The following is a 525,075-nucleotide window of genomic DNA, read 5'->3' as shown; positions in this document are numbered from 1 at the left end:
CCCCCAAGATTTGAATGGCTGCCCCTCTATTGATATTCCTCTCTACAAGCATCCAGAAGATGGTAGAGGACAGGAAGGCCTGGAGGAACATTGTCCATAGGGTCGCGATGGGTCGGACATGACTTCGCAACTAACAACAACAACAACAACAACAAGCATAGCAAGGCATGAAAGGCTGAATTGTACCAAAAGTTCAAATACTCAGATTTTGTTAAATTTTCTGCCAGAATACACTGAATGTAATAGATCCCATGAAGTCACTGCTTGGGATCCAGTGAAATTTATCATGCTGACATCTCTTGAAATAAAAATCTCCCCTGCCACAAATTAACTCTTAGATGCATCAAGAAAGACGTTAAGAATGTTTAGAAAGTGGAAAAAAATACCATTTAAAAATTAAATACTCCACCAAACAATGTATAACAAGCATGAACAAGATAGTGTACAACAAGGGTGAGAAATTTTTAAGGGTTTGGGGCTGTTTGTTGATCAGAAAGAAGGTCAATTCAGAATGGATAAGCAAATCATATTGTAAGATATGCTGGGATTTTCTACTTTATTGTATGGAATGGGGAAAGGATTAGCTTCCTTGTTCCTAGTTTTTAAAACCAGGTTAAACTTTCTTTAGCTATTACACAGCAGGCAGAAAACAGCCACTGATTTTCAGCATTCCTGCTGCCCAAACTTCGTAAGTTTTGGAAGTTGCAACAAAGAGGTAATATAGAATTTATGCAGTGAGAGAGAACATTGCGCAAAGTACATAATAGAGCCTATTCTTATGCAGGGTTAATTTAACTTAATGTTTAACTTAATTTGTTAAAAACAGATCATGCTAAACCAATCTTATTTCATTCTTTGACAAAGTGACTAAATTAGTGGACTAGCGAAATGCTGTGGACACAGACTTCAGCAAGGCATTTGACAAAATAAGACCACAACCGACTTCTTGGTAAGCTAGAAAAATGTGGGATAGACAGCATCACCACTAGATGGATTTGTAAATGGCTGATAAACCATATTCAATGAATAATCCTTAATGGTACTACATCTAGATGGAGGGAAGTAAGCATTCGGTACCACAAAGTTCCGTCTTAGATCCAGTACTCTTCAATATCTTCATAAATGACTTAGATTAGTTCTCCTTCACAGAAGGGGAACTCATCAAATTTGCAGATGATACCCCAGAAGACAAGCTCAGGATCCTAAAAGATCTTGACAGACTTGAACAATGGGCCCTAATCCAACAACCTGAAATGTAATGTGGAGAAAAGCAAGGTTTTACATCTAGGCAGGAAACACCAAAGATACAAGTACAAGCTCAGAAATAGTAACTGTGAGAGAGACCGTGGAGTCCTAGTGGATGATCACTTAAACATGAACCAGCAGTGTGCAGCAGCAGCCAAAAAAACTAATACAATCCTTGGTTTTATAAACAGGCATAGAATCAAAATCATGCGAAGTATTAGTACCGTTTTATAAAACAGGGATGCGGTGGCTCAGTGGGTTAGGATGCTGAGCTTGTCGATCAGATGGTTGACAGTTTGGCGGGTCGAATCCCGAGTGCCGCGTAGCAGAGTGAGCGCCTGTTACTCGTCCCAGCTTCTGCCAACCTAGCAGTTCGAAAGCACGTAAAAAAAATGCAAGTAGAAAAATAGGGACCACTACGGTGGGAAGGTAACAGCATTCCATGTGCCTTTGGCGTCTAGTCATGCCGGCCACATGACCACGGAGACGTCCTTGGACAAGCGCTGGCTCTTCAGCTTTGAAACGGAGATGAGCACCAGCCCCTAGAGTCGGAAACGACTAGCACGCGTGTGCGGGGGAACCTTTACCTTTATAAAACCTTAGTAAGACCACCCCTGGAATACTGCATCCAGCTTTGGTCGCCACATTAGAAGAGGGGGTCAATTTATTTTCCAAAGCACCAGAAGAAAAGAAACAATAGATGGAAACTAATCAAGGAGAGAAGCAACCAGGAATTAGGAGAAACTTTTTAACAGTGAGGACAATTTAACCAGTGGAACAGCTTGCCTTGAGAAGTTGTAGGTGCTTCATCACTGCAGGTTGTTAAGAAAAGACTGGACTGCTCACACTGGGACATGTACTTTAAAAATGAATCACCTAATTCTTTTAAAAACAAACTTAAATTGATATTAAATAAGATCATATTGGGAATGTATACTTCCTGATCCTAATACTAAAATAAGCTTTAGAGAAAATAAAAACTCCTATTGATATTGTAAGCCTTAGAGCAAACTTCTCATAGAGCCTTTTGGCACACCATGTTCCTTAAAATCTGATTTATATTCCCAAAGGCATGACTACTCTCCCTAATGCAAAGTTGTCATCCAAATACTTTTTCTAAAATCAAATATAGATGATGACATTTTATTCAAGCAATTAAATGCTATTAATTGCTTTGGTATTCACAGGAACAATAATAATTAGCTCATCTGAATATAAGGCATCTTTTCCCTGAAACACATGAATTGCCAGGCAGATTCCTAATCAGGCTTGATAGAGAAGCAGATGAAATCTCCTGGGTCAAATCTCACATTTTTGCTTATGAAATTAAAGTGAGATAACTCTGAAATATAAAACTCCTTCAAAACCTGCAGATTTTCCTTGGATAAAAAAGGCAGGCATCTTGGTTTAATTGGTAAAATATCACTGTTTGCCTTGAGGTTTCGGCAAGAGAACCTAAATTATTAAACTAAGATGGATGTGTCATACCATTTGTTTGTTTCATACTGTTTGCCTACTTGGTCTTTGGAAATCTGACAAATGTTGAATATAAGTGATATTTCATTACTCATTTAATTTAATTATTCAGGTTCAACCCCTGCTTTTCAACTCAGTAGGAGTTATTCTCTGGAAAGCAGGCATTGGTGGAAAATCCTCCTGAAGAAGACTTTGTATCTCTACTATGAACATTTTGACTGAATGAGAATATGTAATAGATTCAATGGCATTTCAAACAGATTTCAATGGGGAAAAAACATAGGATTCTTCGGCCAAAATAATTAATTCCTTCACTCATTTCTCTGGAGGAGTATCACTTGGAATGTAAAAGTGCTGGACTTTATAGTGGCATTACCACAGTACAAGCAGTGCTATGAACCAGAAGAGCCATATATTCACTACGGATCATATTTAGGCTAGTTATTTTTATAAGTGATAAGCAGATTTGCAAATCTTGGGCTTCTCCTGAACATCCTTACACCTCCCCACACCCACCAGTAATACTCCGTTGGCTCTAACTCTGCTCATATTTACTCTCTTAGAATAGCTACTGTTTAATTATTTATTTACTCAGAGCCTGATACATTTCCATGTATTTACTTCTGCTATATTCTTTCTTTTTTCTCCTCCATCATTAATGTAAAAAAGTCACAGTGTTTTTGTACTATTTCATACTGACAAATATTACTATTACTTTTTAGAAGAGCTGCTGTGCATTAGAGGACAAGCTCTTCAGAAGCCAATGTCCAGAAAGATGGCAAGACTTCTATTTGCTAGAGAGCAGGAGTAAACAGCTCATTATGCTAATATTGCATGTTAGAGGCTTGTTGTACTCTCTTCTGATGCATCCATTCCTGGGCATTATTGGATATAGAATGACTGTGCAAGGTGAGCCTTTGATGTGACACACAATGGCACTTCATTTGCTCCTATCAGTGCTACATGCAATTGCTACAGCAAAGTGCTAAACTCAGCCCTGCCACCGGTCATACTGTAGCTGCTCTTCAGATAAATAGAGTTAAATCTCCGGGGCAGTTAATCTGACACTTTTCATGAAACCTAAATTCACACCATAAAGAGGCAAACAGGAAAAATAACCCAGTCTGATTTTTAAAAATGATGCTGAGTTGTAAAGAGCTGTAAGAAAGTAATAAAATTGGGGAAGCAGCTCTATTTTCAGAACTGCTGAAAAGATGTCAGACTAGCACACTAAGCAAAACTAATTTATTCTGCTAGTGTTTGTAGATGGATAAAGGCATTCTGAAAGGAAGCCCATTTAAATTTAGTGGTAAGCGGCCAAAGTCTTTGAGGAATTGGAAAAGAAAGGAAGTGGTGTGGCTTTTGCAAATAATAGAAGAAATGGATATATATGTGTATTTTGTGTATGTACATAGGCACACCCATATGCACATACTTTTCTTGCCAAGTGTGCAATAATTGTATTTCTGTATCACCCACAACTTTAATAAGACACAACTATCATTGATACATGGGGCTTTACTTCTTCCATCAGTAAAATTAGAAGAGACAGGCAGCATTTAAAGCACTTGGCACAATTTACATTGACATAATATAGCCTTTCTATAAGACTGTGGATAAAAATACAAGTCCTTCAATAAATTTCCATTTTGTTTTAGTAAGTTGCCCCTGCTGATTTTCATATTACTGATTTTGAAAACTTTAACCTGGAAGAAACGTATGTCAGCTTCACAGCACAGAATTCTCTCATTATCATTGTATCTCTGTTATTCAACTTAGTATACCCAATTAGATTTTCTTTCTCATATATACATACATATTAAATTCAATATTTTATTTATTTTATTTTAATCCCATTTATATCCCGCCCTTCTCCGAAGACTCAGGGCGGCTTACAAGCTTAGCAGTAGCCTTCATTCTATGTATATGCCTGCTTGTTAGGGCTTTCACACACACCCCAAGCGGCATTATTACAAAGTCAGCTTAATTGCCCCCAACAATCTGGGTCCTCATTTTACCTACCTGGGAAGGATGGAAGGCTGAGTCAACCTTGAGCCTGGTGGGACTCGAACCTGCACTAATGGCAGGCAGCTGGTGTTACTTAAGGAGGCATTAGCCCACTGCTCCACCAAGGCTCTTTTTATATATCTTTTTCATCTGCTACTGTACAAATACTACTCATTTTTAAAAATTGGACATTTTGTTTTTTGAGCATTCATTGGGTTTCAGAAATTTGACAATCCCAACTGTATGAAATACATTACATACTTATGAAATAAATAGCAATCAGGCATTTGGTATGTGAATTATGACTTTAAACAGTGACTATCAGTGTAACATGAATCACCACTGAACCTCAGTAGTTAGCTAATTAAAAATTAAATTAATTTAAAACAGATAACATTTTTGTAAAAAGTGAGCTTTTTGTTTCTATTATAGTTTAAATTGAATTGAGGACAGGATATGAAAATAGAGAACCCGATTTAAAAGATATGAGCAAAGTTTATCATTGCCTTCAGCTGTATTGGCATTGCTACTGTATCTTCATCTACTTTCTCCATATTAGTGCAATGTCAGGTGGGCATTGTCAGCCCTTTAGGATGATTAAGGATCACCTTTTATCTAATTCTTTTTCAATGGATTTGCTTTTTCAGTGGATTTCTCAATGGATTTATAAAAAGTAGATGCACTATCATGCAGCAGTTACCCTTGTGAAATTCCTGTCCAAAATTTAACAGTCTATCTACTCATCATAGTTATCCTGAAACAATCACACCTATTAAAAACAGCTTCATGGGGGACAGAACAGGAAAGCATGTCAAAATAGACAAAAAAAATAGTAAGAAAACACCTTTCCACTTTAGATGTGCTCAAACCACCAGGACCAGATGGTTTACATTCCAAGGTCCTGAAATAGCTGGCAGATGTGATCTCAGACTCACTGAACAATATCTTTCAAAGATTCTGGAGCTTTTCCAGCTGGACTCGAAAATGGCTGATGTGGTTCTAATTTTCAAAAAAGGGAAAGAATTGGAATCTGGGAAACTACAGACCAAATCAGCTTGACATCAATTCTAGAATAGATAATCAAGCAGCAGATTTGTTAGCACCTAGAAATGAACAAGGTGATTAATAAAAGCCAGAATGGGATTATTAAAAACAGATCATGCAAAAAAAACCATTATCACCTTCTTTAATTAAATGACTAAATTAGTGGATCAAGGAAATCCTGTGGATATAGTATATTTGGACTTCAATAAGGCATTTGACAAAATAGATTACAGCCAACTTCTGTGAGATAGAACAATGTGAGATAGACAGCACTGCTACCAAATGGATTTGCAGTTGGCTAATCAACTGTACTCAGTCTATAACTCGCAACAGAACTACATCTACATGGAGAGAAGCATGCAGTGTGGTACCTGAAGGTGTCCTGAGCTCAGTACTCTTCAACATCTTCATAAATTATCTAGATGAGGGGACAGAAGGGGAGCTTATCAAAATTGCTGATGATACTGAGCTGGGGGAAACTGCTAACATTTTGAATAATGGGATATAGAAGAATTTTGACATACAAGAGAAATGGGCCCTATCCTATAAAACCCAGTTGAGTGGTGAGAAAAGTAAGATCTTGCACTTAGGCAGGAAAGAAAAAAACAAATGCACAGGTATAGAATAGTAGTAGTAACTGTGAAAGGAATCTAGGTGTCCTGGTAGAGCACCATTTAAATATGAGTCAGCAATGTGCTGCTGCTGCCAAAAAAGCTAATGTAGACCAGCATCAACAAATGGATAGCACAAGATCAGAAGTGATAGTACTGTTCTATACTGCACTAGTAAGTCCACACTTGGAATACTGTGTCCAGTTCTGGTCACCATGGTTGATTTAAATATGAGATGTTGTGTATGTTCCCAGCAGCTAGTCTAGATATGTTTTTGGTACTATTTTTAAAAATTATAATTACTTTATTCTGTTCTCATTTTCCTTTTATTTGTTAACCATCCAGAGTCATGTATATAAGATGGCTGGGAGGGAGGGAGGGAGGGAGGGAGGGAGGGAAAGAAAGAAAGAAAGAAAGAAAGAAAGAAAGAAAGAAAGAAAGAAAGAAAGAAAGAAAGAAAGAAAGAAAGAAAGAGAAAGAAAGAAAGAAAGAAAGAAAGAAAGAAAGAAAGAAAGAAAGAAAGAAAGAAAGAAAGAAAGAAGAAACCAAATTGTTGCCTCATTAGGTCTGACATCTGCCCTGCAGTGGGTTTGATGATTTAAGAGAAGGATATTACAGAATGGGATACTGGAATAAAGAGCTTTGTCAAAAGCTTCAATAAATCCATTTCATACTGAGGGAGAGGTGTTGGATAATTTTTTCCTACATGGATTGAGATACAATTTATCTGAATCTCAACCCATTTAGGAATGAGCCACGTGATGAAACCTACAAACTTTCAACCCTTGCTTAGTTGACAAGTACATATTTACTGTTAAAAGTATATTGATCACTCCTATTCATATCATTTGCTTGCTGCCAAAATTCATGCTCCTGTTGACCAATGTCCTGCATGATATTTGTGATAGGCAGAACCTAGAATATTTCTTAATAACTGCTTTCTGTAACCTTAACAGTATATACAAATATAGAGCATATATTTGCTATCCTGAACTTAATATCTGTCTTAGAAAGAGTACATAGTGGTGCTAAGACCATGCTTATTTATTATGATCAAACGGCAAGATATCTTGGGGAAATCTAACCACCTGTTACAATTTGTCTGTCTGAAGTTATCTAGTATACAGAGCAGCATAGTAAAGTTTTTATCTGTAAAATATGCAAAACACAGAAAGGTATTTAGAAAGTCCATGCCAATAAATAAAAGAATTTGTAGATATTTAATAAGAAATTATAGACATTTAATAAGAAAAGGAGAAAGAAAAGAAAAAAAGAAAAAAGAAAAAAGAAAAGAAAAGAAAAGAAAAGAAAAGAAAAGAAAAGAAAAGAAAAGAAAAGAAAATTATTGGCAATTTAGTTTACCACAACATCATTCACTATATTTCTCCATACATTACACTTCTATATGGTGCTCTCTAAACTTGGGTGTATTTTAGCAGATATTTCATTACCAAACTAGGTAACATCATCACTGCACAACCAAGCTCAGAGAGCACCAAGGACCTCACAGTTTAACTCATGAGCTACAATTATTTTCTTTGATGTATTACTATCTTGGCAAACCATACTTTCCTCCACCCTATTTCTACACCACTACATACATTGCTATTTGTTCTTTGAACTTCTTGACCTTTTAAAAAATGATCTCTTGAATTTCATTGTATTGGCATCATCTAATAGACCATCTGTACTGACCTCAAGTACCCATTCTAGTTTTCACAAAATAGTTTCTACTAAGACAGGGAAGGTTTAGTTACCAATCTTATGCCATATGCAATATTTTCCTATAATTATAATAACAGTGTTGCTCATTCCATACTAATGAAAGTAAGGCCTGTTTTGAAAAGTAACCTACTCTTGCCCCCATTTTACCAACTACTAGGATGCCTGTATTCACACACTCAAGATGCAACAGAAACAAAGAACATCACAATTAGAACAGAAAGAAAAATCTTATTTTCTTTTTTTCCCCAAGGGACATGATAGGTAATAAATCACAGCAATGGAGCAGCTGCATGGGTGATTGTTTTCAATTAAAAGAAAATAGACCTTTCCTTTCCTTGTCTAAATGCACATCTGAGAACACATGAAATAATCAGGTTAGCACTCCTACTACCAAACATAGACAAAAAATTGAAAGTTCTCTATGAATATAATACAGAGAAATAAAATCATTTATGTACAACAGTATCTTAATCAGATATTTGTTAGCAACAAACTGCAATGTAAACATATCTAACTTACATCTAATCCTATGCATGCTTACTCAGAAGTCAACAAAAGGAATCTGTAAAGAAATGTTTTAAAATAAAATAGATATGAATTCACCATAAGAAATACAAGTGGACTTACTCCAAAGTAAATAGAAGTGCAGCCCAAATTTACATACTCTCATGGGTACTATCAGCTTGCAATGCTAATAAGTTAAACACATGAAGAAAGCCATCCAATTCAACAGATGCTCTGAAGAGCTCTGCCAAATTTTTTGTAGTTTCTCATGTTATTTCAATACATTTTTCCCTCAAGATGAATATTCTAATTTTCTTCAGATAGGTTTTATGTAAATATTAGACTCCACCCCCATTCCCTTTCAGGATCTATCAAATTATAATACTGAACATTTTCTAAAACATATAGCCAGTACTTTACTGAATTTAGTGCTGTGGAGTTCCTTTAATTATATGATTTAAAAATAATTTGCAATGTATTAGTCACAAAATGGCACTAGAATCTTTTTATTTAATGTCAAAAAACTTTTTTCTTTTGAAGTCATTGAAATTAATTACATCTGATGTTAGGCACTTGATAATCCTAAGTAGAACTGGATGCATAACACATGTAAAAGTATTTTTAAATGTTTCTTCCTACAGTGTATTCCCCTCCCCCTGGAAAAACATAATAATGAAGTTACTATTTGTTCTCAGAGAGAAGGTTTCATCTTGGAATATCACAGATGTATACATAGAAATACATTTGCTTCATTTGAGCAGGAACAGATAGAAAATCTGTGCTGAGTTATAACTATATGTATATGCATTTCATATGTTAGCTGTCTGTTTTATTAAAACCTAACACTATTATTTTAAAACTTTTTTGCTTCTTCTGAAGAATGAAGAGGTACTAGGTTTATCTGTTAACATTCTTAATAAGAAACCTATCTGGAGATTTTTTTACTGGTTCTATTTTTGACAGCATGCACTTTAATCAAACTGCTGGGAGTATATTTTTCCCTACCATACATGTTAAATCCAACAAACCTTAGACTGTTCAATGAACATCTAAAGGTCAATCATCCTGTCTTTGTTGCCTCAAAGAAAACTTAAATGTTTTAAATCTTAACCTTGTTGATCTCCTCAGATTACATTTTATAAGGACAATTATTATTTTAAGTTATTCATTCACTTTCTATGGAATAATTAACTAGAATTTAGCACAGTCTTAGAATATCATCTACAGAAGTTTTATATTCTAGTTTATTTAATTAATCATTTATACCACTTTTGAAATTTTGCATATTAAACACGGATTGTGTTGAAAGGCCAGCAATAGTGTTTTTTTAAGTTTAATTTATGTTGCATATTTCATTAGTTTGTAAAGGTTCTAACTGACTTCACAAGATTTGAACACAGGTAAAAATGTTGCTCAAAATAAGATGGACTCCTTCAAATCCTTTGTTGGGAAAAAATTTTCACCCTTCTTTGTTCTAGACATGTCAAACACAAGGCTCGGGGGCCGGATCCGGCCCGTGAAGTAGTTTCATGTGGCCCGTGAAGCCATCCTGGAAACAGTGAGGGAACGGCCCCCACTGCCTTGGCCCTGGCCCAGAGACCCTCCTTCTGCCAGAGACCCTCAGATCTGTCCCACTCCTGCCCAGGCCCCCATAGGCACCCTTGATGCAAACAATGTAGAGCTGGCCATGCCCACCCAGTAGGCCATATGCACTCTAGCCACACCCAGCCAGTAGGCCACGCCCACCCTGGCCATACCCACCTGGCCCCTTGAGGGCAACCGCAATGCTGATGCGGCCCTCAATGAATCTAGACAATCCGATTTGCATCCTATTTGAATTATTTTGCATTAACTCAGTAGTTAATTTTAATTTTTCAGTATTAAAGGTTGCCTATTCGCATTCCTTTTCCAAATGTAACATTTATTCCTTCACTTTTATGGATATATAAATGGAACAAACGTATGTAGAGAGAAATCAAAACAACTTCTTCTAAGGCAGCAAGCATTGTTCAGTAGACACAGTCTGATATCAGGATGTGGGAGAATACAGGAACAGAGAAACCCACATTCATAATTGCATAATAATTATAATTGCACTAATGAATGCTCTATAACTCTTCTAATGAACATCTATAACTGTTCATCATATATGTGGGCAATATAATATAGAAAATAAAGCACATATTTTCATGTTTTTCTCTAATCCAAAACATTTTCCTATGGAAAGATTTCTTACACTTAGATTCAACATCTTCATAAACTTTTAATAGGATTTTAAGCAAGCCATAGGAAGAATTTTGAAATTAGATTCAAAATCTTATTTCCAATGAATCTGGCCCTTAATCTATTTGCAACCTTCCAAAATCAATGCCCTGACTACACATTTTCCATTTATTTCTGATTTTTTTTAAAAAAAAATCTTAAATGTGCATGAAATTGTTTCACTGAGGATTGAAAGAGAATCGCCCAGTGTAATGAAATTTGCTTTTCTAAAGGTTTTTAGTATCAAAAAAGCAATTACAAGCCATTTGCAGAACTGATTAAAAGAGGAAATGGGTGAAACCAATGTCCATTCAAAGACTTCCAACTGTGGTTTAGTTTAGACCAGGGGTGTCAAACTCAATTTCATTGAGGGCCACATCAGCATTGCAGTTACCCTCAGGGGGCCGGGTGAGTATGGCCAGGGTGGGTGTGGCCTACTGGCTGGGCGTGGCTAGAGTGCGTATGGCCTACTGGGTGGGCATGGCCAGCTCTACATCATTTGCATGAAGGGTGCCTATAGGGGCCTGGGCAGGAGTGGGACAAATCTGAGGGTCCCTGGCAGAAGGAGGGTCTCTGGGCCAGGGCCAAGGCAGTGGGGGCCGTTCCATCACTGTTTCCAGGATGGCTTCGCGGGCCACATGAAACCACTTCACGGGCCGGATCCGGCCCCCGGGCCTTGTGTTTGACATTTCTGGTTTAGACAATATGACTTTCTTCTGGCTTCCAGAGCTCTGAAACCATCAAATACTACTGGTTTACAGTCTTCTCACAGGGAGCCTCTGTAAGGAAGCACTTGTGAGCAATCCTTGTCCTCTCCTTCATCTAGAGAAGAGTTTGGGAAGCTAATCCATGCACCAGCTTCTTTTTCTACCCTGGTCTTCAACTCCTCTCTCTGGACCGCCATTGTATTCCTGAATATTTTTTAAGTGTTCAATTTCAATGTATATACAAAAAAGACAAGCTTCTATTGTAAAGCCACAAGTGCCATTATACCTGTTTTGACTTCTCCCCTCACAAATGCCACTATATAAGATATTAAGAATTAATAGATAACTGTAATTACCTCAAGAGATACTATTTTTGTCAACATAATTTCAGTCTAATTTGTGAAGAACAACTTAGAGGGTAGACTAATGCAAGAAGTATTTGCTTTGTGTTCTGTCTTTAATGCACTGAGGGGGAGGTTTCTTAAATTTAGCATTGTTTTCCTTCAGATAAATATTGGTACACAATAAATACAGTTTCTAATATTATAGTAACAACTGCATTAAAGTTTCAGTGATTATGTATGCATGCATAACTGTGGGTTTTTCAGATGTGCAAAATTATGCTGCTTTATCTACAAAGTCCACACCTATTTTCACTCAAAAGAAGTCATGTTTTTAAAGTTATTATCTCACTATATCTGAATAATGCATTTTTTTATATAATGAGCTTTTTCTAAATTGACTTTGGGTGCTTTAAAGAAGAAGTCATTGCTTTGTTGAAGAAGCAGGCAAGACAGCAAGTTGAACGACTTAACTTTTATTTCGAACCAGGCAAACAACAGCAGAACGTGGCTTCTATTTATACTAGCAACTGTCAAAGGTTAGCCAATCAGGGCTGAGCTGGTTTCCCGCGTCGTGTGCTCCGCCAATCGAAGCCGGCAGGATTTGACAGCTCGGAGCTGTCATCGGCAGCGCGTGCTGTTACCAGGTGATTTTGACAGCCGAGAGCTGTCAGTCGGTTGGCGCCTGCGTGGTTTGGTCCGGCAGCTTTTGACAGCTGTCAAAAGCTGCCGCGGTTTTACCTCAGCCCTGTTTAACACATATACATAATGTTAACACTAAGTGAATACATAACACTCCTTTCCCCTCCCTCTGATTGAGTTGATGTTCCCCAACTGTTTCTTTTTTGGGTTTCCCCATTCGTAGTCTTTCAAGTAGACGGGAGGTCTTTTTACTCTTTCGGAGCGCCGGGGGGTTGTTTCAGCTAGTCGTTCCTTTTCCCCCGGCGTATCGAGATCTGGCTCAGGGGGCATGGGTCCTGACTCCGGCGTTTCAGCGTCGTTTTGTGTGGGGTCTTGTTGTTGTGTATTTTGATCGGGGGGGTTTTGGTGTGATAGTGTTTGCGGCGGGGCTTCAGCCTGCATTTCGTCGTTCCCCCTTTCCCCCATATTTTGTGGGCTGCGACGCCGAAGTTGGTCGATGTGTCTGCGGATGTGGGAATTGTGCCCAGTGTCTATGATGTATGACAGGGGACCTGTTTGTTCAATGACAACCCCTTGTGTCCATTTGCTGCCCTCTCCATAGTTCCTTGCCCAGACAGCTTGCCCAGTGCTGAGACTCCTGTGTTGGAGGGGCAGTTCTGGGTTTGGAGGGGATCTGTCTGGATGTAAACGGTCCAACCTAGTAGTTAGTCTCTTGCCCCAGCGGAGTACAGCAGGAGACTTCCCTGTGGATGTGCATGGGGTGGTGTGTTGAGCCAAGAGGAATTGAGCAAGTCTGCGGTGCCAGTTGCCGGAGATGATTTTCCGCAGTGCCTCTTTTGTTCATTTCACCATCACCTCTGCCAAGCCGTTAGTGGATGGGTGAAATGGAGCCGTGGTGGTGTGCCTAATAGAGTTCACCGTTGTGAAACTCTGGAATTCGTAGGAAGTAAATTGGGGGCCGTTATCGGAGACTATTACATCTGGAAGCCCATGTGTTGCGAACAACCCCCTTAAAACTTGTATTGTGGCTGCCGAAGTTGTGCTAGTCACTGGGGTCACCTCCAGCCATCTCGAATAGCTATCTACGACTATTAAGAATGTTTGTCCCTGGAATGGACCTGCATAGTCTATGTGGATACGTGACCAGGGTGTCTTTGTGGTTTCCCATCTGTGAATGGGAGCCTGGGGCTGGGCTGCTCTGACGAGTTGGCAGGGATAGCATCCTGCTACATGTGCTTCTATCTGCTTGTCTAATCCTGGCCACCAGACATAGCTTCTGGCCAGAGCCTTCATTTTGACGGTCCCAGGGTGACCTTCATGGAGGCTCTCTAACACCTTGAGTCTGTGTTTGTCAGGTATGATTACCCTGCTGCCCCATAATAAACATCCCTGATGGGTGGATAATTCCTTTTGCTTTAAAATATAAGATTGGAATTCTGGGTCTGGGGGTGTGCATTGCCAGCCAGACATGACATAGCCTAAGACTCTGCCTAATATTTTGTCTGCAGCAGTGGTTGCAGAGATGTCTTTAACAGATAATGGGCATTCAGGCAGGTCTGAGATAGCCAGTATCTTCCCAGCTGGTGCTGGGTCTGGGTCGACTATCGGTTGGGGCAGTCTGCTAAGCCCATCAGCATGGCCCATGGCTTTCCCTGGTTTGTATTCTAAGTTGTATGAATAGGCTGACAAAAAGGTAGACCATCTCAGGATGCGGGGAGATAATATTTGTGGCGTTAGTTTGTTTACTGTAAAGATTCCTAATAGGGGCTTATGGTCCGTAAAAATGGTAAAGGGTCGGCCATATAGGTAGTCATGAAACTTTTTTACGCTAGCCACTATAGCTAAAGCCTCTTTATCAATCTGAGCGTAATTACGCTCAGGTTTTGACAGCGTTCTGGAATAGAACGCTACAGGGGTTTGCGTTCCTTCCTTAGTTAAGTGGCTTAGGACCGCTCCGATGCCGTAGGGGGAGGCATCACAAGCCAGACATAAGGGTAGCTGTTCGTTGAACAGGGCTACCATTGCATTGCTAGTGAGTAAGTTTTTTAGTAGATTAAAACTTTTATCATGCTGAGGTGACCAGTTCCAGGGTTTGCCTTTATCTAATAGCCTGTGTAGGGGTTCAGCGATGGAGGCTTTATGAGGCAGGAAGGTATGATAAAAATTAACTAACCCTAGGAAGGCTTGTAGTTCCTGTTTATTTTTAGGGGTTGGTGCTGTTTTAATGGCTTTAATTTTTGTTTCAGTGGGGTGAATTCCCTTAGCGTCAATTTTAAATCCTAAAAACTCTGTTGATGGCACCCCGATGGAGCATTTGTCTCGTTTTAATTTGAGGCCAGCCTCCCTGAATCTAAGGAGCACCTTTGTTAATTTGTCAGCTAAGTCTTTTTCTGATTCCCCTGCAATTAGGATGTCGTCTAAATATGGACAGACCCCGGGGATCCCTTTAAGTGTTTTTTCCATGATTTCTTGGAAGATCCCAGGGGCTGCAGAGATGCCAAATTGAAGGCGGTTAATTTTAAATGCTCCTTTGTGGGTGACGATTGTCTGAGCTAAGGCGGTGTCAGGGGTGACAGGCAGCTGTAAATACGCCTGCGCCAAGTCTAACTTGGCAAAAATGGCACCTGACTTAATGGCCGCCAGGATGTCTTTGACAGCCGGGACCGGGTAGGCATGGGCATTTAATGCGCGGTTGAGTGTCGCTTTATAATCGGCACATAATCTTATTTGGTCATTTGGCTTAATTGGGGTCACTATGGGTGTCTCCCACTCTGCCCCTTCTACTGGTTCTAGGACTCCTAAGTTAGTTAATCAGTCTAGTTCAGTTTCTATTTTTTCTCTCAAGGCAAAGGGAACTCTTCTTGCCTTGATTCTGACAGGCATTACATTAGGGTTTAGTTTTAATGATACAGGCGGTCCTGTGTACTTTCCTAGCGAGCTGTCAAAGACGTCCGCGAATTGAAGGCAGACGGATTCTAAGTTTGACAGCTGAATGGCGTTGATGCCTGTTAACGCTATCTCTAGCACCTCAAACCAGTCTAGTCCTAGCAGGCTGATTCTGTTTTCCTGGGTCACTAGTATAGGGAGGGATCCTTTAAATTGTTTGAACTCCACGGGGACGGAAGCCTTTCCCCGGAGTTTAATGGGCATTTTTTGAAAATCAGCTAGGCGGAGTTTGGTGGGTCGAAGGGCGGGCCGTTTTCTACTGCGGTTACAAATGTCCCTGTAAGTTTGCCACGAAATGAGTGAGACGGAGGACCCAGAGTCCACTTCCATCTCACAGGGAATTCCATGAATCAGAACGTCCACCTTGACTTTGGGCTTAAGAGTGCTGTGGACTGTGTATTTCCCCGCCCTTCCCCTCACATTTAGCACTAGGGGTTTGGAATTGTGCCTGGCCCTGGGTGTGTGCTGGCTCATACCTGCGGGCGTCACCTCCAGTTCATGCAGATTTTCTCGGCTCCGGCTGCGGCACACGGCTTTGAGGTGACCTGTCTTTCCGCATCCATGGCATTTGGCACTGCGGAACCGGCACGTTGCTCTCAGGTGGCTTCCGCCACAGCTGGCACACTTAGCCCTGTTTGGCTGGAAGTTAGCGCCCCTCTGGTTGTTGGCAGGCCCCCCTCTGTAGTTGCGTTGCAGCCTGAGCTTTTCGAACCGCCGCTGTACCGCATCAATGTCCATGGAGACGTCGTCATCTTCTGGACCGCTGAAACCGTCGTCCTCCTGGTGCACGGACCCACTGGGCCCGCTGTCAGGTGAACGTCGGTTGTCACCGTGGCTGTCCTCATAGGCAATGACTTCCCTCGCCACATCAGCCATTGTCAGTTCGGGCTTGGCGATCAGCTTCCTTCTCAGCCGCTCATCTTTGAGCCCTATGACGATTTGGTCCCAGATTCGGTCTTCTAAGTCCAGGAACCGACACCGCTGTGCGGCGTGTCTGACCCGGGTTATGAAGTCATTTGCGGGCTCGTCAGGGAGCTGTAGTCTTCGGGCGAAATTTATCCTCCAGAAGAGCTCTGACTTGGTGGGCATGAAGTATTTACTCAGCCCCTCAGTGAGATCAGCGTAGGAGATGGTGGCGATTGGTTCTGGACTGAAGATTCCCACAGCGGCATCATAGACAGCGGACCCGCTAAGCCAGAGGAGGGCGGCTGCCTTCGCCCGGTCGTCCGTAATCTTCTTTACCACCAGGTATCCTTCTACCTGGCCCAGATGAGATTCCCAGCATTCTGGGTGGCGGGTGTTGAACTCTCGAATGTGGCCATGGTTCGTCATGCTGTCTGTAAGCCGTGGGTGCAGCTGCTTGCGTTATATGGGAGTTCGGCTCCCGAGTGACTTCAGCGAGTGACTAGCTCGGGCTAAGGGAAAAAATCTCTTCTCCCCTTAGGTAGTGACTTCAGCTATGCAAGCAGGCATCACACCTTCGTCGCCAGTGCTTTGTTGAAGAAGCAGGCAAGACAGCAAGTTGAACGACTTAACTTTTATTTTGAACCAGGCAAACAACAGCAGAACGTGGCTTCTATTTATACTAGCAACTGTCAAAGGTTAGCCAATCAGGGCTGAGCTGGTTTCCCGCGTCGTGTGCTCCGCCAATCGAAGCCGGCAGGATTTGACAGCTCGGAGCTGTCATCGGCAGCGCGTGCTGTTACCAGGTGATTTTGACAGCTGAGAGCTGTCAGTCTGTTGGTGCCTGCGTGGTTTGGTCCGGCAGCTTTTGACAGCTGTCAAAAGCTACCGCGGTTTTACCTCAGCCCTGTTTAACACATATATATAACGTTAACACTAAGTGAATACATAACACCCATGATGACAACTTCCATTTTCTCAAACCTGCAGATATTTTCATAATTCCAAAGCTACAAATTCCAATTCACAAATCTAATGGTGAGACCAGTTTACATAATGAACATATGCATTACTGCCTAATGGGTACATCCAGCAATGAATATACAATGTACTAATGTGTCATATGTTCCTATTCTTTAATACTAGGATGGACATTTCTGCTCAGAGACAAATTTCCTTAAGACAAACTGGGTCAGTCCGGCTTGAGGGAACTTGTCTCTGAATGTTTAGAGGCATGAATTTGCCCTTTATCTGTTATATATTTATGTGGGGAAATAGAAATCACACAAACAAACATAGCAACACAAATTGATGATATTTTTAGATATCTACTCAAAGTTGCTGAAAGCTAAACATTTCTGTAGAAATCATTTTACAAGACTGGATGGTGGCTTAGAGTAAATATGATTGAAATTGCAAGGATTATGGAAATACATCATTCCCTATTTATGTAAGTTGGTTGCAATCTGATGTCATACAATCTGCTAAGTATACCTACATATTTAGCAAGAAACACTCAGACCTCTTTGGGTACTCCCTAACTAAAAAATCAGGATATAAATCAAATTAATGCCAATAGTAATAATAACTAAATTGCGCTATACCCCAGCATTTTTCAAACTTGGCAACTTTAAGATATGTAGACTTCAACTCTCACAACTTCATAAACAAACAGATATCTCAATTCACATGACAGGCATATACATGAGTTACTTCATTATCCCAATTTTCTGAGTTTGCATGATACACTGAACTATAATCATGCAAGATCTAAATTATGATTGGATGGTTTATTATTCAGTCTTTTATACAAACTCAGGTAGTAGCTGTCAAAACCTGGAAGAATCAAAATCAAAAAAATCTCCACTAAAGCCTTACTCTGTAATAAGTGAGGAATATTAATAAAGGGAATATTTATATTCATTTGGAAGCTGTGAGATAAAACATAATAGATATTTTTACTTAAATTTTATTTTACTGCTTAGTAAAGAAAGTAAACCATGCAAAAGCTGTTATAAATACTAAGCTAATATAGGCATTACTTTGAACATGTTAAAAGTTTATATTTCTCAATATTTCAACTCTACATGAAATGTTAGTAAGAACAATATTTAATATAGTTTTGGAACTAAACTACATGAAACAAAATGGCAATGAATGGGGCAATTAAGGACACATGGTGTTTGGTATTTCTATGCAGAGAAGCTTAGGAAAAGAAATAGATGGATTCCCTTGACTTGTCTTGGCTGATCTCTCAACAAATCTCACCATCAACAGGAAAATATCTACCAAATACCTGCCTTACCATGGAATGGGAGTAGAGGCAGGTTTTGGACAATGGCTAAACCTTTAGTTTCAATCATTTGTCAAAATTCAATCCAGGCATTGCACAAGCCCCTAACCCCAGCAGAATAGGAGGAATCAAAATTCTTACATCTCCAGTCCTACGCAAGCATCCAATGGAATAGAGATGTGATGGAAAGAGTTGGGCCTCCTGACATTTCTCCCCAATAAATGGCAATCCAGTCGAAAGAGCTGAGGATAGTAGAATGTTGCAGAGGAGAGACCCACAACTTTGAACATGTTAAGTCTCCTACCAGTTTATAATTATGGGTGCACATTGTGATGAAAGCTGCTATTATATTAATAGGTCACATGGATAGAAGGTTGCCCCAATTACATCCCCATAACCCTATTTATAACATGGGATGCAGGGTAGGCAGTGTTGTGCACTATGCAATATTCTTGAATGAATGTCAGCTGTGAAATCATTTTGTAATATGTGTTTGGTACTGTTCAGCAACTGCATTAAACTCATGTTTTTAAAAAGAGCAAATAACAGCTAACAAGTATAGGGTTACATGATAAGTGGAGAAAAATTAGCCTCTCAGGCCTGTCAGTTATTATGCTGTTTTCTTTCAAACATGGATTCAGTGCTAAGCCTGATTTGAAAACATTCTAACAACAGGTGTGTCTGTGTGTGTGTGTGTGTGTGTGTGTGTGTGTGTGTGTGTATAGAGTCCTAAAGTGGTAGAAAGAAAGCTAACACTCTCTTGTTTCAATGCTCAGTCCCCTATTGGTCAGTGTCTCTTCAGCATCTTCAAGACTGGCTCAAAGTTTGTAAGTAAATGAGAGCCTAATTTTAAAAAATGTTGACTGTTTCACTGCCCCAGGGAGACAGTATCCAGAGTTCAGAAGGCATGCCTGCCCTTAGCTATAATGGACAATTGATGCTGGGCTATCCCACTTCTAGGAGTCAACCGATTGTACCACCAGCAAAAGATCAATGAAATATGTCAGAATGTAAACGTAGTAAAAATTGTTGACACTTGCTACATAATCAAATAGAAAACTGCTGTTTTAAAAACACAATGTATACATCCTACAATATATACAACCTGGATTAGTGTCAAGAATGAAACTTTGGCAGCTACCTGCTTCTGCTTAGATAATGGGGGGCATGTTACTTTCAAGTGGGTTAAATGGAGAAATGAAACCTCTTCGATTCAGCTGAGAAACTGAAACCTTGTCAAGGATACCATAACAGGTATGGATTTGAAGCAGACGGTTCCCATAATAAAGTGAACTTGTTGATATGTATTATGTCAGATGTTGGGGGTTTTGCTGGGAGAACTATTGTTTAAGTCTGTGAATTGGTGTTGGAATCTCAGAGTTAGGTTTTCCTTGACATAACCAAGCTGTGAATTCAATAAACAATAAACTTTTCTGAAACAAAATGAAGTTTTATTTGGATTCTCGAGCTGGATGTTGGGATGAAAGTGATATCATGAGAACATATCAGAAACAATAAGTTGTTGGGCTTTGTTTGTGCTATGGGGGAAAGCGTCAAATTTATACAATGCACCACTCCCAAATAAAATAAATCACATTATGGCTTATAAAAATGAATGAATTACATCAGTGAGGATGCTTCCAGATTGCTTTTAATCCTACCAATCAAAAAAGATTGCCTCATTTTTTCTCTCTCTAGAACACAGGTCTGCAACCCGCGGCTCCGGAGCTGCATGCGGCTCTTTCAACCATCTCCTGTGGCTCCAAGTCCTCTGCCATGTGCAGTCCAAAAAAAAAAAGTGGGACTAAAAAAGTTCAACCAATCAATTCAAATATGCAGGGTAGGTGCATATCTCACCTTGGCTCCACTCTTCTGTCAAACCCTGTTGTGCGCATGCGTGCATGTACGCGCATATGCACACATTTTTTGCGGCTCCCAGTTTTTCCTTTTGTGAGGGAACCGGTTCCGAGTGGCTCTTTCATTGTTTCAGGTTGCTGACCCCTGCTCTAGAAGATCACAGATGAAGAATGACAGTATTTGGTGACAGTTGTTTCTGTTGCAACCTGTTTATGTCTTTGGAAGTTGGAATAGTATATAACCAAAATCAGCAGATAATACAAGGAACAATAAAAGCTTTTTCTGAAAGGATGTCAACTTTCCAGGTTGAGATGAAATGATTGCACTTGAAATGCATCTATCTCCAAAATGGAACTTCAAAGTAATTTAGTTGAGTATATGCCTGTATCACTGACATGGCTGAAACTATATATTTGATCAGTTATCTTTTACATAGAAATAAATCTCAGGGAACTCAATTAGATTTATTGCAGAACTTTTGAGATTACAAGGGTCAAAGAACAGAGCAGTCTTGTGAGCTTCCTTTCTTCTCACTGTATCTGTATCAATGTCATGTTTTGAACATTTTTTTCCTCCAGTGAAATTAGCAGTCAGTAACCAGGTGCATAAGGTAAAATGGAAAATATCTGAATAGTTGTCTTAATGTATTAATTTTAATCCCTTAAACAAAAATGCACCTGATGATTTCAAACACTGAAGCATATTTTGGATGAAACCCTGCTCTCAACATGCTTGGCCAGTTGCTTCTCCTTCTCTCTTCTCTCTAAAGGATTTGGACATAGTATTGAAAATGCCGTTGGCAAAAATACAGTGCTGAAGATCCTAAGCATAACCCTAGGTACACTGTGCACACTAATTAACCATATTAAAATCAATCAACATTAAGTTCTGAGTAGTTCTGGGAATTGAAGTCCACGCATCTTAATGTTTCGGAGGCTGACAACATGGATTTAAACAAAAATGATGTTGACTCTGGAAAAAAATTGATAATAGTTTAAAGTGTTTTTCATTTATGGCACATACCCGAAGGGCAGTCGGACACACACCGGCCTTGCTTTCTGTCAGGCCGCTTATACTATATTCTTTAATCCAGCTAAATGCCAACCAAGGAAGCTCGACACCGCTCCACCTGGGCCAGGCCAAAACGGGAGGCGGAGTTGCATTGGCGCCCGGAGGCCCCTTCCGCGGTCGCGATACTAAAGCCGCAGTGGGAGGCGGAGGAGCTGCAATTCTCTGCTCTGACGCTCTTGGTAAGAACGAAACAAAGCGGACGGCAAACTAACGGGAGACGCGGCCTTCTCCCGAACCAGCAGTGAGACCTCGGGAACGTTTCGAAAAAGAAGAGCCCACGATTTAGCCCGCCGAGCTGCCGACTCGCCCCTTCCTCTTCTCCACTTGGTAAGGCAATGATGACACCGCTCCGGAGCGAGGCCTTGTTCTATTCGCTGCATGAAATAGTTGGGTCAGGACGGCGAGCGCTTTCAGTGCCGCAGAAGCAAGTTGTGTAATCGCTGGATTGTGCTTTCCTTTTCTGTGCCTTTCAACTAGAAAATGCTTATTCTGAACTAATGAAATTCCGGGATCCTAAATTTGTAAATCCTCACCATATATTAACTAAGTTATAATCAAAACGTCTTATGTGTATTTGAGGTATCTATCAAATATATCATTGGAATTCCTGCTATACCTCAAAAAGGGTGCATAATTAATATTAATATAACATGGCTGACAGATGGCTCACCAAAAAGGTAGAGGTGATTCAAAATAAAAGATTAATTTGGGCCAAAGTTGATAAGGCAATATCAGACTGCCTTAAAGCCGAGAATCCTACCAACTGGCCTAGAACAATGCAGTCATCTACCACTGACTGGCTGTCAGCCTTCAACACATTCTCTAATCTCTGTAATATCCTGAAGAAATACTTAACAACTAAACCTGCTACAAAAAGAGCCTGAGGGGGTAGACCCATTGCTTTGACCTTGAACGCCAGTGGCTGAAAAAGAAATTGAAGGCAGGCTATGAGGCTCGCCCAGAGGAATCCTACTGTTCATATACAAGCTGAGATGTTGCACACAAAAGGAAATATAAAAAAGAATATAAAATTAAAGAAAAAAAGTTTTGCCATTTCAATCTGGTTAGAACTTGAGTTGGCTGCCAAAAGTCATAACTCATTAATATTTTGGCACTCTGTAGCAGGGGTCCTAAAGGAATGGAGATTCACATTTGATATACCAATCTCAGCTAAGGACTGGGAGAATTATTATCAGTGTTTGTTTGCTTCCATGGAACTTGCAGAGAAACTGGCTTTAAGCAGTGATTTAGTAAACTCTAGAACTCCTCCCACTTGACCACCAGTCTCGGAAAAGGTGATACAATCCATCATTAAAAGCTTAAAGAGCAATAAACCCCCAGGTGAGGATTTTTTACCAGCAGAATTATTTAAGAAATTTCCCAATTGGTGGAGACCAGTATTGGCAGGTCTTTTTACACATATAAATAACACCTGCCATATACCAGATGGGTGAAAGATGGCAATAGTTATTCCCGTATATAAAAAAGGAAATAAAAAGGACCCTAGTAATTGTAGGCCGATCAGTTTGATTGACATTGCAGCAAAAATATATGCTAGGTTCCTTTTAAATAGAATTGAAAGCTGGGTAGAGAAAAATCATATCCTTGCTGAACAACAAGCAGGTTTTAGACAAAGCCGATCCACTATTGATAACTGCTTTGTCTTGAACCATCTAATTGCCAAATATAGCTATAAGAGGAGATCCCTGTTTGCTGCTTTTATAGACCTCACAGCAGTATTTGATATGGTATACAGAGAAGTACTATGGAATAAACTGACAGCTCTTATAATAGAACCTAGACTGCTGGCTTTGATTAAAGCCCTCTACACAAGTACCTGTTTGAGGGTGCAATATGGGGTTAATTGGGCTTTGACTAACGATTCACACAAATAAAGGGGTAAGGCAAGGGTGTATCCTGACCACATTATTATTTAGTTATATATCAATGATTTGCCAGGATTAATGAAGGATCCCATGGTACATATGCCGATGATCCTAAATACATACTGTAACAGCTTGCTGTATGCTGATGATATGATTTTATTATCGTATTCACAAGTAGGATTACGTAGAGGCTATTAAAAAGATACAGCTCTTATTGCCATGATAACTCCCTAACCATTAGTAAATCTAAATAAAAAATCATGGTGTTTGAAAAACATCAACAGAGTCATAGATGGCAATTAGACGATGAATCAATTGAACAGGTTAACACCTTTGTTTATTTAGGAGTAACTTTTTCCAAGACTGGATCTTGGGCCTGCTATCATCAACTGAATACTCTTAGAGCAAAAGCTCATTTGAATTTACTGCTTAAACTAAAAAATCATAGTTACCCAGGGTCCCTAGCCCCTATAATTAAAGTATGTAAAGCTAAGGTTACCCCTATGCTCTTGTATGGAGCAGAAGTTTGGGGTCTATACTCAACCACAGTCCTAGAACAAACACAGTCCCAGTATTTGAGATTTATTTTGGGTGTAGATCTAAGAATGTCTGCTGCAGCAGTTAGAGCTGAATTGGGAATTCATATAATTCATGCATTATCTGAAATTAGAGCATATAACTACTGGCATAAAGTCAATGAAATGGAGACTGATAGACTCCCCAAGTTATGTCTACTAGAGCAAATAAAATTACAATCACAAATCTCCTGGATCACCAAACTGTAAGAAGCGTGTAGCCTTCCTGACTCTTGCGTAACAGAACGATTTTTTTAAAAAAGCTGCCCAAAGAATTAAGGATATAGAAACACAAAATGACATAGCTATCCTTAGTAAGGTGGGTAACTTGAAATGGCTGAGCAAATACAAACATACTTTTCAAATAGACAGCTTTTTGAAGTTACAACTGCCAAAACATCTAAGGCAGATTTTTACGTGAGTGAGATTCGAACAGCTCAACACAATGGTTAGATATGGGAGATTCCATTCCATACCCTATAGTGAACGTCTCTGCATTTGCAGAGCACCAGAGATAGAAGATCTGGCTCACATCCTATTTGATTGTTGCCTATAAGAGGATGAGAGACAGGCACCTCAGTCTATATACCAAAAGAATGACCCACTGGGATCCCCATATCAAAACACCTTATGTCCGGCCAGAATGTGAAGATAACATTTAACACAGCACAGTACTTAAGCAAAATGGTTCAGTTGAGATCTGCATATGTGGGACTGATTGGGGTAGATTACAGGCTTGACACCAAAATATAATTTTATCTATATTTTAAATTATTGTATTCTATTCCAATTTCATTTTAGACTATATTTTATTCCAATTTCATTTTATTTTATTCCAATTTCATTTAAAATTGTATTTTTTCTAATTCCATTTTACATTGCTTTTATCAAATTTTAGTAAAAATTTGTTTCTGGAACTTTGCACTTTGATATGGCCCAAGGGCTAATCAATGAAAACAAAAAACAAAACAAAACAAAATATTAATGACTTTGCTCACTGTTTTCCAAATGGATGAAGAAAGTATGCTCATATTAATAACTCACACTGAATACTTTTTTAATTTTTGTACCTTCGAATCAGTTTTTACTCCTGGCAAATGCCTTGACTAAGTTCCTGCAATGTTCTTGGCAAGACTTTAGAAGTGACTTGTCATTGCCTACTGCCTTGGGCTAAGAGACAGTGACTGGCTCAAGGCCACCCTGGCTAAGGCTAGCACCCTGTAGTCTCCCGGTGCTAGCCTTAGCCACTACATCACTACTTCAAACTAGATCTTTTGATTTACAAGATCAACTTTTGCAGAATGTTAATTTTTGGCAGACAAATGTGAGTTGCAAATATCCAGAAGACTAAGTTGCAGCAAAGAGATACAGGAAACTTCATAAATGTCTTGCAATCCTTGTGTATTATATTTAGAAAATGCAGAGAACAGCCAATTAAATATACATACCTCCCTACATGTTGATTTTAAGAGCATGATAAGTCATATTTTTGGCTAAGATAATAATTATAGGTACCTTTGTGGGGTCCTTGATGTTCTCTGATATGTTTTCTTGCAGATGTGTCATTGCCCCAACTAAGTAACATTCACTCACCAGTTCACTTTTGTGAATGTCTTATCTTCAACATTTTTTTAAAGCCCTTACTTAATTAAACATTATATTGGAAATTTTAATCCAAAACAATATTTTCTATTTGAATTAATCTATATATTCTACACTTAACAATTCTTAATGTGAACTTCTGGTCAGGCAGTGGTGTCTGCAGGGTTGGATAAAAAAAGGCAAGATGGCAGATGCAGTATATTTGTCTTGACTTTTTTATTCTCCTTTCATGTAAACACTGCTACAGACAAGAATATACTTAACAGTGGTTAAGTGGCTAGGGACAAATGGATCTCCAGTCTAACAAAACCCATTTTTAGATATTTATCCTTGTCTTTCCCATTTGAACTTTTTAAAAAAATTAATTCTGCAAGATCAGTTATTATATGTATTCACAATTGGTAACTACCCTAATGTCACTTTTCTGAATTAGTACTTGTGTTGGTATTTAGTTTATTATTTGAATGATTCAGTCATTGACCTGTTCTTGCAAGCCAGCTGTGTCTATCGGTTACTTCTTACAGCTTGGGAGATTTCTACTGAATAATATTTTTAAGAGTTTTAAGGTTAAAATAGCAAGATGGTATATACAGCATCTGTCATCTTGCCCTTTTTGACAGCTTCAGGGGAGGAAGCTAAGGCAGCAGATGGATTTTTATCACCTCACTGTTGGCCTGTGAGAATGAGATGGTAAATGGCTCCCTCACCTAATTGTTATTGTAGGGTGACACTAAGCAATATGAGACTGTAAGATGGGTCACCCTTTGAGAATTACTGCTCTAACCCTTTGCTGCCATCTAATGGTTGTCCAGATTTTGGTAAAATGACTGTTTAGTATATCGGTGAGAAATGAAGAATATGTTTTACAGAACTGATAAAAATCTAGAGGGGCAGTGAATGACTACTTCACTTTTTTCCTTTTTTTTTGGTCATCAAGTTTTTGACACCTTGCTAGGCGACTGGTGGTACTCGGATGTTGCCATATCCTAAAAGTGGTACAATGGGTGAAAAGGTTGAAAAGCCCTGCCTTAAGGTATACCCATCCAAGAGATCATCCCTTTACAATTCTGCTCAGCTACTAAGATTTGCTGGAGAGCTATTTTGAAGGTTGCTACACTGTATGAGGTCCATCTTTCATGTAGCAGAGGTCCTATGTTGCTCTCAAATTATGGGTAGCACTTTCTCTCAGTCCCCTGCTCTCTGCAAGTTCAGAAAATAAGGACATTTAAAGCTGTTTTGCCAAGCATTTAAACTGTAAATGATTTTACTACCTTTCTTAATTTAATCTGATTTTTAAAAAAAACATTTATATTCTATTTTTATTTTATAATTTTAAATTAATAATCTGACTAAATGTGCAACAGAAAAGGAAAGAGAGGAAAAAACAAGTAATTAATTATATAAGCTACCTGCATTTTAATGCAAATGTGTTTAAAAAGGAAAACAAAAACTTCTTTTATTAAACTTTAAATTTAAAGAAGGAGCTACTCTTTTGCTTCTATTATTCAGTAAAGCATGAAGGATTCTTTTTTGTTTTTCCAAATCTTGCATGTAAATTAAATCCTGTGTTATTTATGTCTAGGATTTCAAAATTTCCTATTCACACTTTTATCCAAACAATTCAGATTCTTCTATATTTCTAATACTGCTATACAAATCAATGCAAGGTGACAACTAGACACTTAATCTGATATACATATTCAATAGTAGCAGTGTAAAATCTTGATTCTTTTCAAGTATCATACTTTAATTACAAAATGCCAAAGCATCCAACATTTATTTATAAACAAATGTGGTTATCTCTAGTTTACCCCACCAACATTAGAAGCTCTGAAATTCCTGCTTTTATAAATAGCATGTTTTTTGTCTGCCCTTGTGGAAAATATGAAATTAACATCATCATGGATTTCCGAATCTAAAACATCTTTTTCTGTATCTTGCCAAGGTAAGATATGGAGAATGAAGTTACATCAGTACAGTTCTTAATCTGTCATGTTATATTGATTTTAAATGTCTGGTTCTCTATATACATTTAAATTAGAATGGTATATATCTAGTCTAGTCATGACACTTTATTTTCCAATGTTATCTACAAGGACAGTGTTCAATCAAGAAGTCAGGGCTGTTAACTTTTCAATTTATCTGCATTACCAACTCTCACGGTGCCTGAAACTGAATGTTGGCTAAAATGGAAGCACTGGTCTCAAAACATAACCTGTTTTTGACATATGGCTATATGCATACCAAATCATTAATAATGGTAAACAACTTTATTCATCATGATACCATTCATCTTTTGGTGACTCAGAATTTGTTCATAATTCACCAACTAGACTTACATTCTACAACAAAGCTGTCAAATCCCAAACATCACTTTTTCTAGGACAGAGGGATAGTCATCTATTTTAAACCAATTAAGATGCTATGGCTGGCAGCTGAGCACCTTTTTTTAAGCCAGTCCCTTCTATTTTGTTAAGCTGTAAGATCTAAACCCAGACGAAGTACAACCAATATAATGTTCCCCAAAAATGTATACTACTGGCAACATCTTAATGGCTGTCCACGACTGACAATCACATGTTCTACTCTCTAGGGTTCTTCCTTTTTAAAAAACTTTTAAAAGAAAGTTTTAAAAGAAACTTTTAAAAGAAAAAAGAGCAATATATCATTGTGATATTTAATCAATCCATCTCAAATTATTGTTTAAATCTACATCTGGAATTTCAGAGTTTAAAGTCCAATTTTCCTGCACAATTCTAAATGAAGCATCTCCAACAGATGGTGATCTAGTCTCTGCTTGAATATATCCTCTGAAGGGGAGAATATAGCCTCACTGGGAAATCAGTTCCACTGTCAAATTGCTGTTAGTGTTAGCAAAAAATGTTCTTTCATTTAATAAGAATCTGCCTTCCTATAACTTAAATTCACTATTCCATGTCTTGCCTGCTTCAACAAAACAGCTTTATGACATCCTTTCAAGAGTGGTATCATTCTCACTTAGCATTTGAATAAGTAGCGGATTTATATGATGTATAACTAGTTAGTAGTTATTTTACTAAGAGTTAAAGTGCGATAGAATTTAATATTTTATTGTTGTTTGCATATTTTAGATTATGCTTATTTGTATTTTTATACCCTGTATTCAGCTCTGGGAAGTCGGGGAGGTGGGAGGGGAGGGAGGAGAGGGGTGGGGGAGGGGGGTGGGGGAGGAGGGGGTTGTTTGTATTTAAAAATTTATTGTAAAACTTTTCAATAAAAAAAGAGTGGTATCATTCTTAAGTGAAGAACACTAGTTCTGTCTATTGTATTTCAATATGTTATTTTCTAACCTTATATCTTTTTGAATTGTATTTTTTTTGTGATAGTAGTTATCCTATCCAATTTTGGGTCATTTCTACCACATTAAGTGTTCTTAGATTCCTTCCATCTCTCCATCTATGTCAGACATGTCAAACTCGCGAAGTCATGTGACATCGCGCAACGTATCGGAACTTTTTCCCATTGCCGGCAATGGGATGGGCGCGGTTTCTCCATGACGCTCCGGCCTGTGGGTCGGCAGTTTGACACCCCTGATATGTCATTAATAAAAATTACTGAACTGCACAGACTTGGGAATTGAATTTTGTGGCACTCAGTGAATGTTCACTTTAGTCTGATGAGTAATTTACTTAATTTAAGTCAGCACTGATTCCTTGTGACTGCTTCAATAAGTCCCTCTAGTTTTCTTTGTAAGATTTCCTTTCTAGGGCTGAGAATGAGTATTTGGCCCATGGTTGATTTTTGTCCCCAAGACAGGACTAGAACTCACAGTCTCCTGGTTTCTAGCCTTAATCACTACACCAAATAAGATTCTTAATCATTGGTGATTACTGTATTATTTTTAAAATCCATTTAATACAAAGTTTCTAATAAGGATGTTCCTGATTATGAAAATGAGACAAGATTAGTCTAGTATTCTTGACAAATCCATATTGTCCTTTGGTAGCTGCCATACTGATTGATAAGGACATTGAAACAATTTCTTTGTGATTCACTGTAGAATCCTGCCAAGTAGATCTGCAGGTGCCTGGATTCTGCTTTTCCTCTTTTAAAAGATAGGGATCTTTGTGCTCCATCAGTCATCTGCTACTCATAGTAATCCAAGATTTCTTAATACATAACTGTTCAGCCGTCAGCTAGTTTCTTGAGTACCAGATGAAGCAGTTTATCTGACCTAGAGACTTAATTTCGTTTAAAATAAACATTTCTTGATAATCTTTCAAGCTTCAGTACTGCCACTTTGTATTGCTTAGAAATACCCATTGGAACAGCTTTTTTTAAGACAAGTTGAACAAAAATGCATGTAGCCCTGTCCCAATTCATTGATTGTATAATGCCTTCTTAAGCAATTCCAGGCATATTAGAATATGCACATATTAAAAACATTAAAATTACACTAAACTTAAAACTTTTGTTACCTTCACCTAAATGCCTGTATTATGAGGTATCCACAGCATTTTTCCCCAGTCATATTGTTTAGGGGAGTAGGAAGATTCTACCTGGAGAGGACAACTCCCAAAGTAGCAAAGACCCACTTGAAATTGGCCCAGAAGCCTACTGAAAACCAATGCGACTTTTGCTGTGTTAGTCTAGTAAATCAGCTAGAGTTGGTCAGCGTGCAAGCAGCTGCATTTTGGACCAGCTACAGTTTCTAGGTTATTATAAAGAGCAGCCCCATACTAAGTGAATTGTAATAGTTAACTTAAACTGACATACAAGTTTCAGCAATTTCTATTTCAGGAATGGACTTTACTGATGAAAATGGGCAAAGGTTCTTCTGGATAAAACAGCTTTCACTTGTCCCAGCAAGAAGTCAAAGTCCAGGAGAACAACTAAACTGCGCACAAGTTTTTTTTAGAGGCAATGCAGCCTTGCCCAGAGCAATAGCTGAATTATTCAAGAGTTTCTCTACCAACAGTAGCTCCATTCATTTACAACATAAAATATGAAAATACAAAAGAGAATAGAATAGAATAGAATAGAATAGAATAGAATAGAATAGAATAGAATAGAATAGAATAGAATAATAGAATAGAATTGGAAGGGACCTTGGAGGTCTTCTAGTCCCAACCCCCCACTTAAGCAGGAGAACCTATACCATCTCAGACAAGTGACTGTCTAGCCGCTTCTTAAAAATCTCAAGTGATGGAGAGCCCACGATTTCTTGAGACAAGTTCTTCCACTGGTTGATTGTTCTCACTATCAGGAAGTTTCCCCTTAATTCCAGGTTGCTTCTCTCTTTGATCAGTTTCCAACCATTGTTTCTTGTTCTGCCCTCTGGTGCTTTGGAGAATAACGTGACCCCCTCGTCTTTGTGGCAGCTCCTCAAATACTGGAATACTGCTACATGTCACCCCATTTCTTCTTTTCTTTAGACTAGCCAAACCCAAGTCCTGCAGCCATTCTTCGTATGCTTAAGTCAGTAAGGGACAACAATAGGGAAAGGGGAAAAAGAGAAGTATGAAGAAAGGGGAGAGAAGAAGCAAAAGGTGTTGACTTTCGAGTCTCTCTGTTGCAGTAAAATAAGATATTAAGATAGAATCTCAGCTTTTTACATTTCCATAATAGTATGAATTAGCCATTTCTATATCATTAAATCAGTCTAATCAGTAAAACCGAAATCATAGCATAATTGTTGTCAATCTCTCGTCTCCGCCGGGAATAACAAACACTCAGGAAAATCACGACGAAGTACGGATGACTTGCAGAGAGTACCTTTAATGTCAGGATCTCCAAGCATTAGAAAAGTCAGCGTTGAGAGCCACACACTCTCAACGCACCTTTTATTCCAAACCTGTAACTAGGTAGCAGCCCCACCCCTAGGCCCCACCCCTCCCCCGTGCAGATCAGCAACCGCCTGGCCTGCGTAAATACTCCACCCCCCTACTCCCTCAACCCACGCCCAGCTCCCTCCACCGGCACCGTGCTTCCCAGCGTGAAGGTAAGTACAAGCCCACCCCCCTCCTAACATCCTGAGCGTGCTCCCCGTCACCACTGCATCTCCCCGCGCCACACCCATAACCCCTTGGCAGCCCCCAAGGTCCGGGCGCAGCTGTTCAGCACCCCGCGTCGCTGCTGGCGTGCCCGCAGTAACAGCCACCGGGTCTGTAAAACCATCGCCCATAGCCACAACCGCCAGGCCGTCGTCAGCTCCAGAAAGTGTTGTGCTGCTTCCGCGGGCGTCCATAGCTGTTCTGGGCCGTCGCTCAGCTGACCGAGCTGCGTGACCATCAGCGGGCATCCCTGGCCGCCTCTCAGCTGCTTGAACGATACGAGCTCCGGTAACAGTTTCTGCCCGCCTGTCAGCTGACTGTGCCGGCGCGGACCATCTCCCGGCTGGCTGCCCCGGCGTAGCCTTCCTGCAGCCACTCACAACCGCCCTCAGCCGCCTCCCAGATCGCAGCACGCCCGCGGGTCCGGCGCTCGCCCGCCGGACAGCTGGGGAGCTTGGGAGCGGCTGGGCTCTCGGCGTCGCGCGGCAGCTCGCCCGCCGGACAGCTGATGAGTGTGGGCGTGGCCGCTGCTGTTGCTGAGGGCTGCGGGCTGCCCGGTAAGTATGTCAAACCCGAAGGGCTCGACAGTCGGCCCCTCCTACCAAGGCTCCTCCTGGAAGGCAAGATATAGAAGTCATACAAGTACTAAGGAGAGCAGCAGCTTCCCCTCGACCCCCTCCCGAGGGTTTACCAGGGTGCTTCTGGTGAAACACCTTAACCAATCTAGGGGCCTGAACGTTTGATTCCGCCACCCAGGATGCCTCAGTAATCGGGTATCCTTTCCACAGCACCAGGTATTGCAGTCGCCCTCTCCGCATCCTGGAGTCTAGGACTTCTTGTACCTCATATTGCCCATCACCCACGGGCCCCGGCCCTACTGGCTCCCCCCGAACAGGAACAGGGGCTGGTTTTAGCAAGCTGCCGTGGAACACGGGATGCACTTTGCCCAGGAATTTAGGCAGCCGAAGGCGCACCATGACCGGATTGATGATGTGGGTTACCTGGAAGGGGCCTATATACTTAGGGCCCAGCTTCTTACTAGGTATTTGTAACCTCAGGTATTTTGTAGATAAGTACACCCAGTCCCCAACCCCTGGGGTGTAGAACGGTTGGCGCTTCTTGTCTGCTTGGGCCTTTACGATACTGGCTTGCTTGTTCAGGGCCTCCTTGGTTGCTGCCCATGCCTTTCTGATTTGTAGCATCCACTCCTGGGGTTGACTAGGGGAAGCCGATCCCTGGTCGCACTCGGGAACAGGAGGGAAGTCGTAGCCAGACACCACTGTGTACGGTGGGAGACCAGTGCTACTGTGCACCGCGTTGTTGTGGGCGATTTCTGCAAACGCCAGTAGGTCAGCCCAGTCTGCCTGCTGGTACGAGACATAACTGCGTAGATATTGCTCCACTGCCGCATTGGCGCGTTCAGCAGCACCGTTCGTGCAAGGATGGTACCCCGAACTCAACCCCTGGGATGACCCGATGAACTGGAGGAATTCACGCCAAAACCTGGCGGTAAACTGCACTCCCCGGTCCGATATAATGCGTCTAGGCGCCCCGTGTAAGCGGTACACGTGGGTTATGAATAGCCAGGCCAGACGCCGGGCCGAGGGTAAACCCCTCAATGGGACAAAATGGGCCTGTTTCGAAAACAGGTCAACCACGGTCCAGATAACAGTGTATCCCCGGCTCTCCGGTAGGTCCACGATGAAATCCATCCCGATGTCCTGCCATGGCCGGTTAGGGTCTACCACCGTCTGTAAAAGCCCCGCTGGCTTCCCGGGCTGGGGTTTGGCCATAGCACACGTGCGGCAACGCTGGACATAATCTTTGACCTGCCGCCTCATTCCTGGCCACCAGAACTGACGTCTAGCAAGGTGCAGGGTTTTCAGGAATCCGAGGTGTCCGGCCTGTTTGGCGTCATGGCACCTATAAAGCACAGTCTCTCGCAAGGTTTGCGGTACATACACCTTACTCCCATACCAGGCCAGGTCATCCCGTCGGGTTAGGAGTCGCGGGTGTTGCTGTAGCCAGTCATCTCCCACCAGAGCTTTTTTCAGCTGCTGTACAAGGTCCTCCACACCCTTGTTCTGAACAACCTGTACCATCTCTGGGACGAGAGGAGGGATAAGAGCCTGCACCACCTCCTCCCGCTGGTTGTCATACTGCGGAAGCCGCGAGAGGGCATCCGCCAGGAAATTCTTCCCCCCCGGAACGTATTTCAGGGTAAACCTGAACCGCCTGAAATACAGGGCCCACCGTACATGCTTAGGGGCCAACTTACGTGGGGACTGTAGGGCTTCTAAGTTCCTGTGGTCTGTCCACACTTCGAAAGGCTTTTCTGCCCCCTCTAGGAGATGCCGCCATGTCTCCAACGCCCACCGAACGGCGTAGGCCTCCTTTTCCCAGATAGCCCAGGCGCGTTCAGTGGTTGACAGTTTTTTGGACGCATAAGCACAAGGTTGCAATGCGCCTTTACTGTTGTGTTGTAATAGAACAGCTCCGACTGCCACGTCACTAGCATCTGCTTGCACAACGTATGGTGCTGCTGGGTCGGGATGCAACAGTATGGGCTCTCGGGTGAACAAACCTTTCAAGGTCTCGAAGGCCCGTTGACACTCTATGGTCCACGCTACACGCAACCCTGGCCGTGGTTTCACCGCTAACTTCTTAGTTTTGAGCAAGTCTGTTAATGGAAGAGCTACTGCAGCAAAAGATGGTATGAATTGGCGGTAAAAATTGGCAAACCCCAGGAAGCTCTGTAGCTGTCGTCTGGTCCCCGGGGCTTGCCACTGCAATATAGCCTCCACTTTCTTGGGATCCATGGCAATCCCGGCCGCTGAGACCCGATAGCCCAAGTAGTCCAGTCGAGACGCGTGGAATTCACATTTTGATAGTTTCACGTACAACCGTGCGTCTAGGAGTTTTCGCAAAACCTGGCGTACAAGGGCAATGTGCTGGTCCATTGTCTCCATATATATAAGGATGTCGTCAAGATACACGAGCACCCCCCTATATAAATGTTCATGCAAAACTTGATTTATTAGTTGCATGAACACGGCGGGGGCCCCCTGGAGTCCGAATGGCATTACACGAAATTGATAGCTGCCCAATGGGCAGTTAAACGCCGTTTTCCACTCATCTCCTTTCTTGATGCGCACCCAGTAATAGGCCTCACGTAAGTCCAAGCGGGTAAACACCCTCCCCTTAGCCAGGTGGGACAACATGTCTTTCATTAAAGGCAGTGGATACAAATGTTCAATACACACTGCATTGACCCCCCGGTAATCCACACAAAGACGCAGGTCCCCATCTTTCTTCTCCCTAAAAAGAACTGGTGCTGCCATCCGCGAGCGAGCTGGTTGTATGAACCCCCGTGCAAGATTCTTGTCGATGTAATTTCGGAGTTCTGTCATCTCCCGCGGGGTCATGGCATACATCCGGGGCTTAGGGAGTTTGACCCCCGGCTCCAGCTCAATCGTGCAGTCCGTCGGTCGATGGGGAGGCAGGAGATCGCATTCCTGCTCACTGAACACCTCAAGGAATTTGGTATACTCTGGTGGCACGTGTACCTCTGCCCCAGCCCTGCAACTCTCCTCCGGTTTCCCTGGCGGGCCAGATGTGCTTGGCCGCTCATGATCAGGGGGCTGTGGCCCAATCCCTAAGCGCAGGTGACGACAACCCCCCTCCCACCAAATGGTCGGCCCCCACCTGTCCAGCCATGTTAACCCCAAAATCACCTCCTCCGTCATGGAGGGCACCACAATGAACCGCAACCGCTCCCAGTGCTCCCCCATATCCAGCCGCACAAGTTCTGTGACATGGGTGATAGGTGCCCCCCCCAAAAGAGACCCATCCACCTGCTGGAAACGTATTGGACTCCTCAACCGAACCACCCCAACACCCAGTGTGGCCATCACCTTCCGGCTAATAAGACACCTCGTGCTACCCGAATCAATTAAAGCCCTAAACCCCATCACCTCCCCCGTGGCAGGGTTGGTTAACGTAACCGGAACTGAAAATGGGCTAACCGGAGCACTTACCATGGGGTCCTCCTCTGGCCTATCACCATGCTCGTAATACTCCACGTTCACATCGATGGCACCGTCCCCCTCCGTCTGGCCGCTTCCCCCTGTTGTTGACTCCACAGCTTGCCGAGAAGCCCGGGAACGCTCTGCAAAGCACCCGGGGGTTGTGCTCCTTGCTGGAGTTGCTGCTGCAACCACCCGAGATGCAGGTATAGGGCAGGCGGCCATGCGATGCCCTGGCTGATCGCACCTGAAGCATCGCAGAACGGACCGTGGTGGCTGGATGGCAGGACCCAGCGACGATGGCGGCGGCTTCTGTACTTGGCCCTGCGATCTCGGCGGGACCTGACGGGAATCTCCTACGGGCCGTACACGCCGTTGACAAACCCGTAAGGCCACATCCAGCTCGACCGCGACCCGCAGCCACTCTTGGAGCCTAGGAGGGATTCCCCGGACGATACAAGCTCGTAGGAGAGAATCGTCCAGTCCGGCCCGGAAATGGTGAACCAACATTCTCTCTGGCCAGGAACTGAGCCTGCCAGCCACTTCACGAAAGTCCTGCACATAGGCTGTAGCTGGACGCCCGTTCTGCCGCAAGCCAACGATCTCAGTTTCCGCTCGATGCGTGCGCGTCACATCCTCGAATCGTGTACGCAGCGCTTCAAGGAGAAGGCCCACATCCCCCAGTTCACGGGCACGATCACCGTAAAGGTTCGCCACCCAGGCCGCTGCCTCCCCTTGTAAAGCCGTTGTAACAACCATCACCATTCCCCACTGGGAAGTATACAAAGGACCGTACTGGTCCAGATGGTGGATGGCTTGTCCGAGGAACAGGGCCAATCGATCGGGGTTGCCGTCAAAGGTCACAGGCAGCGGTGGTGGGCCCCAAACCGCAGGCCCTCCCCAAGGACCCGCCGGGCCTCCCGGCCTCTGTGCAATCCCTGGTTGTTGCCACCCCAGCCCCCCGGCTGGCACAGCACCCCCCGGCCTTGTTCCACCAGGCCCTGCGAGGCCCAAGTCGGGAGCAGCCGCCGGTCCCGGCGATGGAAGGCCTGGGACCTGTGGGGTACCAGGGGCCTGCGGAGCCCGAAAACGGGGACTTGCCAAACGGAACCGGGTTTGACCCCTACGCTCCGGGTCGGTCCGGGGTCGTGCCCATCCACCAGTCTCCAGGTCGGCATCAGTAGGGGTCCATGGCCGGGGTTCTCCAAAATGGTCCCTCAGGACGTCCATAGTATAACTGCCAGGAGCCGTGGTGTAGCTCCACTCCTCTCCGCCCTCATCGGTGGCACGACGCTCTCTCCACTCCCAGAGGGACCCCTTCCCTCTAGATGGTTGGGTTTGTCCAGCCACTGGCTGGCTCAAGACAGGACTGAGCCACCATTCTCCAGGCTTCTCCTGGGCAGCCGGTTCTGGAGCCTCAGCTCCCTTTGGTGATGGTCCAAGGTCCCGGACCTTAGGCCGAACCACTGGTGGGGCCTCTGCCAATTCCCCCACCTCAAGAGGCACAGCAACCCCAGCTGGTTCCTCCCCTCCTGCCACGGGCACACCGCCCTGGGTCCCCTCAGCCATGGTGGCAGGCAAAAACCAGAGCCCAGCAAAAAGAGCGCTGTGCTGTTTGAACGCTGACTTACTGTCAATCTCTCGTCTCCGCCGGGAATAACAAACACTCAGGAAAATCACGACGAAGTACGGATGACTTGCAGAGAGTACCTTTAATGTCAGGATCTCCAAGCATTAGAAAAGTCAGCGTTGAGAGCCACACGCTCTCAACGCACCTTTTATTCCAAACCTGTAACTAGGTAGCAGCCCCACCCCTAGGCCCCACCCCTCCCCCGTGCAGATCAGCAACCGCCTGGCCTGCGTAAATACTCCACCCCCCTACTCCCTCAACCCACGCCCAGCTCCCTCCACCGGCACCGTGCTTCCCAGCGTGAAGGTAAGTACAAGCCCACCCCCCTCCTAACATCCTGAGCGTGCTCCCCGTCACCACTGCATTTCCCCGCGCCACACCCATAACCCCTTGGCAGCCCCCAAGGTCCGGGCGCAGCTGTTCAGCACCCCGCGTCGCTGCCGGCGTGCCCGCAGTAACAGCCACCGGGTCTGTAAAACCATCGCCCATAGCCACAACCGCCAGGCCGTCGTCAGCTCCAGAAAGTGTTGTGCTGCTTCCGCGGGCGTCCATAGCTGTTCTGGGCCGTCGCTCAGCTGACCGAGCTGCGCGACCATCAGCGGGCATCCCTGGCCGCCTCTCAGCTGCTTGAACAATACGAGCCCCGGTAACAGTTTCTGCCCGCCTGTCAGCTGACTGTGCCGGCGCGGACCATCTCCCGGCTGGCTGCCCCGGTGTAGCCTTCCTGCAGCCACTCACGACCGCCCTCAGCCGCCTCCCAGATCGCAGCACGCCCGCGGGTCCGGCGCTCGCCCGCCGGACAGCTGGGGAGCTTGGGAGCGGCTGGGCTCTCGGCGTCGCGCGGCAGCTCGCCCGCCGGACAGCTTATGAGTGTGGGCGTGGCTGTTGCTGAGGGCTGCGGGCTGCCCGGTAAGTATGTCGAACCCGAAGGGCTCGACAATTGTTTTCCACCTCAAGCACAAAGTCCAGAAGTGTTTTCCAAGTAGAAAAAATGTACTTACCGTATTTTTCGGACCATAAGACGCACCTGACCATAAGATGCACCCAGTTTTTAGAGCAGGAAAACAAGAAAAAAAATATTCTGAACCAAATAGTACTAGTATACTAAAACAGAGCTTTTCAACCTTTTCATCCATTGTACCACTTTTAGGACAAGGCAATGTCACCCAGCAACGTGTCAAAAACTTGACACCCCCCTTAAAAAAGGAAAAAAATGATAAAGTACAGGTAGTCCTCGACTTACAATGATTCACTTAGTGACCGTTCAAAGTTACGGCACTGAAAAAAGTGACTTATGACCATTTTTCACACTTATGACCATTGCAGCATCCCCAGTGTCATGTGATTTACATTCTGATGCTTGGCAATCGATTCATATTTATGATGGTAACATTGTTCCAGGGTCATGTGATTGCCTTTTGCAACCTTCTGACAAGCAAAGTTAGTGGGGAAACCAGATTCACTTAACAATCATGTTACTAATTTAATTTCTCTCCTTCTCTTTCTCTCCCTCTCTCCCCCTCCCTCTTTCTTTCTCCTCTCCTTCTTTCTCTCTTTCCCTTTCCTTCTTTCCCTATTTTTCTCTTTCCCTCTATTTCTCCCTCTTTCTCTCTCTCCCTGTTTCCCTCCCTTTCTTTCTCCTTCTCCCTCTCTATTTTTCTCTTTCCCTCTATTTCTCCCTCTTCCTCTATTTCCCTCCCTCTTTCTTTCTCCTTGTCTCTCTCTCCCTTTCTTTCTCTCCCTCTTTCTCTCTCTCCCTCTATTTCCCTCCCTTTCTCCTTCTCTCTCTCCCTCTTTCTCTCCCTCTCTTTTTCTCTTTCCCTCTATTTCTCCCTCTTCCTCTATTTCCCTCTTTCTTTCTCTTTGTCTCTCTCTCCCTTTCTTTCTCTCCCTCTTTCCCTCTCCCTCTTTCTCTCTCTCCCTCTATTTCCCTCCCTTTCTTTCTGCTTCTCTCTCTCCCTCTTTCTCTCCCTCTCTATTTTTCTCTTTCCCTCTATTTCTCCATCTTCCTCTGTTTCCCTCCCTCTTTCTTTCTCCGTCTCTCCCTCTTTCTCTCTATTTTTCTCTTCCTCCCTCTCTCTCTCCCTCCCTCTCTCTCCCATTGTCCCTTCCTTCTTTCCTTCCTTCCTTCCTTCTTTCTTCCTTCCCTCCCTCTTTGTCCTTCCCTCTCCACGTTAGAGCAGTACCTACGGAGGCAGCCCTGCAGCCCGGCTTTCTCTTGCAGAAGGCAGGCTGAAACGGAGCAAGGAATGCGAATCGGCTGATCTCACGCTCCTGCATTCTCCTCCGCTCGGTTTCAGCTTTTCTTGCTACAAGAGAAAGCAGGCTGAAATGGAGCGAGGGAGAAGCTGAAACCGAGCAGAGGAGAATGCAGGAGCGCGAGATCGGCCGATTCGCATTCCTTGCTCCGTTTCAGCCTGCCTTCTGCAAGAGAAAGCCGGGCCGCAGGGAGATTGCAGGAGCCAATTGCAATCTCCCTTGCTTTCACTTGCGGAGGTTGGGGCTGGCCATACGGATCACCTTCGGACCATAAGACGCACCCTTGTTTTCCCCCACACTTTGGGGGGGGAAAGTGCGTCTTATGGTCCGAAAAATACGGTATATTCTTTTCTTTTATCAAAACAAGTCAATTTAGCCATCTCTGCTAATTCCATCAGCTTCTGTAACCATTCATCCATGGTGGGAATTAAAACATCCCAGACAGTGATTATCACCTACTTACATTTTCCTGAAAAATAGTTAAGTTCTCTGCAACAACAATATATACGGTACATTAAAAACTAACAGTGATTGTGTGGACTAATACACAAAAGTTTATCTGTATATAAAACTTGTATCTGATTATTAGCCTTCAATTTGGTGTCTGATAGCTTTCAATTTAGTGAAACACTGCATCACAGGCAACAATTTTTGAATCAATATATCTCAGATGGGCTAAAGTACAGATTGTATAAAATTTGGGATCCATGACTTCTGTGGAAATGAAATTTGGCAATTTTATAACCACTTCAATACTGCTGCACCTTCCAGCTGCACTTCCCAGAAATTCATAGGTTATATGGTACAAGAAAAAATGCAAGAAGAATTTCCTCATTCTCTTTCCCGTTTCCTTCTGACTTGTGCTCAATCAGCTGGTAAGAAGAACTGGCCTGTGAATGGTGATCAGCTGCTTTGGAGCCAAAGCTGAAATGGTGTGTGTCAAGTGAAAAATGAAGGAGTGACTTGGATGCCTACTGGTAAGATAAGGCAGACTGGGGGCCATCCACTGATCATTGAAGGGGGCCTCACCAATCATGGAAGGAGGACACCTTGTGGACACTCTGGAATGGGCAATGGGGTGCAGTTTCCTTTGTTACTTTCCCTGTAGCAAGTTAGCAGGAAGTTCTGCAGAGTGATTTCTGATGCCAGTCTTCCATAACCAACATCAATGGGTAATCTAACAGGAAGTTGGAAGTTGCTCTTGCTTCCATTGCTTTTTTGCCCATCTGTGGTCATTCTTTTTCTATATTTACATAAGGAGATATCTCTGAAAGGATGTCACAATGGGTCCCGGGTTGTCTAGTGTTAAAACAAAACTGTTAAATTTCATGGTGATCAAACTCTGTTAAAAATGAATGTTCCTAAAAATATATTTGGACATGGCACATACATTCATGCATTGCTTAGCTGGCTAACATATGTAGTGTGATAAGAAAAGAAGGATCGTTGCGTAATTCCTCTGAAATTATATTATACTCTATGAATCTCTGTAACTAAGAACAGGAAAAGGAAACTGATTTATACTGTGAAGATTTTTCTACTAAAAGAACTGTCAAAATTTTGAGCAGTTGATGGAAGCTTAAAGAAATTGGGTTTATTGAATTTATGCTGATATAATAAGACCTGCTATATGCCACTAAAATAGCATGCATCATTCCAGATTGAAATAACCTGGGACAGATGTTGACTTAGTTATTGCAATGAAATAGTTCAAATATTATGTGAATCTACTCTAGCATTTTTCACAATTGATTTATACAGTTGTACAGTATATTTATTTACAGTGTAGGCATTCCATGCTTTTAAGGAAAACGTCAGCCTGATAAATAATAATCTTTTAGAAATCTATAAAATTAAAATAGCTTTTAGATATTTCCAGTTTTTTAAAATTACTTTTGTTTTGTGCTATGTCTTAACACTGTTCACTGTTAGCAAGAAAGTCACGTTGGTTCTATTTCTGTTTCATTTATGATACATTGGCTAGAAACTTGAGCACAGATAGTACATGTGAAGTTGCATTATATTGTATTAATTTTATAGAACTCAGTAGGAACAAGGGATTAGTCTTGTGCCCAAAAACTAATTTTGGAATTCTGATATTATTTTAAATTTATGTGGCTTTTGCCTTTATTGTAGTTTGTTGTTAACTTCCATAAGCAAAACATTTTAGAAAACAGGAAAACAATAAACTTAATAAACTTATGGCAACTTAGTCCTTAGGGGGGCTTTCGCCCAGGTTCGCCTGGTGCGCCAGTTGCGGCCCTATCTAAGCCGGGATGATTTATACACGGTCACTCACGCGCTCGTGACCTCTCGTCTAGACTACTGCAACGCTCTCTACATGGGGCTTCCCTTGAGGACCACCCGGAGGCTCCAACTGGTACAGAATGCAGCCGCGAGAGTTGTGTTGGGAGTCTCCCGATACTCCCATGTGACACCTCTGCTCCGTGAGCTGCATTGGTTGCCAGTTGTCTTCCGGGTGAGATTCAAGGTGCTAGTAATGGTGTTCAAAGCCCTCCATGGCATGGGGCCGGAGTACCTCAGGGAACATCTGCTGCCGGCATCAAGCTCCCTGCGCCCTGTGCGTTCCCACAGAGAGGGCCTCCTCAGGGTGCCACCGGTCAGAGAATGCCGTCTCATGGCCCCCAGGGGGAGATCCTTCTCTGTGGGCGCCCCGGAGCTATGGAACCAGTTACCGGTTGAGCTCCGGACGGCGCCCAATCTGCGCTCCTTTCGCCGCGATCTGAAAACATACTTGTTCGAGCAAGCCGGCCTGGCCTGAGGGGGGATTGGTGGGGTTTTTTATCATTTTTATTGGGGTTTTTACTATGTATCAATTGTATTTTAATCGGGCATGCATTTAATTATCTTTTAATTTTTGTACATTTCTGTGTTTTATTCTTGCCCTGTACACAGCCCTGAGTCCTCAGGGAGAAGGGCGGTATAGAAATATTAATAAATTAAATTAAATTAAATTAAATTAATATGGTATTGTCAAATGATTTTTAATCTAGAATCCCAATTTATATTTTATTTGTCAATAAAAATTGTGTGGGATTCTAGAATTAAAATTGCAGCGAAAGTCAGATTTTATTTGCTTACTTAGGAGTAAAAAGAGATAGTTTGCATCAGTATAGAATATAAGATGTTTTTACATTTAGAATTAGAGAGCGAATGGAATTTAGATTGATATTTAAAATATAATTTAGATTGATGTTAAAATGCCATTTAATGCAGGGGTTCCCCAACCTTTTGCGTGTCAGAGACCGGTTCCGTGGAGAAAAGATTTTCTGCAGACCAGATAATGTGTGGGTTTGTGTGCTGCCTGCATCCTGTGGATGGGGTTTTGCTTCTTTGTGCAGACCAGTTGCTGGCATCCTGCGGCCCGGTACTGGTCCACAGACGTGGGGTTGTGGACCTCTGATTTAATAAACACTGGCAAAATGTATTTTAAGGGAGAAAAGATAGATTATTATTAGCCTATTTTATCATTTTATTTTGACTATAAATTGCATCTGCTCACTGAACCTTTCTCAGACTTTTAGGAGGCTGGAGGGTGGATCTTACCAAGAGTAGTTGATTAATATCTGAGTTGAGCAACTTGAGTTTAATCAAAATGAACAGAGGTTACCCAAAAGAAGCATTTTGCTTTTAATGATTCATACTTGAAAAATCCCCTTAGATTTGTTAGGCGTTGTTTTGTTAACTAGAAATAGTTCTAGTGAAAAGAGTAGTGTTTTATCTTCAATCAGCAAGATAGCATTTTGACCCATATTCTAGAATCTTTAATTCTTTTTTAAACTTTTGTATTATTGTATTTTTATTGTTGTTAGCCACCCTGAGTCCTTCGGGAGATAGGGCGGCATATAAGTCCAATCAATCAATCAATCAATCAATCAATAATAAATAATAATAAATAAAGTAAGTAAGTAAGTAAATAATCAATCAATCGATCAATCAATCTTATTTTGGTGCTATTCTTTACTTATATTTCTCTTTAGAATAGCGTAGTTGCACCTCATCACACTGTTTTTTTTTCCAAATCAGAGTTTTTTCTAATTTTGCTTGTCCAAAGGAAGAGTAGTAGATAGCATATATATATTTGTCATAACAATTTGTCATAACAAATTGAAAACCATGGATCCTTATGACATAATGATATTTTTGCAAAGCTGTCTAGTCAGTCACTACTTGCTTTGTGACATGAACTCTACTTGCTTTGTGGGTGTTTTCTTAACAGCATCTTTTGCATACAGTGCCAGTTAAATGGCTTGTTAATTTCCTGTAGAAGTCATGGACTTCTTGAATTCTCTGGCCTGTTATCTGTTGCATTTATAAGCAAAAGGAGAACTCTGAAAATCTGTTCTGAAAGCTTTTTTGCAAGTAACAAAGAAATGTTTATGCCATTATGAACTAAAAGGCAGTCAGAAAAGGCTTCTGTTTGATCAATAATGTATGCTCCAGTTAGTCCTATCCTCTGGACATCATTAAATAGTAGTTTGTTTCATAACTGATCATTTTGGCTGACTAGAATTTATAACTATCTCAAGCTTTTGCATTGTCCAGCAGGCAAATATGAATTGAAATAATCAGTTATGCTTAGTGATAATATGGAATATAGATAAATAAAAGTTGGAATTTGTTATTAACTGTTGGAAGACTGGGTTTGCAAAAGCTGATTTCTTTCTGTTGTTCATACTGGGATGATAACCTTTGTTTTTGCATATTTTGAACTTCTAACAAGCTAAAAACTTTAAATATGACATATCAAATTAAATTGTACATTTTTAAAAAAAATGACAAGCCTTTTAAATTTAATTAATTTTTATAGTTAAGCAAGACTAATTTTATTTACAACACATGAAATTGTCAAACCACACAGGGATTCACATAATTAAATACTATTGGCATTGAAAGATCTTCATTTGTTTTTTATTTATTCCAGGCTCCAGTCAGCAAAATGTAGGGTAAAACTTAAAATACTTTAAAGACTCAGAGTCCAGATAATTTCCTTATTTATTTATAGAGGGCTTTTTTGTCATAGAACATCCAGAACAGAGTTCCGGAACCATTTTTGGATGGAACCTTGTAGGGTAGGCAAGGCGGTTTGTATGACATGTGTGAGTTCCAGCACCTTTTATTTTTAACAAAAAAAGCACTGTATTTACATATGGTTACTTTCATCATCAGCAAATTGTTTTTTTGTATCTTTGGAAATAAATGATTTTCAAGTACAGCAGTGTGAATAAATTTTCTTATGTGATTATCCCATTTTTATATGCAGTACAATTGTTGAAAGAAAAATCTTCAGGTCCAGTCCAAGCCAGGAATAAATAAAATGGAGACTGCTTTAGAAAGAAGGTTCTTGTTTTATTTAGTTGACAGAAACTTCAGTGACAGCAACATGTTTCTGGGGTGGCTGACCAAATGAAGCTGGGAGTGGTGGGTTTTTATACCTTCTTGGGCTTTGTGTTTGGAGTTGTTCCTGTGCAATGAACTTTGATCTAACGTTCAGTGTGCCCTTTTGGTATTCTAATGGTGGTGGTTAATCCCATTATATCCTAAAGGTAATTTGCTGTTTCTCTGTGACTATGGCTGATGACTATGTCCTATGTTGGATTTTTCGGTAAGAGGTTGCTGGTTCTAATCCTACTGTCAAGTTTCCGACGTATGGGCTTTTCAAGTGACTCTGAGGCATTGTTTTTCTTAAAAGTCCTTTATTAGCCTAATATTTATTTGAGCAATCTGACCTGGTCTGATGGGTTAGGATGGGGTTTTAATATGTTTTTAATTATTGTTTTAAATTTTAAATTTGGGCATTATATTTAATCGTTTTTTAACTTTTGTATTCTGTTTTTTATATTTGTTGCCCTGTACACCGCCCTGAGTCCTTCGGGAGAAGGGCGGTATAAAAATATAATAAATAAATAAATAAATAAATAAATAAATAAATAATACACCAGCAAATGCTTGCTCGAAGGAATCTCCGCCCCTTGCACAATATATTAAAACACAATTCTCTTTCTAATTTTGTCATTAATCATATTCTCCAATTAATTTTAAGAATCAGGTCTTATCTTCTCTAGTTAGAGATGGCCTTGAAAGGTGCAATCCTACTCGTCCTCCCTCCAGACCTTAAACTAAATTTCTTAAAGCAATACACAAGTTTAACATGAAATGGCTACTTCTTCATCTCTTGTCAAGCAATAACATTCAATGTTAGCAGCATTGATACCTACCACTCTACTGTTGTTTAGCTGTCAAATCTTGTTCCAAGGGATTTCAAAAGATCCTGTCTTGAATGGGCTTCTGCTGGGAGTATTTGCTCATGAATAGGGCCTCAGTCTTTCTGAATGGGATTATCAAATCTGCATTTCTACTGAGCTGGCCTGCTTAGTTTCTGCTTGGGGCTATTAAGAAAAACTGGGCCTGTTTTTCTGCCTTTAAAATCCTTTGGGGAAATATAATAGTTTTCCTTTTTAATATTCCCCCAAATATTTCCTTCTGGGGGGGGGGGGGGAGGGCTGACTTCCCACACAATATTATGCTATTTGGTCAGAAGTAAGACCCATTGAATTTAATAAGGGACCTACAGGTGACTCTAAGTCTAAATTCTCAGGTTATTTCAACTATTTGTACTTTTGATCAATATTATTTACTATTTTTTCTTAGTGATCTTGGTATATTATTAAATATTGTTTGGCTCTTCAATGTTATTCTTTTTACATATATGTAAATTGTCTTGAATCATTGAAAAAATATAAAACAGTTTTAAAAATTAATGCTTCAGACACTCCCTTAATTCTATTCCAAAGAAGGAAAGCCATTTTAAAAAAAAACCATGTAGTCACCATGTATGAGTGACTAAAATATGCATAGAAATAAGTAATCTGATGGATTTTAGATATTTTTAAGCAATGATATTTAATTTACTAACTTCCTGCCGTCAGACTCTGCAATTCTTAAGTGGATAAACTGGCAAATCTAAGCACACTTATTGCTATAATTGGCCACACAGACTCAGTACTATAAGATTAGTCTCTTTTTATTTTGGCCTAAGATAAAATAAAAATACTTTTGGTGATAAAGAACAGATCATTTTGGACATATTGCACTACAGGCAATCCTCGATTTATGATCACAATAGAACCCAAAATTCTGTTGTTAAGCGAGACTTTGTTAAATGAGTTTTATCCCATTTTACAACCTTACTTGCCACAACTGTTAATTACTGTAGTTGCTAAGTTAGTAGCAAGGTTGTTAAGTGAATCTGACTTCCCTATTGACTTTGTTTGTCAAAAGGTTGCAAAAGGTGATCACATGATCCTGGGCCACTGCAACCATAACAAATACGAGTCGGTTGCCATGCATCCAAATTTTGATCAAGTGACTATGGAGATGCTGCAATAGCTGTACGTGTGAAAAATGGTAATGTCACTTTTCTCAGTGCCATTGTAACTGCAGACAGTCACTAAACAAACTGTTGTAAGTTGAGGACTACCTATATGTCCAAACTTCCATGTTTAAGAAAGAATTTAGAGAATAGTAGAGAACCCTGGATAAAGCTGATTTTTTTACTGTTTACAATCTGGTTTCAGACCCATATATGGGATTGAAGTGGAATTGATCAGCCTTATTCATGACCTTTCTTAGGATCTGTCCTAGTCTATTGGAAATGTCAGCAACTTTTGATACCATCAATTATGGTATCCTGGATTATAAAAGGGTAGGAGGAGGAATTAATGTTATCAATGTCCTTATCCAGTGTCTTCAGGCTATTATGGATTGGCTGGAATGAATCAAATTCAGACTGAATTGAACCAAATTATTTTTGACCAGAAACCATTGGATCTGAATCCCAGATAGCTTTAAACAGAGTCACTCTGATCCATAATCTGTTTCTGGGTTCGTGGCTTCTGCTTCTTTCTAATGCTGTTTTTATATGAATTTTGACAATATTTTTATATGTTGATGGCTGCTTAGTGCTGTTGTGATAAAAAGGGGACCCAGACAAATAGAACAGATATGCAGGTTGTTGGCAAAGGAAGCCATTCATCTAGTTTTTGTCTGATAATGGCAACCGGACCTGGCAAGAACAGCTTATGTCTTTCTTAGCTTTAGAGTGCAATACCCTCTATTTTTGGATGATGTTCAGCAGAATGTAAAAGCACAGAAGCTGATAAATGAAGCCATTCAGCAGTATTGCAATGGTATGAGCACAATATTGGCTGCCTGCTTGTTTTGGTTCCAATTTAAAATGTTGATAATTACCTATAAAGATCTTCACGAAGACCCTCGACCCTGATTTTGGGATGGAAAGGAAGAACCAGCTCTTTTCTGTGACTGCCCCAGTCCTGTGGAATAGCTGGTCAAGGTTTAGATGACTCTCTCATTCCTTGCGCTGGTTTATCGTTACTGTTGTTCAGTTCTGTTTTAACTAATGGCATTTCTGCTATAAAACTTCAGTATTTAATCTGTTTTAATAAAACAAATTTAATTTGTTTAAATTTAAAATAAAATTTGTTCAATAGTACTATAAGCCCCCTAGAGACTGTTTCATTTAGCAGGATGGAAATGAAATGAAAAAATTCTGGACTTTGCAGAAAGGGAGTCACTTTTTGCTATAATTTATACTGTTTAGATAAGATAAGATAAACTTTATTGTCATTTTTTTACTGTGGGCACAACGACATACATCAAAAATGAAATTTAGTTGCCCGCTGAAAAAGTGAACTTATGCATGACACCTATACATACTATATACAACATATGTATAGACCTACACCCCTACATATACATAACATGAATATTAAACGCCATCCATCTTGCATATATAACAGAAGGAGGAAGCTTGAGAGTTCACAAGGTTTATAAGATTCATCCTTCATCCACATCTGGATTATTGCTAAAGGCAGCTGTATCAATCTTGAAAAGATTTCCTGCATAGAAGAAAAATGTAGATTTTTTTTTCCTTTCTGTTCAGCTCCCCTTGATTATTGTAGCCATTTTATCTTCCTGAACTACACAGATCCTCTTATGTCCCTTTATTTTTTGTTATTACATCATTCACTTGCTGCAACAAAAATAGTTGGTCAGTTAATTTAGCATATGATATACTTTGCTTCTAAGAAAAAAATTCTGTGGTAATCTATGTTCCTTCTAGAATAGAATAGAATAGAATAGAATAGAATAGAATAGAATAGAATAGAATAGAATAGAATAGAATAGAATAGAATAGAATAGAATAGAATAGAATAGAATAGAATAGAATAGAGCTAAGCTTGTAAGCTGCCCTGAGTCTTCGGAGAAGGGCGGGATATAAATGGGATTTAAAAAATTTAAAAAAAATAGAAGGGACCCTGGAGGCCTTCTAGTCCAGCCCCCTGCTCAAGCAGGAGAACCTATACCATTTGAGACAAGTGACTTTTAGTCTCTTCTTAAAAGCCTCCAGTGATGGAGCACCCACAATTTCTGGAGGCAGGCTGTTCCACTGGTTAATTGTCCTCATTGTTAGGAAGTTTTTCCTTAATTCCAGTTTGCCTGTCTCTTTGGTCAGTTTACAACTTTAGCAATGCATTATTTTGATATGTTATACTCCTTGTTTCTCTTTCTCAGTTATGGTTCCTTTTCCAGTTAGACAATCATACAATTGCAGTTATAACTTACCTACGTAGGCCTTTTAAATACCTATGGTGTGTCTGATCAGTTTAAGCTTCTGGGAATTTTCAGTTCAAGAAGCAATGAAAAAAACCAGTATAACTTTCACTGTTTATTTCTTTTTATGAATTGTAAAGTTTTGCTGTTTTTTTTTTTGCTTCAGAGATGCTTTTGAAATAACCAGCCACTATTTCTAATAATAGGAGAGAAAAGTATAGGCAATAAGTATGAAGGAAATTTCAACCTACTTAGATCTGTTTATTAGCAGCTGTTTCCTAACTGTAATTTATCCTTCAGTCTTAAAAAGATAAAATATAGATCTTATCAAATACTTTAAAACCATATTTGGGACTGCATATGACAAAATAGTTTTAAAGACCCTAGTATCCACGATGAAGTAAATAAAATTCATCATTCCTTTCATAAAAGTCCAGAAATGTTTTTTTCACTTAATAGCAAAACAGAAGAAAAATATTTAAAATAAGTTCTGCCTTGTTTTTATAGTGTCTTTGTTAACATGCATAAGAAAGATAGCATGTAATTGTTTTTTCATTCTTTTTCTTTAGAAAACATATTTTGTATCAATAAAGCAAAAAATGTCTTCGCTGAAGGGTAAAATTCAGACTGTTTTGGGCCTGATAGACCCTAGCCAACTGGGCTACACTATGACCCATGAACACTTGACAATGGGCTTCAGCTGCTGTTACTGCCCACCACCTTTGGGTCAAGAAGCTCTTTCTGAAAAACCTATTGAGATGAAGAACTTGTTTTGGCTTAAACAGAATCCTTATAGCCACAAAGAGAACCTTCTGCTGTTTGAAGAGACGGATGCTGTGAGAGAAGAACTCCTTCATTACAAGGCTGCAGGAGGTGGAAGCATAGTGGAAAATACAACCACTGGGATCATGCGAGATGTGAAGATGCTAAAACAGCTTTCAGAAGAAACTGGTGTCCATGTTATTGCTGGGGCAGGTTTTTATGTAGATGTCACTCATTCCTCTGAGACTAAAGCTATGTCTGTGGAACAAGTAGGTATCAAAATGATGTCAGAAACTGAACAGCCATTTTGAACACTCGTGAATAAACCCCAATAGATGATACTACATTCATATGTAAAGAAGGGTTTAACTATAGGTGGATGACTATTTCTAGATGACTGCATGAGAACAGGAATGCAAAATCATTCTGCTTAAATATATTAGCACAAAGTGTTGAACACATTTTTGACAAATAACAGAGAAAACCCTTGTTTGCACTGTTTTGTTGTGCAAAATCTTTTTCTTTCACATGTATCTCAGGAGCAGAGCTGTTGTTCCATTCATCTATTTAAGCAAAAACTAAATGTCAAGCATAAACTGATTTAATTGTGATTTTATTCTCAATAAGATGCTAACCATTTTTAATTCAGCATGTAGCTTTCATGCCCTTTAATATATAGAATTGTTATTCAAATAAGCATATTTTATATTGCAAATGACTCTTCATTCAGGACTGAATCTGTACATTCCTGAAATATTTATTATGTGCCTGTCTAACATGAGTAACGGTTATTTGTGGTTCAATGAGAAGAGAAGACTTTTTTTCTCCCTCACATAATTATGTTGATCCTGCTGATTCTGGTAATACAGTATTATAACCACTCCTCATTTAGCAGCTGAGCTGTGCTGTTATTAAGTGAACATGTCACAGAGAGAGGGGCGGGGCATGAATATCAGTGATTGCTGCCATCTAATTTAGATTAAAATCTCTCTTATACCTGTGCCAGCGTTAATGTCACTCTAGCGTGAGTTCTTGTCAGATGCATGAAACTAGGTTGTAAATGCACATTGCTCAGAAAATTATTGTTTTATTATTGTATTTGTAATTGGTTGCTGACCAAAGTAGTCACTAAACAAGGAATGGGTATTTTTAGCATTCTTTTATCTATAAAAACATGACAGAAATGTTCCCAAATCTTTCAGTTACATCGTGAGAAATATTCCAGATAAATGTCCATAAAACTACTATTATTTATAAAGATATACTATTAATTTATTAAGCAAATATTAAGATTATATTTTGAGATTCTGCATGTACTATCACAGTTGTCAGTAGTTAATATTCCACATTTACCTACTTGTGCATATTGTGTTAATTTGCTGCAACATATCAGGAAGAAAAGAGCTTTAAGGTCAGAAGTCAGTATCTTCAAAACAAATTGTGTAGTATTCTTGCTGTCATATTGTTTATCCTGAAAAAATATATATTTTTTCAGGATATATATATATATATATATATATATATATATATATATATATATATATATATATATATATATATATGTATATATATATGTATATATATATGTTTAAGTATTTGTCAAGGTTTTTTGAATGGACCTTGCTAATTAACTCTTTCATTCCTGTTTTGGCCCGACTCAGGGCTTATCCACAGGACATAGTCAACTTAGGAAAGCTCATTATTTGTGCAAATTATTCAAATTGCTAATAAAGAATTTGGGAGGCTAAGATGATCATTTCAAACTCTTTATGTTCTCATCAGTTAGTCATACCCTTTATCTGAGATTCGAACCTGGGCTGATTATATATCAGGCAGTGTTTTAACTTCCTGAGCCACGGGTTCTTTCTCTCTTTTATTAGCTGGAAGGCAAGGCAAATGTATGTTTAAGTATTTGTCAAGGTTTTTTGTGAATGGACCTTGCTAATTAACTCTTTCATTCCTGTTTTGGCCCGACTCAGGGCTTATCCACAGGACATAGTCAACTTATGACAGCTCATTATTTGTGCAAATTATTCAAATTGCTAATAAAGAATTTGGGAGGCTAAGATGATCATTTCGAACTCTTTATGTTCTCATCAGTTAGTCATACCCTTTATCTGAGATTCGAACCTGGGCTGATTATATATCAGGCAGTGTTTTAACTTCCTGAGCCACGGGTTCCTTCTCTCTTTTATTAGCTGGAAGGCAAGGCAAATGTATGTTTAAGTATTTGTCAAGGTTTTTTGAATGGACCTTGCTAATTAACTCTTTCTTTATCGAATCTCAGATAAAGGGTATGACTAACTGATGAGAACATAAAGAGTTCGAAATGATCATCTTAGCCTCCCAAATTCTTTATTAGCAATTTGAATAATTTGCATATATATATATATATATATATATATATATATATATATATATATATATATATATATATATATATATATATATATATATAACGGAATCAAAGATTTATTATGGTTGTAAACCAGCACATCAAAAGTTTTCACCAAAATTTACTATGAGATTACAAAAAGTTAAAATTTAGTTTTCAAATATATTCCACATTTCCAAAAAAGAAAGTTTCCTGATTGGTTGATTTATCGTAATTTTCCTTTCAGGTATATAAAACTAATGTAAAATCATTCATTTATGTGGGAAATAGTGTTTTTCCCATAGGGAGTGAGAAATCTTTCTCTCAATGAACACTTTTCTCAAGGGTAATCTGTTGATTTTGAGCTGGTGGTGAACAGAATTAGAACAAAAAAATAGCCCTTGATTGTAACACTGTTGTTTTTGTCATCCCCCATTTTTGTCAGAAAAAAGACATCCTGTCCTTGCTAGACCCTAACTAATTCATTATGAGCAGTTAGAACAATTTAATATGGATCTATTCAAAGCCACATACATCATGTATAATTATTTATTTAAAGTTATTTGTTACAGGGAAGAATACTGTATTGATAACCAAATATCTTTGGGACATGACTTCATGTAAATGTGATTCTCCTAATTACACAAAATTTAGCAAAAATGCAAGGAGTTTGTTTTAGAGTTGGTTAGATTCCAGTACATTTTTGTTTTGGAGTTGCTTATAATTCTACTTCACCCTATTTTAATAAATAACAGTAATTGTTTCTTGCAGCTTTCATCTTCCTTCCCCGATGACATAACAGAAATGTCATCTTTATTTTGAATTGCATTGCATTCTGTATTGTAGCTTTTTTGTTTGGAAACAGAATATTCATTTGACTGGTGGAAAAGGTTGAAATGTCTTTTTGTCTTTTCTCACCACAAGTTATACTCATCAAAGAGAACGCTTACCAAAATAACATTTATTTTCTTTAGTTGACAGAAGTTATTGTTAATGAAGTTCTCAATGGAGCTGATGAAAGCAATATCAAGTGTGGTGTTATAGGAGAAATTGGCTGCTCTTGGCCTCTGACCGACAGTGAAAACAGAGTCCTTAAAGCAACAGCACATGCTCAGGCGCAACTTGGCTGTCCAGTCATCATCCATCCAGGCCGAAATGGGGATTCACCTTTCCAGATCATTAGAATTTTGCAGGAAGCTGGGGCTGACATCTCAAAAACTGTGATGTCTCATTTAGACAGGTAAATTGGCTTTCTGGAGACTGAGTTCATATTTATGTACTGTATATTTATTTTTGCATCTAAAGAGTGGAATTTTAAGAAATTAATTAAATCTGGATGTTTTGATGTATTATTAATTTTTACTGCCAGTTGTAGTTATAATGCTTAGATGAATTATCCAAAAGTTAGTGACAGATCCTATGAAAATACTCAAACTGTAATACTTATAAAAGAATGTTCAGTTCTGCTAAAATCTAGATTTTTTTTAAAAAAAAAGACTGTCTGCCTAAGTGTTTTGTAACATTCATTTATAGATGAGTGCCTCCTTAGTCCATAGTTGGATACCTTAAATAGATTATATATTTTAAGTGAAGTAGATTCAAAATCTACTTTATAGTATCAAGTTCTAATTATGTCAGGGAACTGTTCAGACTCATAATTCAAAACATTTCATTGATCTATAACTCTTACATTGTTTAAATTTTATGAAGCCACACATACCTCTTCTAAGTACTTGTACTATTCTTCCAATATCACTGTAAAAATTGTCAGATTTTTCTATTCTTTTTGTTGGATCTTTCCAGCTTATGTACACCCTCTTTCTTCATCTGGATATGCTATCTACATAGTATGCCCAAGAAACTGTGATTCTAATTCCGATACTTCCACTTCACAGATTACTTTTGTCTCTTGTTTACTAATTATGATTTCATTTTTTAAAATGAAATGTTTCACACTAGGTCCATTGATGTCTGGAATAAACCATCTATAACATATATTATGGAAAAGAAATGGTTCCTATACATAGTATCCTTCCTAGTGTCTCCTAGTTTTATTAGTTTATGATATATATAGTATTTTTCACATAAAACTGCTTATCATTACCTCCTTGTGGTTGTCTAAGAATTAATCTATCTAGATGTTTTAAATTAATGCAGAATTTTGTAGCAACGTTACTGTAAATTGGATATGAAGCTGGGTGGCCTATTAATTTTTCCACTAGGATATAGAAATACAGTTTTGCAGTCATCAATCAAGACAAACTAATGAAGCAAGTTATGACTTATCTCAAGTAAACAAAGACTTGATCATGGATAAGTTCATTTATGTTGATGTTTAATGTTGCTGGTTTACTGTAGGACTGGTGTATGGTTCTTCTCAGAATTTTAGAATAGTTAAGAATAGAATATTTAAGTCACAGAGTGTACATTTTGCAAGTAGAAAAGTTCTAAATTATATCCACATTATCTCTAGGTAAAATGTAGAAAAAATGCCACATGATTTTGATTAATTGTCATCAGACAGTGTTGACAGGTCTTTCTGTTTGTGAGTTGATTCCTTAAAATAAGCCACTACTTTTTTTAATTGATAGTGCTTAAAAAGGTTGACCCATCTTCCTGTTGGCTTTCCCTGAATCAATTGTCAAAGATCTGAGCTTTTTTACAATATGTATATTAGAAATATATCTATAGAGCAAGTAACCTTCAATAGCTTAGGAACTATCTGTTGGAGGGCAATGCTGAATCTTTATCGTTTTCCCGAGGTTTTAACATTTGTAACAATGACACCAAGCAAACGCAACAAATAATCAAATAATGCTGAAAATGATAGTGCTAGATGACTCATTTTGTACTAGAACAGCAAGGTATGGCTTCTGAAAACAAAAACAATAGTGCACTTAATCAAGAGTATAGCAGTGAATGTCCTCTTTCTTCAACTGAGAAAAATGATCTGTATATCCGAGTCTCTGTGACCTTATGTGGCCGGATGTTGGCAACTTGACAATTATTGATTAGCATTTCAGATGGAAGCTATTTTGAACATATACCTATCATGAAAATATGGGATGCACTATTCTTTCTGTACCACTTCCATTATAGCACTGCAAACTTGGTAAAGTTTTTCAGATTTCATGAAAATTCTGGAGGAGAGGTGTCATGGCCCCATTGGAACCCAATTTGGAGAAGCTGGAACCAGGACCATCTGGTGGAAATGGCATGTCTCCCATGGAATGCTTGGAGAGGCCAGGGGCTGAGGACGATGTTGTCCCAGACCCCTCAGGCACTGGGGAAGGTGGGTTGACCAGACACAGGGGAGTATCGGCTGCAGATAAGCAATGGTGCTGATAGGCAGCAGATCCCCTCTGAAGATCTGACCTGGAAAGTTAACACAACCCAGGTGGCTAGAAAGGCCCAACAGAGGCTTCACTTTCTTAGGGTCTTGCGGAAGAACAGGGTAGAACAACGGCTAATGACCCTCTTTTACTGGTCTACTATAGAGAGCGTCCTCTCGTATGGTATTGTGGTTTGGTATGCTGGTCTGACAGCCGCGGACAGGAAAGTATTACAGAGGGTAGTGAGCACAGCACAAGACATTGTGGGCTGTCCCCTGACACCACTGGATGACATCGCCAGGGCTCATTGCCTTGGAAGAGTGAGGAAGATTCTCAGGGATGACTCACACCCTGGATGGTATCTCTTTACTCTCCTACCATGCGGTAGGAGATATAGGAGTATAGCCAGCCATACCAACAGGCTGAAAAATAGCTTTTATCTGTGGGCTGTTAGGCTTTTAAATGGGACATAATCTCTGTGAACTTATGCAGAATTGACTTGGGAGGCCGGTGTGTGGTGTAGTTGGTTCACATGGTGTGGTAGGATGGAGGGTTTGTTGTCACTGTGTGTTGGGGGGAGAGAGCACGGGGGGAGGCTTAGCTAATCTCAGTGTACATGTGTTGAACTTTGACAATAAAGGTTTTATTTATTTATTTATTTATTTATTTATTTATTTATTTATTTATGAGGAACAGCTGCCTCCTCTCTCAATCCAAGGGCACAGAGAACGGAGCGTAGGCAAGATCAGGAAAGGGCTGCGGGGCTCTACTCAAGAGAAGGTCACCCCTTCTCACAAGGAAGGTGGTGTAGGTTAACTTAAGGAAAAGCCGGGGGAAGTTTGTCTTTGTCAGGAACAATGATTTGTTCTGATTTACACTCCCCTGGCTTTGGTTCGTGCTCTTGCCCATGCCTTGCCTTTGCCTTGCAGCTTGCCTTTGGCCTTGTGGACTTGGTTTGCCTCATGGATGTGTCTTTTGCCTTGTGGACTGCTTTACCTTGTGGATTTGCCTTTGGCTTGTGGCCTTGTCTTGGCCTTTGTACCTGAACTCTGGATCTTGCCCTGTGAGCTTTCACCCTCTCTTTGGACTTCCTTTGTTGTTTACTGGCTTCTGGGGACTGAGGGTGGCTGCCTTGAGGGTAGTGTGGGGCTTTACCAGGCCATTGTAGGACTGTTTTGTGGCCTTTTTATCAAAGGAATAAAGGACTCTAGTGATGCCTGCCTCTGCCTGGGTTGTTACAGAAGGGTCTAAAGCAGCCCGGTAAGAAGAATCCCATGAATTGCAAGAGAAATGGAGAACAGAATGGCATGTTCTGGAACAGTTTTTCTTAAACTTTGTGCTCTCAGGACCCACTTTTAAAAATCATGGAGGACCCAAAAGACCTTTAACTTGCAGATTTTGTGGATCTCTGAGAGGGTCTTGAATGACACTTTTAGAAATAAATACTGTTCTAGAGGCACTGCTGACTGAAAAATAAGATAGTAGAGGTCATGGGGCTGCAACCTTTTATTATAGATCCTTAAAAGTAAAGTAAATATGCTACCAACCTATTTTTTTCATTCTGCTCATCTATGAGGCATTAGAAGAAAAATAAACTTTTTCCAGATTGCAAATACTTCTCTGTCTGATTGCCTAGAGGTGAACCTTGATTGCCTCAGGTAATCAGGCTGGTGGTTATTAACAGGCCTTATTTAAATGAATTCCTTTTATTTTATATGTTAACTAAAAGATCGCTTGGCATATCCTTTGATTTGCAATATAAAATAAAGACAAAATAGAGTATGCTGTGGTTCTTCAATATAGACATCCATCTTTATAATATTTTTCCCCACTTCAGTATCTAGAGCTGTCTCTATGGTAGATGAAAACCAAAAAAATGCTTGACAATTTGTATTGGTTAGCATTTCTGAAGATTATTGAAAAAATACATTTATTAGTTAGAGTTTGCAGGAGTGATGAGCAACATGGTGGCCTCGTGGTGAAGATGCTGACCTCCCACTGGGAAGATTGAGAATTCCATCCTAGGTAGCAGCAGGTGTTTCTCTTTCAGGGTGCAACTCCGCATAGGCATCAGGAAGGATGTCCGGCCACTAAATCCTCAACTCCATTCAGTTGTCCCAATTCTATCCTGAATCAAGGGATTGTAGGGTTGTATAAAGAAGAAAAGAAGAAAAAAAAGAGTTAGCAGTTAGCTGGTGGCAGTTATTTTTGGTTTCTTACATCCTACTTGCTCCTCCTCCTTGATTATGTTATTCAGGCAAAAGATTGAATTTGTGTAAGCAGTCCCTTTTAGAATAACACATTGTGATGTATTTGAAGGAACACTAGGATCTGTTCATTAAACACAAGGGTTTGAAGATATACATACTTTTGTATGCTTTTCATTCATGTTCAGTATGATTCTTTCCTGGAACTGTAGTTTATTACCACTCTTACACAAATCATAGGCATAGGGACTTTCTCACATTAGTTAATTGCCTCCATATTATCATGCACCCAGAAATACTTGATCACATGTCATATTTGATCTATGGAATATATTTTTTCTCCTTGCCTTTGGCTGAATTTAGGAAATTAATCAAATCAGTGATCAAAACATGGAGCGTGTTGCCCTTTCATTGCTCCAGGTTAGCCCTATTTCAAACCAAAAGTGCATATTAAAGCCCAGAGCAGTGTTTTTCAAAATATGGCCCAAGGATCCTTGGGGATCCACCAAGATCCTTTTAAGAGTTTATGAAATCAAATTTATTTGTCAGTCATTGAAAAATAATACAATATTAAAATCCCATCAGACAATTGTGAAAAGTGGTAATAGCAGTGAATGTGTTTTTTTTAAATAAATAAATATAACCCATAAAAACAAAACAGAAATTTTGGGCTTAATTGTGGTCGTAATTCAAAGACTACCTATAATTGTTATTGTACATGTTATTATTAAGTTTGCCTACTCTGCCTAGTGTTTCATAATATAGAACAATACAATGTGGTAGTTTTTGGGGGAGGGGCAGTGAATTTAACCAGATTTTTAAATATTCTGGATGCTTATGAATTGATTATTTTTAAAAATGATCTGATGGTTTTAGTTTACTTTTAAGGCATATGCCTCAATCCATTCCACCCAAGGTAACTTGTTTTGATTCAGGAATTTCAAGTCCTAATGGAGGCAACAGTGAAAATATTCTAAATAAGTATAAAGTAATGATATAAAAGAACAGTATAGGAAGAATTATTTATTGTTTAGTGTACTCCATTTTTCCTTTAATGGCATATATTGCCAAAGAATTGAAAAGATAAACACCAATTACTCTTCTGATAAACAAGATGTGTATAAAATAACAATATTTATAAATGTGACTAGGTCAGAATCTCTACAGTTCTTTTAATGTATTTTGGAGGGAGAATTGTTAATTATAAAGCAATATATGCTATATTTGTAGACTTATTCGATGACATAAAACAATTCAGTTGATTGCAAAACATATTTATGCTGTACATTGGATTTTGTGCAGGACTATATTTGATGAGAAGAAATTATTAGAGTTTGCCAAACTTGGATGCTACTTAGAATATGACCTTTTCGGAACTGAATTTATTTCCTATCACATGAATCCTGATATTGACATGCCAAGTGACAACGAAAGAATTTTACGGTATGTATTCCAATGCCATAACACATTTAGACTGGAACTTTTGCTGGTGATAAAAATGTCATTAGTATCCAGGTTTAAAAGGCCACAAGATTAGCCCACCTGCCATTTACATCGTCATGACGTGTGCTGGCTGTTCATAAATTGTATAATAGTTATTTGAGGTATATTTTATAATTCATGAAGGCCATGGTACATTATCTCTTTCTCAACTAGGATAGCCAAGGAAATACTTTGATTCCTAATGGGAACCCTAAACATACATATAGCTTGGGAGCATGACATATCTTTGCCATTTCATATTTTGCCAAATTTGTGGTACAGTTGTCCACTTTAAAACATATAAAACAGGGGTCATCCACCCCCAGTCCATGAACCGGCACTGGTCTGCAGCATGCCAGCAAATGGGCTGCTCAAACAAACAAAGTTCCATCCTTGGGATGCAGGCAGTAGTCAAAACCACACCCCCTCTGGTCCACAGAAAAACTTTCTCCATGGCACCGGTCCCCGGTGCCCAAAAGACAGAGGACCTCTGATACAAAATGTGAACTTTATTGTAAATATGTTTTCGGTAGAATACATGCATTTCTCTTAAGATTTTAAAAGCAGATAAATACAGTACCTATGGAAAATTAATGTAAACACAGGACAGAACAGACTTATGAATGAACACATGCAAAAATAAAAAGTCTCATCAGTCAAGTTCTTTTCTAGTCATGGTTCAGAGAGAAGTTGGATACCTTTCTCACGTGAAAATTTCTTCTCTCCTTTGGTAGACATTGTTAACCAAGGGGCAGAAAGAAATTATTCTTTCTAAAAGATCACCTCTACCCAATATGGAAGGAAAGCAGCCGTCATAAATCTAGCATAAGCCCTTCCTACTCACAATGTTGCCGTTTATATCATTTGTTTAGAAAATTAGCATCATGCACAATGGAACATCTAATTTCACTTCTTGGTTAGTAATGCTAGGCAGTTCCCTCCTTAACTATACTTTGCAAACCATCCTCATCATCTGCTCCTAATAGGAACTTTAGTTAGTATCAGTCACAGTTAAGTGCTTAGGTAAATAGAACATGTAGTCTTGTACTGAAAAGAGTGCAGATTGTACAAGAGTTTTATATTTTCATTAGATGCCACGGTAGAAAACTGCATCTCACTAGCCAAAATATGGCGTACCCACAGAACATTTTTATGTACATATTTATACTCCCATCATACTGTTCTCTTCAGATAAAGTGATCCATGTTTTTCAACGTGCAGGAAATAAAGGTAAATCATAAAAAATAGGACATAAAAGAGAAGAAAGTCTTAGTAAATATACAGTGTACATAAAAAGCCTACAACACCTGTTAAAATGTTAGGTTTCTGAGATGTAAAAAAATCAGACCAAGATAAAACACTTCAGAATTTTTTCCACCTTTAATATAACATATAAGCTGTTATAATTCAATTGAAATAAAGTGAGATCTTTTAAGGAGGAAAATAATTCATATTTTAGGGGGGAAAATAACAATAAAAATATACAATAACATGGTTGCATAGGGTCTATGACAGTTCGCCGTGGCCAACTCGCCATGGCCAACTTGCACCACCAGTTCACCCTGGCCAACTTGCTGTAGCCAACTTGCCACAGGACAACTTGTTGCCAGACAAAAGTTACACTAATAACAAAGAAGTGTTAGAATAGAATCATTAAAGAAGCAAAAGGAGGGACAGAATGAAACATGATCAACAAAAATTGAAATATTTTTTATTTATTTTAAATAATTAAACGGAATTGTTTTGCAGTGAGTTGTCCTGTGGCAGGTTGGCTGTGGTGAGTTGGCTATGCCAAGTTGGCTGTGGCAAGTTGTCCCATTCACAGCTGCATAAGTGTGCACACCCTTAAACTAATACTTTGGTGAAGCACCTATTGATTTTAAAATACTATTCGGTCTGTTGGGGTAGGAGCTTATCAGCATGGCACATCTTCCCTTGGGAATCTCTGCCCGTTCTTCCTTGGGAAAGAGGTCCTCATCTGTCAGATTGCAAAGGCATCTGCTATGCACAGCCCTCTTCAGGTTGCCCCATAGATTTTTCAACTGGATTCAAGTCTGGGCTCTGGCTGGGCCATTCCAAAACTTACAGCTTCTTCTAGTGAAGCCATTATTTTGTTGATCTGGGTCATTGTCATGTTGAAAGGTGAAATTCCTATTCATCTTCAACATTATAGCAGAGACCTGAAGGTTTTGTGCCAAAATTGACTAATATTTAGAACTGTTCATAATTTTCTCCACCTTGACTAAAGACCCAGTCCAGGTGACAAAAATATGATGCTGCCACCACTGTGTTTCATTGTGGACGTGATGTACTTATTGGTGATTTGCAGTGCTGTTTTTATGCCAAAAGTACATCACACTCAAAATGAACCTTCGTCTCATCACCATAACACATTTTCCCACATGAGTTTGTCAGACTTGTAGGTTTTTGCAAAATGTAGCCCAGCTTGGATGGTTTTCTTTGTAAGAAAAGGCTTCTGTCTTGCCTCCTTACCCCACAGCCCAGACATAAGAAGAATGTAATAGTTCCTTTACAGTTGCAGTTCCTTTACAGTTGCTGTAGGCCTCTTGACAGCCTCTTGGACCAATTTTCATTTTGTTTTTTGATCAATTTTGGAGGAACATCCAGTTCTTAGTAATGTCACTGTTGTGCCATATTTTCTCCACTTGTTGATGACTGTCTTCACTGTGTTCCATGGTATATCCAATGCCTTGGAAATTTTTGGTGTCTTTATCTTGGCTGATACTTTCCAACAATGAGATCACTTTGATGCTTTGTAAGCTCTTTACTGACCATGGATGCCTTTTGCTGTAACTGAGTAACTGTCAGAAAAATCCTACTAGCCTATATAAACAATCAAACTTTATATGGGCTTTATCAGAGTTACTTTAATTGATGGCAGGTGGGTACTGACTACTATTCAACATCAGTTTGAATGTGATTGGTTAATTCTGAATACAGTCACATCCTTACATACAAGGGGTTGGGTACACTTATGCAACCATCTTATTATGTGTTTTTATTGTTATTTTACCCCCTAAAATATTTCAGTTTGTTTTTCAATTGAATTGTACAGCTTATATGTTATATTAAAGGTGGAAAAAATTCTGAAGTGATTTATCTTGATCGGATATTTTTTACATTTCAAAAAACTCAAATTTTAACAGGGGTATGTAGACTTTTTATATTCATTGTAGTATATATAACTTATTTTCATGTACTTTAACAAAACTAATGCCAAAATGGAAGTTGTTGAACAAGTTGATTCCTTAGGTCTGGGAGAACTTTAGAACCAGATAGCTGGGTCATATAAAATCTGTATCAGGTTAATAATATTTTGCTTTTTTTAAAGGAAGTTAAAATAGGTATAATCTCTCTTTCTTGTCAATCTACCCTATGAAAAGTCCTGAGAGTCAGTGTTGCAATTTCACTTCAGCAAACAAAGCTCAGAATTACTTTTGAGCCAATGATCACCAGCCTAACCTACTCCACAAAAAAAAAACTGGAAGCAGGAGCATTTTATACTTCTGAAAGAAAAGTGGGATATAAATCTAATAAACTGAATAAATGTTTTATGTATCTAGATATTCTAATTGGGTCATCCTACAGTCAGTTTGTTCCCAGACAATCCTCAGAATGTGTTCACTGAAGGTGGCAAAAGACAATATAAGAAGACAAAATGGCTTTTATGCAATTATTTATGCTAGAACTATTTTTGAGTGGCTTTCTGGGACTTCAGTTATTTATTGCAATACACACTGCAACAAATATTGTCTCAGTTCGCCTTCTCATAGTCATGCAAATTGATATATGAGTGTATAGGTTTGGAGGGGAAATTTTTTTCAGTGTAATTCCCAATCAGCTTTGCTAATTTGAGAATGAGAATGGGGAATGGCTATCTAATTTACATGGAAATCATTTCAAGATATGTATCGGCATGGTATAAATTTGTACAAGGATTTCTCTGTATTTTTACAAATGTTATTGAGGAGTGAAATGATAATTTTGCTATGGTGAGAAATTACGTGGAGAGAAATTTATTTCTCCTTTATCATGGTCATTAGAACCAGATTGCTTTAATTACTCAAGTTATCCAAGGAAATTCAACATAGGTTAAAGTATTACCTTCTGTAATGCTACATTAATATTTGTAATGTTCCAGAGCTCACTTCTCATTTTAATGGTTGCATGGAGCTCAGTCTCATCCATCAGTAAGCAAGATGGACAACTCCCATTGCTTGAAGTCAAATAGTCTGACTTCATTTATCTCACTGTGATCATAAGGTTTCTTTTAATGAGAAAATGGCTATTCCAAATCCATCCAATTATCTGAAGTTCAATGATTTCACTGCAGAAAATTGGTCATGTTCCAATTACTGAACCATGTAAACATTCCAGTATGTAATTGTTTAAATTACTTTCATATTGCATTTGTAAGGGGAAATATTCCCAAGTGTAATGGTTTAAAAAAGAAAAACACAAATCATTATTGAACTTTTTTTGTTAATCAGACTCCTCAGCTAACCTTGACCTCTTATTCAGAAGTGTAGAAAACAATATTCCTCATTAATGACTGTCATGCATCTGTGGTATTAATTGTTGTATGGCTATGTGAGATAGTCGAGATAGACTGCTTTTAATAAATGGTTATGTACTGTTCTGGTGCACCAGAAAGTTCAAAAGGGTATGTTAATGCACAATAAAAGTTGTATGGCTGAAGGCCAAGCTCTTCCTTAATATTATAGAACTGAGATAATAAGATGTGTGGTAAATTTGATTGTTTTGTTAAGTTGTGTCTTAATTCATGATTTTGTCTTGCCCATTAGACCAAATATCTCTTCCCATTCAACTTCATTAGTTTGCCACTCTAGATAGTCAGTCTGACTAAATTTAATTTCTTTCAAAGAAGTGGTCTCATTTGAAAAATACAGGTAGTCCTCAACTTACGAGCACAATTGAGCCCTAAATTTCTGTTGCTAAATGAAAAGTTGTTAATTGAATTTTTATCCATTTTATGACTTTTCTTGCCAAAGTTGTTAAGTGAATCACTGCAGTTGTTATGTTAGTAACATGGTTGTTAAGGGTATCTAACTTCCCCATTGACTTTGCTTGTCAAAAGTTTGCAAAAGGTAGATCACATGACCCTGGGGGTGCTGCAGTGGTCATGGGAAAAGTCATCATAGGTCACTTTTTAGCACTATAGCTTCAAACAATCACTAAATGAATACTGTAAGTCAAGGACTACCTGTACTCTGTAATTTGTGAGCAAGTAGAATACTTATAAATATTCCATTAGCCAATTTAATATTTAGGAAACAAAAGCTTTAGAGGTTTCTACTCTATAACCATTCACACATAGCAACCCAGAATTCTTGAAAATCTGACTTAACCATATATAAAACAGATGCTGGTGTTTTATTCAGCTCATCTTGCTAGCAAGAATCCATGATTTGCTTACCTTTCTGCCTGAAGCAGTAAATCTGCTTGCTTCTCTAAGATGGAAGACTCATAAGCCAAGAATGTATTTATGCCAGCTTAATAGTGGAAAAATAACTCAAGAGTTCTCAACTCATGTATAGTATTAATTGTACCACAGAGTTGTCCAGTTTTTTCTGCTACAGTATTACTGAAGTGAGAACTGTTATAGTGTTTATTATCAGAACAGTAGTAATTCATGATTACCCCAGAATTCACAAATTCTGTTTGTGTAAATGCTAATCTAATTTCTTTTCAGCATAAGAGAATAGGTGATTTCAGTAAAAAATATTGTTGAAATCTATTTCCAGAGATTATTTTTATATTACAAATTAATTTGAACATTTATTCAGAAATATTTCCTTTTTTTGCAGAGTTCGAATGTTGATTGAAGAAGGTTATGATGACAAAATTGTGATTGCTCATGATATTCACACAAAACATAGACTAAAGAAATATGGTGGCCATGGCTATTCTCATATTCTTGAAAATATTGTCCCAAAAATGCTCATGAGAGGAATATCTCAAAATAAAATTGATAAACTATTGCTAGAAAATCCCAAACAGTGGCTGACTTTTAAATAAAAAAACTGTGATCCTGTTTGCTTTGGTGAAAGTGAAAAAAACAGAATTGAAATTGGGCTGAGGAAAATTAAATTGTACCTTTGGAGCACAGAATAAGAAAATAAGAACTCCATTTTTATTGTATGATTGCAACTTAAAATAATAACAAAATTAGATGTATTTTTGGAAATATGTTTAATGAAACTTCTATAATATGAAGATGGAACGTATTATATTAATGAATGAAAATTATTTTTAAATGGCTTTCTATGGAATTAATTGGATGGAAAACATCCATTTGAATTAATCAGAATGAGAAACTTCAATCATGGTCTGGCTTACAACTGAATGTAAATGCCATTGTTTTGTGTGTAAGCCCTTGATAGAACTACTAGTTTGTTTTGTTTTAAAAAAATGGACATCCTACCATGAAATGCATTGTACTTTAAATGTATCCAGAAATAAATCTTGCCTTGCTTCGCTTCATATTGTACATGCCTATTTTTACGGTCATTTGAGTGAAGCACATATTTAAAAACTTCACATGTGAATTAGGCCTTTCCATTTCCAAAATACAACACTGCATTGCATTTCAAGAGGCAGATGAAGCAGCCCCTTTGCAGAGATCCATCTACTTCTCTGAAACATGACTCTTCTGTTTCTTGAAATATGCATTTTGACAATTTAGAGAAAATCTCCCTACTTTGCTGTCAGTAAGCTTAAATTGCATATCTTCTGCAACAAATGGAGTTATGAGATTCATAGCTGACTGCCAGAATTATTTTCTTTATTTTTTAAAAAGCAGTTCTAGGTAGGCTTATGGCAAACTGAAAAGTAAATAATGTCTGTATCATCTTACAAACTGGTGGCATGATCAAGAAAATTTTAATGGGATCATCAAAGGAATATTTTAAGATCTGCTGATATGCTATGAAATACTTCTAATGCATCAGAGTGGATAATGACAGAATTCATTTGGTCCTTTTAAGGTAGATTTTTGCCAAGAAAACTGCAGGAATTTGGGAAGTAATCACCAGGGAAGGGAGGGAGGGAGGGAGGAAGAAGGAAGATTGGTTAGGAAATCAGAATTTAATATTCAATTTGAAGGTAAGAGAAGTTAGGGTTGTACAAACAAATACATAAATAAATAGGATTGCGCTTTAAATATATGGTTATGAAGAAAAAGAAGAGTGAATCCAAACTAACACACACACACACACACACACACACACACACACACACACACACATATATATATATATATATATATATATATATATAAATTTCTCATACTGTATATTAATAGGACATATTTTTAAATTGATTTTGGCAAAAAAAATTGTAAGTGCATTTAAGAATAGATATAAATGAATTTACTTTTAAGGTATTGGTGAGCCAGTTTGGGTATAGCAAATAAAAGTACCAGACTAGAAAACAGAAGGCCTTGAGTTCTAGCGTTGTCTTAGGTACAAAGCCAATTAGCTGACCTCGGGCCAGTCCCTCTCTCAGACCTAGGAAGAAATGAAAAACCACTTCCAAAACATGGCTACCAAGAAAACAGCAATAACTTGTCTGTGAAGTTACCAGGAACCAAGATTGATTTAAGTATGTTCATAAGCAGATTTATAGTGCCTATTTATTTAGTCATAGCAGCACCTGCCCAGACTTTGTCTGGATTTTGAAACTAAGAAGAGTTATTTAGCACTTGAATAGATTACTAAGGAATTCCAGGACTGCTGAAAAGAGAATAACAGAGTTGGAAGGGACCTTGGAGGTCTTCCTCTCCAATGACCATCTAGAAACCCTATACTATTTCAGACAAATGTTTGTTTGTCAAGCTCTTCTTAAAAATCTCCAGTGTTGGAGCATACACGGTTTCTGGAGGCAACTCCATCACGTGATTAATTGTTCTAACTGTCAGGAAATTTCTCCGTAGTTCTAGGTTGCTTCTCTGCTTGATTAGTTTTCATCAGTTGCTTCTTATCTTGCCATCAGGTGCTTTGGAGAGTAGATTGACCCTCTCATATTTGTGGCACTCCCTCAAATATTGGAACATTGCTATCATGTCATTACTAGTCCTTCTTTTCAAGTATCTGGGAAGAAGGCATAATTGCCATGCCCCTTGCTAAGAAAACTGCATGGATAGAGGAGACTCAATCTCAGAGTATACATTTCAACTTTTTCAAAGAATATTCTATATAAAATCATTAAATATATGGAAAATTGTTTATGGAAGTATAACTGAAATATTTCATTGAGCCTCTTGATCCCAGAAGCATAGGCTTAAGTGTACCATATTTTAAAATTTCTTTATACGTATTTTATATAATACTATTTTATATTCTCTGAATACCTCTTTGCATTGGATTGATAATGAAACATCACATTTACAAGTTTAGCACCTAAAACCGTGGTGGCGAACCTATGGCATGCGTGCTACAGGTGGCACGCAGAGCGCTCTCTGTGGGCACGCACGTCGTCGCCCCAGTCCTAGGTCTTCAGCTGAGTTTTATAAAAACTTTTCGCATCAGGCCTCCGCTGTTGTGTGCAAAAAAAAAGGTTCAATCAATCAATTTCAACTTCTTGCGGGGAAAAAAAGATCTCGCAAAGTTGGAATTGATTGAATGAACTTTTTAGTCCCACCCAGTCTGCCGTTACCAGCACAGCCACACCCACCCAATGGGCCACACCCACCCAATTGGCCATGCCCACCCGGCACCCGATGATACATAAGTGGGTTTTGGGTTGCAGTTTGGGCACTCGGTCTCTAAAAGTTTTGCCATCACTGACCTAAAATATGCATTCCTGTACATAAATACTCAGAAGTAAGTCCTATTAGAATCACTGGGGTTAATCTGTTGTTAAGTCAGTAAACAAATTAAGTCTAAAAGTCTCATAACTGAGTTCACAGCCTAATTATAGACAATAAGTTTTTAATATAAAAATCTTAACATTTAAGTTAAACAAAAGATAATAATTAGAAACATACTGGATTGTTTGCTGGAGATTATTCATTTTTATATGACAAGTTTATGAAAAGTGCTGTGTAACAATTATATAGTATTAACACTGATTGGTAGCAAGATTATTATATTGTATTATAAATTATTATAATACTTGACAAATATTCAGGTCACAGTCCCAAAGTTACTTGATATCATCATGGAGTGTGTGGCAGTTTGATACAACAGAACACCACCTTTTACATTGGACTCCCATTAAACTGGTTTACTTCTGAGCAGATCTGCATAGGATTGTGCTGCAAGCTGTCCTCCTCCCCCACCCCACCAGTTTATACTATAGGGATACTTCCTGAAGTGCTAAATGTGCAGAATTAGCCTGTGCAAATTAGATAAAAAAGGCAATCTAATCAGTTTTATCCATAACTACCAATGTTATGTCACTGCTCCACCACTGGGATGAAGTTTGCATACAGCTGTAATTATAAATTGAATGAAACAAATGGCACGCAGGATGAAAATTGTAGAAAAGAACAAACTTAAGAGTGTTGAAGAAAGCTATTTCTTTAGTAATTGACAACAATATACAGCTAGAAAAACTGAAATCTTTTTCCCTACTGTTGTAACTGTGATGCTGCCCCAACATGATTCAGCATTTAACTTGTACCAGACTTCTGCTCCTGAGTATCTACATCATAAATTCTATCTTTTCATTTCTTAATCAATTTATATTCTTAATATTAGAAATAATACAGCAACAGGATTGTGTTTTTTTTTAATTTCATATTTTGTTTTCATGGAATGCAATTGTTTTATTATTTTCTGTCTCTTGCTTTGCATACAGAAATCTGCCCATTGATTTTATATTCATATTACTCTATTAAATGGGACAATCCTCCTGGTTCTAGAGGGGGGGAATATGCCTGTAAGATATTACATAATATTAACAATTGCATAATATTGAATCAATAACAGAAAATGAGACAATTGTGCTGTAGTTGTATTTTCATCTAAGTACAACAACAATAGAGCTAAGCTTTGAAGGAGCCCTATTTCCTATTTCTAGATAGCCAAGGAATGGAAAGATTAGGCAAATATATTCCTTGGAAGGAACAGCAGAATTTCTCTTACATCTTCCTTTTATTGGAAAAAAAACATTCTTCACCATATACTCAGAATTGGCTCATAGTTAGCAGATAAGTGAGAAGCACCAAAGCTGATGGATGAAGAAAAGCAGCATGAAATCATAGCACACCAAGCACACCAAGGATATGCTGAAGTAATTCAGTGCCTCTTTTTTCTTTCTCTATAAAAATTATGATTTATGTAGGACTTCATTCACATGAACATTAACAACAAGGACTATTTTGCTTTGGTGATAGTAGATCACACACCTCTTACACTTGCTCTATTTTTTTAAACATCTTTCTCTGGGTTGTACAGATATGGGTTAGGTAGCATTTGGCTTCACTCCTGAAGAGTCTACGATCAGTATCCCCTGGGATTTCTTGATCCTTTTATTTTGGCCAAGAGAATCCATCATTAGAAGGTCATTTAGTTTGTGTTTAATATCAGTCAGCATAAATTATAAATCCAGAAAATGTGCTGTATTTGTTGTTGTTTCCTCCATGTGCTTTTCCACCATCTAATTTTATATAGACTTCATCTCCTGGTTCCAAATGTAGGACCACGCTATTGCTGGCATAATCATAGTTTTGATCTGCGTCTTGTGCAATGGCACTAGCTCGCACCTAAATAAAATACAGAAAAAAGACTGTTCACAATTTTAGTACTTGTCAACACTCAGTTATGAAACTGTATGTTCACTTACAAGTTCCAACTTATATTTTTGGTATTTTTTCCCTTTACCACTGCAATCAACATTTCACAAAAGAGCCAGTTTTAGCTTAGTAACACCTAGTACAACTATCAACAAATAGCTTGTTGTCTGAATATTGCAGATTCCATCCTTAAGCAAAAGTAATTAACACTACTGAAATCCTTTCAGACTACTAACTTAACATGTCACTTGCTTAGGTTTCATATTCATACACTATTTTCTTCCAAGTTTGTGCTAGCCAGTATGAAAGTTACTCTGTTTAGTTTCATATGACTTGCTGAGAATCATGAGTTGTAATGAGCTGGATTCAAAATAATTACTCCAAATCTCTAACCAGCTACTTCAGTGAACTGCCAACTTTAACCTCCTTTCCCAACCTGACATTCTTTAAATATATTTGGGCTTGCAAACTCAACACTTTTACAAGTTTCATTGGATTTTTCATGGAACTACAACATTATTTATAATATATGGCTTTTGTAATAATGGGAAATTTTCAAAGATAGATTCTGATATCATGGAAAATTATAATCCAAAAGACAACTTTATTTCACTAAGTTACAATAATATAATCCCATTGATGATCCTAAACTAGAGGTATATCAATATGCTATTGTGTATGATTCTTATCAGTTCTATATCAGAATCAGGCCTTGTTGATAAAGCAAAGGATGCAAGATTATAGAAGTGTGAAAGCAATCAGCATTTAATTCATTGATGCTTTTAGATCTGGGTCAATAAACTTTTAATGCTCTTCAATAAAAAAGATCAAATTGAAATATGGATCATATGAAAAAGCAATGTGATGAAAACACAACATAACTATCACTATTTTAATATTAATAAGATTTTCATGAAATATTGAAATAAATATTGCATAGTCTTGAGATTCTAATCATTATTTAAGCTTCAGGCTCAAGATTTGTTTTAAAATATAAGTCATATTGGTTTAACTATATTTAACAAATAGGCTATTTAAAACTGCTAGCACCCCTCAGTTCTGCATATAACCGAACAAGAATTGCATCAGTTCATTTATGTCCTTTAGATCCACAAATATTTAATCTTTGATGTATATTTTTGCAGTATACTTATAGTTTTATCTTATTCTTTAATAGATCTATGATTTAATGATTTTGGATGTCTGAACTAAAAAATAGTTCAAGACTTCTCTTCTAGATATTTTTGGAATTAGGAGAAGTAGAATAAGTCAAAAAATGTCTATGCGTGCCTTTAAAAAGTATAAATGATAGGTTTTCAGATTAAATGTTTATATGTAGCCCCATGTTAGTACAGAAATTTTAACAATGGATAAGACTTTCCACCATGCAAGATCACACAGCAGATTAGAAAGCTTAGAAATCACAAAAGCAGAAAAATCCTCTTCTCCTGCATTGTATAGAAAGCTTCAAGGCTTATGAGATTTGTAATTACCTCGAACATGTTCCAGTTTAAGCTGCCATAATGTAGAGTAATATCCCAAGCAGTCCTTATTCATTACTTTAGAAATAATTTACTATTTATTAAAGTGATCTGTCTTGACCACTCTTTAATCAATAAATATCAAATGGGATATTTCCTAAAAATGAAGAAGCTGGGAATGGCTGAGGACCTTAGTTCAATGTCTCAAATATACATTCTTTGGAACTAAGCTCTTTCTGAGATAATAATTCTAAATAACAAAGAGGAAGTTAATACCTTTTGGTGTATGTGAATGATTATTGCAACATAAGGTGAAATAGTTAGTGCTTGCACTTCATTAGGTTTAAGTATTAAAATTATATTCAAATTCCATGTGTTTTATTTAAATATTGTTGAAACTGCTTGATATTAGAGCTAATATTGCTTCTATCAAATGATATAAATTCTATTTTTAGCATTAAATACTATATGGTTTATACATTATGAGAAAACGGACAGATGCCTTAGAAATGCATAGTATTACTTACTATAAACTACCAGAGAATATAAACTATAAGAGAACTCAAAAAACAGTTTGATCAATGCAATAGCTTTGTATTTTAGCTACTGGGCTTTGCATCTGCATTAACCTAAATCCCATACTAAGTGTACTAACTTTATAGCTTTTTTTCTGTGTGTTTTGTTGCTGTGGGTAGATAGCATAATCTCTTTTTAAAACCTGTAAGGGCAGCCTCAGAAGAATATTCCAGGCTGTATTGCTGTATGTTAAAGGCATCTCCAAATTAAAACTACGTTGTGTACATTACATAAGTTTCAAGACTGCTTACCTCATTGGCCTATAAAGGTATACAGGGACAGTCAAACTGCAAACAAACTAATTATGTAGTAGTCTCAGCAGTTCTATATTTATGTTAACTATTAAAGAAAGCAATATACTATATGGGAATCCTTTAAATATTCAATATGTTTCTCTTAAATATTTTTCTCCCTTACAAGTCACATGTATTTCAGCACTGATATTTTTCTCATTGCTATGCAATCTATAACACTTTGCCCTATTTTTAAAAGATAATTTGTCCACCCAATAATTTGTATAGAAAATTCAATTCTCACAGTTCATTAGCTATCAATGCTATAAGATCAAATCATTGCCCTTAGAATATCAGTGGATTACAGCTAGTCACCAATATTAAAAATGGCTTAAGGATTGCTTATGCCTGCATAAATATGAACTGAATTCAGTACTAGCTTGATCAATATTTGCCTGTTTGTTTGGTGACTAAATTAATTTATAAATGTCTGGAGCTATGGACTTAGTCTACCTTCAAGCTAATATGAACAATTGTTTTCATACATGCCATGCACTGGATTTTGTTCTATTTTTATTCAGTCAAATTTTAAAGACAAAAAGGTTTTCCTTGTAAACTGATGTAAATGTGAGAAATGTTATAATTAATTAATGTTCATCAACATATAGTATTATGAGTGAGACTCTTCTTTATTTGATTATTGCTTATACTTCCATATTTTTATTTTTCATATACTAGTCAGAAGCTATAAACACAAGGTTAAAAGCCATGTATGATTAATTTATCATCCTCTGATGACCCCATCTGTAATACTGCAGTCAATCCAAAGTTGAGGTGATTAAAAAATGTTCCTCTGGTTGCAGCACATTGGTATTCTGCAAAAAAAAAAAACCTTCAGTAATTTCAGATTTCATTATTCTTTTTTTCAGGAAAAGAATATCTTCCAATTCCCATATTTGAGTTTTTACAAGATATTGGTCAAGTGCAGGAAAACCATGCTCGCTTCTAGCTATAATTTTAGCACAACTACATAAACCAAAAACCAGAATTATTTTTGGTTTCTCTTAATCTCTTAATCTAATGAGAGAGAAAATAGCCATTTATGTTTTCAGTACAACAGTCGACACATAGTTTGCACACACAATGCTTACCTGTACTCTTAAGTGTAAATCGCGGTAGTATTTCCTAGTAATGATTGTGAAATCAATGTATTCAGTAGAATTAAGACTCTTCTTAGAAGTTGGCATTATGTCATCAAATTATAACGTTACCTTGATTTTCACTGAATTATTTGGACATTCCCTTTGCAAGGTTCATTTTCATCCATAAACCACTGAATGTTGTGGGAACAAATCTATCTAGGCATGAGTACTATTTTTTCCTTAGCCATAAAATTATCAATCATGCTTACACAGACATTAATGAATACAAGCAATTAGCATATAGATGACATCCATAGTTAATATCCATTCATTATTGTCCATGCAAGTAAGATATAAAACTAACACTATTGTAGAATTAAAATTTATGATTGCTAGATTGTTCCATTTTATAAACTTTAATGATCTTTAATATCAGTAGGGGAGGATTTCTGCTTTGACTTTTTGCAAAAAATTTGGGAAAAGCAGACAATTATACCTTCTCTTTAGAGTCCAGAACATGGGAACAAAACCTGTTATCTGACAAAACCTTAAGGCCAAAAGATTCACTAAATCAAGTGAAGATTGTCAGTTTAAAATAAATGGGCCTAAGTTTAATTATATTTTAGCATTGATTTCACTGTCTATTCCAAGTCTTGTATAATTAGTAAATTAGAACTAAATTCACAGATGCCAATTCCCAGTGCACTTATTTCATTTATTCATTCATTTCATTTATTATATTTGTATACCACCCTTCTCCCGATGGGATCTATGACTGAATAAGCATGTACAGATATTGCATTATGGGACCCTAAAGTGTTAGATTAATTTTGTGCTTATAACACCGGGAATAATTCTCCCACCTTTCCAAGCTTCTCCAGAATTTCATTTCATTTCATTTTTCTCTTTTCCATTTCTTTCGCGCTTGGTGTCCTTCAACCTAAAGCTCTCCCAAAAGCGCGCCGAAGCGGTGACGCAGGAAAAACATCACCACCCTACACCACCACACTGGTCGCTTCCTCGCCCATTTTCTTCGTGTCCGCTATCCTAAGAAAGAGCCCGTAGATTTGCCGGAGACCCCTACGAAAACGCTGTGGTGTTCATGGAGTGAATCCTGGGCGCACTAAAGAGACAGTCCTGTCAGAAATTGGACTTCGAAGGAGAGGTTTGCACGGCTGCCGCCGGGTTCAACAATCGTCTCAAACAGTCATCCCCCTCCCCGCGGTAAATGATAAAGGCCTACGGGAGCATTTGGAATAATAAAGGGCTCTTTGATTCCAGTCTGGGCCGCCGTGCCAGGAGGCCCTTGGGAAAACCCCGCGCTCTAGTAAGGCGCGGTTGAAAGAAGCCGCTCAGCCCGCCAAACGTGGCCTTTTACCTCTCGCTAGCTGGGCCGCTTGCTACCGTCTCTCCTCCAAAGCCTTCTCTGATGAGCCGGGGCTTTTAGCCAACCTTTGCCCGCGCCTCGTGCATACTTGGGGAATAGACGGCTCATCGGGAAACCGGCTTTCATTTCGGAAGAGGAGGACGCTCCCTAAAAGGCCCAGTTTAACCAGGCGCTCCTGGTTTCCTTCTTCCTCCACAGCGTTGTCTAGTACTGCAGCAACTTCTCCGCTTTTTCCTCGATACGGTGACGCTTCTGAAGTTACAGCCCCGCACCTACGCCATTAAGGTTTCTTTTATTTCTCGCCGCCTTCCTGCAAGGTGGATCGCCCATTGGCCCTCTCAACCCACACGCCCGGGAGTATTGGAAGAATGATTCCCTCTCCACTGGCTCGCTCCAGATTGCCCCTTTCTTTCACGCGCCAGCAAATGCTCTCAGGAGGGGCCCAACGCCATGTCCGCCTTATAACTAACTACTTTTCCTGTAACCCTCCCATCTCGCAATAACTCTCTTGAGATTTTCTCTTCCCGCCTGCCCGTCTCAGAAAACAATTTAAACTGCGCACAGTTTAAATCATTGATCCCAAGATTTGTTACATCCCCTTCCACGCCAGGAGTCCAAAGAATAAGGCGGATGCCGAAAAGAGTGAGGAACTGTTTCTTGGCCCACCTGCTATGGGCGTAATGCCAGGTGATTCACGGAAGAACAAGGTGGAGTCCCTCAATTGTTGCCCTCCGGATGCTACACCCCCGTAATGCCTGGCATGGGCAACGGACACCCTGCTTTGGAAACGGGACATAGTATGTGATACAGTTGCCTACCATTTTCACTCTTGGAGATATCGAAGACAGCTGGAAGGTATTAGATTGGGGGAAGCTCAAATCGTTGGAAACTTTCCTTCGCTATTCACTCACATCCAGTGAAGCCCGATTAAAGTCCCCGACCTATTCCTGTGTACCCAGTGTACACCTATCCCCGTGTACACGAACGATAGCTGCGCAGTGTTCTCACAAATCGTTAACACCCAGCTACCCAAATAAGAGTTTGTGAAACTAACCATTTCTCATGTTAAAAAAAGCTCTGTGTGTGTGTGTGTGTGTGTGTTTCCAAAAGAATGTATCCATACCTCCAAGATAGCCAGCAGTCAAAAATCAACAAACTTCAAACATTCGCTGCCTTCAAAGGCTGCCTTCTTGATAAGATTCTGCTGTTTCGAACCCAGCAATCAAAAGCAGCAGCAGAGAGAATTGAGGTAAACGAGGGGCCACAACTGAATTACTGTTTATTAACATTTTCACTGAAGCACTGAGCTGCTGTCTAGGCCTGCCCTCATAGTCTTACTAAGTAAGTACACCAGGCTTGGATTTAGGGTGCACCATCTCCAAGTCTCTCCTTGCTACTCTAAATTCTTACCAAGGTGCTGCCTTTAGGATGCCCACAGTGCCAGGCGGCAATCCTCTCCTGGATTACCTTGTTTCCCCAGGGCCCAGAGCTCTGTTAGCAGAAGTCTGTTAGCAATCCTCTCCCAGGATTTTCTCTCTAAGGGTGCAAAAAACCCCAAAGGCTGCAGTCTTTCTGTGCCTACAGAAAGGAAGCTTTTTTTTTGCTCCTACTAGATCTTCAATTTCCTAAGCTATTTTTATTTTTCTGGAGGATCTCCTAACACAGGCCGAACTATGTGTGTCCATTGAGAGTTTTTCCTCCCTTATTTTTTTTTCTGTCTGCTTTCTCTTGCCAAATTCGGCCAGAGGCGGCTCTTGGCGAGGCGGAAATGCAACCTGCATAAGTCCAACCAATGCATCTATACTCGGCGCGGGCATGCGACAGTTGAATTTTGCCTCTCCAGGAAGAGCCTTTGGCCGTGAAAAATTAGACTCGCCCCCTCCCCGCTCCTCCGGGGCTCATTTCTGCGCCCTGGAGCTTTCCCCGGTCCCACCTGGTTATTCTTGCAGAGGTCGGCCCACATGCTGGTGCCGTCGCCGCCCCGCATGAGCACGTGGTAGGTGAAGAAGTAGATGCCCGGGATGGAGCAGGTGAACTTGCCGGTTGTCGGATCGTAATGGTTTCCCAGGTTGGTGACGACGTCGTCGAACTTCAAGACCTCGTAACCCTCGTGCTGGCGCTTCAGCCCCGCGTAGAAGGCGATCTTGGGCACCGTGCTGTAAGTGGCAGCGCTGATCGCCCCGGCCGCGTTCAGGCCAGGTGCTCCCGGCGGGCCAGGTAGACCTTGGCGCCCGGGCTCGCCTTTATCTCCCGGCGGACCCACCGGCCCCGGCGGACCTGGTTCTCCTGGGGGCCCCCGAGGCCCGGCTTTACCCGGCCGTCCGGCCTCGCCCTTGGGGCCTTGGATGAAGGTGGGCAGCGATTGCATGAGGCCGCGATCGGGCGTGGCCGCCGTGCTGGGCGCCTTGGTTCCACCGTAGGGGTCGCATACCATGCGGCAGGTGCCCAGCATTTCGTAGTGCGCCGATGTGCCTGCCGAACTCACCAACACCGGGATGAGGATGACCAGCAGTAGCACCATGACCACCCCTAGCGCACCGGCCGCGATCAGCCGGCGCCTGCTGCCCACCAGGCGGCTCAGCGCAGGGCGATCCTCTTGCCTGCTTTTGGACAAAATCTTGATGGTGGGTCGGGAACCTCTTCCAGCCGAAATCACCGCGGGGTAGCCTCCCCGCGTCCGTGGGGCCTTGTCGCCCTCTTCCTCCCGTCGACCGGGAGGGGCACGGGGGCAGATCTCCTTCGCCAGATCCCGAAGCTCCGGGAGCCTTGCTCCGCGCTGCTCTTCGTGGATGGCTCGGCTTCCCGTCTGGGGCACCTGTGGCTGCCGCTGCTGTTAGGCTGAGAAGAGTCGCTCACACTTTTATGCTGTGGCTGGCGATCGACTTTTTTTCTCCCGTCTAAGCCAGCTCGAATCAACTTCTCTTCTGCTCCTCCCGGTCGCCTCTTTTGAGGTCTTCTCGCGGGTCGTCCCCCCCCTTTTTTTCTTCTTCTTCTTCCCTCCCTTCTTTTATTTTTTTTCTTTCTTTCATTCATTCATTCTTACTCTTCTGCAGCGACACCAAATCTCCGAGGGCAGCGGGGGAGAGCGCGTGGGAGCCTGGGAGATTCCTGCTCGCCACTCGTGCCGGCGAGAAGGAAAGAGACGGAGGTTCCTTTTCAGCCCTGGCTCGCTCTGTCGCCGATGCTGCCGGAGGGTCCCCAGTCCCGAAGCCTCGCGCGCTGGAACGAAGCACAACGACGAACGCACGCAGCCGGCTAGCGCGACAAGAGGAGGCTGCTGAAGGCGCGGGGGTAATTTATAAGCACCCAAAGGCGCAGAGGAAAGAGGAGCTGCTTTGGCATCTCATCCCAGCATCTGCTGCGCTCAGCCCACTCGCCGAGAGTTTGGCATCTCTCTGACGAGTGTGGGAAAATGTTTTCCTCCCCTCTCTTCTTTCTCTGCCTCCCCTCCCTGCTTATCCCTTCTCACTGAGCAGTGAAATTGGGAGCTTTCTTCTTGCCCACTCCAAAGTGATATGGCCGTTTTCTTGCTGCAGTAGTTCATAGAAGGTAGAGAGGTTTACTTAGGATCTTCTTTCACTCTTTGATCCTGAATGTAAAGGTCAATGATGCCTTAGTTAAGTTACCCCAGTGGCCTCTGTCTATCATGTGAAATATCACTTTGAATACAAGGGTAGTGTATTACAATTCACCTGACAACCCAGTGTGCACGCACGCATGCACACTGCTGTTTCTTGAAGTAACCCACCCCCACCCCAGATTCAATAATTTTTTTTGAAGCCCTGATAGCTGTCGCTTTCTGGATTCCTCTATTTAAACAGCTTTCTAGACCTTCCTGTATTTTGGGCAATGGAGCTGAGTATGCTCTCCTGGCATGGCGAATGTGTATCACATCACTTCTGCCGGTCTCTTGGAGTAGAGAACAGCAAATAGAGCTCCTTTCAGACGCAAGGCAGAAGAGGGCCACCTTAAACTACGCAAACCATTAATTCTAAATTATACTTTTACGTTCGGGCTCAATTGGATGTCAATTCAGTGATGGGTGACATTTGCCTGTCAATATGGAGATGATGGTTTGAAAGAGTGTGAGTTATTAGAAGCAGGGCAAGAATCCTAAATAAGCAAAAGTGGCCTGAGAGTGGGAAAACAACTGAATAGCATCATACCTCGTGTGTGTTGACCAAGAAACTGTGATCTTGTCCAAGTTATTACATTGCACAAATCTCTTCTTTACAAACATCCTTACACTTCAACTCCCCATTTTTTTTCTTTCTGTCCCATAAGACAATAAGGTCAAAGAGGCAGACAGCAGGAAATATCTATTGATCCTTCCTTTTAAGCAGAAATGTCAGCAGCTTCTTGCATTTTTCCTTAAGAGAATCAAAAGGCAAAGAAGTGTGTGACCATCGCAGGCGACGGAAATGGGATGACCCAACTCCTTATCTCCTCAACAGCATGCTGATGAAAAAAAAGAAAAAGGTCTGATTTTTTTCCCCCACTAGTAAATATTCTTGCCACTTCTCCTTTTCTGATTTTTGTCAGAGTTCAACCTTTTATAATGTCTCTATCTCATAAACACACAACCCTGTTAGCAGATCCCTTGGCCTTCAATGCCCCCACCCCACACACACCCCTTGAAAGAATTGGTGGGGGAAGAGATGTTATTTATGCTATATCAGTTTCTCCCAAGAGGAAAACATTTTGAAACATTTCATCTTTGTAAGGAAAGGAATAATAGGTCTCAAAAACAAACAAAAATGCATTCGGTTTTCCATAGTCTTCACATAAACAGGGTGTTTTCATAACATTAAAGTTGGTTATAAGCTCCTTACCTTCTGTATGCTGAAATGAATATGCCCTGTGAGTATGGATTTCTAGTTAACTAAAAAAAACCAGCACTTTCTAATGGGGTGGGGGAGGATACAAAAAATAATGATAGAAAAAAGAAACCCTACTAGGATATGCTTCCCAGAAAGAAGAGAGACCAATAAGGACAGGTGGAATAGGTGATTGGATGGGGGAGGAAAATAATGGAATATACAGGAAAACAGGACAACTGGCTGACTAACCCTGGTTACCCTGTGCTGCCACATTTTGCTGCAGCTCTTATTTGTCTTCTTTACAGTAATACCAATCTGTAAAAGTTGGAATGGCCCTATATACATCATGCCCATGTTGCCTTAGGAAACTTTAATGAGGCTCAGACAGCTTGATAGATGTCTGTGCCTGTACACTGGTTTATAACCTACTTGTTCAGGTTAAACATAGAGAAATTCTATCAGTATCACCACCTTACTCCTGCCTTAAGTACTTGGGCTGTTGCAAATTCTGGTGTCTTCTTTGATTCACCTGCCAGTGGGAAGGTCTGAAGCAACCACCCAAGCAGGTTTGGTGGCATATGTAAAGTGAAGTGCAAAATTCAGGGTTTATTCACCTCTTTGCTAGAACAAACAATAACCTCCGAATCTAATTTTTATTAGGGAGCCAAATTGACTGGTTAAAAAATTATAATGCTGTAGAAAGAACCTCTGCAGTCTGCTGTAGAAATGAGAAGCCAAGCAGGAGTGATTTGTAGTAAGCCATAATTCATAATAATAGTTTAGTTGTCTGAATGCAGCTAATCTTTAAAAAATAGTGATGATCTGGATGATGATGATGATGATAAAATAGATGAAAACATCAGACAATTTTTCTCCTGCGAATAAATTTTCTCTCTTTAAGGTCACACATAACACTTTTTCACCAGTTCCATTAGTGATTCAGCTCTCAGTCAATCTATGCCTGCAGGTTTGAAACAGATGCCCCAAGTTTTTCCAATTCCTTTATTACAAAGGTAGGAAATGCATGCAATGTGTGATATTTTGAAGTCTTTCAATCTGTTTGCCAGAAATTGTTATAGAAGTTGTTTGTATTTTCTGTTGTATAATGAAGAAAAGTGTGGATTTATTTCTGCACATCCTTCATGTTGAGATGTTGTGATTTTGCATCTGTATGCCCTGGCAAGTAAATATCCTTCCATACCATAGTTCCACTGCTTTCCCATAAGGATGCTTCAAATAATATTTTGGGAAAATATTTTGCTACTCAGACCAGATTAGACCATTTTCAAGCCTGATCTTTCTTTTCTGAGCTTCATACCAAATTTATCTCATTCTTCTCAGTTTTTTGTGAATGAATTTACTGATGGGCAAAGATACGAAAATATGACCCCGTTATATAATTTGTTTCCAACAGTCTGTTAGATTAGAAAGAATACAAATCACAATCTCTTAAGTGGGATTAAGGTTAGGGAACCTGGCTACAAGTTTGGTATATGTGTTAGATCACTTTTGTCAAACTTGGCAACTTTGTCAAATATATGGAATTTAAGCCTCTGAATTCTCCAGCCAGCATGCTGGCAGGGGTATTTTGTGACTTGAAGTCTACACATTTTGAATTATAGAATATATTATAATCTGGGATGTGATGTCACATATTTTTAATGTTGTAAGATGCCCCAAATCATCTATATATGAGTAGTATAAATTTAATAAACAATTTAACAAATTAATAAGGTCCATAGTGACGCAGCCTTTATTAACCATCTTTGCTTCCATCTCCGTTAGAGCTACCAATGTCTTGGTAAAGCTACCAATGTCTTGGCTGCAAGTGTCTAGATAGCCACGAAATGGAGACAAATAAAGTGAATTTTCTTTATGTATCTACTGCCACCTAAGGATCACCCAGATTTTTGCAGTTTGAATCCCTTAATTCTGCTTTATGTTAAATGTATAGATAAGGAAGAGAGGGACATACACACACATGTATGTCCAGGGAGAATCTCAAGTCCAAAACTGTGCACAGACAATGTGTAATGGTTTGTGGTATTGATTTGAGAGAGAGTGGGAAGAGACACACCCTACGCAATGATCAGATAAAAAGGGGTGGGAACATGCATCTACATAATAGGCACAAAAAGAAACGAAAAAGTTTCACCCTAAATTTCTCAGACTGTAGAACGAGACAGCAGGAGATTTGTATTTTCAGACTTACAAAATTATGTTAATGTAACCTTATAGTCAAGTAGAATTAGATCGTCTTGTCCTGCTTCCTTTCTGATCTACCTGGGAGTGCAGACAAGAGAAAGAAAAAGAAAAAGAGAGAGCGAGGGAGGGAATGAGAAAGAGGGAGAATGAGAGATCCATCTATTTCCCCGCCTCTTCCCTTTCTTTCAGATTATTTGCTTTGTCCTATTTTTTGTTCCATTCTCTGTTCCTAACTTGCCTCTCCTTTCTTCCTTCTTGCCTTTGGCCATGGGAATGTGGAGGGTCTGATTAAAAAAAAAAGTCCAGATGGTGCCCATGTTGATGGGATTGAAGCTCCGGCTATTTATGGTGTCTGTTTTGTGTGTACCTTGTCACCTTTTTTCTTTTTGTCATAATTTGGATGGTGGGTACCTTTTTTCCTTTATTTAACTCTCTAGTGAGTGTTCATTTATTTCTCCCCAGATGGATTGTGCACAGCTTCTGTTTCATTTTACATTCTTGAAAGTAAGGTAAGGAAATAAGTAAGGAAAAGAAATTGGGCAATTAGACGACTTTCTGATTAGTTTTTGGCTTAATTTTTGATAAGTAGACTAGTAATTTTTGTAATATGTATTATTATGCAAAAGCTTCTGTAAGTTCATTGAAGATTACACTATCAACTGATGCCTTTTGTTCATTTTCTCCTATTTATTCAGAACTGGAAACATTCATTGACTGGATTTTGGGTAAAACGGGGTGGTAGTATGCTCATTAATTAAATATTTGCAGTGATTTTGGTAGAAAAAGTATAGGCTTTGTTTACCTTTGGTGAAATTTAAATAAAATATGGCAATTTCTAAATATAATTATACTGTATAATTAAAAATTAGTACCGCCAATTTTAAATAGGACAGGTTTGTATCATATTATACAAATTTTAAATACCTTTTAATACTCTAGGAAGAAATATTGTAAATAAGGACATGATAATAAAATGCAATGCAAAAAGTGAATGAAATGCTGATAATTGGGAATAAATTGACCACCCATTCACAAAATGAGGATTAGATAAGAAATGCAGATGTTCTTTCACCAATTAGTTGATTTGCATATATGAGATACGTAATTTTTAAAAAACTAAACACTTGATTTTGTCAAGCTACAGGATATGGAACTGAATTTCTTGGTGGATTATGTTGAATTTTGTCTTTGAAGTTTCTGTATTTCAATTCACTTTCATCCATTCGATTCATTCCTCAGCCTCTAATCATGGGCATGCATATAATAATAATAATAATAATAATAATAATAATAATAATAATAATAATAATAATAATAATAATAATAATAATAAAGTTGGAAGGGACCTTGGAGGTCATCTAGTCCAACCCCCTGCTCAGGCAGGAAACCTTATACCATTTCTTTCTATGTGTCTGCGACTTACGACAACCCTTGAGACAGCTTATAAGTGGATTGTAGTCCACTATTAATGTAACAATCTTGATTTTAAGGCTCTTTCAAAAAAACAAAGCTATTGCTCCCACCTTTATTCTTACTCTAACCCTAACCCTAACCCTAACCCACAGCTAAAGTGCAACTTTTCCTACTTTAACATCTTTGGTATAAAGCTTTTTATACTTTTTAAAGTGGATCCTGAAGCAGTGCATGTTACTTTCCCTCCTCCTATTTCATATTTACAACAATCCTCTGAGGTAGGTAGTCTGATAGACAGAAAGTAACTGCACAGTTTATATGATGACAGCAGGAATCTATAAATTTATTCCCCAATTTTTTGGAGAAGTACTTCAGATTTAATTTTGATGCTGTCATACATTTTAGACTTTTTGCAACCCCTTTTGCAATTATCTTCTGATCTTATTTCTACAAGTCCTTTCACCTTCTTTGATATCCATAATCTTTGTTCTTAGCTTTTGATAAAATAGTTCATTTATTAGGAAATGTTTCACATTGCACATCAGTTCTGGACATCTATGGGGTGATTTCCCTTTCAAAAGCCTTTTGTCTTTCAAATTTGGACATGCTAATTATCAGTGTTCAAAGAAATAAGTCAAACCTTATCATAATTTCTTGGTTTAACATGTTATAAAGGACCAAGACAAATCAACTTTAGGGCTGGTTTGAAATCTACATATATTCCTATGATCTGATTTTCAGAATCCCTCTTCTCTGATCTTGCCTCCAAAGGATGCTAGGCATTTCAAGAATATCAGGAACAGTACAGAATTTCCATTTATGTTTTGTAGAATAGTTTTTATTTTAAATGCTAAATACTGTTATTTACTACCTTTTCCTCCTCTTCCACTTTCTCTTCAGAGTCTACAACTGCTATTTCTACTGCGATTGCAATGTAGTGGGTCCGACGCAAGGAAGAGACGCCAGCCGGAGTACGTGTTCAGCTCTTTATTGGGGGGGTAGCGTACTGGAGAATGAGGGTTACCTGGCCTCCTTAAATACCTAGCCAGGTAGGCGGACAGCCAATGGAGTTGGCCTTAGGTTTCCCGCCGAAACTAGGTTTCCTGCCAAAACCATTCAGGCCAACGCCCCCTGGTGGCTGTTGCTATGCAGGTGCCTGCATACATAACACCCCTCCCCCCTTAGAGAAGAACCACATAACAACTATAGAACAATATTATAACTATATACACTGTGTGTTAATACAAGGCAACTGTGGGGTGGTCACTTGCACACATAGTCCGCTAAATAGGCAGGCGTCCTGTGGGGCTGGGTGGACCGTCTGGGTGTGGCTTGGCCCTGGACCTGGACAGCTGGTTCGTGAAACCTCTGTGCTGGGTTGCGCAAAACTGGTTGCAGGGGGCCCTCCTCCTCTGGTTCCGGTTCTGAGTTGTTCCCAGTTGGGCTGGCCTCCCCTGGGGTATGGCTATCCAGTTGGGCGTGTGTGGTGTACTCAGGGACCCTTCCTCTGAGCTGGTCGATGTGTCTCCTTATGTGTCTGTCCCCCTCCACCCTCACGATGTAAGAGAGGGGTCCAGTTTTCTCAACCACCGTCCCCGGAATCCATGGATGCCCTGCCCCATAGTTCCTTGCCCAGACCAGGTCCCCCACTTTGAGAACCCTGTGTGCTGGTGATGATGATGCTGATGGTGGCCTATCCGTCTCTGCTGCTACTGTAAATGATCCAGCTTGGTGATGAGACGCCATCCCCATTGAAGTTCTGCTGGGCTCTTTCCGGTAGCAACACATGATGTAGTGTGTTGGGCAAGTAGAAATTTCACCAGTCTGTGATGCCAGTCCCCGCTGATGATGCGCCTGAGTGCGTCCCTGGTCGTCCTTACCATCCGTTCAGCTTGCCCATTAGTCGATGGATGAAAGGGCGTGGAGGTGGTGTGCCTAATCCAATTCGCCTTCAAGAACGCCTGGAAATCAGTAGCGGTAAACTGAGGCCCGTTATCTGATACAAGGACGTCAGGGAGGCCGTGTGTGGCAAAGAGAGCTTTGAGCACCTGGATTGTCCTAGCCGAGATCATGTTGGGAACAGGGACTACCTCCAGCCACTTGGAGTGGCTGTTCACTACCACTAAGAACAGTTGGCCCTGAAATGGCCCTGCATAGTCAATGTGGATGCGGGACCAGGGTGTGTGTGTGGCCTCCCACCTGTGTACTGGTGCGTGGGGCATTTCTGGCCTGGATCTCTGGCACGTGTAACAGGCCTTGACCCATTCCTCAATTTCCTTGTCCAGCCCTGGCCATCAGAGGTAGCTTCTGGCCAGTGCCTTCATCCTAACCACCCCTGGGTGTCCCTCATGTAAGGATTCCAATACCCTGCCCCGGACTGCGGTGGGGATAATGACCCTGCTTCCCCAGAGGAGGCAACCCCTGTGCATGGAGAGTTCGTGACGCCTGGTGAAATAGGCCTGGAACTCAGGCCCCAGGGACTTGTCCTGCCACCCTGTGCAAACCCATGAGTGTACCCTGCTCATGATGTTGTCAGTGGCTGTGTTGCTGGCAATGTCCTTGGCATTCTGGTAAATCCTGCAGAGCTAGGATCTGCATTGCTGGTGCCGGGTCTGGTTCGGTGGTGTCAAGAGGTAGCCTACTTAAGCCGTCTGCATGGCCCATCTCCTTCCCTGGCTTGTGCACCAGCTTGCAATTGTAAGCTGCAAGGAAGATGGACCACCGGAGCATTCTGGGGGACAGAATTTGGGGCGTCTGCTTGTCCGTTGTGAACAGGCCCAGGAGTGGTTTGTGGTCCGTGTAGACAGTGAACTCCCTGCCATACAAATAATCGTGGAACTTTTTAATTTCTGCCACGATTGCCAGGGCTTCCTTATCAATTTGGGCGTAATTCCTTTCTGCTCCAGACAGCGTCCTGGAATAGTAGGCAATGGGAATTTGGGCCCCATTAGGCTCAAGGTGACTGAGAACAGCGCCCACACCATAAGGGGATGTATCGCACGCAATGCATATGGGCTTTGTTTCTATGAAGTGTGTTACTGTGAACTTGTCAGACAGCAGTGCTTTTAATGCTCTAAAGCTTTGCTTATGAACAGAAGTCCAGGCCCATGCTGCCTTTTTATCCAGTAACCTGTGAAGTGGCTGTGCAATGGCTGCCTTGTGTGAGAGGAATGTATGATAGAAATTTAGCAGGCCCAGGAATGCCTGAAGCTCTGCCTTGTTCTTAGGTGTGAGTGCCAGTTTGATTGCCCTCACCTTGGACTCTGTGGGGTGGATTCCCTTGGCATCTACCCTGAATCCCAAGAATTCTGTGGAGGGAACACCTATGCTGCATTTCTCCCTCTTTAGTTTGAGGCCAGCTGTGCGCAGCCTGGATAGTACCTCCCTCAGCCTACCTGCCAGCTCTTCTGCTGATGCTCCTGCAATCAGGACGTCATCAAAATAAGGGCAGACTCCTGGGAGGCCCCTGAGTGTTTTTTCCATAATTTCCTGGAAAATACCAGGAGCTACGCTGATCCCAAACTGCAGCCTGTTCACCCGGAACGCTCCCCTGTGTGTCAGCTGTTGCCCTAGTAACTGTGAGTTGCTGGTACACCTGTGCAAGATCGAGCCTTGCAAAAATGGTGCCACCTTGGAGGGAAGCGAGAACGTGGCTGACCGTGGGGACTGGGTAAGCGTGCGGGTTTAGGGCGTGGTTCACCAAGCACTTGTAGTCGGCGCAGATCCTTATTTCCCCATTGGATTTGAGCGGGGTGACGATTGGGGTTTCCCACTCCCCCCATTCCCCCATCTACAGGCTCTAAGATTCCCTGGGCCATCAGCTTGTCCAGCTCGCACTCGATTTTGTGTTTGAGCGTGAAGGGGACTCGCCATGGCCGGACCCTAACAGGGGAAACGTTCGAGTTAAGCTTGAACGAGATGGGGGGCCCTGTGTACCTGCCCAGTGTCCCATCGAAGACGTCTGCGAACTCTTTGCAGATGGCCTCGACGGAGTCTCCCTGGATCCGGTGGATCCTGGAGACTGTGATTCCCAGGGCCTCAAACCAGTCTAGACCGACCAGGCTGGCTCTCCAGCCCTCTACCACTACAACCTCCAGGTGCTCTTTGCGACCCTTAAACCCCACTGAAATGGTAGCCTCCCCCCTTACCTTGACCGGCGAATTCTGGAAGTCGGTCAGGGCTAAATTTGTAGGCCATAATTTAATCCGCTGCTTGCTCCGGCTATTAATATAGTTAAGGGTCTCATCTGAAATGATGGAGACCACGGATCCGGAGTCAAGCTCCATGCTGCAAGGAATGCCTTGCAAGCGGATTGTTAATCTAATTTTGGGTTTGAGCAGCCAGCAGCTACCCGTGTGGTTAATGGCCAGCCGGCTCTCAACATAGCAAATTTGCGTTTTGGTCGGGGCCCCAGTACCTTCGAACGGCAATTCCTCTGGTTGTAGCTCGTGGATCTTTTCTCGGGGGCAGCGGCTACGGCAGACTGTGGCTATGTGGCCTGTTTTCTTGCAGGCCCGACACATGGCCAACCGGAACTTACAGAGGCTGTGCACGTGGTTTCCACCACACCCTGAGCACTTCTGCGGGTTGGTGGTGTTGCTAGAGGGCCTGGGCTTGTCTGGGTCGGCTTCCGCTGGAGGAGGTCTATGCTCTTCTTGTCCTCGGCTGTGGTGACCTGCCGGTGGATGCTGGCTGCCTGGCTGTCGGTTCTGGTTTCCTGGACTGCTTGGACAGCCCCGCAGGCCTCTTCGTGGGCCACGATGGCGTCTTCAGCTTCCTGGAGCGAAACCTCCTCTCTTTCGAACAGGCCTGTCTCGTAGGCCGCAAACCAGCCAGTCCCGTAGCCGCTCCTCCACGTTTGAAAATTTGCAGGTGATGGTGGCTTCTCGTAGGGCGGCGAGGAATTCGGCACCGGACTTGTCGGGGCACTGGTCCCTTTTTTCAAACTGCGACCTCGCGGCCAATTTGGACTGCCGGGAATGGAAGTTGGCGTTGAGCTTGACAACGAGGTCTTCGGCTTCCTGGAGCGAAACCTCCTCTCTTTCGAACAGGCCTGTCTCGTAGGCCGCAAACCAGCCAGTCCCGTAGCCGCTCCTCCAAGTTTGAAAATTTGCAGGTGATGGTGGCTTCTCGTAGGGCGGCGAGGAATTCGGCACCGGACTTGTCGGGGCACTGGTCCCTTTTTTCAAACTGTGACCTCGCGGCCAATTTGGACTGCCGGGAATGGAAGTTGGCGTTGAGCTTGACAACGAGGACCCGGTACGCAATGGTATTGATGGCCTCTGGGGCGAACAGGTTCACAGCGATCTCTAGGAGTGTGGGTCCCCCAATGCAGAGCAGGGCTGCCGCCTTAGCGCCGTCCTCCGAGATCTGGTTGAATCGCATGTACAGTTCGGCATGAGCCAGGTACCGGGCCCATGTCTCGGGGTGGCGGGTGTCGAATTTGTGGGGTTGTCTGGCCCTTGCCATTGCAGTGTTGGTTTCGGGTCTTGAGTCATGGATGCGGTGACCGGTGTGGTCCAGTTGGCTGGCGGTCATGTCGGGGGGGACGGAGGAAAGGGGAAATGCCTTTCCCTTCAGCTCGCGGTACGTTCCCTTAGTGACTCAGCTCTTCTGTCGGCAGTATCCCACCATCGCCACTGCAATGTAGTGGGTCCGACGCAAGGAAGAGACACCAGCCGGAGTACGTGTTCAGCTCTTTATTGGGGGGGTAGCGTACTGGAGAATGAGGGTTACCTGGCCTCCTTAAATACCTAGCCAGGTAGGCGGAGAGCCAATGGGGTTGGCCCTAGGTTTCCCACCAAAACTAGGTTTCCCGCCAAAAGAATTAAATTCTACTTCAAGATGGCAGACGTGTTGGGCTGAGCTCCGCGAGCTCCAGTTGTTGGGCGTCCCTTGGGAGCCCCTCAGGGGTCCTTTTGGGGCCCTGGGTAGGGGATTTGGACTATTAATTCCAGAGGCAAAGAATGAGGTAGCTTGTTGTTGGTTTTCTCCCGTCTATGAGTGGCTGTTTCCATCTGCTCCGTCTGCTGCTTCGCCCGCTGTTTCCATCTGCTTCGCCTGCGCTGCCGCTGTGTTTGCTGTGTTTGGTCTCGGCCTGCCGGTTTCTACAGCCTCGGCGTCTCCGGGTTGCTTCGCCTCAGCGTCTCCGGGCTGCCTCGGGCTGCTCCTGAGGGGTTGTAGCTGGTGGTGACGGCGTTTTCTGCTGTTTCGGGCAACGCTGCTGCTTCTGGCTGGCTCTCGGCGGTTTTCGGCGGCGTCTCTGAGGCTCCAGCTGATCGGCGGCGGCCTCGGAGCTCCAGCTGATCGGCGCCTCCATTTTGGCGCTTCCGTGTTGGCGGCGATGGCAGCGGCGGCGGCGGTGGGGATTTCTCTGTTGGACCTGCCTGCCTCAGGCTCCAGCTGATCGGCGGCGGCCTCGGAGTTCCAGCTGATCGGCGGTGGCCTCGGAGCTCCAGCTGATCGGCGCCTCCATTTTGGCGCTTCCGTGTTGGCGGCGATGGCAGCGGCAGCGGCGGCGGGGATTTCTCTGTTGGACCTGCCTTGGGCCGCTTTCGGCGGCTGCGGCGTCTTCGGGCCGTTTCGACGGCGGAGGGGACGACCGCTGGTCAGCTTGGTGGCAGGGATGTCCCTGGTACTGTTTTTCGGGCCGCTGCCGGCGGCGGAGGCGGCGACAGTGACGGCGTCCTCGGGCTGCCTTGGGCAGTGGACAGGATGACTGCGGCGACGGCGGCGGTGCTGCTGCTTCGTTTGCCTTGTTTCGGCCTCCGACGGTGATGGCGACGACGGCGTTTTCGGGGCTTGCTGGCCCGTTCCATCGGCAGCGATATGGCGGTGGTCGGTGCTTTTTCATCTGGTCTGTGGTGGCCACAGCAGCCCCGGTGGACTGCCAATTACTAACTTTCCATCTGCCTCCCTACTCCCCTTTGGACTGGGACGGACCTGGGTGCAAGCCGCAGTGGGAGAGCGGCTTGTTTTACATCGGCACTCCCATAGAGGTGGGAGCTCTATGGGTTATGCCCCCAACCAGGATGTACATTCTGGACCATCCCCTGGATCAGACTTTCGACCTGTCGTGGGAGGACGGATTGGGGTCTGCCCCGGGAGCATCCAACCTGGTGGCAGTGGGTTGGTTGATGGCCCGAATGTTTCACTCCCTTCCTTTAGAACCTCTTACTGGACTTTTCCATTATGGGACTGCCTTATCTGGACTTGTTGGACTTATGTATAGATACTCCAGCACGGACTTGCTCGCCCTCAGGGGTGCCCCCCTCTCCTGGGTGCATCCCGCCTTTTTTGCCACTCCCAGTCTCAATGAAGGACCCAATTATTGGGACCCTGAGAGATGGCCGGGTAAGGTCAGGGGCTCTCGATCCAAATTTAATAGGAGGCCCCTGGTTAATTTTTTAGTTAAATTTTTTAGGGGGTTAGGGAGAGGGGTGGGGGGTAATGGTTGTTTGACTATGGGGGGTGGCCATACAAACATGGTGCAGGCCAGGCCTGGGTCCGACTGCGTTCAGGGGGAGCGGGGTGTGGTTACATCTGGGGCTCTGGAGCGGGTCGTGGGATTACCGATTCCCACGACACTGGGGTATGGCAGCAGGCGTATGGACAGAGGGCCGTATCGTTACCGGGAGGGCCGTCCCCGCTGTTTACAAGCGATGAGGCGCTCCGACCCTCTGTTTCTTCCCCGAGGTGCCGGGAGCGAGGATGTGCAGCCTCCTGAGCTCCGGCTGTTTTACCTGAATGCCAGGTCCGTGGTTAATAAGGCTCCCCTTGTGCGGGATTTGGTGGAGGGTGAGCATGCGGACCTGGCTTGTATCACCGAAACCTGGTTGGGCCCAGAGGGTGGGGTCCCTTTGGTTGATCTTTGCCCACCAGGTTTCCGAGCGTTACACCGGCCTCGGGCTCAAGGTAGGGGCGGGGGAGTGGCGGTAGTTATCAGGGAGACCTTATGTCCGCGGGAGACCACCGTCCCTCAGATAGTCGGGTGTGAGTCTCTCTTTTTGAGGTTTGGTTCGGGGGCGCAGTTGGGTTTGCTGCTGGTGTACGTTTCGCCTAGTCACACAGCGGCAGCCCTGCCTGAGCTACTCGATGTCCTCTCCGGTTTGGTGATTGAGTTCCCCAAACTTTTAGTTTTGGGTGACTTCAATCTACCATCCCTGGGAGGGTGATCTGAGTTAGCTCGGGAGTTCATGGCTTCCATGACGGCCATGGACCTGACGCAGGTAATTTCTGAACCAACTCATGAGGGAGGCCACACCCTGGACCTAGTTTTTTATCTGGACGATGGTTGGATGATCTTGGTGGGGGCTCTCCATTTATTATGCCCCTGTCATGGACCGATCATCACCTCCTGCGGCTGGTCTTCCGTTTTACCACCCCCCGCCGTGGGGATACGGAACCAATTAGATGGTACCGCCCCAGGCGCTTAATGGACCCTGACGGGTTCCAGGCAGCGCTGGGATCCCCACCTGTCTCCGTCGCTCACAACTCGGCGGATGCCTTAGTGGAAGCCTGGGAAAGGGCAGCCACTGAGGCACTGGACCGAGTTGTACCCTTGCGGCCCCTGACCTGGTGCAGATCCCAACGAGCTCCATGGTTCTCCACGGAGCTCCGGGAGATGAAGCGTCGGAAACGGGGCCTAGAGAGCTGCTGGAGGTCCAGCCGATCCGAATCCGACCGGTTGCGGTTAAGAACCTATATTAGGTCTTATCTCGCAGCGATGAGGGTGGCGAGGTGTAATTACTTCTCCACCCTCATCGCGTCCGCAGATAATCGCCCAGCCGCCCTGTTTAGGGTGACTCGCTCACTTCTTAATCAGGAGGTGAGGGGGGATCCCTTGCAGGGTCATGCCGAGGAGTTTGGTCAGCATCTGTCGGATAAAATCGCTCGGATTCGGACCGGTTTCGACTCCAGCTGGGCAGAGTCTGACGATCAGGACACGGGCGGTCTTGTCAATGTTATCTGGGAGGAGTTTGATTCTGTGACCCCTGATGAAGTGGACAGGATTATGGGGAGGCTGAGCGCCACCACATGTTTATTGGACCCGTGCCCTTCCTGGCTGGTTTATGCAGCTAGGGAGAGGACACGAGGCTGGTTCCAGGCGGTGATATCTGCTTCTTTGAGTGAGGGTAATTTCCCCACCGTCTTGAAGGAGGCGGTGGTGAGACCCCTCCTCAAGAAGCCAGCCTTGGACCCAGCTGTGTTGAACAACTTTCGTCCAGTCTCCAACCTTCGCTTTCTTGCGAAGGTTGTTGAAAGTGTGGTGGTGCATCAGCTTCCTCTGGTCCTGGATGAAGCGGATTATCTGGATCCGTACCAATCGGGTTTCAGGCCCGGGTACAGCACGGAGACGGCATTGGTCGCTCTGGTGAATGATCTCTGGAGGGCTCGGGATAGGGGATGCTCCTCTGTCCTAGTCCTATTAGACCTCTCAGCGGCTTTCGATACCATCGACCATGGTATCCTGCTGCGGCGTCTCAGGGGATTGGGAGTGGGAGGCACGGTTCTTCGGTGGTTCTCCTCCTATCTCCTGGGACGTTCGCAGTCGGTGTTGGCAGGGGGGCAGAGATCGGCCCCTAGGTCTCTCGTTTGTGGAGTTCCTCAGGGGTCGGTTCTCTCGCCTCTCCTGTTCAACATCTACATGAAACCGCTGGGTGAGATCATTCGTGGTTTTGGAGTTGGGTATCATCAATATGCTGATGATACCCAACTTTTTATTTCGACCCCAAACCACCCCAGTGATGCCCTCGCTGTGATGTCCCGTTGCCTGGAGGCGGTTCGGGTCTGGATGGGGAGGAACAGACTTCAACTCAACCCTGACAAGACTGAGTGGCTGTACATTCCGGCATCCCGGGACATTCAAAATGTTCCATCTCTTTTTATGGGGGGTGAGTCTTTACCCCCCGTGGATAGGGCGCGCAACTTGGGAGTCCTCCTAGATTCACGGCTTACCTTAGAAGACCATATAGTAGCCGTGACTAGGGGGGCTTTCGCTCAGGTTCGCCTGGTGCGTCAGTTGCGGCCCTATCTAGACCGGGAGGCCTTGTGTACGGTCACTCATGCGCTCGTGACCTCTCGTCTTGACTACTGCAATGCTCTCTACATGGGGCTTCCCTTGAAGACCACTCGGAGGCTCCAACTGGTACAGAATGCGGCCGCGAGAGTTGTCTTGGGAGTTTCCCGGTACTCCCATGTTACACCTTTGCTCCGCGAGCTGCATTGGTTACCAGTTGTCTTCCGGGTGAGGTTCAAGGTCTTAGTGATGGTCTTTAAGTCCCTACATGGCATGGGTCCGGAATACCTCGGGGACCACCTGCTGCCGGCGTCAACTCCCCTCCGCCCTGTGCGTTCCCACAGAGAGGGCCTCCTCAGGGTGCCTCCGGTCAGAGAATGCCGGCTGGTGGCCCCCAGGGGGAGGGCCTTCTCTGTGGGCGCCCCGGCTCTGTGGAATCAACTGCCGGTTGAGCTCCGGATGGCACCGGATCTCCGCTCCTTCCGGCGCGGGTTAAAGACCCACCTATTTGAACAAGCTGGCCTGGCCTGATGGGGAGTTAACTTAGGGTTTTAAATTTTTGTATATTTTATTGTTTTATTGGGCATTAATTTAATTCTATTTTAACTTTTGTATTTTTGTATTTTTATTATATGCCCTGTTCACCGCCCTGAGTCCTTCGGGAGAAGGGCGGTATAAAAATTTAATAAAACTAAAACTAAACTAAACTAAAACCGTTCAGGGCAACGCTCCCTGGTGGCTGTTGCTATGCAGGTGCCTGCATACATAACAGCGATAATTTGTATACATGTGGGAGCAAGATGGGCAAATGAGTAAATGTGCATCTTGACCTTATATTACCATATGATTTATAGACTCCTGGGGAAAAATGTGAATTGAAGATAGCTCTGTTAAAAGTGGAGCCAATGACTTTGGTAAGGAACAAAGGGCTTGTGAGTAAATCTATTATTGGAACCTCTCCAGACAAGGAGGGAACAGGAAATTGCCCATATGCCTTCTGAACAGTTGTTCCTTGTGAGGAGGCCAGAAGACAATAGTCCCTGGCAAGTCTTGAGATGATCAGAACAGCCATTTTGTTCACAGCAATGGTCAGCATCTTTTAAAGGACATTACTTTTTGTAAAATTCTTTTTGTAATCACTTTTTGCTGTTACTTAGAGTCAAAAGAAGATACTTTGTAGATGTGTCTATAGATAATAGATGGTATAACACAGACATGTCAAACACAAGGCCTGGGGGCCGGATCCGGCCCGCGAAGTGGTTTCATCCTGGAAACAGTGAGGGAACGGCCCCCACTGCCTTGGCCCTGGCCCAGAGACCCTCCTTCTGCCAGAGACCCTCAGATCTGTCCCACTCCTGCCCATAGGCACCCTTGATGTGAACGATGTAGAGCTGGCCATGCCCACCCAGTAGACCATATGCACTCTAGCCACGCCCACCCAGTAGGCCACGCCCACCCAGGCCACACCCACCCAGCCCCTTGAGGGCAACCGCAATGCTGATGCGGCCCTCAATGAAATTGAGTTTGACACCCCGGTATAATAGATGAAGATATCATTGGTTGTAAACTAAGAGAAGGTAAGAGTTACAAAAAATAGTTTGCATTTGTGGTGAAGTTTATGTCATTTTTTGTATATTTCTTCTTTCTTACTGTCCTTATAATCAGTAATGTATATTCTATACTCTATGTTCTTATCGTTTCTTTCTTTTTTTATTTCTATTTCTGTTTTTTCTTCTCCTTTGCCTTTTTCATTCTATGTATTCTTTGTTTCAGTTTGTACTGGATTTTACTATTGTTTCAGTTTTTATTAGATTTTACTAATTAAAACCCTTAATAAAATTATATATAAAAAAGTAAACAACATGATTTACATATTGATCCTATTATTGAGACACAAGTAGAAAAGCCCACTATCTATATCATGATATTGTGATAAAAAGTTCCTCATTTTTCATCGTTGTGCCTTGTAAGCTAGCACTATTATTGTCCCAGTTTCCTCTTTAAAAAAATGTCATCACATGTTGATTCTCTATGGCATATTTACAATTATATGCTACTTTATAGGTTCCTTTTCTGTCTTTTTATCTGCCTCTCTTTTTTGTCTCCAACAGATTCTACTCAACTATTGATGATTCTGGGACATGACATTAGCATCATATTCTTGATGACTGAAAATAATCTGCCATTATTTCCTTCCTGATTTTTTTTGAAGTTTAATTTACAACCCAGGCATTTCCTGGTAATCCCCAATTCAAAAAGTGACCAACCTTTCTTAGCCTTCTTAGATCAGTTTAGAATGTCTCTTCATTCTGTTAAAGCTTTCTTTTTTGTTGTTATATAATTCATTCTCTTCTAAGCTTATGAGTGTATCAGTTTTACTTCTTCCTCTTCTTTTTCAAGAAAAGACACTCCATTTATTCAGCCTGAAGACCTTTTCATGTAATAGCAGTAAAGGGCTTTTAGGATCTGTGTATCATTTGTATCCATATGTGAATGCCATTAATTTGGGGGGGGGGGAAATGAGTCTCATCTTTAAAAAAAAAACCAAACAGATAGAAAGGAATGAAAAGGAGCTTTTAAAACCTATGCTGCTGATTTAGTAGATTTAGAATCTTGACCCAAACCACTCTTCCTATATAGGGGAAACTTATTTCCACAAACATATTGTAAATGTGGACATCTTGACATCTTCAGGCAGGTAGAAAGAGGAAATAAGATTCCAGGCTAGAGTCATACTTTTAAAAAATTGTTCTATTAAAAAAATTGATTCTTTCAAATCTAACACTTGGCATACTTTGAAGTTTGAGAGTTGTTACATTTTATATTTATTAAAACAAAGATAATTATGAGTTACAGAATAAATAGCTACCTAAAATAAAAAGAAGATATAAGGTAACAGAATAGATAAAGAATAGAATATCAATAAATAAATGAAGAGAAATTATCATAAAATAAAAAAGTAATAATTTCAATCATTCATAGGACTAGGTTTGTTACTGTCATCTCTATAACAACTCTAAACAAGATAGTAATATTGATATCAGTGTTATTTGTCATTATTCCAAGGATGAATGCATGTAATCATATAAAGAAGAAAAGGGAAAAAGGGAAGTAGTTTTGCAGAGGGAACAAAACAAAAAGAACAAAATTCAAAAAGACAGCAAAATCAGTAAAAATAATATTGGGAAACTACATAAATTCCATCCCATTGTAACCAACTGATGATTGCATCAATATATTTATACATATTGAAATTATTTCCAATCACTATATATATATTAATTATTTTCCCCTTGAAAACTATACTCAGTGTGTCTGAGTTTATCTTGTATTGTGAGTTCAGATATGTAGGGGAGATATTCTTACCTAAATGCAGTCAAGTGTTAATTTTGCCATTCTGTTTGGTTGTACACTCTGATAATCTCAGTAAAGTTTTTTCCCCAATGTTGAGTTAAATGTGTCCTCATGGCCATATGTTAATTAATTGTGATGTTTATTTATAATAATAACAATAAACAACAAAACAACAACAACAACAAATAATAATAATAATAATAATAATAATAATAATAATAATAATAATAATAATAATAATAATAATAATAATAAAGTTGGAAAGGAACTTGGAGGTCATCTAGTCCAACCCCCTGCTCAGGCAGGAAACTTTATACCATTTCAGACAAATGGCTGACCAGTCTCTTCTTAAAAACTTCCTGTGTTGGAGCATTCACCACTTCTGGAGGCAGGTTGTTCCACTGGTTAAGTGTTGGAGCATTCACAGGCAGGAGGCACATTCTGGAGGCAAAGTTCCACTGATTAATTGTTCTAACTGTCAGGAAGTTTCTCCTTAGTTCTAGGCTGCTTCTCTCCTTGATTAGTTTCCATCCGTTGCTTCTTGTCCTGCCTTCAGGTGCTTTGGAGAATAGCTTGACTCCCTCTTCTTTGTGGCAGGCCCTGGAACACTGCTATCATGTTACCCTTAGCCCTTCTCTTCATTAAACTAGACATACCTATTTCCAGCAACTGTTCTTTATATGTTTTAGCCTCCAGTCCCCTAATCATCTTTGATGCTCTTCTCTGTACTCTTTCTAGAATCTCGACACCTTTTTTACATCATGGTGACCAAAGCTGGATGCAGTATTCCAAGTGTGGCCTTATTTATTTGTTCTTGGACAATTAGTGACTAGTAGCAAAAAGTTAACTTTAATTCAATTTTTTAAAGAAATTTTTGAATAATGCTTTGAATTTCTTTTCAGTACTTTTGAGTGTTTTTACATGACACCATATATGACCAAAGATTCCTTCTATACCACAACCTTTCCCAGCATTATTTATTCTATGATTTACCCATTTTTGCAATTATGGTCAGAGTTGATGGACTATCCGTAAAACATTTTATATCATTTTTTTATTAAATTATAACATGGAGTGAATTTTACTGAATTTTCCACATTGTTGCATTGCGATTATTTCTTTAAACTTTCATATCCACTTTAGACTAGACTAGACTAGACTAGACTAGACTAGACTAGACTAGACTAGAATAGAATAGAATAGAATAGAATAGAATAGAATAGAATAGAATAGAATAGAATAGAATAGAATAGAATAGAATCTGGAATGGACCTTGGAGGTCTTCTAGTCCAGTCCCCTACTCAGGCAGGAGGACCTATAACATCTCAGACAGATGATTGTCCAGTCTCTTTTTAAAAACTTCCAGTGATGGAGCACCCACGATTTCTGGGGGTAAGCTGTTCCACTGGTTGATTGTCCTCACTGTCAGGAAGTTTCTCCTTAATTCCATGTTGCTTCTCTCTTTGGTCAGTTTCCAACCATTGTTTCTCGTCCTTCCCTCTGGTGCTCTGGTGAATAACCTCACCCCCTCTTCTTTGTGGCAGCCCCTCAGATACTGGAATACTGCTACCATTTCTCCCATTTCTTCTTTTTTGTAGACTGGCCCAACCCAAGTTTCACAGCCGTTCTTCGTATGTTTTGTTCTCCAGGCCTTTGATCATCTTAGTTGCTTTTCTGTGAATTTTTTATGCTCTCAAACATCTTTTTTGTGATATGGTGACCAAAATTCGCTACATTATTCAAATTTTTGTCTTACTAGGGCTTTATAAAGCGGTACTAGTACTTCACGTGATCTTGATTCTATGCCTCTGTTATACAACCCAGGATTGTATTAGCTTTTTTAGTTGCTGCTGCACACTGCTGGCTCATAGTTAAGTGATCATCCACCAGGACTTCAAGGTCCCTCTCACAATTACTGCCTCCAAGCCAGGTCTTGCCCAGTCTGTATTTATTCCTTTGGTTTTTTCTGCCTAAGTGTAAGAATTTTCTCCACATTGAAACTCATTTTGTTGGATATAGGGCCCATAGTTCGAGTTTGGCTACTCCTGCCAGTTTGGTATCATCTGCGAATTTGGTGAGTTCCCCTTCAATTCCCTTGTCTAAATCATTTATTATACATATTTTTTTAACCAAAAAGTGTCTGTCAACCAGCCTTGATGAACAGGTAAACTTGAGAATGCTTCATTGAAGCCACTCCACTATGTCTTTTATTAATGATATGAAACTTTGCTGTTTTGGGCCAGTTTGCCTTGACAAAAAGTAGAGGAAGGTATTGAGGCTTCACATGCTCATTTCAAAGCAGCAATTAAATGTGAAAGGATCCATAGGTGGATGATTTTATGAAAGAATTGCACAGCCATAGAATTTTGTGATAAAAGAGGAAGGAATAGGAAGACTTGCCTCAGTTCATCACCACATATGGCCGTATTCAACCTTTATTGGTTCTTGCCCTGCAAAAAAAGTGGTGCCTTGGCCTTAGGATGGGGGTATAGTGAGGTGGGGGTTATATTTTTGCTATCATGGTTTTTGTCAGTGCTGATCCTTCTATTATAGGCAGTATTTGGGGAGTACTGTAACTAGATCATATATGCTGGTAGTGAATTATGTAATATATCCAGCATCCTATATATTCCATATGTTTCCTTTCTTTATATAGAAATAGAAATGAAAACATTTCATACGGTTTTACTGCTTATTGTAAGGATGCTCTTGTATGTGTCTGCCTTTTTCTTCTTTGTTCTGTAAATGTGATGCTTTCCACATCTGATTAAATCAGATGTGCACAATTTTCCAGACCAAAAGCTATAAATTGATCTTTTGGCTATTGGCGGTTATGCTCCAAAACTAATGGGAAGGATGAGGGAGGGAAATGATTTCACCTTCATTGAAATTCAATAAAATTATGCATAGTTAATAAGATTAGTTTTTTGTTATATATTTATTAATTTTTCTGCAGTGTCATCTTGAAAATTATGTTTGGGCAATAACCTCAGGAGGTTTCTGGGCCCAAACTCAAGACTGACCAAATAGAGCAAACGTTTTGGACAATTTAACTGATTTTTCAGATGCACTTATATTTGCCACAATAATGTAATTACAGTTTTTAGGGATATCATTAAATAATTACAGAAAATAATTTTAAGTGTGCTATATGCTATTTAATGTCTCAAAGTTGATTTTCCAAAAGACAACTGGACTTCCTTTCTTTTTTTTCTCTTGAAAATGAAGAAACTTCTTAGATGAGAAATGAAACATTTTCAAAGGGAAAAAACAAGATAGTCCAGTTGCCTTTTGGAAAAAGCAATTTTGGGACAACCATGACTTGGATGATTGAGAATTGTCATAGACATGCTACTTAATGATTAACAGGACTGGCCAGGATTTATTTTTTAGACAAATTCATCACCCTTCACTTCTGTTAAGCATCGAATCTGATTTTTAGTCAGTTATGGAGTAAAGGTTTCAAAATCTTTGATATTAGATGGCTGTGATGATTGAATTGCCATCCAGATAAGATAGCCACACATATTATGCCAGGCTTAAGCAGTTAAACAATTAAAGAGTAGATATTTAAAATATCAGGTGTAATAATATAAACTTATTCTATAATCAACATATAATAGCCACCACTGTTTACAGAATACAATTACAGTAATACATTCTATTAAAATAAAATGCAGCAAAATAGAGGTAGTCCTCGACTTAAAACAGTTCATTTAGTGACCATTCAAAGTTACAATGGCACTGAAAAAATGACTTATGGCTATTTTTCATGCTTATGTCCATTGCAGCATCCCTATGGTCATTTGATCAAAATTCAGACACTTAACAACTGACTCATATTTATGACAATTGCAGTGTCCCAGAGTCAAGTGATGGCCTGTTGTAACCTTGAGACAAGCAAAGTAAGTAGGGAAGATTTATTAAATTAACAACTGCAGTGATTCACTTAACAACAGTGGCAAGAAAGATCATAAAATGGGGCAAAACTCATTTAACTATTTCACTGAGCAACCAAAATTTTGGGCTCACTACTAACAGGCAACACTAATAATTGGAATGCGTGTGTATGTTATTTTCTCATAATTTCATTTTCTTATTAAAGGTTATTCAGAACATTGTTTTCTAATTCTTCTGTTTATCTTTATTACTGTTACATATGATTTGCTCTCTATTTTTTTTTACTTCCTTCTTTTCAGCTAAGCAGCCATGGCAACTGAGTGGTCATCTGTTGGCAGCTGCCATTTTGTTTTCCGATACTGTCTAGGACAGTATTGTTCTAAGGAATTCTGAAGTGAAAATAGCAACCATCATTTCCCTTCTGGATGCTTTCAAAAGACATAACATCTAGCATATTCCTAATTCATATGCTACAAGGAGGCTCCCGCTGAAGATACTTTCCTGTACCAGAAAAAAAAAATGTGTTCTCAGAGGAGTGATTTTATATTGGATTCTGGAAATGAATTTATCCATGCCCATATCTGTTTATTAAGCATTTTCATTAAGCATTTATTAAGCATCAGAAGTACATCCATAACACATCATAAATAGTCAATAAAACCAAAGAAGAAAGGCTAATAAAAAAGTAGAATATTGTCTATTCATTTCTTCTAAGCATAAATTCATAATAATTTCTGTCACCCAACACTATCTTTCTGGCCAGTAGTTTCTTCTTAAAAATACCACACATTCTAAACCTTTGTTTCCAATCATACTTTACCCTTGCTAGCCTACATCTCAGATTCCATATGTCATTGCTGGAAAGAGCACAGAATAGTGTCTGTAGTTATTATGCAGTGTCTGAGCATGTTAGCCTAGGAATATTTATTCAAATGGCATAAACTGCTTGCTCATGGTGAAAAAGCCTATTCTTTTTTCTCCTTATTTAAACTAAGAAACAAATAATAAACATGAAGTGTAGTGGTGGGGAGGGGGAGTTTCGCTGGAGACAAATGCTTTTTATGAAGAGCTGAAATTAAGCAGGCATCCCAAAATGTCTGAATAAGATGTGGTATAAATCATGTAGAATTTTTATTAAAAGCTTTGTCAGTTGTTAAAGTCAGTCATATGGAGCTGTTGGCCATGAAAAGGGGTTTTGAGAAACTTTGAAATTGAGATCTGAGTGCCAGAGATGATGGAAAACTGGAGAAACAAACAAACATCTCCAGTATCTTCTACATTTCTCTTCTGTCTCCTTAAAACCTGCTAGATTCTCATTTCTCTAAACTGGCAATGTTATGGCATGATATACCGTGGTCCTTTATATTCATCAGGAGTTTGATGGATGTGCAATAAGAATGGATAGCTGGGAGTGGAGAACTCAAAATTAAAATCCTAAGAGTGGTGAATTGCCAGGAGATTTATTTTTTCCCCTTGTCATCCTTGCAATATATTATTCTCTTTGTTCTCTGCTTATTAATTCTTGAGTCGTTAATGGCATAATTTACTTTGCAAATTGCAATCATTTTAATTATTCATTTGTAAAACTTAAAGTGATAATAAAGCAGAGAGAGTATTTCAAACCAGGGAATCCTCTTTCCAGATAAAGAACAGCCAATGGCTATGCAGTTGGCATCCGGAAGATATTGAGTGATTTTAATACGTGTCTAGAATATTTTTACGTTTTGCAAAGTCTTCTTGAGAACTATTTCAGAGAACAAATTCTGTCTTCCTAAAGCATTCTGCACAATTAGCAGAAACTGTTTTGTTAAATAAGTGCTTGTATATCATGTTCATTTGTTATATCAAAAGAGAAAGTTTGTAAGTTCAGGGTTGAGCTGTGAAGTGGTCTCTGTCTGGACTTAGTTGTTTGCCTGTAGAGATTAGATAGCATCATGAGAGCATTGAGAATGTTACCTACTCAAGTCATGAAAATGTCTGTAAGCAAACAAGTACTGAGGGCATCAAGGACTCCATATTTGATATATGTGCAGGACTGACATGAAATAAGGGTTGGTGTTATCTAGTTTTTTTATAAGCATGTAAGCAAGCAAACTAACAAAATTGTAACATATAGGAAAAAAACAGGATGATAATGCTGCATTTAAAAGTCTAAAATAATTGAAATTATAAAAGAGAAATATGAGAATGAAAAAGGAATTCAGCTATTTTTAGAAGAACAGCCACAGTCTTTTCAGGGGCAAATTGAAGGCTGCATTTCATATATATATATTATTTGGAGGAATTCTATACACAAGACTTTGGAGGGCAGGTATGGAGTTGGAATTGCAAATTGGCCACTCATCAATTTCAATTTTTCAAAAAAAAGCAGGTAACTAATTGTAACAAGCAGTTTCAGTAGATGAGTACACTGTATATCTGACCTGAAAAAGTGATAATTAACAAGTTCTAAAAGGAAATGGAAGGTCAAGTACAGTATTGTTTGCTATGTAACAGAATATTCCATTTAGGTGATTCATCTGAGAGTTAATACATTCAGTCCTATCTAATCATCTGGATTGGTAAGGAGTTGTAATTATAGTAGCCCAAAGAATCATAAAGTCATGCTTGGTCCATGCCATTAGGAGAGAAAGTTGGGAATAACAACATTTTTACGCTATTTCCTCCCAATACTTAAAAAAAAAGATTGCTAGTTGTTGCCCTACCTTAGACAGGAGACCCTTGGGAAGTGTTACTAGGTCAGAAAAATCACTATCCTCTTTTTTTACCTTTATTCAGGTCTACTAAATTTCTACAGAAGATAGAATTGGCTATCTTAAATTAGAACTCCCCCATCAGAGATCCAAACTATGTATTTGTTTAGATGGGGAAGATCATAGACTGTGGTCTGATTTTTTTTAAAAAATCAGTAAACGTTGGCCAAATCTATCATCTGCCAATGTTTGGCATTAATGATAAACTCCTGTATCACACTTATTTTGACCTATAGATTCCAATGGGTTTAATTAGCATAGGTCTGCACCACAAGAGGATTGTTCAAGTAAAGCTTTGTTATTCATGTAATAGAAGCTTCCACTGGTCATATCTTTACTTCCTACTAATTTCAGCCATGATAGTAACACCTTCAGATTTTAGAAAATGACTTGTGTAAATCCTTGAAGCATAAGCATCATAATCAATGAGAGTCTATGTTACATATTGACAAGACCTAATTTCTATTAATAATTAGTATATTAGTAATTTCTGTTACTAGGCAAGTAATAGAAAAGAACAACAACAGGATTTATATATTCTATCCTATAACTGGTGCAGAGTGTGGCATCATGGGTGGTTTTGGGGACCCCAAGAATGTCCCCTGTGACACCACTGCTCCATGAGCGGCACTGGTTACCAATCTGCTTCCGGATGCAATTCAACGTGTGGGAGATCAGCTTTAAAGCCCTTCAAGGCATGGGTCCAGGTTACTTGAGGCACTGTCACATCCCACTGGAATTGGCCTGTACCACCAGTGCTGACAGAGGAGGAATGCTATGGGTCCTTTCAGCCTGAGTATTCTGGCTGGTGAGGTCAAGGTGGGGGGCCTTGTCAACTATTGCTCCTGCCCTCTGGAAACTCTTGCCCCACATGTGAGGTTGGCCCTGGCCCTCCCTAGGACCCAAAGACATGGCTGTGTCAGTTGGCCTTGGAGCTCCAGTGGGGGGAAATGACGCAATGGGGCTGGTTGATTGAGTAATAACAAATTCCACCTCCCTCCCATTCCATCCTCACCCGCCCAATGTGTTTTTGGTTTGGATGTTTGTTTTTAATATTTTATGTTTTAGATTTTATGCAATCGTAAGCTGTTCAGAGTTACCCTATGGTAAGATGGGCAGCCAATAAATTTTATAAATAAGTAAATAATCCTCTTTCTATCCAGACTCTTGGAATTGAGTCTGAATAAGACTGAATAAGAGTAGTGTGATTCATCATAGTTGCAAAATAGTACTAGAGCTAATACTAGCAATAATAGTATTGCTGAAGTTGATACAGAAGGTATGCTGTATCAGTAATTTCTTTTTTTTATTAAAAAGTTTTAAAGTACATTTTTAGACATAAACCCCATCCCCCTACCCCTAACCCATACCCTAACCCACCCAATACCCCTACCACCCCACATGCACCCCCCCAACTTCCCAAAGCTGAATACAGGGTATTATTTTCACAATCTTAATCTAAAATATACTAACTAACTATAATTACACTTTAAATCCAATCACACTTTAACTCTCCTTAAACATCACAATATATCTCAATTACAAATATTCTTCACATATTCCAAATTCTACCATTTCTACCTAATTGAAAACTTTCAAAATTCATTCTTCTATAATAAACAAATCAGCCTTCTTCCAATATAACAATACCAAAAATTCTACTATAGTTATTAAATTTAGTTTCTATAACAATACAATCTATAATAGTACCCTACAAAAATAGTTATACAAAGAAAAAAGAAAAAAAAGAAAGAGAAAAGAAAAACCTTATCTTTTTCTTAAAAATCTTACATATTCCACTAAATTACTTTAACTTTTAAAATTGTAATCTTGTACAATTCAACCATACATAATAATACATTGCATCATCACAACCTCATCTCCAACATTTAGATTAACAATTTAAATACATACATACTAATTTTTAAGATCTATTGTAAATACCATCCCCAAATGTCCATCATTATCAGTTCTTGATTATCCTACTATCTTTAACAAATTCCATTACTAAATCTTGCTGCAATCAATGTCCTCCTTAGATGCACTTGACTTTAATCTCTACTGTTATTATTATTATTATTCCTTGAATCTAGATGCAGCCCGTGTCATTCTTTGAATCTTAAGATCTTTAAATAAAGGCAAGGATTGCACAGTTTCTGAAACTATTTCTTGTAACTGTCGCCCTTCTTCTTCCTTTCCTTTTTTAACTTCTGAGGATGACAGTAAGCCTGCTTTCAATACATTAGAATAAAAATCACGTGCCTTCCCTACTGTATTAAGGCAATATCTTTCTCCAGAATAATTCACCACAATCCCTGATGGTATCTCCCACCTGAACCGAAGCTGTTATTTCTTTAATTCATCTGTCAGAAAGAAAAAATCTTTCCTTTTTCTCAAAATTCTTGAAGGAATCTCTTTCAGAATCAAAACCTCCTGATTAGCCACTTTAAGTCTTTTATTATAAGAGATTTGGGCTTCCGGTGGCGTCGCGGCGCCGAAGACAGCCTTCCCGGGCTGCCCGCGGCTCAGCTGTTTGTTTTTTCGCCCGTAACAGCGCCGAACAGCTGTTCGGGCGAAATTGAAGCCCCCTCCTCGGGAGAAGAGGAGGGGGTGAGGCCCCAGGTAGGGGTTGAGTTCTCCGAGGCCGCCTGAGCTCGGAGCTTGGGCGGCTGAAGGATTGAACTCCCCCGAAGCCTGGGTTGCTCCCAGCTGGCCGGCGTGTCTGCTCTGAACTTCTTGGAGCAGAGCCAGGCGTCTGTGAACCATCCCTGCCTGAAGAAAGGACTATGATTTAAAGGAGCAGGCAGAGCGATACAAGAGATAAAGGTGAAGAGGCTTATTTTATTATACTCTCTAACTACTTGAACTTTTTAAACTCTAAGTGAAAGTGCGTCATATTTGAGGATTAAAAGATGGCGGCGAAACCTCCCCCTAAAACTCTTCGGAGTGGTGGATCCTCGCCAGTGCAACAATCATCTTTACAGGCGTTGCACCCTTCTGAAGCGCTGACAGCGAAGGAGTTTCGAGATGCTGTGGATAAACTTTTGGACTCAATTAATCAATCAATGGCTGACAAATTTGCGCAGATGGAGGAGAAATTGGAGAAACTGGAGGAGAGAATGGAAGAGAGGATGGAACAGAAGCTCAGCGTGATGAAGGTAGACATTTTGTCTTCAGTGCATAAAGTGGCGGAATGTGTGGAAGAATTAGATGAAAAGATGGATGATTTGGCTCAAAGGAATGCTATATTAGAAGTTAAAGTAAGAGAGAATGAAAATGTAAGAGACAAACTGGAGAAGGACTTAAGTTTAGCCCAATTTTACCAGATGCAGTTTGCTGTCAGAATCAGAGGCTTAAAAGAGGATACTAAAGAAGATTTGAAGCAGCTGATCTCTGAGGCTTTTGAAGAAGTATTAAACCTGCCAGCATCTGAAATAAGAGCAGCTATGGATAAAGTGTTTCGGGTGAATTCATGGATTGCCAGACAGAGGAAGTTGCCTAGAGATGTGGTGGTTTATTTTGCAAAAAGAGAGATCAGAGATCAAATTATACAAGCTGCCTATGATGTTAAAGTGGTGATTGCTGAACAAGAAGTTTTGGTTTTAAAAGAAATTCCTCCAAGGATTTTAAGGGGAAGGAAGGATTATACATTCCTCGTGCATGAGCTCAAGCAAAGAGATATAAGGTTCAGATGGGAGATTCCTCAGGGGCTGATGGTGATGCATGAAGGTAAAAAGTACCGGTTGATTACTGTGAAGCAAGCGCGTGATTTCTACAATAATGTCCTAAAAGCAACCCCATTAACGCTCCTGGAAGCTGGAAAAGGATCTGGAGAAGAAGAACAACAAGAGGAGGAAACAGAGGAAAGTGGCGTGGGAGGAGATCAAGTTACAACTTCTTTGGATGATCCTAGAGAGCAAAGAGTGACGCGTGCTGCTTTAAAACGAGCAAAGAAAATAATAGAACAAGATCAGCAAAAGACTTCAGTTTCTTCGCAACGTACATACAGTCAAGCTGTGGGAGGGGCACGGCCTAAAGAAGTTAGTCCTATCAAGGCTGTGGTCCAAGGGCTTCTGGATGATATGCATGGCAACTAAATTTTTAACTTGGAATGTTAATGGACTAAATTCACCGCAGAAGAGGAAGAAAGTTTTTCAATATTTAAAGCAATTTAAGATAGATGTTATATGCTTGCAAGAAACGCATATTAGAGTTTTGGATCAAAAGTATTTACTGAACTCGAGACTGGGTACGCATTTTGTTGCCTCTGCAGAGAATAAGAAAAATGGAGTAGTTGTTTATGTTAAAAGTGCCTTAACAGCAGACTTAATTGAAGCAGATAAGCATGGAAGATATGTTATGATTGAGCTGCTGTTAGAAGGTAAAAAGATGCTTCTAGTTGGACTATATGCACCTAACCAACAACAAGTTGATTTTTTTAGCTTACTTCATACAAAGCTTACCCAGTTGGATTATAAATCTTTTATTATTATGGGAGATTGGAATGGTGTTCTGGATGTACACTTGGATAAAGCTGGAGCTTTTAAGCGTATTCCAAGCCACGCCAGACTGCCTAAAACTTTTTTTGAATTGAAGGATGATCTCGAATTGCGAGATATATGGCGGGAGAGGCACCTGCAGGAGAAGGATTATACTTTTTACTCTGACAGACACCAATCTTTCTCAAGGATTGATTTTATTTTGTTGACTAATGATTTCTTTTTGAGAACTAAAAAAGTGAAGATATGTGCAAGAACTATTTCAGACCACAGTCCAGTTTGGTTGGAGATTGATAAGGAGAAAAGCGACAGGCGCTCGTGGCGCGTAAATGAGAACTTGTTTAGAGATCAGAGAAATGTGGAAGAATGTAAACAGCGGATGAAGGATTTTTTTGAGATTAATATGAATAAGGGTACCTCTATGGATATGGTTTGGGATGCTAGTAAGGCCTATATGAGAGGTGTGTTGATATATATGAATAATAGACGTAGACGTGTAGTGGAAACTAGAAGGGAAGAACTGGAGAATGAAATAAAGGAAAAAGAAAGGGCTTTGATTTTGAATCCAGGGGACGTGAAGATTAAAGAGGCTATTAGGTTGTTAAGAGGACAATTTGATAAATTAATGGCAGACCAAGTGGCAACCAATCTGCGGTTTGCTAGGCATAATACTTTTTGCAACGCTAATAAACCAGGCAGATGGTTAGCCTATAGACTGAGGAAGAAACAAAGGGCCTCTAATATAGACAAGATTGAATATAAAGGAAGGGTCGTGTTTCAACAGAATCTTATTAAGGATGCTTTTGTGGATTTTTACTCGAAATTATATACCAAAGAGGAAATTGAGGTAAAAGACATTGATAAATATTTGGAGAATGCTAATATTCCGGTCCTTACGCAAGCACAAAGAGAGGGGATTAATCAACTGATCACAGAAGAAGAAATCCTTACAGCAATTAAGGATTTGAAGGTTGATAAGGCGCCCGGTACAGATGGCTTGTCTGCGGCTTTTTATAAAAATTTACAATTTGAGATGATAAAACCGTTAAAGGAACTGTTCCAGACAATCCAGAGGGGGGGAAAGGTGCCACCGTCTTGGAGAACAGCTTTTATCTCATTGATTCCGAAGGAAGATCAGGATGCTACTCAAGTTAAAAATTATAGACCGATTTCGCTTTTAAATACAGATTATAAGATATTTGCTAAGGTTTTGGCTAATAGACTGATGAGGGTTCTGCAACAGGTGATTCATGGGGATCAAACGGGGTTTATTAGTGGTAGGCAAATGAAAAATAATGTTAGACATATAGTTGATGTGTTAGAGTATTTGGAAAGGCACAACCAGATCTCTGCAGCGCTAATCTTTTTAGATGCTGAAAAGGCTTTTGATCAATTGAATTGGCAATTTCTGTTGAGAATGTTAGATAAAATGGATTTTGGGGAAAATTTCTTACAGCCGATTAGGGCATTATATCAAAAGCAAACTGCCCGAATCATAGTTAACAATAGTCTGACGGCAGTATGTAATATTGAGAAGGGCACAAGGCAAGGATGTCCGTTATCGCCCTTGTTATTTGTATTAACTTTAGAGATATTATTGAACAAGATTCGGAATTCGGAAAAAATTAAGGGGATACAAGTTGGAGACCAGGACTATAGATTGAGAGCATTTGCAGATGATCTGGTTGTTACAGTGACCCAGCCAGAGAACTCTGTTGTGGACCTGATAGAGATAATAACACAATATGGGAAGGTTTCTGGATTTAAAGTAAACATACAGAAAACTAAAATTTTGGCTAGAAACATGACAGTTTCACAGAAGGCCTTCTTGGAAGGATTAACTGGATTTGAGATTGTTAAAAGGGTTAAATATTTGGGGGTAATTTTGTCGCCCTCGAATACAAAGCTATACAAAAATAATTATGAAAAATTGTGGGGGAAAATTCAAAAAGAATTGGAGAGTTGGCAAAAATTGCAATTGACTTTGTTGGGACGGATTGCAGCAGTGAAAATGAATGTCCTGCCCAAATTTTTATTTTTATTCCAAATGATACCGATTCTTAAGAAAGACTCTAATTTGGAGGAATGGCAGCGTGGTATCAATAAATTTGTGTGGGCAGGGAAAAAGCCACGAGTTAAACTTAAGATTATGCAGGATATTCGTGAGAGAGGTGGCCTTAAATTGCCTAATTTTAAATTATATTATGAAGCTGCTGCATTAGTAGGAATAAGTGATTGGATCAATTTGACGCAATCGAGGTTATTAAATCTTGAGGGCCATGATTTGTTGTTTGGCTGGCATGCATATTTGTTGTATGATAAGAAGGTAGGTACTGTGTTTAGGACGCATATTTTAAGACAGGCATTGCTGAGAGTTTGGAAGAAGTATAGACATAAGCTAAGTTGTAAGATACCATTGTGGGCAATTCCAAAACACGCAATAGAAAATATACATGCTGGTTTCAAACACGATGAGACTACCTATAAGGAAATTTTAAGTTTGGAAAGGAATGTTTGGTGCTTGAAATCATATAGCTTCTTGCGAGAAGAGAAGGTTGTTCAAACATGGTTTCAATATACTCAGTTACGGGCCAGGTGGAAAGAAGACCAGAAAATTGGATTTGCAACGATTGATGAAAATCTGATAAAGCAAATTAGAAATCAGGGACCTGCACACATTAAACGGATATATCTTGCATTGATAGAGATTGATTCAGAAACAGAGCTTGTTAAGGACTGTATGATAAAATGGGCCCAAAATATCCAGGAAGTTATTACAATGGACATGTGGGAGAAGATTTGGGTGAGGAATGTGAAATTTACTCAAGCTCAAAATTTAAGAGAGAATTTTTATAAGATGTTTTATAGATGGCATCTAGATCCTAAAAAGCTTGCAAGTATGTACCCGAATTATCAGCCTAAGTGTTGGAGGTGCGGGGCTGAAGATGCAACATATTTTCACATATGGTGGACATGTAAAAAGGTTAAGGCCTTTTGGATTAAAATTTGGTGGAATATACAGAAGATCTTTAAAAGGAGGATAAAGTTTTGTCCGCAATTTTTTTTGTTGGGAATAATTGTTGATGCTACAGTGGTGGACTCCAAGTTGATGCTGAATTTAGTCACGGCAGCAAGACTTTTGATAGGACAATATTGGAAGAAAGAGGAGCTGCCGACTATAGAAGAATGGACTTTAAAGGTTTCCGACCTGGCAGAGATGGCGAAGATATCGGCTTATTTGAAAGATTACTCGCAAGAACGTTATATTTTGGAATGGAGAAAGTGGATTGAGTTTATCCAGAATAAGTATAGGGTTAAGAAGTTTTATTTAGCATTCGAATAAGTCTTCTTTCGAGTTTTTTCTTTTCTTTTCCTATTTTTTTTTATATATATTTAATAATGTTAAGTTTTGTTTGTTCTTATATAAGTTAGAGAGTGATGGATTTTAGAATTTATGGTTGTTAGTATATGGTTGCTTATGATTGCTTTTATATATATATACCTTGTATTTAGCTCTGGGAAGTCCGGGGGGGGGGAGGGGGGTGGGGGGGAGGGAGGGGAGGGAAGAGGGAGGGGGGAAGGGGGGAGGGAAGGGGGGAGGGAAGAGGTAGGGGGGAGGTAGGGAGGGGAGGGTGGAGGGGGATGGGGGTTTTTAATGGAAAATTGTATTGTAAAACTTTTCAATAAAAAAAAAAAAAATAAAAAATATAAAAATAAAAATAAAAATAGTAAATAGTAAATAAGAGATTTGAATGATCTCATTTCTAATCTTTCTTTTTGTAAAATACACAACCACATCCCTTGGCAGTTTCCTTTGTTTAGCAATCCAAGAATTAACACAAAATACTTTACCTATCTTCCCCCAAAAATCTTCAGGTTGAAACCCCAAAATAGGCGCCAAAGCATCCACCAACATCTCTTCCAGATTCTCCTGCAGGTTCTCTTTCAAACCTCTGATCCTCAAGGCAAATTCCATATCTTTATATTGCATCATCATCATTTCATCTTCAAGTTTTTCCATTTTATTCTCCACTTCACCTATTTTAGCCTCCAGCATCAGATTATTTTGTTTCACTTCTTCCACACGTTCATCCAGGTTCTCAATATAGCCTGAAAACACTTGAAGTGCTATCAAAGTATCCTCCCTTATTTTCTTGCTTTCCTTTTCAATAAATTCTGCCACCTTCTCAAATATTTTTTTCAGACTGGATTTTTTGGGAACATTTAAAGCATATTGTAAATCTTTTAAAGTCAATACAGATGCAGCAGCTTCGGGGGGTGACTTCAAAGACTGCGTTCCAGACTGCTGATCAAGTAATGCCTCTGAACTTTTAAAAATGGGTCTATGTGGTTTGGGAGCCATTTTTGCAACTAATGACTTTCAATACACACTTTCTAGTCCATTTATTACTTTGTAGTTAAACTGTGAAATAACCATATCTTGAAAATAACTTTTTAGCACCTCCAAATTATAGCAAGCTCTTTTAAGGTTTGCAAGTCCATTTTACATATTCCCACTCAGTTCAAGCAGTCACTTTACTTTGAAGAAAAACACTTTCACTTCTTGTTAGAAAAAAAAAGTCAGTCAGGCGCCATCTTCCCCTTCTTTAAAACAATCGTTGGAGTAGGAAGAGAGTTTGAGTTTCAGAGTTAAAGCTTTGTACTTGCTATTTATACTGCTCCTGCATCAGCTCTGCTGCTACCGTAACTCAAGATGACAATCAGATCCGGCAGGAGTGGATTCAGCGTCTTGTTCTGCTTAAGCAGAAGAGTCCTTCGTTCCAAAGCATTCCCAGGCTGCGGGGGGGCTCTCACCCTTCATGCCCCAGAACAAATGTTCTGGGGCGCTAGGGGAGTTCTACCCCTACCTGGAAGCTCCCCCTCCCCTCTTTGCCTGAGGAGATGGGTTTTTGAGCGGCAGAACAGCTGATCATCGGCTATTCCGCCGCTTCAACGGGATCGAAGGGCCGGCGGTTGAATCTGACCGTCCTCGCCACTGAAGCGCCACCCGGAAGTCCCGCTATATCAGTAATTTCATTCACTTTATTCTTACAAATGTGGCAATATAAATCACACATTCTCAAGTACACCTTGTTGCACCTTGTTATATTTTTTGTTAGATGTGTTTTTAAAGATTCCAATAATCTCCCCTAAAATATGTAAACCACACAGAGGTAAGGCAACAATTAATTTACCCTGTTATACAGGTATAAGTATAGGAGCAGGCAATTGTCTTCCACTGTGCTTATCTGTGCCAATTTCAGTAAACTCAGATTTGTTCCTGGGCCAATATTCTGGAGTTTTCTTTTAAATGGGTATGTTTGCAGACTTATACATGGGACTCGAAGGAGGCAGAAGGAGAGTAAACATTCCAAAGCCGATCATTCTGAATGGGACATGTTATGTACTGGGCTTTTTGAGGAAATACCACGTGGGTTGCTGGAGCAGCTAATGGCTCTCCAGCAACCCAGACTACAAGTCTCCTGTGCTGCAATTGGCTATCTCCAGGCGGCAATGGTTAATTCAAACCTATAGTTTAGGGGCTAGACTATATATTGCGGCTGGTTGCAGCCCTTTCCTCCAGTACAGTCACAGCACGAAATAAACGATGAGTTACCCCGTACTCCATTTCGTGTCTTCATTCCTGTATCAAAGAACCCACTATTTAACAGGAGAAATGGTGATTTTATCCAAAAACAGATTTTAAGAAGTAAAGCACATGGTTAATTGCATTAATTTTGATAATTGCTTTTGTATACTTTGATTAAAACCTGGCAAGGACCTCTACGCAAGATAATTCACATACCTCCCTATTGGTGCTTTGGGTGTTGCTTTTTTTAAAAAAAAGTATTATTATTGCAAATTATTATTGAATGTTGCCCATATGTTATGTGGATGATGCTTATGGGTGACTTGATAAAAGAACTTAAAAGGCCCTAGACATTCTAATTACACCTAAACCTATACCTATTTCTATGTTATTTACCAATACACTGTCGTTATATTATAGAACAGGATTTTGTCTTATATATTTATTTATTTATTTATTTAATACAATTTCTATACCGCCCTTCTCCCGAAGGACTCAGGGCGGTGAACAGGGCAAGAATAAAAATACAAATTACAAAAGTTAAAACAAACAATATAACTTTCAGTGTTTTAGTTCACAGATAAGGGATGAAATTTTGAACACATTCTGGTTGCCATCTTGACTTTTGTCACTTTGGCTAAGGACATCTTGATAGAAGGCTAGCCATCTAAATCTATTAATACAATTGTCAAGAAAAGAATATATCTTTAAAGTCTTCAGCCATCTGATACAGATAGTCCTTGACTTATGACCATCCATTTAATGACTGTCTAAAGACATGTTGGTGCTTATGAACGTGGACCTGAAAAGATCCTTGCACTTGCAACTAAGAGTTACCCTCTGGTAAGATGGGCAGCCAATAAATTTGATAAATAAAAATAAACTATTACAGTGTCTCTGTGGTCATGAAATAAAAACTGAGGTGCTTGGCAACTGGCATATATTTATGCAGCATCCTGGGGTCATGCGATCACCATTTACAACATTCCCAGGGGGCATATGACAAGCAAAGTCCATGGCGAAAAGGGGGAACTGGATTTGCTTAACTCTGTGATTTAAAAAAAAAAAGGCATAAAGTTGGGTGTGACTCACTTAACCATGTCACTTAGCAATTCCAATTGTGGTTGTAATTTGATAACTACCCATGAGGGTCTCTGCACAATTACAAGTGACAGAAGGACCAGCGATTCTATTTTTAATAACTTTTTGTGAAAGGTGCAGGATTTCTGTAGTGAGGGGGTAAAAAATATCGGAACGGGGACCCCCATTATGTGATCAAACCCCCCACCTGTTTTTTTTAATGCGTGGTATGTCATAAGAGATTTTAGGAATCAAGTACCTATGATGTCGGTTGGCTGTAGCTATTACTGTACTGGAGCTTCTCCACCATGGAATAATTCCTGCCAGAGATAACATCAATGTCTTCTCTTTTAATATTTAAAAGCTTTTGAAAAGAAGACATTTTTAACAGCTTTTAGCATGTGTAGGAAGAGTTTCCTAAGATATGATCTGCTTTTTTGGGTGTGTGTGACATTTTATGGAGCTTTGGTTTTAAGATAATAGAATGTTATTACACTTTACTCTTTATATGTTGATAATTTGGATTATTATACAATGAGGTATTTGTACCAGCCTCACTATGTAGCTCTGACCAAGAAATCAACTGCACAAGAAAGCTGAAACTACTTTTATTGATATTGGCTATAAAAATGGAATCTTTTAAGTTTGATAGTGCTGTCCTTTTCCTCCTTGTAGTTCAGTGACTTAGGAAGATGTCTGTTTGAGCAGCTTCCACAGGTTATCTGAATGTTAAAAAAATGTTTCAGCACCTTCTTCCTAGACAAAGGTGCCTGCATGTATCCCTCAGGGACATCTTCCTTACAATTTATATGTTGCTGCTTGTGAACTAGTTAGAATTGAAGTGATAAAAGCACCAGAAAATGCATGCATAATAAGTCTATATTCTAGATCGAATATTGCAATCTTGGTCCACTTTTTATAGGATGAAAGAAAAATTAACTTGCTTCCTGTGACTAAATTCCAAATTCTCAATTTAAATGTCTCTTTCATAAATCAGAAAGATTTTTTTTCTTTCAGAGTTGGCCCTTCTTTTGAAAAAAATTGAGGGAATCGCCACGAGGGTGGTGTGTCTATCTCCAATCTTTATTTCCTAAGTTGGCTGATTTCAAATCAGATAACAAATCTGATTCAACAAATACTCCAGTTACATTCTGTATACAAACAGGGGAAATGATTTTAGGATGGATGTGGCACTAAATATGGCACTGATTTTAATATTAACTTTGTCACTGGGTTCCTATAAGGATTCCAACACAATAATAAATGATCATGTTCATACTAGGCCCAAAGCAAATTATATTTTTACTTTGTGTACTGTATGAACTCAGGCATTATAGTTCATTGAAGCAAACTATGATTAAGCAAAGAGTTGGTTTACAGTGAAGCGTGAAGCTAATATTTAAAAAGTAAAGCAGTTGAGCTGCAAAGTTTGTTAACATTGTTTCCCTTTTGAAATAATAATAACAATATACAATCGAAATTTCTATTCAGAAATTTATATTGAAGGATGTTATGTAAAGAGACTAATCTTCTTTCTTGGATGCATTGCAGCAACATTATCCCCATGAACATTATTGGCCTTGGAAATTTTTAATATACACATTGCCAATAAATTATCTTCTTTTACACCTAAGTATATGTTTGCAGAAGGGACGCGGTGGCTCAGTGGGTTAGGACGCTGAGCTTGTCAATCAGATGGATGGCAGTTTGGCTGGTCGGATCCTGAGTGCTGCGTAACAGAGTGAGCGCCTGTTACTCGTCCCAGCTTCTGCCAACCTAGCAGTTCGAAAGCACGTAAAAGTGCAAGTAGAAAAATAGGGACCACTACGGTGGGAAGGTAACAGCGTTCTGTGCGCCTTTGGTGTCTAGTCATGCTGGCCACATGACCACAGAGATGTCCTTGGACAAGTGCTGGCTCTTCGGCTTTGAAATGGAGATGAGCACCGGCCCCTAGAGTTGGAAACGACTAGTACGCATGTGCAGGGGAAACTTTACCTTTACCTATATGTTTGTAGTTTTGAAATCTTGTGATTTCTGAAATCCCTCCAAAAAATGTCTGCAAAATCATAATTCTTAATAGGATGGAAGAGGAAATTTATTAGGTGCAGAGGTAACAACCCTATCAAATACATTAATATAATTTAAATCAAACTGAATGGGTTTTTTTCTCCACACAGATCTTTATGGCCAAGTCTGTGCTATAGAAAACCAACATGGTGTAATGGAATAGCCTTATTCTCTTAACTTAAGTCTATCTCACAGAGTGATAATTGTGAGGAAAAATAAGAGAAGGAACTCTGCCATATTTCAGCTTGAGTTTCTGTATGAAAAGATGAGTCTAAGTCTATCAACTTTTTAAAGAACAAATAGGGCCGCTGAGCTGAAGAAAAATTCAGATCCTGGTCAACATATTTCTTTTCACAAACATGATGGAAGGTTTTGGTTTCTTGGTGCTAGTTCAGCCTGACCTTCTGCTACTTCATTTGGAACTTCAAGTTCTATCTATGTTGTCGGACTTTCTATACTTGTTTTCTTTCTCTGAACCCACTAGATTCTTTTACAGGCTCTCATTGTTATGTGCAATAAACACATCATATTATTGTACACTGGCAAATACGTCATAAAATCCTCTTGAGACAGTCATTTTTAGTCTTCTTGAAGGGGAAAGCGAGAGGGAAACACAGTCAAGTGGATACTTTTAATTAAATCCAGAAGAGGAGTGCGGGTGTCTGGACTGAAATACCCAATAGCAATTGGGGATGAATATGTGCCTCTTGTAAAAATCTATGGTCTTGATTTTCACCGGAGATGGATGCTTCTGCAGGTTGAGACTTGAATATAAAAATAGCTGAATGGGAATTGGGAAAGGAAATGGACTGTTACTATTAGCACTTGATGCTGCATTTGACAAGATAGCCATAATGTATGACATTTTCATAGTATTTATACTGAAATATTAGGTTTATTGTGTGCATTACATTCATCCTGAAATGAGTATTCAATGAGATAGGAAGTCTCAGAAGAAAAATCACAGATACATGTACACTCATACATAATCTTACCATAACAATATGGGATAAAAGAAAATTGATTGATTTGTTTAATTATTTATTAAATGAACATCCCATCACTATCTAATTACTGTTGACAGTTAACATGATACAGGAAAAAAAGTTAAAACATCTGTGGTAGTAAACATGAAATCAAAACAAGAAAACCATGAAATAACAGTTCAAAAAATAAACTCAAAATATAAATCAGAGTTAGTATAGAATAGAATAGAGTTGGAAGGACCTTGGTGGTCTTCTAGTCCAGCCCCCTGCTCAAAGAGGAGAACCTACACCATCTCAGACAAGTGACTATCTAGTCTCTTCTTAAAAATCTCCAGTGATGGAGTGCCTACGATTTCTGAAGGCAAGCTATTCCACTGGTTAATTGTCCTCACTTGTCAGGAAGTTTCTTCTTAATTCCAGGTTGCTTCACTCTTTGATCAGTTTCTAACCATTGTTTCTCATCCTTCCCTCTGGTGCTCTGGTGAATAACATGACCCTCTATTTCTTGTGGCAGACCCTCAGATACTGAAATGCTGCTATCATGTCTCCCCTATTTCTTCTTTTCTTTAGACTAGCCAAACCCAAGTTCTACATTCTTCATATGTTTTAGTCTCCAGGCCTTTGATCATCTTAGTTGCTCTTCTCTGATTTTTTTTTTGGTGATATAGTGACCAAGATTGGGTGCAGTATTCCAGGTGTGGTCTTACTAGGGTTTTATAAAGTGGTACTAATACCTCACGTGATCTTAATTTTATGCCTCTGTTTATACAACCCAGGATAGTATTAGCTTTTTTGGCTGCTACTGCACACTGCTGGCTCATAGTCAAGTGATTGTCTGCTAGGACTCCAAGGTCCCTCTCACAGTTACTGTTTTTTAGCTGGGTCTAATTAGATCCAATATAATTCGAATGCCTTCTGGGATAGTTCTGATTTCAGCTTCATTCTGAAGACAATCAAGAAAAAGTCCAAAGTGATTTCCAGAAAACCAGCATCGCTAATCAGAAGAAGCGCCTCCTGGCCTCAGCTCCTTCTATTCAATTTCCTCTTGAAATTCAGGCATCAAGAACAGTTTCTCCCTATGGCCTAATAGGTTAGTTTGACTCTGGTTGAAGCAAATGGACAAGCCATAATGGCTTTATAGGTCAAGCCCCGACTTTAAATTGCACTTTGAAACTAAATGTGCAGCAGTAGCCTATTCAGGTGGGATGAATTACTCTAGCAAGGTAAGGTTGCAATGAATGCACCAGTCCACATCCTCTAACCACATCTTGCATCTGCTGGACTAGCAAGAGCTCTTGAGTCTAGATCAGTGTTTTTCAAACCAGGTAACTTTAAAGTGTGCATTTCAACTTCATGTTGAAGTTCATACATCTTAAAATTGCCCACTTTGAGAAATACTGGTTTTGAAAGACTATAAATCACAAACCTGCTCCTTAAGGGCAATCGTGTCTGCCTGACCTGAGATAATGTTGGTGTTAATGGAGAACCTTGATGGATAAACAGCATTTCTGTCTTGTTTGTGTTCAGTTTCTATACTATTAAGACCCTTAGACTTTCCAACTACAGGGAAAGAATATCAATATCATCTGCCTTACTGCTCAGAATGGCAGTTAAGTATAAGCATACTTGAGCTGTTGGGTGACCTCATCAATGGTTCATTCAGAAGGTGATATCCTGACATGTAGTAGAATAGCAACTGAAGCAACTGTACGTTGGAATAGTATTGAAAGTAATACTTTACACTGAATTATGCACAAATTTCCTATTCTTTTGTCATTGTCTTCATAGTGATGCATTTTTTATTGTTTATTGCCATTACCAACATGTTCTGCATCATCTTATGATACCAGAGGCCTTATCAGAGCATAGATATGAGATCCATGGAAGCACTATAAAACTTGAGGGATTAGCCTTATCAGTGAATCAATCAATAGATTGATTGATAAGTTATTTAACTTTTGGTGCTTACCTTGTGATTTTTTATGGAAAAAAGAAAGCTGCAGTCCACACAGCAAATAAATACTGCAGTAGTAATTTATGCAAAGTCATATTAGTGTAATGGCCTGTGGTTTTCTTAGGTCCCTGCCTATACCCTATCTTCCCCAATCAGGATCAAACCTTTAAACAAGTTTCTACGTAAGTTTGAACTCACAGAGTTATGTTGAAAAGGCTTCTATCACTTTGGGAAGAGATGGGATTGGATCAATTTATTTAATTCAGATGAAAACAGGCTAGTGATTCTCTGGGAGATATAATTGGTTAAAATAGAAAATTACTGTTCAGTGTTTTACAGAAGTTTTTCCCAACCTGGAAACTTTAGTTTAAGCCATTTCAGCCAACAAAACCAACATTCTTCATTCATTTTGGCAAACTGGGAGTGATGAACTGCACTCAAACTCACTTTGAGAAAAGCTGTTTTATGACATGAATATTATTTTAAAATAATTGGTATATCATCTTCAATGTTTATTTTGATTATATATTTAACATGGTACTAGACTTTTGGCAGACAAATGGCAGCTGAGTCCACAGAAGGAATGGGGGGCTGGCAAATTCTGTTCCAGTTGTAGCGTTAATTGTATTATGGCAAATTAGCCACTTATACTTTTTCTTGCTACTGTTGTTGCAACAATGCTGCTGCTAGGTGTTTGATAGATCCCCTGGGGATCAGAGGCCATTCTTAAAACTCATAGTATTTACACTAACTTTATTGTAAGGTTGCATTAACAGAATCTTGCAAGTCTGAAAGTACATCTCTCTCCCCTCATCTTTATAGCTAAAAAAACTAAGGAGGGTCCCTTCTGAGGTGTTTGTTATGCCCCGTGACTTCTGCAGGCTCAACTGCCTCTTATCTAGCAATTGCCTAGTCTGTGGCTCTTCTTCCTGGCTTCCACTTTCATTCTCACATGCTAATATAAAGATTGACCTAAAACTCTTTAAATATGGCCCTGGCTTGCACTGGAAACATAGAGCAGTTCTTATACATAGCGAAAGAAAATAATATTATTGTCAAATAAGAAGTTTCATTTAAGCTTTCTCTTTTTCTAGAGAAAGGGAGACGTCTATGGAGTAGTGTTGGCAACTTTAACATGTGTGAATTTCCCAATGCTGACTGGGAACTTCTGGGAGTTGATGTCTACACATGCTAAAGTTGTCAAGGTTGAGAAACACTCCTTTGGTGATTGAAGGGTGTGTGTATGGTGAAGTGAGAACCTGATCTTGGAATCACTCTGAAGATATGAACATTCACAGTCAAATGTTCTAGCATTAAAAGATTCAGGAGGTGGATGATCCCCTGCTACTTCCTGAATTCACTCCCATTGGTCATAATGAGAAGGCATCTAACTTTTTAGAAAAGGGAGGGAGTGTAGGAAGAGCAATGAATGTAACTTCTTCCTTCCATGAGGTTCCAAAAATTATATAGGCTTATCATTCTAGTATTGAGTATGCAGTGGCTCTTTGATATTAGAACTATTCTATGCCCACATGTGTGAACTTTCAAACTTCTACATTTTTAAAGTCAAAAGTTTCCATATAGTCCGCTGACCAGCAAGTAGGTTTGGCTTCAAAATTGCTGAGGTGATGGTCTCACCCTGAAAATGCTGCAGTTGCAAGAGGACAAGTCTTAATGAAGATACATGAAGGCTATTATCCTATTAGTGTTAATGGAAGGGAGAGACACCGATTAGGATAAGAATGAGCACTAGCCAGAAATGCACAGCTAACATTCTGGAATTCAAAGGTATTTCTTCTGCTGAGTTTAAAACCCCACTCCCACCTTCATCAGTCGCATGTCTAATACTTTTTCTTGCTTTTCCCTGAACAAATGCTATGTTTAAACTCGGTTTATTATTTACATTTCTTATAAATATGTATGTTATTATATCTATTATATCTTGCTTGAATTTCTAACAATAGGCATAAAGCTAGTGCTTTTGGATTCCCATTCTGAAGGAGAAAAGCTGTTTAATAATAATAATAATAATAATAATAATAATAATAATAATAATAATAATAATAATAATAATGCAAAATCTCACAGACAGATTATTTACAACATGATGATTGACTTGCCAAAATCATGACATTGCTCTGCCCCAAAAAGTGATGTTGATTGACTGTACTTGCCAAGATATCAGGGTGGCAGAAGACTCTTACAGGTAAAACAAACTATGAGAGAGGAAAAACACGGCGTAAATGACTATATAAAAAAGCAAAAGAATCTTTGTTGAAGGAGGTGAACAATGAAACCTCTTGAAAACAATAAAAATGAAAGCAGAATATCGGAAGGAAACAACTGAGCATCGAGTTTCTAATTGGAAAAAGAAACCTATGCACTGTCAATACTTGAAGGACACTGAAGGAAAGGTAGATACAAAGCTAAAATGGAGCTGGTTGAGATCAGGACTGCTGAAGAAAGAAACTGAAGGCTTCATTTTGGCTGCCCAAGAACAAGCCTTGCAGATCAATTCCATGAAAACAAATGTGTCAATGTGTCAGTAATAACAGCAAATGTCACTTATGCAATGAGAAAGTTGTAACAATGGATCACCTTATCAGTGGCTGTAGCAAAATCTCACAGACTGATTATCTACAATGTCATGATCGATTGGCCAAAATCATACATTGGAAGCTTTGCCAGAAGCTTGCGTTCGAATGCATCAAAAATTACTGGGAACACAAAATCAACGAAGTTCTTGAAAATGAGCAAGTCAAAATCCTGTGGAACTTTCAGATCCAAAGAGACATCTGTCCCACAACTTGCCTGACATCACTATTGTGGAAAAGAAAAAAGTCTGGTTCATTGATATTGCAATTTCAGGTGATGCACGAATTGAAGAGAAAGAACTAGAAAAAAATAACAAAATATCATGATTTGCAAATTGAAATTGAGCGACTATGGAGGAAGAAATTGATGGTTGTACCAATAATAATAGGAGCCCTTGAAGCAATACCCAAAGGACTGCCTAGATACATGGAAATTTTGAACTTATAAGACCTGAATATTCTGACTTTGCAAAAAACAACAACATTCTAGTCGAAACTGCCTATATACTCAGATGCTACCTTAAAGCTCTTAGGTCCTTGGTTAGGACTTGAACTGTTAAGTTTTTAAAAGACCCAGACTGTGAGTCAAATTGAAGATTAAACCTTAAATAACAATAACAACAACAACAACGCTCTGGTAAGTGTAAAATACAGTAATTAGCAAAGCACAGTACTTCCTAGATGGCATCTACAGAACCCAAACAAAACATTTGTTGGGAGAGGAATTAAAATGACTGACAAATACAAGACTTCCAAATTGAGTGAGATGTTCATACTTTGCTGAGATCTCATGAGAGTTCAAGGAGCAATCATAAAGCCTCATGTGAATACCGAATTTTCATAGGAGATTGGTCAGGTTGTCAGGGTTTGAGTTCTCAATTTAGGAGATTTAACAACCTAGTGAGATATTAAGCATTCTTATTTTTTTTTAAAATGATGTATTCTACCACTGGATCTAATCAAAGAAAGCCACTTGCTATTTGAATTCTGGATCAGGCCAAACCATTTTACATGGGATTGCCTTCGGAATGTGTTGGAAACTTTAATTAGTAGGGAATTAGAATCCTGACTTATTTACCTCTATTACATTGATTCTCAAGAAAATTTTGTTGCCGCCCTAATTTCCAAGAAGTGAAATTCAGTCATGTTTTAATGGCTAATTAGTATTGGGTCAAATATCTGAAGGTCTTCCTTTCATAAGATCCAGTTCATGAACTGAAATGATCCCAAGAAGCCTTTGCAGAATTCAGCTGTAAGTAATATGTACTTACAAAACAAAAGCCTTCAGAATAATTATGCTTTCATTCTAGAATTCCAGCCACTGCCAACTCTTTACTTTTCCTGGTGCCAGAGCTCAACATTTTTAAAATATATGGGCATCTGAAAAATAATTATAACTTGCTGAGTTAGATATATCTCATCTTATTAAAAATGGATTTAATTACTAGGGTGGGGCAATGTTGTGTATGTTACACATTTATTGTATGTGTGTCTGTAAAATATCACACTTTTTGCCAAGGACATGGGGGAAGGTGTTTGCATTATTGAAATTACAAAACATGTAATTAGTCTCATATGAGATTTTGCACAATTTTTTGTTCTTCTTTTTCTGACAAATATAGGATGGTATTTCTCTATGGGAACAAAAGCGTTTAGCCACAATATATGAGAGCTAGTTGCAGAATTACAATGTGAAATGTGGCTAGCCAAACAAAGTCGTTCTGAGATGCTGTTAACTACAGTATTCTCATGTGGAACCCACATTCTAGAGCAAAATATAAGGGCTGTTTTGAGCTGATGTGTAATCTTAGAAATCAACAGATAATCATATTAGGGGGAATTTTTACCTGTCCTCTTTTCCAGCCCTATGCCAATAAAATTCAGCTCAGTTGCAATTTGCTATGATTCTTTTTGTTATTGTTATGCATGACTATAGTACTGTATATAATATACTGTTTCCCAGTGAGCCGAAAGGAAATCCTCACACCATATTGTCAATATTGTGGCAGAAATGTCAAATCGTGCTCCTGTTTGTGGATTTTAAAAAAGGGCAAAATGAAACTTGCTTGTTTTTAAATAATGCTGCAAACTGTACTGCCTCCTACATTAATTAACCTTAATGTAGAACTGCCCTTTGGAAAAAAAAAACTTTGTGCATTTATATATTGGCAATCAGAGAAACTGGTTTAGCACAAGTGAAAGGTGGGGGTGAAAAAAATAGGGTGCGGAGCTGGTGAGTGCCTGCCTCTCATTTAGCCATTTTGGGACTATTTTATACCCCAGGGTGGACAACATGCAACCCTGGGCAACACACAAGTTTGTTAAGTTTTTGTTCTTTATTATGTTTTTGCTGCACAGATTAACTGATACTACACACACACAAAAATCCTATCCAAGCATTCTGCACCTGCCTCATTAGTTCAGCCCTTGCTTTCCTCACATGCTGAATAAGTCCACTCTCCTTCGTGTTGGACTGTTACCCTAAAGAGAGCCAGCATGGTGTTCAATCTAGAATCTATTCCAATCTCAATACAGAAGCTCCTGAATGATCTCCCTATAGCGCCTAGTTCAGAGAAGTTTGTTATGAGGAAAAATGGGAGAAATGAATGCTATGTAGACCATTTTTTGCTCCTGAATGGCAGGTTGGATATAAATCTAATCAATCATGTACATTCAAGACTTCAGAGAGTCCGGTTGTTGGAGATGTTGGACTGGGTCACCCCAAATACTGTCCCTTCTTCAGGTACAGAATCTCCCTAGGGGACCTGGGATACAGTCTGTAATACTATATGGCAGACATGTCAAAACACAAGGCCCGGGGGCTGGATCTGGCCCCCGAAGTGGTTTCATGTGGCCTGCGAAGCCATCCTGGAAACAGTGATGGAACGGCCCCCACTGCCTTGGCCCTGGCCCAGAGACCCTCCTTCTGCCAGAGACCCTCAGATTTGTCCCACTCCTGCCCAGGCCCCCATAGGCACCCTTGATGCGAACAAAGTAGAGCTGGCCATGCCCACCCAGTAGGCCACACCCACTCTAGCCACGCCCACCCAGTAGGCCACGCCCACCCTGGCCATACCCACCCGGCCCCCTGAGGGCAACCACAATGCTGATGCGGCCCTCAATGAAATTGAGTTTGACACCCCTGCTACATGGGAATAAGCTTGGGCGAAGGAAAGATTCACAGCCAGGGCAATGGTCAGATAAAAGACAGCTTAGCCCACAAAAGGAATGGAAACCCATCCTACTTACTTGGATTGTAATGGTATTAGAGAAAAAAGTACTTTCAGATTTGCAAAATTCTGTTAATGTAACTTTACAATGAAGTAGAGCTAGTATTGGTGTGTGTGTGTGCTCTTTTGGACCATCTTTGGACTGCTTGCAAGAATGTCATAGCTATTCTCCATTGCTGTGGAGAAAAATGGGACTATTGGTGCTGCCTTGAGTTTCTGTACAAAAGGTGGGATGCAAATCAAACAAATAAGCAAAAGCCAGCTGGCTTCATTATGCACCCTTAAAAATATTTCTAGTGTTTCTTTTTAAAAACAATGTAGCTCTTTCTCTATTGCAGGTATCTATAAACTGCATGGCTTATCTTGCTCTGCCTGCAGACTGTTTCCTGCTTAGAAAAGATTCAGCCAACAGCTCTTGGTAATATGTCTACTCTGCTTGACAATTAACCTTTAGGGAAACTTCCCTTGCAGCCTGCCCCCTGATTTAAAGCCTCAGCCTTGTCAGTAGTTCTCCCTGCTGTCATGACCAACTGATCCCTAAGCCTGCTAAAATTTATCTACCCAGGAAATGTGGAGGGACTGATTGGGGAAGCAAAGTGCTGATTGTTAAGATGGGAGTGGAAGCTTTAGATGGTATGAGGTCATCAGAAACACAAAAATGTTGGATGTTTGGGTTGGGTTTGAGTTTAAAACCAGCAAATATTTGGGACCAATCCAGGGCAAGGCCATACTGATTTAATTTAGGTGTGTCATTTTACATCATTGCTATCAACTGCAGTTATTGGTAATGCAAATTAAGTAATTATATCAATTACATGATTAGGGAAATATATATTGACAGAAACATAATGTATGATGAAAATTCAGGCCACATGATGTAAATTGGCTTGAATGGATCGCCTTTTCCTCAAACGATCCAGTAATTGCAGGATTTCCAGAAGCACTAATTCTTTTATGAATTATTTTTTGCTAAATGTGACCTGGGAATATTGGGGCTTAGTAACATGTTTAAATAGACCTTTATGGTTCGTTCAACAAATAATGTTTTGGAGCCAATATTGATGTAAGACAAGGACTGGTACAGGAATCTTGACCTTGATGGTGATCACTACAGTCACCCTATCTGAACTGTGGCTATATTGTGTGCAAATGATTTTTGGGATAAATTCAAGCAAACTGGACCATACGTTACACACTTTTGCTCTAAAACAATGAATAGCTTCTTCCAGATATTTTGGTAGTAATGTCCTTTTGTATGTGGGAACATTCTTATGTTAAGTGCAGGCATTTTCTATCAAATTGGGATGAGCCCATATAATATGCAGTTTTGGGTGCTTTTGCTTGGAAGGAAGGAGGAGTGGTGGTATCATGTCAGCAATATACAAATGTATCCATGGCATTCATAATGTAGAAAAAGAGAAGATTTTTTCTTTCTCTTTCCAGTGATAGGATTTGAGGTCATTATTGAAATTAAATGCAAAGAGATTCAGGATCAATAGAAATACTTTTCCCAAAAGCTCATAGTGCTTTCTTTTTTTCTATTTTTAAAATAGTGGAAATTGCAAGCAACTTAGTCACTCTTGTATTAGAGTGACACCTAAGCGAAGTGATGAAATCAGTAATAAATCAATACATGAATTAAAGAGTTAACATTTCAAATTGGCTGTCAGAAATAGTGGTAATGGCAGCCAATTGGGATAGATTAAAAGGGGAATGGACAGCTTCATGAAGGATCAGACTGTTCTTGACTAATAATATTGATTGTTGTTTAGCATCTGCTAAATCATAGGCAATATGCTTTAAATATATTGGGAAATGCTTGTGAATTTCCCAAGTATATCCAGTTGGCTACTATACAACACAGAATGCTAGACTAGATGTGTAAAGGGCCTGGAAATTTGTTCAACTACATCTGCAGTGCCTTCTTGCATTAGAAGTACATTTGGTAGCTGACCACTCCTGGAAGTTGTTGCATCTCTTAGATTTTATTATTTCATGTTCCAAAGATGTAAGATTCTCACTTGGTTAATGCTTTGCATATTTGTAGACAAAAGACTTTTTGTTGGGACCTAGAAAAACTGACACTGAGACACTGAATTAATGTTTAGAGTTAGAAAATCTAGTGTCTAAAAAATGAAGATACCAAGAACATCGAGAGAAAAGAACATCTAGATAAAAGCACATTGCCAAAAGAATATTCTTTAATTCCTTTCACCTGCAGGTTTAATGGCTTTTTAATAGAGTTTAGTGTCTTTTTTTTGATAGCTTCTTCTTCTAGATGTTAGAATCTAGATTGTTGTGGTTGTTAGCTGTGAAGTCGTGTCCGACCCATCGCAACCCCATGGACAACGTTCCTCAAGGCCTTCCTGTCCTCTACCATCTTCTGGACTCCATTTAAGCTCACGCCTACTGCTTCAATGACTCCATCCAGCCACCTCATTCTCTGTCATCCCCTTCTTCTATTGCCCTCAATTTTTCCCAGCATTAGGCTCTTCTCCAGTGAGTCTTTCCTTCTCATTAGGTGGCCAAAGTATTTGAGTTTCAACTTCAGGATCTGGCCTTCTAAAGAGCAGTCAGGGTTGATCTCTTCTAGGACTGACCGGTTTGATCGCCTTGCAGTCCAAGGGACTCGTAGGAGTCTTCTCCAGCACCACAGTTCAAAGGCCTCAATTCTTTGGCGCTCAGCCTTTCTTATGGTCCAACTTTCACTGCCATACATTGCAACTGGGAAGACCATAGCCTTCACTATATGCACTTCTGTTGGCAGGGTGATGTCTCTGCTTTTTAGTGTGCTGTCTAGATTTGCCATGGCTTTTCTCCCTAGGAGCAAGCATCTTTTAATTTCTTGGCTGTAGTCCCCATCTGCGGTGATCTTGGAGCCCAGGAAAACAAAATCTGTCACTACCTCCATTTCTTCCCCATCTATTTGCCAGGAATTGAGGGGGCCGGATGCCATGATCTTGGTTTTCTTAATGTTAAGAGAATCTAGATTAGTGTTTCTCAACTCTGGCAACTTTAAGATGTTTGGACTTCAGTGTCCAGAAGTCCCAAGGCAGCATGCTGGCTTGGAATTCTGGGTGTTGAAGTCCAGATACCTTAAAGATAAACACCAGTCTAGAGACAAGAAAGAATTACATTATTTTTATAGTCTTGAAAATTCATTATTGCTTATACAACTTTTGTGCAGCTCTATTGCTCAAGTGAAGATTTCCAGGAATCATTTTTAACAGGATAAGGACTTTATACAACTTTATTTGTACAATGTGTGAAGTTAAATACTTTCAAAAAGATGATGAGAGAAACTTAGGATACCTTTTCTCCACATTAATGTACCTTAGGGTGCACGCCTGAAGTCCAAAGCTACTAATATTGCAAGGAAATTATAACTGGCAATTATTTTTATCCCTGATTTATTTCAAAATAATAAATTCAGATTGATATAAAAATCACTTGAAATTAACTGCATCACTCCTGGAATACTGCATTCAATTTCCTCATCACTTGATAATCCTTAGCATTTTGGCCATGCTAAAACATATAGAGAATCATATTTGATTAAAGTGTATTTAAAATATATTAAAATGCTACCAAAGAAATATAAAAATTATCCATTTATTAATTATAACAGAGTATAAAGTTTTTACTTTAATTTTACATAATTTATTAACATGGCAAGTTCTCCAAGTCTCAAAGACACTATTTCTTTTTTATCTATGCACTAGGCTTCATTTGGTAATTTGGTGCAATGGCCCCCAAAACACATCACCACTGCCAAATAAATTCTTAAATCTGTAAGCTCTTATGCAAAAGTCCCCAAATCCCATTGGTTTTTGGAGGGGCATGAGAAAAAGAGAAGTTTAAGATATTAAGATATAAACCTCATGATAAAAGTTCTGGGGTGGCACAGTGGTTAGAATGCAGTATTGCAGGCTCACTCTGCTCACTGACAGGATTTCAATTAGTTGCTATATTGATATTCCATTAGTTGCTATCTTCTTCAGAAGATGGTCTTTGCTTTAACTTCCTTGGTTGTAACTGTACCTTGCCTGCTCAGACTACCTCTTAGAGACTTGGGTGTCTCTAGAAATGCACGTCTCAGTAATTGATTGTGTCCAAGTTGACTTTTCTGGATTTTTTTCTTTCAATATACTAATGAAGAGGTTGGAAAACATGAGTGTGAATTATCTTTGCCTTGTAGAATCATGTTGGGAGGAGAGGTCTAACATTTGCATTCACATTAAAGTTGCTAATATTCACCATTTAGTTATGGAGTATAATGGATTTAAACTTTGATATCAAATGTACATTATGGTTGCTGAGAATATTTTTAATTGAAAGAACCATCTTAATAGGATTAAAGCATTAATCCTATTGAAAGCCCATTGTTTTAAAGAATCAAACTCATAGAAGTTTGATACCACCTAATGGCTAATACTAGGCTCAATCAACATTTTTTAAGATTAACCAATAAAAAGTATCTATCAATACAATTATGTAGGCAAATGATGTAGTTGGATGTTGTTCAGCATTAGACCTTCATATTTTGACAGCATTTCAAAATGACTCTTCAGTGATGTGCTTGTCCTCCTTGAAAGGCTTGGCTGATTAATTGTCATACAAGGAAGTTAGTGATGCACAATACTGTCATCCGCATGAGCTTAATTTGAGCAGTAACTCGGTCCCTGAATCTTTTAACACCAGGGCTCAACTCTGGAAATTATAAAAGTATAAAACTCATCAAAGTATTGCTCAGCACGTGCTGAAAGCTTTCCCCTTGATACAATGAAGCATCCCACTCATTTCTACTAAAGATGGCTTGAAGTTAAAAGAAAGGACATCCAGACAGGGACATTAAGGTACTGTAAGTAATCAATAAAAAAACACATCAAAGGAACAATTCTTATTTGGTTCAAGAGGGAGCTATATTTATCACAAGACAACCATGCTTCAGTGGTAGAATACACGCTTATATAAAGTTCATTCTTTAGCAGCAAAATCAAAAGCTTTAGGTAATAGATGATGAGAAATATCTTATCCGGACAAACTTGGAAGGGGGGGTGTCAGCCAGAAAATTGGGAGAAAAAAGACAGATTCAGTATAAAGCAGCTCAAGTGATATTTAAGCTCAAGAATTGTTCTTGTTTTCCAAGACATAAGTTTAGGGGGGGAAATGAAGTGAACTCATGAAAGCCAAATTGAGGTCCAAAGATATTTGTTATGTAGCTGCTTCTGATATTATTTTGAATGGACAGACACACGAGCAAGGAAAAAATAAATAAATTCTTGCTGATTTCCCCAGGACCTACCTTTGTGCTTCAGGTGAATTCTTGGCTGTTATTGGTATGTTGTGCAATGGAATTTAAAGGACAAAACCATACAAGGTTTCATATTGGCTATTTTACTTTCTGTTCCAACTAGCAGAAATATACCCAGGGCAAATGAAGGATAAATATTACATTTTGGATGTCTCCCCAGCTTCCCATTCTAATAATGCATAAAATATAGACCTCCTGACAATTAAGTTGTTGTAAAGGCTCCAGTGTTAAGTCAAAGATTTGATTTTTGTGTCCACATTCAAAATAGATTACTATTGAGCTTCAGATTCATGAGCTACATATTAAATAGCTGCAGTCCTCTTAATGAACAGTAAATAAAATTCTTTTTTAAAAAAATAATGTCCAGGAATTAAGGAAAAGGCAGGCAATATTTTGTGACTGCAAGTTGCATTAATTTTTGAAAAAGTGTTGGCCAGCAGAGGGGGAAAGAAAGGATAGAGAGACTGACATCAGGAGAAAGTTGGGCGGAAGTATCAGACTTTTCTGTATTTTCAACATGAGTAAGCAACAGTACTTTTCATTTTTAGGAAACATAATATTTAAATATTTATTTAAAATAATTTTAAAAGCTCGTTTGCAATAAAGAGTTTATAGAAGGTCCCACATGCAGCCTATGGGCTGCTGGTTGTCTTTGCTTGGTGTAGGATAATAAAAAAAATGCTGTTTTCCATAAACGTTTGGCAGATGTAACCTAACTTTAAAACTTTCCAGCAACACATACATACATATATGAAAAAACTCAAGGCAGCTAATATTACATTAAAACTTAGTCAAAAGGGCTCGCAGCAATATTAGCTGAAGTGCTCACTTTTCCAAGCTTGGCTTCTTCTGCTTCGGTCTCAGGTAAGTCTCTTTCTTCCTTCTCTCTTCCTGCAACAATGCTTTCCCAATGGTACCTAGAAATGCAGCATATCTTCATCCATTAGCCATGATGAGCATAGAGAAGGGTCGTAAACTCCTCTGCCAATCCTTGGGGATTCCCACTGCCTGTAAATGGGCTGTCATCATCCCAGATCTTAGGAAGCACATTCTGCCTACAGGGAACACCAGGGATCCCTTACCTGGAGAGCATCTGCTCATCTTCTGGCTGTCCTTCAGCTGTGAGATGAATCTAGGGATTTGTGTGCCATATCCCAAAAGACGGTAGATCAAGGTGAAATATTGAGACAGAATCAAAGTAAAGTATCGAAACATACAATCTTAAGTAACTCAGGCTCATATGATCTAAACCAGGGGTGTCAAACTCAATTTCACTGAGGGCCGCATCAGCATTGCGGTTGCCCTCAGGCGGCCGGGTGGGTATGGCCAGGGTGGGCGTGGCCTACTGGGTGGGCATGGCTAGAGTGCATATGGCCTACTGGGTGGGCGTGGCCAGCTCTACATCGTTCGCATCAAGGGTGTCTATGGTGGCCTGGGCAGGAATGGGACAGATCTGAGGGTCTCTGGCAGAAGGAGGGTCTCTGGGCCAGGGCCAAGGCAGTGGGGGCCGTTCCCTCACTGTTTCCAGGATGGCTTCGCGGGCCGCATGAAACCACTTCGCGGGCCAGATCCGGCCCCCGGGCCTTGTGTTTGACATGTCTGATCTAAACAATTGTCTTTGGATATCTATGATAACATGCCATCATGGTTTGCAGGTTTTATTTATCTACCTTTTTAAAAACATCTCTATATGGAGTTTTTTTCTGCAGTAGCCTTCCTGTGTAATATGCCAGTTCCCAAACCTGATAGCACTTAGCAACATTTTCATAATTTCCACCAGCCATTTACAACTAACATGTATTTTTGGGAGGATTATTTTAACTATTAGTTTCTGATTTACCTTAAATTCAATTTTAAGTTTCTGTAAGGATAGCATATCATTTTGGGATTTTCTAAATAAGCAGCAATATATTAAGTAAATAATAAAGGCAAAGTGTTACTCTACTGTGCACTATGCCCAGAAGGGACTATACTTGCCTTTGCATACTAGCCCATTGAACTGTGCAGTTCTTGGAAAATTATCTTTTCCCTCCTGCCCATTAGCACAAATTGTAAAGGGAATCTCACACTTCACATCTGATGGAAGAAATATGTAAAGACTACTTTTCCTTAATTACCAGTTCTAGTTTCTTCTTGTAAATCAGAAGCCTTTTCTCTTTTAACCTTTTAAGTATGCCCTGTTAATAGTTTGTAAGAGTACTTAGGATTTCTAAGAAGTAGTTGCTGGTTTAGTCTAGTGATTTTTGAACAAATGGTCATGTATATATTCACTGTAATTAACTTGGGTAACCCCAAGGTGCTTCAAGTTTGGTTTTTTACCTCTCCCTCACCTAAATTCATCATTTTTTTCAGAGTAAAGTATCAAATTATTTGTGGGGGGTTTTCTGCTTATGCACATCTATATGCACTCTTCTGACCGGGTGTTACATCAGACCAGAATTGGGTTTGTTACTGCCACAGGACATGTACAAATGTTTAGCTGGAAGAAGGAACAAGAAAGCATGGGGGTGGGGGGATTTCATATTAATATATTTGCTTTATGAATGCATTCAGCCACCACTTGTTTTAGCTGTTATACTGCTATGAATTGGAAACTCTGTACTTTCATATTTTCCTGATCATTAAAGGTAGGAAGGAGGAGGCTGTTTGATCAACTAGAGCAGGGGTAGGCAACCTCGGCTCTTTTATGACTCATGGACTTCAACTCCCAGAATTCCTGAATCAGCTATGCTGAATTCTGGGAGTTGAAGTCCATGAGTCATAAAAGAGCCGAGGTTGCCTACCCCTGAACTAGTTACTAAGTTTGGAAACAGTATAGGCTTTAAGTAACTACAGATACTTCCTCTGGCAACAAATTTAGCGGAAACTTTCAAACTCCCTTCCCCTGCAGCTCTCCCAAGGGAAAGTGAGTACTATTAGGATCCTCTCTTATTTTGCTACATTAAAGAAACATCAGATATTGAAAGGAACTCTTCAAATGAGAAAGTTTTTTTTCTAAAAATTGCAGTTGGAAGTCTACTTCTAAGACAGTTTTCTGCTTTCCTCCTTTAGAAGGAAAGATAGCAAGGACTGAACTGTACAGGTAAGAATAACATATCAATTAAAAAAAGGGAAGCTGAAATAATTTCTAACACCAAAAGCTCTGTCTCAGGGGTGCCAACCTGGTAACTTTAAGACCTATGAGATTCAACTCCCAGATTTCTCCAGCTAGGAGAGTCCATAGGTCTTAAAATCACCGAGGTTAGATACCCTGCTCTATATTATAACTGACTTAGAAAATATGCTTGTTATCACTAAAAATGAAGGCAATGGGTTTTTTTTCCCAGCTGACATCTTGGAACAGAAAATATAGAAAGGGCACTCCCTTAATATAAGATTGGGCTTATGTTCATTCTCTTTGCCAACATGTAAAAAGGACTCCTGGGGATCTGCCTGGAGATTCCACAGTGTTTATAAGTGTCTTTTCCTATGGGGAAAGAGTGGGGGAAAAGAAACTTTTTCGTAGGAGACTGACATCTGGGTTTTCAGTGCAAGAGTAGAGCCAAAAGATTTGAAACCAAACCAGTGAAATTTAATGGCAGTAAACAGATATTAGGTCATTCTGTTCTATAGGCAAAAGGGGTCTGGATTCTCCAGGCAAAACATGAATGGAGAGGTTACAGATTGCCCATTGTTGTTGGATTCCAACTCACAGATTCCATTAGCTGTGCTCACAAATATTCACAAGAGCTGGAGTCCAACAAACATCCTAGACTAAGATAAGGCAATCCACTTAATAAAAAAGTCTAAAATAGTAATTAGGGATAACTCATTCACCTGAAATCTACCTGGGGACAACTACTGGTAGTTCCAGAGGTAAACAATGCTTTAGATTGGGTAACAGACTTAGAAAAAATCACAGGTCCTTTCAAAAATGTTTTTTAAAGCTGTATTTATTAATAACAGATAACATAAAATATAAATGATACATGGTGTGATGCAGCAATAACATGTAGCCAATTGTGGGAACTAGTTACTTTTTCAAAAGAAACATTTTACATATGTATTCAGAATAGATTACATTCTTTTTGGTGAACAAAATGGCTGTATAACTTAAGCAATTAGTGGTTAATAATTCTAACAATGGATTAACTATCTTAGACAATTTGCACTTTTCTGGTTCCTCTGGATATAAAAAGGTATTTATTTCTTTTCTTTATAAAACAACAGTTTCCTATGATAACATAAAAGTTTAGGCACATGCAAAAGAATGTAACAAGGATGATATATGCTGGTGCTTTATTTATTCTTGGCTGCTAGAGGTTTACGGCTGATCTTTTTGGACTTATCGTTGTTCTTTTTTGGAGGTTCAGGGTTTGCCTGCATGTGTCTTCCGTAAAGGCTGCAAAGAGATTACATAAAGAACGCTGTTAGCTCTATCACTAACTCAGGGCTTTCAACGCAGCACGTAAAACATTTTGTCTAATACAAGAATGTTATTTTATGAAAAACAGTTCAGCAAGTTTTGAAATTCCCTATGACATCCAAATTTTTATTATTATTATTATTATTATTATTATTATTATTATTATTATTATTATTATTATTACCACCACCAGAGTTGGAAGGAAAAAGGGGACAGAAAAACAACAGGGAAGGCAAAATAAGAAAAACTTGTTAGATTCTTAAAGATTTGGAGACACTGACAAAAATTGGATTGAACTAATAAGACAGAATGGCGATATCAAGGAAAGTGAGCTTGCAGTCTAACTGGAATACTCAAGGGCTTGATAAAGTGACACCAAGCAATAGTGCCAGCTTCTCACACATGATGGATTGCTGGAAAAGAGCTACCAACACATCAATGCCACATTAATACAGACCCCCTGATTAAATGTTGACGAAGTATCCTGCAATTAAGATCGCTGGCACTCACAAGAAAGCTAAATAGACTCTAAGGCTGAAAGGATTTACACTGAACACCAGAGAGCAATTAATGGATAATTTATGAGTAATTCTTACTTAAACTAAAATTAAAAGCCTTCAAAACAAACAGGATGCAAATGTAAGACTTGCTCTGTTGACAAAGTGTCTTTTAGAGGTTGTTTGAGGTGTCAAGAGAGAAAAGGTTCTCTAAACTTTCTTATTTGGAGAACAGCCATACTAATAATAAAATATGATAATAAAAGCAAGCAAAATCTGGTATCTGTTATATATCATACATATGCCACCAAGCTCAGCACATTCAACCTTCAAAACAAATGTTTTTACAGTATTGAGACTGTGGCCACCGGAGAGGACAATATTGGGAAACCTTAATAAGATAGATTCATACATACAATATGTGTGTTTCATTCAATTAGTTTAGCAGATTTTTATTAAACTTGTTTAAGGAAACAGGAAGGGCCTATTCTTATAATTCCTTCCCTAAAGAGTGCTCTCTATCTTGTTGAACACCACCCTCATTTGCATATCACTTAAGAAAAAGTTAAAAGAAACTGCTCATTATGTAAGTTGGAAAATGGAGTGCAGGTTTAAAAACTGCACTGAACTTGCTAAACCAGGGAGGTGCAAAAGGAGGATATCCAGTGGTGGGACTCAGCCAGTTTGCACCACTTCGGCACAACCAGTAGCTAATTTTTTTGTTGCCCAGGCCCAGAATGGACTTCTGGAAGCACCATCCATACAGAGAACCAGTTCACGTATTTGAATCCCATCACTGAGGATATCCCAATGCCCTTTCCAATCTGTCATTCTCTGATTATTCTGTGGCTCCTGCCAACAATATAAAATATTATTTATATTTTACCAACCTTGGAAGAATAGAAGGCTGAGTAAACCTTGAGTCCGTTAGAATCAAATTCCATGCTGTGGGCCAGGTTTGCCTGCAATACTGCATTCTCTGTGCCACTAGGTGTATATGTGTATATATGTCTGTCTGTCTGTCTCTCTCCCTCCCTCCCTCCATCTATCCATCCAGGTAGACCTCAACTTAAGGCCACGTTGTGACCAAAATTTCCATTGTCAGTTCTTAAATGAGTCACCCCATATTTTATGACCTTTTTCTATGATTGTTAAGTATATCATTTAAGTTATTAAGTGCCATTTTAACTTAAACAGTTGCTAAACAAATGGTTGTTAAAGTGAGGATTATCTATATATGATTCTCAATGGTTCTAAGGCACAACTCATGATTTCTGACTAAGATCTAGTTTTATTTTTGCACTCTGAAGCAAAACTGAGGTATACAAGTTCAGTTATCATCCTAATTTCTGTGCCAAGCTTCAATTCTATGACTGTGTGTCACAAAATTGAAAAAAGCTGTGTTAATAATTTAACAAAGGGACTCCCTAGACCAGATCTATCTGTAAATTTCAGAATATAAAATACAGCTTTCTTTCAGTGAATTTGCTTGAAAAAGATTATTGAATGCTGACAATGATAACATGGCTGCAATAATAAAAACAACGTCCTTTGTAATGACATGACAGAACAATGCCAAAGTAATTGTTTATAGTGCATGGGTGCATTAACTACATTGCACTAATATAATAGCTCTTTACAGTATAGGTAAAGGTAAAGGTTCCCCTGCCCATGCGTGCTAGTCGTTTCCAACTCTAGGGGCCGGTGCTCATCTCCGTTTCAAAGCTGAAGAGCCAGCGCTTGTCCAAGGACATCTTCGTGGTCAAGTGGCCAGCATGACTAGACCCCAAAGGCACACGGAACGCTGTTACCTTCCCACTGTAGTGTTCCCTATTTTTCTACTTGCATTTTTATGTGCTTTTGAACTGCTAGGTTGGCAGAAGCTGGGACGAGTAACAGGTGCTCACTCTGTTACGCGGCACTCAGGATTCGACCCGCCAAACTGCCGACCTTCTGATCGACAAGCTCAGCTTCCTAATCCAATGAGCCACCGCGTCCCTTTCTTTACAGTATAGAAGCACAGAATTGGAATAAATTAGCTTTTCTTAAACACAGCGTGGAATGGAAGCCCACCACCTCTGTTGGCAACTGTCCAGCTGAATTTCTACTGATAAGAAATTTTTGACAACTTAACCAGAATCTGCTTTCCTGTAACTTTATTGTTCATATTATGCATGATAATTTTTTATGTGATATCTTTTCAGATCCTTAAAAGATGCTAGCATATCTCTGCTTTATCCTTTCTTCTGAAAGCTACAAAATAGGCAGGTCCCTCAGCATTTCTTTGTAAGACTTAGAATCTGTTCATCTGGATTCATTCTTTGTGAATTCATTCCTTAGAGGGCAAGACCAAAAGTTCAAGATTAAAACTAGACGGAGACTGGTTCAGCTATCAGACAATAAAACAGGCTGATAAATGAAGTCACAAGCTCTTATTCACTGAGGCTGGGTGGTCATCTTTTAGGGTGCTCTGGTGAATCTTGCATTGAGCAGGGAGTTGAATGAGATGATCTCTAACACCTTCCCAACTTTATAAATCTAATATTTGTGACTCTTCTCTACATCTGTTCTTTTTTGAATCTTACAGTTTGGTGCCAAGAACTGTACATAGTAATGTGTAGTAAAATTGTATGCACAATAAAATGGAACTTTTAGTCCCAATGAATCAGAAATTATTAGAGCTGTGCAAATCCTTCAAAACTGGTGCTTTGGAATGATAGTAATAAATTTAAAGCACATCCTTTTGAATTATTAAAGCAGCCCTGTCATTTACAGACTCAAGTGCCAAGTATTCCTGGCTGATTGCAGGTGTCTGCCTCCACTTGGGAAGTGGCTGTGCATACACATGTACGCAGAGAAACTGCTACCAGTGGTTTATGTATCCACAGGAAAGTGAACATGCATGGAAACTGCTATGAAATCTTTGAAGCATTTTTATGGAATATTGCAGAGCTTTAGAAATCATACATCTATTGATACAGGAAAGTGAACATGCATGGAAACTGCTATGAAATCTTGAAGCATTTTTTATGGAATATTGCACAGCTTTAGAAATCATACATCTATTGATACAGTCTAAAACTGCATTTGCCTTTCCAGCAGTCTTATCATAGTGCTGATTCATATTAAGCTTGTGATCCACAACACATTCAAAATGCTTTTCAATTGTATTATTTCCAAATCGTTTGGAGCAGGAATTCTCTGTGGAGCTAGGATCCATTTATAAGATTCCCACATAAGAAACTAAAAAAATATTGGTGCTGTAATTGCAATCGATAGAGGGCAGAATCTTTCTAAACCACTATAGTCAGATGTGATATGCAGCTTTCTTTTTAAGGAAAAAGGTACATTGTTTTCCAGATTTTAGTATGAATCTGAAAAAATATTTTTACAAATAAACATCTTGGTAAAATCTTATTTATTTGTAAAAATATATTTTTAAATATTTATATATAAATATATGTTTTATATATTTATATCATGCTTTTTCTTGGTTATATAGGTAGTTATAAATGCATACTTGCTGAGAAGTCTGCTATCAGATGAGATATGCAAATCTTTGTTTTATTATAAAAAAGGTATCCAATTCGCTAAAAAAGCTTGTTGTATTCTCTATCCTGCCCCACTGAGAGTAACAAATGAGAGTACTCTGGCTGCAACAGCAAAACTAACAATAAGGGAGAAAGATGCTCATTAAACTTCATCATTCTGTCTACTTTAATGATGCCTTTACTTAATAAAAATTCCCTGGACAGTTGCAGGGTATTAGGCAAGGCCTTTGGTTATGTATCAGAGGTCTGAGCTGTCAGTGGCAAAGATGCAGTTCGGGAGCCACATTCCCAAGAGGACAGGGCAAATACGACCTCCTTGTAATAAATGCAAGAGAATCAATAACTGCAGCTTGGAACATTACTTAAGCATTTAAGGAAATAGGTGATCTGTCTAAATTAAAGTATGAAGTGCTAAATGTTGCAATTTAAAACATAAATCACCATACTTGAAACTCTCACACGTTTTAGCTATAAATCTTGTTATTAAGGCTTATAACTTAACAAGTGGTATAAAAGAACTGGGAAATGTGGAAGTATCTTGAATGAATTTCCCTTTCCTCTCCACTTAAATCTTTTGCTAAACACAGCAACAGCCACCAGCTATATTCTCTATCATAATAGGGTAAAGAGAAACAGTGACCCACCCCAATATCTAGACAAGTTCTAGGCACAACGTGTGATATGTTTGTGCCTGGATTTGTGTGTATCTGAATGCACAAGTGTGTTATTAACTAGCTGATGAAACATTTATTTTAGGTTATAAAGATCCAGCAGTGCAACACTCTCCATTAGAAACAGGAACCTCAAATTCTCAAAATTCACTTTTCAGAGATATTTTAATGAATGTTTAGAATAAGGCTCCTGGAATTATACAACTATGTGATAAAAATATTTGTAGTAAATAATAATCAAACCCATGTATTTTTGCAGAAACTCATGATAGTCCCTGACCATTTTATAACTCCAGCAATTCTGCTAGCTAGATTAAGTTGAGAAAAAGTGGAAGGGCTGGTGAACCTCATGACTGAATAGGGATTTAAATTGGCTTTTCCCTGATCCAAGTCCAACATTTAAACCAGAAAAGCTCATTATCTTTCACTTATACTAGAAAAATGATGGGTAATAAAAAAGCGCTAAAGGATATGGATGCATAATCCTTTTCTCTCTTGTTATCTTTCTGCTCTGAATAAATTCTTTGGAAGTAGCACTTCTCTTTTACATTTTCTTCCCTTTCCAACTGATAATCCATTTAAAATCATTCATGGGTGATTAGTTATTATCTCTTTGTTTACTCTTTAACCACTCATGAACTGGATATCATGGGCACTCTGGATCTCTGTGAAACTAATAAATGTATTAAGAGGTCCCACTTCAGGTACATAACAGATCCTGAAGGCTCTGTGAGAGTGCTGGGGAATCTCCTAATGATTTGACAAGCAGTTCTGTTGTTTTTCTGGCATAAGGAGGTAACCTGAGCTCTAAGTGAGATTGCCCCAATAAGGATATGCACCCTGGTTTTCAGGAGTTATGAAAAACAACATACGAAAAGATGTCTAGAAACGACATTGGTGAACAATGAATATAACTGAGGACTAGGAACATGTCTTACACAGAGGTTATAAGAGAGCAAACCATGTGAACATCTTAATTCTTAGTATATTTGCAGATTTCTGCTCAATGTCTTTCACATGACCCTTCTGAGGAAGAACAGACCTGTAGGACACTGTTATTCGCCCCCCCCAAACTCAGGGTTAGAGAACAGATTGCTTTTTTAATTTGAGCACTGCAAACTGCCAAAAAACCAACAAGCTCAAATCAGAATTGCTTGTCAAATCATTAGATGATTCCCCAGTGGTTGCAAAGCTTGACCAAGTCTTGTGTTTTTAATAACTTTTGAGTTTAATTTTTGTACTGCCTCTTTAAGATTAAAAAAAAAACTTTTACAACTAAAAGCCTGTCACTGGCTGATTTTTCCTTCAATCTGTTTAAAAGAAATGAAACTACCTCTTTTCACCTTTGTAAGATATTTATTTTGTTAACTTAGACAGCAATAGACAGCAAAGGAATGACTTTAGATTTTAGAGTTGTTTCTAAACAGTTTAAATGCTAAAGCTTTTTGAAAATGATTTAAGGAAATATTTTGAAATTAATTAGACAGGGAAAACTCTGGGAAAATATGTTTTGCTTATATTTAAATGCAAAACAAGCCTGTGAAGGTTGATTACTAAAGCAGATGATGGCTACTTTGAAGGAAATTTTTGATCTGTGGTGTATGAAGTGATTGAGCTTTTTAATTCTTTACTGGAACAAAAAGTGGTTACTGAAGATGAACATAGTCCTTTGAAGACAAATGAAATGGACTTTAAAGGAGACTTAAAATTACAACTTACAAGAAAGAGATGGAAACAGTGGATCAACAAGAGGAACTGGATGATCATTTAAAAATAACAAAGACATACAAATAATATACCCAAAGAACAATGTGGACTATCCTTTTGAATTGAAATATATTTACTGAAAAGTACAAATGAGCTTGCATAAAGAAGATAACAAGTTCAAGAATTGGATTTTTATCTAAGGGACTTAAGAATGGCTGGGAGGAAGAAGGAAAAAAACCCACAAAATTAGTTGTTCTTTTTGATGATGTTGAATGTTTATCTGGATTGGATAGCTTGCCTTTTGGATATATTCAATTGTATAGTGGATTAGTTTGTAATATTTATGTTTTTACATAAATGTTATGTTCTCAGCTTGGGATAAATAAGGGATTATTATTTCTGGTAATATTTAATAACTTTCATTTTTACTATTATAGTTCATTCCTGTCAGTCAGATGTTTATACCGGATTTGGCTTTTTTATCCACCTATCAAGTCTTCCTAAGGATCTGGATTAGGTGTTAAGGTTATTATGGGCTGCTCTTCCCAAGAACATTTTTTGGAGCAGTCAAACTCCCCCTTTTAAAGCAGCGATACTTTTATCATATAACTCCTAAAAATCTGAAGGGCATTAACTTTAGTAGGCTGCAATATAAATCCCACAGCAGTTTTGGAGGGCCAATACAAAAAATACATGAACTGAGATTGTGCTCCTGTGGTCAAGGGACCATTGAAGCTACAGCTCAGGTTGTACTATGCTGCATCTTCTCACTTTATAATAATACTTCACCTAATAAAATACTGAAAATCTCTTTTATGTACATTGCTGTTATCAGATCAGTACGAAGTAAAATTAGGCAGACTCTAGCTGCCCACTGATAATTTACCACTAATCACAGTATTTTATAGTCTGTTTCTATTTTTTAAATTTAATTAATTAATTTATTATTGTAATTGTTGTTCTTAATTCTTTATTTGTAATGCTGGTCTGTTGACTGTAGTAAAAATGGAATTGAATTGGAACAAGTATTATTATAGTTCACTGCATAGTCAGCCATATCTTTAGAGTAGCATTTTTATTCCACCCATCAATTGCTAAGAGGGGATTTAGACTAAATGAAGAGAGACTGTATACCTCTATTGTTACGTACTTTTGTTAATTTTTATTGGAATTTTATTGAGCAATAAGACAGCTGAAGTTTAAGAGATGAGTTTATAAAAAATAGGATAGGGAATTTTTCTTTTCTTTTTCCACATTTCGTCCTTTCTTTAAAAAATCTATATTCTTCTCTTAGGTTTCTTTGTTACTTTCATCTGTTAGTATTAATTCTTAATAAAATAACTGATACAGAAATGGTACTTGCTTTTTTTAATGGCAAAATAAAAAATATTGTATTTTAGAATGAATGTATGCCTATTATTGTATTCTCGTGAAACCACTAAATAATGGCACAAAGCTGAAACTGAAAAATATGTTAACTTTATCAGCCTAAAAAGAAGATAGTCAAGTGAAATTAGAATCAGATTCCAATCCCTTGATAATTTCCCTTTCCAATCTTAAATCAACATTTTAATTTGCTTGCCACACTATTGTTTTTCAATTCATACACTGAATTTTTTGTAAAAGCTGAAGATTATAATGGAAGTTATTGACAGATTTTTCTAATTAGCACGTATCTCCATTATTAGCTAATGTGAGCATTGGAGGTTCTGCCTCAGGTACATAGTATAAGATTATGTCAAGGTAACATGAGTGGGGGTGGCTTTCAAAACAAAGCAATACAATATTAATTACAGTGCAATATAGATATCAGGGAAGGCATCAGCAATTTTTCATAGTTATTACCATGGAAGAAAGGTGGATTGAGTGTCTACGTTGGTGAGACCTTCACTCTATGCCAGCCAACAATCTTTACAGTAAAACTGTTACTTATTGTAATGAATACAGATCAGTTAAGTCTCTCCCTCCCTCTCTCTCACACACACAAACCTCCATTTTTGGAGATTCTCAGTCATCCAGGTCATAGTTATCCCAAAGATGCTTTTTCACGAGGCTAGTGGACTTGTTTTTCTTTGAAGACGTTTCGATTCTCATCCAAGAAGCTTCTTCAGCTCCCCACCCTCCAGTCAGAGCTTCTTGGATAAGCGAAATGTCTTCAAAGAAAAACAAGGAAGTCCAGTTGCCTCCTGAAAAAGAATCTTTGGGACACTGCTCTATTATTTTTTTATTAGATTTCCCTCCCCTTCATTTCTTATATTTTGAGGTGGCATTGAAGACTAATCTTCAAGATAATTAGTTCCTTTTTATAACACCTTCAAAATAACCAAACACTAAAGAGGTACAGAGTGCCAGGTGGGTCATTGTCAAAACTAAATACTCTAGTATTTAGTTTTCTGGAATGATTTTTATCCCTATTGGCCACTCAGTCAAATGAGAACTGTAATAATATTAAAACAAGAGGACCCTGAAATTCTGCAGCAGGACTAAAGTTCCTTGGGTTGGGTCCCAGCAAAAGAAATTCTTCCCAAGTTTCACTGCTTCCGGTTGTGTCCTCTTGAATCACAGGAAGAGAAGGGAGTCTGTTCAGCCCCTCCATTGTAGAATTCTGTGTTTGCAAAGTAGATGCTGCATTTCATGAAGTCCCTTACAATAGCCTTCCAGCAATAAACTCCAGTCTCCAGTCACTTACTGACTATTCACTAATTACGTACAAAATATAGATTACAGGAAAATATCACAGTCTGCATCAGAATGCATCCAGGCATTTTTATTAACTTGAGGTGCTTATCTGTTACATTCAAGAGATCTGAAATAGCAGCTTCCCCCGAATTCTCTATACAGCTCTATATAAGTAGTCTCAACTTATAACTGGTTGCTTAAAGATCATTCAAAGTCATGATGGACCTCCCTGGGATACTTACAATCCTATTCTGACGTTATGATGTCCCCCTGCAATCATATGGCTGTATTTCAGGTGCTCAGCAACGAACCTATATTTATGACTGTTTGCAGCATCCTACAGTCATGTAACTATGTTTTATGACTTTTTTGTTGAAAGCTGGCATTTATTTCCAGTTTTCAGCAGAACCAGTCCCATAGCAAACAACTGGTTTTCTTAATGACCATGGTAGTTGCTTTACAACCACAGCATTCAGTTAATAACCCCTCCAAAGTTATAAAATTGGGTCACCTACATGAGCGACCCATTTTATGACCATCACAACTTACAATCAGAACGGGCAGACTCCATTATGATGGTAAGTCAAGGGCTATCCGTAGTAATGCCAAATTATATATATAGGTTGCAGTTGCTTTTTTTAGAATTTATATATTTATCAAATTTGTACACAGCCAACTCATCTAACTGACTATGGGTGGTTCAGTATCTGCAAGATCACTTTCTCCAATCAATTTCAGCCTATATTACTTTGGATGTTTGGGAGAAACACTTGAACTAATGGGAAGACAAACATTCAAGTGCTTTTTCCCCCTATTGATATCTCTGTACTCCGAAACAGCCTTCCTATCAAAATTTGTTCAGCTCATCTCCATTGTTGTACTTTAGCAAGTTATTTTAAAAAACGGTTATTTTAGACAGTTTCATTTATGTTTTGTTGTTAGTTGCGAAATCGTGTCTGACCCATCGCAACCCCATGGACAACGTTCCTCAAGGCTTTCCTGTCCTCTACCATCTTCTGGAGTCCCTTTAAGCTCACAACTACTGCTTCAGTGACTCCATCCAGCCACCTCATTCTCTGTTGTCCCCTTCTTCTCTTGCCCTCAATCTTTCCCAGCATTAGGCTCTTCTCCAGTGAGTCCTTCCTTCTCATTAGGTGGCCAAAGTATTTGAATTTCAACTTCAGGATCTGGCCTTCTAAAGAGCAGTCAGGGTTGATCTCCTCTAGGACTGACCGGTTTGATCGCCTTGCAGTCCAAGGGACTCGTAGGAGTCTTCTCCAGCACCATAGTTCAAAGGCCTCAATTCTTTGGTGCAGTCTTTCTTATGGTCCAGCTTTCACAGCCATAATTGCAACTGGGAAGACCATAGCCTTGACTATATGCACTTTTGTTGGCAGGGTGATGTCTCTGCTTTTCAGTGTGCTGTCTAGATTTCCCATGGCTTTCCTCCCCAGGAGCAAGCGTCTTTTAATTTCTTGGCTGCAGTCCACATCTGTGGTGATCTTGGACATTTATGTTTAAGATGGGCCTATAATTAATTTTTATAGTTATATACAGGGCTTTTTTTCTCATAGAACACTCAGAACGGCCTTTCAGCACCTTTGCTTTTGAAAAAAAACCCCTCCCTCTATTGGCTTTAAAGGTAAAGGTAAAGGTTCCCCCGCACATGCGTGCTAGTCGTTTCCAACTCTAGGGGAAGAGCCTAGAGCCGAAGAGCCAGTGTTTGTCCGAGGACGTCTCCGTGGTCATGTGGCTGGCATGACTAGACGCCAAAGGCACACGGAACGCTGTTACCTTCCCACTGTAGTGGTCCCTATTTTTCTACTTGCATTTTTATGTGCTTTCGAACTGCTAGGTTGGCAGAAGCTGGGATGAGTAACAGGCGCTCACTCTGTTACGCGGCACTCGGGATTCGACCCGCCAAACTGCTGACCTTCTGATCGACAACCTCAGTGTCCTAAACTTGGCTCTTTTTTATGATTCGTGGACAACTCCCAGAAATCCTGAGCCAGCCACACTGAGGGAAAAGAGAGAGGTTTTCCAGCTGAGCCATGCTGGATCAGGAATTCTGGGAGTTGAAGTCCTTGAGTCATAAAAGACCCAAGTTTGCCTACTCTGCACTAGAGGAGGACATTAAAATTATTTACAAGGTTACTTCTTTAGGAACTAAACTTTTAGAATCTAAAACAGCTAATTCAAAAAAGCCAACAGGAAACAACCTCACATTTTTCATCTGTTTCTGTCTTTTGGAAGGTAAAATTAGATAACAAAATAATATATTTTTATGTTAACATCTCTGCAATGAAATCAATAAAGGTAACAGGAAAGAAATGAGAAACATTTTTCTCAATGTAATGTGTCTAATTTAGCTGATGCTAGAAAAAAATAGTATCTTTTGTACACTCTTTAAAACTATTTTGAATCTATAACCATCTATTACAACTAAACCACTTTAAATTAAACAATTCTTAAGAATGAAATATTATTAATTTGGACTTTACTTTTACTGTTTGGACTGTTGTGTGTTTTGAAAAATAGATTATTTAGAAGCTAGTTATGTTGCACTTCAGTCTTTAAATAATTAACCTAGTATGTACATAACAATCTATGATGTTTTCCATGGTGAGCTTAACATCAATAACATCATTTATTAAAAAGGCTAAAATAATTTCTGGTGGTATTATTTGTACATTAAAATTTTGTTTAGTCACAATCTTTCACATTTCACATTCTGGACAAGCAGTGGTCATGTATCCTAGCAAAAGATGTTACATATATGCATAAGTGTAGTCAGTAGCATATGCCTTTTTAAAAATATCAAACATGCAAAGAAACAAAAATAAGTCCAAAATATCTGTATTACATCCAGAAATGCCAACTTTGCAACCAATATTTCTCATCCATAACTATGGCACCCTGAGGATACCTGCATACATGCAAATGCTTCTCTGGGATCAGTAATGCAGCAGGAATTGCTTTTTCCTTCCAGTAACAGACTGCTGTGAAATACCAAACATGGCCTTGAGAATTCCAATGTTTGTTACAATTTTTTCTGGATGTGGTTGGAAAGAGGCTGTTTGGCGCTGGAGACCACTGCCACAAGGAACATAGCTCTGAGTCGGGGTTCGGAGCAGCTCTGGGTGGGGGCTCAGCATGGGCCGTGGTGTGGCAACTGCAGAGAGGGGAATCCCCATGGCGGCTCTGGGGAGGGGAATCCCCGCGGCATGTGGCTCCGAGCCACAGGGGCAGGGGTGCAAAGGACGGGCGGCGACGCCATAGCAAGACACCAGCATCCCTCCCAGTGACAGCACCTCTGAGTTCCGGCCCTTTTTTTAAAAAAAGAAAAAAAGCACTGGTTATATAACACATGGCTCATTGTATTTTCATTGTATTGTACCTGAAAAATGGCAGGTAGAAATCTAATGAATAAATATATGAAATAAAATGGCCATTAAACTAAATAACAATGACCCTTCCATGATGAAAATAAATCCTTGACTGCTGTTAAGAGAATAATTACTTTGGTGTTTGTACTGAAATCAAAACATGATGAGATTGAATAAACAAAAGAAGCAAACCATTCTGGAAGCATTCAGAAGTTATTTAATCCAATGTGGGCAATATGCAACAGATGAGTCATACATGGTACCTGTCCCATTTTTCGAGCCTTCAGAGAATGTCTAAAATATAGTGAGACTGTTTTCATTTATGCAAGGAGAAATACGTATAAGGGTATTAAGGATTAATTTCTCCTTTTACATTTCACCTGCTCAAATTTTTTATAAGTTAAAATTTTAGGTCAGAAATGCACTTCTGTGACACACACACACACACACACACACATCTTTGGTCATTCGGGTTTTTCCCCACGTAGAATTGAAGATACACACACACACACACAGAGAGAGAGAGAGAGAGATGTAAATGTAAGAATACAAATCACAGTTCCTGTCTACTTCTGACCATCTGCATCATAATGGACTAGATTGTAAAAATTGGAGAGGATATAACTGGATTAATACTTCATGTTTTTTTTGTTCAGACAAAACACAGAATGTGAGAAAATCCAAAACCTTTTCCTTTTTTGATGTGTTCTAGAACAGCCTCCATGATTTCCAGTTCTTTTGAATTATAAACACTAGGCAAAAGCCTATTTGTCTACCAGTTAGGAATAACAGAATGCATATTGTATTCATTCAGATTAAAAATCTATTTTAGGATATCTCTGCAAGCGGTCCTTGACTTAAAACACAATGGAATCTGCCCATTACAGTAATAAATTGTAGCAGTCATAAAAGTGGTCACCTGATTTTATGACCTTTTTAAAGGTGATTGTTATGCAAATGCCATGATCATAAAGCAATCATGGCAGTCATTAAGCAAACCAATGGTCAGGTTTGTTGAAAATCTGAACGAAATGCCATTGGCATTTGGCAAAAATATTGCAAAACATGAGCATATGATTGCAGGATATTGCAAACAGCCATCAGTGCAAGCTAGTTGCTGACCACATAAATTATAGTCATCTAAGCTATGTGGAGAAGAGGGCGGTAATCATAACTTTGGAATTCCTGGAGAGGTCTGTTGTAACTTCAAACGGTCACTAAGCAAGTAGTCATAAGTGAAGGACTACTTGCATACTTCTCAAGATAGCTACAAAAAACATTTTGACCTCATAGGACAATTCAGTTAACTACATAACAGAAATTATAAGTGCAAATTCTACAAATTGTAAATATGTAATTAATGCAATGTTTTAAAAATTGTGATTAGCCAGAACAAGTTGTCATTCCTTTGTTGTTGTTGTTAGCTGAGAAGTCGTGTCCAACCCATCGCGACCCTATGGAGAACGTTCCTCCAGGCCTTCCTGTCCTCTATCATCTTCTGGAGTCCATTTAAACTCACGCCTACTGCTTCAGTGACTCCATCCAGCCACCTCATTCTCTGTCATACCATTCTTCTCTTGCCCTCAACCTTTCCCAACATTAGGCTCTTCTCCAGTGAGTCTGGGTGGGGGCTTACAATGATTCCTTACAATGATATATTACTCACACAGTTACTAAAAAGTAATACATCTAATTCCCTTGGTTAAATGCTTTAAGAATCATTGGTTATAGTTTAATACTGACATCCTCAGAAGTTTTTGTGATGCTATTGATTAGTTATACAAATTGAAGCTGCAATATATTAAAGTAAAAGAAATGTTTGCTTATGCATTCAAAGAAAATCTATGCACATAAGTGTATAGGAATAGCAAATGCTTCTCATATTTCTGCCAGCATATCTAACTAATCATAAAACAAATAAATAAATAAATAAATAAAATGATTTTTGATGCATCCATTTGCTGATGGATGATCAAAAGGCATAGAAACGCAAGCATGAAATCTTAATCCTGAAGACATTTTCATCTGCAGCCAAATCACCAGGGAAGAAATCAAACAATTTTATTCTGCAAAGTTTGTGACAACACTGTTCATTTGGCACTGCTTTTTTTCTTAGTTTATCTTTCTGTCGATGCTCAAATATTTATTGCTGAACTGTAGTTCACACTGACATCCGTTATATCAGGCCACGTTTTATTTCAGCATGAATTAAAGCAATAATATTTGCCAGCTATAATTTTGAAGTATGCCATTCTGCTCTCTATCAGCCTCACCCAAAGAAGTTTAGCACTAACCATGTCCACTACAATGAAATTTTACACTGAATGTCTGTAATGCTATAAAACTGCCCCAAGAAAGTTGGAAAATCTTCCACTGCTAAAAACAAACTATTTCTAAGCTTGGAAGAAGACACACAACTTATTCAGAAGCAATGAAATATAGCAAGCTGCTTTCCATGTTAATTTAAGTTTATTGCATTCTTTGACCAGGTGACAAAATTAGTGGACCATAGGAATGCTGTGGACATAATTTACTTGGGCTTCAGTAAGGCATTTGATAAAGTAGACCACAACCTACTACTTGATAAAGTAGAAAAATGTGGGTTAGACAGCATCATCACTACCAGATGGATTCATAGCTGGCTGACCAGCTGTACTCAGTGTGTGGTGCTCAATGGAACTGCATCTATATGGAGGGAAGTGTGTAGTCTGTTCTGGGCCCACTGCTCTTCAACATCTTCATCAATAATTTGGATGAGGGGATAGATGGGGAACTCATCAAATTTGTAGATGACAGCAAGCTGGCAGGAATAGCCAACACTCCAGAAGCTAGGCTTAAGATACAGAAGGATCTTGACAGACCTGAATATTGAGCACTATCTAACAAAATGAAATTCAGTGGTGAAAAAAGTAAGGTTCTACATTTAGGAAAGAAAAAACAAATGCACAGGTACAGTATAGGTGGTACCTTGCTCAACAGTAGTGAGGGATCTTGGAGTCCTAGTGGACAATCACTTATATATGAGCCAGAAGTGTGCTGCAGCTGCCAAAAAAGCCAACACAGTGGTAGGCTGTATTAACAGAGGGATAGAATCAAGATCATCTGATGTGTTAATACCACTTTAGAATGCCTTGGTAAGGCCACACTTGGAATACTGCATCCAGTTTTGGTCACCATGATGTAAAAAAAGATGTTGAGGACTCTAGAAAGAGTACAAAGAAGAGTAACAAAGATGATTAGGGGACTGGAGGCTAAAACATATAAGGAACGATTGCTAGAATTGGGTATGTCTAGTTTAATGAAGAGAAGGACGAGGGGTGACATGATAGCAGTGTTCCAATATCTCAAGGGCTGCCATAAAGAAGAGGGAGTCAAGCTATTCTCCAAAGCGCCTGAAAGCAGGACAAGAAGCAACGGATGGAAACTTAATCAAAGAGAGAAGCAACCTAGAACTAAGGAGAAATTTCCTGACAGTTAGAACAATTAATCAATGGAACAACCTGCCTCCAAAAGTTGTGAATGCTCCAACACTGGAAGTTTTTAAGAAGACACTGGACAGCTATTTGTCAGAAATGGTATAGGGTTTCTTGGCTGAGCAGGGGGTTAGAGTAGAAGACCTCCAAGGTCCCTTCCAACTATTATTATTATTATTATTATTATTATTATTATTATTATTATTATTATTATTAATTATTATTATTATTATTAATTATAATTATTGTCATCGTCATTATCATCATCATCATCTAAACGTTTTTATCTTTCTGAACCACATGGGACAGGAGATGTGATTGGAGTGAGGTAGTCCATGAAATACCCCAACCCTATGCCATATCTCAATCCTTTCAAAGCAATTCTGCAAAGCAGCTCCCTGATAATGAATTTGCTTGACCATAGTGACTTTGATACACCAGAAGTGCTTTAACAGAAGCCACTGAGGGAAGGTTGATTTTTCTGACCTGACTTTGAAAAACATCTGATTTTTTTATATCATGAAGAGAAAGCAATATAATCTGGCAACATCGGTTTATATGAAATTGAGTGGTACAACTTTCCATGGTTTTTTAACTTAAGTAAGAAGAAAAATAGGCATATTATATTTCCAATGAGGTTCATACACCCAGTTGCTGTTTTTTAAATAGCTTGCCCAAACATCTACAATTTCAGCTCTCTTTGAGTCTTTACCATGCCTACTTGGGGGTGAAAAATCTGTGGGCTGAAAAAGATTCTTGCTCTTATTTAAATGTTAAGTCTGAGCCAAGTTTTTGGCTCACTGAAGCCAGAAGAGCTTTCAAATAAACATTCAATGCAGTTTACAAAAAAAAGCAGAACAGCAGCATCAGTGGTACCTAACACCACATATGCTTAGTTATTTATTAAATGCAAATTTGTTAGCGTTGCCTGCAGGTCTTCCTATATTTTTATCGTGTTCACCAAGCTAAAGTGTTGGGATAATTATATTATCTCTGACAAATGAAATAATTAACTATTTAATATCTACAAATCCAAAAGTATTATTTTGTTCCTTAAAGTAAAGATCTATAAAAAAATCTGGAACTTAATGGTTTTCTTATAGTGGCCAAGTTCATGCTCAGCATCATAATATCCAGTGGGTCAAGATACATTTCCTATTCCTCTTAGCAATGAAAATTAAGAATCACACAGAACATATATACACACAAAAAATTCCAGTGCCAGCCAATGTGTATGACATAGCTATACATTCCCCATTGTGGGGAGGGAGAATTCTTTGTAAGTGAATGAATCTTGTGTGGAAAAGCAGGCTGCCTAGCAGAACTGTGTGTGGTGCCTTCTTTGCCTCGCATTTGAGCCTATTACTGTCAGACTGGTAGAGTTGCCTTTAAGACTGCAACCCGACACAGCTTGGGAGAAGTTCTGTATTTTGGAGCTTGACAGACATCAGCAAACAGTTCAGCAACCAAATGAAAGAAGATTGTTGTTTTTTTCCTTCAGAAGGAGTGGATGGTCCAAATGAAGTATAGCAGCACAGCAAGACAAAGCACAATGCAAAAAAGGTAGAAGTCTACATGCTGACTATTAACCAAAAACAAAAGAAGAAATCTCAGAGAGGAGACTTAAGACAGGTTTAAGAAGGAAACTTTGATTATGTACTAATTTTTAGCATAGAGTCTAGCATATAGAAAATTGTAAGAGCAATAGATAATAGTAATAAAGTAATAGTAATTGACTTGTAACAGTATATAATGTAATCACTGTGAAAGTATGAAGGGTAATAATATAACAGTAATTCTCACAGTAATAGCATTAGAGATATCAACAGAATATAGAAAGCAGTCATATATCACTTTTATGCTTATTTTTACAAAATCAAACATCTCTCCAACCCTTATACAGAGGTATGAAGAAACCACTTACCCAGAGTCCAGTGATTTTGTGCATTTCTTGAGTCTGGGTCAAGCTAATTGGGTACAGTTTAAAAACAGCAACCATGACACCTTTGCAAATGATTGCATGCAACGCATCATGAGAAACTTGACTGAATGGTGACACATTTTATGCAGCATGAAGCTATATAATACTTATTCATCTTGCCACTAAACTAAAGCAGTAAAATAATGTGTGTGGGAAGGAAAGAACATCTGTAAATTGCTCATTTGTCAAGTTTGTATCTGATACTTTCCAGATACCGTAGATACTTCCCACTGTGACCAAATAAATTTCTAGTGTCAATGTTGCTGAATTGTGCTGCTATTTATATTTTCAACTGACAGAATATTCAAAGCTGACAAATGTGGCAGAACAGAAAATTATTAAATGCTTCTATTTACAGCAAATAGTGACAGTTGGCTTTTGCTACTCGTAAACCAAAAGACTAGAGTTGTAAATATGCAGGCAAAGTAAGAAAGCATAATATAGAAGATTTCAGGGAACAGTTTTCACATATATATATCCCAGAACAAAACTCAAAGCAATAGGTCTTCAAAGAATAATCCAGCAGAGCCTTAAAGCAAAATGGACGCTCTTTTTAACATTCCCAAGTACAGAGAAGATAGGGTGACCATTTTGATATTTTTAATGAAACAATAATAATAACAGTAAAGTCACTTAATGGCAACAGCGGATATTTAAGAATGCTATTGCTGCCCTCCATCCCTATTCTATGATAGCATTAGTCTGTCTTCAAGTTCAGGCAATTATAATAATAACCTGTGAATAAATGCTGCAGAAGATGATTAAATAGAATTGATACCACTACCTACAAGGTTAACATGGCTAATTAACCTGCTATCCCTAAAATGAACTTTGCTCTGGTGAATGTTCTTAAACTAGTCAAAAGTAATCCAACCTAGGTTAATAGTAGCACCATCAGCCTACTTAATGTGTTGATAAATAGATGTTTCTCAAATTGATTGTGTTATTTTCCTTCCCCTGCTGTTATGCGGCACTCGGGATTCGACCCGCCAAACTGCCGACCTTCTGATCGACAAGCTCAGCGTCGTAACCCACTGAGCCACCGCGTCCCTTATCATCTATTTATCCACCATTTAATATGCACTTCTCTTGCTCTCCAAAGCAACTCTGGTAGGTTAGACAGTAATAAGAATAGCAATATAAAAACAATTATAAATATAAAAACAATTACAATTACAGAGGATTAAATATATACTAAAAACATAGGCTAAAATGGAAAGGAAGTGGCGCCTTCTCTGACACTACACCACTCACTTCCAGTCTAAAGTGCTGACCTTAGGACCGAATGGCAACCAGCAGAGTGAGGTCTCTTAAGGCCTCCTCAGGCCAGAAGGTTTGGAGCAGACTTCACCTTTAACAATAAGATGTTCCAAAAGGTAGAAAAGGCACTTCTCTTACACCCATCAACCAAAATTCTAGGTTGATGAGGTCTGCAGTAGGTCCATTCTGCTGGAACAAGTGGGGTGGGCCAATGCCAGTGGGGTATGACAGTTCCTCAGATAACCTGGACCCAACCCTTTTAACTTTCTTTTGACCAAACTCTTGATTCATCTGGCAGAAGACGTATATGTTACAAATAAATTTCCAGTCTGGCTTTGCACAATCCCATAACGTTTATACCGTACTAAGATAAAATATAGCTTCCTTGTTTTGGGCCTAATATACTCTATGACTCTAGGCGATTATAATTTATAAAACATATTTATTGCTTAGTTCAACCCACTGTGGCAAATTCAATAAGACATGGCTTAGTGTGATATGTGAACTGATCTTTATAGATTCTAGATCTTTCTTAATTGGGTGATGGTTGGTAGGATAAGGTGGATTGCTCATCAAAAAACTGCTTGGTTACAGCATAACACATTTTTCCAAAAGAGCTTTAAATTGCGGTGTGAAATAGAGTTAGAAACCCCAAAGAACTTCACCAAAGGATTTCTGCATTTTAGGAGTAATTTGGATTACTGTGGATTATTAATTTTCTCAGTGAAAATTCAGAAATTACCCTGATTCATAAAATTCATGGCTAATATACTAATGCAAAGGGTATGGAACATGAACAAAATAAACTTAAGCTCACAGTACAGGAAGGCAAATATGATTTAAAAGCATAACTGAAACCTATTGGGATGATTCTCATTATATGAATACAGCAAAAAACATATCACAAAGAAATTGAAGAAATAGAAAAAAAATATTAAAAATGCCTACTTCTCCATAGAAATCCAGGGAATGAATTTGGTGGCACTGCTGAAAGCACGAAAGTTTAATAAAATGAACAAAAGAACTAGCAATCACTTAAATAATGAAAAATGTGGATAATTATGTCTAAAAGTAAATTATATTTTTTGAAAAGCATAATTTAGTACTAATCAACAACTTTTATTGTCCCAATAATGGAAATTTTACTTATCCCATCCTTTGGATAAATTTCCAAAAAGTTGTCTTGCGGGATAAAGGATCAGAATTCTAGCTAGAATTTAACAGAAATATAGTCAAACAAAAGCTCCTATCCTAAAATGAGCTCTTTTTTCAAGGGTCAGATAAAGGACTTAAGTTTTGTTGATTAGGCGAAATCTCCGTTTATCACCTTTAAGTAAATCTGGAAAACAGGTGAAGTGCCAGTGAAGAAGAACAGGATAAATGCTGTCCCTATTTTTCCCCCAGAAGTCAGGAAAAGACACAACTAGAAAAAGAGGGAAAGAGAAAGCTATATTAGTCAGTCTGACTCTAGAGTTCTCTAAAGCTCTAGGTAAGGGGTCCCTAACCCCTGGTCCATGGACCAGTACTGGGCAGCGGCATGCCAGCAACTGGGCCGCACAAACAAAGCCCCATTCACGGGAAGCAGGCAGCACACAAAACCATGTATTCTCCAGTCTGTGGAAAAACCTCTCTCCACAGAACCGGTGCCCAAAAGATTGAGGACCTCTGTTCTAGCTAACTGATCTGTCAACATCTAGGAAGAAAAACAGTAAGTTATATAACAAGTCTGATAGTCTCAGACCTAGTTTGTATTAACATGGAAGATTAGTAATGGGAGTCTATATAGGTTAGACTAAGAAGTGATAAAAACAATATAGAGCAGGCATGTCAAACTTGCAATGTCATGTGACATCGTGCAATGTTTCGGGACTTTTCCTCTATTGCCAGCAATGGGGTAGGCACGGTTTCGGTGTGACACATCCGGCCCGTTGGCCGGCAGTTTGACATGCCTGACATACCTTAGGAATCACCTGCTGCCAGCGTCAAGCTCCCTCCGCCCAGTGCGCTTCCACAGAGAAGGCCTCCTAAGGGTGCCGCCGTTCGGAGAATGTCGTCTGGTGGCTCCCAGGGGAGGGCGTTCTCTGTGGGCGCGCCGGACCTATGGAACCGTTTACCGGTTGAGCTCCGGATGACTCCCGACCTTTGCTCCTTCCGATGTGACCTAAAAACCTATCTGTTTAAACAATCCGGTCTGGTCTGACGGGTTCTGTTTTAATTATTGTTTTAATGTAACTTATCTTCTGCATTTGGGCATTAGGGTTTAACTTATTTTCAATTTCTGTATTTGTACATTTTGATATTTATGTCACTGTTCACCGCCCTGAGTCCTTGGGGAGAAGGGCGGTATACAAATCAAATAAATAAATAAATAAATAAATAGAGGAAAGCAATGGCAAATCACATCTGTCAAGATAGAGAATAAAAACAAAATTCTAGGTAATCACTGAGTTTACTTACTTAACATTATAATTTCATTAGCAGTAATAATATAATTTATCTTGCTTTTAGCAAAAGATCTGACACATTGACTGTCACTTGGGCTGGATAGCATATCTATTATGAATCCACAGCTTGCTTGAAAACTACACTCAATGTTTATCAATGGTTCTTCAACCCGCAGAATGTCATGGGATGAAAACCAGCTTTGGCCTGGTCACTCAATCAATCCAATTCACATCACACAGTTCTTATGGTGAAAATATGGTCGTAAAAACAATTCAATCTCTTGCTTCAAATACTTTTTTTTATTTTGCAAACTTGGCGGAAAAAAAAGGAAAGTCTGATGCTGTAAAGATTTTTTTCTTCATAGGAACCTGGAATGTAAGATCCAAAAATCAAGGAAAGCTGGACGTGGTCAAACAAGAGATGACAAGATTGAACACTGACATCTTAGGAATCAGCAAACTAAAATTGACAGGAATGGGTGAATTTAATTCAGATGACCATCAGGTATACTATTGTGGGCAAAAATCCCTCCGAAGAAATGGAGTAGCCTTCACAGTCAATAAAAGAGTAGGAAAAGCAATACTGAGATACAATCCGCAAAATGAGAGAAGGATCTCGGTTCGAATCCAAGGCAAACCATTCAATATCACAGTAGTCCAAGTCTATGCCCCAACTACCGGTGCTGAGGATGAAATTGTCCGGTTCTATGAAGCCCTACAGCACCTTATAGAACTAATACCAAAAAATTTAATTTAATTTAATTTAATTTATTAATATTTCTATACTTATCATCATGGAGGATTGGAATGCTAAAGTAGGAAGCCAAAAGATAACCAGAATAACAGGCAGGTTTGGTCTTGGAGTACAAAATGAAGCAGGGCACAGGCTGATAGAATTTTGTCAAGAGAATACGATGGTCATAGCAAACACTTTTCCGAAAACCCAAGAGATGGCTCTACACATGGACATCACCAGATGGTCAACAGAGAAATCAGATTGACTATATGCTCTGCAGCCAAAGATGGAGAAGCTCTATACAGTCAATAAAAACAAGACAAGGAGCTGACTATGGCTCAGACCAGGAGCTTCTTGTTGCAAAGTTTAGGCTTAAACTGAAGAAAGTAGGGAAAAGTACTAGGCCACCCAGGTATGAATTAAATCATATCCCTGTTGAATATACAGTAGAGGTGACAAATAGATTTAAGGAATTAGATCTGATAGACAGAGTGCCTGAAGAACTATGGACAGAGGTTTGCAACATTGTACAAGAGGTAGCAACTAAAACCATCCAAAAGAAAAAGAAATACAAGAAAGCAAAATGACTATCTGAGCAAGCTTTGCAAATGGATGAGGAAAGGAGGGAAGCGAAAGGCAAGGGAGAAAAAGAAAGATACACCCAACTGAATGCAGAATTCCAGAGAATAGCTAGAAGAGATAAGAATGCCTTCTTAAATGAACAGTGCAAAGAAATAGAAGAAAACAATAGAATAGGGAGGACCAGAGATCTCTTCAAGAAAATTGGAGATATGAAGGGAACGTTTCATGCAAAAATGGGCATGATAAAGGACCAAAATGGCAGGGACCTAACAGAGGCAGAAGAGATTAAGAAGAGGTGGCAAAATTACAGAAGAACTATACAAGAATGAGTTTAACGTCCCTGATAACCACAATGAGGTGGTCACTGACCTTGAGCCAGACATCCTAGAATGTGAAGTGAAGTGGGCCTTAGAAAAACTGAGCGACAACAAAGCTAGTGGAGGTAACAGTATTTCAGCTGAGCGATTCAAAATCTTAAAAGATGATGCAGTAAAAGTGCTACACTCAATTTGCCAGCAAATTTGGAAAACTCAACAGTGGCCACAGGATTGGAAAAGATCAGTTTACATCCCAATTCCAAAGAAAGGCAGTGTCAAAGAATGTTCAAACTATCGCACCACTGCACTCATTTCACATGCTAGTAAAGTTATGCTTAAAATCCTACAGGATAGACTCCAGCAGTATGTGGATCAAGAACTACCAGAAGTACAGGCAGGATTTCAAAGAGGCAGAGGAACTAGAGATCAAATTGCCAGCATATGCTGGATCATGGAGAAAGCTAGGTAGTTCCAGAAAAACATCTACTTCTACTTCATTGACTATGCTAAAGCCTTTGACTGTGTGGATCACAACAAACTGTGGCAAGTTCTTAAAGAAATGGGCGTACCATACCATCTTATTTGTCTCTTGAGAAACCTATATGCGGGTCAAGAAGCAACAGTGAGAACTGGACACGGAACCACTGATTGGTTCAAAATTGGGAAAGGAGTCCGGCAAGGCTGTTTACTGTCGTCCTGCCTATTTAACTTATATGCAGAGCACATCATGAGAAAGCCAGGGCTAGATGAATCAAAAGTTGGAATTAAGATTGCCTGGAGAAATATCAACAAGCTAAGATATGCAGATGATACCACTCTAATGGCAGAAAGTGAAGAAGAACTAAAGAGCCTCTTGTTGCGGGTGAAGAAGGAGAGTGCAAAAGTTGGGTTGAAAGTTAACATTAAGAAAACCAAGATCATGGCATCCGGCCCTGTTGAAATGGAGGTAGTGACAGATTTTATTTTCCTGGGCTCCAAGATCACTGCAGATGGGGATGTAGTCAAGAAATTAAAAGACGCTTGTTCCTGGGGAGGAAAGCCATGGCAAATCTAGACAGCACACTAAAAAGCAGAGACATCACCCTGTCAACAAAAGTGTGTATACTCAAGGCTATGGTCTTCCCAGTTGCAATGTATGGCAGTGAAAGTTGGACCATAAGAAAGGCTGAGCGCCAAAGAATTGAGGCCTTTGAACTACAGTTGCAAGAAAAAGTATGTGAATTTCAACTGTTCAGAGCTGCTGGGAAGTGCTACATCCTGTAAGTTTTGGAAGGGCTGTACCAAAAAAGTAGCTAGAGCCCTGATTGGTTTGCTTTGTATCTGAACTGCATTTGGGGCCCTGATTGGATCTCCATCACTTTTCAGCAGAATTTCAACTGTTCAGAGCTGCTGGGAAGTGCTACATCCTGTAAGTTTTGGAAGGGCTGCACCAAAAAAGTAGCGGCCCGCGTGCCTAACGGTGCGTGAATTATATAACTAAAAATCAAAACCAGCAGCGGTACATTCAGGGCAAGTGCATCCGAGATTCGTTGTATCTCAGCAAGTCTGGCTTAGTTCAGTGCAACACTTGTTTTGCAGCTGTCTTTCGCAGTACCCTTTTCACACTTGGAAACTGTCCTATCTGTAAATAAATCACTAGTCTACAAGGACAGATTATTTATCTAGTGTCTGTAATCTGTGCTCTTCAGGCAGAAATTAGGTGTCCAGTTCAGCCCTTCTACCCTATTGAGCCTCTGTGCTATCAGCCCCCTCTACCACAAATATCTTGCAGGAGAAGGGCAGTGTGGACAACCATGGGATCTGGCAGGGTGAGATCTGTGAACCATAAACCCAAAGCTTTTGCTGTGTCCCTGCACAACAGATACAGTGCCCTTTCTGACCTTAATAGGGACATTAAGGAGACAGGTAAAGGTATCTGTGATAACAACTCAAATAAGCAGGGGATCATGGTCCAAGATGAAAAACTTGTTTTCGACAGGGAGAAGTGTGAATCTGGTATTACACACCAGTCATGCAAGAACAGAAAGGCATCCAAAAAGAGAAGCCACCTTCTGGTTGGTGATTCAATTATAAGGGATGTAAATTTAGGAAAGGACATAGAGTTTTTGAAAGAAGTCAGGTGTCTTCCAGATGCTACTACCAGTAGGGACAAGAAGCGTATTTCTAAAATAATCAAGAATGCCAGCAAGGACTGTGATGTGGAGGCTATTGTACATCTTGGCACTAACGATCTGTCCCAAAAAGATGTACTCCCTGTGCAAAATGATTTCCAGAGCTTGGGGCAGGAACTTAGCAGAATAGGCTGTAGGCTTACTTTTTCAGAGTTTTTACCAGTGTATAAGGAGCAAAATGGAAAAGGCCAGTGTATAGCAGAATTTAATATGTGGCTAAAGAAGTGGTGTAAAGGAGAAGGCTTTGGTTATATTAGTCACGATGTCTGTAGCTGGTCCAATGAAAAAATGTATAAAAGAGATGGTCTGCATCCATCCAAGAAAGGGACTGAGTTACTTGGCAATAAAATCACAGCTTTTCTGGAGGAACATTTAAACTAAACAATGGGGACAGTGAGTTAATTGATACAGAACATCACTGTCCCCGGCAATCTCAGAAAATAGGGGAAGCCAGGCACCACACAAGTTATGCAGCAAGTAAACACAGGGTCAGTCATAAAGGACTCAAATATCTATACACTAATGCACAGAGTATGAACAGTAAGCAGGGTGAACTAGAAATTCAGGTAAATGAGGGCGGATATGATATTGTTGCCATTACGGAAACATGGTGGGATGAAACCTACAAATGGAACACACAGCTAGAGGGATTTAAACTATTTAAAAGAAATAGACTAAACAAAAGAGGAGGTGGAGTTGCTCTATATATAAGAAAAAACTTTATCTCTACAGAAATAGAGCACAACAATGACGAAAACTGTAAACTTGAATGCATTTGGGTCAATATAAAAGGGGAAAAAATGACATTGCCATAGGTGTATACTATAGGCCGCCCAACCAAGCAGAGGAAATAGATGAACTTTTTGCTAGTCAGCTAACTAAGGTATGTAAGAAGCACATCACAATAGTAATGGGGGACTTTAATTACCCTGATATCAATTGGGAGGCAAACTCTGCACCAAGTGGAAGATCAAACAGATTCCTGACAAACCTAGTAGACAACTTTCTCTCCCAAAAAGTAGAGAAGGGAACTAGGGGATTAGCCATATTGGATTTAATTCTCACAAACAGAGATGAAATGATAGAAAATGTCGAAGCCACAGGAACTTTGGGGGGAAGTGATCATGCAATATTGGAATCCAACATTCTGGAGGCACAAGCAATAGAACACAGCCAAACTAGAGTCTTGGATGTTAAAAGAGCTACTCAGCGTGTGGTCCTCAATGGAACTGCATCTACATGGAAGGAAGTGTGTAGTGGGGTGCCCCAGGGCGCTGTTATGGGCCCAGTGCTCTTCAATATCTTCATTAACGATTTGGATGAGGGGATAGATGGGGAACTCATCAAATTTGCAGACGACACCAAGCTGGCAGGAATAGCCAATACTCCAGAAGATAGGCTTAAAATACAGGAGGATCTGGACAGATTCGAACACTGGGCGCTATCTAACAAAATGAAATTCAATGGTGAAAAAAGTAAGGTTCTACATTTAGGCAGGAAAAATCAAATGCACAGGTATAGTATAGGTGGTACCTTGCTCAATTGTAGTAACTGTGAGAGGGACCTCGGAGTCCTAGTAGACAGTCACTTCAATATGAGCCAGCAGTCTGCTGCAGCTGCCAAAAAAGCCAACACAGTGCTAGGCTGCATTAACAGAGGGATAGAATCAAGACCAAGTGAAGTACTAATACCACTTTACAATGCTTTGGTAAGGCCACACCTGGAATACTGCATCCAGTTTTGGTCACCACGATGTAAAAAAGATGTCGAGACTCTAGAAAGGGTACAGAGAAGAGCAACAAAGATGATTGGGGGACTGGAGGCTAAAACACATCGGGAACGGTTGCTGGAATGAGGTATGTGTAGTTTAATGAAGAGAAGGGTGAGGAGTGACATGATAGCAGTGTTCTAATATCTCAGGGGCTGCCACAAAGAAGAGGGAGTCAAGCTATTTTCCAAAGCACCTGAAAGCAGGACAAGAAGCAATGGATGGAAACTAGTCAAGGAGAGAAGCAACCTAGAACTAAGGAGAAACTTCCTGACAGTTAGAACAATTAACCAGTGGAACAACCTGCCTCCAGAGGTGGTGAATGCTCCAACACTGGAGGTTTTTAAGAAGAGACTGGACAGCCATTTGCCTGAAATGGTATAGGGTTTCATGCCTGAGCAGGGGGTTGGACTAGATGACCTCCAAGGTCCCTTACATCATCTTCTTCTTCTTCTTCTTCTTCTTCTTCTTCTTCTTCTTCTTCTTCTTCTTCTTCTTCTTCTTCTTCTTCTTCTTCTTATTATTATTATTATTATTATTATTATTATTATTATTATTATTATTATCCTTTGCGATTATGTGGAGTTTTGCATGAATTGGCCATAAAATGCGCTCTAAACGTCATGTAAGTCACAATAGAAAAACACAGTCTGCTTAAAATAATACTACACAAACATTAGCTGTTGTCATGTTTTAATTGAACATAAGATGGAAACATTCACAGTGCAGGGTGGAAAAAGTATGTGAACCCCTAGCCTAATGATTTCTCCAAGAGCTAATTGGAGCCAGGAGTGAGCCAACCTTGACTCCAATCAGTGTGATGATATTGGATGTGTTGCTGACAGCTGTCTTGCCCTTTAAAAACACTCACCTGTTTTGGGTTTACTGGTCTCAAGAAGCACTGTCTGATGTGAACCATGCCTCGCAGAAAAGAGCTCTCAGAAGGCCTACGATCATGAAGGCCTACCCTTGCATGAAGCTGGAAAGGGTTACAAAAGTATCTCCAAAAGCCTTGATGTTCATGTGTCCACGGTAAGACAGACTGTCTACAAATGGAGAAAGTTTAGCACTGTTGCTAGTCTCCTTAGGCGTGGTCATCCTGTAAAAATGACTGCAAGAGCACAGCACATTTATTTATTTATTTTATTTTTATTACATTTATATCCCGCCCTTCTCCGAAGACTCAGGGCGGCTTACAAGCTTAGCAGTAGCCTTCATTCTATGTATATGCCTGCTTGTTAGGGCTTTCGCCCCCCCAAGCGGCATTATTACAAAGTCAGCTTATTGCCCCCAACGATCTGGGTCCTCATTTTACCTACCTTGGAAGGATGGAAGGCTGAGTCAACCTTGAGCCTGGTGGGATGCGAACCTGCACTAATTGCAGGCAGCTGGTGTTATAATGCTTAATGAGGTAAAGAAGAATCCTAGAGTGTCAGCTAAAGACCTACAGAAATCTCTGGCACATGCTAACATTTTTGTTGACACATCTACAATAAGGAAAATATTAAACAAGAATGGAGTACATGGGAGGACACCACGGAGGAAGCCATTGCTGTCCAAAAAAATATTGCAGCACGTTTGAAGTTTGCAAAAGAGCAAACTGGATGTTCCACAGCACTACTGGCAAAATATACTGTGGACAGATGAAACCAAAATTGAGTTGTTTGGGAAAAACACACAACACTATGTGTGGAGAAAAAAAAGGCACAGCACACCAACATCAAAACCTCATCCCCACTGTAAAACATGGCGGAGGGAGCATCATGGTTTGGGGCTGCTTTGTTGCCTCAGGGCCTGGACGTATTGTTGTCATTGATGGGAAAATGAATTCCAGAGTTTATCAGGACATTTTGCAGGAAAACGTACGACCATCTGTCCGCCAACTGAAGCTCCGCAGAGGATGGGTGATGCAACAGGACAATGACCCAAAGCATACAAGTAATTCAACAAAACAATGGCTTCAACAGAACAGAATATGCCTTCTGGAGTGGCCCAGTCAGTCCTGACCTCAACCCGATTGAAATGCTGTGGCATGACCTTAAGAGAGCGATTCACACCAGACATCCCAAGAATATTGCTGCACTGAAACAGTTTTGTGAAGAGGAGTGGTCCAAAATTACTCCAGATCGTTGTGCAGGTCTGATCTGCAACTACAGGAAACGTTTGGTTGAGGTTATTGCTGCCAAAGGAGGGTCAACCAGTTATTAAGTCCAAAGGTTCACATACTTTTTCCACCCTGCACTGTGAATGTTTCCATGTTATGTTCAATTAAAACATGACAACAGCTAATGTTTGTGTAGTATTATTTTAAGAAGACTGTGTTTTTCTATTGTTGTGACTTACATGACGTTTAGAGCGCATTTTATGGCCAATTCATGCAAAACTCCACGTAATCCCAAAGGGTTCACATACTTTTTCTTGCAACTGTATGGTGCTGGAGAAGACTCCTGCGAGTCCCTTGGATTGCAAGGCGATTAAACCGGTCAGTCCTAGAGGAGATCAACCCTGACTGCTCTTTAGAAGGCCAGATCCTGAAGCTGAAACTCAAATACTTTGGCCACCTAATGAGAAGGAAGGACTCACTGGAGAAGAGCCTAATGCTGGGAAAAATTGAGGGCAAGAGAAGAAGGGAACGACAGAGAATGAGGTGGCTGGATGGAGTCACTGAAGCAGTAGGCGTGAGCTTAAATGGACTCCAGAAGATGGACAGGAAGGCCTGGAGGAACGTTCTCCATAGGGTCGCGATGGGTCGGACACGACTTCGCAGCTAACAACAAAAACAAACTAATCTACCAAGAATTCTATGGGGTGCATTCCAGAAAGAAAATATAAAATATTACTACAGATATTATTGTAATTTCTGGTATTACAAAGCACCTGACATAAAAATTGTCACTAGAAACAAAACTATCATTGTGTATATGTTTCTAATTAATCTTCAGTCAACTGATAAATTACAGAATATAAAAGGGAAATATAAGAAAAATATTAAATTGACTGAAAATGAAACTTCACACAGACAGCAAAGTGCTTCATCCTAAGAGATATTTTCACTGATCTATAAAGACTGAACTACATTTCCTAACAAACAAGTTAATAAATTGACTGGTATTTTAAACTTGTCAAGAAAATAATTCAGCAAGACCTTTTATGAATTGTGCATAATTCAAGTTTATCTGCAGCTGTGAAACAAAAGAACAAAATACTGACATAATAAAGTTGCTGCTGCAACACTGGTGAACAACTCAATAGATTAAACAGTAGTAATTAGCAGACATGCATATTGAAAGCCTGCTGGATAATCTTCAAATTTTCATTTGAAAGTGAACAAGGCTGTGCTTAGTTCACAATACCAACATTTCCTTACTTGTTGCCCTCCAGATGTGTTTTCACTTCAAAATCCATCAGCCTTTGGCATCAGATTGTGTGAGTTATAATTCAATACGTCTGGAGAACACCAGAGAAGACAAGATTCTGCCAGGTTTCACAAATAAGCTTTAACTATTTTGATTCTATTAGTATCCTTTCATATCAATTCTTGATTGGTTATGGCTCTACTGTTTAATTCAAAGTGCAGGGAAGTAATGTGGGGAGTGAAATTTATTTCTGAAATTAGGGACTGGCAACTCTAGGTAAGCAAATAAACTTGACATTTCCACCATGTCAGAGTTCATCAGGATTCTGGTTCTACAATTTGTGAAGTACAGTAATAGTAAAGAATACAACAATTGGGGTAGCAAGACAGGTCCTACTCTGAGAAAGTAATTATTACAGCTTGTATTCAGTTTCTCCCCATATAATCACGTTTGGCTGTTCAGGATAATATAATTCATGAGGCCATTTAAAAAAACCTGATTCTTTACCCTGTTAACATTTGTTTAACAAGTGTTTTTAGAGAGATTCAGAATTGACAGAAAAATTTCTTTCACTTTTTAAAATTTTTTTATGAAGGGCAGAGTCTAGAATGTTTTCAGTGCTAGTGATGTTAGTCCATTTGGATGGCTTGAAAAAGGGACTATACAGCATTATGGATTATCAAAAGCTAGATAGTACAAAGGGCCAAAAGTTTGAGAACTTCAATACTATATTTCATATGGAGACCAATACATTCTCTTTCTCCTGATGGAATGATATTGGAATAACTTAACTGAAATGTTTTAATGCTAACCATTCCTTATATAATAATTGCTAAACAGCACTTACTTCTTTCAAAAAAATATTATGTAGACAAATGAATTGGAGTGTAATCTAGTACATGAGTGCACAATGTAACATCTGCCAAATGCTGCTGAATTTCACTTTCCACCAGATCTTGTATGGCTAAAAGCAAGGTTATGAGGGGGAATGATATTTAGTACAAGTAGTACTGAACTTATGACTATGATTGAGACCAGAATTTCTGTTGCTAAACAAGGTGATTGTTAAGTGCGTCATGCCCAATGTTTTGACTTTTGCTATGGTTGTTAAGTGATTCTATTTCAGCCATTGACTGTTTATCAGAAGCCTCACAGAAAGTCACATATGATGATCATATGATCCTCGGATGTTGCAACTATTATAAATATATATCAGTTGCCAAGAACCCAAATGTTGCAACCATTGTTAAGTGTGAGAACCGGATGTAAATCAACATTTTTCAGTACCGTTGCAACTTTGAATGGTTGCTAAACAAATGGTTGTTAAGTCAAGGCCCACATCTAACATTGTGCACTCATCATTAGTCATTGGGCTTGCTAATTGGCTATTTTCTCTTTTATAAGAATGAGTTCTTTTTTTCTTTTGTATATGAATTCAAGAAAATTTTCTCCCAATTCTGTCAGCTATTTCCCAAATAGCAAAATCATCTAAGCATGAGTCTGCTGGATGCATGCCACACTTCAAATATAGTTAGATCAGCTAGTAGCCATACATGTACAGTAGTGGAAAATTGTGGAAATTGTGGAAACCTTTTGGGAAAAATGTACAGTAGAAATGCCACCTTTGGTTAAATTTCCATCAATTTTTCTTCTAATTTCTTTATAACTGTAGCCTTGTTCACTTAATAATACTATTTTACATCGCTTTCTGGGCAACCAGACAACCATTACTTTAATTTTATCATGTTTTACAAGCTCACTAAATGAAAGAACACAAAAAACCAACCAACTTGATAGCAATCACATAACACACTGACAAATGTCTTCCTCTCAGCTTCAGTACATGACATCAATAACTGAATCCTACTGTGATCTGATTGGCTCATTGCCAAAACAAGATGACACCTGACTGGCTCTCTAAGCACTCATGCTCATTGGCTACAATCAGATGAAGGAAAGTGACCTGATATCAACCTAAGCAAGTTGTGCTTCCTTTTTCTAGTTATTTGGTTATAACTTTTCATAGAATACAATACAGATAATTTAACAAACTATGTTGCATTACATTCTTGATTAAATTATCTTTCCATTGATATATAATTTTATGGTACTACTCAAAAAAAAGTGGTATTATTAGCCATCAAACCTCAAATGTACACTTTTCTCAAAAGGTTTCCACAATTTTGGCCACTTCTGTATACACAAGACCCTGTGCAGTATTAAGAAACAAATTCTGTAACTTTATATTTTTCTAATTTCTGCACCAAACAATACAATGCACACATTTTTCATAAATGACTGTTTTCTGTGACATGTTACACCACTGGGTAAATAAATATAAATGCAGATAGGAAATGCTTAACTTCCATACATTACAAGCATTTCTATGCTCAGAAGACCATTGTGCCAGAACAAGCTGAAAAGCAAAATATGAATGTCAAGCAGACATATTTTGTTGATTGAGAACACATAGAGAAAAACAACTGTATTGCTCTTGCCTCTTGCCTAGTAACTGTGCAACTCAAAGGTAGACTATCCTGATTTAATCTACAGTGTTATGGATTGATAATCATTTTTTCCAAATAGAAATTAGGAAATGTGTTCATATAGTCATTGCTTTTCTCACTTTTCCTCTTCACTTATTTTACTATTGAAGCCCCATTTCTAATTTAAGGTCATTATTTTAAATGTTTACTTTTTTGGATTGTGTGGTTGAAACAACTCAAAATATCATGTAATCATTTTTTTCAAAAGTTATTATGACCCCAAAAAGTTAGCAGATAATAAAATATTTCTTTAGTCATTATTCTGGCATATGTTTTATCCTTTTCCCAGAAGGATTTTGGCTTACTCAAGTACATTTTGGCAAACTGTAATCTTGCTTTTTTATGTCTCTGTGTCAGCAGTGGGGTCCTCCTGGGTCTCCTGCCATAGCGTTTCATTTCATTTAAATGTTGACGGATAGTTTGCGCTGACACTGATGCTCCCTGAGCCTGCAGGACAGCTTGCATTCCTTTGGAACTTGTTTGGGGCTGCTTATCCACCATCCGGACTATCCTGCGTTGCAACCTTTCATCAATTTTTCTCTTCCGTCCACGACCAGGGAGATTAGCTACAGTGCCATGGGTTGCAAACTTCTTGATAATGTTGCGCACTGTGGACAAAGGCAAATCTAGATCTCTGGAGATGGACTTGTAATCTTGAGATTGTTGATATTTGTCCACAATTTTGGTTCTCAAAATCCTCAGACAGTTCTCTTCTCCTCTTTCTGTTGTCCATGCTTAGCGTGGCACACACAGACACACAATGCAAAGACTAAGTGAACTTCTCTCCTTTTTATCTGCTTTCAGGTGTGATTTTTATATTGCCCACACCTGTTACTTGCCCCAGGTAAGTTTAAAGGAGCATCACATGCTTGAAACAATCTTATTTATCCACAATTTTGAAAGGGTGCCAATAATTTTGTCCAGCCCATTTTTGGAGTTTTGTTTGACATTATGTCCAATTTGCATTTTTTCCTCTTTTTTGTTGTGTTCCAATACACACAAAGGGAATAAACCTGTGTATAGCAAAACATGTGTTCCTGCAATAATTTTCTGTGAGAAATACTTGATTTTCTGGAAAAATTTCTGGGGTGCCAACAATTTCGGCCATGACTGTATTGCAATCTGAGCATTCTGTGAACTTCAATTCCCAATATTCTTTAAAATGGTCCTATTGGTTAGGGATTGAGGTCCAGACACTGGAGGGTATCTAGGTTGAGAAAGGCTGATTCAAGGATTCCACATTACCATATTAAGTGTGCATGTTTAATTAGTAGTGTAAGGGGCATGGCAAAGTGAGTTAGTGATAAATCCTTCTCGACTCAAAGTTAATTGAGTTCAGTTTGCCATATTCTAATTAGCAAAAGAAAAATAATTTTGAATTCAAAACTGCAAAAATAACTTTTTATATGGATTATTTTGTTAGTTTCACAATCTAAGAACAGTAATGAAATATGCACTTTTAAAATAAAAAAGCAGAATCCTGCTCTTCTTCAAAATTCTACACATTCAGTTAGTTTTTTGTGAACCAGAAAAAAATTAATTCTCTTGTAACATTTTAAAATTTTTCTACGTATTAGCTTATTTTCAATGCTTACTTTTTTATTTGTACTGAAGTCTATAGAATTTCTTTTTTTATTAGACATACACATACATACGCACAAACCAGGACAGGCATGTTTTATGGCCCACTGAAAATGCCACTGGATTTTTCACCCATGGATTAGTTGAAAATTTACATGATTTTCATTACAATGATAAAGTGGTCAAGATAATATATTGGCTCAAGAGACATGAACTGCATAGTTCATCCAAGAGGCAGCCAGTTATGAATATTTTTAATAAATATGGAATGATGATATTCTGTCACATAAAATAGCTAGTCATTGGTAAACCTGCAATACATTCTCATCTGTAACATTCCAATTCTCAGAATTAAATAATCATGTCTATGAATACATGCACATATTTTTGTTTAATATCTACATTTTGCACCAGTTTTCTATTCATTTAGATTACCATAGACTTTTATCTATACTATCAATCTAAATACATGCTTACTTGTAATTCCAATTTTTATTTTTATTTTACAGCTATATTTTATAATGTGAAAACACTTTGCCCATTAGTATCTAAATTTTGTTGGTTTCCAAGACAATGGAATCAAACTATTTTATTTTTTGTAGGTGAAACAAAATAGTGACATTTAGGAAAGTGTGGCATTATAAATAAAGCTAGAAACTCACTGGTTGTTAAACATTAAACTATTGCAGTACTTATAAATGGCAAGAGTAAATATGCCCTTGACTTGCTTAATTTCTAATTACCACATGGATATATCCATTCTTGGGAGCTTTATATTTTATCTTTAACTCCTTCTGCAGGTTTTTTTTTCCAACTTTCTAATTTATCCTACAGTTCTGCACTAGTATTACTACTATAGAAAACTAATGACAATGCACCATGCTCTGCACCCAAAAAGTGGTATGGATCAATTGTACTTGCCTAGATCTCAGGGTGATAGAAGACTCTTACAGGTAAGAGGAAAAACATGGCTTAAATGACTACATAAAAAAACAAAGGAGCCTTTGCTGAAGAGGTGAACAAGGGAAACCTCTGAAAATGAGACTGAAAGCAGAATATCGAAAGGAAACAATTGAGTATCAAGTTTCTAAAAAAAAGAAAAAGAAGCCTAGGCACAGTCAATACTTGAAATACAGTGAAGGAAAGGTAGATACAAAGCTAATATGGATATGGTTGAGATCAAGGGTGCTAAAGAAAGAAACTGAAGGTTTCATTTTGGCTGCCGAAGAACAAGCAGACCAATTCCATGAAAGCAAAAAATCAGCATATCAGTAACAACAGCAAATGTTGCTTTTGCAATGAAAAAGATGTAACAGTGGGTCACCTTATCAGTGGCTTCAGCAAAATCTTACAGACTGATTATCAAGTTGCCAAAAATCATACAAGCTTTGCCAGAAGTTTGCATTTAAATGCAGCAAAAATTACTGGGAACACCAAATCGTCAAAGTTCTTGAAAATGAGCAAGTCAAGATCCTGTGGGACTTTCAGATTGAAAGAGATAGACACCTGTCCCACAACTTGCCTGTCAACACTATTGTGGTTCACTGATATTGCAATACCAGGTGATGCACGAATTGAAGAGAAACAACTAGAAAAAAATAACAAAGTATTGTGATTTGCAAACTGAAGTTGAGCGATCATGGAGGAAGAAATTGATGGTTGTACCAATAGTAATAGGAGTCCTTGGAGCAATACCCAAAGGGCTGCCTAGATACATGGAAATTTTGAACTTATTAGACCTGAATATTCTGACTTTGCAAAAAAATCACTTTACTCGGTACTGCCTATATACTCAGATATATACCTTAACAGCTCTTAGGTCCTTGGTTAGGACTTGAACTGTTTTTACAAGTGCCATATTGTGAGTCAAACTGAAGATTAAATCAATAGTAACAACAACAACCACTACTACTACTACTTGAACACCATTGGCATTGACAATTTTGACATTAGTCAATTGCAAAAGGCAGCCTTACTAGGAACTGCTTACATCCTGCGACAATATGTATAATGCCATCAAACATCCATATCTGCCTATCCCAGGTCCTTGGTAAGGACTCGAAAGGTAGAAAAAAATGCCAAATCCATTCTGAACATCTGGCTGATTATGCAATTATTATTATTATTGATGATGATGATGATGCCAAACCCAGTCTAAATATCTGGCTGATTGTGTGATGAACCATAATGATGATGATGATAATGATGACAATAATAACAATAATAACAACTTCCCAGTGAGGCACTACCTTGACATGGTTGTGGGGCTTGTGTACGCTGAGGAAGATGAGAGCTATGCCAGAGCTTCAACCATACCGGACAGATTTCATCAGAAAAATCAGACAAAGAGTTTCTCTCCCATAAAAAATATGGTGAGATGTAAATTTCAGAAAGCTATACCAGCTTGGATGTCGCCCGGGTTAACAAGGTCTGTGCAAGAGGTTGGAGTTCCTGGATATCTGGTGAAAAGTGGGCTATAGGACTCAGGATTATTGACTGAGCAACTAGGACCAGCAGCTACAGAACTACTGGAAGAAAATGTTTTTACCCGTCGTAAATACACAGTGATTGAAAACAAAGAAATAACAATCTGTTATTACAGATCAAGTCCAACAGAAGAGGACATCTGAAATGAATGCACCAGTTCTGGAAAGAACAACATCCAGAATCAGAAATAACAGAACAGAGACTAGCATATCAACATTGATTTATAATACAAAATAAAGTATTCACAGAAACAGAATTGTATGAACTGCAAAGATTTACCCTGGGCAAAGAAATCAAAGCCTTGCCAGAAGTAACTCAGAATGTGGAAGCAAACCAGGGGGAGTTGGCAATAGAGGAATCCAGCAGAGATATACAACTGTTTTCATTTGGAAACCAGGCACCTCTTCCTCAGGAAGAACAAAGCCCTCTAAATAAAGAAATAAAAGAATTGAAACAAAGAATATCTGAGCATCTAAAACAGTACAAAAACAACAGAATAAGGCTGCCTGCATTGATGGTTGTTCCAAAGAAACAGCTAGCACAAGCATTAAAAGATGCAAATACTGCAATATCAAGTATAAGCACCAATTCACTGCAAGAAACAAACCAACTAATGTATAACTGCTGCAGTTATAACTGAATACCTGGGATGCAAAATCAGCAAAGAAGAAAAAAAACTCCAAACAGTGCACCACAAAAATGGAAGGTTAGACTGGAAAGTTCAGATGCAAGCAAGCTAGAACAGATGAAAGAAAAGAAGCTGAAGAACAAGAAGACCAAAGAACACCTAATCAAGAAATACCACTTAGAAACAAGGAAGATCAAGGAAGCACTAGAAATAATAAAGCAGCAAATAACAGCTATAGCCAGGAAGATCAGCAGATATGAAGCTCAAATTGGAAATTATAGGCAGAACCTCCAACTTCACTCCAATCAGAAACGTTTCTACCAATCCATCAATGGAGAAACTGCAATGAATCAGTCAGTACCTGACAAGGAAGAAACAGTGCAGTTCTGGACATAGATATGGGATAACCCAAAGAAATACAACAAGGACGCAGCTTGGTTAAGAGGCGGATGCAACTAAAACAGAAGTTGAAATGAAAGAACTAGTAATAACAGCAGAAATGGTAGAGAAAAGAGCAAGGAAGATCTAAGAATTGGTCAGCACCAGGTGAAGATGAACTGCATGGTTTTTGGTTGAAACATCTAACTTTTCTATTCCCCCTCATTGCCAAGCAGTTCAACAGTATACTACAAGGAGGAGAAATTGAAAAGTTGCTAACTGGGAAAACCTACCTGATAATGAAAGATCCAGCAAAAGGTGCAGCATCAGGCAACTACAGGCTAATTACCTGCTTACCAACAACTTTCAAATTGCTAACTGGTGTGGTAGCTGATGCAGTCCAACAGCATCTAGTTGACAACAATCACTTTCCACCTGAGTTAAAAGGAAACCACCCCAATAGCAGAGGAACAAAAGATCAACTCTATTGGGACAAAATGATCTTGGAAAACTGCAAGGAAGACCAACCTGAATGTAGCATGGATTGACTACAAAAAGGCATTCAACTCTCTGCAACTTGACTGGATAATCAAGTGCCTAGAAATAACAGAAATCAGTAGAAACATCAGAAAGTTTGTACAAAGATCGATGGCACAATGGAAGACACAGTTGCAGGTCAATGGTGAGAGACAGGGGTGAATATCAAGAGAGGAATAGTTCAGGGAGATTCACTATCACCACTACTATTTGTTATTGCACTGTTTCCTCTGTCAATAATACTGAATAACTCAGGCCATGGCTGTTGTTGTTAGTTGTGAAGTCGTGTCTGACCCATCGCGACCCCATGGACAACCTTCCTCCAGGCCTTCCTGTCCTCTACCATCTTCTGGAGTCCATTTAGGCTCACGCCTATTGCTTCAGACTCCAGCCAGCCACCTCATTCTCTGTTGTCCCCTTCTTCTCTTGCCCTCAACCTTTCCCAGCATTAGGCTCTTCTCCAGTGAGTTCTTCCTTCCCAATAAGTGGCCAAAGTATTTGAGTTTCAACTTCAGGATCTGGCCTTCTAAAGAGCAGTCAGGGTTGATCTCCTCTAGGACTGACCGGTTTGATCGCCTTGCAGTCCAAGGGACTCGCAGGAGTCTTCTCCAGCACCACAGTTCAAAGGCCTCAATTCTTTGGCGCTCAGCCTTTCTTATGGTCCAAGCCATACATTGCAACTGGGAAAACCATAGCCTTGACTATATGCACTTTTGTTGGCAGGGTGATGTCTCTGCTTTTTAGTGCGCTGTCTAGATTTGCCATGGCTTTCCTCCCAAGGAGCAAGCATCTTTTAATTTCTTGGCTGCAGTCCCCATCTGCGGCGATCTTGGAGCCCAGGAAAATAAAATCTGTCACTATTTCCATTTCTTCCCCATTTATTTGCCAGGAATTGAGAGGGCCGGATGCCATGATCTTGGTTTTCTTAATGTTAAGTTTCAAGCCAACTTTTGCACTCTCCTTCACCTGCAACAAGAGGCTCTTTAGTTCCTCTTCACTTTCTGCCATTAGATTGGTATCATCAGCATAGCTTAGTTTGTTGATATTTCTCTCAGCAATCTTAAATCCAACTTTTGATTCATCTAGCCCTGCCTTTCTCATGATGTGCTCTGCATATAAGTTAAATAGGCAGGGTGATAGTATTTATTTATTTATTTATTTATTTGTTTTTATAAACTGCCCTTCTCCCGAGGGACTCGGGGCGGTGTACAGACTAAGGTAGGTATACAGATTGAACAATAGTGAAAAACAATAGTAGAAACAAACTGGGACCCCAATTAGAGCTATACTCCTTTTCCAATTTTGAACCAATCACAGACAAATAAGATGGTCTGGTACTCCCATCTCTTTGATAGCCATGGCTATCAAACATCAAAAACATCTCCCAGACTATCCCATGTCCTTTACATGGATGATCTGAAGCTGTATGGAAAAACACTATCTGAAATAAAATCACTGCTCAACACTGTCCGTATATATAGCCAAGATATTGCAATGGAGTTTGGCTTGGACTAATGTGCCACAATTACTATCAAACAAGGGAAAATAGTGAAAATTGAAAAATCAAAATTCCCCACAAAAATAACATTAAGAGTCTGGATGAGAAAGATTACTACAAATACTTGGGTATCCTTCAAGCTGACATCATCAAGCACACTGAAAGAAAAAGATTAGAGGTGAACACATCAAGAGAGTTAAAAAGATCTTAAATTCCAAACTTTATGGAGGAAATACCATGAAGGCAATCAACACCTGGGTAATTCCAATCATTAGATATACAGCTGGAATAGTGGATTGGACTCAAGCAGAACTAAAAGCAATGGATAGGAAGACCAGAAAAATAATGACAATGAATCATGCCCTTCATCCACGCAGTGACATTGACAGACAAATATGTGGGCGTGGAATGTTGCAAGTACATCATATGGTTGAAGAAGAAAATGGCTTTGGAAGAATATCTGAAGGACAATGATGAAGATGCGCTGAAGTTAGTATATCAGGAAGGCTTACTGACTACTGTAGAGACCAAACTGGCCTACAAGAAAAACCAAGTGAAGAACAGAATGGAGGCATGGGAAGACAAAGCACTAAAATGTGGGTTAGATAGCATCACTACCAGATGGATTCGTAGCTGGCTGACAGGATGTACTCAGCGTGTGGTCCTCAATGGAACTGCATCTACATGGAAGAAAGTGTGTAGTGGGGTGCCCCAGGGCTCTGTTCTGGGCCCAGTGCTCTTCAACATCTTCATCAACGATTTAGATGACGGGATAGATGGGGAACTCATCAAATTTGCAGACGACACCAAGCTGGCAGGAATAGCCAATACTCCAGAAGATAGGCTTAATATACAGGAAGATCTGGACAGACTCGAACACTGGGCACTATCCAACAAAATGAAATTCAATGGTGAAAAAAGTAAGGTTCTACATTTAGGCAGGAAAAATCAAATGCACAGGTATAGTATAGGTGGTACCTTGCTCTACAGTAGTAACTGTGAGAGGGATCTTGGAGTCCTAGTAGACAATCACTTCAATATGAGCCAGCAGTGTGCTGCAGCTGCCAAAAAAGTCAACACAGTGCTAGGCTGCATTAACAGAGGGATAGAATCAAGATCACGTGAAGTACTAATACCACTTTACAATGGCTTGGTAAGGCCACACCTGGAATACTGCATCAGGTTTTGGTCACCACAATGTAAAAAAGATGTTGAAACTCTAGAAAGTGTACAGAGAAGAGCAACAAAGATGATTGGGGGACTGGAGGCTAAAACATATAGGGAACGGTTCTGGAATTGGGTATGTGTAGTTTAACGAAGAGAAGGGTGAGGGGTGACATGACAGCAGTGTTCCAATATCTCAGGGGCTGCCATAAAGAAGAGGGAGTCAAGCTATTCTCCAAAGCACCTGAAAGCAGGACAAGAAGCAACGAATGGAAACTGACCAAGGAGAGAAGCAACCTAGAACTAAGGAGAAACTTCCTGACAGTTAGAACAATTAACCAGTGGAACAACCTGCCTCCAGAAGTGGTGAATGCTCCAACACAGGAAGTTTTTAAGAAGAGACTGGACAGCTATTTGCCTGAAATGGTTTAGGGTTTCCTGCCTGAGCAGGGGGTTGGACTAGATGATCTCCAAGGTCCCTTCCAAATTATTATTATTATTGTTACATAGCCAGTACATTAAAAAAATAGTAGGGAAAGCAGATATTAACAAGACCTGGCAGTGGCTAAGAGCAGGAAAGTTGAAGGAAGTGACTGAGGGACTAGTTCTGACTGCACAAGACTAAGCCTTAATAAGTGCTCCCTATGCAAAGAAGCTGAAGAAACAGTGGACCTCCTGGTAAGTTGCTGAAAGAAGATCGCACATACTGACTAAAAGCAGCAGCCTGACTAAGTAGCAACAATGGTGCATTGGAAGATCTGCAAGAAATATCATTTGCCTGTAAGCAAGAACTTGCGGGACCATAAAATAGAGAAAGTCATAGAAAATGAAAAAGTTAAGTTGCTCTGGGACTTTAGAATTCAAACAGACAAGCACCTGCCACATAACACATCGGACTTAACAACTGTCATCAATAAGAAATACAAAAAAGTCTGGATAGTGGACATGGAAGTGCCTGGAAACAGCAGAATAGAAAAGAAAGAACTGGAGAAGATAACAAAATACAAAGACCTACAAATAGAAATAGAACAACTGTGGCAAAGGCAAGCAAGGGTAGTACCAATAGTAACAGGTGCCTTGGGTGCAATCCCAAAATAACTGGAGCACCACTTGAACACCATTGCCATTGACATATTCGCCATCAGTCAATTGCAAAAGGCGGCCTTACTAGGAACAGCTTCCATCCTGCAACAATATCTGTAACATCATCAAACATCCAGATCTGCCTATCCCAGGTCCTTGGTAAGGACTTGATACATAGACAAAAATGCCAATTCCAGTCTGAACATCTGGTTGATTGTGCAATGATTAATAATAACAATAATAATATCTGAAGGACAGTAAAGAAGATGCACCAAAGCCAGTATACTAGGAAGACTTACTGAGTACTTGAGAGACCAAACTACCTACAAGAATGACCAGATGAATAACAGTAAAGAATGAGTGGAAGCATTTGTATGGATCTGATCTATAAAACTGAAATGTCAATAAAGAATTTTCATGGGTCCCTGGAAACTGGGAAATGAGTTCCCAAGGCTTCTGACTCAATCAAGGGAACCTGGAGATAGTGGGAAATTCAATTTTCCAAGCACCAATGCATTGTGAATATCTAGACTTTGAAAACTAGACCAGTTTTTTATTGTCGTGACAACTCACAGAGCATTCATTACTACCAGGAGACCTAGAAAAAAAGGGGAGAGCTTGAGGTAAGAACTTCCTGGTGCTCTGGGGAGAACTAGCTGGAATGAAAGATAAGGTACCCATGAGAAATCATTTTAAGCAAGGGCCAGACATAGAATATTGAGTTCAGCTCCAAATGGGTTTAAGGTCACAGAATAACCCCAGGTTATTTAGTTTTGCAATTTAGTTTTAAGCTAATGGATAAACAGTCCCAATGATTCTACATAAACCTACTGATTTCACTCAATGAAATTTTATAACTGCTCTTAAACCAACGTGTTAGTGATAGAGCTGTAAATGTTCAACACTTTATCATAAACTATATAATACCACATTCATACCCCTATTTATATTGAGAATACTTTTATTCTCCACACTGAGCAATGCAATTCAAATTGTGTAAAGGAGACAGATTGTGTCTATCTTAACAAGTGGTAACAACTCAGAGACCTTCTTTAGAGGTTCAGAAACTAAGCAGTGTTAGGCTTGGATGGTATTTTATAGGGAATCTTTAGACTGTAGTCCATATTGGAAAATTGGAAAACATCCCAGTAGTAGACACTGGCACAGTGCTATTGCCAAAAATTTGCATGGTTGTATCCATAAAATCACTAAGTCAAATTCAACTTGAAAGAGGCATTACCTTTTAAGATTGGTGCTACATGTACTCCAAACAAGACTTTTAAGATTCATAGAATTTTACATGGGACAAAATCATGCTAAGACTCCAGTATAAAAATGGGAGATCTATGCAAGCAGAATTCTTCTTATATTGTTGTTGTTAGCTGCGAAGTTGTGTCTGACCCATCGCGACCCCATGGACAACGTTCCTCCAGGCCTTCCTGTCCTCTACCATCTTCTGGAGCCCATTTAGGCTCATGCCTACTGCTTCAGTGACTCCATCCAGCCACCTCATTCTTTGTCATCCCCTTCTTCTCTTGCCCTCAACCTTTCCCAGCATTAGGCTCTTCTCCAATGAGTCCTTCCTTCTCATTAGGTGGCCAAAGTATTTGAGTTTCAGCTTCAGGATCTGGCCTTCTAAAGAGCAGTCAGGGTTGATCTCCTCTAGGACTGACCGGTTTGATCGCCTTGCAGTCCAAGGGACTCGCAGGAGTCTTCTCCAGAACCATAGTTCAAAGGCCTCAATCCTTTGGCGCTCAGCCTTTCTTATGGTTCAACTTTCATAGCCATAATTGCAACTGAGAAGACCATAGCCTTGACTATACGCACTTTTGTTGGCAGGGTGATGTCTCTGCTTTTTAGTGTGCTGTCTAGATTTGCCATGGCTTTCCCTCCCCTGGAGCAACTGTCTTTTAATTTCTTGGCTGCAGTCCCCATCTGCGGCGATCTTGGAGCCCAGGAAAATAAAATCTGTCACTATTTCCATTTCTTCCCCATCTATTTGCCAGGAATTGCATGTTAAATAATTAGATTAGCAACATATTCTGTTAAGAGATGGACAATTTGTGACCTTCTACTTGTTTTCAAAACAATTCTGTTACAGATCTTTTCTAAGATCCATCATTCCCTTTTTTTGCAATGTATGTTAAAGAGATCAGAAAAATGAGAAAGAGAAAAGGTTTCAGATAGAGAAAGCTCACTTTTAGTTCTGGCATTTGTTTTAGCCTAGTCTATAGTGTGATCTCTGACTATAAACCTTTATGAAATACAGTTCTTAAAAGGACAGAAATGTCTGTTTTTCTGAGTGAATATGGTATGGCTATCAACACTGAACTACAGTCAACTTATGCTGTATTTTTGAGACTTGGCTTGTACACAGGAGCAATTGGTCCAGGTATACAAACATAATAAAAAACAAAGTTGCCAATGGCAACAATCACTGCAATATATGAAGGACTAAAATACAGTCCTAAATGATTCTTCACAAGCCACTTTGTTTCACTGTTAAGATGCTACTTGTTTTTCTTTATTTATCAGATAATAAATTTTTGATGACTAGGGAAGTCCAATAAAATTCCTCCAGTGCTGACGCCATGATTAATAAGTCTGAGGAATTGAAACTGTCAGGAATTCATACGTTAAAGTTGAAATTACTGCCAAATATGTATTAAAGCTTTCATAATAGGCAGAATAAAAACTGGGCTCATTTGACAATATTATTTTGCACCCATTTATTTCAACCAGTTTTACCATCAAGCTCGTAATGGTGAAATCTGATATACCTTTTTCCACTTTAAGCAAACATTCAGCTAGGATTACGAGGAAATGCTGTAATGCAAATAATATTCAGAAATTAGTTAGAAATATAGGAAGGGGTATTTTAAACAATGTAGTTCTCTGGAGAGAACTGCATCATAACAAACATTTGCTGAAAATAAAATATAGTACCAATAGGTTACATCAGGAAATCTGCTTACTCAGGATCACTTTTGGAAAGTGTCCAATAAACCATGCTTGAAAGTCAATAGGAATATGCACCTAACAGATTTTCTATATTGTGAAGATCTTTCTGATTGTACCTAAAGCTTGTATTAATGTCTGATAAATCCGATAAGCCAATGGGAAAAATCCAGCAAGAGAGAGGTAGCGAGATAGACATTCTTGATACTCTGAATATTAGAATGCTAGGAACACCTGTTTTCACCCAAAAATAAATAAGAAACGAAACACCTTTCCCATGCATCCAGTTCACACAGAAGCAGAGACTGTTGGATTATAATACAGCATGAATGAAGGTACTGAAGTATGAAAAATTAAAGCTACCTAAGACACCTTCATTGTCAAACTATATTGCAGTAATTTAGCTTGCTAAAGGAAGCAACTTAATTCCTTTATGTTTAAGTTGCCTGAAAGGAAGAAACTTATTATCATCCAAATCAGATAGAATGTCAGCACCAGATAGTTTGGACAATGGATCACATATAATGGATAGTATAAAAGCAACAAACCTACAGTTGCAGCAAAAATTTTCCCCATAGCAGTGAACTGCTTAAGATATACAGGTAGCTTTTAAGATAGATGCCTTTAAATCTGCCCTATGTGGACATTCTATTGCTGCATGGTTTGTTTCCATTACTCTGGAGCTGATCTGTATGCCCTCGGGGGGGGGGTTTCTCCCTCCTGGGCACGACCAACCGCCTGTTTCCACACTCCCCTTAATGACGAGCCCAATTGTTGGGACTCCGAGAGGTGGCTGGGCTTAGATAGGGGCCTCGAGTTGAGACACGCTAAGAGGCCCCTGATACATTTTTAGTCGGTTATTTTAAAAGGTTAGGGAGGGGGAGGGATAGGAGCGTGGGGAGGGAATCATTAACCGGCACTCAGTCTGGGCCTGTTAGGGGTCCTGACAGGACGGGGTTGGAGGAGGTGGTTTCTGGTTCTGTGAATGTTGGGGTGGGGCTTCAAATCCCCACGACAATAGGGAATGGCAGCAGGTGGTTGCACGGAGGGCCATATCAACATCTGGGATCGTGCCCCCACTGTCTTCGAGCGGTGGCGCGCTCCAACCCTCCGGTTAGCACCCTTTTGCCCGGGGATGAGGGTGATCAGGTCCCTGAGCTTAGGCTGGTTTATTTTAATGCCAGATCCATCGTTAACAAGGCTCCCCTCATTCATGACTTGATCGAGGAGGAATGTGCAGATCTGGCGTGCATTACGGAGACTTGGTTGGGCTCGGAGGGAGGGGTTCCTCTGACCGAGTTATGCCCTCCAGGTTTCCGTGTGCTACACCAGCCATGGGCTCAGGGCAGGGGTGCTGGGGTGGCGGTGGTTGTTCGGGAGACTTTAAGCCCGCAGGAGACCACCATTGTCCAGATGGCCGGGAGTGAGTCCCTCCTCCTGAGATGTGGCCCTCGGGCTCAGTTGGGCTTGTTGCTCACATACCTGGCGCCCAGCTGTGTGGCAACAGCCCTGCCCGAGCTGCTCGACACTCTCTCAGGGTTGGTGGTGGAGTTCCCCAGGCTTATAGTTCTGGGTGACTTCAACCTGCCTTCACTGGGAGGGTCGATTGAGTTAGCTCAGGAGTTCATGGCCTCCATGACGGCCATGGGCCTGACCCAAGTAATTCAGGGCCCGACTCATGTGGGGGATCATACTCTCGACCTGGTGTTACTGTCTGGACAGTGGTTGGATGATCTAGGAGTGGGTTCATCAACTATTGTTCCCCTGTCATGGTCAGATCATTATCTCCTGTGGCTGGTCTTCTGTTATGCCATCCCCCGCCGCTGGGCTGTGGAACCGACCAGGTGGTTCCGCCCGAGGTGCCTAATGAACCCGGAACGGTTCCAGATGGCGCTTGGGTCTATACCCATCGCCCTCACCCACAGCCGTCGATGCCCTGGTGGATGCCTGGGAAAGGGCGGCCGCCGGGGCACTTGACTGTGTTGTACCCTTGCGACCTCTCACCCGGCGCAGATCCCGTTGGGCTCCGTGGTTCTCTGCGGAGCTCTGGGAGATGAAGCGTCGGAGACAGGGTCTAGAGAGCGGTTGGAGGTCCAGCTGATCCGAATCTGACCGATTGCAGTTAAGAACCTTTATAAGGTCTTATCTTGCGGCGATAAGGACGGCGAGGTCTAACTACTTCGCTGCCCTCATCGCGTCCGCAGATAATCGCCCGGCCACCCTATTTAGGGTGACTCGCTCCCTCCTTAACCAGGAGGTGAGGGAGGATCCCTTATGGGGACGAGCCGAGGAGTTTAGTCATCATCTGGCGGACAAAATTGCTCAGATCCGGACCGGTCTGGACTCTGACTGGGCAGAGTCTGACGTGGAGGAATCGGACAGTCTTGAGTACGTTATCTGGACTGAGTTCGATCCTGTTTCCCCTGATGATGTGGACAGGATCATGGGGAGGCTGAGCACCACCACCTGTTTGTTGGATCCGTGCCCCTCCTGGCTGGTTTATGCGGCCCGGGAGGAGACACGAGGCTGGTTCCAGGCAGTAATAACTGCTTCTTTGAAGGAGGGTGTCTTCCCTGCCACCTTGAAGGAGGCGGTGGTGAGACCCCTCCTCAAAAAGCCTGCCCTGGACCCGGCTGTTTTAAATAATTATCATCCAGTCTCCAACCTTCACTTTTTGGCGAAGGTTGTTGAGAGTGTGGTGGTGCATCAGTTTCCTCTGTTCCTGGAGGAAACTGATTATCTGGACCCGCAGTAGGCATGAGCTTAAATGGACTCCAGAAGATGGTAGAGGACAGGAAGGCCTGGAGGAACGTTGTCCATAGGGTCACGATGGGTCGGACACGACTTCACAGCTAACAACAACTATACAGTAGACTGAAAAAGTAGTTATTTTAGACTTTAAATAGTATTTGTTTACTAAAATAAAGATTTAAGCTAAATTGCAAATTAGTCAAGTTAATTTGAAATAATATCCATTATCCTGTTCACTAGATAAAAAGTTCACAATGCAAGAATGACTTCTCAGTTACCAGATAGCCCTCAACAGCCAAGTAAAAACTGCCTGGGATAACATAAAAGTCTTGCACAATATGAAGCTTGAAATAAGAAACTGGAGCTCAATAAAAATCCAGTATGTAATAAACCAAGATATTACTGTGTAGAGAATAGAAATTGCAGAGTGTTCTCTTTCATTATAAAAATGCTGGTTTTTAATTTATGTCTCAAATAGAAATAGGCAATGTACATAGTAACTCTTCTTGCCCATTGTAAATATGATGAACCATCCAAGTGATTTTGAAATTATAAAGGGATTAAGAATTTCCCAATCTTTAGTACTGTCTTTCCTTAGGTTAGCTTCTGAACTGTTCCATTTCCAGCATTAGTGTAATGGTATGTAGGAAAGACATTGGGAGATGGGGAGAACAATCAGATTAGAGGGTGCATAGCCTGCAGTTTCATAAAGGGGAAGAGAAAGAAATTCACAAAGGAGTCTCCCTAACTTATCAGGCTGTAAAAGAGACATGGAAAATCTATACTTTCAAGACTTTCAGGATTCTGTTAATGTAACCTTACAATAAAATAGAATTAGTTTATGTGGTCATATTGTTATATGGATTATAAGTAGTCCTTGATTTATAACCATTCATTTAGCAACCATTTGAAGTTACAACAGCCCACTAAAAAAAATTACAAGCAGTCCTCATACTTACAACTGTTACAGCTTCCTCACAGTCACATGATCAAAAATTGTGGGCATTTGGCATGTATTTATGATGGTTGCAGCATCCTGGGGTCATGTGATAGCCATTTGCAATCTTTCTAGACAAGCAAAGTCAACGAAGGAAGTCAGATTTGCTTAATGCCTCATGATCCACTTAACAACTGCTGTAATTAGTTTAACATCTATGGCAACAATGGTAATAAAATTGGATGTGACTTAAACAACTGTCTTGCTTAGTAATTCTGATTCCACTTGTCTACCTATACATATGAAAGCTGATAATTAATTTCTTTCTGCATCAATTGTTATCCCATAGTGCATTAACTCACATCAACAAAAGAATGCTAGCTAGTTAAACACTGAGATAAACCTTTCATTGTCTGGGAAAGGTGAAAGGATTTAATTCTGTGATGGACATTTTGTGGAATACAATGTCATTTTCAAGATTTCAGGGATCCTCAGGATTTTATTCCTGCCACTGGAAAATTAAATTTGGGACAAATGAACAGGCATCTTTTGTGTAGGTGTCTCTACCTCCAGATTTAAAAAACAGAAAAACATTTCACTCTTCAGCTGCATACCTCTGTGGCCCACAGGGGCAAAAAAAGTAATTTAAAAGGCCCAGGCTGATCTATCCACTCAAGCAATGGCAGATGCAAATTATCAAACACCTATATCACTTGAAATAATAATCTGACTAGAATGAGAATTGGAGCCCAATTATATCTGGAGGACCAAGCATCCCCCAACACTCTTTTGTGTAATGACATGATGTCACCAAGGAGACTTCTCTTGGGAGAAAACTGCAGATACTGTCATTAATTTTTCTTCTTTATAATATAGAACTGTTTATAGATGGGCCCTGTATTATAGAACTGTTTATAGATGATCCCTGTGTTAACCATTCTGAATAATCTAAAGGGAGATATAAAAGCAGTATGTAACTTCAATAAGGCATTAAATATTAAATGTGTTCTAAAAAATTTGGGTTCACTCAATTTTTTTTAGACGTCACTAAATAATTCTTTCTGGAGTTCAGCACTGACTTTTTATAAAACAGACTCTATTTCTGAAACAACATTTGGCAGTGATATATAGCCCCTAGAAGCATCCAAGTGAAAGAACAAGCCCTTGTACAGTATATTTCTATCACAACATTTTAGAATTTTCTTATTTGGATGAAAACAAAAGAAGACTATATACAAGAGATGAATCAAAGGTAACCATTTTTAAAACTACTTATTTTCTGAAATTCTGATCCTAAGTAATTTGGTTGCCAAAACTAAAGATTTTTTAGTTTTGTCCTATTTCCTACGTGGAAGGTTCCTTTTCACTTATTAAATATTAAAATTCATTTGTCATCACATGAAGAAGCTGAGAAGATAATTCAACTATTGCAGTGTTGGACTATAGATACAAAGAGCCTTCTGGTGTTGACTGAGGACTGACCATTTTTCAAACATGGTGCTGAATTACTCTGGTTCACAAGGTTAATTCTAGAAGTTAATTCCACAATGGTAATGAAGTAAAACACTTCTTAAGAACTGCATGAAGTGAAATGACAAGGTCACTGAAGGAAACAACAACTCTCAAAGCAAGTGTGAAAAAACCCCTGTATGTTTAGTATAACAGTTATGCAGAATAAAGCAAAGAGTGAAAAACACTGCAACCACTGTAATAAAAGCTCTAGCTGAGATGAGATAATCAGACAGCGACTTCAAAATCAGGACCATAAATGAGATCACTGAAATAATATGTTGTTCAGAAAAAAGAGCTCTTGGTTGCACATAGTGAAATAATCAGGACAATATAATTAATATGCATATCATATTTGAAAAATGTCCTCTTGCTTCATGAAGTTTAGCCACTAAGGCCAATCCCTAATATCCCTTCCTTTTTATCACATTAAAACCTTACCACCAGATTACTAATTCCATTATACCAATTTTGAATAGTGTTTCAGGACTGCAATTATTCAAAGGAATTTAATTTTCTGTTTTGTTTTAAACATTTACGTCTATATGCACTTGCTGAGTACATTATAACCAATAAAGTCTACTATTTGTCATGTCTTTGTCACTATCTTTGACATACATGATCCCTTGAGTATAATCCCTTGAGAATTATACTTCAAATATAAAAGGTTACTTTGAAAGGTGACTAGGAGCACCAATAAAAACTATATAATTATTACCTTCAAAGGAAAGGCTTTAAGCATTATGGCTTATAAGAAGTAGAAAGTTCTGGTCTTTCTCCCAAGGGAGGAATAAGCTTAAATTAGATATAGTCATCCTAGGAGATATTTTTTCCTAATATGGAGCCCCCTAGATCAGAATATAACTCTCAGCTTTCCCAACCACATCTTTTGAGTGCATTTTGGGGAAGGCATCAAGATATTATAAGCCAATCATCCATTTTGTTATGGATTTGACAAATGCATCTCTCTTCTCTGTATCTTTTCCCTTATACTTCCTTTTCTGCGTCTTTTCAGTTTATCAGCTTGCTAACCAGATGTATCTTTTGAAAATGCAATAAAGGAATAAGCAAGCAAAAACAATATTGGATTATATGGAACACTTAAATAATGTCTCTTGCCTCTAAGAACTAAACACAAAACCAAGTCAACAAAAGCATAAAAGAAATACATTATAGTATGTTGTTTCAAAGGAAAAAAACTGCTTTAACACAATGTGGTGTGCTACAAAAAGTATCATATTTTAATGGAATATATTCTCATATTAGCTTTGGAATTTCAAACCACAGTCCAGAATTATTATTCATTAGATGTTTATTTTATTACAAGGACAACTATCAAAAATACCCTTTTCTTGTTTTCATGTATAATCTTCCACAACTATTTCCTTTTTAATTCAATCCAAGTTCCCTAAGTATTATTTGATACCAAAAAAACTCTGCTGCAGATACAAAGAGCTTAGAGTTACTTCTATCCCAAAATTTCTGTTCCTGAAACTACCTGGAAGAGAACCTAACATGACTTAAAAGGACATCTTTAAAAAGTACATTGCATCAAAAATTCTCATCCATTAAAGATCCATTATGTTCTCTGGCTAATTACAACTTCTTGTATGTTAAGACTTGCTCACTGCAATATTACTGGATTTACGTCTCATTTAACACAGCCAGACATTTTTTTATGGTTTCATCATAATTCCTAACATATGGCGGTTGCAATTGACATATACGCTAATCCATGGGAGGGAAATTCATTCACTACTGAAGGCCTCATTGAAAATGCATCATGAACCAGAAGGTGATAGTTTATTTCAATAATTTATGCACTTTAATTCCTTTTTTTAGCTATGGCACTTCCAAACACAGAGCTGATATGCTACTCTCAAATACTTTCTGTTTTTGTAATATGTGTCAAATAAACAACATTCTAGGACAACTTGTGAATCTGTTTTATCTGTATAAATTATCAATAATCAGTGAGATACTCAGTAACTGGTAGGAATAGATCTGACATAAACCTACTTGGCTAAAAAGGTGGATACTGGGGAAGACAGAATTGATGATGGGAAGTAGGAAATGTTTTTTGATCCAGGGTGATACTACCCAAATATTCTACTCCCTCTGAAAAAGGTAACTTTGGTAGCAATAGATTCACATCTAAACAGTGATCTAAGGACATAATTAAGCTTTACTGATAAAATTTGTTTATACCAATGTGGAGGCATATTTATTCCACTAACATCATTAATTGGAGGGCTAGTGCTGTTTCTTCAAATGTAATATTCCACAGCTGGATTAGGTCTGTTCTGGATTGTGTCTGTAAACCCTTTGAAAAGAAAACAGGACTGTTCCTTATATATTCCACTTGAATTTTCCTTTCAGAATATTCAGGAAATAATCTCCTCCCGCCATGCCATTGATCACACTGATGTATCTCACCCACAAGCCAAAGATACTCCAACTCTTGCACCGCTCACTACTCCCAGAATTTTCTTCCTTTTTCCTTCTGATACTCCCAAGTCATTTTTATGTTACCCTACACCAATGACTCTCTCTGACTCTCTGTGACTAAGGGACGCGGTGGCTCAGTGGGTTAGGACGCTGAGCTTGTCGATCAGAAGGTCGGCAGTTTGGCGGGTCGAATCCCGAGTGCCGCATAACAGAGTGAGCGCCTGTTACTCGTCCCAGCTTCTGCCCACCTAGCAGTTCGAAAGCACGTAAAAATGCAAGTAGAAAAATAGGGACCACTACGGTGGGAAGGTAACAGCGTTCCGTGCGCCTTTGGCGTCTAGTCAAGCTGGCCACATGACCACGGAGACGTCCTCAGACAAGCGCTAGCTCTTCAGCTTTGAAACGGAGATGAGCACCGGCCCCTAGAGTCGGAAACGACTAGCACGCATGTGCGGGGGAACCTTTACCTTTACCTTTACACCAATGAACAAAGAATGCTTCTCAATAAATTCTAAGTGAAAGTTAAGCAAATCATGGAGAAAATATATCTATGTAGTCACTAAGACTAAAACAATGACTTGATATAGCCATCCACCCAATGGAAAAAGTTAACATGTAATGTTTCACATGATTGATCAAGAAATTTCATGAGCACCATCACAAATGTGAACTCAGTTTGCCATATAAAGGAACATATTTTAAATTTTATCTAAACAATTTATGTCATGTAATCATTTGTTTTCAAACGCACTTTCATAGACAATAGGAACAGAATACAAAACCATGACCTTAACTTTAAAAGATACTAGACAACCTGTGCCCTTCTGATTATGATTTCAGAGATATTTCTTTACGTAAACAGGAAAGAGGGCAAAAAGGCAGTGAGAGCAGTAGCGACTTTTAACTTTCTCCCAGCTTCCTATTGTGTTCCTTAGGGGACTCTGGTGGGGAGCAGAAATTTTCCTTCCTTCCTCCCCTCTCCTCCTCTCCCCTTCCAAGCAGGCAGATAAGTAAGTGATTGTGAGAATGGCTGGGAAACTGATGGAATGTTGTAAATGAAGACAAAAAAGCAGCAGGAACAGAAGCAACTTCCTACTGGCTTTCTCATTGATGATGCTTGTGGAAAGCTGGCAGGGAGCATCATTCCTTTCCTTCTGGGCTGTCGCTTTGCTAAGGGCACAGGAACTGCCTGCTACTTTCCTGGAGTGGAAGGAACAAAGAGAACTATGGATTCCTAGCAAAACTGTACCCAATTCCCATCCCAGCATGACCTCAAGGCCCCTTCTATCCAGAGAGAAAGAGGGCTTACCTGTCAACCCCCAGCCAGTCCTATTTCATGGGCAGGCATTTGAGTTGATTCCTCTTATTTCCCTCAATGCCCAGCTTTATTAAGAGATTTAACATTTCAGCCTCAATTCCAAAGACAATGGTTGCTCATCTGTCAAAATTTGTTGCCAGCCTTTTGGCTGCAAGGGACAGCAGAAGGGGGAAGAGGATGAGCATCTTTTTTTTTTTAATTCCATTTATATCCCGCCCTTCTCCGAAGACTCAGGGCGGCTTACAAGCTTAGCAGTAGCCTTCATTCTATGTATATGCCTGTTTATTAGGGCTTTCACACACACCCCAAGCGGCATTATTACAAAGTCAGCTTAATTGCCCCCAACAATCCGGGTCCTCATTTTACCTACCTCGGAAGGATGGAAGGCTGAGTCAACCTTGAGCCTGGTGGGATGCGAACCTGCACTAATTGCAGGCAGCTGGTGTTACTTAAGGAGGCATTAGCCCACTGCTCCACCAAGGCTATTCCCTTGAGCAACACAACCTATGAATTTCTGGGAAGTGTAGTTGCAAAGCATGATGGTGCTGAAACACCCATGAGTTGCTGAAATTTGATTCCTATGGGAATCATGGATCTTAGCATTCTGTAAGTTATTCTATTTGATTTACCTTGGTTCAAATATTGTTGCCCCGTATCTTCTAATTTTACCCAAGTGAAGGTTACAAACAATAATTAATTCAGCAGTATATAGATAATGTTATTCCATTTATTTAATGTTTACTTACGGCATATCTTTACTGATATAACATGCAACAATTCTAATTTTTTTTCTTCATTCAGAATCTATTTATAAAACTTTTAAAGTTTTGTTGAATCACATGAAGGGTTTAACTGAAATAAGCTGCAATTGTTTAGATAAGATGCAGGCTGTAAGGAATAAATACTACATGTATATGGGGGGGGAGGACTCCTGTATTGCCACAATCACAAATTAGGGGAAACAAAAACTTAAAAAAAATTATGGTGGCTTGAAATGATGAGAAATGTAACACTATATCTTGAAGACATTAGAATGGGAAAAATAATTTAAATTCAGGGAAATGTTGACCTTTGGTTTATGAAGAGATGAATAATAGAAAATGTCCTAATAAATATCAGAGCAAGGAACCATGGAACAAAACATATGCAAAAATGCAATACTCACTATTTATATGTTTCTGAACGAATATATTCAAACACATGAGAAACACCCAGTTGGAACTGATCTGCAATAGGAGTTACCCACGGATTATTTTCAGCTTTGAAGACTTGCTTTTGACCAGTCAAATCCAAGTTTCCTGAAAAAATTAAAAGAGGAATTTAATATTGTTGAAAAACAGTTGCCACCTGATTACAAGAAGAATATTTTAATACTATCTAGGAAGGAGAAAAGAATAAGAGGAGCAGGAGGAAGCAATAATTGCAACATTGGAGTAGAGGGTTATTACTTTATTATTTTTATTCCTTTTATATTGTGCTTTTATGTCCTGTAAGCCTTGAGTTGCCATGTGAAAGTAGGCAGCGTATAAATTTTCTAAATAAGTAAATAAAAACAAAAACACAGCCATAGCACCAAGGGCAGTATGAGAATGCAAAATCCTATATACTGAGTAGATCAATATGTGACCTAGAAGAGAGGTGTAAAAATCTATGTTTCTGTCATTCCCTGGGCAGCATTTCTTCTTCCCATTTCTCAGTGTCTTTCTCACATACCAATACAAATATTGGCAACAACTAGAAATGAAGCCCAAGGTCACCAAATGATCAATTTTTTGAGCATCATCACATTTTACTGACTTCTGACATTAATAGTACAGGTAGTCCTCAAGTTACGACAGCTATTGGGACCAAGATTGCAGTCACTAAGCAGTGTGGTTATAAAGCATAATGTCATTAGACTGTATTACTTAGTGATGGCAATACAATGCTGTCATTCCAACCTAAGATACAAGGGTTGTTAACCAGGAAATGGCAGGAGTCCCAGCTAAGGAGTACAGGGTACCATCCTTGAATTGATGGTAGGGGGTGATGGTGTTGGCAGTGCAGCACCAGCACAGGGAGGCAGGGGACAGAAGGTACAGTGTGCACACAAGCATAGGATGCAAAGGCCTGCAAACACAGGAAGGCCAGGACGGCAAAAAAAGACCTAGGGGTTCACTGAGTCTGTCCTTTGATTTGTTTCTTTTATTTTTTTCATTTTGGGGGGATGTGTTTATCCCAAGCATATTTAAACTCAGTTACTAATGATTGACCCACTACCTCCACTGGAAGTTGGTTCCAAGCTTCCACTACTCTTTTTGTGAAGTAATACTTTCTAACATTACTTTTGAAGTTACTTCCTGTCAGTTTGAGATTATGCCCCTATGTTCTTAATTTTTGCTTAATATTGAAAATACCGCCTTTTAGAACCTTATTCACACCCTTAATATATTTAAAGTTTTCAGTCATGTCCCCCTACTTTCCCTTCTGTCTTCAGGCTGACCAGATTAAGAGGGAATAGCTGCATAATAGGGAGAAAAAAGAGGTTCAAAAGTGAGTCTAGCCTAGTTTCTCAGACTGTAAAGGAGATGGGGGGAAATTTATACTTTCTTGTAAGATTCTGTTAATGTAGCTTTACAATAAAGTACTGCATGCCTATCTGATTGTGTTTCTGGTCTGATCTATTTAGGAAAGCTGACAATACTACAAATAATGATCACTTGCTCAGTAACCATTCAAACTTACAACGGTGCCGAACAAGAGATACTTATGACTGGTCCTTAAAGTTCCAGCCATCATAGCACTCCCATGGTTATGTGATTGTGATTCAGATACTTGCAACTAACCCATATTTATGCTGGCTGTAGTGTCCAGTGTGATCTCCATTTGCAATCTTCCCTGCTATTTTCCCACAAACAAAGTCACAGGGAAAACAGCAGGGAGGTTCCACGTTTTCCCCATAAGTGACTCCCACTGCTTTTCCCCAAAGATCCTGCTGCATCCATCACCAAAGCTCCACAGCACTTGCTTTGCTAGCACTGCTTGCAAATGTGGGACTTTTGACTTCCTGCTGGCTTCCCGATTCACTTTGTTTACTGGAAGCCAGCAGCAAGTCATGGACGCATCAGGTCCTAACCTAACAACCCACAATTCTTGATTAATGACAACAATGAGAATTGCCATCATTAAGCAATGTGGTCACATGTTGTGTCACTTTATCACTGCATTGTTTAGCAGTGGAAAGCCTGGTCCCAACTGCCATTGTAATGCAAGAAGTATCTGTATTAATATTCTCAGCTAATTGTTGCAATGGTACTTGCAATGTGATATCCTTAAAACGTTTGTTCTAAGGATAAATCTTTGTTGATCCATTAATTTCTGTTCATTGGTTCACTGACATTTGGCATCTGCATAGGTAGACAAGCTTCTAATTAATGATTTTAGAAGTTAATGTAAATCATTTTTATTTTGAGTTTGGAAGCAAACTGGAGAGGCTTAGAAATGATGCTATATCGGCATGATTTAATCATAACAGCCATTTCCGATCAGAATTTTCCACTATGATTCTATCTTTCATTTATATTTCCCATGATCTGTATACTCTATTATGAATAAAAAAGGCTCAGTGTAATTAGAGAAAACCTAACTCATGCAGAAAGGAAGAATAAAATGTTGCCCTAGGAAGAGTTGCCATTATCCCAGTACAGGTAGTCCTTAAAACCATTTGTTAATGATTGTTCAAAGTTACAATGGAACTGGAAAAGTGACTCATGACCAGTGGTTAGAATGCAATATTGCAGGCTAAGTCTGTCCACGATCTGGAGCTTGATCCTGACCGGCTCAAGATTGACTCAACCTTCCATTCTTCTGAAGTTGGTAAAATGAGGACTGAGAGTTGTAACCCACTCAGAGAGTGATGTAAAGCACTGTGGGGTGGTATATAAGTCTAAGTGCCATTGCTACTGCTATTTTCACACTTATGACCCTTGCAGCATCCCCATGGTCATGCGACCAAAATGTGGATGCTTGGCAACTGGTTCATATTTATGACAGCTGCAGTTTCTAAAGGTCATGTGATCACCCTTTGTGACCTTCTGATAAGCAAAGTCAATGGGAAAGCCAGATTCACTTAAGAACTGTGTTACTAACTTAACAACTACAGTGATTCATTTAACAACTGTGCAAGAAAGGTCATAAAATGGGGCAAAACTCATTTATCAAATGTCTTGCTTAGCAACAGAAATTTTGGGCTCAATTGGGGTTGTAAATCAAACACTACCTGTAATGCTCTTTTGCCAGATATTCAAATCTTTTCTTAAGAAGTAACTTGTAGGAAGCAATTCAGTCCTCAGTCAGTCCCATGAACACCCCTAATTCACCCTTTATTAGAGGCTGGAACAGTATTTCTGTTTTAACAAGGATCAGACAGTGGGATTAAGCACTATGACTAAGAGAATCTAATAAGCAAAAGGCGGGGTTGTCTAAATCTATGCTAGCTAGTTCAAACAAGAGTTGAAGAAGCAAGCCAGTACTGTGATTAGTGGTAACCCTCTGACCAAAGCTGCTATGAAAACCATATTTCATTCAAAGGCTTATTCTGCAATTGTATATTGGATTTTCCATTTTATTACCTGCAGAAAAGAACCACAGAACTTGTCTCAAAAGCCACCCACACAGTAACCACTACTTACAATTCAGCAAGTGCTATGTTACTTCTGGGATAAAGGAAAAATTCAGCCTACTGCAATTGCACAACCTAAGTAAAATTCATACTTCAAAAATTTCACCTGGGAAGAGGATAGGATTCTAATTTTGCACAGGTTGAAAAGTTCATACTAAATCAGACATACATATATAGTTTGGCTTTTCTCACTGGTTATATACAGTATTTAAAATGAATTGCTGAACTTTAAGTTAGTGAAATACATTCATATCAGAAAAGAGATAATTATCTATTTGGAGACCTGAACTCTGTGATACTTTGGTGGAAAAAAGCTAGCCTTTTATGCATAATGGGACATTTATAAAAAGGGCAGAAAATTAGGGTTATTATTTATTTTTGTCAGGGTATTAAGGGCTTTATTTGGATTTTCTGCCACAAGGTCTAAAATATCTTGAGGAAGTTTCTCCCCCCTACCCCCCAAAAAATTAATTCACATGTTATCTAACAAAATAAAATATATATTTTTCTGAGATGCTTAAATATCTATACAAAAATGAAACAGCCACCTCTAAAGATGCTTTCATCTTGCACTGAAAAGAGGAATAGATTTCTCCCAACTTTGTCACCCAATGCTTTTTAAAATATGAAATGCACTAGGATAGCTTGACAGAATATAGGAACTCTATTCTGAATGTTTGTTTATATAGCTACCCTTCACATTGAAAGTGATTCTGGGCAGTATGCAGCTATCCAGTAAAACAATAAAGTATGGTGGTTAAAAGTGTAAGTATGGGTTGTTAGCTCACTCCATCACATTGAGAATGAATATTTATACATTTATTTCCTTGGTGTAGCACCAAAATTTTATCTCCACCATTTACATTAATAAAACATTAAAAACAATGCTAAAAATTAGAACAGATTTTTCCTAAAATCATGAAAACAATCTGACATTTTATTCGTACATTACCAGATTTTAAATACGAAGAGGAAAACATGCATTGAACACCAGCTGACTATAAAACAATTAAAAATGTGTATGGGAAAATTCAAATCACCTGAAAAGCACTGAAAAACTTGAAAACAAAATCCTAACTCCATTTATAATTTAGATAAGTGAATTATTCATTGTAATTTTATTTATTCCTTAGATATCCTGCGCTTTTTCTAGATGCTCCAAACATATACTGAGCATTTCCTTCTGTAATTTTTTCTACAACAACTCTGTAGCTGAAACTAACTCAGTAAGCTTCCATGGAGAGGATCTCCCTAGTCTAAGTCCAATACTGAATCATACAGGTAAAGGTTATCATAATGTTAATATTTACATTCTGGCTAATTCAAATCTGCCTCTAGCATTAGCAGAAAACAAATTATTATTTTTCTTTAAAAAAAACCCTTTCCACTGAGAAAAAAAATCATACTATTTTAAGGTTTTAAAGAATTAAAGTAGTATTATAGTTAAAACAAGAGTTCTTCATTCAAGTGTTTTTAAAATTCTATTCTAATATCTGGGTTCTTCCATAGGACATTATATTATTCCATTAACTTTTTTCTCTCAATTGGCCATTTTTTATTCTGTTTCTTTGTCTTTAAAAAGATCCTCCCATTTTATTATACTTTTTTGTCACAGATGACAGAAACTTAAATTCAAGTGCTTTTTTACTTCAGCAGAAAGGATATATTCTCCTTCAATACTATGAAGAAATTAATTTTATTTTCCTATTTAGATATAAATACTCCCAGATCCAACTTTATTAAAGGCTAATCATGGGATAACCCCACTGAACAGAATGAACTGTTCAGTTATAGCCAACTATGATTTTCTTCAGCTTTGCTATACGCTTCAAAAGCTTAGCTTTATTACTCTGACACCACGTGCTTTGTTTCCCAAAGAAAAGAAGGCCTTAGACATTACACAATACGCTGAGGATATACTGATAGGCAAGTCCTTCTGACAGGCAGGGCTTTTTTTGTCACAGAACGCTCAGAACGGAGTTCCGGCACCTTTTTTGGATGGAACCTTGTAGGGTAGGCAAGGCGGGTTGTATGACATGTGTGAGTTCCAGCACCTTTTTCTTTTACAAAAAAAGCACTGCTGACAGGAATGAATTTCTCATAAGAGCAAGGTGGACAATCTAGCTTCACTCACCCAATGTGTTGGGAGGGAGAGAAAAAAAAGATTACAGACTAAATAATCTCACGTTCACAGTATTTCCAACAAATGCTGGTCTCAACTGATATTACCAAATCTGCTTAAATCTAGGTTAGAAATTATTCTGGTACACCAGTTCCTCCTTGTGAATATAGTTTTTTCTTTTGTCAAGCATTTCTCAATTCATAAAACTGGTAAACTAACTAAGAGTGTCATGACTAGCATGCCCCTCAAAGCAAACTTTATGGATGGTTCTGACTTCTTAACATGAGGATTTACTTTTCTCAGCCCGCTACGCTATGAGGCAAACATGTTTAGCTCTTTTTTTCATGTTTGATGATGGACACTAGGACCGATTTTGTTAAAGAAGAATCACTAGTGCCAAATGATGGACACTGTTTAGTTTTCAGAAATCCCAATATATCACAGCCACATGATAAATGCAGCATAATATTCTGTAATGCAAAAGCTGAACAAAAAGCAGCCTCCTCTCTCACCCATTACCCAAAATACCTTACTTTCTTTGTTTTATTCTTTTTCCTCCTGACATTTTGTTAAATCACTTGTTTCTATATATAAAACAAGGCATGCAGTAATAAAACCTACACTCATCAGTTTTTAGATAACATGATTATTTTTGCACATCCACAAAATTTGTTACAGCAGTGCAACTTCCTTTCATTATTTAATCAATGGCTGTGTTTTTTCTGATGACTTTGCACCATTTTCTAACCATTAACAACTCCCTTATTTAGGGCTACTATGCATTTTGCTGAATTTTTTTAATAGCATTGCACACAGGCAAGGCAAAGAAATGCACTTTAAGACATGTCCTACTGATTTTGCCAACTGTATCTGATTGTTTGGCTCTACCTCCCTCTTCACTTTCTTCTAAAACAGTATCCAGTTCTTAAAACCATCAGTGTGTAGATGTGCATATATACGTGCATGTATGTATATGTACGTGTACACAAGCACACATTTCATAAATTTAGTGCTCCATGGCATTTCATTTACTGTAACTGGTTGCAATATTTTAGTTGTAGTAATCACTAGTTGTCTTCCACTGCAGTAAAGGAAGGTAAAGGTGCGTGCTAGTAGTTTCCAACTCTAGGGGCTCTAGCTCATCTCCGTTTCAAAGCCGAAGAGCCAGTGCTTGTCCGAGAACGTCTCCATGGTCATGTGGCCGGCATAACTAGACGCCAAAGGCGCACGGAACGCTGTTACCTTCCCACCGTAGTGGTCCCTATTTTTCTACTTGCATTTTTACGTGCTTTCGAACTGCTAGGTTGGCAGAAGCTGGGACGAGTAACAGGCGCTCACTCTGTTACGCGGCACTCGGGATTTGACCCGCCAAACTGCCGACCTTCTGATCGACTAGCTCAGTTGTCCTAACCCACTGAGCCACCACGTCCCCACTGCAGTACATACCTTTAAATCCTGGATACTTCAATACCAACTTCAATCTTTACATATGAGGGTTATTTTACAAGGCTATATGAAGCAGATCCACCCAAAGGCACTGACTCAGTTCAAACCATGACAGCAGTCTAATTTACTTGGACTCAGAAAATCACACTGCTCTTCTGATGCATTAAATATAAGCACTGAAGTGGACCTATTCATTTGGCTGCTTTGCCATGCATGCATAGAAACCCCTTTTAGCATGTTGATCAAAACTGTGAGACTGTATCTTATTAGATGAAGTTGAAGCAGTGCTTCCAAGGGCATTTTGACCAAGATTTTATCAAGCTGAAGTGCTCCTCTGAAGCTCTAAAAAGCGTTATTATTTATCATGATTTTCAAAACTGTTTCAAAAAACTATGTCCATAGGTCTACCAGGTGTGCTGAACTTCAATTTCAGCTCTAAAAAAGTTAGAAAGGGTGGATAGTTCAGCAATTAATTTGTATTTATTTAATGAACCTTGTATGGCTGCCCAACACAATCATGGTGACTCCAGGCAGCTTACAGAAATAAAAATCCCAAATACAAAACCCAATAAATCTCCATATCCCTGGTGGCAACAATCAAGTACAATCAAACCATGTATCCTGATGCCTACAGACTCACTGGCAAACCCATGTCTTCAGAGCCTTTTGAAAGAGTGTCAAAGTGGAGTCTGGTCTTATTTCTAAAGGATTAATGTTTCATGGGAAGGAGCAGTGTTTTTTTGTAAAAGAAAAAGGTGCCGGAACTCACATGTCATACAACCCGCCTTGCATACCCTACAAGGTTCCATCCAAAAAAAGGTGCCGGAACTCCATTCTGAGCGTTCTATGACAAAAAAAGCCCTGGGAAGGAGCCATCACACAGAAGGCTCTTCTGATTCACCCATTATATCATATTGACAAATGAACACCATAGTTTAAAACATAATGCCTGGCTAGGTCAATAATACACAATGGGTACAAGGAACATTTAGAATTCAAAACAAAAATAACTGACTTTGGATTGATGAAGAAAGCCATCAACATGGCCGATCATTAAGCCGTACCAGCCAAAAGCCAAAAGCACTATCAAGCACGATGAAAGCAACACGGAGGAATTGGGTGAGACCCTACATTTCTTATTTCCCCAACTACTTCCCTGTGGAAGCGTTTTGAAAAACTCTTCCCCTCCTTTGGAATAGCGGCGTTTGCCTACTTGGGGAGTTAAAGCTTCGAAAAGAAAAAGAAAAATATAACTAAATTAAATAACTAAAAAACTGGACTTGCACCTTTTGGATATTTGGGGTCCCAAAAGGTTCCTATTTCTACGGGAACCTATTACCCTATCTACTTGCTAAGCTGGAAAAAAAAGGAAAAAAATTAAACTGGATAAAAGCTTAATTGGAGTTTGGAAAAAGATTTTATATGCTAGTGAGGACATCTTGTGGCGAAGCCTGGTACAGCAAGGAAATTTATCTTTCACTGTGAGACCTGGTTACAGCCTAGTTGTCCTTGGCACTATCAAAAAATAAATAAATAAGAATTTGAAACAGGTGGTGGTGAAAACAACTCCCAGGAATAGTGGAGGTGGACATTCACTGACTTCTATTAAAAATAGCCTCCACTAAAGAACTATCTGTAAACTTCTTAGAAATGGAGGAATTGTTGTTGTTAGCTGCGAAGTCGTGTCCGACCCATTGCGACCCCATGGACAACATTCCTCCAGGCCTTCTTGTCCTCTACCATCTTCTGCAGTCCATTTAAGCTCACACCTACTGCTTCAGTGACTCCATCCAGCCACCTCATTCTCTATCGTCCCGTTCTTCTCTTGCCCTCAACCTTTCCCAGCATAAGCCTCTTCTCCAGTGAGTCCTTCCTTCTCATTAGGTGGCCAAAGCATTTGAGTTTCAACTTCAGGATCTGGCCTTCTAAAGAGCAGTCAGGGTTGATCTCCTCTAGGACTGACCAGTTTGATCGCCTTGCAGTCCAAGGGACTCGCAGGAGTCTTCTCCAGCACCATAGTCCAAAGACCTCAATTGTTTGACGCTCAGCCTTTCTTATGGTCCAACTTTCACAGCCATACATTGCAACTGGGAAGACCATAGCCTTGAGTATACACACTTTTGTTGACAGGGTGATGTCTCTGCTTTTTAGTGTGCTGTCTAGATTTGCCATGTCCTCCCCAGGAGCAAGCATCTTTTAATTTCTTGACTACATCCCCATCTGCAGTGATCTTGGAGCCCAGGAAAATAAAATCTGTCACTACCTTCATTTCTTCCCCATCTATTTGCCAGGAATTGTGAGGGCCGGATGCTATGATCTTGGTTTTCTTAACGTTAACTTTTGCACACTCCTTGTTCACCTGCAACAAGAGGCTCTTTAGTTCTTCTTCACTTTCTGCCTTTAGAGTGGTATCATCTGCATATCTTAGGTTGTTATTTCTCCCGGCAATCTTAATTCCAACTTTTGATTCATCTAGCCCTGCCTTTCTCATGATGTGCTCTGCATATAAGTTAAATAGGCAGGGTGACAGTATACAGCCTTGCTGGACTCCTTTCCCAATTTTGAACCAATCAGTGGTTCCGTGTCCAGTTCTCACTGTTGCTTCTTGACCCGCATATAGGTTTCTCAAGAGACAAATAAGATGGTCTGGTACGCCCATCTCTTTAAGACCTTGCCACAGTTTGTTGTGCTCCACACAATCAAATGCTTTAGCATAGTCAATGAAGCAGAAGTAGATGTTTTTCTGGAACTCCCTAGCTTTCTCCATGATCCAGCGTAGGTGGGCAATTTGATCTCTAGTTCCTCTGCCTCTTCGAAATCCTGCCTGTACTTCTGGTAGTTCTCGATCCACATACTGCTGGAGACTAGCTTGTAGGATTTTAAGCATAACTTTACTAGCATGTGAAATGAGTGCAACAGTGTGATAGTTTGAACATTCTTTGGCACTGCCTTTCTTTGGAATTGGGATGTAAACTGATCTTTTCCAATCCTGTGGCCACTGTTGAGTTTTCCAAATTTGCTGGCAAATTGAGTGTAGCACTTTTACTGCATCGTCTTTTAAGATTTTGAAAAGCTTAGCTGGAATACTGTCACCTCCACTAGCTTTGTTGTTACTCAGCTTTCCTAAGGCCCACTTCACTTCACATTCTAGGATGTGTGGCTCGAGATCAGTGACCACCTCATCGTGGTTAACAAGGAAGTTAAGCTCGTTCTTGTATAGTTCTTCTGTGTAATTTTGCCACCTCTTCTTAATCTCTTCTGCCTCTGTTAGGTCCCTGCCATTTTGGTCCTTTATCATGCCCATTTTTGCATGAAACGTTCCCTTCATCTCTCCAATTTTCTTCAAGAGATCTCTGGTCCTCCCTATTCTATTGTTTTCTTCTACCGTATTTTCCGGCGTATAAGACGACCCGGCGTATAAGACGACCCCCTACTTTTAAGAAGTTTTTCAAGGTTTTTTGTCTTATACGCCGGAAAATACTTACATGCCCTGCCCTCCTTGTCCGTCGCAGAGGAGGCGAAGGCCCAACTGGCCCCGCCGGCCCTCCCACTGCTCCTGCGCTTCTGCTGGCCCCCGAGACGCAGTGTTTCCCGGGCGGCAGGTAGCACCGGAGGGCAGCCGCCACCCGCCACGGCTGGCGCCCCTCCTGCTTTCCCCCCCCAGGCCTTGAACTTCTCCCATTCGGCGCAGGACGGGGCAGCTCTGCCCGCAGCCTCTGTTTCATGTGCCGCTTCCCTCTCACTGTCAGCCGAGGTGCGCTCGGCCCGGGCTCCCGGTCCCTCTTCCCGACCGGCTTCCCGCCCTGCCCCTCATGGAGCTGGACTGGGCGTGCAGCCTTTCGATGTAGCTGCTTTTCCTGGGCAGCCTGGCGGTGCGGCTCCTGCGCTCGGACCTGTTGCTGAGCCGGCGGCTGCTGCTGCGCGTGGGGCTGCTGCCCCTCAGCGCCGCGCTCACGGCGGCTGCCTGCTGGCTCGTCTCGGCCAGCACCGCCCGGCGGAAGCACAGCATCAGACGGGAGCAGGACTTCCCTGCCGGCTCCCGTCCGACGCTCTTAGGGAAGAGCGAGCCGGCAGGGAAGTCCTGTAAACGCACGCGCACGCAGGACTTCCCTGCCGGGGAGTGCGCACGTGCGCAGGACTGCCCTGCCGGCTCCCGCCAGACGCCACCCACTGATTTTCCGGCATATAAGGCGACTGGGCGTATAAGACGACCCCCCAACTTTTGAGAAGATTTTCAGGGGTTCAAAAGTCATCTTATACACCGGAAAATACGGTATTTCTTTGCACTGTTCATTTAAGAAGGCATTCTGATCTCTTCTAGCTATTCTCTGCATTCAATTGGGTGTATCTTTCTTTTTCTCCCTTGCCTTTCGCTTCCCTCCTTTCCTCAGCTATTTGCAAAGCTTCCTCAGGCAGCCATTTTGCTTTCTTGAATTTCTTTTTCTTTTGGATGGTTTTGGTTGCTACCTCTTGTACAATGTTGCGAACTTCTGTCCATAGTTCTTCAGGTACTCTGTCTATCAGATCTAATTCCTTAAATCTATTTGTCACCTCTACTGTATATTCAACAGGGATATGATTTAATTCATACCTGCGTGGCCTAGTGCTTTTCCCTACTTTCTTCAGTTTAAGCCTAAACTTTGCAACGAGAAGCTCCTGGTCTGAGGCACAGTCAGCTCCTGGTCTTGTTTTTACTGACTGTATAGAGCTTCTCCATCTTTGGCTGCAGAGCATATAGTCAATCTGATTTCTGTGTTGACTGTCTGGTGATGTCCATGTGTAGAGCCATGTCTTGGGTTTTTGGAAAAGTGTTTGCTATGACCATCGTATTCTCTTGACAAAATTCTATCAGCCTGTGCCCTGCTTCATTTTGTACTCCAAGGCCAAACCTGCCTGTTATTCTGGTTATCTTTTGGCTTCCTACTTTAGCATTCCAATCCCCCATGATGATAAGCACATCATTTTTTGGTATTAGTTCTATAAGGTGCTGTAGGGCTTCATAGAACCGGACAATTTCATCCTCTTCAGCACCGGTAGTTGGGGCATAGACTTGGACTACTGTGATACTGAATGGTTTGTCTTGGATTCGAACCGATATCCTTCTGACATTTTGGGGATTGTATCTCAGTGTTGCTTTTCCTACTCTTTTATTGACTATGAAGGCTGCTCCATTTCTTCTGAGGGATTCTTGCCCGCAGTAGTATACCTGATGGTCATCTGAATTTAAATTCACCCATTCCTGTCCATTTTAGTTTGCTGATTCCTAACATGTCGATGTTCAGTCTTGTCATTTCTTGTTTGACCACGTCTAGCTTGCCTTGATTCATGGATAGTATTGTGGGTAGTATTCATGGAGGAATACTACCCACAACTACAAACTTGTACTTGAAAAAATCCTTGAAGTTATTGAGCTAATGAACTCCAGACTGAAAGACAAAGGTGCAAGCCAAAATTTACCAAATGAAGCCCTGATTTCAACTGATGAACTTACAATCCAAAAAGCAACAGAAGAGGAAGAAATTAATATCAAGACAGAGGACTTTAAAGAACAACAAGTACAATCTACTGAGAACTTTGATAGCCAAACCTCGATTTGAACTATAGAATTTACAACTCAAAAAACAACACAAGCTGAAGAAATCAACACTAAGATGGAGGATCCTAAAGATTTACAAGTACAGCATACTGAAAACTTACAACCAAACAACAACTACAACACTGGACATGACCTCTTACCCAAGCCAGATGAAACCAGAAGGCCAGACTGAACTGACGACAAATATACTGATTCAAATATGGAGATTTGAACTATTAGAGCAACAACTCAATGATTACAAAGGGGCCAGTTCCTTTGAAAAACTGACAACTGGATGGTCTCCCTTGATTCAAATAACATGTGTAGCAATGAAGGGAGATCCATCTGATCCATTTTAAAGGCACTGGTATGGAAGCCTGCTTGGCAGAAAAAGAAAGCCACAGTTAGACTTAAAAAATGGGTTTTTTAAATCTATAATGGAAGAGCCTAAAATTTTACTTAATGGGCTAAGGGGAGAATTTAAAAGATATTCGATTTAATATTTAGGATTTAGATTTACAAGGGAAATGAAAAGTAGCTATTAGAATATAGTTTTGAATTATAATATGGAAGTTGGATTGAGACAATAAAGAATTTTTTATTAGTAAGTGATGAAGTACTAGGATGACAAATAGAATATATTTGTGAAATATATAAGAATGTATTTAACTAAGCAATATGTGTATGTTAGATATGACAACTATTATGTAACGAAATAGGGGAAATTTGGGTTACCCAAAAGTTAAATACTACGGATCTTAAAGGCTAAATTGGAGCACTGTTAACTGAAAATTGGTAAAAATTTAAAAACAGAACATGATAATTATAAGTAAAAATATATTGATAAATATCTTAACTGATTATGTTATAACTAGAAATGTATTAACTTGATTGTGATATAGTAATTATGGGAAAGAGAGGGAATTCTTGATGATCATATGTACAAAAGATTTTGTTATTGGACTATTGATAACCCAATCACCACGTTGCTTTCTAAATATCTTGACATTTTGATGTAAAACTGGAAAATTAATAACACTTGTTTAAAAAAATCATAAATGAAAATCCAGTTGTAGCCAATTCTAAATGACTGTGAGATTGATTGAAAAAAGGGGGAAATGCATATTCTAATATTCCAAGGTACAGTACCATCCCCTTCACATACAGAAAATGATTGGGAAGACAGAAGCTCTTTGATATTTATTAAATCACACATATGTTTTTTTCAGTTCCTGGTCAGCCTGAAAAAAGATGCTGCTGCTACTTCAGTGAACTGTACCATTAAACAGAGTGTCATTGACATAACTCTTAAACCAGCAGTATCTGTTTTGACGTTCACACAGAAACCTAAAAAATGACCCATGTGCTTTAAAGAAAAATGGAGAGGAACACCATAAATGCAAGGTAAAAAAATTATTTCTAATCATTTTCTATGCCAGATATAAACTCTAACTCTAATATAGGTAATTCTTAACTTGTATTTCACAATGGTTCAAAATTATGATGGCCTTGGAAAAAGTGTTTTACAATCTATAGTTACTCTTACAACTATTGCTCACTTCCTCAGTCACATTTGAAATTTGGGCGCTTAGCAACCAGCTCACATTTATAACCAGCTGCAATGTTTTAGTCATTTACCACCTTTTTGTCAATTTCTAGCAAAAATCTCCATTGGGAAAGCTGGACTTATGATCATAAAATTGGATCTAGTCATGTGATGACTCACTTTATATCCTTTGGCTTCCAAACTTGGCACTTCCCTCCCTCAAACTTCTATGCTGCCCAAGTTGCAACAATTTTTATTAAACTTTGTTGCTGAATACCCACTCTGAATTTAATAAAACCAGAGGAAAAAACATGATGAGAAGTAGCAATAATTTGTTTGAAATATGAAAGCTATCCAAAACTATACCCTTTCCAGAACTCTTTGGCTATTCAAAAAAGTATCAAACTTACCTAGTTCTGGAGGCAATACTGTAAGACGGTTTCCTTGGATATGAAGTTCTTTAAGCTGTGTGAGTTCCCCAATTTCTTTTGGCAGTGATATCAAGTCATTATCCCTAAAACTAAGCTTTACAAAAAGGAAAACATTAAAAAATTAATCAGAGAAACAATCTGCATATACAAAATATACTTAAATAAGAGATACTGCATATGTACAACATGCTAAGCTTAGTTAGGCTTAACTTGGTTGAACTGAATATGTGATTTATCATGTAGGATTTATCATACATACACACACACACACACACACACACTAGAAAATAGGTCAATTTAGTAAGAAGATTAAGTGTATTACATGATGAAGCTGTCAGGTCAATTCTCAGCTGAAAAGATGTAGATCAAGACTTACTACAAACACAACTAGCTCTTTTCCTTTTTGCTACTTCACTCCACCCATTCTTCCCATGTATGCATAAGTACTTTCTGATTAAAAATAGACAATACAGATGTTGATGCTAACTGCTTCAAACTGCCATGACTTCTTGCAAATTGATTTGATTCTACTCAAACTAGGACTGCAAAAATAAATTGATTCCCCCCTCCCCCAAGAATTTAGATAAATTACTTACTATCTGCAACTTTGTGAGCTTCCCAATATCTGATGGCAGGGTTTCAAAATCGTTGTCACTTAGATAGAGTGCACGCAGGGTGGCTGCAAATTAAACAGCAATATATAAACAGGGTGGCATACAACCCGACCATTTGAAGCCTGATCAATGAAAATGTGTCAGGTTTGATTAATAACCCTGACTTGGTGAAAAGCCTTTGACATACCCAAGGCTCACAATAATAACAAGCAGGTCAAACTTAGATTTACTGGCTTATGTACTATTGCTCTGCTCAGGAAAACATCTATATCCAAAAGGGCCGACATAATTAACAAATTCTACTACATTGCTCTCTGGCAGGTTGTAGCACGCCACTGCAATACTAACTTGTCAATACAGAAGCTATCCAAGTTTATACTAACCATTATTCAAATTAGCATTCATAATCTCCCTAAACATTATTTTGTATATATGTTAGATTTGTGAAATAAGAAGCTTTTAACATATCTTTTTTAAAAAAAAACCACTAGGATATTATTTCTTAAATATGCAGAAGTAATTAGGGAGGCACAACTCCTCTCCCCAGATGAGGAGCCCTCAAGAGAGAGAAAATGGCAAAGAATGAAGGCAAGTTGAAATCTCCAAGAGCATTTTGATAGAATGCTTCTTGAGTCAAAATACAACAAAACAATGTTATGAGCTAGCTAGCTAGCTCTCCAAAATTATTTGGGTATAATTTGAGAGTTGAGTTTAGGGAAAGACTTCATATACTGGTAAATAACTGGTCAGACTACATATACTGCTTCAGTTCATTAGCACTCACTCATTAATTGGATGTATTTCTTGATTGATGCTTGTGGAAATGTTGTCCCACTAGTAGGAAACATTGCTTCCCGTCTAATTAGCTAACAATTATTATTTTACAATATTTACAATATGTAGCTAATTGTCAACATGCTATTTACAAGAATTTTTATTATAATTAAGAATATTTGCAATATAGAACTATTGCTGCCATGTTTTATGTACTTAAACTATATTAATTGATAATATTGTAACATAATCGCTATACTGTATCTTCTTCTTGGAAAAAAAGAACAGCCTTTTTTCTTGACCAGATTCTTTGATAAAACAATTGATGGAATTTAAGATATGAAATGTTGAGAAATGGTGTACTAGAACACAAACATATAAAAAACTATGTATGCATCATAAAGAAAATGGAAAGTGGGATCATTTTAAGAGAACAAAGATTTAAATAATTTGGGTTACCGTAATTGTATTTTTTTCATTCTGTCCCTTAAACAATACAATTCTTAAACAAACTGTATAGCTCAAGAAATATTTCATAGGGCCCTAAGAAAACACTTCATGGAACATTAATAAGATATTAGACATTTGAAATGTCTAAGCACATTTCAAAAACAGTAATCATATTCAAAGCTGAGCAGAGATTATATCTCTCACACTTATAGAAGAGCAAAGTTTATTTTAGTTTTTCATTTTCAAGCTTCAAATTGTTCCATCCCATTTCTGTCCCAACCTGTGAACGTTTTAAATAATCAAACCCACAAAAATATTCCATATATTTTTGAATGTTTTTGCAAGAATACTTTTTAATTTTTAAAATTGAGTTGTTTTTTGAGATTCTGAATATAAATAAACAACAAAGTCTTTTCGTGTCCTGTCACAATCCCAACATAGTGATATTGGGAAAGGGGGAAAAAGATGGCTTCCACGCCCATTTCTTTGTTACAAACAGGTTTTGTTTCAATTTTGAGGTGTTTAATTTCTGGTTAGGGGAGGCTCCTGGATCATGATTAGACTTAGCACTGAGCCCTAATCCTTCATCCTAGAGAAAATTGGAAGTGTAGAATTTCATCTTTGTTTTTCAAAGAAAAAAGCTTCTTTGGGTGGGGGATTTCTTTGTGAATCACAAATTTGAGATCCTGTGATTTACTGACAGCCATGTCAGAAATGATATGTTTAATGAATAGCACTTTCAAAAATAAACTTAATATGCTTATGTATCTAGTCCTGTGTTTTTGCTTCCTTGTCTGCCGACATAGACACATACTGTATATGCACCTTCCCAGAAAATAGAAGAAAGCATCACTGAGCCTTGCTGAAGTGAACGCATTTGCCTGATGATACCAAATGCTAATTGAAAACATGATATTTATAATACATATAACTAAGAGTTATTTAAAGAAAGTAAATCACAACTTGGTTGCTAGCTAGCATTCCGTGACACAAACAGCAGCTCCTGTAATGGTCCCAGCATAGTGCTGCATTTCCCAACTTTCATTTTACAAATGCTGAATGAAATTCAAGGAAATATGACCGAAGCGTAGCTGATCAAACACACCTGTTTGTCCATTTGTTCCACAAATATCATGTGACTATAGATCAAAGGATACAGATCACCAAGCTGTGTAGAAATATTCAAGAGGACTCGGAGGAGGAAACATATATCTCAAACATTCTTTTTAGAACACAGTCTTTCTCAAATAAATCAATTGGAGAAAGCAAAGCAACTTTTCAAGATGATTTAAAGTTTTATTTTGTTTTTTTTTTAAATGACTTCTTACTTAGATAGAAGAAATTTCCAGGCAGGGACTTTTCATTTAAATTATTGTAAGTCAAATCAAGAACTTCCAGAGCTGGTAAAGAGCCAAATCCTCGTGGCAAGGTGTTGAGCTTATTCATCCTAAGAATGAATGCAGGTTGTAAATTGGCATTATTTTTGATACGGTACATAAGAAGCAGTGACATTTCACATAGTATATGTAGCCTGCATCAGCGTTACTATATATCCATATGGAGTGTCTTTTCAATAATACCTTTCACAATCCCAAACAAGAAGCTAACAATACTGTAATAACCCCCCCATCAAACGCATATACCAAAAGGCAGGAAGAATCATATAAAAAGTCAAAATAATAAATAGGCATCCTTAAAAAAATCATGTGGCTTTGATAAACTTTCAAAATGGATGTTACCTCTTCCCAAGATCAGGAAATCCGAGTGGTTAAGGGAATATGCTTTAATTTAGGTAGGGTATTGTAATAGTATCCTTGCATCTGTCAAAGCCACTCTCTACTTTAATCTATACCTAATATAAATAAAGTGAAGCTCTTTCTTATGTTTACTACTCTCACTGAGTTAGATATATGCAATTTCTACCTTATTTCCATTCTGGGAAACTATAAGGTATCTACAGTATTAACACACAACTTTGTTGTTAGATTGATATGAAAGGTTGAATGTTTTGCTATTTGAAATATTTTTTGTTTCTGCATTTATTTCAGGATAAAACTGCTAGAATATGAATATTTGGTAAATATTTTTCAAAACAACTAACCAGTGAATCATTTTATTCAACTTTATCTTATACAGCAGCCTCTTCCAGTCTGGTACCTTCTAGATCAGACATGTCAAACTTGCGACTTCACGTGATGTCGTGCAACGTATTGGAGCTTCTTCTCATTGCTGGCAATGGGGTGGGCGCGGTTTCCTGGTGGTGCGTCTGACCCGCGGGCCAGCAGTTTGACACCCCTGTTCCAGATTGTTGAGATTATACTTTTCAGAATTCCCAGCCAAATTAGATTGGGAAATAACTGACCACAACTGGTACTCACCCAAGATTTAAGTGTTTGAGCTTCTGAAGGCTGCTGATCTGAGTTGGCAGTTCCTCAATCTGATTGTTGAAAAAATTGAGTACTTCTAAATTCCTCAGATCCGCAATATTTGGAGACACTGCTGCAAAGACAAAGAAAATACCCTCAAAACAAATCACAGCCCAGTTCAATGAATGGAAATTTTATTTAAACCATACAACACGTATACACAGGCAACAGCAAAATCAGCTAATATTAGATATGTTGTCATTTTAAGGGAAAATATGCCCTGAAAAATATCTTATCTTTGGATTGCTAATAGCTTCTAAAACTTGGCTTCACCTGTAGGTCCTCAAGTGATTTTTGCATACAATTCGGCAGCAGAAATAATAGACCATCCCCACTTGTACTTAATCACAGCATAAACATGATCTGACAGCAACTTCTTTCAGCATAGTATTATATCCAGTTACCTCCCAGTCATATGACAGTTTTAAACCATCATTAGTTGCATCAGTTTTATTTTCAATACTTTTATACCACTTGGCTCAATCATGATTTATGAGTTCATATCTATTATACTACTAAAACCTTCCTGTTTCTCTGTTTGTAACCTCCAATAACCTGAACCTTTGAATCATAGCAATTTTTTAATCAAGGTATTTAAAATGTAGTAACTTAAAGAATGTGTATAAAATCTGGGACCTTTATTCCTGTGGATTTGAAATTTCAAGCATTTTCAGATCAATTGTATTTGCAAAGTTGTGATCATTACAATATTGTTGCAATGTGCCGCAGTCACATGGTCATGATTTTCAACACTCCCTGCCAGTTTCCAACAATTAATGACAAAATGGAAGCCAGCAGGAAGTCAGAAATTACTCTAATCCCATTGCATTTTTGCCCACCCTTGGTCATTCTGTTAATCTATTTAGGTAATTAAACATCTCTGAAAGATGATCATGGTTTTCTAACAAAACATAAAAATACAGACACAGCAAGAGAATACAGAATGAAACAGCATAAAAAGATTTTTTTTCAGAATCAGCAATTCTCTGGTAAAAATATATTAAGAGGCCCCTGGTATGATTTTAGCTGGTTGTTTTAAGGGGTTAGGGAGTGGGGTGAAAGGTATGGTTGGGTTGGAACTTGGGGGTGTTCCACCAACCGTTTGTCAGTCCGGGCCTGGGATGGGTCCCGGCGGGATGGGGTTGGGGGCCTCTGGTTTTCCTGGCAGCGGGGTGGGGTTTCAAATCCCCACGATTGGGAACGGCAGCAGGCAGTCATACGAAGGGCCATATCAACATCTGGGATCACGCCCCCGCTGTCTCCAAGTGGTGGCATGCTCCGACCTTCCGGTTAGAACCCGTTTATCTGGGAGTGAGGAGGACCAGGTCCCTGAGCTCAGGCTGGTGTACTTTAATGCCAGGTCCGTTGTGAACAAGGCTCCCCTCGTTTGCGATTTGATCGAGGAGGAATGTGCGGACCTGGCATGCATTACAAAAACCTGGTTGGGCCCAGAGGGAGGTGTCCCTCTGAATGAACTTTGCCCTCCAGGTTTCCATGTGCTTCACCGGCCGCGGGCTCAGGACAGGGGTGGGGGGGTGGCGGTGGTTATACGGGAGACCTTATGTCAGCGGGAGGCCACTAACGTACAGATAGTCGGGAGTGAGTCACTCCTCCTGAGGTGTAGCCCTGGGGCTCAGTTGGGCCTGTTGCTAACATACCTGGTGCCCAGCTATGTGGCAACGGCCCTGCCTGAGCTTCTCGACGCCCTCTCGGGGTTGGCGGTTGAGTTTCCCAGACTCATAGTTCTGGGCAACTTTAACTTGCCTTCCCTGGGAGGGTCATCAGAGTTGGCTCGGGAGTACATGGCCTCCATGACGGCCATGGACCTGACCCAAGTAATTCAGGGTCCGACTCATGGAGGGGGGTCACACACTCGACCTTGTTTTTTTATCTGGACAGTGGTTTGATGATCTGGGAGGGGGTTCGCCAACTATTGTCCCCCTGTCATTATCTCCTGCGGCTGGTCTTCCGCTATGCCACCCCTCGCCGCTGGGCTGCAGAGCTGACTAGGTGGTTCCGCCCAGGCGCCTAATGGATCCAGAATGGTTCCAGACAGCGCTTGGGTCTATACATATCTCACTCACTCACAGCCTGGCCGATGCCTTGGTGGATGCCTGGGAAAGGGCGACCACCGAGGCACTCGACCGTGTTGTACCCTTGCATCCCCTGATCCAGTGCAGATCCCGGTGGGCTCCATGGTTTTCCACAGAGCTCTGGGAGATGAAGCATCGGAGACGGGGTCTAGAGAGCTATTGGAGATCCAGCCGGTCTGAATCTGACCGATTGCGGTTAAGAACCTCTACGAGGTCTTATCTCGCGGCGATGGAGGCAGCAAAATCTATTTTGCTGCCCTCATCGCGTTCGCAGATAATCGCCCAGCCGCCCTGTTTAAGGTGACTCGCTCCCTCCTTAATCAGGTGAGGGAGGAACCCCTACAGGGGCAGGCCGAGGGGTTTAGTCAGCATCTGACGGATAAAATCGCTCAGATTCAGGCCGGTCTGGACTCCAACTGGACAGAGTCTAATGGGGGGGAGACGAGCGGTTCTGGCAATGTTATCTGGGATGAATTCAATCCTGTGACCCCGGAAGAGGTGGACAAGATCATGGGGAGACTGAGTTCCACCACGTGTTTATTGGACCCGTGCCCCTCCTGGCTTGTGTATGCAGCTCGGGAGGGGACACGAGGCTGGTTCCAGGCAGTAATAACTGCTTCTCTGAGGGAGTGTAGCTTTCCTGGCACCTTGAAGGAGCCGGTGGTAAGGCCCCTCCTCAAGAAGCCTGTCCTGGACCCGGCTATTTTGAACAACTATCATCCGGTCTCCAACCTTCGCTTTCTTGCAAAGGTTGTAGAGAGCGTGGTGGCGCAGCAGCTCCCTCTGTTCCTGGAGGAAGCTGATTATCTGGACCCATACCAATCGGGCTTTAGGCCCGGGTACAGCATGGAGACGGCATTGGTCGTGCTGGTGAATGATCTCTAGTGGGCTCGGGACAGGGGTTGTTCCTCTGTCCTAGTCCTATTAGACCTCTCAGCAGCTTTTGATACCATTAACCATAGTATCTTACTGCGGCACCTCAGGGGGTTGGGAGTGGGTGGCACTGTTTTACAGTGGTTCTCCTCCTACCTCCTGGGTCGTTCACAATCGGTGTTGGCAAGAGGGCAGAGGTCCGCCCCGAGGCCTCTCGTTTCTGGAGTTCCTCAGGGGTCGGTCCTCTCTTCCCTCTTGTTCAACATCTATATGAAGCTGCTAGGTGAGCTCATTCGTGGTTTTGGGGTGGGGTATCACCAGTACGCTGATGATACCCAGCTTTTTCTTTCCACCCCAAACCAACCGAGTGATGCCCTCGACGTGATGTCCCGTTGCCTGGAGGTGGTCCGGGTCTGGATGGGGAGAAACAGGCTTCGACTTAATCCCGCCAAGACTGAGTGGCTGTGCATACCGGCATCTCGGTTTAATCAGTCTATTCCATCGTTAACTATGGGGGGTGAGATGTTACCCCCCGTAGATAGGGCCCGCAACTTGGGCGTCCTCCTGGACTCATGGTTCAGTTTGGAAGATCATATAGGAGCCGTGGCCAGGGGGGCTTTTGCCCAGGTTCACCTGGTGCGCCAGTTGCGGCCCTATCTGGACCGAGATGCCCTACGTACAGTCACTCATGCGCTTGTGACCTCCCAGATAGACTACTGCAATGCTTCCTACATGGGGCTGCCCTTGAGGACCACTCGGAGGCTTCAGCTGGTGCAGAATGCGGCCATGTGAGTTGTGACGGGGGTCTCCCAATACTCCCATGTAACGCCTCTTCTCCGCGAGCTGCATTGGCTTCCAGTTGACCTCTGGGTGAGATTCAAGGTGCTGGTGATGACCTATAAAGCCCTAAATGGCATGGGTCTGGATTATCTTAGGGAGCACCTGCTGCCAGCGTCAACTTCCCATTGTCCCGTGCGCTCCCACAGGAAAGGCCTCCTCAGGGTCCCGCCGGTCAACGAATACCGGCGGGTGATTCCCAGGGGGAGAGCATTCTCAGTGGGCGCATCTGTCCTATGGAATCAGCTGCCGGTGGAACTCCAGATCGCCCCCGACCTTTGTTTTGCCGGGACCTAAAAACCTGGCTATTCGAGCTGGCCGGCCTAGACTGAGGGGTTTTTAAGCTTTTAAATCCAAATTTAATGTGTTGGGGCTATTAATTTAATCGTATTTTAATCTGTATATTGTATTTTTTAATTTGCCCTGTACACCGCCCTGAGTCTTTCGGGAAAATGGCAGTATATAAACCGAATAAAATAAAATAAAATAAATAAATAAATAAATATACTAAATTATGAATGCTTGTTCTAACAAAACAGTTTTCACTAATTTTCTGAAGACTGGAAGGCGGGGTCAGATGGGGGGCACAGGACAAGATATTTTAAAGTATAAGGATTGTACTTCAGGCCCAGGCTTCCTGAATTCTTGTGTGGAGATCTTCAGCATCCCCTTTCTGCAGGTATACAAGAATTGGGTAGAAGATTCTACCTGAGGCACCCAGAAACATGTTACAGTGATCTAGTCATGTGGTGATGAGGGTGTGAGTCTCAGTCACCAAGACCTCCCAGTCTTGAGGTATAAAGCTCAACTGATACAGATAACAAAGCTAATATTAGTGAGTAAAAATACTGATGGTTAAGGTCTTACTCAGATCATACTTTGGGACAACTGACATTTTAAGAGAGTAGTGTACAACTCTCTTGTAGTCAAGGATTTAACCTTTGATAAGGACACCAGAATTTACACTTCAAAAATGGCAGAGGCAACCCTACACCTAATCCCATTAATTTTCAACAGAAGCTTAATCAACTTTGACATTTACTTCTGCAACATTTCAAACCACAATTGGTATCACCTATAAGAGGGAATCTACAGGCATGATTTCCTGCAGCCTTCAGCTATGCACCTCTGTTGTGACTAACATGCTTCCCAAAACACTTAATGTCCTAGGAGGGTATAGCTTCATGATGAATGAACAATGTTTAGGTACAAGCACCTGTACTGCATTCTTTACTTGGTAGCTGTTATTTCATCAAATATGTAAAGAAAACAACTCTATTCTATCATCTTTTTTTTACTTTATTAAATTTATTATTTAAACATTGGACACGGTACAAACGGACTGACATACCTTCTTGTCTACAATATTCATATATATATACATATATATATGTACACATAAAATACACTTAAGATACTTAAGATACAAATCAATTAAATATAATACAATACTTAGAACAATCAACCAATCTATAAGTTCTAATATAGACCTTCCTTTTGTTCCCGCCAAAGATAAAATTTATTCCAAATTTTGTAGTAACCTGATTGGTCTTTATTTTTAATTTCCAAAGTTAAAAAGTTTACAGCTACCAAGTAAAGAATGCAGTACAGGTCCTTTATCCATTTCTGCGCATTCCCAAATTTTCCTTATTACCTCGTTTTCTACTGGGATTTCACTCCTTTTCCAATTCTGGGCAAATGACATTCTTGCTGCTGTAATAATGTGAATCATCAGATACAACTCGTCTTTAGGGTATTTCTCTTTTGTTATGCCCAATAGGAAAAATTCTGGACTGAACTCAACTTCTTGTCTTAATATTTCTTTTAGCCATGCCCAAATCATTTGCCAAAATCTTTGTGACTTGCTACAGGACCACCACGTATGAAAGTATGTACCTAATTCTTCGGAGCATTTCCAACATTTGGGAGATACTGTCTTATACATTTTGGCTAAACGTGCTGGAGGAAGATGCCATCGGTAGAACATTTTAAATAGGTTTTCTTTGTAAGATGAAGCCAATGTTATTCTTTTATTTCTGTCCCAGAGCGTTTGCCATGTATCAAGGTCAATGCCATGTCCCAGATTTTTAGCCCAAGTCAACATAGGGTCCTTCACTTGTTCCTCGAACAGCTTGTATCCCAGAAGCAGATTATATAATTTCTTTATCTGTTTATTATCTGGGCCCAATAATATTTTGTCCAAGGCCGTTTCCTGGGTATTTATCCCCCATTCTTTTTTATCCTTCCCGAATCTTGATTGAATCTGTAAATAGGCCCACCAATCTAGTTTTATACCTTGTAAATCTAATTCATTTCTAGACTTCAATTCCCCCTCATCATTCATGATATCCTTACATGAAATTATGTTGCCCAAATCAAATAGATTTGGATAAACAATTGCTTCGAGAGTGGATAGCCAGACTGGTACTTTAGTATAATTGTGAGTTCTAATTTTGTTCCAAATGTTAAATAATGCTTGCCTAATCCGATGTTTTTGAAAGTGTGAGAATAATCCTTGTTTCTCAGTCCATAAAAAGGCGTGCCAACCAAATTGTAAATCATGACCTTCTAAAGTCAGTAATCTTCTATTTTTCAAAATTATCCATTCTCTAATCCAATTTAACGCCGCGGCATGGTAATATAACTCCCAGACTGGCAATCCAAAACCCCCATTATCCTTTGTATCCTGCAAGTATTTCATTTTGATTCTTGGTTTTTTTTCCCTTGCCAAACAAAATTTAGTGATAGTTTGTTCAGATTTCGGAAGAATTTGGAGTCAAGTTGTATTGGAATATTTTGGAACAAGAACAAGATTTTGGGCAGGACATTCATCTTGATAACCGCAATTCTCCCCAATAATGAAAGGTTCAGGTTTCCCCATCTTTCCAAATCACCTTTTATTTGTTTCACTATTTTATCATAGTTATCTTCTTTAAGTGAGGTGCATCTAGCCATGATATTGATTCCTAGGTATTTTATTTTTTGACTATTTCTATGTCTATAATTCTATGTCTATAATTCCAGCCAATTTTTCTTTTTGTTTATTAGTCATATTTTTAACAATCATCTTAGTCTTATGTCTATTTATTCTCAATAGGGCGGTATATAAATGTAACTAAATAAATAAATAAATAAATCCAGCAACTTCACCATATTTAATTAATTCTTCCAGTAATTTTGGTCCCGTGTGGTATGGGTCCTCCATGATAAAGACCAACTCTATTCTATCATCTTTTGAAAGACCAACTGCCTTGGCTTATTCTTAAGTCCTATCAGTTATCCTGCTGCATCAAACTACCAGCAACAATAGCTCATCTCTTCACTTGGTTGTGCTACAGAGTTTCTTTTTTGAGAAATATGAGGCATGAACGAGATGGAATGGTTTCTCTAGGAGTTTTACTCACATGAAATCTCTCTCTTGGAGGTATAGAGGGCCCAACCCTATCGGTATTTCATAAAGTGTTGTCTCAGTGAGTGTTTAGCTCTTAGGGTAATTTGAGATTAGGGCATCTTTGTGAGCTTTTTGTTAAAATTGAATAGTTTTGTATGTAAGGTAAGTCTGGGCTGTACTATTTTTTCTTTGTATAATTCTATTGTATCCAATTTAAAGTCTCTGTTGATTAGGACAGATTATAGGAGACAGACAGACAGACAGAAGAAAGCTAGACATACATTCAAACAGGAAATTTATAAACAATTGAGATCCATTTTTTTTAGAAATTGTCTAACATAATTATATTACATATTAACAGGCACAACACAAGCAATCTAGCCAAGATTACATCCAAGGGAAAATTAGATACAATTCTAAACTTGAAATTCCTTGCACATGAAAACATAATTAGTGTGGGCACAATCAATTTAATTGAGGCAATGAGGCATAAATTTTTTTAAAACCCTCTACTATATTCCCAAAGAAAGGTCCATCTGATGCTACTAGCTGTTTTGCTCGCACAGCTAGTAGCAGTTTCAATGGGGATTTTTTTGCTGTTCTATGAATCATGACAAAGGAGAAAAGCATTAATCTAAGTCTTGTTTTATATCATCCTGGGAGATAAAATATAATTTAGGTATCTTTTAAATAAATAAAATACAATGACCCATATATATTGCCTGTAATCTGTGCCAGGAATATAAAGAGAAAATGAAAAAGGTTCTGAGAAACATTTTGCTGCAGTCGAAGAACAAAATACACAAAAAAGCTGCACCTTTCTTGGTTTCTGCCGATACTGTTCTTTTTGATAAGATAAAAGATTATTTCACTGTCTTCACACAACCAGTCTACTTTGTTGATCTCTGGATACATTCTCTGAACTGAATCTTCCATATTAAGCTACTTTAGTTTACACCAAAATTTTAAGCCATTTTTCCCCAAATAAAAACTATGGGTTCCAAGAAATCATGTTAATTTAAGTATAAAGTTTTAACTTAAGCTTCATTATTAACTATTAAATTAACTATTAGCTATTGAGTTAATATAAAATATTTCTGTATCTTCCAGGATTGTGTGCCGCCAAGTCGTTGTTGATTCTTAACAACTATATAGATTTATTCCATGATCTATGGAGTACTTTAAAGTACTAATTACAGTTAACATCTTCTTAGACGTTTACATTGTCACTTCCTGTTTTTGGATCAAAGAATCCATATTAAATATAGGAGAATCTGAGAGGATGAAATCAGTGAAAATTTTTAGAGAAATCTTGATGCTCGAATGATACTTTGAGTCGTATTTTCATAAGGGTGGCTATATTAATGTGATACGATATGATATATGATATAATAGTGTGTTATAAGTCACAGATATTTAAAAATTAAAATATTATTATAGGACTTACTACCAGGTAGACATCTCTGGGATTATACCCTTTACCTTTGAGATTTGTGATAATATATTTTATATATTGCATTTTTCACTACTACTTCCTCTAAAATTCTAAAAATATTTTTTACACACTGGCCTTCACATCATCATCACATATTTTCTTCTTCACGTACTAGATCAGGGGTCAGCAACCTGATACAGTGAAAGAGCCACTCGGAACTGGCTCCCTCACAAATGGAAAAACTGGGAGCCGCAAAAAATGTCTGCGCATGTGTGTAAATGCGCTCATGTGCAGAACAGGGTTTGACTGAAGAGTGGAGCCAAGGCGAGATACGCACCTACCCTGCATATTTGAATTGATTGAACTTTTTTAGTCCCACTTGTTTTTTGGGGGGGACTGCACATGGCAGAGGACTGGGAGCCACAGGAGATGGCTGAAAGAGCCGCATGCGGCTCTGGAGCCGCGTGTTGCAGACCCATGTCCTAGATTAAGTACAGACAATCTAATGCTTTACAACATTATTACTTGCTTATTTAATTATAAGGCCACCTATATCTACAATAACTCTGGCCAGTACATAATAAAGCACCAAGAAAAATACAGGTACTATAAATAGTAAAGGTAAAGGTTCCCCCGCACATGCGTGCTAGTCGTTTCCGACTCTAGGGGCCGGTGCTCATCTCCGTTTCAAAGCCGAAGAGCCAGCGCTTGTCCGAGGACGTCTCCGTGGTCATGTGGCCGGCATGACTGGACGCCAAAGGCGCACGGAACGCTGTTACCTTCCCACGTAGTGGTCCCTATTTTTCTACTTGCATTTTTACATGCTTTTGAACTGCTAGGTTGGCAGAAGCTGGGACGAGTAGCAGGCGCTCACTCTGCTACGCGGCACTCAGGATTCGACCCGCCAAACTGCCGACCTTCTGATCGACAAGCTCAGCGTCCTAACCCACTGAGCCACCGCGTCCCATGTACTATAAATAGGAAACTCCAAACAGCCAGAAAAACCACCAGCCTTGCCAAAATTAATAATACAGCGGAATCACTACTTATTGGACCCATGATTTGAGGAAAGAGCAAGACATTCAAGGCTCCTTTAAACCCAGTCAAATTGTATGCAGAGAGATGCTTATTTCCATAGTAGATTCCACACATCCTACATTCTCAGAGTACAAGCAATATCAAGGTTAAGTGCCATGGCTAAGATGATACTCCATCATCACCTTTTTTCCCTAGCCATTCATTTCAATAATCTTTCTATGACAGTACTATACATTTAATGAGGTTTGAGGGGGAAAAAACACCATTTGACACTTGTAATTTGAATGAACCTTTATTGTCAAAGTACAACCATGTATACATTGAGATTGGCTGAGCCGCCCTTCATGCCCCACCCCCAACTTACAGTGACACAAACCCTCCATCTTATTACACCATGTGAGCTAATTGTACAACGCACTGGCCTCGCAAGTCAATCATGCATAAAGTTTATAAAATTATTTCCCGTTCAAAAGCCTAACAGCCCATGGATAAAAGCTGTTCTTCAGCCTGTTGGTACGGGTGGCTATACTCCTATATCTCCTACCCGATGGTAGGAGAGTAAAGAGATACCGTCCAGGGTGTGAGTCATCCCTGAGAATTTTCCTCACTCTTCCAAGGCAGCGAGTCCTGGCAATGTCATCCAGTGGTGTCGGGGACAGCCCACAATGTCTTGTGCTGTGCTCACCACCCTCTGAAATGCTTTCCTATCCGCGGCTGTCAGACCAGCATACTAAACCACAATACCGTACGAGAGGACGCTCTATATAGTAGACCGGTAAAAGAGGGTCGTAAGCCGTTGTTCTACCCTGTTCTTCCACAAAACCCTGAGAAAGTGAAGTCTTTGTTGGGTCTTTCTGGCCACCTGGGTTGTATTAACTTTCCAGGTAAGATCTTTGCAGAGGTAGACTCCCAGAAATTTAAAGGACAAAACTCTCTCCACACAGTCCTCCCCAATGTAAAGTGGGGCAGGTTCCTCCTTTTTCTTCTGGAAGTCTAGCACCATCTCTTTCGTCTTGCCACTGTTCAGGTGCAAGTTGTTGTTACAATACCATATGGATAGTTTTTGTACCTCCACCCTGTATGCTGTCTCATCCCCACCTCTAATAAGTCCCACCACGGTCGTATCATCTGCGAACTTAATTATCACAGTAGATGGGTCGGATGATACATAGTCATATGTGTACAAAGAGTACAGGTAGGGGCTAAGCATGCAGCCCTGTGGCGAGCCGGTGCAAAAGTTCACTTTCTTCTATCATGGAATTCAAGACAACACATTAAGTTCTCCGATGATCACCTGCCCATATGTTGACCAAACAAATTTTATTTCAAGAAATAAATACAACCCGGGCACTACTTCAGGTTTTTAAAATAAAAAATGTTAAAGTTAAGTAGCAAAACAGTATATATAAATTAAATTGGTCTAGTGCAGGGCTAAACAACCTTGGCTCTTTTATGACTCGTGGACTTCAACTCTCAGAATTCCTGAGCCAGAATGACTTAGTTTGGGAAACCGTTCACTTTCCCCTCAGTGTGGCTGGCACAGGAATTCTGGGAATTGAAGTCCGCGAGTCATAAAAGAGCCAAGTTTGCCTGGTCTAGTGGTTAGGACACCATGCTAAAGGTGGGAGTCCATGAGTTCTAGTCTCATCTTAGTCATGAAAGCCAGATGGACCTTGGGCCAACCCCTCTCTCAACCGCACTCACTTCACAGAATTGTTGTGGGAAAATAGGAAAATAGGAGAAGGAAGGCGTGCTGGATTATTTGTAAAAAATAATAAATGTGGAATATAAATAAATAAATGTAATAAAAATTGAGAAGACAGCAACAGAGAGCAAGTGCCACCACTACAAAGAATCTAAAGAAACTGTGGGCCACATGGCTAGCTGCTGCAGGAAGATTACAACTGACTATAAACAATGGCATTACAAAGTATCAACAATGGTGCATTGGATGATCTGCAAAAAAAATATCATTTGCCTGAAAGCAAGAACTGGTGGCAGAACCACAAAATAGAAAAAATAAACCTAAAGTGATACTTTAGTATTCAAACTGACAGACATCTGCCATATGAGATCCCAACTTAATAATTGTCAATATGAAAGACAAAAAAATTTAGACAGTGGATGTGGCAGTACCTGGAGGCAGCAGAATAGAATAGAAAGATTATAAAATACAAAGACCTGCCAATAGAAATAGAACCACTGTGGCAAAGAAAGCAAAAGTAATACTAATAGTAATATCTTGAGTGAAATCTCAAAGCAACTGGAACATCACTTGAATACCAAAAGCTTGACAAATTCATCATTAGTCAATTGCAAACAGCAGCTTTACTTGAAACAGCTTACATCCTGCAACAATACCTCTAACATCATCAAACATCAACATCTGCTATTCTAGGTTCTTGGAAAAAACTTGACAGGTAGATAAAAATGCCAAATGAACATCTCTCTGTGTGATGATCTATAAATTGTATATGTATACATTTTAAACAGTTTTATTCCCTTGCCAATATTCGTATTATTTTTATTCCAAACCAACTTAGGTTCTGGGAAACCATGTTTTAGATTCTGTTTAGATTCCTCAAGAATGCTACATCAAGTATTTTAAAATTAACATACTGATTCTCTTGAACTGAAAGTAAAAAGAGGAAGCTAATTTATTTCAAGTTTATCTATATTAGTTAATAAGAAAAAGGAATTGCCCAAATTTCAGGTTTTGGCCAGGTACTTTCCCATCACATGATTGGTAAACCTAGAAATGCCAAGAACCGAATGTAGAATATTCTACATATATGTGAGTTATGATCTTTTCATTAACATAAATGCAGATGATCAGATCCAACAAATCAGAAAATAGAGATTAAGCCCAGTTATCCATTGTTGTGGATATCATACTGAAATACATAAAGGCTTACCATATAAAAATGGCAAAAAAATAGTATTTTTGAAAAAGGATTACTGCTTAAAATTGTAACTGATCTTTCACAATTAAGAGGCCACCTTTGTTTGTTTAATGAAGAATGTTTACAGATTGCCTTTTTTGGATAGAACATGATTCATAGAGCTAAGGGGGAAAAACTGGAAACAAAGTATATGAAAAGTGCATTATTAGACCACCACCTAAGGAGCAAAACATACACTAAAATGAAAATTAAACATATTTATAAGCAGTTGAAATTTATAAGCAGTTGTGATTTAAAAACAGGCAATAAATCTAAAGCCAGTTTTGCCAAAAATTTTCTCTTTCACATCTCTTCAAAATGGTGTCCAAATAAGTATGTATGGATACATTAAAAAGTCCCAGTTCTATTTCTTTCACCTACAGCTTATTCCTTGTTGCATATCTGTATATGTAAAAAGAGAAATTATATTGATGCAAAATCAATCACTAGAAAGTTGCAAAATTAATTATATAACTTACAATATCTGAAGATGGTACAGAAACAATTTGACAATTTTTCTCCATCTGTGGCTTCAAAGAGATACTGTGAAAGTACAAAGGTTCACCTTTTTCCTCACAAATATTCTGTAAAGAATGCTCTTACTCACAAGTTCTCTAAATTTTCAAGTCAAAGTGTAAAAATATATCTCAGCAGTGACCTCCACTGGATAAATTATGCAATGCTTAATTTTTTTACATTGCAATCAGAACTTATAAAAAATAAAGAATTGCCTTCTAAAAACGTATTTATTAACCACATTTCACAGTTAATCTTGATATATTTATAGATTGGATATATTGTTTTAATAATATCAAACTATCTCAAATACCTAATTAAGTTATTTCTACATAAGCAATAGATATATATTCCATTTGTAAAGTTATATTACATTTACCAGTGACAAATAGTGCAAAGCAAATACTTATTTTGCCCCCTACAGATCTTTTTTTTTAATCCTCTTTTTATTACTGCTTTTTCGCAAATTGGTATTCTATGTCTAATTTATCAGTACATACATTTATTAGTACATGCAATTAGTAAACGTAAATTAGGAAAAGGTGTGTTATCAAGCATAACATATAAATGCAAAATGCAAAAATTATCAGTTTCTAATTAGAGTTAAAGCAAGAGTATATTGTTACTGAAATACAGGTAGCCACTTATTCAGCAACAAGTTATCATGGCACCGAACAAGGGGATTTAAAGACAGATCCTCAGAGTTATGGCCGTTGCAGCATCCCACAGTCATGTGACTGCCATTTGTGCCTTCAGGGCCAGCTTCTAACAAGTACGTTAATGGGAAAACTGGCAGGAGTTTGCAAATAATGATCACCTGACTGAAGGATGCTGTTAACATATGGGATTCGCCCAACAATAGCAACTGGAACAGCCGTCAGAAGTTGGTACAGTCACACAACATCACACACTGTGACTATGCCACTTATAGCAACCAAATTCCCAGTTTCAACTACTGTCAGTAAGTGAGAGCTATTTAATAGCAAATAGGAAATAGTCACGAAAGAGGCTTTTTTCAGTTAAAAGCATTTAAATAATAAATGCAAAAAGTTTCTGGCATTAAATAATATAGAGGAAAAAGAATTCTGGATCAACAGAACACTTACTATAGCTAAGAGAGAATATTATTAATTTTGCTTGTAGTTAGACTTCCTGAGAATCTTAGAACCACATCTCAAGTTCATCAATTTGGGGAATGTTATATTATTTCATTCCTATAGCATGATGTGATTTGGGGTTAGTTTTATAGCATGGACCAATGTTTACAGTATTACTGTAAGTTACAGTCTTCCTAATAACTAAAGTTCATTAAATATCTCATACTCTGTTAAACTATGTTGTTATTGGGGGGTTTTTTGTATAAACTTTGCAATGTTTATTTTATTGCACCACAGATGCATAGAATCACTTTTCTAAGTTCTTCTGTCAATGAAGAGTTAGGAACTTCTAGTCTAGCCTCCTATCTGGCAGATCTTATTTCATCTTGGACAATCTTTTCTTGAAAAACTCCAGGGATGAAGCATCTACAATCCTGGGAAGCAAGCTGTGCCAATGATTAATTGTTCTTACTATCAGGAAATTTTTCCTTAGTTCCAGGTTGGTTCTCTGGTTGCTTCTTGTCCTATCGTCAAGTACTTTGGGAAATAAGTCATATCTTATTTGTACAGCCCCTCAAGTACTGTAAAACTCCCATCATATCACCCCAGTCCTTGGCTAGATATATGTAGTTCCCTTAACCACTCATTGTAGAGTTTAGCCTCCAGCCTCTTTATCATCTCTGCATTCTTTCTAGGATAACAGCATCTTTTTTATTATGGTGACCAGAACTGGATGCAGTATTCCAAGTGTAGTTTAATGATATTAACACTTCACATGATCTTGATACTATTTCTCTGTTGAGGAAGCCTAGGACAACATTGGTTTCTTTGGCAGTTGTAGCACATGCTGGCTCACATCTAAGAAGTTGTCTACTAGGAAACCTAGATTTCTCTCTGTTACTGCTGTGGAGCTAAATATCATCTATTATATACATGTGTATTTTCTTGCCTAAATGTAAGATATTACTTTTTGCACCAATAAGTTGTGTTTTGTTGGATAGGGCCGTGTTTAAGGCTGTCAAAATCCTTTTGTATCTTAAGTCTATCTTCTAAAGTGTTAGCACTTATCCCCAGCTTGGCATCACCTGAAAATTTTATGTTCCATTTCTATCCCCTCATTTAGATCATTTATGAAGATGTTGAAGAGCAATGGGCCCAAGACAGAATCTTGAGATACCCCATTGAGGATTACACAATGAGTGTGGTTGGTCACCCAACTGCTGATCCATCTCCTGGCAGTACACTCTATCCCACAAGAAGTAGACTAGTATTTTGTCAAATACTTTAGTGAAGACTAAGTACATTATGTCCACATTTCCCTGGTCCACTAATTTAGTCTCTTTATCAAAGAAGGCAATAATGTTTGTCTGGCATGACCTTTCTTAACAAAAGCAATGCTGGCTTTTAGCAATTGCATTGTTGATTTCTAGGTGCCCACAAATCCACTGTTTATTTATTCCAGGATTTTTCTGGCTAGTGATGTCAAGCTGATTAGTCTGTAGTTTCCTGGATCCACCTTCTTTCTCTTTTTGAAAATTGGAACTACATCAGCTCTTTTCCAATCCTCTGGCAGTTCTTCCCGTGCTCCAGGAGCTTTGAAAGACTTTGTTCAGTGGTTCTGAGATCATGTCTGCCAACTCCTTCATGTAATCTGGAATGTAATCTATCTGGTCCTGGTGGTTTGAACTCTAGAAGAGTGGACATATTTTACCAATGTCTTGCCTATTTTCTGTGTTCCTGCTACTGTAGTATTGATTTTCATACACTGGACTATTTTTTCCTTTTATGTGAATACAGATGCAAAGAAAGAATTGAGCAGTTCTGCTTTCTTCCTGCTCCCCATCATCTTCTTGCCATCTTCACCCATTAGTGGATCCATCATTTCTGAGTAAACCAAATTAGCTAGATTCATTTTGCAGTCCTCCCCAAAGAATGATCCTAACAAGCTTCAAGTGACTTTGCCTGTTTGGTATGTAGTCCCTCTACCTGCCCCAACTTTTCCAAAGTTCAAAGGTTCCCTTCTTCATATTCTACAAGATTGTCTCTCATGATGCCCGCCTATCATCTGTTGTTAGAGGGGGACAAGGAAAGGTGTTTGTGAGTCTTTGTTCTAATTGCCAAAAGGCTACAGGAACTTTGTGCTTGAAGTTTAAAACTTTACTCAGATTTATTATGCAGCTTGTCTCAAGAAATTCAACCAAGAAATAGTGAACTTTACATGTACTTGGATATCATCAGCACACAGCCATAAATCATCAACACACTGAATCACCACTGCCTCTCAGGTCTGTAGCCAAAGTATCTCCAGGATTCTCCCCTCAAAAAAACAAAACCAAACCTCCTCTACAACCTAGCAGAAAGTGGAGAAGAGATAAGAAAAGAGATAGTTATAGTAATGTCATTAACAGCTGTTACTCCAGCAGCCCATAATCTTAACTTTTACTCAAAAATTGCAATCCTTTTTGCTTCTTGTCCAAGAGGGTGCTGCTTAGAGAAGGGTGTTTTTGCCTCTTCTACAGGTGGGATGATTCAATCTTTTAATTCAACTTTCTGGAACTGCATTCATGCTCTGCCGCAGCACCAAAAAAAATCCTAACCCAACACTCCATTCTCATTCTTTTAGCCCCACTGCTCCAACACAGAACTGCTAATAAAAAAATTCTCCCTCACTTTCATTTTAACCATGGGCTTATAGAAGGGAGACAGGAATTGTTTTGTCCCCCTTCCCCATACAACCCGTCTCAACACCGTTAACATTTCCATTCTTGCCTAGGGCACCTTGGTACTTTCATTCCATGAAACAATAGGAAAAAGGGAGCTTGAACTGGGAGTTCAATTTTTTATTCAATACAAGAAGATTCTCACTCACTCCTCCAAAGCCAAATTCCCCCCTGCTTTCTGGATATTTCCAGTCTTTGCTCAGATGAGTCCAGGGGTGGCTCAGAATTAGAAGGACACATTCACTTGACAAGCCTCCCTAGCCAAAGACTTTGAGGCATAGACTGTTGTCTTATGCATACTCCTATAGAACACAGGTATATCTTATTTATACAGGTTTATGGATAGAAATGTAAAAAAAACATGCTAAAATAAATAAAACGGTGAAGTAGTAGCACAACTTGAATGCAAGAAGCAATGACTTACTGTAGTGATAAAGCTTGCTGATTTTTGTCAGGCTGCAAACACTAACTGTAGAAAACACTGGGCACCTGCTTACCTTTCATGAATAATTTACCACCATAGAAAATGGACATATTTACTATAAACAGTGGAACAACAAAGCAAGCATGCTCATTTATAAGCCAGAAAACTAGTATGAGATGCTAATATGACCTTAGTGAAGCACATCAAATGTCACTGACATTGTTTTCCCTAGTCATTTTGATAACAATCTGCTCAGACAATTAATTGTATCTTTTTAAGGGATTAGGTCAAGAATGCCAAATGTGACAAATAAGAAAACTGAAATCCAGTCTTTTATTAATAGTGAGACACACTATTTATTTTTATTTACTGTTTAGCTGGATTGCAGTCTATCTTGCAACATTTTTTCCATGTGTCTTACAAGAAGTTTCAAAAGTATGATTTAGAATAAAATATATTTAAACACTTAATAGTACAACTAACAGATGACAGAGAAGCCATCACAAAAATCTTAAATTTAGGGGGAAATTTATTTTTTGCCTGAAATGAAGATTTTGTCATCTAGGTGAATGATTTATATTTCCAGCCTTTTAGTGAGCTCACCAGCTTGAGGATCCTTACAGAGTGAAAACACAGAATATCTAATGAATTCACTGACACAATTGAATAAATTACAGTAGAGGAATGGGAAACTCACAGACAGCACATGGCCTCAGAATTTCATCTGTGGTTCTCCCACATCTAGGGGCTATGATGAACCTGCTGAAAGGCAGTAGCAATTTTTTTAGCAGAAATGTGAAGAGTTTCTTGGGTGCACCCCATGTTTATTCCATCCTTAACATCTCTTTATCATGTGAAAACAATTGTTTTCATATCCATTATTCCCAGAGAACTCCCCTTGAGAATAGTGGAGGATTGCACATCCTGCTATAATCTTTGCTATCCAATTAATCTCTGATAATGTTTTCTACATCAACAATGTGACAACAGAAAGAAGACATTCCTTCCTTTCAAGTATTGCCTTGTTTTGGGAAGTAAAATAAAAAATAAAAAAAAAATCACAAACCATTATGTAATCATAAATGTTTTTGCATACCTTTTTCTAAGTCAGATCAAAATATACCTATCTCTAAAGCCCATGTGTTTATGTAAACTGCTTGCTATGAAAGCAATGATGAACAAGTGGTCCCTTGTATATAGTATACACAAATACAGTATGATTGCTTGCAGCAGAGGAGCCTTCATATATAGCATAAAATGGTACATTACTATACACCCATACAAACTGATTTATGTATAATCCTGAACCATCCTCTATCTGTGTATAGAAAGGAAGATGACGCTGGTGGAGATATATGCAAGCTCTCTTGCCAGTGCAGGGCAAAACATATTTTAAGTCTACAACAGACAGAAAACGTCTGAAGAACTCAAACGGATATTGCCCTAATTCAGGGAACCATAAGCTGAGGGAAATGTAAGATTATCCAATCAATCCAATATTGATTTATTATAGCTCATCTCAATAAAAGTAATTTTAACCTTTCTGTAGAGTTGATTTGTCTGCTCTACCTAGTCAGGCTGACAATGAGTGCTTGTATGTAACCTTACACATAAAGGCTTTCCTTCTGCAGACAACAACCCTTGTGTACTTGTGGAAGATGTAATATTATATGGAAAAGATCATAGGAGATGGGGTTAAGAGATGCTGTTTAGGGAATGGTCAGTTAAGAGACAGCATAGCCCACAGCTGCTAGTTGGTGAGCAGGAGCTCAAAAGAAGATTACCTAAGTTCTCAGGCTGCAAATATTAATTTGGGACAATTGTACTTTCAGAATTGCATGATGTTGTTACTGTAGTTTTACAATAAACTAAAATTACTTTATCTGGTCATGTTTGCTGTTTAATCTACACACATCATCTTCAACAGTTTGAATTTTTTTAAAAATAAACATTTTACACTATATATACACAAACAAATACAGTATTATTAAGAAATGTATAGTTAGCACAAAATATATTACATTTAAATAACATACAAAAATAATCTAATAACCACGGAATACTTTCTACATTAAAATAAATTTAAGCTTCAAGTACCAATAAAACAATACTACTAATAGTCTCAAAATTCATTATATATAATTATGTGGATACAAATATGAAAATATGTTTAACATACCACACAATTCAGAAACTATCACAAGCTATTAAAAAATATATATACGTACATACACTCATACCTGAAACGTATCAGACCACTCTGGATCTAATCTCCCAACCTGCTAGTTTACATAAGGAAAAGCAGTAAGCTTTAGGTGGAAAGGGTAACCTTCAGCTCCCTTCCCATTTAATAGAGGGAGGAAAGTTTCCATTAGTGCAAAAATTAGATTTAAAGGATTATAAAACATTAATTGCAAATTAATTGAAAAGATGATTTCTGCAATATATTAAATATTAACTTGCTGTTTCAGTGTTGACAACATTATGGTGGTACAATTGTTAAAATGCAGTTGTTGTTGCCAAGTCGTGTCCGATCCATCGTGATCCCATGAACAACATTCCTCCAGGCTTTCCTGTCCTCTACCATCTTCTGGAGTCCATTTAAGCTCACGCCTACTGCTTCAGTGACTCCATCCAGCCACCTCATTCTCTGTCGTCTCTTTCTTCTATTGCCCTCAATCTTTCCCAGCATTAGGCTCTTCTCCAGTGAGTCCTTCCTTCTCATTAGGTGGCCAAAGTATTTGAGTTTCAACTTCAGGATCTGGCCTTCTAAAGAGCAGTCAGGGTTGATCTCCTCTAGGACTGACCGGTTTCAATGCTTTGCAGTCCAAGGGACTCACAGGAGTCTTCTCCGGCACCATAGTTCAAAGGCCTCAATTCTTTGGCACTCAGCCTTTCTTATGGTCCAATTTTCACAGCCATACATTGCAATTGGGAAGACCATGGCCTTGACTATACACACTTTTGTTGGCAGGGTGATGTCTCTGCTTTTTAGTGTGCTGTCTAGATTTGCCATGGCTTTCCTCCCCAGGAGCAAGTATCTTTTAATTTCTTGGCTGCAGTCCCCATCTTGGAGCCCAGGAAAATAAAATCTGTCACTACCTCCATTTCTTCCCCAATTATTTGCCAGGAATTGAGAGGGCCGGATGCCATGATCTAAGTTTTGTTAATCTTAAATTTCAAGCCAATGTTTGCACTCTCCTTCTTCATCCGCAACAAGAGGCTCTTTAGTTCCTCTTCACTTTCTGCCATTAGATTGGTAACATCTGCATATCTTAGTTGTTGATATTTCTCCCAGCAATCTTAATTGCAGGTTTTGATTCATCTAGCCCTGCCTTTCTCATGATATGCTCTGCATATAAGTTAAATAGGCAGCTTGACAGTATACAGCCTTGCCGGACTCCTTTCCCAAATTTGAACCAATCAGTGGTTCCGTGTCCAGTTTTCACTGTTGCTTTTTGACCCGCATATAGGTTTCTCAAGAGACAAAAAAGATGGTCTGGTACTCTCATCCCTTTAAGAACTTGCCACAGTTTGTTGTGATCCACACAATCAAATGCTTGATAGTCAATGAAGCAGAAGTAGATGTTTTTCTGGAACTCTCCAGCTTTCTCCATGATCCAGCATAGGTTGGCAATTTGATCTCTAGTTCCTCTGCCTCTTCGAAATCCTGCCTGTACTTCTCGTAGTTCTCGATCCACATACTACTGGAGACTAGCTTGTAGGATTTTAAGCATAACTTTACTAGCATGAGAAATGAGTGCAACAGTGCGATAGTTTGAACATTCTTTGGCACTGCCTTTCTTTGGAATTGGAATGTAAACTGATCTTTTCCAATCCTGTGGCCACTGTTGAGTTTTCCAAATTTGCTGGCAAATTGAGTGTAGCACTTTTACTGCATCGTCTTTCAAGATTTTCAAAAGCTCAGCTGGAATACTGTCACCTCCACTAGCTTTGTTGTTACTCAGCTTTCCTAAGGCCCACTTCACTTCACATTCTAGGATGTGTGGCTCGAGATCAGTGACCACCTCATCGTGGTTAACAAGGAAGTTAAGCTCGTTCTTGTATAGTTCTTCTGTGTAATTTTGCCACCTCTTCTTAATCTCTTCTGCCTCTGTTAGGCCCCTGCCGTTTTGGTCCTTTATCATGCCCATTTTTCCATGAAATGTTCCCTAGATCTCTCCAATTTCTTTGAAGAGATCTCTGGTCCTCCCTATTCTATTGTTTTCTTTTATTTCTTTGCACTGTTCACTTAAGAAGGCATTCTTATCTCTTCTAGCTATTCTCTGGAATTCTGCATTCAATTGGGTGTATGTATCTTTCTTTTTCTCCCTTGCCTTTCACTTCCCTCCTTTCCTCAGCCATTTACAAAGCTTCCTCAGACAGCCATTTTGCTTTCTTGCATTTCTGTTTCTTTGGGATAGTTTTAGTTGCTACCTCTTGTACAATGTTGTGAACCTCCATCCACACTTCTTCAGGCACTGTCTATGAGATCTAATTCCTTAAATCTATTTGTCACCTCTATTGTATATTCATTAGGGATATGATTTAGTTCATACCTGAGTGGCCTAGTGCTTTTCCCTACTTTCTTCAGTTTAAGCTCCAATTTTGCAACGAGAAGCTCATGGTCTGAGCCACAGTCAGCTCCTGGTCTTGTTTTTACTGACTGTATAGAGCTTCTCCATGTTTGGCTGCAGAGCACAGTCAATCTGATTTCTCTGTTGACCATCTGGTGATTTCTGTGTTAGAGCCGTCTCTTGGGTTGTTGAAAAAGAGTGTTTGCCATCGTATTCTCTTGACAAAATTCTGTCTGCTTGTGCCCTGCTTCATTTTGTACTCCAAGGCCAAACTTGCCTGTTATTCTGGTTATCTTTTGGCTTTCTACTTTAGCATTCTAATCCCCCATGATAAGGACATCATTTTTTGGTGTTAGTTCTATAAGGTGCTTTTGGGCTTCATAGGCAAAGGTAAAGGTTCCTCCGCACATGCGTGCTAGTCATTTCCGACTCTAGGGGGCGGTGCTCATCTCCATTTCAAAGCCGAAGAGCCAGCGTTTGTCCGAGGACATCTCCGTGGTCATGTGGCCGGCATGACTAGACCCCAAAGGCGCACAGAACGCTGTTACCTTCCACTGTAGTGGTCCCTATTTTTCTACTTGCATTTTTATGTGCTTTCAAACTGCTAGGTTGGCAGAAGCTGGGACGAGTAACAGGTGCTCACTCTGTTATGCGGCACTCAGGATTCGACCCACCAAACTGCCAACCTTCTGATCGACAAGCTCAGCGTCCTAACCCACTGAGCCACCGTGTCCCTGTAGAGCTTCATAGAACCTCTTTTATCCTCTTCAGTACCAGTGGTTGGGGCATAGACCTGGACTACTGTGGTATTGAATGGTTTGCCTTGGATTCAAACTGAGATCATTCTGCCATTTTGGAGATTGTATCCCAATATTGCTTTTCCTACTCTTTTTAAAAAAACTTTTCTTTATTAAATTTATTATTTAAAAACATTGGACACGGTACAAACGGACTGACATACCTTCTTGTCTACAATATTCATATACATATATGTACACATAAAATACACTTAAATACACTTAAGATACAAATCAATTAAATATAATACAATACTTAGAACAATCAACCAATCTGTAAGAGACCTTCCTTTTGTTCCCGCCAAAGATAAAATTTATTCCAAATTTTGTAGTAACCTGATTGGTCTTTATTTTTAATTTCCAGAGTTAATTTGTCCATTTCTGCGCATTCCCAAATTTTCCTTATTACCTCATTTTCTACTGGAATTTCACTCCTTTTCCAATTTTGTGCAAATGACATTCTTGCTGCTGTAATAATGTGAATCGTCAGATACAACTCGTCTTTAGGATATTTCTCTTTTGTCATGCCCAATAGAAAAAATTCTGGGCTAAACTCAACTTCCTGTCTTAATATTTCTTTCAGCCATGTCCAAATCATTTTCCAAAATCTTTGTGATTTGCTACAGGACCACCACGTATGGAAGTATGTACCTAGTTCTTTGGAGCACTTCCAACATTTGGGAGATACTCTCTTATACATTTTGGCTAAATGTGCTGGGGGAAGATGCCATCGATAGAACATTTTGAATACGTTTTCTTTGTAAGATGAAGCCAATGTTATTTTTTTATTTCTGTCCCAGAGCGTTTGCCATGTATCAAGGTGAATGCCATGTCCCAGATTTTTAGCCCAAGTCAACATAGGGTCCTTCACTTGTTCTTCGAACAACCTTTTATTTGTTTCACTATTTTATCATAGTTATCTTCTTTAAGTGAGGTGCATCTAGCCGTGATATTGATTCCTAGATATTTTATTTTTTAACTATTTCTATGTCCATGATTCCAGCCAGTTTTTCTTTTTGTTTATTAGTCATATTTTTAACAATCATCTTAGTCTTATTTCTATTTATTCTCAATCCAGCAACTTCACCATATTTAATTAATTCTTCCAGTAATTTTGGTCCCGTGTGGTATGGGTCCTCCATAATAAAAACCAGATCGTCCGCAAATGCTTGGAGTTTAAAAGTTTCCTTTTTAATAGCTAATCCTTTTAATCTGTGGGTCATTTCTAATTGTTCTCGTTAGAACCTCTAGGGTCAGTATGAACAGCAGAGGAGATAAAGGGCAACCTTGCCGTGTTCCCTTTTGAATTTGAAATTTCCTAGATGTTTCCCCATTAATAACTACTTTTGCATCCTGGTTAGTGTAGATTGCCCTAATTATATTTATAAATTTTTCACCCGTATCCATAAACTTGAGTTGTTGATATAAAAATGACCATTTTACATTATCAAAGGCCTTCTGGGTATCTAAGAATAGTAACGCCAACTGTTGTCCGCTATGTAATTCATAATACTCTAACGTGTCCAATATTACTCTAATATTATGTTTAGTTTGCCTCTTAGCAAGGAAACCATTCTGGTCTACATGTATAAAGTCATTCAGGAATCGTTTAAGTCGTTCAGCTGTAATTGATGTGAATATCTTATAATCCGAATTGAGTAGCGATATAGGTCTATAATTTTGAATTAATGTGTGATCAGTATTATCTTTCGGGATGAGGACTATATTTGCCTCAGACCAAGATTTAGGCGTTCTTGCGTCTTCTAATACCGCATTAAACACCTCCAGTGTGCTAAAATATTTTGTTGTTCCTTGTAAATTTCTATCGGGAGACCGTCAGGACCCAATGCTTTATTGTTTTTTTGTTCATTAATAGCCTTTATCACCTTGGACAGCCTAATTTCATTGTTCAGCATATTTCTGATTTCCTCTGTGACCTTAGGTAATTTAGCTTTCTGGAAACATTCCTCCACTTTCTCCACACTTACCTGGCTATCTTCTTTGTATAATTGCTCATAAAATTCCTGGGCTATATTTTTTTTCTCCTCTTCCTGGTAGTGTATTCTCCCTTTGTCATCACATAGTTTACTAATCCAGCTCTTCTCCTTTTGTTTTTTCAATTTATATGTGAGCCATCGGCCCGGTTTATTTGCATTTTCAAAAAAGTTTTGTTTTATGCCTCTCATTTGTTGTGCTAGTTTCTCTTTATCTAGAATATTAAGCTTATGTTTAATCAAATCCATTGCTTGTTTGATATTCTTTTTTTGTGGGTCTTGTTTGAGTATTGTTTCTAAACTTTTATATTCCCCTTCTAACGTTTTCCGTTGTTGTTTTTTCCCCTTGTTCTTATTTATCATATATGCCATCGCTACCCCTCTCATTATTGCCTTGGCTGTGTCCCAGTTATTTTGCACAGAGGTGTCTTCGGCTTTATTTTCCTTGAAGAAAAGATTTAATTCTCTCTCCATCTTAGATTTAAAATCATCTTCTTTTAAGATTGATCTTTGTAAGGTCCATCTAGATATTTTTTTTGAACCTTTTCAGCTAAATTTTATGGGGTTATGGTCTGCCCAAGTACCTGTCTCAATATACACCTCTTCAACTTCAGTGTTAATTTTTTTGTCATCCATACCATATCAATTCTAGACCATGAGTTATGCCGATTAGAGTAATATGTGTATTGTCTTGCCTTGTGGTTTCTCTCCCTCCAGACATCCTGAATGTTTAAGTCTCTAGCCAAATTAAAAAAGGATCTCGGTAAAGTTCTTCTTTTCTTTTTCCTAATCGTCTTGCCCATATAATCCAGATTCGTATCTAAGATAGCATTAAAGTCGCCTAGCAAGCAGATCTCATCATGATCAATGCTACATATCTTATTGTGTAGTGTTTTAAAGAACTGTTCTTGATTGCAATTTGGGACATATATCTCTACCATCATCACCTTCCTATGGTTTATTTCAACCTCAACTATCAATATTCTACCCTCTTTGTCATTATAAATTTGTTTGGCTGACAATTTCTGATTTACATATAATGCCACCCCTCTCTCTCTTTTTTTTTTTTTTTGTCGGTCTAATGAAACGAATAAGTTCCCAAATTTTGGTTGAGCTAGCAAATGTTTTTGTTGTTCCTTTATGTGAACTTCCTGGATTGCAACGATATCTAATTGTTGGTTGATGAGCTTATTAAAAAGTTTCCGCCTTTTCACTGGCGAGTTTAATCCGTTAATGTTTAAAGACAAAATTCTACACTCATCACCCTTTATCTTACTTATTTCTAGTTTTTGTAGATCTCGTAATTCGGGGCTCTCTCGCATCCTTATCTCTGACTCCATGTAGCTCTGTTTACTCTCCAGGTTTATTCCTTCTATCCTCTACTCCTAAAGCTTTCCCTTCCATAACTATCCGTCTTGTGTCTCTTTCTCTTACCTCCCTTCCATCTTGATCTTCTGCTTCTGCTTCATCCTGGCTATTAAAGTGGAGTTTATAAAAATATTCTGCCTTCTCTATCGAGTCCAATCTGTACCTTCTATCCTGCCATGTGACTAAAATACCTTCTGGAGTTAACCATCTAAAATTCACATTTTCACTAATCAGTTTCGATGTTAGAAATTGATAGCCACGTCTCAAATCCCTCATCCTTCTAGGTATCTGTTTAAGGATAGTAATTTGTTGTCCACGAAACTTTACTGGTTCCTCTCTAGATCTGTGCAGAAGTTCATCCCGGATTGATTTTTTAACCAGTCTTACATGTACTTCTTTAGGGAGATTGTGTCTCCTCGCGTAATTAGTTTGAACCCTATATGTTTCGTCAATTTCCGCCAACATTTCCTCCTTCCCTAAACCAAGTGCCTTTGCCATTAATTCTGCCATCATATCCAGCAAATCTTCCCCTCTTTTTTCTTGAACATTTTGGAAACGTAGGTAATGAGCAGCCTTTTCCGCTTCCAGAAAAATAACTGTTGTCTCTAACTCCTTATTTGCCTGAAGTAGTGTTTCATTTAAATCATCAACTCTCTTCTCCTCTTTTTCCATTCTAGCTTCCATGTCTTGTAGCCTTTGTTCATTTTTAATTAATTGTTGCTGGATCCCTTCAAATTCATCATCTATCGCTTGAATTTTCCCCTTAAGTTCACCAGTATTGTTTCTTATTTGACCTATTTCTTTCTTCATCTCCTCATGGTTTTTGGTCATTGCCTCATGCATATTTTGTAAGAGGGCATGTAAATCTTTAAAAGAGTTTGAATTTGATCTTTCCCTTTGCAACATGTCCTCTATGGATTTCTGACTAGAAGGGCTTGAGGACATCCCTTGCCCCTGTGTTGTCGCTTTCTACCCTGCGCTAGACTTAGTTAGACCCGGAATACTTGTCATGTTTAACCAGGTTGCAAAATGCGCTTTACAAGTATTTGGTACCTTTAACCTTATATAAACCTTTTAACTATATAGCAAAAAATTATGTGTAACAATTACAGCCAGATACCTATTACCAGCTAAACAGATTATATAATAAGATTATGTAATATATTTATCTGGATATGTTCAGAATCACGTTCTTATTTCATTTCCGGCTTAGAAATTGGCACCTTTTGTGTCTTTCTCTGCCACCAAAGACCAGTAGGTGTCCCACTATCTAGACTTCAGTGACTAAGTTGCTATGTCAATTACTCCATCTTAGATCCATTAACCACCCGTAGCAAGTAAAGCAGAGTTTCAGAAGTTCAAAATTTACCAGGACTGTCCAAACAGATCACTTTCCACGCCTGATTTCCAAAGGCTCAGTGTCCGAGGCTCCAAAGGTAAACTTTGCCCTGTTGTTTTTCTGTCGTTTCGTCTGGTTTCACGGCAAGGTTACAGTTTACAGCAGTTTCCACAGCTAGTTTGCAGTCAAATGACTTCCTGGCTTCCTCTTCTTGTCGTTCTCGCCTAACGCTTTCTCTCAGCGCTTCTATCGCCGCTTGTTCCCTCTCCGTGAGGCAGCCACTTCAAGCCAGTGTCTCTTTCTCAAGTGCCTAATATTTTCAAATATAAATATTCGGATATACTTTCAGTCAGCTCCGTTCTACCGTTGTACCGCTAGTTCCGTGCTGGCTCCTTCCCTCTGTCAGACCTTCATGTCAGCCATTACTGGCCTCCTTCTCCCCAGTTCGCTCGCATCAGGCTTTCTCCAGATCTCCGACAAGAACCGCCGCACTTGTAGGTTCTCCGGGACGCCTGCAACTTCAGCTGTCCCTACAGGACCTCCTGGGGCTCCGAAAAGCCCCACGAACACCGGGTGAGAGGATGTGTGTGACAGAGAAATCCGTTCACACAGCCGCCCGCTCTGACAGCTGGCTCCGCCCCCCCTACTCTTTTATTGACTATGAAAACTACTCCATTTCTTCTGAGGGATTCTTGCCCGCAGTAGTATACCTGATGGTCATCTGAATTAAATTCACCCATTCCTGTCCATTTTAGTTCACTGATTCCTAAGATGTCGATGTTCAGTCTTGTCATCTTGTTTGACCATGTCCAGCTTTCCTTGATTCATGGATCTTACATTCCAGGTTCCTATGGAGAAAAAATCTTTACAGTATCGGACTTTCCTTTCACCACCAGACACATCCACAGCTGAGCGTCCTTTCGGCTTTGGCCCAGTCGCTTCATTCTTTCTGGCGCTACTAGTACTAGCCCTCTGCTCTTCCCCAGTAGCATATTGGACACTTTCAGACCTGAGGGGCTCATCTTCCAGCATCATATCTTTTTTCCTTTTGGTACTGTCCATGAGGTTTTCATGGCAAAGATACTGGAGTGGGTTGCCATTTCCTTCTCCAGTGGATCACATTTTATTTTTTTATTTATTTATTTATTTATTTATTTATTTATTTATTTATTTATTTATTTATTTATTTATTTATTTATTGATGGGATTTATATCCCGCCCTATCTCCCGAAGGACTCAGGGCGGCTAACAATAAAACATATAATAAGTACATAAATCAAGATAAAATGAAATTGAGAACATCAGTGCAATAAAAATTAGAGAATTTAAAAATGAATTAAAAATACTAAATATAAATTAATTAAAATGCCTGTCAGTCTAGGTCAGCTTGGTGGAACAGGTGTGTTTTGAGGCCGCGGCGAAAGGATTGGAGGTTTTGGGCTATCCAAAGTTCAGGGGGGAGCTGATTCCATAGGGTTGGTGCTCCCACAGAGAAGGCCCTCCCCCTGGGGGTCGCCAGCCGACATTGCCTAGCTGACGGTACCCTGAGGAGGCCTTCTCTGTGTGAGCGTACTGGACGATGGGAATTTGTTCCCGGCAGCAGATGGTCCTGCAAGTATCCCGGACCTAAGCCATGTAGGGCTTTAAAGGTAAGTACCAGCACCTTAAATCTCACCCGGAGGGCAACTGGTACCAATGCAGCTCACGCAGGAGGGGTGTAATATGGGAGTATCGGGGAGCTCCCATCTCGGGCCCACCAGAGATCATTCACCAGCGCGACCAATGCCGTCTCCGTGCTGTGCCCTGGTCTGAAACCCGATTGGTACGGATCTAGATATTCAGCTTCCTCCAGGTTCAAAGGGAGCTGTCGTGCCACCACGCTCTCAACGACCTTCGCAAGGAAGCGAAGGTTGGAGACAGGACGGATTTTGTCAGAACTCTGCTATGACCTGTCTGTCTTAGGTGATCCTCCATGGCATAGCTCATAGTTTCATTGAATTATGCAAGCCCCTTCGCCACGACAAGGTAGTAATCCACGAAAGGGTAAAATGCAGTATTGCAAGCTAATTCTGCTGACTGCCAGGGGGTTCGATCCTTACCAGCTCAAGGTTGACTCAGCCTTCCATCCTTTCAAGGTTGGTTAAATGAGGACCCAGATTGTTGGGGGGAAAATGCTGATTCTAAACTGCTTAGAGAGGGCTGGAAATCAGTGTGAAGAGGTATATAAGTCTAAGTGCTATTGCTATTGCTTGAATGAAATGTGCTACAATTCCTGTCAATACAATGTTGAACACTGAACAGGAAGAAATTTCAAGTAAAATAGCATGGAAACATTCAAGAATACAAGAGACCACTTACAAAATCTGTAATATTTAACTATGTTGAAATCAATTAATTGCCAGGAATTCATTTACACTGAGGAAGAAAGGAAATATTTAGAAATGTACTTACCGGTGAGCTTGTTGTGACTGAGAACCAGCTGTGTGATATGAGACAGACTGACTGTAAATAAAAAGAAAAAAAAAAGAATGAATAAACAGCCCACATTATACGGTAATTACAAAGCAGAAAGTAGCTAAACAGGTTGGAAGTTATTCTTATACAGCTTCCTAGCAAGAATTAAATATAAAACATTGTAGACTTTCCCTAAAGACCTAGTTAGTGAGGTAGGTTTGATTAGCATAAGTTTATAACACTTTTCATAAAACTAGGTTGCTTGCAAAATATCATTTAAAGTTGTGTATTATGACTCAGTTACTGTACATAATCAATAAAATTCTATTTCCAGTACATGTCTGTTCTATCCAAGTTTATTTTACTGGGTATCTTTTTAAAAACATATTTAATTACAATGCTGTACATATATGTCTTAAGTACACATTCTGTATAGATTTTTATATGATTTCATATTAAATTTTAACTAAATACAAAAAATAATTGGCTAATTAGAATAGAATAGAACTGGAAGGGACCTTGGAGGTCTTAATCCAGCCCCTGATCAAGCATTTCAGACAAGTGACTGTTTAGTCTCTTCTTAAAAATTTCCAGTGATGGAGCGCCAACGAATTCTGAAGGCAAGCTGTTCCATGTGTTAATTGTCCTCACTGTTAGGAAGTTTCTTCTTAATTCCTGGTTGCTTCTCTCCTTGATCAGTTTCCAACCAGTTTCTTATCTTGCCCTCTGGTGCTTTGGAGAATCGTTTGACGCCCTCTTCTTTGTGGCAACCCCTCAAATACTGGAATACTGCTTTCATGTCACCCCTTTCTTCTTTTCTTTAGACTAGCCAAACCCAAGTCCTGCAGCCGTTCTTTGTATGTTTTACTCTCCAGGCCTTTGATCATTTTAATTGCTCTTCTCTGAACTTTTTCCAAGGTCTCAACATCTTTTTTGTAGTATAGTGAACAAAATTGGTTGCAGTATTCCATGTGTAATCTTACTAGGGTTTCATAAAGCGGTACTAATACTTCATGTGATCTTGATTCTATACCTCGGATTGTATTTCAAAGACTAAACTAGTTCACAAAGAATGAACTCAATCAGCCTAAACATAGCAATAATTATCTAACCTTCAGAAGAAGCAGATATTTGGCTTGGACTCTCGGGAAGAGAGATGGATAAAGGGAAAACAGTAATAATGGGGAAAAATAACAAAGCAGCCTACAGTGATTTACATATGTGTTTATAAAGAAACTTAAAAACTAATTAAATATAAAACATGACAATATTAAAGACAGGATGCTTTAATATGGTCATATACTTAAGCAGAATTCAATTGATGTTAGCTTGATACTGCCAACAAGTTGCAAAAGAATAAATTATCATTATCCATTGCACTATATACATTAGAGGAACTATTTTGCATTCTTAGTAATTTAAAATATTTTTGAAGACAGAATTTGCATCCTTGGGGAAATACCTTTTCCACTAACTCTCAATTAAATTATTAATCCCAAAGACTAAAAATAGAATAACAGGGAGACTGAACTAGAAAGAGAGAAAAAAATGTAATTGGAACTACTGAAGAACTTCTTTAATAAAATAAACTGTAGTAAACTGTGCCTTCAGATCCACAAGATGGCACCCTAGCTTCATTTTTAATTCAGTGCATAACATTTAGAAAGGAAGTTTATACTGCTTTTGTAAATCTCATGTAGATGGGGGGGGGAACAGAAGGCAAAATGATGTATTCCCATCTTTTTTTTTAAAAAAAAGGCTATGACAACTTGTTATAAATTAAAGAAACTATATTCTCAATGCCCTAAATAAGGAAATGAATGAAAAAAAATCATTGAAAAAAGTCCAATTCAATGGTATGTCACAATACATATTTATTTTCCTTCTTTTTCATGAGTTGTACATTGCAGCAGCCACAAAATAAAAGTCTACTGGGTTATCTATACTTATGCTTTTCTCAGTTTTTGCTTATGTATATGTTTATGCACATAGCCCATTCATATATTTAAAAGTAAGTAAGTAATAAAGAATAATATTTCTTCCAATAATGCTAAAACCCCAAATTCTGAACTGAACAAGATTTGTTTGGAGTCTTCATTAAGCTATTGCTATCAGTGACAGCAATATAATTCTCTTGTCAATCCTTCAAAGAAGGCCTGATCAGGCAACAGACTCCACAAGGTGATAAAACTATACCTCACCATATAAAAACAGATTCCTGAAAGTCATTCCAAATCTCCGCCTCCCTTCCTAGCAGTTAAACAATGTTTCTGTCCTCTTTACTTTTATTTTTTTTAAAACTACTTCAAAGTCATGTTGCTGAATCTGTCCATCACTTTTTCAACTATCTCTTTTGAAAACGCAAATTACATCAAAAATAGCAAGTACTGTTTGGCAACAATGGCAACTTGGGGAATTCTGGGAGTTGAAGTCCACACATCTTCAAGTTGCTAAAGTTGAAAAACATTGAGTTAGAGCAGGGCTGTCAAACTGCCGGACCACGTCATGCCAAACTGCCGGATGCGTCGTGCCAAAACTGCGCCCACCCAATTGCTGGCAATGGAAAAAAAGTCGTGATACATCACGTGACGTTGCGAGTTTGACACCCCTGAGTTAGAGTATTGCCTGGAAATGAAAGGTATATTATAGTAGGAATATTCACTAGTCATATCAACATACCGATATAAATCTTTAATGCTCTTCAGGTTTTCAGACAAGAACTTATACATTCTTTTCCCATTGATACTTGAAACATCTGTGAAGGATATGCTCTGGTTGCTCTAGCACCATTTTATTCATATTTTACTTCAGCTTAGAATATAATGAATAAATCTTTTTTGCACTGGGGAAAAGGAAAAAAGGAGAAACTTCCTGACAGTTAGAACAATTAACCAGTGGAACAACCTGCCTCCAGAAGCAGTGAATGCTCCAACACTATAGGTTTTTAAGAAGAGACTGGACAGCCATTTGTAATGGTATAGGGTTTCCTACCTGAGCAGGGGGTTGGACTAGATGACCTCCATGGTCCCTTCAAACATCATCACCATCACCATTATTATTATTATACTATTACTATTGTTTTAATCTTTAATTTATTTATATTGCTTCTAATCTTATTTTCTAAAGTTTTAGGTTATCAATCATTTAACCGAACACTTTATTATATTCTTTTTTGGGGGAGAAAGAGTTGTTTTGATAGAGAATGTGCTATGATTTTAAAATAAAATGAATGAAATCCTCATTCTTTTAGCACTGAACAAAATATGGCACAGGAAAGCACAATGTGACATTTAAGACATAACTATCCTCCCTGGGATTAAATTAATAATATCAGCATTCATGGGAATGTCTGCACGGATTACAGTTCAGTTGCAAACTTAAACATTTCTGCATAAGAACAAAAGCCACTGAACTCAGTATAAATTTGTTCTGTGTAGCCATTTGCAGAATTGCACACAGTTCATGCCAATATTTACTATCAGAACTTTTTATCAAGATTCGCTCCATAAAGTTGATAGTTGTTTCTTAAAAATATATTTATTCCTTAATTCAAAACTTTGTGGAAATATAAAAAAAGATTGGCTGACAATGCCACTTTGGCTATCACCTCCTGAAGCACTACATAGAAAAAAGATGCTATTGGAATTTAAATAGATGACATATTGGGATTTATTGATATTTGAAAAAGAGGGACTTAAGATAAAAACAAGAGAACAACTAGTAAGTGAAGGATTATTAGTGTTTTTGAAAGATTTAAATTTGATAAAAACTTTTGTTTTCACAGGGTCTGAATTGGGTATCAAATGTTCTGGAGATGACCATCTGACTGCTATAGAATATAAAATGTTACCTAAGATGAATCTGGAAGACGAATGTGTCAGATTATATTATAAAATGGGTGAAAAATTTTGGGTATAACAGCACTAGATAAATGGGAGAATGTACGGATCAATGTTTAAAATTTACTTCAAACTATAGTTTGAAAGAAATTTTTTACAAAATGATGTATTGTTGTATTTGACCCCAGATAGACTAAAGCAAAATAAACAGTCTGTGTATAGATGTATAGACAGAGTCCAACATGTTAGAAATGTAATCAAAATGGCTTCCAGTTTGCGATCGCAGCACTGGAGGACGTTTGGTGCGATCGCTCCCTCCACCGTCCAGTTTTCTCCCGCCAGGGGACCCTGAAGAGGGTCGGAAGTCACCCTGTAGGGGTGACGAGCGTGAAGAGGACCCCCGAGTGATCGCGGAAGGGCGGTAGCCCTTCCATTTGATCCAGGGTAGCTCTTCAAACTGACAGGGAAAAGATCGGCCATTTATGGCCCATCATCAAGCTGCTGACAGCCGAGGCCAAACTTACTAACAAGCACCTTAAGTTTAAGTTTAAGTTTTATTAAATTTTTATACCGCCCTTCTCCCGAAAGCAATGTGGAGAAATTGGGTGATATTTTACCTTCTCTGTACCCCAAGTACTTTCCTGTTAAATGCTTCTTGAAAATTTATCCCCTTCTGAGGAGGGAACTTTTTCCCCCAACCCTCTAAAATGGCGGCGTCTAATTACTTAGGGGAAATAAAGCTTTGAAAAGATCAACAATACAATTGAATATCTACTTTCTGTTTGGAATTTGGGGACCCAAAAAGTTCCTATTCTTACTGGAACCTCCTATTCTACTTTATTTCCAAAAGAACTTAAATTGCATAAGAACCTAGCCCGGGATCTGAAAAAGACTCTAAATGCTATCAGGGACATCTTGTGGCGAAGCTTGGTACAGCAGTTTTATTATATCTGACAAAGAGACTCACTCACAGCCCAGATCTGACTGTGGTATTATCTGTGAGGCTTAACTCTGAGATAGCAGCTTGGCAGTGAAATTGGTTTCTAGGAACGGTGGAGGTGAACATTTACTGACTCTTGTTTAATAAACAGCCTTCACTAGAAAGACCATTTTTAACTATCTCAGAAATGGAGGAGGATCAGCAAAAGACTTTGGATATGTTAAAATCTTTACTTGAAAGTATTTTGGGAAACACTGAGAAACTCAAAACTAATCTGAAAGACAAAGGTGCCATCTTACCTCCAGAAAGCGAAACCCTGATTGCAGCTAGAAAACTACTAACTCAAAAATAACAAGAGTGGAACAAGTGAATACCAAGAAAGAGGGCTCTACAGAACAACAAGCACATTTACAGAAAATCCACACAACAAAACAATAACTCCAAAAACAGAAATGACCTTCTATGTAAACCAGAAGAAATTTGAGAAAGAAAAAGACCAGATCGAATTGAAGACAACTATACCAGAACAAACAGGGATCTGGGATATTAGGGTGACAAACTAATGATTATAAATGGCCAGATCTTTCAGACAATTGGCAATTAGAAGGTCTCCTTTAATTCAAATAATATATACAAGAATGAAGGGAGATCTATCTGGTGATTTAAAAGCATTGGTATGGAAGCCAGGTTGGCAAAAGAAGAAAGCTAGAATTAGGTTGAAAAACTGGGGCCTTTTGATTTATTAGAGGACTCTAAACTGTCAGTTAGTGAGCTAAAGGGAGATTTTGAGACAAAGGGAAATTTGATTACTAGATTTAAAATAGTCAGAAAATAGTAAAAAATCAGGGATTGATCTAATATTTAAGATTTAGATTTACAAAAGAAATGTAAACTATTGAGAAATAGGTTTGAATTATTGACTAGCCTAGAGAATATAGATGATGGATTTGAATTAATAAAGGACACTGTATTATTATTAAGATGGTGATCTATTAGGGTGGAAGTAGAAAATGTTTATGGAATAGAATAAGAATATAGTTAAATAACTATGTGTATTTTAGACATAATTTTTTATGAAGTTAGATAAGGGAAATTTGGGTTATCTAAAAGTTAAATACTATGGATATTAAAGATCAAACTGGAACTATGTAATTAAAAATTAAAATTAGGTAAAATTTAATAACAGGACATTGTTTATTGAGATCTATTCAAATATATATAAGCAAAAAATGTATTTATAACTGCGATATTGAAGTTTATACTGAATTTTGATACAATTAGAAAATTATTAGGTTAATTATGGAATAGCAAATGTTAAGGGAAACATAGAAGATTTTTTTTCCACATTCGACTGAATTGGCAATTCATGATAAGACAACTACAGATTATGGATTTTGGGGAGAAATTTATAAATGTAATTAAAGAAATTTACAATAAGCAAATAGCCAAAATAATGATTAATGGAGATATGACTGAAAAGATTAACATTATGAAGGGAACAAGGCAGGGATGCCCTTTATCCCCATTGTTTGTATTGACACTAGAGATACTAAACAGAACTATAAGACAGAATAAGGATATAAAAGTTATGAAAGTTAAGAGAGAAGAATATAAGCTACAAGCTTTCGCAGATGATTTAGTATTTATCTTGTAGGAGCCATTAGTGACAGGACCTGTATTAATAGAACAAATAGAAAAATATGGTGAGGTAGCAGGCTTGAAGATTAAAAAAGATAAAACAAAAATGTTAGTGAAAAATATTATTGAAAAAAAAAAGAATTGATGGGAAAGTTAGAGATATAGATTGTAAAGAAGGTAAAATATCTGGGGATTCACCTGACAGCAAGATGTACAACAATTAAAGAAGATAACTATTACAAATTGAAAAGACAAATCGAAGTAGATTTGGATAAATGGGAAAAGGTACAACTATCATTAATGGGCAGGATTGCAATAATCAAAATGAATATATTACCACGATTGTTGTTTTTGTTTTCAACAATACCAATAAGATTGGAAAAGAAATATTTTGAGGGGCTAAATAAAATAATTTTGAAATATATTTGGCAGGGGAAAAAGGCAAGGATTAATTTAAAAATGTTACAGGATGGAAGACTCAGAGGTGGGTTTAGCTTACCTAATTGGGAATTATATTACCAGGCTGCAGTAATGTCATGGATGAGAGAATGGATTTTACTGAGGAACAGTAGATTATTGACATTAGAGGGACATGATTTACAGTTGGGATGGCATGCATTCATATGGTATGGGAAAAATAGAATACACAGGTATTTCCAGAAACATCATATCAGGAATTCTTTATTGATGGTTTGGAAGAAAATAAAGAGGAAGCATTACTTGAGGATTCCAGATTGGCTCTCAATGATGGAAGCATTAATACACCCCAATATGTTTAACATGGGAAACATTATAAGATATAAAAACCTACTAACAGATATGGGGAAGCTGAAAACCAAGGAACAATTAGAGGAACAAGCAATAAAGATGGATTGGTACATGAGAACGCAAATACAATCTAGACATGAAAAAGATGCTAAAATAGATGGTTTTAATATGGGGAGAACAGAGTTAGATAAAATACTTACGGGAACAGAAGAAAAATGGATTAAAAAAATGTATAGCTACTTATTACAGTCATGGCCGAAATTGTTGGCACCTCAGAAATTTTTCAAGAAAATCAAGTATTTCTCACAGAAAAGTATTGCAGGAACACATGTTTTGCTATACACAGGTTTATTCCCTTTGTGTGTATTGGAACACAACAAAAAAGGGAGGAGAGGAAGAAGAGGGAAGTAGGAAGGAAAGGAAAGGAAGTAGAGAAGAGGGAAGAGAGAGAAGGAGGGTGGATACAGTGAAAAGGGAAATGGACGAGCAGCACCCAAACTTTGGTGTATGTATTTATGTATGGCAATATATTTGTTGACTTGTTTGTGGAAGAAATGGGAAAATAAAATTGAATATATATTTTTAAAAAAAGAGAAGAAATTTTTGATGATGTAACCTGAAATACCTACTAAAGATTGTATTACTGAACTATTGTTTAACCCAATTACCACATTGCCTTCTAAATACTTACATGTAAAATTGGAAAATCAATAAAATATCTTTTAAAAAAAGAAAAGAAAAAAATGTAATCAAAATCCAGGTATATTTTATTGTATGGTCTTGTAAATATGTTAAATCATACTGGATAAACATAATAATGATAATGCACAAATACTTAAGATACAAATATTAATGAAACTATTTGGGATGCTATTTCTTTACACGGTGATTGCTGTGAAGATTGTATATGCTAAGCACTGGAAAGGAAAAGAGATGCCGACTGCTGAAAAATAGATTTTAAAATTGACTGAATTAGCAGGGATGGGAAAATTAATTGCCTTGATTAAAGACAATGGATAGGCAGCTTTATAAGAGATTTTCTACATGTTAAATACAATAACAGATGGTTAACGGGGATTTGAAGATTAGTATAACATTTGGACTAACCCATTTTCTTTTTTAAACATATATATTATGATTAGATGTTGGGTTATTTTGATTATTAAATTCTTTCCTCTAGAATATTTATTTATTTAGTATAGTATTTTTGTTTTGTTTTTTAAAAAAAGGATGGGAAAGCTTATAACTATTTGTAGACTTGCTATGTAAGGGGAGGAGAACCTATGAGTTTATTTATTTTTCAGCATCCAGCTGGGGTGGATTCTTTATGTTCAATATTAAATCTATTTGACATTTGGCTTTTTTTCTTTTCCCTTTTGTTGAACACAAGATTTTTTTTCTTTTTGTTAATATTGGATGTTCATTTTGTAGATTACAAAGCCATGTGAAGCTTCGATAAAAATAAGCGGTTATTCAAACTGCAACAAACTGGAATGAGATTAAGACCCAGGAAATGGCTTTGCCACATAATTCTCTTAAAAAAGAAAGGAACAGCATTAACAGGGGACTTGCCAGGGTGGGACATAAAACACTTCCAAACTGAATCTATTTTCCAGTCAAATTAGGTCTATATTTCAAAATGGTATAGTGTCCATGAATTATCCTGGAGTAACTTAGAGACAAGGATGATAAACAAAATAACCACCAAATAATGTTTTTCTACAAATTTATTTATTTATTTATTTTTAAATAGCAAAAGTACGGTAAATTGTTTACTGCTGAGCCTTGTGTAAAAGGTTTGCCAGGGAAGCATGCCACAGAAGACTTACCTTTTATTTATGTACTTGGTTTATTTAATTTATACCATTTATTATTCTACTTGATCGTAAGTCAAAGAATTCAATGTAAAGGAGAGTTTACTTTTTCTTAATATTAAAGCAAGCCAATGAAAGGGAAAGCACACACACACACACACACACACACACACACACACACACACGATTGAATACATATATGAATACATTTATGTATGTATTCAAATAAACACCCCAAACTGCTATTCAATAATTTAAAGCAAGAAGTGTAGTAATTTACAAACATTTAAACACTGCACTTTTTGCTTCCATTTCTCACACATCCCAGTTCCCGTAAGTAAATATCATGTATTGCTTCAATTCATCAGTTTATTGTTATTTTCCCCATTTGCCAAGCTTTATTAGCTTCACATGCTTCAGGAAAATGAATTATGCCTCTTCAGAATCCAGGAATGGCTATACTTAAGTGTGGTATAAACACATATGTGGCACCTATAACCTATTTAGTTTTACTTTTAAAAAAGGCTGCAGCCATTTATGTATTGGAAATAAAAATTTGCATGATATAGAAAAATCTAACCTTCATTTTCAATGTGAATATTTTATGTGCCTCTAGAAATAATGTTTTAAATTATGCTGAAAATAATCAGCATAACCTTATACATTTTCATTCAGATATAACATCTACTGAATTCAATGGCTGTGATTTTCCAATAATTGTATGTAAAACTGCACATCCTATGTTAGCATTTTCAAATACTAACATCCTGAAACAATTTTTAAATGTTGGGACAGAATGTATCCCTGGGAAACAGTTTTGTTTGGTAATTTTTTTCTTTTGTATATTTCCTGCCTTAAAACTGCATTAGAAATTAAACCATGGAACAAAAATCTAAGCATTGTAATTTTTGCTGTTTCTCCAGCTTAAGCTGAAGCTACTAGTAACTGAAAATGAATCAGTATGTTCTACTTTAGGTTCTGAGAAATGTTTGATGTTGTTTTAATTCTCTTCTGGTCAAGAAGAGTTAACTCTTTTTCCATGTGGTCTAGGTAGTTACAACTAGTATCTAATTAACCAAACGCCACAATGGTAGCTGAGGTGCAGCAACTGCCTAATAAGCTGTCTTGTACTAAACTAATAAATAACATAAACATCTTTGGCATTATTAAACAATATTATAATTTCTGATTGGATAATTTAATGTTTCAAACAAAGGGAACTCTTGAGACAGCTGTTACGACTTCACTAATGTCACATCATGAAAAAGAAAGTCTCTTACAGCAGCACTGAATTAATTATAAGATAATTAGCATAGTTAAAATTTGTTTTGTCTCTGAAGATTTCAGGAAGAGATTACTAATCCACAAAATATTTTTTTCATCCCGATTTCTCTACAATCAGGAAAATATTCACAGAACATACTATGAAATAAAATTAAAGAATGGTCTTAGACAATGGTATTTTTCACTCCTGTAATCCTTAGCACCAATAGAAGTAAAACATCATACTATCAAGAAATTGACGTAGTCCTGTCCTTTAGAAGGTTACAGGGAATTATTGATTTACAAGCATTTTTAATGACTGTATGAAGTTACAAAGGCATTTAAAAATGACTTATCATTTTTCACACTTACAGCCATTGCAGTATCTCCACTGTCATATGATCAGAATTCGGACACTTGGCAACTGACACATATTTATGACAGTTGTAATATCCTAGGATCATAGAATCACCTTTTGTGACCTTTTGACAAGCAAAATCAATGGGGAAGCCAGATTAATTAACATCCATGTTACTAACTACTGCTGTGGTTTACTTAAGAACTATAGCAAGAAAGGTCATAAAATAAGCAAAATTCACTTAACTGTCTTGCTAAACAACAGACATTTTGGGCTCAATTGTGGTAGTAAATCAAGTAGTACCTGTACTCAAGAGCATATAAACATGAACTATCAGAAAAACATATATTGGTATTTTATTGTATGACACATGTCCTGCCTTTCATTCTGAGAAAAAGACAGTATGTATACTTGAGGTGTCTTCCTCTGAAAGCTTTAGTTAATGTAATTTTGTAAAGAACACCATAGTACTTTATTCAACTGGAATTTTGTCAAGTGATTTAATGATTTGCAATATTTAGATCTCAAAATTCTTGAACTACTTTTGTAAATCATATTAAGTACATTCCTGCCTCTCATACCAATCTCCACAAATTTATGATAACTGACTCATTTAAAAGGTAAATTATTTTAGGGGAAAAAACAACCTTCATATCCAGATGTTAGAGCACTGTCAAAAGACACAGTCGGCAACAGAATGGCAGTGGAGAGGGCACAAAAAGCGTTGCTCGAATCTCAGATAAAGGGTATGACTGACTGATGAGAACATAAAGAGTTCGAAATGGCCATATCAGCCTCCCAAAATTCTTTATTAGCAATTTGAATAATTTGCACAAATAATGAGCTGTCATAGTTGACTATATATATAAATGTAACTATAAAATATGAGAAAGACCAAAAAAATCTGTTTTTTAAATTCTGTTATGAGTCACAAACAGCTTCCAATAGTGTATGTTGATTAACAAAAAAGCAACAGACAGTAGAATAGTTCCTCTTCCATTTCTGGTCATAGTTGTTTAGGGAACAAGTTGTACAAAGGCTGTATTGGAAAAGTCTGTTCACACAACACTATCATCCCATGAATTTATAGTTAAGCCTGAAAAAATAGCTCTGATTACTAACTAGTAAACTCAAATTAATGTATTTTCTTAACAAGTTCTCAATTTAGTACATAGAGTGTACTGAGCCAAACTCTGCTTAGAGAGTCTTGTTGGAAGGGAAAAAGTCCTCTGAACAAAACCTAATAATATGGGTTTATACAGACTTTTTAGACTAAGTTGTGAAATCTTTTATGAGGCTGTAAGTCACACTTAGCTTGTGCATCATTTCTCGCTATAAAACTAATATGGAAAAGATTCTTGATGGTTTTCAGGGAAGTAATATGTGTGAAACCTGCAAGTTGTGAATCTTTGAATTGTTTTTAAAAAATAATCTTAAACAAATACTTATGGAATAAAATCATAGACCTAATTAGTCTAATACATTGTTTCCCTTAATGGCCAACCAGGTGTCCTTTGAAACTCACAAGCAAGGCAATGCAAAAGGCCTTATTTTCTTATTTTGCTAGACGCCAGAATCTGGACACATGATGCCTTGAATCTAAGATATAGTATAAAATCATCACAACTATTATTACTATTATTAACAGCAGTAAATGTGTATCTATATACAAGGCTTTCATATAAATATCAACCTAATCCTTAAATCTTGTGCAGTAATATATACTTACTGCCAAATCACGCTTGGGTACGGATAAGGAAAGAGGTTTATTTATTTATGCTGCATGTTGAATTCCTGAGAAAATTAAGTTTTGAAACTCAGACTTCTTAATTCTTTGCTATTATGCATTAGCAGCTCTTGAGACTGATTTACGAAAAGTGTGATCAAGATGCAAAACCACACAATAAAAAGGAAAGTTTTATTCAAATGCATTAGTCAATCAAAACATTTTTCAATATTATCCTTGGAAGATAATCTGTACCTTACCTACCAAATCCTTATGGAAACATATTTATGCCTGCAGAAGTGATTAAACTTGAACTAAGATGAGAGAAGCAACAGAATACTTACATAATCCAGGTATATCCAACATGTTTGATATGCCACGCTCACACATGTCCACTTCCAATATATTTTTTTCCCTACTTTCCTCTACAATCTTTTTCAAGGATTTCGACATGGTTTAAACTGAAACAAACAGGGTAACTGTAGAATAAAAATATAGTAATCACAACCAGAAAGAAACATTTTCCTGTTAGTTCCAATTACCTATTTCAAAAATGCACAAGATTTTTCATGCTGCAAATTGCATCTGACAAAGCAAAAGAAATTTGATTTAATATAAAAGTAAAATAAATATATCAATTATGAATGCATGTTTATGTCGTACATTTAATGTTCCTTCTCTGATTAAACTGTAATTGAAAAAATAGCAAAGTTGAGAAGCTGCATCCAAGATTTTGACACACTATCTTGAGGCCTCTTGATATGAGTTTCTCAAGCACTAAAAAGCCAGATTACTAAAAAAAACCAAGATACATTTTTTCTATAATCATTTTTTTCTTGATTACAAGTGCAATAATCAATGCACTTTAACTAACTCTTAAAGTTGCCAAAGTACCTTAAATTTCCTTGTCTGGATGTATAGGTTATAGATGAGTGGCTGCAAATCACAATGAGAGACTATCTGATTTCCATAAAAACCTCCATTTGCATTTAAAGTATCAAATAGCAAGTGATGGAATCTACAAATGTATAATTCCAGAGCTTTCAGGTTTTTCCCAGAACATCTCATTTTTCTGATCTATGTGTTTCAACAGCCACTGTCCAGAATAGAAAGCACTTACTTTCAGCCCCAAAACATATAGTCAGTTGACTATGATTTGGCCTATAAGGCACAATAATTAAAATACAGTTTAACATGATGTGTGGCTGCAGCCATCATAGTGAGTGGACATAATTGTTCAGAGCTGAATGGCAAACAGGTTTTAATGTATGTATTATTTTTAGGTGGGGAAAAAACCTGAGGTAGGTTAATGAAAGCAACTATTTTGAAGAACTATCATAAACCTACCTGGAGCCTCTCAAGTATCCATTATAAAAGTGGATGCAACTTTTCTGTCTCCTGGGACAACTCACACCAGTTTTGATATTATCGTTCCCAGGAGACAACACCCAACATCAAATGGCAGGACAGGAATAGTTGGAGAAAGAAGAGAGGGGGGGGGAAGGAAAGCGGTGAACTCTCAGGACAGACTGAGAAACATTCATAACAGTAAGAACACGTCATCAATAAATACACGCTATACATCAATACACAAAGGCAAAGAATAGCATCACTACATCCACACCTTACAAGACCAACTGGCCATGATCTATCTTATTACCAGAAGAAGAGAGACACAGAACTAACTTTACCCTCAGCTCCGAAAAGAGGCAATACGTAAGAAGGCACCGTCAGGACTTTTTAAAGAAATCCATAGGTAAAACCTTTCTTGCACAAGAGCCAGGCATGGGGGATAACTATACCTGTTGGCTACTGCCTGCTTATTACTGCTTGCTCTCTGAAGGGAATTATTTCTTGGGCGGGGCCACCGCTTCATACTTTCAAGCGGCCAAAGCACCACAAGAAATTTCTCCAAGGGGTCAGAGATGCTCTGGCGTTGGAGGCCTCCCGGTTTAAAGGGGGGTGGGGAGAGAAACGCAGCAACTCACCGTGAAGAACGACTAGAAGACACCAGACGCACGGAAGCAGAACAGCCCCCGGACTTCAGCGCACACACCCTGCACAAGGTCCGCCTCCCGCCGTCGTGTCCCGTCATTGCCTTCCTCGAAGTGCGCAGGCGCTTCAATACCCAGCGCCCGAAAAGGAGGGGGCTCGGAGGAGTCGGACACGCTCCGCTCCAAGTAAGGCGAATTGCCTGAGAAAGAGAAAGGCCCGCCCATCTCTCAGAATATGCGTCCGGCGGCTACCCAATCCCAAAGTACCTTTACTTTTGTACGATTGCTATTGGTGGAAAGATCTCAAAAGCGGGCAAATAAGTTGAGGTCCCGCGCGCCGTTTGTTCTGCAGTTGGGAGTCCCCGCAAGTTTATTCTGCAGCTTGGGGAGATCTGAAAAAGATTGGTGTGTGCAGGAAAGTAGGACCTGGGAGGCGGTAGTTTACATGTGCGAGTGGCAATGCAATCAGACTGAACGTGGTCTCTTTCTTACACTAATACTTATTGTACTTCGTTTCTGCTGATGCTAGGAAAATAGGCTAGTTTTCAAACTGCCAAGATTGAGGAATACTGGGCTAATACATGCGTGATGATGATATAAAATAGATATCCTAAAATTAAGAATAAACTTTGTATTTAAAAAGATTCATATTTAAGCCTTTTGTTAAAAGTTGAGTTTTCTTGCAGCTTTACATTGTTTTGGATTTTATCTAGCTTGCTATCTGTATAAATATAAAGTCAATCAACAATATAACCCTATTTTTGTCTTCTTAGAAATGAGACGCTTATATTCAGTGGCTCTCCATACGGGTTGTGAAAGGTAGCATGATGGTGCAGACTTACTCTATTGTGAAAGATAGATAGATAGATAGATAGATAGATAGATAGATAGATAGATAGATAGATAGGGTTCCCAATCGGGTGCGAGATTATATTCCAGGGGGTGCAAAAACTTGGGTTTTCAAAATTATATATGCATAATTCATTGCCATTATTTTGAACTTTTGTAAGTAGTGCGAGAATATATCAGAAGCGTTCTAGGGGTGCGAGGTATAGAAAAGGTTGGGAGCCGCTGAGATAGAAAATACAATGGCAAAATAATCACTTCTAGTGTCCAAATGTGTATTATAAAAGTAAATGAATACTGTAAGCTGCCAAATGATTACTTATTGCCTGATTCTACAATTATTCATTCTCTTAAAAATTAACTCAATAAGTTACTGGAACTTAATCTTTAAACACAGTCTACTTGTTCCAAACTTGTGAGCTTTCAGCAACAAATAATAAAAACGAAGTATAACTCTTTGATGTCATCTGTCATGTGAGTCATTTCAACTACCAGCTTTAAAACAACAACAAAATAGGACACTGGAGAATGTAGCATTTTACACTTTTGGTATTTATAATATAACACCCAAATTAATTTTAATCAGAAAGTAGTAGTGCCTAGGTCAATGAAGGGGGTGTCCTGCCCCAAAACCCTGTGGTATGGCAGGAGAATATATCCGAGAGGGATAAGCAAAGCCAAAGGCAGGGCTTTTTCTGGCAGGGTGACCAAAGTGTGAAGATGATCCCAGGTGCCCAGATAAAGCACAGAGGTCTGTGCTGGTTCTTACTTATAAAGCTCTACATGGCTTAGGTCTGGGATATTTGCAGGACCGTCTGCTGCCAGGAACGACTTCCCATTGCCCTGTGCGCTCACACAGAGAGGGTCTCCTTAGGGTGCCGTCGGCCAGACAATGTTGGCTGGCGACCCCCAGGGGGAGGGCCTTCTCTGTTGGGGCACCTGTCCTTTGGAATCAGCTCCCCCGAGAACTTAGGATGGCCCCAGATCTCCGGTCCTTTCGTCGCGACCTAAAGACATACCTTTTCCAACTGGCCAACCTGGACTGATGTTGGGGGTTTTAATCATGTTTTTAGTTTTTACAGGTTTTAGTGGAGCTTTGTAAAATTTAATTTCTTTTAATATTTGTATTCATTGTTTTTATTGTTGTTTTTATTGTTGTTAGCCGCCCTGAGTCCTTTGGGAGATAGGGCAGCATATAAGTCCCATAATTAAATTAAATTAAATTAAATTAAATTAAATTAAATTAAATATGGGACAATAGCAAAACAAGGATACTGGAGTTGGATATTCAGTATAGTGACAATGGCAAAAGCATCCTAGACTCAAGGCTCCTATTCAAGGAACAGGTAACAGTTGGTATACAGTTGCAAGAAAAAGTATGTGAACCCTTTGGGATTACGTGGAGTTTTGCATGAATTGGCTATAAAATGCACTCTAAACGGCATGTAAGTCACAATAGAAAAACACAGTCTGCTTAAAATAATACTACACAAACATTAGCTTTTGTCATGTTTTAATTGAACATAAGATGGAAACATTCACAGTGCAGGGTGGAAAAAGTATGTGAACCCCTAGCCTAATGACTTCTCCAAGAGCTAATTGGAGCCAGGAGTGAGCCAACCTTGACTCCAATCAGTGTGATGATATTGGATGTGTTGCTGACAGCTGTCCTGCCCTTTAAAAACACACCTGTTTTGGGTTTACTGGTCTCAAGAAGCACTGTCTGATGTGAACCATGCCTCGAAGAAAAGAGCTCTCAGAAGACCTACGATCAAGAATTGTTGACTTGCATGAAGCTGGAAAGGGTTACAAAAGTATCTCCAAAAACCTTGATGTTCATGTGTCCACGGTAAGACAGACTGTCTACAAATGGAGAAAGTTCAGCACTGTTGCTACTCTCCCTAGGCATGGTCATCCTGTAAAAATGACTGCAAGAGCACAGCGCATAATGCTTAATGAGGTAAAGAACAATCCTAGAGTGTCAGCTAAAGACCTACAGAAATCTTTGGCACATGCTAACATTTTTGTTGACACATCTACAATAAGGAAAACATTAAACAAGAATGGAGTACATGGGAGGACACCACGGAGGAAGCCATTGCTGTCCCCAAAAAATATTGCAGCACCTTTGAAGTTTGCAAAAGAGCACCTGGATGTTCCACAGCACTACTGGCAAAATATACTGTGGACAGATGAAACCAAAATTGAGTTGTTTGGGAAAAACACAACACTGTGTGGAGAAAAAAAGGCACAGCACACCAACATCAAAACCTCATCCCCACTGTAAAACATGGCGGAGGGAGCATCATGGTTTGGGGTTGCTTTGTTGCCTCAGGGCCTGGACGGATTGTTGTCATTGATGGGAAAATGAATTCCAGAGTTTATCAGGACATTTTGCAGGAAAACGTACAACCATCTGTCCGCCAACTGAAGCTCCGCAGAGGATGGGTGATGCAACAGGACAATGACCCAAAGCATACAAGTAATTCAACAAAACAATGGCTTCAACAGAACAGAATATGCCTTCTGGAGTGGCCCAGTCAGAGTCCTGACCTCAACCCGATTGAAATGCTGTGGCATGACCTTAAGAGAGCGATTCACACCAGACATCCCAAGAATATTGCTGCACTGAAACAGTTTTGTGAAGAGGAGTGGTCCAAAATTACTCCAGATCGTTGTGCAGGTCTGATCTGCAACTACAGGAAACGTTTGGTTGAGGTTATTGCTGCCAAAGGAGGGTCAACCAGTTATTAAGTCCAAAGGTTCACATACTTTTTCCACCCTGCACTGTGAATGTTTCCATGTTATGTTCAATTAAAATATGACAACAGCTAATGTTTGTGTAGTATTATTTTAAGCAGACTGTTTTTCTATTGTTGTGACTTACATGACGTTTAGAGCGCATTTTATGGCCAATTCACGCAAAACTCCATGTAATCCCAAAGGGTTCACATACTTTTTCTTGCAACTGTATGTCACTTTTCCATTCTATTTACCTCACTGTTAATTGCCTCATTGTTCAATAGTATTCAACTAATTATTTTTAAGCATGTTTCAGAGGACTCTTAATTTGTTCTATGAGACCAGACAGCATTTGATTAGATGTATTCATACAGAAAACATTTTGGAAGCAAAGAAAACTTAAGAAATGAGATATTTTTATTGCATGAATATGGGATATTTAAAGAAAAACAAAGTAATAAGTCTGACAGTGAATATCTATGCCTTTAGTTGAGCTGAAGTAATTGTTGGATAACATCCAATAAAATTTATCTAATTCAGATACTGAAACAAGCTCATCCCAAGGGAACAGAAGAAAAGCTTATATTGCTTCAAAGGCCAAGGAAAGTGGACCCTTTCTTGGTGCTATCATTGTTATACAATACGTGATTTGCAGTACATAAACTAATTTTTTAAAAAAGAATTTTCTTCAACTACATCTGTACTTTGAGCTATTTCAGACCTATCTATATAATTGTATAGTTCAGTTGTATAACTAACCTATCAACAAAGTAGACATAATGCTATCTTATAAGAATATACCTCATTAGAAATATTAAGAAGTACTAGAAAAACAAAATAGGAATGTAATCAGATATCTGTGGGTAGTTTAGATATGTGCCTTGAGAGTCACAAGTTATATAAATCTGTGTTATCTATGTCTTAACCAGTTTCCTCCAACCTGATGTTACTCAAATCTGTTGTGACTAATACTTTCTCGATACCAATAAGTAATTTATTTTACTTTTTTCTGATTTCTTTTTCCAGTTTAGTCAAGAGTCCTTAAGATTTCCTAATGGTCTCCACATACAGCCTAGGACTAGGTTTTCATTTTCCAGTTTTTCAAGGTCACTCCATGTTGACATCTAGAAAGGCTCTTGTGATCCTGAGCTAATCTAAAATTTAAATGTAAAATGGTGTTTGTGCTTGTGGTCTGAAACATCCTGACTTTAAATCATGATTTTAATTACCTTTCCCCCAATGTTATTTAAGTATATATAGAAAAACTTTACTAGAGAACAATTTGTTTCAAAGCATCTCTTTTATTTGATGACATTTTCTAAGGAAAAACAAGATATATGCATTTCTTTGAAATGATTCTTAAGGTATCAACTTTATTGTTTCCAAATAATTTTATTAGTAACACCAACAAGTTTGTATTCTGGGAAGCCTCTTCAGAACAGAAAGTGCTGAGTGTTTTCCATGAGAGAATTATTTCAGCTCGTCCAGGTCAGTCTAAATCCTGATGGGTGAATTACATAATCTGCATGGAATTTGATGAATACTTGATTTGACATGGCTGTAAATGGAGCAATATTTGTATCCTAAAAATGAGAAAATGTTTAAACAAATTATTTTCGATCACATTTTTCTATGGTTCTAATCCAAGGCTATTTCAATAATTAAATGGATTCCATAGCAGAAAGCTTGTGATTCTTCTAAATTTCAAGCATGGTCAACATGTGCTACAGAAATCTCTTTCAGCTCCGTTCAGTATTCAGATGGATTGGAGATATAGGAGAAAGAAAACTTGGGCCCAATCTTGAGATTTCCCTTGTCCTCTGCTATTTCTACTTAATTGATGAAGAGCTACACTTGTAAAGTAAAAAAGTCACAACAGACTAATGTTTGTACATAAGACTTGAAGAGAACAATGTTAGGACCCAGAAAGCTGCTATCTTATATTAAGCTATGTTATGCTTTTATTACAATTTGTTAAATAGTCCTTGGAGTGGGTTTTACCTTTCCAGGGCTGCACTGAGTGAAGAGGAATTGTCCTAGGCCGCATAAAAAATAATATAGATACTATATATAAGTCATATAATGTTAAAAATTTACAATCTTGGGCTGCATTACTAGCTGTCCAAGGCCACATGTGGCCCATAGGCTGTGGCCTGGTAATGCCTGGTCTAGGATATAGGATCATTCATCATGAACTGATATTTTTTGGGCTTGGATGTGGTTCATGTGTGAACTGATTGTTGTTTGTAAACTGGGATGTATGGTTTAGCAATAGTTATAGCAGTTGTGTTTAGTCAACATATTATAGATTAACATTTATACTTTACCATGATCTTTAAATCCACACTGATGTAAAGTAAGCATATTTTAAAATTATTTGAAGTCAAGACTGCTTTAAAAAGCACCAAAAGCTAAGCTTTGTTAAATCATCTCATATTTAATTTGAGCAACAACATCTAGATATACAGTAGGTGGGGACACATAATAGTGGAAGCAAGGTCATGGTGAAATAATACTCCTTTTGCAATGTTGTAGAGAGATACTAAAGGGCCACAGTTTGCAGCATTGCACAACACTTCTTTTGTCATTCTGATGCAAGTGGCAAGTTTCTATATAAGCATCAATTGAATTCAAATTTGCTATCAACCAAAAAATTAGCCAGTACATATGGAATCACTCAAGGTAAATAGATATGCAAGGAAAGGGACTGTAACACAAAAGTTTATGCCACCCCTTGGTAACTTTTTCTAATATGTTGAACCCAAACTCTCAAAAAATGTTACAACCTATTTTAGGGTGTTTTTTTAAAGATAAACTAAACTAAAATACAACTAAAAATGAGTTATGATTATTTAGATTCTTTTGTTATTTTGGAATGGTGTTTGTCTATTTGAGTTAAGCCATAGTAATAAAAGACTTTAAAAGGAGCAGGCCATATAATATGCAAAAGGTCTTAGATTTGAATAAACATGTATTTGTTGTACTGCTTAGTGAGATGTCTCAGAGATCCACTTTGGTTTAAAACATGACTTCTAGCATGGAAGATATATCACTCTGAGACAAAGAATTGTTGATATTTCTGAATGATGACACTTTAATATTTTGAAAACATTATTTTGTTACAGGTTCTTTAAAACTTATATAAAGAATAAAGGAAATTACAGTTTCACCATGCTCTTACATGTTTAGCTTTTCCATTGTTCTTTCAATATTTGCATTGTAATACTAATAAGGGTCTAACAAAGGTAACCCAGTTCGCTTTGTGCCTAAGGCAGGACAAGAACTCTTGGTCTAATACCATAACCACTTTACCAAACTAGCCTTCACTAGAAATTCCGAAAAAGAAAAACCTACCAATCCGCAGTATGGTCCAATGGATGGATAAGTACTGTCTGGTCCATTATAGAGTTTCAAATAATTACTAGTACAGTCGCCTGGATCATCAATGTTGATGTAAGCAAAATTAACAGTAACAATCCTTCTTTGTGGAGCTTTAATTGTCCATTCACAGTCAGTTTGATTCTGGTAAGAAACTGGGTATTCTGGACTGGAGACTGAACCAGACTCGCCATATAAGATACCACCACAGGCTAGGAACAGAAAATAGATTAATTGTTCTTTGAATTTCATGAGAGGCCCACTCTAGTCTAGATTTAGAAAATTATATATCTTCCCTGTAGATGTCATTTTAATATTTTGCAGATTATGTTTTAATCTAAGTCTTAAATAATTATTGCCAGTTGTTCATGATTTGTGCTTAGTTTGTAAGCTGCCCCAACAAGTCTAAGTGGCAGCCAAATTGGTTGGTGGGTTAATTTATTAATTGTTTGATTGACAGAACTTAAAACATTATTGGTACCAGCTGAAGATGAAGTCCAAGTAATTTCATATCCTTCATGGGAAAGTAAGTGATCGCTTTTGAAATGTAGATATATAACATGGTTTTTAGGAAATATAGGATTGGGTAAAGTATTTCCACAGTATTTGCCAAGCAGTGGTGAGTTTGTATCACTACCATTTCTGACCTTTAAAAGAATATACAAAGATTCTGTTAGTAACACTGAGATGGTCAAGGCTGAATCAGTAAGACTTTCTCAATTGATTCAAATTTTTTGATTTACCAAGTTTTGACTGACTGAAGAAATATCACTACTTAATCAAGCCCCTTCATCCTATTTTAAGATTTGTGCAGTAATTTTATTACAAGTGTTTATCACAGACATGAATTGATAAGCAAGATTGTTCTGAAAAAAAAATGTATCTAAAGGCCCCAAGAACCACTCTGGCTTCATCTCTCTCCTAGAGCATGACTTGGTGGAACATTGTTCAAAGAATTAGCAACTGTATGAATAACCTAATTGAAATTGGGATCAAATGTGGAAGGCAGAAGATTGTAACTTTCTGCTTCCAATAGTAATACTAATTTGAATCTAGGACCAGCATTTGCTGTGAACAGAAAAAGGATTCCATTGTATGTTGCAATGAAATCTTTTTTCTCCCAATGCAAATAGTAGGTTTAATTTCTTGATTCAACACAGAATTAGAGTGGGGGCAAATACCGGTAGTTAATATATGGGCAACCCCTAGGTTTAGGTATGGCCAATTAAAAAAAATGTTGGTAAAATTCATCAATCTGGGCCATGCTCCTTTTGCTTTTACACTGTTAAGGCTATAAATGCAATTTAGTGTACTACATCTATTTTGGCCAAAGTTGGGCTGGGCTTGGTGGTAGCACAAAAATAAAAGTCACATTAAAGTTGCTGCCAATCTCAAGATCAACAGAACTGATTTTATGATGTGGTGGTGGGGACACAGGATAAATTGGGGCTCAGCAATCTTGCCAGGTATGAGATATCATTGCATAATCTTACGCATTGTGCAACAACCTGAAAAGTTTCACTGCCCTTATGTACAATTTCATAGCATTGTTGCTTGAAATTTGATATCTTGTGCAAGATAATGAAAGATATTTAGTGATTTTTTTTTAGAGAGAGAACCTACAAAGCCCTACATGGCATGGGTCCGGAATACCTTAGGGAGCACCTGCGGCCGGCATCAACTTCCCTCCGCCCAGTGCGCTCCCACAGAGAGGGCCTCCTCAGGGTGCCACCGGTCAAAGAATGCCGACTGGTGGCCCCCAGGGGCAGGGCATTCTCTATGGGCGCGCCGGATTTATGGAACCATCTTCCGGTTGAGCTCCGGATGGCGCCCGACCTCCGCTCCTTCCAGCGCGATCTAAAGACTTACCTCTTCGAACAAGCTGGCCTGGCCTGATGGGATGGGGTTGGGTTTTATTAATGTGTTTTAACTTATTCTAATTGTGTTTTAACTTATTGTAAGAGTTTTGGGCATTTTGTTTAATCCCTTTTAATTTTTGTATTTTGTCTTTTAACATGCATTGCCCTGTTCACCGCCCTGAGTCCTTCGGGAGAAGGGCGGTATACAAATAAAATTAATAAATAATAAATAAATAGTTTAGCTTCTTTTTTTAAAAGAACAATGTTGGGTGGCTATGGTCACTGTAGATAACTCACATGTACCATAATGTCAACTCCCAGTATAAATTATATATTAATAAACCTTATGAAAGTTTGAATGTGACTTTCTTTCTCCCTCTATTCTTCAGGAAAATGCTGAGAAAAACAAGTGAAAGAAACAAATGCCCTAGAGAACTCAAGAAAGCACATGAAGATAAGAAGAGACGATTAGAAAATAGTGGGACAAGAATCATATTATTGGCAGTTCTTTACAATGCGAATATTCCTCATACCTCTAAATAATCATATTGACACTCAAAGTCCCCTAAATTAAAGGAACTGAAAAAGAGAGAGATCTTATGATTTATTGGAGATCGTAGAATAATTGTACAATCTGAGTTGGGTGGATATCGGTCAGGCCAGCCAGGACTTTTCAAATAACCAAATGACTGATTATATTCTCTGTTGCAACCTAAAATAGGATACAGAACAAACATTTCTTTATTTTTAATATGTTCCGTTTTCTTTTTTTAAAAAAAATATATTTTGAAAGTTTATATACCACTCTTCAAAATCAGGTTTTAATTCATTCTTATCCCAGCTTACACACACACACACACACACACACACACACACACACACACACACATATATATATGTATATGTATATGTATATATATATATATATATATATATATGGATCTTTGTTCATTCGGGTTTTCCCCCCGCGTAGAACTAAAGGTGGGATGGGGTTGGGTTTTATATATTTGTGTAAATTAGTTAACATTTGACACATATCTCCCCTTGCAGAAAGCTAACAGAGCGAGAGAGATCCTGTGGCTCAAGAGGTAAATACACTGCCTAATGTGCAATCAGCCCAGGTTCGAATCTCAGAAGGGTATGGCTGACTGATGAAAACTAATGAGTTAGAAATGCATTTCAGTCTCCCTTAATTCTTTGTTAGTAATTTACACAAATATATGAACTGTCCGGTGTGACTACAGCCTGTTCGATGGCCTTCAAGATAGGCTGAAAACAGGAAATAAAGATTTGCCCCATGTTTGGGGCCTAGCAAGGTAATTTAAATAGTTAACATTTTATATATATACACATATACATACATATATATATACACACACACATATACACACACACACACACACACACACACACACACACATATATATATATATAAAAGAAAGACAAAAGAGGAAGAGGGAGAATAATATAAAAGAAACAATAACAATAAATATCCTTGTTTTTAAATATACAAAATAATTGTTTTCTGACCTCCCTTTTTCAATTAATCCATAATTCTTCAAATTATAATTTTCATGTATTTGATATATAATTCAAAAGTACATTCACATCTTTAAACTCTTCATTTTTGTAGTGCCATGTTATGTCTATTAAATGAAAAGAGTGATGCCACTAACCAAGGCCAGCTTAAAGCAACTTTGTGAAAAGATGTATGTATGAGATTTTATCATTGCAAGCATCTTGAAATTAAAGATGCTTGTTGCATGGTGTTTATGCTTGATTCAAAACCTAGTCACATTGTTGTGAGATTCTTAAAATCAAGGGAACAAGATCAAGATTTTTATCTAGCTTTTCTGTTTTTCCCCTCTTTGTTTTAGATTTTCATATTTTATGTCAGACAAATGTTTTCTCCTATAATTCTGTGCTACTGAAACCTAGTGCCTGTAAGAAACAGTATGACAATTTTACCTGAAGCTTGATAGGTGAATTGGAATCCATTATTAAGCATATAAACATCAGATTTAAAAATTACAGTGGCAGTTTGCCTGTAAGAATAAAAATCTAGGACCGTAAAGTTGTCAGAAGCGCAGAACCGATGGACACGATCAATATGCTCTTGAATGCCCTGAAATATGACAAGTACAAATGTAATGAAACTTTATAAAAGGGTTCAGTAGAATCCAATTCAAATTGCCCTCTATTGTTACAGTAATTTTTATTTTTGTTCTTTGGGAACATGACAGTGCTTTCACAAAATCTCAAGCACAAAAGATATAGCAAAGTTTGAACCCGCTAGAATTCTCTCTTATCATTATCCTATTTTAGTTTTTTATTTTATTTTATTTTAGGCTGAAATCACCAGATCTTTTTTCTCTCAAGATTTTATGGGTCTTTGCCAACCTCCCATTAAACTGTATAAAAATAAGTCACTAAAGTAAAATTAAACCCATCAAGTGCATAGCCATTGACAATTAGTTTTTCTAGCACTAGATTGCTCATGAACATTAACAAACCCATTTTTCCTCTACCTTTTCTAATACCTAAATTTCTGTGAGGAAATCCTTATTCATGTCATTATTTCTCCCTGACTTGATAGTGATAAGCACTTCTTGTTTTGGCAGAATTCTTTGTATATTTTTATAGGTTTAGAAAACACCAAACTTTTGCATCTATTTCCCATATTACCACTGCCAAACTAGAGGTAAAGAGAAAGCATTTGAACACAAATGAATAGTCTTGGGAAGGAGTATTTAATTTTTCCACCTTTTTACCGTGGCTCTGACAACTATCACTTCTTAAAAGATCCAGTTTATAGTGATGTGAAAAATTCATTAATCCAATAATGGACTGTTCTCTGAGAACTCCAGAATATTCTATTTCCCTCTGAATCACGTTGCTTCTACGATCATTGAGAAACTGCAGATCTGCATTCCATGAAATCACTGAGGCACAAATTTAACTTGAATGTATTTTTACCTTTATATTAAATTTTAATATAAAGGTAAAAATATATTTTTGGGGGCACAATGGCTCAGTGGTTAAAGATACTGAAGTTTTCAGCTGGAGAGCTGATGACAGCCTGGGTTCGAGGCCCAAGCTCTGCGCAATGGGGCGAGCTCCCATTACTTGCCCCAGCTCCTGCCCACCTAGCAGTTTAAAAAACCTGCAAATGCAAGTAGATAAATAGGTACCACTGGTGGGAAGGTAGCAGTGTTCTGTGTGCCTTTGCATATAGCCATACTGGCAACATGATCACAGAAATAGTTTTTGGATGACATCTCCCTCAGCCAAGAAACAAGGATGAGTACAGTGCCCTAGAGTCAGGCAGGACTCACAGAAAAACCTTTGATTTCTTTTTATTAACTTTTCAATTTGTGAAAAAATATTTCTAGCAATCATGGTACTAAGACCGACTTACTGATGGTGAATCCTGGAATTCTAGATAGTTCTGAGAGCAATCTTGGCTGGGCTGAAGGTGGAATTTCAGCACTGCTAGCTTGACCTGTTGCTTAGGAGGGGCATCAATTATCCATTTGCAGAATGTAAGCGATGGATATGCATTTGGAAAATAGGGGGATGCTGCAGTGTGCATGGCAACAGTGGCATTATAGAAACCCCCACAAAGTCCTATGGGAAGCAACAACATAACAACTTAATTGATTCTGCAAGTTGGTAAGTATAGTACTATAATTTGGAAGTTTACAATGTAACTACAAAGTAATTGATTTGGAAGTACAGTATGTACAAACTAATAAAACTCACTAGATATATATATACTCAGTGTAAAGGACTTGATGACTAAAATAGGAAGGAAGGAATGCAAGGAAAGAAAGAAGATATAAAATGGAATATTTACTGTTACATAGAAAAATCTAAAAGCCACACCAAAATTATGTTCTGTAAAATTACATCCAAGAATTTTAAGCATTTTACAGTTACTATTCTTCACTCAGGTATACCTTTGAAAAGACTCAGCAGAGAAGATGGATTTTTTTTCTGTTTTAAGTTCCTTGATTGCTCACTTTTAGACTCAGTGGTTATATTTTTGAACTATCCGCAGTTATTCAAATTAAACAACCAATCATTTATTCAAAAAACCATTTCAGAAGAAATTTAAAATTACTTACTATCTACAGTACCGTAGGTAGCAGTGAAACCTGCTCTTTCTGACGTTGTATCAGTGACAAACTTAACAGTCAAGAAATTGTTAGTGGAAAGAAAATAAGGTGGACGACTGGAGCCACAGAAGGTTCCAACTAAATTGGCATCTTCATTACTGCCATCATATAACTAGAGACAACAGAAATACATAAAATTAGGCTTCTATGGCATCATTAAAATAAAACTGGCTCAACGAATAGGGATGAATCATCTATTTTTGATGTAATAGAGGTAGATTAAATGCCCTGTTTTGTCTAAGTCAGGAAACTATCACAGGTTTCTTGTATCAGGATTTGAAAATAACTTCTGTATTTTGTTTGCTGCCTTGAAATGTAGGTTAATAAATAAAAATACAGATAACTAAGGATCCTGGTTCTATTTTTCTGATTGAAATGTAATGAAAACTAAGATTTATTAACCTAAGATTACCTTCACAACTCGAAAGATGGTATGAGAACTAGATATACAAGCATAATACAGGTAGTCTTCAACTTATTGAGACCAAACTTTATGTTGCTAAGTGGAAAATTTGTTAAGCGAGTTTTGCCCCATTTTACAACTTTTGTTGCTGCATTTGTTAAGCGAATCACTGCAGTTAAGTTAGTAATATTGTTAAGTGCATCAAAGTCAAAGCGCTTCCCCATTGACTATTTGTCAGAAGGTCACAAAAAGTGATCACATGATTCAGGACACCACAACCATCATAAATGTGAGTCAGTTGCCATGCATCTGAATTTCGATCATGTGACCAAGGGGATGCTGCAACGGTCATAAATGTGAAAAATGGTTGTAAGTCACTTTTTTCAGTGCCATTGTAACTTTGGTGACTAAGTGAACTGTTGTAAGTCGAGGACTACCTGTAGCATATTCATATCTTATAACATGATATAAGCCAGCATATATACACCCAAGCTGAATCAATTTTATTTTGATTTCATAAAGAGGCATTAGCATTCACTTAGCAATTGCTTGTTAGTTTGCTGTCCTTGAATTCAGTTTTTCTCTTTTGTCATTTTAGAGCATTTTTTTAAAGATTTGTTTGTAACTCATAGATCCTCTGTATCCCTAAAATATGTTGTGGAATGAAGAGAAAAATAGAATAGTCACAATTATTTTGTATACCTGGTAGATGGATAATCTTACCTTGACATAATCATACTGGCAATTTTGAAAAGATGCTGCTGCTTCTAGTTCAAAAGTGTCAAAGGTGAGGTTGATCAATTTGTTTATAGGTGCAGCTAAAACCCACACACATTCTACATCTTTATCATATTTCCCATCCTTGTCAGAGTCTGGAGAGCCAAAGTTATAGCTTGCATTTGTCAAGTAGCCACCACAACCTTGCTGAGGTCCTGTTAAAAAACAAATGATTATTTAGTAATATTTAATACTGCTACATTAAATGATATCTTACTTTTATCATTACTTTCTCTCATGCACCTCATGTAACTTTATGCTTATTAGTAACATTTAGCATGGAAGAACATTGCTTTTATACAAAGCACAGTTTTTACACAGTGTTTTGGTTTACGGATCATATTAAACTACAGGTTGTGTAACTGTTCTTAAATTGGTTGGATGGCAAGCCAAAGGCAACCAAATGACATTATTCATGAACATTGCCATTGTGTTGAATATGTGGAGGAAGAAAAAAATGCTAGTATTACTATTAGTATTAACTGCAGGGTGACTGATACTGAAGGCTGTCTGTTGTGAGATTAGTAGGCTTCCTTGTGCAGTTGATAGGCTACTTGAGAACAGACTGTTGGACTAGAAGGGCTAAGGGTCCAATCCAACAGGCTACTGTTTATTTTCTTAATGTATTTTAAATAATCTGTATGACTAGACTATTCTTGGACAACTTTACATATGTAAGATTTTCTTAAAATTTTGGTAAATGACTGACAATTATGGTCAAATTCTTTCCCCCTTTGAATGTAATCATTACCCAAATATGTCCTGACAACATCATTTTTTGTCATTCCCATAATGTTGCTCATAAGTCATCTCATCCCTGGTCTGTGAGTAAGACAGTCTTAAGTTACTTTTGGCTGTTTTGATATTAAAAGAGTTTTTTTATTTTATTTTGACAGCATCCAAGAACAGTCTCAAGGGAATAAAATCTGTTAAGCTTTCTCATCCATTAACTTGGACAAAAGTCATGGTGCTGACAGGGATTGGGAGCAAATGCAATACAGGTAGTATATGACCTGGCAACAGAGACAACACATTTCATGCTGATAAAATTTTCTGCTAACAAAAGGATGGGTTCTTCTGCATAGTTCTTCTATGCAGTAATACAGAAAGACCCAGAGAGAGAAAAGAAAATAGCAGAAAATAGAATTTTTTTCATAGCGGTCATGGAATGTATTAGTGTTAAAAGTAAACACAGTAGGTATTTCCTTATTATACTCTGAATATTTCCTTATTACATGAAGTGAGGTAACTGGCATTCAGCATGAGATCCCTTGGCCAAATAAATCAGAATTCATGAACAGTAAATGGAAAAATATATCGATTTTTGATTGTTTCAATCTTCCAAAACAATTCCTCTCTTGAACAGTAGGAGGAGCTGTTTCTTTGTTTTTGGACTACAATTCCTGTAAATTCCTGGGATTTGTCAATAGAGTTGTTGCAAATTAAGCTATTAACATTTCTATGCAGGAACCTAAATGAATGTGGTTTGATTATCATGAATCAGAAAGACTATAGGACTTCAACCTCTTAAAATTATACACTCATATTAAAATAAGTATACTTATGATCTGTTTTCTTTTGTTTTTGCATAATCCAAATCACTTTGAAGTTGTTAAATCACACTAAGAGACCAACTATAATTAGTTGTAATAACTGATAAATAAAGTTATAAATGATTTTATTTCTACCACAGAACTGAGGGAGGGATATATTTCAAGCAATTGCTGGGTTCACCACTGCACTAAGCCATATTTTAACCATAGTTGTTTGAATAAGGCACAAAACTGAAACGTAGCCTGGGCAACTAGTACATAGCCGCATTTTTCATTTTATCACACAGATGGAATATAAATTTGATTTAAGAAAAATGTTATTTTATTTATCAAACTATTAAGCCAGAGAAAGAACACTTCTTTAGTTGTAGTATTATACCCGATTGCCTGGAGGTAATTTTTATTCACCATAGGAGGTTAGATAAGATCTAAATAAATGACTGCCTAAAGTCAAAAATAAAGACATTCCTTTTGCTTTACAGGAATGTAGTGTTCTTTACAAAGGTTTTCCTGTATTTTCTGACTGAGTAAACAGATTTAGAAATTGGAGAGCATGTTAGAATATTTTGTGAAAATACAGTGATTTGTGGGACTGATCTTACAAGATGGGGTAAAGAAACATAGCCAAGGGAATGGTCATATAAAAGGCAGCTGGAACGCAGACACAGTAAGAGGCTCAGGAGAGACCTCCTTAATTTGGGGACTGTAAAAGGACAGAGAGGGAAGTGGGGTGATGGTGATGGAGAGAAGTATTTTTAGACTTTTAGACAAGATTATGTTAATGTATCTTTACAATAAAATAACTCATCTGGTCATGTTTCTTGTTTGGTATATTTGGTAAGGCTGGCAAAAAAATGGCTGCCAAGAGGGACAAAAGCATTGAAGTCATTAATTGAAAGTTAACTTACTCTATCATCCCACAATATTATTCCAACAATTCATCTGTGTTGTTTTCAGGCACACATCCAAACAAATTACTGGGCAGCAATCATTTATCACTATTAATATTCCAAGAGTATCTTAGGAATAAAAAGGGCCTGAAATCATTTTTAGAAATAAAGATTATACTTGGAGCCTGTCTGTGGTGTGTGTGTGTGTGCATAACACTCCTTTGAAATGTTATGATAGGAGGATGAACTACATTGCACTAGTGTTGTTTGCTCCTTCACAACCTGTATACAACAACCAGATAGAGATTCTATATCGAAAGGATTTGCACAATACTACTAAGAAACATGTACAAACAAGACTCTGAACAGAGTTTCTGAACCTTGGTAATTTGAAGATGTGTGGACTTCAACTCCCAGAATTCTCCAAGCAGAATGGGAAATTGTTGGAGTTGAAATCCACACATCTTCAGGCTGCCAAGTTTCAGAAACACTGGTGTAGTGAATATACTACACCAGGGGGCTCTCTTGAGATGTTGCAGTGAAGAGGGAAACATGAGGGTGGAACCCACAGAGAATGAGCATCTGGAAATGTGACTTTCAAAAGTAATTTCTTTATAATAGGAAAAGGGTGGAGCAGCAGTTCCAAATTAGCTCCATGGACTCAAATACATCTGGATTCTCAACAGACTTCAGATGTCTCAAAATTAGCGTGCTGGTACATTTTTAAGGCTAGAGTTAAAGCATTACAAAAGACCATTTTGAATGAAAAGGAGAAAGAAAATAACAGCAATTCTAGCCCAAACGATGGGAAACACCCATCATATTTTTTCTTTGTTTTCTGCTAAGTCACAGCAATACATGATTCCAAGAATGCAATCAGAAGTGTACATGGATTTGTAGAAACAGCATACAATAATTGCCCATCCTCTCCTATTGAAGTGAATTGTGCAAATAAAGTGATAGACATATATTGAATTATTATAACTCAATTTAATGTAAAATTTAATTGTTTAATTAATTTACTAGGATTACTTAAACAGCCTGAGCATTCCACTAAGTAGACTATGTACTTGGCAAGCTCCCAATATAACTCATAAGGCTCTTGGCATAAAGCAGTCAGGTCGTGGTTTGGGCAAGGATAGTCCAACTGTGTTTAACTCAAGCCTGGATTTATTCATGAAGTAAAAAAGCCTGTACAGAGCAGCCAATTAAATTAGTAAGAGTCCAGGAAAGCCTTACTTCAAGAGCTGAAATCGGGGGGGGGGATTGAGGTTGTGCATGCTGACTAGACTCCCTTTTGAGAGTCTATGGCAGGGGCCCCCAACTCCTGGTCTGTAGACCCATAGCGGGCCACAACATGCCAGCAACTGGTCTGCACAAACAAGCAAAGCCCCACCCATGGGATGCAGGCAGCACACAAAACCACACCTCCTCCAATCTGCGGAAAAATCTTTCTCCACGGAACCGGTCCCTGGTGCCCAATGGTTGGGGACCTCTGGTCTATGGGACAGGCTGTGTTAATAGCTTTTATGCTGCATTAGCTGCCATTCACTTCCCATAACAACCAGTTCTTTTTGTCATTGAATATCTCTTATAAATTTATCATACATACCTATTATACATTAGTACCCACCTGCATATTATACATCTTATTCATTCCTTATACATACCTATTACTTTGAGCTTTCAGCTTCTGTTTTTTCCAGAAAACATAATAATCCAAACAATTTAGTCTATTGGAGAAAAAATATCTGCAGCAAGTCCAAAACAGGATATAGCCAAAACTCAATGGACAACTTTCAAGTTTTGGGAAATGCAAAACTTGCCTATTGGATATCTTTGTGTTTTGAATATTTAAACAGGAGGGCCTACTCTACTTTCTAAATTCCAAGTAGCAGCAACTAAAGCAGGAACATTACTTTCATCATTCATCATATAATATAATAATTCCTAATTAATAACTTGTTGGAAACTGATGGAAAGCAGTTAGAAACCCAAGAATAAACATTGGATATTGGCTTAAACATAGTTTGCGTATGCTGCATTATCTGTTTTAGAGTATGAGTGACTGTTCTGGTCCCAAGTAAAAAATGGGGGGAGGGGGTTTGTAATTTGTGGTATAGTTTCCAGACATACCATTGGTAGGAAAGGTACCACTATTTCTAAAGAGATGAGCAATAAAAGAATTACATTTAAATAGAGGTATTTTTCCCCATTCAAAGTATGAAGACTATCTTGTCTATTCATTATAACTAGAGATTACTGTAATTATAAACAGATATTTGGGAAGAAAATCAGCAAGCATGTCTAGTACAAATAGATTATTTTGTCTAAATAGTTCTTGCTTTTCACATGTTATCTGTGCCTCACCGTTACAGAGGTTTCAAAAAGCTCCAAAATATTAAAATAAAATTCAAACAAATTATAAAAATTCATTTCTATTCCATCAAGGTAAACAAGACAAGACGCAAACAACAATACAAAAAATGCAGAGACAACTTTTACAATTGATCTCCATCACTAACTTCAGTAGAAACATAAAAAACAGAGAACCAATCCGGTCTAGTGAGGGACTAAGCCTGGATCAGGGAGACTGATACCTATCCTTAGCCATAGAAGCTCACAGACTGAGTTTGGGCCCCTCACATTCTCTCAACTCAACTGACTCCAGAGGGTAGTGGTGATGTGGAAAATGGAGGAGGCATGCAGTGCATGTCACCCTGAACTCCTAGTGAAAAGGGAGGGGGCACATCTAACAAATAAATGAACATCTAGCAAAAATTACTAGGAAAATCAATATTTTAGAATTTTAAACATTGTACTTGAACATAATACGGTTTGCCTGGCTTTGGCTTGTAAGGTTCTGTGAATTCAGTTCTATAAAACCATTTACAAATTGGTATATAAATCTCAACAATTCTAGTTTATTCCACAAAACATCTTACAGAAATATCTACAAGTGAATTACTCTTTATGATAATAAGTCCACCATTTCATTTTAAGATTATAGACATAATGTGGTTCAGTAATTTATTACAGAAAAAATGGTATCTTTTATCCATTATTTACCATCTGAAAAGTACAAGCAGAGAGCAGTACTTGACCAGACATATTTCTTTGCAGAGCTTTTTACTTTGTTTGTTTATTTATTTATTAGATTTAGAGGCAACCAATCTCTCAGTCAATTCTGGTTGATTATATCCAAGGATAGGAAACAATAAAATAGTGATATACCATATTTTCCGGCGTATAAGATGACTTTTTAACCCATGAAAATCACCTCAAAGGTTGGGGGGTCGTCTTATACACCCAGTCGCCTTATACGCCAGAAAATCAGTGGGTGGCATCTGGCGGGAGCCGGCAGGGTAGTCCTGTGCACACGTGCACTCCCCGGCTGCTCCTTAGCAGCTGGGGAGTGCGCACGTGTGCAGGACTGCCCTGCCGACTCCCGTCTGATGCTCTTCCCTCTTGAGGCAGCTGCTGCCTCAAGAGGGAAGAGCGCGTTTGCAGGACTTCCCTGCCGGCTCGCTCTTCCCTCTTGAGGCAGCTGCTGCCTCAAGAGGGAAGAGCGAGCCGGCAGGGAAGTCCTGCAAACGCATGCGCACGCAGAACTTCCCTGCCGGCTCCACGCTCTTCCCTCTTGAGGCAGCAGCTGCCTCAAGAGGGAAGAGCGTCGGACGGGAGCCGGCGGGGAAGTCCTGCTCCCGTCCGACGCTGCGCTTCCGCCGGGCGGTGCTGGCCGAGACAAGCCAGCAGGCAGCCGCTGTGAGCGCGGCGCTGAGGGGCAGCGGCAGGACGGCCAGCAGCCCCACGCGCAGCAGCAGCCGCGGGCTCAGCAACAGGTCCGAGCGCAGGAGCCGCATCGCCAGGCTGCCCAGAAAAAGCAGCCACACTGAGAGGCTGCACGCCCAGTCCAGCTCCATGAGGGGCAGGGCGGGAAGCCGGCCGGGAAGAGGGATCGGGAGCCCAGGCCGAGCGCACCTCGGCCGACGGTGAGAGGGAAGCGGCAGATGAAAAAGAGGCTGCGGGCGGAGCTGCCCCGCCCTGCGCCGAATGGGAGAAGTTCAAGGCCTGGGGGGGAAGCAGGAGGGGCGCCGGCTGTGGCGGGGTGGCGGCTGCCCTCCGGCGCTGCCTGCCACCTGGGAAACGCTGTGTCTCAGGGGCCAGCAGAAGTGCGGGAGCAGTGGGAGGGCCGGCGGGGCCAGTCGGGCCTTTGCCTCCTCTGCGACAGGCAGGGCATGTAAGTATTTTCCGGCATATAAGACAAAAAACCTTGAAAAACGTCTTAAAAGTAGGGGGTCATCTTATACGCTGGGTCGTCTTATACGCCGGAAAATACGGTACGTATGTCCATACACATCCAGAAAAATATATACAAATTATACCACATATGCAACAAACTGCAGACCAAATCTTATGAAGCAAAATTATGAAATGACAGCTTAACTGTGATATATTATTTGCAAAATATGGTATCACTTTTGACATAGATTGCACATTTTTTAATACAGAATCATGCTTAGGATAATTTAGTTCTTTGTTCTAGAAATAGAAGCCTGAAGAACACTGTTTTTTCTTCTTAGATATGTTTCAATGGAAACATCTGCCAATGTTTATTTACCAGGAGATGTTTAAAATAAAGATGTTTTCATTAAGTTATAAGAAACAAGAAGACAGACTCCTGGTGCACATTTACTTTCAGATTAACAAATGACTCATCTCTCAGCAAAATGTACTACAGGTAAAACATAGATAATTATTTCAAGTATTGTAAGATAGATTGTGTCAAGATCTTAATGAAGATGAGAGGCTTCTTCGTAAGTGTTTAGATTACTCCAAATGAGTTTGCCATTTCTGTTTTTTCTCTTCCAAGAGTTCATCTGAATACACCAACAACATTAAACAGAATACTTTAATCAGATTATTGAATCTTGCTTTACTAATGTATTTCATCACCAAATAACCCTGGTTATCCTTTAGTGAATAATAAAATTTCAAACCAGTTAAGCATATGTTGTACTAATAAAGATTGAAGAGAGTTATTTTGTTTCAAACTGATATGCCAGGTTTTGATTTAACCATTTTAGATTTAAGCAGACTTTTTTTTAAAATAAATGCAGATGAGAAACACGTGGTTCAACAAAGAATCTCAAACTGTTCTTGACTGGGTGATATTGCAACAATTTAGTCAGGATTACAGTTCATTTATTTTGACGCTTGTTTGTCAAAATACACTTGGTCCTCACATGATAGCAGAAAATTCTGGAAGTTGTATCCTTAGCAGAGGAAATAGAGTTGAGACACACTTCAAAAGAGGAGCCTTTTTCTATATTTTCAAGGCTTACCAAATTCAAAAATGCTTAATAACATCCATGGAAAAGATAGGTATCTGTGAGAATATGATCTGTGGCAAACATCACAAGTTTAGAAAGATATCTTCTCTTTCAGTCTGATAGAAATTAAAAACAGCTACTAACTATGTGGGGGTAGAGAAGGCCTAAGTTACAATGACTCAGTGAAATACTATGTTCTGCTACACCACAAAGGCTTTCTATGTCAGCAAATCTGGAATGCTTCCTTTTCAGATTATTAAGGATTAGTAAAGAACTACTACTTTCTCTAAACTCTAATAGAGGATTATGTCAGGCTGTTTTGATAGGTGTTATTTTAGCTAATTATTTTGATATTAATGTATTACAGAAAGGTTGGATTGAAAATTATTCCATTAATGTTATCCAGAAATAATCTTTAAATTCAGAATCAACATTATTTCATGGGAACAAAATCCAAAAATTTGGCTTAGATCTAATAAATGTTCCTTGAATATGAAGCTTTTCTGCAAGATTCTTTTCTGCAAGATCTTCAAACGAGTTTCCTCTGATCTGAATATCATATTCTGATATGTAATCCAATACTTAATTCCATTTTGTATACCTGATAGTCTTTTTCTTATGAGATAGAAGAATGTATAAAGCAACTTCCATCCTATCTTCAATCTCTTCTTTTTGGTGATTTGGTAATGAGAAGGTGATTTGATCACACAAAAATTCTGAAGAAACAGATTATTTAGATCCTTTGGAGCTGAATTTTAGATTGAAGCAAGAACACAGACATTATTGGTCATGTTTGTGAATGATCAGTATTGGAGGTGCAGCCAGGACCTCAACAGCTTTTGATACTACTAAACATGATAATTCTCCTGGACCAACTGCAGGAATGGGAGGACAGTGCTGCAGGATTCTCCTCATGTCTCCATGTCCAGTTCCAGTCAGCATTGGTAGGAAATATTGTAGGTCAAGTGCAATGCTCCTAATTTGTGGGGTGTCTTAGGGTTCATTACCTTCACTTCTCTATTTATTATGAATATCTGTTCAAAGGGTCTGTGAACATGTTCAAGGTGCGATGTTTTCTGCCTTTCCAAGACTGAAAGACCTTTCTTATGGTCATTTATAAGGAATACTCTCTATATGAGCTGCTCTTGAGAACTATTTGGAAACTATAGCTCATACAGAACACAGTGTCACAAGCAATGATGGGCAAGCATGCCACGCTAATGAAACATCTAAGCTTCATTGCTTATTAACTGAATTCTGGGTGCAAGTCAAGGTACAGTTTATCACCTTTAAACCCAACATGGCACAAGGCCTAGTTACTATGGGAATCAATAGTTTCCCATGATTTTTGCATAATATGGCAGAATTGGCTTTCTCTTGTTCTCTTTGTTAGGCAGTGCTCTCTAGCAATATCCAGCAGGCAGGTCTTCATTACTGCAGTTATTGACCTCTGGAATAATATCCTGAGATTTGTATGGCTTCCATATTCTCAGTCTTTAAAGAGCATTACAATTTTTAGCTTTTTTTTAAGGCCTTAGGTTAGGAAGATTGTAGGGACTTTTTGTTTGTTTCCATCCAGAAGACACCCATCTTTAAACATTTTAGTTTAATCATGTTTAAATATTAAGGCAACAAGTAATTATGGTCTAGCATTTTGAAAAACAAACAAAAAAGACTGCATGTATATCTTTTGTTTTGCATTTTGTTCTCTGTTTTTAAAAATGGTATTTATAGAATAGGAATACTAAGCTTGTAAACCGCCCTGAGTCTTCGGAGAAGGGCAGGATATAAATGGAATTAAAATAAAATAAAAATAAAATAAAATAAAGACAAGCCAGGTGATACTATTCCTTCTCTCTCACACACTTATTCTTTAGACACTTCCTATTCTCTCTCTCTGCCTTTCCTTGTCTCATGCAGCATATTGCCTACAGATCAACTACTTTAACCTGACGACTCTGTAACCATTAAGAGGTGAGCAATTTCATAACAGTTGATTGTACTTAGCATTCTAGGAGCTCTTCATATAAATATAATTTTACCTATTGTCTCTCTGAAAGATGCTTCCCATCCATCGGCAGCTCCAAAGGCATCTGTCCTAAATATTAGGAGCAAGTTGTTTGAGGAACTCTTAATAGGAGAAGGAAGGATTGCACCACAGAATTTCCCAAGTAGTGGCGAAGCAATGTTTGGACCATCATACACTGCAACGTAGTCTCCGAAACAAGATGAAGAGACGTCAAGGTGAAAGCTGTTGAATCTATAAAAAAGATTTAACACACATCTATGCAAAATAATACCTGCAACTGATATAGGTTTGGTAACTAGTACCTACTTGTGAAAGTTATGAATAAGCATTTTAAATGAGGTCTTTAAAGAACACCTAAATTAGAAAAGACTAATGTAAAGCATGGTATATTTTATATCTGCAGTATAAGGTACCTGAGGCACAAAAGAATCCTGGTACAGCTTTGTGTTATATAAGATTTTTGGGGTGATAGTAATTATAAATCCAAAACGAAGAACTTGTAGCTCGTCAAATATGGCTAATACTCCTAGAAAGTATAATCAGTTTGGCTACAGTTGAAGGATACAGAGAGTGGTAAGTGGGCCGAATCAAGAGGGCAACAGGTTCCTCTGCCCTATGATACTGGCTATAACCTCAAAGAAATAAAATTGATAATTTTATCGAAAGACCCTGGGTAAGACTGCTTTTTTATTTGAATTCAACAATCAGTACAGTTTTGCCATAATTATAGTAAACTCTTAGTAAATTACTTGTTAAAAAAAACAAAACCTAATTTTTACTAAGCATCCTTTCCCCCCAAATAATGATATTTCACTAAAAATTGCTTTTGACTTACGTACTTGAGTGCCACTATTTTGTTGTTTCCAACAATTATGTGGTATGAACAGTTCATATTGTGATGATACTTGGTGAATGAATATGTAGGACTTTTGATTTTGCCACTGGAGACATTAAAAGTACCACCACAAGCTTTGATGAAAAGAGAGAAATGAAAAATTATGACTGTTATAATTTTCCAAGAAACATGTTTGCCAAATAGTCACATATGTAGTACATATATGCACTGGAACAATTCTATTTTTTTGGTATTTGTTTCAAAGTTCTTACTTATTCACAGATGCAAGCATTTATTATAAATCCTAGATTAACATTTCTGAAAAATGTAACCAAGAATACACAGACTCAGCAGTCGTCAGAAACGACTTGAAGGCACAAACCAAAAGACATTAACCATTAGTAGATCTAAATGAAGTTATCTGTGGATCTGATGATGGGATAAATGACATAATAAAATTGTTTAATCTTAAAGGCACCACAGTTTGTTCTCTTTTTTCAGCTGTGCATCAATTACCTTAAAATGAATGTGAAAATTTAGTCATGAATAATATATTAATTTAAATCAACTTTTTGGGGATATAACTTCGTAGAGGTATTTTTAATTCTGTTTATTATAATATATATATATTCTGCCTATCCTATAGGAGTACTGATAATCCTCAAAACAACCATGAAACAAACTAGCTAGAATGAGTAACTGACATTAGCAGCCTGTGAATATCATGATTTACAGGGAGGTTGAATCTCTACCTAACATCTTAATCACAGCACCCTTTTATTTTGCCTTTCCAGTTAAATCAACAAACAAGTGCTTAAGATAAGCTTTTAGAAATAAAGTACAATTAACAATAAAAGTACTTAAGCTACAAAAAACCTGATTCATATAAAATATAACAAATCATACCAACAATTAAGAAGATATCTCATTATTTAGATACACACATACAAGAAATAAATTGTAAGCTGAAAATCTGTGAAAATTAAAGTTTTCAGTAAATGAGAAAATGTTATAAAGAAGGGGCTAATGCAAAAATTCTCAATGGGAAATATGTGCTGTACTGTATTTGCCAGAGACCATGCATGATTTATGTTCTGATCAACCAAGATTTAGTTAGAGATGAAGCAAAAGACAACTTTCCTTAATCATTGGGTTCACGTGGGTTGAAATGGCCATTTTAAATAGTTTGCTGGTGAATATTTCCTATCTCCCTGCTTATATAAACAATTTATGGGAATGCCTTCATATACAGTCATATATATACTGCACCCTTTGGCTGGGGGCAGTAGCAGGTTTTAACTTTTCAAAAGAAGCACAGTTGAATGATTTTCTATTTGCATGAATTTTTAAAGGTGAAAGTTAATGTCCTCTGCTTCAAGATCCACTTAATAACTTGCAATAGCAGAAGCCATAGTACATTCAAGCAAGCTTCTTTTTCATTTCCCATAATGACTTGCCAAGTCCAAGACATAAAGCTTTATTCCGTTTTACAACTCAGTAATTGTACTCTGTTTTATAATCTTGACTTGGCAAATCACACTTTGGCCCTCTTGAAAAATGGCTGAAACCCATAACTATCCAAGTTCTAAAGAGTAGTCATCACATTAGTTAAAAACATTTGCAAAAACTCTTTTAAGGACAATGGCTATCCCAGCTTTCTGTCTCCATTTTCAGCTGTAATAGGGTAGGATAATCTATTGAAAACAGTTTGAACTGCTTGGAATTAAAGGACTTAAACTCAAAAAATAAGAGAACAAGAGAACTTGTTAAGAATAAAGCTGATCAGCAACAATGTTACTTGCTGGAATCTGCTTTGGAGGGGACAACCAATTTAATAAAAAGCTTCTAGTCATGAAATGTCATAAAATCAAAGGTCAAGCAGCAACCAATTTGAGTGAATTATGAAAGACTTTTTCAAGTGTAAATGAATATTGTCACATTTTGTTGCTATTCTAGCCAGTAGCTATTAGAGTAACTTACTTTGAACAAAGATTGTTTATATTCATAGGCAGTGGCTTTTTATCAGAGAATGTATTTTCTAATATTCTGCTTATTTGATAAATGAAATAGTAGTTCCACATTTGTTACCAGCTTCATATATATATATTGTGTGTGTGTGTGTGTGTAAACTCAAAATGTATAAACTCAAAACAGCAAATGTACCTAACAAACGCTCCTATTTTCCCCAGAACAACCACCCTGTAAGGTGAGTTGAGCTGAAAGAGAGTGACTGACCCTTGGTCATCCATCTGGCTTTCATGGCTAAGGTGAGACTAGAACTAACAATCTTCTGCTTTCTAGACCAGTGCCTTCATCATTAGACCAAACTGGCTCTCATGTATATTTACCTGAATTAAAAGGAGAACTAGTCTGGTGTAGTGGTTAAAAGCACTGGGTTGTAAAGCTGGAAATTATGAGCTCTCGTTATATTTTAGGCATGAAGCCATATGGGTGATTTTGGACCAGCTGCTGTCAGTTGGAGTCAAGACTGACTTTTAGGCACAGAAAAAATAAATAATAGGAACACTGTCACCATCAGCTGAAAAGAACAAATCTTTTTGATCTTTGACTAAATAACAGTGTTTCTCAACTTTGACATCTTCAAGTTGCCAGGGTTAAGAAAGATTGCTATAGAATGTTCAAATTAGTTTCACTACCTCCACTAAGCTGATTCCCACTTTGAACTGTTTGTTGCTTCTTCTCATCTAAAATTTCTGGCTTGTTTACTCTAATCACCTTTCCCATCTGTTTTACCTCACTTCTCCGCTGAACTGTCACTCTATAATCTCATTGTTAAAGTGAGTGCTTTGGACACTCATTTGCTCTTCTTCTTCTTAGCACCCCTACTGCCTATCACTTCAAGCCAGTATTATTTTTGTCTATACTGTCTAGGAATTTACAGGAAAAAAGTGTCCCAAAATATCTGAAAAAAATCATGTCACAGAAGACTGGTTGAATCACTTTTATTGCCCTGATGTTCCTCCCACTGAACCAAGGCTGCCAGATGTGGGTTGCAAAAAGCAGATAATTACCAGATAGCAGCAAAGAGATACAGAATGCTTTAACTCTTTGCTGCCATCTTATGGTTGATTGTATTTTTGCAACCCAGATTTGATAACCCCAGTCTATTTCTGGGATGAAAGAGAAAGCAATATGTTTCACTTACCCTACTTTGCTGTTGCCTTTAAAATACTCCCTCTCCCCCCCCCATTTATACCAAAACAGAAATTAAAAAAACCCCAATATCTATACAAGATTTTTCCAGAGTTGTGTTAACGCTGTTTTAAAGACTCATATGGGGATTATTGAGGAAATTTACCAACTTATCAACTCAAATTGAACTTGAGTTCAACTACAGTCTGCCATTGTTATTGCAATCTTGTTTTGTGGACGGAATAGCAAATTAAGCTAAATGTTTTGGCTTGCGCCTACAAGGAAAGCATTTGTGGCAGGTTAGTAACATTTAATAAAGTCCCAGAATGCATATTCTTAAAAAAAGCTATAGTATGAATTGTTTGTACAGTAAATTTCTTTGTCATACAATTTTATACTGTTAGAAGTTAATGGGATGAAATCAGCCTGGAAAAATGCATTCTCAAACTTACAAGGAAGGAGTTTTACTCTATTTATGTAATGCCTCATTAAGTACAAATGCTGGGCTAGGCAGAGTGTTGGAATTTTGTGTTACTTATCCATTGTTGGATCAGTAAGAAAGGGTCTTTTGTTAATTGTCTTTCTATGTTCAGAATGATCACTATAAGTCAATGATTACTTCAGTAACATAAACTGTACTACTACTATATTAGATAAAAATTGTTAAAACCTCTGCTTTAGGTTTACCACATGCTGAAGTTGCAACTTAAAAATAGGCTGCATCAGACTTTAACAATGAAGTTCATTATTCCTTAAAAAGGAAGAATTTTAAAGAGGAAAGTGTATCAATATTTTCTGTAATGTGTAACAGATTTCAAGAACATTTTGGGAGAAGTAGTTATTTTTTAAAATTGAGCCCATTCAAACAGCAATACAAAAATAGAATGAAGACTGCCTTATTAACTAATAATTTGACAGTTGCTCAATGCTATATGTATACAACTAATAGTGCAGTTGTCTTTACGAAATAAAGTATAGTAACAAGATTAATAATTACATATTCAGAAAGTTTACCCATATTTAAAGTTGAGAGCTAAAGAGACTTAATTCTGAAACAAAGTTCAAAATTTAGAGTTGCACATAGAGGTTGCATGGATTAATCCTTGGTCCCAGTTCCCTTTAACATCTTGATCTCCTTTCTTATTTAGAAAAACCCATTAATGATATGAATTTGTAACCTCTTATAAAATTTGATTGTTTCACTTCCAAAGTGCTAAATTTGTGCCTACCCACAGATTACTCAAAATGCTATATTTGTGGCTACTCACGGATTACTCTATAACCGATCAAAAATCCAGTGCCAACAATATGGGAGTCTGTGTAGAAATTTAACAGGGTAGATCCAACAATGCTGATAGGACTAGGGATTTTATTTCCACAAAGTGTCTGAACAATTGTACTCCTTTTAAAAATCTTCACTCCATCAAAAGCACAATATTCCAAAGCACTGTGAGCTGAAATGGAGAACAGTTTATCAGTATCTTGTGGATCTATTTATCTCCTATCCTAATGCTTCTTTCCAACCATATTATAGAAGCCAAGTTTATAGTAATGATTAGTGATCATTACTAATAAACCAATTGCAGTAAGGAATAAAATAAATGAAGTACGTTTTCCATTTAAAAAAGGCTTCTTTGTCTCTTAATTATATGAAGGGCTTCATATGATTAAAAGAGCTTGGTCCTCCCAATATCCAAATATGTAAATTAAGAATTTGTTTGTGTGCCATGCAATTAGGTCCATATGTTTGTCTTTAATGTCCATTTTTAATACATGGACATATATTGTGAAAGGTAGAAAGAGAACAAATGAGACCTCAAAAACATAATTTAAGAAAATAGAAGAATATTACTAAATAAGTAACATTCACTCAATAATTTTTTTCAGAAGCTCAGTCCTACTTTTATTTGAATGCCAATATTTCTAATAATTGATTGCCATAGAAATTAGTCATACAACTAACTTGTGATCCAGTGTTTTCAGTGGAAAAGTCACAAGTAATGTTGAAAATGGACCGTAAGCACTTAAAGACTGTGATGTAACAGACAATAAAACATACTGGTGAACATTTCTTGCCATATCATGATTTTACTGCCTCAATTACTCATAAATAAAAAAGAAAGTGATTTAGTGTTTAAAGCTCAGAATGGTTTGCATTTTAACCAAACCCAGCTTGAAATGTACTTTGCAGAAAAAAGTCAGGAAGTATAGATAATTTTTGTGCTTTTAGTCATACTGGCTAGGTATTGTAGGAGCTATTTTGCACTAATTGCTGCCTGCAATTAGTGCAGGTTCGAGTCCCACCAGGCTCAAGGTTGACTCAGCCTTCCATCCTTCCGAGGTAGGTAAAATGAGGACCCAGATTGTTGGGGGCAATAAGCTGACTTTGTAATAATGCCACTTGGGGTGTGTGTGAAAGCCCTAATAAGCAGGCATATACGTAGAATGAAGGCTACTGCTAAGCTTGTAAGCCGCCCTGAGTCTTCGGAGAAGGACGGGATATAAATGGAATTAAAATAAATAAATAAATAAATAAAAATAATGGGATGTGAATGAGGTTTTAAAGAAAACATTTAGCCTAAAGAACTAACAAAGAAAGAATAATGTGTTGTTGTTGTTGTTAGTTGCGAAAGTTGTGTCCGACCCATCGCGAATAATAATAATGTATTGGAAAACAAATAAAATATCCTGGTATGGAAGACTTCTTAGAAGGGGGTGATTTTTGTTTACTTCTGTAACAGTTGAAAAGGGGGGGGATCTTTCTTTGTGAATAGACAAATTAACAACAGTTATTTTGGAATTCAACAAGCGTATATTTAAAATGCTTGTTTTTAGCAAGCTCTCTTACTCTTTGTACTTGTTTTCAGAGAAGAATTATGTTCCCTGAAAATATCTTTCATAGTAGAAGGAGCTCAAATATTTTGAACTATGGTACTACTAAGCAATCAAATCTTGCAACACAGGTAATAAATAAAGCTGATAGTCTAGTCATAACTGCAGAAAGACCACATTAAATAAGAATAGTAAGCAGTATTGTCTTAATTTTTAAAGAATTAATCAATTTATACCTCATTTGAAATGCTAAACTTTGGATGGACTGACCTAAGAGTCAGTTCCATTAAACTTAGTACTTAGGATTTATTTTACAGGTATTTTAAATATACACTCACTCATCAATAGATACCAATGCTTGATATACATTTTTTTTACAAATCCACACACACACAAACATGTGCACACATTTGTGATCCCCCCATAATCAATATTATTATCAAACAAAAATAATATAAACTTCATAGGCCCCCCAGCTAGGCTGTTGAGAAAATCCTTTTAAATTACTCAGAGTAAAAATATTTAATAGATTGAACTACCATTTTTAATGAAAATTATGCCATGGCTTTGACCAGTTACTGACAGTTTGATGATTGCATATGGAATAATCTTACATAGCTTTTCATCACAAATATTTTTGTTCACTTGCACATTTGCTACTTGTTTCTTAAAAATGAATATATATTTTCAAATATTAACTACTGAAATGTAAAATTAAAATCTTGGCTACTTACGCTGCAGGTCAAAATTTTCAAAGTTTAGAATTACAACATCCTGAGATCCTGCCTCCAAAAAATAATTGCAGTTCAAGTTGTTGTCATATTGGCCAGGGAAATTAGGAGAAACAATGCGACCAGATGATGCTGTTAGATTTGCTCCACAACCTGCAAGAAAATATAGGATCCCAGAAATCCAATTAATTGTACTGAAAAATAATTTAAAAGAAGAAAACTACTAAGCTTCAAAAGGCCAACATTTCTGGTTATGAGGGTGGAATTTCAAAGAGAACTAAAAATATTTTTTTTATTTTTAAAATTAGGGGGAAGAAGTGCAGGATGTGCTAACCATTGTATTCACTAAACAATTTTTTCAAATGCTTTAAGTTGCAACAAAAACATACATGTTTCCCACATTTGGGTTGGTGCAAAGACCAAAATGAGACTGTTTTGGTCTATGTACAGAGTAAACTGGGGCTGTTCTAAACAGAAAGGCTTCAGCAAGGGGAACAGGAAAAATGGTAAAAGATGGTGGGAAGAGTAAGACTAGTGCAGGGGTCGGCAACTTGAAACAGTGAAAGAGCCGCTCGGAACCAGTTCCCGCACAAAAAAACCCAACAACCTGGGAGCTGCAAAATGTGCATGCATGCATAGAATAGGAGGCTTGATTGAAGAGTGGAGCCTAAGACGAGACATGCACCAGCCCTGCCCCCTGTCCAGCTCTGGTATGGACGGCTCCGCCATCCTGACTTCTCCTCCCCTCGGAAAAGACTGCTCCGAGGGAGCGGAGGAGGAGGCTGACGGGGAGAAGGAGGTGCTGTGGCAAATCTTCTGAGGCTGCTGCGGGATTTGGGGTTTTTTGTGGCATTTTTGCATGCAGTTTACTTGGGGGCGGGGAGGAGGAGGAAGAGGAAGTGCGGAGCAGCCAGTCAGAGCCCAGATTGTTTGCTGAGAGAGAGAGACAGAGAAGGAGGGAGGGAAGGAAGGAAGAATATGGGAAGGAAGGAAGGAGGGAAGGAGGGAAGGAAGGAAGGAAGGAAGGAAGGAAGGAAGGAAGGAAGGAAGGAAGGAAGGAAAGAAAAAATAAAGAGAAAGAAAGAAAACAGTTGCCGCTTGACTCGTGGCTGGCAGCTTTGCGCAGGCAGGCAAGGGGGGCTTCTCCCTCCGGGGGTGGGGGGAGAAAGATGCATTCTCCAACTGGCTCTTCCTTCCCCTTCTCTGGGCTGGGCTGCAATCTTGTCCCTGCATGTCGAACTCCGGCAGCTTGCCGACCTTGGCCATGGTTAGCTGTTGCTGATCTCTCAATGCCTTCTTCTGCTGAGGGCTTCTGTGTTGATCCTAGGGATGGGTCCCTTAGGATGGGTTGTCTCCAACGTGGCTTGCTGGCAGGCAGAGGGGGGGAACGTGGTTCCACAAGGGCATGGATGCTTGGTCTTAACCCTAGAGACTTTTGGCTCTCTCTTTCTCAGCAGCACATCTCACCCTCGTTGCCACTATTATGTTTCAGGATTGGTGAGGCATTGATGAGGCAAATGGTGAAAACAGCAACACGTTTATTAGGTTAACACAAAAGCGGCACAAACTGTCACTAAGCTTCTATTTATACGGACCACTGCTAGGCAGTGGCCAATGGGATTAAAGCAGTCTTTCTCATTCAAAACACAAGTAACAACTCTGGAGAGAAGCAGTCTGGAGTTTAAACACACTAGTTACCTAACAATAACGGTTTCCAAGTATTTTACACCAATATATAACAAGTAATTATGTCTATCTAATGGAATAACCACTCTGATGTAGTGGCTAATGCATCAGGTTAGAAACCAGGAGACAGTGAGTTCTAGTCCTTGCCTTAGACCCAAAGCTAGCTGGGTGACCCTTGGGCAGTCATTCTTTCTCAGACTTAGGTAAGAGGCAATGCAAACCACTTCCAAAATCTTGCTAAGAAAACTACAAGGAGTTACCAGGAGATGCCCATGCAGTTGACAGGAGTAAATAATGACTCAAAGGAGCAAAACAAAGCAAAACAAAAAAAGGAGATACAGTAAAGGCTATTTCTTACTGATATATTAACCAGACAATTAAAGATGAGTCTCACATGAATCTGTATCAGCAACTTCAGTCTGTCATGAGGCAATAGGAATCATTTGACTCAAGAGCAGATGACTGATGTGGTTGCTATGCTGAGGTCATTCACCCATTCATTCTCCAAGTCTGCTAGAATGGAAACCTGGGATTTTATTTCATTTGCCAGGAAAAGAAAAAAATCCTGCATTGAGACAACTAATTCTTTTCAGAAGAATGATAGAGTTGAAATAAACTTATTGGAATATTTATTTTTATTTTTTAATGCAAGGAAGGGTTTTTTCCCCTTAATTTAAGGAAAGGACATTGTTTTGGGAGGCCTTTTTATTATATATTTATGTATTCTAGAAGAATTATCAATGCTAGTCTGTAACTTAGAGATGCTGAAGGAAGTTGATGTTGGTATCCGTTATATAGGTCACTTACAATATAACGTATGAATATCCTGTTTTAGTAAAACAATGGGAGGGGCTGCTTTGAATATGAAATTAGTTTCCAATGACATTAAAGGAGGCTAAGAAAAAAAGTTGCTTCTTGCACATTGGATAATTCAGAACAGTATATAATTGGGTCATGTCCCATTACTGTTACATTTATTGGGTTATCTGAGGGAACACCTGCTGCCGGCATCAAGCTCCCTTCGTCCAGTGCGCTCCCACAGGGAGGGTCTTCTCAGGGTACTGCCGGTAAGAGATTGCCGGCGGACAACACCCAGGGATAGGGCCTTCTCAGTGGGTGCGCCTGCCCTTTGGAACCAGCTGCCAGTGGAGCTTAGGACTGCCCCCGACCTCCGTTCATTCCGCCGGGACCTGAAGACCTGGCTCTTCGAGCTCTCTGGCCCAGACTGAGAATTTTAATTTTAATTTTAATTTTAACTGGGGTTTTATTTGTTCAGGGACGGATATTTATTTTATTTTTATTTTTATTACATTTATATCCCGCCCTTCTCCGAAGACTCAGGGCGGCTTACAAGCTTAGCAGTAGCCTTCATTCTATGTATATGCCTGCTTGTTAGGGCTTTCACACACACCCCAAGCGGCATTATTACAAAGTCAGCTTATTGCCCCCAACAATCTGGGTCCTCATTTTACCTACCTCGGAAGGATGGAAGGCTAAGTCAAGCTTGAGCCTGGTGGGATGCGAACCTGCACTAATTGCAGGCAGCTGGTGTTACTTAAGGAGGCATCAGCCCACTGCTCCACCAAGGCTCTTTAATTATTTTAACTGTTTTTAACTTTTGTATTTTTTGTTTTAATCACCCTGTAAACCGCTCTGAGTCCTTCGGGAAAGGGCGGTATATAAATATAATAAAATAAATAAATAAATAAATTTTGGTTTAATTAGCAGTATTGTACAATTTGTATAATTTTGGTCATTTGCTATGTGATGAAGAAATAAATACTTTTAGCAGTACTGAAGCTGATTTTGAGTTTTCAAGTTGTCCATCCCTGGAACAGAGAATGACAGCCACATTTAATTATGAGATGCTTTATATGGGTGATTTGCTTTTTAAGAAGACTCAAGAAAAGCTCTCCTTTAGAGCTACTTTATAAAGTAACTTGCCTCACCAAAAAGAACAAAGAAATGTTGCTTTGCTGCCTCCTGCTGCTTTATGTATTTCAGAAGGCCATCAAAGCAACAGGAATTGCCTTTTCTTTGAAAACAGCATCACCTCCGTGCCTCATCATGGAAAATAGCTTTGTTTGTGCAGCATAGAAGCAGCCTCGCACAGGACAAGTTTTAGAAGAATCTAAGCAGATTCCATAAATCAGGCGCTGCAGAAATCTGTAGCAGACTCTTTGTACGCAACTACCAATACACTTATACCCTAGGATCCTACATCATCTGTCAGTCAGTTTTGGGAATAGAAACTTAACCCAGCTTTTTTCATGTCTTGGTGCTGGATTTAATGAATAGCCAAATTCATATATTGCTGGCAGTACCAGATTAAATTACTGAAACACAGACAATTTTGGACTTAGGGTTATTTACCAATTTCTTTATTACATATCTATTAAATTATTATCTGATATCCTGGACATCTAAACGCTCCTGGATTTGATTTCTTATGATACAGTTTGACCACGAATTACCATATTAACATGGATCAATTATGCAATAAGCCTGCATCTGTACATCAAATCAGTATCTCAGTTCATAGCTATATATGATGATCCTATGAGAAAAATAATTGGAAAGGCCCTGACACGTGCATTTCACTTACCCTAGGGTTACACAGTGAAACCACTCAATACCAACAGCAAAACTAGCAAGATTTCAGCTTAATTTTGTTTCTGATTTAACCATGCAGCATTCTAGAACATTTAAACAATATTTATTTGAACAATCTTTAGGAGGGAAGAGGTAGAGCTATCAGGTCAGTAACACACATTTTTGTAGCTCTTTCTGATGTAACTATATTAGTTTTTAGCAATTTTTAATGAGACTTTCTTTTAAATTCAGTAATACTATTTTATATGAGATGAATGTGAAGACAAATGCACAGATAAAGGATTTTTTGTGGACTGGAATGTTATGGGGATATGAATGTCATCCTTTTATTTCAAATAAATTTAATGCCTTAGAATCTGCCCTTCAAACAAGCAGATATTAGAGTTCTTCTTATCTGTTAGGGAAGAACTAAATGAGATTCCAGGCCAACCCAACTAATTAAACTAACTACCACCCATACCAAACAAAGGCTATCATATTCTGGCTATGTCATGAGAACTGACTCACTCAAAATATCAATCATGCTGGGAGAGATCAGTAGAAAAAGGAGAAAGGGACGCTCTAATATCTCTTCACTGGACACTATAAAGCAGGGGTGTCAAACTCAATTTCACTGAGGGCCACATCAGCATTGTGGTTGCACTCAGGTGGCCAGGTGGGTGTGGCCAGGGTGGGTGCGGTCTACTGGGTGGGCATCGCTAGAGTGCATGTGGCCTACTGGGTGGGCATGGCCAGCTCTACATCATTCGCGTGAAGGGTACCTATGGGGGGCTGGGCAGGAGTGGGACAGATCTGAGGGTCTCTGGCAGAAAGATGGGACCCGGGCAAGTGCCAAGGCATGGTCCACTGGAGGAGCCTCACTGTTCCTCCCAGGCCATGGGGGGGGGGCTGGACAGTGGCATGGAGGTCAAATGCCTAGCCCAGCCCTCAAGCACCCAGAGCACTAAACCCAGCCCCAATTCCTCATGGGTGCACCCAGCTGCACTTACCTCCTCAAGGCTGCTGCTGCTGTGCTTGCTCTTCTTAACCAGGTTGCTTATAATGGGTACGAGGGCAAAGTCAAGAGGGAGGCCCACTCACTCTTCATGTGAGGAGACCTGGCTTTGTATCCAAAGCTTCCTTAGCAATAGGATGGGAGAACCCCCCCAGGATAGGCCAGGAGGAGGGGGCAAGGGGATGGTGAAACGTTAGCAGGGAAGGACTAAGGCAGGAATTCTCTCCGACCCTCCCTCTCCATCCTTCCTTCCTTCCTTCCTTCCTTCCTTCCTTCCTTCCTTCCTTCCTTCCTTCCTTCCTTGCTTCCAGTGGTGGGAAAATATTTGAGGTGAGGGAGGGAGAAAAACAGGCAAGAAACGCCACTGTGGAAGTTTCATCCTTCGTGAGGAATGAAGAAATGCACCATCACCTGTGGCCAGGACATGGCCCTCGCCTACTTCACATATCTTGGTGGGCTCTGGGGGAGGGGATGCCATAAGCAGCATGAGAGTTGATGTTATCTGTGCAGTGTTGCCCAGCCGCCAGCCTGCCCGGTTTGGGCAGGCAGCGGGGTGCTCTCCTCACAGTGCTGAGAGGCTGAGCCGGGTGGCATGAATCTGAAGAGAAGCGCAATGCTGCCCAGCCCCTAGTCTGCCTGAAGTAGGGAGGGCCATGTGCTGGCCACTTCCAGGCAATGGTGCATTTCTTCATTCCTCACAAAGGGTGATACCTCCCCAGTGTGCGCCCAGTGGGCAGGGCTAACATGGCAAAGGCTGGTCTCTCGCTGTTTCCAGACAGCCTTGTGAAGCTAAGACTGAATGTGTTTCAACATAGATGGCCACCACGAAATTGTACATTGGCTCCCGGCCAGCCTGGGCCAGGGCCAAGGCAGCGGGGGCCATTCCCTCACTGTTTCCAGGATGGGTTCGCGGGCCACATGAAACCACTTTGCAGGCCACATCCGGCTCCTGGGCCTTGTGTTTGACATGTCTGCTATAAAGGATGAAATTGAGATGGCCATGGTGGATCTGAAGGAGGCAGAGCTAGACAGAGGGGCATGGAGGGTGCTGATCATTAGAGTGGCTGAGAGTTGGACACAACTGGATGACTGACAAGGACAACCAGACTTGAGGGAATTAAAACAAGGTTAAAGATAAAAATCGAAATCAGAAAAGAGAGAGAAAACAGAGTTAAAGAACAATCTTTAAATGTTACTGGACTCATGGATGTCATCGAATAAGAAAGCAAATAATGATGTGTATTATGATGAAATCATGTACATGTTATAACTTATCTACATCAGATATTCTGGTATAAAGGCATAACAAAGGGATTTAGAAAACACTGTACATATTACTTACTGCTTATAAACGACACAGAAAACCCACGTGCTGAGATGTCCTGTGACTGAAACACTATAGTCATCACATTTCCTGGAGTAACTATAGGACCTGGAGCTGAGTTTCCACACCCAACAGCTAATATGGTACCTTCCTGTTCTTTATTCTTTCCTCTCAGTACCTGGAGGACAAAGTTTTAATATCTAGCTAAAGCATTAGACTGATTTTCATTTACACTGACTTATATCCTGATCCTTAGATATAAATGAGGTTATGATAAATATTTTACCAACTCATCTAAGTGGCATCCAACAGAATGATACTGAATATATCAAAACATTCACAGAATATTCACTTCTCACAAAATCTAAATCTTTTTTATAGCTGTGGATCACAAATGCACGCAATAGGGAAACTTTATACCTGGTATCTTTAGGGTTATATGACATTTTACATATCAGAGCATGTACATCTTGAACCATTTGCTAGTTCAAAATCTCTGTCCTTTTTATTTATTTTTAAAGTTAGGAATAGATATATATTGGAACCTTCCACCTTTTCTTCATCCATCTATGTACTATCTGTTTTTCTAAACTTGAACTTCAAATCTTTATTTGGTCAGTCCAGCACATAAAATACAGTAATCATAATAACTTAAAATAGAAGAGCAGAGAAAAGACACACACACACACACACACACACACACACACAAAGAGATACGCTAAAATGTTTATCGTTAACAAACATAATAATGGAATTTAAAATACTAATCCAATATGTTGTGAGTTATATCCTGTCTTTATTCCAGGAACTCAAGGCAATATACATACTACTACCTCCTCCATTTTTTTCTCACAATAACCCTGAGGTAAATTAGATATGAGGATAGACTTGAAAATGAGCTTCCCTGTTCCTAGGCCAATAGCTTAATTATTATATCACAACCAAACATAGAACCAGAAAAAAACTATCTAATTCTTTTTTAAAAAAGAATTACTGATTTGTACTTTGTTTGGCTTACAATAGTGTTATAGTTCTGCGCCAGTAATTCAGTGTAACTGATAGCAATGGGGAATAAATAATTTCTTGCTTGAAGCTTCACTTCCTAACTCTGTAACAGCCTGTCCCAAAGACAAATTATGTGAGTGATTCTATACCATAGAAGAAGTGGGCAGGGAATGAAAGGCTGCTTCCTAGGGTTATAAATCATCATTACCTTCCCAAATACTTACAATATGATCTACACCCACCTTGCAAAATTATGTGCTTAAGTAATTTCTTAAATGAATTCTTTAGTTTATTCTGTTTGCCTTATTATGGTAAACCACCCACTATCTTTGGAGGTGAACAGTATATAAATATTCATTAACACATAATTATTTTAAAATTCAGACAGAACTTCATGTTCTGATATACTTTTGAGGCACAGGAAAAATTGCTCACAATCTTTTTATGTTAAAAATAGAAGAGTAAATTAAAATCTTCATCACTATTTATAAAAGGAAGATTTAAACACAAAAAATGGCTTGGGCATGTGGGTATAGTTTCAAAGAATGAAATAGCAAATGCCATTTCAGCCTCTTCATTTTTTAAGCAAAGCATAGTTACTCAGTTTCTCATGACTTCCTACATTTTGATAAATTATGTTTGCCCTTTAGCAACAAGTGGGAGCTATGTACTTTTGTACAGTCTGACCATTGTACAGTTTTGTACAATGATAACCAAAGTTTGGCAAATTTTTGAGAAATCTAACAGCTGTTAGGAATCATGAACATCCCCTACCCTTCAAGTGAAATGAAATATAGATATATACACATACATACATACATACATACATACATACATACATACATACATAAAAAGTGGTAACAAATTTTGAGTTCTTTCAATATTTACCTATAAAATTTTCCATATGAATTTTCTTTAGAACTAGCTCAATACAGAATCTGATGCCAAATCTTTGTTCCCAAATTAAGTTATGCTTGGATTAATAGCAATTACTCAACTTCAAGGGAAAGAAAGTCAAGCTGCCCCAAAAGAACTTATTTTATTGTTGCTCTAGATACAATAGGATAAAATCTGGCATCAAAAATATGATCCAAGGCAACAAGTACAATCCCAGATGCAAATGGGATAGTGAAATGTAAAATGGCAGATTCTCTAGCATATTCTAAATTTAACCATATTCTAAATTTCACCAAATAGACTGAGAGATGAAAGAGCCAAAATTACTTTCCTTCATCTACACAGATATTTGGGGAACTGGGGATATGTATAAGTGCTGTTCTCTCCAAACAGCCAAGGAACTTTGGATGACGCAGAACTGAAACCATTTTATTCCATTAATTTCATCTCAAAGAATGCCACATTTGGGGCCTACAGCTATGGAAGCACAACCAGCATCACAGTTATGCCTGCTGAACTTTGAGTAAGCACATGAACTACACTGACTACAAATTTTAAAAAGTGTAATCTCAAAAAACTTGAAACTGAAGGATAAACTAGATAGTGATAGACTAAGAAACTATCCATACCTTCACATAACTATTCTGGCAATGTCCATTATTATCTGGAATCTGGAAATTCTGATCAAAGATTATTTCAAAATGTTTGCTCTCATGGGTAATTATTGTCCATGAGCACCTGGTGTTATTGGGAAAGTTTTCTGGCCAATAAGGAGAAGTTATGGTACCATTTTCTTTATGAAGTATGCCACCACATCCTGCAAGAATAAGGGATGATAGAATCACAGAGCATGTTTTAGTTATGTAGGCAAATAAAAGACTGTAATGCATAATAATACCAATAAATTTTATAACTAAATAATAAATATATATGTTAAATGTTTGTTAAGCATTCAGAATACACTTGCTTAGTCCCACGCACGGGACAAATCTTATTTCCTGTTTCAGCCTAGCCCAAGGCCATCTACAGGCAGTAGCCACAGCAGTGGCAGCTCATATTTGTGTAAATTTTTTGGCTTGCTTTATTCTTTGTTAGCAAGCCAAAAGATTTACACACACACACACACACACACACACACACGAAAATAGTTTTTATTTGAAAATTTGAAAACCATTTTGGAAATAGTTGATTTTTTAGAAATTAATTATATTCTGAGAGTTTTTGTAGATTGTGTAGATTTTTACAGGAATTAATAAAACAAGGAACATACCCCAAAGAAATAAAATGTCTATTATAAAACATGAAGTGCTACAATTTCATATTCAGGTTTCTAAAAAAAAGCTTCTACTGGCTATTTCTACTTTTCAATTAAGTAGAATATCATCATCATCACTATTCTGACAGATTAAAGAATCCTTGGCAGCAGCACAATTTTAAAATAATACTAATTGCCTGTAAGGAAAAGTACTATTAAAGGGTAAAAGAATTAACATAGTAGTTCTTCATATGCAAGATAGGTTTACAATAAGGAAGACTTCTATAAAGGAATTCTTGATACGTTTGATAAAATAAAAAATATTCTTTAACATAGCCATTTAGAAATATGATTCTTGCCTCTGATTTATTGAAGTCTATTAAAATGGAAAGGATTTTATACCCCAAAAATAGTTCTACATATAAGAAGGAAAGAAATGATTATGGATCTCTACTAACCTAAAGAATCTGTAATCCATGTAGCATTGAACCCATCTCCTTGCCCAGAGTGGTTTGAATGGAAATGTATTAACATTTTATTTGAACCAGACTGAATGGTGCCTGGGGATGTAGTTCCACAGTATCGTCCTATTACAGGGGAAATGGGAGTTCCACCATTCAAAATGGTGAGTGAGGTCCTCATACAATTCCTTTGTGTTTCCATCCTGAATGCAACAAAAGTAAGCTATGGACATACAATAAGAGAAAATTAAAGGAATAGTTGTAGCTATATAAATACAAGCAAACAAACTATTACTACTCCAGTCATATCTGATTCTAGGGGTCAGTGCTCATTTCTATTTCTTAGCGGAGGGAGTCAGTATTGTCTGTAGATGTTTTCGTGGTCATGAAGCCAGCATGGCTATATACCTGGTATAAACAGGCACATCTATTTATAGAAGAAAGGGGAAATCTGGATTGTTTTTAATCACAAATTCAAAAGAAAAAAACCATGCTATATCTACAGTTGTAGACTCAGACCTAATGGTTGACCACCATTTTATTTCACATATTGTTACAACTATTTCCCAAGGATTTTTATTTGCAAATATTTAATTTATATAGGGAAACAATATAATATGCTCAGAACACTTAATTCAATATCATCCCTTTTCCATTTGACAAGGATGTTTAAATAAAATCAGCATTAGCCATATTACATACAGCACATATACTCTAACAGTAATATTATTTGTCTTTTGTTAAGCTTACTGCTTGGGAAAAATGGCAGCATATGTTTGAACCCAACATAACTTAAACAATTAGATGGTAACCATGTGCCCTCCCCACATTTCCTGTCTTTTCTTTAGGTGGCATACATATACTTCCTTTTCCAATCCCCATAATATTTGTGAGACAGACTGGAATAAGAGAGATCAAATAGTCCCAAACCACCCTACAAACCTTCATGATGAGAATGGACCTGAAGTTGAGTTCTCAAATCCTAATTCAAATCGTTATTTTAATCAGAGGTAGGAAACAAACTCAGCTTCCTAGCCTTGTAAAGACTGGAACCAGTGACAGATATCCTATTTCACATCCAGTCCAGGAATAAATTCCTGGGCACCAACAATGGTGGAACTGAAGAAGAACCTTATACATGGCAATATTGAGACAGGCAAGGCAGAATAGCCACTGGATGTTCCAAGGTTAAGATACATAGTTCACAAAGCTCAAGGAGAGCAGAACAGTTGCAAGAGTCAACACTGTTGTTTGACAGGCTACTCCCCCAGGTGCTGCTTGATTAAAGGGATTATTCTTCCTTCTAAATCAGGGGTCTTCAAACTTGGCCCTTTTATGACTTGTGGACTTCAACTCCCAGAATTCCTCAGCCAGTGTGCCTGGCTGAGGAATTCTGGGAGTTGAAGTCCACAAGTCATAAAAGGGCCAAGTTTGAAGACCCCTGTTCTAAATGTTCCTCAACAATTCTCCAACTGCATTTTTGGTCTCTTCAGGTAAGTGAAGAATGTCAGTTGGAGACAATTCTCAAGGAAAAGTGAAAAAACAGACTGCATGAGTTTAATTCTGGCAAAGTATGTAAAATGAAGAAAACAACTATTTGAACTGTAATAATCACTGGACATCTAATAAAAAAATTCAGGTTTGCTGGTCCGGAATATAAAGATCACTTGTTTGAATTGTTGTTTTTTGCCTAAATAGTTTTTCCTTTGGTGCCCTTCAGAAACACGAGCTTTTGATTTATATTTTTTGCTTGGGAACTAAAACCCATATATACAGAGGTATGAAACTTGCATGGCCTACTAAAATCAAAATCTCATTTTTTGTATCACACATCAGAAATTAAAAGCCTCCTTGTTCTCTACCAATGATTGATTACTCACATTGATGGTATGTCCCTCTGGTGCTATCAAGAGCCAGGAACAATGAGTAGAACTATTGTAAGGATGTGGGTAGTTTGGACTTGAAATAATTCCTCTTTCAGCTTGTTTCACACCACCACATGCTAAAATGAAATATGAGATATTTAAAGAAACATTGATGCATGGGCAGGAGTCATGATGATGTACCAATGTCATATAATTTTCTAGGTGATTTTGTAATAAAAAGTCATTTATATTAAAACATTAGTAGATGTGAGGTAATTACTATATGTGGGAATGACTTGGAAGACAGGTGGAAGAGCCACAAACTAGAGAGTCAGACAAGTGGCAAACAAGTCTAAAGTGTCTCTCTCTAGTTTCTTGGCCTGTGAAGATTAGACAAGTCATTTTAGATTTGCAAGATTCTATTAATGTAAGTTTTTTTGTAGGCGTGAGCTTAAATGGACTCCAGAAGATGTTAGAGGACAGAAAGGCCTGGAGAAATGTTGTCCATGGGGTCGTGATGGGTCGGACATGACTTTGTAACTAACAACAATAACATTAATGTAAGTTTACAATAAAATTAGAGCTGGTATTTCTGGCAGTGCTTCTTGTCTGGACTACCTCAAAGGTCAATAAATCCTATGTATTTTTAGGGGTACTATATCTGATAACGGTTAAGGTTCTTTCCCCTGTCCAGGTCTGTGACTCTAGGAGATAGTGCTCATCTGTTTCTGAGCTGAGGGAGCCAGGATTGTCTGAAAACACTTCTGTGGTCACATGATCAACATGACTATATGCTGAGGTACATGGAATACTATTATCTTTTCATCAAAGTGGTACCTATTTATTTACTTGCATTTGCATACATTCAAACTGCTAGGTTGGCAGGAGTTGGGGCAAGAACAGGAGCTGAACCCATCATGTGGCACTTGGGTTTTGAACTGGGCTGTCAGTTTTCCAGCTGACAAGCTCAGTATCTTTAATCCCTGTGCCATCACGCCCCTTACTAAATCTGATAAGAGAGGCTTTGAGTCCCATCAGTTAAAGAGCATCAATCAGCAAAACCCAGAAGACAGGCCTTTTCAATTACAGTGCCAACTCTGGGAACTGAACTCAAGGGAACATCATACCCTTGAGACTGGATTGGACCTAATCTTACCAGCTTTCCATAAAGTTTTAAAGACCTGAATTGTTCCCAGACATGGGGATAAGTAAACTACTAGGATTGCTATTTTATTGTTCACTGGGTTTCTCTTGGTGCCATTACAGGGTTTTATTTTGAACTTTATTTTTCTATAATGAAATCTTATGATAGCTATTGTAAGATGGGCAGTAAACAAATAATGGTATTTATGCCTTAAAAGACATAATTGTTTTAAGGAAGTGGTTCATTAAAGCAGCTATATCTTTAAAGCAATTCTTTAAAGAAGTCATACCTTATTTTCAGGCTCATATGGAAACTTAAAAAAAACGGAACTGATTTTTTTGTGTCCATGTCTGTTCCAAAGTACTGTTCCTAATCACATTGAACACAAATGGTACATAATGCAGTCTTTATCTGCTCATAAATATATAATAAATTAGTTCCTATGTCATGCTGTCTGAGCATAATGTTCCACAAACAGGAACAAAATATTGTGACAGAGAATTTCCTTACCCATCTTATTTCAAGTGGAATAGTATCTGAAGCAAATTGCTGAACACAGCCAAAATGCATTATCAAATTTATGAAGTAGTATTATTTAGGCATACAAGTCCTTAAAGGTCTTATATATTGTGATTTCTTCCCCTCAAATTTATCCATACTGCTACTTATAAGCTGAGCTGCCAAAATCCAGATGACTGCTAGATGGCAGCAATGAAAGCATATGAACATTGTGGCTACCTGGATTTTTGCAACACAGATTGAATAATCTGCACTAGAATATTTAGATAATAAAATGTCTTGTGAATGCCCCATTTATCTTACCGGAAGATGAGTAGCGCATAATGAATCCTTTGTCTGTATTTTCGCTATTACTCAAAAATTGTACCCAGATTTGAGAAGCTGCTATTAGCAGTGGCTCTAGAGGTGGCCTGTGTCCACATAGTCTGTACAAAAGCTCTCCATCACTGCCTCCTATATAAAAACATGTTATGAAAAATTTGAAGCTATTAATTATTCCTGCAAAACATATTTAAGAGGGATTGTCTTCCCTCTGAGAAACACTTTACCATATCAAGATGGATCACCACATCTTTAAAAGGCAAAGTTTCTTATTGAAGAGGTTTGTAGGCCAATCTACAACTTGTGATTAAATACAATTCCAGATTATGATCAATTACAATTATTCCTCTTTTTTATCCTCCCATCAAAGGAGACTAGATATAACAAAAAAGTGGAAATGCTTTCAAATTCCAACAATTGTGTTGTTGTAAATTTTTCTAACCATACCTTTGGTTCATAATTGTTGATTACACATAATCAACAAATTAAAATTCATCTAGTTTAGATATATTGGAAACTGGTTTGTTTTTTAAGTAGATGCTTCCAATATCTTTCTTTTAGGCTGAAACATTAAGAGAAGAAAACACACTGTAATTTAAATTGGGGTAAAAATAATGAAATCCATCATGAACCCTGATTCTGCATCTGTCTCTCTATTCAAAGTTAAAATCTCTAATTTTTATTTCTAAACAAATACATTTATGTACAATTGTACATAAATTACATCATGAATGACTAGTTATACAAATGTAAACAGCCATAATATACCTTGTCGAATGTCTACATAATCATTCTGGCAATTAATATGTTGTTCTAAATGGAAGTCTTCTACAGAAAGGTATATAGTTGTGGTGGATGGCTGTGGATTTTGGATGATCCATTCACAGTTCAAGTTATCAGTATAATTGCTTGTGCCATCATAACCAGGAGAAGTAAGGTTGCCATTGTCTGAACTAAGCAAAAGTCCACCACACACTGAAGAAAAAAAAATGGAGAAGGCAGTTGTTATTAGACAAAACAATTATAATATGAATATAAGTATCATGTATTCAGCACTTATCCTTGTAGGCAGTAGATACCAATCTACTATTGCAGCTCAAGCCAGCATTTTTTATACCACTGGTCCCATAAGTCAGCGGTTCCCAACCTTTCTGACTTGGCAGCCAGGCAGAAGGATAGGAGATATTTCCCTGTGGGTAGTAGACGGGCACATGCAAGTGTGCACAGCTCCATTTGTGTGAGCGGCAGGCAAGCATAGATGGGTGTCACTTACACGAGGGGAGCTTAGAGCTTATATCCACCATGGCTGATGTACATTATGTAAATTATGTATTAGATTTTGGATTAATAGAAGTGCAGCTCTTCTGTCCTTCGACAGCATGACATCCTTTGTGCTTTTCGGATAGCATATCTGAGGTTGGAAAGATCAGATCTATAAATTTCTAAGATGGAGGAAGGACATTTCCAACATCAGTCCTGATTTAGAATTCTCCTAGAGAAGGGAGTCACCATATGTAGAACATCTTCACATCTCATTTATAAGTGTATTTGCTATAATACTGTCAAATTGTGTATTCTTCCAGGCTTACCTCTCAAGGCAATACTTGGGAGGTTCCACATTTAGGCAAGAAAAACTAAATGCACAGGTATAGTATAGGGGGTTCCTTGCTCAATAGTAGTAACTGTGAGAGGGATCTCGGAGTCCTACTGGGCAATCACTTAAATATGAGCCAGCAGTGTGCTGCAGCTGCTAAAAAAGCCTACACAGTGCTAGGCTGCATTAGCAGAGGGATAGAATCAAAATCACGTGAAGGGTTAATACCACTTTACAATGCCTTGGTAAAGCCACACTTGGAATACTGCATCCAGTTTTGCTCACCACGATGTAAAAAAGATGTTGAGACTCTAGAAAGAGTGCAGAGAAGAGCAACAAAGATGATCAGGGGACTGGAGGCTAAAACATATAAGGAACGGTTGTTGGAATTGGGTACGTCTAGTCTAATGAAGAGAAGGACAAGCAGTGTTCCAATATCTCAGGGGTTGCCACAAAGAAGAGGGAGTCAAGCTATTCTCCAAAGCCCCTGAAGGCAGGACAAGAAGCAACAGATGGAAACTAACCAAAGAGAGAAGCAACCTAGAAATAAGGAGAAACTTCCTGACAGTTAGAACAATTAATCAGTGGAACAACCTGCCTCCAGAATGTGCCTCCTGCCTGTGAATGCTCCAACACTGGAAGTTTTTAAGAAGAGACTGGACAGCCATTTGTCTGAAATGGTATAGGGTTTCCTGCCTGAGCAGGGGGTTGGATTACATGACCTCCAAGATCCCTTCCAACTTCATTACTACTACTACTATCATCATCATCATCATCACTGATCATCGCACAGTCAGCCAGATGTTCAGACTAGATTTGACATTTCTATTTACCTATAAAGTCCTTACCAAGGACCTGGGATAGGCAGATGTGGATGTTTGATGGTATTACAGATATCGTCGCAGGATGGCCGCCTTTTGCAATTAACTAATGTGAATTTGTCAATGCCAATGGTGTTCAAGTGGTGCTCCAGTTGTTTTGGGATTGCACCCAAGGAACCTATTACTACTACTACTACTACTACTACTACTACTTATATTATTATTATTATTATTATTATTATTATTATTATTATTATTATTATTATTATTATTATTATTATTATTATTTTGTTATTATTTCTGGTCCCATCTTAGACCCAAAGCCTGATGGATGACCTTGGATCAGTCATTTGTATTAATTATCAGTATTTACATAAATTGCCTAAATTCTAAAAATCACTGATAAATCATAAGCTTCCTTCCATACTACATCTGCATCCCATTCTTTCTCAAAGTCTGCACAAGAATTATATTTTTAGAAACCACTGGAAAATTGTCAGAGATGTTACCATTTAAATTCATTCTGAATTTACTATTTAAATTCATGTGTCAGTCCTGTTTGAAATGAAAAACATGGCAAAATTGTCTGTAAGCATATGCATGGGATATCCATTTCTAAAATAAAATCAAAATAATATCAAGTACAGTCATTTATAACATTTTTATCACAAGTTTTACTGTTACCTGCATCTTCATTAGAAGTATATGTAATTCTGAAGCGGGCCTCTGTGTCATCTTGGCTTGTTACCATGACTACCGTTATCTTGTTGCCAGAGGACTTAACTTGGGTGCCAGACATCATTACACCACAGAGTTTGGATAATTTTGGAGTTTTTTCACCGATACCATTATGAACCTACGATTAACGAATGAATCAAGTACAGCAAGGATTCCTCTAGAAAAGACTGCTCACATTACAGAACCTTATATTAATTTTTGTACTGGTATTTTTAAAAGGTGTTTTGAAATGTGTACAGATATGCTTTTCCATTCAATATAGTAAATCATCTTGTCTTAAGAAATAGTTTTTGTGTTATTTCCAATTTTTTAGTTTCTCATATTCTCTTTTGTGATACCTGGTTTCATAGTATACTGTACACTTCAAATTCTAAATGATGTACTTACTGACAAATAGTTCAAACCACAATTCTCGCTGGATCCAAAATTCATGTCATCAATGGTGAGGGTGACCCGACGTCCAAATGGCACTATGATTCTCCATTCACATTTTAATTTATGCAGGGAATGATTTGGATAGTTAGGAGAGGAAAATGTCCCAACAGTACCACTAAATTCACCTCCACACACTGAAACGATGTTAAAAAAGAGTTAGCCTCACTTGTCAGGTTTTTTTGGCTTTGTTTTTTTGTTTTTTTAATAGAACAAAGAAGATACAATGATGCTCAGGACAAAAATAAGGAATGTTTAAATTGTTCTCTTCACTTCATTTAAAAGCTATGTTGGAAAACTCAGTTTACCTCATATTGCTGTATCTTCTACTACAGTATTCCCTTTATTCTTTTATTTGATATATGGCAGCAATAGTAATTACATTTCAGGAATATATAGTCACTATTATGCAACAATAATGAAAAATAAAATAAAATAGCAAACAAATGAAGAACTTTCCAAACTGTGTTTTATCCCTTTCTGCAGCAAATGAAGCTTTGCATACAAAATAAATTTGTTAAGTATAGAAATGTGTAAAGAGATTATCTTTTACCATCAGCACTGGCAGCAAAATGCAACCTGAAGCCTCGGGCATGAATGGATTCATCAGTGACAAACTTGATATAGGCCAAGTTACTAGCAGTGTACACAGCAGCAGGTATAGTAGTACCACAGTATCTACCTAGCAATTCCCCTAAAATGTAGAAGAGAAAGTAAAAGAAAGCAATCTGACATTTGCTATAAATGTAGATAGGCACAAATAAAGTCACAACAATTTGAGTTCATGGTTAAATTAATCCTGGCTTATCAGGCAGAGGGGGAAAAAACACAATATTGAGTTTCTCTCTCTAGTGTACAGGTAGTCCTCAACTTATGGCCACAATTGAGCCCACAATTTCTGTTGTTAAATAGTTTTTGCCTCATTTTACCACTTTTCTTGCCATAATTGTTACCGGTAAGTGAATCAGTGCAGTTGTTAGCGTGTTAAGTGAATCTGGCTTCTCCCTTGACTTTGCTTGTTAGAAGAGTACAAAAGGCGATCACATGACCCCAGGAAACTGCAACCATCTGTTGCCAAGCAGCTGAATTTTGATCACATGACCATGGGGATGTTGCAATGGTTGTAAGAATGAAAAACGTTGTAAGTCACTTTTTTTCAGTGCCATTGTAACTTTGAATGGTCACTAAATGAAGTATTGTAAATTGAGGATTACCTGTACTTGTGTGTTTTTTCCCTAATGAAACAGCAGCTTAGGAACAAACAATTATCCAATTTTCTTCTGAACTTAGAAGCACTTCTATTTCAATCAGGGTTTAGCTATTTGTGTGAACCTCAGATCTCTTTTACTGGTTGCCTCACAGCAAATTACAGAATATTGGTAGGAAACTAGGACAATAAAGTAGGCTGAGAATAGGCTTAGCAAGTCTAAAGTGGCAGAAAGAGAAGGCAATGGAATAGTATTTGTCATTTCAAGGATAAGCTTAATGCCAATAACAATTTCTGCTATTTACATGGCAAAGTCTATGTAATAATTTTCTATTGAAAGGTTAACTTCTTCTTTGTTATCATTTAAGAGGAGATTTAAAACATTTATCTCCCCAGAACTTTAAAAGTTTTCAAAGAGAATCTTAGACAGAATGACATGCAACCATGTGTAACGCTTGATGGCATCATTCAAGTAGCTGTTGGGAATAGTTTTCAGGGGATGGAGGGTGGGTAGATGTAGGCTAAGAAAATAAGCACCAGCAAGAGTCATTTAAAAAAGCAAGCAGATTCCTTTGAATTCTAGATACAGTGAGAGACAATGGGCTGTATCTAATTGTATCTTGTAAAAAGCCATCTCACAGTGGAAGAAATTCCATTATGCTCTACCTCCCTGTGCGACTCTAAATCTACTCAAGTAGGTTTGAGTACTCTTCAGAATAGATATAAAGTGCACCTAGGGAGAAAAAGAGATTGAAGAGTGTTTCTATTGCACAACCAGAAATCCATGTAATGTTGGCCGTAACTCAAAATACGCCTTTTCATTACCCAACAAGGCATGAGAGAAAAAAGGGATAGTATTGACTCACGTACCTGTCACTCCATTTTCTCGAATTACCAAGTAGTCTTTTGTGCATTCTACTGAGTGCTGAATATCTAGTGCTTCAAAACTAATGGTGAGATAATGATTCTCAGGTCCATGGATAAACCATTCACAAAATAAATTATGTGGATAGGACAGTTCAGAAAACCCAATACTTTCAATGAGTCCATTTTGTCCTGTCAGTGTGCCACCACATGTCGCTGAAAGAAACAAAGATGTTCACTAGCCAACCATAAAACTTCTCCTACATTTCCTTCCCATGAAAAAGGACAAAATGTGTTTCAGCATGACTGTAATATGCTATAGAGAGAAAGATACAGATCAAGATTGGCAGTGTGATGGTTAAGGCACCAGGCTAGAACCAGAAAGAGCCTATTCTAGTCCTGCCTTAAGCATGAACCTAGGGAGCTGACCTTGGGCTGGTCACTCACTGTCAGCTCTAAGAAAGGAGTGGCAAACCATTTCCAAAAATCTGCCAAGAAAACTGCAGGTACTTGCCTATGCAGTCACCAAATGTTTGGACTGACGTGAAGGACTATCATCATCACCACCACCATCACCACCACCATTTACCATTGATTCTTCAGATATGAGTATATTGGATTCTATGCCTTTTGATCTATAGTAGTGCTTTTCAGGCACTTCAAAGCATTCCCAGAAAATCCAGGATTAGGAATCAAAACATTTGGGCTAATTATATATTAAGAGCATGAGAGAATTTCACAGATACCACATATGCATTTCACAATTACCAGGAAAATGAAGAGCGTTCTCACCAATTCAGAGAAGGCATTAATGAAAAATTGAAAAAAATCTCCATCCTATCACACTGAGAAATAAATTGTGTTTTAAAGTGGAAGTAATCCGGTTGCTGAGATTTATCTACTGTATTTATTCTATTTAAATAAATCTTATTAAAGAAAAATCTCTTTAATCTTGCCTATGATTGAAATCACTTGCTGAAAGCTTGACAGTGATTATTCCGGAGAATGGAGAAACCTCCCGGTATTCACTTTAGAGGAAATGATGCAAAACTGTATTTGCAGCATTTTTTCTAAAGTAGCAGTTAAGAAGAACATTCATCATCTTAGGTGCTGAAGTATTTCTCCAAATCAGCAGTATCATCAATTCACATTTTGTCTTCCTCTGTTCAACCCCAATTTTTAGAGATTTTATAATTGCATTATTCTAGTATTTTCTATTTTTAGAAGCATAAATGTTAATATTTATGTAAATATTTTTGAAATTCACTTCAAAATGGTAGTCTCATTTTAAATATTTTTTTTAAAAAATCCATAACTAATAATGATGATGATGATGATGCAGAAATCACTTTCATTAGTTGGTATATTACAAAGGATTAGAGAACCTGACCAAGATAATTAATTGTAGAGCTTAAAATCGAGTTCATGGACTTGTCTTTATGCCCTTAGATTTTAGGATCAATAAGAATTAAATGTACATAATACCTCTTGAATACCGAACTTTGAAGCCAGACCGTCTCTCCATACTATTTGATTGGAATCTCATATATAGGGAAGAACCAGAAGATCTCTGAATGCCTGGCATAGAGGTCCCACATAGTTTAATGATGAGCTGAGCTGTGGAATCAGCCCCATCTCGTAATTCAAGATAATCTATTGTACAACTAAAAGAAGACCATATTATACATTTTTCCACACAAATATAATTTTGGGAGGCACAAAATGCAGACACATCAATGTCTGCAATTAATAATATTTGGGTAATCTGGGACTAAATCAATTACAGAATAAGAAATATTTAATCACATCCCAATACCATATTGAGCAAGTTAAGCTAATAATTCTACCTGATGGATAGATGTCCAGAGTAACCCCAAAGAGCAAGATTGGCAATATATAAATTTAATAAATAAATAATAATAAATTGGAATTTGGTGCCATCAAACTAAAAATTATTAATTTACAAAGGTAAGTTCTCATTCATCTTTCAGTAAATTCAACTATGAAGTTTTTATTTGAAATTCGAACTATGTAGCTATGAAAGGAGCTGCTTGAAAGGAATCCTTTTTAGTTAGATATATTCAGTAGGAAAGCTTTTATGATATGTTAACTCCTTTGGATCCTCTTCTTTCACTACGTTGAGTAAGTGAAATAGGAAGAGAAGAAAAGTTGTTGCTAGCAGGGTTTTTTTTCTTTAATGAAATATACAGGAAAGCAGAACTGAAGCTCTCTCCTTCTACAGGGCTTTGTTCCTTGGAAAATAAATAAATAAGTAAATATTCTTAGATTTGGAGTTAAAAATGCTGCCTAAAAATTAAGAGCACCTAATGTGATCTTGGCTGATTGTTAAAAGCTGAGCAAATACTGTATTGAATATCACAAGGAAATTCCAGGCAAGGGAAGGGAAGCTGAAGGGAAAAGATGGCAAACCACTTTCATGTGTTGCAAAGAAAATGACAGGGAAGGGTCTAAGAAATCAATAGAAGTTGAGTTCAACTCAAAGCAGATTTTACTAAAAACTGAAAAGGGAAGAAAAGTTTATCTGTTTTTAACTGTGCTCTTAAATCAGAGGAAACATGCCTGTAATACAACAGAAACCTCAATTTTCATGATTCACATAGCCCTGAAAGAAAACTGAATTAGTTCGTGACAAGCTAAAAGAAAAAAATATTGTCATCTTAGCAGTTACATCGTTCCTTTAATTTGCTTCTAAATTTTTATTTTTAATTTTATCCTGGCTATCAGGCTAGTTATGCCTACATCCATGTAATGCACTGGATCAATTAAGATCTTTCAGTAATTTCCTAACCCCGATTGAGGAACAAGACTGTGAAAAAGTGGGATAGAAGATTCTTCCCATCATGTCAGAAGAATGACATTCAGAAAAGTTCAGTGTTATCCAAGAAGACATTTGACAATCTTTTCAATTTTTTGAAATTGTAGATAGGGGAACATCCAAAACATACTAAAAAAAAGTCTTGCTAGGTTGTAGCCATGGGGTACGACAGAGAATGAGGTGGCTGGATGGAGTCACTGAAGCAGTAGGCGTGAGCTCCAGAAGATGGTAGAGGACAGGAAGGCCTGGAGGAACATTGTCCATAGGGTCGTGATGGGTTGGACACGACTTCGCAACTAACAACAACAACAAGCCATGGTATCAACAGAAATAGTGTAACTAGATATGTAAATGGACGTGAACTCAAAATGCAAGTCTCATGTAGCATATTTTGTAACCTTTTAAAGAGACATAAAAATAGCAAGGAATATTTTCATAAAACCTGATTACAATAAGCCTTATAAAATGTAATTAAAGCTAATCTAATAATTGTGTAAATACTTGGGTGAAGGCAGAATATCAAATATATCTTCAAACTGCAGCTCTACAGCCATCCCATAAGGCACAGTTATGGTCCAGATGCAATCAGCAAAAGACGGATAATTTTCAGGATAGTTGGGTGAAGAGATAAATCCAAATGGATTGTCTTGAGTGATGTAAACGCTTCCTCCACATGCTAGCAAGTAAAGAAACACAAACAATCTATTAAACAGGATTCAATATTCTCTGTGACATCCCAGAATTTTCTAAACATAGGCTCCCAATACTGTTCACTTTGGTCATGCTGAGTTTGCTTTGTACTACAGTACAATAAAACTGGAGATGCACAGATTTCAATCTGCACACAATTAGAATGGCACAATTAGAGAGGCAAGCTCTACCTACAATTTCCACCTCTTTCATGGACTGCCTATAACCTGGCATGCCAACTGGAAGAGAATGATCAAGCAGGAGCGTGCAGAATGTGAATAGTCTCCCTGCCTTGGGATGAAGAAGTTGTGGCAGAGACCATGGACAATGCAATCCTTCTGTACTCCTAATTAAATCATCAACTCAAAAGTAGACCATGTAAAATAAATTTGTATTCTTGTCATAATATAAGCAACATAGCTTATCATTTCCCCACCTCTCATTTATTTATTTATTTTGCATTTCTTTCTTTATATGTGGTTTCCCAGTGGAAATCTGGAAGGGCAAGTGACATCTTAGGGAAGACTTAGTTTGATATGTGAGACAGGCTCTGTATAATCTATCCATTAAAAGGAATCTTTTTTACAAATGGGTGAAGAATTCTATTTTTTTTCTGTTGGCTATGTTCTGGATATTACTTAACAAACATTGTGATTAAATTATAAAATACCAAAATTATTAAAATACTAAAAGAGAAAATACATCATAAATGGCATATGTATCAGTATTTGAAAAGTGTAGCAAAAAGGATGCATGTGAAAAACCTTGGGGACTGCTACATGCCTGGGCCTGAATTCCAAATGTGTGAAGGGCCACATTTGCTGGCTATGTTGATTCTGATGGACTCTCTTGGCTGCTATTTCTATTTAAATTTATTTTATTTCTTCGCATTATATTTTAACTGTTTGCTGCTCAGAGTCTCTGGTCTGAGATGTATACAAATTGAATTAATAAATAATTTTTTACCCATTAAATAATGTTTTAAGATAAATCTTTAAAATTTTTAGATGGAAGATGAATCCCAATATTTCGGCTGTAATGCCGAAATTGTTGATCATATGATAATTAATTGGGCTTAAAAGAAAGTATAACCACAGGATTCAGTTTGGCTGCTAGTTCAGAGCCCTTTAGAAATATTCATGCGACATAAATCTATAAATATCTATTAGCCCATTAAACCAAAGTGGAAATTTCATGTTCGGGGTAATATGCTAGATAATAACAATTGCTGGGGAACAACAGTAAGGATTTAGTTATGGCATGAGGAAGCATCACAATCTGGTTCACTTTTCCTCAACCTTGAATCACTGGATTATTAAGTGGCTTTCCAATGTCATTCAAATCCATTCAAATTTAGGAAAAGTGAAGGAATAATTCATTATTCTAGTTATGATGAAATGTCATCTGCCCAAATTATTAATATTCAGGCTGACTGGTAATTCCAGAAATTACCAAAACAATTAGAAGATACCAGGCCAAGAAGGGTTGATTCAGAAGGCTGATGGTTTTTGTCAAGTCATGGTCCTGAATCATTGTATGAGAATGTCTGGTTTAAAATTTCACTGATTTGTGCCACCAACAGACAACCTTATCTGCATTCAGTTCTAATACTCACCGAGGCCCTTTGCCTCATATGTCAGTTTGAAACCCTGGCTTCCATTACTGTTCCCAGAATTGAAGTGGATAAATAACTGGTTATCTGTGGTGAACATTATAGGGAAGGTATTGTTACCACAAAAGCGCCCATTTCTGTTCTCTGGTCCTAGTGGTGGAGCAGAGAAATCCGGTCCATTTCTAAGCTGAAAAATAAATGGTGAATAGAGTCAAGGAGAGTGATTTGTTAAGGCATGTTGAAGAGGAATAATTTAAAAAACATACAGTGAAGCCTCATTTTAACAGACTAATTGGGAGGGAGAGACAGAGAATGTCTGTTATTCCAAAGGTCTGTGGAATTCAACTAATACCTCATTGCAATGATGCAAATAATTTTGAGCGACATCACTATACAAATTATGGAAATTTGTACAAATAATATAATTTGCCTCATCTACATAATGTCAACACATCAACTTATCCAAAGGATGAACAAAATTTTACCAAGTATTTATATATATTTACATTTGTAAGTAGCAGGTTTTCATTTTAGCTTCACTACAAATCTGCAAACAGAAACCACCTCTCATTTGATAAATTAGAAATGGGAACACACACAAATGGTTAATTTGAAGAATTTTAACAAACTTCATTCAATAAACTTTGAAACACATTCTCAAAGTAGATCACTGCTCATTTGCAGATTTTCATGCTAAATAGTATTTTTGGGGAAGGTAATTTGTTACCATGAGCATTATACAATGGAAGAAATGAAGGTGAGGGGCAGGAAGAAGCAGACCCAAGGCTAAAGAGAATTATTATAACACAGATCAGTGTCTTCAAGAACATCAAGAACAATCAAGTGTTCACTGATTCAGAAAAATGGAAGGAAAAAGCTAGAATTGAAAATCCGTAACAAATATTTGTATCTAGATCTTCATGTCTTTTTACTGCATTTCTCATTTTCTGTACACTTATACTCCATTGTTGTCTACACTGAAGAGCTAAAGCTTACCCAGTGAAGTGTCCTTATACTAGAGTTCTGAGTAAGGATTTGTTTGAAAAGCTGAAATGTTTGGAAAACTTAAATTTACAGCCTTGTCAGATGTGAAACCAGATACCCAGGAGCAAATATTAACCGCAATTGTTATTATTGTTGTACACAAACAAATATTCTTACCTCAACATAATCTCCATGAATGCAAAATGCATCATCATTCAGTACATGGAATGGTTCTTCAAAATGGATGCCAATGATGAAGCCATCAGGAACTAGAACGTGCCAAGAACAACTGAGATTTGGAAGATAGTTTTGGGGATAGTTGGGTGAGGTGATCATACCTTTGTCTGCATGCAAAGTACCTCCACAACCTAAATAAAAAGAATGAAAGTCTATTAAGCAAAGAACAATTTAACTTATAACCTAATTTCATGATATATTTTTGAATGAAATCTGACCAGATTTACTCTTATATAGTTTTTTTAAAAAAACATGCTTATAGGCAGTGTACAACATTTTGGTCATTGTGGGTTGTGCTTACTGTTTTAGGAAAGAATGATGGCATAGTAGATACAGTTGCATTACAGCAAGGACTAGGGTTTCCAATTGTAAGGGGGATTGAGATTTCATTGTTATTGAATACACTCTAAGAGTAGCCGAGTGCCGACAACAATATTTGTACTCTTTGAACCACTGTGATCAGCCATCTTGCATTTTGAATGGGCAAGCTCTGATTTCTTCTTCTGGGTTTTAAACTGCCTTCACCTTGACAACTTTGCTTGGCTTGACCTACTAGATTTCTCCTGTTTGTCTGATTCACTGTGAGCAAATGACCTGTGAAAGTTCAGAGCTACCACCACATTTCTGACTCTGCTCTTAGAACAAATTCACAGAAAAATATACTGAGAGAATTCTGCTCAAGACTATGTCCCCTCATTAAATAACATTATAACCATTTACACTCTGTTTTTCCCTCCCCCTTCTTTTTAACATATAAGGGATGGACAAGTGTATTTTTAAAAAAAACATGTACTTTTGTGGAAAGAAGCATTAAATCCAGCACCAGTAATACTTGAATCTGAAGTGAAATGAATAAACATGGCATTCCCAGTTGACCTTATGGGGGCAGGAGGTTCTCGGCCGCATACAGTGGATAGAACTGGTGCAAGACTATTGTCTCCTATGAAAAGAAATGGGACAGAATGAATTGGCATGATCTTAAACTTTCCATTATTTTATTTATCTATTTAGTTAGTTATTTTGTAAGTAACTAAAGGCGGCAAACATACATAATACTCCTTTCTCCTTCTGTTTTCCTCACAACAACAACACTGTGAGATGAATTGGACTGAGAAAGTGTGACTGGCTCAAAGTCACCCAGCTGGTTTTCATGCCTAGGACTCGACTCTAACTGAGTCAGTCTTTTGGGTTTCTAGGACAGCACCTTAACTGCTACTATGCTGAAGTGGCTCTCTGTACTAGTTACTTGTCACAGGAACCATCTTTGATTTGGAGAAGTAACATTATGACTTGAAATTCTATCTTCTTTCATCAGTTATTGTTTTGGGCAGCCAAACAATATTACTTATTCCAAACCATACCAATCATTCAGCTGTGATGTCAGTGTTTGGAAGAGAACTGCCTTGTAGAACATTTGGAATCCATGGACTGATAGAAATAGAACTTCATTCTGCATTTAGTTTTCAGAGTAAGACACACACACCCGAGTAATGAGGGGTCATTTATACATTCCATAGGGAGCAACATGGCCCAAGGACTGATACTTGGTAGATACTCTACTTCAGTGATGGCGAACCTTTTAGAGACCGAGTGCCCAAACCACAACCCCAAACCCACTTATTTATCACAAAGTGCCAGGGCCGCATCAGCATTGTAGTGCTGTTTGGGGGGGGCAGGGAGGCATCTCTGAGTGCTGCCTCTGGCACACAAAAACCAGGGGTGCAAAAATGGGCCATCAAACTGCAAGGTGCAAAAATGGTCGCCCCCACGCCACTGGGTGCAGATACAAGGCACTGCACCACACAAGAACAGGGTAGGGATAGTGAGTATCACACAGGCACTAGCCCCGCCCCATTTGCAACACGTGTGTGCTCGTGGTCCTGGGCGCACATGCACACATGTAAAATGCTTCCCCCTCTCTTTTCTTCCAGTCCACCAATCGACAATGGTTGGTGACCTCTGCTCTACCACCTCTACTCGAACTTGCTAGTTGGCCGCTTTGCCTCCTTTGTACTGGGCAGGGCTTCTGCTCCGGGTGGCCTGATGGACTTGCTGCTGGTGGCTGTGGCACGTGTGCCAACAGAGGGGGCTCTGAGTGCCGCCTCTGGCATGCATGCCATAGGTTCGCCACCACTGCTCTACTCTATCATTAGATACTCTAATGACACTCTTTAATTGGGTAGGAGTAGACATGCAGCAGCAGGCAGGGACACATTTTTATTTGAGCATTATTGAGATTTCATAATCCCAATCTCCCACTGCAATCCTCGCTTTACAAAAATGCAAGTGTGCCTCACCATCTCTGAAGACAAGTTTATCATCACTGCATGAGCCATGAGACTCTATGTCCAAAATCAGGAGGGTAAACTCCACAGTTGAGTCTTGTGCTCTGATAAGCCATGTGCAATCTGCAAAATTTCTGTACTTTGAAGGCCAGTCTGGTGAGAACAGGAAAAAAGGTGTTTCACCAGCTGTTAGGAGACCTCCACAGGCACCTGCCACCAAACCAGGAAAAAGAAAAAAGAGTTCCAGTTTAATAGATATACACCATTTGTTTCTCTTCTTCCTAGGTACACTAATTTCCCTGGGCTTCCGAAGTAGCACCTTTCTGGGACCCCGTGCTTTAGCAGATGTTTCCCAATTTCTTTGCTTCATTTGTGTTAGTATTCTGATAAATCAGAACTTAATAATTAGTTATGCTTCATAGCAGCCATATATGAATTGAAAAACTCTCCTTGACAAACCTGATGCAAAAGATTTTAAAATCCCAAACTGGCCCACTAGCCACAAGGAATATAGTAGAAAATCATGCAACTTTCACATAAAGGAAAAGTGCATGGAGATACATGGAAAAAAGAAGAACCTTGCTCCCTCCTGCCTGAAAATGGGGCTACTATTTCCCATGTCTTCCTATATGGATTTTTTTCCCCCTCCGGAGAAGGAAACTGGGAGCACTTGTCTCCTGCTTTCAGTGCATACATGTAAGGTGGGAAAAGCAGTTATTCCTCATTTTGTACTATACAGAAAAAAGCATCTAGTGTCTGAGGAAGCAACAGATGAAGACCTTGCTTCATCCTGAATGTTCTCCATGTATTAAAAAAAAGTAGAAAGCCATCTTCTATAATACTACCAAGAAAACATGCTAAGAGTTATTGGGGGAATACAAGATATTTCTTTATGTCTCCCCAAACGAGGTTAACAATAGAAAAGAGGATGGGAAACAAACCTATAGGCAAGTTATTTTCAGCATTTGTTGGTGCTTCCATTGCATACCAGTCCAAAAGAAACCCCTTTCCATTTGCATAAGAATCAGAGATGAATTGGAGAGTGACAGAGTTTCCAGAGGAGGTGAAAGAAGATGGAGCTACCCCACAATATGTTCCAATGAGACGTGAATGTATGTTTGGCCCATCATAAATCTGCAGGAATAGATCAAGATTTGAAATTATTGTTAAAATGTCCATAGTTTATGTATATATTAGAAAAAAGTTAATAATAACTCGCTTTAATTGGCTACTGAATGCATGTGAAACTTACATATTTCACATGTAATTTTCTGTTTATGCTTAACATGTCTTTTGCAAAATTAAGACTGCATCTGTGAGTCTATCCATATTTGAATTACCGGTACTGGTCTGAGATTACTGATAAAGAAGTTGCCTTGATACTTATTTGCAAATACTTGCAAATATGTATTTGCATACAATGAATTCTTACCTTCAGCTTATCTTTATAACAATTATTCACATCCTCAATATCCATTTGTGAGATATCACCATGAATAACTTGTGTTTCATTCACAGTTATCATCCACTGATAGTTGGAGAAGTGAGGGTACTTTCTAGGCCATAGTGGAGAAGCAATTTGTCCATCTGTTCCTATAATACTATTTCCAAACACTAGAAAGGAATAGCAAGATTGATCCCTATTTTAATTATATAGTGTATCCATAAGTATATTGTACAGATTTATAATACAGGTAGTCCTTGACTTATGACCATTCATTTAGTGTTTGTTCAAAGTTACACTGGCACTGTGAAAAAGTGACTTACAACCAGTTCTCACACTTATAATTGTGGCAATGTTCCCCCCTCCCCATTATAAAAAATTGGATGCTTGGCAACTGGGATATATTTATAACAATTGCAATGTTTCAACGTCATGTGATTGCAACTTGTGACTTTCCTAGTTGGCTTCTGACAAAGTCTATGGGGGAAGTTAGCCATCCTTAAAAAACATGTGATTTACTTAAGAACCAGAGTGATTCACTTAAAGATTGCAGAAAAATTGGTATGGTAAAATTCGATGTGACTCATTTAACAACTGTCTTGTTTAGGGATGGAAATTCCAATCCAAATTGTGGTTGTTAATTGAGGACAAGCTACATTGCATTTATAAGCTCTCAGTAAACTTGTTGGCACTAACTGACACAATCCTGATTTACTGAGGAGGCCCTTTCTGTGTGCCATGGGTGGACATTGGTCAGAGAAGAACAAAAGTACTCAGACAGGATGCTGAAAGTGGTCACTTGGGGAGCAAAGTTCCTAATTGAAAGCTTCTTATGGGCTTGCCCCAGGCACTTTAGTAGGGATTTGACATGCTCCTTCTTCCTTTCTGGGTTGGGCAGTAAAGGTGTCCACATGTACATGGTATACTAGAGACTGTTGCCTTCAGAGAGCTCAGTTTGCTATCTTTAATGTTGACCAGCAATATGCAATTTCAAGTAATGGTAATCTTTCATCTTCATCTTAACCAAAATTGGAAAGTTGAGATGATATTAACAGAAGATTCTTTCAAAAAGAATACTGACTAATATCTCTTCAAATGCAGGAGGATTTTCTATAAAGTGGAACGTTACTTATCTCCACTATATCTATTGTTCTCTACAACTATTAAAACATTTGTATATCAGATATTTCCCTATTTAGCACCAGCTAGTTCAAATTCTATTCAATGTACAATATAAAGTGAAAAGATCAAATATAGGACTTTGAAAATGTGCAAAAATCGAACACATCAAAAATACAGATCCCCCAGTTAGGAGAAGGCTAGACAACAGATTTTTTTTTTACTTGAAATACTGCAACTCCTTAAAAGCTGTGTTTAATCTGTGCTAATATCTGCAGCTTTGATCTCTTGCATCAATAGCTAAACAGCCAAGTTCAGTATTTCAATATTTTACCCTCAAATCAAAATCAAATATAATTTAGTTCACTATGTAAGAGTGTAACGATAATATTCTCAGATTATTGTTTATAAACAGAAATCAGTAAATACTATAATTCATCTGAAACTAATCTCAAAATACAGGCATTGATTTTAAATCTCATACACTTGAGCAAATTCTTACTTATTGCAGATTTCAAATTCCCTGTTTTAAGTGGCAAATTTACTGTCCTTTAGATAATTAGACTAGATAATTTTTATCCTCAGTTGTTAGCTTACTATAATGGGATTTGTGGTCCAAGGTACATGTAATCCTTGACTTTTCGTTTAATCACTGTTTCAAAGTTACAACAGCACTGAAAAAAGTGATTTAAGGCCATTTTTAACACTTACAACCTTTGCAGCATTCCCATGGTCACATGATCAAAATTCAGATGTTTGACAACTGACCCATATTTATGATGGTTGCAGTGATCGGAGTCATATAATCACCTTTTGCTCCCTTCTGACAAGCAAAGTCAATAGGAAAGCCAGGTTCAGTTAATAACCATGTTACTAATTTAACAACTGCAGTGTTTCACCTAACAACAACAAGAAAAGTCGTAAACTGTCTTGCTTAGCAACAGAAAATTTGAGTTCAATTGTGGTCTTAAATTGAGGATTATGGAAGAAACATAGACCTATTTTTTTCAAAAGAAGAAATCTTGATAGCCTATCATAGCATATATTTTTCTTTTTCCACCTTCCAAAAAATTTATAATAATGGAATTCTTTTGGAGTTGAATATTTACTTACAATGGGAAAATGTAGCCTGGAATCCTCTTCTACTGATAGAGCCATCTGAGACAAACTTCACCCAAAGGATATGTCCAGTAATTGAGGTATAATTCATTGGCAAAGAGTTCCCACAGTATCGTCCCACCAGAGAACCACTGAAATTACCTTCCCTAATTTCTATGTAGTCTCTGGTACAGCCTTCACTTTCTTCTATCTGAAAGTCCCTGAAAGGGTTTTAATTAATATAAGTAAATTAAAAGTACAAAGTTCAATAAAATAATAATTTAATAGAATTTCAAAACTTTTTTTCTAATTGTCCAATTTTCTTTCCATTGTTACTGATAAGAAAAATATCCTTGTTTGATTGCTATCCTAAGTTTGATTGCTATGTCATCTGATCTCCAGAATGGAAGGGCATTACAACAATCCATTCTTGCTCTATCTAATGAAAAATGGGCCAAAGGTCTTAGTCGCACTTATTCTGAAAGCATCACTGTACCCTTGGCCGTTCCCCTGTATTATTCTCCTGACAAGTTAATTTTTTTAATGGAAATTTTTTTAAAATTTTTTTCATTTATCTAGGATAAAAATCATTCTTGCCAATCTGATTTATTTATTCTGGAGATCAACCATATGTGATCTGTTGTAGCACAGCATTGGAATCCTGCTAAATAGTGCCTGTTAACATGCAAAGCAAAATAATGAATTATAAATATTATTTTGTTAAAGAAAATCAAATAATCATTTGGTGCTTATTCTATGATTTAAGATTATACCACCAATCCTTATTTATTTGTTCTCACAGCCCATCAAACCTCCAGATCAAATCGTAGTCCAGTACAATTCATTTTAAATGACTTAGAACGCAAAGAACCATGATCACATTTTAACAGTGTTATCTATCACATTTCATCAATTCTTTTAACTTCAGGTTCTCCAATATACAGTAATGGAAAGAGTAAAATAAAGTTAGCCAACTGCATTGCTGCATTTGCTTTAATCTCTTTTGTTTAAATTTAAATTTGTTATTACAGATGTAATGACTCAGACACTCCAACTTTATGTAAGGCATTACCAGATATATTATTTGATAGAGGGAGGAACCCCACGCATGTTATTTTGCATTTTGAGGATCCAACTATATCATTAAAGTTGATTTGATGAATGCAAAGCTTCAGTACTGCCTACTTCAAATTCAGCTTTTATTTCCATTATAGATGGAGCAATTTTTTCAGCTTTAGGACAAGAAACTCTTCAGTTGGGATTTCTGTTTTTGAACCGCCCATAACCAGAAATTTTTTTTTTTTGCCATATTTTAAAAGCTTTGATGGGGTTTTTGTTTTATAGTTTTTCCAAGTGAGTGTGCATTCTTTTTCCCTTAAAATGTATGACTCAAAACCCCTGACCCACATGTTTTCTGATTTAATTGCAAATGAAAGGGACTGGGCTTCAACTTGATTTCAGGCTGTCTCAGACAGAAGCTGTATTTCTGTGCATGTTCAGAATACAGTCCTTGTCTTACCACAGTTCATTTAGTGACAATGACACACTGAAAAAAGTATCTTATCTAGTAGGACATGCATTATTTGCAGATTTTTTAAAATGTTAGGTATATTCTTTTTATTATTGTTCTAATATAGAAGGATGAATTAATTTCCATTTGTGTTTCAGTTTTTGAAACTGAAGCATGATGTAAAGGTAGTCTTCAACTTACAACAGTTCATTTAGTGACCACTCAAAGTTACAATGGTTCTGAAAAATGTGACTTATGACTGTTTTTCAGAGTTACCACCTTTGAGGCATCCCCATGATTGACAACTGGTTCATATTTATGACCGTTGGTATGTCCCGGGCTCATATGATCCCCTTTTGCGCCCTTTTGACAAGCAAAGTCAATGGGGAAACCAGATTCGCTTAACAACTGGGTTACCGGCTTATCAACTGCAGTGATTCCCTTAACAACTCTGGAAAAAAATGTCGTAAAAAGGGCCAAAACACACTAAACAAAAGAAATTTTGAGCTCAATTGTGGTTGTAAATCGAGAACTACCTGTATTCTTTCTTGAAAATTGTTGAATAAGTCCTGGTGTGAGGGAAGGATTGCTCCTAAATGTACTGGTTTAGCATAGTACAAGAACCAGTTTGTCTAATGTTTATGGCCCTGGACTAGGAGTGGGGAGAGTTGCTTAATAACTGAAATTGAACAAGTGACTTTGGCATAGTCACTACTCTCAGCTCAGGAAAGAAGATAAAGACAAACCACTTCTAAAAAGGTACAGTGAAAGACCTGTCCTTGTAATCACCAGGAATAAAGGCTGACTTGTGAGGAAAGAAACAAAAACCATAGGAATAGAATAGAATAGAATAGAATAGAATAGAATAGAATAGAATAGAATAGAATAGAATAGAATAGAATAGAATAGAATAGAATAGAATAGAATAGAATAGAATAGAAGTACAGTAGGGTAGGGTAGGGCAAGGCAGGGCAGGGCAGGGCAGGACAGGATAGGATAGGATAGGACAGGACAGAATAGGAGCTGGAAAGGACCTTAGAGGTCTTCTAGTCGAGCCCCCTGCTCAAGCAGGAGGACCTATACTGAAGTAGCCGAAGGACCACTCGGGACGACAGGCTAGTTCAACAACAGGTTTATTAAGAGCAAGACAAACATAGAATAACTTGTCCGGCTTTTATAGCCGGCAGCTGGTAGCGAGGACCAATCAGCGGTGTTCATTTTGGCGCCCTGTCAGGCAGGGACCAATCCGCGTCGTCTTTTGTTGACAGCTCCGGCTTCCGCGTGTCTTGGTGTTTTGACAGCCGTGAGCTGTCAGCGGTCGCGCCTGCGCTGTACGGTGGGTGCTTTGACAGCTCAGGCTTCCCCGTAGTCCGGCGTTTGACAGCCGCGAGCTGTCAGTGGTGGCGCCTGCGTGGTGCGAGGAACTTTGACAGCTGTCAAAGTTCCCGCGTGTATTTCTGTCAGGCGGTTTTACTTATATATACTAGGCGATGCCTTCTTATTTGTACTGTTAACATATATATACATTGAATAAAGGAATGTTTACATATATAATACACCCCTTACCCCTCCCCTGGTTCGTTTCTTCTTTCTTGGATGTTTGAACCTGCCCACTGATAGTCTTTTAGGTAGGTGGGTGGTCTTCGATTCCTGGTTGAGCGGCGAAGGGGTGGTGGGTGTTCTGGTTCTGGTTCTTCGTCTTGGTGTTCAGCTTCCTGGTTTGGGATAGGCCGCATTTCCGGTGGGGGTTGTAAGTCGGCACTGGTTGGTTGCTCAGAAGTGTGTGGTGGTTGTCTGGGTCTGAGCTGGTCAATATGGCGGCGTATGTTGCCCTGTGCTTGCGTCGCTACAAGGTATGAGATGGGCCCTGTTTGTTTTATTACTGTCCCTTGGACCCACTTGTTTTTATCTGTGTATGAACGTGCCCATATTAATTGACCCGGGTTGAGTTTGCGGCCGGGGTGGGGGTGCTGTTTTTCTTCTGGGGCTGTGTCAGGGTGCAGTCTGTCGAGACGTGTTATTAGCCTCCTCCCCCATCTTAATTCTGCTGGTGATTTGCTAGTTGTAGAGCATGGTGTTGTGTGTTGTGATAAGAGGAACTGGCTGAGTCGCCTTTGCCAGTTTCCTTTAACGAATTTTTTCAAGGCTTCTTTTGTGTATCGTACCATAATTTCAGCCATTCCGTTCGACGATGGGTGGAACGGCGCAGACGTGACCAGCCTAATACAATTCCTCGTAGCGAAGATCTGAAATTCACGAGAGGTGAATTGAGGTCCATTGTCAGAAACTATGGTATCAGGTAGGCCGTGTGTTGCGAATATTTTTCGTAAGGCTTGAATAGTGGCTGTGGACGTTGTTTTCCTAAGGGGTGTGACTTCCAGCCATTTGGAATAGCTGTCCACTACAATTAAGAAACTTTGGCCCTGGATAGGTCCTGCAAAATCTATATGTATACGTGACCAAGGGTTCCTAGTAGTCTCCCATTTATGGATTGGTGCCTGGGGTGGTTCATTCCTGGTCTCCTGACAGGTGTAACACCCACCCACATACTGTTCAATTTGTTTATCTATGCCGGGCCACCACACATAACTTCTGGCCATCGCCTTCATTTTTACAATTCCAGGGTGCCCTTCATGTAAAATGTGCAATGTTTGGTCTATGTTTTTCTCTGGTATGATGACCCTATTTCCCCATAGCAGGCAACCTCTGTGTGTTGAAATCTCATTTTTTCTGTTATAATAAGGTTGGAATTGGGGTTGTGGGTTTTGAGTTGGCCACCCAGTTGTGGCCCATTTGAGGACTCTGGCAAGTATTTTATCTTTTGTTGAATTATTGGCTATAATGTTTGCAGTCAGGGGGCATTCTGGAAGTTGGGAGATTGCTAAAATCCCGCTGGCTGGGGCTGGGTCTGAGTCCCTGGTTTGTATGGGCAGTCTGCTGAGGCAGTCAGCATGGCCCAATTCTTTACCTGGTTTATGTATTAGCTGATAAGAATAGGCTGCTAAAAATGTTGACCATCTTAAAATTCTCGGGGAGAGGATTTGTGGAGTAGTTTTATTCCAAGTAAATATGCCTAGCAGGGGTTTGTGATCTGTAAATATAGTAAATGGTCTTCCATACAGATAATCGTGAAATTTTTTGACCCCTGCCACTATCGCTAGGGCTTCCCTGTCAATTTGTGCATAGTTTCTTTCAGCTTTGGTCAGAGTGCGTGAATAGAAAGCTATGGGTCTTTGTGTACCGTCCTTGAATATGTGACTTAATACCGCCCCGATTCCATAGGGAGAGGCATCGCAAGCGATGCATATTGGGGTGTCTTCCCTGAAAAGGGTGATAGTTGAGCTGTGACAGATAAGCTTTTTTAACGATTGGAAACTGTTCTCATGTTCCTTGGTCCAGGACCAAGTTGTACCTTTGTCTAGGAGCCTATGGAGCGGCTCTGCAATAGTGGCTTTGTGGGGAATGAAGGCATGGTAAAAGTTTAACAGCCCCAAAAAGGATTGAAGCTCTTGCTTATTCCTAGGGCTGGGTGCAGTTTGAATAGCCATTAGTTTTTCAGCGGTGGGGTGGATGCCCTGGCTATCAATTTTATACCCTAGGAATTCTGTAGAAGTGACTCCAATAGAGCACTTCTCCCGCTTAAGTTTGAGACCGGCTTCTCTGAGCCGGCTCAGCACAGCTGACAACCTGTCAGCTAAACTAGCTTCGTTTTCCCCGGCGATGAGAACATCGTCGAAATAGGGGCAGACCCCGGGTATTCCCTTCAGGGTCTTTTCCATGATGCCCTGAAAAATACCCGGGGCTGCAGATATGCCGAATTGTAGCCTCTTTACTTTAAAAGCACCGCGGTGGGTGACAATAGTTTGAGCTTCCGCGGTGTCGTCTGTGACAGGCAGCTGTAAATATGCCTGTGTGAGATCAAGCTTGGCGAAAATGGTGCCAGAGCGGATGGAAGCAAATACGTCCCTTACCGCTGGCACCGGGTAAGCATGGGGGCTGAGGGCTAGGTTGACTGTCGCTTTATAGTCCGCGCACAGTCTCACTTCGCCATTAGGTTTGATTGGGGTGACAATAGGGGTCTCCCAGGTTCCCCCTTCTGTTGGCTCCAGTACCCCTAGTCCCACGAGTCGGTCAAGCTCGTTTTCAATTTTTTCTTTAAGGGCGAAAGGTACCCTCCTAGCTCTTATTTTAATTGGTTGAATTGCTGGATTTAGTTGCAGGGAAATGGGGGAACCTGTATATTTCCCTAAAGTGCCATCGAAAACGTCGGCGTACTTTTCGCAAACTGCTTCTAGGCTAGGTGTTTGAATGGTATTAACCCCCGTTAAGGCGATGCCTAGTGGAGTGAACCAGTTTAGCCCTATTAAATTGGTACGGTTCCCTGGCGTAACTAAAACCTCCAGGGGACCCTTGAACCCCTTATACTGCACCAGGACCTTGGCTTTCCCTTCCAACGGAATAGGGGTTTTCTGGAAGTCTGCAAGGTGTACCTGAGTTTGTTTCAGGGGGATTTGTCTTCGGCCTTTCTGACAGATTTCCTGATAGGTTGTCAGCGAAATTAATGAGACTGCTGACCCTGAATCTACCTCCATGTGGCAGGGCACCCCCTGAATTCTGACCCAGATCTTAACCTTGGAGCTTATGCTGTTTACCCTGTCAATTGTCTCTACCAGGGGGCCTGGTGGGGTTTCTCTGCTGGCCTGGGCAGCCGGCCTACCTGGGGGGTTTGCCTCCACCTCATTGATGTTGTCCCGGCCCTTGCTACGGCACACCGGCTTGATGTGGCCAGTCTTTCCGCAGTTGTGGCATTTCGCGTTCCTAAAACGGCAGCTTCCTCGGGCATGGTTGCCCCCGCAGCTGGCACAGGCGGCCCGTTGTTCGTAACGCGGTGGTGGCGGAGGTGGGTTCCTGGATCCGCGGCGGTCCGACGTTTTTCCCCTCCTCGGCTGCCGGTGCTCCATCCTGCGCTGTAGGGCTTCTCCATCGGTGAAGTCTACTGACTCTCCGCTGTCGCTGAAGGTTGCGCTTTCCTGGTAGACGGTCGCGGGGGTCTCTGGGGTCGTGTTCGTCGGCTTCTTCTTGTGGCTGTGTTCATATGCCATGATCTCCCTGGTCAGCTCTGCCAGGTTCATGTCGGGTTTGGACGTCAGTTTCTTCTGTAGCTTCTCGTCCCTCAGACCGATCACCACCTGGTCTCTGATGCGGTCTTCCAGGTCGGGGAAGGAGCAGTTCCGCGCGGCGTGTCTGACCCCGGCAATGAATTCGTTGGCGGGCTCGTCCTGCCGTTGTTTCTTTTGTGCGAATTGCACCCGCCAGTACAGTTCTGAACGCGCTGGCATGTAGTACTTGTTCAGCTGGTCCACCAGGTCAGCGTAGGAGACTTCCGTGATGGGCACTGGGCTGAACAGCCCGACGGCTGCGTCGTACACCGGGGGCCCGCTGATGTACAGCAGAGCGGCGGCCTTTGCTCGGTCGTCAGTGATTTTACTGACGAGGAGAAATCCCTCGACTTGGCCGAGGTGCGATTGCCATCTCTCGGGATGGCGGGTATCAAACTCCCTCACACGGCCGAAGTTTGCCATGTCGTCCGGTCCTGGGTTGCTCCGATGGAAGTTAAAACTTCCGTGACAGCTCTTGCCGGGAACTCTCTTCCTCGGCCGTGACTTCAGCTCCGGAGCGATCCCACCCTCGTCGCCAGTGAAGTAGCCGAAGGACCACTCGGGACGACAGGCTAGTTCAACAACAGGTTTATTAAGAGCAAGACAAACATAGAATAACTTGTCCGGCTTTTATAGCCGGCAGCTGGTAGCGAGGACCAATCAGCGGTGTTCATTTTGGCGCCCTGTCAGGCAGGGACCAATCCGCGTCGTCTTTTGTTGACAGCTCCGGCTTCCGCGTGTTTACATATATAATACATATACCATCTCAGACAGGTGACTGTCCAATCTCTTCTTAAAAGTCTCCAGTGATGGAGTCCCATTATTTCTGGAGGCAAATATATATCACAGTTTAATATAATTTATTTATTTATTTATTTTAATTCCATTTATATCCCGCCCTTCTCCGAAGACTCAGGGCGGCTTACAAGCTTAGCAGTAGCCTTCATTCTATGTATATGCCTGCTTATTAGGGCTTTCACACACACCCCCAAGCGGCATTATTACAAAGTCAGCTTAATTGCCCCCAACAATCTGGGTCCTCATTTTACCTACCTCGGAAGGATGGAAGGCTGAGTCAACCTTGAGCCTGGTGGGATGCGAACCTGCACTAATTGCAGGCAGCTGGTGTTACTTAAGGAGGCATTAGCCTACTGCTCCACCAAGGCTCTATAATGTAAGTGGTACTAAGCAGACTCTAGAATTTTGATATCAAAATAATATTGTATTTTTCAGAATGGCAGCCAGTTTTGAATTAAGAATAAAGAATTAATGTGCACAGTATTTGTATTTTCAGATTTTCTTCTGTCTTCAACAGATGTATATAGCCATATGACATTTCATACAGGTAGTCCTTACAACCAACAAAAAACAAAACAACAACAACAACAAAAGAGATCAGTACTCAAACTTACAACTGTTGCAGTTATAATTTTGTAAAAGTTACGGTTGTAAAATCAGGGTGGTATCTATAAGCATAGATTTCAGTTGCCTGAAAGCTGACCAGGATAATATGCAATAGAAAAAATAAAATAAAGCAAGCCTTTTCTTGCTGTGATTGCATTCACTTTCCAAGTTGTGGGTAGTGTTTTACATGCCAGTAATTACATCCTTCTAAACCCAGCATTTCCTTCCTGCTGCTCCATTAAAAAATTAAACAATAACTCTTTGAACAATTGATTTACGTGAAAGACAGCTGGAGCCGGTTGCCAGGGGAGCTCAGAAGACTCCAGACACATTCAATGTTCAATGGATAAGGCTCAGGAAAACTTGGGCTATTGAAGGCTCCTCTCTCCATATGGAAGGTACCCCCACAAGCTGTATAGGAGAAGCAGGAGATGAGACATGGAAAGTAAGACATGGAAATGGAGAAAATAACCTTAGTAAAATAAAAGAAAAAGCATGGAATTCCCCTTAGCAAAAGCAAATATTGTTTGAATGCTACAGCTTATAACAGAAAATCCAAGTTCTAGGAAATAAGTGGCTTCCTTCCTCCATCTTAGAAGTAGTAGGCTTCAAAGTATGTTTTATATATTTGTTTTATATACCAGATTTATAGGCCACCCACACCACTCACAGATCTTATCTGTCCAGATCACAACTGTTGCCAATTTAATACTGTTGTATCAAATAGACGTACAGTGCAGAACACCTGGAAATATGTTCATAATTTTTCCATTACATATTCAAAATGAACAGCTCCTTATTTGCCAGACTTACCTGATGCAATACCTTTCATACAGGATTCCAGTTGCTTCCCTAAATCCTCTTCCAACCCAAACCCTGAAAAAACCCCTTGTTTTGTTCTGTTGGTTCTCAAACCTGGATTGTTATTTAAAGGCCATCTACTTCCCATTGCAAAATCAGATGAGATGAAATGATGATTTGATCTGATAAAAGCCAGTTTGTTGTACTGATTAGGCATCAGGCTAGAAACTGAGAGACAGCAAGTTCTAGTCCCACCTTAAGCACACAGCCAGCTTGGACCAGTCAATTTCTGACAGACTAAGGAAGGAGGCAATGGCAAATCTCTTCTGAAAAACTTTGCCGAGAAAACTGCAAGGACTAGTCCTGATAGTATCCAAGAATTGGACAAGATTAAATGAAAGAAAGGGGGGGAAATCAGTCAAGGAAAAGGACATTTTCTGAATGGGCTATTCTACGTAGCAAACTAAAGAACAGAAGAGTCAGCAAGTTCTGGGATGCTGTTGACAAAAGGCAAGGTAAATATCAAAATATATAACTTTTGAACCACGTTATTTGCTTCTCTGCTATAGGATTGGTAAAGAATCTTTTTGCTGCATTGTGCCTGATGTATTACCCAGGCTATAATGTTAATTTCTAAAAGCTTCTGATGACAACACTTATGCAGGCAGAATGACTGCATCTTCAAAAGTTGTTTGTCCTTATACTACAAGAGTTCGCATTTCTTCTTACCAGATGTTGATGCAGCAAAGGTGGCATGAAATCCTTTTGCTGTGGTGGCATTATTAGAAACAAAATTGATGGATAAAGCATTGCCAAAAGAAGTAACAGGAAGGGGCATAGTGGAGCCACAATAATGTCCTGAAGAAACAAATGTAAGCATTACAAAGCCAGCATTGCACTATATTGCATTCACACTTTGAAAATAAGATACAATGCCCACTGCATACGAAAAATATTTTATGTCTTTCTAGTTCATTGTTAATATCAGAAATTGTCAGTCTGTTTTTATGTTTCCTCTGTGATGTCCTACTTCATCTTATTCAACAGGATATCTTGAAGAACGACATTTTTCTCAAAAAGTTTCAATAGCTATATATTCATTCCACTGTTCTCATTTCTGGCAAAAGGAGAAATTAAAAGTCATTCTTTTTCCCTTTGTTACTCTGAATAGCTCTCTCTCTCTCTCTCTCTGTCTCTCTCTCACACACACACACACACACTTTGGCAAAATTCAATGAACAATGGCTTAACTGCTATGGACAATGAAAAGAGAAGGTGACTACACTAAGCAACAGAGCAGTCTCATCTCTGTAGCACACAGTAATGTATCTCATTATGCGGAAGACCTGTCATCTTCCAATTATTTTTGGATTTATCTTCCTTATCTTCCACCAGCCTGAGGCAATATAATCAATGGCCAGAATTAATCGCCATTGCTGTCTTCAAAAAGTGGAGGGCTGTAGTTTTCCTATCCTGCTTACTTTATTTATTTAAATTTACATGCTGCCAAATCCATTCAGATTTCTGGAAGCCTCAGCATTAAGTCAGCTATGTGCTACTTTCCAGATTTCTTTTCCTGAAATATAAAAATATCATTTATCTTTTAAAGCAGAGGTGGGAAACGATGGCCCTTTATGATAGGGCTTTTCAACCTTTTCGCAGATTGTACCACTTTTAGGACATGACAATATTTGAGCACCACCAGTGCTTAGCAAGGTGTCAAAAACTTGATGACTAAAAAAAGAAGGAGGATTTTGGGCTTTACTGGTTAGATTCATTTGTTGTTATAAAAATGGCTAGTTTATAACATTATGGAAATGTAAAAAGTTGAAGTTCAATGTTAATACTTCCTTCTACTGCAACAGAGGAAGTCAGAAGTCAATGCCTTTTTTTTCTCTTCTCCCCCTCACTTTTCCCTATTTCTCTCACCCTTTGCTCGCAAAAGCCCCCCCTCCCTCTCATCCTTTGCGCACAAAAGCCCCTCACTCACTCTCTGATTCACTCACACTTTGCTGGCAAAAGCTGCTCGCTCACTCTCTCACTCACTCGCACTTTGCTCGCAAAAGCTCCCCCCTCTCTCTCTCCTCACCGCTTTGCTAACAAAAGCCTCTTCTCTTCGCTATCTTTCTCTGTGTGATTTTTTTCCTCTCCCTCTCCCACCAAAACCTGCTCCTTTTATAGCTTCTCCTCTCTCTGCCCTCCTCCTCCTCCTTTTTTCTGCTGGGTGCACCAGAAGCTCCAATCGGCATGTAGCTGCGCTCGCAGATATTAGGGCTTCTGCTGAGCCCTGCAGTTCCAGCTGATCTCCTCCAGGCCTGTGCAGCGCCGCTTTAGCTCGTTCCTTTCCCCACTACACTTGGCTAGGGGTCATGTACCACCTGCCAGGTGCTAAAGTACCACCGATGATGCGCATTGAAAAGCCCTGCTTTATGACTTGTGGACTTAAATTTCCAGAATTCCTGAGCCAGCCATCGTTTAAAGTGTCATTATCTCTAAAGTTCTGCTCTGAACAAATAAAATCTCTGTTTAAAAGATATAGACAATCAGTACTATACTGCACATTTCTCATACCTTGCAAAGGAGCATTGGAATTATCTCCTTCCCGAATTTCTACATAATCAGTGCTGCAGTTAAGCATGTCATTTTCAATGTCGAAATCAGTGAATGATAATGTAATGTGGTTAACTGTTGAAAAAGAATGGTACAAACATGAGGAATAGTAGTGCATTTTAGAGATGACTGAACTAAACTGTCATCCTTGATATTATTTATTAGATTAATTTGGACAGAACAGATTACTTATGAATGAAGATCTGCTGTGGATCACACCAAAGTCATATCTAGTTCCAGCATTCTATTCTATGCAAGAGGAGATGGCCAGTCTGGGAGAAGGAGGCCTTCGCTATTAGGTGGAGGCTATTAAACTGGCGGCACTACTTAGAAGGGAGCAAGGTGCCTTTTGAAGTATGGACAGATTATAAAAATTTAGAGGCACTAAAAACTCCCTGCAAATTGTCCCCAAAATAAGTGTGATAGGCATAGTACTTCAACCATTTTAACTTTTTACTCTAAAGTACATAACAGGAAGAAAAAACTTCCTAGCTGATGCACTCTCCCAGTTGCCACTGTACAAAAGCGAACGCGAAAAAGTTCACGAGGCAATTATCCCAGTCCACAAACTGCAGCCCAACTCACACCTCGCAGGACCCCTAATCCTGATGACTCCGGGGTAAAGAAAATAAAGCGAGAACTCCTCACTGATCAATGGTTTAAAGACAATCAGGCATCCCTAACATGCAGGGATGGTCTGGCTTACAAAGGGGAAAAATTGTACTTGCCTGAACCTCTTCGTCTTAATGCCCTCAAACACAGCCATGATGTCAAACAGGCTGGACATTTTGGATATCTAAAAACTCTACATCTCACTCGCCAGCAATTTTGGTGGCTGGGACTAAAACGAGACGTAGAAAACTATGTCAAGAGCTATACTGTATGTGCCACCATGAAAAGAATCCAAGGAAAGACCCCTGGGTTACTGCAACTGGTGACTGAACCTTCTCAACCATGGGAAGAAATAGCTATGGACTTTATAGCAGACCTACCCGACAGTAGAGGAAATACTGTCATTTGGACTGTGATAGACCTATTTTCAAAACAGGCTCACTTTATCACCTGCTAAGGATTTCCATCGGTTCAACGCCTAAGTTGTTCCTAAAACGTATCTATCGACTACATGGCACCCCTAAGCAAATAATTTCGGACCGAGGGGTGCAGTTCACAGTGAAATTTTAGAGAAACTTTCTTAAATTAATTGGATCATCTCAAGGCCTATCAACTGCTTTTCACCCGGCTACTAACGGAGCTGCAGAATCAGCCAACAAAATGGTGGAACAATACATTAGATGCTACGTCTCTTACCAACAAACAAACTGGACCGACCTCCTCCCTTTTGCAGAGGTGACTTACAATAATTCAGCACATAGCAGCATCAGCTACACTCCTTTCCATGTAGCCACAGGGAAAGAATTCAACCCCATACCGGAATACCCTCAGTTACCCTCCACTTCCCAGACTCTTGACCATTGGGTGAGAGGTTGGGAAGAAGTTTGGAAAAATACAAAGGTGGCCTTAAAAAAGACTTTTGAGACCTACAAAAAGCAAGCTGACACAAAGATAGCTCCCCAAAGAACATTCCAAGTTGGGGAAAAGGTCTATTTGTCGACCAAATACTTACGTCTTAAACTACCCAATAAGAAATTGGGACTGAAATTCTTGGGGCCTTTCCCCATTGTGAAAATCATCAACCCAGTCACAGTAAAATTGAAACTACCCAGACTTTTGGGAAAAATTCACCCGGTGTTCCATTGTAGCTTGCTGAAACCTTTTCGAACCTCCACTTTAAGACCTCCCGCTAAGAAAGCACCTGGACCCCTCATGGTAGCAGTTCAGACCCATTATGAAGTGAAACGTATTCTTGACTCTGGAAATTGCAATACCTAGTACAATGGAAGAGATACCCATTGTCTGAAGCCATTTGGGTGAAATATACTGATATGAAAGCTGACAGATTTATCAAAAGGTTTTATGAGAAATACCCCAACAAACCAAAAGCCAGTTCCTAACTTGTGTTTTGTTTACATTACAGGATCTGTCCTTTTTGTAAGGGGGGCCGGATGTCAACGCTGCTAAGATCGAATGTTATTGCTAGACAAGAGATTTAGTTTAAGGTTGGGAGGGGGCATGAGCAGGATTGCACCTTTCAAGGCCGTCTCTAACTAGAGAAGATAAGACCTTGGCGGGTTTCTAATGGAAGGGAAACTGATTCTTTAAATTAATAGGAGAATATGATTAATGACAAAATTAGAAAGGTGGAGAATTGTGTTTTAATATATTGTGCAAGGGGCAGAGATTTCAGATTCCAGCTTCCTTCAAGCAAGCATTTGCCGGTGTATTAGGCTAATAAAGGACTTTTAAGGTAAACAATGCCTCAGAGTCACTTCAAAAGCCCATACGTCGGAAACTTGACATCGGGTCCTCAGCCAGGCACAGGAGCCTAAAGCTGGTTAATAGAAGCAAATGGCTGACTTCAGAGCAAACCAAGGCCTGCAAGGACCTGGCAGGATGGATTGGGGAGTCCCTTTGGTTGGTTGTAAGGGTGAACAATGGCAGGGGCACTGCAGCATTCATAATTTTGAAACTATGTCTTAAGTACCTTTTGGGTGTTCTGTCACAATTTCAAAGAAGTCGCTAAGTGACAGATCGTAAATTGAGGGCTACCTGTACTGTCACCTGTAAATTTAATTCCAGTTTGCATATCTATTTTTCTTATGCTCACAGGATTAGTTTATTATTTGTGTAATAATCTTCTTTATGCCCTATAGAATTTTCATGGTGTTTAATGCTGAAAAATTAAGGCTGTACACTAAATACTTTATCTCATTTTGCACCAGATTGCACCACATTAAAAACCCATAAGAAGAGAATAAGAGATAAGTATCATTGATGTTTCCCATCTAACAGGATGCAGGATTTCCTACAAATAAGAAAAGGAGGAATTCTGCATTGTTTATACAGAAGAAGAGAGGATATTAGTCATTCTGCTTTCTCAGCAGGGAGAGATGAATTTGTTAACTTACATGGTTCTTGGGCTCGAATAATCCAACTACAGTTCTGGTTATTTGGGTATATTGCTGGATACAGAGGAGAAGAAATGGTTCCACCAACTGAATCAGCTTCTAAGGCACTTCCACAAACTTTGGAGTAATAAGAAATATGCAGATGTTAGAGTGGCTGAACTGCAATGAAATTGAAGGTTATGGTATAGATCTCAAAATGAGTAAGTTGGCACGGTAGAGCCAAAAGAAATATGATTACAACATAGATAAAAATCTACTGGCATCCATCATGCTCTGCTTAAAACTTTACACAGAAAAGCGTGTATCTAGAAAGTGAGTCACAAAATCAATATATAGTTGGAAAAGCACTAAAGGGGTTTGTATGCTCACTGCCAACATACACATACAAGTTATACATCTGCAGAGCTATACTAAATGTGCCTCTTTTCTAAGATTCACATTTGGGAGTATTCAACTCGTTGTCTTGTGAGTAGACTCTGTGGATGAAGCTAGATTGCTATTATTAACTCTCTACAACAAAATAGACACCTTACATGAACAAGCTCCTAACAGCATTGTATGAGAAATCTGGTTTGAATAAGCACTGCAGTGGTTTTTTTTAAAGAAAGCATTAAACAGAATCAGCTTCGATTTGATTCCTGCATTTTTTTTAATGGAAAGTTTGGGGGTATATAGGCTTTATATTAATTTTCTCAATATATATATATATATATATATATATATATATATATTTAATTGTAAATATTTCCCAGTGCATGCCTTTAAATATATTTTACAGATATAAGCAGAATTTATCCAGAACTTCCCTGACACCTACTTAAATGTAATTACATCAATGTATGTTTTAAAAACTAAAAACAATATAAATAAATGTTTAGAACACAAAACATATAAACTGAAGTAGTAAAAAGTTTTATTTATTTATTTATTGTATGAAAAGTTTCTGAATTCCTTTTAGGATCTATTTTTTTTCTAAGTTAACATGTTTTGTTTCCTGGGAAAATATGGATGTTAATGGTGTGATTTCAACAAAATGTTTTGGGTGAACTGCACCAATTTATTGTTCCAGTGTTTTTCTTTTTTAACATTCCTAGTTCTTTACAGATAGTCCCTAGAACAATGTTTCTCAGCCCTGGAAATGCTACGTGTTGATGTCCACTTCCAGAATTCCCCAGCCAGCTCCTCTACATGGGGCACTCAAGAAGCTGTTGTCAGTTGGCATGGGCAGGCCAACATTTGTGATGGTTTGGAGGAGGGAATGGATTAATTTCTTAGATATTAGATTGTGTGTATGTATGTGTGTGTGTGAGTATGTGCATATGCATGCTTTTGAGTCAGTATTGATTCCTGGTGACTGTGCAGACTAACCCCTGCAGTTTTATTGGCAAAGTTTTTTAGAACTGGTTTTCAATTGCTGCCTTCCTAGGGCTGAAAGTGACTGGCCCATGATCATTCAGCTGGTTTTTTTTGTCTAAAATGTGTCTAGAAGCCACCATCACCTGGATTCTAGTGTAGTGCTTTGACCATTATATGAAACTGATTCTCATTTACATTTTTTTTAAGTATGCAAGTGCAAAAATTGGGGGGAAATATCCCTAAAGGTATCATTTTTTGCCTCCCTCTAGAGGGCACATTTGGGGTGCTGGTAAATCTCCATGAGGGCCTGTTGCCCATCTGTGACCCAGAATATTGAGACTCATCTGAATATTTGGCCAAACTATTTTTCTTCACAGAGTTATGTGCTGTTGTATTTAAAACTTCCAGCAAAAAAACAACTGTTAATTGTTGCTATTGTCCTAAATGAATCAAAAGCCTTAATACTTAAATGCCTTTCTGACCAAGATTTTAATCTAGCAGAAATTTTAGATCACTGAGAAACTTGCCTTCAGTGAACCAAGCTCGAAAGCCTTGGAGATGTACAGATGAGTCAGAGCGAAACCGCACAAACATGGTATTTTGGGTAGATGTGAAAGGAGAAGGCTGCCGCACACCACAGACTTTTCCAAGAAGTTGAGCTTCCCTATTTGGACCATCAAAAACCTGTATGACAGAAGAGTCAATACAACTTTAAAATCACATAGTTTACAATTCCAACATTTTATAACATTTGAAATATATTATATAAATACATTACCTGCAAATACAAATATTCCTATGTAGTACCAGTTTGCATGTGTCTTAAAGGCTAGCAGGAGTCTTTCCTTATTCTCACAATAAAATTGTCCCCTCTTTTTGACATGATTGACCATCCCAGTTCCTGTTTTCTATTAGATCTTGTAGAAAAGATCTATGTTGCAGGTACTATCAGTGAGGGACCTACATCTGTTGGGACCCAGGAGATGCGCCTTCTCTGCTGCGGTATCCACCTTGTGGAACATCCTTTCCTTTCAAAATTAGAATACAAGGCCCTTAAATCAAGGCTATGCTTCCAGGCCTGGGGCTCTCATGGAACTGGAGATTTATTTTGATGGTTTCATTGCCCAGGGTTAGTAATTTTGTTTTTATGTTATTTATTATTATGTTTAGATACTTATCTGTTTTATTGGCTGTTTTATTTACCAATAAAACTGCCCAGGGCCCCCTTTGGGAGGAGATGGATGGCTATTTATGGTTGATAAATAAAATACAGAACAGACCCATTTTTGCAAAATATGAGTAGTTACAGCTATGTCTATTCATTATAATAGTCAAAAATGAGAAGGAAGGAAATAATCCTGCAGATGTTCCATAAATAAGACTTCTGCTCCAAAACACCATCAATACAGTGTTATGGACTCTCAAAGGTGTGGATTTGCTTTCAGGCTGATTCAGATTAATTGAAGGGAAATGTGTGGTGTGGCTTGCAGCATAGTTTAGAAAAAGCTGTTACACTAGCCAACAGTCACTTATTCAATAAACCATAGTTTAAGTACTTAAGTAAAAAATGCCTGAGTGCAATGTGTGAAATACTCTTTCTGTGTTTATTAAAGATAAAGGATTCACTGTTCAGTGTCCAGTTTATGACATTCCTTTTTCCTACCCTGAAATTTACTTTTTTAATGAGATGAAAATGTATTTCCCCTAGTATGTTTCTGACTAAGCTGTTCTTTTTTTTCTTGAGAAAGATAACATTCCCTTTCCCTTCTTGTTCTTGTATTTCAGAAAATGTAAAGTCCTTATTTATTATTGGTTAAACATCACCTTGAATCTTTAGCAAAAATAATAAAGTAATATTTATTTTAGTGCAACTATTATACACTAGTGTTGGTTATGAATGTAATTACAGATTACTCAGTTGTTTGCATTTTCCTTATATGTTTTATGCAACTTTATAGCTAATACATATATTATATAATTAATAATTAATAGGTAAATTTTAAGTGAAGTTGGATTTGTGCTCAGATTCAGCAAGTAAATGTCACGTACCTAATGAAGACGGCAACCACAATTGTGAAATATTATTGATCATGCATTAATTAAAAGTAAAAATCTCTAAATAAGTACATTTTGTCCTGATCTAATTAGAAACATTTTTAAAAAGGAATGTTTGCTTAAGAACATTTGAGTAATAAGCCAATATTTTTTTTTCATTTTATGTATTGCATGCATATTTTGAGAGTGGCAGGATTTTTTCAAGCATGGTAGAAACTCTGAATTTTAGAAATGGACTCTGAATATGTTTTGAACAACTTCACAATCTGTATTAAGTTAATGATCAAACTAAGATGCAAGAAGTGAAATAAGTGGCTTGCTTAACAACTGTGTTTGTTCTGTCATTATCTGAATATCAAGCACTTGCAAAGGTTTATTGATAGCTGTGAAAAAGCATTTCCTTGAAAATGCCCATTTACCATCATAAAGCTTCTTCAATCTAGCCAAGTCCTGTAAACTCACTAAGGAAGCACAGATGGAAAACATTTGTAAAAGGATGCAACATACATAAAAGGGAAGAGTTTTTCCAGTCTGCTATGAGTGTCTTTCCATTCTGCCCTAACTCTCTACATTTGCCAACTCTAAGATTAAGCTTGCTTTCCTCAGTTAAAATCTTGGCCTCGAGGCTGAAAACATTTAAAACAATTGCCACAAAAGGTTAAATTACTCAGAACAATCTGGATTCCATTATCAAAAAAAGTTTAACAATCAATGTAGCCATTGCAAACAAAATTTGATGTACAACTGGTAAAAACTCTCTTCAAAGCCATTAAGTGTTCAGTTACAGGAAAACTATGTTTTCTATAAATGTTTTGCAAGTTATTTCTTTGATATAATAGATTAATGTTTCTCTATCAGTTTTTCCTAGAATTCTGGGAGTTAAAAACCACACATCTTAAAATTACTGAAACTGAGAAACAGTGCAATAATAACAAATGCCCCACATGCATGCTTTCTCTGTTGACTGAATAATCAGTTATCCAGAGAGGCCCACTAGAACATGAAAATGTGTAGCATTTTGCAAAGGGGTAGCTGTGGCTGACTCTTTTTTTTGCCACAAATCAACATTCTCTAACAGCCATTTTATCCAGATTTAATCTTCCTATTCTAATACTCTGGTCTTTCTTTTTTATATTCTATCATCACTAAAAAAATATTAGGCAGATGTTAATTTGCTGCAATAGTCATTTACTTTTGCTTCAGCTTTTATGTGGGAAGATGCAAGATTCGTCACAGCTTGCAAATCTACTGAATATAGCATTACTTTGAGGTATAACTTTGTAGAAAGTGACACCTGAATCAAATGATTCCTGCATCTCAGAAATCAGCACAATATTATAGTTTTGCAAACTCTATTCTCTGGTCACTTTATTGCTGCCAAAAAACAAAAACAAAAACAAGGAAATGAGAAAATAGTTGAAGCAAAACTGCTTCCGGTGAAAGTACTTCATATTCTTCTCCTGTTTTTAAAACTTCTTCGAATTGTCACTATAGATAAGAAGGCTGCAAAATAATATGAATAAATTATTCAGAAGGTAAATTAATTCAATTATTTTCCCAAGTCATATTCTTGAATGAACAAACTCCAGTTGATATGAATATTGCTAACACTTCTTTTTACTAAACTAATAGCAGCAGTTAACATTGTAAAATAATGCAATTTTAAAAAATACAAATACAATTTTACAGTAGGGCTGTCCCAGTTGCTCTTTTTTCCTTGATTGGGACTTTGAGGATATATTGTTTCCATCTGCATGAGCAAACAACATATAGAGGAGGCAATCACAGAGGATGAGACTGGTATTTTTCAAACTTGGTAATTTTAAGATGTATGGACTTCAATTCCAGAATCCACACATCTTAAAATGACTAAGTTGAAAAACATTGCACTAGACTAGACTGTCGAGTCTAACCCTCTACTTAGTACAGATATTGTTTGCTTATGTTGAGCCTTTCACCAATCCACTGGTGAATTAGCAGTGTGTGGAAAATATCATACTTTCACCTTCCTTGTTGTCACTTGAGTTGTAAGAGTAAACTGGCAAAGTGTTCTCAGCTTCATTCCAGCTCTTCTGTTCTGTCAGCTCTTTCAAATACTAAGCTATGTAAGGCCAATTAGGAGAACTTCAACAAGCCAAATCATTAAAGGATTCTACTAGTCCAGGGAACAGGGAGGCATATTTGCACTTGCAGGGGGTGGGGAAATTGTGTTTTCTACATCTCCTTTATGATAGTCAGGAAAAGGTTTGACATTTGATTGCTTGTATTCACCTACATCTGACATGTCAAACTTGTGACGTCACGTGACATCGTGCAACATTGGGGCGGTTTTGCCATTGCCAGCAATGGGGTGGGCATGGCTTCCAGATGACGCGTCCGGCCCGCGGGCCAGCAGTTTGACACCCCTGACCTACATGATCTCCCTCCCCCCCAGGATTCTTTCCTCCCCCATTTTTTTTGTTTCCTTCTTGCAGTCTTTTCTAAGCCCCTACTGGCCTTCACAGGCTCCTGTCTCTCTGTCATTTCTCTATTTCTAGGCAATTTTCACGGGATCAAGTTAACAAGAAAAAAACTAAAAAGATACATTTGTCAAAAACAACAGCAAAGACAGATCCATTGTTTCATAAATGGACTGGTTAAAACAAAACAAAAAAGCTCCATGCTTTTCCAAGCTATTAGCCCAGGTGAAATAGCCACAAAGAGGAGCAATTAATGACTGGATGGAAGACTGTGCCTGCCACAATTTATACAAGAAAGCCAATTGGAATATAAATATTACTTTCAAGAAAATGAGGAGTTGAGGACACAAACTACATGGCCCACTTGTGCTGACAGAAATTGGAAAAGTCTACTTTGATGTAGAACAAGAGAGCAGGGGAGAGGGTTAGGATGGACTAAGAGCAGGTTAAAGGTTGAAGATGGCAATGTACATTCATATCCTTCAGAATCAGTACATAGCCCAACCTCACCAGAGCAAGCAAAATGTGGGGATGAGATCTAATTCTGGTTCAACTTCATCAACTGATTATATAACAAACCTAAAGCCATAAAACAATCTTTCTAGTTTTGACTTAGAATGTTATGTGAACAACTTATTTTACTTTAACAAAATGTGGGTCAACTTAAACCAGACTTTGACTAAGGTCATGAAATTCTATCCTTTTAAAACTCACTGTTGCTTAGACTAATGGAAGTACCAATATATTGTTGCCCATCCCAGCTGACATCATATTACCTTAGTATTTGAAGGCATTGGGCTGGGGTGGCATTTTAGTTATTACTATTGCTAAACTTAAAACCTAGGACTCTAGTCAGCCTCACCAGGGCTAGAAAAAGCTAGGCGTTTTAATTTAGCAACACATTGCAAATTTCTTAATATTGGTTATAGGTGGAAAAGGATAAACTGCAAGTGCTGGAAGCCATTGGGTAAATGAACCTCTCAGTGTCATAGGGTAACATAAATGCTGGTTTATTAACTCATGCATAATTACTTAATAATTTGCATGTGTCCTTGAAATACTGTATATCATAGTATCACAGAGAGGATATTATTATGTAGAATATCATAAATGGAATAGAAATTATTTTTTAACAGAATCATCAAATAGCCACTTATATTACTCAGAGTATTTCACAATGGAGAAATTAATCTATAGGCATGTATTTTCTGTCCTTTGAAATTTTATGTGATGGATTTTCATAATTCTCAATGTTAAACCAATAGGATGAAGTAATATTTTATTATGTATTTTCTATAGAAATACATAATTTTAGAATAGCAGGAGCAGGCCAAGTCTATTTTTGATTGCCTATTTAGAAATCAGAAACTGTTTAAAAACATTGTAAAAGTACCATGTATGATCAACACTGAATGCAAATCAGAATTGAAGCAAATGGATTTCTGATATCCTGAATTTCCATCCGCGGGGGCCAAAGATCAATGTGAGCTGTGCTTGTACCAAACTTAATCTCAAAATTAAGTCAACAGTAGATTGCAATATTAACAGTACTCACTGCAACATAATCAAAGCTGCATGTACGGGAAGATTCTAGCTGTATATCAGTGAAGTTCAGCATTATACGGTGACCTTTATCAACACGGAGAACCCAAGAGCAATCAGTGTTCTTACTGTAAGGTTGTGGGTAGTTTGGAGAGTAAATTTCACCTTGTGGGGCTTGGAAAATGCCTCCACAACCTAGAAACAATAGAAATAGTAGAAACAGTGTTACGTTCTCTTTGCCAGAGATGAATGCTTATTTTAAAAATGGTTAGTGTAGTGCTTATTTAATAAAAGATTTATCAAAGCTGTGTGAAATGGAACCAAACATATAGACTCCTTTTTAACTGATGGGTTGGTCAATAAGCAACAGGTTTTCTAAATTCTAAATTTCTAATTTTATATACCTGATCAAACAGCAGAATGAACTCAATGGCTATTATTAAGCTTTCTCCTTATTCAACTAACTGAACCTCTATGAAGGCTTTCATTTTGTAGAGCTGAAAAGCTATCTTTCAGTTCACTCCCTAACCATTCTCTGAGGCAGCAGCAACCTTCTGATAGCCAGAAGTTCCAACCAATCTTTTGTGGCACCTGTGGTAAGAAAATGCAAAGGGAGAGGATCCAGGATTTCTGAGATAGTATTCCTTTTGGCAACTGTTGTTAGTAGTATCTTAGGGAACTGAAAAAAAAATATTCGGGACTTGAGGTGGTCATGAATTTGTAGTTGTCCAAATCTAAACATCTGTAATATTTTTGTTCAGTAATAAAAAGGAAGATTGCTGTGTCTGGGGAATTCTAGGAATTTAAATACACCAATGTCAACTTTAAATTGAGAAACACTGAGATGGATGGATGGATGGATGGATGGATGGATGGATGGATAGATAGATAGATAGATAGATAGATAGATAGATAGATAGATAGATAGATAGATAGATAGATAGATAGATAGATAGATAGATGATAGATAGGGACAGGCAGACAGAATTCTGTTTTACAACATCACAATGCATGATCCATCATGCACAGTCATTCTAACCTCCAGCTATTTCTTGCCAACTGGCACTGAATCCTTTTCTGTTCATTCTCCCACTTGTTTTGAACCTGACTGTAATTGCATTTCCAGTGCTAGAGACATGCAAAGGATTCTGTGATGATCTTGGAGTGCAAACTTGGGCCAGCCTAGGTGAAGATGAATCATATCCACCATAGATCTAGAAGGACATGTGAAAAAACAAAAACAAGGTAATATAGTGAATGGATAAACAAGGAATATAGAAAAGTAATCAAGAGCTCTATAGTTGTGTGTTGAAGACAAGAGTAAAAGGCAATACAAATGTTTAAGTAGAGGCATCATCTTGAATATTTCTGTAACATTTTGGCAGTGCAATTGGAACAAAGATTAGTACTATCTTTAGATGGCAGCAAAATGCTGCAGGGAACTAATGCTTTATTGCCTTCTAGAACAGACGTCCCCACCCCCGGGGTCTATGGACCAGTACGGGCTGCGGCATGCCAACAACCAGTCTGCACAAACAAGCAAAGCCCCATCCATGGGATGCAGGCAGCACACAAAACCACACCCTCTCCGGTCCATGGAAAAACCTTTCTCCATAGAACTGGTCCCTGGTGCCCAAAAGGTTGGGGACATCTGTTCTAGAGGTTACATGGATTATTGCAGCCTAAATCTGGTTGCGATATTACCTGATACAATAAAACCATCAAATTTTAGGAGTTTTGCTTTACTTTAATTGTTCTCAGTATTATTCTCAATAGATTTTACTTTATTCAAAGGATTATTTTGCTACTTTATAGTTTATCATTCTTCCAGCATTTGATTTTTACCAACTTCGTCTACTTTAGTTTAAATATTACTAATTTTAATTTGTAATATTTAATTTGTAAGTATTTAGAGAAAGAAATCTTAACAGATTTTGTGAAGTAAAGCCTCTTTGACAATATTTTGTTCGAATGCACACCATGCACACAGCAACTGAAAATATTTATAATTTACTTTCATAATTTATTTTCATGCTACTTTTATCATTCAATGAAGGTTTCATAATTTGCAAAAAATGATACTTATAATAACAGCTGCATATGTGCTTAAATATATATTCTTTGTACCATGTAAATTTTAACTCCCGGGGTTTTCTTCTAAACATTTTTAGTTCACAGTTTACAAAGTCTATAGCATAGCTAAATATATTTAATTTTCAGAATTAATCTACTAAATCCTAGATAACAAAAATATTAGCTTTATTTATTTCAAATCATTCTGTTTCAATGTAGTTGTCACATCTGAAATGGTACACCCTGCCATGCCCTTCCTTTTTGTATTAAAGAAAACAGAATCCCCATATTTTCCCAAGGAAAATTCTCAGTGGAAAGAACAGCACAACCCCTTTAATTCCATTGCTTTGAGTCATGCAGGATGTTAAAAAAAAAAGAAACCTAGACATTCAATCATCCTTTTCTTTCCCCAAAGTGCATAGAAATTATGGGATTTCATTTCAGTTTAGTTAACTGCTTATTATACCCATTCAGAAATCTGAGAAACTAAGAACATTTTGATTTTTGGAAGAAAGAAATACCATTTAGACTTAATAGATGCTGTTCTATCAATTTTTGAAACATGTTATGAATATAGGATACTAAAATGTATCTTATTGCTGCTAACATTAGATCTCTTTTAAGGAAACTGAATCTGTGTTTCTGTACTGTGAATGGCATCCACAGAAGGCAAGTGGTAATTAACAAAATAAAGATGTTGGCTGCATACAAGAAATTAATGCCCAGCTTGTTTTAATGTATATTTTTAGACTAATTTCATATAAGTCTTTCTTCAAGATTTCAAAATCTCATCTGTAAAAACTGATATGAGGACCAAATGTCAGCCAAAAATTTGAGCTTAGCACATCTTTCTGCTACCGTCTAGTCGGCTGCCCAGCTTTCAGTAGCCCAGATCAGATAGATTTTTTTTCCTTTTAGAATGAAACAAGTTTGTGCAAATTCTACTTTTCTTTAGAAGAAATGTCAAGATTATATTTCACTGTGCCTAACTCCTGAAAATCAGGAATTGTTGTTTCAAAGGCATTTTCAAACAAGCCAGAATCTGTGGTTGACTTATTTAACAAAGAAACTACAATTTATTTTAAAAAACACAATTCTTTTACATATAATCCAAGAATCAGACCAAATGAAACCAAGTCTTCCTTCTACTGCTCAGAAGGGAAAATATGCAATTCTATGACTTTCCTTGGACTTCTTTCTGGTCACACAAAGTCAGCCCTAAAAAGAAAGATTAGATCAAGAAACAGGGTGGGTAAGCCTGAAACTACTTTTACTAGAATAGCTATAGTAACAGAACCTTACAAATCTGAATGCGCTTTCCATCCTCCCCTTTTAATCTTTGTGTGAACTGGAAAGCACCTGCCTTAAAGTTTTTTGTAACTCTCTTATCTTTTAGGACTGGTAGATTTAAAACGTAAGCTGTTCTCTGTGTGTCATGGAACTCATTAAAAAAATAGCCAAACTGCTACAAACCTATATTTAAAACCAGGGCTTTTTTTGTCATAGAACGCTCAGAACGGAGTTCCAGCACTTTTTTTGGATGGAACCTTGTAGGGTAGGCAAGGCGGGTTGTATGACATATGTGAGTTCTGGCACCTTTTTTTTTTCTTTTACAAAAAAAGCACTGTTTAAAACCTTGGTAAAAAGTTACTTATTTGAATCAAAAGCAGGAGCAAAAGATACCATACATCTACGTAGATGGTGTTTCTTAACTGGCAGCATTACGATATGTGGACTTCAACTTCCAGAATTCCCCTGCCAGCCTGTTGCGAGTTAAAGTCTACATATCTTAAAGTTGCTAAGTTTGAAAAACACTAACATATACATTTTTCTTACCAAGATGTTACCCAGAAGAATAATCTATTATCTAGAAAATTGCACAGGGGAGTGGAGGTGGCATAAGAAGTAGCATTTGTTGTTAAGAGCTCCCTCTAAAGCTACTCTTAAAAATATAAAAGCTAGTTAAACACTGAAATATTTTCTCCTATTTTTTTCTGTTTTACTTTCTTCTCTTTTACTCTCCTGCTGGAGACCTGCATTTTTATCATTTTTACTGGAGACTGGTATCATTTCTGCCATGGAGAAAAGGAAGAAGAGGCTCCCTGCAATGGAATCCACAGCTAGAGAACTAGTGAGCTCCCAAGATTTTAGATTTTTCTACCTCTATCCCTGAAAAAGCTTCCCCTTCACAGTGCATTTGCACTGAGTTGGTGCAAGGCTTACGCAACAAAGGAATGAGGACTTAAACAACAAAAATGTCACTGATTTCATAACCAGACAATGCCTAGTGGTGGCAAAAATAGTATTGTCAATTTTTGAACACTTGACTACTGTTAACAACATAGGAAAAGGTAAAGGTTCCCCCGCACATGCGTGCTAGTCATTTCCAACTCTAGGGGCCAGTGCTCATCTCCGTTTCAAAGCTGAAGAGCCAGCACTTGTCCAAGGATGTCTCCGTGGTTATATGGCCGGCATGACTAGACGCCAAAGGCGCACGGAACGCTGTTACCTTCCCACCGTAGTGGTCCCTATTTTTCTACTTGCATTTTTGCGTGCTTTCGAACTGCTAGGTTGGCAGAAGCTGGGACGAGTAACAGGCGATCACTCTGTTACGCGGCACTCGGGATTCGACCCACCAAACTGCCGACCTTCTGATCAACAAGCTCAGCGTCCTAACCCACTGAGCCACCGCGTCCCTTGTGTTAACAACATAAACACACTAAAAAGGGCTTCTATTTAGATTAAACACAGTCATCCAAATGCTAATAATAAATCAACTAAAACAAAATCATGCAAAGGCAACTGTGATTCAAATGTAGATAATATGATGAAAAAGTGGGTTTTAATTTTGAACCTAAAAAGAAAGTGGGAAATATGCTAAGAGGTCAAAGGCTATATCCAAGTTTTGTTGAAAGTCATAGTTATGAGTAAAGAGAGCAAACTTGAGGATCCAGAAATGCAGCAATTCTCTCCGTCAGTCAGATTCTTCACTCCAAAAGGCAATTGGTTGATTTGGAAAAGACCGAATGGCTCCCATCCAGGAGAGACTCTAAACATATCCTTCTTTCTGTCAAACATCTTACTATTGCCAGCATGCTGTTTAAAATGAAATCTTTTTTTACACGTTTGATCTCTTCTCATTATATACGTTTCTCACAGGGGGAGTCAGTCCCTTAATAATTCATGTTAGAAATAGGAGTTCTTCTACTTTAAAATTTAATTGAGGTAACACAAAAGTTAATAACTCTAAGGATGTTCTATCAACGTTGTCCTTGAGCAGAGATAGCCTGAATAAACTACCTGGATGTCATACAGCAAGTCAGTGTTCTGAAGAATAAAATTAACTCCAATGATGTTCTATCACCACTGTCCTTGAGCAGAGATAGCCTGACTAAACCACCTGGACCTCCCTCCGCAAGTCAGTTTTAACATAATAACAGATTTGGAAGGGACCTTGGAGGTCTTCTAATCTGACCCCGTTTTCAGACAGAAGACTCTATTCCATGTTGGACAAAGGGCTGTCCAATCTCTTCTTGAAAAACTACAGTGATGGAGTTTTCTGAAGAATAGTACTTCAGGACCAACTTGATTAATTCATTCAGTATTCTACTGGATACTAAACAAGTGAGTCTTATAAAAGTAGGTATTACAAAAAGATTAGATAGCCTGAGGGAACTAATAATAAAGCTGGTCACCCCCCCCTCCAAGAAAATAATGCATATTTTGAGAAACTACCCCCTATTTCAACATGGAATACAGTCATGGAATATAACAACAAGGAATCCTTGGAAATAGTTCCCATCTTACTCTCTGCTCCCTGATAAAATATCACACAATATAGAAGATATAAATAAAAGAAATAAAATAGAGGTTGACAGATAAAAGGAAGCAAGATGCAGCTGCAAATCATGGTAAGCAACTAACTGATGATTGTCTTGGAAAAGAACTCAGTTATAAGGAAGCTATCCTTACTTAGCTCAATGCTTCTAAAATAGATACAAACTGCAAATCAACAACTAGGCCACAGCTGATCATAGCATTTCAAAATGATCTAAGGAGAGAATCTGAGGGATAAAATTTATCATTGTCTAGAGGTAACCTATTCCTCCTAGACATTAACACTATTCTGAATTGCCAATCTGCAAAAGTACCTTATCCAAATTGCTGCTCACCTCAAAACCCATAGTTGCTTATGCAACATCAAGGCAGTGGTGAAGATAAACAAATTTCAAACAAGTGTGATTTTTTTTTGACACTGGACAATTTTGGACCATTGAATGACTGAAAAACTCATGGCTTTCAACTCAAACACAGCACCCTTCCATTAATATTAAGCAGAAGAGTTCTGTCCAATTATTGTCTTTCAATATTGCTGGCTGGAAGAATAGAGTAAAAGATGGAGACTTGGTAGAATTCCTCTCTAATTTTGATTTCTTAGCACTTCAAGAGGCCTGATTGATTACAGATGAGGAAAAGACTTATTTACCAGGCTTTAGATCCTGGACTATTCCTGCAAGGAAATAGAAGACTAATAAAAGGTGGACATCAGGAGGACTGACTACCCTTGCCAAGAGATCTGGGATGGTAAGCACAGCCACCCTTAGAGGCTAGTTCTTGGAGGTGTTCTCCCCATTATTTAGCTCCCCATTTATAAATTCTCTGAAACAGTTCTACTGAATGTATATATAGCACCATGCACATCTCCCCCATTTCCCCCCTAATATTTGGGTGAAACAAGAAAAGATAGTGTTAAAGATAAATTCAAATCATCCTACTAAAGCTATTGTATCAGAAACCAGATTTATTATCCAATCTTCCCTCACACAGAGGAAGTTAGCCCATTAATAACTCATCTTGGAAATAAGAGTGCTTCTACTTTAAAGTTTAATTGTAGAAACAAAAAAGTTTGTAAGTTTAAAGATGTTCTATCACCTCTGTCCTTGAACAGAAATTGCCTGAATAAACCACCTGGACCTCCCACAGCAAGTCAGTTTTCTGAACAATGCTTTGAGACAAACATGATTAACTCATTCAGCACCTTGCCAGATATTGAATACGTAGGTATTATAAAAAATAATTCTCGGTGAATTATTAGCAACAACATATGAATATGATAAATCTCTCATAGGGCTGCTCACCCCAAGTGGTCAAGAAAACAATGCCTATTTTGAGAAACAATCTGCTGGTTCATCCCCTATATTAACATAGAATTTGGACATGAAAGAGAACAATAAAGTGCCCTGGTGGAGATATTCTTTAATTTTGATTTCATAGCACTCCTGGCTGACTACTAGACCTAGCTGACTACAAATGAGAAAAAGATTCATTTACCATGCTTTAGGCCCTGAACTATTCCTGCAAGAAAATATAAAACTGAAAGATGGATTGACTACACTTCCCAAGGCAGAGCCAAGTCTCATCTCATCTCGTATTAGATATAGAGGAACTAGAAAGGGGGAATTATTAATTTAAATTTAAAAATTAAAAACTTTTAAAAAACATGTAATAAAACTATATATAGGTCTAGCCCAATGGCACATTGATAGTAGGGATGTTCTTGACCAGCAAGTCATTCTGTGTGCATATCGTTCCTAGGGTACACTGAATAGTACCACATCCATAGTAAATACCTTTGTCCCCTGTAGAAACTTCCATTTTTCCATGTGATCTTTAGTTCTACCAAACCAGTACACAGTCTATTTAAACATCTCCAAACCGTTCACTCCTCCTCCAAACTTTCAGACAACTCTATCCAATTATGAAGATATTTAATTTGAAGTTTCCATTTATTGTTCTTTTTGAGGTATAATAACAATCTCCTTGGCACAATCTAAAAAGCTCTTTCTTGATTTCTATCTTTTTATAGGGGGTAGTTGGCCAAAAATGGTGTGTCGAATTATGTAACAGCTTTCCACATTCCATGTCTTGTGCCACACTTCTTCTAATACATGGCAAGGCTATTCATTCCAAGATATACAGTTTGTCAAGAGGGATGGGGTACAGACATCCAGTAACAAGACAGCATATGTCACTAAGCATCCTATCCACCTGTGTGGAGTGTGTGGGGCAGGTGCATTCAGCTGGGTAACACAATGTAAAGGGAGCTGTTCGTTGAGTAAGCTGGGAACCTAAGTAGTTCCAGCCAGATTTCTGAGGAGATAATTAAGCGTGGAGATCTGGGTGGCAGGACAGGAACTGGTCCTCAAAGATGATTCTCCCCATTATTTAACTGTCAAACTTTCTTATCAATTTTCTGAAATAGTTCTTTTGGACACATATGTTTAATCACACATATATCCCCACTTTCCCCTTGAATATTTGGGCAAAGCTAGAAAAGACAGTGTTAAAGATAAATTTAAATCACCCTAAAGTCACTGTAATTCTATCAGGAGACTTTAATGCCAATATGGAGGCCTCCTTACAAGATTTTGTTCACTTGGGTGTTATTGCTGAGGAGTATCTTATAAATGATCCCCCTTTTTAGAGGCACCGAAAAGAAATACCATAGAGTTCACAACTGGTCTGATTGCAAGTTCCACATTTTAGATAGTAAAGAACCTGGTTTTATATATCCCTTTACATATAATTCAGGAATTTCCAGTAGTGTTTTAGACTACATACATATTACACAAAATAGGACTGAATTGTTTTGGAGATGTTGAAGCCCAGGTGAGGGAGGATAGTTATCATCAACCAATCTCAGTCCATTCTGAAGGCAGATTTGATTCTAGATTATACATCCCTGATAATGAGGCTATGTGCTAATCTCAAAGGGAGGCACAACAAAAAGCTTAATTGAACCAAGATTGATGCCAAGACAATATCTACCTTTCTGAAACCAGATCTAGCCCACAGTTGGACAAACTGGAATTCCTCATTCACCCAGGTCCAGATAGTACCCTGACCCAATACACAAATCTATCTTTTGATGAAAAAAAAATTAACAGACAAATTTCCTATTGGAAATCAAGAGTAAATAAGTTGAAATTGAGCTTTCTAATTTCTAATTAAGAGTATATCCACCTATTTTAGACAGGGTTGTATTTTTGCCAATCTTTATGTTTTTATGTATGTGATATACCTGGATTCTCGTATGCTCCAGATTCTCATATGCCAAAGATCCATGACAAATTTATTAATATCCTTTTTTATGCTGATGACACAGCTCTAAAGTACATTCCCAAACAGGCCTGAAAAGACTATTGCAAAAGCTAAATATCTACTGTGCTCTTAATTTCTTCAACATGAATAAAACCAAATCAAAAGTGATGGCATTTAGGGGAAAAAAGTGTGAAATAAGTACATGGCATAAGACATATAAGTAAATTATTTTATCTATTTAGGAGTGTTTTTACCAACATAGGATCATGGATAAATTATTTTAAAAGAAGCCTAGCAAGAGCTGAGGTAAGTCCAAGAGATTCCATCTCTGACTATTGGAGGAGAGATGTTACCTCCCATTGATAGAGCACGCAATCTGGGCGTCCTCCTAGATTCATGACTCAGTTTTGAAGATCATATTGGAGCCGTGGCTAGGGGGGCATTTGCACAGATTCGTCTTATATACCAATTGCGCCCCTTTTTGGACCGAGATGCCCTACGTACAGTCACCCACGCACTCGTTACCTCCCGTATTGATTACTGTAATGCTCTCTACATGGGGCTGCCCTTGAAGACCACCCGGAGGCTTCAGCTGGTGCAGAATGCAGCTGCACGGGTTGTGATGGGAGCACCCCGATACTCCCATATTACACCCCTCCTGCGTGAGCTGCATTGGCTACCGGTTGCCCTCCGGGTGAGATTTAAGGTGCTGGTACTTACCTTTAAAGCCCATGGCTTAGGTCCGGGATACTTGCAGGACCATCTGCTGCCGGGAACAAATTCCCATCGTCCAGTACACTCACACAGAGAAGGCCTCCTCAGGGTACCGTCAGCTAGGCAATGTCGGCTGGCGACCCCCAGGGGGAGGGCCTTCTCTGTGGGAGCGCCAACCCTATGGAATCAGCTCCCCCCTGAGCTTCGGATGGCCCAAAACCTCCAATCCTTTCGCCGCGGCCTCAAAACGCTCCTGTTCCACCAGGCTGACCTAGACTGACAGGCATTTTAATTAATTTATATTTAGTATTTTTAATTTATTTTTTAAAATTCTCTAATTTTAATTTATTGCACAGATGTTCTCAATTTTATTTCTATCTTGATTTCTGTACCTATTATATGTTTTGCTGTTAGCCGCCCTGAGTCCTTCGGGAGATAGGGCGGGTTTTATATCCCATCAATAAATAAATAAATAATAAATAAGTACTAAAAGAATATATTTAACTAAAATTTCCCAGGTATTTTGACAGTGTACTGAAAATATTCAGGCCAAAAATAGTGGCAATGTTGACCTATAGTGCAGAACAGTGGTGCCTTAACAAAGGTATCCTACTTGAACAAATTCAGACTTGCTCTTTGAGATGCTTAATGGGAACTGATAAGAACACATCTGCCCCCCATCTGCAATCACAGCAGAAACAGATATCCATTCCCAGAAAAATCATTTAATAAATACAAGTTTTCACATACTAGCAGATTGCAAGGCTTCCCAAAAGACGCTTAGCAGAACAGATATATATGTCTCAGTCCTGGATAAGCCAACTTACCAAAGTTATTTCCCAACATGGATTTTCTACACAGTATTTATTCTCATCTCCTGCTAGGGAAGATTTTTTTTTAAAAAAAACAGAGTCCTAGACATCATGCTCAAACTGATATGGAGTTATTGGCAAAAATAAATCTTTTAGTTGATTGGCTAAGAAAAATCTATTTTCCAAATTGAAAAATTCCTGTCAATGAGTTTGTTATAATTTTTAAGAAGGGCCTACTCTAGAGCAGGATTTGAGTTGTTGGATTTCATGGCCAAATATGAACACTTCCTCCACTTGCCATATCACAAGAGGATTTACACATGCAGTACCTCAGCCACTAGAAATATGGCTCGTGTCCATGGCAACCTCTAGCTTTCCTTTCGTTTGTTTAGTGCTCTTTCACATTGCCAGCCAGTTTCACAATTGTCCTTTGTGTGGTTCAAATTTAGGCAGTTATTTCAAAAGACAAGCATCTCAAGAGTGGTTTGGAAGTTCTCTCTGTTCTCTGCATGCCATTTCAGCTAATCAGTTCCTTTCAATAAAGGCAGGAACAGAAACAAAGCCAAAATGTTTCTGTAACTTTTTTTTTGAAGTGAATTTTGGCTGAAGGAGGAAAAGCCAATTGTTACCACATGAATCTATTAAAAAAAAGCTCCACAGTAAGGGAAGCTGGAATATATTTCAGGGTGTGGTCCATGCATGAGTGTCATATGCCCAACTCAAATGAAAAAAGTTGTTCAGCTGGAACATATAACTGATTGCAAAAGATACAGAAAAGTCTCATAAAGCCTGAGGGTTTTATCTGTTCTTGCTATTTGCTTCTGGTCTGTTAGCATCTCTTTTGCAGCAGCTGAGCCAACAATCCAGTGTTATGATCAACTAAAAGGCTGCTTTATGTGGCTAACCATCCTCACAACACATATTTTAGCAAAGAAGTCTGAGCCCTTCTGAAATGAGAAGACTCTTCTCCTTCCTCAGAGAAAATAAGAGGGTTTGGGAGAAGCAAATACAAGGTTTCATTGTTTTCCAGCACTGCAGTCTCATCAAATCTGCTTTGAGACATGAAATAAATGAATGCAGTTTACAAGGTATGTTGCAAAAAAAGATGTCTCTAATTTCTAAATGGCACTGTCATCTTGATATTGCAGCAATGAACATTGTGAAATAGTAGAGAGCTGAAATTGTTGCCAAGCAATCACAAGAAAGCAATTGTGACAGATATGGGTGATTTCACACCGTCAGTGAAATTGGTGTCCAAGGGCACCTTGATGGGTTTGCTTATGCATGAGCATTGCACTGTGTTTGTCGATTTTTTTTCTGGACCAAACTCCTAGATGGTGATATCATGAAAGCCTCTCACTGGGAAACATGCTGTTCAGAATTGTCCAACTTAGCAAGAAGCCCACAAATGACACAACTCCTGGTTGTGGAAAGTATATGGAAATCTTAACCATAGATTCATGAATCCTACAACACTTAAGCAATCAGAAAAGATCTGTCTTTCTGGATTTTTTAAAATCTCACCAAAGCACTGTATGTTTTTTGTACTGCCCAAATTTATGGTACTTGTAATGTACCAAGATTTTCTGCAACTGTTTTTAACTTGCTATAGCATTTTCACTTCTTACATCTGTGTTCCTAAAATCATCTGGAATGCATATTGATAGACCCTATGCCAGCTAGTAGGCTGTATGTTTTATACATGTTGTGATCATATAGCACATGACAGGAATTATCTCTCTTAGCAATACCAGTCTATATGGAACAATAAAGGTAGTCCTTGACTTACAACTTCATTTAGTGATAGTTTTAAGTTACAACAGTACTGAAAAAAGTGACTTATGACCATTTTTCACACTTACAACTACTGCAGCAGCCCCATGATCACATGATCAAAATTGAGACTCTTGGCAACTGACCCATATCCTTCTCACCTTTCCTATTACCTACTCCTATTGGTATCTTATGACTATCCCCTTGTTGGCTGTATCTTATTATTTATGATTGTTATCTTATGATTTATGATTTATCACTTTGTTGCTTGTATGTTTACTGAGAGCTTATGCACCAGAGACAAATTCCTTGTGTGTTCAATAACACTTGGCCAATAAAGGATATTCTATTCTATTCTATTCTATTCTATTCTATTCTATTCTATTCTATTCTATTCTATTCTATTCTATTCTATTCTATTCTATTCTATTCCATTCCATTCCATTCCATTCCATTCCATTCCATTCCTATACTTCTGACAAGCAAAGTCAATGGGGAAGATAGATTTAGTTAACAACAATGTAGTGATTCACTTAACAAATGTGGCAAGAAAGATCACAAAGTGGGGTAAAGTGTACTGTCTTCCTTAGCAACAGAAATGGGCTCAATTGTGGTTGTAAATTGAGGACCACTGTAGTCTGACTTGTTAAAGCAGCCTCATATGTCCTTTCCTCACCTCATTCAAGGTATCCTGAGCATCATTTTCCTAAATATTGGGTATATACATAAGTGAATATATTTTGAAATATGAGACTAACTCCCTTGGATTCAAGTGGCTCGTTTTGTACATCATGATAACAAATAAGCCATTGTATTTTTAATGATGGTTTGCTGAATAACTCAACATAGTATTGAGGTTTGTTCAGCAATAAACAAGGAACCACTATTATAATGGGAGCTATGTAAATGGCCAGCCATATCAGAAAAACTCTGGACCTTGGTAGCAAAAGATTGATATACAGTAAATGAATAAAAAAACATCAGGTACATAAGTAGGAATTAATGTTAATACTTACATTAACATAATTTAGTTCAATTTAAGATTGCAAAATATTCTTATGAAATCACATAATTCTGTACAGGTAAGCATGAACAATATAAGATGAACTCCAATGTACAAGTGTTAGCTATTATGACCATTGCACATATTTATGCATAAGTCATGCCAAACCAAGAAAAAGAATGCCAGAAGTATCATTGAACTTCATACTTATCCTTATGGGTCAATACAGATCTCTTTAAAATCTTGTACTTGGTCTTGGAATAAGAAAGTGGCAGAATGCCACAACCAAGCATTGCAAGATGGAAAAGAATTATAGGTACTATCATTTGACAAAATCTTATGATCTATAAGTTCTCAAGTCCTGAATTTACATTAGAGCAAAAAATACATTTATGGTAATAATTAAAAGTGAAGTATGAGTCCAGCAGTGAGGGTAAGTATAGAAACATGTCAAGATTATAGATATACAGAGAACTCTCAAAGGAGTAGAGTTATAGCATAACTATCAACTTTTGTTTACTTCCTCCATGGATTCTGTTGATTGAGCCAATTCTTCGCTTAAAAATTAAAAACATTAGTTATAACATTAATCATATATCTGAACATGGGTAACTTTTTAAAACAAAAATCTGTTCAAATTTGCTTGCAGAATATAAATGTAAAATACCGAAATAAAATAATACAAAGAATGTTTTTTTAAAGTGCCATGGAGATTCAGAAGAGCATTTATTTTATTTTTTATTTATTTTATTATATTTGTATACCGCCCTTCTCCCGAAGGACTCAGCATGCAGTTTTCATTGATTATCATATTGAAAGAAAAGCACTTACCTCCAGAAAATTATGGTTACAACTTGAATTGTATTCCACATCAAATTCCAGAATAGTCAGTTGAACGCTACTACCTGGTGCTGTGTGAATATACCAGTAACATTCCCTATTTTGTGGATTTCTGTTTGGATAGCCAGGACTATGGAAAGATCCAGATGGCTCAAAGAATTCTTCACCACATCCTGGAAAAAAAACAAGTAGTGCTGTTTAGAAAACTAGATGATGATAATGGTGATGGCTACTCATTCCAGCAGACTCCATATCCAAAAAAGGAGTAAAAACAATTAAAAACATAGAACGCAGACACCCTAACAAAGCAATAACAAATTTAAAGCATCAAATGCACACATTTGTACACATAACAGTTTTTCAATAAATTTCCTTTCATATAGCCCTAACTCCTTTTAAATCACCTTTTTAAAATAGAATTCTAATATCTTACTATTTCATTATTTTTCCAGTCAAGTGGGATAGAAGGATTTAACTCCCATCTCTCTCATATACTGCATATGTTTGGGAGATGAAGGTGAAATCCTGTCTCGTGACTGGAAAACCAATGAGTTAATGCATCACTTGATTATTAAAACACAGACGCACACAGGAAAAAATATTCCAGGAAAGAAAAATATAAATAATAAAATTCTGCTGGGTTTCAAACTAGCCAACTTCTATTTACAGGCCAAGTATTGCAAGTATTGCTATTACAACATTCAAAATGTAGGTAGCTCCAAAATATTTTTAGAGCCATGCTAAACGCTGGCTTTCTTGATGGGCCTTTCTATTTATAAAGTCGCCAATGAATGGCAATAAACCAAAGCACACTATCTGAAATATGCAGGAAATGCAACCTAATATTGAAAGTATAATTTGAAGTGGAGCAGAAAAATACACCTAGTGGGCACTCTGATTAACAGATGAAGTTGGCACTCCAGAGTACTGAGAGAGCAAATAAGCAGTCCTATATTCATTTGCTCTTTCAGTACCCTGGACTGGCAACAACATACCTGATCACAGCATAGGTGGACATGCTGGGTCAAATTTTATTTATTTGATTATTGATTAACAAACAGATAATAGATTGCATAGCTGCAGTATTCTACTATGATTATTTTAGCTTTTTGAATTAATTCTAATTTTATATTTCATATTTCTTAGTTGCCCATTTCCCTGCTGCTATACCTACTTAAGGTTATACTACTAACACTGTAAAAGTTTTAGTTGCTTTGGAAGATTATGAGCAGAAAAGTAACTCAGAGATATTAATCAATTGATTGACTGATTGATATTAAAATATCTCTTTATATGAAATCAAAACAAATGAAAATTTAAAGCAAAGATTCAATAGGTAGAACTTCATTCTACAAGTTTCATCATGGATGTGTAATAGAAATACTGACTCAAAAAAAGAGATGTTCACATTAGAATGGAAAGTCTGTTATGTGAGAATATGTGGTGTCACTCCATAGGCGGTTCTAAGATAAGATGAGATGAGAGGAGATAAGGTAATCTTCATTGTCATTTTTTTACTGTGGGCACAATGGCACACATCAAAAATGAAATTTAATTGCCTACTCTCAAACTAGGGATTGAGGCATGTTCATGTAACAAGTGATAAACAAGTCTGCCATGGCAAGCTTGCTAACAGATATTCATCCATTTCATTCACTTATAAATCTCTCTCTAAATTTCTCTTTGTCTAGAATAAAACTCTTCTAGTTTTTCTATATTGCCTTTCATATCTAGAAGTTGTGTTGTCTCTTCGCATCTTAGCTTTCTGCTGTTAAAACTATTTTGAAAAAAACTAAAAAATTCAATGTATTCATTTAACAAAAGCACATAATGAATTTCCTTACTTTACTATATTTTCAATGAGTCATTATTAATGCCAGTCTGCTGCTTTTTACATAAGGAGGAAAAAATAGTCATATCTGTAATTTGACTGTATTTATTTCAAAGATGGTCTCGAGAGACAAATTCCTTTTTCCCCCTATTCAAACATTAAAAGAAATGTTTGAGATCCATGCCCTGCTAACATATGTCCAAATCTGATTCATTAAGCAGGCATGAATCATTGACTCAGTCTGGAAAAGTATGGAGGAGAGTTCCTGGGAGGACATGGCTTCTTCTTAATTTTGGATGAATGAGAGCAGAATGAAAGCTGTTATCCTTCCAAGATATGGCTTAGGTTATGTCATTTTCACAATATACAGCTGCTCTTCGAGAAATATGCATGGTTTATATACTAATCCATGCCTGGAACTCTAGTCCACATTTTATCACAGCCTTTTCCACCATGACATTCTCCAGATATGTGGAATTAGAATTTCCATCTTCCCCAGTCAGTTACCCATCCTGACTAGGGGACGATGAGGAATTGTAGAACACCACATAACTGGGGACTAGTTTTGGGACAGCTTGTTTATGTAAACAATATATAAATTTATTTAAGCATTTTTTCCCAATCGTGTCCTCTTTATTTTTAGATTTTTTAAATCCTACTTTATAAGTAATGACAAAGATACATATAGTAATATGCCTCCTTTTATTTTTCTCATAGTAACAAACCTTTTGAGGCAGGTTGGGCTGAGAGAGACTGGCTCAAAGTCACCCAACTGACTTTTATGCTTCTCAGCAGCTAACAAACATCAAACAGAAAGTCAAAGGTTAGCTCAGACATAATAAGAAATCTAAGTTTTCTCCAGGGTGAATGACATATGACAAGCCTTGAATTCTTACCCTACCCCTTCCTCTTCCTTTTCACAGTTGTAAAGAAGAGTTTATGAAGTTTTCTTTTCGCTGTTGTTGTTTCTTCACTACAATGAAAGTATAACAGAATAACAGAGTTGGAAGGGACCTTGGAACTCTTCTAGTCCAACCCCCTGCTTAAGCAGGAGACCCTATATCATTTCAGACAAATGGTTCTCCAGTCTCTTTCTAAAAGGCTAGAAAAAAACTATTTGGAATTCACAGTTTAGACCAGGGGTCTTCAAACTCGGCCCTTTTATGACTCATGGACTTCAGCATGCCTGGCTGAGAAATTCTGGGAGTTGAAGTCCATGAGTCATAAAAGGGCCGAGTTTGAAGACCCATGGTTTAGACAAAGTGACTATATTAATAAACCAGGGAAATGCTGTGGAAATAGTATACCTGGGCTTCAATAAGGTGTTTGTCAAAGTAGATCACAGAACAATTAATGGATGCCTTGTCTCCAGAAGTCCTGGGTGCTCCATTATTGGGGTTTTCAAGAAGAGATTTTTTTGGAATGAGAAGGACTCCTGCTTGAGTAGGGGATTGAACTAGAAAACTTCCAATGTCCCTTCCAACTCTATTATTCCGTATCCTTATCTGTCTCTTAGCAGGATACCTCTCTGAAAGTTAGGGTGGGAACAAGTCCAAATTTGTGAGGCTGGAAAAGTCAACTGAAAATAGTTCAAATTCAAAAATGGACTAGATTCAGCTAGAAGATTCAAAGAAAAAAAATCTCAGAGCACCTTCTATCCAGTCCTAGGTACCCCTCCTTCTTGGCCACATGACAAAATTGGAATTGGCTTAAGACAGGGGTGTCAAACTCAATTTCATTGAGGGCCGCATCAGCATTGCGGTTGCCCTCAAGGGGCCGGGTGGGTGTGGCCTGGGTGGGCATGGCCTACTGGGTGGGTGTGGCTATAGTGTGTATGGCCTACTGGGTGGGCGTGGCCAGTTCTATATTGTTCCCATCAAGGGTGCCTATGGGGGCCTGGGCAGGAGTGGGACAGATCTGAGGGTCTCTGGCAGAAGGAGGGTCTCTGGGCCAGGGCCAAGGCAGTGGGGGCCGTTCCCTCACTGTTTCCAGGATGGCTTCACGGGCCGCATGAAACCACTTCACGGGCCGGATCTGGCCCCCGGGCCTTGTGTTTGACATGTCTGGCTTAAGAGGTTGAAAGGAGTTTTCAAAGCTGGGTTAGCATGTTTTCCCTTATTTTTTTAAATCTAGTCACAGCTCCATTAGGTTCCAGTTCCAGGAACTGTGGGTTTCCTAAAAAGCAGTTAATACAGTACCTCATATTAATGTGAATTTACTAACTAATGGAGGCTGCTGAATTATGGAAAGTTGTTGATAGTTACCCTTTTCCTCCTCAAAACTACCAGAACTTTCCATGAGTTGGCTTACATTCAAAAATGCAGTACTTGCAAATGAAATTTTAGATGTATTCGCTACATCTGGAGAATGAGGAAGAGAAACAGATGCCTATTTCACAGGGGAAACAAGCTTGCAGACATCTGGAGATCAATTTTCAGTAGAATACAATTGAATACAAATGCTGGGTGTAAAAAGAAAAATTTGTTTTCGGTTGTGCTGGAGAGTTGTAAAAGAAAAAAGTTACTGAAATTAAATCACAGTGGTTTGTATAGCGATTATCCATATCTGATACTTAATGTGGAGCTTTTATGTTTCTGTTATTTGTACAAGCAAAAATAATTATCTTGTATTATTCTAATTATTTACTACATTTTGTTAGTATTTGAAGTATTTAAAACTTCACTTCAAAGATATGTCCTTACAGTAACAATTCACATATCGTTTCTGCCTTATTTTTTTATAATTCTGGCACCGATATTCTATTTATAAAGTTACCCTGTTCATAAACACTTTAAGCACTTTATTTGTATTGTAAGAAAATTGATGTGATTTTCTATTAGAGATGTGTAAATTGTTCATTTAACAATTTGTGTTAACAGGAATATATTTGAATACGTTGTGGATCTTTAAGGAAAAATATAGAAGCATTTATATCTGTTACTCTTCTTAACTTTGTTAACATATTGAGTGATTGGATTGCCTTCCTTAATTGACATAGTTGCCATACTAAATTATTTGAGTACTCTTTTTTATTTGTAAAATCAACGTTCTCTGTGGTTCTGATTTTTTTTAAATGCTACTTTCACACTATAAGCTTGGTAAATTATTACTCTGCTCATGTACCCTTTCAAAAGAGTAGATTTTCTTTTGTTCTTGTTTTTGCTTCTTTTCTTTCTTTCTTTTTTAAAAAAAGATGCAGGATAGTGGTCTCTACAAAATCCATGGATGTGATAAATGTGTTTCCAAGAGAACTCATTATCGATTCCATTTGCATCAAGAATCCCTATATCACTATCTTAAATTTGGGCATAATTTTTCTTGCTTCTTATCTTGAAAAGTAATACAAGGTGATTGCTTAGCTCCATGTAGCATCTCTTGTATTATGCATTGTCTAAGTTAGGGGTGTCAAACTCAATTTCATTGACGGTCACATCAGCATTGCCCTCAAAGGGTAGTGGAAGTTCCCTTACCTCCCTCAGGTTTGCCCCACAGAAGCCTCTCCTATTTAGAAGAATATTCAGACACTGTTTGCTGCAAAAAATATCACCATTCTACTTCATGCCATCCATTTTGTCTATCTTGCTAAACCATTTTTATCAGGTGTAAATTAGATTCTTTGTCTAGTTCAAGTCATTAATGAATGAAATTCATTATGAAATTCTACTTGGAGTAAACATATATAGAGGACTTACATGCAGTTTAAATTTCTTTCCTTAGTCATATTATATGTCCTATTAGAAATAGAGTAGGTTGATGGGGATATGAAAATAGATTTTTGGTGATAGTGCCCAACTGTAGCAATTTGCCTGAAAGGGTCAAATAATTGCTTCAGCTTCAGGTAGACCTTTACAACTTTTTAGTTTGTTTTAGCCATTAATGCCAATTTAAATACCACTTTTGTTTCTGTTCTAATGGTGATTTTCAAATATTTTTATTTTACATGAGATAGTTTTAACTTTGTTATTAGGACAATATTATTGTTTAATCAAAAACACTTTCTCTTCATATTTGCAATGACTGCACTGATTTTAAGAGAGAGTATTTTTTATATACTTTTTCAGTATCAGGAGATGATACCGCCCCCATCTTGAACCTGGGATCTTATATCTGCTTGTTATGATAATGTGTCAAAAATATTGATTTCCCCCTTTACTTGCTGGCATTGAAATGCTTATGTTGCTTTTCAAGTTTTTTTAAAAAACAATTTGTTGTGTGTACTTTAAATAATCTATTATTGTGAATACTGAGAGAACAGTGTTACTCTTTGATAACACACAGTTAACATATATTTATAATAAGGATCAGCAGAATTGCATGCACGAACACCTAGAACTAAGTTCCATAAATTAAGTAGAGCATTCACTGAACAATAAGATTGGTGCATTAATAAAATATTAAAAGAGAACCCATAGGCCAAATGCAGGAACTTTTCCTAAAGTGATCAAAAAAGTCAAGATGGGGTTTTGATCACATGGTTACTGCCAACAAGTTTTTTTTTTCTTTTTTTGATAGCTGCAGATGCCCCTATCAAATGTACAGAAATATAGCTACGGAAAATTAGAATTTAAAACTCAATTTAAAAATTTAACTTACATTTTCAGTGCATTATTTATTCAGTTACCTTCTGGGATCTATTCCTTTGAATGTCAGCCATTAAATTGGGCCATTACCTAATGGGTTACTTTTCAAGATACATCAATAAACATTTCCTTCTGTTTACTATGCTCCTGAAATTTATCTATACTGCCTTGTCGTGGCGAAGGGGCTTGCGTAATTCAATGAAGCTATGAGCTATGCTGTGCAGGGCCACCCAAGACGGAAAGGTCATAGCAGAGAGTTCTGACAAAACGTAATCCACTGGAGAAGGAAATGGCAAACCACTCCAGTATCTTTGCCATGAAAACCCTATGGACAGTACCAAAAGGCAAAACGATATGACGCTGGAAGATGAGCCCCTCAGGTCGGAAGGCGTCCAATATGCTACTGGGGAAGAGCAGAGGGCTAGTACTAGTAGCGCCAGAAAGAATGAAGCGACTGGGCCAAAGCCGAAAGGACGCTCAGCTGTGGATATGTCTGGTGGTGAAAGGAAAGTCCGATGCTGTAAAGATTTTTTCTCCATAGGAACCTGGAATGTAAGATCCATGAATCAAGGAAAGCTGGACGTGGTCAAACAAGAGATGACAAGACTAAACATTGACATCTTAGGTATCAGCGAACTAAAATGGACAGGAATGGGTGAATTTAATTCAGATGACCATCAGGTATACTACTGCAGGCAAGAATCCCTCAGAAGAAATGGAGTAGCCTTCATAGTCAATAAAAAAGTAGGAAAAGCAATACTGGGATACAATCCTCAAAATGACAGAATGATCTCAGTTCGAATCCAAGGCAAACCATTCAATATCACAGTAGTCCAAGTCTATGCCCCAACCACCGGAGCTGAAGAGGATGAAATTGACCAGTTCTATGAAGCCCTACAGCACCTTATAGAACTAACACCCAAAAATGATGTCCTTATTGTCATGGGGGATTGGAATGCTAAAGTAGGAAGCCAAAAGATAACTGGAATAACAGGCAAGTTTGGCCTTGGAGTACAAAATGAAGCAGGGCACAGGCTGATAGAATTTTGTCAAGAGAATACGATGGTCATAGCAAACACTCTTTCCCAACAACCCAAGAGACGGCTTTACACATGGACATCACCAGACGGTCAACACAGAAATCAGATTGACTATATGCTCTGCAGCCAAAGATGGAGAAGCTCTATACAGTCAGTAAAAACAAGACCAGGAGCTGACTGTGGCTCAGACCATGAGCTTCTTGTTGCAAAGTTTAGGCTTAAATTAAAGAAAGTAGGGAAAAGCGCTAGGCCAGTCAGGTATGAATTAAATCATATCCCTGTTCAATATACAGTAGAGGTGACAAATAGATTTAAGGAATTAGATCTGATAGACAGAGTGCCTGAAGAACTATGGACAGAGGTTCGCAACATTGTACAACAGGTAGCAACCAAAACCATCCCAAAGAAAAAGAAATGCAAGAAAGCAAAATGGCTGTCTGAGGAAGCTTTGCAAATAGCTGAGGAAAGGAGGGAAGCGAAAGGCAAGGGAGAAAAAGAAAGATATGCCCAATTAAATGCAGAATTCCAAAGAATAGCTAGAAGAGATAAGAATGCCTTCTTAAATGAACAATGCAAAGAAATAGAAGAAAACAATAGAATAGGGAGGACCAGAGATCTTTTCAAGAAAATTGGAGAGATGAAAGGAACCTTTCATGCAAAAATGGGCATGATCAAGGACCAAAATGGCAGGGACCTAACAGAGGCAGAAGAGATTAAGAAGAGGTGGCAAAATTACACAGAAGAACTATAGAACGACCTTAACATCCCTGAGAATCACAATGAGGTGGTCACTGACCTCGAGCCAGACATCCTAGAATGTGAAGTGAAGTGGGCCTTAGAAAAGCTGAGCAACAATAAAGCTAGTGGAGGTGACAGTATTCCAGCTGAGCTATTCAAAATCTTAAAAGACGATGCAGTAAAAGTGCTACACTCAATTTGCCAGCAAATTTGGAAAACTCAACAGTGGCCACAGGATTGGAAAAGATCAGTTTACATTCCAATTCCAAAGAAAGGCAGTGCCAAAGAATGTTCAAACTATCGCACCATTGCACTCATTTCACATGCTAGTAAAGTTATGCTTAAAATTCTACAAGCTAGACTCCAGCAGTATGTGGATCGAGAACTACAGGCAGGATTTCGAAGAGGCAGAGGAACTAGAGATCAAATTGCTTACATACGCTGGATCATGGAGAAAGCTAGGGAGTTCCAGAAAAACATCTACTTCTGCTTCATTGACTATGCTAAAGCCTTTGATTGTGTGGATCATAACAAACTGTGGCAAGTCCTTAAAGAGATGGGTGTACCAGACCATCTTATTTGTCTCTTGAGAAACCTATATGCGGGCCAAGAAGCAACAGTGAGAACTGGACACAGAACCACTGATTGGTTCAAAATTGGGAAAGGAGTCAGGCAAGGCTGTATACTGTCGCCTTGCCTATTTAACTTATATGCAGAGCACATCATGAGAAAGGCAGGGCTAGATGAATCAAAAGTTGGAATTAAGATTGCCGGAAGAAACATCAACAACCTAAGATATGCAGATGATACCACTCTAATGGCAGAAAGTGAAGAGGAACTAAAGAGCCTCTTGTTGCGAGTGAAGAAGGAGAGTGCAAAACTTGGGTTGAAACTAAACATTAAGAAAACCAAGATCATGGCATCTGGCCCTCTCAATTCCTGGCAAATAGATGGGGAAGAAATGGAGGTAGTGACAGATTTTATTTTCCTGGGCTCCAAGATCACTGCAGATGGGGACTGTAGCCAAGAAATTAAAAGACGCATGCTCCTCGGGAGGAAAGCCATGGCAAATCTAGACAGCACACTAAAAAGCAGAGACATCACCCTGTCAACAAAAGTGCGTATAGTCAAGGCTATGGTCTTCCCAGGTGCAATGTATGGCAGTGAAAGCTGGACCATAAGAAAGGCTGAGCGCCAAAGAATTGAAGCCTTTGAACTATGGTGCTGGAGAAGACTCCTGCGAGTCCATTGGACTGCAAGGCGATCAAACCGGTCAGTCCTAGAGGAGATCAACCCTGACTCCTCTTTAGAAGGCCAGATCCTGAAGCTAAAACTCAAATACTTTGGCCACCTAATGAGAAGGAAGGACTCACTGGAGAAGAGCCTAATGCTGGGAAAGATTGAGGGCAATAGAAGAAGGGGACGACAGAGAATGAGGTGGCTGGATGGAGTCACTGAAGCAGTAGGCGTGAGCTTAAATGGACTCCAGAAGATGGTAGAGGACAGGAAGGCCTGGAGGAACATTGTCCATAGGGTCGCGATGGGTCGGACACGACTTCGCAAGTAACAACAACAACAACAAAGTTTGCAAGCCTATCTTCAGGCCAGCAGAATTTAAATGAATATTCACAGCAAAAAATAAATGTTTGGATTTTGGAATTTATGCAGCTTTTCTTAACAAACTACATTTTTTGTGGCTTAGTTCCATAGGAAACCACTGTGTGAATATTCTGGCAGCAATGCACTGTGGTTCTGGGAAAGAACTGGGAATGTTTCAGTGTAAATATAGGCATTTCTAGCCAAATATCTTCCAGTGACTCCATCCTGTTAGCAAGAAAATGGGGTTTACTGACATTTGGAATAGACGGGTGGAAAAATTGTGACATCTAATTGCAGCAAATTGTGTTTGGCAAATCTTGTGCTACACCTTCCAATTATAGAGAAATTATTTTCTCAGACAAAATAAGATCCCAATTTTATTGAAATATATTTTAAAGATTTCATTTATTTTTAAAAAATAAACGTTAATGAAAGGAACTGGTAAAATTGAAGAAGTGCTTCAGACTACGATTCTAAAGCTTTGTCCATGTGCACATGTATTTCTGCTACTCCTGATGCTTTCTGTTGCACAATTTCCCATCAAGCTGAAACTTCTCTGGAAGTTCATGCTTTGTAATCTCAAAACAAAAAACACATTACCACGTCAAGATCATGATAATGAAAGTGTCATGAAGTCCTGCTTACTTTGTATATGTGTCAGAGACAGGATTTATTTAAGCTTTGTGTACACCTAGGGACAATTACACATAATTGCCATTTTGGCCTTTTTAACCTCACACTTTGAGCCTGCCATTTCTATGCCTTCCTTCATATTTAATTCACACATGGAAAACCATTAAAATACTGTGAAGGCAAGACAACAAATAAATTGTTTTGCTTAGGGTTTAAATACTAGGAGCATACATATATAGTGACGTTTAGCCTTTGAAGAAACTGTTTTTCAATGTATTGCAATTGCTTGTTTCTTTAGTAAAATTACTTAGCTACCTTTTATCTTTGAATCTTGTACTACTCTTGAATTCAGAATTGGACAATTGGCCGCAGCCACCTGTCCCCGTCAGCTTCATTCTACCTCCCACCCCAGCATACCTATCGTGGTTGTCCCTGCCCTCCCGCCTGGCCCTTCACCAACTCCCCCACCCCATTCAACCTACTGCATCCTCCTCTGCTTCCCTCCCCCTCCACTTCTCCCCTAGTACTTCTCCCCCTCCCCCTTGGAGATTTGCAGCAAGACAATTCACTGCATGGGACAATTATCTATGCAGCATAGAATGTGCTGCTGCAGCTGCATGTCCACACTTCCCCCTCCCTCCTCCCAAAGAAAGACTCCAGGCCACCTGGCCACCTGGGCAAAAGCAGAGAGAAAAAAAGAGGTAAGGTGACTAGTCCATTTTAACCCACTTTGCCCATCAGGAGACCATCAGTCCAGCTTCAATTCTATAGGGGATTTATTTTTCTGTTGCCTTTTTCACTAAGCTCCAAAGCTGAGAGTGCCCACAAAGACACCGGTGGGTGTGTTTGCACAACCACCCAACTCAGGTCAATGAAAGGCCAACCAGCAGCAGCTGCTGGTCCTACAAGGCTCTGTTAGCCTAACCTATTTCGAAACTGCAGTGGTCATGAGAAGCTGGCTGGGTCAACTCAAATTCAAGGCAGTAGAGAAACTGAGAAAGTGGTTTGAGGAACAGGGCTGACCTTTTGCTGGCATTCTTTCCTCCCCCTTTGCAGGCTGTTTGTGTGGATTGTGAATTTAAGATTTTGTTGCTTGGGTGATGTGGCTGGAGAAACCTGACATACCGTGGTGCCATTCTTGGTGATGTGTGTCTTGTGGAGGGTGTGTGTGTGCATAGCAAGACCACATGCAATGCAGCATAGAGCCTGCTATAAAAATGATTGCATTTGTGCCATGCATGTGGAAAAAATGTGCCTCTCAAGGAGTCAGGTTGGGCTGGCCAGGTGAGAGTTGCCTTTATGAGGTGGGCAGGGAGAGGGCACGATCTTGCTGTGAGGGTGGCCCTTACTTGTATCCTCCGGGACAGGCAGGCTGGAGTCTTTCCTCAAGAGGGAGGGAAAGGCATGTGTGGGTGTGGCAGTGTCAGCATCTGCAACCCTGGAACTGTCCCACATGGCTAATTCTCCCATGCGGCATATCAGCCAGGGCAATTTGCGCCATGGTGAGTCGCCTGGGACAAAGCAGGAAGGGAGGAGATTCAGGGGAGGGGCTTCCTGGAAGGAAGGACCACAGTGGCCAGGGGGGCTGGGATGAAGTGGCCAGGGCGGCTGGGTCAGGGAAGGGCAAACATGGTGGGTTGCCTGGGTGGGGAGGTTGGGATGAAGTGGCTGCGCCAATTATCCTAGACTCACTTTAGTTTGAGTCTAAAATTAGAGTTATTTGTAAGCTGCCTGACAAGATTCTGAAAAAAAGAATGGGATGAAACAGATTCTGTCCTCTGCCATCTTCTAATGCCTCAACATTCCACTCATGATAATTTCTCTATAATCCTTATTTCTTCTGAAAGAATATTTAAAGCAAATCAGCTTTCATCAACTTGATGTGCACTGATTAAAAAAGGAGAATCTGTCTGAAATTACATTGTATTTATAGCTGTATTGCTGAATAAGTAAGTTAAATTTACCTTCCTCCTGCCTGGACACAATTACTATAAGTAAAACAAAAATCATTCTGACAATTGAAATCCCCTTGGCTGCTGAAGCCATTTTCTGGCAACTAATTCCAAGATCTACTGGCAGAGACATCTGTCTGTAGAAAAGTCTCATGAAGAAATCATATAATCATATAATGATGATTTCTGGAGGTCATTTCAACCTTGTTAAAAGCACTCCATTCTGGGACATTTGATCAGAAGCAAAGAGAGAACTGGCCTTAGAATGGAAAATTCAGCAACATTCTGAATCATTTCCCAACTGCATCTTTCAGTTGAGTCCATTGGGTTGTGGTTGTTTTCTGTAACGTTTTTCTCTGCATGTCCTGATCATTTCCAAACTTGATCTCACTTTCGATGGGCTCTTCCCCAATAGCAAGTCTGGTTTAGTTCTATTTAGGTTTTGGAAAGTATCCCTGCTGACTGACTGACGGAGTTCTAAGCTGCTTTACTTAGTTTCCTTCTTACATTCCATTAAGTTGGAAAGAATAGAAAGAAGCAGAGAAGGAAGGGACCTAAAGATCTATTGGATCACACTAATTCAGCCAAACCAAGAAGACCTATCATGGCACAGGCACAAAGTGGTCACATTTAACACACTGAATCCAACAGAAGCTCCTCAAATAAAATGTAGAGTATGATGAATTATTACATTCTTACTAGCAGGATCAGGGTAAGAGGAAGGCTAGACATGCTTACCACACATACATATTTCATATCTATGATACATGTCCATGATTTTTTATCAGCAGGTGCTCTAAAACTATTCTTGTCCAGTTCAGGAATAGCTCTTATTTTTCAAACAAATGGATATCAAAGACAGGAAAATGAAGCCAGATGGTAGCCTAATCATATTATGACACAATAACTAAATTTCCCTTTGCAGAGGAAATGATACACTGTCTGTAAAAATTAGTTAGAAAATATTTGCTCTACTGGTATTTATCTGCAAAATCAGAAGGTGGGATTAGAGATATTTTTGGCTGCAGGGAGAAAGGAAGATCTGCCTTTGCTGCTATTAAACAAAAGTTGACATAGAGACATAAAATTATAAGAAAGATATAAAGAGTACTTGGATATGTCATGAACTTTAGTTCACTTCAAAAGACTATGGGATTTGGTAAAGATTGCAAGGCAAAATAAGTCTTGGGTTTACAAAAGAAAGTTTGGGATGTGACTCTAAAACTCCTGATGAAACTTGAGAATTGGTTTCTTTTTTAATGACTTCCAAAATTCCTTTTAAGTATGACTGCTGTGTGCTTATTATGCCAAAATTGCTTAGAAACTGCAACAAATAAAAGGACCAAGAAGCAAATGACTCAGAGTTGACTGTATCTTCCTGTGGCATCTTGATTTTTGTAAGAGTGGCCTGTGCAACATGCTGATTTGAAAACGTTGTGAGTGCTCCAAAACTAGAGGTTGTTAAGAAGAGATTGGACAACCATTTGTATGAAATGGTACAGAGTTTGGACTAGAATGACCTCCAAGGTCTCTTTCAACTCTGTATTCTGTTTAAAAAAAGCATAAATGATGATTTTCAAAAACCCTAACCAACAGTTGCACTGGATGCATTTGTTCCAAATATCTCTTTTAAAATCAAGTACTGTATGTATGTATATCAAGCTGTATGTCAAACTATAGCAAATCTAACACTAAGCTAATCAGACAAGCATCTATAGTAGAACGGCAAATCTAAGACACATGTGTTAAAGGTAACATGTAATAATATTTTGCATGACACTTTGCTTTCATCAATAACTGACAATTATTCTCAAAAACAAGCCATGTTTTTCCACAATTTTTGCAGACTGAATGGGCTACACAAGAATGAAGGGTGTTCTTGTGCAGCCTGTAGACTCTCTAAAAATCGCCCAAGAAGGAGAAATGCTTTTGCACAGATTTTGGAGGCTGCAGAAAATATAAAAGAGCATTCTCAGAAGGCACTTCAAGACCCAGAGCAGTCTCTGGTAGGCTGCAGGGACCTATCAATAGAAAGAGAACACAGCCTCAAAATAAATGACATGAGGCAGATCCTGGGGAGACCAGGGCCATGGGGACAATCATTACCCTAAGGTTCACGGGCCTCGGGAAATGGCACAAGCAGCCTTTTTGAGTAAAAGTGGTGGCACAAGGATATCAAGTATGAAGATTGTATCAGGTCTGTCAAGTATGAAAATTGTATCAAGATCACCAGACTTGATAATATTGCTTTATACTGTACTAGTGAGGCAACACTTAGAATACTGGTCCAGCAAGATACAAAACAATGCTGAAACTGTAGAAAAAGTACAGACAAGAGCAACAAGACACATTTTCTTATTCGGATACTCGTGCTGGGCTGCAGGAAGTGGCTTGTTCAGCATATCAGCAATCTGATCATGTGTAGGCAAATACTGCAATTTAACAAAACCTTGTTTGACTACGACTACTATTTTGATAACGGATGTCAATGTGTCTAGACCTAGAACCTGTAAAGCGATTGTCAGATATCTAAACCACAGATTCGTTGTCTTCCATCACAGTGATCGGTCGAATTGGCTGTGTCCAGATATCTGTGACTAAAGCATCAAACCATGTTAGAGAATTACATGCATCTGACACACAAGCATATTCAGCTTCAGTAGATGAACAAGAAACAAAATTCTGTTTGCGCACATGCCAGTAAACAGGACATCCATTTAAAAATAGCATATAACCTGAAGTACTTTTACGTGATTTCTTATCGCTCGCCCAATCGGAATCTGCATAACAACATAACTCTGCATAGTCAGTATGTGTCGGTTCTAATAATAACTTCATGTTTTTAGTGTGCTTTAAGTATCTCAATAATTTTTAACACATGTCCAATGAAACTGTTTTGCCTTGCCTACGTGTCATGATAGGAGATTAACACTAAGTGCAATGTCGGGTCTAGTCCAACTACTAATATACAACAGCGACCCAATGACTGAGCGATAAAGTGATTGATCTTTGAACTCAGGACTTGGTTCATATGCCAAGTTGTGAAAATCGGTTTGCATGGGTATACTCACTGTTTTAGCATCCTTCATGTTGCAGTGATGCAATAGTTGTTCAATTTTATCTTCTTGTGTAAGACTGAACCCCTTCTGAGTTTTGACAACTTGAACACCCAAATAAGTGTTAATATATCCTAAAGACTTCAATGTGAAAAACTTTTGTAAAGCTTTAGCAAAAATCTCACTCATCTGCTTATTTGGACCAATATAAACAATATCATCAACATAAACAAGAACTATCTCATACCTATTATCAGATCTTTTAGTAAACACGCATTCATCTGTTTCGGACTTAATAAAGCCCATTGAATTTAGTTTGTCAGAAAGACATAAGTACCACATTAAACCAGACTGTTTCAGACCATAAAGACTTTTGTGTAGAAACCAAGTATCCCCTTTCTGTTGTCGGAAACCTGGAAGACCTTTCACATGATTTCTTCATCTAGATCAGCGTGTAGATAAGCTGTTTCAACATCAAACTGGAAAACCTCTAAACCAAGGATAGTTGTAGTGGCTAAGGCGATTTTCACACTCTCAGTCCACACTGTGGGTGAATAAGTATTTGTATAGTCCTCAGGATAACGTTGAGAGAAACCCTGGGCTACAAGTCTGGCCTTATACAACGACTCACCATTTGGCTTCTTTTTAATTCTGTAGACCCATCAAGTGCCAATAACTTTCTTGTTTGCTGGAGGGCTTGCAGGCGTAAACACTTGAAGTTTCTTTAGACTGTCCATTTCAGACTGCATTGCCTCATACCATTTATCTTGCTCTGATTCAGGAAGATGTTTGATTTGTGTGAACTTCTCAGGAGGAAGTGTAACATTACAAATCAAAGGTAAAGATGCTTTCGTTACTTGCCACGAATACCGTTTTGGAGGGATTCCCTTTGTGGTCCTCTTGGAACATCTCGGAACAACCGTCCATTCTTCTTCTGTTTCGTCCTTGTCTTCATCATCGTCACCAGTGGCAGCATCGGCGGCTTGCGAAGATGGAACAGTAGGTTGAGAAGAACTCATGGAAGGAACATTCGCCTGTGAATCTTGATCATCAGGCTGCGTGGCATTAGCAGCAGCATCACTAGGAAAATAAACTCCAGGATCGTTAGAATGAATCCTGGACCAGTCAGCATCTTCCTCAAAAGTAGCGGATTGTGAAATCACTATTACATGAGAAGAGTCGATGTATTTGCTCCATTTTGAATTATCATCAATACCCATAAATCTCATTCTTTTTGCTGCAGGACCCCCTTTCCTTCTTTGAGCTAAAGGAATATTCACCATAGCGTATGAACCAAAAATATGGAGATGCGAGAGATCAGGCTTGTGTCTATATAACATGAAATAAGGAGTCTGATTTATTACACTACTCCAAGTACAGTTGATGATATGATTAGCATATTTAATAGCCTCACCCCAGTATGGGAGACTGAGGTTAGCATCTTCAAGTAGGCAACGCATCATGGTTTGCAGAACCCTGTTTCTGCGTTCTGCAACTCCATTCTCAGCCGGAGTGTAAGGAGCTGAGGTCTGGTGTAGTATGCCATTCTTACGCATCCAGTCCTGAAAACGCTGAGACATGAATTCAGCACCGCGATCACTCTGAATTCTGGTGATGCTGACTTCGTGTTGAGTATATACAAGAGCAGCAAAGTCTTTAAAGATCTGAAAGGTCTCAGATTTTTCTTTCATAGGTAATACATATCCATATCTAGAGTAATTATCAACAATTGTCAAGAAATATCTTTTACCACCAATTGTTGGTGTAAAAGGACCCATTATGTCAATGTGTGCCAAATAAAAAATGCAGGTTGACAGGCGTGTAGCACGCTTTTAAATTGCTGCTGCTTTAGATTTGGATTTTTTGCAGACAGCACAATCCAAGAACACCTTATACCCCTTTAGATCCAAACCCCTTGTGAACTCTGGCATCTTCTTCAGAACACGGAAACTGGCATGACCCAATCTTCTATGCCACTTATGAATACACCTGTAATGCAAAGGTTTACCTGTTAGTGAATTCTCAACATTAACATGTTTATTAGGAACCTCAGGCTTGCCGTGAGCAACCTGTGTCTTATTTCTCTTCCTGTTAGCTTTAGGAGACTTTGAAATAGCAACAGGATCTCTCTCTGGGACATCTCTCACTGGGCCTGCGCTTTCCCTTTTTGGATCTTGTATACTTGCCTGCTCTTGCTGCTTAGACTTTGGCTTTAAGTAATAAACACCACCAATCAACATGGTTTCAGCAACAATATCTCTGTCTTTAACTACATAACTTGCTTTTTCAAGATGATGAACCTGGAATTTTGATACCCTAGACAAGTGACTCTGACTAAGCAAATTACTATTAGCTCATGGTACATAATAAACATCAGGAATAAATGCATCGAGCTCTTCAAGATAAACAGTTCCTTTTCCCATGACCTGAACAGGATGATTTGAAAAAGAGTACAGCTCACGAAGTTCAGGTTCAGGCTCGTGCATCTCTGTATAAAGCTCTTTTCTATAGTAACATGTAATGCTGCTCCACTGTCCAAAGTCCAAAGAAGTCATCTGTTGTACTCTGGTTGAGGTTGTGGATCATTGGTTAAAGCCAATGTGGCAAGTGGAGCTTGCGGATCACGCCTGGGTCCACGACCACGACCTTGTTGTCCGCCTCTACCTCTGCCTCCTCTGGAATCTGTTCCTCTGGGCTGGTACGTGGCAGGTGCTGGAAATCATTGGGAACAATCCCAGGTGGCATGTCCCACACGATTGCAGATGTAACATCTTGGCATCCTTGGAACGTAGACTCTTTCATGGAAGGAACGCCTCGCTGGAGCTCTTGATGCAGGTGGTCCTCTCAAATGTGGTGCGGCTTGCATAAGTGCCTCTTCTTCAGTTAAAATTCTGCATACATGATCCACTGTGCGTTGAGCAATGGGCACTTGATTAATCTTGGTAATAGCATTTTTCCATTCATAGTTCAATGAGTTAATAATAATGCTGATCATTTGAAAGTCATCAATAGAATAGCCTTTTTCACCCAGTTCTCTTCTTATTCCTTTCATTTTAGTTAAATGTTCTCCAATATATTCACCAGGTTTTAATCTAGAGCCATGGAACTCGGACAAAAGCAAACATGTAGACTCAATTGACGTAGGCCGATAACATGCTTCTAATTGAGTCCAAATTTGTTGAGCAGCTGTATCTTGTGAAAACGTAAGCTGCAATTCAGTGTCTATTGACATCAATAATGTTGTGCATGCTTTATTATTCAAGTCCCATATATCAGGAGTCCATGGCTGGTTAGGAGGATTAAATACCCTGCAATGAGTACCTTCTCTGCAAAGCAAAAGTCCAACTTCACTGACCCATGCCCTGTAATTTTGTCCTGACCGCTTTAATTTTGAATCACCAGCCACTGGTACAATAGAAGATGCCTGTTGAGGAACATGCATTTGAGGTACTAGCTGTGCAGGTTGTGCAATCTGGACTTGACCTGCAGGAGGCACGGGTGGCGCCTGTGCCAAGAATTGGGGCAGATGCATTGGGACTGCCGCTGGTACCGGTGCTGGCTGTGGGTGCACTTGAGCCACAATTCCACCCTGGCCAGCAGGAGGTGCTGGCGCTTGAGCTGCAACATTAAGTTGGCCTGCAGTTGGCACTGGCCTTTGTATTTGAGAACCCAGTAGTAACTGCATTTGGGCTGACTGTTGCTGTGCTCTATCTGGGACAGGAACCTGAATAGTAGCAGTATTAATAGGAATTCTAGCACCATCAGCTTGGAGCATCGATTGATGAATAGACATCTGTGTAAACGCAGATTGCATTCTTTGTATTTGCTCCTGTATTCCATATAATAATTCATTTCTATCTTGTAAAACAGATTCATCAGCAGATGGTGTTATAACATTAGATTCAGGCATCACTGTAGCTTTGTGTGCCATTTGATCTTTCTGTTCCCCTTCGTCTAACATAACACCCACTGATGGGTGTGGCTTTGGCTTGGAAGAAGAAGGCAATATGGCCGAATCTGGGCTTTGAATAACAGCAGGGTCCCTCTCATGCTGCTTAATCATTGAGGCATATGCTTTTGCTTGTTGCAGCCTCTGTTCAAAAACCTCAATTTGATCAAAATAACTTTGAACAGCCTTCTCAGGCAGAGTTTGTTCAGGGGTACGAGGAGAATAATAAATTACATCCTGCCCAAGTTTCACTGGTCTGGCACCGAGCCACTCATACTCAGCATGAGCTTCTTGAGTGTGAAATCTTTCTGAGATGGCTGCATGAGAACTAGTCAAATCAGAAGACAGTGTAACTGACCTTAAATCTTCTTCTACAAGACGTGTGGCAGAAGCAAGTAAAGTCTGTTCTTCATCAGACTCCTTTCTGTCTTTCTTTTTTCTCAGCATTTTCAGTAACTTGAGCACAGCATTCCTCAGTCGCTGAGTTAACTAACTGACTTATCAGCATCAAAAAAACAACAACCAACTCTGCTACCATGTCAGAAGAGTAAATAAAACTCTATCAGAGGGCGATGAACCATGGTTCATTTGATGCATGATAAACAACAGGTAAAAGAAAGAAAACCAGAAGCATATATTCTACTATTAACCTTTTAATTACAAAGAAACTTGTAAAAACACAGAAAGACTCACGACTACATGTCTATCTCACCAGACAGCACAAAGGAAAAGGAAAAAGAAAGTAACTTTTGTTTTGGACATGCACACACAGTGATAAATATAAAACCAAACAAAATACTTGGCTGAACATGTGACACTCACCATGGTTACAATGATAAGATAACAATTCAACTTGCAAAGAAACAGACTGCAACGAGCTTACTGACAAAACGAAAAAAACACCGCAGTGACAATCACAAGGTTTCCTTTTATGCCCAGTACTATTCAATGTCTTCACAAACAACTTAGATGAGGGAATAGAAAGGAACTTCTCTAATTTGCAGATGATACTAAGCTGGCAGTAATAGCTAACACCCTAGAGCAGGGGTCAGCAACTTGAAACAGTGAAAGAGCCACTCAGAACCGGTTCCCTCACAAAAGGAAAAACTGGGAGCTGCAAAAAATATGTGCGCATGCGCGTACATGCATGCATGCGCAGAACAGGGTTTGACTGAAGAGTGGAGCCAAGGCGAGATATGCACCTACCCTGCATATTAGGAATTGATTGGTTGAACTTTTTTAGTCCCACTTTTTTTGGGGGGACTGCACATGGCAGAGGACCGGGAGCCACAGGAGACAGCTGAAAGAGCCGCATGCGGCTCCGGAGCCGCGGGTTGTAGACCTATGCCCTAGAGGATAGGCTCAAGATCCAGATGGATCTTGATAGACTTGAACACTGGGCCCTATCTAACAAAATAAAATTCAATGTAAAGAAAAGCAAAGTCTTACACTTAGGCAAGAAAAACCAAAAGTACACATATAGATTGGTTGAAACCAGGCTTAATAGCAGTAACTGTGAGAGAGATCTTGGAGTCTTAGTGGACAATCAATTAAATATGAGCTAACAGTGTGCAGCGGCAGCCGAAAAAGCAATGCAATACTAAGTTGCAATTAACAAAGGGATTAAATAAAATAAATAAATAAAATAAATAAATAAATCAAGACTGTGTGAGGTACTAATACCACACCTACAATACTGTGACCAGATTTGCTCACCACATTATAAAAATATGTTGAGACTCTAGAAAAAGTGCAGAGAAGAGAACAAAGATGATTAGGGAACTGGAGGGTAAAACATATAAAGAATGTTTACAGGAACTGGGCATTGCTAGTCTAGTGAAGAGAAGGAGCTGGAGAGACATGATAGCAGTGTTTGAATATTTGAGGGGCTGTCACAGCTGTCAACCTATTTTTCAAAGCACCCGAAGACCAGACAAGGAATAATGGATGGAAACTGATCAAGGAGAAATTCAACCTAGAAATAAGGAGAAATTTTCTGACAGTGAGAACAATCAATCAATGGAACAGATTGACTTCAGAAGTTGTAGAAGCTTCATCATTGGAAGCTTTCAAAGAAGAGAACGGACTGCCATCTATCAGAAATGGTGTAGGGTCTCCTGCATGGGCGGGAGAGTTGGACTAGATAACCTACAAGATCCCTTTCAACTCTGTTATTCTATTCTATTCTAGTATTTGAAGGACTCTCACAGAAAAGAGGGCTTCTGCACCTGAGGGCAGAACAAGAAATATTGGACAGAAGATCAATAAAGGGAGTTGCTACCTGTGATTAAGGAGAAATTCCCTGTGAGCTGAGCTGCCTTCAGAAGTTATGGGTGCTCCATCACTGGAGGTTTTCAAGTAGAGATTAGGCAGCCATTTCTCAGGAATGGCATATGTCTCCTGCTTGAGCAAGGGATTGAACTAGAGGACCTCAGGGTGATCTAGGTGGGGGAGAGGTAGATAGAAAATAGTCTCTTTTGTTTGGGGTGTGTTAGACAAGCCAGCAGAGTCAAATTAGGTATTTTCTCAATTTTTGACATACTAAGTCCAAAAGATTCACCACCACTCATCTATGGCTTCCCACTTGGCTATCCCATCTCTTCAAAATAGTGTACTAAAAAGAAAAGCTCCAGCAGCTACATGCCTGAAGTAATGTGAGCCAATCTTATCCCATGGTGTGTAAAGCAGGCAGCAAGTTAAATGTGTGAAAGGACTTAACATTTTCTATCCCAAAGCAGTGGCAAAAGGGTCCAATAAAATTGGAAATATTATACTTGAAGAGTATTTTTGGTATCTTCCTCCTACTGTTGCATTTCTAACTGAAAATTAATCTGCCTCCCATACTGTCTATTAGGCTTTAAATGGCAATTTGTTTCATAAGGGAAGGGCAATGAAAAGCTGTAGATATCCCAGACCTACAAAAGACCTTTTTTATTCCTATATTAAAAATTACAAGGTTCTCCCTTCCTGTCTCCAGTGATAATATTTCTGCAAGTGTAAAATCTGCTTTCCTCTACCTACAAAAGACCCTTTTAATTTCTATATTAAAAGTTATACAGTTTTGCATTCTTGAGTTGTAGTGATAAATCTCTTTACACTTGTTCATAGTTGTCCTTGCTTCAAGATAGGGCCTCTGCCTTCCCCCATTTAAGTCTGCATTCCTGTGATAAACCTTTGCCCCTTGCTTCATTTACAACAAGACTTGTCTTTTATAATTGTCTATGTTTCAAGTTATGTTTCAAGTTATGTTTCAAATCATGCCTTTCAAGTCATGCCTTTCAAGTTAAGATATGCCTTCTTGACTGATGACAACCCTTGTATTCTCTGTTAGCATTTGTAATATGATAAGCTATGTTTTATTGTTTCCTGAGATGACTTTTGCTCTCTTCATTAGCAGATGTGTACAATGAGTTATGTTTTCCCTTTGACCTCACATATGTTAATTCCTCATGTGTACTTTCCCCCTCCCAAATGAAACAGCCTAATAAAAGGAGGGTGTCCAAAGCTGTTCGGGGGCACACCATCCACCCCGAGCACTCCATGCTCCCTCACCTTGAGCAAACTTGTATTGGTGCCTCAGTTTGTCTTACTCTGTCTCTAACTCTGCCTAATCATCGCAGTTCCCAAGTGTGACCGTTGGAACTTCCGGCACACTGGGTCGGTGACAAAGGGCAAGATCCTTCCATATTCAAGGTGTTCACCCTTGCGAGGGTCCCTCTAAATTCTCACCCCTGTTACGGGGCTCTAAGAGTTGAGGCCAGAACCCTGATCAGTCGCTCATCGCAACAACTGGGGGCTCGTCCGTTGGATCGCTCAGCTTCAACTCCACAGTACGACTCCTGTCTAGGGGTGTGCTGCCTGCATTCCTGTTCTCATGCACCTCGGAGAAGGCTTTACTCGTGAGTAACGGGCTCCTCACTTTTCAAAGTTTCGTCAGGTCATAGGGACGAACTTTTTAATATAATGCAGAAGGCTAATTTTGTTCAAAAACACAATGGCACCATGGTCCATCTTGTAGGAAAGAGACTTTTTACAAAACGTTTACAATATATTAACAAAAATTGTCTGGCTTATCCAGAATCAGGCACTTTGTCTGTTATAACCTGGGAAAAGCTAGGTAAATATTTTCACAATCATCCCAGGGTGCCTGCTGACATTCTGTCTGCATGGCAAGCCGTGATGGCAGCATTAAAACTCTTGCCATCTCCTTTAGATCTAACATCTTCTATCTCTAAACCTCTTGATCACTCTTCTGATCTTCTGCCTTCATCCGTGCCGCCCCCACCCTATGAAAAATCAGAGAAACTTCCTCCTATTGCTGTGCATGTCCCCCCCTCTGCTCTGCCTCCGAAGAATCTTCCTTTTGCCTTTTCTCTTTGCCCTGTTGTGCCTGTCTCTCCCTCTGACAAAGAGGAAAAAGCCTCTGAGCTTCTTGCCATTTCTAAACCCCCCCTCCCCCCTTCCCTCCTCCTCCTTCTCCAAATCTCTCTCCTCACTCAAGAGGCACCTTTTGTTCACTCTATGCTTATGGCTCATGCCTCCGGGACATTTCTTTTCCTCTTAATGATTCTCTTTTTCATTAAGCCTTTTCAGTTTCTCCACCTCCCCCTCCTTATGAGGAAGATTTGTCATCTTGTTATCTTGTTAATTTTTTGCCGCCACCAGCAGCCGGAGGTTCACCAATCCACCCTTGCATCATGAATTGATCAACTATGTGCAAGGATTTTTAATAAGTATAGGTAAGCTAACATGGTTTTGACTATCACAATATCTTGTTTGGGAATCTGAATATAAATAAAAAAGAAATAGAGAAAAAATTCTTGCTGGATTACCTCAAGGAGTAAATAGGGATCAATTATTTGGCACGGGACAATTCATTACTAATGACCAACAGGCTCAAAGCCCAAGGGAGGCTTTTAATTTGAAGGGGCTTTAGCAGCTTTCCACAAGATATCCTCACGGAAAAGCTAAAATGTTTTTTGCAAAAGTTTATCAAGATCCCAATCAGGCTTATTCAGACTTTGTGGATAGATTGCAGGAAGAAAATACAAGGCAAATAGACAATGAATATGCCCAAAATGAACTCCTGTTAAAATTGGCTTATTCTGGTCTACCAAATCAAAGAATAGGAAAGTAGTTGTTGTTGTAAAAAGAAAAATCAAAGAAATAAAATCAAGTTTTTCTTCTATCTTTTTCTTTTAATCTAGCTCTTTGGCTTATTGTTTTGGCCTAAAACCCCAAATTGATATGTGTGTTTTGTTCTGTTTTAAATAAATGTTGTTTCATATGTGTGTTTTGTTCTGTTTTAAATAAATGTTGTCTTAATAGTATCTGTGTATATATGTCTGTCTGTGTTGTTCTGTGTTATTTCCAAGACTTGGAAGAGGGTCAAAATCCTCTCTGATAACACCAAACAAAAAGGCCTTATTTAATAATGTATGGTTTGTCTGGAGAAAGTATGAAATGAAATTTTTGTATGTGAAATTGTTTATGCAAGCAGTCAGAATGGAAGTGAATGAGTTAATTTGCTGATATGTAAATGTGAGTGTGTGTGAAAGGAACAGTAAACTGCAGATTTTATTGTTGTAAAAGCCATGGATGATGTGTGAGAGTAAATGCATGTAAAGGAGAGCAAACTATTTTTTTTTTTTGGTGGTGAGATTTTTGTAAAGTTTCTTTTACCCCCCCCCCAACCCTGCTGTGTTACTTTAAGAGTGAGAAAGGGAGAGACAGCCAGAAGAAGGGGGGGTGGCTGGTCCTTTTAACCATTTTTTTTTCTCTGCTTAGACTTCCAGTCTGAGAAAGGGGGGTGGATGTGAAACTTGATGCCCACTCTTGCAGTTTCAGCTTGCAATTTTTTTTACTCGAAAGAGGAGAGATTCTTTGTTGGAGAAGTTTTTGGAATTCTTTGAATTTTAGTTAAACATCACCCAAAAGAAGTTTTTGGAATTCTTTGGGTTTTAGTTAAACATCACCCAAAAGAAATTATTCTGATCTTTTTGTGGAGTTGTTTTTTGTTTTTGTTTTCTTGTTTTTGATGTTTTTGTGTGCAGGACACATTGATAGAAGGTGATATCTGGGAGAATTTCCCTCCCTTAATCAGCACTAGCCTGTGGATTTTATACCTTACAACAGGCTCTGAGATTGTTAATACAGGAAAGGAGGAACATATACACTGACTCCAAATATGATTAATGTAGAGGATTGATTAATAGCTAAGAGAAACAGTTGGCTCATGCAAAAGTTGATAGAAGCTGGAAGCAGAAAAGTCAGAAGTTAGGCCAGAATGGCAGAAGGGCAGTGAATGAATGGAAAAGAGAAGGGAAAAACAGAAAAGTGGTTTTTAAGTTGGTTTGCACAGATTTGTGAACTGCATGCATGAATTGTATGCCTTAACACAAGCCTTAGAATGCTGAAGGAACAAGAATGTACTATAGAAATAGAGAAAGGTGGATGTTGCATGATGGGACTCGGATGTTCCTTTTGCTGCTATTATTTTAAACACGCCTGGACTATTTACTGCTGCTATTGTTCAATATGCTAACCAATTGAAAATTTTGGAGTGGATTCATTTATCCCACACGCCCAAAGTTTCTATTTTAACCAGAGAACTCTTTTTGTGCCTATGTCTGCAAATTTGGGAATCATTTTTTCAAACCTCAAGTGAATTGCAATTTTCCTTAGCTGATTGGCATGGCAAGGTTTCTTGCCACCCACCACCCGATTATCGTTTGCAATGCAAATTGTTCGCACTAACCAAGCAAACAACACCCCAGCGGTCAGCTCAAAAAGCTGAACTGGCTGCTTCAATTTTGGCTTGTCAACTTTTTTCCTTTCAACCTTTGAATCTTATTGTGGATAGCTTTTATGTTTATCACACAATTCAAGTGATTTATGGATCTTATTTATCCCCCTACATTCAACCAGATTTGTTACAACTTTTTTTAACCTTGCAAAATTTGCTTTTTGAACGCCAACATCCTGTTTTTGTTGCTCACATTCGTAGTCATCAGCCTTTTCTAGGTTTTTTGCAAGAGGGAAACAATGTTGCAGATCAGGCTGCCTCCGGACCTTCAGCCTGTTCCTTGCAACCCCTCACCCCCTGGGAAAGTCATTCATATTTTCATCAAAATTCCAAAGCTTTGCAGAAGCAGTTTATTTGCATGTTTCAATTGATACCTTTTCAGGATTTATCATGGCCACCCCCCTAAGGGGAGAAGCCACCAAACATGTAATCAATCATTGTATTCGGACCTTTGCAGTGCTGGGATGTCCAAAAGAACTCAAACCAGATAATGGCCCTGCCTACAGCAGTCAAGCCATGGCAAAATTTTGTCATCATTGGCAAATCACACACAAATTCGGAATTCCATATAATAGCCAAGGTCAAGCCTTGGTGGAAAGGGTTAACCAAACCTTGAAACGATGCTTTAGATCATTATAAAAATCAGAACAGGGGAAAACGAAACCCCAACCTCCCAGCAGTGCAAAATCTTTGCCTCTACACTCTAAACTTTTCCAACTTGACTGGCTATCCCTTAACCACAGCTGCAGAGCAGCATTTTTCTTCTTCTTCTTCTTCAGATCTCCCTAAGCCACAGGTTTGGTACCAACAACTTCCAGACCTAACTTGGAAAGGCCCTGCAGACCTTCTCACTTGGGGAAGAGGCTACGCAGTTGCTCAACTGCCAGACAAAGTGCTGTGGATCCCAGGTCGCCACGTTCATCCGTATCATGCCTCCACAAACACAACTGCAGAACCCATTAAAGATGACAGCATGGTTTGTGACTTTTTTCAGCTTTAACACCACTGACTGATGCCACTAAAACACAATTCCATCTGAAAGCTAACCCCAGACGTCAAAGTCTTGCCGCCTCTCACACCTTTGACATTGGTTCCAGTCAAAAATGGCTCTTTTCACACTGTTTTTGCCCATCGCATGGACCCAGAAGGAACAACCTGTTGTTAACAACGAGTCTACCATCATCATCTATGTGAACTCTGTAGCTCATGTTCCTGTCCAAACTTGAAATGGTTTCAACTTTCAGGAATTACTTGGCTCCTGGTTTCCCAAATTACCTGGTTTACAAGCTATTGTAGCTTTTATTAGTATGATTGTATTAGGATGTATTATTTTACCTTGTGTCTTGCCTATTTTTATCAGACAGTATTTCTTTGATTGTGCTTGACTCCATGGCAGAATTATACTTGGTATCAAGGAATGTTTAACTTTTCTCCCTGGCTGACCACCCTTTTCTCAGCTATAGCTGGTCCTTTAATTTTACTATAACTTGCATGTGCAATTGGCCCATGTGTTATGGGTAAACTTTTAGATTTTCTACAACGAAGGCTGAGCAGCATTAGCGATGACATTCTGTTGATGAAACACACTGTTGACAGTGAATACAAACATCCTCTTTTAGAATTCACTTCTGACCCAGAGACTGACGCACCCTCACACCAACACTCTTTGAAAGGAACATTGACGCAGGCTCAGGAGGTATCGGAGGATTTCTCTTTTTCCAGCGCAAGTATCCTAGAAGAGAAAGTTCTGGATTTTGAGGGGCCTTCTCAGTAATTGGCTTTAAAAAACAGAAAAAGAGGAGTTGTAGATATCCCAGACCTACAAAAGACCTTTTTTATTCCTATATTAAAAATTACAAGGTTCTCCCTTCCTGTCTCCAGTGATAATATTTCTGCAAGTGTAAAATCTGCTTTCCTCTACCTACAAAAGACCCTTTTAATTTCTATATTAAAAGTTATACAGTTTTGCATTCTTGAGTTGTAGTGATAAATCTCTTTACACTTGTTCATAGTTGTCCTTGCTTCAAGATGGGGCCTCTGCCTTCCCCCATTTAAGTCTGCATTCCTGTGATAAACCTTTGCCCCTTGCTTCATTTACAACAAGACTTGTCTTTTATAATTGTCTATGTTTCAAGTTATGTTTCAAGTTATGTTTCAAGTTATGTTTCAAATCATGCCTTTCAAGTCATGCCTTTCAAGTTAAGATATGCCTTCTTGACTGATGACAACCCTTGTATTCTCTGTTAGCATTTGTAATATGATAAGCTATGTTTTATTGTTTCCTGTGATGACCTTTGCTCTCTTCATTAGCAGATGTGTACAATGAGTTATGTTTTCCCTTTGACCTCACATATGTTAATTCCTCATGTGTACTTTCCCCCTCCCAAATGAAACAGCCTAATAAAAGGAGGGTGTCCAAAGCTGTTCGGGGGCACACCATCCACCCCGGGCACTTCCGTGCTCCCTCACCTTGAGCAAACTTGTGTTGGTGCCTCAGTTTGCCCTAGGACTCTGCCTTTAAATCATCGCAGTTCCCAAGTGTGACCGTCGGAACTTCCGGCACACTGGGTCGGTGACAAAGGGCAAGATCCTTCCATATTCAAGGTGTTCACCCTTGCGAGGGTCCCTCTAAATTCTCACCCCTGTTACGGGGCTCTAAGAGTTGAGGCCAGAACCCTGACCGGTCGCTCATCGCAACAAAAAGCAAAAAATCTGAAAAAAACCTGCCTTGCATATTATCCTACACCAATTTTTTTTTTACCAATTCATGTGATTGTGATAAAATGAAAAGTGGAATAAAGAGGAAAGAGGGAAAGAATTTCTTTAAAAGTGTACTGTGTGGCAGAAATGATTTGTGCTTATCTTAGTAAATTCATGAAATATCTCTCTCTCTTACACGGAATTTACTTCATGTGCAAGACAACATTTATAGAATTTATAAAACAATAGCACTTCCTGAAATAGTCAAGTGATCATGCAGTGTTCAGTGGTCACATAATCATTTCATATACAGCAAAGAAAAGCTGTGTATGCAAATCCTATCTGTACATATAGACTTCCTTTCCTGCAGGATAATTTCCTAATTAATGTGTTCAAATGATTTTGCAGGCTTTTTATAAGTGTAGAGTAGCATTTTACAACCTCAGCAGATTTAGGATACTGGCTGGGAAATTTTGTAAGCTGAAGTTCATGCAGAGGGATCCATGAGAAAAATGAAGACATAACCTTGAAGAAGGGGTGCAGGAAAAGTTGAAGCAAATTTAAAGACAATTTTGTTTTGGGAAAAAGAGGGAGTATAAGAAACACACTTAACATAATTATGCCTCAACCTTGTTAGATTTAAGAGGGAGCAGAAGGAAACTGGCTGTAAGATTCTGTCATTAATCCTACAACAAAACAGAATTCCTGTCAGGACCCACCCCAATCCACGTCTTAGGAAAACAAAAACTCTTGGAGTCAGTTCTAGTCCAAAAGGAATTTTTACTAGGACATGTTTGGTTGTGGAAATACAAGACAGGACCTGGTATTGTTTTACAGATTGAAACTTTATAAAGAGTTCCCGGTTCAACCCCCCTTCCCTCAATCCCATTTGGTCAGCCCCCCCATCATTTACTTCGTGTCATCCCTTTCGTGGGAAAAAGGGAACTTCGGATCTTTACGGTTATTGCCTTCTTCCTTTACAGATTCAAATGGAGACACAGGCCAGATGCCTTCTTCCCTAACCCTCCCCTTTGTTCCCCCAGTTCAAAAGGTTTCCCTTGGTCTTTGAAATAATCTAAGGCAGGCTGAATCCACGACTGCTCCTCCTTCCTCGGAAGATGGCAGAATCTGGGGGGGGGGGGAAATAATGTTTTAAACATACATTTATGAATGTGATATAAATAGATTCTGACAATTCCTGTACATGTTGAGAAGCACGAAGAATCAGAAGCAAATATTGAATCTAAATAAAGGAGCAAAGTTTAGCTAAAAGGCCAATGCCTGCACAGATTTTTAAGACTACTGTGAAAAAGGGTCAGCTAAAAAAAATGTGACAGATTAAGAAAAAATACAGAAGCAAAAATATAAACATGTAAAATTAGCCAAAACAGCATTGCTAAAAGCAAGAAGAATTGTTTTTCTTTTTGAAAGAAAGAATTGTAACCCAGAGAAAAGAAAATATTTATAAAGTAGTTTGTGAACTGTAATCCATAAAAATTTAAGCACTGATAAATTTGTTAACCTTTCATGTGACAGAAGAATGTTATTTTTTCCACAAGGCACTAACACAACCAGCATTTTACAAATGATTTGACAAGCAAGCCAAAGAGGAATTTGAAGAGCAAAATGCCTGTGGATTATGAAAGTGCCTTTCCTTTCACCTTCATGTTCCTTCCCCTTCTTGGCAGGAGCCAAGAATACTTGCAGCTAAGAGAGAACCAACTTATAAACATTGCTAATGAAAAAAAGCAGTGAAGGATCTCAAAAATGGAGATCTAGGTTGACATTCTTTACAGCATCTAAATTTCATCTCATGCTCCAGACAGTTCCAAATCTTATATAAACCTTCCTTCAGGATATCCAATCTCTTAAACATTTTATTGTTAAAAAATTACTTTAAACCCTGCTCTTTATGAGGTGTATATTTATGCATGTCGTTCTCTCTGTCTCTCTCTGTGTGTGATATTACACATTAATAAAAGACTCTAGAAAATCCTCTCTGGTTGGATGATGTCATCTCCATTGAGGAAATCAGCTTCCTGCTTTCCTTTGTTCTGGGATGACATCATCTCAGAGCAATTCAATTTTATCCCCTTTCCATTTTCTCCCCGCTGAGTTTCAGCAGAGCTGCTTGCTTCCCATAAAGCCTCTTTCCAATGTTGCCAGGATCCCCTAATATCCCCCTCCCCATTACCCATCCTTTGAATACGAAATGTGTCACCAGTCTAGCCAGAAAGAGAAAGAGATGATAAATAACTGCATTTTGTAAGGCTGCCCTGGAAAGGAGGCAGATATTTAGATATTGTGTAATTCATACAACAGCTCAAGCCAGGCAGTTCCAGCTGCTTCAGGGGACAAATTTAATAATGCAAAGTGATTAGGAAGAGAAGGGAGTTGCAGCAATTTAATTACTGTTTACATCAGCTTCACATTCTCTGCAAGGATTATATGACTATTACCCTTTCATAGCTCAATCGGCAAAGTTACATTGTTTCTAACATACATAAAAAGCAGATGTAAACCAATGATAGTCATCTTAATCAAACCACATTAATGCTTGTTTGGTCAGGAAAGTGTGTATATCTTATGTTACTCAGGTTCTGAAGGATGGCTGTAGTCCTAAAAATGACTGATAATTTCCAGGGCTATTCCAAAATCTAGATGCAATTTTTAAAACCTGAATAACTTAGAATCAGAGACTTCGGATCCTAAATATGAGCCTAAATAATAGCACCTAGTTGATCTTGAAATTGTTTCAACAGCTTGGATCACCAAGAATTTCTTAGAAGTGTAAACTAGACTTGAGGGCTTGAAAATAAGCATCCCAGAATGCAGTGATGGGTAACTTCCATATTGTTGTAAAAATAAAAACCACACAAAACCCCTAGGAAAATTAGGAGTCAATCTCAAGGGAATTTACTTTTCCAGCACTATATACTTTGCCTAACATCTGTTTATTACCAAAATTCATTTTCCAATTAAAGTTAGGTGGGTATTTAAAAGAGACAAAATCTTTTCAATTTTGGCCTCACTTTCTGACATGCCTACTAGCTTTTCAATACCAGGTTGAAGCATTCCACATCTTCCAGGCATTTGAAGGGCTAAAGTCATCTGGAAAATCAAATTGGTCTGAGATTAACTGTCAGCTTATTCTGGGATAATAGTATAATATATTTTAAGATCTGTAATATTTTTCATTGTTTATAGCATCTAAATTCTTGGATCCCCTGTTTATTTTAATAGTTTTAGATAGCTGGGTGATTTTCCAGAGAGAATTTTGATTATCAGATAGATCACAGCAATAAAAATAACAACAAAAGGTTCAAAGAAAGATATAAATGCTAAAATTATAATAATAAATGAATAAACAAACAATAAACAAACAAATCCACCATTATACAATTCCATTTTCTGAAAAACTAAAATGGAAAAAGGACACAGCTCTCAACTGACAGTAAGAAGCATGGACCTGCCTATCAGAGCAAAGCTTGTACATTGCAAGGAAGTATTAAGTTTCCAACAGCTCCCATTACCAGTGACAAAACTCAGAAGTGCTCAGATCTTAGCAGATGGCCATATTCATCACCAAAACATGTTAAGCTTCTTCTGTTCAGGGGTGTCAAACTCGCAATGTCACGTGACATGTCATGACATATCGTGATTTTTTCCCCATTGCCAGAGCTGGGGTGGGCATGGTTTCAGTTTCAGGCCAGCAGTTTGACATCCCTGGTCTATGGGTATGAACCTCTCTATCAAAAATTCAAGTAGAAAGATCCTTCAGGATCATCCCTTGTGTGTTCCAATGTTGGCAGAAGAGTATGGTACTGTTCCTATCAACTGATGTCCATCATCACAACCCTTCCCCACATCCCCAACAATATAGCATCATACAAATATAGTAACTCTTCAACCATTTTTGGGTGAGAAAACATTGCACTATTAGTGTTTACATTTTGTTCCTCAATGCCAACATCAACTGAAATACTTTCCACTTTATAAGCAGCTGAAGTAATCAAATGAGAGAAGGGCATTTCAGCTCAAAGCTATCTTGCCATGACTTTAAAAAAATTTTTTGGCAGCCCTAATATAAATCTTTAAGAAAGGTTATAATAATATGATAATCCTATGCTATGCTATGCTATGCTATGCTACACTATGCTATGCTATGCTATAATATACTACGCTATGCTACCACAGTGTCTACATACATTCAAAAGTGCATAGAAGATGTCTGTGTCCTGAAAAGCATTGTTGTGAGGGCAAATGAAAAACCGTGGCTGACTTAGGAGGTCCGCAGAAGCTGAAAGCACAGAATGTGGCTTTTACATCTTGGTGACATGCTGGCACTTAGAACAGCCAGAGCAAATCTGAAAAATGCCATAAAAGGTGCAAAGCAAGCCCATTGCCAGAAAATTAAGAACTTTTTTCAGGACCCAACATACACCAGGTGAATGTGGCAAGGGATCCAGGCCATTACGGATTACAAGGTGACTTCATCAAGATGCAAGGATGACACAGACTTCCTAAACAAACTGAATACATTTGTTTGGAAGATTTGAGGCATCAAATAGCACTCTGCTAAGAAAGCTGTGCCCCATCCTGACGAGCAAGTGCTAAGCTTTGATATCACCTCTGTCCAGAAGACACTGAGAAAGTTAACATTCAGAAAGCAGCAGGCCCAGATAACATTCCTGGATGTGTCCTTAGGGAACGCGCAGATGAGCTAGCTTGTGTGCTCACAGATATTTTCAATTTTCAATGCTTTAAGACAGCCATCATCTTGCCAGTGCCAAAAAAGTCCACAATTACAGGCCTCAATGATTACTGTCCGGTTGCGCTGACATCCACCATTATGAAATGCTTTGAGAAGCTGATAAAAGACATTATTGTATCCAGCCTCCCACCAGCATTTGACCTGCTTCAGTTTGCCTACCGACCAAATCGCTCTACGGAGGATGCTATTTTTTCCGTTCTCCATCTGAGCTTGAAGCACTTAGAGGAAAGAAATACTCAAGTATGTTTCTTGTTTGTTGACTTCAGTTTGGCGTTTAACACAATCATTCCCCAGGATCTAGTAGACAAACTGGACCTTCTAGGCTTAAACACTCCTTTGTGCAACTGGATTCTTGATTTTCTTACCAACAGGCCCCAATATGTGCGAGTTGGAACAAATACCTCTAATACCATTTTCTTGAGCACAGGTTCTCCTCAGGGCTACGTCCTAAGTCTGCTGCTGTTCACCCTGTTGACCCATGACTGTTGTGCAAGGTTTGCCACCAACCATATTGTGAAGTTCACAAATGATACAACAGTAGTGGGCCTTATTCATGATGACAAGGTAGAAGCTTACTGCAAGGAGGTTGAGGGGTTGGTGAACTGGTGTAAGGAAAACAGCCTAGTTTTAAATACCAGAAAAACCAAAGACAGCATTGTCAATTTCAGAAAAGGCAGGCATGGCCACACTTCTCTGTGCATAAATGATTCACCTGTGAAGATGGTTACCAGCATCAAATAACTGGGTGTGCAGCTGATGAGTAGGCTGGCTTGGTTGCTCAACAGTGAGAAACTGGTGAAGCAGGCACAGCAGGGCCAGCATTTTCTGTGCCGCATTAGAAAAGCACATCTTCCTTTCTCTGTCCTGACCACTTTCTACAGGGGGACAACCGAGAGCATCTTGTCATACAGCAACACAGTCTGGTTTGGAAGCATCACTGCTTCAGACAGGAAGGAGGTGCAGAGAGTGGTGAGGATGGCCAAAAAGATCATTGGCATTCCCTCCCCTCCATCCAGGACATAGCACAGAAGTGTTGCTTGAGCAGGGTCCGCAAGATTGTCTGGGACACTACAGTTCTCTTCACAACCTGTTTTCCTTGTTACCTTCTGGGAGGAGGCTTCATGGTATCCTCAGCAGAACATCCAGATTCAGCCATAGTTTCATTCCACGCAGCATTAACCTTCTGAACTCTCAAGCTTCCTCCTTCCATTATATATTTAAGATGGACAGTATTTAATATCTAATATTTATTTGTTATGTATATGTAGGGATTGGGTCTATACATATGTGTATATAATATGGTTAGGTGTGTGTCATGTATGTGTTCCACTTTGAGACCGGGCAACTAAATTTCATTTTGGGATGTGTGCCGTTGTGCCCACAGTAAAAAAATGACAATAAATATTTATCTTATCTCTTATCTTATATTACAGTGGTTGTCACTATTAATGCTACTTTTTAAAATATTTTTAAAATGTAACATTGCTGTTACATTTGTATTGTATTCTTAATTATGAAAGTGCACAGTTGTCTATGAGGTAATATCACATTTTCTTTCCTAACCAAAAATTTTTATGGCCAAGCGCTGACATAAAATTGTTAGATAAAATTATTACAATTACTGGAAATATAAAACAAAAAATTTAAAACTGAAAGAAAAAGAAAGCAACTCACATTAAAAAAATCACATTATAGACTTAACTCAGAGGATGGTTTCCTGCTGATCTGGGGCAGAAATCATTACTTCTAAATTCCCAAAATATCAATATGTCTTACCATTTACTTTCCATAGCATCTGAAATCCAGTAGACTCATCTATTTGATCAGAAAAAAACACCACATGAAGACTGGAATTTGTGGTACCTCCAGATGGAAGAACATTAATTCCACAAAATGTGCCAATTAAACTGGATTGAGCATTAGGGCCATCATAAAGCTGAAAGGAAGCAGAAAAGATTTATATGTGAGATGCTGATTATTTTTTAAAAATTATCTGACTACAGTAAAAAGGATCACGATTAAAGTATATGCTCTCTCTAAGTGGGATCTACTTCATGTCTCCATTCTTTTCATTGTATGTCTCACGTCTCCATCACTGGCTTTCAACTACCATAAAGCAAATTTTTGCAGCAAGGAAACGTTTTGTAGTAATGGAGGCTCCCTGTTAGGGAATTCATATTCCTACTTCAGGAAAGATGCCAGCAATGGATCTGTTGATATGACAATGGGTAGGAAGAATGGATGCATTTTCCCCTCCTTTTGAGGAAATGGCATAACATCCAAAGAGGACAGCAGTAATATTTGCAATTATTGCAACTGTGGATTCCAAGATACATCCTTGGCTCACTCAACTGGAATAAAAAGCAGAATATAGAGAACTCTCCAAGTGCTTGAAAATGTTGGTTGTATCCCTGAATCAATGTTCTTGTTCTGCATTAACTTCTCATTTAGACATTAAACTTGGACTCCAAAAGAAAAAGTGTCAGAATTGTTTCTCCTTATTGAAAACGTTCCTGTGTAAATCCAGCTCCTTTATTTTATGGATAACACTAATGTAGAGTTAGAAATCACTTATTTTCCAGCCACCAGATACCCTGGAGAAGCATGTGCTCAGAATAATGTTATGCAGTCCATCTTAATGGAAACTAATACAAATAATATTTAGCACACAACAAATCCAGCACATTGGCTATCTAACCCCAACTATCTTTCAAATGAAATCAATCCATCCTTAACATTGATCTCAAATTGAGCCCAAAAGTAGTGTGATGGAATCGAAAGTAAAGCTGAATTCAGATAGTCCTCGACTTACAACCATTCATTTAGTGACCTCTCTAAGTTACAATGGCACTGAAAAAAGTGACTTATGGCCATTTTTTACAACTGTTGCAGCATCCTCATGGTAACTTCCCATAGTGAACATAACTATAGGGCTGAATCTGTATTTTTTTTTTTACATGACCAACTGTATATTGTACAGTTTCATCAAATGTCAGATTTTATTTTTTATTTCATTATTATACAACCCCAAACATTTTTCCCTAACCTCACAATGCTAGCTGGAATTGAAGGGAGTTGTAGTCCAAGGCATGCTGCATTTGGGTAATCTGTTAATCTAAAACAAATGTGGTAAGAAGCAAAACCAGTCATCAACGTGACTGGACTTCATGAATCATTTATATATTTTTCTGGTTTAAAAGAAAAAAGTCACTGCCAAAAAAGGGCAGAAACCATGGGACTTATCTGTGGTATTTCCTGCAGTAAGGCTTTGACAGACTATAGAGTTCTGCCAGTGAAGTTCTTTAAATCAAAAACAAAAATAAAACACATAGGTTGGATTTATACTCCCAGAAAAAGGCTAAAAACTAACAATAAGGAATGCCCATTTTCATGGATGACACTTTTAAAATGAAAATAAATTTATCCAATAAATACAACCCAGTTGCAAATAGCTGCTGAAGCAAAGAAAGGTTCTGTCTGCTAGTTCTAAACAAAAGGTAAAAAGAAAAATCTTGCTTATTTTGCAACAAGAGTCTGTGGGATTGAAAGCCCTAAGTATGCATTATTCCCACTTCGGTAGGAAGATAACAGCATTCCGTATGTGACAGCATCTAGTCATGCTAGCCACGTGATCATGTAAATGTCTTAGTACAACACGGGCTCCCTTGGATAAGAAACAGAGATGAGCACCACCACTTAGAATCAGAAACTACTGGACAGGGAGAATCTTTACCTTTACCTTTATGCAGTCTTTATGTCGTACAGTGCAATTCTAATGTAATTCTAATATATATATCGATCAACGGAGGTGCCGCGGACCAGCTGGGTGGCGGAGGCAGCGGCATCGTCGGCAACGGCGATGGCGAGAACCCCGCAGGGCCCTAGTCTGTCGTCTCCCCACGGGCCTGAACACCGGCGGAGGCAGTGGCGGTGGGGCGCCCCTGACCCGCCCCTGAGCCGCTGCAGCTGCTGCAGCCATCCGGAGTGGGGCCGGCGCCTCCACCCTCGGCTCCCTGTTATGCCTCCCTGGGCAACGGCGGCACCTGGGAAGATCAGGAAAGACCCCGCGGATCAAATGGATCAGCTAGGCGGCGGAAGAGGCAGCCGCAGCAACCGCCCTGAGCAGGACCGGAGTCGTTACTCTGCCTCGACCTCCTGGCCTGCTCCTGAACAACGGCGGCGTCTCCATGGGATCAAGGAGACGCCGCAGACCGGCTATGCGGACCCGATCGACCACCACCGAGGGGCCTTGACAACGGCGCTAAGCTTCTCCAGGCCCCGGTCGACCAACTCACCAAAAACCCTCGATGGCAGCACTACTAGACGCGGCGTGGCGTCTCCGGCCCGCACCCTGGGTGCCGACGGTGTCTCCGTGCCGATCAACAACCTAAAGACGCCACGATGCAGCTGACCAGTGGAGATGACAGCGACTAGACCACCGAGGCCATCATCATCTTGCCTCCACCAGCTCCGGACCCCCTGCCCTCCCTCGCCCCACAGGACATGATGGGCCTGGGTGCAAGCCACGGTGGCAGAGTGGCCTGTCCTACACCTGCAGCCCCATAGAGGTGAGAGCTCTATGGGGTATGCTTCACCCAGAGTGGGTCCTGGACCACCCCCAGAAGCAGAGTCACAACCCATCGTGAGAGGATGGGGAATGGCCTGCTTCTGGGGTTCACCCAGCCAAGTGGCAGTGGTTGGATGACGGTCCAGATATCCACCTACCCAACTCGACCCTCCTTCCAATGCTCCACCCAGGGGACCGCCTTCCCAATGCTTCCCAATGCTCCCTATGCTTCTCCAATATTCAAGCATAGATCTACTCGCCCTCAGGAGTTCCCCCCTCTCCTGGGTTCGTCCTGCCTTCAATACATCGAACCTCGATGACGGGCCCGACCATTGGGCCTCTGAGAGATGGCCAGGCAGGGTCAGGGGCCTTCATCACAAGACCAACAAGAGGCCCCTGGTTAAGTTTCTAGTCAGGTTTTTTGTCGGGTTAGCGAGGGGGGCGGGAAAAGACTATGGTTGCTCGGGAAAGGCAGGCCTTCCAGCTACCATAACGCAGGCCAGGCCTATGACCATTCGCGATGGTGAAAAACGAGGACCAGTCGCCAACAAAACCCAGTGGCGAACTGACGAACAGCCTATTCCCAGGATGGTGGGGAACGGCAGAAGGTGCACAAACAGAGGGCCGTATCATCACCGGGAGTGTCATCTCCACTGTGTGCAAGCGGTGAGACGCTCCGACCCTCTGTACTTCCCCGGAGGACCGGGGAGCGAAGGTGTGCAGCCTCCTATGCTAAGGCTGGTCTACCTGAATGCCAGGTCCGTAGCTAACAAGGCTCACCTCGTTCGTGACCTAGTGGAGAGTGAGCACGCGGACCTGGCTTGCATCACGGAAACCTGGCTGGGCCCAGAGGGTGGTGTCCCTCTGGTTGACCTCTGCCCGCCAGGTTTCCAGGTGCTGCACCAGCCTCGGACCCATGGGAGGGGCGGGGGAGTGGCAGTTATCATCAGGGAGTCCCTTAGACCACCGTCCCTCAGATGGTCGGGTGTGAGTCTCTCCTTCTGAGATTTGGCCCGGGGGCGCAGTTGGGCCTGCTGCTGGCGTACCTACCACCTAATCGTGCAGTGGCAGCCCTGCCCGAGCTACTCGATGTCCTCTCAGGGTTGGTGGTTGAATTCCCAAAACTCATAGTCTTGGGCGACTTTAACCTACCGTCCCTGGGGGGATCGTCCGAACTGGCTCGGGAGTTCATGGCTTCCATGGCGGCCATGGACCTGTCGCAAATAATTTCTGGACCGACTCATGAGGGAGGCCACACCCCAGACTTGGTGTTCTTGTCTGGACGGTGGCGTGATGATATCGGTGGGGGTGCCACGACTGTTACGCCCCTGTCATGGACCGATCATCACCTCCTATGGCTAGACTTCCCCTTTGCCACCCCCCGCCGTGGGTGCACGGTGCCAACCAGATGGTACCGCCCTAGGCGCCTAATGGACCCTGATAGGTTCCAGGCAGCGCTTGGGGACGCACATGCACTCCCTGCTCACAGCTCGGCGGATGCCTTAGTGGAAGCCTAGGAAAAGACAGCCACGGAGGCTCTGGACCGAGTTGTACCCATGCGGCCTCTGACCCGGTGCAGATCCCAGCGAGCCCCATGGTTCACCGCGGAGCTCCGGGAGATGAAGCGTCGGAGATGGGGCCTAGAGAGCCGTTGGAGATCCAGTCGATCCGAATCCGACCGATTGCGATTAAGAATCCTCACCAGGTCTTATCTCGCTGCGATAAGGGTGGCAAAATCCAACTACTTTTCCACCCTCATCGCGTCCGCAGATAATCGCCCGGCTGCCTTGTTCAGGGTGACTCGCTCCCTACTGAACAAAGAGGTGAGGGAGGAACCCTTGTAGGGTCGAGCCGAGGAATTTGGTCAATATCTGCTGGATAAAATTGCTCGGATTCGAACCGGCCTGGACTCCAACTGGGCTGAGTTGGAAGAACAAGACATGGACAGTCTTGTCGATGTCATCTGGGAGGAATTTGATCCTGTGACTCCTAAGGAAGTGGACAGGATTATGAGGAGGTTGAGCTCCTCCACATGCTTACTGGACCCGTGCCCTTCCTGGCTGGCTTATGCGGCTCGAGAGGGGACACGAGGCTGGTTCCTGGCGGTCATCTCTGCTTCTCTGAGTGAGGGTCACTTCCCCACCGCCTTGAAGGAGGCGGTGGTGAGACCTCTCCTCAAGAAGCCCACCTTGGACCCATCCTCATTGAATAACTTTCGTCCAGTCTCCAATCTTGGCTTCCTTGCGAAGGTTGTTGAGAGCGTGGTGGCGCACCAACTTCCTCAGGTCCTGGATGAAGCGGTTTATCTAGACCCGTGCCAATCGGGCTTCAGGCTGGGCTACAGCACGGAGACGGCATTGGTCGCTCTGATGAATGATCTCTGGAGAGCCCGGGACAGGGGCCATTCCTCTGTCCTAGTCTTATTAGACCTTTTGGCGGCTTTCGATACCATCGACCATGGTATCTTGCTGCGGCGCCTCAGGGGACTGGGAGTGGGAGGCACGGTTCTGCGTTGGTTCTCCTCCTTTCTCCAGGGTCGCTCGCAGTCGGTGCTGGCAGGGGGACAGAGGTCGACTCCGAGGCCTCTCGTTTGCGGAGTCCCTCAGGGGTCGGTCCTCTCGCCTCTCCTGTTCAACATCTACATGAAACCGCTGGGTGAGATCATTGGTAGCTTTGGAGTAGGGTACCATCAGTATGCTGATGACACCCAGCTTTTCATCTCAACTCCAAACAGCATCAGTGATGCCCTCGACGTGATGTCCCGCTGCCTGAAAGCGGTCCGGGAATGGATGGGGAGGAACAGGCTTCAACTGAACCCGGACAAGACTGAATGGCTGTACGTACCGGCAAGCCAGGTTACTCAGAGCATCCCATCCCTTAACATCGGGGATGAGTTACTACCCCCTGTTGATAGGGCCCGCAACCTGGGTGTCCTCCTAGACTCACAGCTCTCCCTGGAAGATCACATAGGAGCTGTGACCAAGGGGGCCTTCTCCCGGGTTCGACTGGTGCGCCAACTACGGCCTTATCTGGACCTGGATGCCTTATGTACAGTCACCCATGCCCTTGTGACCTCTCGCCTAGACTACTGTAACGCTCTCTACATGGGGCTGCCCTTGAGATCCACTCGGAAGCTTCAACTGGTGCAAAGTGCAGCGGCACGGACACTTTTGGGAGCCTCCTGATACTCCCATATCACACCTCTCCTCCGTGCGCTGCACTGGCTTCCAGTTGCCTTCCAGGTGAAGTTCAAGGTGCTAACAATGACATACAAAGCCCTACATGGCATGGGTCCGGACTACCTACAGGAGCACCTTCTGCCAATGTCAACACCCCACCGCCCTGTGCGCTCCCACAGAGAGGGCCTCCTCAGGGTGCCACCGCTCAAGGAATGTCGGCTGGTGGCCCCCAGGGGGAGGGCATTCTCAGTGGGTGCGCCAGCCCTCTGGAACTGCTTACCAACTGAAATCCGGATGGCCCCCGACCTCCGCACCTTCCGGCGCGACTTGAAGACTTACCTATTCCAGCAGTCTGGCCTGGCCTGATAGCTCTAATTGGGGTCCCAGTTTGTTTTGTTTATTGTTTTTCAGTACTGTTTCATTATGTTTGCCTATCTTACTCTGTACACCGCCCCGAGTCCCTCGGGAGAAGGGCGGTTTATAAAAACAAATATATATAAGCAGAAGCCTGATGATGACGGATGGGATTCCGTCGAAACGTTGCGCCTACACCTTTAATTCTACGCGGGGAAAAACCCGAAAAACCAAGGATCCACATACAGGCACCCGCGAAAACCTCAGAAAACAAATATCTTACCTCTACGGGGAGGAAATCTACCAGCTAACCAAGACCTACGAAAAACTCGAAGTACGAAGAGCTTCCATCCTGTGTGACCTCACATTCCTACGCAACTGCCGAGACCAAAATTTAATCCCCACATCCTTCCAATTGAAATTCCACTCCAACTCTGCAGCCATCAAACGCATCCTGATAAGAACAGAACTGGCCCTAATCAGAAACGAACTCCACACAAAAAGATTCCTCTTGGACCGAATCAACAGAGACCTCCTCACACTTCACCTCAAACTCAGCAACAAGATCCACCCCACACTTTGGGACAAATTCAAACAAATCGCCGTCTGGAGAGCTGAAACAGAGACTGCCTACAAAACAGACACACACACCAATAAACTCCGAAGACTAAAGGAACGCCAGAAACAAACCCCTCCTCTCCCACAGCAACACATGAAACAAACTGTGCACAACATCTCAGATAGGATTCTCACCAAAGCCGAAACCAACGTCCTGTCTAAAGGATTTAATTTTGCAGTCACTCCCAAACACATTCCCACGGAAACCATTATATGTGGAGTCGAATCCAGCCTGACCAAAATTAACCCTGATGATGCCATGATTACCAACATCCTCTGCACCAGCAAACCACCCAAAAGCAACTTACCCAAAGAGGAACAGACAGCACTACTTAACCTAAAAAATGACACCAGCATAATCATTCTGCCAGCAGACAAAGGCAACGCCACGGTGGTAATGAACTCATCTGACTACCATACCAAATTATCCAACCTACTCCGAGACTCCACATACAAACTCCTCAAGACAGATCCCACCACCTACCTGGAAAAAACCACAAAATCAAAAATAAAAGCCACCCCCATCAGTGAAGAGATCCAGAAAACAATCATTCCCAGAGAAAAATCATCCAGATGTCCTAAGCTCTATGGTCTGCCCAAGATACACAAAGAAGGAACCCCACTCAGACCCATAGTCAGCTCCATAGGCTCACCTCTACAAAATCTAGCCAAATTTCTTGCCAAACAACTACAGCCTTATGCAAATTCCATCACCTCACACGTACAAAACTCATTCCAATTCATAGAGATCATAAGTAAACTAAACTTACAGCCCTGGGACCTACTTGTGAGCTTCGATGTTGTATCCCTCTTCACCCAAGTACCAATCAAAGAAGCCTTGACAGCTATCCTAAATAAATACAACCCCCCAAAACACATCCTAGATCTGACCAACCACTGCCTATCTAACACATACTTCATCTACAATGGACAAAGATACAAACAAATGGAAGGAGCACCCATGGGATCACCCCTCTCACCTGTCATCGCAAACCTCTACATGGAACACTTTGAAACCCTCGCTCTGGAAAAATCCAACCACAAACCCAAACTCTGGCTCAGATACGTAGATGACACCTTCGTAATCTGGCCACACGGCAAAGAAAAACTGGATGACTTCCTCATACACCTCAATAGCCTACACCCCAAAATACAATTCACCATGGAAACAGAAGCTAACAATCAACTTCCCTTCCTTGATGTCTTAGTCTACAAGAAATCCAACGGCTCCCTAGGACACACTATCTACCATAAAAAAACACACACAAACCGCTATCTGAACGCACTCTCACACCACCACCCAGCACAGATCAACTCTGTAGCCAAGACACTCATCTCCAGAACAAAACACCTAGCTGACGAACAACACCTAAAAACCGAACTACACACTCTCACTAATGTACTAACAGCCAATGGATTCCAAAGAAACACGATTACCAACTTAATCCGAAGAGAGACACCCACAAAAACCCAAGACAGAGAACAAGAAAATGGCAAAGCCCTCCTCCCATACTTAAAAGGGACCACAGACAGAATCAGCAAGGTCCTCCAAAAACACAACATCAAAACAGCATTCTACACAGACAGAAAAATATCCACCATCCTAAGAAACCCCAAGGACATAATTGGGTTAGAAAACCAAGGAGTATACGAAATCCCATGCACCACCTGCCCCACCACATACATCGGACAGACCAACAGAAGAATAAGTGCACGCATTGAAGAGCACAAAAACTCACTCAGAAAGGGAGAACAAACTTCATCCCTGGTCCAACACTTTGAAGCCACGGGACATGAAATTGATTTTAAAAAAACCAAAACTATCGCCAAAATTGAACATTTTAACAACAGAATAATCAGAGAAGCCATTGAGATAGAAAAACGCCCCCACAGCATGAATAAACGAGATGATACCTCTCGTCTACCAGCCATTTGGAAACCTGCCTTGATTGACAGAAGAAGCCCAACCACCAAGAATGATACCAGACCCAAACTCATGATAACATCACATGACATCACCACCACACAACCATTCAAAAAGCAAATCCGAACCCACAACGATAAAGACACACAACCACAAAACAGAAACCTAACTACAGCTGCAACATCAGCCACTTTAAACCCCTCCAAACCACACTATAAGCAAACTGACACCCACTATAAAAACATGGCACCACCACAAACACGAAGCCGAACAAAAGCAGCACAACTCACCAGCTCAGTTCTGGAGCTGGCAGCTGAGACCAGCCCATCCACTCAGAACACACCCCCACCCAATCAGAACACACCCACCATTCAAAACACACTCCCACCCAATCAGAACACACTTGGTCCCCTACCCAATCAGAGCACACCTCCACAGAACACACCCCCTCTGGCAGTTTAAAAAAGAGGAACAAAGAGCAAGAGCCACATGCTTCTCCCAGAAGAAGGAAGCAGAAGCCTGATGATGACAGATGGGATTCCGTCGAAACGTTGCGCCTACACCTTTAATTCTACGCGGGGAAAAACCCGAAAAACCAAGGATCCACATACAGGCACCCGCGAAAACCTCAGAAAACATATATATATATATATATATATATATATATATATATATATATATATATATATATATATATATATATATATATATATATATATATATATATATATATATATATATATATATATATATCCCCTTCATGGATTACTGCCTTGTCGTGGCGAAGGGGCTTGCGTAATTCAATGAAGCTATGAGCTATGCCGTGCAGGGCCACCCAAGACGGAAAGGTCATAGCAGAGAGTTCTGACAAAACGTGATCCATTGGAGAAGGAAATGGCAACCCACTCCAGTATCTTTGCCATGAAAACCCTATGGACAGTACCAAAAGGCAAAACGATATGACGCTGGAAGATGAGCCCCTCAGGTCGGAAGGCGTCCAATATGCTACTGGGGAAGAGCAGAGGGCTAGTACTAGTAGCGCCAGAAAGAATGAAGCGACTGGGCCAAAGCCGAAAGGACGCTCAGCTGTGGATATGTCTGGTGGTGAAAGGAAAGTCCGATGCTGTAAAGATTTTTTCTCCATAGGAACCTGGAATGTAAGATCCATGAATCAAGGAAAGCTGGACGTGGTCAAACAAGAGATGACAAGACTAAACATTGACATCTTAGGTATCAGCGAACTAAAATGGACAGGAATGGGTGAATTTAATTCAGATGACCATCAGGTATACTACTGCGGGCAAGAATCCCTCAGAAGAAATGGAGTAGCATTCATAGTAAATAAAAAAATAGGAAAAGCAATACTGGGATACAATCCTCAAAATGACAGAATGATCTCAGTTCGAATCCAAGGCAAACCATTCAATATCACAGTAGTCCAAGTCTATGCCCCAACCACCGGTGCTGAAGAGGATGAAATTGACCGGTTCTATGAAACCCTACAGCACCTTATAGATCTAACACCCAGAAATGATGTCCTTATCATCATGGGGGATTGGAATGCTAAAGTAGGAAGCCAAAAGATAACTGGAATAACAGGCAAGTTTGGCCTTGGAGTACAAAATGAAGCAGGGCACAGGCTGATAGAATTTTGTCAAGAGAATACAATGGTCATAGCAAACACTCTTTTCCAACAACCCAAGAGACGGCTTTACACATGGACATCACCAGACGGTCAACACAGAAATCAGATTGACTATATGCTCTGCAGCCAAAGATGGAGAAGCTCTATACAGTCAGTAAAAACAAGACCAGGAGCTGACTGTGGCTCAGACCATGAGCTTCTTGTTGCAAAGTTTAGGCTTAAATTAAAGAAAGTAGGGAAAAGCGCTAGGCCAGTCAGGTATGAATTAAATCATATCCCTGTTGAATATACAGTAGAGGTGACAAATAGATTTAAGGAATTAGATCTGATAGACAGAGTGCCTGAAGAACTATGGACAGAGGTTTGCGACATTGTACAACAGGTAGCAACCAAAACCATCCCAAAGAAAAAGAAATGCAAGAAAGCAAAATGGCTGTCTGAGGAAGCTTTGCAAATAGCTGAGGAAAGGAGGGAAGTGAAAGGCAAGGGAGAAAAAGAAAGATATGCCCAATTAAATGCAGAATTCCAAAGAATAGCTAGAAGAGATAAGAATGCCTTCTTAAATGAACAATGCAAAGAAATAGAAGAAAACAATAGAATAGGGAGGACCAGAGATCTTTTCAAGAAAATTGGAGAGATGAAAGGAACCTTTCATGCAAAAATGGGCATGATCAAGGACCAAAATGGCAGGGACCTAACAGAGGCAGAAGAGATTAAGAAGAGGTGGCAAAATTACACAGAAGAACTATACAAGAATGAGCTTAACGTCCCTGATAATCACAATGAGGTGGTCACTGACCTCGAGCCAGACATCCTAGAATGTGAAGTGAAGTGGGCCTTAGAAAAGCTGAGCAACAACAAAGCTAGTGGAGGTGACAGTATCCCAGCTGAGCTATTCAAAATCTTAAAAGACGATGCAGTAAAAGTGCTACACTCAATTTGCCAGCAAATTTGGAAAACTCAACAGTGGCCACAGGATTGGAAAAGATCAGTTTACATTCCAATTCCAAAGAATGTTCAAACTATCGCACCATTGCACTCATTTCTCATGCTAGTAAAGTTATGCTTAAAATCCTACAAGCTAGACTCCAGCAGTATGTGGATCAAGAACTACCAGAAGTACAGGCAGGATTTCGAAGAGGCAGAGGAACCAGAGATCAAATTGCCAACATACGCTGGATCATGGAGAAAGCTAGAGAGTTCCAGAAAAACATCTACTTCTGCTTCATTGACTATGCTAAAGCCTTTGATTGTGTGGATCATAACAAGTCCTTAAAGAGATGGGCATACCAGACCACCATATTTGTCTATTGAGAAATCTATATGCGGGCCAAGAAGCAACAGTGAGAACTGGACACGGAACCACTGATTGGTTCAAAATTGGGAAAGGAGTCCAGCAAGGCTGTATACTGTCGCCTTGCCTATTTAACTTATATGCAGAGCACATCATGAGAAAGGCAGGGCTAGATGAATCAAAAGTTGGAATTAAGATTGCCGGAAGAAACATCAACAACCTAAGATATGCAGATGATACCACTCTAATGGCAGAAAGTGAAGAACTAAAGAGCCTCTTGTTGCGGGTGAAGAAGGAGAGTGCAAAAGTGGGGTTGAAACTAAACATTAAGAAAACCAAGATCATGGCATCTGGCCCTCTCAATTCCTGGCAAATAGATGGGGAAGAAATGGAGGTAGTGACAGATTTTATTTTCCTGGGCTCCAAGATCACTGCAGATGGGGACTGTAGCCAAGAAATTAAAAGACGCTTGCTCCTTGGGAGGAAAGCCATGGCAAATCTAGACAGCACACTAAAAAACAGAGACATCACCCTGTCAACAAAAGTGCGTATAGTCAAGGCTATGGTCTTCCCAGTTGCAATGTATGGCAGTGAAAACTGGACCATAAGAAAGGCTGAGCACCAAAGGATTGAGGCCTTTGAACTATGGTGCTGGAGAAGACTCCTGCGAGTCCCTTGGACTGCAAGGCGATCAAACTGTTCAGTCCTAGAGGAGATCAACCCTGACTCCTCTTTAGAAGGCCAGATCCTGAAGTTGAAACTCAAATACTTTGGCCACCTAATGAGAAGGAAGGACTCCCTGGAGAAGAGCCTAATGCTGGGAAAGATTGAGGGCAATAGAAGAAAGGGACGACAGAGAATGAGGTGGTTGGATGGAGTCACTGAAGCAGTAGGCGTGAGCTTAGATGGACTCCAGAAGATGGTAGAGGACAGGAAGGCCTGGAGGAACATTGTCCACAGGGTCGCGATGGGTCGGACACGACTTCGCAACTAACAACAACAACAACAATATATATATATTAAAAAAGAGGAACAAACAGCCACATGCTTCTCCCAGAAGGAAGCTAAAGCCTGATGATGACGGATGTGATTCCGTTGAAACGTTGCGCCTACACCTCTAGTTCTACGCGGGGAAAAACCCGAAAAACCAAGGATCCATATATATATATATATATATATATATATATATATATATATATATATATATATATATATATATATATATATATGGTAATGTCTTTAACAAATCAACCAAACTCAAAGAGTACTAAAATTCCACACTGTTAGACTTGCCATTAAAAGCCTAAGAGCCCTATCCCCAAAAATGGAGGCAACTCTTCCAGTCCAAAAGCCTTTTCAAACTTCCTATTGTATTGGATGTAGATCTGGATATATTTATTTATGTATGTGTTAAATTTATTTGTCTTCTATCTCTCCATGAGGCTACTTTTGGGGGCTTAAGAGCAATAAAAAGGAAGAAATGTAAATAGAAGTAAAATAATAGAACAATAAAATAAAGAACACAGTGGGAGTACATCAACATAAAAAGATGGATGGATAAGGATGGATAATGAAAAGATGAGTACGCATATAGATCATATCCATCCATCCATCCACCCATCCATATAGATACAAAATCATTCAAAAGCATGCCAGTTATCTATTAAATGTTCCTTTACTTCTCCTTACCTCTCCTTGCATTGGGGTTACTTGGGGAAGCAGATAAAAACTTTTTCCCCCAATTCCTAATCATTAAACATGGTTAACATTGTTGTTTCTCCTTTGATGAGAACTCATTCCATGAGTCAAATGTGTACATAAAAAAACAAGTGTTGTGGCAAGCTGGGAATAAACAACTTGCAGCATTCTAGATATTGTAGCAATAGTTCCCATTATTACTGGCCACCAGTTGGGATTTATACATCTGAGAGTGGGACCAGATTTTCCCCTTCTATGACAGAGGAATACAAATTACAGTTGCAGGACTGTAATTGTTTTCTTGCAATAGAGGTAAAAGGCACATTGCTTTGAAATGATGGGGTGTGTGAACTGAGAAACACATATACAACTAAAAATAAGTTATTAGTCATTCATTTTGGGAGTTAGTTGTCTGAGACCCCTCCCCCATCTCTTTGGTGGCACCATGGAAAAACAGTCTGTTAGTCATTTGAGGCTTATTATAATTAGAGAGTAGTTCTTCTTGCATCCTGTAGATTACTATTGTGGTTTTACTTCTGCTTCAGATGGCCTGCTGCTTAACTATTTAAGGATCAGATGCATAAGCTGATGGTGTGTAACAAAGAGGGGGTGCTATATGTTCAATAAAAGCACATTATTGGGAAGCTTTGAAAAAGAACACCTTCAATTTCAGTTGTAGGGAGCCAATACAGATTTAATCTGCAATTACCCTTTTACTAGTCAAATTTTATTATCAAACTTCTTGTTTTTAAAATGCTTTTGAAAATATATTTTAAAATATTTGTAAAGGAATAGTGATAAAATTAATTTCAAGCAACTTTCCCTTTTCTGTTCCCTATTATAACAAGTCACAACACAGAGAGAGATTAACAGCTTATTTTTTTTACAAGAGTAAGTGGTGGGCAGTTAGCACTTTACAAACTATAGGCTACTCCCGGTGCCATTTTTGTAATATCTGGAAGCATTTTATCATCAAAATTTGGCAAAAAATGCTAAACACTTGCTGCATGTTTACTTTTATCAGGATATTTAAGTAAAAAGAAGTATATATCTCTAAAAATTGCCTAAAGCAAATAAAAGGGGAGCATGTTTCATATCATATCTATTAAAAAGTTTTGGTTTACGAAAAAGCTGTGAAAATATGTACAATAAACTTAGAGAACTATAATATCTGAGTGATTCAAGTATTTTCAAGTATTATGAAAAGCAGTAAATTTTAATATTAAATGGTATACTAGTCTGATTGTTCCTAATCTTTAAGGGATTTAACTAGAAATAAATTGTTAATAGTGAATGAAAAATATACAAGCAGACATGGACTTTGGAAATTTAAGGACAAGAAAGATTTATTGCTGAAAGTTCTGGTCTGGGTTAACATTTAATAAGAATGCTGCTGTTTCAACAGTTATCCACAATCAACTTAGACCTTAAAAAGTGTTGCAAAGAAATAGCTCTGTGCTTGCCACTGACTTGCCATTGTGTGACTAAGTGTCACACTCCCTTTCCGATACTTCAAACACCTACAATCTGGGAAAGTAGAAATTATGAAATGGCTAACATCTGATTAGAACAGATAATGAAAGAGCAATGTCTTCAGGCTTAGAAGGAACAGAAAAGAGTGCTACAGACATTCCCTCTATTAGGAGTGATATATTTAATACTATATTTCAAAATATAGGATGTTTGCATTTCATACCTTTAAATGATCTCGTTCACATCTGTCACCCCCTTTTATGCTAAGTGCTTGGAAACTGTAGTTCAGGGTGTTACCAGTTGTAGTTTGGATGGTCCAGTTGCAATATAAACCTGGAGAGTAGTTGTTAGGATAATCCAAAGACTCCAAAATGCCTTGGGAATGATTGGCAATTATTATTCCCTGGCAAACTTGGAAGAAAAAAATTAAAAACGTAAGAATGTATTTATTTATTTATTTATTTTATTTTATTGAATTTATATACTGCCCTTTCCCGTAGGACTCAGGGTGGTTTACAGGGTATATAAAACATCGATACAAAAATTAAGAACAATTTAAAAAGATTAAATTAAATCCCTAAAAATATAAAACCTCAATTAAAACCCCAATTAAAACTCAGCCTGGGCCGGAAAGCTTGAAGAGCCAGGTCTTCAGGTCTCGGCGAAATGATAGAAGGTCGGGGGCAGTACTAAGCTCCACGGGCAGCTGGTTCCAAAGGGCAGGCGTCCCCACTGAGAAGGCCCTCCCCCTGGGTGTTATCCGCCGGCATTCTTTTACCGGTGGCACCCTGAGAAGGCCCTCCCTGTGGGAGCGCACAGGACGAAGGGAACTTGATGCCAGCAGCAGGTGTTCCCTCAAATATCCTGGACCCAAGCCATTTAGGGCTTTATGGGTCATCACCAGCACCTTGAATCTCACCCGGAGGGCAACCGGAAGCCAATGCAGCTCGCGGAGCAGAGGTGTTACATGGGAGTAACGGGAAACCCCCATCACAACTCGCGCAGCTGCATTTTGCACCAGCTGAAGCCTCCGAGTGGTCCTCAAGGGCAGCCCCATGTAGAGAGCGTTGCAGTAGTCTAAACGGGAGGTCACGAGTGCATGAGTGACTGTGCGTAGGGCATCTCGGTCCAGATAGGGTTGCAACTGGCGCACCAGGCGAACCTGGGCAAAAGCCCCCCTGGTCACGGCTCCTATGTGATCTTCAAAACTGAGCCGTGAATCCAGGAGGACACCCAAGTTGTGAGCCCTATCAATGGGGGGTAACACCTCACCCCCCATCGTTAAAGATGGAATAGTCTGGTTAACCCGAGATGCTGGTATGCACAGCCAGTCAGTCTTGGCAGGATTGAGACGAAGCCTGTTTCTCCCCATCCAGACCTGGACCGCCTCCAGGCAGCAGAACATCACGGCGAGGGCATCACTGGGTTGGTTCGGGGTGGAAAAAAAAAGTTGGGTATCATCAGCGTACTGATGATGCCCCACCCCAAAACCACGAATGATCTCACCCAGCGGCTTCATATAGATGTTGAACAGGAGGGGAGAGAAAACTGACCCCTGAGGAACTCCACAAACTAGAGGCCTCGGGGTGGATCTCTGCCCTCCCGTCAACACCGACTGCGAGCGGCCCAGGAGATAGGAGGAGAACCACCGTAAAACGGTGCCTCCCACTCCCAACCCCCTGTAAAGAATCTATTGGTATCAGTAAGTTCAATAAGTAGTCTTTTGTTTATATGATGACCTTACAAAAAGGGATACAGATTTTAATTTTAAAATAAAGTACATACAGAATTCTAAAACCCAAAATAAATCTTGAGAAGGCAAATAACCTTTAATGTAAGAATGATGTTCAAAAAAGGATCAGAAACATTTTCAGATAAAGAATCCTACCTACTGATCATCTTCAACAAATTCTTTTTCATTTTCCATGCTCTAAATAAATGTCATTTCGGAAAGACAAGTTTGTGAATGTAAGTATCTGAAATGATATTATAGCTTTGGGCTGTCTGCAGATGAAAGGTTTTCTGATAAATAGTAAGGGACTTTGTGATTTGAATAAATTTACTGAAATAATATGTGATTGAAAATAAAAGAATAGATACACATACAGTAAGGTAGTAACTAGGAGACTGAATAATTCTGGATAATTTAGAGATTTTTTTTCCCAAGCACAGTATAATTAGTAAATCATTGAATCTCCTGTGTTGCAACTATTTTGCAGTAAGGGAGAGTTTGAAGTAGCAGTTAAATTCTAGTACTGCCTTAGGCACATAAGCCTAAGGGACTTTGGGCCACTGATTCTCTAAATCTGGGAAAAAAGCAGTGGCAAACTACTTCCGCCAAATTGTCAGGAATTTGAACACATGTGTACATGTGTGCATACACACATACACACACACAAGCACACATTGTTACAATGATGACAGTACAATTTAAAAAAATCTAGATTGTCCTGAATTTCTAATAGAAAGATGAGACAATAATTAGATCAGCCAGGTCTCCTTTATCTTTTCAGTTCAAGATTACAGTTGCCTTTTCTATCATCCTAAATGTAAATCCACAGTTAAAAAGGTTCTATATGTTCATTCAAAAATGCTGCAAATATATTTGACCTGGTAGGACTTAATTAAAATATTTCAACTTACCTTGCTTAAAATGAGCAAGGAAACCTCTTCTGTTTAAAGACCGGTCTGTCCTTAGTTTTATGTACATATTATTGCTAGTAGAACGTAATGTGGGCGGGATCTGATTACCACAAAACTTGCCTAACATGTTACTGTTGCTACTGTTGCCATCATACACCTGCAGTTATTGAGAAATATAATTTTTTTAAAATTATTAATATGTAGAAAAGTTTTCTTTGGGTTGAAGTCTGTTTCTGGTTATGTCCATGCAGTTTTCTTGGAAATATGATTTAGGCTGTTATCAGCCAGCAATCAATACTCTTGAATGTTTCCTAATCATGAATTGGCTGCATGAGCCGGTTTGGATCAAAGGAATCAAACTCCTGGCAGAGTGAGCAGATTTAGCCTGCAATACTGCATTCTAACTACTGCGCTACCACAACTTTACATGATAAATCATATATGCCATGTATCACTTCCTTGCTCCAAGGAAAATCTTGACTTCATTCTAAGAAAAAGGTTAAGACTGAAAAGACAGTTTTGATAAGAGAGCAGATTCTCCCCATGCCAAGAGACAGCCTTTTTCCTATCCTACATCTTACATTCTTAACAGTCCCATCACTGATAGTAATAAAACAGTTCAAAAGTTCAAGCTGACAAAGTTATAGGCACTTTTACAATCCCATCTTCCCAAGAATTTAGCAATTCATAAATCTAACAGCATGGAAATAATTGAAAGGAATTTAATTTTTGCATTCTTTTTTTCTAGCAAGATTGAGATGAAGCTGAAGTGCTATATGTGTAGCCTCTGACTTATGATCATAGCTGAGCTCAGAATTTTGATCAGACGTTGTGATGGTTGTAAATTGGGTCACCATGTGACCAGGCCTGACTTTATGACCTTCATTAAGCAAACACATTGTTTGCTACTGGACGGCTTTTGCCGGAAATTGGAAAAACATCATAAATTATTGTCACATGACTGTAGGGCAATACAAATTGCTGTAAATGCAGGCCGGTTACCAAGTACTCAAAACAGACCTTTATTCCTTCTGTACCTCTCCAGGGCAGATGTGGGTAATACTCTTTTTATCTGGATATATAGATCTGAGATTACTTCCACAGTGGAAAATTTATGTTGCATAAAATGATCTTTAGATAAGTATTATCCATGTGATATCCTTTTTTTATATCTCATATGCTTAGTCAATGTTTCAGCTATTATTATTAGCTATTGGCATTCTTCCTCAGAGAAAATAAAACTTACAGCAAGATAATCAAAGTAACAGGATGAATGAGGCTCTAGATGGAACTGATCAAAATAGAGTTCAAACACACTTCCATGACTTGACTTCAGCAGCCAATAACATTCCGCATTTTCGTAATAGGGCATAGGGTAGTTGGGAGACATGAATATTCCAGAGGAAGTTGTAAGGATTCCACCACAACCTGAAAATAAGTAGAAAATTACAATTCAATGACAATTAGCCAACTCTATTTTTTCCCTAGCATTATGTAGTTTCTATTTACTTTTAGCAAAGTTTTGAATAGAATTAGTAATAATTACATTTTAGATTAAGGCCATACTTCTTATAACTTTCAGTATGTTGATAACTTCTTACTATCCATTTCTGAAATTGGAAAAATGAAATTCTAACTAAAGGTCAAAATACATAATTTTTCTTAACATCCATATAGATATTTATAGAGAGAAATGTAAGGATGTAAATATGTCTATACTTCTAGATATCTGCCTGTCAATTGTGTAGTTCTTTCATTCAGGAAACCTTCCCATAATAAATTATTATCTGTTCATTTATATACTGTCCAACTGGTAAATATGACTGGTGTGGTCCTAAAGCCATAAACTATCAAGCATATAATAGAAGAATCCAGATACCCATAGCCTATTTCATCAAAACGCTGTGTCTCACGGAGGAAAATCATTTGATCTCCAAAGAGCCTCAAGACAAGGCTAGGTTGTTTTGATGGGTATCCTGCTTGATAAACTAGAGTTTCTGTATAAACTGCTCTTCCTGAGCCAAGCAACTCAACAATTCCATTTGGCTAATTAGAAATGGGGCAATGCTATATGTCATAGAATTGTCTTGAGCAACTTTATCTGAAACTCCCAATAAAGCAACCTTTTGAAGATGTGTAGAATTTAAATGTACAGCAATTATATTTTTCAAATGGTGACAACGGCATTATGCAAAGAGAGAAATTTAAAAATGTAGTCCAAGAATGAAATATTTTCTTCTGCCTTAATTATTGTCACAATTTTTAACCTGTATAGGATAATACACTGTTGAATTCTTCTTAGAATAGTATTCCATCATTGTGAGTTTGCTTCTGAAAATGCCCTATTTTCTTTCCACATTAGGAAAAATTTTGAAGACCATATAGGAGCCATGACTAGGGGGGCTTTTGCCCAGGTTCTCCTGGTGCGCCAGTTGCGACCCTATCTGGACCGAGATGCCCTACGCACACTCATGCGCTCGTGACCTCCCGTTTGGACTACTGCAACGCTCTCTACATGGGGCTGCCCTTGAGGACCACTCGGAGGCTTCAACTGGTGCAGAATGCGGCCGCGCGAGTTGTGATGGGGGTCTCCCAATACTCCCATGTAACACCTCTACTCCGCGAGCTGCATTGGCTTCCGGTTGCCCTCCGGGTGAAATTCAAGGTGCTGGTGATGACCTATAAAGCCCTACATGGCTTGGGTCCGGGATATCTGAGGGAACACCTGCTGCCGGCATCACGTTCCCTTCGTCCAGTGCACTCCCACAGGGAGGGTCTTTTCAGGGTGCCACCGGTAAGAGATTGCCGGCGGGTAACACCCAGGGATAGGGCCTTCTCAGTGGGGGCGCGTGCCCTTTGGAACCAACTGCCAGTGGAGCTGAGGACTGCCCCCGACCTCTGTTCATTCCGCTGGGGCCTGAAGACCTGGCTCTTCAAGCTCTCTGGCCCAGGCTGAGGATTAATTTATTTTAATTTACAGGGATAAATTTAATCTTTTTTTAAACTTGGTTTTTAACTTTTGTATTTTTGGTTTTTAATTACCCTGTAAACCGCCCTGAGTCCTCCGGGAAAGGGCGATATATAAATGTAATAAAATAAATAAATAAATAAATAAAAAAGATTTCCAATAGATCTCAATAGGCCAGGTTTAAAAGTTAAAGTGAGTGGTGTTGGTAATAATAAAAAGAGAGAAATAAATCAAGGAAAATGGCCAAGGAAAATGAAAGAAATCCATTATCTTTTCTTCTTGTTAATTGCTAGAGTAGTAACCTGATGCATTTGATATTTTGATTGTACCTGTTGATGTTCCATCCCAATAAGCTGAGAAGCCAGTGCTTGTTAAATATATATCACTCACAAACTTTATCCACAGATTATTACTATGGGAAATGGTAACAGGAGGCAACGAAGAGCCACAATACTTCCCAAGCAAAGGAGATGTTTCATACCCTCCATCTCTTCAATCAAAAATAAATAGATATAGAAAAAATAAAGGGAAAAATAATTAGACTTGAATCTCCAATAAGACTATACCCATAAAGCATCAATACTTTTAAATTTAAAAACAATTAAATAAAAGCAGAAAAAAGTTAAAACAATTTATACTGTAATACTAGAAATATTTCCCTAAAAGCATATTCTACTAAAACAAAAGGACTGATTTCTCACTAAATATAACTAAGATTATTTAGTAGAACAACAGTCTTCTTTAACTTCTAATTTTATAGAATACCATTTCTATAAACTCCAGCCAACTATTTGGAATAGAATAATTTATTTGACCAAGTGTGATTAGACACACAAGGGTGCCAGATTAGACACACTGGATTGAAAAAGGAATCTGAATATATCCAAAGGAATATTCATTCTATTACCCAGATGCAGCCCTATGTGCTGACTGAGGAAAGACAAATAAAGGAGTTGCTTACACAATACTTAACAAATTTAAGAATGTTTAAAAGTAAAAGAAAGAAATATAAAGTTGGTTTATTCGATCAAGGTTAAAACAAGATATATTACTTCTGGCAAGCTTCTGTGGAATTTCTGCTGACATCAAGACTGGAAAAATGTTGTTTAATGAGTCAAATTGACCCAAAGGCAACACCCACTCATTCACTCATTCTCACAGAAATTTGAGTTCCCTATTACCAAAATTTCTGTCAGTAAAAAATAGTTGATCTATCAATGTAGAAAAAAGAGATAAAACCCTGGAATAGAGAATGTTGGCTGATTGTTAGGGATGGGAATAGGAAGTCTGTTGTATAATATAATTTATCTAAAGCTCTTAGCAAGGGCAGTTAGACAATGTAGCATGAAGTGTGATGGTATTAAACAGACAGTTGAGGAAAGGAAGACTGCTATGCAAACAGCCCAATACTACTGTAAACACACTGGATTTTTAAAAGATTAAATACAGCTGGGGAGCACCTTTCTCTATTAAAAAAAATTAAATGCAATTCCTAGGTCTTCTGTGGGTTTGTTTTGAAGAAATCAGTTGAGCTTCACAAATTTGTTGTATTTTGATCTTGTGTATTCCTTTGAGGAAGAATGTTCCTAATTCTTTCATTAGTTAAATTCTTTTACATACCTGTTCTAGACAACCAGAAGATAGTTCCAGGTTTCAATGGGATGCAGGGTAAAAAAAAGTCAGAGCATAAAACAATTTCAAATACAATTATAGTACTGTACATTTGCTCCTGGCTTACAGTTCCATGAAGTGAATGGTTAACTGTTCAGAGGTATAAATATGGTCAAATGGAAATCAACTTGCCTAATTTCAAGATAATCCTGAAGACACATGGCTCCATTCTCCAAAGAGAAATTGGTGAAATGCAAAGCAATTTGTTTGTTGTTTGCCACATGGATCTTGTATACGCATACCATTTTATCTGGATAGTTGTTTGGATAGTTTGGTGATGTTAGCACACCAGAGGCTGTCATATATTCATGTGAACATACTGGAAAAGAAACAGAAAAGAAAATAATATTGATAAAATAATAATAACCACAAATATCACAAAGTATAAAGATCTGAAAATCAAAGATGAAAGATTGCATAAACTGGCCCTAGTGTCCATACTTGGTACGATATCAACATTTCAATTTGTCAATTACAAAAAGTCACATTGCTTGGATCCATATACTACACTGATACATTATGACATACTAGGTTCTTGGGAAGAAGCTGAAGAAATGGTGTACCACCTAGTTAGCTGCTGCAAAAAGATCATAGAGACTGATTACAATTCATGACATGAACAAAGTAGCAACAATAGTGGATGGGACTATCTACAAGAAATACCACTTGCCTGGTGGGATCACAAAATAGACAAATTAATAGAATATGAAGAACATAAATACTATAGGACTTTAGAATTCAGACAGATAAGCAACTGTCACATAACATTCCAGATAACAATTGTTGATAAGATAGACAAAAGAGTCTATAGATAGTAGATAGTGGACATTGCAATGTCAGAGAAAAAGAACTGAAGAAAAATGTAAAATATAAAGATGTGCAAAATAGAGCGACTGTGGCAAAACAAAACAGATAATTCCAATAGTAATAGGTGCCCTAGCTATAATCCTAAACATTTGGAGCACCACTTGAACACTATCAGCATTGACAAAATCATCATCAATCAATTGCAAAAAGCAGCTTTACCTGTAACAAGTTATATCCTGTGACAATATCTTTGATATAATTAAACAATATCTACCTTTCTCAGATTCTTGGGAAGCATTTGATAGACGCACAAAAATGCCAAAGCCAATCTAAAAATTTGACTGACTATGTGACCAACTGTAATAATAAATATTGAATAGCAGAACTTACCAAAAGGATAGAACTGAAAACCACCTTTGGGGTGGTCCTGTCTCTCATTTTCAATAAAAACAATAAAAGACTGTGTCTTCTAATATCTCAATTAAGTTATACATTTAAGCGAAACATTAGCAATGGACAAAAGAGATGGTCCTCAGGTTTTATTAAAAAAATCATTTCAGTTTAATAGCACCATACTATTAATAGAAAGTCTGGGTTTTTTTAATTAAACAAATCTGAAGTAAGGAGACCAAAAGAAACTAGGTTTCTAACTTCAATCAGATTTTTTCTGGAATTTATTTTCTTCTTTGTTTGAAATGTCATACTTTGGTTTTGACCTGGAAGCTGACAAACCTAGTAAAAAGTTATATCATAGTCCAAGTGGAAGAGTCTTCTTGATCATATGGCTTCCCTGACAATTCAAGGCATTCTTTTAGCCCATTTTTAAAAAAAAACAAGTGATCACGTGAGAGTTGCTTGTCTCACCAAATTCCAATACAAAATTAAAATCCTCTTGCCAGTTTTTAATTTCTAATTCTGCTATTTTAAAAAGCTATTGCATTTTGCATAAAAAATAATTTCAGTTGGGTTCCGCAAGAGAAACAGTTCTATTTTAATGTTATTTGTAAAAATTCAGGAGGCGTTCAAATAGATTGCTCTTAGGACTATTGATCAAAAGACTGCTTTTTTCCTACCTCAAGAAAAAGAAGATTCAGGAAGAGGTAATAAAAAGACTTATAAAAGGAAGATTCATTTTGGGATAATACAATGTTTCAGATATTATTTTGAAAAGGAGGTTCTTAATACATCCAAAAAGGAATTATCATCTTACTGTCATTCTTTAAAGCAGCTACAGCTGTTCTCAGAATTGTGCTCAGCTGTGAAGGACAATCACATAGTTATGAGAAAAGATATTATTTTAAATTTTTTGCAGAAAAAATGTTATATTCACTCATCAATATGAAGGACTTTGTATGAAGATACCTTGAAAATGCTATAAATGTTTTATTTGGAAATATCCTATTCTCTTATAATATAATCCTTTCATACTAACATGTGCATATAGTTATGGAAATATAGAATTTAGCTGCCTGTTCTACTTTCCCGAAAGGAATCAGCTAACTTCTGATCAAAATATTTGAAACTTCCACAGAACTCAAGAAGGGATTTAGAAATCTAAGAAGCAAAGGAAAGTGGGCTGGGACATGCATTTTGGTCAGTATTGCACAATAGCTACAAGAAATTAAATACAAATGACTAAAAAGATTAAATATGAACATCCTGCTTCGCTAGTTTTCTTCTTGCAATTCCATACAAAGCCGTTACAGTAACTCCTCTGTTTCCCATGCTTCTCACTGAAGCAAGGAAAATCTTTTGGTAATGCAGAATTCAGCTATTGGATTGAATGCTCCTAATGTGATTTAAACACAAAGTTTTATTTTGCACTTTTTATTTTTTAACAAAAAATAAAAAAACTTCTATTGTGTTAATTATCAACATATGAATTACATTTTGAAAGAAAAGAATGATTATAATATATGCACAAAGTTTGTTCAATATACAAAAAGAGCAAGATCTAGCAGCCAATCCAAATAATCAGATTAGCTCTGCAGTGGAAAGGACAAAGAAACTATTAGATAATAAACTGTAAAAACAGACAACAGAAGATTAAAACATTATTTGGTTGCCTCTTGCTGATCTATGCTTGCACAACATAAGAAAAATGAGGCAGGCATATTTCTTTTTATCTGTTTTCCAAAAGTGAAACATTCATTATTCTAAATGCCAAGTGAAGATTCTTGCATCATGATGATTTTTTTTTAAATCTGATCTCTCATAGTCAAGGAATAGGAATAGCTTCCTGACGAATTAGTAGTTTGTACTATTTGTAACTTCCTCGTTAAAATTGCTGTAGTTTGTGTGCAGGACTGGGGTGACCTGGTAAACCATAGATTGAGCATGAGATACTAACTGTGCTATAACTGCAAAAAGAATCAGTCCAACATTGGGCACCATTAACCAAGATACAGTGTTGAGATCACAAAATTGGCTGATAATTCTGTACTATCCTGTAGCAGTCAGACTGCACCTGGAATAGTACAGGTGAAACTCGAAAAATTAGAATATCATGCAAAAGTTCATTTATTTCAGTAATGCAACTTAAAAGGGGAAACTAATATATGAGATAGACTCATTACATGCAAAACAAGATAGTTCAAGCCCTGATTTGTCATAGTTGTGATGATTATGGCATACAGCTCATGAAAACCACAAATCCACAATCTCAGAAAATTAGAATATTACATGTAATCAATAAAACAAGGAGTGTACATAGAACAATATCGGACCTCTGAAAAGTATAAGTATGCATATGTACTCAGTACTTGGTTTGGGCCCCTTTTGCAGCAATTACTGCCTCAATGCAGCATGGCATGGAAGCTATCAGCCTGTGTTATGGAAGACCAGGATGCTTCAACAGCGGCCTTCAGCTCTTCTGCATTGTTCGGTCTCATGTCTCTCATCTTTCTCTTGGCAATGCCCCATAGATTCTCTATGGGGTTCAGGTCAGGCGAGTTTGCTGGCCAATCAAGCACAGTAATCCCACGGTCATTGAACCAGGTTTTGGTGCTTTTGGCAATGTGGGCAGGTGCCAAGTCCTGCTGGAAAATGAAATCAGCATCCCCATAAAGCTCATCTGCGGAAGGAAGCATGAAGTCCTCCAAAATCTCCTGGTAGACCGCTGCATTGACCCTGGACTTAATGAAGCACAGTGGACCAACACCAGCAGATGACATGGCTCCCGAAATCAACACAAACTGTGGAAACTTCACACTGGACTTCAAGCATCTTGCAGTGCGTGCCTCTCCATTCTTCCTCCAGACTCTGGGTCCTTGGTTTCCAAATGAGATGCAAAAGTTGCTCTCATCAGAAAAGAGGACTTTGGACCACTGAGCAACAGACCAGGTCTGTTTTTCTTTAGCCCAGGTAAGACGCTTCTGACGTTGTTTGTTGTTCAGGAGCGGCTTGACAAAAGGAATACGACATTTGAAGCCCATGTCTAGGATCCGTCTCTGTGTGGTGGCTCTTGATGCACTGACTCCAGCCTCAGTCCACTCCTTGTGAAAGTCCCCAACACTTTTGAATGGCCTTTTCCTGACAATCCTCTCCAGGCTGCGGTCATCCCTGCTGCTTGTGCACCTTTTTCTTCCACACTTTTTCCTTCCACATAACTTTCTATTAATGTGCTTTGATACAGCACTTTGGGAACATCCAACTTCTTTTGCAATTACCTTTTGAGGCTTTCCCTCCTTATGGAGGGTGTCAATGATGGTTTTCTGCACAACTGTCAGGTCAGCAGTCTTCCCCATGATTGTGATTCCTACTGAACCAGACTGAGAGACCATTTAAAGGCTCAGGAACCCTTTGCAGGTGTTATGGCTTAATTAGCTGATTAGAGTGGGACACTTTGAGCCTAGAATATTGCACCTTTTCACAATATTCTAATTTTCTGAGATTGTGGATTTGGGGTTTTCATGAGCTGTACGCCATAATCATCACAATTATGACAAATCAGGGCTTGAACTATCTTGCTTTGCATGTAATGAGTCTATCTCATATATTAGTTTCCCCTTTTAAGTTGCATTACTGAAATAAATGAACTTTTGCACGATATTTTAATTTTTCGAGTTTCACCTGTAAGTTCAGTACAAGAAGGTTGCTGAAGATTTAGAAAGGAGAGAGAAAAACAGCCAAAATGGTGAAAGGCTTGGACCCAGACTTTTATGAAAAATGGTTAAAAGAATTGGCTATCTTTAGTGTGGAAACAAGGCTAAGGGGAGATTTAACAGCACTGTCCCAATACTGAAATGTATAGTTCCATAGGGAAGGTAGTTCTCTGTTAACAATGGCAATTTGGACCAGCTTCCCCAATGACTTTGCTTGTCAGCTATGGTCGCAAATGGTAATCATGTGATTGCAGGATGCTACAATGTTATAATTGTGAGTCAGGTGCTAAGCTCCCAGCACTCAATCACATGGCTAAGGGGATGCCGCAAAGGCCAGAACTTCAACTCATTCAGTGCCATTGTTCAAATGATCGCTGAACAAGTGGTCATTAAGTGAAGACAACTTGTATTCTCAGTAGTGCCTGAGGATAGGACAAGAACCTATCAGAAGAAGCTTTACAAAGAAAGATCCAAAGACAAAGTAAGGAGATGTTCCATGGTAAGTGTTATGAAACTGTTTTCTGGAGCCATAAGTGCCTGCATCACTGGATGTTTTATAAATAAAGTTGGGTAACCATTTGTCTAGGATGCTCCAAGGATTCCTGATCTAGGTAGAGAATTGGACTAGAAGATTTCCAGGATCTCTTACAATCCTGTTTCTAATATTTCAGAATATTGTTTTGCCAGAGACAAAAAAACGAATTGGTTGGATCAAGTATATATATGTATCTGTACACAGATTAGCAACCCTTGATTCTTTTCAGTCCTCATAAATGTTTAGAAATGATATAAATAGAGATCTACAGAATTAGCCTCACTTTGAACAAAACTTCTAGATGTAGCAATTAAGGCTAGAGGATCAGAGATTCAGATCAGATTCTGCTCTGTTATAACTAATTTAATGATACCTAACTGGATTTGTGAGGACTGAGGAGGGAGGCAAATGTTTTCACGGCAGGGATGGCTGTTACAAAAATATACTTCAGAGTCACTAAGTACCATGCCAATAGCTTGTTAACACATAGAAAGGATGACAGAAAGAAGCTACACAATTAAACCATCATAGGTATAAGAGTCATTTGTACAGTCTAACTGGCAGTTATCAATAGCAGTAAGCCACTGTTCTACATGGATTCAATTTTATTTGGAATAAAATTCTTCTCTAGTCAGAAGCAGCTGCAAAGACAGGGCAAAAAATGAAAACAGAGAAGAAAATGGCATTTTCCCAGCTGACAGAAAAAAGCATATAAATGAGTAGGAGACAAACAACAAAAAAAGAATGAATATGTAAGAATGACTGTTAACCATTCCAACAAAAAGGACTATTTCTTTATCATGTGAGTGAGGAACTGCTGGCCTTCTAGAATTTACTAGATAATAGATTAATCAGCCCCAGCTAGTGAAAAGAGAAGCATGCTGTATTTCAGTAATATTTTTAAACCCCACAGTTCTCTACCATACTGCAAGCAGCATTCTGTTGTAAGGCCCTAGCATGGATCACACCAATGAATCCAAGTTATGTAGGCCTTAAAGCATACAGGGTCAGACTACATATTATTATAAAGTAAGGAGGCCAGCTTCTTCCAAGTTGAAGTGCTAAAGAAATATTTATTTTAATAAAAGTTGACATCTGATTTTGTTTGGTATAACAACTTTGGTAAAAATGGATTTGTAGATGAGGTTTTGTTCTGTTTCTGTTTTATTTTAGTTACTCATCTGCTTTGGTATGCTTTCATTTCCTAACTCATTCATAACTGCCACATTTTCAGTAAATATTATTCCAGAGCTATCAGTTCAGAGGAACCTGTTATTTCCTGAAAGACCCATTGAATCTTGAGTATGCTCAGAGAAGGAAATGTAAAATACACCTCTGTTGTTTGAAAGTTACATAAGCAACTATTCATGCTATGGCTTTCAGCCATAACTGCTTTGCCCAGAGTGCCAATAACTGCCAATAACACTTCTTTTTGTCCGCTATAGTTGCAAATCATTTAGTTAATTGGGTGCCAACAATTTGGTTTAGATCCTGGTAATTGCACAAATATTCTCCATTAGCTACAGATGAATGCAATTCCCCCCCCCAAAGAAAATCTAAATAGATTGGTTGAATTGATATCCAGCAATGCCCTCCTTCTCAAAAAGGAAAGAAATATAAAAAAGCTGAAGGGAACGGGATAAAACTATCTGTTTTGTCCTCCAAAACCTCACACTCATACACACATTGTATAAAATCAGAGAAAGGTTGCATACACAGCTTCCTTAATTTTTTTCTCTCTCTCTTTAAAATACCTGTCTTCTGGATCATGTGACCAGAATGGAAAAGCGAAGAGTGTTAAAAATGGAGGAATTGACAACATTCCAATCACTGCCCAATTCTTTCCCATAAGGATGAATTGATAGGGTTTTTTTCCTCGATTTTTTTTCTGCATAGCTCCTAGATGAATCCAGCCCATTTCCAAACTTTCTTTTTTCTAGTTTCTCCCCAAAGAAATTTTAGTCCCAATCTATCAACTATTTTAAAAAAATATCATGCTGATGGGCAGTGTTCATTCCATTTACGCAATTCCTTTCCAGGATTCTATTCAATAGAAAGAATCAAAAGTCTGTACAGATCTCAGATTCTCCTTCTACCATAGTCTGAAGGAATTCATTTTTGTGAAATATTGAATAGATTCCAGTATTTCACTAATTTGTAATATAATTAATCTGGTTTGGCTTAATATACTATATGAACCCGGCCAATTGATTTGTGAAGTATGGTTTATGGCTTAGTTCTATATTGACTTATTTGACAAACTGGTTAATGAACCAGATGACTGTATAATATATCAACCAGATTACAAATTTTTTATTTTCTATCTAGTCTTACTCACCTTCTAGCTAAATTAGGAAAGGAGAAACTTAAACAGTAAATTTCCATAATTTCATTCAAAGTAATTAGGTTTGCATGAAACATTTTTTTTCAAACCAATGTCCTCATGTTATGATTTGATTTAATGTTCAAAACTGTACCAAAGGTTCAGGAAATTAATACGTTTTAATATATACACCCATTATAGATTACTAAGAAATGAATAGGGATGGGTGAGAAATTAATTGTGTCTAAACATTTTTATGTATTTCTCCAGTTTAGGAGTTTCGTATAGCACAGATGAATTTGAATATTCTTTCAGGCACAAATTCACACTATTCAGAATTCTGTGCTCCAGTTTTCAATACAAACAAAAGTACATACAACTGCATACATGAAAATACTGTGTGCAAAAATGTGTGTAAGTCACACAAGACTGTATTATAGTAGAGAAATTAATTTTGTAATTCAAGTGAAAGAATAACTTTCAATGTCATACCTGTAGATGCATTCAGTGAAGCATAATTAAGTGAGAAGCCCTCAGATGCAATGTTGCGATTTCTCACAAAATGCAAAGTTACAGTGTTGCCACTACTAGTAATAGATGGTGGAATGGACCTGCCACAGTACCTGTATCAAATCAATAATAACAAGGATATGTTTAATTTATTTCCGTGTGCTCATATATTTCAAATGCAGCATTTAAAGTATATATCTATGGGTGAGAACCTGATCTAGTCAACAAGATGAATGGTTTCAGGAGCAGCATCCCTGATACCAAACATTGCTCATTGGAGAAGATACACTGGAAACCATATATTCTTGTGCAGAGTATCTTGTATCTGTTGGGCAGTGCTGAGTGTCAGATTTTAATGACTGTAGCCTGGACAACAGATTTCCTGATATTTTGCTAGCAGTTGACTGATTCTTATCTTTATAACCAGGTGACCTGACTTCTAACTGATCTTTAGCCAAATTAGTTTCTGATTAGTACAGATTGGTGAGAGCTGGTTTCTGGTTCAAACAGGATTAAATACACTGAAGTTCAGCACTGCCCAACATATATTTTTCCTTCAAGGGAAAAAAATAACTTTTTCCGTTTCATACCTTCCTTAATAATGGGTGGCAAAACTTTAATGAGATGAAGGCAGTGTATGATATGGTGGACTTTTAAAGCTTTGAAATGCAACGAATTATAAAGATAACTTCAAACCAGGAACAGTACGCCTTATTGTGATAAAGTCTTAGAGCTACCTATACAAAAGAAATCCCACAAAACGCAATAGGATTTAGATCTAATTAAATGCATTTAAAAAGGCAGACCAGCATAAATAGACAGATAGACAGACAGTCAGACAACCTACCGTCCTATTTTTGTCATCGTGCTGTTGTCATAGATGTCAAGATAATCTCTGTTGCAATTGTAATCAAATTCCAAGGAAAAATAAGTAAAGGTCAGATGTATTAAATATCCCGGTTGCACTGTTATAGTCCATAAGCATCTGACACTATGTGGGTAAATGTTGAGAAAGCCAGTGCTTTCAAGATTCCCATTAGGCTCTGTGAGAAGCCCTCCGCATGCTATAGCATATGGAAAGAAAGCATATTAATGAGAAAGAATATAAGAATCAAACTATAAAAATTTTCATAGATCTAGGTAGACTACAGTACTTTTATCTATCCTAATCTTCAATTATGCACCCTTATCTCTATCTAAACTCAGTGGGAGTTACTGGTAACTAGATATGCATAGCATTACATAACAGATGTAATTAATGCATATTCATTTATAGTCTTATAAAGTTGGCTCATGTGGTTGATGAAATAAAAGCTTCAGATAACATGATCAAAGGTGAGGAACGTGAAATCTGCAATGTATCAGATTATCTCACCCAGCATTAATACACATACATTTAATTTATATGCTTTACTATATTTTGTTTAATAATTGAGAAACAAATTCAAGGGGAAAGGAGAGTTGGTGAGTGACCAGAATTTACCTATATCAAAAGGTTTGTATTCAGCCATGAAACCAAGATTTGTAGTAGATGAAGCTCTGAATTTTATATAAAGTGAGTTATGTCTTGAATAAATCACTGGTGGTATAGTTGTCCCACAGTATTTTCCCAAAAAAGGAGAATTTGCATTGCCTCCATTTCTAATCTGCAAAAGAAAAAAGTTCAATCTTATGAAAATACCTATAAACTAAACACATATAGTTCATGTTATGACTTTGGATAGGGAAAGAAAATTGTCCCCTATTCTGTTTTAGATTATTTTTGTCCAATTTCCCTATCACCTTTTAAAGACATTTTTGAAATTAATTAATATAATTTTAATATAATTTAATATATATTAATATATATAATATATATATATTATATATATTTAATATATAATATATTATAATTAATATAATTATTACTCACCTTTCTATATAAGAAAAGTTTTCTCATACAGAATAGGTGATACAGAAAATTAATATAATTTTTACTCACCTTTCTATATAAGAAAAGTTTTCTCATACAGAATAGGTGAGTGACCATATAGGCATTTTGATAAAATTGGCTTAGTGGAACCATTTGTGCAATCATTTTCTTAAGGGTGTAGGTTTGTTCTCAGGGCTTGTGAGCTGGTTTCTGAACATTTTGTTACCAGGCTAGATAACATCTTCCATCCCCTAAATTCTGCTGAAGATGTCACCTAGCCTGGTAATGAAATGTTCAGAAACCAACCCACAAACTCACAGAGTGAACTTCAACCCTCATCCTACACTCGAGCTACAGATATTCGCCACTATCGTAAATCATTTTCTTGTAACACAAATATCCTAATGTGATTTAGTGCCATTGAGCAACGTTCAATTTTGGTGACTTCAGCATGGGCAGTGTTAATGATCTCAATCCATCTAAGTAGTAACTTGGTTCTCCTTACTTCTTTCAGTGATAATTTTCTCTTTAATCCCATCAATCCACTTTGTCTTTCCCTTCTTTTATTTTCTTCAGTCTTGCCAAGCATAACTAAACATCACATGCCAAAAATAGATGCAATTCTGCTTGCCAATCATTTCCCAAAAAGTTAATCTTTAATGGAACCAAGATCAAATGATGGTTCCTTTTGCGATCTCAATATTTTTAGTAACAGTGCCCAGGTACAAAATGTGTAGGCAAGTATTTTATTTCTCTCACTTGTACAATGTATAACTTTAACTTTTCTGAAATTTGCATCATAGAAATATCCTTATTCTTCATGATTCTGTTTATGTTTGTCCTTGAATTCCACTCTAAAATGAATCTTCCCTTACTTTCTTTAGCATACTGTCTATCTTTAACTATTTTTAAGCCCAATACAACAGAACTATCTACAGCTTCACTGTCAACTGTAAGTTCACTAATCATGCAGGTAGGCATCATCATTATCTTCTGAGTATTTATTACTAATCCTGTTCTTTGTTTTTCATTCTCTACTTTCATAACAAATGTTTCTAATCTCCCATATTTCAGTTTAACTAAGAATTGTCAATCTACATATCTCCAAATGCTAATGTTTCAATCTCCTGTCCTCTCTTCTGGCAAGTGCCAGGGAAATCAGGAGATTCAGGCAATTCAAATGAGTATAAAGACTTATTGCAAGCTTAAACTCTCTACACAAATCTGACCAACTAAAGGGCAAGAGAATGAGCAAGAGATAAGATCTCTTGCAGGGCCACAAGTACTGGTGAGTTACAACACATTTGATCTCTCCCTCAGGCTCAGCCTAACATCTCCCACATCTTCTCTTCCTCTTAATCCCGATTTCTATTCTGAAGCACTCTGTTTTTCTTTCAATTCAATTCCAGTCATCATATCTATTTCACTGTAAAGATTCCTCAAAAGAATAATCTGATATTCTGGGACTAGAATATTATCAGGCTTAATATAATCCACATTCTGGAATCATGCAGAAAAAGGCCTTGCTCAATCAATAAAGCAAAGGTTTATTGTTTTATTGCTTCTTATCCTCGCTTGCACTCTCTATTACCCATCTGAGGTTATCTGTCTTATCCCATGTTCTCCTGCCTTATCTAAAACTTGTCTGTTCCTTTGTTCTATGTATGGCTGTATTCTACTTTGTAAGATCTATTTGATATATTGTAAAAACAACATAGATGTTTTATTCTACATATTATTTTGAAAAGTGCAAATTCCCATATTTCTTTTATTACAAAGTATTTAATTAATTCTACCTCATTAGCTACGACACCATTGTCTAAAGTTGTTACCAAAAACAATTCTTGTAATTGCTTATTAGACTGATAGTCTACTTAATAAGAGTTTATACAATAATGTATAAACCCACATTGCCTTTCAGTTCTAAATAGATATTCTCAAAGTATGAATCCCACCAATTTCTGTGCAAACAAATATTTTAGAATTATGAGATCAATCTAACCTTGATAAAAATTACATATGATATATGATAGTTTCTGCATATTTCAATTTTTCAAGCCAAGCATTACATTTGATTAAATTTCATTAAAATTAAGTTAACTAAATAGTTTATTTTTTCCCTTTCTGTTATGATAAACATTGTATTTCATTTGTAACTTTTAGAGATTTCAGATTCTTATGGTGTATAAATTAAATGTAATTTTTTGAAGGGATACTGCTGGTCACATCCATGGCCTTTGAAATGTTTGGTTTTCAGATTAATTTCCTTTAAAAAATTACCTCTACATAATCTGAGTTGCAAGTAGTAACATTATAGATATGAAAATCAGTGAAATTAAGAATCACAATATTGTCTTCAGGTTCCGTTATGATCCATTCACATATATGGCCCTTTGGCAATGATCTGGTAAAGTAGGGAGATCTGATGACCCCTTCACCAGACAAGGGTCCTCCACAAGCTGCCAAGAGAAATGAAGAATTAGTTTAGTAATGAATATTGACAAACATTTTGTAGAATGTTGACTGACATGGATATTATTTATTCCATATACAGTAGTACATTTATATATTGTTCTTCAGTATCATTAAACATTACAATTTAGACCTGTGTAAAAAATTGAAAAGTTATTTTTATTTGATGAAAATTTGAAGCAAAAATCACAGATTGCAGAGGGAACCCACTTCAAAGCAGTGAATTAGGTCAGGTACTACAAAGAGCTTCACTGATTCAAGAATTATCTTGCTATTTGAGAGGTTATTACAGACAATATATCATTTGAATATTTATACTGATAACAATAAGATGGGGTCTCTGAAATTTAAAAGTGTTATTTAAATTAAGCAATGACTAACTGCAAGCTTCAGATGTTTCTTCTATGCCTCTCTTGAGTACAATGGAACTCCAATATTTCACCTACCATATTTCCCCGAAAATAAGACCCGATTTTTTTTGTCCTCCAAAAGAGGAAGCAGGTTTTATTTGCGGGGGCATGTCTTTTCCACTCACCTCTGGCACCGACAGCCCCACCCACTGGCCCACTTCTTCTGCGGCCGAAGGAGCAGCTTCATTCTGCAGCTGAAAAGGAAGCCTGCATTTCACAGTCAAAGGCCTTTCTGGAAGGCCACTGCAGTTGAGCTTTAATCCATAGCTGAGCTCTCGACAGCAGAGGTCTTGCAGAACTGAGCTATGGATTGAATCCATAGCTCAGTTCTTAGTTGTAGTGGCCTTCTGGAAAGGCCTCTGACTGCAAAATCCAGGCCTGGGAATGCTGAAGAAGCAATGGGCCAGCGAGGAGAGGTCTGGCTGCAAGGTAAGTGGGTGCAGGGCGCATGGAGCAGCTCCACACCCCACACCCCGCCCTAGCTTGATTTTTAGGTGTGTGGCTTGCCCCAGAATTAAGGCTCATTTTTTGGGATGGGGCTTATATTAGGCCCACCCAAAAAAAATCAAGCTAGGGCTTATTTTCAGGGTAGGTCTTACTTTTGGGAAAACACGGTATGCATGAAGTCATTCACTTCATGAAATAAATTTAATCTGCTCTAATTTTCACTTTTTCCACTACTTCTAAGCATTAAAGACCAGTTATGGTGCACATACCCTTACCCTCTGTCCCACATTTAACTTTATGAGATCTATTGCATAAGTAGAACTGGACTGGTCTATGAAATGACAAACTGGCTGATTTTTTAAAAAAGTGCTTACTTTTTGAACAATATCCAAGTTCGAGCAGCTGTATTTATAAGGGAGAATTTGGAACTTAAACAGAATAATTTATCTACAGGTTTTCTGCTGCTTGAAGGCAACTGTTGCAGCTTTTCCTCATCTCTGCTATTTCCTACTTAAAAGTGAGGAAAGTGGGATTAATGAAAAAAAAGTATTGTAGTCAGATCTTTAGAGGAATCTGACTGAAATATGGCAAGATTGCTGTCCTCTAAAATATCTGCTATCCTGACCAGTAAAACAACATATTATAAGGCTAAACTGCTTGAAGACAGATATGGATGAGATTGAAAGAAAATGATGTCACCTTCTCTAAGATCATCAAGGTTTCCATTTTTGGTCCATTTAAAATAGTGTACAGAATTTACACCATAGTTTGACCATGAAGTCAGTGGACACTACAGAACTTTATGAAAGTTGGTACCTTACCTTAAGTTGGTTGTTTCACTTACCAACTTCATAAGTGGCCCTGAAGTTAGAAGTATTAACTGAAATATCAGATTTGAACTTGATCCAGAGGCTGTTTTGATTGGAAGTGATTGCAGAAGGAAGCATACTTCCACAGAACTTGTTGATAATGGGAGCCATCTCAGTGTCACCATCTCGGATCTAATCCACAAAAAAAAACCCAAAGCCCCTTAATCATCTCATCAATTTTATATATATGCCGGACAGTTGTCTCAATGAAATATTAAGAGAAGAAATAGTAAGGTAGTTAGGAAATGGTTTTAACGGCCCTGTAAACCGCCCTGACTCCTACGGGAATAGGGCGGTATACAAATTCAATAAAATAAATAAATAAATGCCAGAACATGCCAATAACATGAAAATGATTGGAATGCTTAATTTGCCATTGTTCCATATTTTCCATGCTGGCTTTTCAAAATTTTGAATCAATTTTTACACTCCTTTTGTACTTCACTTGTTTGTAGAAATGTAGTGGAAGTATCAACAAAATTGACAAAACTTTCTGTATAGAAATATTTTGAGTATCTGCTTTCTGGGGAGAAGGTAATATATATGCAGCTTGAGAACAGTAAATATATAGATGTCACTTTAAGCTCATTTTAGAATCTCCAGCTTGTTTCTATTTTATTTTAAATATGCTGAAGTCTGTTTATTTAGGAAGGCATTTACTTCTTTTTAAAAATTAACCCTTACATCAGTAATAGAACAAAACAGAAATATAATAGAATAATAACTTTATTGTAACTATGACTGTACACTAATCGGCATACATTAAAACGAAATTTTACCACCTCCAATATATACTACATAAATATGACCATAATAAATAAATAAATACAGAATTGTGCATATACCCACATATTTTATATGACACAGAGAAACAATACTGGTTTAACATAATTAAACCTACACAGGTAATACATATTATATGTTGTTGTTGTTAGCTGCGAAGTTGTGTCCGACCCATCGTGACCCTATGGACAACGTTCCTCCAGGCCTTCCTGTCCTCTACCATCTTCTGGAGTCCATTTAAGCTCACGCCTACTGCTTCAGTGACTCCATCCAGCCACCTCATTCTCTGTCATCCCCTACTTCTCTTGCCCTCAATCTTTCCCAGCATTAGGCTCTTCTCCAGTGAGTCCTTCCTTCTCATTAGGTGGCCAAAGTATTTGAGTTTTAGCTTCAGGATCTGGCCTTCTAAAGAGCAGTCAGGGTTGATCTCCTCCAGGACTGACCGGTTTGATCGCCTTGCAGTCCAAGGGACTCGCAGGAGTCTTCTCCAGCACCATAGTTCAAAGGCCTCAATTCTTTGGCGCTCAGCCTTTTTTATGGTCCAACTTTCACTGCCATACATTGCAACTGGGAAGACCATAGCCTTGACTATACGCACTTTTGTTGACAGGGTGATGTCTATGCTTTTTAGTGTGCTGTTTAGATTTGCCATGGCTTTCCTCCCCAGGAGCAAGCGTCTTTTAATTTCTTGGCTACAGTCCCCATCTGCAGTTATCTTGGAGCCCAGGAAAATAAAATCTGTCACTACCTCCATTTCTTCCCCATCTATTTGCCAGGAATTGAGAGGGCCAGATGCCATGATCTTGGTTTTCTTAATGTTAAGTTTCAACCCAAGTTTTGCACTCTCCTTCTTCACCCACAACAAGAGGCTCTTTAGTTCCTCTTCACTTTCTGCCATTAGAGTGGTATCATCTGCATATCTTAGGTTGTTGATATTTCTTCCAACTTTTGATTCATCTAGCCCTACCTTTCTCATGATGTGCTCTGCATATAAGTTAAATAGGCAGGGTGACAGTATACAGCCTTGCCGGACTCCTTTCCCAATTTTGAACCAATCAGTGGTTCCAAGTCCAGTTCTCACTGTTGCTTCTCCGTCTCCAGTTCTCAAGAGACAAATAAGATGGTCTGGTACACCCATCTCTTTATGAACTTGCCACAGTTTGTTATGATCCTCACAATCAAAGGCTTTAGCATAGTCAATGAAGCAGAAGTAGATGTTTTTCTGGAACTTTCTAGCTTTCTCCATGATCCAGCATATGTTGGCAATTTGATCTCTAGTTCCTCTGCCTCTTCAAAATCCTGCCTGTACTTCTGGTAGTTCTCGATCCACATACTGCTGGAGTCTAGCTTGTAGAATTTTAAGCATACCTTTACTAGCATGAGAAATGAGTGCAATGGTGCGATAGTTTGAACATTCTTTGGCACTGCCTTTCTTTGGAATTGGAATGTAAACTGATCTTTTCCAATCCTGTGGCCACTGTTGAGTTTTCCAAATTTGCTGGCAAATTGAGCGTAGCACTTTTACTGCATTGTCTTTTAAGATTTTGAATAGCTCAGCTGGAATACTGTCACCTCCACTAGCTTTGTTGTTGCTCAGCTTTTCTAAGGCCCACTTCACTTCACATTCTAGGATGTCTGGCTCGAGGTCAGTGACCACCTCATTGTGATTATCAGGGACGTTAAGCTCATTCTTGTATAGTTCTTCTGTGTAATTTTGCCACCTCTTCTTAATCTCCTCTGCCTCTGTTAGGTCCCTGCCGTTTTGGTCCTTTATCATGCCCATTTTTGCATTAAACATTTCCTTCATCTCTCTAATTTTCTTGAAGAGATCTCTGGTCCTCCCTATTCTATTGTTTTCTTCTATTTCTTTGCACTGTTCATTTAAGAAGGCATTCTTATCTCTTCTAGCTATTCTCTGGAATTCTGCATTCAGTTGGGCATATCTTTCTCTTTCTCCCTTGCCTTTCGCTTCCCTCCTTTCCTCAGCTATTTGCAAAGCTTCCTCAGACAGCTATTTTGCTTTCTTGCATTTCTTTTTCTTTGGGATGGTTTTGGTTGCTACCTGTTGTACAATGTTGCAAACCTCTGTCCATAGTTCTTCAGGCACTCTGTCTATCAGATCTAATTCCTTAAATCTATTTGTCACCTCTACTGTATATTCAACAGGGATATGATTTAATTCATACCTGAGTGGCCTAGTGCTTTTTCCTACTTTCTTCAGTTTAAGCCTAAACTTTGCAATGAGAAGCTCATGGTCTGAGCCAAAGTCAGCTCCTGGTCTTGTTTTTACCGACTGTATAGAGCTTCTCCATCTTTGGCTGCAGAGCATATAGTCAATCTGATTTCTGTGTTGACCGTCTGGTGATGTCCATGTGTAGAGCCGTCTCTTGAGTTGTTGGAAATGAGTGTTTGCTATGACCATCGTATTCTCTTGACAAAATTCTATCAGCCTGTGCCCTGCTTCCTTTTGTATTCTAAGGCCAAACTTGCCTGTTATTCTGGTTATGTTTTGGCTTCCTACTTTAGCATTCCAATCCCCTATGATGATAAGACCATCATTTTTTGGTGTTAGTTCTATAAGGTGCTATAGGGCTTCATAGAACCGGTCAATTTCATCCTCTTCAGCACTGGTGGTTGGGGCATAGACTTGGACTACTGTGATACTGAATGGTTTGCCTTGGATTCGAACTGAGATCATTCTGTCATTTTGAGGATTGTATCCCAGTATTGCTTTTCCTACTCTTTTATTGACTATGAAGGCTACTCCATTTCTTCTGAGGGATTCTTGCCCGTAGTAGTATACCTGATGGTCATCTGAATTAAATTCACCATTCCTGTCCATTTTAGTTCGCTGATACCTAAGATGTCGATGTTCAGTCTTGTCATCTCTTGTTTGACCACGTCCAGCTTTCCTTGATTCATGGATCTTACATTCCAGGTTCCTATGGAGAAAAAATCTTTACAGCATCGGACTTTCCTTTTACCACCAGACACATCCACAGCTGACAGTCCTTTTGACTTTGGCCCAGTTGCTTCATTCTTTCTGGCGCTACTAGTACTAGTCCTCTGCTCCTCCCCAGTAGCATATTGGACGCCTTCCGACCTGAGGGGCTCATCTTCCAGCGTCATATCGTATTGCCTTTTGGTACTGTCCATAGGGTTTTCATAGCAAAGATACTGGAGTGGGTTGCCATTTCCTTCTCCAGTGGATCACGTTTTGTCAGAACTCTCTGCTATGACCTTTCCGTCTTGGGTGGCCCTGCACAGCATAGCTCATAGCTTCATTGAATTACGCAAGCCCCTTCACCACGACAAGGCAGTAAATCATGAAGGGGATATTATATGAGATGATGCTAAAGGTAAAGGTAAAGTTTCCCCCGCACATGTGTGCTAATCGTTTCCAACTCTAGGGGCCGGTGCTCATCTCCGTTTCAAAGCCGAAGAGCCAGCACTTGTCTGAGGACGTCTCCGTGGTCGGCATGACTAGACGCCAAAGGTGCACGGAACACTGTTACCTTCCCACTGTAGTGGCCCCTATTTTTCTACTTGCATTTTTACGTGCTTTCGAACTGCTAGGTTGGCAGAAGCTGGGACGAGTAACAGGTGCTCACTCTGCTACGCGGCACTTGGGATTCGACCTGCCAAACTGCCGACCATCTGATCGACAAGCTCAGCGTCCTAACCCACTGAGCCACCACCTCCCTTTGAGATGATGCTACTTTCTCTAAATTCAAAGCCTTTAGAGTAGTACCATACATTATCAATGAAAATAATTGATTCTCACATTTCTGAAAACCTGCAGGAATATCTGCAGGGAGGGAGGAATTAAAAAAATACAAAATGGTGGCCATAGCCATATGATCAAAACTCTATGAAGTGACCATCAGCCTGAGTTTTTTTTAACCTGCAGCAGACATTCCTGCCTGGTTCCTTTATTTCACTGCACTGCAATTTACTCAATTTATCACCACTTTCTGGAACAGTTACATCATTTGCCTTTATGACAAAGGCATTGGCAAATATAACCACTTAGCACATGTGATAAGTACTACATCCAGAAACACATACAAATAATGTATCATCTAATCAATAATGTGTTTTTGGGGGGAAACTCTGATGAGTTTGGATGTTCATTTAACGAAAAGTAAAGCACCCACTGTTGTTATTGCTAAGAGCAAATTATCAGTATTTTCCAAGTTATTCCCTGATATAGGTTTACATTAGCGTACAGATAATACAATTTGAGGGTCAGAAATCCCAGGCACTGTTATTGTTTCAAAGGCCAAAACATCTACTCATGCCAAAATAGCTAGCTGCCTATTTGATCCTAGATATTTTAGCACTTCTCAGAGAGCAATATTGCACTATTTCTTTAAGTGCCCATGAAAAATTTATGACATTTCAAAATGTGTGGCCTTAGCAACTCTTCTCAGAGGTATCCTACAGTTACCATATTTGACAGTCTTTCAGGATCCTTGCAAGGAAGGACTCCCATTCTCCCCATCCAAGTTTCTGTGCTTACAAAGAGCAAAATATTGAATTGCTAAATGTTTATATAGCTTTCCATACTCATAGTCCTCAGCAGGGTGGATGTGCAGAGGTTCAGAGAATATCAAGCAATCTATGGATCTGATTAAACACAAACTTAACATTCTAGACAAAGAGAAATTGGCACAACAATTGAGAAACACGAAACAAAATTTTTTTGAAAATGCAAATAAACCGGGCCGGTGGCTCGCATACAAATTGGGAAAACAAAAGGGGAAAAACTGGATTCACGAACTACGAGATGAGGAAGGGAGAATATTCCACCAGGAGGAAAAAAAAAAATTATAGCCCAGGAATTTTATGAACGTTTATATAAAGAAGATAGCCAGGCAAGTGTGGAGAAAATGGAGGAATATTTTCAAAGAGCCAAACTACCTAAGGTCACAGAAGATACCAGAAATATGTTAAACGAGGAAATTCGACTATCTGAGGTGATAAAAGCTATTAATGCACAAAAGAATAATAAAGCATCGGGACCCGACGGTCTTCCATCAGAGATTTATAAAGAATTACAAAATATCCTAGCTCAACCCCTAGTGGAGGTATTTAACGCAGTATTAGAAGGCGCAAGGACGCCTAAATCTTGGCTAGAGGCAAACATAACCCTTATTCCGAAAGATAACACAGACCATACATTAATCCAAAATTACAGACCCATATCACTTCTTAACTCGGACTACAAGATATTTACATCAATTATAGCGGAACGATTGAAACGATTTCTGAATGATTTCATACACGCAGATCAAAATGGTTTTCTCGCTAAGAGACACACTAAGCACAATATTAGAATAATATTAGATACATTGGAGTACTATGAATTACATAGCGAACAACAGATGGCATTACTTTTCTTAGACGCCCAAAAGGCATTTGACAATGTTAAATGGTCTTTTTTGTGCCAACAGCTTAGCTTTATGAATATGGGTGAAAAATTTATAAATATAATTAGGGCAATTTATGACAATCAGGAAGCAAAAATAATTATTAATGGGGAAGCATCTAGCAAGTTTCAAATTCAAAAGGGAACACGGCAAGGCTGCCCCTTATCACCGTTGCTGTTTATATTGACTCTTGAAGTATTAACGAGAACTATAAGAAACGACCCAAAGATAAAAGGATTAACCATTAAAAAGGAAACCTTTAAATTGCAAGCTTTCGCGGACGATCTAGTTTTTATTATGGAGGATCCATGTCAGACGGGACCAAAGCTATTGGAAGAATTATCTAAATATGGTGAGGTTGCCGGACTGCGAATAAATAGAAATAAGACCAAGATGATTGTTAAAAATATGACCAATAAACAAAAAGGTAATCTGGCCGAAATCACGGATATAGAAATAGTCAAGAAAATAAAATATTTAGGGATTAACATTACGGCTAGATGCACTTCACTCAAAAAGGATAATTATGATAGTGTAGTGAATCAAATAAAAGGTGACCTGGAAAGATGGGGAAACCTAAAACTCTCATTATTGGGAAGAATCGCTGTCATTAAGATGAATATTCTGCCTAAAATCCTGTTTCTGTTTCAGAATATCCCAATTCAACTCGACTCTAAATTTTTTCGAAATTTGGATAAATTATCACTAAATTTTATTTGGCAGGGGAAAAAACCAAGAATTAAATTGAAATATTTACAAGACACGAAGGAAAATGGGGGTTTTGGATTGCCAGACTGGGAATTATATTACCACGCCGCGGCCCTGAGCTGGATTAGAGAATGGGTAATCTTGAGAAATAGAAGACTATTAACTTTAGAGGGTCACGATTTGCAATATGGCTGGCATGCTTTCCTATGGACGGAGAAACAAGGTCTTTTCTCGCATTTTCAAAGACACCGGATCAGGCAAGCGCTACTCAATACTTGGAAAAAAATTAGATCTCACAATTACACCAAAATACCGGTCTGGCTATCCACCCTTGAAGCGATAGTTTACCCAAATCTGTTTGATTTGGGTAACATAATCTCATACAAGGATATTCTGAATGAGGAGGGGGAATTGAAACTTAGGAATGAACTAGAATTACAAGGTATAAAACTCGATTGGTGGGCCTACTTACAAATCCAATCGAGATTTAGGAAGGATAAAAATGAATGGGGGATATACACCTCTGAAACAGCATTGGACAAAATATTATTGGGACCGGACTCTAAACAAATAAGGAATTTTTATAAATTACTTTTGGGATATAAGCTGTTTGAAGAGCAAGTGAAAGACCCCATGTTGATCTGGGCTAACAATTTAGGACATAACATCGACCTAGATACTTGGCAAACAATTTGGGATAGGAATAAAAGGATAACACTGGCCTCATCGTATAAAGAAAATTTATTTAAAATGTTTTACCGATGGCATCTTCCCCCAGCCCGCTTAGCAAAAATGTACACAACAGTATCTCCCAAATGTTGGAAGTGTTCTGAAGAGATAGGCACATACTTCCACACGTGGTGGTCTTGCAGTAAAACACAAAAATTTTGGAGAATGATTTGGATTTGGCTGAAAGAAATATTGAAACAAGATCTGGAGTTTAGTCCAGAACTTTTCTTGTTGGGAATCACGAAAGAGAAATATCCTAAAGATGTGCTATACTTAACGATCCATATTACCACAGCAGCTAGAATATCATTTGCGCAAAAATGGAAAAAGAATGAGATCCCAGGACAAAAAGAGGTTATTAGGAAAATTTGGGATTGCGCTGAAATGGACAGATTAACTTTGGAATTAAAGAATAAAGATCAATCAGACTATTATAGAATTTGGAACAAATTGTATCTTTGGATGGATAAAAAGAAAGGTCTCTATTAGGTTTTACAGACTAGCTCACTGTTTTAAATATTGTGGTATTTCACCGATTTGTAATCTAAGTGTATTTAAGTGTATTCTTGATGTACATATATACATGTATATATATATATATTTAAACATTGTAGACAAAAAGGTTTGTCAGCTCGCTGGTACTGTGTCCAATGTTTTTAAATAATAAATTTAATAAAAAATTTAAAAAAAAAAAAAAGAAAAATTTATGACATTTCAAAATGTGTGGCCTTAGCAACTCTTCTCAGAGGTATCCTACAGTTACCATATTTGACAGTCTTTCAGGATCCTTGCAAGGAAGGACTCCCATTCTCCCCATCCAAGTTTCTGTGCTTACAAAGAGCAAAATATTGAATTGCTAAATGTTTATATAGCTTTCCATACTCATAGTCCTCAGCAGGGTGGATGTGCAGAGGTTCAGAGTGGGTGAAAGGGACCTGCAGAAGAGAAACAGACCAGGCAAACCTACAATCTCTGGAACTAATACCCAAGACAAAGGAAATGCCTTGCTAAATTAAACCTATTGTTCCTAATTAAAATGGATTTTGCTTTATTCCATCAGGCTTAGTGTATGTTACTATGATTTTGTCAACAACTATAGAAGGAAATTATGAATCCAAATAAATAAATGTTCCTGTTTTCATTTTACATCAGATTTCTGTCTGATTTTGGAAAAGAATTCTACTTATGAAGGAAGGAAAGAAGAAATAATGCTATACATTCTAATATATCCTCTGTTTATATTAGCTCACATGAATCTTTTTCAACATTTCTCACAAAGCATGTTTAAATAAAGACAACCAAGGACATTTCCTTCTCATTAGTGTGTCAACTCACAAAGCCATATGAAACCAATTTGCTGACTCAAAATGCACAGAATACAAAAAGTACAAAAAAGATCAGACTCTGTCACTTATCTTCAGAACTACAGAGTTGTGTAGTAATAAAAACCCCTTATGCCCACTCCATATGTAAAAGAAATAAAATATATTAATAGAACTCTGCATCATGTAATTTGTGTGTATTTGTAAGGTGCTTTGCCAAGTACAAGTAAAAGCATGGAAATATTCAGGGAGAAAACAAGAAGTAACATATGGCCTGAACCAGAAAGTAGGCAAGAGCTCTTTGGAAAAACAGATGTTCTAAAATTCTGCAGAATCAGAACAATTCAAAAGAAAGAGCAGCATTTACAGCTGTTTCAAATAATCTGAAGCAGAACTTTGGAACATAAAACTTATAAGGAATGGTTGCTGGAATTGGGTATGTCTAGTTTAATGAGACGTCCTTGGACAAGTGCTGGCTCTTCGACTTTGAAACGGAGATGAGCACCAGCCCCTAGAGTCAGAAACGACTAGCACGCATGTGTGGGGGAACCTTTACCTTTTAGTTTAATGAAGAGAAAGGTGAGGGGTGACATGATAGCAGTGTTCCAATATCTCAATGGCTGCCACAAAGAAGAGGGAGTCAAGCTATTCTCCAAAGTACCTGAGGGCAGGACAAGAAGCAACGGATGGAAACTAATCAAGGAGAGAAGCAACCTAGAACTAAGGAGAAACGTCCTGACAGTTAGAACAATTAACCAGTGGAACAACCTGCCTCCAGAAGCGGTGAATGCTTCAACATTGGACAGCCATTTGTCCGAAATGGTATAGGCTTTCCTGCCTGAGCAGGGGGTTGCACTAGATCACCTCCAAGGTCCCTTCCAACTTTATATTATTATTATTATTATTATTATTATTATTATTATTATTATTATTATTATTATTATTATTATACATGAAATTCAGTCAACTGAACACTCAAATTGACTGGCACTAATGGTTGAAATGGATTGCTGCCAGCATCCTAGGTATCAATCAGGTATCTCCTTAAAATGTAAGATGTTTCGAGTAATGCAGTTTTTTGTAGCTTTGCTGGAGTTTCTTGATATATTTCTTGATATATTTTGCAACGTTTTTGGACATAGTTCCCAGTGTCCCAATGACAATGGGTATCCTGTTACACGTTTCATCCATAATTGCACAGTTTTGATGGCCAGGTTGCGGTATTTTGTAATTTTTTCCAGTTCTTTTTCTTCGACTCTGGCATCTCCTGGTACAGCGATATCAATCAACTGTACGCTTCGGTTCTCTACGATTGCGATATCTGGCATGTTGTGTTCCAAATGGCAATTTGTCTGTATTCAGAAGTCCCACAAGATCTTCACCCTCTCATTCTCGACAACGTTTTCCACCCTATGTTCCCACGACTTTTTGGACACAGGCAAGTTGTATTTTTTACACAATGCCCAGTGGATTAGTTTAGCAACTCGGTCATGTCTAGCTTTGTAATCAGTTTGCGTGATTTTGCTGCACTCACGTATTAAATGTGAAACAGTTTCAACTTTGTCAGTGCAAAGTCGGCAATTTGGATTGTCAGTAGATTTTTGTATCTTTGCTTTCATGGCATTAGTTTGTAGTGCTTGTTCTTGAGCAGCCAGTATTAAGCCTTCCATTTCTTTCTTGAGGGTTCCCATCTTAAGCCATGCCCATGTCAAGTTGTTATCACATTTTCCTTCAATGTTTTTCAGATGTTGTCCATGTAGAGCTTTGGTTTTCCATCTATTTAATCTGTCATCCAGCCGTTTTTTCCTTATATTCTGCCTTCATTTCTGTTATTTTTACAATGCTCTCTGTTTTCACAGCCTGCAGCAATTTTTCTGTATTTTGATTCACATAGTATATTCAAACTTCATTTTTCTTCTTCTACAGTTTGGTGGATTTGCAGTAGCCCACTGCCCCCTATTCTTCTTGGCAGGTACAACCTGTCGATGTCACTTCATGGATGTAGAGCATGGTGCATGTTCAAAAGTTTACGCGTTTTCCGGTCTAAGTGTTCCAATTCAGCCAATGTCCAGTTGATAATTCCAGATGGGTAGCGTATCACTGGGACTGCCCATGTATTAATGGCTTTAATTATATTTCCAGCATTCAGCTTTGATTTTAGTATTTTGCGGACTCTTCTGATGTATTCCTTTTGTGTTGACTCTTTGACTATTCCATTCAAGATGTTATCTGCTTCCAATATGCCTAGGTATTTGTAACCATCATCCTTTGCTAGTGCTTTCATAATACTTCCATTTCCCAGTTCTATTCCTTCTATTTTTTCCATTTTTCCTCATTGCATGGATAATATAGCACATTTTACAAGTCCACAGTCCATTCTGATGTTGCTGCTAAACAGTTGAACTGCGTTGAGTATTGATTCAAGTTCAGTCTGGCTTTTCGCATACAGTTTTAAGTCCATGCACAGTAGATGGTTTATCTTGTCATGCTGGCTTGAGATGTGGTATCCCAGTTTTGTGTTTTGTAATATTATTGTCAACGGAATTAATGCGATGTTGAACAGTATTGTTGTTGTTGTTGTTATATAAAACTTTTATTCATAAAACATGAAACTCAGTCAACTGAACACTCAAATTGACTGGCACTAATGGTTGACATGGATTGCTGCCAGCATCCTAGGTATCAACCAGGTATCTCCTTAAAATGTAAAATGTTCCAAGTAGTGCAGTTTTTGTAGCTTTGCTGGAGTAACTGCAGGAAGCTGCAATTTCTTGATGTATTTTGCAAAGTGGACATAGTTCCCAGTGCCCCGATGACAATGGGTATCACTATGGATATTCACTTGTGGCATTTTGAAGCATTTCATCAAACTGAGATGCTTCAAAATGCCACAAGTGAAGAATGGTTAACAGTTGTTGTTGTTATTATTATTATTAATATTATTATTAATCAGTTCTAATCACAGAAACTGAAGTTGTTATGAGATCAGTCAAAGGCCAACCAATCCAAAAGTAGGATGAAGCATTAGGGTGCAAGTAACCTGAAACAAATATAGACTTGCAGTAGTTTCAATAAAATTCAAGTACTTTTCTTTAAAGGCCTGACCTCAGGATCTTTTGAGGAACCCAAATGAAAAATAGTAATGCAGATAGTCCTTTATTTACGACCACCATGGAACCCAAAATTTCTGTTGCTAAGCAAGACAGTGTTAAGTGAGTTTTGCATCAATTTATGAACTTTCTTGCCACATATTACTGCAGTTGTTAAGTTAGTAGAACAATTGTTAAATGAATCTGGCTTCCCCATTGACTCTGCTTGTCAGAAGGTCACAAAATATGATCACATGACAGCTCAACCATCAGAAATATATGACAGCTGCCAACTGTTCGAATTTTGATCACATGATCATGGGGATGCTGGAATGGACATAAGTATGAAAAAAGGTCATGTCACCTTTTTCAGTGCTGTTGCAACTTCGAACGATCCCTACTTAGAATCAGTGCTTTTTTTGTAAAAAAAAAAAAAAAAAAAGGTGCCGGAACTCACACATGTCATACAACCCGCCTTGCCTGCCATACAAGGTTCCATCCAAAAAAGGTGCTGGAACTCCATTCTGAGCGTTCTATGACAAAAAAGCCCTGCTTACAATGAATGTGTTTCCTTTACACTGCACCCTGTAATAAGATATTTCTTCTCTATATTTTTTTCACTGAACTCCCTATACATAGAATTGTGCAGGAATTGCTATTGTATTTTGCTAAATTTTATTGTCTGGAATAAAAAATATTCATCCATCTGTCAAATAAAGAAATTAGGTCCCTTTAAGCCCTAGGCGATTACCTTTAATGACCACAACCAAGATCATATGATAACTTTCTACAATTAGCTAAAGGAAAACTGTCATATGTTTCCTATGTGTTTCTTTTTTAAGAATATTTTAAAATAGCAAGATCATATTCATTGTAAACTTCATTGTAAATTTCAACTTCTCCCCTCAGGACACCGCTATAGAGCATGGCATGTCAAAACAACCAGACCATCCGTGCCATCACTCTGCTGAACACTTCATTCCCACCGCACTGTCTCATTTTTCATCTTTTCTCATCTTCTCATCTTTCCTACTATCTTCTCCTACTGGTTTTTAATGATTTATCCATTTATGTTTGTAACTTAAGATTAATGATTGTAATTATAATTTATAATCTATGAAATATTACTTGCTGTTATTATATGTACACTGTGAACTTATACACCAGATACAAATATCTTATGTGTCCAATGACACCAAGAATTCTATTCTATTCTATTCTATTCTATTCTATTCTATTCTATTCTATTCTATTCTATTCTATTCTATTCTATTCTATTCTATTCTATTCTATTTTAAACAAAACTAGATCTCATCATGATGCAATTTAGATTAACATTATGATTTATGAGACTTTTCCACTTCCAAGTCAGGTGAGATTATTTTATCTGCTTACCAATATTTGAAAGAAATTGAGAAACTGGTTTTTTATGGTTCTTCCTATGTTTTGTAGCTCTTTGGGAAGAAAAGCCTTTGTTTTCTAAGATGACATAGAGTATAAATGCATTGTTACTGGTTCAAACTGGTTATTTTAAACTGGGTTAATCTTTTCAAAAATTGTAAGTTTATAAATTCATTAGTATTATATCATGTTTTTATCATATCGCTTTTACATTTGAAGCACTACTGGAAGGAAAAACAAGATATAGATTTAATTAATAAGTGTAATATGCAAATAAACAGTGATCAGGAACAGTAAAATGTTTAACAAAGTTTGAGTTGAAAATCTGCATAAAAGGACTTTAAAAACAAATACACATCTAATAATTAATAAAATAAATGTTTGCCAGATTGATTGTATTTAGAATCAAATGATTTTTATTTAAAATTGAAATTCATATTGGAATAACATAACTTTTCATATATGTGAAATCTTATATTTAATATTTGCCTGTGTTGTTAATGCAGATCTTATGACTACTATTAAATCTATAGTGAAGACCAGAATGAGTTCCAGGTAATATCTGTCACTACAAACTGGGATTGACTCTTTGCGGAATTCATGTACTATATGCAACTCAGAAGGGAATAAAACCTTTTGTAAGATATGGTCCTGGCAAAGTAAGGCAGCCAACATAGCTTATCTTGATATTTAAATTGGCACACCATAAAGATGAGTTCAATCATAGGTGGAAAATAAAGAGTGAGTGGAACAGATAATCTTTGTTGCTCATAAATTTTTGTTTTATTCTGGTTATATTTCACCTGACTCTTGTCCTCTGTAGACGTTGGACCCTAATGAGATTGATAATCTCTTGTATACCTTTCTTTGTATATTTGTTCCTATATTTTTGATGAATAGATTGGCTTACTTTCCCTGCTCTCTCACAGCTTTAAACTGCTTCAGTAGGGTCTTCAAAATTTTCCACTGAATCACAATCACACTACCAGTTTACAGGTTTATAGTAGCTCCTCTGAATGAACAACATTTCTATTCTTTCAGAGTGTTTGGGCCGTTCAAATAACTTAAAAATGACAGAGGTAATTTTAAGACATCCATTTCACTCCTTAAAATCCTTCAAGCAGCCTAAATTGAGCAGTTTCCAAATCCTGCAAAATACTGGCCAAAAATATCAACCCGATGCTTCCTGGTAATACCATGATATCATCAGCCACACTATCTAGACTTTTTAGGCTAAAAGAGACTGTTTTTCTGGTTTAAACTTTTCCCCTTATGTCATTTTCTCTGGAAGCTGGTCGATATCAGGAACACAATGCAATGAAAATAATCTCTTGTAGATACTTAGGGCAGGCTAATTGCCCAAAGACCACCTTTCTGGGGGGAAAAAAATCCCAGATTTAGTTTCATCTAATTTGTCCTTCACCATTTTTATTAAATAGGAACCAATAATTACCTCAATATAATTCAAGGAGCAGTTAGGATGCCTTTCCAGCTCTAGGTGTGTGAAATTCAAATAGATTTTTTCATTGGATGGCTGTCGAATGATATAAATACATTGTCTGTTTTTCAGATAAGAACTGGGCCAGTAGGGAGACATGATGACTCCACTGCTATCTGTATAGTTTCCTCCACAGTTGGGATCCACTACATTAAGAGGAACGATAAAAAAAAGATTATTTACAAAGGAAACTTATAATCAGTCTTCAAACTTATGGCCATCCCAGCAACTCCACAATCACATGACCATATTTGCCAGCCACCATGCATTTACAAAGGTTGCAGCATTCTGCAGTCACATTTATGACTCTCATAGCCAGCTTCTGGTAGGCAAAGTCAATGGGGAAACCAGCAAGAAGTCACAAGTTGCAATCAAATAATGTCATTCTTAATAACAGCAGCCAGAACTGTAATGTTTCACTTAATAACCATGTTGCCTAGCAGTGGATTTGCTGATCCCAATTGCATTAATTGAATAAGGAGTATCTGACTTATGGTTTGCTCCAGAACAGGATACAGTCTTCTTCAGCCTGCTGCAGTCTAGTTATGTGGGATGAGAATTTTAAATTTAGGGTTTCCATTGCCAACATATCTGAAAGGCACCAGAAGATAGCTGATAGGGACAAATATACTTACTAGGTGAGGTTATGTATGTGATATGGAATCCTCTATCGTTATCAAAACCATTGGAGTGAAAATGTACCCAGGCATATGGACCAGTGGTTTGAAGAGGAGGTGGTAACCCAGTACTGCAATATTTCCCAAGGAGGGGATCTTGTGAGAGAAGGCCATCTCGAATCTAAATAAAAACATGCCATCATATATTTGTTATACTTTGTCAAATGTAGATGTATCATTTGTATCTAACATCAAATGCATTTCTATTTTCTCTATTATTTTTTCTACGTTTCATAATGCCTAAAATAAATTAATTTCAGCAACCCTGATACTTATTGTTCTATTTGATGCTATTCAACTGATCGAATGTTTATATCATTGATTGTAAGCAAAATAATAAGCAGAACCACTTGGTCTAGTGGTTAACGCACCAGAGTAGAAACCAAAGTGTCAGGTGCCTGGAAAATCAGGAGATTCAGGCAGTTCAAACTGATCTTCATATTTCTTTATATTTATGTATCTCTAGTCTGGTGCCTTAAACACTAGACCAAGTGGTTCTGCTTATTTTATTAAGTTCTCTACAAGAATCTTGCCAAGTGACTATTAAGGAGAGCGCGTGGGAGTTAAGAATAGAAAGGAATTCAAGGTGAGCTGGGCTTAGATCTCTTACCATAGGAAGGGATTTGTGACTTATCACACGTTTAACATCTCCTTCGGGCTCAGCCTACACAGAGCCTATTAATTCTAGTCATGCCTTAGCCATGAAAGCCAGCTACGTGACTTTGGATTCAGCCCCACATGTTGTTGTCGGGGAAAACAGGAGGAAGTTGTATTGGATATGTCTGCTGCCTTGAATTATTTGTAAAAATAATGTGTGATATAAATAAATAAATAAAAAGAATATGCAGAAATGTGTGTATGTATACATACACACAAACACACAAATGCAAATTTTGTTAGTCATCTTGAAAATAATTTTTGAAAAGGCAGAATATATCTGTAGCTCTACCTTTATCCACATACTTCTGCCTCCCCAAAAAATAATTGAGTAAGGATTGTGCACATAAATCCATCCTATAGTCCACATGAATTATTACTCCAACCCTTGTTCCTGGTGCCTCCATGCTCTGGGTGTGTTCATGAGTGAAGAATATTTCCTCCTACACTTTCCCATCATATTCAGACAGAAGACCATGTCCATCACCTTTAAACTCAGGAGCTGTGGATTTGGACTTCAATCTGAAAATATTTTAATATAAGTACCATGAAAAAATAAAGATTTAGATTTAAGTCTATTAAGATATTACTTTCTAAAATTCTAGAATCTATTTGTGTAGACTGTGCAATACAATAACCTGGAAAATCAATGATATAGTGTTCAAAAATGTATATGGCCAGATTTATATATGACACAAGGGTTTCAGTTCAGCATGTTGTAGGTACCCAGATAATATGATTTTAACTTTTAGTTAATGTTTTCTCAGCATGTTACTGGATGACTTACTGGACAGAACATGGCAACCAAGATTAATATATGAGCCCTTCCTATAATATACAAAATTTTCTATTGCAGGTAATAACTATTTAGCTTAGTTACAGTGATGGAAATTAAATTATTTTATTGTGCTGTTACTATCCATTTATTTTTCAAATTATTTTTACCTCAAGATAATCTTGAATACAGTTATCATGATGTTCAAGACTCAATATGCCAAAAGCAAATGTAATAAGAAGACCAGGATTAGTTGAAATCATCCAATAGCAATCCCTATTGGGAGGGTAATTGCCAGGATAGCCGGGTGAATTAATTGTTCCATACATACCGGTCAGTTCTCCACCGCATTCTAGAGAGAGGAAAAGGGAGGTAGAGGAGGAAAAGGAGAAAACTTAAGTTAACTACTTCCCTTTTAAAATATTTTCATCACAGGTCATAAGTTCTGTAAGCTGTTGAGTTTTTCATACATTAAGGCTATGGTTGTGACTATTATCATTGGTGATAATATTATATTTAACATGGGCCAGAGGTCCTCTTATTTTTTTTTAGCCTCTTGAAATACAAACTATTTTTTTCTGAATTTTAATTCAAATGCAAGGGGGGAAAAAGCCTTGAAGAACATTTCTACTTTCCCCTCATCAGACTGGGATGAAGGAAAGGAAAGGTGACAAAATATAGTTCCCCGGTGACCAAAACCAGGAAGTTATAATCCAACAAATCTGGAGGCCATCAAGTCAGAGAAAACTAGTTTAGGAGTTTTGTGGCTAAATTGAAGGATCTATAGCAATTGAGAGAATGTAAAGTTTAGAGAAACTTGCTATCTGTTCATTTTGAGCTGAGCTACACAGAGATCATCCATTGTATGTAACACACATGGAATACAGATGTACAACTATATAGCTAGCTTGCTTATTCATTCATTCATTCATTTATTATACAATTAATAAATTTTATTTGCAAAATTTACTGCCTGACCTATCTTACCTCAAGGTAATTCAGGGCAGTTTACAATCATACAAGATAACCCTGAAGCCCAATTAAAATATAGGAGCAGGATGGGGAAGGCAGGGATAGCTGGAACAGTATGGGGGAGAGGTGGGATCTGTTATTAGTCTATCAACCACCTCCACTATGATGCTGCCCCACTGGAACCCCAAGCTATCTCACAGAGTTAGGTTTTTAGGCTCTTCTGGAAGGTCAGGAGGGTTGGAGCTGACTTCGTTCAATGGGGAGGGGAAATATTCTAGAGGTCAGGTGCAACAGCAGAGAAGGTCCTTTTCCTGGACCTGCCAGCCATAATAATTGGGCTGATGGGACCTGCAGCATGCTTCCTCTGCCGGCATGGGTGAGGCAGGTAATCCCAGAGGGATGAGACTGTCCCTCAAATAACCTGGACCCAAATAGTATAAATATTTTTCTCAAAATCCTTCCTGAATAGGAACAGATATATACAAGCTATATTTTGTGCTTGGAATTCTGAGGAAATAATATCCCAATCGAGCTATTATATACAAATAGCTCCCATTTCACCTGTGTTACTGAGGATGTTATTTAGTCTGATATTGCAATATCTGCAAGAAGAAAGAACCCAACAACAGGGAAATCATTATATTAAGAGTCTAATTACATTTTAAAATGTTTTTCTATAAAATTCTATTACGACTCACTGCCTTAATTACTCAAAATTTGTATACTTCAGATTTTAATCCTGTTCTATTAGAAGTGTGCTGAATGGATTTATTCTTCCTGCTAGATTATAATGGTTCATTTGTTTGTGGCTTAGCATATTGTATAAAACCACTGAGGCTTTTAAACCATGGCTTAAGATTGGAGTATATAACTTGTTGTCTATGATGTTACTCCTCCCTGCCCACCCGAGTGAAATTTCAGGGACCATAATAGGTTTTAATCAGTGATGGGATTCAAATATGTGAACAACCAGTTCTCTGTGTCAATGCCACTTCAGGAAGTCCATTCTGAGCCTGGGCAACAAAAAATTAGCTACCGGTTCTGCCGAAGTGGTGCAAACTGGCTAAATCCCATCACTAGTTTTAATCTTAAAAACTCTTAAGTAGAGTTTTCTCCAACTACCATTAGTCCCTGCTGGCATGCCTCATAAAATTTCATATACTCCTTAAATCAATAGAAATAGCACTTTTCTGGCTTAGGGCACAGCCTGAATATGGACCCAGTCAGAGCTTAAATCATTGACTTTTAAGAAACAAAATATTGCTCCTTACAAAAACATGACCTTACCAGGCTGTTGAGACTCCCAGTGAACTGTAAATCCCTTCCCCCTAATCATGTGATCAGAATAAAATGAAAAATACAAAGAATTGTGACTGCTAAAAAGCTGTTCTGGTTGATGTGATCCACAGTATTTCCCCAGCATATTTGCAGATGTTGATTCCCCATCATGAATCTGTAGATAATCAAATCTACAGTCATTACTCTCTTTCAGCTGGAAGAATGGGAAAGTGATATGCAGAATCTAGGAGGAAAGAGGAGAGAATGATTTCATTGTTTGTTTGTTTTTCCCAGGAGGGAGTCAATTTGTACAATTAAACTGTACAAATTAGATAGCATACCTGTCTGCACTGGTAATAGAAAACCACTCTACAATTTCTTGATATAGCCCAGAAGGACTGAAGATTATTGGTCAAGGGAAGATATAGACCACTACTCCAGACCCCAAACCAGAAGGATTTAATCCCAGACAGCCTTATTTATTTCAGTCACCTGATAACATTTTATTATTGTGCAGTTTAATTGTTGCACTATTAGCCTTGGGAGACCTGCATTCATGTTCCTTATCCCCTGTCTGCTCATAATAATCCTTTATAGACAATTTGGAAATATATATGCAAACAATATTAGTATGACAAATTAATGTCCTCATGAGTATTATCTTATTGTAACTCATATAGAAGTTATTTCTAACTCAATGTCTTTTAGATGTATTTGACTTCAACGGCCTGACTTCTCAGCCATCACAAAATCAATTCTTGTTGGGAGAACACAAGGTGGGGAAAGGCAATCTTACAACAATTTATGAAGTAGTTTCATGTATAAGTCATGTCTGTGTGTAAACCATGTTATTATTTATAAATCATCAGGATTAAACAAACTCAATTTACTATAGTTTTAATTCACTTTTGTACCATTGCAGTTAATTTGTATAAGGATTTCAAAAAGTCATACAAGTGGTATAAATCATTGCAAACAAGAAACTGAGTATTATTGTCAGTGCCTTCTCTAGACCAGGGCTTTTCAACCAGTGGTACACATACCACTTGTGGTACATTGGCACCTGACAGGTAGTACGTGACCATCCTAGAAGTGGTAGCTGGGGAGGGGAATGAGCTGAACTGGCGGGAGCACCACACAAGCCTGAGCGAGAGACAGCTGGAGCTGCAAGGCTGTCAGGGCTCAGCAGAAGCACCAGCTGATCAGCGTTTCTTCTGATTGGTGTTTCTTCTTATTGGCGCTTCTTCTTTGGCACTTCTTTGGGACTCAGCAGAAGCACCAGGATCAGTGCCGGATTCCGCTCTTTCATTCATGGGGAAGGGGGCTGGAGGGGGAATGAGGCTTCCACTTTCCTCAAATCTGGGGCAAAGCAAAGCAACGGGAACCGGAAGTTGCCAATCACCTGGCCGACAGTGGCAGGCTCGGCTGCGCTGCACTGGATGCACAAGGCAGAAGCGCCCTGAAAATGGACTGGAGGGAAAGCAGAGCAGAAGGGAAATCTGAAACCACACACAAAAACCCAAAACCTCTGGACAGCCTTTTCCCCTCCTTTTTGAATGTTGAGGATTTGATCCCCTTGAGAAGCTGCTGCCATCTGGGCATCCGTTGAAGGAGCTTGGGAGGAGCAGAGCCCCGGGACCTTCACCCCTTGGCTGCCTGGATTCAGGAATGGCTCATGCAGCACAGAGACCTCTTCCCCAGGGCTTGCAATGGCTCTTTCTGGCCTTCCTGATGGTCCCCTGTGACAGGTGAGGGGGGCAGTGAGAGAACGGGGTTGCTGCCTGCTATGGGGGCTTTGACCTATACTTCATTTTGGACAAGTAAGTGGCCAGGTGTTGTGGTTGTTGTGCAGGATGAGGCTGGACTGCACAGGGTGCAGCAGCCTTGGTAGTTTTTCAAAACTCCGCAGCATTTTTTCCCTTTGCTTTGGGTGCCCAATTTGGACAAAAAACGCTTGGCGGATACCACATTCCTCTTTCCTCTGAAGAAGGTTGAAGGAAAAAGTTTGGCTGCTTCACTAGTTTCTCTTTTTTGCAATGTTGCTTTTTTTGTGGGGGGAGAAGTTTAGCAAAGAGCAGCTGTCAGCTGTGGCCTGTTTGGTTAGACTTACAAACAAACGCCCATTTCCAAAGTAAATCCCTCACTTGGCTTCCCACATGGGATGCAATTCCCATGGAGCAGCCATTTAAGACAGGGGCAGGAAACCTTGGCTCTTTTATGACTTGTGGACATCAACTCACAGAATTCCTGAGCCAGCCATGCTAAGGGGAAAGGGAGAGGTTTCCAAGCTGAGACATGATGGCTCAGGAATTCTGGGAGTTGAAGTCCACAAGTCATAAAAGAGCCAAGGTTCCCCATCCCTGGTTTAAGATCTCTGAATTCTAGAGTCAGTTTGAAACTTGCTCCACGTCTGTGATGGATTATTGATTCAATCAATAATTAGAAGTCAGCATCAACCTACCCCTGAAAAAGTAACATCTTTGGAAAATATTAAACAGGCAGGAACAATAGGAAAAGATTCAGAAAGCCTAGCCCCAGAAACCAACTATTACAAATACGAAAGGCTGCTCCAAAAGAAACATCCATTTCCCTTCTCTTAGAAAAGTCAAGCCAAAAAATAAAACTACCAGAGAAGAGTATTTCTCTCTCTCTCTCTCCTCTTTCTTCCTCCCCTGCCCAGCTCAGTTAATAGCACAATGTAGTGATAAGCGTTAGCCTTGAACAAACTAAAAGAAAGCTGATAGGATTAACTCCACACACACACCAGCACCTATTAATTTAATTATCTTTCTTCGCTTCTGCTGAACCCTGACAGCCTTGCAGAAGGAAGGAAGGAAAGGAAGGAAGGAAGAGAGAGAGAATGAGAAGGAGGGAGGGAAAAAGGACCCCACCCCACGGTAACCAGAATGCTAATGCAGCCCTCAATGAAATTGAGTTTGACACCCCTGAAAAGGTTGTTAAGTGAATCCAGTTTCCCCATTGACTTCGCTTGTCAGAAAGTTGCAAAAGGGGAACACATGATCCTGGGACACTGTGACCATCATAAATATAAATCAGTTGCCAAGCATCTGAATGTAAATCATGTGACCCTGGGAATGCTGAAACAGTCATAAGTGTGAACAATGGTTATAAGTCACTTCCCCCCCCCTTTTTTTTGGTCAAGTTTTTGACACCTTCATGGTGACTGGTGGTACTCGGATACTGCCATATCCTAAAAGTGGTACAATGGGTGAAAAAGTTGAAAAGCCCTGCTCTAGACTACTGTACTGCAGATAAAACAAAGTCTTGAGAGATAAAAAAACCTTGAGATATATCTGGACAGAAATTTGGTTTAATGCATTACAAACCCTTTGGGGTTTGAGGCTAAACTGAGATTTTAGTGTAGTTGAGCAGTTATTCTGGGAGCAGGAATATTAGTATGATTTTTCATGGCAAAAGTCATATTTTCCATTAATGCAAGCTTGCAATGTTGAGGCTCCACTCAGTACATGATGTCTGTGTGGTAAGTAGGCGTTATTATACAACTTGCCTAAGTCAGCAAATGAATTTTTTGTTTGGTACAGAAGTGAACCAACATTCAGCCAACAATTTTTAATAGAAAATTTGTGAATCTATAACAAAAGTATAATAATTGTTATACATAACAATTATATATAAAATCTTTCCTCCAATGTTGTTATTGTCTTATTGTTTCCAGGTTTAACACTCTTTACCTTATTATATCTGGTCCTGACAACCCAGTTACAATTGACCTGTTGATTATATTGCACATATCCTGAATTGTTAGGGTAACTGAATGACCCCGAGGGGCCATTAAGAGATCCTCCACAAGCTGCAAGTGAGCGGGGAAAAATGAAGAGTTAGTCTATGCAAACCTATTAACAATATTTCTGGAAATACAAATCTCAAGATTCCTTGTCCACTATGGCTTGGGATCTATGAATTATAGCTCTCACAGGATGGGTTAACAGGGTTAGTTGCAGCAATTCCTCTCATGAAAACCTTAGTGCCATTCTGTTAGCATAACTATCCAATCTATATTCTGTGGCATGTATTTAGTTTCAGATTAACTTTTTTCTAGATTTTTGTTCAATGAGTCACATTAACAAGAGACTAATTATCTAAAGCTGTGTTTCTCAAACTTGGCAAAAAAATACATGGATTTAAACTCCCAGAATTCCCCACACAGTACAATTGAAGTACACCCATTTTAAAGGTGCCAAGATTAAGAAACACCTATCTAGGAGATACCAACCTTGGAATGGTTTGTTGAACCAACAACACTCTCTTCAACAAACAGGACTTCCACATTCTGCTTCTGGCATTACATTGAATTACAATGAATTATTCATTTACTTTGCTGGGATATATGACACTGCAACCCAGTCCAACTATCTTACATTCACAAGAGAAGCCATTCACTCTAATAGTGCAGCTTCCTCTGGGATTTCTGGAAGACTCACCAATCTTTTCCGTACAGTTGATACCAATCCAACCAGGATCACACTCACAGTTATAGCCAGAGACTGTATCCTGTAAATATTAACCCAAAGAAAAAAGAAATGTAGTACTGTAAGTATGAATAATTTCCCAGCAATAAATCTATTCATGTTATCCTATCGTGAGCTAAATTCAGTCTACTTAGGGTTTTTTTTAACATGCACAGTCCTGAATCTTCAGACAGCTAAGCAACCAGCCAATCTTTTTAAGAACAATTAGATATCTGAAATCTTATGTGGTCTTACATGGAGTCACACCAATCAAACAAATCTGCATATAACACTAACTAATAAGGTATTTTGCATATTTGAAGGGAGTATGTTTGTATGTTTGATGGCAGTGGGGAAGAAGGCTAGCAATACATCAGTTGGGCCTTTGTTTCTCTCTCTCTCTCTCTCTATCTGTGTTTGTGTGTGTGTGTGTGTGTGTGTGTGTGTGTGTGTGTATCCTCAGTTATTTAACCATGGATGGTGTTTAAATCCAGAATCCTGGCTTTTTTCTGACTTATAGCTGGGCGGGGATGCTCTGTCATTTTTAAAGGTTTGTTGGAAGACACCAAGCCTTAATACCTTTGCTAGTGTAAACAACTGAGTTTGGCTTACTTCTGGCTTAATGCAATATATGAATCCAGACAACATATAATCAGGAAGATACTAAGGAATAAACTGTAGTTAATATAATAATGCATTGTAATATATTATTAGCATAATAATGTTATAGTATAATTTATATAACAATAATACATTGATCAATAACATTTTGGATACCTATTGATAAGAGATATGGTCTGAGAAAGTACAAGTCGATATAATCAAAGTTTAACATCAGAGCTGAATATTTAATACTTTATGTGAAGTAAAAAAAACCACTGTTTTAAAAACACATACAAGACACTGTCCATTTACACAAGGATTATGTGTTTGGCATATGGTGCTCAAGGCATAACATCCATCTGAACCATAACCATTTCCAGTGTATCCATCTGGGCAAACACAATTAGGTACAGGGTCTACAAATAAAAAAGGCAGGAAGTCAAAACAATCATCGGAATTTGCTTTTGGCATCCTTATTTTTTGCACTGCTACTTTAATAACATCACAATTTTTCATTATCAGAGCCTAGCCAGATGTTACTGGGGCATCCATGCCAGAGAATGAAGAGGCCAGAGCTATGATCAGAGAAGAAAGTAGTAGGAAATGCCAAGGAGGAAGATGTCTGGCCAGCCTGAGTCAGTAGCTAATGTGAAGCATTATGAAAGCAATAGCAATAGCACTTATATATTGCTTCACAGCACCTTAAAGCACTCTCTAAGCCAGGGGTTCCCAAACCCTGAGCTGCAGCCCACTACTGGGCCATGGCCTATTTGGAATTGGGCCATGCAAGTGATTGGCCAGAGCACACACGTAGCTCAATTTGCATGAGCAGGGGGCTGGAGGGCACTCGCGCATGTGTACGCCAACCCACCACTCACGCAAAGGCTGTGTGCATGCACATGCACATTTGCCAGCCTGCCACCTGTGCGGCCCAATTCCCCCCTCTTCCCCAGCCAGTCTGCCAAGTTGCAAAGATTGGGGACCGCTGCTCTAAGCAGTTTACAAAGTCAGCCTATTGCCCCCAACAATCTGGGTCCTCATTTTACCAACCTCGGAAGGATGGAAAGCTGAGTCAATCTTCAGCCAATCAGGATCAAACTCCTGACAGTGGGCAGAATTAGCCTGCAATCTTTTATTCTAACCATCATGCCACCATGGCTATATGGCTATTGAACAATATTATTACTGTGTTGATTTGTATTTTATTTGCCACATATAAGTCCCATCTGCTGCCCAAAGAGCTTAAAGGGCACAAGCATGGTTTTCTTCCTTCCTATTTTACCCTCCCAAACCTTCACAGCAACAAAAGGTAACAAATCGTCTAATATGCCTTTTGGCTGAATAGGGATTTGAAGCAGGATTCTCAGGATTCCAGTTCAATTTCATAATCTCCCCTTTTAATTGAGTGCTCCTCCAACATCAGCCTTGAGGATTGGCTCTCATCTCATTGGGCTGAGGGCTGGCCTACCTGAAGGATACAGTTATGCCAATTATTTTATTTATTTTTATTTTAATTCCATTTATATCCCGCCCTTCTCCGAAGACTCAGGGAGGCTTACAAACTTAGCAGTTATGTGGCCTGTCCTGTGCACTCTAAGCTTAATCAGATGAACCAGTTCAGTACTCTGGAAATTAAGATATAACTGCCAGCTTCTGTACACAGAATGTAAATTGGTTACCATCTTGTCTTGAAGATCTATTTTTTCCAATCTCAACCATCTTTAGGATATGTGGCTTATACTCCCGATTTTTCCAGCCAGAATATTGGGGAAAATTTGGGGAGTTGGAAGTCTACACTTCTTTAAATTCCTCAAGTTGAGAAACACTATTTTAGATAAGGAAATGGAAAATTTTGCTGCCTAGTTATAGCTTTTATACAAAACTAGTGCCATTGTTTTCAATATTACCTGATATGTTGTTACATACAGCAAGTGGATGGCAACCCCCATTGTTGACTGAGCATATGTTAATCAATGTGCATACTTTCCCATCACCTTCATAGCCTGGGTGAAAGAAAACAATAAACTTATTAAGCAGTGATGGCATGTTATGGTGAAAAGAACATAAATACTTCTTTTAGACCACAGTGTTGAGGGAAGCTATATCTTTGCCAAAAGCAAACTGTTGCACACATTTCTACATTCTAGGAAGAGGTTCAGATTTCCCTGACATCAGTAGAAGCCATTTAAATTAATTTGCAGTAGTATATAAATAGAATATAAATCAGGAGGAAATGTGGTCAGCAGAATCAGATCTTATGACTTTAACTGTATTAAATACAGCACTTTACTTCATTGATTAAAGACATCCTTGTGACCCTGCCAAAATACCAGTTGCTACACTAACACAAGATGCATTAACAAGGAACAGCATGGTGATATCTATTGGAACATAGCTTGATGAATTGTTCCATAGACAGAGCATGCAAATAATTTGGTAACCTTCAACTATGGATTAAAATACAGCAATATGTACCCCTTCAGCTGTTATGGAAGAAAATTCTACAAAAAGAAATGAAATTTGCACCCCCATACAAAATGATGTTAATTAGTTACTCAGTTTCATTACCTGTTTCAAATTCATTAGTATCTTGGCAGCAATGACCATTTTCTTCCCAGCTGTCAAATCTCATTGTAAAAAATGCTAGATTAGGGTTATGTTGGAATATGGCCAAACAGGAGTTTTTCTTCCCCAAAGACAAGATCACTCCAGTTCTCATATGGAGAGCTACTATTTTTAAAGGAATACCCCAAACAAAGCAAAATAAAGTTTGAAAACAACATCTCAGGAAGAAAGGCCAAGATGGTGGTACTATGAAACTCCTTGTAATGCCAATGCTAATCCCCATGAGAATCAAATGAGAGGACATTTAAGAACTATTGCTCACCTGCTGGACAAGGATCGCAGAAATAGAAGCCTGGCATGTTGACACACCGTACAGGAGGATTCACTGAACAGGGTGGGTTCGGAAGGCTGCATTCATCAATGTCAGCACTGCAAGCAAGGCTCCCTGGAGGTGACATCCAGCCATCATCACAGATGCAAGTATAATTTGGCTGCAAGGTTAAAATTAGGTAAACATGAAAATAACTGTGAATGTTCCTAAAGGAGTTGCTTCTATTTGCACTATTACTAGTACCAAGCCAGACTTCAGGAAACTGACATGTCAAAATTCTTGATGCAATTTCAGTTTATCTTATTTCCCCAGGTTTTTCTGTTCCTTCTTCTAACAATTAAGACTTAATGCATACTTACAGTGAAAAGTATTGTTAGCATGTTAGAAAAAGAAAACCTATACTTTTCTCTGAAAAAGGTAGAAAATGATGGGTAATCATGAAATGAACCTAAATAGAGGTAGAACAACACACACACCTCAACTTGCACAAAGAAACACACCAATCTGAACATAAGTTGATTTATTTTTGAAAAACTTTGTAATTATAATCTGAAAAAGCAGATAAACAAAAATTGCTCATTCACAACTTGTAGACTGTAAAATGGCTTCCTGATTTAAACATCAGTACATAAATGAAGACAAAATCTAGATTCTACTACACAGCAAATAATATGGTAATACCCTTTGAAATCACCTCTGTTGCAAAATGGCAAGCATAGTATTACAAAGACAAGTAAGATATTGCTAGTAAAGAGCTCAAAGTATTTTGGAGATATATCTTTTAAACAAAGTATGAATGATTTTCATTTTGTAGCAATTAAAATATGGGAAATGTTGAATTAATAAGAAAATATGCATATAAAATATTGCTAAAATATACTGAGAACTGGGGAATAATAGCCTATATTACACAGAAGACAAATTCAGAAAGCAAAATTTCCTGTCCCCTCTTTCCTTCAGCTGTCTGCATAACTTTCTCCAAATGCTATTAAGAAAATCAGGAGAATTTTGGAATAAGGAGAAGCGTGGTAATGCATATCCATCCTCCTGCTGAGGGGATCCTCCACAATCAGACAGAGATACCTTCTGCCTATGGAGACCTCCTTCATTAAAGATTCCTTCTTCCACTTCCACTTTTTCTTCGGTTGATACAGGATTCTAACCACAGTATTCTAAGAAAATATTGCTAAATGTTTAACCAAATAAATGTAAATCAAATTTTATTATTCCCAGGCTAGCTAAAGTTAATTTTGATTAAGTTCCACAGATAATGGAATCTTCAGTAGAACTGAAAAGACAATTGAAAGAAATGGGACCTACATTAAGGAAATTGTGATTAGGGTAAGCTACAGTTCTAATTATATTCAGCCAAACTTTATTATTGTATATCTCAAGTTTTGGAAAAAGCTATTTGGGCAATTAAGTACAACACTTCATATATTGCACAAATCCCAAATAAAGTATCCCTGGCAGATATCTACTCTTGATATAAGGCTTCTCTTGCTTACCTGAAGGAGCTGTTCTCTGTTTCCATCCACACAAACCCCATGTCCACAAAGAAGAGAGGATCTTCCTTGACAATCATCATATTTTGATGTGCAGTACTGTCCGTATGTTTCTGGTGTACAAATGCAACTTTGGGGGGGAAAAATGACTTAATATAGATATTCCTTTCATGTGTCCAAGATTTTGATTCAGGCATATTCATCATTTTTATATTCTCACATCACAACCAATTGGGACCAGTAACTCTATTACTGATTCATTTATATAGTGAAACATCACATGACCATTCCTGGCCTATGTCAGTTCATCGGTTTTGGCTGTGGTCATTAAGCAAATCATCATGTCATTAAGCATGATGTCACATGACCATGATTTGCAATTTCCTGTTGCCTTCCTCATTGACTTTGCTGTCAGAAGCTGACTGTAACGTTTACAAATGGCAATGTAGCTTTGGGACTGTCAGGCCCCCAAACCCAAGAAAGACACATGGCAAATCTCAAAAGCAGGTTTCTTTATTGTTCCACACATATAAACACATTCTTGCTAAACTGAAGCAGCCTATTTCCTATATCAAGCACATTCTCTGGGAACTACTCTTTGGGAACGCAGCCCACTATCTTCCATCACAGAGATATTGCAACTTTTGTAGAAATACATTGGTTACCAAATGCCTGACTCATGATCATGGAGATGCTGTGATAGGTGCAACTTCAAGGACTGGTCATAAATCTCCTTTTTTAACACCATTGTAACTTTGAATTGTTGTTGAACAAGTGAGGATTACCTGTATATTATATATTAATGCATGTAACCTTTTGAAACCACATTTATAAAACTAACTACATAAAGCCAGAGGAAGAGCATCCAGTTCTTGCCCAGAGCACAGAATGTATACGATTGGCAACTGTGTACCAGAATAAAATGTGCCAGAGAACTGCCTGTAACCCCCTGTAGGGCAAATAGGATTTTCTCTACATTAGGAATCATATATTATACATGGAATAATAGGACCAAGGAAGTAAATAAAGGACATTTTAAAAACTACAAATCAATCTGATTTCATTCAAATCCACCAAGTTACTTCTAGCTTGTAACAATAGCAGAGTATAACTCTGATATTGATCAGCTGATAAAAAAAATATTAATCAATCAGATTTCTGGTGTATTGGGCTATATAAGAAAATTTTGAAGCAACAGTAAGTACAAAATATACAAATGTTGGTAGTAAATATATTAATAAATAACATTAAACTTCCTTAATACTTTTTAGTCTCTGATGTTTAAATTTTGGTAGAATTGAGTGAAATTGTGCATTCTATAGCCTTTGTTTCAGCAGTAGCTAAAAGCTGGATTAGTTTTCAGATGGCTCCATGTTACATTAACTGTTTGGCTTGACAGATTAAATGCAAGTTAACCTGGGTTACTGACCACATTGCTTCTGGTAAAGTGCAATTGATTAACCCAGGTTTCAAAAGCCTGCATGCTTGACTACTCTTCTGTGTAATCAAATAAATAGTTTTTCTTTAACAGACTGCTTGTTTCAGACAATGATCTTATTTCCTGATAAATATGCCTTTATCACCCTCTATAAATAAGCATTTTCTAATTTTCAGTCTCCTACCATTCAGTCTAATGCAGATATAATAACAAAGTTATCCAATTACAACAAATGCCTTGCACAAGCAGATTGCAGAACTTCAAATTCTGCTTAAGCGGAACTTCTCTGAAATGGAATAAATTATTTTTGTCATTCACCTATTTTTTTATCACAAATTAATATACAGGTAGTCCTTGATTTACAAACTACAATTTCCATTGCCAAAAAGTGAATTTTGCCCCATTTTATGGCCTTTCTTACCACAATTGCTAAGTGAATCACTGCAGTTGTTAAATTAGTACAATGGTTATTAAGTGAATCTGGCTTCCCCATTTACTCTGCTTGTCAGAAGGTCTCAAAATGTGATCACATGACACCGCAACCACCATAAATACACACCAGTTGCTAAATATTCAAAGTTCGATCCTATAACTGTGGGGATGCTGTAACAGTCACAAAGTCTGAAAAATTGACATAAGCCACTTTTCCTAGTGCTGTGTAAGTTCAGTAATTAAATGAATTTCAATAAGTTCAGGTCTGCAAGTACTGCTTTCAGACTATTCAGATCAAGGGTTTTGAAAGCAAATCCTTAGCAAAAACTAGTTTCCTGAAGATGGACTCTAGGACTCCAGTTTTGGACCTGAGGCTGAAACTCATAACAGTAAATCTTTGGTTACGGTGACTAACCAGATTTGATCTTGCAAAACTAGTATGAAATGAAATGAAATGAAATGAAATGAATGATGATATTTTTTTCCGTTCTTCATTTTTATACCTTGAAATAAAACATATTCTTTGAGATATTTCTTATTTGATAGAAACAATGAAGTTTTCCTATCTAGAATGTGATCTCTTTCATATGACTGAAATAATAATAATAATAATAATAATAATAATAATAATAATAATAATAATAATAATGATGATGATAATAGGAACTGCTTCCATCCTGTGACGATATCTGTAATACCATCAAACATCCACATCTGCCTATTCCAGGTCCTTGGTAAGGACTCGATAGGTAGACAAAAATTCCAAATCCAGTCTGAACATCTGACTGACTGTGCGATGATGATGATGAAGAAGAAGAAGAAGAAGAAAAAGAAGAAGAAGAAGAAGAAGAAGAAGAAGAAGAAGAAGAAGAAGAAGAAGAAGAAGAAGAAGAAGAAGAAGAAGAAGAAGAAGAAGTTGGAAGGGAACTTGGAGGTCATCTAGTCCAACCCCCTGCTCAGGCAGGAAACCCTATACCATTTCAGACAAATGGCTGTCCAGTCTCTTCTTAAAAACTTCCAGTGTTGGAGCATTCACAGCTTCTGGAGGCAGGTTGTTCCACTGGTTAACTGTTCTGTCAGGAAGTTTCTCCTTAGTTCTAGATTGCTTCTCTCCTTGACTAGTTTCCATCCATTGCTTCTTGTCCTGCTTTCAGGTGCTTTGGAGAATAGCTTGGCTCCCGCTTCTTTGTGGCAGCCCCTGAGATATTGGAACACTGCTATCATGTCACCCCTCATCCTTCTCTTCATTAAACTAGACATACCCAATTCCAGCAACCATTCCCTATATGTTTTAGCCTCCAGTCTCCTAATCATCTTTGTTGTTCTTCTCTATACTCTTTCTAGAGTCTCAATATCTTTTTTACATTGTGGTGACCAAAACTGGATGCAGTATTGCAAATAGATATGGTATCTTAGCTTTGTCTACCTATCACTTTTAAATAATCAAAAAACAGTTACTTTCAGTTTTCATGTTTTCAAATATTGTAATATAGCTATTAGCTTAAAAACAAAATTTTACATTTTTTTTTAAAAAGTAGAATGCTAACTGCAGAAGAATGAATTTGAAATTCAGGTTGATATAGTAACAGAATGGAATGGACTGATGAGGTAATATATGTGAAACTGAATGGAAATAATTTGATCAGTCCTGATGTACAAAACAGCCTGCATTTATCTCATTGATTTTCCAATGATGAATTGATTTGTTATATTGGCTGATAACAAATTCACATGATTTTATAATCATGTTGTTGTTGTTAGCTGCGAAGTCGTGTCTGACCCATCGCGACCCTATGGACAACATTCCTCCAGGCCTTCCTGTCCTCTACCATCTTCTGGAGTCCATTTAAGCTCACGCCTACTGCTTCAGTGACTCCATCCAGCCACCTCATTCTCTGTCGTCCCCTTCTTCTCTTGCCCTCGGTCTTTCCCAGCATTAGGCTCTTCTCCAGTGAGTCCTTCCTTCTCATTAGGTGGCCAAAGTACTTGAGTTTTAGCTTCAGGATCTGGCCTTCTAAAGAGCAGTCAGGATTGATCTCCTCTAGGACTGACCGGTTTGATCGCCTTGCGGTCCAAGGGACTCGCAGGAGTCTTCTCCAGCACCACAGTTCAAAGGCCTCAATTCTTTGGCGCTCAGCCTTTCTTATGGTCCAACTTTCACTGCCATACGTTGCAACTGGGAAGACCATAGCCTTGACTATACGCACTTTTGTTGACAGGGTGATGTCTCTGCTTTTTAGTGTGCTGTCTAGATTTGCCATGGCTTTCCTCCCCAGGAGCAAGCGTCTTTTAATTTCTTGGCTACAGTCCCCATCTGCAGTGATCTTGGAGCCCAGGAAAATAAAATCTGTCACTACCTCCATTTCTTCCCCATCTATTTGCCAGGAATTGAGAGGGCCAGATGCCATGATCTTGGTTTTCTTAATGTTAAGTTTCAACCCAAGTTTTGCACTCTCCTTCTTCACCTGTAACAAGAGGCTCTTTAGTTCTTCTTCACTTTCTGCCATTAGAGTGGTATCATCTGCATATCTTAGGTTGTTGATATTTCTTCCGGCAATCTTAATTCCAACTTTTGATTCATCTAGCCCTGCCTTTCTCATGATGTGCTCTGCATATAAGTTAAATAGGCAGGGCGACAGTATACAGCCTTGCCGGACTCCTTTCCCAATTTTGAACCAATCAGTGGTTCCGTGTCCAGTTCTCACTGTTGCTTCTTGACCCGCATATAGGTTTCTCAAGAGACAAATAAGATGGTCTGGTACTCCCAACTTGCCACAGTTTGTTATGATCCACACAATCAAAGGCTTTAGCATAGTCAATGAAGCAGAAGTAGATGTTTTTCTGGAACTCCCTAGCTTTCTCCATGATCCAGCGTATGTTGGCAATTTGATCTCTAGTTCCTCTGCCTCTTCGAAATCCTGCCTGCACTTCTGGTAGTTCTCGATCCACATACTGCTGAAGTCTAGCTTGTAGGATTTTAAGCATGACTTTACTAGCATGAGAAATGAGTGCAATGGTGCGATAGTTTGAACATTCTTTGGCACTGCCTTTCTTTGGAATTGGAATGTAAACTGATCTTTTCCAATCCTGTGGCCATTGTTGAGTTTTCCAAATTTGCTGGCAAATTGAGTGTAGCACTTTTACTGCATTGTCTTTTAAGATTTTGAATAGCTCAGCTGGAATACTGTCACTTCCACTAGCTTTGTTGTTGCTCAGCTTTTCTAAGGCCCACTTCACTTCACATTCTAGGATGTCTGGCTCGAGGTCAGTGACCACCTCATTGTGATTATCAGGGACGTTAAGCTCATTCTTGTATAGTTCTTCTGTGTAATTTTGCCACCTCTTCTTAATCTCTTCTGCCTCTGTTAGGTCCCTGCCATTTTGGTCCTTTATCATGCCCATTTTTGCATTAAACGTTCCCTTCATTTCTCCAATTTTCTTGAAAAGATCTCTGGTCCTCCCTATTCTACTATTTTCTTCTATTTCTTTGCACTGTTCATTGAAGAAGGCATTCTTATCTCTTCTAGCTATTCTCTGGAATTCTGCATTCAATTGGGTGTATCTTTCTTTTTCTCCCTTGCCTTTCGCTTCCCTCCTTTCCTCAGCTATTTGCAAAGCTTCCTCAGACAGCCATTTTGCTTTCTTGCATTTCTTTTTCTTTGGGATGGTTTTGGTTGCTACCTGTTGTACAATGTCGCGAACCTCTGTCCATAGTTCTTCAGGCACTCTGTCTATCAGATCTAATTCCTTAAATCTATTTGTCACCTCTACTGTATATTCAACAGGGATATGATTTAATTCATACCTGAGTGGCCTAGTGCTTTTCCCTACTTTCTTCAGTTTAAGCCTAAACTTTGCAAGGAGAAGCTCATGGTCTGAACCACAGTCAGCTCCTGGTCTTGTTTTTACTGACTGTATAGAGCTTCTCCATCTTTGGCTGCAGAGCATATAGTCAATCTGATTTCTGTGTTGACCATCTGGTGATGTCCATGTGTAGAGCCGTCTCTTGGGTTGTTGGAAAAGAGTGTTTGCTATGACCATTGTATTCTCTTGACAGAATTCTATCAGCCTGTGCCCTGCTTCATTTTGCACTCCAAGGCCAAACTTGCCTGTTATTCCAGTTATCTTTTGGCTTCCTACTTTAGCATTCCAATCCCCCATGATGATAAGAACATCATTTTTTGGTGTTAGTTCTATAAGGTGCTGTAGTGCTTCATAGAACTGGTCAATTTCATCCTCTTCAGCACTGGTGGTTGGGGCATAGACCTGGACTACTGTGATATTGAATGGTTTGCCTTGGATTCGAACTGAGATCATTCTGTCATTTTGAGGATTGTATCCCAGTATTGCTTTTCCTACTCTTTTATTGTCTATGAAGGCTACTCCATTTCTTCTGAAGGATTCTTGCCCACAGTAGTATACCTGATGGTCATCTGAATTAAATTCACCCATTCCTGTCCATTTTAGTTCGCTGATACCTAAGATGTCAATGTTCAGTCTTGTCATCTCTTGTTTGACCACGTCCAGTTTTCCTTGATTCATGGATCTTACATTCCAGGTTCCTATGGAGAAAAAATCTTTACAGCATCGGACTTTCCTTTCACCACCAGACATATCCACAGCTGAGCGTCCTTTCGGCTTTGGCCCAGTCGCTTCATTCTTTCTGGCGCTACTAGTACTAGCCCTCTGCTCTTCCCCAGTAGCATATTGGACACCTTCCGACCTGAGGGGCTCATCTTCCAGCGTCATATCGTTTTGCCTTTTGGTACTGTCCATAGGGTTTTCATGGCAAAGATACTGGAGTGGTTTGCCATTTCCTTCTCCAGTGGATCACGTTTTGTCAGAACTCTCTGCTATGACCTGTCCGTCTTGGGTGGCCCTGCACGGCATAGCTCATAGCTTCATTGAATTACGCAAGCCCCTTCGCCACGACAAGGCAGTAATCCATGAAGGGGATTTATAATCATATGAATATTCATATGAATGCTTATATAAGAACAAAATATTATGTGTTAAATTATTAATATTTGTTAAATTTATTTGCCACCTATCTCACCACTGGGCTATTCTAAGCAACATATAATAATAAAAAGAAAGAAAAATGAAATTAACATAAACGAAAGTAAAATAATAGAATATCAAAAGTAACAATAACAAAATAAACAATATCAAAAGTACACAACAACACTAATACATCAATATCATCACTAGAAAGATGGATAGGTGGAGAGGAGAGAGCAAGAGGGAGAAGGTGAAATCTGCCATCAATCTAGAAATCATATAGAATAGAATTCTTTATTGGTCAAGTGTGCATGCACAATGGTGATCCAAATGTGCTTCATTTTGCTGCCTTAGAGAGGTCTACACAGTGCTGCAGAAACTTCTGAATGCAGCAGACCTTTATAAGCCAACAGAATGGGCTGCAAAGCAGTGACTCAAAGATGGCTGCCATTTTGTTGAACGAAATGGCAACTGCTTTTGGAATTGTGCCATATGGCTGCACAAAGAAGGAAGTTATTCCAATGCCCTGGAAAGCCTCAGAGTTCTTCAGAAGATACATGAGGAGAACAGTGTTTGGCCTGATGGGGTGTGAATCAGGTCTAAGACCTGGCAGGACTCAGTGGGAATGGGAAAAGGCTTGTTGGAAAGCCAAGGTGCGGGAAATGGAACAAGGGGCATCTCAGAAATGGAGAAGCTTTGGGTGGGCCAGGTCAGGTGGTCCTGGACCCATATTAGACCTCCAATGACATATCTCCCAGGCAAAAGAGCTAATACTCTGCTTAACAACAAACATTTTCCAACAATGGGAAGAGCAGGAATTGGGGGGGGGGTCTAATTAGCTGAGATGTTTCACCTAGCAATTAACATGACATGCAACCATAATGGACAGGTTCCATTGAGACACTCCATATCTCAAGGAGTAGCTGTATGGAACTATTACTGTTAGACCATAATTTTCTCATGAGTGGTAGCTTATCTGTAGTACTGAATCATGTTTAGGGTTTTTAAAAATATGAAGATGAACTGGAACAGGTTGAGAAAAGAATAACAAGGCTGGTTCTTCATTCAGAAATAAGCATTACAATCATAAATTAATATTATTATGGATGAAAAGACTGAGATTCAACAGTCTCTTCATCAATGAAGGATGGTCTTGCAGAAAAGAGCTAGAAAGGAGGTAGAAGCTGGATTTAACTTGATTAAAATTATAAGAAATTGGCTGTAGTAAACTAACTTTGATAGTAAGAATAGTTTGAATCACTGAACCAATTTATAAAAAATTGTGTGAATGCTGTGAAACAAATGGAAGAGAGCAGGAATAATCAAGAGACAGTTGATCAGCTGATATCTCATAAACAGCAACTTAACCTATAGGAAGGCTGGAAAGAAGAAGCGTTTCATTAAGAATCTTCACCTTACTATGGATGAAAATGGAAAAATCCTAGAATAGCTTCCAAGATTCAGTATTTACCCTAATGGAGGATTAAAGATAACTTAGTGAAGTCTTGCTTCCTTGATCTTGCACAGCTGCTTGGGGTTTGACAGTTATCTAAACAGAGAGAGGAACTTGTGAACAAACCTTTCAGGCTATTCTTCACCCAATTTCAAAAGCCTTTGAAAAAGGTCAGTTTAGGCTTTTAATAATTGATTTAGCAAACAAGATCTTCCTGGGTTAAGGGGCGGAGGAAAGAAAAACAAGGGATAGAAGAAAGAGAAAAGAATTAGAGAAAAATAATTACGAGAAAAAAAGTGGGGCCTTGCTCACTTGTGGCTTTTAACAATTTAAGTACTGTCAACAGTACAAGGACATAGCTGAGAACTGACTTTACTCTAAAGCAATAAAAGATAGTGATGTTGATGAACTGATAGGATAATCTACTCTCTCTCTCTCTCTCTCTCTCTCACACACACACACACACACACACACACATACTCACACACACTTTTATTATTCATATATTATTTTATTCAGTAAGTCATCCCTCACTAGAAGACTTTAAATGGAGACTGATTGGATCAAACAGTTTAGTCGGTATGACTTATTGTCCTGTAGTTTTCTTATTGTAAGGGATCTTAATTTTAAAATTGAAACTATTAAAAACATCTGAATAACAAAAAAGTCTCTAAGTATACTGTATGTTGATATTTTAGGAGAACTAAATTGAATCATGGCATAGATAACCTGAAGGTAATGACAGCATTTCCAAAAGGGCTAAGCTACTGAGCCTTGCTGTATTTTTTGTTTCTCACAATAGATAAAGCACACCAAAATCTATTCTCCAGATAGTGCTTAGGGATTCACTTCTAAGTTATTCTGGGAAATGTAAGAAAAATAGTTTTTCCAGGTTGCTGATGTATTTCATGGTATTGATTCTGCAATATGGTAGGAAATTATAATGGTGAAAATTGCCTCTTGATGCTGCTCAGAGATCTGTTATGGGTACTGGGGAAAATATGAACAGGACTAAGTTTCTGGAATCTGATCTTAAAATATCTGTAAAGGGAGTATATAGGTAGTGGTCAATGATGATGAATTGTCCCAGCATGTTGATATTAGAGAATGTCATATGCTGACACCAGGCCTGTGCATGTTGTCAGTATTTGACTAGGCCTCTCTTTTAATATGTGTCAATGTTGTATTATTTATGTAATGAACGACAAGGATACATACTTAGATTTCTTGAAAAGTGTAGTGAGTTTATAAAGCCAAAAAATTACAGCTAGTACTGTATGACCATGATTTACTACATTTTTTTTCTGGTTTCCAGCAAAAAATGCCCCATGGTAAACAATGGGTTTGCTTAATGACTATGGTGTTTGCTTGACAACCATTGTGTTTGCTTATTGAGTCCTGCAAAAAAAGATTTTAAAATCACATGTGACAGGTATGACTGTCAGAACCTGCATCTAAAATTGTGAGTTCAATTACTGTCATAAATCAAGAACTACCTGTATGGTGAAAAGATAAAATTACATAGTTTGGGATTTGCAACATGAAGATGTCCTACTATGAAGGGCCTAGAAAGGCATCTAGCTATTTGGTATCCTTCTGTCCAGCTGTTCACCTGACTTGGATGGATGTTCTCTCATATAAAAGTGGCACTTAAAAGTGCTATACAAAAGACTGCCCATAAGATCATTAGAATTACCTGTAATTCCCCGGCTTATTTACACATGTTGCTCCATTCTGGCATCCTAAGGATGTTCCCTCATAAATCTGGCATTCATTAACATCAACAGAACAATCTGGTCCCTGAAAAGAGAAGGATGGTTTATTTTCCAAATAAATTAAGGATTAAAATATGTGGATCAAGCTCATACATGATATAAAATTTCAAAAGGTACAGAGTAGTGTTTCTCAATCTTGGCAAATTTAAGATGTGTGAATTTCATCTCCAAGAATTCTCAGAGTTGAAGTCCAAACACTGTAAAGCTGTCAAGATAAGAAAAGATTGGTATAGAGTATCCAACTTTCTCACTGTAATGTTTCCTTTATAAACACTAAACAAAACTTGGTTTTGTGGCTGCACCTTCCTTGTTCATTTAAGTGCAATGTACTTTCATTTAATTCAAAACATAGGAACACTGTAATAAAAGCTTAAAATTTGAGAATCAGCTCAGGTAGAGTAAGCCCTCAAAAACTATACAAAGAAATGTATATTCTACTGAAAAAAATATTATACTATACATATAGGGCCATTTGTGTGGTAGTTAAGCTGTTGCTGTAATATTAGATGACCAGCATCTATTCCTATTTTTTTAAAAAAAAAACAAAAGGTTTGTCTACATGAATTAAATTGTAATTTTGTAGCTGAGGAGATCCATTAAATCTGCTCCCCCCTCCACATTTTTCTCTAAACCACTCCATCTTGTATAATTTTCAGTTAAGAATCATAGCACAAATGTAAGCAACTGAAAATTCTTGGGCAGGCTAGCATGAGCATATTAAATGCCTAAGGCCTCCAACACTAAGTAGTTCCCTTCTAACCACCCTTGGTATACAGCACTTTTCAAAATAATCAGACTTTTAGCTGCCAGGTATTAAATGTGAGGGAAAGTTATGGAACTCAATAGCAGAATACAAACTTGCATGCTAAAAATCCCACTTTGGCATCTCCAAGAGAAAGATCCCAAAAGAGTAGGTGGCCAAGAAGACCTCAGCATAAAAATCTGAATAAACAGATTGCAGTTTATCCACCTTATGTGATGGTTCCGAAAGATGAAACTCTTCAAAATAACTTTGAAGCATTGTTTACCTTCAAGAATCTTTTATTCAAGTATTGGCACTACATAGTTGAAACCAGAAATCTCCTCCCCTGGATACAAAGTAACAAAGTGCAATTCCCTCCTCCAATAAACAGTCATAAATCACATTCCCCAATTAGCTTGAAGTACGGGCTTTCTCCCCAGACCTCCAGCCTGCCAAAACACTATAATTCTAGTTGCTGCTGGGAGGAGGAATGGAGATGAGAATCCAGCTAGTCATAAGAATAATAACTTAATCTGGGAACCCAAGGACATTGGGCCCAGAGCTGATAGTGTTTTGGCAGGCTGGAGGTCTGGGGAGAAAGCCCGTACTTCAAGCTAATTGGGGAATGTGATTTATGACTGTTTATTGGAGGAGGGAATTGCACTTTGTTACTTTGTATCCAGGGGAGGAGATTTCTGGTTTCAACTATGTAGTGCCAATACTTGAATAAAAGATTCTTGAAGGTAAACAATGCTTCAAAGTTATTTTGAAGAGTTTCATCTTTCGGAACCATCACATAAGGTGGATAAACAGATTGTGTAGTATACAATGGCTCCAATTTGTAATCCTCTCAATATCTATGGCAATTGCTAATTTATTTCCTGCACCATGTTATTCTGTTGCGTGGGCATATAAACTACTTTCTGATTTTCTTTTATCGGTTAGATTGATTCCACTGGATTGGCTGTTGTGTAAATGACAGTGCTGGAGCAAATTGCATTTTATACATTGCAAGTTATGGAAGATGCTAAGATTCTTACCTGCCAACTGTTGGGACAAAGACAAAAGAAAGCATTTAGTAGGTTTATGCAGGTTCCAGAATTCTGGCAAGGGTTGCTACTACAGTGGTTTTTTAGGAAGGCCTAGAACAAAATATAAAGCAAAAATAAAGCCATTCTTTTAGCGTTATTTATTTATTTATTTATTTATTTATTTATTTATTAATGGGATTTATATCCCGCCCTATCTCCCGAAGGACTCAGGGCGGCTAACAACAATAACATATAATAAGTACAGAAATTAAGATAAAAATAAAATTAAAATTATCTGTGCAATAAATTAAAATTAAAAATTGAAAATAAATTAAAAATTGTAAATATAATTAAAATGCCTGTCAGTCCAGGTCAGCCAGGTGGAAAAGGAGTGTTTTGAGGCCGCGGCGAACTTCTGGGAATTAATTAATCTTAAAGTACATAAAAGGTGTACATCATGTTACTCACCAGCTCAAGATTATGAAGTCTGCCTTCAATATTCACAATCTGCAGCAGAAAAAGAATGGTATCTAGATTAGCATAAATCTATTTGTTGTCACTATCATATATTACTCTGTTCTATCCAATTTCATAATTTTAAAGAACCTACAAAGTCTCATAGCACACTCTTTTTAAATATATGCAAATTTTCTATGTTACATTTTGGCAACTTTCATGAATATTTGCAGATTTCAGGTAAAATTTATTATAACTGACTTAGGATACTGTTTCAGCAGAATCTACATTGAGTTTTTTTCCACGGTTAAAAAATACATATATTCAAGACAGATTTCTTTTATTGCATTAATTATAGATGTTGATATTTCAAAATAATTAAATGGACTATTCTCCTTTACTAAAGATGAAGCCTGTCTAGAAATCCATGATAGTCTATGCAGTTCTTTTAACCCTTCATTGCAGTCCTTTAACCCTAACCCTAACCCTTCAGACTCTACTTCCTCAATTACTTGAGGTGTAGTAGTTAAAGTAGTACTGGCCCCAAGTACCATCCAGTTGTCCAATGGTTAAGACATCAATCCATTAACAAGCAATGAATTATTCTCTTTTCAACGTTTTACAGTTAATTCAAACAATTCATTTTTTGCAGTAGTTAAAAATGGATTTTATTCTTTATAGGTGAACAATGGCAAATTTAAAAAAAGAAATTGAGAGATATCATAAACTGCTATTTGTGTGGCATGAAGTGTAGGATCTAAACCGGGACATAAAATTATTTTGCAGTACAGCAAATTAAAAAATTAATTTGGTAGTTAAATAGTGATATGTATACTAGATTCAGAATATATAAATGATACATAAGAGATATTAAAAAAAAATACCTGGGATTGAAGCTGGATGATCTCACTAGAAACATTGTGATGTGTGCTTGTGAGTCTTTTTAGTTCTAGAAGTTCATCTTTGTTCCGTTGGATCTATATTTATAAATAAAAAGGATAAACAATTCTCAAATGCTTAAAAATTGCAAAAAACATAATTCTCAGTGAATGAAGAGAACTCTGTCCAGGGAGAGGAAGAAATTCTGATTTTTACTCTTTATAGGCCTTGCTGTTTTAAGGATTGCTTCTTCCAGTTGTCTTCTTTCAAATGTATTTGCAAACAATGCTCCAATACTATTAACTTCCAATCCAGGGACAAAAACTCACATGATCAGTTCATGTATTAAAAATGGGTGAAGCATCATGCTGCCAGTCTTGACTGTGGAACTCTAAACCATATGTATATAAAGGCTCCCTGCCCCAAAGCATGAAAGATGGAATGGTTCCACTGAAGTAGATCAGTAGGGGGAGGGATGGCACTCTACCCCACCCAGTAAAGATGTTTGTTCAAATGAGAATACTGCAAAATCCCCCCATGTTACAATATTTGGGTATGACTCAGAAGAGAGAAAGGATTGTAACACTAATATTGGCTAAGACAGAGGTTATACACCCAGAGAAACTCTTGAGTAACTTGACCCTTGGGGCAGAGTCCCTGAAGATTCTACAGGTTCCTGGATTCTAACAAAAGACAGAGACTCAATTGGTATAATGCTTAAATCACTTGACTAAAAACTAGAAGACGAGATTTTTAATTACATCTTAGACACAAAGACAGCTGGGTGACTCTCTCTTGACCCTTGGAAGGAGGCCATGGCAAACCACTTATGAGAAATTTTGCCAAGAAGGCTGCAGTGACTAATCCAGGCAGTTGGGGGTGGGGGGTAGAGAGAAGGAGGAAGAGGAGGAATGTTTGGACTTTCCAGTTTTACCCACTGTAGGGACTTTTCTAACATAGCTGCATCTCTTCTAAACTAGGAAATGTATATACTATATTTCTATATAGAGGCATTTCTGAGTTGCCATTCAGGTCAGGAAATCCTATACTTAGGCGTTGCATTTTTGAGCATGGCAAATGTCGGATAACATAGCTTTTCCAGTTACTGGAAAAATAAAGAAACTATAGAACCTTATTTGATCTTTCTATGTTAAGTTTCAATCACTGGATTTTGCTTAAAAATTATGAGGAGCTCTATTCCTCATACTATAGAATTTTCATGAGCCTCTGATTGGTTTTGCAAAACCAAAATGATTGTAGCTGCCTGCCAAAATAACAAAAATCAAGGCAAATAAATGCATAAAAGCTGCATCACAGAAGATCAAATCTGTAGTCTGGACACTTATTGGTTGTCACATGTCAAAGGACCTTGAGAATCTGGAGCCAGCTCTTATGAATACACACACACACACACACACACACACACACACACACACACACACACACATATATATATATACATATATATATACATATACATACATACACATACACATACACACACATACACAGATACACACACACACACACACACACACGCAGTGTCAAAAACTTGATGACCAAAAAAAAAAAGGAAAAAAGTGATAAAAAATACAGGTAGTCTTCGACTTACAACAGTTTGCTTAGTAACTGTTCGAAGTTACAACGGCAGTGAAAAAGTGACTTATGACCATTTTTCATACTTATGACCATTGCAGCATCCCCATGGTCTTGTGATTTACATTCAGATGCTTGGCAACTGATTCATATTTATGTCAGTCATAGGGTCCCACAGTCAGATGATCCCCTTTTGCAATCTTCTGACAAGCAAAGTCAATGGGGAAACCAGATTCACTTAAGAACAGTGTTACTAATTTAACAACTGCAGTGATTCACTTAACAAATGTGGCAAGAAATGTCATAAAATGGGACAAAACTCATTTAACAAATTTCTCTCTTAGCAACATAAATTTTGGGCTGATGACTATCTGTAGATTGATGACTATCTGTACACCCAGTTAGTGGGGAAGGGGACAACTTCATCCCTCCAAACGCTTCCTTCTCGCGAAAGCAGGATGAAAACTCCAAAAAATGACAAAGAAAAAAGGTTAAAACAGAAGAGTGTCTCTTCTGAACAAGAAAAAAAATCCCATCCGCATCCTGCTCTTGGGGGTGGAGTGGGGGATTTTTATTTTTTGCCTAGTTTTGCTCTTTTAAAAAGATTACATATCCCCATGCCAGAAGCTGCGCACCATCACCGGTCACCTGCTACACCCCCCACAAACCCAAAGCCCCCCTTTCCCTTCCTTTGAAACAAACCCTCCCCCGAATCCTCCTATTTCTCCCTTCTGAATTAAAATGAAAGAAAGCAAAGTTTTTTCTTTGGTGGTCTTTACAAATTTAAACTGCTAGAAGGAAGTGGGGAAGAAAACCATTGCAAGACACTCTTCTGTTTTAACCTTAATTCCTTGTCGTTTTTCAGTTTTCATCCTGCTTTCATGAGAGGGCAGTGTTTGTGGGGGGCGAAGCTGCCCCCTTTCCCTCCCCAAGCCACAGCTGAGCAAGACACCTGCCTGCCCACCCGGGCACTTCCTCCTGAGATTTTCGTTGTCATGAGCATCTGTTGAGGATTGGCAGCAGGGGAGGGGATGTTTGGTTTTTATTTTTCCCACGTCTGCTGGGTGGGTGCAGCAGGTTTTAGTTGTTTCTGTCATGATGGGAGGTTATCCATAAAGCACATTTGTTTTTTGGGGGGATCCCAAAACCCTCTTCCTCCACTTCCTCCTCCTCCTCACTGGAGCCCCCCTTTGTCTGCAATGGTGTGGCAGAAAGACTCCTGCCAGGTTTGGGATGATGGAGATCTGCCCTCTGCAGAGTAGGGGCAGGGTTACTATGCTGCCTGTCAATCAGGCTTGATTTCCTTTCTTTGCCCCCCTCCCTCCCTCCCTCCCCTGCTTGTAGCTGCCTCTGAGCCCCTCATTCTTGGGAATTAGCATTGCCAGCATCTCTTTCTCCTGAGCCCCTCGTGCTGGGTAACTGTTGCTAACCAAGAGCTGTTTTAAGGTTAGGGGGTCTTTGGGGGGATAACCAACTAGCACCCTGACATGTCCCCCATGCCCCCACTTCAACTGCAGAAGCTGCAGCCCCCCCCCAAAGCCCCTGCAATCACCTATTGGCAATCGCATGCTGCTCCGAGAAGGAATGCTGGAAGGAGAAGAAGGCGTGGCCTAGGAGGCAAAAGATCCTAGAGCCGCTGCTGATCAGTAGCTGCACGTGCCGATCCTGGGCTCTCAGCAGAACCCAGACAAACCTCATGCAGCCCCAGCTGAATCTCTGCCCTAAGACTGCATGCGGCTGCCTAGCACCCCCAAGGCCGCCGCCGATCAGCTGGAGCAGCGCATATCGATCCTGGCCTCTCAGCAGAGTCCCGGCAATACCTCACGCAGTTCCAGCTGACTCTCTCCCATAATTGTCTTGGTTATGCATTGCACTCCTTTCATTAACTATATTCTTTATGTGTTATAAAAATATAATATATAAAAGTAATCTATGAATTATAAAAATAAAATCTATGGATTATCCTATTTGAGGACCAAATTATTTAATCTGGGACCAGATTAAAAACTTCTTTAGATAATATCTTTATCTTAAAAAGCAGCATGTAACTGATGGGAGTATATATGAATCGTCACGTGTCAATGTATTTAAATCTGATTTTCTGAATCCCCTCTAAGCGTTATTGAAGAATTGGATTTAGATAGTAATAAAACAACATTGTGAACAGATCCAAATCATTACCTGACTAAAAACATCAGCAAGGTCTTCTTCATTAAGTTTTATTCTGCCCTGTGATCCAGTTCTGAACTCAATATTCTTGGAAGAGCCAGTGTGGAAGACTAAATTGCCCCCTTCAGATGACATGCGAGGCCTGATATGTCAAAGGGAAGAACATAGCACATTGTAAAGAACTTTAATGAAGCTACATAGTTTGTTCTATTCCTATGGCAGTTTTTTTTCTGTATCTATATGAATTCAAGCAAGCTATAATTAAAATGTCAAGAATGGTACTCACTGTGCCTGATTAATGTTCCTTTTAGGTCTATTTTTTTCACCAGAATCAGATCCATAGTTATTCCCAAAAATCATTAAGAATGTCACCAGGGTCCAAGGAAAAAAGCTTGGACACTTCATCTCTCACTTCTAGCCTTCCTGGACTTGTGCAGTCAGTTAAAGTGAAATTTGTATTATCTTCAAGGATTAATCCTATGTCAGGTGTACTTTGCTCTTGAAAAAGTCTTTGCATGTGCTTATTCAGCACTCTTTCTCAGTTAGGAGTACTAGAGGTGATTCACTTGCTATAAAGGAATAGTTGTCTAGTAAGTTCTAGATCATATTTTCATGCATTTCTTAAATTTTATAAGTAAATCAACAGTTTTCCAAGACTTCTCTTGGGCAAATACTGGAATGTTGGTTCCTACTTCCTAATGGTGTGATACACATGCACATTATTATATTGTCCCTTAAGAATCACAGCTTTGTTTTACCTAATTTGTACCTGCCTTATGTTTCTGTTATTCACTGGAAATTCACTTGGGTTCATCACAATGAGGAAAAATTCTTGATTAAAAAGAGGAGGTTTTATATGTGAGTGTGAGACAATAATCATAATATTTATAATAAGCAAACAAAATGATAGAATATTATCAATTTATTAATCATTTTCAATTGATATCTATGAAGGATTGTCTGTGGCAAACACAGCTCAGAAGGAGGCAGGAATTTGAATAAAACTGAGGCATTATTAGAATTCATATTAAGCATGTGAGGTAGTTCAGAAAAGCACATCCAGGTACATAGGTTACATTGGTGGAATTTTACAAGACAGAAATTATTTCTCCCCTCTGTTTGCTCTGTGGAAAGCTAGGGAAGGAAGTGTTTGTCACATTGCCTCTCCATCTATGGGCTGATACATCTTTTGCATGGTTTTCTTCATGTAGCTCTCCCTCATGACTCTCAAATACATTTTCACACACCATTACAACTCAACAACTGTAACAACTGTAAAAATATGTTAAAAAGTGTTTCCTGATCACCACTGTTAAAACTGATGACAGGAAGCAATGACCTTATTCTGACTTAGCTTTGTAACGTTCATCTGTAATCAGGCCCAGTGGTTATAAGGTATCATGAAGTCATAATATCCAACATGTATTTCCTAACTAGATCATATAGCGCAAAATAAAATACTGAAGGCTTAAATGGAAAAATAAATTATATCATTGAAACAGGGTATAGGGACTGCAAGTGGCTTTAGAAAAGCACCAATATGAATTGAAACAGATGGAGAATTCCCCTCTTACATGTGCCAAAATATTTGATTTGCAAATACTGGTAGAAATCTAAATTTGCAGGGAGAGAGAGCCAAGGACAAGGAAAAGAGGCTACCACATTTAAGAAAGCCTAATTATATGATGGACAATGAGATGTTAGTGCAGGGGTCTTCAAACTTGGCTCTTTTATGACTTGTGGACTTCAATTCCCAGAATTCCTTAGCCAGCCACACTGGCTGAAGAATTCTGGGACTAGAAATCCACAAGTCATAAAAGGGCCAAGTTTGAAGACCCCTGTGTTAGTGGGAAGGAATTTGAAAAATAAAGGCATCTTTGGAGTGGAAAACTGTGTGTAAATATGCATGTAGATCAAACACATCTAAGAATATCTTCCAAGTTTTTTTAAAAAAAATACCTCTACTGTTTAACTTTTCAGTGTTTAATCATTTTCATTCCTTTTAATCTTTGTAGAAACAAACTATTATAGCATGCCAATGAATAAAGGTGATTCAACAACAGATTGTGCTGTATTAAACTTTAGCCTTTTTTTTCAATTTCAGAAATTTCTAACATCTGTAGAAGATGGGCCAGGCACAAGTAAGAGGGACCTGATGGCCATGTTATTATTGGCAGAGTATCAGAAGAAGAGTGAGGATTAATCTACACCAATGTTTCTCAACTATGGCAATTTGAAAATGTATAGACTGCTAGCTAGGGAATTTTGGAGAAAAAGTTCACACATCTTCAAGTTGTCATGGTTGAGAAAACACCCTTAATCAATAAAGTTGCAACTAAAAATATGGAATCGAATAAAAAGTAAACATATCCACATTGCACATATTGTCATTACATAATGATTTTATAGTACAGTAAAACAGGAACATAAGAACATATTACAGGTCATGTCATTGATTATCTGGTTTTGTACAGTGAAACTGATTGTCAGCAATTTTCCAGGCTTCATATATACCAGAGATTTCTTCAGTCTTATCTAGACATACTAAAGATAAAGCATGGGATATTCTGTGGGGAAATCAGCTGTGATTTTATCTAGCTTCCACTAATTTCACAATAGTTTGTAGTTATATTAACAAAATGTTTTAATACTATTTTTATAATACATTATTAATGTACTGTAGCTCAGTGGTGAAATACCAACTTTCCTCTAAAAAATTAAATTGATGGCACTTCTAACTAAAAGGTACATGTAGCATGTTGTGGAGGGCTATTACTAGTCAGGAAATATTGACATTTTTAATCTAATATATTTATCTATAAATTAGACAAATAGTTTGATGAAATAGAACAGTGGAAATATTCATATTGTGAACATGTTTTCTGGGAAAGTTGGGAAATGTAACACAACAGATTTAGAGTTTGAAGAAAGCTGGGGGACACTATTGTACAAAGTTAAGTTTGGTTTCAAATCTGCTTTTTGGAATGCAGGTTTTAAGTTAACATATCTCATTGTCATGTAGATGTGTAAGGAAATAGGAAGAAGTAGCTAGAACATGTAAGAACTAGGTCAATGCATGTTGTTAATACTGTATTATATATGTAAACATTCCTTTAATCAATGTATATATATGTTAACAGTACAAACAAGAAGGCATCGCCTAGTATATATAAGTAAAACCGCCTGACAGAAATACACGCGGGAACTTTGACAGCTGTCAAAGTTCCTCGCACCACGCAGGCGCCACCACTGACAGCTCGCGGCTGTCAAACGCCGGACTACGGAGAAGCCTGAGCTGTCAAAGCACCCACCGTACAGCGCAGGCGCGACCGCTGACAGCTCACGGCTGTCAAAACACCAAGACACGCGGAAGCCGGAGCTGTCAACAAAAGACGACGCGGATTGGTCCCTGCCTGACAGGGCGCCAAAATGAACACCGCTGATTGGTCCTCGCTACCAGCTGCCGGCTATAAAAGCCGGACAAGTTATTCTATGTTTGTCTTGCTCTTAATAAACCTGTTGTTGAACTAGCCTGTCGTCCCGAGTGGTCCTTCGGCTACTTCACTGGCGACGAGGGTGGGATCGCTCCGGAGCTGAAGTCACGGCCGAGGAAGAGAGTTCCCGGCAAGAGCTGTCACGGAAGTTTTAACTTCCATCAGAGCAACCCAGGACCGGACGACATGGCAAACTTCGGCCGTGTGAGGGAGTTTGATACCCGCCATCCCGAGAGATGGCAATCACACCTCGGCCAAGTCGAGGGATTTCTCCTCGTCAGTAAAATCACTGACGACCGAGCAAAGGCCGCCGCTCTGCTGTACATCAGCGGGCCCCCGGTGTACGACGCAGCCGTCGGGCTGTTCAGCCCAGTGCCCATCACGGAAGTCTCCTACGCTGACCTGGTGGACCAGCTGAACAAGTACTACATGCCAGCGCGTTCAGAACTGTACTGGCGGGTGCAATTCGCACAAAAGAGACAACGGCAGGACGAGCCCGCCAACGAATTCATTGCCGGGGTCAGACACGCCGCGCGGAACTGCTCCTTCCCCGACCTGGAAGACCGCATCAGAGACCAGGTGGTGATCGGTCTGAGGGACGAGAAGCTACAGAAGAAACTGACGTCCAAACCCGACATGAACCTGGCAGAGCTGACCAGGGAGATCATGGCATATGAACACAGCCACAAGAAGAAGCCGACGAACACGACCCCAGAGACCCCCGCGACCGTCTACCAGGAAAGCGCAACCTTCAGCGACAGCGGAGAGTCAGTAGACTTCACCGATGGAGAAGCCCTACAGCGCAGGATGGAGCACCGGCAGCCGAGGAGGGGAAAAACGTTGGACCGCCGCGGATCCAGGAACCCACCTCCGCCACCACCGCGTTACGAACAACGGGCCGCCTGTGCCAGCTGCGGGGGCAACCATGCCCGAGGAAGCTGCCGTTTTAGGAACGCGAAATGCCACAACTGCGGGAAGACTGGCCACATCAAGCCGGTGTGCCGCAGCAAGGGCCGGGACAACATCAATGAGGTGGAGGCAAACCCCCCAGGTAGGCCGGCTGCCCAGGCCAGCAGAGAAACCCCACCAGGCCCCCTGGTAGAGACAATTGACAGGGTAAACAGCATAAGCTCCAAGGTTAAGATCTGGGTCAGAATTCAGGGGGTGCCCTGCCACATGGAGGTAGATTCAGGGTCAGCAGTCTCATTAATTTCGCTGACAACCTATCAGGAAATCTGTCAGAAAGGCCGAAGACAAATCCCCCTGAAACAAACTCAGGTACACCTTGCAGACTTCCAGAAAACCCCTATTCCGTTGGAAGGGAAAGCCAAGGTCCTGGTGCAGTATAAGGGGTTCAAGGGTCCCCTGGAGGTTTTAGTTACGCCAGGGAACCGTACCAATTTAATAGGGCTAAACTGGTTCACTCCACTAGGCATCGCCTTAACGGGGGTTAATACCATTCAAACACCTAGCCTAGAAGCAGTTTGCGAAAAGTACGCCGACGTTTTCGATGGCACTTTAGGGAAATATACAGGTTCCCCCATTTCCCTGCAACTAAATCCAGCAATTCAACCAATTAAAATAAGAGCTAGGAGGGTACCTTTCGCCCTTAAAGAAAAAATTGAAAACGAGCTTGACCGACTCGTGGGACTAGGGGTACTGGAGCCAACAGAAGGGGGAACCTGGGAGACCCCTATTGTCACCCCAATCAAACCTAATGGCGAAGTGAGACTGTGCGCGGACTATAAAGCGACAGTCAACCTAGCCCTCAGCCCCCATGCTTACCCGGTGCCAGCGGTAAGGGACGTATTTGCTTCCATCCGCTCTGGCACCATTTTCGCCAAGCTTGATCTCACACAGGCATATTTACAGCTGCCTGTCACAGACGACACCGCGGAAGCTCAAACTATTGTCACCCACCGCGGTGCTTTTAAAGTAAAGAGGCTACAATTCGGCATATCTGCAGCCCCGGGTATTTTTCAGGGCATCATGGAAAAGACCCTGAAGGGAATACCCGGGGTCTGCCCCTATTTCGACGATGTTCTCATCGCCGGGGAAAACGAAGCTAGTTTAGCTGACAGGTTGTCAGCTGTGCTGAGCCGGCTCAGAGAAGCCGGTCTCAAACTTAAGCGGGAGAAGTGCTCTATTGGAGTCACTTCTACAGAATTCCTAGGTTATAAAATTGATAGCCAGGGCATCCACCCCACCGCTGAAAAACTAATGGCTATTCAAACCGCACCCAGCCCTAGGAATAAGCAAGAGCTTCAATCCTTTTTGGGGCTGTTAAACTTTTACCATGCCTTCATTCCCCACAAAGCCACTATTGCAGAGCCGCTCCATAGGCTCCTAGACAAAGGTACAACTTGGTCCTGGACCAAGGAACATGAGAACAGTTTCCAATCGTTAAAAAAGCTTATCTGTCACAGCTCAACTATCACCCTTTTCAGGGAAGACACCCCAATATGCATCGCTTGCGATGCCTCTCCCTATGGAATCGGGGCGGTATTAAGTCACATATTCAAGGACGGTACACAAAGACCCATAGCTTTCTATTCACGCACTCTGACCAAAGCTGAAAGAAACTATGCACAAATTGACAGGGAAGCCCTAGCGATAGTGGCAGGGGTCAAAAAATTTCACGATTATCTGTATGGAAGACCATTTACTATATTTACAGATCACAAACCCCTGCTAGGCATATTTACTTGGAATAAAACTACTCCACAAATCCTCTCCCCGAGAATTTTAAGATGGTCAACATTTTTAGCAGCCTATTCTTATCAGCTAATACATAAACCAGGTAAAGAATTGGGCCATGCTGACTGCCTCAGCAGACTGCCCATACAAACCAGGGACTCAGACCCAGCCCCAGCCAGCGGGATTTTAGCAATCTCCCAACTTCCAGAATGCCCCCTGACTGCAAACATTATAGCCAATAATTCAACAAAAGATAAAATACTTGCCAGAGTCCTCAAATGGGCCACAACTGGGTGGCCAACTCAAAACCCACAACCCCAATTCCAACCTTATTATAACAGAAAAAATGAGATTTCAACACACAGAGGTTGCCTGCTATGGGGAAATAGGGTCATCATACCAGAGAAAAACATAGACCAAACATTGCACATTTTACATGAAGGGCACCCGGGAATTGTAAAAATGAAGGCGATGGCCAGAAGTTATGTGTGGTGGCCCGGCATAGATAAACAAATTGAACAGTATGTGGGTGGGTGTTACACCTGTCAGGAGACCAGGAATGAACCACCCCAGGCACCAATCCATAAATGGGAGACTACTAGGAACCCTTGGTCACGTATACATATAGATTTTGCAGGACCTATCCAGGGCCAAAGTTTCTTAATTGTAGTGGACAGCTATTCCAAATGGCTGGAAGTCACACCCCTTAGGAAAACAACGTCCACAGCCACTATTCAAGCCTTACGAAAAATATTCGCAACACACGGCCTACCTGATACCATAGTTTCTGACAATGGACCTCAATTCACCTCTCGTGAATTTCAGATCTTCGCTACGAGGAATTGTATTAGGCTGGTCACGTCTGCGCCGTTCCACCCATCGTCGAACGGAATGGCTGAAATTATGGTACGATACACAAAAGAAGCCTTGAAAAAATTCGTTAAAGGAAACTGGCAAAGGCGACTCAGCCAGTTCCTCTTATCACAACACACAACACCATGCTCTACAACTAGCAAATCACCAGCAGAATTAAGATGGGGGAGGAGGCTAATAACACGTCTCGACAGACTGCACCCTGACACAGCCCCAGAAGAAAAACAGCACCCCCACCCCGGCCGCAAACTCAACCCGGGTCAATTAATATGGGCACGTTCATACACAGATAAAAACAAGTGGGTCCAAGGGACAGTAATAAAACAAACAGGGCCCATCTCATACCTTGTAGCGACGCAAGCACAGGGCAACATACGCCGCCATATTGACCAGCTCAGACCCAGACAACCACCACACACTTCTGAGCAACCAACCAGTGCCGACTTACAACCCCCACCGGAAATGCGGCCTATCCCAAACCAGGAAGCTGAACACCAAGACGAAGAACCAGAACCAGAACACCCACCACCCCTTCGCCGCTCAACCAGGAATCGAAGACCACCCGCCTACCTAAAAGACTATCAGTGGGCAGGTTCAAACATCCAAGAAAGAAGAAACGAACCAGGGGAGGGGTAAGGGGTGTATTATATATGTAAACATTCCTTTAATCAATGTATATATATGTTAACAGTACAAACAAGAAGGCATCGCCTAGTATATATAAGTAAAACCGCCTGACAGAAATACACGCGGGAACTTTGACAGCTGTCAAAGTTCCTCGCACCACGCAGGCGCCACCACTGACAGCTCGCGGCTGTCAAACGCCGGACTACGGAGAAGCCTGAGCTGTCAAAGCACCCACCGTACAGCGCAGGCGCGACCGCTGACAGCTCACGGCTGTCAAAACACCAAGACACGCGGAAGCCGGAGCTGTCAACAAAAGACGACGCGGATTGGTCCCTGCCTGACAGGGCGCCAAAATGAACACCGCTGATTGGTCCTCGCTACCAGCTGCCGGCTATAAAAGCCGGACAAGTTATTCTATGTTTGTCTTGCTCTTAATAAACCTGTTGTTGAACTAGCCTGTCGTCCCGAGTGGTCCTTCGGCTACTTCAAATACCACTTTACAATACCAGTGTTAATACCACTTTACAATGCCTTGGTAAGGCCACACTTGGAATATTGCACCCAGTTCTGGCCACCACAATGTAAAAAAGAGCAGAGAAGAGTAACAAAGATGATTAGGGGAGTGGAGGCTAAAACATATAAGGAACGGTTGCTGGAATTGGGTATGTCTAGTTTAATGAAGAGAAGGACGAGGGGGGACATGATAGCAGAGTTCCAATATCTCAGGGGTTGCCACAAAGAAGCGGTAGCCAAGCTATTCTCCAAAGCACCTGAAGGCAGGACGGAAATTAACTAAGGAGAAAAGCAACCTAGAACTAAGAAGAAATTTCCTGACAGTTAGAACAAGTAATTACTGTAGTGGAACAACCTGCCTCCAGAGGCTGTGAATGCTCCAACATGGGAAGATTTTTAGAAGAGACTGGACAGCCATTTGTCTGAAACAGTGTAGGGTTTCCTGCCTGAGCAGAGGGTTGGTCTAGATGACCTCCACAGTCCCTTCCAACTTTATTATTATTGTTGTTGTTGTTATATAATTAAGGATGTTTTGAATCTAAAGTTGATAGCTTGTTTTAATCTATAGCTTTTAAAAGTTCATGTAAATTTGTATTTAAGAAAGTAAACATCATCTTTCTACCCACCTCTTTTCCCCCACTAACAAAACAAATGAAATTTTGTATATACTCCTACAAGATTTGCAACTTTTATTCATAACAATATTTTAGGAATTTGAACAACTGAGTCAAAATAAAAAGGAACATATTTGATTTTCTTGGTAATACCTTGAATCTCAATATTCTATGAGATGCATAGATAAAAAACGTTAAGTCTATAAAAAATAAAAGGCAGATATATAAGCAATAAAACTTCATTGGGAACATTTCATTTTGTATTGTTTCTCATTCTAGGTTAAAATAGTATGGATATACTAAGTTTTTGAAAATATTTTAAGATGTTCATCATATTGGATATGCTACATGCTATGATACTGAAGATGTACTTTAAAAAGTAATTAACGTTATCCTGCCATATCAGCTATTTTGATATTCTATTGAGTACTGTGTCTAAATAAGAATTTAAAATGAAACAGAGATAAAATGAGTCAACACAGACAATCTGAATTCATGGGTCTGGTTTGAACCCATACTTTTTTCAATGAGACTTCACTGCATGAATTCTCTGATGGTTTCCCTCATGTTTTCTGGAAGAACTTGAGCCACAATACTGTAATTTATTAGGACCCTTTGTTTCCTATGTGAGTATGGCTAAGACAAATTCATTTCCAGATTACTCAATAAATTCCTCATATCTTTAACATACCATTAACTTAGTTTGAATTAAATCTACTTTAAAACACATAATTATAGGAATCTTTTTTTAGTATGTGAATCGTATGTCAATTTTCAGGCATGTTTACTGAATATCTGTGTATTGTACTTACCTTCAGCAGTAACATGTTCAATATAGGAGTTGGGTTTATTCAAGATGTACTAAAAAGATGATACAGTAAACTTTTGTGCCTTTGAAATATTATAAAATAAAATTTCAAATCATAGTCTTCTCTTTCCCCCTTTTCCACCCCGGAGTATTTTTCAAGGCAGATATTGAGGGCATGTGTATATGCAGAACTTCAGTGAATTATTCCTTCCCAAGGATCAAAGCTATCACATTGACAAAGTTTAATTATATATACTCCTACAACTCTATAGCAGGTGTTTTGAAGAATAAGCATACAGTATATTCAAGCTTGCATACTATATGCTCACAGTCCTATCAACAGAATTCCAGGTGCTATTATAGCATTAATGTCCTCTATGAATCTTTCTCCCTTGTCTGAAAAGCGGTTACATTATAACTATTCAGAAACCAGACCTCTTGAATACTCATATAGTACCAAATAAGGGTTATAAGAATGTAGAAAGCTAGATTCAGTTTTTTTGCACCTAAACAAATGGTTATTTTCTACTATATCTAATCATGCTTTATAATTATCAATTATTTTTAAATCTCTAGCATAAGATTCTTTATTTTTTCACTAACAACTGTGGCAATTCAGTTTTTCATTTTTCGTTTTGTTTTTTTACTGAGATTGTTTTTGTAGTTGTCATTATTCTGCGTTCCATTAAGAGGCACATACATTAAGAGGCACATAATGAAACACTGGATCTACTAGTAAATCTGTGTTGAGGTCAGAATGTGTTTGTCCTTTACTTTAAATATAAATTCTGAAATTGAAAAGCCTGCTCTTTTATTTTTATAATTACAGATGCTATTAATTGAACTTAGGGAATTAGATATGCAGAGATTCTATGATATATAGATTTACTTCAAAAAAATTAAGCTGACTTGCATCTTTATCAGTCTTTTCCTTAAGGAAATTTGAAAATTGCAGTTTGGATTCAACATAGACATTTCTAACAATAAATTATGAAAGTACAATTCTAGAATTTCTTTGGAAGAAACAGTGATAAAGTGTATTAAGAATAAAAGAGTTGTTTTTCAAGACATTAAAAGCAATTTAATATTTGCCTTTTTTAATTTATTTAAGAACGTTTATATTCTACCACTGAGCTTGGGTTTAAGAGTATTTAAAATGGCTTATATTAAATTAAACCAGGGCTTTTCAACCAGTGGTACAGGTACCACCTGTGGTACATTGGCACCTGGCAGGTGGTACGTGACCATCCTAGAAAAGTGGTAGCAGGGGAGGGGAATGAGCTGAACCAGTGGCAGCACCGCACAAGCCTGAGTGAGAGATGGCTGGAGCTGCAGGGCTGTCAGGGCTCAGCGAAAGCGCCAGGATCAACGCTTCTTCGAGGCTGTCAGGGCTCAGTGAAAGTGCCAGGCTCCAGCTGGAGCTCGGCACTGATCCTGGCGCTTCTGCTGAGCCCAGAAGAAGCGCCAATCAGCTGGAATGTTGTATCATCTCCAGGGTCTTGTGATTTACATTCAGATGCTTGGTAGTGTCCCAGGGTCATGTTGTTATGACTCAGGGCCAGCCGGTGGGTCCAGCAGCCGGTTCAGATGTATCGGATGACTCAGATGAGGGGGAGGAGGAGGGTGTGGAAGACGAACCGGCTGATGATGGCTTGGAGGCTTTGCAGAGCCCTCAGCCGGGGACCTCTTCTCAGCTGCGTGAGCCCGATAGTGCGGAGGATGATGACCCACAGCTGGCCCTGTTCAAGGACGCCCGACGCAGGAGGCAGTCGAGCAGGAACAAACAAAGAAAGGCTGTGGGACTCCTCGGGAGGAGGCACAGGGAGACCATGCCCTGAACTCTAAATAAAAGGAGTGTTTGGGGAGGGGCTGGTTGCTGAAAGCAACCCTTCCGCTTGAGGATTCAAGTTCCTGTGTTTTTGTTTCTTGTTCTGTTAATTGACTAATAAATCTTGGCAGACGCTTTTCAGCCTTGGACGCTCTCCAGTCTCTTCTGTTTGAATAGGGGTTTGCCTTACTACAAGGCCGGAAGAGGGCTGGTTCAGAACACATGTGAAGTGACCAAAGCCTGCTGCAACCACCCAGCAGATGGGGGGGGGAATAAAAACCAAACACCCCATCACCCCACCCCTGCTGCCAATCCTCAACAGAAATGCTCACAACAATGAAAACCTCGGACAGGAGGAAGAGCGCCGCTGGGTGGGCAGGCAGGTGACTTGCTCGGCTGTGGCTTGGGGGGCACTTTTTTCAATGCCATTGTAACTTTGAATAGTCACTAAGTGAACTATTGTAAGACTACCAGTACTTCATCACTTTTTTGTTGTTTTTTTGGGGTCATCACGTTTTTGACACCTTGCTAGGCGACTGGTGGTACTCGGTTGTTGCCATATCCTACAAGTGGTACAATGGGTGAAAAGGTTGAAAAACCCTGAACTAAACAATTCCTATTTTTTTATAAATTCAGGATCCAATAATCATAAATTAAAATACTAACACAAGACTTTCAGTAAAACCCTCTATTTTCAAAAATAGTAAAACAGACATATATTTGACAATTATTTATTTTATAAACAAAGATGAGCATCCACACAAATATACCATGGTAATAAGATTCAATCCTCTTGCAGGGAAGAAATCCATATTCTGATGTAGTATATTGTTTCCAGAAAGTTCACTTGAGCAATTCATCACTTAGTGATAGGTTCAACGAGAAATGAAATTAATTTAGCAACCACAAACACGCTGAGACTGTTTCCAAGTAGACGGTAACACTGTTTTATGGTAATGTTTTCAGGAAAATCTAAAACATTTTTTTTAAAAAGAGAGAAAACTTATTTTTTTCAGCCATATGAAAAAATTCCAAAGGTAAAATGGTTATTGCTATTATTTTGACACTGAAAACCTAACCTATAAAGGCTTAGTCATAAATAGACTGATAACTTCAATGACTTATATTCTAAGGCTAGTGAGTACAGAACTGCAGTCCTCTTTGACTTGATAGTAAGATAACTGAACTCAACATAAATTACTTCTGAGTGGACCTATGCAACAAAACCTTGGCTTGGAAACTAAGAAGAGCTAGTCTGCTTAATGCTTGATGGGAGACTACCTGGATTATAGACTGGACTGGAAAATCAACCAACCAACAAATCCAAACACACTACTACAGAAGAAGGCAAAGACAACCTCCTGTACTGTTGCCAAGAAAGCTGCATTGTTGTTTTTATATAGACACCAGACACTAAGCTTGAGTTGGGAATATTTTGAGTTTTTCAAACAGATACAGAACTGGCAAACATTCTGTTTCTTGGTATTCTCTATAACTTATAACATTATCAGAAATGTGGAAGAATCCTTCAACTGAAATAATTGCCTGGGGTTTGGTTTTGTTCTTTTTTTAATAATTCCTGGTATTTAACTGCCAACACAAACAGTATCCGAACCATGAAATATGGATTACTCCGATCAAGCATGATTATTTCATGATATTTAATCCACTAAGCATTCAGCGTTATTCTTTGGCATGGTAAAGTGTGGTTCTTTTAAGAAGTTTGCTATTTTAGGGAACATCTTGTCTTTCTTGCTTTTCACTACTATTTAGCAAAGATTTTTTTCCCCCTCATTTAAAGTGTTTTTCCTCCTGGTTACATTCATCTCCACTGAACTGTGGAGAAATTGGATTCCAGCATGACCTCAGTACTAAATGGTATGCTCTACAAAATCTGTCACTTGGAAAAGGGAAAAATCTGTCTCAAGCATGTATGTCAACATCTTTTCTATTCTGACCCAGCCATTATCCAATTTAATGCCTTCCTGATGTATCTGACCATTATCTGTATAATGCTCTGCTTGCATGCAGCCAGGCATATTTTAAGTGCACCAGGTTGAAGAAAGCTAAGCTAGCCTTGGGGACAAAACATTAGCAGTAGAAGCATTTTCTGAATAATCTGATGTCATCTTTCTAAAAGCTAGTCACAGATGCACAGACATCGTAATTGAACATAACAATGTTATTTCAGCAGCCTTAGAAGACTGATTTTATTAATGAAAATAAGACAAGTAGAATAATATATGACTTCCTCTCCTCTATATGATTCTTTCACATATAAAAAGAACCAAAACACAGAGAGCACGTGAACCACTATGTGCATTTTATAATGTACTACAAATACAGAATTTAAAATCTTTGGTCCCATAGAAGAAATGTATTATATTCAAAGTTCATGAGGACAAACAACTTAAAATAAACTCAAAAAGTGTTTTGCCTGCTGAAGAATATATAACCTACCATATGCACTATAACCTACCACTTGCCTATACACCAAAATTTTTGATTCCAGAATACTACCAAAATTGGGTTCAGTTTTCCACAAGCAGAACTTGGATATATAAAAAAAAATCATGAGTTTTAAATGATGACATAAAAATTTAGTGTTTTTCACTTTTTCTGTACACATTTCCAGTAGGTAGTAAATTGCAATGCCTAGAAATTGCCAATGATTGTCATATATTACATCTTTCAAGCTAAAAATTGTTAGCAACATGGAAGAAACAAACAATTCTGTTACTGCAAGAGAATGTGAGGTATGTGAAAAACAAATTTGTGAATGAAAGAAAAATTATTTCTCTGCTTGGTTACAATTTTGCAGTTCAGCTTATTTGTAGTGGCCTATTTTTCTTGGAATTTTGGTTGCAATTTCACAGGTAGTCTTATATGCAGATTAATTTACATATGAGTATATAGTAAGCATTTTCATTTGAGTTTCTGGTGTGTACACATTTCTAAATATTACTTAGGTTTGTATTTAAGAAATACCAAACACATACCAAATTTAGGGGGAAATCCATGCAGATTTGCTATTTCTCTTGGAGTAAAATACCGCAGTTGAAGCATTGATAGATTCTTAAGCTTTTCATCCTCAGACAAATCATCAAAAGATTTAAATATGGATTCAAGCTGTAGAAAAGGTTTTGGGAAATTGTTCATGATGTATGACTAAAGTATAACATTCTTATTTTCATGCACTATTTTGTCATCTATCAACATGATTTGCAATGCTCCATAATCCTAGCAGAGCTGAGCTGGAACACTCTGTCTAAGTCAGAGATATCTGCAGGACCTGATGCTTTTGATAGATGGAAGCAGCTCCAAGCCACAAACACCACCCATAACATCAAGATGCATGCACACAAGAGATACAGCTTGAGGACCCGTGGCCTGGTGGCCCTTTGCCCATTTCACTTATCGGTGGTCCCCTCTGATCTGGTTCCTTATGACTTTAGGGTATGACAAAAGCAAAGACAAATGAATTGAAAGCCAGCTGCCCAATACAAGCAACAACAAAATAAGACTATCTGCATTTTTCTTAATATGGTAAGGATGAGGTAAAAAATGCCTTTCTTCTTATGCTAAGTTACTGATAAATGATGCTGCGAAATGTAATCACATGGCATTTGGAGAGGGGCAGGTTGTCCATTTTCGATTTATACTTTTTATTCATTGTAGATTTGGTTTTCACTACAATCTTTAACTTATGTGTCTATTTAATTCTATTAATAAATGCAAATTTATTCCTTAAATACATAGTTGGCTTTTATTTATCATCTTAGTGATTTGTGCACATTAATATGCAAATGCAGTTTTCTTTATTGGTTCTGTTTTCACTTCATTTGTTTTGATTTTTTAAAAAAAAAACAATACTACATTTGTAGATAGTTTCTTATTGAATCTGTACTATTAACTTTAAAAGATATATTTTACACTGATATCATGGGAATAAAAATTTTCAGAAAAATCTGATGAGTGGTATAGAAAAAAGTGGATTAAAAATATAATGATGATATTTCAAAATCACTACCTATGCAAATCTGAGAAAATGAATTTTTTTTTGCAAATACGAATTTCTCTGTACAATCAATTTCTATTAACCAATTTTTATTTCTCACTCAAAATCAGTACTAGTTTTATAGGTATTCCTCAGATTATAATATCAATTGGGACAAGAACTGCCATTTCTACACAACAGATATAAAGCACTACATTGCTAACTGACAGCAATTCCAGCAGGCCCAGCTGCCATTATCAAGTGAGGGTTGTGTGGATTGTTAACTGAGGACCTCATTTTCAGCTCAAAGTGAGGATACTATGTTTTTTTTAATCCCATTTATATCCCGCCCTTCTCTGAAGACTCAGGGCGGCTTACAATTTAAAGCACAAACCAATGTGCTTAGCAATAGCCTTCATTCTATGTATATGCCTGCTTATTAGGGCTTTCGGCCCCATCTCAAGCAGCATTATTACAAAGTCAGCTTAATTGCCCCCAACAATCTGGGTCCTCATTTTACCTACCTGGGAAGGATGGAAGGCTGAGTCAACCTTGAGCCTGGTGGGATGCGAACCTGCACTCATTGCAGGCAGCTGGTTTTACTTAAGGAGGCATTAGCCCACTGCTCCACCAAGGCTGCTGCAATTAAAATTTTTCAGGCCAAGTTGCTAGCACAGCTTCTTTAACGGGAATTAATATTCTGCTCAGATCTCACTTCAATGTTGCAATCATGAGTGCAGAGATCATGTGATTATGGGGAAGAACGTGGCTGCCAGAACCTTTAAGACGAGTCATAAAATCCCTTTGTTTAGTGCCATCACAAGTTTGAACAGTTGCTAAATGAGTGATTACGATCTGAAGACTATATAAATTTTTTCACAAATCTGAATGATTTTGAAATATTTTGAACCACTTATAATTATTCCATAGAATATTATATATAATTAAATATATTAATTCAAAGAGCAAATAACATACCTAAGTTTAAGTGCATGTCTTCAGGCAACCTGTATTAGGTTTAGTATGATTTTATTTTATTATTTTTATTTATTTATTTAGATTTATATACTGCCCTTTCCCGAAGGACTCAGGGCGGTTTACAGGGCATTTAAAAGAAAATCAATACAAACGTTAAAACAAATTTAAAAAGATTAAATAAAACCCTGAGAAAAATAAAAAACCCAGTTAAAATTAAAAAATTCTCAGCCTGGGCCAGAGAGCTCGAAGAGCCAGGTCTTCAGGTCCCGGCGGAATGAACGGAGGTCGGGGGCAGTCCTAAGCTCCGCAGGCCCTACCCCTGGGTATTACCCGCCAGCAATCTTTAACCTGCGGCACCCTGAGAAGACCCTCCCTGTGGGAGCGCACTGGACGAAGGGAGCTTGATGCTGGCAGCAGGTGTTCCCTCAAAAATCCTGGACCCTCGCCATTTAGGGCTTTACTTTTTTCTTGCTGGTAGCTTTACTTCTATCTTTTTTTAAATTAACTAAAGCAGAGAAACTGCATTATAAAATTAAACCATGAATATATAAAGGGTTCCACTGTACCTGAATTTCTTCTGCCATCTGTAACACTGAACCAGTTCCTTCTACATAGTGTCCATACCTTTAAATCAATTAAGAGTTATACATTACAACTCTTGTGAGATTTGCATCATTGATGAGTAGAGAGGTTGTGTTTGCAAATGGCTTATAAAAGCATCTAATGGTACCGAACACCAATTTAATAAAAGTAGCCAGGGAATGCAAGTTCAGCCAGTTTGGTCATAAATAAAATCAATAATGTGGAAGAAGTGATTTGTGCCTTCCAAGCCCACAAATGTATTGAACATTAAAGCCGTCAGGTTTTCTTTGAGTGACTCAAAGGTTATTGTGACTCCTAAAGAAGTGGTACATTTTTGTAAGCTGTCGAAGCATGGGGGGGGGAAAAAAGACTGCTTTAATGAACAGCAGAATCATGATGTGTTCTTGCAAAGCCAAAACACTTCTTGCAAATCATTTTCCAGATGTACACAGTGCTAATGTATACAATGCTGGGCTCAGTGATATTTGAGACAGAAGCACTAAAAATAATGGTATCCCTTTTCTGGAGCCACTGTGGTTTTTTTTTTCCGCATAAACACATTTATGCAGCAGTTTCTTGCAGGCTGTTATTTATTGTTAATTACAGGACAAGCAGAACCTGAGAAACAGTTATCAAGCAAACAGAACCAAACATACCCCTATAAAAAAATAAAGGCTGGCATGGGAGAGAGAGATGAATTGTAGCTAGAGACAAATACCGATTCCAGTAAAGGAGACGTAGAAAGCTAGGCAAATTTAAATTACTGTTTTATACAATCACAGGCTGAACGAAAGAGAAAGAAAAAAAGGAGTAGAATCTCTAAATAACAGAGCCTGCACCTTTCCTCTGCACTGCACACTTTCTGAGGACAGAAACTGCAGGTAACATGCACTTCATATTACAAGATTGACTTGGAATACAAAAATAATATTACTTTAAAAAAAAAGGATCCAAAGTCATCCTGTGTATTTGGCATAGTAATGAAAAGTTGCCTGAAGGTCTAACACTGTAATGGAAGCAGATCTCTTTTGCTCAATTGTTTAGTAGTTGCAATCCCCTGCAAAGCACTTTACAAAATTCACTGGCAAATCTCCAAGGCTGAACAATCTTTAAACCACACACAATAATTCAGACCACTAGAAGTAGCTCCCTCTTGCTCCCCATGGATGAATCTTTGCCAAAGCAAGCAGCAAGACATTGTAATTCAGAAAGGGATTCCTTCCCTCTACCATGATGCTATCTGGTCTTCTTCTGGGCATCTGGAGAACATGAGTGGAAAGAATCCAATTCTCATTTCCCACCCTTTCCTGGTTCAGTTCCCCACCCTTACTTCATTGTCCTAAACACTATAATGAAATGAAACAACAGATATCTTTACCAATAGCTACTAGCAAGTCTTTCCTTTTATGAAACATAGATGATTCCTTGGAAAGATCATTAAATATGGCAATCTTATCTGTGAATCTTCTTCTGGGTATATCTTTTAAATGATTGGGATAAATTAATATAGGAGAACTATGCTTTGGCTTATTGGCTAAGTTTTTTAAAAAAAAAGATGTGAAGAAAACATTTTTATTCTGAAAACTAGACCAAATGAATAAACAGGTTCATTCACATGAACTTACCCTTTTGTGAAACATGTAGATCTTCTGCAAGTGGGTTTGACAATATCTAATAGGAGAGCATAACGTAGCAGGGACTTCAATGGTAAGAAGTACTGACTCAGCTCTTCTCTATCATCTTGGAGAAAACCTTTGAGCATCTGTAAAGACAGATTGTTGTCCCATTGCTGTTTTCTTTCCAATTCTGTCTCTGTTTCAAGTTTATACAGAAACTCCCCCTTTCCATTAGCATCAAGACAAGAACTGAGGTCTTTCCTAAGTCCTTGAGAACCAGTTTCAGCCACAGCTGCAGCATCTTTATATGTCTTTGAATTCTTTGTTTCCTGGTTTGGGAAATCAGTCAAAATCTGTTTGAAGAAAAATGTGCAACAAATTAGAAAGTATTATATTCACAAACATTCAAAGGAAATTTCAAATTTTATTTTAACAAGGATGACAACATATGCAGATCAGGTTCATGCATGGAACTAAACTTCATTTGGTTTGGGTTTACTGTATTTTGTGCACCAAGGACTGTGGTTGCAAGCCATAACACACTGCTTAGAGCAATGTGTGAACTTAGCAAACTCTACTTTATTCAATATAACAAATGAAATGCATTTCAGTGTCATATATTAAATCAGTCAGTATGTATAAGGTTATTGAGTAAGATCCTTTCCTAAGATTATCAGTTCAGTCAGTATGTACAAGGTTATTGAGTAAGATCCTTTTCTAAGATTATCAGTTATCAAATATTTTCAAAGAAATTAAATTTTATTTTATAAACCAACTTTTCTCATCCAGTATCCTCCAGCTATATTAGCAAACACCGTTTTGGGCAAGCAGTATATGGAATCTAACAGTGAAGCTGGTCATCATGTAAAGGATGCGTAATGTGATATTGGTTAATCACCTGAATTGATGAATTATTTACAAATATTAAATTGGTACCCTTGTTCCCTGACAACATGAACCAACCTTGAATTTGTCTTAGCTTCTTATTTGTTTTTCAGGTATTTAATTAAACGTTGTTCATATGCACACATGATGTGCAAATTTCATTCAAAATATTTACATACAATATTCACCAAGTAGTGCAGAAGTCTAACATTTATAGTCTAATAATAAAGTCCAGTAATTATAGAGAAACTCTTTGTTGTTTCCTACTTGAGCAGGGAGCTGGACTAGAAGACCTCCAAGGTCCCATTCGTCTCTATTCTGATTATTATTATTAGTGTACTGAATGGGTATTCTTCATTCATGTGGTAAAGAGTCCAAAATTGGGTTTGTGGGTGATTTTGAACAATGTTTCAATGTGCCCTTAACAACTAAATTTGGTTGCTCCATGAAAGCAGTTTCAAGTTCTTTTCTGCAAAAAAATAAAATAACAAAATCCTTCCAAGTGCCTTTTAACAAGAGATTCCTACAGAAAAAACAGTTCATGCATTCATATCAAGTTAAACAGCAATTTAATACAACAAAATGAACAGGAACAAGCCATTGGGAACCTGAAGTTTGCATGCTATACTCTTTAATCATTTCTTCTTGCAGGGATTTCTGGAAATTGCAGTTCTAACATAACTAAAAAGCACCATGCTTGACTATACTTTTTTGATAGGTTGTATTTGACAGGTACCATATTAAAGCAGGCTGCACGACACTAGCCATCTTCAAGATGCAAAGTTCTTCCATTCCTTTAAACAGCTTAGGATAATTCAACAACATATGTCTGGAGCATTCTTAAATTTCCATTCACAGATGACTGTAAGTTTGAGATTATTGCAACCAGTAGATTTTGTGTTTAATGATGAAAAGGTAGTCTCACCTTTCCAGGTGCTAGGAAAGAAAAGGACTCTGAATGGAGTCTTGCAATCAAAAAGTACCTCAGTCTTGAATTTGGAATCCCAATCTGTAATTAAAGAACTCAGTAAGTCACAATGGTTTCTGTGATCAGCACAGTGGTTGCATTATCAAAATTCCAGGCCTTACAATAACAAAATGGTAGAGCTGGCTTTAATATTCACCGTGGAAGTTCATCACACCAATCACTATTTCCACACTTGTGAAATATATTTCAGATTAAATTCAGAAAAAAACCAACACAAGCATCCTGTGGGCTTAATGCCCTCTTTCCTGCTTGAAAATCCCTAGTTCATTTCTCCACTTGACTGTTAGCAGTAAAGAAAAACATCATTCAGGAACAAGATGGCTGGAGGGAAAAAAATAAATGCTTCCCTCTCCTTCCATGGACTCTGAAGAAGACTGCATTTTTAGCAATCACAACAGAAAAGCAGTAATCTGCATCACAATAAAGGAAAGAGAGAGCAAAACTTCCCTGGTTTTCTTGGGAATATGTGGTGAATAAGTCCTTGCATCTGAATGGACAGGTTCATGTATATGCATAAGTCCAAATCCACTATTTTAAAGGTTCTTTGATTTCCCTTAACTCAATCATCCCTTTCTTTCTCACCACAAATTGGATGAATCCTTTTTCTCCTGGCCCATCCTGCCTCCCCTCCTCCTTTCTATTTCTCTTTCTCTAACACACAAATACCTTTCCCTTCTTCCTCACAAAACAGAGAAGGATTTTAGTCTGAGGCACAACAGCCATTTCATTATATAAACAAAGCTGGATCATGTTGTCTTAATCTGTTGACAATTATCTGCCACTCTAGTTGAAATAGGGACAACTTCAAATCCTTCCATCATTATATTTCTGAGTCCCAATATCCTGAGTCCCAATATGATAACCACATATATCTAATTTGCGGATCTTATATTTTAGATTTCAACTCTAACCAGTATGGTCAATGAGGAAGCATTCAGAATTTGTCTCTGTTGCTCTTCTACTCCAAGAAATGTTTCTATATTAACATCTCTACGAGAAAAGATGAGAATTCCATTTTGATGACATAATCCAGGAACAAACTCTGGTAGAAATAATTTGGGGCTGAGAAACAATATGTAAAGATCAGCACCTCTACAAAGTAAGTGAATCAACAGAAAAATTTTGAACTGAAAAAATGTTAACAATGACATTACTCACACAAGTTGGGGACAACAGAAATTCTTGATATATAAATCCACACTTTTTTAGTGTTCGTATAAGTTCATCCCTGGCAATATGACAATAAAACAAAACCATGAATTTCACTGTTATGAATGAATATCCAATGTTATCTAAATACAATTTTTTCACTACTGTTATACTGATTGGATTCAGATACTGTAATTAATTAATACATTTACAATAAGAGATAGTCATCTTGGTTCATAAAACAATCATGAACTACAACGACTGACATCCCGACAGCGCTAAGCTAAAAACAACAACAACCATGAAGCGTGAATTCAGCTTAGTTACTTGGGCTGGGTGGTGTACAACCTTCATGAAAATTAGCTGCCCATCCTATTTATCCTGAAATGAAGAACTTTTGTCTGTATTTCAGTAGCTGTAGAAAAAGGAGAGCAAGGAATAGATCGAATCTCTGCAGCTTTTCCTCATACGGCTAAGCAGAAGTTAATGTTTTAATTTGAACATAAGATCTCTTGCCTTCTTAAAATAAAAAGCTAGGATGCCCTCAAATTTTACAATAGAAATATTAATTCTAATATATAAATATATAATATATAAATATAGCTACACTATCACTACATCTCATCTAAAACAGTTTAATCTTGCAACGTCAATTCTATGAATTAGGATTTTTTATTATTCTTAAATACAATAAGGTATTATATGTTAATCTCCATGTTCCAAGAATTGGCAATGTTACACTTTTTCCAATCTGAAAATACCCATTGTATAATTTTATTAGTTCCTTACTCTTTTGCCAACAAAAAATTGGCATTAATGTTTAATTCCAATATACCTGGCAGAAGATGTTTCAAAACCTTTGACATTTTCTAAAAGTAAGTATTTTGGCAGCCTTGTAAGCCTGTAAAACAATTTGTTTAAACTTTAGTTATAAATATGAACAATTGGAACAAAAAAAAATCATGCTTATTTACTTTTTATCTTACCCCCAGATTGCATCTCATTATTTCAGTTAAAAACAGAAAGAAAATTTACTGGCAACAGGTTAAATAAATCAGTCAGAAATGTTTTAACTTTTATCCCACTAGAAGACAAGAATTGAAGAAGGCCAATTAAAGAGTCTCAAAATTTAGGAGCCTTAAGACTAAAACTGCTGTTTCACTGGGGCATATGGTCAAGAAAGATTAAATGCATTTTTAAAATTCAAGATAACGCAATACAATTAACTAGACTGTTCCAGGCATAGAAAAACAAAAACAAAAAATGTTTATTTTGTTATTGCCTTAATCATATATCTGACTTTGTGAAAAAGAAATATATAATTAAATAGGCAGCATGTTAAGTGTTTTAACATAGTCATTTCATTTGTAGAATACAGATTTGACAATGTTGGGTATTTTTAAAATTAAAAAACCCTTTTCAATGAAGTGATTTTCTTCAAAGCATGGAAATATAGTGGAGATTAATAAAACACCCTGAAAGATAGATTAGAGTGGGCACTCATGCATCTCTGTGACTTTGGAACAGACTAGATTCACAATGATAGCAAAGTTTTTGGCTCAACATGTCAGGAAAAAACTAACTTGACTCTGCTAGTGTGTCATACACACAAAGAGAGAGAGAGAGTGAGAGAGAGAGAGAGAGAGAAGAGAAACAATTCATAACAAAGTCACTTGGCTAGTGATATGGGTGGCACAATAAACAAATAAATAAAAAATATTTTTCAATTTGTCTGTCTCTCAGGAAAAAAAAACCCTATTCAAGGCAGTTTTGGGTTGCACAAGGCCTAGAAACTTTGAAAAATGCCTTTGCATAGCCTCGTAGCCTCCAAAAAGAGCAGAAAACATGTCCCATTCTCATGTGCATTTTGGAAGTTCTAAGAGAACATATGAGGGCAGAGAATTCCAGAGATCATGTGAGAACACACCACATTTTTAAATCCGGAATCTCCAAAAATCACACAAGACTCTTTGCAGTCCCCAAATCACACAAGACCTTCTCCTACTCTTTGGAGGCTACAGAAGCTACATAAGAATGTGGTGTGCTTTCGCCTGGCCTCTGATCCTTCTGGAAATTGGGCAAGAATTCATGCTTTCACACAGCCTTTGGAAGCTCTAAAAAACATGCAAGGATGTTTTTGCAACATTTTCAGAGACTCCTTAGGCCACACAAGAACAACTTCCAGAGGGTCCAAAGGTTATACAGGAATACACCACATTCTAGTCTGGCTTCTAGGCACATCACCCAAAATCACATGGCATGTTACTTGTGACACACATTATCATAGGTCCACCATCACCGAACTAGAATGTAGGACAATCCAACGTCATGTATATATCATGCTGGCTATCAAGCATATTATATACAGTAGGATGTTATATATCAAAATCTAACTACCAATATGCTAATATACTACTGGTAGTATAGCAATATACTATACTACCAATATACTATATTTGATAATTTATTGTAACAATAAATTGAATGTCTATAAAAGAAATACAATAGACTATGATAGAAAACAACACTTTCCAATCTCTACCAATCTTGCTCATAGGTACCAAAAAAGACCAGACAAATAGGAATCATATGCTGCATTGGCAAATCAGGTCAAATTCACATGCCATATGCTATTTTCAAAAAAGAAGAGACGATGGCTGCACCTATACAGGCTCACCACAAAACTGTGTTTCCTAAAACATGATTTGTATGGTATCATTTCTCATGTTCAACATTTCATCAGAAATACAAGTTTTACATTCTTTTTAACATGTTTTCTTAGGCAACTCTGTAACAATATAAATCTATGATCTGCCTGATCCATAAAATTATACAAATCTACAGCTCACTGTGGAAAGTGGTATAGTCTTTAAAATATAGACATAATGATATCAAGAATCTTACCCAGTAATATTAGAGGAGAAGAGTTGCCATGAATACTTACTTTGGAAGAATATCTAGAATATAGAGAAAACTTTTGCTCCTAGGGTCAGAAATATCACCTTGTCGACCAATTCTGTGGATAAAAGTTAAAGAAGAAAAACTAAAAAGCCAGTGTGTTTAACGTCTGTGCACAAAATGGGAAGAATTTATAATTCTGATTCTAAAAACAGTATTTTCTTACATCAACTATTTGAGCTGAATCAGAATTCGTGTGTCTAGTTGCATATCGAACAAGCTGGCCTGGTCTGACGGGATGGGGTTGGGTTTTTAAAATTAGTTTTTAATTTAATATGTATTGATTTTATGGGCATGATGTTTAATGGTTTTTTAATGGTTTTTTAATTTTTGTATTTGATTTTTATTGTGTATTGCTCTGTTCACCGCCCTGAGTCCTTCGGGAGAAGGGCGGTATAGAAATCAAATTATTAAATTAAATATATGCTAAGAATCTTTAGCTCAAACTGTGATGATTGTTAGATGAGAATTAGTTCAGTAGCCAGAGGGCTGCAACACTAACGCTCTTTCATATATCAATACAAAAGGCTCTAGTGAGTGGAAATGAAAACCCATGTAATGTAGAAATGAAAGCTATCATGATGTTCCATTAAATGCAAATATGTTACATAAAAATATTTTTACTGCAAAATAGTCATTTTGCTTTGGCCTTTTAGCTGGAAGATTTTTTCATTAACCAGAACACCAATATGTGAGTTTAACATAACTAGAATAAAAGAGCCAATTTTAGCACAGCGGTTAAGCTACATTAGGAGAAGAGAGACCAGAGACAGGCACTGAAACAGCTTGGTGCGTTTGGGCCAGCATCTGGCCTAGGACTTTGCCTCAGTTTATGTTGAAAAATTGAGAAAATACCCCGAAAGAAAATAATGGCAAACCACTTCCATAATGTTGCCAAGAAACCACACATACCTTGTAAAGGGCTGACAAGGAGGACTCATCAAAATCATATCAAAAGATAAGCTGTTGAGTTCTTTCAGTGTTATTCCCTAAAAAAGAAGAAATAATTGAAACACTTCCCATTGTATGTAGGATACTCTTGGGGCCTGCAGAGAGAGAAGGAAATGGGACTATTTCAACTTATTTTCTTACCTCCTTCTTATAACAAGCTGCAAGGTAAACTTTAAGAACTTATATTTGAGTCATTATCTTTCCCCTTATTCCTCGGCCTTTTGTACTTACATAAACTGCTTTAGCGACTATTTTTGCTCATTATTCTTATTTTACCTATCGTGTTGCCTATTCTATTATAATATTTTATGATTTAATATTTTCAGTTTAGTGATATAAAAATATGAGTGATTGATTAATTATTCAAAAGATGAACCAAGGCAAAGAATGGGAAAGAAACATATATGAGTCTGAACCTTGTTTCAGTAGACAGGATTGTTCCTGAATCACTATAGTTGCCAAAATGCATTGATATGGCCTTTTTCAATAAATCCTTATCTGTAGTTTTTGAATGCCTTAACAGCTTGCCTAAATGAATAATTCCTGCCTGTGGAGTGAACCTTTTAGGTGTGTTGCATTATCAACTCCTACAATCTGCTTTGGCTTGCTTAATCAGGCTTTCTGGAGCGAACCTAAAGTGGCTAGGGTCATGCAACATGCTAGGCTATAATTCATAATTAGTTTTTATTCAGTACATTAAGCCAAATTTGGAGGTTCCATGATTCCCTAAATAATAACTGAATTTGTCCCCATGAAGTAAAACAAATGATTTGCTACTTATTTTTAGTTATGAAACTTTAAACTATCTGCAAGGCAGGCATTCTCAAATGCTGTAGTTTCAAAAATTGAAAACCCCCCAAAACAAACTCATTGACTTTGGCAGTATGACCAGGTTTACAAACAAACTCTGACCCTCCCACCCCTATTAAATTGCTACTGATGCCCCAGGGAGTTGCAACCCTGAGAGCCTGTGTTAAGCCATCAACAAGCAAATCACGTTTTAGCACAGCCTGCTCTGTGAAACCAGACATTTGTTTTAACTGGGACAGTAGTGTGAGTTTTCTTCATCCTCATTTACAAAGCCAGAGAAATAAAATAAAATTTTGGGGGGAAAACAAATTACTTTCTTATTCAGCAGACAGTGAGGTTTAATCAAAATATAAACAGATTCCAAACAGTTGCTTCAATTACCTCAATTGTTTTTGGCCACAGTGGTGTGGTAGAAAAATTGTGTGCATAAACTTCATTGGCCACTGTATTCACATCAACAGCTGCCACGACTTCTGCAGATATTCCACTTGCTACAATTCAAGGAGGGACAAACAGAATAAGAGGCATCGGTTGTAGAGCAGTGATACAAACAAACAAATAAGTTTATTTCTCAAGTACAACTGGATAATTTATATCTCAGTAAAGCTATTCTAGAAAGGGAAACAGTCACACCTTATTTATTTTGCAACTACTGAAAACTTTAACCAATCTCTTTTCATTCTCCTCCATCAACTGCCCAAGCACTTGAGCATCAAGGTTTTCAAAGTCATGGAAGCAATTGCAGGTTGAAGTTTAATTTCTACTTATTCTTTTGAAACCACTGGGTCTCCATGGAATTTGTTTCTCTTTATCAACTGGTTCCAAAAAGTTAGTGAGGTTGGAATGTGAGATCATTTTTCTGGCTGACTGCTTCTGCTTTTCTCCAAACTCATCATCCTGCTTCAATTCAAGAATGCTTCTTTGGGCCTTTGTGTTTTAGCCTTAATTTTAAAGCAATATAATGGAATTGATGATCAAGAGGGAAAGAGAATAACAATTCCTTCAGAATATAAAATGACAATTTCCTTCACTTAGAGCAGAGGTGTCAAACTGGTGGCCCATGGGTCAGATGCATCCCGTGCGGGCCACACCCACCCCAGCTCCACAAAGGCAAAAAAAAGGTCACAATACATCATGTCATGTGACACAATCGAGTTTGACACCCGTGACTTACAGACGTGCATGTCTATGGACAAACTATTACTGTTGATAAGAAAGACAAACAAGTCTGGATAGTGGATGTGGCAGTGCCTGGAGACAGCAGAATAGACGAGAAAGAACTGGAGAAGATAACAAAATACAAAGACCTACAAATAGAGATAGAAAGACTGTGGCAATGGCAAGCAAGGGTAGTACCAATAGTAATAGGTGGCTTGGGTTCAATCCCAAAACTGGAGCACCACTTAAACACCATTGGCATTGACAAATTCGCCAAAGGCAAAAGGCAGCCTTACTAGGAACTGCTTCCATCCTGCGATGATATCTGTAATACCATCAAACATCCACATCTGCCTATCCTAGATCCTTGGTAAGGACTCGATAGGTAGACAAAAATGCCAAATCGAGTCTGAACATCTGGCTGACTGTGTGATGATCAATAATAATAACAATAATAATAATGTTGGAAGGGACCTTGGAAGTCATCTAGACCAACCCCCTGCTCAGGCAGGAAACCCTATACCATTTTAGACAAATGGCTGTGAGTCTCTTCTTAAAAACTTCCAGTGTTGGAGCATTCACCGCTTCTGGAGACAGGTTGTTCCACTGGTTAATTGTTCTAACTGTCAGGAAGTTTCTCCTTAGTTCTAGGTTGCTTCTCTCTTTGATTAGTTTCCATCCATTGCTTCTTGTCCTGCCTTCAGGTGCTTTGGAGAATAGCTTGACTCCCTCTTCTCTGTGGCAGCCCCTGAGATATTGAAACACTGCTATCATGTTCCCCCTCGTCCTTCTCTTCATTAAACTAGACATACCTAATTCCAGCAAGCGTTCCTTATATGTTTTTAGCCTCCAGTCCCATAATCATCTTTGCTGCTGTTCTCTATACTCTTTCTAGAGTCTTGACATCTTTTTTACATCATGATGACCAAAACTGGATGCAGTATTCCAAATGTGGCCTTACCAAGGCATTGTAAAGTGATATTAATATTTCATGTGATCTTGATTCTATCCCTCTGTTAATGCAGCCTAGAATTGTGTTGGCTTTTTTTCGGCAGCTGCAGCACACTGCTGGCTCATATTGAAGTGATTGTCCACTAGGACTCTGAAATCCCTGTCACAGTTACTACTATTGAGCAAGGTACCCCCTATACTATACCTGTACATTTGGGTTTTCTTGCCTAAATGTAGAACCCTACTTTTTCAGCATTGAGTTTCATTTTGTTAGATAGCGTCCAGTGTTCAAGTCTGTCCAGATCCTCTTGTATCTTAAGCCTGTCTTCTGGAGTGTTGGCTATTCCTGCCAGCATGTCTGATCAGCCAGCTATGAATCCATCTGATACTGTCTAACCCACATTTTTCTATCTTATCAAGTAGTAAGTTGTGATCTACTTTATCAAATGCCTTCCTGAAGTCCAAGTAAATTATATTCACAGGGGTCCACAAATTTTGTCACTTGGTCAAAGAATGCAATAAGATTTGTCTGGCATGATCTGTTTTTGACAAACCCATGTTGGCTTTTAGTAATGACTTTGTTTGCCTCTAGGTGCTCGCTGATTCATTGTTTGATTATCTTTTCCAGAATCTTCCCAGGTATTTAGGTCAGGCTGATAGGTCAGTAATTTCCTGGATCCATGTTTTTTCCCTTTTTGAAGATGGGAACTACATCACCTCTTTTCCAGTCGTCTGGTAGTTCCCCAGTGCTCCAGGATCTTTGAAAAATATAGTTCAGTGGTTCTGAGATCACATCTGCCAGTTCCTTGAGAACCTGGTCATTTGAACTCATCTACACTGGACAAGTGCTCACTTACCATTTTTTTGCCTATCTTAACTTGTGTTTCTATTCTGTTTTTTATGGCACTGTTTTTGATAGGTTGGACTCTTTTTTCCCTTTGTGTAAAGATAGATGCAAAAAATGAGTTAAATAGTTCTGCTTTCTCCCTGTTGCTTGTCACCTACTTGTCACTTTCCCCCACTAATTTATTTATTTATGTATTTATTTTTATTACATTTATATCCCGCCCTTCTCCGAAGACTCAGGGCGGCTTACAAGCTTAGCAGTAGCCTTCATTCTATGTATATGCCTGCTTATTAGGGCTTTCACACACACCCCAAGCGGCATTATTACAAAGTCAGCTTAATTGCCCCCAACAATCTGGGTCCTCATTTTACCTACCTCGGAAGGATGGAAGGCTGAGTCAACCTTGAGACCAATCATTTCCTTAACTTTTTTTTCCATGTTGAAAGAAGCTTTTTTTTGTATTTTTGTCTTTTGTCGCAAGCCTTAGTTCAGAGAATTAGCTTTCCTCACTTCATCTTTGCAGGCTCGGGCTATTTGATGATATTCTGCCTTAGTTATGTACCCCTTTCCACTTTTTATACTTGTCCTTTTTATTTTTCAATTTATCAGAGTTCTTTAAGCAGCCATGCTGGTTTCTTTTGAGAGCTGTTATTTTTCTTCTTTGTTGGTATTGTGCTAGACTGGGCTTTTATTATATCACTTTTCAAAATTTCCCAAGCTACTTGAGTTGTTTTCTCCTTGAGGATTCTCATCCATGGAATCCTTCCCAAGCCCTAAGTTTATTGAAATTAGCTCTCTTAAAGTCCAAGACTCTAGTTTGACTATGTTCTATTGCTTGTGCTTCCATAATGTTGAATTCCACTATTGCATGATCACTTCCCCCCAAGGTTCCTGTGGCTTCAACACCTTCTATCATTTCATCTCTGTTAGTGAGGATTAGATCCAATATGGCTAATCCCCTAGTTCCCTTCTCTACTTTTTGGGAGACAAAGTTGTCTGCTAGGTTTGTCAGGAATCTGTTTGATCTTCCACTTGGTGAAGTTTGTCTCCCAGTTGATGTCAGGATAATTAAAGTCCCCCATTACTATTGTGATGTGCTTCCTACATACCTTAGTTAGCTGACTAGCAAAAAGTTCATCTATTTCCTCTGTTTTGTTGGGTGGCTTATAGTATACACCTATGGCAATGTCATTTTTCCCCCTTTTATATTGACCCAAATGAATTCAAGACAGTTTTCATCATTGTTGCGCTCTATTTCTGTAGAGATGTAATTTCTTATATAGAGCAAAACTCCACCTCCTCTTTTATTTGGTCTGCTTCTTTTAAATAATTTAAATCCCTCTAGCTGTGTGTTCCATTTGTGGGTTTCGTCTCACCATGTTTCTATAATGGCAACAATATATCTGCCCTCATTAACTTGAATTTCTAGTTCACCCTGTTTACTGTTCATACTCTGTGCACTGGTGTATAGACATTTGAGTACTTTATGACTGACCCTGTGTTTACTTTCTACGTAACCTGTGTGGTGCCTGAGTTCCGCTATTTTCTTACCACCTGTTTGGTTAGTGCACTTTTTGTGGCACTCGCTATTAAAATCTTGATTTTGCTTGACAGCAAGGTTGATATTCTTGTCCACATACATATCTGTTACATGCACTGATAGCCCTATAATTTTTAGATTGCCAGGGACAGGGATGTTCTGTATCAATTAACTCACTGTCCCCATTGTTTAGTTTAAATATTCCTCCAGAAAATCTGTGAATTTATTGCCGAGTAACTCAGTCCCTTTCTTTGATGGATGCAAACCATCTCTTTTGTACATTTTTTCATTGGACCAGCTACAGACATTGTGACTAATATAACCAAAGCCTTCCCCTTTACACCACTCCTTTAGGCACATATTGAATTCTATTATACGCTGGCCCTTTCCATTTTGCTCCTTGTACATTGGTAAAAACCTCTGAAAAAGTAAGCCTACAGCCTATCCTGCTAAGTTCCTGCCCCAAGCTCTGGAAATATTCTGCACAGAGTACATCTTTTTGGGACAGATCACTAGTGCCAAGATGTACAATAGCCTCCACATCACAATTAAATTCACTCAAGCTATAATCCAACAAAGCACATTATGATTTACTTTGAATTCATACAGTACACTAAAATGCATGCACTAGTATCTTCTGGTTAGGATAGGCTACAATTCCTAGACTACTATAGTTCAAAAAATATCCAGAGTACATCACGTTGACTATTCTTGACTAAATGACAATGTAGAGTCTTCCTTTAGTTTATTGGTCCAGATAGTTAAATGGAATGTGCCATGAATTTGCCAATGGTCCCTCAATATGTAAATGTGGATATGTTATGGCTGTTTTTGATATGTTTTGATATATTTTAAGGTTAAGGAAAAAAACCTACAACAATTTAACAGAGCAGTTAACAGCACTATGAAACCACAGCAAAGAGGAGGATGGAGGGAGAAGATGACAGTGTGATACTGTATATAAAAAAGTTATCTACAGATTTTATAATAATAATAAGAGTTGGAAGGGACCTTGAAAATCTTCTACTCCAACCCCCTGCTCAGGCAGAAAACCTTATATCAGTTCAGAGAAATGGCTGTTCAGTCTCTTCTTAAAAACTTCCAGTGCTGGACTATTCCCAGCTTCTGGGAGGTAGGTTGTTCCACTGGTTAATTGTTCTAACTGTCAGGAAGTTTCTCCTTAGTTCTAGGTTGCTTCTCTCTTTGGTTAGTTTCCTGCCGTTGCTTCTTGTCTTGCATTCAGGTGCTTTGGAGAATAGCTTGACTCCCTCTTCTTTGTGGCAGCCCAAGATATTGGAACACTGCTATCATGTCCCCCCTCGTCCTTCTCTTCATTAAACTAGACATACCCAATTCCAGCAACCCTTCTTTATATGTTTTAGGCTCCAGTCCCCTAATCATCTCTGTTGCTCTTGTCTGTACTCTTTCTAGAATCTCAACATCTTTTTACACCATGGTGACCAAAACTGGATGCAGTTTTCCAAGTGCGGCCGTATCAAGGTTTTATAATGGTATTAATACTTCATGTGATCTTGATTCTATCCCTCTGTTAATGCAGCCTAGCACTGTGTTGGCTTTTCTGGAAGCAGCAGCACACTGCTGGCTCATATTTAAGTGATTGTCCACTAGGACTTCAAGATCCCTCAGTTACTACTATTGAGCAAGGTACCACCTATACTGTACCTGTGCATTTGGTTTTTCTTGCCTAAATGTAGAATCTTACTTTTTTCACTATTGCACTTCATTTTGTTAGATAGTGCCCAATGCTCAAGATCCTTCTGTACCTTAAGCCTATCTTCTAGAGTGTTGGCCATTCCTGCCAGCTTGGTATCATCTGCAAATTTGATGAGTTCCCCATCTATCCTCTCATCCAAATCATTATTGAAGATGTTGAAGAGCACTGGGCCCAGGACAAAGCCCTGGGGCACCCTACTACACACTTCCCTCCCTGTAGATGCAGTTCCATTGAGGACCACAGGCCAAGTACAGCTAGTCAGCCAGCTATGAATCCATCTGGTGGTGATGCTGTCTAACCCACATTTTTCTAACTTATCAAGTAGTAGGTTGTGGTCTACTTTATCAAATGCCTTACTGAAGTCTAAGTAAATTATATCCACAGCATTCATCTGGTCCACTAATTTTGTCACCTGGTGAAAGAATGCAATACGATTTCTCTGGCATGATCTGTTTTTAACAAACTCAAGTTGGCTTTGGTTGTAATCGTTAATTATTTTATCATATAACTCTGTTGTTTGCAATTTATAAACTTTTGATGAATTGAGCTAAAGTCCAATATGTGTGTGTGTGTGTGTGTGTGTGTGTGTGTGTTGAGAGAGAGAAAGAGGGAGGGAGGGAGGGAGGGAGAGGGAGGAGGGGAGAGGGAGACGGAGAGAGAGAGAGAAGGAACTAATCTATATTAATGGTATTGATCTGTCCAGATTCATTTAATCTTTTGTTAGCTGTGAAGTCATGTCCGATCCATCGCGACCCTATGGACAACGTTCCTCCAGGCCTTCCTGTCCTCTACCATCTTCTGGAGTCCATTTAAGCTCACGCCTACTGCTTCAGTGACTCCATCCAGCCACCCCATTCTCTGTCGTCCCTTTCTTCTATTGCCCTCAATGTTTCCCAGCATTAGGCTCTTCTCCAGTGAGTCCTTCCTTCTCATTAGGTGGCCAAAGTATTTGAGTTTTAGCTTCAGGATCTGGCCTTCTAAAGAGCAGTCAGGGTTGATCCCCTCTAGGACTGACCGGTTTGGTTGCCTTGCAGTCCAAGAGACTTGCAGGAGTCTTCTCCAGCACAGCTCAAAGGCCTCAATTCTTTGGCACTCGGCCTTTCTTATGGTCCAACTTTCACTGCCATACATTGCAACTGGGAAGACCATAGCCTTGACTATACACACTTTTGCTGACAGGGTGATGTCTCTGCTTTTTAGTGTGCTGTCTAGATTTGTCATGGCTTTCCTCCCAAGGAGCAAGCATCTTTTAATTTCTTGGCTACAGTCCCCATCTGCAGTGATCTTGGAGCCCAGGAAAATAAAATCTGTCACTACCTCCATTTCTTCCCCATCTATTTGCCAGGAATTGAGAGGGCCGGATGCCATGATCTTGGTTTTCTTAATGTTAAGTTTCAACCCAACTTTTGCACTCTCCTTCTTCACCCGCAACAAGAGGCTCTTTAGTTCTTATTCACTTTCTGCCATTAGAGTGGTATCAACTGCATATCTTAGGTTGTTGATATTTCTTCCGGCAATATTAATTCCAACTTTTGATTCATCTAGCCCTGCCTTTCTCATGATGTGCTCTGCATATAAGTTAAATAGGCAGGGCAACAGTATACAGCCTTGCCGGACTCCTTTCCCAATTTTGAACCAATCAGTGGTTCCGTGTCCAGTTCTCACTGTTGGTTCTTGACCCACATATAGGTTTCTCAAGAGACAAATAAGATGGTCTGGTACACCCATCTCTTTAAGAACTTGTCACAGTTTGTTATGATCCACACAATCAAAGGCTTTAGCATAGTCAATGAAGCAGAAATAGATGTTTTTCTGGAACTCTTTAGCTTTCTCCATGATCCAGCATATGTTGGCAATTTGATCTCTAGTTCCTTTGCCTCTTTGAAATCCTGCCTGTACTTCTGGTAGTTCTCGATCCACATAGTGCTGGAGTCTAGCTTGTAGGATTTTAAGCATAACTTTACTAACATGAGAAATGAGTGCAATGGTGCGATAGTTTGAACATTCTTTGGCACTGCCTTTCTTTGGAATTGGAATGTAAACTGATCTTTTCCAATCCTGTGGCCACTGTTGAGTTTTCCAAATTTGCTGGCAAATTGAGTGTAGCACTTTTACTGCATCGTCTTTCAAGATTTTGAATAGCTCAGGTAGAATACTGTCACCTCCACTAGCTTTGTTGTTGCTCAGCTTTTCTAAGGCCCATTTCACTTCACATTCTAGGATGTCTGGCTCAGGGTCAGTGACCACCTCATTGTGATTATCAAGGATGTTAAGCTCATTCTTGTATAATTCTTCTGTGTAATTTTGCCACCTCTTCTTAATCTCTTCTGCCTCTGTTAGGTCCCTGCCATTTTGGTCCTTGATCATGCCCATTTTTGTATTAAACGTTCACTTCATCTGTCCAATTTTCTTGAAAAGATCTCTGGTCCTCCCTATTCTATTGTTTTCTTCTATTTCTTTGTACTGTTCATTTAAGAAGGCATTCTTATCTCTTCTAGCTATTCTCTGGAATTTAATCTTTATATTTTAATAATGTATCTGCATATTTCTTTAGCGCAGCTTGTGTTCTATTAAATATATGGAAAGTGGTTTAAAGTAATTAGTTTAAAATCTTTATCAACCCATACTTTTTAACACACTTTTTTAGAATAAAAATATAAATATTTTAGAGGGGTTTTTTGTATATAACCACACCAAGCACAAAAGATGAAAATTTAGTGATTACATAATTTTTCAACATGCAAATTAATGGACCCAGTTTAATCTATACACTTTATCAAAATAAGTATAAAGAAAATGCCAGCACACTTTTGGTGTATTAAATGTTGCAGCAATCACTTAGTTTTGTAACAAATAGGGCTACATTATCAATATTTAATAGCAAAAGGGGATTCAGACACCATCATGGATCTTTTTAAAATAGGTGAAAATTTTAAAAGAATTGTAGGCCTGACAGTTTGGCGAGTTACCAGGCTGCGGAAGTCTGTGCTAGAGAGTAGGAACTGAGATTGAGATAGATAAGATAGATGTGATTTATCAAGCTTTGCATGAAGGACCACTCAGGTTTTCCCAAGTGATGTTCTATAACAGGACAAGAAGCAGATGGTCACCTCTCACAGAAACTCAGTGGCTGCTTCCAACTGCCAAAGTAGATAATAGGCTAGACCAGCTAAGTGGCTACTTGACTTAAAGGCAATTTCCTACATTCCTAAAAGGAGCCCAGAATGCAAAGCTTAAAAATGCTTTTAAAATATCAAGGTGGGGTTTTTCTTCCTGAGAGTTTTGCAGACTAAACTCTCAGGAAAGAGAGTTTACCAGTCCTTTTGGCTACAGGATTTCCTCCCATTCTAAAACTGCCACCCCAACAGAAGTCACACCATGAAACAAAGCTATGCAAGTAACCATCCTTACACAGGGCTGGAGTTTCTAATTGCTGCTCTTGGAAAGGAACATTTCCTCTTCTATGCTGTCTCAACAATTCCTGGGCAGATAGATGCCTCATTGCCTCCCACCATGAGAATCTCTATCCTACCTTCATTCTTATTGCTCCGTCTCCCTCACTGCAAACATAGGTCCTTCACCACTTCTCATAAGGGGGACTGCCCTTATTTCCAACCTTTCTAAAAAGAACTTTCTCCCAGGTCAGCTGAGAACAGCAGCAGGCTGTCGAAGAGATAAAGCAGGGATCCCACTGAAATATGATGGTGATTGTTGATTTATTCACTCCAATTATTTGACATCCTGTTTGCATTCTTGGGATTCCTTTTTGAAGCCTAAAAGAAAATTGTAGCTGTCAACTGACACTCTCGGAGACCCAGAACATTTTTTCTTAGTCTCAGTAATTTTAAGAGAAATGGCTTTCAGCTTCCAGAATTCCCCGGACAGCAAGCTTTAGCCAGATGAGAGGAGTGGTCCTGCAGTGAGCCACTTTGGAATCCTTTAGGATGTTGAGCTTGCTCAGGCTGTTCCTCCATGTGAATCAGAAGACAATGGCAACCCACTTCTAAATTCTATCAAGAAAACTGCAGGGACCTGTCCAGGCAGTTGCCAGAAATCAATACTTGAAAAGACAGAAACTCAAAAGGTCAAAAATGTGCAGACAAAGCAAACAATAATCTTTTCAGAGAATAAAATCGATGCGTGAATGGCTAATCATTTAAACGTCCATGGCTCTCTGGATTAAGCATAACATACATTTGCGCAATGCCCTGGTTCCTACAGCCACTGCAGGTGTCCTTCCCCACCAGGAAGCCAAGTCATGAAGAGCGTGCTTAGGAAGCGAAACACGAATACCTGTGCAAATCTGGGATCGGAGGATAAACCTACCCTTCAACGCATAGTGCATCCCTCCAACCCCGCTATATAACTCCAAAACTCGCAGCCGCGGCTCCATGATCCTCACTTTCAGTAGAAGCAACTCCGAACTGCATCCGGTCGGCCGCGCGCGATAAGCTATCTTTTGTTCCGCTGCTTTTTCGTTCCTATTTGATCTCTCCGGGAGACCTTTATGTCGCCCGGCGAGTGTGACTGAGTTGGTGACTTGGGTTAAAAAGTTGGCCGACGCATTTGTTTACATTCTTTAGGATTCGTTGCCTCCCTAACTCCGTCCTTCATTTGTACGATAAAGCACAACCAATCGGGGAAGCTCTCCTTCCGGACCAATTAGGATCCAACACCTGAAAAACTGAGAGACCCTCCTTAGTTAAGATTTCTGAGGTGTGATTTTTTTTGAAAGAATATCTTATTATGAAAAAGTGCGTTTGCCTTTAGGATAAGACTGGGAAACTAAAAAGAAGCAAGTGTTTTATGATTGGGTGAACCAGTACTTAGTGTGCCAAGAAAAAATGGTTGAGCAATGGACAAGCACAACTGAAAAGGGAATAAAGAGCAGCCTGCTCCAAGCATTAATGGGAGTGCATGTAAATTGCCTACAGCCTCTTTTTGAAAGAAAGCAGAAAGGAAATTGCCCTGTTTTCAGTGTCATTAATAGCAAGTGAAAGTTTTTCTTTTTTCAAAAGGAAATACATTTCCAACATTTATATTTATTTAAAAAAAGAAATATTTTTAGTAAATAATTACGGCTGGCTCACAATCTGGATCAAACAACAGTTTAAATAAAATTACTATATATAATAAATGGCCAAACCAAACTGCAAGCATATTAGGTCACTAATGATGCCGATATTGAAACAAGAAACAAAAAAAAACTTCCTTATGTGAAGAAATTATCAAAGTTGACATGAAATGGGCAAAAGAGATATCCTGGGAATATAAGAATTAAATGAACCAGAATGGGAAATGTTCACTCAAATGATTCCATCATACAGGGCAAAAATACATATATATTGCGTGAAATTGAAGTGATACTCAAAAAAGACATAATGTACAATATATGCTCAATTATAACAAATAAATGACAGGTTCATAATTAGTATTACAAATTTATCTTATATAGTACTCTAGTTGTGGTTGTTTGGAATGCAAAAGTTAAAAAAACTGGAAATCTGGAACCACAGACTGATTTGGATTGAATAAAATAATGCCAGCCATAGGCTGAATTTTCTGAAGATAATGCTTCATTACTAACAACTGTTTCATAATCATAGATTCTGTCCTTGTGCATCACTATCTGGACACATTGAATCAAACTGATTACATTATGAGAAATAGAAGATGGACAAATACAACCCGGTCAATCTGGAAGCTTCCAGTAGTTCCAACAGTACCAGTGTATCATTGATTTATGAACATTTGTTCAGCAACCATTTGAAGTTAAAGACTTTTGATCAGTCCCTGAAGTTACAGTTATTGCAGTACTCCTGTAGTCACATCAAAATTTGAGGGCTGGCACTTCCTGGGGTGACTGGAGCTTTGCACCATTCAGTGGCTAAGAGGCTTCTTGTGGTATGTCAAGAAGCCTCTGAATTACAGCATGGCAAAAAACTCCATAGCAATATGGTTTGGGACTGCTTGCCACACTGCAAGACAGAGTACACGGTGGCCAAAAGGGCAGAGATGGAAAAGAAATAAGTGGGGGAGATAAGAAATGGCAGTTCCTTACCTTACTAACGCCTGGGGCAGGCAAGGATGAAGCCCTGAAGTGGCTTGGATTGGGGTGGGCCCTTGGATAAAGACTGATGGGATATGGGGATTGCCAGAATTGCTGTTGCTAAGCAATATAAGCACATGATGCTTTACAACTGCATCATTTAGAAATGATAATTAAGGTCCCAATTGTGGCCATAATTCAAGGACTACCTGTGGAACAGATCATAACTTTACTGGTATCAGATATGAGTTAAATTAAGAAAACTAAAAAACACAAACATAATGAATACATATTGTGCTCATCTCTGTTTAATTTATACCGTAAATATCAACAGCAGGATGGAGTGGGATGATAGTTAAGGTTGACATATTAACAATTTGAAATGTTTGGATGACACCTCTTCATTTCTCAAAATTAAAGAAGACTGAGAAGAGTTCGAACATTGATAAAGAAGGATAGTAGAATGGAGAAGTAAAGATTAGATTAAATATATGGAGGAAGCATGCTGAACAAACTTCAACAAAATCATGAAGGATAAGACATTTCAATGACAATAAAGATTAAAATAGTAAGCTATTGGATTTTCAAATATATCATTATGAAAGCTTGAAATTGAGAATGAGCAAGAGATACAGTCGAAGTATGAATTTGGATATTGGACTAACCAGAAATCAAGCAATCAGTCCAGGACCAAATAATGAGAATTGCTTTCTTAAGCAATAATTAGCAAGCAGAAACTCACATATTTTAGACATGTGATCTAAGCATTTGATGGACTGGAAAATTGATTATGGTTAGCATGATTGAAGCTAGAAAAAGAAGGGAAAGACAAGGATAAGATGAATGGCAAGATTGTCCTTGGTAGCTACAAAATATTAGTAGACACTAATCAGATTGGTAAATTTGAACCCCATACGGGTTTCAAGAGCTGAACCCAACTTGATGGCACCTATTTAATTTCAATGCTGTTCACACAAAACAGTCCCAGTCCTGTCTGCTATTTTCTTACAGTCACACATGGCTTCTTTTGTAACGTAAACACAGTATCTTTCTTCTAATACCTATACCCTTATCCAACTTCCACCTTCATGTCACCTATTCCTTTTGCTCCTAAGATAAATAAATATACAATGTTAAATCCTTTGTTCATTTACTGAAACTAAACCCAGTGCTTCAATCTCGGGTAACCTCTGGACATTATTACTTGAAATTTCCCACTATAGTTTCTTACTAAATCTTTTTATAGCAGTGGCTTTGCTAAGAAATTTTTTTTTTCCTAAAAAAAAAAAGTTTATTTCAGAACCTATAGGCGTAAGCAGTGCTATGACAAAAAAAAGCCCTGGGCGTAAGCAAGGAGAAGCAGAACAGGAAGTTAGTGGTGAAACTGTTTCATTGCTTGTTATCTTTCTCTGTACAAATATACAGTATATGATACTGGGAAAAAGGAGGGGAAATAACTGGAAAGATGCACCACATTGTGCAAACCATTATTATTGAAAGCCTTGATGAAAATGTTCAGCTAAGTGGTTTTTATCTTGTTTGTTCATTATTGCCACTTTGCTTATTATCAGCTATGTACAATGCTGCATGATGTTCTGAGTGTATTGTATAAGAAAATGCTGCATGACATTTTCTACATAAAGTGTAGTGCCTTACCTATCATCACCCAGATCAAATCCTTTATTACCCTTCTCAATATATTGTTGAAAACTTATTTGGAGATGTTTTAAATGTTCTAGTGTATGAAATTTTAGCCCTGCACAGTTGATTGACTTTTTAAATGGGTTTCCTAATATTTGCTGTCCAGTGACAGCTGCCTTTGAAGTCTTTTTTAGCAACTGGTGTCTATTAATCTGGAATATTTTTTTGTTATTCCAGCTGGGAGTTCTGTTTGCTCCTGCTCTTGTTCACCTGTCACACTCATGAGCACTGAACCTTGATAGTGTACAGTCTGTATTAATTTGGTAGACAGAAAAAGCATCTGGAAGTTCAATAGGATGACTAATACATTGATAGTGATCTTCTTGGTGCACCTTGTATTTAAAGCATTATTTTCATTTATCTGGACTAATATTGCAGGAATTAGATTGTGTCTTCATGAAAGATTTACAGGTGAAAGATTTTATCTTGGTTCTGTGCCATATCTGAATTTAGACTTTTTGCTGAATTAGTGAACAGCCACAGAGTAAACAAAAGTAAGGACACCATTGATTTGAGCTGAATTTCTGGGGACTGCATTTTTCTAAGCAGAATTATGAAAGTGGCTTGCCATTGCCTTCTTTACATCTATTTTACAAGACAGAACTGTGTTTATTCTCTACATTAAACAACTCCAATGTTAATTTGTTGAAAAATGTGTTATCAAGTGACTTGGTACAATATAAGTCATACTTTTCTATAACATGGAGATTGAGTGCATACATCAGCTTAGCATGATCTATGGTCCAGTCTAGGATAAAACAATATTTTTTAAAGTTCCTTTTGATTTATATTTTGGGTTAACATTGCCTCCTTCCTAAGGCTGAGAAAGAGGGGCTGGCCCAAGTCTAACCAGCTGACTTTGTGCCTAAGACAGAACTAGAACTCACAGTCTCTTGGTTTCTAGCCTGTTGCCTTAATCACTTTGCCAAACTGGCTGTCCCAAAAATTAAAGTCATGGTAATTGAAAAAAGAAGGGATGCGGTGGCTCAGTGGGTTATGACGCTGAGCTTGTCGATTAGAAGGTCGGCAGTTTGGCGGGTCGAATCCCGAGTGCTGCGTAGCAGAGTGAGCGCCTGTTACTCGTCCCAGCTTCTGCCAACCTAGCAGTTCGAAAGCACGTAAAAATGCAAGTAGAAAAATAGGGACCACTTCGGTGGGAAGGTAACAGCGTTCCGTGCACCTTTGGCATCTAGTCATGCCAGCCACATGACCACAGAGATGTCCTCGGACAAGTGCTGGCTCTTCGGCTTTGAAACAGAGATGAGCACCAGCCCCTAGAGTTGGAAATGACTAGCACGCATGTGCGGGGGAACCTTTACCTTTACCTTTAATTGAAAAAAAGGCTTGGAGCCAGTGTCAGCTCAAGAAACAGCTTTTCATGATGAGGAAAGACAGTGGTTAATCTTAGAAGATGAACTCCGCTGTAAATTTGTAGCTTACTAGAAATAATTAGGGACGCGGTGGCTCAGTGGGTTAGGACACTGAGCTTGTCGATCAGAAGGTCGGCAGTTTGGCGGGTCGAATCCCGAGTGCTGCGTAGCAGAGTGAGCGCCTGTTACTCGTCCCAGCTTCTGCCAACCTAGCAGTTCGAAAGCACGTAAAAAATGCAAGTAGAAAAATAGGGACCACTACGGTGGGAAGGTAACAGCGTTCCGTGCGCCTTTGGCGTCTAGTCATGCCAGCCACATGACCACGGAGATGTCCTCGGACAAGCGCTGGCTCTTCGGCTTTGAAACAGAGATGAGCACCGGCCCCTAGAGTCGGAAACGACTAGCAGACATGTGCGGGGAACCTTTACCTTTACTTAGAAATAATTAAGTACAATTTTCACTGTTAACCAGGCTGAGAATTGGCTAATAGGAGTTGGGAATCCAATAACATCAAGGAGAAAATGCATGTTCCATTCAAGATTATAGCAGGTGCATGGACCTATAATTGCTTGCTATGTGAGTTTTATAAAATGAATAAAAAAATTAAAACTGAAATCTAATGAGATTATTATTAAATCTTAAGGTTTACTCATCTTAACATCATTTCTTTATATTACATGAGATCAAGATTACAATATCTTTGCAATTTTATAAGATGTCAAAACAGTTGGTGAAAACTTGTAAGATTCTATATGACAGATTTGGAAGTATTGCAAAACATATGGGCATTACAATCATTGTGTGGCTGGTCCCTAAGTTAGGAAGGTGTTCTAACACATTAGCCTTTGCTGAACACATGGGGTAGTTAATGACAACATTCAGAGGAGCTCCTACTCAACAGATATTTGGGAGCAGCCTGCCTGAAAATTTGATTGAGTGCAATTGATACCAGAACTGAATGTTTTATAGTGAAATTGTTTTCTGCTTTAGGAAAACATAATAAGCTGAATCTTGTTTAAAACATCTTTTTTGTTTTGAAAGAAGTATGCATACAAGGCATGTTTTTAGTTTTACTGCTGCAAGGATAGACTCCTAACTATAATTCTGATAGAAAGTAGTAGGTATCCTCCTGTATGCAATATTAAACTTGCACAGTTGTCATCTTTGTTTTCAGGATGAAGAAGGCAATCATGTTTTTAAGAGGAGGTAAGCATTTTCAGCCAATAGGCTACTTTTCCATAGTGTGTTATTTTTGTAATTCATGGGCTGTGCATATTTTCAGCGCATACAGTATTTACTTTTCATCAGGCTAAACCCTATGCATTCATGGAATTTTTTTTAAAAAAGGAATGTTTTGAATGTGGTAACCTAACCTTAGCTGTAAATGACTTGAAGAGTTGCCCATTTCTCTGAATTTTGTAAAAGGGGAATTCTTTTACATTTTACATATAATTAAGATTGATACTTGAAAGAAAACTCTTAAGGAAAACAGGGGCAATGCTTTAGTGAATAAGTAGGCAGTTGTTTCAAACATCTCATCCTCATATATTTATTGAGGCCATATCAAGAAGCCAGCCCCCCAAAATCTCAGACACTATTATAAGAAATACTGCTAAAAACTATGGATAATCACAATCTTTGGACCATCTGCTAAAGGAATGTATATACAGCTTTGGCTGAAATATGTTTATTGTGCTAAAAGAAATTGTCAGACAGATGGACATAATGTGTTTGATTTTCCATTGCTGTTTACATTTTTAAAAGTTGATCACAGTCTTATGCCAATTGCCTATGAAAGCAGAAAGACAAATTTTTATCACCTGGTTGATACCTCATGCTAAATGCTTCCATTGGTTTGGCTTAACATGCTGTATAAGCCCAGTCATTGTAATTTGCAAACCATGGTATATGGTAGACCTGGGCATTTTATGGTCCCTGTCCAGCCGTTGAAATTTGCAAACCATGGTTTATGGCAGACCTGGGCATTTTATGGTCCCTGTCCAGCCATTGTAATTTGCAAACCATGGTTTATGGCAGACCTGGGCATTTTACAGTTCCTGCCCAGCCCAGGTGAGATCAGTTGGAAATTAGAAATTAAAAGTAAATAAGTGCACCGGAGTTTGTACAAGAAGAAGATGAGTCAGATTCAACTCTGTGCAGTTACCATGCACTCCTAAAGTTGCTTTGTGGCTGCGGGAGGGCAAGGAGAGAAAGTGCTTTTCTGTGCAGTGCTCATTCTTGGCCAGGAGGAGGAGGAGGAGGAGGTTGTTATCATGTGAGAGGACTGGGCTCACCCATTAATTGCTGCCTCGGTTGAAGTGCAGCCTTGCAGATAATCCTTGCAGGCAAGCAATAGCTTGGAGCTATTGGTATAGCTTGGAGCTATTGCTTTGGTCCTTTACAACAGTCTCAGTTTCTTGGGAAAATTTATATCCCACTCCTGATTTATGGCTTAATGCAAAAGCTTGTAAACAAGCAACTTTGAGAAAGGTCTACAAGGAAATCATCTTGAGTTCTGACTGCTCTTTCCTAGAGCCTAGTTAAGAATCAGAGATGTTCTTTAGTGAAGTGGGAGAGGGATACAGAAGCACAGCATTGACCTGAGGCAAGAGCAGAAAATACAAAGCCTACTTTCCTACTTAAAGGGCAGCAGCCATGAAATTATGTTGCCATTGGAAGATAGACTTAGGGCCAACCTGTCCCTGAAAACTGTAGCACACCCTCACAGTCACCTGTCTCACTAGATTGTTGGGGTATTGTAGGGAAATCCTTTGAACTATGGTGCTGTAGAAGACTCCTGCAAGTCCCTGGGGCTGCAAGGTAGTCAGTCCTAGAGGAGATCAACCCTGACTGCTCTTTAGAAGGCCAGATCCTGAAGTTGAAACTCAAATACTTTGGCCACCTAATGAGAAGGAAGGACTCACTGGTACTAGCTAGCCGTACCAACAGGCTGAAAAATAGCTTTTATCCGTGGGCTGTTAGGCTTTTGAATGGGACATAATCTTATGCAGAATTGACTTGGGAGGCTGGTGTGTGGTGTACTTGGTTCACATAGTGTGGTGGGATGGAGGGTTTGTTGTCACTGTGTGTTGGGGGGAGAGAGCACAGGGGGAGGCTCAGCTAATCTCAATGTACACATGTTGTACTTTGACAATAAAAGTTTATTATTATTATAGAAGAGCCTAATGCTGGGAAAGGTTGAGGGCAAGAGAAGAACGGGATGACAGAGAATGAGGTGGCTGGATGGAGTCACTGAAGCAGTAGGCGTGAGCTTAAATGGACTCCAGAAGATGGTAGAGGACAGGAAGGCCTGGAGGAACGTTGTCCATAGGGTCGCGATGGGTCGGACACGACTTTGCAGCTAACAACAAGGGAAATCCTAGTTAACAGTCAATGCTAAAGCAGAATAGATTATTTCCTTGGCTTGTTAAGTTCACAACAAATGGGATGATTTTGAATTACTTTGGGGGTAGGGGACCAGGAGCCCAAAGCTTCTATTCTTCTGTATTGGAGCAATGAATGGAAAGGCACTTTTGAGAAAACCCATGTTAAATCATCGTAAGTATGTTTATTCTGCTTATAGGGAAATGAGATCAATTTTTTGCTCAATGACTGCTCAGTCTGGAAACCTTTAAGGACAGAAAAGCTACAGTATATTCCCATTTTAATTAAAAAAGAGAAAACACCCTGTTATGTACTGGGCTTTTGGTACCTCACCACGTGCGTTGCTGGAGAGTTAACGGCTCTCCAGCAACCCAGACAAGACGTCTCCGGTCCTGCAATTGGTCAACCTTGGGCAGCAAGCATGGGTTCAATCTGATTGGTTGCTACCCGAGGGTTTGGCTATATATTGTGGCAAGATGCACCCCAAGTCCCCAGTACAGTTCCAGCTTAATAAAAGAATGAGTTTCTCTGTACTTAGCTGTGTGTCTTCATTCCTGCTCACCAGAGCCCACGACATAATATACCCCTTGCTTTTACTAGATAGTCTAAAGAAAACAAGAAACAGGGGTGACATGATAGCAATATTCTAATATTTGAGGGGCTGCCACAAAGAAGAGGGGGTCAAATTATTCACCAAAGCATCAGAGGGCAGGACAAGAAACAATGGTTGGAAACTGACAAAAGAGAGAAACAACCAGGAATTAAGGAGAAACTTCCTAACAGTGGAGACAATTAACCAGTGGAACAGCTTGCCTTCAGAAATTGTGAGGCGCTCCATCACTGCAGGTTTTTAAGAAAAGACTTGTCTGAAATGGCATAGCTTCTTTTGCTTGATCAGGGGGGTGAACTAAAAGACCTCCATGGTCCCTTTCAGCTCTATTCTACTCTAATTCTACTGTATCTCATAAGATCACCTCTTACACCTTTCAGAACAATCTGACTTTAAAAACCAAAGAAATTAATTGCTGGTTTGGGGCAAAACTGCTGACAACATAATACTAATCAAAACTAATTACACAATCATTGGTAATAGTTTTCCTTTTTTCAGAACTACTCCCTAATTACAGCTCAGTTATTGAGTTTTCCTCAGGCAACACTCTTTTCAGATAAGACTTATCATAAACTTAATTAATATTCAGCTGAACAGAATTGATCTGAATTGAGTGAAAAAATATAATATTTTAATTTGTTTACATAATATTTTAATTTGCCTGTTCTTAAATAATAGCCAAGAAAGGGAATTACCCTGTTGAAGTTTTATTTGAAAAGGATTGCTTCATGGAAGTTACACACAATACTAAAAATAACAAGTATGGATTAGAATGTGTTAGGCAAATTGATTAGAAAAATGTAAGTTATAGACTAATGATAAGGGTTGAATTTACGTTTTAACTCTATCTTCTGTAAAAAAAATCAAAAGCATTCTTTCAGCAGAGGCAGAAAAAGACTTTCTTGGAGGAATACCTTGAAAATGAAAATGAAGGCAAAGGGCAGTCCCTTACAAAATGATTATTCTTGTCAGGACCCACCCCAAACCACGTCTTAGGAAGACAAAACTCTTGGAGCCAAATCTTAGTCCAAAAGGAATCTTTACTATGACATGCTTGGTTGTAGGAATACAAGACAGGACTTAATATTGTTCTACAAACTAAACCCTTTTAAAGAGTTCCCGGTTCAACCCCCCCTTAACCCCATTTGGTCAGTCCCCCATCATTTACCTCGTATCATCCCTCTCGTGGGAAAAGGGAACTTAGGACATTTTATGTTTATTGCTCTCTTCCGTGACACAAGCCAGATGCTCCTACCCTAAACCCCCTTTTGTTCCCCCAGTTCAAAAGGCTTCTCTTTTCCTTTGAAATGCCTAATACAGGCTCAATACACATTCGTTCCCTCCTCCTCGGGAGATGGCAGAATCCATGGAATAATGTTTTAAACATACAGTTATGAATATGATATAAATGGATTCTGACAATTCTCCTGTTCTGGCCACAGGCAACCAACTTGATAATGTGGATAAGCCTGTAATGTCCTGGCTGTGAATACTAAGCAGCTAATCTTTTTAAAATACTAGCCCATTGCATTTTGGAACTATTTCTAGCCTTGCAGCTGTATTCTCTGTTGGTCCCAAGCCTTTACGTTTCTTGAATAATTTAGTGGCCTCATCCAAACCTAAGATCCTTATATACTTCTTATTTGTCCAATATATAAAGTATTCATGCATGGGAATGAAATGATTATTTCAAAGCAGTTTTTTTGCCATCACTTTGTTTGAAATTACCATTAAATAAATGTGCTTTTTTATCCCCAGTTATATATTCATTTAGAAATAAGATATGTTTTAAGGCAGGGGTCCCCCACCCCCAGGCTGCCACCTCCCACTGGGCCATGGCCTATATGGAATTGGGGCAAGTAGCTGGATGGAGCATGCAATGCAGTTCAACCTGTGCAAGTGGCAGTCCAGTGGGCACTCCCATGCGTCAGCCTGCCACTCATGCAAGGGTGTGTGTTGGCCTGCTGCTCATACAGCCCAGTTCCCCTCTCCCCTCCCCCACCAAGCCACAAAAGTTGGGGATCACTGTTTTAAGGTACCATAAGGGAGTAGGGCTACAAATGTTTAGAATTAATGTAATGTGTGAATTCAGCCATTATGAATTGTAAATGCAGTGCTGTATGCATAGCAAGATAAGTTGTGATTCGGTATGTGCTAACATAGTTTTGTGACTTATTCAACCAGCCATAGCTAAAACTAACTCTGGTTTAGAATATGCGAATCTTATTTCCTGTTAGGTTCACATTGCACCCTAAGACAAAATATGCTTACTGAAACACTCAGTAGGTTTGCATTAGTCAAACTGTGACTTACTGAGCAGCCAAGCCTGATATGCTTTCTCTGGCTTTGTACAAAAGCTGTGCTAGTACTTTGTCACAGCTGTTCTGGTATGTTGTTTTTTTTACAGTAATTAAGCTAAACAAACCAAATGTAACCATCTGTGTTTATTTGGTACATATTTACTTGAGATCTATTTCCCAGAAAGATCCTTGTAAGAATCATTTATTACTTCCATAAAGTAATATCAAAGTAGTTGATTACTAGCTTCAAATTAGTAATCTTTTCTCTCCCCCACCCCGCCATCTATTTTAGAGTTGTTTGCCTCAAAATTGCCAGATGTAGCCTGTGATTTGAGCAGAATTGTTTCCAAGGATTGTAAAACCTTTTTAAAAAACAATGGAGGGAAATCCTCTGTGGACCTGTTACCATTTGAATGCTACTCTCTTGCTTTGGCTGGTTGCCTAGGCTACTGAACAAAGGGAAAAGTTGGTCTCTATATGATCCACGTACATCTAGATAAACCCTGTATATAATGTAGTAGAAAAGAGCCTTGGTGGAGCAGTGGGCTAATGCCTCCTTAAGTAACACCAGCTGCCTGCAATTAGTGCAGGTTCGAGTCCCACCAGGCTAAAGGTTGACTCAGCCTTTCATCCTTCTGAGGTAGGTAAAATGAGGACCAAGATTGTTGGGGACAATAAGTTGACTTTGTAATAATGCCGCTTGGGGGGCGAAAGCCCTAATAAGCAGGCATATACATAGAATGAAGGCTATTGCTAAGCACATTGGTTTGTGCTTTAGATTGTAAGCCACCCTGAGTCTTCGGAGAAGGGCGGGATATAAATGGGATTAAAAAAAAATCCAGATGTAAATCTTAAATCTAATACTCTACTTATGTATTATTCCAAATACTGCTCTTCACTAACTTTTTTCTTTTCAAGAAGCCTCTGGGCTTTACCTGAGCCTCCAAAATGTTAAAATAATAATAATAATAATGGGCAGCTGTAATTTGGTGGTTTTCAATTCACTTTCCAGAAGCAGGATAAGGGTAGGGAATATCCTGAAGGAGAGGGCTAAATAAAATGTTAGGTTAATGTTTTAAAGATATAAAACATGACAACTCTTTTAAAGATAAAAGACATGACAGTAGGTGGGCTGAAACCTCCCTTTTGTTAGGATTGAGGTGGAGACAATTCCTCCCCATCCAGATCTTCATAGCCTCTAGTCCAGCCGGAGGAGGAAGAGAGTGACAGGGAAATTGTTCTTGAAAGAGATGGATCGACCCCTGCTGGGCTCCAGTGTGGGCTGAGAGAATCTTCCCGGATTTCTCTCCCTTTGAGGTTGCCGCGCTGGGGTGGGATGAAACAGTGCCCAGCTGTTTGCAAGCAGTTCAGGAAGTGAGGATCTGGTAGGGCATCGAATTGTCCCCATATCCAGTTGGCCTGCCTGGCTTGTTCCACACCAACTTGGTCCCACCCACCCAGTGCACTGACCCATCCACGCCCACCCATCCATGCTGACCCATCCACGCCAACCTCTCCATGTCAACCTCACTGCAGTCAGTTGTCCAAGACCTCTGTGAAAGGCAAGGATTTCAGAACCACTTTGTGTAAGTGCTCACAATAAATTTTAAAAAATCCAAATTTGTTCACCAAGCAAAAAAGATTAGGGACTCCACTTTATTACACAAGTTTTCATTGATCTGGATATTCTTCTTGAGATTTTGTTGTATTATTTTGACCAAATATGATAACATTATGCTATAATAAACTGATTAGTTCTTAATATGTTTCTTTCTACAACAAACTAAGCCATTTGGAAATTGTTTCTGTGATTGTGTTATTTTTGCATTTATATAAGAGTACACCTGTTTGCTTTTCCCTGCCATTTTATCACTTATTTTATAGCTTTTCCCCAAATTTGCCTTGTTTACTATTTTATTTATAGAGCACCTGATTTTCAAACGATTGTAGATGACTTCAGTGAACACCAACTTATTAAAAAAAAATACAACAAGCTAAAGGAGCAAAGTACAAAACCAAAACACATCAATACAAACCCCAAAATGTTTGCTTTTTAGGCTTCCATCTACAGTTAAGTCCTTATGACTTTACATCATTACTTTGTTAAAGTGCCACGGAATGTTAGGATTCATACAACACATTAAGCCAAATTATGATTTATTCAAAGCAAATTGTTTCAATTACTTGTCCCAAAGTAATTGAGTAACTTTTGTTACTGAACTTTTGCTTGTTATTTTGAAAATAATACTAAGTCAGCAGAATTGCATCAATTAGTGAAATTTTCTGATTTTTAAAAAAATATTTGGAGCAATATTATCTATTTTCCTCCCCTGTTTTAAGAGGCCAATTCCAGGGCCTAAAGGTTTATATTATTCTGTTCTCCATCCTTTCCTTAAACATGTGTTGATCTCTTTCTTTAGTTCCTCATTCATGCAATTACATCATTGCCTTATCCTGCTCCAGCTATTACACAATGAGGCAACTGGCCCATATTTGCTTTTCTTTAAAAATAGACTTGATAAAATCTGATATTTGACCCTTTTTACATTTAATGATAATTTAAGGACTTAAATTTATAACAATATCAAAGAGCATTTTGTAACTTTGCTCTTTTTTGTCGTTGTTTTTTCCTTTCTTTTTAGTTATGCTTACTTTAAAAATATGTTTTTTTTCTTCAAAATAAAACCCATTTTCTTTGTTTTCTGCTGGTGCTATAGTTTGATAATTTAAAATAATTTTTTTAAAGATCCAACTTCTTTCTTGGGGATATAATGCAAACAGGAAGATTTTAGAAATGCGTGTTGAGCAATACTCCTCTGGTCTGTGTGTCATGACAAATGTGTCTGCAATTTCCTTTTTCTCTAGAAAAGGTCATATTAACATGAGGCCAATTTGCTGCCCACTTGGCATGGGCAATTTGGCCTCAGTGCATGTTTGGCATTAGAAGTCAGCTAAAAAGATGAGCTTACTACCTTTTGAAAATAGCAGCAGCAATTGCCAGATTAGTCAATTTCACTGTAGGACACAAAAACACCATTTATCTCTAGTACCCTAGCAAAAGCATTCAAATATTATGCTCAACATAGGTGTCAAGAGGAGGAAAAGATCGGAAAATACCAGCTAGAAAAATCTATGGTCCCCTTCCCACAAATCCATTGATTTGTGCTTAGATTGTAAGCCGCCCTGAGTCTTCGGAGAAGGGCGGGATATAAATGGGATTTTTTTTAAAAAAAAGCAACATTCTGTCATGCATCCAAATGACAGTTGGTGCAAGTAGTTCTTGCCTTGAGGTCCATAATGCCATGAAAATAAGATTGCCAAGAAATAAATTCATCACTTATAATTCCAAATCCTTTTAAGGGGACTTCAAGGCTCAGATTTTCCCCCCCTAAAACGTCCATTAAATGGGAAAGAAAAAAAAGCTGCAGAACAAGGTTTTGAGGTGTTGAACAATTTCCATAATTGTAGACAGCATGATTGGGGATGATGGGAGCTAAGAATGAACTCATTTGAAGTACATCCGCTTAGACAAGATTCCCTATAGAAAGCACTCTAATTCTTTAAAACAAATTGATACAAAAAAGAAAGCCATTTCTTGTAGCTCAACCCTTCAAGAGATTCTTGGAGATGTTTAAGCAGTTATCATTTAATCCCTAAAAGAATAATTTTTGGATCTGCATTCAAAGACACAGCCAAATCCTTGTGCATTTGTGGAAAAACAAAAAAGGAATACAATGCTTTTGCTTCAGTGGGCTGTGGATTGTAAACATTTGGCAGATATTCAGTTGCATGCTGGATATTATAATGTAGAAAAAGCATGCCTTTGATATCTTAATTTAATTGAAAGCAGTTATTAAAAAAATGACAGTTTTCAGTTAGGTTCCCTCCTCAACAGCTGTTTCCTCTCCCCAGAGGTATGTATATATTTCACCTGCACAAACCCAGCTTGGACACTTGTTTTGAGCAAGGAAAATTGAGGAAAGAGGTGAAGGTCCTCCTTTTTTTTTAATTCATGACTTCAAGCTTCCTGAACTTATATTTCATGTCATAACACTTCATTTAAACCCAACCACAACCTGACATTGTATAAATGTTTCATGCATCTAGCCTGGCCTTAAGTAACTTTCAGATACTGACTGTTATATTTCTCTAAAAACAATAGGAAAGTGCCATCAGCTATATTTTTCATAAGGGAACCATTCTTCTACAAGCCTGAAATAAACCTCTATAGGATGATACAAGTAATCTGGGTGTTGTCACCATAGAAACCCAAGAACCAGAGATCTGGCCTTTAAAACAGCTTGTTCGTATTGAGAGACACAGTAGTAGCAATGTACAATGTTGCTGAGTTTACACAACTTAGTTGCTTATTTTAACTGCAGCTTGTTGAGTAAACCATAGTGAGCAGGCTAAACCATAAGCATGTTACATAAATAGCAGAAGCTAGATTCACGTAATATATTAAGCCTAAAACAAACTAACCACCTTACAGATTAGCCTGAAGTGTAAATCTTCCCGTTGTCTTCTCTCAACATATTCTCTTGACTCATCCTCTCTCTTCATCAAGTTCAAAGTGGTTCCTGAATAGCCACTGTCACTTTGTATTTAGCTTTTGAAGGCAGGAGTGGGTAAACTGCCATCCTCTAGATTGTCTGAATCCAGCTGCCAAGTTCAACAATATCTCAAGAGCTATATTTGTCATACTGTATAACAACATTTATATAATTAACTTGTTAAACTATCATTAATAGTTCTTTCAGGTAGATCAAACTGAAAATAGGCTGTTGTAGGGACGTGGTGGCTCAGTGGGTTAGGACGCTGAGCTTGTCGATCAGAAGGTCGGCAGTTTGGTGAGTCGAATCCCGAGTGCCGCGTAACAGAGTGAGTGCCTGTTAGTCATCCCAGCTTCTGCCAACCTAGCAGTTCAAAAGCACGTAAAAATGCAAGTAGAAAAATAGGGACCACTACGGTGGGAAGGTAACAGTGTTCTGTGCGCCTTTGGCGTCTAGTCATGCCGGCCACATGACCATGGACACGTCCTCGGACAAGCGCTGGCTCTTTGGCTTTGAAACAGAGATGAGCACCAGCCCCTAGAGTTGGAAACGACTAGCACACATGTGCGGGGGAAACTTTACCTTTACCTCTGATAAAACATCCTAAGTTAGCTTATAGTTCAGCATTTCATAATATTGATTCAGTGACTCTGAACAAATATCCCATTCACACAAGTCCTTGATGAACCTGATGTGCAGGGGCATGGGGTGTATCAGTAAATGTTGCACTGCAGTCATTGGGAAATTAGTACACTGACAAATGTACATGTTAGTTCAAGTTTTTCATAAAGCAGATGCTTCAAGATCAGACATGACTGCAATTACGTTTTGAGAAACTCTAGAATACCCCTCCCCCATTATTATGAAAAATTGGTGACACATTGGTGACAGCAAAAAACACATGA

The 525,075-nt window shown here is 38.8% G+C and overlaps 5 protein-coding genes across 8 annotated transcripts; 1 reads left to right on the top strand and 4 right to left on the bottom strand.

The window, feature by feature from the left end:
- Nucleotides 1-21,732: 21,732 nt before the first annotated feature.
- PTER (phosphotriesterase related) lies at nt 21,733-65,970 on the top strand. Its single transcript, XM_083376779.1, has 5 exons — nt 21,733-21,961; nt 49,867-50,328; nt 53,408-53,673; nt 59,275-59,415; nt 65,304-65,970. Exons 2-5 carry the CDS (start codon nt 49,897-49,899, stop codon nt 65,512-65,514), a joined length of 1,050 nt encoding a protein of 349 aa, XP_083232905.1. The 5' UTR covers nt 21,733-21,961; nt 49,867-49,896; the 3' UTR covers nt 65,515-65,970.
- Nucleotides 65,971-70,024: 4,054 nt separating this feature from the next.
- Nucleotides 70,025-77,879, bottom strand: C1QL3 (complement C1q like 3; the record flags this gene model as incomplete). Its single annotated transcript, XM_083376502.1, has 2 exons — nt 76,987-77,879; nt 70,025-70,204 (listed from the first exon to the last, which is right to left on the bottom strand). The coding sequence occupies exons 1-2, from the start codon at nt 77,572-77,574 to the stop codon at nt 70,025-70,027; spliced, it is 768 nt and encodes a 255-aa protein (XP_083232628.1). The 5' UTR covers nt 77,575-77,879.
- A 56,865-nt stretch (nt 77,880-134,744) lies between these two features.
- On the bottom strand, nt 134,745-254,006 carry RSU1 (Ras suppressor protein 1). 3 transcript variants are annotated; one of them, XM_083377423.1, is made up of 10 exons: nt 253,911-253,955; nt 253,270-253,320; nt 252,267-252,401; nt 239,574-239,624; nt 209,634-209,754; nt 208,584-208,702; nt 206,014-206,096; nt 205,397-205,511; nt 190,803-190,935; nt 134,745-135,211 (listed from the first exon to the last, which is right to left on the bottom strand). In XM_083377423.1, exons 3-10 carry the CDS (start codon nt 252,373-252,375, stop codon nt 135,109-135,111), a joined length of 834 nt encoding a protein of 277 aa, XP_083233549.1. In that variant the 5' UTR covers nt 252,376-252,401; nt 253,270-253,320; nt 253,911-253,955; the 3' UTR covers nt 134,745-135,108. The 3 variants fall into 3 exon arrangements, with proteins under 3 accessions (XP_083233549.1, XP_083233548.1, XP_083233550.1); XM_083377422.1 differs by lacking the exon at nt 253,270-253,320 and having other exon boundaries at nt 253,911-254,006; XM_083377424.1 differs by lacking the exon at nt 253,270-253,320 and having other exon boundaries at nt 252,267-252,383; nt 253,911-253,936.
- A 4,779-nt stretch (nt 254,007-258,785) lies between these two features.
- Nucleotides 258,786-472,009, bottom strand: CUBN (cubilin; the record flags this gene model as incomplete). The annotated part of the gene is given in 67 exon segments (XM_083379037.1): nt 258,786-259,087; nt 260,859-261,094; nt 261,364-261,529; nt 263,275-263,453; nt 264,710-264,866; nt 266,160-266,368; nt 266,869-267,031; nt 268,046-268,254; nt 277,918-278,135; nt 278,744-278,873; nt 283,161-283,346; nt 285,459-285,608; nt 292,091-292,250; nt 294,604-294,791; nt 295,688-295,913; nt 297,571-297,692; nt 299,522-299,671; nt 300,308-300,514; nt 302,639-302,810; nt 303,080-303,261; nt 303,678-303,818; nt 305,202-305,411; nt 306,681-306,859; nt 308,533-308,707; nt 310,337-310,520; nt 311,495-311,685; nt 312,348-312,494; nt 313,852-314,049; nt 314,781-314,973; nt 315,272-315,453; nt 317,516-317,721; nt 325,852-325,984; nt 327,104-327,232; nt 328,946-329,059; nt 332,011-332,127; nt 333,894-334,050; nt 339,436-339,617; nt 340,462-340,636; nt 353,730-353,911; nt 389,172-389,331; nt 404,371-404,558; nt 406,791-406,947; nt 408,037-408,218; nt 410,088-410,248; nt 411,562-411,748; nt 419,690-419,820; nt 420,555-420,771; nt 421,191-421,353; nt 423,900-424,078; nt 425,793-425,949; nt 440,735-440,925; nt 441,415-441,577; nt 443,059-443,240; nt 445,148-445,382; nt 448,852-448,970; nt 449,495-449,534; nt 449,540-449,671; nt 450,526-450,647; nt 452,139-452,234; nt 453,119-453,287; nt 454,636-454,762; nt 464,653-464,756; nt 466,514-466,615; nt 466,973-467,011; nt 467,845-467,937; nt 471,617-471,746; nt 471,891-472,009. Coding segments are annotated over 67 exon segments (10,758 nt in total). The 3' UTR covers nt 258,786-258,979.
- Nucleotides 472,010-483,749: 11,740 nt separating this feature from the next.
- Nucleotides 483,750-508,727, bottom strand: TRDMT1 (tRNA aspartic acid methyltransferase 1). Of its 2 annotated transcripts, none has more exons than XM_083376465.1 (11): nt 508,530-508,727; nt 498,354-498,463; nt 497,124-497,200; nt 496,198-496,269; nt 494,089-494,154; nt 493,263-493,332; nt 492,042-492,125; nt 490,241-490,584; nt 488,600-488,657; nt 486,058-486,187; nt 483,750-484,030 (listed from the first exon to the last, which is right to left on the bottom strand). In XM_083376465.1, exons 1-11 carry the CDS (start codon nt 508,594-508,596, stop codon nt 483,918-483,920), a joined length of 1,191 nt encoding a protein of 396 aa, XP_083232591.1. In that variant the 5' UTR covers nt 508,597-508,727; the 3' UTR covers nt 483,750-483,917. The 2 variants fall into 2 exon arrangements, with proteins under 2 accessions (XP_083232591.1, XP_083232590.1); XM_083376464.1 differs by having other exon boundaries at nt 508,497-508,622.
- Nucleotides 508,728-525,075: the final 16,348 nt, after the last annotated feature.

The sequence above is a fragment of the Vipera ursinii genome, assembly GCF_947247035.1.
Source record: "Vipera ursinii genome assembly, chromosome: Z".
In the NCBI taxonomy this organism is placed as follows: Eukaryota; Metazoa; Chordata; class Lepidosauria; order Squamata; family Viperidae; genus Vipera; species Vipera ursinii.
Note: the sequence above shows the minus strand (reverse complement) of the source record. Positions and strands in the feature narration are given on the sequence as shown.

Bases quoted from the DNA above. Each gene is read 5' to 3' on its own strand.
- PTER (XM_083376779.1), top strand. From the start codon at position 49,897: ATGTCTTCGCTGAAGGGTAAAATTCAGACTGTTTTGGGCCTGATAGAC. The intron at 50,329-53,407 runs GTAGGTATCAAA...TATTTTCTTTAG, and splicing joins AAGCTATGTCTGTGGAACAA to TTGACAGAAGTTATTGTTAA. The intron at 53,674-59,274 runs GTAAATTGGCTT...GATTTTGTGCAG, and splicing joins GTGATGTCTCATTTAGACAG to GACTATATTTGATGAGAAGA.
- RSU1 (XM_083377422.1), bottom strand. From the start codon at position 252,375: ATGTCGAAATCCTTGAAAAAGATTGTAGAGGAAAGTAGGGAAAAAAAT. The intron at 190,936-205,396 runs GTAAGTTTGATA...TAATTTTTTCAG, and splicing joins AGTATTGCCTCCAGAACTAG to GAAACTTGGATTTGACTGGT. The intron at 135,212-190,802 runs GTGAGTATTGCA...ATCTCTTTGCAG, and splicing joins CGTTCAGAAACATATAAATA to CCTTTACGGAAGACACATGC.
- TRDMT1 (XM_083376464.1), bottom strand. From the start codon at position 508,596: ATGGAGCCGCGGCTGCGAGTTTTGGAGTTATATAGCGGGGTTGGAGGG. The intron at 496,270-497,123 runs GTATGTGTGGTT...TTTTATCCACAG, and splicing joins CCTTGTCAGCCCTTTACAAG to AATTGGTCGACAAGGTGATA. The intron at 494,155-496,197 runs GTAAGTATTCAT...ATTGTTTTACAG, and splicing joins ATTCTAGATATTCTTCCAAA to GCTTACAAGGCTGCCAAAAT.